The sequence below is a fragment of the Heptranchias perlo genome, chromosome 29, assembly GCF_035084215.1.
Source record: "Heptranchias perlo isolate sHepPer1 chromosome 29, sHepPer1.hap1, whole genome shotgun sequence".
NCBI classification, from domain to species: domain Eukaryota; kingdom Metazoa; phylum Chordata; class Chondrichthyes; order Hexanchiformes; family Hexanchidae; genus Heptranchias; species Heptranchias perlo.
Window position 1 is genome coordinate 13,802,913 of NC_090353.1, and position 576,716 is coordinate 14,379,628.

General features: G+C 44.3%; 1 protein-coding gene across 1 annotated transcript; it reads right to left on the reverse strand.

Moving 5' to 3' along the window:
• Window positions 1–57,579: 57,579 nt before the first annotated feature.
• Window positions 57,580–461,558, reverse strand: LOC137299736 (semaphorin-6B-like). The gene is made up of 18 exons (XM_067968676.1): window positions 461,091–461,558; window positions 371,213–371,302; window positions 282,507–282,641; window positions 272,872–272,989; window positions 245,414–245,474; window positions 202,230–202,292; window positions 189,763–189,864; window positions 147,855–147,945; window positions 145,620–145,739; window positions 142,742–142,830; window positions 140,063–140,280; window positions 110,737–110,868; window positions 92,763–92,912; window positions 83,061–83,240; window positions 77,642–77,782; window positions 70,500–70,577; window positions 65,946–66,004; window positions 57,580–58,972 (listed from the first exon to the last, which is right to left on the reverse strand). Exons 3-18 carry the CDS (start codon window positions 282,604–282,606, stop codon window positions 57,960–57,962), a joined length of 2,715 nt encoding a protein of 904 aa, XP_067824777.1. The 5' UTR covers window positions 282,607–282,641; window positions 371,213–371,302; window positions 461,091–461,558; the 3' UTR covers window positions 57,580–57,959.
• Window positions 461,559–576,716: the final 115,158 nt, after the last annotated feature.

Below are 576,716 nucleotides of genomic sequence, written 5' to 3' on the forward strand. Positions count from 1 at the left end.
GCATCCGAGGGTCTTAAAAAAGTGGCTACAGAGATAGTGGATGCATTGGTTGTAATCTTCCAAAATTCACTAGATTCTGGAAAGGTCACAGCAGATTGGAAAACCGCAAATATAACGCCCCTATTCAAGAAAGGAGGGAGACAGAAAGCAGGTAACTATAGGCCAATTAGCCTAACATTAGTTATTGGGAAAATGTTAGAATCGATTATTAAAGAAGTAGTAGCAGGACATTTAGAGACTGAAAATAAAATCAAGGAGAGTCAACATGGTTTTATGAAAGGGAAATCGTATCTGACAAATTTATTAGAGTTCTTTGAGGAAGTAACGAGCAGGGTGGATAAAGGGGAACCGGTAGATGTGGTATATTTGGATTTCCAAAAGGTGCCACATAAAAGGTTACTGCACAAGGTAAGAACTCATGGTGTTGGGGGTAATATATTAGCATGGATAGAGGATTGGCTAACTAACAGAGAATAGTGAGTCAGGATAAAGGGGTCATTTTCAGGGTGGCAATCTGTAACTAATGGGGTGCTGCAGGGATCAGTGCTAGGGCCTCAACTATTTACAATCTATATCAATGATTTGGATGAAGGAAGCAAGTGTAATGTGGCCAAATTTGCTGAAGATACAAAGATAGATAGAAAAGTAAATTGTGAGGAGGACACAAAGGGTTCGATTTTCCCAGGAAAATGCGGGTGCGTTGGGGGCAGGGGAGGGCTCTGAAAATCGTGGAAATCCCGTTCGGGTTCGGAGCCCGGCTCCAACCCGCCGACTTCCAAGTTCTCCACGAAGCACTTGTGTGTGCGTGGGTGTCCCAATCAGACTGGCTGCTGGGCGGGAAACCCGGAGAGCATGTTAATCATCAACAATCACCATGCGATCGCATCGGAAACGGTAAGTTTTGTTTATTTGGGTTTGCCATGCGCACCTTCACCCCTCCGCTGCCAACGCGCCACCATTTCAAAATTGAGCGCAGTGTCTGAAAGTGGGCAAAAATTTGGCAGATGGAGTATAATGTGGGAAAATGTGAAGTCACCCACTTTGGTAGGAAGAATAAAAAAGCAAAATATTATATAAATGGAGAAAGACTACAGAATGCTGCGGTACAGAGGGATTTGGGTGTCCTTGTACATGAAACACAAAAAGTTAGCATACAGGTGCAGCACCTAATTGGGAAGTCAAATGGAACATTGGCCTTTATTTCAAGGGGGATGGAGTATAAAAGCAGGGAAATTTTGCTACAACTGTACAGGGTGCTGGTGAGACCACACTTAGAGTACTGTGTAGAGTTTTGATCCCCTTATTTAAGGAAGGATTTATTTGCGGTTCAGAGAAGCTTCACTAGGTTGATTCCGGGTATGGAAGGGTTTTCTTATGAGGAAAGATTGAGCAGGTTGGGCCTATACTCACTGGAGTTTAGAAGAATGAGAGGAGATCTTATTGAAACATATGAGATTCTGAGGGGGCTTGACAGGGTAAATGCTGAGAGGATGTTTCCCCTCATGGGGGAATCTAGAACCAGGGGACATAGTCTCAGAATAAGGGGTTGCCCATTTAAGATGGAAATGAGGAGAAATTTCTTCTTTCAGAGGGTTGTGAACCTTTGGAATTCTTTGCCTCAAAGAGTGGTGGAGGCTGAGTCATTGAATATATTCAAGGCTGAGTTAGACAAATTTTTGATCAGCAAGGGAGTCAAAGGATATGGGGAACAGGCGGGAAAGTGGAGTTGAGGCCAGAATCAGATCAGCCATGATCTCATTGAATGGCGGAGCAGGCTCGAAGGGCCAAATGGCCTACTCCTGCTCCCATCTCTTATGTTCTTATGCTGGGACGTGGATGTCAGTTAAGGATAGGATCGGGTTAGTCTATGTTGACCCCCCATCTCCATGATCAAATAACCTGCTCAAACTCACTGTCTAGTCTCACACAGGGCTGCTTGACTGAAGTATGGGTGGTGGTGGGGGGGGTGGGGTGGGGAGTGGGGTCTTCCGGCACCACCCACTCCAGCAAGAGTCAATGCCTTTCGGTGAGGAAAGGGGAGAAAACTGGGGTCATAGGATAAATTGCTGTTTAGAATCATAGAATAGAATCATAGAACAGCATAGAAGGAGGCTATTTGGCCCGTCGAGCCCATGCTGACTCTCTGCAAGAGCAATCCAGCTAGTCCCACGCCCCCGTTCTTTCCCCATAGCCCTGCAAATTTTTTCTCTTCAAATACTTATCCAATTCCCTCTTGAAAGCCACGACTGAATCTGCCTCCACCACTCCCTCGGGCAGTGCATTCCAGATCACAACCACTCGCTGCATAAAAAAGTTTTTCCTCATGTCGCCTTTGGTTCTTTTGCCAATCACCTTAAATCTGTGTCCTCTGGTTCTCCATCCTTCTGTCAATGGGTACAGTTTCTCTCTATCTACTCTGTCCAGACCCCTCATGATTTTGAACACCTCTATCAAATCTCCTCAAAGGAGAATCTGCTCTAAGGAGAACAACCCCAGCTTCTCCAGTCTATCCACGTAACTGAAGTCCTTCATCCCTGGAACCATTCTAGTAAATCTTTTCTGCAACCTGTTTCCTGCCCCAAGTAATAAAGACAGTGCCTCCTTTAAAATGTACAGCGGGATATATTTCTAAATGGCAAAGCTCAGGTACGAACCTTACCGCATTTGTGGACTATTTTCAGACTGTTTAAAACGTATCCCAATGCTCCCTTCATTGGACTATGATACATAAAGCAGATTAATAGCTGGCTGCAATATACCTGCCTATATTTTAGTTGTATTCAGGTTTTCACAGGCCTCATTGTGTTTTTTTTAAATTTGTTCTCCAGATGTGGGTGACATGAGAAAGGTCACACAGTGCCCATCTGCGGCTGCTCTGAGAAGGAGGTCGTGGTCCTTCTATAGCAATTGGATTTCTAAATGAATTGCCTGCTCGGCCATTCCAGAGGGCATTAAATGTCAACAACAAAGTGTGAGAATGGAGTCACATGAAGGCCAGACTGGGTAGGGTGGCAGGTTCCCCTCCCTGAAAGGACAGTAGTGAAGTAGTTGGGTTTTTAACGACGTGGTCATTTTTTTTTAACTGGTGCCATCCGAAAAATTACCAGATTTATTGAATTCAGTTTCATAACTTATCATGGTGTGATCACGACTTTTAGCAGCAAGTTAGTACCATAACAGGGAGTTCTCCTGGTGTCTTGGCCAAGATTCCTCCTTCAACCAACACTACCCAAAAAATCTCAGGCTATTAAATCATTAATTTGCTGTTTTTAAGGCTGCATTAATTGATTGCCATCTTTACCTACATAACAATAGTAACTGTGCTTCAAAAGTAAAGACTTGATTGTAAAGCACTTTGGGACGTCCTGAGGATTTGATAAGCTGCGATATAAATTCTTTCCATCTTCTTCCTTATTTTTGCATCCTTGGTGTGTCATGAGCTATGGTTAACCCTCCACAGAGGGTCTTCAATAATAAAATATATATTAAAATCTTTCTGTAGATTATTTTCATGTTGGTGATTCCCAAGCCTGTCCACTGTATTGCTGACAGAGAATAAACTCCCTGTAACAGAGAGTCTGATGGAGAGAGGCTAATTTGAAACACGTATTTGCATATTTTAATATACCCAGTTTCGTAGCTGACTTAGCATTCCAATGGCTGTAATTGTTGCTGCTGCATTGAGCAGTATTTTATGACCACAAAATAGGCAGTTTGCAGGAACTTCACGTAAACGTTTGGTGGCAATTTTCAGCTCAGTTGCCCATACATAACCCCCTGTTATCTCACTGTAAAGCCTAATTGCAGCTTCCGCGGACTGAGCTGCTAATATGTCAGGCCATGTGATTTTGTTTTTTGAAAGGAGGCCTTTGACCTATCGCACTGTTTTTCCTCTCGCGCATCTGAACCATAATTTCAGAAGGAAATGCACAGGGGACCCTTGACAAATCAAAACTGCCTCTTTTCCAAACAGCTCCCATTTGCAACATTCCATTATTCTGCATCTGTTACTGATTGTGTGTCTATATATATATATATATATATATATATTTAAAAGACGAGCACACTCGAAATATAACTTTCCCATTTGCACGGAAATAATCAAAATATAGATTTTCTAAAGAAAAACATTTATTTTTAAATCTCTTTTGTAATTATACATACGAATCTCCGTGGCGCTGTAATAAGTCTTCATGATGTATTCATCTGTGTGTCTTCCGGTTTAAAAAATGGCAGACACCCTAATAACTGGAATAACTCATTGGGTCCTGACTTTCTTTAAACAAACCTAACATTCTACTAACAACCCCAACTCTCCACCAGTGACCTCAACCCCTCCCCCCACCAGTGGTCGCTATCCCTCCCCCCCACCAGTGACCCCAACTCTCCACCAGTGACCTCAACCCCTCCCCCCACCAGTGATCACAATCCCTCCCCCTACCAGTGACCCCAACTCTCCACCAGTGACCCCAACTCTCCACCAGTGACCTCAACCCCTCCCCCCACCAGTGACCCCAACTCTCCACCAGTGATCTCAACCCCTCCCCCCGTGACCTCAACCCCTCCCCCATCAGTGACCCCCAACTCTCCACCAGTGACCTCAACCCCACACCCCCACCAGTGACCCCAACTCTACACCAGTGACCTCAACCCCACACCCCCACCAGTGACCCCAACTCTTCACCAGTGACCTCAACCCCACACCCTCACCAGTGACCCCAACTCTTCACCAGTGACCCCAATTCTCCACCAGTGACCCCTCCTCCCTCCAGTGACCTCAACCCTCCCCCACCAGTAATCCCAACTCTCCACTAGTGACCCTCAGTTTTTCACCAGTGACTCTAACTCTCTAACAGAGACCCCTACTCTCTAACAATGATGCACAACTCTTTACCAGCAAACCAAACCCCCTACCAGTGACCCTAACTTTCCATCAATGACTCTAATTCTTCACCAGAGAGTGCAGCCTGGCTTTCCACCAGTGAGCCAAAATTCATTCTGTGGGTTGATCAAAAGCATTTTGATCATTGATCATATTTCTCTTTTTTTCCCTCCCTCCATTTTTCTCCGCTCCTGAAGTTGCTGATTTGTGCTGGGGAACAGTTCCACAGATACTGCCCCATTCCCCCACCCTCAAGAATGTTGCCCAAGTGGCCATTATTTCTGTGTTACTCCAGGCTATTCAACAATGTGGGGCATCATAGCGGAGCCTGATTTTGTTCTCACTCAAAGGCCAAGCACACACATTGTAAACGATCCCTCCTCACCCTTCTCGACCTGTCTGCAGCCTTTGGCATGGTTGACCACACCATCCTCCTCCAATGCCTCTTCTCCGTTGTCCAGCTGGGTGGGACTGCCCTCACCTGGTTCCATTCCTATCTATCCAGTCGTAGCCAGAGAATCACTTGCAATGACTTCTCTTCCCGCTCCCGTACCGTTAGCTCTGGAGTCCCCCAAGGGTCTATCCTTGGCCCCCTCCTAGTTCTCATCTACATGATGTCCCTCGGTGACATCATCCGAAAGCACAACCTCAGGTTGCACGTGTACGCTGACAACATCCAGCTCTACCTCACTATCACCTATCTCGACTCCTCCACTGTCTCTGATTTGTCACGCTGCTTGTCCGACATTGACGATTGGATGAGCAAAAATTTCGTCCAACTAAATACTGGGAAGACTGAAGCCATTGTTTCCAGTCCCCGCTGCAAATTCCATTCCCTAGTCACCGACTCCATCCCTCTCCCTGGCCACTGTCTGAGGCTGAATCAGACTGTTTGCAAGCTTGGTGTCCTATTTGATCCTGAGGTGAGCTTCTGACCACATATCCGCTCCATCATCAAGACCGCCTACTTCCAACTCCGTAACATCGCCAGTCTCCGCCCCTGCCTCAGCTCATCTGCTGCTGAAACCCTCATCCATGCCTTTGTTACTTCTAGACTCGACTATTCCAATGCTCTCCTGGCTGGCCCCCCATCTTCCACCCTCCATAAAATTTGAGCTTATCCAAAACTCTGCTGCCCGTATCCTAACTCGCACCATGTCCCGTTCACCTGTGCTCGCTGACCTACATTGGCTCCCAGTCAGGCCACACCTCGATTTTAAATTTCTCATTCTTGTTTTCAAATCCCTCCATGGCCTCGCCCCCTCCCAATCTCTGTAACCTCCTCCAGTCCTACAATCCTCTGAGATATCTCTGCGCTCCTCCAATTCTGGCCTTTTGCGCTTTCCTTATTTTAATTGCTCCACCGTTGGTGGCTGTGCCTTCAGCTGCCTAGGCCCTAAACTCTGGAAATCCCTCCCTAAACCTCCCTGGCTCTCTACCCCTCTCTCCTCCTTTAAGATGCTCTTTAAAACCTACCTCTGACCAAGCTTTTGGTCACCTGATCTAATATTTCCTTAAGTGGCTCGGTGTCAAATTTTATTTGGTAACGCTCCTGTGAAGCGCCTTGGGATGTTAAACTACATTAAAGGTGCTATATAAATGCAAGTTGTTGTTGTCTAGCAGGGGTCACTGGACACTGATCAGGAGTGGGGAGTAAATTAATATGCCCCTACAATGTGCCATAATGTGCCCTGTGTGGCACTGAGTGTTCAATCATTCTGAGGTGTGGCAGCACTAACACATAGGGCTCGATTTTTGCACCTGTGATCGGGTGCGTTCGTGGCGGGGGGGGGCTGCGAAAATCAGGGATTCCCGGGGCGGGTCAGGAGCCCGGCTCCAACCCGCCCCATTTCCGGGTTCCCCACAGACGCGCTCACATGCGTGCGCAGCTCCCGCATGTGGGACTCCCGCCGGCAATTAAAGCCAGCGGGGTGCCACTTAAAGTACTTAAACAGGTACTTCAGGTTGTTTACAGACCTGATTGACCTGATATCTTAGGAGGGCTGAGATTTTGAAATTAACTGAGACTGTTTCCTGTACAGGGGGAAACACTCCCAGTTCAAATGGACGTGCTGCAGCCATCAGCCTGTGGCAGCTGCAAAGGTCCATTTGACAGGTGGATGGGGGGAGACCCTCACTCATTGCAGGAGGCCACTCTGTCACTTTAGACAAAGTTTGGCCTCCACCACCCTCCTCCTAACAATAAAATTCACCAACTTGCACACTTACCCCGGTGTCCAGACACATGTACCTACCTTGCGGACCCCCTCAAATGTACATCTTCTGGATGGGGGCCGCTGTAGCTGCAGTCATGACCTCCTCGGAGGCCGAACAGCATCACCAGCCTCGCCGGCCATGCTGTCCACCTCTGACACATGGAGCTCCACAACACAGTGCTGTGACACATCCACCTGCACCGCAGGAGGGAGGGCAACCGCAGAGAGAGATGTGTCGCAGAGGGCACTACCCTCACCACAGGGTCCACAGACTGAGGCTCAGCTTCCTGGACCTCTCTGAGCAGCAGTGCACATGGAGGCTCAGAGTCACTCGACATGTAGTCGTGGACATCTGCAGCCTCCTTCATGCCGAGCTGCTCCCGGCTGGCCCGAGCACCATCTTCTTACCTGACGCTGTCAAAGTCACCACTGCCCTCAACAACTTCTGCTCTGCATCCTTCCAGGGTGCCACCGGGGACAAACCAGACAAGATTCGCAAAGACATGGCAGTAGTGGTGCCAATATAATATGTAATGTGAGTTGATCAGAGATTAAATATAGGTAAAAACCATGACAAACCCTCAAACACCCTTGTGCATCCCCTTCATGCTCACGACACGTTTGCCTTACGCTTCCTACTGCACATATATGATGCATGCCCTGTGGCTGCCTCACAGGTAGTGGCAGGTTGAGTGAGGCTGACCGTGAAAGAGATGCATGAGAGGGTGCGTATGAGATAGAGCCATGAGATTGTATGAGGATTGGGTTGAGTGGTAGTGGAGGGATGAGTACTGGCAAGGTGAGTAAGTGCAGGTAAGATGAGGATGAGCTTGAGTGGGTGTGAGGAGTGATGTGACAGAGTAGTGTTGGCAGTGCAGAAGGAGATGTGGGGTGGAGGCAGTGATGTGGCAGACTGAGTGTAGGGGAATGAGTAAGTGTACTCACTTTGGCTGACCTACTGAGGTCATTGCAGCGCCTCCTGCACTGTATGCAGGTGGGCGATATGTTGGTGGTGCTGGTGACCTCCTCTGCTACCTCGAGCCAGGCCTTCTTGGTGGCAGAGGCAGGCCGCTTCCTCCCGCCTGCCGGGGGGAAGATCTCTGTCCTCCCCCTCCTCCTCACCCCATCCAATAAGAGCTGGAGTGAGGCATCATTAAACCTGGGAGCAGCCTTCCCCCTGGGCTGCTCCATGCTGTAAATTTGCCTATTTTCTGCAGCATCAGTCAGTGGAGGACTGCCCCTTTAAATAGGGCTCCTCTAGCTGACAGCCTATGCTGCGCATGCGCAGCCCGCCCGCCGCGCAGCTTACCAGCGGGAAACCCGGAAGCACAGGTAAGTGGCTCCAATCAAGCTGCAATCGCGTGCGGAGCACCCCGATTTCACTAGGCGCGTTACCCACGCGCCCAGTTGACCCCCCCGCTCTGCTAATATCGAGCCCATAATATCAACTGTCCATCTTCTTCCCACAGCTTTTGAAAGTAATAAACAGAAGCTGATTCCAAGCAAGTTTTTTCAATCTCACAAATTTGCTTTCAGAAAATAGAACGCTTAACAATTTATTATTTTGGAATAAATTTCTAGCTAAATAAATAGCAGAGGATTTTTTGAGCTGTGTAAAAAAAATTGAATTCCCACAAAAATCACCCTCATAATACAATGCGTGGATTTAAATTTCATGGAGCACAGGCTTTGATCTTTGATCCTGCAGAGGCACAGCAGGGATGAGGGGTGTCTTGGTTCTGTGCGGGCAACATGTGAGGATCTGGATCCAGTGGGCTACGAGGTGGTCTCAATCCTGTGTGGACATAGCACAGTGGTCCTGATTTTCTGAGGAACACAGGGTGGTGGTCTCAATTCTGTGGATGCACAATTTGGATGGTCTAGATCCTATGGGGGCACACTGGGGGTCTGAATCCCAAGAGGCAGTGTTCAGAGATTGGGTCTGGTTTCCTGTGGGGTCACAGTGTGGGTTGTCTGGATTCTATGAGGGCACAGTTTGGGTGGTAATGTATTTGGGATACAATGTGGGTGGTAATTTATTTGGAGCACAGTGTGGGTGGTGATTTATTTGGGCACAGTGTGGGTGGTGATTTATTTGGGGCACAGTGTGGGTAATCTGGTTCCTGTTAGGGGTGCAGTGTAGGGTCTGTATCCCAAAGTTAATAATTTATGTGAGCTGAAAGAACTTCATTATGTTCCCGTTACCTCTGGCCTCACTGGCAAGATTCATTCCCATTGCGATTCATCAATGATTAGATGCTCTTTAATTTTTCATAACACATCATCAGCAGATATTCCCTCAGATGCAGTTGAGGCGATAATGATAAAGCATTCTACTAGCTGAAAATCACTAACATTATTGATGTAATGATGCATGAAGTTAAAACAGAATTCTGGACAACTCCACACAAATGGATCACTGATAAAAGTACAGAATTCCAGAAATATCAAATCACCCTCCATTCACACCCATCCCATGGAATTCTCATGCAATAAGAATAATCCTTTTGCAAGCATAAAATATTTCCAATTTTCTCTCTCTCTTTAATGGCCAAACATTTTGTCGAGATAATTTATTAGGAGATCTCCTGTGGTGTTGCTCATGGACAGTCTGACATCTGGAGCACAGGTGTGATTTTTGGCTGCTGAGCTGGATCTGTGCCGAACCTGGCTTGTTTCTTAAAGGCCACTGCTGATGTACTTCCTGTGGGGAAGTGTTCTAAATAGGCTAATCCCACTAATTGTTGCTGCTTGTTAATTCATGTAGATGTTTGGCTCCACATGAGAAAAACCCAGCATGAAGTGGCTGGCTTCCTTCCTGTTCTTTGAAGATCGTTTTTGCACCTGTATCAAAGTGCGACATCTGGGGCTCGATTTTCACACCCGTGATTGGGTGCGTTCGTGGCGGGGGGGGCTGCGAAAATTGGGGATTCCCGGGGCGGGTCGGGAGCTCGGCTCCAACCCGTCCTATTTCCGGGTTCCCCACTGACGCGCTCACATGCACGCGCAGCCCCCGCATGTGGGACTCCCATCGGCAATTAAAGCCGGCGGCGTTCCACTTAAAGTACTTGAACAGGTACTTCAGGTTGTGTACTGACCTGATTGACCTGATATTTTCGCAGGGATGGGATTTTGCAACTGACTGAGACTGTTTCCCGTACTGGGGGAAACACTCCCAGTTCAAATGGACGTGTTGCAGCCACCAGCCTGTGGCAGCTGCAAAGGTCCATTTGACAGGTTATGGGTGGGGGGTGGGGGGAGACCCTCACTCATTGCAGGAGGCCACTCTGTCACTTTGGACAAAGTTTGGCCTCCACCACCCTCCTCCTAACAACAAAAGTCACCAACTTGCACACTTACCCCGGTGTCCAGACACATGTACCTACCTTGCAGACCCCCTCAGATGTACATCTTCCGGATGGGGGCCGCCGTAGCTGCAGTCATGACCTCCTCGGAGGGCGAACAGCATCACCAGCCTCACCAGCCTCGCCATCCACGCCGTCCACCTCTGACACGTGGAGCTCCACAACACAGTGCTGTGACACATCCACCTGCACAGCAGGAGGGAGGGCAACCGCAGAGAGAGATGCGTCACAGAGGGCACTACCCTTGCAATAGGGTCCACAGACCGAGGCTCAGCTTCCTGGACCTCTCTGAGGAGCAGTGCACACGGAGGCTCAGAGTCACTCGACATGTAGTCGTGGACATCTGCAGCCTCCTTCATGCCGAGCTGCTCCTGGCTGGCCCGAGCACCATCTTCTTACCTGACGCTGTCAAAGTCACCACTGCCCTCAACAACTTCTCCTCCGCATCCTTCCAGGGTGCCACCGGGGACATCGCCGACGTCTCTCAGTCGTCTGCACAAAAGAGCCCTGCAAATACACCTACACCCACTCTGCAGTGACACAATGGGTGGCATCAGTTGTGGGTCTTCATTGTGATCCTCAGGAAAGGGCATTATTGCACAAACCAGACACGATTCGCAAAGACATGGCAGTAGTGGTGCCAATATAATATGTAATGTGAGTTGATCAGAAATTAAATATAAGTAAAAACCATGACAAACCCTCAAACACCCTTGTGCATCCCCTTCATGCTCACGACACGTTTGCCTTACGCTTCCTACTGCACATACATGATGCATGCCATGTGGCTGCAGCACAGGTAGTGGCAGGTTGAGTGAGGCTGACCGTGAAAGAGATGCACGAGAGGGTGAGTATGAGATAGAGCCATGAGATTGTATGAGGATTGGGTTGAGTGGTAGTGGCGGGATGAGTACTGGCGAGGTGAGTAAGTGCAGGTAAGATGAGGATGAGCTTTGAGTGGGTGTGAGGAGTGATGTGACAGAGTAGTGTTGGCAGTGCAGAAGGAGATGTGGGGTGGGGGCGGTGATGTGGCAGATGGAGTGTAGGGGAATGAGTAAGTGTACTCACTTTGGCTGACCTACTGAGGTCATTGAAGCGCCTCCTGCACTGTATGCAGGTGGGCGATATGTTGGTGGTGCAGGTGACCTCCTCTGCCACCTCGAGCCAGGCCTTCTTGGTGGCAGAGGCAGGCCGCTTCCTCCCGCCTGCTGGGGGGGAAGATCTCTGTCCTCCCCCTCCAATAAGAGCTGGAGTGAGGCATCATTAAACCTGGGAGCAGCCTTGCCCCTGGGCTGCTCCATGCTGTAATTTTTCCTATTTCTTGTAGCAGGTAAGTGGATCCAATTAGCCTGTGATTGCGTTCGGGGCAGACTGATTTCACCAGGCGCATTACCCACGCGCCCAATCGACCCCCCACCATGGTAATATCGGGCCCCTGGAGTGTGATAGCTGAATATGACAAATGTGACATCAGTGGCGGGGGGGGGCAATTTTAACCTAACTTGCTTGGCAGAATACCCACAGGATCGGTTGGAATGCTGGTTTTACTTCAGTGGAAAGTAAAATCAGTCCGGGTGTAAAACCAGCATTGCGCCCGATCCCATCAGTTTCCTGGCAGCCAGGTTAGGTTAAAATTGCCCCCCCCATTTCTACACACACACACACTCATGGATTGCTTAATGTGCAGAACACGGAAAGTCAAGGCAAAATGAATTTCCTTTAGAATGCAGAGGTTTTGAACTAAAGCACAGAAATACCTTCTTCTGTGGCACATATAGGCTAGAGTGGGCCCTGGAGGGGGCTTTGGTGAAAAAATGAAAAGGGGCCTAACATAGAAGGAAGGGGCCTGGAAAAGTTTCAAGATGAATAATAATTATTATTAACACTGGCTTTTTATCTTCATGGGTTGTATCGCAATTCCATTATTATTGTATCATGTGACTACCAGGACAGTAGAAGGCAAACTAAATGGGCCTTGGTCTTTTTTCATCTAGCAATTCCTATGGAGTCTGGGGGGCCACATATAAAATTTAAATCCCTGTTCTCATTAATTTGCAGATATCTCAAGTTGCTGATACTAATCTGGTGTTCTCATTTAGGATTTAGGCACCAATCATAGAATCATACAGCACAGAAAGAGGTCATTCAGCCCTGCAATGTTTTCCCTTCATACCTAGAGATCCAATTCACTTTTGAAAGTTACTATTGAATCTGCTTCTACCACCCTTTCAGGCAGTGCATTTCTCCCTTGGCTTTTTTGCCAATTATTTTAAATCTGTGTCCTTCAGTTACTGACCCTCCTCCCTATCTACTCTATCAAAACCCCTCATAATTTTGAAATGAAGCAGCAACACTAAGAACAGTCCTTTGTAAACCTCCAGGTCCACGGAATTGAAACAGGACAAACCAGCAAGTAAGAAATATAATGGGTGAAAAGGACCAAGTTGTCTGAGCATTGAGGACCAGATTGCCAGGGCTCAGGGGCCCATATGATCGCAGGTTGGACACTGCCCTGGGGTATTAAGCACTGTGGTGTAATTGGATCTTCATTCTGGGTGTAGTTGGCGCCAGCTTCTGGATCATCTGAGACAAAGTCCATTTACAGGAATTGCTGTGGAACCAGAGAGGAACAGCTCTACAAAGTTCCTGAAATTGTAGCGCTCATTCATGGACTCTGCTTCCCCCTAGTTAACTCCCAAAGGAAGGTTCTGCATAAATATAATCAAGGTCAATAGTTCACTGATAACGAGTTAAATAGACTCTGAGATTAGTTAGAAAATGGATCGCTCCCCGCTTTCATTTAAGTACCAAGGTACGCAGAGTACAGCGGGTGCCGATTGTGTTCTTTAACCCCTTTATCTGCGGCTGTCATCAAACCTGCTGCTCCATGAACCTTTCTGACCTCCTTTCATGGGCTGTAGGATGCTAGCGGAGCTGCGATTGAATGCTGTTCCCTCCCCCTTTCCTTACTCTTCAGCAAAGCCAGTGCTACTGTTAGGAAGCAGCGTTATCCCAGCTTTCATACAGCGAGTGAAGGGGCCCCCCTTAAAATAGGAGCATTATTTTCCCGTCCGTGTGGGGAAGTGCCTGCCCCCCTTCGTATTAGCCTGCGGCGGAATGATTGAAAGCAGGAGCTTACTGCATGTGGAATCACAGGTTCAGACCCACTGCATGGTGCGATGTGCTGCAGCATTCCTGAGCGAAAGCCTCTTAGCAAGACACTGGCTGCGATCGTGGCCCTTGATAAAAAGTTAGTGGCTTTTCGTGAAAGGTGCATCTGCTGAAATGAAGAAAAACTTTCTGCAGTCAGCAGAAACATTTCATAACCTAGCCTGCCAGCCTCTTTGTTGTTGTTAACAGCACCACAATTCATTGAGAACGGAGAATCGAAACTTTATTAACTAGCACTGGGTAATTGATGATTCTGCCAATAGTGGATTGAGAAATGCTAATAAGATTTATTTATGCTAATAAAGTACCTCGGCAAATAGGTGTTTGAAAACTGCTTTTAGATTGCGTGAGACCTGCTAATGAGTCCTAGTTCACAGATGATTACGTGAGAACCATAGGTTCCCCATAATGTTAAGGTTAATCAATGTGTAACCCTATTAGTTTCCATGGCCTGAATTTACTAACTGACCTGACTGATAGATACAAACATTACCAACACTAATAGTGGAACTCTGGTTCATATTTTGCTCTACTATTGAAAAAAAACACAGGTGGGCATAAAAGTGGTTTCAAGACTAAAAAAGTGTTTGTTTATTTGTACTGCTGCGCTCGTCTTAAGTTCAAATCTTTGTTGAGGCCAATTGATTACAATTCATGCAGAATTATACGGAGAGGGAGGATATAAACAAAAAGGGAGTCCCGAATTCAAGCTCGGGGCTGCTGCTAGTCAACTGAAAGATTTGGAAGTAACGGTGCAGCTCTGAGTGAAGGGATAGTATGAGGGAGTTTTCAGCCCTCCTGCATGGGTGCAGAGGCCATTCATCACTACCTCCTACTGCAACATGAGACGGTGGCCTGGGAGTGCAGAGAGTGCAGGAGGCAATTGACTTACAGAGCAAACTATCCCACCATGCAGATGTACAGCAACAAAGTTAGCTACCTAGGCAAGATGGAGGAGCAGCCCAAGATGAGGATCAGGCTTAGCAAGGTGGCTGTGATGAACCAGTGCCACTGCGACCTGCAGGGAGAGTTGACCATCTGCACAGCACCATCAGTGGTGGCGGTTTGCCGATATTATCGTAATATCGGTTCGGGCTTTGTGCCGACTTCGTCCGATGGGCATGGTGATGGCACCGCCCACTGCCTGCCAGATTTATGCACCCCCAATGGGTTCGTATGACATTCCCTGTTTTAACAGGCATTAACCTGTTTATTTAAAATGACATCATCTCCGCTAAAATAACAAAAAAGGAATGTCACACAATTGTGTTCACCTGTTAGTATTGCCAGTGTCATTTCTTGGCTGTAAACTCTTATTGGGGGCTGATTTCATTGCTTCCAAAATGGAAAGTATTTGGTTAACATAGAGATTAAAAAAGATCGCCACAAAAAATCTCAACTTAGTCGAATTATTGAAACATTTTTACCTCTCACTTGAACAAACTAAGCTCATTTGCTATCAGCTGGTCAAACAACATTGTATGCACAAAGGTCCAAGTCCTTTTGACTATCATTGAATATATGTTCAGGTTCGTCAGTCCCTCTCTGACCTTAACTGTTGCTCCTTCAATGAATGGATCCATTAAGAAGCCACTTATTAAAGGAAGAAAAACTCAGTTCCTAAAAATTGACCTGATTATTAACCTGAGAAAGATGCCTTGCTCCGCAGCTTATTGGTTGCTGTGTAGCCTGTCTACCAGAGGACGTTTTAATCTTCATTTTGCATTGACCACAGTTGTACTGGTTGGGTTTTGGTCCATGGAAATTGGACGACAGACTAATTGTAAGAGATTAGTGACTCTGCGGTGTCTTTATGTAAATTTAAAGCTCATTGTAACTGTCAAAATAAAGTGGAGACTATTCATATCGGAACAATGAAGACAGGGTAGGACAGATATTCTTTGTGTGTTTTTTGTACGTAATCTTGCATTGTAATTCTCTGTGTACAGATGTGCTGCCTGTGGTTGTCCGCTGGGTGCTGGGTGCAGGCAAGGTTCCTCACCACTGGTAGATCAACATTTCCCAAAGGGAGATAGCAGCTGTAATTACAAACTATCCAGTACTGGCAATCCCAGCAGGAAGTAGGGGCATAGATTGTCTGATGGGTGCTAGTTTAATAACGTGATAAAAATGACACTGATTGGAAAATCCTGGCTATGAAATCTGATAAAAGGTGCAACATCATTCTGAGATGAGTAACATTCGTGGATCCTCCTGTAATGACAGCACAGATAACACATAGTACATGTGATCTCCTGGACTGGTTTCAATTGCCTGAAGGGGTCGGAGAGGAATTCAAGAGTATTTTTTCCCTTATTGGCCTTGGGTTTTTCTCTTTTTTTCCCCCTCTCCCAGGAGTTTACATGGCTGTGTTGGGAGGAGGTGGTAGGAAGCATCTAGTCACGATGCTCCAGACCCCAAGTAGGCCAGGAAGCTCCTGGAGCTGGCTTGCGAATTCAAACAAGTCAAACCAGAACCCATCCTCTGAGTGGTCTTACTGTGTAATGAATGACAGCACAGGCCATGTTTTACTTCAATGACCCTAAGGCTGGCCCTCTAGGCAACTGTCTTCAGATTCTGCTTTCACTGAAGCTTAGAGTCACCCAGCACTAAAGCATGCTCAAATTGGTTCATGCTCAAGTGTCCAGGCTAAGAGGCTGCTGATAGTTGCTTAGAAAAAAAAGAGACCAAATTTTTAACCTCTGTCATGCATAAGTCATGATCTACACTGGGTGCATCAAATTGAAACACTTTCATTCCTCGGGACTAACATCTCTCATCTTGATAAGCAGAAAAATCCCCTGGCCCCGCAACAAGGAAGTGCCTTGAAATAAGTTGATATCTTTCATAAATTTAATTTCCCAAGCCAACCTGAAGAATATAAATTGATGGACGTTTGCAGCCTCATCCCTGTACTGAATCTCTTTAAAGCATACTTCAGTTTATGATGAGATTCTCAATCTTCCCCTTGAGTTTAAAATTAATGAAAGCAATATTCAACATCCCAAATGCAGTCATTCATAGTGGGCACTTTATTGCTGATTTGAATAGGTTTAAGAGGAAAGGCAAATTCTACTTAATCCCAATTTTTTCTCTTCCTCTCCTGAAGACACGAAACCCAATTTTAACCCAGAGCAGGAATGGAGGTGAGGCGAGCACCAAACTACCCCACCCTAACCTTGGCATTGTGAGGCCCAGGCGATTTTAACTCCCCAGCATCATCTGCATGCCCTCGGTCAGCTGTCCACCCGAAACAGGCAGAAAGTGACAACTGGCCTACTGGAATGTCTAGTGGCAAAAGGACTCTGGCCAGGACTGAAGGAACAGTCACCGGCACTCGGTTAAGTCGCGGGGAGAGGGTTTCGAGAGGGTGTCACGTTCAGGAAGGAGGGAAGCCTCTTTGTGTGGCCCCACACAAAAAACGTATCTGTTTGAGCCTCTTCTGCCCCAAGATCCTCTTCCCACCCCCTTCACCTGGCGGGATATCAACAACAGCTTCCCAGGTAAGTCTCCTGGACGATTCTAACTGCCCGCCTATCTCGTTTCTGCTGGGCAGGTAGGGCTACAATCTTTTCTATTGACATTTCTGGGTTCTATAGACACGTACAGCCCTCTGTGACTCACCCAAGTGGCTATTATTCATGTATCAGTTTGATGAGTAGCAGCTTGGCTCAGTTCATTGTATACTCACATCTGAGTTAGAAGGCTGTGGGCTCACAGCCCACTCCAGGCCTTGAGGATGTGATTAAGGCTGTTAATCAACGCAGTGCTAAGGAAGTGCAGCATTGTCAGAGGTGCTGTCTTTTGAAAGAGACTTTAGATCAAGGCCATATCCGCCTGTAAAAGATTTCATAGCATTAAGAGTAGGGAGTCCTCTTGCTGTCCTGGCCAGCATTCCTCCCTTAATCAACTCCACCAAAAGCACATTAACTGGTCATTCATTTATTTACAGTTTGTAAGAGCTTATTGTACCCAAATTGCCTCCCCCATTTATCTGCATAGCAGCAGTGACTGTGCTTCAAAATTAATCCTTTGGTAGTAAAGTGCTTTGGGACATCCTGAGGACATAAGGTGCTTTATAAGTTCGTTCTCTATTCAACCATGGATAATGTCGGGAGAAACCACAGGTTGGCTGGTGTGGGAAATGCACGCTGGTGTAGTAGAAGGCACTCTTCTGGGTTGGGCCTGAGGCACATTGTTGGAACAGAGTAGAGAGAGCATTACTCTGCACCTAACCAGGATCTACCTGACCTGGGAGTGCTTCCTGTTGACAGTGTTCCATTCCTTATTGAGCACTCTCGGCAACTATATCTTATAAAGTAAATCTGTTGCAGAATTAATGGGGGTAATTTTGATTTTGGGAGATTGTATAACATGGGCAATATTGGATCAGCCACCCATTATAGATCTCTCCTGATTTTAATTTCCAATGGAATTGAAAATTGGGAAAGATGTATAACGGGTGGTTGATCTGAAATCGCCCGTTTACCTATTGCCCAATGTCAAAATTACCCCCAATATGTCTAATTCTAATATGATTCTCTTTTCTTCCAACATTCATACACACACACTTAGCAGCAGGGGCTGCTGGATAGGGGTCAGGAGTGGAAACTCTTGGCTGATCTTCCCCTCCTCAGCCCAGGAGTGTTAAGAGCCATTATAGCATCCCAACAGTTACCTTTCACAGAGATCAGCTAACTTGATGCAAACCAAGGGTCGAAACTGGGAGATTTTGGTCGGTGTGACCAAATGCTACATTGGGCTTGACATCACCTAACTGACCCATCAGGGGAGTGCTAAAAGCTGATTCTTTTGGAAATTCCTTTTTCATGATGTAAATTGTGATTAGACATAGTCCTTCTGCAACAGATTTACTGTATAGGGTATAGTTTCTCAAAGCTGTGCTCATTAGTTAAGGGGTGGGTAATGGAATGCTATCAACATGAAGCTCTTCCAAGTAAGGTATAACTTGGTTAGAGGCAAAGTCAAGCTCCCTCTACTCTGCCCCAGGAGAAACTTCTTTACCCAGAGAGTGGCTAGAATGTGGAACTTGCTACCACATTCAGCAGTTGAAGTGAATAGCATAGACACATTTAAGAGGAAGCTAGGGAGAAAGGAATGGAAAGTTATGCTGATCTGGTTAGATAAAGTAGGGTGGGAAGGAGGCTCATGTGAAGTGTTAATATTGGCATGGACCAGTTGGGCCGAATGGCCCGTTTCTGTGCTGTAGACTCTGTAATTCTAGATTTTACTGAAAAAACAATGGTGTCTGAACGACACACGCCGTTATTAATGCACAAATTGGCCAACAACTTATGGTGAGGACGAGATGTCATGTGAATTGCAAATCGCCAAAAGTTGCTGGCCGATTTGTGCTGCTCTGCCGTTAGCTTCAGGAAAATGGCATCTCGCACTTATCCTCCACATGAGTTTCATGAAACTGCTGCATTTGTACATTAATTGCCCATTAAACTTGCCACAGAAAGTTATGTCTAGTAATTATCAGCGTAAGTGATAATTGTTAATGATTGCCAATCAACCTCTCTTGCCCAGAAAGTAAACAAATTGTGGAGATTCATTCCTTCAGGTTGTGAATTATTTTAGATTTTAAAAATGTCAATTTTTTTTCTTACTTTTCCTTTCTGCCTCTTTATTCTCTCTCTTAATCCAATCTTTCTTTCCCTCTCTTTATTTCTCTTTCTCTACCTGATTTGACATTGAATTCACCCACTCTAATTCACCCTCCTTCTCAGTCCTTCTGCTGTTTAGTTCTCAATCCTTTAATTGGTTAAGGAGATGCATTGTTTGACCCGTTATTCACCAAGTTCCCAGATGCCCTGCTGAGCCAATATCAGCTCAAAACTTCCAGCAACTTCGTGGGCAAAAAATGTTAAAATGTAAACCTGCAATTGCAATTCTAACTAACGTCAGAAGCCGTTAAATGCTCTGCTACAGCAAAATCTGGGCCAATGCATTTCAGGCGCAACCTCAGAGCAGCACCATCTACTGCAGCAGAGTGCAGTTCCCAAACCAGCTATCCCGTGGCCTCTCTGAGTGAGCTTGCCAATTGGTGCCAAATTAGGGTCAGTTTTGGTGTGGTTGGCCCTTGCCAGGTAGGAGCTGGTTAGAGGCTGCCCAAACTCATTTCACAAATGCCTCCTAGGACCCATCCAAATTCAAACCCAATCCCCGGCAGTGCATGACCAGCATCTAACCCACTGCAATGCCAGCTCCCTGTTTCATTGTAAAGCAACACACACAGTCTGCCTTGTAAATTTTTTATGACTTTTGTTTATTGAAAGAATTTTTTTTGAATCCGGCATAATTTTCTTGTGTTTATTTTGTGGTAACAAGGAAGCAATTTAAGATTTTATTTCATTATTATTCATGCACGAGAGCCTCCAGAATGATTCAAACATTTTTATTGTCATCAAATTCAATATACAGCTCCCAGTTGAGTGACTGTTGTATGAATAATTTTATAATAAGTTACATTTTTGATTCTTGCAAAATTTAACATTCAAAAGGCCAAACTTTAAGCCTAAATGGAATCACATTCCAATCACATTTTTCTACCTTCAAATGTCATTAAAATATAACAGTAGACAGTGAAAGATTTCTATCATTGGCTGGTGAATCGGTAACAAGGGGACATAGACTCAGGACGGTCACTGGAAGAATGCAGGGGGAAGTTAGAAGAAATGTTTTCGCACAAGGTTATTAGAACATGGGATGCTTTACCACACATGACCATCGAGGCAGAGACAGTAACATAATTTAAGATGGAATTGGATAAGTATTTGAAAAGGAAGCATATGGGGAAAGGGCTAGCATCGGCACAGGCACAACGGGCTGAATGGCCCCTTCTGTGCCTTAATTTCTTTGATTTTAGGTTCTGAAACATTAAAATTCCTAATGTGACTTCCAACTTCCCTTAATCCCTGCACTCGATTATTTCAAATATAAATGCTGGGTCTTCCTCTCGGGGTTTCTCCCTATCGGCCGCCGTAACTCAGCGGAAGCCCCGGAGAGGTCAAATCTTGTCCAATTACACTCCTATGAAGTGCCTTGGGATGTTTTACTACGTTAAAGGAGTTATGTAAACGCAAGTTGTTGTTGTTGAGAGACGCATAAATGAGATTTCCGCCAATCTTCCGCCAAAGTTACGCCAGCCTATTGGAGAACCTCCCAGAGGAAATTCATGGTGAAAAGAATCTAAGCGTGGAAATTTTAGTTCACGATGTGCCCATACGAGGTTTCCTATTTCTGCTGTTTTAATGGAGGTGTTAAACCTTAAATATTCATACAACACTGTTGGCAATCACTTCTAACCTGTGGCGTTTATCCAATTATTTTTGGTAAGGTAGCTCAAAAAACTTCTTGTGCAATAAGTGACCATCTCTCATTTCAGGCCTCCAGCCTCTATCCCTCCACCACCACCTTTCTCGTCCCCTCACCATGATAGAACTGAGCCTAATGGAGCAGGAAGATCCCACGTTCAATTCCCAGTCTGCGCTGAGTTAGCTGATTTCATCATGGGTAGCAGTAGACATGGCACTATTGGCCTCAGCAGCTTTTGAGTTGAGCTGGGGAAAGTCAGTCCCGGCTCCTGGTCCTAACCACTGTGTAGATACCCTTGCTCTAAAGTGAAGGCGACATGATTGGGCTTGGCTGTGCTGTCGTCCATAATAATCTGCTCACACTCGCTGTTTAGTTTCACAGATGAAGAATGGGGGTAGATATTTCCCCAGTGCTGACTTCGGGGGACCACTTTGAGGGCTGGGTCTCATTAGCGTTCAGTCAGCGTTCTGTGGACAGAAAACAAATGCCCCAGGGCAGCCAACCGGCTCCAGGCCAATGCAATACCGGGCAGCCGGGCTTGTCTCTGGGCTGGAAGTCTGTAGTTCCATTGGGCGGAGGGGGGGCTTCTGACCTCAGGAGTAGAGGACCCGGAGTGGCAGTGATCAAGGCTGGTTTTCTGGGGACTGGAGGAGCACTCCTAGTCCTGCCGGAGGACTCAAACAAAATACAGTAAAACCTACCTGTTGTCTCGTCATCAGTTGAACCACCAGCTGTTAGCAGGTGGAAGGTCTTAGGACGCAGATTTACATATTAAAAGAGTCTAGCGCCTGGCTCCGGCTGGCATTCCAGCCTCCCAACGGTAGGCCCGGAGGAAGATTGCTGCAGCCATGAGATGGCAGGAATGGGGCGGTAAGTCATTCCCTGCCATTTTCAGGGTGCTATTGCTATGTTTCCGCCAGGTGGGTGGCCTCAAAATCTCCCCCATGGTCTCTTGGGTGAGGTGCCAGATGGCGGCCAGAACTGCATCCTAGTGAGACAGTGCATCTGGGACAGGAAGGGCTAAAATTGGAAGCATTGTTGTAAGATTAGAATTACCTGGGGCTAACTAGCAGAAATAACAAACAACCTATAATTCCTTCAAATTAGAACATGGACTAGAAAGAACTTGTATTTATACAGCACCAAATTATGCTTCACAGTTTCAGTCCCTCACGATTAAACATTGCTTCCCTTGTGTCAGAATAGTATAACTCTGAGGGCAATCTAAAATCCCATATTTTCCTGTGTAGTACATAGACACCTCCAATTTCTCCTTATAATCGAGCACTAACGATCACAATGAGAACTAACTTGTCAGCCTTGGCTCAGTGGTAGTATTCTCACTACTGAGTCAGAATTTGTGGTTCAAGGCTCATTTCAGGACTTGGATAGGTAATCCAGGCTGACACTTCAATGCATTGTTGGAGATGCTGCCTTTTGGATGATAAACCAAGGCCCTGTCTGCATGTTCAGGTGGACATAAAAAATCCCATGGCACTATTTCGATGAAGAGGAGGGAAGTTCTTCCCGGTGTTCTGGCCAATATTTATCCCTCAACCAACATATTATCCGGTCATTATTACAATGCTGTTTGTGGGATCTTGCTGTGCACAAATTAGCTGCTGCATTTCCTACATTACAAGAGTGACTAGAGAAAGGAAAGCACTTCATTGCCTGTAAAGTACTTTGGGATGTCGTGAAAGGTATTACATAAATGCAAGTCTTTCTAAGGAATTATAATTTCTGAGGAAAGGTTAAGGAAATGGGGCTTGTTTTCTTTGGAGAGGAGGAGCCTTTGAGATGACCTCATTGAAGGTTCATTAAAGATCACAAAAAGGATTGACGAAGCTGATCCAGGTCAAATTGTTCACTGTGGTGAAGGGATCAAATATCAGGGGACAAATTCGTAAGTTAGGAGCATGAAGGGAAGTCAGAGAGAACCTTTCACTCGAAGGGTAATGGAGCTGCAGAATAATTAATTGGACCGTATAAATGGATTTCAGAGATACTTTTCTGCAGAAAAAAGGGATAGAGGGATATGGTGAGCAGGTAGATAGTTGGAGGTGATAGTTGGAGGCTTGTTGGGAGAATGGTCTTTTCTCATTCTTAAAGTTATTATATTCTAATGTGACCTGATGCAGTGTAATGGGTCAGTGATAGTACAATTGAGCAGAGAAGAATATAACATTTAGAAAAGGCACTTCAGAGGCTATAAGCTGCTAGTCCTGAAATGACCCTGTAGCTATGTATTTGGTATTGCTAGTTAAAGCCTGCTAGCTGCAATATGCGCAAAAGTATTTAAAACATAGCCATTGCTGTTCTCAAATGACGCATTTAAGTGGAAGCTAGATAAGTACATGAGGGAGAAAGGAATAGAAGGATATGTTTAGGACAGGGTTAGATGAAATAGGGTGGGAGGAGACTGATGTGGAGCATAAACACCGGCATAGACCTGTTGGGCTGAATGGCCTGTTTCTGTGCCATAAATTCTATGTATTAAGTGACTGGCTGAAAGAGGTTGATAATCCTCAAGCTGTGAGGTACATCATTTAAATGTGTTGTGGTATTAATGTTCCTCAGAATAACTAAGGCACAACTAATAAAATTTGGAGCATTATGAAAGTATCATTAGATGTTCCGGGGAGAGTCGTGTGACAGACGGTAAGATGCAGACTAACCCCTGCAGCCCACTGTATTAGATTTTGCTGGTACTGACAGGGCTGGATAAACAGATGGTGGCGAATAACAGAAAATTTCACAGGCGCGGTGTCAGCTAGCACATTTTTTGCAGATGTTACTGTTTAATATGTGTTGACACATTCCCTCTTAATGGATTCCTCATGTTGCTATTGGTTTTTCTAACCTGCCAGGACTCATTAAAGCAATGACTGTAATCAAATTTTAGTCAATTAAACATGAGATATTCTTCGGGTGCCAACGGAGGGCTCCTTGGCAATCATTCAAATGGGAACTTGGAAAACCTGGACTTGAAGGAATAAGACTCAAGACCCCCAGTTTAAATTGAATATCTTAAAACATAAAAGGTTTTGTTTAACAACAACAACCTGCATTTATATAGCGCCTTTAACATAGTAAAAAGTCCCAAGACGCTTCACAGGAGCGTAATCAGATAAAAATTTGCCCTTTTCTGAGCACCCAGCGGAGAGCTGCAGTTGAAGGTTGGGGAGTAGGGGTGGTCTTCTCGCTCCATCGCAGCCTCATGCTCTCTAGGCACGTGGGCCCTACTGGGAGCACAGGATTATGGAATTTGCCCTACGTCAAATCGTTCCGCAGACTTGTTTTTTTTAATCCACTCTTACATAGCTTCACTTCAAGGTGATTCATTGTGAGGCGTTTTGGAAAAATGTGATGAGCTGCTGTATAAATACAAGTCTTTCTTTCTTCCCTCTTTACTTCCCTGCCCGTCCTCTCCTTCCTTCCTTTCCTGCTGTCCTCTGAAGGCGTGGACTCTCACTGGGCTACAGCCCTGTGGACACTGGCAATATGCCACGCAAGTTGCCATTTTACATGCATGAGCCTAGATAATGAGTGTTGGCAGGCTATTCAACCATGGGGACATCACAGCCAAGCCCAATGCTGTCCTCACTTGAAATGTACACAGCTAGGCAGATCAGGGTGATGTCAGGAAGCCCTTCTTCACAAAAGGGTAGTGGCAATCTGGAACTCTCCCCCCAAAAGCAGTTGAGGCTAGGTCAATTGAAAATTTCAAAACTGCGATTGATAGATTTTTATTAGTAAGGTTTATGGAATCAAGCCAGGTAAACGGATTTAAGATTCAGATTAGCTACGATCTAATTGAATGGCGGTACACGCTCGAGGGGCTGAACGACCTACTCCTGTTTCTATGTTCCACAGGATGCACTGCAGCAACTCGCCAAGGCTTCTTCGACAGCACCTCCCAAACCCGCGACCTCTACCACCTAGAAGGACAAGGGCAGCAGGCGCATGGGAACAACACCACCTGCACGTTCCCCTCCAAGTCACACACCATCCCGACTTGGAAATATATCGCCGTTCCTTCATCGTCGCTGGGTCAAAATCCTGGAACTCCCTTCCTAACAGCACTGTGGGAGAACCGTCACCACACGGACTGCAGCGGTTCAAGAAGGCGGCTCACCACCACCTTCTCAAGGGCAATTAGGGATGGGCAATAAATGCCGGCCTCGCCAGCGACGCCACATCCCATGAATGAATAAAAAAAAATGTACTTTCAACAGGGTAATGATCAGGAAGGGGAACCCTTGCTGATTTTGTGCCCCACTGGGGCAATTGGTAGTATCCCTACTGCTACCCCAGCTGAGATGAATAAAGCAAGGACCAGAGACCAAACTCGAACTATGCTGGGTTTGTATGGCTCACTGCTACACTAGGCGATATATTTACTGGCTGGGCCATGTGAGGTGCTCATTGTCCTCCTGTTAAGTGTATAACTGAATGTTGATCATTTTCTATTATCCATGCCATGGGAGAAGTATTTTGAATGTAAAATACCCTCCTGAGCCGTGTTGGAGTTTGGGATTGGCATACGCGATTGATTCCTGCTCCAACAATGACAAGCACTTGGGAACGGATGCATGGCAGCTGTCAGTGGAAGGGCTCTTTTCTGATCAACAATTCTCCTCCCTTGTTGCACCTGTGCTCCAAATACACCAACCGATTTGTACTTCCGTTTACATAAATCGTGGAAAGTCAAAATTACCGCCCCACCCCATACCTCCCAGCCCCGGTGTATTTGATCTCCAGAAGGCTACCAACCAGTGATTTAAAAAATAATACACTTTCTTCAATAATCCCTTGGTTTGCAGGTATTGCCTAGAAATTTCTCCCGCATTAAAATTTATCAGCGTGGATGCATGCCTTTGCCTGTGGGGTTCAATTTCCTCTGGTAGTGTCCTTTTAACTCATTGATATAAAGTTGGTATTTTAACACAGTTGTCAACCCACTTAAACAGATTGGTGACTGTGTTTAAAAAGCAAACAAAGGAATTTTTTGTGAATGTTATAAACAAGGTACTACCAAAGGAAATTAAAACCTCATGGTGGGATATCAACCCATATACGGGGGTTGTATTTTACTGTGAGAGCAGTTGTTCCTCCTGTTATTGTCTTTAAGATGAATAGATGTAAACATGCCGTAATAAAAAATTGGATTTGGAAAGCACAGCCTTGTTCTGTTTACAATAGTAAGACAGTTTAAAAGTAGCTTCGAGTGTGACATTTACACTGGCAGGACTTGAATATATACAGGTGAGCAATTAACAGATTAGCATTTGCAGTAATGGGAACTGGAACTATGGATGCAGCAGACAACATTTGAAAAACAGAGCAGACCTCCCTGTAAATCAGTGGAAGAAATTTCAACTTTCAAATAAACAAAATGATTGTGCTTGGCTGGAGGAGAGCATAGCTCCTACACAGAATAAAAATCATACAGCACCTTCATGCCATTTACCCTGTTCAACACCAGAATGTTGATGTTTCAATAATTAAACCTACACAGAAATATTAGTCTTTATGTTAGCTGGCTAGCTATCATGTGTATTGGGTGAAAGATGGAATCCGAATGAGAAAAGGCACATTTTCAAATGCTGCATGTTAAGTATTTTCTCTGCTGAAGTAAAAGTGTAAGGAATCTTACAACACCAGGTTATAGTCCAACTGTTTTATTTGAAAATCACAAGCTTTCGGAGGCTTTCTCCTTCGTCAGGTGAGCGAGTGTCACTCGCTCACCTGATGAAGGAGAAAGCCTCCGAAAGCTTGTGATTTTCAAATAAAACAGTTGGACTATAACCTGGTGTTGTAAGATTCCTTACATTTGTCAACCCCAGTCCATCACTGGCATCTCCAGAAGTAAAAGTGCACAGACATTGGCTGCCCGTCAGCAGCTCACCCAAGTACCCATTCTTCATGAATGAGTCAAGACAGTGAGTGCTGTGCAGGCTATTTGATATGGGGGAGGTGTAAGGGCCATCACAGCTCTACATTATAACAGTGAATACACTTCAAAAGTACTTTATTGGTTGTAACCCGCTTTGGGACGTCCTGGGGTTGCGAAAGATGCTATATAAATACAAGTCTTTGTTTTCAATCTTTTTGTTGCCCAATGTCCACACATGTGCATGTTCCAGCAGGGGGTGCTGGATAGTGATCAGGGGCCCGTTTTTACCAGGGGTGCGGGTTCCCGGCGGATGGGCAAGCGCGCCCGGGGAAATTAGTGGGTTTCCTGCCGATCGTAGTGACGATCCGGATTCTTTCCCCTCAGTCTGGTTCAGTAATAACTGAAGTCGAATACATTTTAAAGTTCAACACATCTTTAATAGCAGGGTTCTTAGTCTGCAGCATTGATTTGGACTCCTGATAGAGTCCCTCTATGCTGGCAGAGCAAGAACAAAAACATACAGAAATCCACACGTTTTTATACAATCAATAGTGGTTGGAACATACTTAACGAGGGTCAACACCAATCATAAGCCGGGCACAGGTTGCCATGCGAGGTTACATTATTTCCAGCCAATCATAAATCGTCCATGTGCTGATCATGCTGCTGTTAGACATCAAAGGGGATACTTCCTCACCTTCCAACTTGGAATGTTCTTCCCTGTTCCTTCTGTTCCTTATCTCCCAACCTGGAATGTCTTTCAACTTTGGCTAAGCTCGTTACCTATATTGATCTGCCATAAACATGGAGACATTCAGACCAGTCCTTGAATCACATCAAAGACTCGACATTGATAAGACCATGCAACCCTGCTGACGACGCAAACATATGGCCCAGCAGGAGGGCCAGGCCACCTGTACCAATCTCAGTTACTAACTAATTAACCCTTTCTAACCATTTTGCATTCTGCTTCTTTGCCACGTAGACATTTTAATATTTTACCGAAAACTGACCACGTAGGGATTCTCAGTAGCAGGCAACCCACTAATTGGATTCACTTACCTGCTCCTCTGGGTTCCCCGCTGCTGATCTGCGCGTCGGGCGGGCTGCGCATGCGCAGTAAGATCTGTCAGCTGGAGGCGCTCTATTTAAAGGGGCAGTCCTCCACTGACAGATACTGCAACCAATAGCAAAGATGACTGCATGGAGCAGCCCAGGGGGAAGGCTGCTCCCAGTTTAATGATGCCTCACCCCAGGTATCAATACATGGGGTGAGGAGGAGGGGGAGGACAGAGATCTTCCACCCGGCGGGCGGGAGGAAGCGGCCCGCCTCCGCCACCAGGAAGGCCTGGCTCGAGGTGGCAGAGGGGGTCACCTGCGACACCAACATATCGCCCACCTGCACACAGTGCAGGAGGCGGTCCAATGACCTCAGTAGGTCAGCCAAAGTGAGCACACGTAGTCTTTCCCCTACACTCCATCTGCCACATCACTGCCCCCACCCCACATCTCCTTCGGCACAGCCAACACTACTCTGTCACATCACCCCTTATAACCACTCAAACCCCATCCTCATCTTACCTGCACCTACTCACCTCGCCAGTACTCACCCCGCCACTACCACGCAACCCAATCCTCATACAATCTCATGGCTCTATCTCATGCTCACCCTCTCGTGCATCTCTCTCACGGCCAGCCTCACTCAACCTGCCACCACCTGTGCTGCAGCCACAGGGCATGCATCACATATGTGCAGTCGGCAGCGTAAGGCAAACGTGTCGTGAGCATGAAGGGGATGCACAAGGGTGTTTGAGGGTTTGTCATGGTTCTTACTTATATTGAATTTCAGAACAACTCACATCACACATTATATTGGCACCACTACTGCCATGTCTTCGCCAATCCTGTCCGGTTTGTGCAATTATGCCCGCTCCTGGGTATCACTATGAGGACCCACCACTGATGCCACCCATTGTGTCACTGCAGAGTGGGTGTAGGTGTATTTGCAGGGCTCTTCTGTGCAGACGACTGAGAGACATCGGCGATGTCCCCGGTTGCACCCTGGAAGGCTGTGGAGGAGAAGTTCGGGAGGGCAGTGGTGACTTTGACAGCGACAGGTTGGAAGATGGTGCACGGGCCAGCCAGGAGCAGTTCGGCATGAAAGAGGCTGCAGATGTCCACGGCTACATGTCAAGCGACTCTGAGCCTCCGTGTGCACTGCTGCTCAGAGAGATCCAGGAGGCTGAGCCTCGGTCTGTGGACCCTGTGACGAGGGTAGTGCCCTCTGCGACGCATCTCTCTCTGCGGTTGCCCTCCCTCCTGTTGTACAGGTGGATGTGTCACAGCACTCTGTTGTGGAGCTCCAGGTGTCAGAGGTGGACGGCTTGGATGGCGAGGCTGGTGAGGCTGGTGATGCTGTTCGCCCTCCGAGGAGATCATAACTGCAGCTACGGCGGCCCCCATCCGCAAGATGTACATCTGAGGGGGTCCGCAAGGTAGGTACATGTCTCCGGACCCCGGGGTAAGTGTGCAGGTTGGTGACTTTGACCGTCAGGAGGAGGGTGGTGGAGGCCAAACTTTGTCCCAAGTGACAGAGTGGCCTCCTGCAATGGGTGAGGGTCTCCACCCCCCCCACCTGTCAAATGGACCTTTGCAGCTGCCACAGGCTGACAGCTGCAACACGTCCCTTCAGTCTGGGAGTGTTTCCCCCAGTGTGGGAAACAGTCCCATGTTGATCCAAAATCACACACAGTCCCTTAATCAGGTCAGTCAATGAAATGAAATAGCTAAGTAAATACTCTCAAGTGGCATCCCGCTGGCTTTAATTGCCTGCGGGATTCCCACCAGCGGGGGCTGCGAGCGCACGCCGGCGCGTCAGCGGGGAACCCGGAAGTGGGCGGGATCGAGGCGGGATCCGGTCGGGATCCTGGATTTCGCAATTCGAGGCCCCCCCCGCCGAGAACGCACCCAATAGCGGGTGCTAAAATCGGGCCCCAGGAGTAGGAACCTCAGCTGATTTCCCCTTCCCTTACACCCCAATTGTTACCTGGCTGAAATGAACTCACTCAGCACAGGTCGAAGTTTGAAATTGGAACCTTGTGGTCTCTAAGATTGTGTACCATGCCATACAGTGCATCTACTCACTGAGCTATCAAGGAAGCCATGACCTATGTCAGCTTGGTTAGTTGGTAACACTTTTGCCTCTGAGTCAGTACTGAGGGAATGCTGCATTTTTGCAGGTGCTGTCCTTCAGAAGAAACACTAAAATGAGGCCTTACCTGCCTGTTCCACTGGGTTAGATGGATGTTAATGATCCCGTGGCACTGTTTGAAGTAGAGCAGAAATTCTCCCAGAGTCTTATCCAAAAACAGTTAACTGGTTATTTATCCAATTGTTCTTTGTGGGACTCTCCTGTGTTCAAGTTGCTTGCAATGTTTGTCCACAGAACGGTGGCAGTACCACCGTGCTAAATGGGATAGATTCAGAACAGATCCAGCAGCTCAAAACTGGGCATCCATGAGGCGCTGTGGGCCATCAGCAGCAGCAGATTTGTATTCCAGCACAATCTGTAACCTCATGGCCCGGCATATTCCTCACTCTATCATTACCAACAAGCCAGGAGATCAACCCTGGTTCAATGAGGAGTGTAGAAGAGCATGCCAAGAGCAGCACCAGGCGTACCTAAAAATGAAGTGCCAACCTGGTGAAGCTACAACTCAGGACTACATGCATGCTAAACAGCGGAAGCAACATGCTATAGACAGAGCTAAGCGATTCCACAACCAACGGATCAGATCAAAGCTCTGAAGTCCTGCCACATCCAGTCGTGAATGGTGGTGGACAATTAAACAACTAACGGGAGGAGGAGGCTCTGCAAACATCCCCATCCTCAATGATGGCGGAGTCCAGCACGTGAGTGCAAAAGACAAGGCTGAAGCGTTTGCAACCATCTTCAGCCAGAAGTGCCGAGTGGATGATCCATCTCGGCCTCCTCCCGATATCCCCACCATCACAGAAGCCAGTCTTCAGCCAATTCGATTCACTCCACGTGATATCAAGAAATGGCTGAGTGCACTGGATACAGCAAAGGCTATGGGCCCTGACAACATCCCAGCTGTAGTGCTGAAGACTTGTGCTCCAGAACTAGCTGCGCCTCTAGCCAAGCTGTTCCAGTACAGCTACAACACTGGCATCTACCCGACAATGTGGAAAATTGCCCAGGTATGTCCTGTCCACAAAAAGCAGGACAAATCCAATCCGGTCAATTACCGCCCCATCAGTCTACTCTCAATCATCAGCAAAGTGATAGAAGGTGTCGTCGACAGTGCTCTCAAGCGGCACTTACTCACCAATAACCTGCTCACCGATGCTCAGTTTGGGTTCCGCCAGGACCACTCGGCTCCAGACCTCATTACAGCCTTGGTCCAAACATGGACAAAAGAGCTGAATTCCAGAGGTGAGGTGAGTCAAGGCAGCATTTGACCGAGTGTGGCACCAAGGAGCCCTAGTAAAATTGAAGTCAATGGGAATCAGGGGGAAAACTCTCCAGTGGCTGGAGTCATACCTAGTGCAAAGGAAGATGATAGTGGTTGTTGGAGGCCAATCATCTCAGCCCCAGGACATTGCTGCAGGAGTTCCTCAAGGCAGTGTCCTAGGCCCAACCATCTTCAGCTGCTTCATCAATGACCTTCCCTCCATCATAAGGTCAGAAATGGGGATGTTCGCTGATGATTGCACAGTGTTCAGTTCCATTCACAACCCCTCAAATAATGAAGCAGTCCGAGCCCGCATGCAGCAAGACCTGGACAACATCCAGGCTTGGGCTCATAAGTGGCAAGTAACATTCGCGCCAGACAAGTGCCAGGCAATGACCATCTCCAACAAGAGAGAGTCTAAGCACCTCCCCTTGACATTCAACGGCATTACCATCGCCGAATCCCCCACCATCAACATCCTGGGGGTCACCATTGACCAGAAACATAACTGGACCAGCCATATAAATACTGTGGCTACAAGAGCAGGTCAGAGGCTGGGTATTCTGCGGCGAGTGACTCACCTCCTGACTCCCCAAAGCCTTTCCACCATCTGCAAGGCACAAGTCAGAAGTGTGATGGAATACTCTCCACTTGCTTGGATGAGTGCAGCTCCAACAACACTCAAGAAGCTCGACACCATCCAAGATAAAGCAGCCCGCTTGATTGGCACCCCATCCACCACCCTTAACATTCACTCCCTTCACCACCGGTGCACTGTGGCTGCAGTGTGTACCATCCACAGGATGCATTGCAGCAACTCGCCAAGGCTTCTTCGACAGCACCTCCCAAACCCGCGACCTCTACCACCTAGAAGGACAAGAGCAGCAGGCACATGGGAACACCACCTGCACGTTCCCCTCCAAGTCACACACCATCCCGAATTGGAAATATATCGCCGTTCCTTCATCGTCGCTGGGTCAAAATCCTGGAACTCCCTTCCTAACAGCACTGTGGGAGAACCGTCACCACACGGACTGCAGCGGTTCAAGAAGGCGGCTCACCACCACCTTCTCAAGGGCAATTAGGGATGGGCAATAAATGCTGGCCTCGCCAGCGACGCCCACATCCCATGAACGAATTTTAAAAAAATCAGGCGCTTCACTTTAAATTCATTCATTGTATTTGAAGTGCTTTGGAACATTTCTGAGAGACAATGATAAAGTTTCTTTTCTTTCCTTTCTTTCTTTGAGAGCATGGACTTTCTCAGCTCTGTAAGTAACCTATTGAAGATGATTGAAAATGATGCTCCAAACCACTAATGTCCTCTCCCTCTCATCTTTCCCTTTATTGAAATACTTTCTCCCAGCTCAGAGTTCTCCCTAAGGCCCACCTGAGATAGTATAGTGACACGTGCTTTCAATATTTCTTATCAATCCAATTATCAGTTCCCATCCCTGGCATCATCTAGATGAACCTATGCTGTACTCTCTCTATGGCTTTAATGTCCTTTCTATAGTGGGGCACCCAAAATTGCACACTGTACTCTAACTGTGGCAAAACCAATGTTTTGTACAAATTTATACTTACTTTATTCTCATACTCTATGCTCCTATTTATAAAACCCAAAATGCTGTTGGCCTTTTTCATGGCTTTATCTATCTAGCTTTCAGGGAATTATGTAATTGAACTCCAAGGTCTTTCTGTTCTTCCATCTTTCCATTGAGTGTAAACTCCTGTTCTTTATTTTTCCTTCCAAAATGTATGAACTCACGTTCATCCACATTAAAATGGATCTGCCTTCTATCTACTCAATTTATGTCTGTTTATGTCTTCCTGAAGTCTTTTACTATCCTCCTTACTGTTTACCACACACCCTACTTTTTGGGGTAGAAATTAGTCTGAGGCCGTCTTCAAGCCCAGACACGACGCTGTGGAGGCAATGAACCTGAATAAAGAGGCCTGAGGATCGATAGAGGACCTCGGGCCTGATCTGAACAATTGGGGTGAGCTGCATCCAGAGGCAGCTCACCTGATGAGGAAAAACAATTTTGGACCGCCTACTTCATCGGCAATGGCCCTCAGGTAAGTCTAGGGTGGGGGTTTGGAGCGGGCTACTGGGATGGGAGCGATTGCAATGCCTGTGGAGATGGGGGAACACTCCTGCTCCTCCTGGCTCCATGGAAAGGGATTTTCGGCATCCTATTTGACCCTGAGATGAACTTCCAACCCCATATCCTCTCCATCACCAACACCGCCTACTTCCACCTCTGCAATATCACCCGTCTCCGCCCCTGCCTCAGCCCATCTGCTGACACCCTCATCCATGTCTTTGCTACATCCAGACTCGACTCTTCCATGGCTTCTCACTTTCCACTCTCCATAAACTTGAGCTCATTCAAAACTCTGCTGCCCTTATCCTAACTCGTACCAAGTCCTGTTCACCCATCACCCCTGTGCTCGCTGACCTACATTGGCTCACGGTTTGGCAACGCCTCGATTTTAAAATTCTTGTCCTTGAGTTCAAATCCCTCCATGGTCTCGCCCCTTCATACCTCTGTCGCCTCCTTCGACCTTACAACCCTCCGAGATCTCTGCCCTACTCCAATTCTAGCCTCTTGCACATCCCCGATTTCCATTGCTCTACCATTGGCATCCGTGCCTTCAGCTCTGAAATTCCCTTTTCTAAACCTCTCCGCCTCTCTAACTCTCTCTCCTTCTTTAAGTCACTCCTTAAAACCTACCTCTTTGACCAAGCTTTTGGTGACCTGTCCTAATATCTCTTTATGTGGCTCGATGTCAAATTTTGTCTGATTATGCTCCTGTGAAGCGCCTTGGGATGTTTTATTACATTAAATGGAAGTTGTTGTTGTTGTTTTTATTGTTGATGCTTTTGCACAATGGAGTAGTTTATGATGCGCAGCAACTGTTGTTATGTAGACAAATGTGGCCACCATTCTGCGCCCTCAACATCCCGCAAACAGTTATGAGATGACTACTCAGTAGCATCTTACTTCACTGTCACTCTCTGTAATGCTCACGGGGGCCCACGGAGCAGAGTGGCTCCCCTGAAAGGGTGTGGGATTCTTCAGGATTCTCATGGAATCGATAACACAGTGCTATGGAACCTTTCACACTGGCTTTCTCCCGATTTCCCATATAGCCAGTCCGCCCCTGTTTGGGCCTGCACCTGTAGTTGCTCAAGTGGTGAGCTCATGATTTCAGTAGGTCAGTGGAGTAAGTCAGTTCCCGAAAGAATGAAAGAATTAGCATTTCTATTTTCACTTTCACTTCCTCAGGATGTCCCAAAGTGCTTCACAACAGTTGAATTATTATTGAAATGTGGACAAGCAAGGCCCTTACTCAATCATAAGTTGTATGTGTATATTCAGGGTTAAAGCTTTACGGAAGGAGAGTCTAGCAGTTTGGTTCTAGTGCTCTTTATGGTGTAAAATGTAGTCCTAAGACTGAGGATTACAATACTTTTGTTAAGCAATCTAGTTTTAAGTTAAAATAGGTTGTCGTTTAGCCCTACATTGCATTCGCAAATGCAGCTATAATTGCTGAGGTGAACAAATTCTGCACCTACTGTGCAGTGGCATTAGCAACACCATCTGTTTATTGAGGCCTGAAGGATGTGGCTATTAAATTGGCTTTATTCATCTGTTTTGGTTGGGAAGGTGAGGTGATCTAAGCAGTCAACGTCTCTTCATTCAGCACTCATGTCATTCTGTGATCCGATAACAGCAGACGTGCTCATAGTTGACAGATGAAATGCACTTTGTTCTTGCTGACTGATGTTCGTAACACCTCTGTCAACTGATAAAAATTAGCTTCATCTCTGCCTCTCTCTCCTCCTTTAAGATGCTTGTGAAAACCTACCTCTTTGGCCAAGTCACCTCTCCTAATATTTCCTTATGTGGCTCGGTGTTAAATTTTGTTTGATAACGCTCCTGTGAAGCTCCTTTCGATGTTTTACCATGTTAACGGCACTGTAAATACAAGTTGTTGTTAGTTGGGACTGGGAAATTTGGGAGATGGCATACACAGACTTCAGGTTACAGTTTCCCAGTCAAACACCCTTTATATAAAACAGCGTATTCTCTGACTCACCATGAGCAATGCCAATAGAGGTCTGCTAGTGTGTATATGTGTATGTATATATATAGTTGTCTACTCTGAACTTTTTCCTCCTTCAAGAGAGGAGCAAATTACAAATGCATGTTGTTAGTGTTGACTGGATGATCAGAAGTTTCTCAGGTTCGTTGGTGTGTCTTCTAGCACCTGATAAGCCCGATGCAGGATCTGCAAGTCTTCCTGAACTAGTCACAGTGTAGGATAGTCAAGCTGGAGCCAGTTGGCTGCTGCAGTGACTCCTTCTGATTGTAGCTTTCTCAACTCGCACAAGCGTTTGTTTTGAAAGGAATAGACACGGCACGAGGATAGCATAAGAACATAAGAAATAGGAGCAGGGGTAGGCCAATCGGCCCTTCGAGCCTGCTCCGCCATTTAATAAGATCATGGCTGATCTGATCCAAACTCAAATCTAAATTCATGTCCAATTTCCTGCCCGCTCCCCGTAACCCCTAATTCCCTTTACTTCTAGGAAACTGTCTATTTCTGTTTTAAATTTATTCAATGATGTAGCTTCCACAGCTTCCTGGGGTAGCAAATTCCACAGACCTACCACCCTCTGAGTGAAAAAGTTTCCCCTCATCTCAGTTTTGAAGGAGCAGCCCCTTATTCTAAGATTATGCCCCCTAGTTCTAGTTTCACCCATCCTTGGGATCATCCTCACAGCATCCACCCGATCAAGCCCCTTCACAATCTTATATGTTTCAATAAGATCGCCTCTCATTCTTCTGAACTCCAATGAGTAGAGTCCCAATCTACTCAACCTCTCCTCATATGTCCGCCCCCTCATCCCCGGGATTAACCGAGTGAACCTTCTTTGTACTGCCTCGAGAACAAGTATGTCTTTTCAAGCATGCCGTTGCTCTGTTAACCATTGCCTAATGATTCAAAGTCGGATGTGCTGGCTCTTGAAATGACTCCTGTATTATTGATCTTGTCCTGCTATTTGATGCATAGTCCTGATTGCAGGTGATGCATGTGGAATTTATCGTGTTCCTTCATGTGATGCCTATACAGAGAGTGAAGCACGAGCTCATGTCACTGCACTCTCCAGCTGACAACCAGTATTTATTTATTTCCAATTTTCTCTCCTCTCAGCAACAACTTAGATTTCTATAACATTTATTATGTACAAACAGAAGTCTCAGAGTTGTCACTGAGTTGGCAGGGGCAACAAAGGAGGTCAGGAGAGGGCAAAAGCATGGTCAAAATAGAGGGTCTTAAGGGGGTTTTAGAAGGTAGGGAGGGAAGTCGCAAGGCAGAAATATTGAGGGATGAGGTTCCAGAGGTGGAGGAAGGTGGCTGAAGGAGTGGCTACGGATGGTGGAGCGCAGGGAGCAGGGAGCAGGGAGCGAAACGTAGGCTGGTATTGGAGGAGCACAAGGTGCACTCAGGGATATGTGGCTGGAGGAGATCACAGAAGCAAAGAGGCACTTACCTGCAGTTTCGGGCCTCCTCGCCTCCTTTCACATGGCGTGAAGGAGAAGGGCTGGGAATCCCGGCACCCCCCCCCCGGGTTAAATACGAAAAATCTGTCAAGATGGAGGCCTGCAGCCTCCTTGAAAGCTGTTACTTATCTGAGAGCAGGTTGGTCGCCCGCCCCTCGTCCTGCCTCCGTGAAAACCGTAAGTGGGCAGGTTGGGGGCGGGTTTTACATTTAAAACATTTTTGCTGCGCCCCCTCCCCCAACCCACCCATTTTTCCCATTTAAAATCATGTCCAATGAGTTAGACCACAGTCCCTTCACCTCGTGGGAGCGGAGTAAGATATCAATTGTGTATGTTCTGTACATTGGCCTCTGGAGTTGTTTTCAAAGAAATCGCTTTTACATCAAAGGGGTTAAAGATTAAAACATAAGAATCTTACAATTAACAGTTGTTCTGTCACAGGTATGTGGTCAGGTGCATCGAACTCCACAAGCAGGTGGCTTACCTGTATGGAAGAGACTGCGTCATTTCAAGAGTTAGCCAGAAGTAGCTGAGAGAACAATAGATCATAATCTAGGCTGACATTTCAACACTGTACTGAGGGGGTGCTGCTTTGTCGGAGGTGCCATCTTTTGGACGAGGTGCTAAAGCAAGGCCTGCTCATTTAGGTATAATAGATCTCATGGCACTATTTGAAGAGTAACAGGCAGTACTCCCGGTATCCTGGTAAAACTTTCTCGACTATCAGCACCAAATAAAGGTTAACTGGTCATTCATTTGCTGTTTTTGCCACCTTGCTGTGCTCAAATTGGCTGCTGTGTTTGCTTACAAAACAGCAGCAACTGCACTTCAAAAGAATAATCCCTCCTAAGTAATCGTCCCAATTTTAATTATTATAAATTACTAGTTGTGCTGTATAGAACTTGTACGTATCATTGCTTCAGTAAATCATCTAATTGTGAATAAATTTCATCTGTAATTTTAGCCTGTACCAAGTTTGATATTTTCCATCTTTTAGAATTTAGAATTACATCATTTACCATGCCCTATTTTGTCCGACATGCTCTTCCTTCCCCCTGCATCTTAACTGTCTTCACCTCTAACTTACTTTTCCCCAGAAACACAAAACTGTGGAGTTTCTTTCCTCCCTCAATCGTTCTTTCCTCCTACAACCTACAGGCTTTTAAGATCCAAGGTTGGCATTACTTCTTGATTAACCTTGTCTTCTCTCCTATTTTCAGTCATGCTGGTGTCTTGCACAATTGGCCTTGACCTTTCACTGAGAATTCTCCATAAAAATAACATCAGTGAAACACTGCCAGCTGCACCGAGCATGGTCCAAAAAGAGGCTGGCAGAATCAGAATGGTTCTCCTGTAGAAAGGTAGATTGGAAGGGAACCTGATCCAGCTCTTTAAAATGTTGACAGGTAGAGGAAAGGTGAAGTTTACCAAGCTATTTAAGTTGAACTGTTATTGCACATTGGATGATGCAAACATCAAGCAAGAGGTATTAGAATGAATTTATTTTCCCACGGTAGATACATAATAGATTCCCCCAGATAAAATCATGCCCATTGTCTCAATGTCACAGCTCGTAAAATATTGGGTTGGGGTGTGGGAAGGGGGGAGAGCCATATAGAAAATACAAATTAAGATTTAAAAAGAAATTCAACCAATAAAATCAAAATGAATACAGAAAACAAAGATACAAAGTAAATAAAAACATAATCTGTAAAACTGGAAATATCTTCTTGGAAGGCAATGGAAATGTCACACAGCTGTTCTATTGGATGGCATCGTTCAATCCTCAATGTAGTTTTTAGTGGAGTACTCGGCAGTATTCACATCTGCCATTTTGATACTACTAAAGCTTCGCCATTTTATACTGTATCTGAGTTACAGAACTGTATTCAATGAATCGTGGCCATCTCCAAGTCAAGTAACTCATACTCACCCAAATCAAAAGAGCTTGTGATTCTCTCCATCCCATTCTCTCCCCTGGAATGGTTTATACTGGAATATGGATCCATACTGGTAGCTTTCCACTAACTTGCTGAGGTGGCCAATCTTCATGTGTGCACCTATACTGTGTTAGCAGGGCTGATTCTATTATCATCTGGAGTCCATGCACTTACATTTTCCAGCAGGAGTTCATTCCACTCCAGAGACCTTGGGGTCGATTTTCGGATGTCCGAGTGCATGCGTTCATGACGGGGGGACTCCTAAAATTGGGGATTCCCGGGGCGGGTCCGGACCCCGGCTCCAACCCGCCCGCTTCCGGGTTCCCCAATGACACGCTTAGATGCGCGCGCAGCCCCCGCATGCGGGACTCCCGCAGGCAATTAAAGCCAGTGGGATCCCACTGAAATCAATTAATTGGATACTTCAGGTCATTAGGAGACCTGGTTTGGAGGACATTTTAGGAGGGGTGGGATTTTCAGGTCAACCGAGCGTGTTTCCCGTACTGGGGGAAACACTCCCAGTTGATTTGGACGTGGTGCAGCCACCAGCCTGTGGCAGCTGCAAAGGTCCATTTGACAGGTGTGGGGTGGGGGTGGGGGGGGGGAGACCCTCACTCATTACAGGAGGCCACTCTGTCACTTTGGACAAAGTTTGGCCTCCACCACCCTCCTCCTAACACAAAAAATCACAAACTTGCAACCTCAACCCCGGTGTGCAGACACATTTACCTACCTTGCAGACCCCCTTAAATGTACATCTTCTGGATGGGGGCCGCCGTAGCTGCAGTCATGACCTCCTCGGAGGGCGAACAGCATCACCAGCCTCGCCATCCACGCCGTCCACCTCTGACACATGGAGCTCCAGAACACAGTGCTGTGACACATCCACCTGCACAGCAGGAGGGAGGGCAACTGCAGAGAGAGATGCATCGCAGAAGGCACGACCCTCGCCACAGGGTCTACAGACCGAGGCTCAGCTTCCTGGACCTCTCTGAGCAGCAGTGCACACGGAGGCTCAGAGTCACTTGACATGTAGTCGTGGACATCTGCAGCCTCCTTGATGCCGAGCTGCTCCCGGCTGGCCCGAGCACCATCTTCTTACCTTTTGCTGTCAAAGTCACCACTGCCCTCAACAACTTCTCCTCCACATCCTTCCAGGGTGCCACCGGGGACATTGCCGACGTCTCTCAGTCGTCTGCACAAAAGAGCCCTGCAAATACACATACAACCCACTCTGCAGTGACACAATGGGCTCGATTTTACCGTCGGGTTTCGTGTGGGTTTCCAGCGGGGGGGCCCCGAAAATCCCGATATCCAGTCACATGACCGGATCGCGCCACGATCCCGCCCACTTCCGGGTTTCCCGATGACGTGCGGGGGTGCGTGCGTGGCCCCCACTGGTGGGAATCCCGCAGGCAATTAAAGCCAGCGGGATGCCACTTGAGGTTATTTATTTCGCTTGTTCAGGTCATTAACTGACCTGATTAAGGGACTGTGTGTGATTTTGGGGAAACACGGGACTGTTTCACACACTGGGGGAAACAGTCCTAGTTGAACTGGACGTGTTGCAGCCGTCAGCCTGTGGCAGCTGCAAAGGTCCATTTGACAGGTGGGGGGGCGGGGGGAGACCCTCACCCATTGCAGGAGGCCGCTCTGTCACTTGGGACAAAGTGTGGCCTCCACCACCCCACTCCGGACGGTCAAAGTCACCAACCTGCACACTCACCCCGGGGTCCGGAGACATGTGCCTACCTTGCGGACCCCCTCAGATGTACATATTGCGGATGGGGGCCGCCTCGGAGGGCGAACAGCATCACCAGCCTCGCCATCCACGCTGTCCACCTCTGACACGTGGAGCTCCACAACACAGTGCTGTGACACATCCACCTGTACAGCAGGAGGGAGGGCTACCGCAGAGAGATTCGCGTCGCAGAGGGCACTACCCTCGCCACAGGGTCCACAGACCGAGGCGCAGCTCCCCGGACCTCTCCGAGCAGCAGTGCACACGGAGGCGCAGATTCACTCGACATTTTGTCGTGGAGATCTGCAGACTCTTTCATGCCGAGCTGCTCCTGGCTGGCCCCAGCACCATCTGCTTACCTGTCGCTGCCAAAGTCACCACTGCCCTCCACAACTTCTCCTCCGCATCCTTCCAGGGTGCAGCCGGCTACACCGCCGATGTCTCTCAGTCGTCTGCGTGGAAGAGCCCTGCAAATACACCTGCACCTACTCTGCAGTAACACAATGGGTGGCATCAGTGGTGGGTCCTCATAGTGATACCCAGGAGCAGGCATTATTGGACACAACAGACAGGATTCGCGGAGACATGGCAGTGGTGGTGCCAATATAATGTGTGATGTTTGTTGCACTGAAATTCAATATAGGTAACACCCATGGCAAACCCTCAGACACCCTTGTGCATCCCCTTCATGCTCACGACACGTTTGCTGTACGCTGCCTACTGCACATATGCGATGCATGCCCTGTGGCTGCAGCACAGGTGGTGGCAGGTTGAGTGAGGCTGGCCGTGAGGGAGATGCACGAGAGGGTGAGTATGGGATAGAGCCATGAGATTGTATGAGGATTGGGTTGGTTGTTAGTGGCGGGGTGAGTACTGGCGAGGTGAGTAGGTGCAGGTAAGATGAAGATGGGGTTTGAGTGGGTATGAGGGGTGATGTGACAGAGTGGTGTTGGCGGTGCCGAAGGAGATGTGGGGTGGGGGACGTGTTGTGGCAGACGGAGTGTAGGGGAAAGACTACGTGTTCTCACTGTGGCTGACCTACTGCGGTCATTGAAGCGCCTCCTGCACTGTATGCGGGTGGGCGATATGTTGGTGGTGCAGGTGACCCCCCTGCCACCTCGAGCCAGGCCTTCTTGGTGGCAGAGGCAGGCCGCTTCCTCCCGCCTGCCGGGTGGAAGATCTCTGTCCTCCCCCTCCTCCTCACCCCATCTGATGATACCTGGGGTGAGGCATCATTAAACTGGGAGCAGCCTTCCCCCTGGGCTGCTCCATGCTGTAATTTGTTCCATTGGTTGCAGCAACTGTCAGTGGAGGACTGCCCCTTTAACTAGAGAGCCTCCAGCTGACAGATCGTACTGCGCATGCGCAGCCCGCCCGACGCACAGACCAGCAGCGCGGACCCCGGAGGAGCAGGTAAGTGATTCCAATTAGTGGGTTGCCTGCTACGATCGCGCGGGCAACCCACTAATTTCACCGGGCGCGGAGGCCACGCACCCGAAACCCAACCCGCCGGAAACCCGCAGGCCTGCTAAAATCAGGCCCAATGGGTGGCATCACGTGTGGGTCTTCATGGTGATCCTCAGGAAAGGGCATTATTGCAAAAACCAGACAAGATTTGCAAAGATGTGGCAGTAGTGGTGATACACATTTTTATGTTTTTTTTGCAAAACAAACAAAAGTAAATCAAAAACATGACATTTTGTCTTACACCCTTGGGCATCCCCTTTCTGCTCACAAAACCTTCGCCTTACGTTTACGGGAACCCCTACATGGTGCTACCCCTGTGGCTTCAGCAGAGGTAGTGGCAGGTTGCTCTTGTCCATGCCTTGACCGATGAGATGCTTTGCGCGGACGCCCTCTGGGTTTGGGTGCCCGTGAGGACCCCTCCAAAGACTGCTCCACCTGCACCTGTGCAGGGGCAGACTCAAGCACCTGGAGAGGAGGCAGCATTGTGGGTGTTGGTTGAGTGGGGGGCAACGGGTGAGACGTGGAAGCGCTTTGAGTGGCGTCCCCACTTCCATGTCCCCTTTCGTCATCATCCCTCTCCTGGGCCTTCTGGCATCTCTTCTCCTAGCAAGGCAAAACACAGAGAGGCGTGATTGAGTGATGGTTTCATAGTGACCCGCTGCATGCATTGGTGTGGGTGGGGGTGACCGTGAGGGAGATGCATGGGAGGGTGCGTGTGAGACATAGCCATGAGATTGTATGAGGATTGGGTTGCGTGGTAGTGTTCGAATTGGAACTTGGGCAGTGAGTAAGTGCAAGCAAGGTGAGGATGATGGTTGAGTGGATGTGAGGAGTGATGCGAGAGAGTTGTGGTGGCAGTGCAGAAGGACTTGTGTGGTGGTGGAGGTGATGTGGAAGATGGAGTGTGGGAGAATGCGTAAGTATACTCATTTTGGCTGACCTGGTTAGGTCATCAAAGCGCTTCCTGCACTGGACCCAGGTTCGGGAGATGTTACTGCTGCTGGTGACCTCCTCTGCCACCTCGAGCCAGACCTTCTTGGTGGCAGAGGCAGGCCACTTCCTCCCGTCCGCTGGGAAAAACGTTTCCCTCCTCCTCCTGACCCCATCGAGTAGCACCTGGAGTGAGGAGTCTGAGAACCTTGGGGCAGCCTTGCCTCTGGGCTGCTCCATGCTGCCAGTTTGGTTGTTTGCTGCAGGAGGAGCATTGGAGGACTGTCCCTTTAAATAGGGCTCCTCCTGCTGACAGTCTGCGATGCAGGTGCGCAGTGCGCCCGCTGCTCAGGTCTGGAACGGGAAACCCGGAAGCACGCGTAAGTGCCTTCAATTAGGCTGCGATCGCGTGCGGAGCACCCCGATTTCCCTGGGCGTGTTACCCACGTGCCCAGTCAACCTCCCACTGCCAACCTGCTTCCCTCCTAATAGCGGGCCCTAGAGCACAAAATCTAGGCTGACACTCCAGTCCAGTGCAGTACTGAGGGAATGTTGAAGGTACTGTCTTTCGGATGAGGCATTAAATCGAGGCCCCGTCAGCTCTCTCAGGCGGACATAAAAGATCCCATGACACTATTTCAAAGAAGAGCAGAATCATTCCCAGTATGATTGGATATTCAGCAATGGTGTAAAATCATTGGTTTAAATGAACAACAACAACGACGACCTGCATTTATATAGTGCCTCTAACGTAGTAAAACGTCCCAAGGCGCTTCATTGGAGCGTTATCAAACAAAACTCACGTCAAAACATGTGAACAAAACAGTTTTACTGCACAAATTTGACAGCTTTCCAAATCATTGCAAAAGTTACCTCATGTATTGAGGTGGACATGTCGGGCTGTACAATGCCACTGTAATCACCGTGAGTTGCCTGGAATCATCTGAGGTGCTGCTGTCACTTTAAGAGCCAGAGGTAGAACAGTTGGTGTGACAGATGCTGAGTCCAAATGTTGCACATCAGCTATAATCTTCCTGCTCAGCCAAAACTTCCGTATGCACTTGTTCTCAAATGAAGCAAGGAAATAATTAATTGGCTTTCTCCGAATCACTCCTCTCAGCCTTGTCTGATTGCTCATATCTTGTTAAGCATCCTCAGCAATGGTTCCAAGCATCTCAATGATGTGAAAAATGATAAGAAAACAGAATTGAATGCTTGTATATGGCTAATTAAGTGAATTCTGGATTACATCCATTGAATAAAAGGACCAATAAATTGAACTTTTACTATTTCAAGAAAGATTCACCCTTTAGTAATACAGATAATTAGCATTTTTAGTATAAGTGTGTTAATCCATTGTGGAGATTTTTTTTTTGACCAACTTTCTCCCTTCCCCTGAATGCAATGACTCTGTGCTGGATTACAGTTCAATGGGCAACCGTTGCCCTCTGGTACCGCTGCGTTTAGGTCAATGTGGAAAGTACAATGTGTCAGCAGTCAGTTCTATATTTTTGATTCAGCTTTGAGTCAGAAGGTTGTGGCTTCAAACCCCATCCAGAATTTCAGTAAGTAATCGTGAAAAACGTACAACAACCTGACAGCAGTAAAGCAATCTGAGAACTCAAGCCATGATGCCACCCTCTGCCTTTCTCCTAGCCCCATGCTTGAGTTTTTAACCTGGCACAAGTTGGCACCCCCTAATTGTGCCTGCTGGACCACCACAAAGAGCTGTACCTTTAAGTTCAGAATCTTCATATGTTCCACAAAACTAGCAGACCAAGGACGTTGTACAGCGGAATACTTCATTTAATATTTAAAAGTGCCAAGGTGTAAATCAGAAATGTGTACAATAGCTGTTCAAAGCTGATGTCGTTCCCGTGACAGTGATACTCAAGTACACATGCTCCCTAAACACAATGATACCACAGCGAGGTAAATGAGAGATAGTCCAGGAAAAATTAGCTCAGTATGCAATAATATATTTTGTAAAAATATGCTTCTGTAACACAAAACTGAGTTGAAGAAAGATAAACTAGTAGCACATCGGGAGGTCACTTGGGAGTACTGATGTACAGGAAGTCATTTTTTTCAGACACAGACTTTAAAGAAAGAAATCGAATATTTCTCTTTGAACCAGGCCCCTCTCGGGTAACATTTCCAAATTAATATTCTCAATTTTTCATTTTTTCTTTTTCCATCTCATCCTCCTCTAAACAATGTAATTGTCTGTTTGGAAACACTTATTTTTGGTGAGGTCAAAAGATTTCACCGAAATTCACCCTGGATTCAAAATTATGAAAAGTTAGGAGGCAGAGGCTGTAACATCATTTGAAAGGGAATTGGATAAGTAATTAAAAAGGAAAGATTTGGGGAAAGGGCAAGAAATGGGATTAGAGTAGATAGTTCCTGTTGGAAGAGCTACAGGAACGATGGGCCGAACAGCCTCCTTCTGTGCAGTAATTTCTATGATTATATTTATGAATAGAATGATAAAGGTATGTACTACAAATAAGAATATGTTTAGAATATCGAGGGACAGGAAAAGATAAAAATCAACAAACCTGTTCGTTTTTGATTGATCACAACCTCACCTACTCATCATTTTTCACAATCCTTTCACTCCTCAAAAATACATGTAATTGTGTCTTGAACCCGTCTATACAGTCCACTTTCATAGTATTCCCAGATAATTTATTCTACAGCTCAATAACCCTTTGTGTGAAAATGTTATGCCTCACTTCCTACTTATTCCTCATTTTCAAATTTTTCACTTGGGGCTCTCGGTAATTAAACCTTTCACCAGATTGAACAATTTGTCTGAATTATATGTTGCCTGAATTTAGTGGAATAAGATGCTGAATAACGAGTGGGATTATAGGGATAATGTTGTACAATCAGTGGGATTACAGGGATAATATACTGTACACTCTGAAATTACAGTGATATTTTGCTGTATAGTCAGTGGGATTACAGGGATAAAATGCTGCACAGTCAGTAAGATTACAGTGGTATTGTGCTGTATAGTCAGTGGGATTATAGGGACAAAGTGCTGTATAATCCTGGGATTACAGTGATAATGTGCTGTATAATCATTGGGATTACAGTAATAATGCATTGTACAATAAATGAGATTACAGGGAGAATGTGCTGTACAATCAATGAGATTACAGTGATAATGTGCTGTATAATCAGTGAGATTACAGTGATAATGTGCTGTATAATCAATGAGATTACAGTGATAATGTGCTGTATAATCAGTGAGATTACAGTGATAAAGTGCTGTATAATCAATGAGATTACAGTGATAATGTGCTGTATAATCAGTGAGATTACAGTGATAATGTGCTGTATAATCAATGAGATTACAGTGATAATGTGCTGTATAATCAATGAGATTACAGAGATAAAGTGCTGTATAATCAATGGGATTAATGTGATAATATGCTGTATAATCATTGGGATTAAAGTGATAAAGTGCTGTATAATCAATGAGATAACAGTGATAATATGTTGTATAATCATTGGGATTATAATGATAATGTGTTGTATAATCAATGGGATTAAAGTGATGAAGTGCTGTATAATAAATCGGATTTCAGTGATAATGTGCTGTATAATAAGCAGGATTACAGGGATAAAGCACTGTAAAATCAATGGGATTAGAGTGATAATGTGCTATATAGTCAATGGGATTATAGGGATAAAGTGCTGTAAAATCAGTGAGATTACAGGGATAAAATGCTTTATATTCAATGGTATTACAATCAAAATATGCTGTATAGTCAATGGAATTACCATGATAATTTGCTGTATAATCAATGATATTACAGTGATAATGTGCTGTACAATCAATGAGATTATAGTAATAATGTATTGTACAATCAATGGGATTACAGTGATAATGTGCTGTATAATCAATGGGATTACAGTGATAAAATGCTGTATAATCAATGGGATTACAGTGATAATGTGCTGTATAATCAATGGGATTACAGTGATAAAATGCTGTATAATCAATGGGATTACAGTGATAAAATGCTGTATAATCAATGGGATTACAGTGATAAAATGCTGTATAATCAATGGGATTACAGTGATAATGTGCTGTATAATCAATGGGATTACAGTGATAATGTGCTGTATAATCAATGGGATTACAGTGATAAAATGCTGTATAATCAGTGGGATTACAGTGATAATGTGCTGTATAATCAATGGGATTACAGTGATAATGTGCTGTATAATCAATGGGATTACAGTGATAATGTGCTGTATAATCAATGGGATTACAGTGATAATGTGCTGTATAATCAATGGGATTACAGTGATAATGTGCTGTATAATCAATGGGATTACAGTGATAATGTGCTGTATAATCAATGGGATTACAGTGATAAAATGCTGTATAATCAGTGGGATTAAAGTGAAAATGTATTGTATAATCAGTGGGATTACAGTGATAAAATGCTGTATAATCAGTGGGATTACAGTGATAATGTATTGTATAACCAGTGGGATTAAAGTGATAATATATTGTATAATCAATGAGATTACAGTGATAATGTATTGTATAATTAGTGGGATTAAAGTGATAATGTATTGTATAATCAGTGGGATTACAGTAAGTGATTATGCTGAAGTGTGACATTTGAAAAATAAGAGCTAAAGTATAACAGAAAGTAAGTGAGATGCTTGCAGGAAGTCCACACTATATGTAAAACGTTGACAGATACATTGATTGATCTCCTGTGGCATTACACAGTCGAGACCAATTGTAGTCTTCAGATTCACTTAGAGGTTGGGTGGTATTTGGACAAAGGCACTCGGACGTAATCCAGTACCCATTTTAAAGTCATACGCCTGTCACTATTTTTATGCAACATTTTGAATTTATATTATTATTTATAGTCAAATAGTAAAATTTATGGGAACTGGGAAGCAGCGAAGTAGAAATAGTTGAAGTGTAGGAATTTCTGTTCAGTGCAGGTTGAGGAGCTGGGAGATGCAAAATGCAGGTGCTACAGCACCGCCACTGGTGGGAGGGTGTAATCACAGTGTTACAAGTTTTTTATAATGGAAAGATAACACAGGTGTGTGTTGACATAGATATTTAAATATACGATAGATATATTAGTTAATATATACTATATATAAATATCTCAAAAATGGATGGGGGGAATCTAATCTGGGGATTCGGATCTGTAAAATATCTTAATTCCTTACCCATCAATTATTCTCTCATTTTATTTTAACTTCAACGAACTGAAAACAAATCCTTGGCCCCCATGAATGTTAATCTGACCGTAGACCACAGAGGCTCAAAGTTTCAGAATCAAGGTAGACGCAGAGCACCTTATTTCCAGTATTTTATTAAAAAATTTATAGTTCTGTGAACTGTATATTTAGCTGCCAGAAAGTGCCTTATGTCCCGTTCTTTTGTGCCTGGCAGCTGACTGCAAGGAAGTAATCCAGCTGGATGAAGAATGGGGATATAAAATACAGTCTAAATCTATAAAGGTAAAGCTAAAAAACAATATATATATAATTAGCAGATATATGGCATTGCTCACAAGAGAGTCAGGGTTGAGCTAAAACATGGCATCTGAACTATAGTGACTAAAGTTTGATAGGAAGTGTGACACTTATTGAAAGTATGTACTTTTATAGATTCAAATTAATATTAGTTGATCTCCCATGTGTTGCACACGGTAAGTTCAAGAATATAGATACTCCCGAAACAGCCTCTGATGCTTTTGTGTTGCTCTTTCTCTAAGACTCTCCTCTTCTGCTCCGACTCTCTTTTCCTCCTCCCTGCTTCTTCTCTCTCCTTAACTCTTCTTTTTGCTTCTCTTTCTGTCCACATCAATCCCTCTGTCCCGCACTCCTTGTACTTACCTTCAGGCCGCTGACGATGAGGCAAGTGGCCAGATATGCGTTCTGTTTAACAGCGCGAGCTGCCTCTGGAGGCACGACAGGCGATTCCAGCTCACCCATAAAATGTTAATGAGGCCCGAGGCCCAATTTTGGGCTCACTTCAGGCCTCTCGATTGGGGTGCACGCTGCACGAAGCAGCTCCAAACCTGGGCCTGAATGAATTTCTACGCCACAGAATCACAGCTCCGGGCAAAAATATCAAGTCCAAGCCGAGGCTGTAAAAACTTTAATGAATGCATTAAATGACACAAAAGACAATTCAATGAATAAATTTAATCATACTATTGTGAAATAAGTAATGTTTTTTGAATTATTAATTCTGGATAATTTGGATATTTGAAATTTCAGTTACTGAGAAAAAAATGTGAGTTGAATTTTTTTTTTCAGGCAGCATTTTGACCGATTTGTGGGAACCCAGAGGTCAGATTGTGGAATCTCGGGATAATATAAAATAGCAGTTTTTGTCTGTCACATGGTGTCAAAGCTCTAATGTTGAAAAGTCATATCACAGTGCCACATAGTAATAAGCACTGCAGGTACTTATAATGAATTTTCAATGAAATGTGCGCCCACATACCAAATTTAAAATATGATAAATATCATTTTTTAATATATATTAAGTGTTTGGGGGGAGTTTTTTCAAATCTAATCTCTTTAAGCTGTACAATGAGTTATCCACACACAGCACTTGCAGGTCTGGTATGGCCCAGTTAGAGGCAGAGTAAAATTCCCTGAGATGCAGAGTAAAAGTTCCTCTACTTTGCCCCAACACTGTGCCTCAGTGGGACATTTGTCTACTTCCCACAACACCCATCTGAGATTACCAATTTAGGGCTCGTTTTATGCTCCATGATTAATACAAACTTGATTCCGATTACCAAAATGCATTTCGTATAGTAGCAAAACAGCCAGTAGACAGAGGAGACTTTAATCCCATCGGTGCGGGAAGGATTTGAATCCATGTCAGAGAAGTGAAAAGCCAGTGTCTAACCCACTGCACCGCTCAATCTCCCTTTGCTGTGCTTTTGGACATAACATCAGTCTGGACAATACTGTCCTGCACCTAAGATATCACATATCCATTGCTACTCATTACTGAGTCTTCTGGATCTGTGACCCAACAGGCCAGTGGTCTTCTTATCATAGAATCATATAATAATAGAATGATACATCACAGAAGGAGGCCATTTGGCCCCTCGTGTCTGGGCCGGCTCTTTGAAAGAGCTATCCTATTAGTCCCACTCCCCAGAATGGATAAGGGAGCAAACATCCAATATATATTCTATATACCTTATACGTATTATACAAAATAACAGACTGTCAGGGGATAAACCACAAACTTTTTAAGGGGTCAAGTGTTGGTCTTCGCTTATACAAGACCCAAAACAAACTGGGAATAGCATAGATACCTGTAATAAAGCCCAGAGCACCATACAGGGCAGCACTCAATTAATGTTGTAACACTACTCTGTTACCCCACATGCTTTTACTATCTTGTAACATCAGAATGGCACACAAAATAAATGAAAGTTACAACATCTGATTTTTTTTATTATTATGTAGGACCTTTATAAGCATTTTAAATTCACATTTCAGAAAGAGAACACAATATTTAGAAAAAGCCAGTGCATATCTGTTTCAGACTTCAAAAGAGACTGGGACAGCTTTTTACAAATAAATGGGAAACAACACATTGGTGGGTTTTTGCACATTACATTAATTTGGAGATGAGTCACAGCCTAGTACCGAGAATCCTAAACCGCAGAGATGGATAGACAAATCTCCGTGCATGCAAGATCTATGTGCAGAGTTTATAAAAGGACAATTGGACACTTCTAGTGTATGTCCCGTTTGTTAAATACATTTGTGCTGCCATTTTCCCCCAATATTCTAACTACCTGCCTTGTTAAAATTAATTAAACTAGAATAAAACACATTTAAAAAAACCATGAGAGCTGTGCATTCCATTCTCGAAAGTATGACTAAGAAACATCTAGCACCATTGCAGTGGAGAATGTCAGTTACTGTGAGTGTTAGCTACCAATTTGCTGGCTTTAATTAGGGATTCACCTGATCTAATTGCCCACGGCAGTGAGAATTCCTGCTCATGACTTTGATCAATCCAGTAAGGTTGATTGTTCATAGATTATTCTGTCAGTATGCGGTGATGATAATGGGAAGTGTAACTCCGCTGTATTTAGCTGACTCAAACAGTTAGATACTTTTCCATTGATGGTCTGCGATGCCCATTCCAGTATTAAATACATCAGCCCTTTCAGCGCTGAAGAGTTTTCTAAAGAATGGCTGCAGTTTCCATCAAGTACATTCAACAAAAACTGCAACTTGGAACTGGGAAGAAATTCAACCCACAGCTGTCCATTTCACGCCTGAAAAACAGGTGGCCAGGAGTTGATAATTGGGAGATGCCTCAGTTGCCCCATTAACGCCCAAGTCCCACCCGATGCCATATTCAGGGGCCATTTTGGGCACAAGTTGAATTTCTCTTTCATTTTTGTTCACCAGTTTATCTCCTCTCCTCTCTTCAAGACACTGAATCATGCTGCGGGTTGGTTCCACAGGCACTGACAGCCCTTTGGAGTCAGCCATCGGTTATATGTGAGCCTATATATTGAGTGTCGTCAGGCTGCTCCACCATGTAGGGCATTGGAGCTGCGCTCAATCCTACTCTCCACACCTGCACATTTTCCAGCAGGTTCACTGGACAGTGATCAGAGAACAGGAACTATGGATGATCTTTTTTCTTCACCCTGACTTGGGGGCATTGAGACCAACTGTAGCCTCCCAACTGCTGCCCTGGCCAAGATCTGCTAACTCTGCAGAGCTATAGGGTTATACAGTCAGACTCAGATCTGTGTGATTCAGTCCCACATACAATGGTGCATTTACCCACTACAAGATCAGGAGGGAAGAATATTTCTTAATTGACAATATTCTCGGATTTCACTGATTGTAACCTTTTTGTTTATCCTTTTTAAAGAAGGACCAAAACCGTAGTCTTTAAAGGGCTAAAATCCAGGCAAACAAACTCTGTCTTTACCTGTAAATGAATCTGATTTGTTTTCATTCCGATGATCAAATGAAAGCTTCAATATTCAATATCCTATTTTTTTCAGAATCTTGAGTGATTTGGAAGAAATTACATTTTTAAAATTTATTTTTTTTGGTGAATTTTACGCTCACGAGGTGAGGGATGTTTAGTGCTGGGGTATAGTACACTTTCCTATCTTCAGGTATCAGCTTCAAGCACTTCCCGGTCAGGTATAGTAAAGCCAGAAGCCAAGTAAGCTCCCAACAATGTGCCTTAGTTTCAACCTCAGAAGTTGCAACCACTGCTGCACCAGTGTGACATTTTCCATTTCTTGCACCCACCACCCTGTGACCTCTCCTAGTGAGACAGAATCATAGAAATGGCAGCACAGGAGGCCATTCAGTCCATTGTGCCTATGCCAGTCTTCGCTTCGCAATGGAGGTATCTATTCCAATCCCTTTTCCCTGCTCTTTCTCCACACCCTTTAATATTTTTCTTCTTCAACTGTTTGTCTAATTCCCTCTTAAATGTTGTGATCGATTTGGCTTCAGTAGCCACTTATAATGTGCTCCCTATTATTAGATTGCCAATTAGGAGGTAGTTTTGTGTTGTGGGTACGTGCCAACTAGAAACTGAATTGCAACTGTCGAAATTCATTTTACGTAGGAGCCTTACAGTTAACAGAGAAGACATTTTCATTAGGCTGTGCTTTCCATGCTCTGGCCTGCAGTACATTTTCCCCAGATGCACTGAGATATGTGTTTTCCAAGTCAGTACAGTTTTGGTCAGCAACAGAAAATATGAACATCAAATTTTCCAAATAATATGTATTAATGATGCTATCAGTGACTCGCATGCAAGGGTTCTAATTCCTAAACTAAATGTATCCACATTTATAAATATAGATTAGATTTTGTTTTTCAGTTGGTATACTGCACACAATGTAACCCTTTTATAGTTCTTGTGCATGATGACAAGATGTGAGAATATCAGTAGATTCAGACTACAAAGGAACTCCAGATGCTTTTTCTCATAAAGGAGTTTCATTATGACAGAGTTTTACTGCATAAGCAAAAAACGAATTATATTGTGTTGTTCCAGTCCCTTTATAAAAAGAGGAAACACACTGACACACAAACGCACTCACACAAACGCGCACACACAGAGCTTCCCATTAGAACTGGGAGGTTTTTTTCCTTCAAAGATCTCAACACCATCCATCTTCCTCCAGTTGGAATATTCTGAGCTGAGGGCATTTCTAAAACCACCATGATTACCACTCCATGATCAGCAGCAAAGAGGGGCACTTCAAAAGAAGCAGGCTTAACAGGGTCCTTTCCATTTTTCTTCCCCAAATTGCAATGCCTTGCTTCTGAGTGGCACTCCACTCCATCTAGTGACACTCCCTCAACAAGAAGCAAACAAGTGACAGGCTGCCCTGGGACTCACACCTGTGACCTATGGCTAGAAATCAAGTGCTACACTACTAAAGTCCCCCTAACCCCTCAATATTCTTTTTTTTTTTGGGGGGGGAGGTGTGGTTATTATTTGTCTTGTTCGCCCACAAAATGTCCTAATAATGGGCTATCCTTACAAGCTAGCAGCATTTCCCATCTTTTGAAAACCAAACTAGTTACCAATTTGGCGCCCTCAGATTTGCTGGTAAAGTTCATCGCTTATTCCAATGCATTGGAGCATTGAGCATCGGACTGGTTTCTCTTTCAACAGTTCTGATGTACAGCCTAAGCAGACCGACCGACGGGAAAAGTGTACAGTAGGTCTAATACGGTCTGTAACAGTTATGATGTGCATCCAATTCGTGCCCAAGAAAACGGATTTGGCAGCCTTAAGGCAAATTGTATTTATTCTCCTTTGCATCATCATGCACTAACAATTATAATTAAGCAAATAGGTTGAAGTAGGCTATGATAAATGACAGAACTGAACTCCCAGGTGTTTAATTAGGACCATCATGAATCTGTCACAGAATGTTAATCTTTGTCAAGTGCGATGGAGGTAAACGATGCACTATTTACAAGAGAAAGGCTGGCCCCTAAAGTCTTGCATCCAGACTTAGAGTCTAAGCCCAGCTCAGAAGCAGCGCCCAATGTGCCCCACTTGGCAGGTTTGGTCAGGTTGTTCAGTTTGGCTTGGGCATGTGTACATTCCATGCCCAAAGCTAAGCCCATGTCAAAAGATTTTTGCACAGACCCACACACGACATGCACAGCATCATGCAATGCAAGGAATGAGCAAGCTGGCTAGGAAGCAACACACAAATTTTGTATGATTGTTAATGATCAATTGCATATGGGACCAGGCCTGGCTAGGGTTTAATCATCTTGAGTAGGCCCATCAAGATTCAAAATTAATTTCTTTCTGGGAACTCATCAGCAAATTAAATTTGACCTAAAAATAAGTTACAAATAGAACTGTCACTATTTTAATTTATTTAAGTTACAGTGTGATGGAGAATTTATTTATGTTGCTGTAAAGTAATTTCAAATGGTTTAAAAAATTATTAATCAATATGGTCGCAGCTAGTTTTAATTCCCAAGCCCATCCATTGTTATGTAGATCCAAAATTAGGCTTCAGGACAAGTTTTAAACTGAGTATATAAGGCAGAAACACTGAGTCTGATGCAGACTTTTGCCACCAGTGCAGGAAACTATGTTGACTAAAATGGATGCGAAATAAATAAGTATTGAGCAGGAAGAATGACATATCCTTCATAGAACAGCCTGCCGGCAATATATATATATAAGTTACCATTCTGATGATGGTACGTTACTGCTTCTCATTCATTAGTGAAGATTTTACCCATGTTCTAAATCAGCACCACTAATGTAATGCCCGTTTGTCCTAAGGTCATTGGGTTGAAACACATTATAAATTGGGCGCTTATTATTCAGCCATCTTGTGGGTATAATTGTTCTAGTTTCCCTGTAGAAAATTACCACATGGGGAGCTGCAGAAATAACATTGGCCTTAGAATAAATAGCCTGAAAGCCCTGAAGACAGCAAGGCAGTGTTGTCACTGGAGGTACTGATATCAATGCGCTAGAGGAAAAATTGTACTTTAGCTAATACACTTTAATATTGTGCCAATACACTTATTGTGTGATATTGTTAATTCATCAGCTTAAATTGCTCCTGTCACTGCCTCTGCCAGTGACCGACCTGCAACCACCTGGGTTTCACCCTAGTGTTGTACAGCTCAAAATGCTCTCTTCAGACACAACCCAAGTGCAAAAGGACAAAATCTTAATTATATGGCTGGGTTTTTCACAGTTCGAGTAGGCGTAGTATGAATATTTCATGTGCCCATCATTATCCTTTGCTGAATTTCAAGTGACAACACTGAGTGAGAAATTGATTGTAAATGTCCTTCTGTTGCCTCAGTGCTCTAGAATTCCTAGATACTCCCTACCTAACGCAATAGTTTATGTGCAGTCCATAAATACATGAATACTGAGAAAGTCTTTCACAGTCGTTGCAAAATTCAACCATTACACCATCATCAAAATTATCAGTGCTTCTAAAATTGTACTTTTTTATCTAAAATTTTATAAAATGATATTTTCTCCATGAAAAGTTTGTGCTTGCAATCTTCTACAGTAATTATAACATGACTCTTACTGCTGCCTTCCAGGAGCCCCTGGTAATTAGATTCTGATGGTTATTGGATGGAATTGCAATGTAAAGATTGCAAAGGTTTCTATTCCCATATTGACCCTTGAATGGTTAACATGACACTTTCCCTTTAAATTATTTTTAAAATTGTGGTCAAACCTGTGTCAAATTAATTTTAAAAAAAACTAACAAGCAAAGCTACCAGTTTCTGTGTTTCCTTTGATTTTAAGAGGCTGTAGTCACACAGCACATCAAACATTAATCTTCTGAACTTGAGCAAAATGGCCTCCCATCAAATTTAGGTCAAATTTGGACAGCTCGGTTCCTTCCTCTCTCCGCTTGTTCAATGGCATTGAGTAAAACCCAGATAAATACAAAGTATTCCTGATACATCATTGAAAAGGATTTTGTTTGACCCTGGAAGTAGGAAATGTCCATTTGAGTGGACTGGCTAAGTTCGGACACGCTTAAAGAGGAAGGAAAGATTGTCCAAAATACTTCCCCGTTTATTCAAAAAAGACATAATTATAAAAACAGGGCTTGATTTATTTCTTTTAAATATTGGCTCTTTGTCTGCAAGCCACTCCAGGGTGCACAAAGCACCTTCTAGTCAGTAACATCAGCACATCAACAAATGGTCAAGGAAACTGGTTGGGCCCGTTTCCGTGTCGTAATTTCTATGTAATTCAATATGGTAGATCTCCGCTCAGCTAAAAAATTTAAGGTCAGCTTTATAATTTTGCACTTTTTGGTTAGATGACAAACAAAAATTACTTTCCTTAGAGTTTCTGTCTGTGTTAAAACATCAGTCGGATTTGTGATTTTTCCCTTTGTTAGTGGAACTACGCTCAGACTGATACATGAAATAAGAAGCCCATTTGACATGATAATGGAATTGTCATCAAGGTCGCGGTACAATAAATGATATTACTGGCACTTTTTATAATCTGCTTAGGTTTTTGTTTAATATTAATGTTCAGTAACTCTCAGGCTCAATACCTTTGATACTTTAATGGATATGGGTTATTTTCATTAGGCTACAGTAGGCAAGGAAATGTAATTTAGATTTGTGTGTTCTGTAAGATGATAAGTATTGTCCAAAATGGATTAGCATTGTGGATATGGTGTAATAGCATTTAATCAGTTATGTGATAGGACAAGAGCATGCCTAATACTCATTCTGATAACTCATTTGATAAAGACTTCAAGAACCAGGGTTTGATTCTTAACCTGTGGTGAGGTAACTGCCTCAATTGAGGAGCCAGTAGAGAGCATTACAATTAGCTTCAGTGACCCAGGTCAAGGGAGGAGAACAATCAGCATCGGTTCCAGCTTCTGCTCACCGATCGGTGACTGTTGCTAGGAAGCGTATGCTTCTGGAATTCTGGTTGAGAAGAAAACTGGGGTCACCTGTGGTGCCTCCCTGCTCTTCAATGGTCAAACAGCCTGCATTCATTGACCAACACAGGAGGACCACTGGCACCTTTGAAACTAAACAGTTTCACTGTCTTCAGCAGAAGAGGAGAGAAAAAAGGAGACAATTGGAGAAGGAAAAAAGGCTATTATGTAGGGGGAAATCTCAAGTAGATGTGAACCTGCCCAGTCTACCCAAGAAGGACCTGCTTCCTACTAAAAGATCCTATCGCCAATCAGAGAAAGTAGGTGGATTGTTCATCTATCCATCCTATTTATTGGTGGTGAGGAGCTATCAAGATGGGAGGGGCAAATTAAGAGGCAATATGAAAAAGTTACCCTATTGTACCCCTTGGGAACAGTGTACACTTGAAAGAATACTTTGTCATAAATCTGATCTGCATAAATCTGAAATTAAGCCCACTGTAGCTTGTCCAAACAATAGATCATGCTGAATTCATTTCAGCAATGATATACGATAACAGTAAATTAACTTTATAAACTCATATTACGGAGTCTAATGATTTTCTGAAGTGCAGTCAGTATCTTGTGCAGTTGGATTTTGTTTTATTGGATTATCAGTAATAAAAATCTCTCTGTGAAAAATTGTAAGAAAAATTGATAATTAAAATTCCCAGACAATCTTTCTCTTCGTTACCATGGCTCCTGAAAAGTTAGCAGTAAAGAGAAATCCAGTAAGATTCCTCAGTAATTTTCTTCCCTACACTATTCCATCCTTCTGAAGCTCATGTATTTTTTTGCAAAGGAAATATATCCTTTAATTTTGAGGACAGGCCTTTGTTATCTAAGGAGTGCTGTTGTCTCAATGCAGAGTTTTCCTCCAGTATTTAACTTTCGTTTTTCAATATTTGTCCCACGTTTTCACAAAGAGTAATTGAAGAGATAGGAAAGCACAATGTGTTTCATTTTGCTGAAGGTGTCCTTTCAACTCCTGACTTTTTTGGTGGTTTGAAGCCTGCGAGGTCAGGTTGCCCGGCGACAGATTGGACCGGTTGATGGAGATGTACATGGTGTACAGGCACTGGGTCCTTTCTCTGCAGAACTGTAGAACTTTCCCCTCTGTTAAAAGTCTGATTCCTCACATGTTGTGAGGGTATGGATGCGTTTGCCTTCTCGTAATTCCACTGTGTGGAACAAGTTGGGTCATCCCCTACATAGTCTTGTGGCATTATGGGTGTTGATGCACCCCTTCTTCTTTTGGGGCTGTTATGAGGAGATACTGAATATTCCACAAAAGCATGGCTACCTCCATTGCCACCCAAGGATGACCTATAGTGAGGACCTGGGTTCTCAAGCTGTTCTCTCATACTGTGTGAAAGATAATGGTTGTCCATGACGTCTTTACTGTCACTCATCAGCTCCTGATCCCGCTGAAAGGAATGGCGGGAAGTTGGAATGACCCGCACATTGCCAAGGTGATGGGACATTGCTTGATGCGTGGAGTCAACAAGGATCATTGGTGATCCTGCACATGGTTGATCTCTTATACTTGCATTTATCAGGTTCTGCTCCCACTCACAGCTTCTGATGCCCGCACTGCGTTTCTGTTGCAATGGTGTCTGTTCCGGTGTTGGCAAAACAGTCGAGTCAAGATGATGCTGGCTGGTTTTGATCAAACTCTTCGACCAACCGTTCTGCATCAGAGGAGCAAGCAGGGTTTCTGGCTGTCCCCTGGACCGGTGCTCTACCATGCCACCCAGTTTGGTTACGCTGACCACAGACTCGCTGTGAGAAAGGATGGTTTCCTTGTCTTTTCTCCTTGCTGTATCTTTTTTGTCCCTATGGCCAATGAACCAACAGACGCTGAATCCGGAGATAACTGCTCCTATCACAAATGCAGCGATGGCTGATATCACGAGGAGGTTGACAGAAACCAGACCATTAGGCTCCTCAACAAAACTTTCATGTATCAGGCCTATATTGGGAACAAGGATATACAAATTGATAAGCAGTAAACGTTACGTTTATTGACCTATGAAGAAGTTGGACAACATTAACCATAACATATTTTTGTCCTTCCCTTATATTACATTCTCTAGTTTTCTACTCCATCTCTTAGTGACAGTGCAAAATGCACCACAGATTTAATTTGCACATTTTTGTTATGCTTTATCCACATCATGCTCACAAGGAACCTCAACTCCACTCTCACAAGTGCACTGTATTACTATGTTTCCATTTCAATCTTCTGCTCTAGCTGTACATACACCATCAGAAATGTTTGCCCTCCTCATTACTCTTTTGAGATTGTCACACCATCTCTTGCCCCAACTCATTCTTCTCCAGGACCTCAAAACTACAGAACTTCTCACCTCCCTCAGACTCCCCTTCCTCCTATAATCTGTAGGTTTTTAATAATCAAGCTTGATGACTCTGAACTCTTGGAAGAGTTTATTTATGGGCACACTTGAGAAATTTGCCATTCCAAAAACAATCTTTTAACCTGAAATTTTGCTGGGTTCTTGTGGGGCCGAAATTCTGCTCCTGGTGTATCGGCTGCACCAACACGTTTTGCTCAGTCCATGTCGCACCGCCTAAGCTCAGAGGTGACTTTGCTGGGTTTTCAGCTTGTCCGCTCATTTAAATGAAGCTGGTGCACTCCCACCGTGATTTGGGAGCAGAGAGGCCGGGGTTTCTGGGGCAGGAGCAGAAATGTGCTGGTGCAGCTTCTTAAAGTGTCAACTGCACTTTCTTATTGGTAGCAAAGTTTGAAATTAGGCATTTGATGCTGTGCTTTGTGCTGAGTTGAGGCAGAGGACTGCTGATGTCCAGGGACCGGCCTATGCTAGGCAAAGTGTTTGGAATGGTGGGGGGCGCAGTAAAAAGAAACAATATCCAATGCAAAGAAACCAGAAACAGGAAAAATAAATGAGGTCCAATCTCAACAAAGTTCACCTGGGACAGTTTTAGAACTACTTTCAGCGGGAGTTTGCTTTTCTCTAACCTTTTGGGGAGTACAACATTGGCCTGGGGTCAAGGGTGCAACTAGTTGGAACGATGGGGTAGCGAGGACATGCCTCAAATGAATGCTGCAATGAGGTTTGCACCATGAAGCAGTGGAAGCCTCCTGTGCCCACCAGTAAACCCAAGGCAAATGCTAATCAGGCACACTGGGGTAGATCTTGATGTTGCAATAGTGTAAAACGGGTGATAGTGAGTCGGCAGCCCGTTTTGTATCTCTTCCGATTTTTATTTCTGTTACACTATCGCATAAAGTCAAGATCTACCCCACTGACTCTAATCCTGTTTTTTTGCTCCCTCTCCACCTAGTGAGCACCATTGGGAGCAGAATTTCAGTCCCTATGATTCTATGTCCTGAGCCTAAAGTTGTGGTTGTACAGCAATGCTGACCTGGTAGTGTTTTTCTTACTGCAGTCACCGCAAAGCAACATTTCTAAACTTCTCAAGTGGGCTAATGGACTACTGTAGTTTCCTGCGGAATTTTAAAACCTTTCTTTTTTGGCTAAATTTCTCTCTGGAGGTGCTGGGATACCACAACCATCTGCGGTCCTCAAGTACTTCGATAGCAGCCGTTCCTCACGTGTGAGTCTAGACAGTGAGTATCCGCAGAGGACATCACAGTCAAACATGATCCTGGCCTCAGCCAATGTCCACGCCCGTGCACTTTCCAGCAGGGGTGACTGGCCAGTGATCAGGAATGAGCACTCTAGTTGATGGTTCTCCTCCCTGGCCCAGAAGTGCTGAGGCCATTTGTAGTAGATCAGTTGATGCCAGGCTGATATAAGCTGACTGATACAGACTGAGGATTAAACCTGGGACCATCTGGCTTTACTGCCTAGTATGAGAGGTGCCTTTAGCCATTACACCACAATCCATCAGGGAGTTCTTGAATTTTATTTTTAATCTTCTTTATGTTGGCAGGGAGATCATGGGACAGATTTCCCAGACTTGAGAGCTACATGAAGTTGGCACTATACCTCGGGTCTGTCAGGCCCTGTATCGTTGTCTGAAACTAGCATCAGCAGGGGTTGAATCAGGTACGTTCACATCATGACCCCCGTTAATCTCCCATGGTAACTAACCATGGGAAAGACCAAATCTGACAGCACACACCGAGACCACAATAGAAGACTGGTATCTGTATTAAACAATACAGTGATATCTGACAAGAAGTATAGTGAGCGATGCCTGGATGTGCTCTCGTGTTGGCTGATAATGCTTTCCATGGACTCAGTACTAAAGAGCGCAGACTCATTAAGTGTGGGCACCCAGATGAAAACATTCCAAGATGAGGAATTGCTGGCGCAGCAAGTAGTGCTGAAGCAGTTGGACCTGATCAGTGAGCTGAGGGAGCGGATTCAAGTTCTGTGCAACTGCAACTGCTTGTACTGGCATTGAACCATTTTCCCCATCTACTTTGATGATGTTTATGACAATGATGCAGATTCTACAAGAGTACATTACATGTTTAGTGCTTTGAGGGATTGTGTCTCGCCCATGATGTATGCAAGACACTTGGAATCCACCCAAGTGTTGCTGGAGTGCTTTGATAAAGAAATCATGGATGTACTAAATGAGCACCTTTTGGATAAGCTATGTAAGGAGATCGAGAAGGATCTAAGACTATCTGTGCACACACATTTAAAATCAGATGATCAAAATCCATTCAGAGTTGGCATCAAAGACTTGACACATTTCTTCTCTATCAAACCAATCCGTTTCTTTAACCGATTCATTGACATCAAAGCATATGTAACTCACTATCTGGACAAGACTTTCTATAACCTGACAACAGTGGCTATTCATGACTGGGCCACCTATAGTGAAATAAGAAATCTAGCAACCCAGTGGTACAGTCTCTCTTGGATGAGCACTTGAAGTGGTGTAACCTACAGGGCTACAGACCAAGTGCTGGAAAGTGGGATTAAGCTGGATAGCTCTTTTTTTGGCTGGCACGGACACGATGGGCCAAATGGCCTCCTTCTGTTCCGTAACTTTCTATGATTCTACGAATACTCTACAAGTTACACTTGCCGTTTTCTTAAGGTCCATCGCTTCCCTTTTGAATTCTTCTAAAGAAAGCTATCTGTAACCCTATATTACATAAAATTAATTAATGTTCTGTTGCATGTTTCTGTGAGATGAACATTATTTATCAGGTTACTTGCATTAAACTTCTTTGGCCCTTCTGTGAATCAGGCAAGAAAATAGATTTGTTTTTGAAATTTCTAGAGCTATATTGATTTGACTTTTTAAGCTAACAACTGTCTAAGCCTAACTTTCATCAACAGAAGTTTAATTAGCTCTTTTCCCCTGAGTATGGTTCATTTCTTTTAATCACTGGATCAAAAGTAGCAGGTACATGAATTATTGAGCAGAGGGACCAGTTTATTTCCCTTTCAATCTTCTCCACTCCTCTCTTGAATGTGCTGACTCATTCTGGGGTAGGAACATAGGAACAGGAGTAGGTCATTCAGCCCTTCGAGCCTGTTCCGCCATTCAATTATATCATGGCTGATCTGTATCTTAACTCCATCTACCGGCCTTGGTTCCGTAACCCTTAATACCCTTACCTAACAAAAAACGATCATTCTCAGTTTTGAAATTTTCAATTGACCCTAGGCAACTATTGCGTCCCTACTACTGCTCGGGCTGAGATAGGTTAGCTCAGCACAGGTCGAACCTGAGGTCTTCATGCACTGCATGGTTCAGTTCAGGTACGACAAGGCCCATAAGCTCCTTTGATCCAACCTATGCAGATCCCTCCCCCCGCACCCACACCCCCAACCTCTCCTCCACAGGTTCCCAGCTCTTTAAAGGCCCTTGTCTGGAGAAATGGACCGATCGGTGGATTTTTAACCAATGAGTGAGCAGCCTTTAACAGTTCGCCAAGCTTGGGAATTTTAAAGAGATAAAACTTCCAAGGGGGCAAAAGGAGGAAGGTGAGAGAGGAAAGGAGGGGAGAAAGAAAGGGGAGAGAATGAGAGGACGAAAGTGGGGAAGAAGATGAGCAGGAAAGGAGGGGCGACGATAAGGAAAGAATTAGGGAGGGGATGAGGAAGCAAAGGAGGGGGAATGAAGTGGTGTGCATGGGGTCTGTTTTTTGGGGTCTTGCTCTTTGGGGTTCTTGTTTTATGTGTGTGTGGGCGTTACTTTTTTGTAGATGATGGTCTCACTTCTTTTGGTATAGGGCCTCATTTTTTGTTTATGGGGGTCTCATTTTTTTGTGCGCATGGGGTTCTCACTTTTGGGGGCCCTAATTTTTTTGTGTGATTGTGTGGGACCTCATTTTTGGCAGTCTCACTTTTTGTCTGCATGTGGGTCTTTTTGTGTGTCTGGAGGTCTCGTTGTTTTGTGTACAGAAGTGTACAGGTCTCGGGTCTACCTTAGATACTGTCTCGGTTATAGCAGAGCAGGTTACCCCCGTATGTGTCCTGAGTGTTTGGCGTTTAGGACTGTGCCTGTACTGCCCAATATCTAACTATATGATAACGTAACCCAGAAGCTCCTTGTGATATGAACTGGCTATCATTGGGTCGAATTTCCACAAGGGATCCCCACGCCCCCAATGTAACTTTGCGGAAAATCGGCAGAAACCCCGGAGAGACAGTGTAAACGGCAGGTTAATACTGTTTGTTCAGGGTTTCTGTCAAAATTACAATGGGAGATCGGAGAAACACATAGTGAGAAAAGGCTCGATATGAATTATTAAGCTGCTTTATTTCATAGACAGTAAGTAAATGTACTGAGTAACAGGCAAAGCAAATTCCACTTGATTCACTCAACCTTACTTCTCAAAAAAATGGGCCAAAATAATAGTCCTCGTACCCTGTCCCTTCGGTGAGCAGACTTACTTGTTTTTGGCATTACCTTTCTTTCTGGGCTACTTCTGGGGTTGCCAACCCCAGGAATTAAAGATTAATCACAAGCAACCCAGGAGAAAAATTATAGGAGCATTAAAAAAATATTGGAGATGAAGAAAAAAGGCTGTTTCACAAACAGTCAAGATTAATCCAATTGGATAACAAAGAGTCTGTTCCCTTTCCCATTGGCTGTGGAAAGGCAATGAGCCTGGAGGATGGACCAATGGTGGGAGAGTGGGGGTGGGACGGTTCGAGGCCGGAGGTCATGTGGTGAAACCTCCAGGAATACCTCCAACCAGAGATGGCAACCCTAACTACTTCTGACTGCAAAACTGACCTCCTGCATTTTAGCTTCCAGCTCCTGGTCTTCAGACCTACAACTCACAACCTCTTGTTTAAAACTTGACTGCCCTATGTCCCTTTGTCCATTTCTCTCCATGTTCTCAGCCAGGGGGAGGGACGATCAACAAGACCAGCTGTTCCTCCACCCCCCCCCCCCACACTTAGGGTGTGGGTTTAAAGAAATCATCTCACACTAATTTCAAAATGAATGGGGGCTATGCTGACTATTGGGCTTGGGATGAGATAATTGATTCCTATATCATCAATTTGAAATACATTGTGAGGTGTAGCTTTCCACATACTGATTCATCTGGTTTTAATACACATCTTCAATGCCTGTAGCCTGTGTTTTTCTTAAAAAATCTGTGCGAATTCACTTTGTTTTAAAACACAACACTTGAACGTAACTCAATCCCAAAATCCTTTCCATGAAAAAGATCAAAAATCCTGAAATGGGACTAAAAGTACAGTTTTTTGTACACAGGGGGTCGCAATTTTTCTGCGTCTCACATGTTGTGCATCTGGGGAGGTCTCACTTTTTTGGGGTTTCTCACATTTCTTTGGATGTCGATCCTATTTATTTTGTGTGTATGGAGCTGGGGGGCTTGCATTACCGTGTAATCATATGCAGCTTACTCACTGGTTTTGACATGTGTCTCCATCAATTCGAGAGGGGAAATTATTTTTTTTTAAAAAGCTATTTAAATGAATTGAAAGCAAGGATCAAAACCAAGTCAGAATATTTAACACCGGCAAATGTATAGGATCATAAACAGTGTACAACAAAACTCAATTATTTTTAGTTATTATTTAAGATATTACTATTATATATATATGAAACTTCTAAATTAATTGCTTTCTGAATTGTACAGTGTATAAATCCATAAAAATACATAAATATTCATTAAAATTCTCCTTACACTTACTCCCCTGGGTTGGCACAAGTTTGTACTACACAGATTGGTCATGTCTCACTTATGTTGAATGAAGGTGTTTCATTTTAGTTTGTAAAGAAATTAGTCTGCTTCCATGGAAACAGTCAATTCCAATTATCAGAAAATCTGTTTTCCTCAACATTGGGTTCACTTATCAGGAATTCATGACAAAAAATTATGTTTTCTACTGTGTGTTTTCTTTAGTGAAATGTAAGCTTGTCCAAAGTATTAAATGATTTTTGGAGGTGAATTTTGTACTTGTCAAAATGAAGAATGTCACAGCTGGGAAATGGAACACTTTCCAATATCGGATTCCCAGGCCTTGAAATTCAGAGCGTCCATCCTGCCAACGCAAGTGCAGCAGAGTAAAACCCCCACCTACCCTAGCCCCAGGCCAGAGACCCAGAGAAACTCCTAGGGACGAGACCATTTGCATGGCTGTGGCAAGTGCATTCGTCTTTAAGGGCGCATCAGTGGCGTCGCCCTGAACATCCAGTGGAAGATCAGAGTGGCGCTAGGCCGCATGCATTTTCCATGCGGCCTTGGTTGGGGTGAGGGAATCCTAGCTGACATTCCCCCTCCCTAACATAGGGCACTTGGACCAATTTTAGCAGGGCTTATGGTGCCCCACTTGATATCAGCTAACTCAGCACAGACTGAGAGTTTGCACCTAGGTGTTTATGATCTATACGGCTCATCACCACATTGACCAGTTCATTGCTCCACTGAGTCATCAGGGGTAATGAGATTATTTTTAAAGATGCACCAACGTCCAGCGCAAACTTACCTTCACAGTCACCCAGGTGTGTTGTATTTCCGTGCTCGACATCTTGTTCAAATGGAATACTGTAGGGACAACAAAGAAGAACATTTGACAGTTTATACACCATAATCTGTGTAGCAATAATCCACAGCCTCCTCTTTTGTCATTCTTAACATTGATTCCAACTGAGGTGTAAGACATAAAGGGAAACAATATGAAAGATTGAAATAATCTGCTACTATCCAGATTATAGTAAATTAAAAAATAAATCTTCCTCTGCTCCCTCCTGAATTTAACTCATGCTGGATACAGTTCCCTGAACATCTTCTGGTGCCTCATCATTCTTCAAGTATGAGCCCAGGCAGTGAGTGATTGACAGGTTTGGCAATTGTGGTGGATCCACCATAGCCAGCCTGATCCTGTCTTGATCCTTTGTCATTGTCAATGTTAAGGCTGAAACATGAAGAATGTCCATTTGAGTGAGGTACTTGGAGGAAAGGAGATGAAAAGGGAAGAAAATGGGAAAAGGAAAGCCTCTCTTCAAATAAAGACATTAACCCCGATTATAATGGCGAGTCAGGGAAGGAGCAGGGGGGACTTGTAGCAGCCGGGAAACATGGAAATTTGGGATAGGCAGAGGTTAATGGCAGGACCTCATTTGAATTTTTTTTCTCTGTTTCCCGGTCGGCAGCTGGTCAGATTGGGAGACTGGCTGTCGCGGGGTGGGGGGAAGAGATCGCAGAGGGGAGGGAGATCAGGGTGCATCGGATTGCGGGGGGCGGGGGGGGGGGAAGGCCATTCGCTGGGGGAGTGGGGGTGGTCGGCTGTGGGTTGGCCTGCAGATCACGGGAAGGGAAGCAGGTTAGCTTGGAGTGCTGGGGAGAAGCACTCTTGCTCCTCCCGGCTCACAAGCAGTGCTATAAAAAGCACTTACCTGCTGGATCCGGTCGTTCTCACTTCCCTTCCGCTGCCAGATTTCCCAAGCCCTGGGAAGCCTGGCCCTCAGCGTTAAATCTAAATGTCTGCTAAAATCTGAGACATGCAGCCTCATTAACATATTTAAATTACCGACCCGCCCCCTCAAGGGGAGGCTACTTGGCCGCCCCCCAACCCGTCCCGGTTAAACCGGAAGAAGGCGCGTCACGACGGGTTTTGGTCGAGTTTCCCATTTTAAAGTATTTACCCCACCCTCCCTCCCTCCGCCTATCCTGGGGGTGGTTAAAATTCCACCCATCTACCCTGTAATCCCAATGTGGGATATTAACCTACAAGTGCTTAATGCCTCAGTTTTAAATTCCTGCCTTTGCTATTTTGGCGGAGTCAATAACCTACTTATTTTAAATAGCGTGTGTTAAATTAGTGGAGAGATGGTTTTCACACGGACATGTTAAGCATTCGTGCACCAGTATCCCACTGCTTTGTGAATTTCGCTCCGTGTTCATGAGTGAAGCTATTCCTGCAACATTCATGAAATACAAGAAGACATTAATAAACTTACAGAATGGGCCTGTAATTGGCAAATTAATTTCAATATAGATAAGTGTGGGGTGTTGCATTTTGGTAGGAAAAACAAGGAGGCCACATACTGCTTGGATAATAAGAGTCTAAATGGGATAGAGTAACAAAGGGATCTAGAGGTACAGATATACAAATCACTAAAAGTAACGACACAGGTTAATAAGGCCATAATAAAAGCAAACCAAGCTCTGGGGTTCATTACTAGAGGGACAGAATTGAAAAGCAAAGAAGTTATGATAAACTTGTATCGAACCTTGATTAGACCACACTTGGAGTACTGTGCACAATTCTGATCTCCGTATTATAAAAAGGATATAGAGGCATTGGAGTAGGTGCAAAAAAGATTTACAAGGATGATACCAGAACTGAGAGGATATACTTTTCAGGAAAAGTTGAAGAGGCTGAGGCTCTTTTCTCTAGAAAGAGAAGGCCGAGGGGAGAACTAATAGAGGTCTTTAAGATTATGAAAGTGTTTGATAGGGTAGACGCAGAGAAAATGTTTCCATGTGTGGGGGGAGTCCAAAACTAGAAGTCATAAATATTAGATAGTCACTAATAAATCCAACAGGGAAATCAGGAGAAACGTCTTTACCCAAAGAGTGGTTAGAATGAGGAAAGCTCAACGACAAGGAGTAGTTGAGGCAAATAGCATAGATGCATTTAAGGGGAAGCCAGATAAGTACATGAGGGACAAAAGAATAGAAGGGTAAACTGATAGAGGTAGATGAAGAGGGGTGGTAGGAGGCTCATGTGGAGCATAAATGCTGACATAGGCTAGTTGCGCCAAATGGCTTGTTTTTAGATAACTTCAGGCAGGAAGTAAGTAAAACGTGATGTCAGTAAGAGTAAGATTCCCAGTGGGAAATCTTTAGGTGAGTTTCAGCCCATTAACGTCAGGCTAGAGTTGATCACCAGCCAGTTTGCGCTCTGTGCCCACGGGGCTCAAGACTCCCGGGTGACAATTACATAGTCATTTTGTGAAATTTGGGAGTGAGTCGGTTATAAACGCATTTATTTTTTGAGAAATGTTAAGGTTAAACAGAACTGTCCTTTAATACTGACTCAAGCGTTTAAATCTTTCTTTTGGGAAATTGGATGAATTCTTGTTTTCAGCTCAGTCAGTTTCCATCTGTGTGCTCTCCTCACAGTTGAGGACATTATTTACATTATTTACAAACTCTGTGCTCTTAGAACATAAGAACATAAAAAATAGGAGCAGGAATAGGCCATACAGCCCCTCAAGCCTGCTCCGCCATTCAATAAGATCATGGCTGATCTTTGGCCTCAGTTCCGCTTTCCTGCCCAATCCCCATATCCATTGATTCCCTTAGAGTCCAAAAATCTATCCATCTCAACCTTGAATATACTCAATGACTCAGCATCCACAGCCCTCTGGGGTAGAGAATTCCAAAGATTCACAAGCCACTGAGTGAAGAAATTCCTCCTCATCTCAGTCTTAAATGGCCGACCCCTTATCCTGCGACTATGCCTCCTAGTTCTAGACTCACCAGCCAGGGGAAACAACTTCTCAGCCTCTACCCTGTCAAGCCCCCTCAAAATCTTATGTGTTTCAATGAGATCACCTCTCATTCTTCTAAACTCCAGACAGGATAGGCCTATTCTACTCAATCTCTCCTCATAGGACAAGCCTCTCAACCCAGGAATCAATCTAGTGAAGCTCTTGAAAGATAATGCCACTGGTGAGAAGCAAGTTTTCAGGTGCAAAACAGCAGCTCTAGTCAGTAGCAAATTTAAATGTTTAGAATTTAAATGGAGGTGGGGATAAGAACATAAGAAATAGGAGCAGGAGTAGGCCGTACGGCCCCTCGAGCCTGCTCTGCCATTCAATAAGATTGTGGTTGATCTTCTACCTCAACTCCATTTTCCCACCCAATCCCCATATCCCTTGATTCCCCTAGAGTCCAAAAATCTATCAATCTCAGTCTTGAATATACTCAACGACTCAACATCCACAGCCCTCTGGGGTAGAGAATTCTAAAAATTCACAACCCTCTGAGTGAAGAAATTCCTCCTCATCTCAGTCCTAAATGTTTGACCCCTTATTCCGAGACTATGTCCCCTAGTTCTAGACTCTCCAGCCAGGGGAAACACCCTCTCAGCATCTACTCTGTTAAGTCCTCTCAGAATCTGATATGTTTCAATGAGATCACTTCTCATTCTTCTAATTTCCAGAGTGTATAGGCCCATTCTACTCAATCTTTCCTCATAGGACAAACCTCTCATCCCAGAAATCAATCTAGTGAACCTTTGTTGCACTGCCTCTAAGCCAAGTATATAATTCCTTAGATAAGGAGACCAAAACTGTACACAGTACTCCAGGTGTGGTCTCACCAAAACCCTATACAATTGCAGCAAGACTTCCTTACTCTTGTACACCAACCACCTTGCAATAAAGGCCAACATACCATTTGCCTTCCTAATTGCTTGCTGTGCCTGCATGTTAACTTTCTGTGTTTCGTGTACAGGGTCACCCAAATCCCTCTGAACTCCAACATATAATAATTTCTCACCATTTAAAAGATATTCTGTTTTCCTATTTTTCCCACCAAAGTGAATAACCTCACAGTTGCCCACATTATATGGGGTGAATGAGGAGGGATTGTGGCTTGAGGTCTAATGTTTGCTTGCTGATTAAAAATTAATTGCAAACTTTCGTAACTTTAATCAGTAACCACATCATAAAGCAAGTGGAAAAATAATGGCCTTCCATTTCGAAAATCAGACTTTTGATATCCTGTTTTTATTTTAGAAGCTTCCAAATACACTACTCAAAAGACCCGATTTTCTGGTCCAGAATTGGGTAGGGTGGTAACCCTATGTAAAACAAAGAGTTAGATAGTCCGTGGATGTGCTGTGCATTCTTGCAGGTTTTTAAGTATTTTGTCTCCAGCAGCATCACAAAGTACAATACCTCGCGGAGCAAAGTGATTGGAAAATAATATTTTAAGACGCCTGGTCGATTAATTCGGGATGTACATTTTTCAATGGTGAGCCCCTCCCATTTTGTAATAGAGCTTAGGTTAGGTCACTTGATTCTACCTGGTTCCAGGTTCCAGATATGCACATGTTCCATCTCCAACCCAGCCACAGTACGGGTCACGAGTGCCAATGCAGCTCCTTTAGAAACAACGTTTGAAAAATTCATTAATTCTAATGTTAGACAAAGTTACAAAAAAAAAACAATACAAGTTGTCAAAGATTGTTTTCTCAAATTTTCTCTCCTCCTCCTCTCTTGAAGGTGTTGACTTTTGCTGGGGTATGGTTCCACAGACACTTCACTCTAGTGGTAATTCTTTATCTGTAAGCCTTAGCAGTAAGTGTTGGCAAGCTATTTGACTGTAGGGAGGCTTTGCAGCTGAAGCTAATCCAGTTCTCACCAGGCATCCAAACATGAATTTCCAGCAAGAGGTCCTGGACAATGGTCAGATGTGGAAAGACTGGCTGATTTTTCCCCTCTAGCCCGGGGATGCCGAGGCCAATTGTAATGTGGAGTTTGAGATAAGTTAACTCGGCACAGACCAGGGATCGAACCTGGGACCTTAATGACTGATATGATTCAGCTCCATACGGAACAGTACACAGCCACCAGGGAACTAGGGCATAGTGGATATGTGAAGCATACTCCCAGGAAAAGCAATTGAGATGGAGTTAATTAACTCCTTCATAAGCAGTTGAATAATGGTTTGGGGGTGGAACTGGTGGGTTTATCACAGCTATAGACTGAGATGATCAAATACTCCTGGGATACAATGGTTCCGCTCCTTCTGGGGCTTGTGGGTATGTTGTCTGGAGCACAGCAGGCTTAGATTGGATAGTGGAGATGTGAGGATGGTGGCATATTCTGTAATTTGCTTTAGAGATCAGGAAGTATTCATACAGAACTGTCTCTCAGGAGCTGAAACGGGTAGGGTGGAGTCTGGGGGTGGGGGGAGTAAGCCTATGACAGGGTAAATTGTACTTGATTTGTGGAAGGAGATGAAATGGGTAGGGTGGAAACCATGATAGGGTTGGACTGTGGAACACAATTAAATGGGTGGGGTAGAGTCAAGATAGGGTAGATTGTACATGACTGTAGAAGGAGAGGGTGGGGTGGAGTCTATGAGAGTGAAGGGTTACGGGCTGTGGAAGCAATGGGTTCGATGGGCCAGTTAACTGTTTCTTGTTCTGTGCTTTTTTTTGTTCTCTCTTATGCCAATGTTTATATATTCCACCCAGGTTCCTAGACACATATATATTGATCTACTCATTCCTTTGAATCAATCTTTACCGTCAGTTCTGAAAATTATAGTTCCACTCCTGTCTCCACACTATGCTCTTCTGGCTGAGACAATGGGGAGCAGGCATATTTTACCTTTGGTTCATTAAGTGATTGAGGAGAAGTGTTAGGCCTTAAGAACATTCCTGACTAACTCACTCACTGCTTCGCCAGCCTCTCACATTGGTTGGTGCTGTAAAATAGTGTGCAGCTCCTCAAGATGGCTGTGCACGCTGAGCCGATATAAAGCTGACGGCTCCAGTCCAACAATTCAAGGCTGAAGATTCAGTAATGTTTCCTGATGCTATTACTGGTTTATGATCCAGCTGATAGGATGAGTACCATCTTGTGCCAACATAACAGGTTTCCCAGGCAACCAATTTAGTGACGTGTCTCATAGGACTCATCCTTAAGTGTGGATTCCATCATCAGGATTCCGTTCTGATACTGGAGAGGAGTGTAGTAAAAGACTTGCCTTTCTCAACCTTAGGACTTCCCAAAATGCTTCCAGCCAATGAAGTACTTTCAAAGTTTAGTCACTGTTGCAATGTAGGGAGTCGTGGCAGCCAATTTGCGCACAGCAAAGTCCCACAAACAGCAATGTGGTAATGACCAGATAATCTGTTTTAGTGATGTTGGTTGAGGGATAAATATTGGCCAGGACACCAGGGAGAACTCCCCTGCTCTTCTTCAAAATAGTGCCATGGGACTCCCTCAGTACTGTACTCAAGTGTCAGCCTAGATTTTATGCTCAAGTCTCTGGAGTGGGACTTGAACCCACAAAATTCTGACTCAGAGGCGAGAGTGCTACCACTGAACCAAGGCTCACAGTAAGCACGTTGGTATTTAATTATTAAGCTTCTTCCCCCTTTAACCTGCCACAACTTTCTCCCATCCTCTCCTGAAGGCACCAGCTCTTGCTGGGCTATGGTTCCACAGGTGCTTGCAGTCCTCTTGGCACCTCACTCAAATGGCCACTCTTCATGTGGGAGCTCGCCAGTGGACTTTGGCAGTCTCTTTAACTGTGAGGGCATTACAGTCAAGCTCAGTCCTTACCCAATGTGCACATTTTTTTCAGCAGGAGACACTGGATCGTGATCAGTAATCGGAACCCTGGCTCATTTAACCTCCTCCTTAACCCAGGGATATTAATGCCAATTATAACCACCCCCCTCCCCGCTCGTGCTGTAACCTAACAGAGATCAGTTGCTTTTTTCTTTAATTTTTAAAACATGGCCTCATATTTTTCTCCTCATGAAGAAATGCTAACTGGCTTGGCCTGGCCTATCTGGCCTACTGGAAGCTGTCCGAAGTCTGTCAGGGTTTATTTTTCAGATGACCTATAACCACAGCGCTGTCAGAATATGATTCAGATTCTGATCTTGGAGGTGAAAGGGCTACACTAGTAGGTAGTTCTAATGCTTGGAATCTCCAACTCTTTCACAATCTGGACGAGTTGTGAGCACATTATTTCACATTGAATCAAATTTAATTGCTATGCTCCTAATTCCTTTAGAACTTACCATTATTTCAGCGTCTGTTAAAGCTTCTATTTTTCACATTTTAATTAAATGCTTATCAGATCTCTCATGACTTTTTATTCAAAGCTAACATTTCCTTTCAGTCGACAGCAGTGCAAAGTCATTTTTCTTTCCGAGTGCTCTCCAAAATCTCCTCCAGATTCAGCTCTGATGTCCTACAGCCAATTTTGCCTTCCCGTTTTCTTGCCCCCTAGTCTGAGTTTCGCATCATTGTGCAGCGTCAGAAAGGCAGTAAAAAATGTGTCAAGCTTCAATCGGCAGAGTTGCGAAACAGCGAATTCTAATATGGACCTGCTGTTCAGTACTGCGGTTTTCTCTGCGGTTTACAGTGAATGGTGTGCTGGCGTCTATTGACATATAGGGCCCGATATTACCAGGGCGGCGGGTTCGCGGCGGGGGGACGATTGGGCGCGTGGGTAATGCGCCCAGTGAAATCAGTCTGCCCCGAACGCAATCGCAGTCTGATTGGATGCACTTACCTCTTGTTCCGGGTTCCCCGCTGCTGAGCTGCGCAGCAGGCGGACTGCGCATGCGCAGTAAGGTCTGTCAGCTGAAGGAGCTCTATTTAAAGGGACAGTCCTCCACTGACTGATGCTGCAAGAAATAGGAAAAATTACAGCATGGAGCAGCCCAGGGGGAAGGCTGCTCCCAGGTTTAATGATGCCTCACTCCAGCTCGTACTGGATGGGGTGAGGAGGAGGGGGAAGGACAGAGATCTTCCCCTCGGCGGGCGGGAGGAAGCGGCCTGCCTCTGCCACCAAGAAGGCCTGGCTCGAGGTGGCAGAGGAGGTCACCTGCACCACCAACATATCGTGCACTTGCATACAGTGCAGGAGGCGCTGCAATGACCTCAGTAGGTCAGCCAAAGTGAGTACACTTACTCATTCCCCTCCCCTCCGTCTGCCACATCACCGCCCCCACCCCACATCTCCTTCTGCACTGCCAACACTACTCTGTCACATCACCCCTCACACCCACTCAAACCTCATCCTCATCTTACCTGCACTTACTCACCTCGCCAGTACTCATCCCGTCACTACCACTCAACCCAATCCTCATACAATCTCATGGCTCTATCTCATACTCACCCTCTCGTGCATCTCTTTCACGGCCAGCCTAACTCAACCTGCCACTACCTGTGCTGCATCCACAGGGCATGCATCACATATGTGCAGTAGACAGCGTAAGGCAAACATGTCGTGAGCATGAAGGGGATGCACAAGGGTGTTTGTGGGTTTGTCATGGTTTTTACTTATATTTAATTTCTGACCAACTCACATTACATATTATATTGTCACCACTACTGCCATGTCTTTGCGAATCTTGTCTGGTTTGTGCAATAATGCCCTTTCCTGAGGATCACTATGAGGACCCACAACTGATGCCACCCATTGTGTCACTGCAGAGTGGGTGTAGGTGTATTTGCAGGGCTCTTTTGTGCAGACAACTGAGAGATCTCGACCATGTCCCCGGTGGCACCCTGGAAGGATGCGGAGCAGAAGTTGTTGAGGGCAGTGGTGACTTTGACAGCGACAGTTAAGAAGATGGTGCTCGGGCCAGCCTGGAGCAGCTCGGCATGAAGGAGGCTGCAGATGTCCACGACTACATGTCGAGTGACTCTGAGCCTCCATGTGCACTGCTGCTCAGAGAGGTCCAGGAAGCTGAGCCTCGGTCTGTGGACCCTGTGGCGAGGGTAGTGCCCTCTGCGACGCATGTCTCTCTGCGGTTGCCCTCCCTCCTGCGGTGCAGGTGGATGTGTCACAACACTGTGTTGTGGAGCTCCACGTGCCAGAGGTGGACGGCGTGGATGGCGAGGCTGGTGAGGCTGGTGATGCTGTTCGTCCTCCGAGGAGGTCATGACTGCAGCTACAGCGGCCCCCATCCGGAAGATGTACATCTGAGGGGGTCCACACCGGGACACCGGGGTAAGTTTGCAAGTTGGTGAATTTTATTGTTAGGAGGAGGGTGGTGGAGGTCAAACTTTGTCCAAAGTGACAGAGTGGCCTCCTGCAATGAGTGAGGGTCTCCCCCCCACACCTGTCAAATGGACCTTTGCAGCTGGCACAGGCTGATGGCTGCAACACGTCCATTTGAACTGGGAGTGTTTCCTCCAGTACGGGAAACAGTCCCAGTTATATGTAAAATCCCAACCCTCCTAAAATATCTCCTTAATCAGGTCTGTAAACGACCTGAAATACCAAAATAAATAGCTTAAATGTCACCCCGCCAGCTTTAATTGCCGGCGGGAGTCCCACATGTGGGGGCTGCGCGCGCACGTCAGCGCGTCTGTGGGAAACCCGGAAGTGGGCGGGCCGGAGCCGGGCTCCCGACCCGCCCCGGGAATCCCCGATTTTCGGAGCCCCCCCTCCAGGAATGCACCCGATCGCGGGTGCTAAAATACAGCCCATAGTCCGGATTAGTGCTAGATTGCTCTGTGAAAGTTTGTCAGATTAATATTTTTTAACGGCCTTGCAAATTACAACAGTTCATTCAAAAATGCCAGATTCTGAAGAGGCGACTTCGCATTCTAGTCTCATAAGCGTGAATGAGCATTACCTTCGCACGCATAGAATTCATCCTGAAATGGATGCATGTGCCCACAGATCTTAGTTGGCCTTGCTAGTAAGTTTAGGCAATGCTTCAAGCTCCATTGGTTTTATGGTTGCTAAAAGTAAGCCCAATTTGAAAGAACCGGCCTCAAAACCCTTTAATTACTGAGCTATAAGATTTCCAACTTTCTTTCTTGTTCCCCTTTTCTTTCTGCTCTTCTAAAGGCACTGACATTTGCTGAGGATTTGGCTCCTTCCAGTCTGTTGCCCACTTGCCCATCTTCACCTGTGAGCCGAGACAGTGAGCAATTAGCAGCTATCTGACTGAGGGGGCAAATCACAATTCAGCCTGATCCTGTCTTCACCCAGGATCTATGCATGTGAATCTTTCCAAAAAGGTATCTGTCAGGAGCAGGAACCCTGAGGGACTTTTCCTCTCCATATCTCAGGCACTTTGAGGTTAATTGGAATGCCTCAACTGCCGCCTCAGCCGAGATCAGTTTTTTTTTGTTTAATATTAAAAATTTACCTGATGTTTTTCTCCTAATTAATAAAGACTAAATTTAGACCACTGTCTGTCCTACTGGAAGCTGAGTCTGTCAAGATTGAGTTCACTGGCGATCCTGAGCCAACTCAGCACAGACTAGGAATCCAGACTGCATATCCATTCTGGGCAGTGCATTTACCAAGTGAGCCAATGAAGCATACTATTGCCTTTATTCCCTCCAGACTGAACATTCTCTCCCTTGTCCAGGTCCTGGAACGCCTTTTGTGGAAATCACGAGTGTGAACAAAAGAACTCCCTCCCCCCTCCATGGTACAGTGTATTGATGCTGCAATACCATCATTTCAGCCTCAATAACATTCTCTTCAGGACCTGCCCTGGTGGCTTAGTAAGTGCATCCGCTGTCCAGTGAGGCATTTGGATCAAGTACAATTCCCAGTCTGTGTTTAGTTAGCGGAGCTCAGGTGAGAAAAAGCAGTTGAGGTGCTACAGTTGGCCTCAGTGTGCCCAGGCTAGAGACAGGGGAAAAATGTCCAGGGACCTGACTTGCGACTGCTATTCAGTGACTCCTGTTGGGAAGTGTGTATGAGTTTGTGTGTGGATGTTTGACGAGGACAGGATCAGGCTTCGAGTGATGCCTTCCACTGTCAAATAGCCAACTGAAATTCACTGTCAAAGCTCACGCAGAATAGCTGCTTGAGAGAAGAATCTGGATCTCAGCAGTGCTTGTTGAAACAGAAAAATCATGCATTTATATAGGGCCTTATCACACTATCAGGATGCCCCAAAACACTACGATCAATTAATTACTTTTTTTTTGAAGTGCAGTCACTGTTGTTATGTAGGAAAACACAGCAGCCAATTGCTCACAGCATTGTACCACAAACAGAAAATGAGATGAATGAACAAATATTTGTTTTTGGCAGTGTTGGTTGCGAGGAGTGTTGGCTAGGTTAATAGTTGGGTGGAACTCTTTACCCTTCTTCAAATAGCACCATGAGATCTTTTGTATTCACCTGAGCAGGTAGATGGGCCCACGGTTTAACGTCTCATCTAGAAAGATGGCACCACCAACAATGAAGCACTCTCTCAGTACTGCACTGGAGTGTTGGCCTAGGTTTTATGCTCAAGTCTTCAATGGGACTTGAACCCACAACCTTCTGACTCAGAGGTAAGAATGCTAAGCAAAGATTAGCCCGTGCAGGACAGGAAGGGAGAAAATGAAAGCAGAACTGGGGCAATAAACCGGTACATTTAAAAAGTCGTCTGAAATTATTATTCCAGTGTTTGAAAAGTTTCAATCCTTTCACAGAATGATGGGTTGGACTCACTTCATGCAGGCAGCATGCTGCTGACAATGGGCAAACACCACGCGAACGACACAAGAGGAAAATGCGACCAACAGCGTTCCACTGATCTTATCAAGCTCCATTCCCACAATCCTCCGATGCTCCCGTCCTTCCCGGTCACACCTGGAATGAAGAGTAGGTTATCTGTTAACCTAAGTGATTATGAAGCAGCATTTTGCTACGGCATGAAGAAAAAGAGCATTTATAGAACACCGTATCACATTTCTCAGGACATCTCAAAGTGGGTCACATACAATGGATTACTTTTGCAGTACAATCACTGTTGCTATGCAGAAGAAGGTGGCAGCTGTTCTGCACACAGCAAGGTCCCAAAAAAGCAATTGGATGAATGAGTAATTGATATGTTTTTGGTTAATAATAATTACAGTAAATAATCTATCAATAGTTATTAATATGGCATAGTAATTATTTAATATGTCTTGCCCTCCCCCCAGTTTGCTCCCCCGCTTGAAAATATGCTGACTCTTGTGGGGTACCGCTTTAAAAGTGAGTCCAACAGTATTGCATTAATGACATGAGACTGCAGTTTAATCTGCATATTGACTACCTTCTGAAACAAACTGCCCTTAATTTCCTTGTTTAGACCTTTATTTCAAAGCTTGTTCCACATCCAGTTCGAAGAAGACTAATTTGTATTCAGTCAATTCCTATCAACCATTTTAAATACCAGTACTATTGGCCCCTTCTAATCCTCCGTGCTCTCAGAAGAAAGACCTAAAATCTTTCTATCCATCTCCACAGTTCTTGGAAGGGAGCCCAGATATTTTAGTTGCTCTTTTTTGCACTTGTTCTAGATCATCCATATTCTTCTTAAGAAGAGTCCAAAACTAGACACAATGGGCATTAAATTGGGTCGTGTGGCGCTCGCTGTTTTGGCGCAACAAGGCCTCTCCAACATCCAAGATGGCGTCTTGGCTGGGCACACACGTTTCCAGCGTGACGTGCGCCAGACGCCATCTTGGTATAGGAGTTAGAGCATGCGCAAATACCGAACGCCGGAAGCGTGTAAAGTAAGGAGAGAATGGATACAATCAATCAGTGTGCAATGCTGATTTAAAGTGACAGACACCATTTTGGGACTTAACGCTCAACTCAACGCACAATCTTAACCTCAACCATCTGAACGTGTCTTAGGGTGCCTGGAGGTATTTAAGCGCTATTTAAAGGGACCATGCAGGATTTACAGGTTAGTGGCTGGATTATTGCTTCTGGCTGCCGAGACATTTGTTTTTGGAAGTCTCCTACACTTGAATACTAGGACGAGGGGGCATAGCCTAACATTTAGAGCCAGGACGTGCAGGAGTGACATTGGGAAATGCTTCTACACGCAAAGGGTGGGAGAGGTTTGAAACGCTCTTCTGCAAACGGCAGTTGATGCTAGCTCAATTGTGAATTTTAAATCTGAGATTGATAGATTTTTGTTAACCAAAGATATTAAGGGATATGGGGCTAAGGCGGGTATATGGAGTTAGGTCACAGGTGCACCATGATCTCAGTGAACGGTGGAACAGGCTCGAGGGACTAAATGCCACTGCTACTTGCTGCCTCCTGATATGCGCCACCTTCTCCTGCAAGAAAGTGGGACATATTCTGGGTGATGTACCTGTCATGGTTGAATAGCTGCCAGTGTTTGTGGCCTGTGAGTTGTGGGTGGGCGGCTTGCAACAGTGGTAATGTGTAAGGGTGAGAGGAAGCATCTGATTGGAAGAGTTGAGTGCTGATGGAAAGAGTTTATTGGTATGTGGGTGATGGGGGTGTAGTACGTGGAGCAGTTGGTAGGAGACGCCACTTGACAGTTGACCTCACTCACCTTGACCACTCATGTCAAAGCATTGAACTTCTTCCTGCACTGCATCCATGTTCATGATGCTGTGTGCCTGGCATTGAGTCCGTCCCCCGCTGCCTCCCACTGCCTTTTGGGTATATGTCTGGAGGGCCTCTTACCTCCCCCCCCGCGGATATAGGATGTCCCTCCTTCCGTCCACCTCTTGCACCAAGGCCTCTAGTGCATTAGCAGAGAACCTTGGTGCACACACTCTCGCAGGCCTGGTACAAACTCAGATCGGCAGATTGGTGGATGTGGGACTTAGTAGTGCGCAACCTTTATTCAATGTTTTAACATAGCTCATCAGTTTGTAAACATAGGGATGGGAGCTGCATCTGTGTTTTGCATCTGCGATGTCAGATCTCCATTCAGACTCCGTGCAGACAGCAGACGGTTATTTTCAGCAAATAACAGGTACCAGCTACCTTTAAGAGATTTATAAGAGTCAGCCTGCCTTTAAGAGATTGGGGCTCCCCCGCTGGTGGGAAGTGCAATTTGCAGTGAAACCTCGTGTCAATCCTGCTTGAAGGTAAGTCCTCAGGCCTGATGAAAGTCTCGTCCTGCCTGCGCAGGGGCCATTGGGCGCGGGTAATAGCAGGTGGCGTTACCCCCGCCCGATAATAGGCCCTATCCAATTTTTTCCCCTAATATCCTATGTGTGGTCTAAGTGCATCAGAAAGCTAATATTTCCGTGTTTGATTTCTTAAATTATCTTGGTATAATTTCAAAACTCTCATTCACCTCTTTAAATTGCTGTTTAATGGTACTAGTTTTTTTTTCTTCCAATTTTCTCTCCTCTTCTAAAGGTGCTGGGGTGAAATTAGACATGGGTAGAGGTGCAAACAGGCAGTAAGGTCTTGGTGGCCTGTTAAACACCCCACCTCTTTGAGTTCAATAGAACTGAGTAACAGGTGTGTTGTATAACGGTCGGCAAATGCGATTCCGTTTGTTTTGCGTCTCTGCCCATGTCCAATTTCACCCCTGCTTACTCTTGTTTGGTTATGGTTCTTGAATGTTGCAAGCCCTTTAGTACTTTGCCTAAATACCGTATCACATTTCTCAGGACATCTCAAAGTGGGTCAAACACAATAAATTACTCTTGAAGTACAGTGACTGTTGCTATGCAAAAGAAGGTGGCAGCTGTTCTGTACACAGCAAGGTCCCAAAAAAGCAACTGGATGAATGAGCAATTGATATATCTTTGGTTATGTCGGTTAATAATAATTATAGTAAATAATCTGTCAATAGTTATTAATATGACTTAGTGATTAGTTAACACTTCTTGCCCTCCCCCCAATTTGCACCCCCTCCTGCGAGTCTAGACATTGAATGCTGGCTGGATATTTGACTGGAAAGATCACTGTTGAACCCAAACCCATTCTACTCAAAACTTGCCTGTTGGGGTCAAGGGAGCCATCAGAAGCGGGAGCCTTTTCCTGTCCCTTGTCCAGGCATACTGAGATCAGTTGTAGCCTTAGTACCACCCTGCCTGAGATCAGCGAACTCAACACAGAACAGGGATTGGAATGGGCACCTTCCTGGATTGTATGGCTCATTATCACACTGGGAGGTGTGATACTCATTCAGCCATTGAGAGAGGAGCCTAAGGCAGTTTCCCTGAGCTTCCAAATCCTCATCTTTTGTAACTTCATGCAGTGCATTAAACTTCACTTAATCTTTCCAGAGCCTTCTGCATGCTAATTGCCACATAATTTTGTATCATCGGCAAATTTAGCTGTCCTATTAATAAATTCCCTTCAACCAGATCATTCATGAAGATTAGTTAGGATTAGGATTGTTCCCAGAGGCATTCTGCCACTCAGCTCTTTCCAACCAGAAAATGGCAAGTCCAATCCTTTCAGTTCCACCTTGTAACCACTTTTCTATTCAATTTCCTATTTCACTCTTAGTTTTACATGCCTTTAGCTTACCGGCAACACCGCTGTGGGCTCTAATATTTTCTGGGAGTCGAAATAAACAAAGTTCTTGATTTCCCATTACCATGCTGCTTCAATACATTCTTTGATAAAGTGAAGAAAAGATTTGCAGTTGTGGTTTCTGAGAAACCTAGGAGAAGGGCCCAGGTCCATAGTGCAGGACAACAAGATTGAAAAGAGTAAGAGAGGAGACAAGATAATTCAAGAACCGAGGTTAGATGATATGCCTGTAGATTGTAGGAAGAAAGGAAGTACTGAGGAAGGTAAGAAGTGGCACAGCTTTGAGATCTTGGGAAGGAACGAGTTGGAGTTGGAGAATGTGCAATGAATTTGGTATCGATGCAGTGAAGATGCAGAGAGGAGAAATACCGTGCAGGATGGTGTGTTTTGTACTAGAGAGGAAACTTCACAACAGCAATGACTACAATAGTATTGATGAAAACATATATATATATAGACATATATAGATATTTACAATCTATGTTAATGACTTAAATGAAGGGACCGAGTGTAATGTATCTGATGATACAAAGCTAGGTGGGAAAGTAAGCTGTGAGGAGGACACAAAGAGTCTGCAAAGAGATATAGACAGGTTAAGTGAGTGGGCAAGAAGGTGGCAGATGTAGTACAATGTGGGGAAATGTGAGGTTATTCACTTTGATAGGAAGAATAGAAAAACAGAATATTTTTTAAATGATGAGAAACTATTAAACATTGGTGTTCAGAGAGATTTGGGTGTCCTCGTACAAGAAACACAAAAAGTTAGCATGCAGGTACAGCAAGCAATTAGGAAGGCAAATGGCATGTTGGCCTTTATTGCAAGGGGGTTGGAGTACAAGAGTAAGGAAGTCTTACTACAATTGTACAGGTCTTTGGTGAGACCTCACCTGGAGTACTGTGTACAGTTTTGGTCTCCTTATCTTAGGAAGGATATACTTGCCTTAGAGGTGGTGCAACGGAGGTTCACTAGATTGATTCCTGGGATGAGCAGGTTGTCTTAAGAGGAGAGATTGAATACAATGGGCCTAACCTTTCTGAAGTTTAGAAGAAGGAGAGGTGATCTCATTGAAACATAAAAGATTCTGAGGGGGCTTAATAGGGTAAATGCTGAGAGGCTGTTTCCCCTGGCTGGAGAATCTAGAACTAGGGGGCATAGTCTCGGGATAAGGGGTTGGCCTTTTAAGACTGAGATGAGGAGAAATTTCTTCACTCAGAGGGTTGTGAATCTTTGGAATTCTCTACCCTAGAGGGCTGTGGATGCTGAGTCGTGGAGTATGTTCAAGGCAGAGATAGATAGATTTTTGGACTCCAGGGGAATCAAGGGATATGGGGATCATGGATTTGAGGTCGAAGATCAGCCATGATCTTGTCGAATGGTGGAGCAGGCTCGAGGGGCTGTACGGCCTACTCCTGCTACTATATCTTATGTTCTTATGTAGAGAGAGAGAGAGCAGAAAGGCTGTGTTGGAGAGACAAAGATTAAAGGTTTGAGTGCTGTCTGAACCCCGTGAATTGGGTTACGTGTCTCTTCTTCCCTCTCTGAAATTTACTCCTCTCTTTGTAATTAATGACTGATTCAGGCTTCCTGTGTATAGGAAAATAATAAAGTAATACTTACTTCTCTGGGCTGTAGGCATCAAAATGTTCCAGAAATAGGCTCCGATTGACAAAGTTTGTACTTGTAGTTGGTCTAATGAGGAACTTGAGAATAATCCCAGTTTCAGAACCTAGGAACACTACTGTGTAATTCTTAAAGGGGCCAGCCTCTGTATCCACCACGATCTTGTTCAGACGATCCCTAGGTATTAAAGCAAGACATTAGTTACATTACAGAAGAGACAAAAACTAAGAAGTTTCCGGGAATTGATTGAGTTCTTTGATGAAGTAATGGAAAGGGTTAATGAGGGTAGTGCGGTTGATGTGGTGTATATGGACTTTCAAAAGGCATTTGATAGAGTACCACATAATAGACTTGAGAGCAAAATTAAAGCCCAAGGGATTAAAGGGACAGTGGCAGCGTGGATACAAAATTGGCAAAGGGATAGAAAGTAGAGAGTAGTGGTGAATGGTTGTTTTTCAAACTCGAAGGAAGTGTACAGTGGTGTTCCCCAGGGGTCAGTATTAGGACTATTGCTCTTTTTGGTATGTATTAATTACCTGGACTTGGGTATAGAGGGTATAATTTCAAAGTTTGCAGATGACACAAAACTTGGAAATGTAGTGAACAATGTGGAGGACAGTAACAGCCTTCAGGAGGTCATAGACAGACTGGTGAAATGAGCAGGCACATGGCAGATGAAATTTAACGCAGAGAAGTGTGAAGTGATTCATTTTGGTAAGAAGAATGAAGCGAGGCGACATAAACTAAATTGTACTTTTGTAAAGGGAGTGCAGGAACAGAGAGACCTGGGGTAGGTACACAAAACTTTGAAGGTGGCAGACAAGTTGAGAAGTCTGTTAAAAAAAAGCAGATGGGATCCTGGGCTTTATTAATAGACGCATGGAGTACAAAAGCAAGGAAGTTATGCTAAACCTTTATAAAACACTGGTTAGGTCTCAGCTGGAGTATAGTGTCCAATTCTGAGCACCACACTTTAGGAAGGATGTCAAGGCCTTAGAGAGGGTGCAGATGAGGTTTACTAGAATGGTACCAGGGATGAGGGACTTCAGTTACGTGGATAGACTGGAGAAGCTGGGGTTGTTCTCCTTAGAGTAGCGAAAGTTAAGAGGATATTTGATAGAGGTGTTTAAAATCATGATTGGTTTTGATAGAGTAAATGAGGAGAAACTGTTTCCAGTGGCAAGAGGGTCAGTAACCAGAGGACACAGATTTAAGGTGATCGGCAAAAGAGCCAGAGGCGACATTAGGAACCGCTTTTTATGCAGCGAGTTGTAATGATCTGGAATGTACTGTCTGAAAGGGTGATGGAAATACTTGAAGGGAAAAAAATATAGGGTTATGGGAAAAGTACAGGGGAATGGGACTAATTGGATAGCTCTTTCTACGAGCCAACACAGGCACAATGGGCCTAATGGCCTCCACCTGTGCTGTACCATACTTTGATACCATCATTATCCCTGTAATCCCATTGAAAGTACAACACATTACCACTGTAATCTCACTGATTAAACAGCACATTATCACTGTAATCCCACTGACTATACAGCAAACCAGCACTGTAATTTCAGAGTGTACAGTACATTATCCATGTAATCCCACTGATTGTACAACATTATCCCTATAATCCCACTCGTTATTCAGCATCTTATTCCACTAAATTCAGGCAACATATAATTCAGACAAATTGTTCAATCTGGTGAAAGGTTTAATTACCGAGAGCCCCAAGTGAAAAATTTGAAAATGAGGAATAAGTAGGAAGTGAGGCATAACATTTTCACACAAAGGGTTATGGAGCTGTAGAATAAATTATCCGGGAATACTATGAAAGTGGACTGTATAGACGGGTTCAAGACACAATTACATGTATTTTTGAGGAGTGAAAGGATTGTGGGAAATGATGAGTAGGTGGGGTTGTAATCAATCAAAAACAAACAGGTTTGTTGATTTTTATCTTTTCCTGTCCCTCGATATTCTAAACATATTCTTATTTGTAGTACATACCTTTATCATTCTATTCATAAATATAATCATAGAAATTACTGCACAGAAGGAGGCTGTTCGGCCCATCATTCCTGTAGCTCTTCCAACAGGAACTATCTACTCTAATCCCATTTCTTGCCCTTTCCCCAAATCTTTCCTTTTCAATTACTTATCCAATTTTCTTTCAAATGATGTTACAGCCTCTGCCTCAATAGCCACTTGCGGTAAAGCATTCTATGTTCTAACAACCCTCTGTATGAAAATATTTCTTCTAATTTCCCCTTTTTTCATGCAGTGATAATCCTGAGTCTATACCAAATTATGACTGATTTCTCAATCGGTGGAGACATTTCACATGGGGGTTCATTGTAATCAAATCAAGAAGTGGTGATCAGGTGATGCCAAGCTTAGATATTTAAAGCCTGCAGATTGTAGGTGAAAGGGAGTTATGTAGTCCTGAAGTTCTGGGAAAAATGGGTTGGAATAGGAGACAGTGGAATGAATCTTGATTTTAATACAACGAGGATTCAGGAAGAATGTATAGGATGGTGTATTTAGAGTTTCAGAGAACAAGAGATATCGCAAGAGAAATTTTTTGCTTCCTAGTTTGCCAGAGCATTTATGTGCCTGAAACTCCCGGTCTGAAAAGTTGCAACAAATCTGAAGATGGGATAATGTGGCTTGATGGTTTAGTAACATAATTATTCATGGATGTGAGGTTTTGAAGCATGACATAAGTATGGATTTTTTAAATAAAATGAAACAAAGTAAATGGTTTATGATTTTTCATGAACTGCAATCCAAAGGAAAGGTAAGTGTTAGATATTTCTGCATTTAATCCAAGTACTGGCATTTTTGCTTGAAGGTGCTGATCACCTGGATGGACACTAGGGGTCAGTGTTACAATCTTGTGATAGCTTCCACAAATATAAATCAGCCCAAAAACCAAAGGACTTTTATTATTCTGTGAAATCTTCCTCTGATTTCCTGAATACTGCACCTTTCAAAATCAGATGACGTAGAAGTTTGGAACTCTCTTCCGCAAACGGCAATTGATACTAGCTCAATTGCTAAATTTAAATCTGAGATAGATAGCTTTTTGGCAACCAAAGGTATTAAGGGATATGGGCCAAAGGCAGGTATATGGAGTTAGATCACAGATCAGCCATGATCTTATCAAATGGTGGAGCAGGCATGAGGGGCTGAACGGCCTACTCCTGTTCCTATGTTCCTATGTTCCTATGTCCTGTGACGATATGCTCACCTGCCACGTCATATTATGGGCCCGTTTACAGTAGACAATTCACAGATACCGCAGTGGAATGATGTCCTGCGCAGACTATCGAGTCAGGTCTTTCTTAATGATGGATAGTATCAAATAATTATTTCACATCGGTAATTCTTTGTGGGCTGCCCATATTGTGCTGTGTGGCCCCTCTCGCCCACACCCTGCAAACCCAGAGCGTGGCACCGAACAACACAGACTTCCATGTATATGATACCTTTACCATAAAAAACATCCCAATGTGCTTCACAGATAGACATGTCGAAGATGGAAGATGAAGAGATTAGAAGGTGTGACCTAAATTTTGGTCAAGGAGCTGGCTTTTGAGGAGGTTTAGAATGTGGGGGGAGTGAGAGAGAGATGGTGAAATGAAGGATTTTAGGGAAAGAGTTCCAGAAAGTAGGACCCAGGTGGCTGAAGGCTCTGCCGCCAATAGTGGATAAATGGAGGAGAGGATGTGCAGAGGGAAGGAGTGGATATGGGTGATGCTGTGGTGAAAATAAGTGGCCTTTGTGATGGGGGGATAAGGGGTCTGAAGCTCAGATCAGGGTTGAACAGAGTGCTGAGATTGAAAACAATCTCGTTCCGCCTGAGAGGGTGCCTAGGGAAAGGGATGGAATGAGTGGTGGCTTTGGTATTCCAAAGAGTTGAGCTGGAGAAGTTAAGACTCATCTAACTCTGGATGTCAGATAAGCAGAATTACAGCAGAGAGGGGTGAGAGATGTGGTCAAGAGGTAGAACTGGATGTCATTGGTGCTTACGTGGAAGTTGGCCCGATGTCTGCAGATGATGTTGCCAAGTGGCAGTATGTAGATAAGGAGGAGGAGGGGGCCAAGGTTGGATCCTTGGGGTAGTCCAGAGGTCATATTTCAGGTGTAGGAAGAGAAATCATTGTTGGAAGTGCTTTGGCTGTATTTAGATAAATAGGAGCAGAACTATGCAAAAGGCAGTCCCACGGAGCTGGACAATGGAGGAGGATGGAGTGGTTGACCCTGCTACAGGGGCGTCAAGGAGGATAAGGAAAGATAAAACACAATGGTCAGAGTCACCGATGGGTGTTGTTCATGACTCTGGTTAAGACAATTTTGGTGCTATAAGGATAGAAGCTAGACTGGAGTGATTCAAACAGGGAGTTAAGGAAGAGATGGGTGTGGAGTTGGGAGGTATGATGTCTACCTTAGAGAGGAGAAGGGAGTTGGAATGGGTGGTAATTGACAAGGGTAGAAGTATCATGGCAGTTTTCAAGAGATGCACAGTGCTTGAGAAGAAATACATTTGGCCCAACCAGTCCATGTTGGCATTTATCCTCCACATGACCACAAGAGAGAACCACTTGGGGACCAAGAGGGGGAGATAGGTGGTCAAGAGTTGACCAGGAATGGGGTCAAGGGAGCAGGAGGTGGGTCTCATAGATGAGATAAGCTTGGAGGGGCGAGATAAGAGAGAAGCTTCAAAGGATGGTGGTTCAGGGCTAGAGTGGGTAGGAGACTAAAGAAGGGAACTCAGGCATCAAGGCAAGAGGAGAACAAGAAAAGTCAGCTGCACAGATAGTTTTGATTTTGGTGATGAAGAAATTCTTGAGCTCCTTTCAATTGGTGTTTGAGGTGAAGGTGGAAGGGCTGGAGAAGACGGGTATAAGGAGGTGATTGGTTATGGGATAAAGGAGCCTAAGTTATACCTGACCTCCAGGGTGATCCTGGAACATTGGGCGGTTTTGATTGAGGAGAGCGAAGCACGATAGTGCTTGATGGAGCCTAGTGCCCCAATCCCAAGGCTGATGTTGTCGTGTTTTGGTATGTAGTGAAGAAATACAATTTGTAGTGAAATTAGTTTGAGTACTCTTAACTCAATTCCTTGTGAGCACAAATAATTCACTACAGATTAGCACTAAATTAGCAAAGTCACTCAGAGAAGCCGTTATGAATGGCTGGTCTAGGAGTAGAGCAGAACTGTCCAAATGTTTTGCCTTCTTGGGCAACTTAGATGTATACCATGGGCACTTGGTGACAGAGTCCATCCTTTACAATTCTTCAGTGATATGACTGGGTTGCTAGTTCTCTACAAGATCATGACCAAAGCAGCCCAACGAGACTTGCTAGCACTGAAGCCAGGCCTCCGTGGTCACACCTAATACAACTTTAGCGTCTGGAATCACAAGGCAGCCATTTTGGAATCAGACATTTCTAACAAGGAGTGCAAAATCCAGCTGATTCAACAGTTCCATTGTTTTCCTTTTTATTTGCACTCATTGTCACGGTACAGTACAGAAACCTACGGGCGAGCTGCCTCCTACCACTTGACGGTCAGCATGTTGATACACCAACCAATAGTCGAACATGGAAAGATAAGCTGGGAGTGGAAGTTCTCAAGAAAACTAGACCCTACTTAGCACCGTCAGCAATAACTGTGTTGTACAATGCCTGTATCAGTTTTTTTTTGTTAATTCTCAAGATGTGGTAAGGCCAGCATTTATTGCCCATCCTTTGTTACTCTGTATAACTCAGTAGCTTGCTCAGCCACTTCAGAGGGCAGTTAAGAGTCAACCACATTAATGTGGGACTGGCATCACATGAAGGCCAGATGGGTAAGGATGGCACGTTTCCTTCTCTAAAGGACATTAGTGAACCAGTTGGGTTTTCACTATTGCTGATACCAGCTCTTTATTTCCAGATTTAAACTGGATTCAAACTGCCATGGTTGGATTTGAACTCGCATCCTCGGGATTACTAGTCCAGTAACATAACCATTACACTACTGTTCCTGTGTATATTCAACTCATTGGTAGAATATTGTGGGCCTATTAGGCAGGTTGCAGAAAGAAATATGCCTCTTCTTCCTGGATTCAGTATAGTTTAACGCCACTAATGCTGCAGTTAAATTAGAGCTTTGTGACTGGAATCTGGCTGACTCTGGTGGCAGCCTTGTAACACAAGTGAGATGGTGCCAGAGCCTCCAATGACCTGGAGAGCCACCTCTCCAGGTCTGTACCCTGTCCTGCTGCGAGCAAACATAAACAACTGCCATTTTTCAGGCTGCGGTCGGATTGGCCTCAGCCCATCCATAAAGGCATTCTTAGCCTGTCCAGTAACTTGGAGTCATGACTGTAACTTAGAAACAGTTGTGCGTGTGTTCTGTTATTTCCCTGTTACCACCTCAATGTTTACAGGGCAGATCATGGAGCACCAGCACATTAAGGGACTGCTTCAATAGAAAGGTTTCTGCAACATAATCGTGGCATAAGACAAATAGACTGGATGAGGAGGCTTACCAGGCCACAGTCCCTACAGTATTACAAAGACGTGGCTGTATAATCAATTCTCTATAGTGCAATAACAGTTACTAGCACTCAAGCTACATTTTCAAGTTTATACAAGGAGCACAAGGGCTGCATCTCAATGTTCTCCATCAATCCAAAACATCCGTATGAAATACTAGCAGCAAAGCTTAATGCATCGCTTCTCCTGCCTGTTAAACTATCCCCAGACAGCGCCGTTTCCTCAAACTCAAATGTGGAAGTTTAAACACGGAGCATCACTTGCTGAACCAGGTCTGCTGGAGCATGTACTCATCCATAGGAACACTTATTGCTTTGGGATGCAAACACAATTCCCACTGGGCGTTGTGTGGTCTCAGCAATCACTGGGGTCAATTTAGTGAGATGTCTGCCTTTGCTACAGTTGCCTTTTACCGAACCTGGTTATTATGCTATCTAACGTGCTCAAATGAATGGGGATATGGGGTACATTCTGCACCACCACGGTGAGAGTGACTTCAGGCAGAAGTATTGGGGTGCAACTGAAGTTCAACTTTCATTGACGTCAATGGTAAGAAAATATGGCTGGCTGTGTAACGTACAGCCAATGCACTCCCCCACCCCCCACATTTTGCGCCCCTGCCGAAGAACTTTACCCCACATTCTCTTTTTAAGGCACTTTTGCATTGTCTACGTGGGTCTCAGGAGAGTGACCCTTAATGGAGACCAGCATCCTCTGTGTGACATTCTTCCCTGCTTATTTAACCTGGTGCTGTCGCTCTCATCAATCCCAGCTGGAAGCTGGAGACCCCTGGGGAGCAGCTTTGATTCCCAATGCAAAAGAAAAGGGAAGAATTCCAACCACACAGTTTTGCATTTCAGCGAAAATCCAGCATCAGCGCACAAGCCCCGTTAAAATGTGGGACTTAGCTGCTGTCGGGTGTCCAGAGACCCCCCCGCTCTATGTCACAGAGTGCTGTGGAAATACTATCAATCTGCAGTCTAATGTAAATGCCCCTTTAGATCCTGTCGTCTCTTCAAACCCAGGTGTTGATGCCAAACCTTTGGAAATTCAAATACTGCTGCTGACGCTTATAATTTTTGTTTATGTTTGGCACTTTTTTAGGGTGCAATTATACCAGAGCAACCAATGTGAGACGGGTCTCTGCCGGCTAAGATGCACAGTCACCAACTTATTTTTTATATTAGGAGAGCAAGGATGGGAGCAGCTGCTGTGTATTAACATTAAAAAGATTCCATTTTTAAAAATTCGTTCATGGGATGTGGGCGTCGCTGGCAAGACCGGCATTTATTGCCCATCCCTAATTGCCCTTGAGAAGGTGGTGGTGAGCCGCCTTCTTGAACCGCTGCAGTCCGTGTGGTGATGGTTCTCCCACAGTGCTGTTAGGAAGGGAGTTCCAGGATTTTGACCAGTGACGATGAAGGAACGGCGATATATTTCCAAGTCTGGATGGTGTGTGACTTGGAGGGGAATGTGCAGGTGGTGTTGTTCCCATGTGCCTGCTGCTCTTGTCCTTCTAGGTGGTAGAGGTCGCGGGTTTGGGAGGTGCTATCGAAGAAGCCTTGGCGAGTTGCTGCAATGCATCCTGTAGATGGTACACACTGCAGCCACTGTGCACCGGTGGTGAAGGGAGTGAATGTTTAGGGTGGTGAATGGAGTGCCAATGGGCTGCTTTGTCCTGGATGGTGTCGAGCTTCTTGAGTGTTGTTGGAGCTGCACTCATCCAAGCAAGTGGAGAGTATTCCATCACACTCCTGACCTGTGCCTTGTAGATGGTGGAAAGGCTTTGGGGAGTCAGGAGGTGAGTCACTCACCGCAGAATACCCAGCCTCTGACCTGCTCTTGTAGCCACAGTATTTATATGGCTGGTCCAGTTAAGTTTCTGGTCAATGGTGACCCCCAGGATGTTGATGGTGGGGGATTCGGCGATGGTAATGCCGTTGAATGTCAAGGGGAGGTGGTTAGACTCTCTCTTGTTGGAGATGGTCATTGCCTGGCACTTATCTGACGCGAATGTTACTTGCCACTTATGAGCCCAAGCCTGGATGTTGTCCAGGTCTTGCTGCATGCGGGCTCGGACTGAAGTTTTGAAACTTGCCAGGATTACCTAGACATGTTTAAGACACAGCTTCACACCAGACTGGAGTTGTACTACAGCTGGCGTAAATATGAAGCAGTGTGAGGTGGCTTATCATAGTAGGTACAGCTCAGGAGGAGGTCATTCAGCCCATCCTGCTTATGCCGGCTTTTTGAAAGAGCTATCCAATTAGCCTCATTCCCCTGATCTTTCCCCGTAGCCCTGTAAATTTTTTCTCTTCAAGTATTTATCTAATTCACTTTTGAAAGTTACTATTGAATCTGCTTCCACCACCCTTTCAGGCAGTGCATTCCAAATCATTACAACTCGCTGCGTATAAAATGGTTCCTCATGTCGCATCTGGCTCTTTTGCTGATCACCTTAAATCTGTGTCCTCTGGTTACCTGACCCTTGTCACTGGAAATAGTTTCTCCTTATTTACTCTATCAAAACCGTTCATGATTTTGAACACCTCTATCAAATCTCCCCTTAACCTTCTCTGTTCCAAGGAGAACATCCCCAACTTCTGCAGTCTTTCCACATAACTGAAGTCCCTCGTCCCTGGTACCATTTTAGTAAATCTCTTTTGCACCCTCTCTGAGGCCTTGACATCCTTCCTAAAGTGTGGTGCCCAGAATTGAACACAATATTCCAGCTGAGGCCTAACCAGTGTTTTATAAAGGTTTAGCATAACTTCCTTGCTTTTGTACTCTATGGCTCTATTAATAAAGCCCAGGATCCCATATTCTTTTTTAACAGCCATCTCAATTTGGCCTGCCACCTTCAAAGATTTGTGTATGTGCCTCCCTCCAGGTCTCTTTCTTCCTGCACCACTTTAAAATTGTACCATTTAGTTCATATTACCACTGCCATTACCATAGGACAAGTCAAAAATTGCACAGGGGCGGAATAGGGACGGGGCCGGGAGCAGGATCATAGCCTGGATTCTAATACTTTTCTTGCTGGTGATTAAAATTGATTGAAAATCTCAATATCTGATTACTAGTGACTCCACATCAGAAGACACAGAAATTGGGCTCCCCTTTTAAAATACTTTTGCTGCCTGTGTCTTTGAATTTCACCTGATGGTTGTCTTTATAATCCATGGCCTGTGGCTCAGCGAGGGAACTGTATCGTCCATCAGTGGATGAGTCTTTACGAAGTTCAACATCTCATCTGGAAACCCATTGGAGGAGTTGTACTTTGTTCCTGGTCCTGCACAGCAGCCAGGTCTGTGGGTGAGAAACAATAATTTATGTAAAACATGTGACATTCAATGGGCAGTGCATATTGAAGCACTGATGTTCTTGACATTGTAGGTAAATTCAGTCCATTTAAGGTTTTTCTTTTGGCCCACTTGCACGGTGTGTTGCCATCAGTCAGAGAAATGACATTTAACCCTTCCCAAGCCCCAGTTCAGTTTTACTCATCTGGGCGATCTCTTGTAACAGGGGCCACTGATGAACTTGATGGTGAAAAATGCATCACACAGGCAGATATGTCACTTTTCATGACAACGACTGCACAGGCCCAACCATCTAGAAAATTCTTGCAGCTCCACCTCTGTTGCCATCATTGGAACGCCGGACGTCTGGGATAAACAGTACTCCGAAGATGCAAATCATGGGAAGTAGATTGGATGACATATTTCCCTGATTTGCGTCTACTGCCTGCATGTGGAACATAGGAACAGGGGTAGGCCATTCAGCCCCTCGAGCCTGTTCCGCCATTCAATGTGATCAGAGCTGACCTGTATCCTAACTCCATCCACCCACCTTCTCTCCATAATCCCTTAATACCCTTGGCTAGCAAATATCTATCGATTTCAGCTTTAAAATTATTAATTGAGCTAGCTTCTACTGCTTTTTGTGGGAGAGAGTTCCACACTTCTATCACCCTTTGCGTGAAGAAGTGATCTGAGTACAATAACCCCTAAGTCTCTTTGACCCTTCACTGTTCCGAGCTTCTCATTATTTAAAAAATACTCAAATCTATCCTTTTTAGGTCCAAAATGGATGACCTCACACTTGCCTGTGTTGAAATCCATCTGCCACAGTTTTGCCCACTCACTTAATCTATCAATGTCTCTTTGTAATTTAATGCTCCCGTCTACACTATTTACTGTGCCACCAATCTTTGTGTCATCGGCAAACTTGGATATATGGCTCTCTATAGTGTTATCTAAGTCATTAACAAATATAGTGAATGGTTGTGGCCCTACCAAAAATCTTTGTGGGACACCTCTAGTCACTTCCTTCCAATTCGAGTACATATACATTGGACTCAATTTTAAAAGTGAAAAACGGGTGGGTTGGGGGTGGGGGAGGCATTGAAAATTGCCACCATTTCAGACCTGCCCCCAACCCGCCTCCAAACCGCCCATTTCCAGTTTTGACCAGGACAGGAAAAGGGGCGGGTGACCAACCCGCTCCCAGGGGGCGGGTCAGGCCTTAAAACCTTTCAAGGAGGCTTCGGGCCTCCATTTTTCAGGACTTCCCAATTTCAACCCCGGGGGGGCCAGGATTCCTGGTCCTTCTGTTTTACGCCTCGTGAAAGGAGGCAAGAAGGCCCGAGACTCTTTTTGAGCCTTCTTTCTCGGGAGGTAGGTTCCTAGAAAGGCACAGCTTGTGGGCTCAGAGGAGCAGGACTGCTTCCCCCAGGCCCAACAAGCCAACCTGCACCGACCCCCCCAACGATCGCAGACACCTGATCCCGATCCTCCCCCCCACTACGATCCTCCGACCCCCAATCCTCCCACACAACAATCGTGGACCCCCGCGATGACCCCCCGATCCCGACACTCACTGTGACTGACCCCCAATCCCTCCGTCCATGACTCACGACCCCCGTGCCAACCTATGCCCACACATGCCAATCTATACCTGCCCATGCCCCCTGTGTCCGTCCCCCCATCCATACAAACAAAGACTTACCTGAAGACATCCTCTCCCTGGCTGGTCTCCCGTCCGACTGAGACCAGCCTGTCAATCAGGCCGGTCAGTCAGACAGAAAACCGACAAAAAAAATAGAAGACATCCTTACGTCAAAATCATAACGACGTCCGTGAAACCCGTGCTAATGGGCTTCCCATCCTCAATTTGACCCCTCTGCCCCCTTCCCAAATCAATTTTAAAACTGACCCCTTTATCCCTACTCTCTGTCTTCCTTCGCCTGACCAGGTCAATAATTTGCCTTCAATTCCATGAGCTTTGATTTTAGCTAACAGTCTCTTATGTGGAACCTTATCAAATGCCTTCTGAAAGTCCATATAGGTTTGGTGAGTGGATGGGGCGGAGGGGGGGTGGGGGCGATTGTTCAGCAAGGCAGGGACATGGTGGAGAACATCTCCAAGCAATTCTCAGCCCTCATCTGCCTCAGATCCATCGGAAAACCGGCAGGGGGTGGGTGGGAAATCCCGGCCTGGGAATCTAAAGCGCAAAAATATTCCATTCCCTAGCTCAAATTTAAAAAAATAAATAAATGTCACTCTCTGCCAAATGTTCTAATATTTTAATTGGCAGAACTAATTTCCTCCAATTTATTTCACCTTGTTGTCGTGCCAACCTTGCTTTTTGCCATCTGCCAGCAGAATCCAAACAAGAAAAGACAATTCCTCACAATTGTACCGTGGTATTTTTACCCATAATGCTCTTACCCCATTGAGTAGATATTGGCAGTGATGTACAGAAAGGTCAATCTCCACCTCTATTAAGGGAAATGAAGCATCACATTCCCTTTGATTGTCTGTTCTTTCAGGTACCACGCTCTCTGCCTTCTGGAACTCTCTCCCCAAAATCACTTTACCTCACCATCAACATCTCTTTTTTCAAAAGCTTGCCACAAACTCTTGGACCTTGCCTTTAGCCTCCTCCACTAGGCATTCTAGCTGACGCATGAGCATGATTTTAGCCTGGAAACGGGAAGGGGGCGGTGGGGGTGGAATTCCTGACGGGAAACCTAGAAGTGCGGGTTTCCCGGATGTCCTTACGATTTTGATGCAGTCGGACAGGAGAAGAGGAAGGAAGAGGACGTGATCGCTTAAGTGCTAGATGGGGGGGAGGGGTTGGGGTCGCCAGGGGGAGGGGGTCAGGGTCACCGGGGGGGGTCAGTTATGGGGTCGGGGAGTTAGTCACCGGGAAGGGGGGGGGTCAGTTATGGGGGTGGGGGAGTTAGTCACCGGGAGGCGGGGGAGGGGGGGTCAGTCATCGGGGGAGGGGGTCAGTCATCGGGGACACTTACCTGCAGTTTCGGGCCTTCTCACCTCCTCTCATGAAGGAGAAGGCCCGGGAATCCCAGCTCCCAGGGGCTAAAATCAAAACAGCTTTGAAAATGGAAGCCCACAGCCACTTTGAAAGCTTTTAATGCCCGACCCGCCTCCTAAGAACAGGTTGGTGTCCCCCCTGTGAAAACCGGAAATGGGCAGGTTGGAGGCGGGTTTTAGATTTTTGCAATTGTTACTGCCCCTCTCGCCCCCAACACACCTGTTTTTCCAGGCTAAAATCATGTCTTACTAATTAATAGGTTCGAGAATCTAGTGTCAGCACATTGACAGTTTATTAAGAAAAATAAGATATATCTTATATTTATACAGCAATCGTAGGAAGCGTGCAAGTTATAGGAACAGGCGTAGGCCATTCAGCCCCTTGAGTCTGTTCCGCCATTCAGTGAGATCGTGGTTGATCTGCATCCGAACCCAAATTCCCACGCAACCACATTAACTTACATCAGTCAGTCTGCTGGATAGAACCCTCAACGCCTTAAGCTTGATTTTTAGTGTCTTTAATCCCAACTGTCCCCTTTCACCAAGATACTCTCATTCTTATACCCTGTAGGGATCCCTCCATGTCACCTGACTCTTCTTTGTCTCCTGGCCTGCTGGATTATGATGGGAAGCTAACAAAGGAACCTTTCTAACTGGTGATTTTCAAGGACACATTCCTTGGTGTCTAGCAGCATTCAGTTGCTTTCCTTCAGTAATTTTCTCCTTAGCCCTAAACTAACTTGTCCACTGTTAATTATGTTATTTCTTATAGTTTCACAATCATAGCGATAAACATCCCACATTATAATTTAATCTGTTACTCACTCTTGCTGAAGCTCATATCATAGTTAATGACAGACAAAGCCCTGTTCTTCTTCCCTTATCTCATTCTGTTCCATCCAGCTAGCTGTAAGGAATGCCTTATCAGTGTTGCCTTGGGAACCTGTCTGCAGTGAAGGCCTGTCTCTGTTTCTAATTTACAAGCTCCACTTTCCCATAATACATGTTATATCAACCATTTTATGTCATTGTATGTTAGCCATTTTATGTTAATATCCTTGAAACCCACAATCCATCTATTTCTTCAACAGCTGGCATAATTTCAAAGTTTGCAGATGATACGAAACTCGGAAATGTAATAAACAATGAGGAGGATATTTACAGACTTCAGGAGGACGTAGACAGACTGGTGAAATAGACAGACACATGGCAGATGAAATTTAACGCAAAGAAGTGTGAAGTGATGCATTTTGATCGGAAGAATGAGGAGAGGCAATATAAGAACATAAGAAATTGGAGCAGGGGTAGGCCGTACAGCCCCTCAAGCATGCTCCGTCATTCAATAAGATCATGGCTGATCTTCTACCTCAACTCCACTTTCTCGCCCTATCCCCATATCCCTTGATTCCTTTAGTGTCCAAAAATCTGTCGATCTCAGTCTGGAATATACTCAACTACTATCTATTCAAGACAGAGCATCCACAGCCCTCTGGGGTAGAGAATTCCAAATATTCACAACCCTCTGAGTGAAGAAATATCTCGGATCTAAATGGCCGACCTCTTATCTTGAGACAATCACCCTTAGTTTTTTTTTATTCGTTCATGGGATGTGGGCGTTGCTGGCGAGGCCAGCATTTATTGCCCATCCCTAATTGCCCTTGAGAAGGTGGTGGTGAGACGCCTTCTTGAACCACTGCAATCCGTGTGGTGAAGGTTCTCCCACAGTGCTGTTAGGTAGGGAGTTCCAGGATTTTGACCCAGCGATGATGAAGGAATGGTGATATAATTCCAAGTCGGGATGGTGTGTGACTTGGAGGGGAACTTGCAGGTGGTGTTGTTCCCATGTGTCTGCTGCCCTTGTCCTTCTAGGGGTAGAGGTCGTGGGTTTGGGAGGTGCAGTCGAAGAAGCCTTGGCGAGTTGCTGCAGTGCATCCTGTAGATGGTATATACTGCAGCCACGGTGCGCCATTGGTGAAGGGAGTGAACGTTTAGGGTCGTGGATGGGTGCCAATCAAGCAGGCTACTTTGTCCTGGATGCCGTCGAGCTTCTTGAGTGTTGCTGGAGCTGCAATCATCCAGGCAAGTGGAGAGTCTCCAGCCAGGGGAAACAGCCTCTCAGCATCTACCCTGTCAAGCCGTCTAAGAGTGTTACCTCTCAATCTTCTAAACTCCAGAGAGTATAGGCTCACTCTACTCAATCTCTCCTTTTAGGTCAACCATCTCATCCCAGGAATCAATCTAGTGAATCTTTGTTGCATCCCCTTTAAGGCAAGTATATCCATCCTTAAGTAAGGAGACCAAACCTGTACAAAGTACTCCAGGTGAGGTCTCACCAGAGCCCTATATAATTGCAACAAGATGTCTTTGGTCTTAAACTCCAACCCCCTTGCAATAAAGGCAAACATACTATTAGCTTTCCTAATTGCATGCTGTACCTGCATGTTAACTTTCTGTGATTCGTGTACAAGGACACCTAAATTCCTCTGATTACCAACATTTCTTAGTCTCCCACCTTTTAAAAAATATTCTGCTTTTCTATTCTTCCTACCAAAGTGGGTAATTTCACATTTCTCCACATAATACCCTATCTGCTACCTTCTCGTCCACTCACTTAACCTGTCTATGCCTTTGCAGCCTCTTTGCGTCCTCCTCACAGCTTACTTTCCTACTTAGCTTTGTATCGTCAGCAAACTTAGATACAGTACACTCGGTCTCCTCATCTGAGTCATTGATATATATTGTAAACAGTTGAGGCCCAAGCACTGATCCTTGCAGCACCCCACGAGTTATAACCTGCCAAACTGAAAATGACCCGTTTATTCCTACTCTCTGTTTTCTGTCCGTTAACCAATCCTCAATCCATGCTAATATATTAACCCCAATCCCACGAACCCTAATCTTGTGTAACCACCTCTTGGGTGGCACCTTATTGAATGCCTTATGAAAATCCAACTATACTACATCCATTGGTTCCCCCTTATCTACCCTGCTAGTTACACCCTCAAAAAACTCTAATAGATTTGTCAAACATGATTTCCCTTGCATAAAACCATGTTGACTCTGCCTAATCATATTTGATTTTCTAAGTGCCCTGTCACTATGTCCTTAATAATAGATTCTAGCATTTTCCCTACTACTGATGTCAGGCCAACTGGCCTATAGTTCCCTGTTTTCTGTCTCTCTCCTTTCTTGAATAGCGGGGTTACATTTGCTACCTTCCAATCCACAGGAACCATTCTAGAATCTAGAAAATTTTGGAAGATTAAAACTAATGCATCCACTATATCCGCAGCGACCTCTTTTAAAACCCTAGGCCATCATGTCCAGGGGATTTGTCAACTTTAAAGCAAGCTGTGAGGAGGACGCAAAGAGGCTGCAAAGGGGTATAGACAGGTTAATTTCTCCAGTACTTTTTCTTTACTAATCTTAATTACTTTAAGTTCCTTGCTCTCATTAGATGCTTGGTTCCCCACTATTTCTGGTATATGTTTTGTGTCTTCTACTGTGATAAACTAAATAGTACAATTTTAAAGGGGGTGCAGGAACAGATAGACCTGGGGGTGTATGTACACAAATCTTTGAAGGTGGCAAGACAATTTGAGAAGACTGTTAAAAAAGCATATGGGATCCTTGGCAAGGACGTTATGCTAAATCTTTATAAAACAATGGTTAGGCCTCAGCTGGAATATTGTGTTTAATTCTGGGCACTGCACTTTAGGAAGGATGTCAAGGCCTTAGAGGGGGTGCAGAAGAGATTTACTAGAATGGTACCAGGGATGAGGGACTTCAGTTATGTGGAGAGATTGGAGAATCTGGGATTGTTCTTCTTAAAGCAAAGAAGGTTAAGGGGAGATTTGATAGAGGTGTTCAAAATCATGAACAGTTTTGATAAAGTAAATAAGGAGAAACTGTTTCCAGTAGCAGAAGGGTCGGTAACCAGAGGAAACAGATTTAAGATGATTGGCAAAAGAACCAGAGACGACATGAGGACATTTTTTTTTTACACAGTGAGTTGTTGTCTTGAATGTACTGCCTGAAAGGATGGTGGACGCAGATTCAATAGTAACTTTCAAAAGGGAATTGGATAAATACTTGAAGGGAAAAAAATTACAGGGGAGTGGGACTAATTGGATAGCTCTTTCAAAGAGTTAGCACAGGCCTCCTCCTGCGTTGTATCATTTCATGATTCCATGATTCAATGAAACTCTTGGACCATGCCTTTGGCTTCCTCCACAAGGTTTTTGCCTCTCATAGGGGATTTTTGAAGTCAAGTGGATAGGATTAGATTTGTTGGGCATGATTTTAACCCCGAGCCGGGAAGGGGATGGGAGGGTCAAATTGCAGACGGGAAACCCGGAAGTACAGGTTTCCCGGATGTCCTTACGATTTTGACATAAGGACGCCTTTTTTTTTTGTTGGTTTGCTGTCTGACTGACCGGCCTGATTGACAGGTTGGTCTCAGTCAGATGGGAGACCAGCCAGGGAGAGGACGTGTTCACGTAAGTCTTGTTTGTATGGATGACAGGGGGCGCATGGGGGGCACGGGTGGCATGGGGGGATATGGGTGGGCACAGGGGGCATGGGCAGGCACGGAGCACAGGTTGGCACTGGGGCATAGGTTGGCATAGGTTGGCACAGGGGTCGGCACAGGGGTCACAGGGGAGTCAGTCATGGGGGGAGGGATCGGGGGTCAGTCATTGGGTGGGGGGGGGTGTTGGGATTGGGGGTCATCGCAGGGGTCCGCGATCGTTGGGGGGGATTGGGGATCGGGGTCGGGGGTCTGCAATCAGGGTTGGGGATCCGTGATCGGGGTCGAGGGTCCGCGATCTTTTGGGGGGTCGCTGCAGGTAGGCTTGTTGGGCCTGGGGGAAGCACTTCTGTTCCTCCGGGCCCACAAGCTGTGCCAGAAAGGCACCTTCCTGTTAGTCTCGGGCCTTCTCGCCTCCTTTCACAAAGTGACAAAGCGTAGGCCCGGGAATCCCGGCCCTCCATAGGAAAATAGAGGCCCAAAGCCTCCTTGAAAGGTTTTAAGGCCCGACCCGCCTCCCCAGAGCGTGTTGGTCGCCCGCCCCTCAGCCCGCCCTGGTGAAAACCGGAAATGGGTTGGTTGGAGGCAGGTCTGAAATGGTTGCAATTTTGAATGCTCCCCCGCCCCCAACCCACCCCTTTTTCACTTTTAAAATCGTGCCCGTTAAGTGAGCAATCGCAGATCAGTGAGGTGGCTGTGATGTTAGATCTCGAGGAGGTGGGGCTGGAAACCAGTATAACTAGGGACAGGATTGTGAAAATATGGTGACTGGTGCAAAGGGAAACCAAGGTAATGGGGATATTGGACGAATTGAGGTTAGGGAAAAAAAAACAAGCTGGTAAGAAATCTTGCAAAGACGCCCATGAGAACCCAGTAATGATTGGGTTCCAGGGACTGTCCAATACTGCAGAAGGTAACAAGATCCTGGAAGAAAAGGCAGGAAGGATACCAGAAGGATCAGCCTGGAGAATAACGCAGTCTGTATGTCATATAGAGAGACTGTGGTTGTAGGGAATTCTTCACTCAGCAAAATAGATAGCCACATGTGCCAGAAGGACTAAGCCCACTGGATGGTGACCTTTCCACCTGGAGCTACAACAGTACACATGAAGGAAAGGTTACTGAAGGGGACAGGACTGTGGTGGAAGTCCATAATTAGGAAGAAATAGTATTGGGGCTTTAAAAGGCACATATATGAAGATTAATTCAAAACTCAAAGATAAGGAATGCCAAATAGTGCTCTCTGGTATACTTCCAGTATTTGGAAAAGGAGTGTTCAGTAATAAAATTAAATATGTAAATATATGGCTGGCAACCTGGTGTCGAAACAGCAATGCTACCTTTATAAATAATTGGGAACTTTACCAGAACAAAAGGGACTGGTAGAGGAGAGATGGGCTGCACTGTAATCAAATAGGAACAAAGAGACTCAAGAGTAACATTGAGGCAGCAATTGAAAATCATTTAAACTAGATGGAGAGGAGTTAACCGGATTCCAGATTGAATGAACTGTAGGGTAGAAGGCAGTCAAAAGGTGGGCATGGACACAGTAACCCTGAGAGACGTACATGTACAGGAGCCCAGCAAAAAATAGACACTGGGAGTCATGAAAGAAGGAAGGGCTACATTACAATACTTATACATGAATGCTAGAAGCATTAGGAATGAGATTACAGAACTGGAAGCAGTTGTGGCAGTAGGAAACTACAAAATGGTGGGACTATCAGAGGCATGCCTAAACCCAGAGAAAGGAAATTAATTTAACATTCAGGGATATAGAGTGTTCAGAAAGGACAGAAAAGGTCCTGTCATCAGAAAATGCGCTGAAGCCGTATAGGTGAGCGATAACTAGGAGGTAAATAAAGTTGATCCAGTGGGAGGGATAAGCCACAGATAGGGCTACTCTGGTTGGACATCTCTAATGTGAATAAATCCAAGCTAACACTAATGTAAGAAGAAGGACAGTTTGCTAAATGAAGATATAGGAATGGTGTGAGAAAACAGAAAAGTTATTTTAATGGGAGACTTCAATCAACCCAATATAAATTGGGAAAACCCAAGTGGTTTAGAGTTAGAATTGGTAAGTGTAATGCCGACTGCTTCATGACTCAAGGCATAAGGGAAGCCATGAGAGGCAGTGCTCAACTTGATCTGATATGCATAAAAGACCCAGATAACGCACAAGAAATGGAAGACAGTACACCCCTGCGGGGGTGGGGGAAGGTGACCACAGAATGATCAAGTTTAACATTATCTGGGACCCATTTATACCGAAGACTCAGAAGCCAGGTTTCTAACTTTAAAAGGGCTAAATTCAAAGAGATGAGGGAAGAATTGAGACATATGGATTGGAGGAGGATGTCTGTCAACATTTCAGTAGAAGGTCAATGGAACACCTTTAAAAGAATAATGCTGGACATGCAGGTATCTACATACCTTAAGATCAGCAAGCATGGAATGAACAAACGTGACCATAAATAGATTAACAAACAAATTAAAAGTGAAATAGAGAGAAAAAATGACGTCTACAATTCCTGCAGGGAAAAAGAAAAAGTGGCTCCCTGAGATGAATGTCGGATTACACAGAAACAAGTTAAAAGTTAACGTGATCAGAAGGGCTAACGGAGAACTAGAAAAAAGCATTGCTGCAGAGGCAAACTGTAGCAGTAAAAAAAATGCTTTCAGTATTACATTAGTAAGAGGGTTGTCATATTCGAGGTGAGAACATTAAAAGATGCAAATGTGCTTGATATTGATGATGAGCACAAGATTGTAAATATTCTGAATGATTACTTCTTCAAAGTATTCACAAGGGAAGATATGCCCTCCAAAAATAGAGTACTGATGCATAATTCAAGACTTCGATATAAATTAGATAGGAGTCCTAGACAACCTGAAAGGGTTTAAAACAAATAAATCCCATGGGTTAGATGATATTTATCACACAGTGTTGAGAGAGACTAACAAGTAGATTTGTGAGGTACTGACAATCATTATGAGGACATCAGGGGACACTAGGGAAGTTTGGAAACAGGCTAACATGGTATCCATATTCAAAAAAGTGACAAAAGAGACACAGGCAACTAGAGACCCATTAGTCCTACATCAATTCCATATAAAATAATGGAATTGATCAGGATTAAACTTGAGGATCATCTGTATAGCAACCTAGTAAACAGCAGCCAACACAGCTTTAGATGGAGAAGTTCCTGCTTGACCAACCTCCTTGATTTTTTTTGAGGAAGTGACAACCCAAATGGACTGCGGTAAATGCTACAACATTGTGAACTCAGACTTCCAAAAGCTATTTGAAAAAGTTCCACATGAAAGATTACCAATTGAGGTCAGAGCTGTTGGGATTCAGGGAAAAATTAAACTTGGGTGTGGATAAGGAACTGGCTGAAGAGTAGAAAACAACAGGTATTGATTAGAGGGGTAATGTCAGGTTGGGGGAAAGTACTGAGTTGGGTGACCCAGTGCTCAGTGTGGGGACCACTGCCGTTTCTAATTTACATCCACGTCTTGGGGCTCGATATTAGCAGGGCGGCGGGTTCTGAGCAGGGGGTCGACTGGGCGCGTGGGTAACTCGCCCGGTGATATCAGTGTGCTCCGCATGGAATCGCAGGCTAATTAGAGCTACTTACCTGTGCTTCCGGGTTTCCCGCTGGTAAACTGCACAGTGGGCGGACTGCGCATGCGCAGCAAGGTCTGTCAGCTGGAGGAGCCCTATTTAAAGGGGCAGTCCTCCACTGACTGATGCTGCAGAAAATAGGAAAAATTACAGCATGGAGCAGCCCAGGTTTAATGAAGCCTCACTCCAGGTATTATTGGATGGGGTGTAGAGGAGGGGAAGGACAGAGATCTTCCCCCCGGCGGGCGGGAGGAAGCGGCCTGCCTCTGCCACCAAGAAGGCCTGGCTCGAGGTGGCAGAGGAGGTCACCAGCACCACCAACATATCGCGCACCTGCACACAGTGCAGGAGGCGCTTCAATCACCTAAGTAAGTCAGCCGAAGTGAGTACACTTACTCATTCCCCTCCCCTCCGTCTGCCACATCACTGCCCCCACCCCACATCTCCTTCTGCACTGCCATCACTCCTCACACCCACTCAAAGCTCATCCTCATCTTACCTGCACTTACTCACCTCGCCAGTACTCATCCCACCACTACCACTCAACCCAATCCTCATACAATCTCATGGCTCTATCTCATACTCACCCTCTCATGCATCTCTTTCACGATCAGCCTCACTCAACCTGCCACTACCTGTGCTGCATCCACAGGGCATGCATCACATATGTGCAGTAGGAAGCGTAAGGTAAACGTGTCGTGAGCATGAAGGGGATGCACAAGGGTGTTTGAGGGTTTGTCATGGTTTTTAACCTATATTTAATTTCTGATCAACTCACATTACATATTATATTGGCACCACTACTGCCACGTCTTTGCGAATCTTGTCTGGTTTGTGCAATAATGCCCTTTCCTGAGGATCACTATGAAGACCCACAACTGATGCTACCCATTGTGTCACTGCAGAGTGGGTGTAGGTGTATTTGCAGGGCTCTTTTGTGCAGGCGACTGAGAGATGTCGGCTATGTCCCCGGTGGCACCCTGGAAGGATGCGGAGGAGAAGTTGTTGAGGGTAGCGGTGACTTTGACAGCGACAGGTAAGAAGATGGTGCTTGGGCCAGCCGGGAGCAGCTCGGCATGAAGGAGGCTGCAGATGTCCACGACTACATGTCAAGTGACTCTGAGCCTCCGTGTGCACTGCTGCTCAGAGAGGTCCAGGAAGCTGAGCCTCGGTCTGTAGACCCTGTGGTGAGGGTAGTGCCCTCTGCGACACATCTCTCTCTGCGGTTGCCCTCCCTCCTGCTGTACAGGTGGATGTGTCACAGCACTGTGTTTTGGAGCTCCACGTGTCAGAGGTGGACGGCGTGGCTGGCGAGGCTGGTGATGCTGTTCGTCCTCCGAGGAGGTCATGACTGCAGCTATGGCGGCCCCCATCCGGAAGATGTACATTTGAGGGGGTCCACAAGGTAGGTACATGTGTCTGGACACCGGGGTAAGTGTGCAAGTTGGTGAATTTTATTGTTAGGAGGAGGGTGGTGGAGGCCAAACTTTGTCCAAAGTGACAGAATGGCCTCCTGCAATGAGTGAGGGTCTCCCCCCATCCACCTGTCAAATGGACCTTTGCAGCTGCCACAGGCTGATGGCTGCAACACGTCCATTTGAACTGGGAGTGTTTCCCCCAGCACGGGAAACAGTCTCAGTTAATTTCAAAATCCCAGCCCTCCTAAAATATCAGGTCAATCAGGTCTGTAAATGACCTGAAGTACCTGTTTAAGTACTTTAAGTGGCACCCCGCTGGCTTTAATTGCTGGTGGGAGTCCCACATGCGGGGGCTGAGCGCGCATGTCAGCGCGTCACTGGGGAACCCGGAAGTGGGCGGGTTGGAGCCGGGCTCCGGACCCACCCCGGGAATCCCAGATTTTCGCAGCCCCCCCCCGCCACGAACGCACCCGCGCCCTTGGATTCTGAAACTCAATGTAAATTGGGAAATTTGCAAATGATACCAAACTATGAGGGGCAGTGGAAACAAAGGAGACAGCCCAGAAACAACAGAATGAATTCAATAGAATATGTGAGTGGGCCAAACAATGGCAGATGAAATTTAATGCAGACAAGTGTAAAGTACTACACATGGGAAGGAAAACTGGGCAACATGCATATTTCATGAATGGTGTTGAAATAGCTAAGGATGAAGATGAAAGAGACCTTAGAGTCTTAGTGGAGTCAACACTCAACATGTCCAACCAATGCACAGCAGCAATTAATAAAACCAATAGAATGTTGAACTGCAGAGCCAAAACAGTAGGATACAAATAAGAAATATTTGTGATCAGACTGTATTGTGCTCTGGTCAAACCACATCTTGAGTACTCGTCACCGAAATGCAAGAGAGGCATTTAGGCACTGGAGTCAATGCAGAGAAGAGCTACAAGGTTGATCTCTAGTCTTAGAGATCTGAGTTATGAGGAACAACTGGAGATACTTGGGCTCTTCAGCCTGGAAAGAAGGAATCTGAAAGGCAATCTTATAGAGGCATAGATCATAGTAAAGGGAATGAAAAAGGTGAGTCCAGAATATTAATTTAAAATAAATTACAAGAAGGCAAGCGGACACAGGTTCAAATTAGTAAAAGGCAACTTTAACATTGATATTAGGAGGTTTTTCTTCATGCAGAGAGTCATCAACACTTTGAAAGGACTTCTGAGCAGAGTGGTAGAGGCGAAAATCCTGGAATCATATAATAAACAATTAGATATATTGGGTGGGGATATAGGGTTGTTTTGGATGGATGTGTTAAGATAGGCCAAATGGCCTTCCTCATCCATAAGTATTTTGTCATCTTAAGATCTCTTTATCCTGCTTGTGTCCCAAGTTTGCCATCTTGTTACGTACTCTGAGACATTTTATTTTACATGGGGAATGCCACAGAAGTATAAGTTATTATGTTTTGCGTGTTTCAACTCTTCCAGTGCCACGAAGTTCACTCATCCAGATGTTGTCAGGAACCAGGCATCACCAATGAGTACATTTGTCAGCACAGCTTTCTGCTTGGATGCATAAAATGTAGTCACGGTTGACCTGGATCACCATCAATGTCAGTCTTTTAAGTCCAGGCTTCAACTGGCTGAAAAGGCTATGGGCCCTGACAATATCCCAGCTGTAGTGCTGAAGACTTGTGCTCCAGAACTAGCTGCGCCTCTAGCCAAGCTGTTCCAGTACAGCTACAACACTGGCATCCACCCGACAATGTGGAAAATTGCCCAGGTATGTCCTGTCCACAAAAAGCAGGACAAATCCAATCCGGCCAATTACCGCCCCATCAGTCTACTCTCAATCATCAGCAAATTGATGGAAGGTGTCGTCGACAGTGCTATCAAGCGGCACTTACTCACCAATAACCTGCTCACCGATGCTCAGTTTGGGTTCCGCCAGGACCACTCGGCTCCAGACCTCATTACAGCCTTGGTCCAAACATGGACAAAAGAGCTGAATTCCAGAGGTGAGGTGAGAGTGACTGCCCTTGACATCAAGGCAGCATTTGACCGAGTGTGGCACCAAGGAGCCCGAGTAAAATTGAAGTCAATGGGAATCAGGGGGAAAACTCTCCAGTGGCTGGAGTCATACCTAGCACAAAGGAAGATGGTAGTGGTTGTTGAAGGCCAATCATCTCAGCCCCAGGGCATTGCTGCAGGAGTTCCTCAGGGCAGTGTCCTAGGCCCAACCATCTTCAGCTGCTTCATCAATGACCTTCCCTCCATCATAAGGTCAGAAATGGGGATGTTCGCTGATGACTGCACAGTGTTCAGTTCCATTCGCAACCCCTCAGATAATGAAGCAGTCCGAGCCTGCATGCAGCAAGACCTGGACAACATCCAGGCTTGGGCTGATAAGTGGCAAGTAACATTCGCGCCAGATAAGTGCCAGGCAATGACCATCTCCAACAAGAGAGAGTCTAACCACCTCCCCATGACATTCAACGGCATTACCATCGCCGAATCCCCCACCATCAACATCCTGGGGGTAACAATTGACCAGAAACTTAACTGGACCAGCCATATAAATACTGTGGCTACAAGAGCAGGTCAGAGGCTGGGTATTCTGTGGCGAGTGACTCACCTCCTGACTCCCCAAAGCCTTTCCACCATCTACAAGGCACAAGTCAGGAGTGTGATGGAATACTCTCCACTTGCCTGGATGAGTGCAGCTCCAACAACACTCAAGAAGCTCGACACCATCCAAGATAAAGCAGCCCGCTTGATTGGCACCCCATCCACCACCCTAAACATTCACTCCCTTCACCACCGGCGCACTGTGGCTGCAGTGTGCACCATCCACAGGATGCACTGCAGCAACTCGCCAAGGCTTCTTCGACAGCACCTCCCAAACCCGTGACCTCTACCACCTAGAAGGACAAGGGCAGCAGGCGCATGGGAACAACACCACCTATACGTTCCCCTCCAAGTCACACACCATCCCGACTTGGAAATATATCGCCATTCCTTCATTGTCGCTGGGTCAAAATCCTGGAACTCCCTTCCTAACAGCACTGTGGGAGAACCGTCACCACACGGACTGCAGCGGTTCAAGAAGGTGGCTCACCACCACCTTCTCGAGGGCAATTAGGGATGGGTACATCCCATGAACGAATAAAAAAAAACTGGTCTCTAGAACAAAGCCAATAAGACTCCACTTGACCCCGCCCTTGTGAAAGCCAAATTATTAAAATTCTAATTTCTGGGTATGTTTGGTACAACACCACAGCATGGTATCAAATCCATGGAGTCTCTGTTAGAATCACTCCATTGATGTTATTACTTCTGTCAAGCACAGTGCTTCCTTCTCTTTATATATAAGATAACAATCCTTATGATGTCTACACTGTGCAAGAGGTGTTAAAGAAAACATTTGCATTTATACAATGCCTTATCTCTTCATTTTGTGGGCAAATGTGATATCCATTTTGCACACAGCAAAATCCCATAAATGACAATGAGATGAATGACCAATGAATCTGTTTTTTGGTGGTGTTTATTGAGGGAAGAATGTGAGCCAGGACACAGGGAGAACCTCATGCTTTTCTTCAAATTGTGTCAAGGAATCTTTAACGTGCACCTGATTGGACCTCAGTTTAATGTAATTCGACAGATGAAAGCTCCAACAATGCAGCACTCCCTCAGTACTGCACTGAAGTGTCAGCATAGATTATGTCCTCAAGTCCTGGAGTGGGCTTAAATTCACAACCTTCTGACTTTAGAGGTTAACAGACAGAAAACAGAGAGTAGGAATAAACGGGTCTTTTTCAGGTTAGCAGACTGTGACTAGTGGAGTACCGCAGGGATCGGTGCTTGGGCCCCAGCTATTCACAATCTATATCAATGATTTGGATGAGGGGACCAATTGTAATATTTCAAAGTTTGCTAATGACACAAAACTAGGTGGGAATGTGAGTTGTGAGGAGGATGCAGAGAGGCTTCAAGGGGATATAGACAGGCTAAGTGAGTGGGCAAGAACATGGCAGATGGAATATAATGTGAAAAAATGTGAAGCTATCCACTTTGGTAGGAAAAACAGAAATGCAGAGTATTTTTTAAATGGTGAGAGATTGGGAAATGTTGATGTTCACAGGGACCTGGGTGTCCCTGTACATGAGTCACTGAAAGCTGGAAAGGCAAATAGTATGTTGGCCTTTATTACAAGAGGATTTGAGTACAGTAGTAAAGATGTCTTACTGCAATTATATAGGGTCTTGGTGAGACTGCACCTGGAGTGTTGTGTACAATTTTGGTCTCCTTACCTAAGAAAGGATATACTTGCCATAGAGGGAGGGCAACGAAGGTTTATCAGGCTGATTCCTGGGATGGCGGGATTGTCGTATGAGGAGAGATTGAGTAGACCAGGCCTGTATTCTCTAGAGTTTCGAAGAATAAGAGGTGATCTCATTGAAACATATAAAATTCTTACAGGGTTCGACAGGGTAGATGCAGGGAGGATGTTTCCCCTGGCGGGGGAGTCCAGAACTAGGGGTCATAGCCTCAGAATAAAGGGTAGGCCATATAGGACTGAGATGAGGAGAAATTTCTTCACCCAGAGGGTGGTGAATCTTTGGAATTCTATACCCCAGAGGGCTGTGGAGGCTCAGTCATTGAGTACATTCAAAACAGAGATCAATAGATTTCTGGATATTAAAGGCATCATGGGATATGGGGATAGTGCAGGAAAATGGCTTTGAGGTAGAAGATCAGCCATGATCTTGTTGAATGGCAGAGCAGGCTCGAGAGGCAGGATGGCCTACTCCTGCTCCTATTTCTTATGTTTTTATGTTCTAGGGAACATTTGTGAAATAAAATGATGTTGCCTCAATAGTGGGGATGGGCCCACAGCACAAAACTGCCCCTAATTCAGGTTTAAGTTATTACTCTGACTCAGAGAAGCTACTAGATGGTGTGAAGTATGAAAATGCTACATTGGTGCAGTAGGCGGTCCTCTCTGAGGTTCATGCAGAGTCACATTGTTGGGGCAGAATAGAGGAAGCTTTAATCTAGTTGTGCTGAATCTGACTTTTGAGAGCTCAATGCTGACAGTGTCCAAAATAGAGGTGTTCCATTCGCAGCACTAGAACCTCTCACCTTGAGACAGACCCAGGGGATTTCATTTTGTATTGGGGTTGTGTGTTCTTGGTTTTGAAGGGTTCTCTTACCTTGGCTTTGGAACCAATTCCTCAGGAACCGGTGTCCATATAGACTCTGGGGATTTCTGCTCCTTGAAACGTCCGTCAAAAATGCTGGAAATCTGCTCCATGTCGAAGGCACAGATGGCAGATCCAGGAATGCTGCAACAAACAGAAAAAGAAAATGCGGAGTCAGTATTCTTATTTAAAACCTCTGACGATCATGTGCTCATCGAGGCTGAATCAGGAGAAATTCTCCAAAAAAATCTGGTCCCATTCTTGGTTGGTTGACTAAAATTGCTCCCTAGCAATGATCCCTTATCCTTTGTGAGTACAAAATTCAACTAATGAACTTTAAAAAAAATCCTCACAAAAGTTAGGGGAACTTGGATAAACACGAGGGAGAAAGGAATAGAAGGTTATGCTGATAGGGTTAGATGAAAAGGGGTGGGAGGAGGCTCGTGTGGTGCATAAACACTGACATGGACCAGTTGGGCCGAAAGGCTTATTTCTGCACTGTTCATTCTATGCAATTCTGTATAAGTGAGACCCTATTTAAAAGACTGAAAAACAACTTATTTGCTTTGGTATATTTATATTGTTCCCCTACATTCAACTGAACTGCTTCCTGATGATGTCAAAAGTTGAAAGTTTGACGATCATCTGACATTTTTTATTGAACTGAATCCATTATCTAGCAGCACAGTTCATTTGACACCTGGGGGAGTGATGTAATTTGAAGTTTATATTGAAGGATTCAAACTTCTGAATATTAGGATCTATCGAGGGACTCATTGGGGGTGGGGGGAGGAACATTCAAAAGCACTTGTGCGGCTTGGATATTAAATATTTAATTCAGATCAAATCCAAATTAAGCCTCATTATGTAAACAGTGCTGTTGGGAACAGGACACGTATGGTGTTATATTGAGAGGAGCCCGATTTATGAAGGTGGGAAACCCTTGGCATATCAGCAAAGCAACCTGTATATCCCTAGTGCAGTTACTACAAAATCGAAGCCTGGGCTATGGATTCAAGCCAACAGCACACCAGGATAGCTCTGCCAGAATTGCAATCACTTGGCATTCAACAGCCATCAAGAGAGGAATCTTTATCTCATTCCCTTGGGCTGGCTGTAAAAACTTATGAGAAATAAGATGCTTTTATTTGGCTTTGTTTATAGAACTGCAAATGCTGTGTCTGTACCAGTTTCCCCATTAAATGAAAAATGAAGTAAAACTTCTGCTAGCCTGCTGTGGGTCACCATATGCTATAAGGGTGAGCCACTCCCCTCCATAAGTCCAGGTTGTTTATGGTAGAAGAACAGATGCATTGGGTTCATTATCATGTTATTGTACTTGTCTGCCTGTCTTTCCTTCCTCCCTTTGTCACAAGTTCACCATCATGGATTAAACTGTTACTCAGCATGTTTAAACCAATAAACAATGCAAATTAGCTGAGTTTAAGTCCCAGGAGTTCATGCTAAAGTTGTACATTACTTTGATCAACCGTGTCTCAAATCTTAAGCATTCTATGATTCTATATGGGACTAACTGGATTGCTCTTACAAGGAGCTGGCACGGGCTCGATGGGCCAAATGGTCTCCTGTGCTGTAAACATTCTATGATTCTATATTGGCATCGAGGAGCACCTACTCACACATAACCTCCTCACTGATGCTCAGTTCTGATTCTACCAGAATCACTTGGCTCCAGACCTCATCACAGTCTTGATCCAGACATGGATGCAAGATCTGAATGCCAGAGGAGAGATGAGAGTTCGTGATATCAAGGCAGCATTTCACTGATTATAGCACCAAGGATCCCTAAGATGACTGAGGTTAATGGGAGTCAACAGATAAACCCTCCAATGGCAGGAATTAGACCCGACACAGGAAGGGGGTCCTGGTGATAGGAGGCCAATTATTGCAGCCTCAGGACATCAACTCAGGAAGTTTAATTTGTTCTCAAATATAGGCGATGCTGGCAAGGTCACATTTATTGCCTATCCTAAGCTGCCCTGACATTGTTGTTTTAAACAAAGTGGCCAGTTCAGAGGGAATGAAGAGTCAACGATGCGTGGGACTGGAGTCACTTGTAGGGTGGCAGGTTCTCACTCCTGAAGGACATTAGTGAACTAGTTAGGTTTTAGCAATAATCCAGCAGTTTGTCCTTGTTTTCTGGTGCCCACCCACAAATTGTCTGCTTTATTGAATTCAAGTTCAGAACTTGCCGTAGTGGGATTTGAACTCTACCTCTGGGTTGCTCACCATAGAAACAGGAGTAGGCCATTCAGCCCCCCGAGCCTGTTCTGCCATTTAATTAGATCATGGCTGATCTGTAATTTGACTCTATTTACCAACCATTGATCCATATCCCTTATATAGAATTACATAGAATGTACAGCACAGACCTATCGGCCCAACTGGTCCATTCCTGTGGTTATGCTCCACACGAGTCTTCTCCTACCCCTCTTAATAACCTTACCTAATAAACATTTGTCGATCTCAGTCATGAAAATTTCAATTGATCCAGCATCCACAGTCTTAACACACAACCATAACCACTACATTACCATTCCTTAGGGCAGCATCTCAGGCTGAATCATCTTCAGCTGATTTATGCATGAACTTACCTCTATCATAAGCTTTGGTGTGGGGATATTTGCTAATGATTCTACAGTGTTTAATTCCATTCACAACTTCTCCAATAATGAAGCAGCCTATGCTAGGCAATAGTAGGATCAGGACAACATTCAAGCTTGGGCAGACAAGTAACATGGAGCATTCGTGCCACGTAAGTGCCAGGCAATGACCATCTCCAACAGGAAAAAGCCCAACCACCTCCCCTAACTTTCAAAGACACCACCATCACTGAGTCCCCCACCATGAATACCTTGGGGTCACCAGTGACCAGAAGCTTAACTGGACCAGCCATATCAACATGGTAACTACAAGAGCAGGACAGAATCTGGGCACTTTGCAACAAATGGCTCATCTCCTGATCTCACAAAGCCTCTCCGCCGCTTAAAAGGCACAAGTCAGCAGTGGGTTTGAATACTCACTATGGATGGCTGCAGCCTTAACAACACTCAAGAAGCTTGACATCACCCAGAACAGAGCTTGATCTGCACCCCTGCCACTGGACTCAATCTCCACCCCTTCGTCAATGGTGCACTGTGGCTGCAGTATGTAATATTTCTAGGATGCACTGCAGCAACTTAACAAATTTACTTCGACAGCAACTACCAGCACTGCGATATCTACTGCCAAGAAGGGCAAGAGCAGCAATATCATGGGAACACTGTCACCTCCTTGGTTCTCCTCCAAGTCACACATCATTCTGGTTTGGACAAATATTGCCATTTCTTCATCATCACTGGGTCAAAATCCTGAAATTCCCCACATCACCACAAGGGACTGAAGTGGTTCAAGAAGATGACTCACCACCACTTTCTCAGGTCAACTAGGCAATAAATGTGACCTCACCAGCACCATCCACAAGGTCATGAGAACAAAAAAGAGAGTCTGGCAGCTATAACTGGGCCCCAGAGGTGGTACAGAGGAGAGCAATGAGGCAGATTGCTAGTCTTAGAGGGATGAGTTATGAGCAAAGACTTGATAAGATGTGGCTCTTCAGTCATGAAAAACCACACATCAGAGAGGACCTTACTGAACGATATAAAATACTTGATAGGATAAAGAAATAAATTAGGAACAATATGTTCAGATATATGCCAGGGCCACAGGATAAGAGGGAACAAGTTCAAGGTTGTGAAGGGCAGACTTAGGACAGATGACAAGAAGCATTTATTTACGCAGCAGGGAAGGTTGAAGCCAGGACATTGGACTCATTAAAGAAACAATTAGATGGTGTAATGAGAAGTTGGTGGGGTTGGTATTCTGGAAGGATTCGATCAAATGGGCTGAAGAGTCTTCTTCATCAGAACCATTCTTGTGACCTTGTGAACGTTCCATGTGATACAATAGCAAAGGCCAAAAGTGACCAGCTGTGATACTAGAGCCACACAGTATTTGTTAAGCTCACTCCTGTGAAAATTTAGTCTTAAAAACTACTCAAATTGCACTATACTATACAGTATGTGTGTATGCACACATGCACATACATTAGATATATTCCTGTTAATTTGAAGTCATGCTTGGCTTGAAAAAAAGAATTATCGAGTGGTACAAATTAAGTAATTTTAATATTAATGGGATTTTTTTTGCACTACTTCAATTTGAATTCACAGATTATTTGATTAAGTAACTTTGAATGAAAAGGAGTACACCGTATACATAAAAAGGTTTTGAGATGTGTCTGTCACAATTCAGACATCACACTTTGTCACATATGTAAATTCCTGTGTCATATTTAAAAAAAGAAAACAAGAAACAAGCCAGTCATTTCCACTAGTATCAGAGAAACACCTACAGCAAAAGAAAATATCCTCTAATTGACCTCAAGGTGCACCTATTCCCAGCAATAAGACCTTGCAAACTCAAAAGGGATGGGTCAGGTTACACATAGATCCTCTTTAGCAACAGAATGATATATGGTGTGTTAAATGGTATAATGCTCTTGTTCTTATATCATCTGACCTACCATGAGCAATACCATAGATTATTTGCTAGTATAATGTGACATTTTTATAATGCAGTTATATCAGTCACAATGCTGGCATCCTGGGCACAGGAAACTGCAGGAAACAAAAGAAATAATGTACCCTCATGGTAAATAATATATCCTCATATACCCCCACAGAACAAAGAGTCAGTTATCAGATGATTGCATTTGCGAGCAAAATACAGCTTAATTGTGCAGAATTCTAATTACAAATTGACGGGCTCTTTGGGTAAATACACTGTACAGAGCCAAACACACTTGGAAGTTCCCAGATTCAACCCTTAAACTGTAATGAAGTAGCCCCATGGTCTGTGAGGGGAAAAGGCAGCACGGTTCACACTCCGAAATACTATCCAGTGATCCCTGTTGGAAGTAGGGTTACTGACCCTCCAGGATTGTCCTGGAGTCTCCAGGAATTAAAGATTAATCTCCTGGATACTGCTGTGAGCAACCTGGGAGAAAAATCATAGGGGCATTAAACGAGATGTGTGCATTTTACATTTTCTTCTAACACTTTCATTTATTAATTATAAAAATATTGGAGATGGGGAAAAATGGCTGTTTGACTGGCGGTGGGAGGGGGGATGTCATGCAACGAAAACTCCAGGAATATGTCCAGAGTTGGTGACCTTAGTTGGAAGGTGTCAGTGTGCAGACCTCACCACGCTTAGTTGTGATGCCAGGCAGCCACTCAATGCCTTGGCTCACAAATGAACAATAGATTCTTGGGCACGATATTGGTGGGCAGTCAGCCCTTGTGGAATTGAATCCCAGCTACAACTGGCACCTTCAGGGGGGGAAACAGGGGGGCGAAAAAATTACAAAGTAAGTCCTGAGAATTGTAAATTCACTTTCCTTTTGATGCTTTGTGACCGTCTCACTAAACAATAACAACTATTTTCCCTGCTTCCTAGAAGTTAAAAAGTTTGGCTGTGAGACATACCAGACTTTGCATTTTTAAAATTATTTTAATGACTTTGTCTCTGCCCTAATCATAATTTAGTGTAGCAGAAAATAGTCGTTACAGCCGAATGCTCATTATTCCTGGATGATTCTTTGTAGCCTGGTTGAAAAATGTAGGAGACAAGGTATAAAAAGAATTGCCTTGACAGTTAAGGGCATGCAGAGACTTCAATGAAACTCGGTGTCAAGGCTGATTAATTCCCCCGTTGGTACACATCTTTCCTGTATTGAAATCTGTTTCCCACTGTTGCACTAATTGAAATCCGTTAATTCTAATGACTTTGTCTCTCTCCACACCTTGCTGCCAATAAAGCAAGTTTGACAGGTATATGTACTTGAACATATTACTATTGTAATACAGAAAGATCAATTGAAACTTCCATTACCTTGTTCAACAGCTAATAAGGTAGGAATACTGGGAGCTGCATTTGAAATGCTGTCATTGTGTTGGTCGTGAGGTGTGGTGCAGGTTGTAAAACAACTTTAATTGACTATCATGTGAATGCACTCTTAAGATAAGATGCCGTTCCTGTCATTCAGACCTAGAACTATTTTGACCTGTTTGCCTTGTTTTATATATTGGATAAAAAATGCACTGGATGAATACATTAAAAGAAATCTTACCACTCTAATTTTCTCCTCTCTTTAAGGTGCCGACCCATATTGGGTTTCAGGTCCGAGGACATCACTTGCCCTCCATTCTTCATGCAAGAGGGTTCCAGCTTCATTCCCCAGCCTGTGCTCAATTAGCTTATTGGTAGTAGCGCTACTAAAATTGGCCACTGGCTGTGAATAACCTGCTGATACCCACTATCGAAATTTGCAGGAGGTCCCATAGCACTACACATCCAATGAATTACTGTAGTAATCACTATTGTTATATAGACAGAAGCGGAAGCCGATTTGTGCCCAGAAAGTTCCCACAAACAGCAACTAGCTGGTTGAAGGAGAAGTGTACGTCAGGTCACTGGGAGAATTCCCTGCTCCTCCTCAAATTGTCCTATGAGATCTTTCATGCCCACCCGTAACATCTCATCCAAAAGACAGCACCTCCAACAATGCAGCACTACCTCAGTATGCACCAGAGAATCAACTTAGGTTAAGAGCTCACGTCCTGGACTGGGGCTCAATGACATAACCTCTTACTCACAGACAAGGGTATTACCGATTGAAAGCTGACTAGGCTCCCACGTGAACAAAGACCACTATGTGAGATAACAGAAGGCTGCTGGTCTCTGTGGGATGTGCGCTGGCAGGAGCCAAAGGAGGGGAGACAATTTGAAAAGAAAACCTCAGATGGGAGTAAACAAAAGTAAAAGAGGGCTAATTCTGTATATTTAATTACATAATAAATTAATTTAATGGCACTTTGATACAAGCCTGCATGAGAATTTTGAGGGAGAATTTTCCCAGAAGATCTAATGATGCACAATCTCACTGGTAGTTATAATCCATCAATATACAGCCCTGGTAGCATAGCGTATTAATGGATACTGCAGCAACTTGATTCAACTGTTAGGGCAGCAGGTTAGACACCTATCAATAGATCCCATTAGTACTGCCCAATATCATATTAAAATGTGACTAACATGTTTGATTCATTAAAATACATATGAGCAAGGAGAATACAGCACTTTTCACTAGTCAATTAGTTATGCATCATGCCAGTGTTGGAACACAATTAAAGAGCTTTACCTTTTGTGTGCTTTAATTACGTAATATGAAACTGCATCATTTATAGCACTTTCTGAATGCCTCTGAGCAGCCAATAAATCATAATGGATGAAAATAAAAGGCACAAGTACTAAACTGGTTTGACTCCTGGGATGCATCAACCAATACTTTACTTCTGAAGGTAAGTTTTATGAATTCATGCTTCCAGTTTGGAGTTTTGTCTGCCAAGAGCACACATCATGAATCTGGGCTTGGACGTCACTCAGTCCATCTTCTCAAGCATGGCCTCCTTGTGCTTATCTAGCTTCCCTTTAAATGCATCTATGCTATTTGCCTCAACTACTCCATGTGGTAGCATGTTCCACATTCTTACCGCTCTTTGGGTAAAGAAGTTTCTCCTGAATTCCCTATTGTTGAGTCATGTAGACCAGAAAGGGCCCCAATTCGACCCCCGATCTGTGCTGAGGTAGCTGACCTCAACCAGGGCACTGGTACGGGTGGTACAAGTGGCCTCAAAATCCCTATGTTAGGGAAAGGAAAATTGTCCAGAGTTCTTGCTCCTGGTGACCATGCAGCAACCCCTGCTGGAAATGCATGTATTTGGGTATCAGGTGAGGACAGGATCATGCTTGAATGTGATGCTCCCCAGGGTCAAAAAGCCTCTGGGACTAACAGTCAAGGCTCACACATGAATAATGGTCACTTGAGTAAGTACCACAGAGGAGCCAGTGCCCATAGAAACATATCCCAGCAAGGAGGCCATGCTTGAAAAGATGGACTGAGTGACGTCCAAACCCAGATTCATGATGTGTGCTCTTGACAGACAAAACTCCATACGTATATTCAATTGACCACCTAATGGTGGAAGAGAAGTGGAGGATGAAATATGTTGACAAATCTATGAAATGAGTAAAAAGCATTGAATAATAATCATGGGAGATTTCAACTACCCCCAAATAAAGTGGCAAGAAGAGGTAGGGAAAGGGGAAAAGGGAATGGAGTTTTTAAAATGTGTACAGGAATCCTTTCTTACCCAATATATGAGAAGCCCAACAAGAGAGGAATCACTGCTGGATCTAATAATGGGAAATGAACCACGGCAGATAAGAGGTGTAAGCGTAGGGGAACATCTAGGCAATAGCGATCACAACATCATAAAGTTTAAAATAATGATTGAGAAAGACATAAGTAAGACATAGACCAAAGTAATAGATTGGAAAAAAGCTGATTTTGAAGGGATGAGAATGGAACTAGGGAAGCTAACTGGAAAAATTTTTGACAGACAAAGAGATAGAACAGCAGTTAGAAATATTTAAAACGGTGATCAGTAGAGTTCAGGAGAAATATATTTCTCTAAAAAGCAAGAACAAACCAGCCAATAATGAAACACCATGGATGAATAAAGAGATGAGTAAAATTGAAACTAAAGCAAAAGGCATACTCTAAGTACATAGACAATAATGGAAAGGATGACAAAAGGGAATACGAAGAGGTTACGAAAGAAGTAAAAAAAAACAATTAGGAAAGCAAAAAGAAACTAACTAAATTTTCAAAGAATATAAAAAGAAACAGTAAAGTATTTTACAGACACAAAAATAACAAAAGAAAATTCAGAATAGGGATGTGGCTACTATGGGATGCACAAGATAAACTCACAGGTAATGACAATGAAATGGCAGAAATATTGAATAGTTACTTTGCCTCAGTATTTACCAGGGAGACTAACAAGGTGAGCAGGACATTAGAAGAGATTAAAAAGACACAAAAACATTTAAGATAGAAAGGGGGGAGATAATTGATAAACTAATTAAACTTAGAAAGGATAAAACCCCAGGTCCGAATGGATTGCATCTGTGAATATTAAAAGAAGTTAGGGAGGAGATAGCAGAGGCACGATTAAATATATATAAAAATTCATTAGAAATGAGAATAGTGCCAGAGGACTGGCGGACATCTAATGTTATTCCTATATTTAAAAAGGGAGATAGAACCAGTCCAGGGAACTATAGACCAATTAGTTTAATGTCGTTGGTAAGAAAGATAATGGAATCTTTACTTAAAGATGTAATAGAAAAACACCTAGAGAATGAGAATATAATAAAGAATAGTCAGCACGGATTTCAGAAGGGAAAGTCATGCTTGATCAACCTTATTGGATTCTTTGAAGAAGTAACAGAAAGAGTAGACAAGGGTACATGTAATATATTTGAATTTTCAAAAGGCCTTCGATAAAGTATCGCATTGTAGACTCATGACTAAGGCCAGAGCATGTGGAGTCAGGGGACCCGCAGCAGAATGGATAGCGAGTTGGCTGCAAAATAGAAAACGGAGAGTAGAGGTTAAGGGTACCTACTCAGGCTGGCAAAAGATGGGAAGTGGTATTTCACAGGGATTGGTGCTGGAACCACTGTTGTTCACAATTTACATGAATGATTTGGATTTGGAAGTACCATTTCAAAATTTGCGGGTGACATCAAGTTGGGGGCTGTAGTTAAAAGGAAGAATGCATCAAAATGCAAGAGGGCATTAATAAACTTGCAGAATGGGCGTGTAATTGACAAATGAGTTTCAACATAAATAAATATGAGGTGGTGCATTTTGGTAGGAAGAATAAGGAGGCCACATACTACATGGATAATAACAGTCTGAATGGGATAGAAGAGCAAAAGGATCTAGGGGTACAGATACACAAATCACTAAAATTAGCGACATAGGTTAATAAGGCCATTAAAAAAGACAAATCAAACACTGGGGTGCATTACTAGAGGGATAGAATTGAAAAGCAGAGAAGTTATGTTAAACTTGTATAGAATTTTGGTTAGATCACACTTGAAGTACTGTCCACAGTTCTGGTTTCCATATTATTGAAAGGATATAGATGCATTGGAGAGGGTGCAAATAAGATTCACAAGGATGATACCAGAACTGAGAGAATATTCTTATCAGGAAAGGCTGAACAGGCTGGGGCTCTTCTCTCTAGAAAAGAGAAGGCTGAGGGGTGACCTAATAGAGGTCTTTAAGATAATGAAAGGGTTTGATAGGGTAGACATAGAGAAAATGTTTTCACTTGTGGGGGGTCCAAAACTAGAGGTCATAAATATAAAATAGTCACTAATAAATCCAATAAGGAATTCAGGAGAAACTTCTTTACCCAAAAAGTGGTAAGAACGTGGAATGCTCTACCACAAAGAGTAGTTGGGGCAAGTAGCATAGATGCATTTAAGGGGAAGCTAGATAAGCACATGAGGGAGAAAGGAATAGAAGGGTATGCTGATGGGGTTAGATGAAGTAGGGTGGGAGGAGACTCGTGTGGAGCATAAACGCCTGCCTGGACCAGTTGGGCCAAATGGTCTGCTTCTGTGCTGTGGACTCGAATGTAACTATTCACTGAATAAACTCGCTGAACCTGTGGGAGATCTTAAAATCAGCATACCAATACATAATGCCATGTTATAAATCAAATTTTGTGCCTGGGCATTGAGGGAAGGTGGCCAACTCCATGTATAGACTGGGACAATCAAATACTCCATGGATCACAATGAGGGGAGAAGCTTGGAAAGGGAGGAAGGGACACTCAATCTGCTCCACTCTCAAGTACCTTCTAATGGCTGGTTACAAAGTAACCTTGGTAATGGTGTATAGCTTCGGAATTGTATGTGCCATAGAAAGGAAAGGATTTGCATTTATATAGCGCTTTTCATGACCTCAGAATGGCCCCAAGTGCTTCACAGCCAATTATGTACTTTTGAAGCGCAGTCACAATTGTAATCTAGGGAAACGCGACAGCCAATTTGCGCTCAGGAAGGTCCCACAAACAACAATGAGATAAATGATACAGAATATACAGGAGATCCAAGAAAGACAACTGCGTTGGTTTGGGCCATGTTTCAAGAATGGAAAAAGCTAGAAAACCTTTTGTGGCCCTGTGTACAGAAGTACGTGGAACAAGCAGCCCAGGGAGACCAAGGAAGTGCTGGATAGGCGATGTCAAGAGTGACTTGTCACAGAAAGGGATACAGATGATTGAGGTGGCCAGGATGGTTCAGAACTGACAACAATGGAGTGAATTCATTCGGCCCCATCATTGCTGCTGAGCTGACGGACGGGAAGTTAGTATTAATATTAGCATTAGGGATCAAGAAATACTAATCTAGAACTTTCCTCATGTGCAGGATTGAGATCCACAGTGCTGGGCGCCACCCAGGCTGAAAAGATGAGATAACTTAGGAAATAATGGTTTGGTGACTCCGAGCTTGGATTTTAAAACTTGTAGGTTTTAGGGGGAAATAAAAGAAATGAAGGTAATCCTAATAGATGCAAGAATTTAAATGATTAATTTAAAATTACTTTCAACAGCTAAAGCTGTGATGAAGAGACAGAAATGCCAAAAGCCATTATTCTCACGGCTCCTCGTGATCTCCTCTCTAAACTCATTTGCTGTGCATATTTTGGGAGGTCAGGATATGATTGACACAGAACAGACTTTAAAGCCCTATTTCCAGCAAGCAGTGCGGTGTCTGCAGATTAATGTATTCAGGGACAGACTGCCATTATTTATCCAGCGCAGCAATTGCTAAGGAGAGAGGAAACTCAATTCATATTACCTGCTGACACACTGGCCTTGTTATATCATCTTTAGCTCGATTACCTCATCAACATGCATACAATGCCTAAAATCCATTGTAAATTCAATGGAAATATTTTGAAAGCACCCAGTGAAATAATTCTATGGTTCCCTCTTAGTCTCAGGTTTTAGAATACAGGCTTCCTGAATTTCTAAGCAATTTCTACCTTTAACCTTACTTTAATTTAAAGCTGTAATTCTCTTTAAAAAAAAACAAAGGTTATGCTTCAAACATCAAAACTGAAGAATATTTGTGCCATGAAAGCAACCTGTAGGAACTATTGAATAACATCCGTTATTTAAGGATGATAAATAGGGTTGTTGAAGGTCTTACAACAGGACATTTCAATGGGAATCAGGACTGCTGATGGCTTTGCAGCCCGCCATGGCAATTATGTACATGTGATGTATATGCTACTTATGGCCTAGTAACCTGCCACAACGAGGTAGATGTGTGAGTGCAACTATCTGATGTCAAGCAACATTTTTGCAACATTAGAAGTCATGGAGTATGGAAAGACTGGGTCAAATCAACTCTTTGCCAGGAGATAGAATGGATGAAATGTCAAAGCAAATGCGCTTGGGTGGTATCAGTCCCTATCTCTTAGTAGATCTGAGGGTGCGAAGTGTCTCTGTAATCTCATACCAATGGGTTCAGCCGCCCTCCGTATGTCACCTGAGTGGCTGCTCTTCATACGTGAACAGTAATGTATTTGTCTGTGGAATGTATTGAACATGAGTTTGACCCTGTCATCACCCAGCATCTACTGAAGCACACTTTCTAGCTGGAATCAATGGACAGTGATTAAGCGCAGGACACCAGACCGATTGTTCTTTTCCCGGCCAGGGACACTGAGACTTATTATCGCGCCATCCCCAACTAAATTTAACAACAACACCTTGCATTTATATAGCGCCTTTGACGTAGGAAACCGTCCCAAGGTGCTCCACAGGAACATAATAAGAGAAAAACTGACATCAAGCCAAAGAAGGAGATGTTAGGAGGGGTGTATAAAAGCTTGGTCAAAGAGGTAGGTATTAAGGACAGTCTTAAAGGAGGAGATTCAGTACAGATTGGGGATCAAATCAGGAATCTTCCTCACCTTTCTGGCTCAGTACCACACCAGGCAGATCATTTACTCCCTGAAACACTCGGGCAACTGCACCAATAATTTTAATCGGTAAGGCCATGAGTTTTCACATGACACCATTTCACTTTGCACAATGTGCATAATGACCCAACTCCCACTGCCATGTACAAGGACAGCTGGCATTTGACAGATGTGGGGGTGGGGTGGGGGGGGCATTGTCAGAGTGAAACTGTTGTTTCAGGATTAACACATTAGCCACTCAGTTACTTTCTCAGGGCCGCTGTGACAAAATAGATTTTTGAATGTGTTGAATTTTTTTAACTAGTATTCTTGTAATACTGGAATAAGCATGTACGGGGTTAACTTTCCAGGTTACACCCAGTATTGTTTTTAACAGAAAGTCATCAGCTTGAACTAGTTGGTTCACTAGATTTTTCATAAGATGTAATTTCTTTCTGAGCTCTACAATAGTGGTTTGAAGTATTAGTTAATGATCTGGAGGGGCATTATTTACAATCCAAAGTATCTCACAGTATTGTGATACCTAGCTGCTAAGATGTTGTTTTATTCAGGAAGCCTCCTAGAGGGCCCCATGTCACACGTAAAGGGATAGACTATCAACCTGGAGGAGACTTTGCTTGACAGCTGTTTCTGAGACCAATAGGAAAAGGAGCAGGCCCTCGATTGACTGGAACCCTCCGTGATTGATAGTTTGATACGCAGAGACTTAGGGCTCAATTTTCCCGGGAAATTGCGGGTGCATTGGGGGTGGGGTATGAAAATCGCAGAAATCCTGTTGGGATTCGGAAGCCGGCTCCAGCCCTCCGACTTCCGAGTTTTCCAAGGACGCAACTGTGTGCGCGCGGGCGACCCAAAACCGGGAGTCCTGCCGGCAATTAAAGCCGACGGATAACAGTTAAACAGCCAAATGTACCTCATTAAGGTACTTAAGGCACTTTACTTGTGACAGATTACGTGATTATAATGATTTTTAACTTACCTAGGCGGCTTGCCCACCGCTTCTGATTCATGCCTGCTCCGATGTCCGATGTCTCCTCCTCCAATGTCCCCCACTTCACCCCCCTGATGTCCCCCCGATGTCTCCCTCTGCACCCCCCCGATGTCCCCCTCTTCACCCCTCTGATGTCCTCCCAATGTCCCCCTCTTCACTCCCGATCTTCCCCTCATCACCCCCGATCTTCTGTTCCAGTGCCAGATGACGTCTCGCTCTCTCTCTTTCTCACCCCTCCCACCTCGTGTTGCAGCTCCTGGCAGCAGCCAGCCTGTCAATCAGGCTAGCTGCCGGGTTTAAACCCGGAGAGCATGTTAATCATCAGCAATCACCGTGCGATCGCGTCGGAAACGGTAAGTTTTGTTTATGCGGGTTTGCCACGTGCACCTTCACCCCTCCGCTGCCAACCCACCACCATTTCAAAATAGAGCCCCTTATCTTCCAACTTATAATATACAGTTCTCAGTGAGAGAGAGGAAACAGACAGTCAAATGTGAGGGCAGATCGCACTCAGCAGTGGGCAAGGCTTTCTGGTTTTGAAGTTCAGTGCCAGCCGGATAACCAAAGTCTGGCTAGTTTGAGGTTATGGGTAGTAAATGTAAGGTTAGAGACTATGGTGACGATTTTGGTATCTGGTGTAGATCGGGTGGGCAGTGGGTGGGGCGTCCTCCTGCCTCGCCCACCTGATAACGTCGGCGGAAGGTAGATCCATTTTCACGGTCGGGCCACATTATAATAGAATTGGTGAGCTGCCCGCACTGACAGGTGGCTTCACTGCGTAGCTGAATCGGAAATTTCTCATTGAAGGGTGGGATAACGAAAGGCAATTTGGGGGGGGGGGGTGTGTGTGGCACAGAGGATCTGGCAGTGGGCAGGACGATATTTCTGGGGTCAGGAAGATTATTCATGCTCCTCCTGGCCCCACAAAAATCTTGTAAAAAGCTTCTTGTTAACATTCTTGGGGCAGCCTGCATCCCTTTACGGACCACTGGTTTGGATATTCTCTGCCCAGTGGAAGACCAGAATTGCATCAGGGTTGTAAACACATCTTAACACTCTGATTTAAATGTATTAATGAGGTTCCTGCCTGTTCTGGGTAGGAGTCCGCTCCAGAATCGCATTGGGTGGGTCACAGCTGGCAAGTGAGTGGTAGTTTTCTTTCTTACCTTTTCGAGTTGCTACCACCCCATTCGTGCTGAAAAGTGGGAACGGTAGTGAGATGAAAATTGCTGCCTATATTCAGAAAGTGAGTTGTGTCTTTGTCGTTTAACAAATAAGAGTGTAGGAAAAATAAATCTCACTATGTGAAACTGTAAACTGTTTATTCATCTATCTCATGCATATAAAACCATTTTTTGTATCAAAGCCTCATTTGATCAGAGTGTTTATCCAGTTTGCTGTCTGTAAAGAGAATTCACACGGTGGCATACGAGACATTAGGGTTAGGGTTTGGGTTAGGGTTAGGTTAGGTTAGGAGACATTACAGTAGCCGGTGTACAGACTAATGGGCTCACTGTTAAGATTCCTGAGTCTTGCGACTGTTGTTCTAGACATTGGGAAGAACAGGGTGCACTCCACATCTTAGGGGATGCAAGGTCCACTTATGGAGGTGACTTGTGTTAGTGAACCTGAGAACATACCTAGCATAAAACCCCAAAAACTGTGACAGTCCTTTTATATTAAATTGTTGACTTCAGCTGCACCACTATAAGGTAAATAAGAACCACCTTAAAGAACGCTGCCTGCACCTTCAGAGGCAGCAGCAAAGCAGGCCGCAGGCATAAGTAATTCACGCCAGCCCACTTTTTGAACTGGATGCGGACAGGCAGGCAGGCAGGGTAGGCACTCAGTCCTCCTCCAGCCATCCCTGAAAGTTCACAGCCAGACTGAGAAATGCAGCCAATAACCGAAGAGCGATTTAATCAATCCATGTTGACAGGACTGTTACAATACTGAATAACTGCTGCATATTTTGGAAAGGAATGGTCGAGAGTTAAACTCAGAACTGCAAGTCGTAGAGTGTTAAAAATAACGTGGATCAATGGCAGATTTAGATGTCAAGGACTGTGTTGACATGCATACCTTTTTCTAATATTACTGTACAAACTGCATAACTGAGATCTTCTTTCTTCCAGCCAGCCAGAGTCTTATAAATATTTTGAGTGTGCATGCTCAGTGATGTGCACATTGGGATCATTACCACAGCTGGGAGGATTACAGCATATGTTGGCACTGCACAGTTTCAGGGTTAAGGAGCTCAGGGTAAGTTTTAGTGCACAGCCTGCTTCTAACAACTGTAAATGAAAGAAAAAAGACTCAAATTTACATATTAACATTCATATCTATCAGAAGCACCTCAGTGCATTTCATTGCTTTTTGTGCTGTTATATGGACAAACCCGGCATCCACTTTGCATAAAGCAAGATCTCCCAACAAGCAAATCAGGTGGATTATTCTGTTTTCTGGGGTTATTAGTTGTGGGAGGAATGTTGGAAAGAACTGCCTGCTCTTCTTGATTTAGGACAGGAGAATTATTTTTTTTTACACAGAGGGTTGTGATGCTGTGGAATGCGTTACCAGAGTTAATGACTGAAGCAGAGAACATGTGAACTTTTAAGAATCAGTTAGATAGGTGTTTGTAGGAAAGATATATGGGGATATGGGAACAGAGCAGGGACATGGGATCAGGACTACTGTTTGTGCGGAGGATAAACTGGTTGGGCTGAATGGTCTATTTCCATGTTGTAATTTCTATGTAATTCTTCATCCTTTCTTCACCTCTCCAACTCTCTCTTCTTCTTGAAGATCCGACTTAAAACCCATCTTTTTGACCAACTTTTTGGCCACCTCTGGTAATATCTTCTTCTTTGGTTTGGTGTCCGTTTTTTTTTATTACGCCTCTGTAAAACCCCTTGGTACATTTTTCTGTGTTCAAAGTGCTATATAAATGAAAATTGTTGTTGTAAGACCACAGGATCTTTTAACATTTACCTGAAAAGGCAGATGGAGGCCTCAATTCAAAAATGGTACCTCTGACAGTACAGCAGCGCACTGGAGTGATCAAACTCCCAAAACCCAAGCTTTATTGATCACAATGGTCAATGCAGCTTGGGTCACACGTTGACACCAGCAGAACCTGAGGTCCCAGAGTTATCCATCATTTGACTATGCCCACCAGCACTGGGCGGAGTTTACTTAATTCAGACATGGGCCACATGGAATGAATCAGGGAAGGTGGAGCATTTTACCTCGGGAAGAAGATATTAAAAAAATGGCTTCCTTTCCCAGCTACAACTGCATCTTGTGCATGGACAGGGGTGAAACAGAAGACTTATGTGTCCACTCTGCTGAAGATTGCACATGGGGGGGAATATGGTCCGTATTTCACGATGGAAGCCATCGCAGCTGATTCTGATATCAGAAGGACAATTCTCCCCAGGAGGTAACTGTGAAGATTAGGAACCAGAAGACTGACCAATTTTCCAAACCCCTGCCCAAACATTTTGAGGCCATTTGTAGCACCTCCCACCCCAAACTGCCCCAACTGAACTTTGCTAACATCAATGAAGAGATGACAAGTCAAGTCACTTGACCCAACTATCGAAGTGTTTATTGACCATTATGCAAATACTTTCATTTTCCCTGTTTATTGCAGAGAGGTTTTCCACAGCCATGGAACAGCAGAAAAACTATAATCCACATTACTGTTAAACCATGATTTGGGATTTTGCTTCTCACTGCCACACCTTTGCCAATGGTCCGTTGAGGGCAGCAAGTGAACAATCACATAGCTGGGCAGGCTGAGGCAGTCAGCCCATTAGGGCTTGCTTCCGCCATCCTTCCAGGCCTCCAGCTCACCCAGCCTGTACGGGCCAGCATATACATTACTGTTGGGGACACGGCTGTCTGCTGAGGCACCAGCAAAATCCCCTTTTTAGGTGGGACGCTCAATGCCTCTAGAGGCAGCAGCAGCAGCACCTCAATTACTTTACAACGTTGCCGCTTCAAGCATCAGACAGATTATTATTAGGATGTGTGAATTCAGCAGAATTACTTTAATATCCAAAAATAACAGTATGACAAGAAATGTCACCAAATGATTAATACTTCACCAACAAAAACATTTCAACTGCATGTAATAGTCAACTGAATAAATAGCTAAATGTTAATTAAAACAAAAAATGATTGTTGGAAAAATAAGTAAATGTCTGTATAAATATGAGAACATAGGGGGGCCGATTTTCGGATGGCCAAGCGGGTGTGTTGGGGGCTCCTAAAATGGCGGAACCCCGGAGCGGGTGTTCGGAGCCCGGCTCCAACCCGCTCACTTCCGGGTTCCCCAATGACGCGTTCGGGTGCACGCGCAGCTCCCGTGTGCGGGACTCCCACCGGCAATTAAAGCCGGCAGGATGTTAATTTACATACTTATATAGCTATTTGAGGTACTTGACAGACCTCATTGACAGGAGATTTTGGCAGGGGTGCAATTTTGAAGGATCCTCAGTGTGTTTCCCTTTACAAGGCTTCACACATGTCCTCCAAACTGTCGTCCAGCAGAGTGGTAAGAGTGATGTGGGCCTGGCCCAGGAGAGGGATGATGGCGAAAGGGGACGTGGAAGTGGGGACGCCACTCATAGCGCTACCACGTCTCACCCATTGCCCCCCTCTCAACCAATGCCCTCTCCAGGTCGTCGAATCTGCCCCTGCACAGGTGCAGGTGGAGCAGTCTTTGGAGGGGCCCTCCAAAGACTGCTCCACCTGTGCTGTGGGAAACACTCCCTGTTGGAGCAGACGTGTTTCAGTCAGCAGCCAGTGGGAGATGCAAAGGATTTTTTGACAGTTGGGGGGAATACCTCATTTATTGCAGCAGGGCACTCTGTCACTTCAGACAAAGTTTTGGCTGCAACACCTTTGTCTTTCCACTCAAAATTATTACTTTATACCCTAATTTCTGCTGTGCAAACACATTTACCTACTTTGCGGACCCCCTCAAACTCACACCGTCAGGATGGGGGGGTGGGCGGCGCCATGGCCGCATTCATCACTTCATCCGAGGACGAGCAACATCACCAGACTTGCCAGGCACGCCGTCCACCTCCACCACGTGGAGCTCCACAACACAGTGCTGCGCCACAGGCACCTGCACAAAATAGTCGTGCAACTACACATACACCCGCTGTAGGGTGACCCAATGGGTGGCATCAAGTATGGGTGGTCATGGTGAACCTCATGAAAAGGACTTATTACACAAGCCAGTCAAGAATGGCCAAGACGTGCTAGTAGTGGTGACAATATAATATTTAATGTGAGTTGAACCAAAATCAAATATAAATAAAAAACATGACAAAGCGTCAAACACCCTTGTGCATCCCCTTTGTGCTCACAAAACCTTTGCCTTACACTTCCGACTACTCCTACGTGGTGCTTCCCCTGTGGCTGCAGCAGAGGGGAAGCACCACGTAGGAGTTGCTCTTGTTCATGCCCTGACCAATTAGATGCTTTGGGCCGATGCCCTCTGGGTTTCGGTGCCCATGAGGGCCCCTCCAAAGACCGCTCCACCTGCACCTGTGCAGGGACAGACTCGACGACCTGGAGAGGGCATTGGTTGAGAGGGGGGCAACGGGTGAGACGTGGGAGCGCTTTGAGTGGCGTTCCCACTTCCACGTCCCCTTTCGCCATCATCCCTCTCCTGGGCCAGGCCCACATCACTCTTACCACTCTGCTGGACGACAGTTTGGAGGACATGTGTGAAGCCTTGTAAAGCCTGTACTAGTACATCTGCCTGCCTGTTTAAGGTGGCAGAAAGTTGCTCACCCTGAGTCCGAAGGGCCGTTGTCAGGGCCTCAATGGACTCATTGTTGAGCCATGCTGGAAGCTCGATGGAGGCGAGCCTTCCCTCCATCGCAGACGTTCTCGCACTTACCCGCGACACTATCTCAGAGATGCCCTTCACGTCCCTGTGATAGTATCTCGGAGATCCCCTCCTCTACCTGTGCCACCATTCCACTCATGCAGGAGTTGGACTCCTCCATCCTCTGCGCGATTGTGGAGAGTGCGCGTGGCACTTGTTCCAGCACCTCGCAAATATGCTGCTGCCCCTCAATCATTCTCCTTTTAAAGGATGGCCCCCAGGTTCAGCATCTGTGTCCAGCTGATCAGAGCCTGGAGAAGAATGCTCCAACCGAGGTGGACTCTCCACAGCTGCCCCTGCCACCAGTGTCTGCTCGTGCTCACGTGTGTGCGGTGACTCACCACGTGCAACCCCAACTAACTGAGGATGGGAACCCACCGAGGTGTGTGTATCTGTGCTGGTGGATGGCTCGCTCACATGTGACGGTGCCCCGAAAGGCGGGCAGGTCCTCTGAGGAATCGCCCTCTGCTGTCACAGTGGTCGCTGAAGGCCTGTAAGAGAACAGAAGGCAATATTAAGCATGATGACAGATGTTGAGGTGCTGAAGATGGCAAGGCATGTTAACATCATTTGCTATTGTGAATGCTGAATGTTAAAGTTCTGTCACCAGTCGTTTGTCGGGTGGCAGTCTCGGCATCCCCGACGGGCAGGCACTCGAGGGTGCGGCTCAATTCAACAGTTTCCTGCACCGCGTCTGTGAGGATGACCAGATGTTGCAGCTCCCCTCCGGTCTTCGCCCTCTCCCGTGCATTCTGGGCTCTCTTCTCCTATAAGGGGAGAAAGTAGAGAGGCATGAGTGAGGGATGGTGACGTGGCCAACTGCTGGTTTGGGTGAGGCTGACCATGAAAGAGATGCATCAGAGGGTGAGTATGAGTCAGAGCCATGACATTGTATGAGGATTGGGTTGAGTGGTCGTGGTGGGATGAGTACTGGGGAGGTGAGTAAGTGCAGGTAAGATGAGGTTTGAGTGGGTGTGAGGAGTGATATGCTAGAGTAGTGTTGGCAGTGCAGAAGGTGTTGTGGGGTGGGGGCGGTGATGTGGAAGACGGAGTGTAGGAGAATGAGTAAGTGTACTCACTTTGGCTGACTTAGTTAGGTCACTGAAGCGCTTCCTGCACTGCATCCAGGTGCGGGAGACGTTGCTGCTGCTGCTGGTGACCTCCTCTGCCACCTCGAGCCAGGCCTTCTTGGTGGCAGAGGCAGGCCACTTCCTCCCGTCCGCCGGGTAGAAGATCTCCCTCCTCCTCCTCACCCCATCCAGTAACTCCTGGAGTGAGGCATCAGTAAACCTGGGGGCAGCCTTTCCGCTGGGCTGCTCCATGGTCCTGTGTCATTGTTTGCTGCAGGATCAGTCATTGGAGGAGTGCCCCTTTAAATAGGGCTCCTCCAGCTGACAGCCTGTGACGCGGGTGCGCAGTCCGCCCGCTGCGCAGGTTTCCGATGGGTAACCCGGAAACCACGTTAAGTGGCTTCAATTTACCCGCGATCACGTGGGGAACCGACGGATTTCACTGGGCGGGTTACCCATGCGCCCAGTCGCCCCCCCCCGCTGCCAACCCATCTCCCTGGTAATAGTGGGGCCAGGATATTTATTCACCTGTTTAGAAACCATTCAATGTATGGGTTCTGAAGCCACCTTTTCCTGTAGTAGAGTTTAAATAAGTGGAAATGGATTTTGTTTAGTTAGTTTGTACCCATGTCTAGCCATTACCTTGTTCTAATTTTTTTTTGCAATGTTCCCAAACTGTGTACGTTGTTATGGTTACGGTCGTGGAGATTTTTTAAAAAGAAAATACTGATTTTAGGTCCCAGATTTGATTCGCAGTATGTGTCGATTCGGCTGATCTTAGCCAAGATAACAGAAGGGACACTACCATTGGCTCAGGGCCCCTGGGTTAGGGCAGAGAAAAGACAGCTGGGATTCCTGCAGCTAATCAATATCCAGTGAACCTTTCTGGAAAATGCATGTGTGTAGATGTCAGGTTATCAGGCGAGGCTGTTTTGGCCCTAATGGTCAAATAGTCTTTCGACACTCACTATCAAGGCTAACACATGAAGACATCAAAGGGTGGCTAACTCCCATTGGGTTGTACCCCAGCATGAGTTAGCACCTTCACTAAAGGAGAGGAGAAAATTAAGGGAAATTTAACAGAGGCCTATTATTTTCCCCACGGATGCTGAGAGAACTCTGCCTCATAAAGCATTCCTTGATTTTCTCTCATTAGATAGCAAGTGAATTAAGGGAACAGTGCTGGATCGCAGGCCTGGCACTAGCCCAAAGCTGGATGGGCTGTGACAGGAGGCTCAGAGACACATGGAGTAGCAATTCTGCCATGGATCAAAGGTGAAGCGAAGGAAAATTGCAAGTGGTCCATTAGCCTTATTCTCAGTACAGGTGCCTTATGGAGTGGGACCTCACAGTAACTAATTTTTTTAAAATCAATACTTGGCACAGTGTTGTGAAAGGGTACAAAGTACTTGTGAAATATTTTAACAATTTTTCTTTTTTTGTCTTCTGCAGGCTTTACCTATCAGGATGAGTCATGGCATATGTATATTTATACTATGCACACACAGTGTATATATAAATCATATGAAATTTGGATGCATTCAAGAGAGGTCAGTAGATAGTTGTAGACAGTTTGGTAACAGAAGATATGCTGGGAATTACATAAATTTTCTGTAGGCAGGGGGAAATTCGGTCAAGCAAATTGTTTATGGGGTGGGGTGCATTGTTTATGGGGAGGGGTGCATTGTTTATGGGGTATGAGCAGTGGACTTGTGCCATTTGGAAGGGTACATAGGTCCTTTAAGCCCAACAGTCCATCCTTTTTTTATTGATCTCAATCCCACCTATCTACATTCCTACCATAACCTTTAATCCCTTCGTTCTCTAGAACCGCACCTAAGGATCTCAAAAGTTGCATGTTTCAAAGCTGTGTGTTCCCATGATTTTGTTAGTAAGTCATTCATAGCAAAACAGGAATTCTAATCTCATCTTTTTTTGTTGAGAAGAATTTAATTCCCCCTTCTGTACAGATTTATACTGTTCGCTTCAGTAACCTTGCCTGGTAACTTATTCCAAATCTCTCTTGTCCTTTGGAAGTAAAAAGTTCCACCTGATTTCCCTTCTTACTCCCAACCTCCTAATATTTTATTTATGCCCTGATATTTGAATCATGAACAATTTGCTGGATCAACTTTGCCAAATGTCTCTATAATCATGAAAGCTTGTTTCACAGATCACCCAGTATGCATGCCCTCATGGGTTTGTATAAGATCTGCTCCATGTAACAGGCTGGAAATCAATACTGCTCTTTATTAATGAAATGCTACCTTATTCCGACTTAAGACATTTTATTGCAAACCAAATTCATTTTTATACTCTACATGGTCAAATTCCCTGAAGGTCATCACTCATCGAGCATGCACTGGCTATAGAATTGCCACAGTTAGTCAAGAAATATTATAAGAAACCATGATTGTCTTTCTTCTAATTTTCGCCTGCGTCTCGAGAAGGCGCTGACTCTTGATGTGGTTTCTTTCTACAGGCAACTGCCACCCTCCAGTATCTTGCCCCTAAGGCCATTCTTCATGTTTCAGCCTAGAGATTATGGAGGGCATCACAGCCTAGGTTGATGCTGTTCTCACCTGCTGTTTGCATACACACACTTTCCTCATTGAATAGCAGAAAGTAGAAACTCTGGCTGATTTTTCTCTCCTCAGGCCATAGCAGTGAAGCCAACTATAGTGCCCTAAATTAAGTGCTGGCTGAGATCAGGTAACTAACCAACAAACCAGGATTGAACCTTCAACCTTTTAGTCTCTATGGCTTAATACTACACCAAGCAGTGCCTTTAATCACTACGCCATTGGGGGAGCTAGCCCCATAATGCATTTAATGAGCCATTTGCAGTTTAAGGCAAGGATATACTACCAACAGGATCAACCAGGTGGCTGAATCAACTGGCACAAAATGCAACCTTGGAGGGTTACCCAGGGAACTGAATGATCCAACACATTGCCATGCCTAGAGTTTGGAGAGAAAGGGGGGTGGGAGAGGAGAAAGGAACAGAAAAGAGGTATCACTCTGTAATTTATTATTCTCTGCAAAGTCTTTGCTGTTAGCATGCTTTCCTAGGATCCGTCAGCTCCCATTAAAATGGATGGAGTCCCTCTGGGACACAGGCAGCTTATTCCAGTCAGTGATGTTACCAGAATGGGTTTGGAAGGAAGTGGACTCAAAATGCCAGGGCTCCATTGGAGAAGGAATTTGTCTTTCTTCTTAAAATATGTCAAGCAATATTTTTATAATATTTTTTAGATAGAGATTGGAGGAGCATTTTCAACTAAAAGTACTCCCTTTAGATTTCCTTCCACTTGAGAGTATATAGTCAGATCATGTTAATTAAAACTGAATACTATTACAAGTGAAGATTGTTGAGCCTTATTAAAACACAACATTAATTGCTTCCAACAAATGCAGTATCGTGAACAATTTTCATGAAGGATATAATTTGCCCCTTTGGACTATTTTTCTATAAGTACCAAATTAAGTCTCTGCTGGACAATTGACAAATTGTTGCTAGCAAGTGTGAACTTTAAATAAAACATAATTTTCCACTCATAAATGTAAAAGTACTAATAGTTCCCAGGTTATAGAAACATAACAATATAGTCCCAATAGGGTAAATAATATGAGATCACGACATAGTAAAGTGTCTGATTTGAATGAGTATAGTTGTGCAGCACCATCAAAGGATTTACTTGGATTTTAAATTCTGAGGCAGGGTCAGCATCATTTTTTAATTGAGAAACTTCAGCAAAGGCTTGAGGTCCATTGATAGGACACCACCAGGGTTGAAAAGAGTAAGAGAGAAGACAAATCAAGAAATAGTGCTTAGGTGACGCTGACCTTGGGTTTTGAGAGGAAGGGAAGAGTGAGGGGAGTAAAGCAATCCACAGATTTGAGGTGCTGAGAAAGAATGAGTTGAGTCGGAAACGGTGTGATAAGTCTTGATTTCAATACAGTGAGGCTGCAGGGAGGATGTAAAAGATTCTCTGGCATTTTTTTCGAAGAAGCGTAGGGATTTCTCCCAGTGTCCTGGACAACATTCATCTCTCACTCAACACCATTAAATGGTCATTTATCTCACTGCTATTTGTGGGATCTTTCTGTGCACTGCTGCATGTGCCTACAAAATAACAGTGACTACATGTCAAAACAACTCATTGGCTTTGAAGCACATTATGATGATCTGAGGACATGAAAGGTGCTGTCTAAGTGTAAGGCTTCCGTTCTTTAAGAGGAGCAAGAGAGGAAAGTTCAGAGGAACTGTGACAATAGCAATATTAACAAAATAGTGGTGGAAAAGGGGCTATATTTTCCTCATTTTTGAATAGAGGTTAATAGTAAAATAAATATTATGTGCATTTATATAGTGCCTTTCATGTCAAAATGTCAAAGCACTTCACACAATCAAATACAGCACCATCCCACAAATAACAATGAGATGAATGATCAGTCAATATGTTTTGGTGGTGTTGAGGAGAGATGTTGGCCTCAGGATGACAAGAGAGCTCTCTGTTCTTCTGCAAATAGTGCCATGGCAGCTTTGGCCTGCACCTAACATGCAGACGGAACCTCGGTTTAGCAATGTATCCATAGGATGGTACCTTCAACAATGCAGCACTCCCTCAGTACTGCACCTGAGTTTCAGAAAAGGTTTGGCCTGTGGCTCAAACCTGCTGACTCAAGAGGTGGGAGAGCTACCAACTAAGTGAAGTTGACACACAAAATCATGGGCAATTCTGGTGCTAGTTTTTGCAGGATTTAATGGTTGCCAATCAAAATGGCAGCCGAAAGCACTTTTAATAAAGAGGGAGGTGTGAAGGAACTTCTGCATGGAGTATATTACAAGTGGCTATTGAAGCCAATTCAATCACAAAGAGCCATAATTTGCCGTGGCAGGGCATCTAACAGCGCCTGCCGTTAGTTAAACTCGCCCTTGCCCGTTTAGGCTTTACAATTTTTTGTGTGGTAAGTTGCTACAAGTGCGAACTGATAATGTCGCAGTGAGAGAAACCGGGCATCTTGGACCTGAGTGAACAGGGCAAGCAACTGTGTATCTCCTTGAACAATCAGATTGAAGGATTGTGAAAATAACAGCACAAGGAGTGAGAAGGAAGTGTAAATTAGAACGGGTGAATTCAATGTCAAATCAGGTACAGAAAGAGAAAGAAAGAGAGGGAACTAAAAATTGGATTAAAAGAGAGAGAAAAAATTGACAGAAAGGAAAAGTAAAAGCAAAATTTTAAAATTAAAAATCTGACATTTTTAAAATCTCCACACTTGTAATTGTTAATTTTTAGTGCCAGAGAGGTCGATTGGCAGAAATAAACACTTATCACGTCGTTGAAAGGGTACTTACACTTGAAATGACAAGACTTAACTTTCTGTGGCGAGTTTAGTTCGTATCTACTGAGCAAATACAGCAACTTCATGCCGTTCAATGCATTTCGTTGGAGAGGCAGGCAGCACGATGCCGTTTTCGCAAAGCTAACAGCGGAGCAGTGCATCCTGGACAGCAACCATTGGATTTCCCCTTGCCTGAAGTTGCTGCAGCATTTGCGCATAAATAATGGCGTGCGCCATTAGCCTCTCCATTATTTTGACAGCAAGTTCTGGCCCTTTATCTAAGAGGGGGGGCAGATAAACAATGGAAGAATATTTTGAAAGTATGGGAAAGAGCAGGAAAATGGAGCTAGAGTAGATAGTTCTGAAGTGAAGCTAGCAGTGACACAAGTGCAGTGGACTGAAATGGCCTCTTTCTGTGCTTACATTTCTACGATTCTATGAACGGTCCTTTCACACATCTCAGCAGCTAACAAGACATTAACAGAACAAATATCCTCCATTCGGCTAATGTTGGTTCTGAGTATGAGTCCACCCTCAAGCAATTCTGCACAAGTTTTTTATGACTGGCCTTTAACCAGCTCTTAACAATTTTTTTTTTGTTGCTAACTTCTGTTGACACATTTCAGAATAGGAGCAAGACTCTGTGTATGGGGACAAACAGGAGAAAATCATTATTGCTTTCTACCAGTCTTTCCTCCATATTTGTTCACATTCTTTCGAACACAAAAAGGAAAATATAACTAAAAAAGGTTGTGACAGAGAAAGAGCTTGGAGGCAGGAGATGAGAAGAATCTATCAAACATCACGTTTTCTGGCATCCTGTCTCAACGTTAAAACATTAAAAAGCTCTGAGTTTCCACATTATGTGCTTTGACAGAAAACTGGATTACATAAAGCTGTTTGCAAAATCAAAGATTAGTGACCCTGCATTCATTGGTGGTTAAAACATGCTATTTATTCCCATTTTAAAATACATTTTCAAAATGGGCTGCTACAGAAATAAAGACTTGTTTGGACATATTAATGACTGGGGGACAATGTGCAGACCACAGTAATCATTTTACAGTCATTATTTCTCTGATTCAGCACATTGAGTTTTGATTGTGGAGCATATTCATTGTTGACATTCATTGATTTGACCCAGAGACATTATAATTTTGCAGGAGCTCATTTTGAAAATTGGTTTGATTATAGGAATGAGCATCAGATTTTAAACAGGCAGCTTAATTGGAGTCACTGGACTTTTTCAGACTTAGTAGCCAACACAGCACAGAATCAAAAAAACAATGTACAATGTGACGCCACAACCATCATGGTGAGTTTAGCTAATAGACTTATGTTCGACAAGGTGCTATCACTTGCTATACCCACTAGACGATGCTGTGCTTTGCTGTGTTGTTTTCTGCTTCTTTTTGTTAAAAGCGATGGGGAGGACTGGGTTGCAGCGAGTTAAACACAAGTCTTTCACCTCTGGGTTCCGGGTTCAAATCCAGCCCAGACGGTCTGCTATTTATGCAAAACGAGTTTGAAGTCTCAATCCAGTTCTTGGTGGGTAGGGACCTTGAGAACAAAGCTGCTTCTCATTTGTCAATCTCAGTCAGGAAAGCCATAGAATGGCTGGTGTAGGAGATGTCACATTGTTGGGGATGAGTCATATGTTAGAGTTGAGAGATTTTACTCTGTAACTAACCTTGCTATACCTGACCTGACCTGAGAGTGCTTGCTACTGACGATTTTAACCCCCACCTGTCCGGCAGAAACCAGTTAAAATTGGCCGGGTGACTTACTCGCTGACGTCCCGTGCCGATCTCGCTGTCTTCTATTTTAACCTGATCTTTTGAGCAGGTGGCAAGGATATCCGCCTGAAATCGACGGAGTCCTTCTTTAAATATACAGATAGGGGTCTGATGATGTCATCGGGCCCTCACTGCAATTTTAACTACGGCCTGAGTGAGGAAGTCGTTGTGGTTTTCCCGCCCCGGCGAAGACAGCGGGAAAAGGATCCGGGGCTAGAAGAGGTCAAAACAGAATGCTATTGTGGGCTCCATAAGAAAAGTTTAGGCCACCCCTGCCCGGGGTTCCCCTCCTTTCCTCCCGCTAGACCCTCCCGAAGCCCCCTCCCCGTGACTTACCTTGCTGCCGGAGGCCGTTTCTTTGGTGCCGGCCAGAATTCCATTCCCGCCCACTGGCCAGCTGCTGCTTCCCGCCTGTTTTGGGCGGGTAGCTGACTCACGGCATGCAGACGAGGCCTAGAAATTAAAATGGGCCAGGCCTGATGCTGCCGAGGTCAGAGGGGTTTGGTGCTCACATCACAGACCCCCACCCCAACCCCACCACTCGTCCAATTCCTGCCCCCGGTTAAAATTGGTGCCTGAGTGTCTAAAATGGAACGTGTTTCTTTTACAAGAATTAACATCCCTCATTTCTGTAAGCATAAAATTCACCAAAACACACATTATCCACTAAGTATATTCTGAATATTGAGATATTTTCCGATATCAAACTAGGTTAGAAATAAATGTTTCAAAATATATATCAATATTTAAATCAGCATTTTTATGACATACCTGTCTACATTTTCGTTGATCTTTACCTGACAAACTTCTCACCATATAACTCAATCCATTTTCAGTCTAGAAACACGTCTATTTGCCATTTACACTATTTGCTTCAGTGGTCTTCCCTGGTAACTTGTTCTACAAATCTATTACATTTCTGTCCTCCCTTCTTATTCCTAACTTTCTAATTTTTAACAGGCGTCCCCTGGTATTCGATCCCTATACGCTACAGTGAACAATTTGTCTGGATCAGTTGTGTCAGTTTCCTTCATAATCTTGTAAAAGTCAATTAGATCACTTCAAAGTCTCTTGTTCAAAGAAAACAAGCTCAACTTCTTTAACCTTTCCTCTTCACTGAAATTCCTTAGACCCACAGTCATATTGCTTGTTCTTGTTTGTACCCTTTCAAGGGCAGTAATCTCTTTCCAAAATGAGAACTGCGCACAGAACGTGCATTTCATTATTGAAAAATGTATTTACCTATTGGAGGGGGTGGAGAATATGGCAAGCACAATAGTGTGCCCATTAATCCGAATGATGTCTGTAACTGCCTGAAGGACATTGAAGTAGAAGTGAGAGTCTCCTGGCACCGAGCAGTTCAAGCGTGCTTTCAAGAAGGATGTCCACTGCTTCTCTAGAACCCGCTGGGAACCACCCATGTCATTCTTACAGACGCGAGCAACTCTGGAGAGAACGACCTATAAGTGAGAAAGAGAAACATTGGTGGAATTTTACATCTGTTAGGTGCCCTTGAGGTTTTTACTTTACAATTTTCTCCCTTCCTCTCCTGAAGGCACCTATTCACATTGGGATACAGTCCCACAGGCATTGGCAGTCCCAAGCTACTTCGTCAAAGTGGCAATTCTTCAGGTGAGCCTAAATGGTGAACATCGATGACTAGTCAATCATAGAGGGTATCACAGGCAATCCTGATCTTGTCTTCACACTCCAGGTGGGAACAATGAATTGTAATCAGGTGCAGGAAGCTGATTTTCAACCTTTCCTCCCCCCCAGCCCAGAGACACGAAGGCCAACTGTAGCATCCTACTGCCATTCCAGCTGAGAGCAGCTCATTCAGTGTGGAGTGGGATCTACCTTGGCAACCTTTCTTGTCTGGGTGGATCAGTTCCTACACTGCGTGCTGCATTTACCATCTATGAAGCCCTGTTATGTCACTTTGTAAAGATTATCTTGAAAGCAAAGTTTATTAAACTGAAGTCTGGGAGAGATGGTCCATTCACTCACCCAACGCAAGCAGTGGTCAGTCCCCTCCTAATTTGCCAAAATTCATGCCACCAACACAGAGCAATGCAACTAATACTTACATAATATTTACATGTAAAGCATATGATATGCCATAAGACCACATTTAAAAGAAACATTTTCACCAAAGCATAAGTCAAGTAGAATTGAACCTTACTTAGCAGTTGTGTTGATTAAGATCAGAATTGGGCTCTAGTGACAACCAGCAAAAGCAATTGAGGTTGCGACAATTGATTTATTTAAACAACATCAGGTCGAATATGTGGTTGGGACTGAGACTGGGAACTATAGGGATGGATATAGGCTGAAATGATCAAATACTCCATGGGACATGATGGCTCCTTCACTACTGGTGGAGAGGAGATATTGTCTGTGGAGAAAAACAAGCCATGGATGAATAGTGGAGGCCATAGTGTAAACTGTACATGGACTGTGGAAGAGGATTAAATGGTTGGAGTAGGGCCAATGATAGGGTAGATTGTAGATGCTTTGTGGAAGGAGTGGGCTTGATGGGCCGAATGGCCTCTTCTCATTTCATGCCTTATGTTAATATATTAACATGACAGTAAGTGTATGCAATTAGGTTATCAAATTGAAGAATTTGATTCCTTGCAGGGGTATGGTTCCACAGGCGTTGGTTACTCCCTGGTAACTTGCCCATGTGACCATTCTTTGCGCATCAGTCCGGACACCAAGATTAGGCTATTCAACATGGTGAGCATCACAGTTGAGCCTAACCTTGTCCTCACTGAATGTCTAATATATGCATTTCCAGGAGGAGTTGTTGGATAGTGACCAGGAGCAGGAACATCTGGACGATATTCCCTCCCAAACCCAAGGTCACAGAACCAGTTGTGGTGCTCTCCTTACAGTAATCTTAGCTTCGATCACCTAACTCAGCACAGACTGCAGAATTGAATAGGAGCCCTGTCTCTGCTCAGCTACTCACTAGCTAACCAGCTCGTCATCGAGGAAGCTGTATTTCTTAATTGATCATTCAGTTAAACAGTTGGAACCTGAAATCCAGAAGTATGAACAAATGTTTTAGCTGCCACTGTCAGCTTACAAGATGCCTTCTGTCCTTTTTCAACATGTTAAGTCACATATGTCTCCGCCATGGTGTATTGGGCTGCAGGTGCATGCTCCTCAGAACCATAAGTCATGGATTTATCCATTCCTGTTCCCAACTCCTGTTTCTGAGCACAGCCAAATTAAATGGGGGAGTCACTGAGCAGAGAGGATGATGTGGAAAGTGAAATGGTAGATTCACACATGCAACTGTGATTGTGAGTCTGAATGATGTAAATACAAAATAGTCAAACTTCATTCGAGGCTAGAGATTCATGGAATTTTTCTCCTCACGGATCGGTTGGTGTTTGCATCATTGCAAGATGAAATCTTGGTGATAAATCAATGAAATGGAGTTGGATGATTCGAAATTTTAGTTCGAAATCAGAAGAGGGCTCTAAGGATACAATTAGATAATAATGGAGCACGGAGTCATGTTATTCAGGACGTGGCAATATTATCTGGAGGAAGTTCACAGTTTTGGCTTCTTGGACGTATTACCGGTGTTTAATCACTTCCCTTTAGAAACTCAAATAATTTAGGAGATCCTGACAATGTAGACTGTACGTGATTCACTGGAGGAAACACACCTGACAGCTGAAGTGGCCTTTTGTCATTCCATATTTTCTGGTGCAACTCACTCCACATTGGGCTGCGCTCGAAGGTAGGCAAAGGAAGGAGAGTCTCAAAAGGGCAGAGATTATCATTTAATTTCCAAAATTGAGGAGCGACGAAGCACTGTTGCCAGTTTTTTTTTTAACATACACTTTTACAACAGTCACTTGGCAAACTACTCTGCAGTCACACCTACCCAGAATTCCCAGTTACCTTTTCCAGGTAGTTAAATTCCATAGCGATTTCTCGGAAAAAGAAGAAAACATGCCGACCATATTCTACAGCGTGGATAAAGTACGGTTCTGAAAGAAAATCAGATAGACCTTAGCCGAGCTTCCTACCTTATCACCTACATTAAGTACGACATTGTACTAATCACTTATTAACCCATTACAGAAAAAAATTCTGTAATTATAAGTTGGTTTAACACCTTTCAACGTAATGAATATTTTATTGCAATTGTATTGACTCAGTTTCCATTATAATCCACTTTAATCATCACAAATTGCACAAACATAATTAGGTGCAGTGAAGAGAAGCTACACTGATATAATAGTTTGCATTAATTATTATGATACTGCACTGTTGATATCTTTTTTAATATGTGTGCGATTATTTAAGGGCAGGTATAGATGTTGAAAAATGAAGCCAAAGTTCAGCTAATAGAGAAGAATGGTTTCAAAGAAAAATATTATGATCTTGATGAAATTGCCTTGGAAATCATTAACAGGTCAAAAGGTATTAAATTTACTATCCAGTCACATTTATTCAGAAAAGCTGCACATTTCAAAAGGAGGAATTGGTACAAATCTGTGCACATGACTACAGCAGTGAATAAAAGCACTGTAGAACATTATAATCCTATAATTTGAGAAAGACAGGGCTGCTCTGTACAATGGTTCACCAGTACAAATGAACATTTTTTTTATGTGAGAGCCTGGACAATAGTGTCAGCAGGCTATTCAACTGTAGTGGACATCACAACTGAGGCCAAACCTGTCTGCTCATGATGTACGTATACACACACACACACACACACACACACACAAACACTTTCCGGTACGGGGCTACTGGATGCGATCAGGTGTGGGAACCTCAGATGAGCTTTCCCTTCCCCAGTCCAGGCTTGCTGAGCCCAGCTGTAACACCTAATTTAGTGTAGACGAGGGATCAAACCTACAGCCTTCCTGGTCTGTACGGCTCAGTATTGCATGGTATCTACTGAGTCACTGGAGTGGCTGACTAAGATTAACCCAGTACTGCTTTAAATATAGTAAATATGGCAAAACATTAGGGTGATGAGAGATGTCATAAATATTTATAATATGGGAACTTATAATAATCCAATATACTACAGAAAAGTAAGTTTTTACTGCAGGACCTATGCACAGTTATAGCCATCCTTTTGGTCAAATACCATTATGAGTGATAATACCCCATCAACAATGTATTTAATGTTCCCTATGGCATGGATAAAATAATCAACTCCATTGATCTCTTCAGCTCCTCTCAGCAATTTTTTATTCAGTTTTATGACTCCATCAATTCATCCTGTCAATTTCTCTTAATTTTTTTTTGACAGCCTCCCTTAAACCGTCCAGGACTGTACCTGTGAACTTTCATTAGCTCCGTGAATCTCATTCCCCTTTAATTCAGGAGATTTCAGGTTTAAATATCCAGTAGCACATGTTATGTACAGATTGACAGATACCTGGGAATGATTACAAGGCAGGGATATAATTGAAAGGTTCAGAACATGTCATAAATATTTCAGTACATTATTATGTCTGAAATCTGGGCTCCAATTACAGCCTTGAAGGCATTGGCTCAGGTTGAGGCTTAGTTCTATGGGAACAAGCAGCCCTCTGTTATATCATCTTAATTGCCATTTTTTAAGTGTGATCCTAGACAGTGAGAGCTAGATTTTCCTCCGGAGACGGTTCACAACCAGAGGTGGGTCCCAGCATGACTTCCACCCACTGGCCCAAGCCCGCCAAGGACCCCGACACACTTTACTGGTTGGGCTCAATAGCAATGCAGGGCAGGCTCCTGGCAGACTCTCTGCCATACAGAAGAAGCCCACCACTGCCAGCCAGGGAAATGTGATGGTGGTTACCCACTACAACCAAGAAAGAGAGTAACCGCCATTAAAGGGAGCATAAGGCCGCTGAAGATTTTCACTGAAACTTAATTTAAGGCCTTGAATTGAGCCCAAGCTTACATGGAATGAGGGACTGTGGAAAGGAGAGGTGACCACTACTAGGCCCTCTCCATCCACAATGGCCTTGAGTGAGCTTTCCTTTGCTGTCTCAGGATGTACCACCACCCCTCTCCGGCTGGTAGCTGGGATTAATTTTAGTTAGGTGGGAAGAAAGGAAATCAGTCAATTTAGTAGCCTCTCCTGCCCCTGCCAACATTTAAATTTGACAGGGCGGTCAAGGGGCATGCAGCCAAGTTCTCTCCTAGGGAGAGGGAAAGGAAGAAAATTTCCTGTGGTACTCTGAAGGGCAGGGATCTGGAGGTAGGCCTCTGTGCCTCCATTTCCTTTCTTTTTCTATTGCTATACTGCCCAATCCAGGCCTGTGTCGGCAGGCTATACCACTGTGACAGGCACCACAGCTAAGCAGAATCCTGTGCTAAAACGTAGTCCAAGCATACACACTGGATTTTTCCCACTCGCAATCCAAGAACACAAGACCAATAGTAGCAACCCCACCACCACCCTGCCTGAGATCAGCACAGACATACCGTCCTGGTCCATATACATTTATCAAAGTATTTCTCAACTGAACCATTGGGGGAAATTCCTAGTTTGTAAAATAAATACTGGGAACTATTAAAAACTGAATTAAATTTTAGTAGTTTTGTTGGTCAAATGATGCATTTGAACTTCATTGCTGAGGTTTATGAGTTCCAGGAGAACTTCCTGTATTGAATTACTGCCTGCCTTGCATTATTATATTCTGTTTTAATTTTATGAATATCTACTTTTTGTTGGATGTTGGTTGTAAAAGCCTACAATAAATCCAAGAGTTGCAATGTTACTTTACATATCCTCTCTGCTAAGTACTCTTGTGGGTGGGTGACATACCTTTGAACCATTTGGAGTCATGTTTGACCGTTCGGAGAGTTGGACTGTCACCCAGGCTCCGATAGATGACAGCGTCAATCGCTAAGAAATCAGTGACCGTCCCGGTAAAAAGCTTATTATCTACAGTGTGAGAAAAGCAAGAACGTTTTAGTTTTCGACCAAAAAGCATGTTCTACACTGAATAAGAAAGGAGAACATTCAATAATCAATATGCCTGGATAAAAGTGCTCCCCCTCACCAGGCTAAATGGCGGTCATTTTTAATTTTGCTGCATGGGCTTTAACCTGGAGGAGCGGATTGTCTGCCTGTTGTGGATCTCACCCGATTTCCACCCCATTGACCGTTGTTCCTAACATCCTAATTTCCCTTGGTGTTTCAACCCTTTGTCACTGTGAACAATTTACCTGGATCAATGCTGTCAGTTCCCTTCATAATCTTAAAAATATCATTCAGAGTACTCCGACTTTCTAACCTTTCCTGATAACTTAGATTCCGGATACTCAATATCATCTTTGTCCTTCCTAAAAGGGAGGAAGAAAGAGAGAGGGGCAAAGATCAAAGCTACATCTCACGAATTTGCTTTGCCACCTCCAGACTCGACTATTCTAATGATCTTCTGGCTGGCTTCCCATCCTCCACCTTCCATAAACTTCAGCTCATCCAAAACTCTTTTGCCCATATCGTATCCCACTCACCTATCACTCACCTATCACCGCTGTCCTCTTAAGTTTTCCAATTTAAAATTCTCATCCTCATATTGAAATCCCTTCATGGCCTCACCCCTTCCTAACTCTGTAACTTCCTCCAGCCCTGCAACAGCTCTCAAACTCACTGTTGTCTGACTTTGGCCTCGTGTCTCTCCCATAAGCCGCCATTGGTGTCTGTGTCTTCAGCTGCCTAGGCCTCATTCCCTAAAATTCTCTCCCTAAACCCTTTTGTCTTTACATCTCCCTCACCTCCTTTAAGATCTTCCTTAAAACTCACCACTTTGATCAAGCATTTGGTCACCCCTTCTAAAATCTCCTTCTTTGGCTCGGTGTCCATTTATTTCTGATTATGCCTCTCTGAAGCACTTTGGGATATTTTTCTACATCAAGACCGGTTCACCCATCACTCACCCCTGTGTTCACTGACCTACATTGGCTCTCTGTCCACCAATGCCTCAAATTTAAAATTCTCATCCTTATGTTCAAAGCTCCATGGCCTTGCCCCTCCCTATCTTTGTAACCTCCTCCAGCCCTACAACCATCCGAGAACTCTATGTTCTTCCAACTCTGGCCTCTTAAGCATCCCCCACTTCCTTCGTCCCACCATTGGCGGCCGTGCCTTCAGCCATCTAGGCTCTAAGCTCTAGAATTCCTTCCTCAAATCTTTTTGCCTCTCTCTCCTCCTTCAATGCTCTGCTTAAAACCTACCTTTTTGACCAAGTGTTAGGTCACCTGTCCTAATGTCTCCTTCTCTGACTCGGTGTCAATTTTTGTCTGATTACACTCCTGTGAAGCGTCTTGGGACATTTTACTAAGGCAAAGGTGCTATGTGACTGCAAGTTGGTGTTGTGGTAAATTGGTTCATTCTTTCTTTAATTGAGACTACACACGTCTATGACTATGACGTGTCAAAGTTCATCGATGTTCCCTGTACCATCGCACTGTCAATATCTCTTCAAAAGGTTCTTCCCCCTTTCTCTCTGTCTTAGTGCAGTGACAGCCATCTTCTGTACCGCTCTAAAGTGACATTCTTGTAATTCAATAAGTTTGATTCAATAAGTTTCAGGACAATAAGTTTGATTGCACTGTCTGTTACCATTGTTGTATCTGCTCTGTCCTCACTTGATGTCCACACATGCATACTTTCCATCATGGGTCACTGAACAGCAACCAGGAGTGCGGACCTTGGCTGGCTTTTGCCCTTCCCTGGGTTCTGAGACCAAGTGTAGCGTAATGCCGTCCCGGATGATGATCAGCAAAAACTGCGGATCAAACCTGGGATCTTTCTAGTCTCTTTGCTCACTACCACACATGGCAGTGCATTTTCCATTGAGGCATTTGAAGGAGCTGATGGTAAGTTTTTAAACAGTCAAAAAAAGACAAAGTGAAATGTAAACACACCTTCATATTCAATGTAATCTAGCCCAATTATAGAGTTTTATTAAATGTAGTGCATTGTGGTTGGTTAACAAATTGATTTTACATAATTGCGATTTTAGCTAGTAGATGTTAAGGTTTAGGGACTTACCAGCAAAGAGTGCAACGTTGGCTTGTTTAGGATCATAGGGGCACCTTGCCATACCACTGATACTATCTCCGAGAGACTCAAGGGTATCCATCTGAAATAAATAAGGACTATCAGCTTGTAAGCGAATGAGAAATGGAACACATTAGTGCTCGGCAAACTGGTCAGAGTTGAGTGCCATGACCATATTTCATTTGAAATAGAAAAGAAAGTCAATTACACTGAGACTTTCTTATAATCAACTCATACTCCCTTTATATGGCACTCATGCAACAAAGAAATCAATTCTAAGGTGGAAAATAAACCGCCATAAATAAGCTACTGACCACTGCTGCATTCTTAACAGATGTAGTTTTGCAACTGAAGGTTGATTGTAGATGTGAGGACAATAATGTCCTTCCACCATCTCACTACAGTTTGAAACTTAATCTTAGTCTATAATATATTTATTGTATAGACTTATATTGTTTTAGTAAAGTCTTTTAGTTCAGTTCAGTATTGCATTGGTTATATTAGTAAATATCTATGTGTACATGTTAAAAGTCTTGAGTATAGCGTGCACTTCCTTTCTGTACGTCACACTTACTTCCTGTCACACTTTTCCCATCACACCCTGTTGATAACGTCCTAAATGTTATGAAAGAGTGGATTCACCGATTCACTGTGAGCAATGCAATGGGAGATCTGCTAGTCTGCTAGTCATATAGTATGACTAGGAACTCTTATTTGTTGGTAGATTGGCTTGTGGAGAAAGATTGTGTTGGGACTTTGTTCTTTTACAAAAACACAAATCGTCTCCCTTCCTCTCCTGAAAGTGCTGACCATTGCTGTGATACAGTTCCATGAATTCCAACCATCCTCCAGTGCCTCACCCAAGTTGTTATTCTTTGTGGTTGGGCATATACAGAAGCAATGTGTGTTGGCTTCCCCAAAGATCAGAAGACAATAGATGTCACCCACGCATGCCTTGCGGGCTCCTACTGTAAACACATTAAATTACCTGAGTAGAAGGGGATTCCACTATGAATGTTTAAAATGTTTGTGACCAGCAATAATTAATTCTCCATGTCAATGCCAAATTTTTGTGGAGTTGTTACAACACCTTTATCATGAAGCAGTCCAGCCTCCAAGCTCTATTCAAGTGTTGGGATAACTTCTGGAAGATAAGACATACTTCTTGTTTCCATGGCTCATGACACCACATTGAGGTCCTACCTCATCATCTGAGCATTGCAACAATGAGGCATGTTCACAATTAGAATGGTCATTGAGAGGACTAATGAGGTTCCGAAAAGAAGATATCACTGCCTCGATGAAAGGTCATGGACTCAAACTCCACTCCAGAGACTTGAGTACATAATCTAGGCTGACACTTCAGTGTACTACTGAGAGAGTGCTGCTCTGTTGGAGGTGGATCTTTTGAACCAGATGTTAAACTGGGGCCCCATCTGCTTTCTCAGGTGGAGGTAAAAGATCTCATGGTAATATCTGAAGTAGAGAAGGGGAGTTATCCTGTTGTTTTGGCCAACATTTATCCTTCAACCAACACAACTAAAACAGACTCATTTATCTCATTGCAGTTTGTAGGACCTTACTGTGTGTAAATTGGCTGCTACATTTCCTTATGTTATAAGTGATTACACTTCAAAAGTACTTAATTGGCTATGAACCACTTTGGGATGTCCTGAGGTCATGAAAGGTGCTATATAAATGCAAAATCTTTCTCTCTTTTATCTCAAGAAACTGCAATGCACTGCGCCATGGATTACTGGTGCTTGGATCTGCATCTACAAAGTGGGCTCCTGATTTCAATCGTTCCATTGTGGGCAGTGGTCAGGTGGAGAGCAGGCACTTCCCCACAGGAAGAGAGAAAAAAAAACACAGGTCAATTATTTCTATTTCAATAGGGCCCATTCACTTTTCTATGGAAGCTGCGATAATAATGCCCCACGGCATTCCCTTTCTGCCTTTTGATGGTGAGCTATAAAACGAGAGGAGACAGCATGGTATCCCAGGCCTGTCAATGTCCGGCAAGTCTTGAGTGGAATCTCAGAGGCACATGGAAAAGTGGGTCTTCTAAAAGCCAAACTTGAAGGGGATCCGCAGTACCTCTAACACAGAGGAACTAGAAAACACAACCATTTGTGGTGTTCACTCAATAGACTATTGTAATTGGAGATTTTACTTTAAATTTGGTCCAAAAATGCAATTTTATCCTTCAAAGGGTTTTTAAAATAGATGCTAGCTACATGAATACCAATAATAGTCTGTATAAATTAAACGTATTCCAGGCACATTATTACTATAATAGGTTGTCAGAATTCAGGAAACACTGAGCACAGATTACAAACCAGAAAGAGTCTAGTTCCTTTGATATCCTCACACTTTCGACTATCAAAATAGAACAGAGGCCTCTTATACCTGTTGACTTCATAGAGAGATTAAAATTGGGTATAGCAAAGAATTAGAGCAATTTTTGAAATTCCTATCAGGAAGGCCTGCTAGTTGTTACAGCTGTATTCTTACTGACCTGTGTGGAAATTGAATTGGCTTTTCAACAACAAAATTCTTTTTTCCCTTAAATGTGAGGCCCATTATGTATTTAAGAAACAATGTACATTCCACAGACGCCTAGGATTATATTTAACCACAACTCCTACATCTCTCAGCGAAATTTCAGCAGTTAGAAGGACCAAGTCACTAACTCCAGTAAGAAAGCTGTACATTGGTGTCGCCTGCCTACTTGAGCACAAAATCTAAACTAATACTCCAGTGCAGGACTGAGGGAGTGCTGCACTGTCGGATGTGCCATCTTTCGGATGAGATGTGAAACCGAGCCTCCATCTGCCCTCTCAGGTAGATGTAAAAAGATTCCATGGCACTATTTCGAAGAAGAACAGGGGAGTTCTCCCCAGTGTCCTGGTCAATATTTATCTCTCAATCACATTGCTAAAAAAGCAGATTATCCTGTCATTATCTCATTGTTGTTTGTGGGACCTTGATGTGTGCAAATTGGCTGCTGAGTTTCCTGCATTAGAACAGTGACTACATTTCAAAAGTACTTCATTGGCTATAAAGCGCTTTGGGACGTCGGTCGTGAAAGGAGTTATATAAATACAAGTTCTTTCTTTCTCTACTCCGCTTCTGTAAGAGCATCTGGCCTTCTTCAGTCACAGTAATTCAGCAATGTAGGTTGGCAGTGACATTCAACATTGCTGCAGGTTAAACATTTACCCACCACTACCAACCCCAGGGCAAAAATCAGCCATTCCACCTTCTTGGACTTCAGGCGTTTTGGGGCCTTAGTGCTGGACACCACCATGATTGAACAGAGTAGATGAGAAGACGAGATGAACCATTCAGAGGGAAAAAAACTTCTTGATCCTGAACAAGTACAACGGCATTAAGACCAGTGGACTGGATAAGCCTAAACAGTGGGGTATTGACTTACCTCAGTGGTGAATACAGTGTTCAATCAGTTCAATTTTCTTCAGTGCACCGTCATTATATATTCATGGAAGACTTCTGACACTATTAGCGCCCTCTATAGGCAGTCTGGGGAAAGTGAATCCAGTACTGCTGCACCGGCTGAAAGAGCTCAGACAGCTATTTTGGCTGTAACAGCGTAGCTCACTGTAGCTCAGTGTAGCTGGTGCTTCTCCAGGACATCAAGCCCAGAAATTTAAACTCTTCAGCTGAGGTGATACTGTCTGTAACCCAGTAAAGGACAACCCATATTTTTGGCTTCAAGGGAAGGAGGCCCATGAAGGACATGATTCAGACTTGTGGAAGAAGGTGGCCTAGGCAGTGAGTGCTACCTCTAGTAACTTTCGCATGGCTAGTCAGTGCTGGAGAAAGTTTACGGACCGCTCCAAGACAACCAAGTTAACAGGGAGGCAGTCATATCTTGTAACTATGCACTGTAATAAGTACGTTTCCTAGTCGCAGCCACCTTGCCCTCGCTGCATTGAACACCATCTGCAACTTATCACTGATGTACAGGAGGTAGCACAATACCCTCCACACCCCCTTCCTTCTGTAAGTCTTCCTTTATTCACAGTTGAAAGTGTAGGGAAGCAGTGGAAGACTCACATGATAAGTATTTCATTCCCAGCACCTGTTCTCACCCCATTAAGCAATGCCTTCTAAAATCTGGCTGCATTTCATATAATGACACACAGAGTGCCTTCAATCTCTCTACCTCTGTTTTATTGTGGAAATGGCCACCATCAAAGACTAAGAAGTAACATCTCAACCCCCTAGGGCTCCTGCTGCAAATCATTAGCCAGTCACCTCAGAATGTCCTGTCACTATAGGATAAGTATTAGGCTAGGACTGAAAGGGCACACAGAGTAAGCACCAAGGGGAGGCACAGTGGTCTTAAACAGTAAGAAGGTTGTCCAATTAAGTGTCAGTGAGATGTCTTGGCCACTGATGGGATTTGTGTGGAATGATATGGGGCAAAGTGGGGGAGAACGGCTGTGTGAAGGCATAGCAGAATAAGCTGTGGAGGAGAACGACAAGTCAGCAAGTGTCTGAGTTGAGTTTGTTGCCAAAGGTGGACTGTGATGGCAGAACTCATTTGACCATTGCCTCGGATCTTAGTCAGCTGAAGGTCTCCCTTATGGACCGTGCCCACAGCTGTTTGGCAGCTGGCACAACCCAGTTACTGCCTTGTGAGGGAGGTTTAGCTTTCTGTAGCATTACCAAGGGATCATGGTGAAGTAGCCTCTCCTAGATCTCCATACAGAGATGTGAGTATTAGCGCGATAGGGTTTGGAGGAAAATCAGGCCAGAGTGTCAGGGTATTTAACCTTGTGGACATCACATCTAAGCTCAATCCTGTGCTGACTTAAGGATAGACGTTCCACTGGGTTTTTTCAATCTCCTGCTGTAACTTCAGCGGAAGATCAACGGAAACCCTGGAGAAATGGCAGACATAGCCCTTTACACCATTTCTCTGGGGTTTCTGCCGATGTCCTACCGAAGTTACAGTGGGAGATCGGGAGAACCCCGGAGAAATTCTGCCCCTTCGTGTTACCAGAATGGATCCACAGTTAAGGAGGGTGAAGCCTTTCTGATCTTTTCTGTCTTTAGCTCAAGGTCACTGAAGCCAATTAAAGTGGCTTAACTTCTACCTTGACTCTAATGCGTTGTTGTGTCAGTGCCGTGTTCCTTAGTTGCCCCGTTCTGTGTTGTCCGTTTGCTGTATTTTATCAGTGTATTTTGTTTATCTTGTGATACCTCCCTAGATAAATATTCTGTTGCAATTCACTAAACTCACAGATGGGCGAGGTCACGGAGGGCAGTCAGTGGCTGCGGAACCAGAGCCCAGCAAGAGGAGGGGAGAAAGGCAAAGAAAAATTGTGCATATACATTTTTGGGTTTCGTGTATATTTCTTTGCTGCGTTAGTAGTGCATCGTTGTGTTGACTGTGTGCAAATGTATTGGTATATAATACTGATTGTGTACACTGTAGTGATGTTGATAGAATACGATTCTATTGAGCTTTCACTATATATATTGTTTAGTTGAAAGGTATGCATTTGCCTTGCTTTTTTTTTGCCAAGTTCTTTACACGGCAAAGAAAAGATTAATTTTTGTCTATCTCCAAAAAAACGTTTGCCTGTCAAGATTAAGAATATAATAATATAATAAAAGTGAAATGAAATGAAAGGCAGGCATGAATAGCTGGCTTCCATGATTTCCTTTGTTAATAGACTGTCATCATATTTAATATGCTACTGAAATTCTTCAGGGATAAAGATATGAAAAATATACAGTACATTCTATTTCAAACAAAATATTATTTTAAAAAATGATTTCTTTTCAGTGACTGGCATTAACTTTTTCCAGGCTGACTCATTTCACAGTACCTCACACTAGTGGGAATGAACTAGCCTTTGGGCTTGTGGGCGATGCTTCATAGTTACTCTTCAAATAGCCCACAGTTTGTTATTTGTCCACTAAAAGCATTGCAGATTTGAGTTGATTATAAGGTGTTTTTTTTTACAATAGGGCAGATACGGGCCCCGAATTTCCATGGGGCCAGAGGCACACGCCTGATGTCAATCAGCTGGGAGACTGCTAAGCCTTAGAGAAATTGGATGGGATCCAGATGCACTGGGTCCCAGCTCAGGCTCCGAGTTTCCAACGGGGCCTGGTTGGGACAAAACCTCCGATTGTCCTTAACAAGGCCCGTGATGTTAGAGGGAGCAGGATCGGGGGAGAGAATTCTCACGTCTCAGCCTTTTTATCTCTAATGCTCAGTGACCCGGAAGCCTGAATGAACCCAGAGTCCAGGTCCTTTGAGCAGCTGAAGTGCCGGCACAAGTATTCTTTTTGGATGATGCGGCAACTGAGAAAAAATTCTTGCTGACCGCTGGCTTAGATACATGCTCTTTCTCTTCCCTAGTGGCCTGCGAATGCCACGTTCTTCCCCTTCTCTCCCATGATGCGTTTATAGTGGTATCGCCAGCATGTAAACGAGGTGATCTTCTACGACCCTGGATACTCTGGCAGGGTCAGGATTGAGGGTCGCTAGAACCCATTCTGCCGCGCTCCCTCCAGCAGAATGGGAACGAGGATTTTCAGACCCATGGGGCTCAATTTTAAAAGCAAAGTCCGGTGCTTTAGGGACGGTGGGGGGGGGGGGGGGGCAAAGAAAATCTGAGTAATCTGGAGCGAGCAGGATTCCCGGCTCCAACCCGCTGAAGAACGCTTACGACCCAGAGTCATCTGGGTGCGCGCACCATTCCCGAACCCGGAAGTCCTGCCGGCAATTAAAGCCGGCGGGACGATATTTAAACAAGCAAATATACCTCATTGAGGTACTTAAGGTACTTATTGGCCACTTACAAAGTTTTTGAACTTAACTGGGTGGCTTTCCCACGGCTTCCGATTCACGCCTGGTGAACCCCAGGCGAGAAGGGCCAAACCAGTGAAAATAAACTAAATAAATTAAATAAAATTACATTTCCCATTGTAAAAAAATAAACATACCTTACAAACGATGTCACCTGCACCCCCCTGCTCCGATGACCGATGTCTCTCCCCCCACTTCTGATGTCCGATGTCCCTCCACCTCCCCCCGTGTCCGATGTCCATCCCGCACTCAGATGTCTCTCCCCTCCCCCGATGTCTCTCCTCCCCCCCCCGATGTCTGATGTCCCTCCCCCACTCCGATGTCTCTCCCACCCCCCGATGTACGATGTCTCCCCCCCCCACCCCTCCGATCTTTGTCTCCCCCTCACCACCTCGGATGTGCAGCTCCTGTCAGCAGCCAGCCTGTCAATCAGGCGGGTTGCCAGGCGTGAAACCCAGTAAAGGCTTTAATTGGTCTCATTAGGGTTGCGATCGCATCGCAACCTGCCCACTCCTCTTCTTGGTTCGGTACCCGCAAATCGCCCCCCCCGCCACCGCTGCCATCCTGCCACCCTTTTAAAATTGAGCCCATGTTGTCTGTTCTGTCTATACTATGTGTGTGTATCTATTGAACTTTGCATGCTTGTCACTCCTAAGCTCCCAATACACTATCCTACATGCTCTTTCTCTTCCCTGCATCCTCACTGATGAAATCAAGACTCATTGCACTGTCTCCTACTCAAACTCATTCATTCCCAGGATTTCAACACTAAAGAACTCCTTACCTCCCTTGTTCTTTCCTTCTTCCTATAATTTTCTGGGCTTTTAAAATCCCAAGCTTGGCATCACTTAACCAGTATTTCTTGATTTATCTCATCTTCTCTCCTATTCTTTTCTGCAATGCGGGACTTGGCCCTTCAGCTAGGATTCAAAATAATTTGAAAACTTGGCTACCGAAGAAAATACCATGACTGGCTCTTCAAATAAAAATATTCTGAAAGTAATTTTATTTTCATTAATTTTGAATGGACTTGGTGTTGAGTGAGACTTTGTAGTCAGAGTAACATGAAGCTGATGCTTGAAAGATATTTCAGTAATGGCGGCACCCAAGTGCTTACAAAGCCAGACAACTTTTGGAGCCACCTTTAGAATTCAAAACTAAAGTTCAGTTTAAGTTCTTTTCATTCCCTTTTCACTAAAAAAGGAATTAAAATATACCTAGAAATTAATGGAATGCTTTACCGTACAATCACTTGAACAGAATTCAGTGACTGAGCGGAATCTCCTCTAAAGGAAATGACAGACAAATATTTGGCACTGAATTTACAGATCTTCATGAAAAAGGCAAGGTGCTTGAAAGTTCATCATTTCACCATTGTCTATCTGCGTTTCTCCTTATCCTAGATGTCTCAATGATTTAATTGGATGATGTTGACTTTTGCACATTATCTTCAAATAGTGTGAGAGAGATTAAGAGGTCTGGGGGAAGGCCCGAGTGCGTGACACTACTGGGTTGGTGGTATCGGAGACATTTGAGTGAAACTGCAGAATGCAGGAGGAGTACGCAGGCTGTGTAGCAGTATTATGACTCATATTTCAAGTGGGTACGCCATACCTCTGAGCAGCCAACTGCCTAACTGGTCTTCACCTTGGAGTAAGTGGGGAACACATGGCTCCTTCATAGAATCATAGAAAGGTCACAGCACGGAAGGAGGCCATTCGGCCCATCAAGTCAATACGATATAGGCGTTGTGGGCATGCCCTCAAACCCGTAAATTCACAAGCATAATTAGTTGGCAGCAGTTGCAGATCATTTGGACATTCATTGAGTGGTGTTCTCTTCTGCTGATGAACCCTTTGGGATGTTGCACAAGTGTCTGAACGGCCAATGGTGCCCTGCACCCTGTGAATGCCACATCTTACATAAAACCCTGTCAGCCTCTCCTGCTGCTGTGTTCTGCTTTTAAGTTTAATATATTCATCAGTAAGCTGAAACAGGCCATTTATGAGCTTCAGTGAACTTCAAACTGATTGATCGTCACCAAGCCATTGATTGTAAAGATCCTGCAGCAAAATGGGTTGAGTGATATTTTACTTCGACTGCATTTAGCTTTGCAGTGCTGATGTTGGTCCTTGGCTGCGGGTCTAGTTCCAGGAGATTCCCCATTTCACTTATGGCTTCCTTGGTGAGTCATAGCTTCCTCGGTGAAGTTAAACTTACTCTGTCGCCAGTGCTGTCTGAGGTAGCTTCTAGATCTTGGTAGTCCTCTTCCTTTGGCTCTGGATTCCTATAGCCCCATGGCTCTTCTCTTTCTCCATAGGAACATAGGAATATAGGAACAGGAATAGGCCATTCAGCCTCTCGAGCCTGTTCTGCCTTTCAATTAGATCATGGCTGATCTGTATCTTAACTCCATCTACCCGCCTTGGTTCCGTAACCCTTAATACCCTTGCCTAACAAAAATCTATCAATCTTAGGTTTGAAATTTTCAACTGACCTCGTCCCAACTGCTTTTTCGGGGAGAGAGTTCCAGATTTCCACTACCCTTTGTGTGAAGAAGGGCTTCCTGACATCACCCTTGAACGGCCTAGCTCTAATTTTAAGGTTTTGCCCTCTTGTTCTGGACTCCTCCACCAGAGGAAATAGTCTCTCTCTATCTACCCGATCAAATCCTTTAATTATCTTAATCACCTCAATATGCCTAGCAAAGTTAGTCTCGCTGCTGTATCCTTGATGTTATGTGGACTGAAACAGTTGAATTGCTCTTGAAAATTTTATTCTGTTCCATGCTGCATCTCTACCGTAATGTTACCCTTACAGTTGGTGACGTGACACATTGTGGACTGGAAGGCAAGAATGCGCAAGTATGCACTTTTGCCTTTAATTGGCCCTTAACAAGCCCTTAACAAGCTAAATAAATGTTATTGCTCAGTATATATGTTGCCATGTGTTAAACTGGCTTGGTCCAGTAGGAATTTTGGGAGCTAGGGCAAAGATGTACTAATGCTTTGTTAATGCTAACACACCAATGACCCTGTGGGACACTAGCATACGAATGCTTAACACACTCGACTGAATTTCCTCTCTCCACTATTTTACTGCAATTGTTAGCCCATTTATTTTAAATGGGTTAAAGTAGCCGAGAGAAGAATTTCAGTCAAACACATTAAGCGTCTGTATGTCAGTATCCCTTGGTGTGATTTCAGGGCTCACATTATTAAACATTAACGCCTTTTAGTGTGTGCCAGATTTAATGCACTGGGTATTCGTACTCCCATAGAGTTAAAAAGGAAGTGAAACGGAGAAAATTGAACCTGATGGAGCGTGATCTCTTGAAGTCAAAGTTTCCATAAAATGTATGTGGATAAAACCACTGAGGACTTTAAAAAGAACCGTATTTGGTGCATGTAAGGATACCTGACAAAACTGTAGTAATGGTGATTGATAGCAGTGCAGTCATCTCCGTAAGCTCTGATAAAGGCTAGAAAAAAAACAATCTCCAGAGTTAGAGCTACAGTCTGTTAAATGTGTACTTAAAATAAGTACTTCTGGAACATTAGAGCTGGTGGGTAAAGCTCGGCTAAATGAAGGTCAGTTCTTCCACTTGGAATAGCTAACAGTGAAAGGATGATGGACCTGCATTGCATGGACGAAACTATCTGGAAAAGATTCAGTTATATCCCTGTTATACTGCACACTTAACATTTGCAGCAGCAATGCCAAGTGTGAGGTAATGCTGCCAAGTTGTGAGAAACCAGCTTGGTATCACTAGTGCTGAACATCTGTGGTTGGTGTGAAGAAAACTTATTAAACTTTAACCATAAGTATCCAGGCAACTTGTCACACTGCTTTTAAATTTCTAATTCAACCAGTTAGCTGGTCGCAGCCGGGTGGTGATAGGGATGCTAAATTTACTTCAGCATCCCTGGGTTAGGGAGGAAAAAATTGGTCAGAGTTCCCATTCCCGATTGCAACTCATTGAACCTTGCAACAAGTGCATGCCTGTGGCGATCAGGTGAAGACAGGATCCGGCTTGGTTGTGATGCCCACCATGACCAAAATAGCCGACTAATACTGTCAAGGCTTGCGCATGAACTTGGAGGGTGACCAGTGCCTGTGGAACTGTACCCTGGCAAGGAGTCAAGGAGAGAGGAGGAGATGGGAGAAAATTGGGGAGAAATAAAATGGGCTGCCTCAAAAACTAGAGGGGATGATCATACTTTGTTAGTAATCTTATGTTGTGATAGTCAGACAAGACTCTTTATTTGACAGAGGGATCCCCTTCTATATTTGATTATATTCCTCAAGTGAACCAATCTGGCCCAAACCTAAACAGCTCTTTGTTCTCTATATTGCCCTACTGCCATATCTGAAAGGATGTTTAACATCTCTCTTGCACTCCTGGACAAGAAAAAAACTTGTTGTTGGATAGCTGATCCTTCTCTCCCCTCTAGCCTCCAACCTCTTTCTTTCCTTTCCAATCTCTATATCGATATGACATGGCCATTACTGCTTTAAACATTCTTCTGTTGTTCCTCATAAGCTTCAAGTACACTGTCCAACGCTATGTTGCTCGTCCTTATATCTCCCTTTGGTGAAATCAAGACTGTTTCAGCACCTCAAAACTGTGGAATGCCTTATGTACCTCAGTCTTTCCTTTCTCCTACATATTACAGGCTTTCAAACCTCAGGCAGGGCATCACCTAATGTCTATTTCTTGATTTATCTTGTCTTTAAGTCCTTATTGGCCTTTATTTCTAGGGGGATGGAGTATAAAAGCAGGGAAGTCATGCTACAACTGTACAGGGTGCTGGTGAGATCACACCTGGAGTACTGCGTACAGTTCTGGTGCCCTTGCATTGGAGGCAGTTCAGAGAAGGTTCACTAGGTTGATTCCGGGTATGGAAGGGTTGTCTTATGAGGAAAGATTGAACAGGTTGGGTCTATACTCATTGGCGTTTAGAAGAATGAGAGGAGATCTTATTGAAACATACAAGATTCTGAGGGGACTCTGTAGGGTAGATGCTGAGAGGATGTTACCCCTCATGGAGGAATCTGAAACTAGGGGACATAGTCTCAGAATAAGGGGTCGCCCGTTTAAGATAGAAATGAGGAGGAATTTCTTCTCCCAGAGGGTCATGAATCTTTGGAATTCTTTACCCCAAAAAGCTGTGGAGGCTGAGTCATTGAATACATTCAAGGCTGAGTTAGACAAATTTTTGATCAGCAAGGGAGTCAAAGGATATGGGGAAAGGGTGGGAAAGTGGAGTTGAGGTAAAAATCAGATCAGCCATGATCTCATTAAATGGCGGAGCAGGCTCGAGGGGCCGAATAGCCTACTCCTGCTCCTATCTCTTATGGTTTTCTCAGCCTTGGTGGTGTCCTGCTGTATGGGTCATGGCCCTCCACTTCGGGTTTCCAAAAAAAAAATCCTTATTCCTTACAGCCCCACTAGAGACATGGGTCAACTATTTCAAGATATGTATGAAGCTGAAATCCCATTCCTGTCCCATCAATGTACACTGTCAGCAGGGTGCATCTTACTCAATGCATCCAACGCATGTCATAATGTCACTGGCCATTTGGTGAAAAATGCAATGTGATCAATTAGATTTCTTAATAATACGACTCAGGTTGTGAGCAAACTAATGAAATTCATCCATTTTCCTCAAATAGCACTGAGCTTTCCTTTGAAACCAATGATTTGATGGCAGATTGGGGACAAGAACAGGGATGTGTTGTATTTCATGACAAGAAGAATTTGTTCCTACAAATCACAATTACTTTTAAATGAGTTGCAGATAGAAAAATGGATACCTGGCTATGATTACAAGGCTGTAATCTAATCAAGGGGTTCAGATGTAGTAATAAATCAGGAGATCAAAGCTCAATTGGTTTACAATAGTTTTCTCAATTTCACAGCAAACACAATGGGCTCAATTTAAAAGGGCGGCAGATGGCAGCGAGGGAGGGTGATTTGCGGGCATCAAACCCGGAAGGGAAGTAGGCGGGTTGCAATCTCAACCCTAATAAGGCCAATTAAAGCCTCTTCCGGGTTTCACGCCCGGCAGCCAGCACAATTGACAGGCTGGCTGTTGACAGGAACTGCACATCTGAGGGGGTTGGGGAGAAAGAGAGAGACCTCATCGGACGTTGCGAGAGTTGGGGTGGAGGGAAGACAAAGATCGGGGGGGGGCGGTGGGGGGAGAGGACATCGGACATCGGAAGGGTGGAGGTGTGCAGAAGACATTGGACATCGGTGGCGGGGGGCAGGGGGGGGGGGGGTGTGTGCAGAAGACATCGGACATCGGTGGCGGGGGGGTGCGGTGTGCAGAAGACATCGGACATCGGTGGCGGGGGGCGGGGGGTGTGTGCAGAAGACATCGGACATCAGTGGGGGTGGGAAGACATTGGACATCGGAGCGGGGGTGCAGGTGACATCGTTTGTAAGTTATGTTTATTTATTTTTTTAAATAGGAAATATAATTTAATTTAATTTATTTAGTTTAATTTTCATTGATCCCACCGAAACCAGGCGTGAATTGGAAGCCATGGAAAAGCCGCCCAGTTAAGATCAAAATCTTTTAAACTATTCAAATGCCAAAATTAAACTACCTTAAGTACCCCTGTGAAGTACATTTGCTTGTTTAAATATCGTCACGCCGGCTTTAATTGCCGGCGGGACTTCCGGGTTCGGGAACGGAGCGCGCAACCAGATGACTCTGGGTCGTGCGCGTTCTTCAGCGGGTTGGAGCCGGGAATCCTGCCTGCTCCGGATTTCTCCGATTTTCTTTGCCCCGCCCCCAAAGCACCCGGACTTTCATTTTAAAATTGAGCCCAATATCACTCCCTGGTATCTGCAATTATTTATAATGCATATCGTTTCAATTTTATGTGGGGATACATTTTAGTTTTTTAAAATCAGGTTTTGAGCAGCCAGAGGCCGTCAGTGCAGGCAGGAGCAGTTGGTGCAGCCCATGCCCATGAGATATGATGCAGATCACAGTATCGGTTACCGATTGCAAAATCATTACTGTGTACTTTTTTCCCTTGCTTTCCCTCCATCCAAATTTCTCTCCTCCTCTGGTGCCTCACTTACGTATGGCTATTTGGGTGCTACAGTTGGCCGTAGTGCCCCCAAGATTAAGGGGGTGAGAAAACAGTCAGGCTTCCCCACTCCTGATCACTAGTGATCCGGTGGCACCTGCTGGAAACAGCAATTGTATGGACAGGGTTGGCCTCCATGGTAAATTGGCCGCCAACACTCACATGTGAAAGAAAAAAGAACTTGTGTCTATATAGTGCCTTTCACGACCTCGGGACGTCCCAAAGTGCTTTACAGCCATTGCGGCACTTTAAAAAAAAATGTAATCACTGTTATAATGTAGGAAACGCGGCAGCCAATTTGCGCACAGCAAGGTCCCACAAATAGCAAGGAGATAATGACCAGATCCTTCAGTACTACACTGGAGTGAAAACCTGCATTTTGTGCTTTAGTCTCTGAAGTGGGACTTAAACCCTCAGCCTTCTAACTCAGAGGTGAGAGTGCTACCACTGAGCCACAGCTGGAATGGCTACTTGAGAATGGCCAGTATCCATGGAAATGTCTCCGGCAAGAGTCATGAGAAGAGGGAGAAAATGGGTAAAAACTGGAAAACAAATCAGTTGCCGATTCTTGTTCACCCAGGTGTAATACCTTCCTTTCCCTAATAATAAGTAGTTCACGCCCCTAATTACTGTAATAGCTTATTTTGCTCTGTCTGACTCCTCTTCCCCACCCTGATCACCACCACCAAACTCTCCATGGTGTGTGGTCTCCCCCACCTAAAACTGGCTAATGATGTAAAAATGTCAAAAGCATTGCGGACTTTCAACTTTTACAGCAGTGTAAGTTGCTAGGTGTCAGCCGTAGCACAGTGGTAGCACACTTACCCCTGAATCACCAAGGTTGTGGGTTCAAGTCTCACCATCAGAAACTTAAGCAGCTAGACTGATACTTCAGTACAGTGCAGTACTGAGGGAGTGCTGTCGTTCAGAGGAGATGTTAAACTGAGGCCTTGTCTACCCACTCAGGTAACACAATTTGAATGATCTCCCTGGTGTCCTGGCCAATATCCAACATCACTAGAACTCACTGTTGGTTGTGGGACTTTGCTAGTTTCAAATTGGCTGCTGTATTTCCTACATTATAACAGTGACTATGCTTCATTGGTTGTAAAGTGCTTTGTGACATCCTGAGGTTATGAAAGGTGTTATATAAATCCTTTGTCGGGGCGCTGTTGGTTTCTGGGGTTAGAAAGAGTTCAGAATTCGATGGATTAGATTTTAAAAAGCATAGGCAAAAGAGAATAGAAAAGAAAGAATGTGAGGGAAAAGGGAAAATGACAAGCACAAATAAAGTATTCACATTTTTTTTCTTTAGTGGGTATTAGTGTTTATATTAGTGGTTAATATTATAATAATAAAATTAGTTCCGACATTTGTGTAGCTTTAATATTGCAATTATCAGAGTCATTGCGCTGAACCTTAAGAGTTAATTCCTTTATTGAAGGGATACACCATCCACTAAACTGTTGTACAGGACAATTTACCAGGTTATAAATAGAGTAAAGGACACTGCCACGATCAGTTATGAGTACAGTAATATATCAACAATTGCATCTGCACTTTCCAGCAGGGGTCACTAGAAAGTGATCAAGAACAAGAACCCTGATCGATTTTCCTTACCTTAGCCCAGGGATGATTAGGCCAAGAATAGTGTGCCTGGTCCTCCCCCAGCTGAGATTAGCTAACTCAGCACAGACGAGGGATTGAACCTGGGACCGTCCTGGTCAGTATGGCTCAGTTCTACACCAGGTGGTGCACCCAACAACTGAGTCAACAGAGAGAGACAGCCAAAACACACATATTTTGAAATATGCAGTGGCATATAAGAAATGATTGAAACATAAAAATGCATATTAGTTGTGAAAGTGTTGAAACACGATGACATAAATGAATTGATGCCTCCACTGAAATAATGGAGAGAGGAAATTTAGACCAAAATGTCAAGTGTTTCTACCTATTATCCTGCAGCATAATGTCATGGTCATTGTGTTTTTGAGGTTAATGAGTTCCTGCTGGCGGTTTCCCTTTAATCCTTGCTGTCCCCGGTACTGAGGTCACTGTCAGCTACCAATACTGTAATCTGACCTTGATGAATTGCTTGACTCAGATAACAGGTTGAGGTCAGCCTCCTGGTAACATCTTTCACAGATTCAACTGGATAGGATCTAATCTATGGGCTATATTTTATACCATGACTATATCTTTCCTTTTCTATGTTTTGCCCTCATTTTTTTCCCCCTTCTTCTCCTGAAGGCAGTGACTCTTGCTGGGATACATTTCCATGGGTTTGGGCTGTCCACTGGTACTTCACCAAGTAGCTGCATGCCAGAGTGGACAGTAAGTAGATGGGCGTCCCACCCGATCCCGTGGATTCCCACCGGCTAGTTAGGTTAAAATTACCCCCTATGCATCACCAACAACAACCTGCATTTATATAGCGCCTTTAATGTAGTAAAACATCCCAAAGCGCTCCACAGGAGCGTTAGCAAACAAAATCTGACACCGAGCCACATACGGAAATATTGGGACAGGGGACCAAAAGCTAGGTGAAAGAGATAGGTTTTAAGGAGCGTTTTAAAGGAGGAGAGAGGGGGGTAGAGGCGGGGAGGTTTAGGGCGGGAATTCCAGAGCTTCGGGCCTAGGCGGTTGAAAGCATGGCCGTCAATGGTGGAGCGATGAAAAAGGGGGATGCGCAAGAGGCCAGAATTGGAGGAGCGCAGAGATCTCCAGCATGAGGAGCATCACAGCCGAACCCAATCGTGTACTCGCCTGGTGTCCACACATGCGCGTTGTCTATGGGTTATCCAAGTTACAGCACTGCACCAACACAATATACTTGTTCAGGAGTTTGAGGTTAGAGGGGCTGCCTGCTCTAGACAGCACAGAGTTAGCAGCAGTGCAACCTTCTCTTCTTTCTGTTGATTAAGATTCATTTGTTTATCATTCCATATGTCTGAGTTTGTACCACACTTACCAGCAGGGGACACTGCATAGCCATCAGCAGCAGATAACATGGCTGATTTTTTCCTACAACAGGGGCACTGTGGCCAATTATAGAATCCGATCTGTTGTCCTGGTTGAGAGCAGCTAACTCAGAACAAACTGGGAACTGAACCTAGGTTTTGTTGTCCGGATGACTTGATATCACACCCACAAGTTGTATGTATCCACTAATCCATCGGTGAAGCTCTGTCACACTTATCCTGGTCTTGTACCCCAGGGTAAATCTTAAAATGGTTGCTTTGATCTTAAAACATTTGCCGCAAAATGCTACTTTCTGAAAAAAAAAATTCTGACTTGTTTGAAATAACCCTGGTATAAGCAAAATACAGCTGCAGACACACAAAAATCTTCAATAGGGAGCTCAGTTTAAATACATCAATAATAATTGTTCCTCGTTCCCACACACTGGGAGTTCTGGAATAAACATATGATATAAGGGGGTCTGGAATGTTGTTTAATACGGTGTCCTGAAAACAATTCTATTTTTGAAGAACTTGCAAATCAGGAAGTAGTGCATCAGCAGCAATGAGAGATTAATAAAATGCAAATGTCTGCTCACTTTTCGTATAAAATGAAGAAGTAGCTGATCCCAATGCCTCATTTGGTAAATGCACCACCAAGTGTTCTACTGAGATGTCAAGAACCAGAAGGATCCAGATTCAATCCCTGGTCTGTGCTGAGCCAGCTGATCTCAGCTCAGCCAGAGTAGCATAGGGGCACTACTGTTGGCCTCAGTACCCTTTGGCTGGAGAGGGGAAAACCAACCACAGTTCCCATCTTAATGACTATCCAGTAACTACTAGACGTTTGTGCGTGGACATCAGGTGAAAACAGGATGGACTTGGCTACGATGCCCACTACAGTTGCATAGTTTGCCAACAGTGATTGGGCTTACAGACAAAGAATGGCTGCTTGGTGCAGGTAATTGTAGATTAAAGGCAAATCGTGTTTAACTAACCTGATAGAGTTTTTTTGATGAGGTAACAGAGAGGGTAGATGAGGGCAATTGATGTGTTGGACATGGACTTTCAAAAGGCGTTTGATGAAGTTCCGCATGGTAGACTTATCATCAAGATTGCGGCCCATGGAATAAAGGGGCAGGAGCAACATGGATACAGAATTGGCTAGTTGACAGGAAACAGTGTAGTGACCGGTTGTTTTTCAGACTGGAGGGAAGTGTACAATGGTGATTCCCAGGGGTCGGTGCTGGGACCACTGCTTTTCTTGATCTGTGTTGATGACTTGAACTTGGGTGTACAGGGCACAATTTCATAATTTGCAGATGACACAAAACTTGGAAGGGTAGTAAACGGTGAGGAGGATAGTGATAGACTTCAAGAAGATATAGACAGGCCGGTGGAATGGGCAGACACATGGCAGATGAAATTTAACGCAGAAAAATGCGAAGTAATACATTTCGGTAGGAAGAACAAGGAGAGGCAATATAAACTAGAGATCACAAAGCTAAAAGGGGTACAGGAACAGAGAGACCTGGGGGTATATGTGCACAAACCGTTGAAGGTGGCAGGGCAGGTTGAGAAAGCAGTTAAAAAAGCAAATAGGATCTAGGGCTTTATAAATAGATGGTAGCCATGATGTGGAGATGCCGGTGATGGACTGGGGTTGACAATTGTAAACAATTTTACAACACCAAGTTATTGTCCAACGATTTTATTTGAAATTTACAAGCTTTCGGAGGCTTCCTCCTTTCTCAGGTAAATGTCAGGAACTCCTCGAAGCCTACGCATTTATAAATCACAGAACAATACATGGTGATTACAGAAAGTCTTTGCAACAGCGAACAAAAGCTATCTGTTTTTAATATAACGGGTCATTTGCTGGCTTTCTCTGCCTTCCGGATGTTTCTGCCTCTCTCTCTCTCTGTTTTTTTTTTCCTGTTTGTTTTTTTTTTGTTCAATGTATATTCGGGGGCTCTGTAGGTAACACCTCTCTGTCTGAACACGGTGATTGCCTTGGCAACGGGCAGTTGCAAAGACTTTCTGTAATCACCATGTATTGTTCTGTGATTTATAAATGCGTAGGCTTCGAGGAGTTCCTGACATTTACCTGAGGAAGGAGGAAGCCTCCGAAAGCTTGTAAATTTCAAATAAAATCGTTGGACTATAACTTGGTGTTGTAAAATTGTTTACAATTTATAAATAGAGGCATAGAGTACAAAAGTATGGAAGTCATGATGAACCTTATAAAACACTGGTTCGGCCACAACTGGAGTATTGTGTCCAGTTCTGGGCACCTCACTTTAGGAAAGATGTGAAGGCCTTAGAGAGGGTGCAGAAGAGATTTACTAGAATGATTCCAGGGATGAGGGACTTCAGTTACGTGGATAGACTGGAGAAGCTGGGGTTGTTCTCCTTGGAACAGAGATGGTTGCGAGGAGATTTGATAGAGGTGTTCAAAATCATGAAGGGTCTAGACAGAGTAGATAGAGAGAAACTGTTCCCATTGGTGGGAGGGTCAAGAACCAGAGGACATAGATTTAAGGTGATTGGCAAAAGAACCAAAGGTAACACGAAGAAAAACTTGTTTACACAGCGAGTGGTTAGGATCTGGAATGCACTGCCTGAGGGGGTGGTGGAGGCAGATTCAATCATGGCCTTCAAAAGGGAACTGGATAAGTATTTGAAAGGAAACAAATTGCAGGGCTACGTGGATAGGGCAGGGGAGTGGGACCAGCTGGATTGCTCTTGCATAGAGCCAACGCGGACTCGATGGGCCAAATGGCCTCCTTCTGCACTGTAACCTTTCTATGATTCTAACCCTACATCCTGAGATAGCACATTCAGGAGAGGAAATGAAAAATAATTGAGAGGGGAGGGGGAGTCAAGACAGCACGGCTACCTTCTACTTGCCACATCTGTGCTATTGATAAACGTAGCGGAAATATTTCCTTCAAATGAACCCTTGATTATACCCAAATTCTCTGATTGAACAAGGTTCTGTCAGCTATCAAGCATTTATCACAATACAATGCTATTTCGCATCTGGAAATACAATGTATTATTAGTGAGTACTGACACTGTGATTAATGAAGCATATTATCATTCTTGTAAATTTCATTAATGGAGAACATGTTTGTGGGTTATAAGGTGCACAAGAAATTGTAGTCCCTGGATCCTAGCTATAAGTACCTGCAGTAATTTGTTCCTGTGCGCTGGATGATAATGACTGTAAATTAAATTCCAGTACAGTCGATTACTTAACTGTTCTATCGCAATTACCTCTCTTCAAAATCAATAGCTTTTAAAATGTAAATAAAAGAGCTTCCGGACGGCTCTGCTGGGTAAAGCCCTGCCTGGTGTGGCATTGAGTAATCAAGAGCAGGAAGGTCCCAGATTCGATGTGATGTGTCAGCAGATCTCAGCAATAATGGCAGCCTTTGCGCCCCTGGGCTAGAGAGAGGAGAACATCAGAGAGGAGTCCAACTCCTGATGGTTACCTGTAACCTCTACTGGAAAGTGTGCAAGTGTAGATGTTAGGTGAGGTCTAGGCTCAGCCTGCCAACACTCAATGCCAAGGATCACCGATTGATAATGGTTACTTGGGTGCTGAGCACTCATAGAGTCATAGAGTCATAGAGTCATACAGCACGGATAGAGGCCCTTCGGCCCATCGTGTCCGCGCCGGCCATCAGCCCTGTCTACTCTAATCCCATATTCCAGCATTTGGTCCGTAGCCTTGTATGCTATGGCTTTTCAAGTGCTCATCCAAATGCTTCTTGAATGTTGTGAGGGTTCCTGCCTCCACAACCCTTTCAGGCAGTGAGTTCCAGACTCCAACCACCCTCTGGGTGAAAAAGTTCTTTCTCAAATCCCCTCTAAACCTCCCGCCTTTTACCTTGAATCTATGTCCCCTTGTTATAGAACCCTCAACGAAGGGAAAAAGCTCCTTAGTATCCATCCTATCTGTGCCCCTCATAATTTTGTACACCTCAATCATGTCCCCCCTCAGCCTCCTCTGCTCCAAGGAAAACAAACCCAATCTTCCCAGTCTCTCTTCATAGCTGAAGCGCTCCAGCCCTGGTAACATCCTGGTGAATCTCCTCTGCACCCTCTCCAAAGCGATCACATCCTTCCTGTAGTGTGGCGACCAGAACTGCACACAGTACTCCAGCTGTGGCCTAACCAGTGTTTTATACAGCTCCATCATAACCTCCTTGCTCTTATATTCTATGCCTCGGCTAATAAAGGCAAGTATCCCATATGCCTTCTTTACCACCTTATCTACCTGTTCCGCCGCCTTCAGGGATCTGTGAACTTGCACACCAAGATCCCTCTGACCCTCTGTCTTGCCTAGGGTCCTCCCATTCATTGTGTATTCCCTTGCCTTGTTAGTCCCTCCAAAGTGCATCACCTCGCACTTTTCCAGGTTAAATTCCATTTGCCACTGTTCCGCCCATCTGACCAACCCATCTATATCGTCCTGCAGACTGAGGCTATCCTCCTCACTATTTACCACCCTACCAATCTTTGTATCATCAGCGAACTTACTGATCATACCTTTTACATTCATATCCAAGTCATTAATGTAGACCACAAACAGCAAGGGACCCAGCACCGATCCCTGTGGTACCCCACTGGCCACAGGCTTCCAGTCACAAAAACAACCTTCGACCATCACCCTCTGCCTTCTGCCACTAAGCCAGTTTTGTATCCAAAGTGCCAAGGCACCCTGGATTCCATGGGCTCGTACCTTCTTGACCAGTCTCCTGTGGGGGACTTTATCGAAGGCCTTACTGAAATCCATGTATACCACATCCACTGCGTTACCCTCATCCACACGCCTAGTCACCCCCTCAAAAAATTCAATCAAATTAGTCAGACATGATCTTCCCTTGACAAAGCCATGTTGACTATCCCTGATTAATCCTTGCTTCTCCAAGTGGAGACTAATTTTGTCCTTCAGAATTTTTTCCAATAATTTTCCTACCACTGATGTTAGGCTCACTGGCCTGTAGTTCCCCGGTTTTTCCCTACTTAGCAAGGGGTTAATGTCTGCAAGGAAGAGAAAATGGACAGCTCAAAATTGCTGGTAATGTGGCTCTAAATTAGCAATCTCACTCAGAGAAGTAGAAATCTGTTACACTAGTGTAATAGGGAGTGATCTTCTGAGGTTGAGTCTGAGGCACATTGTTGGGGCAAAAGAAAGGGAGCTTTACTTTGCATTTAACTATGCCTGATCTGGATGTTGATACTGGGCTCCGAAACCAGAAAGAGTTACATTCCCCTCGCACTGACATCCCTCACCTTGATGAGTATAAAGTAAACAAAAAACCACGGAAAATGCACAGCAAATCGGTCAGCAACTGAAAGACGGGAGAAAGAGAAAGACGGGTTCATTTATCGGTAATTCAACCCAAAACGTTAGTCCGTCTTTCCCTTTCAGATGCTGACTGACCTGCTGGGCATTTCCAACACTTTCTGTTTTTGTTTGAGATTTTCAACATTCACAGTGCTGCCTTTTATCTCCAGCAGTTTTGCAGCACCTCATTAATTGTTCTTTTATGAAACTGGGGGATGTCAGCAGTCACTGCTACTCTCACTGCCCTGCACTGCAGCTCTCTGGATAACATTCACTGTAACAGTCAAGGAAAGCAATAGGGTTTCTCCATGAACACTGACACTAATTATAAAAAGGTTTAAGATTAAGATTCCATGCAATGTGAGAATGCTGCGAATTAGGAAATGCCGGCACAGCTCTGTATGTTTGTGAAACTCTGTTACTGCTTTCACTTTCTTTTATTCACACCAAAATTGAGTTATGAATAATCATTCCCAGCCCTGCTCCCTCTTTGCTAAAGAACAACCATCAATGGTGATTCCAAAATCGGATAGAGAAAGCACTACCCTTTAACAGTGTAGTAAAAGTCTCAGTGATCTGTGCTGATCTTAGCCAGGATAGTGGGAAGGGTATTAAAAATGACTTTGAGCTAGGGAGGAGAAGAATCAGCCCGAATCCCACTCCTCATCACTATCCAGTAACCCCCACTGGAATGTGCATGGTGTCGATGTTGGATGAGGATAAGATCAGGCTCAGCTGTGATGCTCATTTCATGGCTTCACACATAAAAGAATGGTCACATGGCGGTGGTACTGAAGGATGGCTGGTACTTGTGGGACTGCACACAAACATGAGGAAGTACCTTCAAGTGAGGAAGACTAAAGGTAGAAAACTGGAGGGAGAAAACTAGAACTAGCCTTTTCTTATGAAAGTGTGAGAAGAAAGAATTTATACAGTGCCTTTCACATCCTCAGAATGTTGCAAAGTGCAAAATTACTCTTGAAGTGTTGTCTCTGTTGTAATGTAGGCAAACGCAGCAGCCAATTTGCACAGAGCAAGTTCCACAAACAACAATTTGATAAATTACAGTTAATCTGTTTTAGAATTGCTGGTTGAGGGATAAATGTTGGTCAGGACATTCTCTAAATAGTGCCATGGTATCTACTACGTCCACCTGAATGGGACCTCAGCTTAACATCTCATTCGAAAGACAGCACCTCCAACAATGCAGCACTTCCTCAGTACTGTACTGAAGTGTCAGCCTAGATTATGTATTCAAGTTCCCGGTGTACCACAAGAGGAAGCTAGCACCAATGACTAATACTCTACATAATGGGCATAATCATGACCCCGAGCCAGGAAGTGGGGCGGGGGTCAAATTGCGGACGGAAAATCCGGAAGTATGGTTTCCCGGACGTCCTTACGATTTTGACCTAAGGACGTCTTTCATTTTTTTTTTGTCGGTTTGCCGTCCGACTGACCGGCCTGATTGACAGTCGGTCAGGAGAGCAGCCAGGGAGAGGACGTGTTCAGTAAGTCTTAGTTTGTATGGATGGGAGGGAGGCATGGAAGGGCATGGGTGGGCACAGGGGGCGTGGGTGGGCATAAGTTGGCACGGGGGTCGCAGTCATGGGGGGAGGGATTGGGGTTGTTGATATCGGGGGTCCTCGCGGGGGTCCGCGATCATTGGGTGGGGGGGATCGGAGTCGGGGGTCCGCGATTGTTTGGGGGGCTGGAGGTTCGGGGATCCGCAATCGTTGGGGGAGTCGCCACAGGTAGGCTTGTTGGGACTGGGGGAAGCACTCCTGTTCGTCTGGGCCCACAAGCTGTGCCAGAAAGGCACCTATCTGTTAGTCTCGGGCCTTCTTGTCTCCTTTCATGAGGTGTAAAAGAGAACGCCCAGGAAACCCGGCCCCCTGGGGTTGAAATTGGAAACTGTGGGAAAATGGAGGCCCAAAGCCACCTTGAAAGGTTTTAAGGCTCGACCCGCCTTCTGGTCGCCCGCCCTTCGTCCCACCCCGGTGAAAAACGGAAAGGGGTGGGTTGGGGGCGGGTCTGAAATGATTGCAATTTTGAATGCCCCCCGCCCCCAACCCACCCCTTTTTCACTGTTAAAATCATGCCCAATATTCTATAGTAACAGCCTCCAAACCAACGTTCTGTAGATCTGTCGATTTGAAAGTTGCCATTGATATTTGGCATGTGGTGGATTAAGTGAAGCAGATACAAATTAAATCTTGATGATAACTGCAAAATTACACTTATTTCTGAAAAGGAAACGACACTTCAGAGTGTGTAATCTGGCGTGGGAAACATCATGTTCTATAGCTGCACTTTTTTCAAAAGCTGCATTTTTAAACATAATTTAACAGGAAGGAGTGAATAATGAGGTAAGTGTTCGCTATGAGTTTTAATTTTGGAGAAAGTAAGCAATGATGCTGAGCGTTGAAATTGTTTTGTTTCAAAAACATAGAAGAAAAATAGCCATGTTTTGAATATTAGATTGTGATCCTTTTTGAACATCAATGAACACTGGTTCTCCTTAAATTAGCTAAGGCAAGCAGGATATTTATCTAAAGTACTGGATGGGATTGTAGAATATTCTATTGCTGGAGACAGATGGCTAGTCGGAGCTGACTTTCTGCAATTTTGCTATATTTGAAGTGAATAATCCCACTTACATCCATTACAAAGAACGAAAGACTTGCATTTATATAGTGCTTTTCACGACCTCAGGATTTTCCAAAGCGCTTTATAGCCAATTAAGTACTTTTTGAAGTGTAGTCACGGTTGTAATGTTGGAAATGCGGCAGCCAATTTGCACACAGCAAGGTCCAACGAACAACAATGTGATAATGACCAGATAATCTGTTTTAGTGATGTTGGTTGAGGGATAAATGTTGGCCAGGACACTGGGGGTAACTCCCCTGCTCTTCTTCGAAATACTGCCATGAGATCTTTTACGTCCACTTGAGAGGGCAGACAGCGCCTCGGTTTAACGTCTCATCCGAAAGACGGCACCTCCGACAATACAGCCCTCCCTCAGTACTGCACTGGAGCGTCAACCTGGATTTTGTGCTCAAGTCTCTGGAGTGGGACTCGAACCCTTAACCTTCTGACTCAAGAGGGTCGTTCCATTCAGGAATCAACTCAGCAAACAACAACAATGACAACAACAACAACTTGCATTTATATAGCAACTTTAACATAGTAAAACGTCCCAAGGCGCTTCATCAGACAAAATTTGAAAGTGAACCACATAAGGAGATATTAGGACAGGTGACCAAAAGCTTGGTCAAAGAGGTAGGTTTTAAGGAGCGTCTTAAAGGAGGAGAGAGAGGCAGAAAGGCAGAGAGGTTGAGGGAGGGAATTAGGGCCTAGGCAGCTGAAGGCATGGCTGCCAATGGTGAAGCGACGGAAATCGGGGATGCACAAATGGTCAGAATTTGGAGGAGTGCAGGGTTCTTGTTAGGTTGTAGGATTGGAGGAGGTTACAGAGATCGGGAGGGGTGACATTTAAAATGATGAAAATACACCAACTCACCACTCGAGAATCTTAAAGTGCAACTCAGCTTCATCTACACCAAGAGCCAGCAAAGTTAATGAAGCACTCCTGATCTTTGCTCCTTATTACAAGCAAGGATCACTTGCTGATATCAAAAGCATTTTGAATTCAAAGGGAGCTATCCTGTGTAGAAAGATACAATTCCTTGTTTCCTTTACAATTTTCTCTGCTCCTCTCTTAACAGTGCCGGAGTACAGTTCCACATCAGCTGCCTTCCGGTACTTCATGCAAGTGGCTATTGTTATAGTGTGAGTGTAGAGTATGAGTGTCTGCAGGTTATTGGACCATGCGAAGCCTCAATGAAGAGCTCCATCCTGTAATCACTCAATGCTTCTCAGAGCAGGGATGACTGGATAATGATCAGAAACAGGTATATTGATTACTTTCCCCCCCTCCTTAATGCAGGGGTGTTAAACCCCCTGGTCTTTATGTTTCTGTACCAGGCTAAGTGGTGCAAACAGCCAACGGGACATTATGTGAGAAGATAGGTAATAACTCTTGGTAAAAAGGTAGACGCAAAATCTTAGTCCAAGGCCCAAATTATAAATCCCTTCAATCACATTTTTGCTTTGATTGAGGTAGATTATTATTTTCGACTACACCTACCCAATATGACATAGTCCCGAGAAAATCGACCCTTAATGAATCTTGGTGAAGCAAAACACAGTAACTGAAGGGAAACTGTTCAACATAAATCAAGACATAACAAAATAAACACTTTAAGGAATGAGAACTCACCCATAGAAAGTAAACCTCAAAGGTTAGATAAATTGATTCTGAAGCATAGGCCACTGGCTTGCTCACACAAACCACAATTCGCAATGATGAATGCTGCTGTTTAGAATCATAGAACTTTACTGTACAGAAATAGGCTATTCAGCCCATCAAATCTGCACAGGTGTTTTTCTCCCCATGAACTATCAATTCTAAAGCTACTTTCCTGCTCCCTCTCCATTCCTCTTTTTCAGGCAACTACTGAATTCTTTTTTAAAAGAATTTATGGACTCTGCTTCAACAACAGAAGTGTTGTAAATGGTAGAGGGAGAGGAGCTGTTTAGCACAAATAAATGGAATAACCTTGAGGGCAAAGAGACAGAAAAAGGAAAATAACTGGACATATATGGTACAATAAGGATGTAATTTCTGCGCTTAAACCACAATCTGTCAACTTAATTGAGTCATTGGATAATTTAAAGACACCTGAAAAAATGCCTAACGGCAGTTAGCAAGTATTTAGTTCCACTGTTAACTTTCGCACACAATAAATGGTGTATGAAAGTGTGAATACAAGGTTGTAATATAACTCAGGGTTTTGGGTGGAGGCAAGAGTGTAGTTTGACTGGTCATAGGACAATAATATATGGGACTATAATATAATATATAGAACTATAATGTAACTCAGGAGCTCCTGGTAGCCCCCCCATCCCCCACCACTCCTTCACTTCAATGTCCCTCAGTGAAATTCCTGCTTTATATGTATCTCAGGCTCTATCTACAGCCCATCAAGTATTGTGGAGAACAACAGAGAGAGATGTTGGGATTGCAGTCCATGTTCAATAGTATCACTGAATTCCTTGATGAGAGGGGGAAAAATTAGCAAAGGAGTCAGCTCCTGATTGTGATTCAGTAACTCCTGCTAGAAAGTTCATAGATGAGGATAAAATTGAGCTTGGCCGTGGTTGAACAGCAGGCCAACGCTCACTATCTAAGATCACACATGAAGAATGCCCATTTGGGCAAGGTACAGGAGGAATGCAGATGCCCGTGGAGGTGTATGCTAGGAAGAGTCCGCACTTTCCAGAAAGAAGGGGAGAACATAAAAAAAAACCTTACCATTTGAATGAACATACCTGAAGAGCGAGGTAACTTCAAGAAAATTTCCAACAAACACCTCCCTTTCTAAATCATCCTAACAAAGTCTTCTTCTTAGGAGAACTCATGTCTCCTGTGCTTACTGCCACTTCTAATTCATATGAAGTAAACCTAAAGTCTTTTAGCCTGTTCACCGCACACCCTGATTGTAATGTAATATTAATTTCCTGAAGTTTCAAGGATCTATTACATTTTTCCATTAAAAAAAACACGAATGCACCTGTATGAGTTTTCCCACTTTGTTTTCTGAACTGTAGCTTTTAATTCCAAAATGATGTTAAGTGACAGCCTAGGGGATAAATGGTTTCATATCATACTGCATTCCTCAGATTTCAAAGGAGGAATTAAAGCCTCCAACCCTAGCACTAATCACGTTACTTTCCCCAAAAGACATCTTTTACAGCAGATGAAATTATATTGTCAGATTGATCCTTTTTAAAGGAAATGTAATTACTTAAAAGGGAAAAAAAAAGTCTGGTGGGATTGGGGAGTTGGGTGGGAGGTTAGTAATTCTATACAAAGTAGTATTTCTGTACATGCACAGTACAACCCTATACGTCACATCTCTCGCACTGGAACAGGCATCATGTCAAGACTATCAACTTGAGTTACTGGATAATTAAAAGACAATGAGTGAAGTTTCAGACATTTTAAGAATATAGCAGTGGGACTGGTTGGTGTTACCATGCTGATCTTTCACCTCATTCAGTGAAGATACATTGGCAGGAATATGCAATGATTTATTTATCATTATGCACTTTTGTCAATAGTACGGTTTTTGAATTCAGCCTCGATTGATGGTTTGAACTATGAAATAAGCTTCACTTTTGCCATCCCTCAATTATGTTACATTTTATAGTTACATTTTCAGACACCATTCACTGTGTGAGAGCTAAGTGTGCAGATAGATATTTACTAACTGCTGTTAGACACTTCTTCAGGCATCTTGCAATTATCCAGTGACTCTAATTTAGACCTGCTGCCTGTTCTGGCACCAGAACCACACAGAACTGAAGGACTATTTGGAATTTTCAGAACATCTGAGATTTGGATTCTCCACTTGGATTTGGTTCTCCTCCCTACACAACACAATCCTGTAGGACTCTCAGAATTTGCTATTGTCAGAGAACATACAGTGACAATCACGGACTTGTACACAACCTGAGCTTTAATTTAAAACAAATAAAACAATCCAGTCTATGGATGTGTAGTGCAAATGGATATAAACTGGATTAGTCGACCTCATGATAGTAGAACTCTGTGGTCTAATTGAATATGATTTATTTTGGAATGAACTATGCAAGGGGTATGTTGGGTATCAGCTGGAAGGACAGAAAGGCTGACGTGAAGTATTTAGGAGGGGCAGCCCGTGTGCACTAACAGTGCATGTTATAATGAGATTTTCTTTTTGAAGCACCTGGGCAAATAGTGCAGGACACCGTCAAAGTTGAAAAGAGTGGGAGAGAGGATGAGTAGTAGTTTGACGACATCAAGCTTGGACTTCATAAGCCCGTAAATTGTAGACTGTGTCGGGCAGGGATGTACGCTGTTTAGCTGTAAATCAATACCCTCTGAAGGAAGATAAAATGGCAAAAGGCCACATTGAAGGCCAAATCTGAGGTGGTCAGACTGTACGGGAAAACCTGGATGGAAGAATGACAATGGGGAGACAGCTATAGGAGGTGGCAGGGGGGAAATCATGATGGCAAGGTCTTGTGACATTTATCCTTTGATTATGATGACTGACTAGTTTATTTTCTATCTCCTCCATTTTCAATGCACAGCCAGTAACTACCAACACTCATCCTTACACCAGCCCCTTCCCATTTTCACGCAACACTGAATGATAGACAAGGCCTTTTGTGTTTTCTGAAAGTCTAAAGGAAATGTAATCCTTAGGCCCCCAGCACCAGCTACCTGATTAGGTAAACACTTGTCACATACCCAGTATAAACACAATTGACAAATCCTATCCTAATCAGCCGTTCTTCGGAAACCTAGGATTGGGAACAAGGGTCTCTTTATTCTCGTGTTTTTTTTCTTTAGAAATGTAAACCTAGTTCAAAAGAGAAGGAAGAAATCCTACATTTCTAACCAGTTGCGTTTATAAAATTTTAACCCCCGGGATTCTTCACACTACAGAGTTTGTTTGAGTTATGGTCAATTAAGTAAATTAAAGTAACAGAATCCCTTTCTGTAGGTCTATAGAAACTGCACTTAATCATTGCCACAACTTGTGTGACATTTTTCTTGCTGACCTCAGTCCTTATACACACACAATCCGCAAAACATTTTACGCCAATTCGCCAAAATAGAAAACTAACATTAACACTCATTCGGACAGGGATGTACGCTGTTTAGCTGTAAATCAATACCCTCAGAAGGAAGATAAAATGGCAAAAGACCACATTGAAGGCCAAACCTCTCGATGTTATATTGTAACCAAACAGATCTGATCATGATATAAACTATTGGAATGAAGCTATGAACATTTTCAGACTATATCAGTGGAGTTGAGTGAATCTAGCATGCTAACCTTTCATCTTATTCAATGGAATACATTGTAATCATATTGGAAGTAATATTTATGCAATGATTTATTTATTATTATGCACTTTGGTCAATCACTTTTGTCAGCCCAGATCGATAGCTTAAACCATGATATAAACAGAAAAGACACTGATTTGCATCTTTAGGACGTATGACAATCTGAACAGGTGACGTACTGGATGCCTCTGGAACTAGGGAGATACCTGGGCCCACTTCCTAAAAATTTACTCATGCAAAGATGCCCATCAATGCCTCAATGCCCCTTTTAAAAAAGATGCCAACTAGTGAAGCCAGAGTGGTCATCATTATCGTAGCTTGTCACTCCAAAAGGGCCGGCAGAATCTAATGCTGGCATTTATCTCAATAGTTTTTCGGGAGTACAGGATGTTGACAGGTGGGACTGCAACAGGCAGTGTTCAAGTGTCTGACTAATCTCTCCATGTTCACATCTGGGGTTGTTTCTCAGCTTTCCCTTGGTCATATTGCCAGCAGTCTTTGCCACTCCAGCTCTTGGATATATCAGTGTTTTCGTGCGAGGTCAGTGCCTGGAAGTTGTTGTTCTGAAGGAACCAGGTTCTCCAAGATCATTAGCAATTCCTGCCATTTTGTAACTCTGTAGCCTTCTACAATTTTGGGGTAAGGCAGTTTCAGAAGCAAAGCTCTTTCTGGACTTCAGCCTTTTGGGTGGTGGAATGTGCTCTTGCAGTGGGTTTATAGTTTATATTCTGGGATCATACACCTGTTTTTGTCTCTCCTTTTTTACTGATGGCATCCAGCCTCATTGACGGTGGTAGAATCCCCTCCAAGCAGTATAGTGATAGTGTGGGACTCAAAGTCCCTGTGATGACCCCACAGGATTGATTGAAATCAGTGTCAATTTTGTGTTCGTGGCTTGCGCATGATCATACTGGGGCACCGTACTCTGCAACTGAGTAATACAGGGTGAGACTGGTTGCTCGGATTGTTGAGAGGTCAGCTCCCCATTTTGTGTTGGCCAATTTCTGGAGATTACTTTCTTTTTCAGCTTCTTGATGTGCTCTTTGAATGTCAGCGGTCGGTCTAATGTGAGTCCAAGGTACACCAGATACTCATAGTGCTCAAGGATTGTACCATTCCGAGTTCTCTGGAGTTTTTGTTGGGCCTGATGGTGTTTCAGGTGGAAGGTGCATACTTGTGTCTTGCAAGGGTCGGTATTGAGGGACCACGTGCCTCAATATTGATTCTCCAAGTATACTCAGGGAGTTAGTTAGGATACGCTGAACGATCTCAAATCTTTCCAATCGGTGGCGATGCAGAGATCGTCGGCACAGATGAAACTGTGCACATTAGGGAATTCTGGTTGGTCATTTGCGTAGACATTAAACAGCAGGGGTGCCAGCACTGAGCCTTGGGACAATCCATTACACTGAGTATGCCAGTGACATTACTGACCATCCATCTTGACAAAGAAATGTCAATTCTGGAGCAGAAAGGAGATGACATGGACAGTCTTGCAATTTCTCAAAATTCTTGCAGCCAACAAATCAACAAAGGCAGATGCGTTCACGTCGTGACCCATTGTAAGTAACCAGGGGAGAGGCCAAATCCTACAACACACCGAGACTGCAATAGATGGTGAAAGAAAAGCATCCCAACCAAAAATGCCGATTTGCTCCAGCAATTTATGCCACTCCCTACACACACCTGACGCATACGCAACACACCTGACCAACACACTTTTTTAATTCATTGGATGTGGGCCTTGACGATAAGGCCAGCATTTATTGCCATCCCTAATTGCCCTTGAGAAGGTGGTGGTGAGTCGCCTTCTTGAACCGTTGTAGTCCGTGTGGTAGCAGGATTGTACAACTGGGTGGCTTGCTATGCCATTTCAGAAGGCAATTAAGAATCAAACACATTGCTGTGGTCTGGAGTCACATATAGGCCAGACCAGGTAAGGACAGCAGGTTTCTTTCCCTAAAGGACATTAGTGAACCAAATGGGTTTTTATGACAATCTGGTATTTTCATGGTAATGATACTAGCTTTTTATTCCAGATTTCATTTAATTAACTGAATTTAAATTCCCCAGCTACCGTGGCGGAATTTGAACTCATGTCTCTGGATTACTAGACCAGTAACACAACCACAATGCTACCGTACCCATACACTCGTGTAAGATGTGAATGAATGAAGTACCAGATATTTACTTACACTTAATATACACTGACTGAATCTGCTGCGTATGCTTCTTTTTGTCCAATTTTTTCCCTCCCCTTTTCTCTCCTCCTCTCCTGAAGGTGCTAACTCTTGCTGAGGTACAGTTCAGCAGGGTATTGGTAGCCCTCTGGTACCACAGCCAAGCTGCGGGTCGAGTGTGAGCATTACAGCCAAATCCGACCCAATTCTGACCCAACGACCACTTGTGCACACTTTCCAGCAGGGGTCATTGGATAGCAATCAGGAGGACGCATCCAGACTGATTTTCCTCTCCCTAATCCACGGATGCTCAGGTCAATCATAGGGCATGATTTTGACCCCGAGCCGGGAAGGGGGCAGGGGTGTCAAATTGCAGATGGGTAACCTGGAAGTACAGATTTCCCGGACGTCCTTACGATTTTGACATCTTTTTTTTTCATCAGTTCGCCATCCGACTGACCGGCCTGATTGACAGGCTGGTCTCAGTCGGACGGGAGACTTGCCAGGGAGAGGACGTGTTCAGGGAAATCTTCAGGTAAGTCTTTGTTTGTATGGATGATGGGGGGGCATGGGGGCATGGTTAGGCATAGGTTGGCACATGGGCACGGGGCATAGGTTGGCACAGGGGTCACCAGTCATGGGGGAGGGATCGGGAGTCAGTCACGGGGGGGGGTTGTTGGGATTGGGGGTCAACGATCGTTGGGGGATTGAGGTCGGGGGTCCACGATCGTTGGGGTGGGTAATAGGGGGTCAGGGGGTCTGCGATCCTTGGGGGAGGGGGGGGCAGAGATCGGGGGTGTGGGTCCGTGATCGTTGAGGGGGGGAAGTGTCGCTGTATGTAGGCTTGTTGGGCCTGGGGGAAGCACTCCTGCTCCTCCGAGCCCACAAGCTGTGCCAAAAAGGCACAGATCTGTTAGTCTCAGATCTTCTCGCCTTCTTTCACGAGGCGTGAAAGAGAAGGCCCAGGAATCCCGTTCCCCCGGGGTTGAAATCGGAAACTGTGGGAAAATGGAGGCCCGACGCCTCCTTATAAAGCTTTAAGGCCTGACCCGCCACCTGGGAGCGGGTTGGTCGCCCGCCCCGGTGAAAACTGGAAATGGGCGGGTTGGAGGCAGTTGAAATGGTTGCAATTTTGAATGCCCCACCACCCCGTCCCCAACCCACCCATTTTTCACTTTTAAAATCATGGCAATAGTGACCCTATTGTTGTCCCGGCCATGTCAGTACACAAGAGGGATTGAACCTGATATCTGCTCGGTGGATTGTACCTATCACGGGCACTTAAACTGTTTTTGTGCATTTTTCCCCCAGTTTTGTTCTCCCTGTGATAATTAAGAGGAAAAAAATAGATTTTAATCATATTGGAAATAACATTCACCCAACAAGTGGACAATAGGTTTATCAGAATATTTGTTACAATTGGCCGGGTCTTGCTTCCATCATTACTTATAGAATCATAGAATCATAGAAGTTACAACATGGAAACAGGCCCTTCGGCCCAACATGTCCATGTCGCCCAGTTTATACCACTAAGCTAGTCCCAATTGCCTGCACTTGGCCCATATTCCTCTATACCCATCTTACCCATGTAACTGTCCAAATGCTTTTTAAAAGACAAAATTGTACCCGCCTCTACTACTGCCTCTGGCAGCTCGTTCCAGACACTCACCACCCTTTGAGTGAAAAAATTGCCCCTCTGGACCCTTTTGTATCTCTCCCCTCTCACCTTAAATCTATGCCCCCTCGTTATAGACTCCCCTACCTTTGGGAAAAGATTTTGACTATCTACCTTATCTATGCCCCTTATTATTTTATAGACTTCTATAAGATCACCCCTAAACCTCCTACTCTCCAGGGAAAAAAGTCCCAGTCTATCTAACCTCTCCCTATAAGTCAAACCATCAAGTCCCGGTAGCATCCTAGTAAATCTTTTCTGCACTCTTTCTAGTTTAATAATATCCTTTCTATAATAGGGTGACCAGAACTGTACACAGTATTCCAAGTGTGGCCTTACTAATGTCTTGTACAACTTCAACAAGACATCCCAACTCCTGTATTCAATGTTCTGACCAATGACACCAAGCATGCTGAATGCCTTCTTCACCACCCTATCCACCTGTGACTCCACTTTCAAGGAGCTATGAACCTGTACTCCTAGATCTCTTTGTTCTATAACTCTCCCCAACGCCCTACCATTAACGGAGTAGGTCCTGGCCCGATTCGATCTACCAAAATGCATCACCTCACATTTATCTAAATTAAACTCCATCTGCCATTCATCGGCCCACTGGCCCAATTTATCAAGATCCCGTTGCAATCCTAGATAACCTTCTTCACTGTCCACAATGCCACCAATCTTGGTGTCATCTGCAAACTTACTAACCATGCCTCCTAAATTCTCATCCAAATCATTAATATAAATAACAAATAACAGCGGACCCAGCACCGATCCCTGAGGCACACCGCTGGTCACAGGCCTCCAGTTTGAAAAACAACCCTCTACAACCACCCTCTGTCTTCCGAGTGCACCGTCCGCTCCGAGCCCTCCACAATACGCAGGTCCAGCCCCGAGTTAAAATCGACCCCATTGTGTCTATTTAGGAGCCCAATATTCAGCCTCTTTTTTTTCTCAAGTAAATGCTTTGAACAGCTCAACCAACCAGCATGCTGAAATTAGTGTACGCCAGTAACATGGACTCAACAACGCCAGAGAATATCAAATGTCAATGTGAAGAATTCTCCTCCTTACTCCACAACTGGGAAAACAACAAACCATCCAAACCCAAAGACTCCAAAAAAGAATTTAGTGGACAATAAAAGGTTATGATATGTCGTAACACATCTAGGACTAATTGGACAGCCATCTACTGCCAATTTCAGACAGCTGTAGGGAACAGTCAGATACGATCTTGGCAGCAAGGACAGCTCCAAGTGCAGGCCACACATGGTAAACAGAGCACTCTTCTGGAGTTAAAGAAGTGGATATATCAAAAAAATTGGTGTGCATTCAAGATTGTGAAGGGAATTGACATGGCTCATCTTGACATACTGGTGTAATTTAGCAATTTGGCACTCCTGGCACAAAGCTTCATGTGATGGGGGCATCTATCAGGAATTTGGATGTTAGCCTGATCAATCCATGGCTTGTACGTTTGGCCATCTATATAATTAGGTGGGAAACTGTGCAAGCTACGAATCGGGCGAGTTGACCTCTGTGGCTGAATGTCCATGTTGGGAGTCTAAATCGTAAAATGAACCCAATGTTCACTACGGCAAAGGGATCAAATACTAGGGGAACTATAGTTAAAAATTAGGAGTAAGAAAGGAAGGAAAGTCAGGCAGAACTTTTTACCCAAAGGATAATAAGCTTGTGGAATAAGAAATTGGGAGGTCAATGAAGTGCATGGTATAAATGGAGGGAACTTGATGTGTTTCCAGAGAGTGAGGAAAGGATTGGGCTCGGCTGTGATAACTTCCAAAGTTGGATATCATAAGAACATAGGAACATAGGAACAGGAGTAGGCCATTCAGCCCCTCGTGCCTGCTCCGCCATTTGATAAGATCATGGCTGATCTGTGACCTAGCTCCATATACCTGCCTTTGGCCCATATCCCTTAATACCTTTGGTTGCCAAAATGCTATCTATCTCACATTTAAATTTAGCAATTGAGCTAGTATCAATTGCCGTTTGCGGAAGAGAGTTCCAAACTTCTACCACCCTTTGTGTGTAGAAATGTTTTCTAATCTCACTCCTGAAAGGTCTGGCTCTAATTTTTAGACTGTGCCCCCTAGTCCTGGAATATCCTGCTGACCTTGACTGTATAGGATAACACATGAAGATTGGCCACTTGAGTGAGGTAACAGAGGGATGGCGGTGCCCAAGGAATTATACCCAGCATAAGTTGATACCTTCAGAAGATGAGGGTGAAAATGGGATAACAAATAAGGAGATACGAGGGAGGATTTTATGAGTCCGTGTTACCACTGGCCTATACATCAGAAATTAAGGAGCACGTGACCCATGATTTTCTGACCATAATCGTAAAATCAGTACGTGCCCAAATTTCTGCTATACATATCAGCAGGGAAAGTTTCCTGCTGGCAAGGCCGACTCATAAAATTACCCCACACATCTCCCTAAATTCCTTTACACTTTAAGAATAATTCCGTTAACAATTATTCTGGGATCTTTTTAGCTTGCTGTAGGGTACATTGGGACTTGTAAGGGATGGGAGATTTTGAAGAAATTATCTGCATATGCAGAATTAAGGAGCAATCAGAATTCGATCCCAGAGTCTCAAGTCTCATAGGAATGTAAACAACTACCTGACTGTCGCTGAAGGCACGCAAATGTACAATAACAAAGTCAAGTCTTCGTGAAATTTGAACTAAAGAAAATCGTGTCACAGGCCCCTATGATTTCCAAAACCGCGCCACCAAGGTGGTGCTGAAATAAATTGACGTGTTGCACAGCTTATAGATTTCTTCCTAACACAAAGAAAAAGAATGTGTTGCAAAGGTTACAGGGACAGATCGATTCCGTTCCTGTCCTATGAAAAGGTCTGTTCATCACAAAGTACAAATGTCAGAAACATTCATTTAAGAGGAATACAGAATTAAAATGAGAGGAAATGGGACCCACTTTAGACGTTGAATCAAGTGTGGAAAAGATAAAACCTTGGGAAAAAATAAAATTCCACTCAACAGTAAATGTTTTGATAATCAAATCATTCAATTTTTTTTGCATGTTGAAATATCATGGTGAGGAATGGAGATGTACATTAAGCAGATCCTGGAATTTTTAAAATTTTTTTTTTATTCGTTCACGGGATGTGGGCGTCGCTGGCAAGGCCGGCATTTATTGCCCATCCCTAATTGCCCTTGAGAAGGTGGTGGTGAGCCGCCTTCTTGAACCGCTGCAGTCCGTGTGGTGACGGTTCTTCCATAGTGCTGTTAGGAAGGGAGTTCCAGGATTTTGACCCAGCGACAATGAAGGAACGGCGATATATTTCCAAGTCGGGATGGTGTGTGACTTGGAGGGGAACGTGCAGGTGGTGTTGTTCCCATGCGCCTGCTGCCCTTGTCCTTCTAGGTGGTAGAGGTCGCGGGTTTGGGAGGTGCTGTCGAAGAAGCCTTGGCGAGTTGCTGCAGTGCATCCTGTGGATGGTGCACACTGCAGCCACAGTGCGCCGGTGGTGAAGGGAGTGAATGTTTAGGGTGGTGGATGGGGTGCCAATCAAGCGGGCTGCTTTATCTTGGATGGTGTCGAGCTTCTTGAGTGTTGTTGGAGCTGCACTCATCCAGGCAAGTGGAGAGTATTCCATCACACTCCTGACTTGTGCCTTGTAGATGGTGGAAAGACTTTGGGGAGTCAGGAGGTGAGTCACTCGCCGCAGAATACCCAGCCTCTGACCTGCTCTCGTAGCCACAGTATTTATATGGCTGGTCCAGTTAAGTTTCTGGTCAATTGTTACCCCCAGGATGTTGATGGTGGGGGATTCGGCGATGGTAATGCCGTTGAATGTCAAGGGGAGGTGGTTAGACTCTCTCTTGTTGGAGATGGTCATTGCCTGGCACTTATCTGGCGCGAATGTTACTTGCCACTTATCAGCCCAAGCCTGGATGTTGTCCAGGTCTTGCTGCATGCGGGCTCGGACTGCTTCATTATCTGAGGGGTTGCGAATGGAACTGAACACTGTGCAGTCATCAGCGAACATCCCCATTTCTGACCTTATGATGGAGGGAAGGTCATTGATGAAGCAGCTGAAGATGGTTGTGCCTAGGACACTGCCCTGAGGAACTCCTGCAGCAATGCCCTGGGGCTGAGATGCTTGGCCTCCAACAACCACTACCATCTTCCTTTGTGCTAGGTATGACTCCAGCCACTGGAGAGTTTTCCCCCTGATTCCCATTGACTTCAATTTTACTAGGGCTCCTTGGTGCCACACTCGGTCAAATGCTGCCTTGATGTCAAGGGCAGTCACTCTCACCTCACCTCTGGAATTCAGCTCTTTTGTCCATGTTTGGACCAAGGCTGTAATGAGGTCTAGAGCCGAGTGGTCCTGGCGGAACCCAAACTGAGCATCGGTGAGCAGGTTATTGGTGAGTAAGTGCCGCTTGATAGCACTGTCGACAACACCTTCCATCACTTTGCTGATGATTGAGAGTAGACTGATGGGGCGGTAATTGGCCGGATTGGATTTGTCCTGCTTTTTGTGGACAGGACATACCTGGGCAATTTTCCACATTGTCGGGTGGATGCCAGTGTTGTAGCTGTACTGGAATAGCTTGGCTAGAGGCGCAGCTAGTTCTGGAGCACAAGTCTTCAGCACTACAGCTGGGATGTTGTCGGGGCCCATAGCCTTTGCTGTATCCAGTGCACTCAGCCGTTTCTTGATATCACGTGGAGTGAATCGAATTGGCCGAAGACTGGCTTCCGTGATGGTGGGGATATCGGGAGGAGGCTGAGATGGATTATCCACTCGGCACTTCTGGCTGAAGATGGTTGCAAACGCTTCAGCCTTGTCTTTTGCACTCACGTGCTGGACTCCGCCATCATTGAGAATGGGGATGTGTGCAGAGCCTCCTCCTCCCGTTAGTTGTTTAATTGTCCACCACCATTCACGACTGGATGTGGCAGGACTGCAGAGCTTTGATCTGATCCGTTGGTTGTGGAATCGCTTAGCTCTGTCTCTAGCATGTTGCTTCCGCTGTTTAGCATGCATGTAGTCCTGAGTTGTAGCTTCACCAGGTTGGCACCTCATTTTTAGGTACGCCTGGTGCTGCTCCTGGCATGCTCTTCTACACTCCTCATTGAACCAGGGTTGATCCCCTGGCTTGTTGGTAATGGTAGAGTGAGGAATATGCCGGGCCATGAGGTTACAGATTGTGCTGGAATACAATTCTGCTGCTGCTGATGGCCCACAGCGCCTCATAGATGCCCAGTTTTGAGCTGCTGGATCTGTTCTGAATCTATCCCATTTAGCACGGTGGTAGTGCCACACAACACGTTGGATGGTGTCCTCAGTGCGAAGACGGGATTTCATCTTCACGAGGACTGTGCGGTGGTCACTCCTACCAATACTGTCATGGACAGATGCATTTGCGACAGGTAGATTGGTGAGGACGAGGTCAAGTAAGTTTTTCCCTCGTGTTGGTTCGCTCACCACCTGCCGCAGGCCCAGTCTAGCAGCTGTGTCCTTCAGGACTCGGCCAGCTCGGTCAGTAGTGGTGCTACCGAGCCACTCTTGGTGATGGACATTGAAGTCCCCCACCCAGAGTACATTTTGTGCCCTTGCTACCCTCAGTGCTTCCTCCAAGTGGTGTTCAACATGGAGGAGGACTGATTCATCAGCTGAGGGAGGACGGTAGGTGGTAATCAGCAGGAGGTTTCCTTGCCCATGTTTGACCTGATGCCATGAGATTTCATGGGGTCCAGAGTCAATGTTGAGGACTCCCAGGGCCACTCCCTCCAGACTGTATATCACTGTACCGCCACCTCTGGTGGGTCTGTCCTGCCGGTGGGACAGGACATACCCAGGGATGGTGATGGAAGAGTCTGGGATGTTGGCTGAAAGGTATGATTCTGTGAGTATGGCTATGTCAGGCTGTTGCTTGACTAGTCTGTGGGACAGCTCTCCCAATTTTGGCACAAGTCCCCAGATGTTGGTAAGGAGGACCTTGCAGGGTCGACTGGGCTTGGTGTTTTGCCGTTGTCGTGTCCGGTGCCAAGTGGTCCGATGCCAGGTGGTCCGTCCGGTTTTATTCTTATTGTGACTTTTTGTAGCGAGATTTTACAACTGAGTGGCTTGCTAGGCCATTTCAGAGGGCAATTAAGAATCAACCACATTGCTGTGGGTCTGGAGTCACATATTGGCCAGACCGGGTAAGGGCGGCAGGCTTCCTTCCCTAAAGGACATTAGTGAACCAGATGGGTTTTTACGACAATCCGGTCGTTTCATGGCCATCATTACTGATACTAGTATTTTAATTCCAGATTTTTAAAATTTTAATTAATTGAATTTAATTAATTAATTGAATTTAAATTCGCCAGCTGCCGTGGCAGGATTTGAACTCATGACTCTGGATTTTAGTCCAGACCTCTGGATTACTAGCCCAGTAACATAACCACTATGCTACCGTACCCGAATTTAATGTCCCCACAAATTGTGACCAGTTTGATCGCTGTATTTAAGATCTCGACTGTCAAAAATCCAGCTCACACAGAGGCTGGTTCAGTACATGCAGCATAATCAGGAATTCTATCAGTTCTACAGTTTTAAAGGGACTCTTTCTAATTGCCGTGCATTTCTTTTTGCTGAAAAGCACGAAAACCAGAGAAAACAGCATTTAATTAGAGCCGGGTCAACATCGCAAAGCTTGGTAGATTGAGAATCGAGGTTACAGGTAGCTGGTGCAGGAAATGGAAAAATATGATACTGTTGGATGTAAGGATGCTCTTTTGAGGTTGGGGCTGAGACACCTTATTGATCAGTGTGGTAGTGTTCAAAATCATGAGAGAGTTTGAGAGGGTAAATAGTGAAAGATTATTTTCACTGGTCAGTGAATTAGTAACAAGTTTTGCCAAGTGATTCACACTCCGCGAATAAAGGTTCGAGACCCAGGAGTCAGATCAACTTACCCGTAGGAGACCCATCAGGGGCTAGGAGCATCACCAATCCAGGCAGTTCCTAACACTGAGTTCACCTGATGTGGAGATGCCGGTGATGGACTGGGGTGGACAAATGTAAGGAATCTTACAACACCAGGTTATAGTCCAACAGTTTTATTTGAAAATCACAAGCTTTCGGAGTTTACCTCCTTCGAAGTTTACCTCACCTGACGAAGGAGGTAAACTCCGAAAGCTTGTGATTTTCAAATAAAACTGTTGGACTATAACCTGGTGTTGTAAGATTCCTTACTGAGTTCACCTAACAGAGGGTTTCATTACATATTTATACCTTTCTTGAAACACACCTATTTACACTGTTTCTATGTCTACAACTCTCACTCATACTGACTCAGCAGATGTCATGTGGCTAGGTTAGGCACAAAACTGTGTGGACCAGGGACCCCAATTCTTATCTATACCAGTCCTCAAGGCTGCTAAATCCTACATTCCTTACCTTGTTACTGGACTCATCTCTCTGGAGGTAGTACAGGCACGATGAGCCAAATGGCCTCCTTCTGCGCTGAAATTTCTATGATACTTTTGAGTCTAGAAATGCATCTAGAGATAAAACATTACAACAGGATTCTCTCCGGCCCCCCTCCCCCTCGCTAATTTACCAAACTATTACAAGTCCTACAGAGCTTCCAATTTTTCAATAGGCTGCCAGGACCGATATCCCTTAGTTGACAACTCTGACTCATTGGGTTGTTGGAGCCTTGTGTTGTGCAGGCTGTAAAGGAGACCAATACTAATCAGGTTTGCAAGCACATACAGGAATACTACAGGAGGCAGCAGTTACTCACTGTGTAATTTGCACACACTGGATTGTAGGCATTGGTCCCACATATGAAAAGCGTGCTGCTATTCCTCTTCAGAAGTACTTTGATAAAGTTCCGACATTCTGCCTGAAAATAGAAAAAAGGACAAATTATAACTCTATCTGAACAGTCCGCTCTCCTCATAATTTTGATTGTTTTTTTAAGACATAGCTTCTCCCTACTTTTCATTAATTAAAAAAAAAATTAACCCTCTAGGCTGCCAATAGCTTCGGGGAAACCCCTGTCTGTCTCTGTTCTGTTTGCTTCGAGCTTGGGCTCTGAGGCACTGAGACAAACACTAATATTACAGCAACACATCTACTTAAACATCAGGACTGCTCCAATTTGGAGGCGGCAGCACGTCTAGAAGAGAGGATTCTCATCGGCTGAAAAAAAATGTTCTTCCAATCAACTGAAAGCCTGCGCTTGGAATGTTGATTATCATGGATGCGACCTGGCCAGTTTCTGATTTTATTTTATGCATCAACACCTTGAGTAGCTCTGTAGTATATAGAAGATATCAATACAACAACAACTTCTTGCATTTACATAGTGCCTTTAACATCCCAAGGCATTTCACAGGAGCGCAATCATACAAAAAAAATGACACCAAGCCAAAGGAGACAGTAGGACAGGTGACCAAAGCTTGGTCAAAGAGGTAGGTTTAGAGGAGCGTCTTAAAAGAGGAGAGAGAGGTGGAGAGGCTCAGATATAACACTGGTATACAGAGATAAATGAGCGACAATGAATCGGCTGTCTGTTTTACAGCTCCCCCAATTTTTATTTCCATTGAAGTCAATACAAATAAAATGGGGAGAGATGTAAAACAGGCTGCCGATTCACTATTGCTCCATTAACACTATCGCACAAAGTCAAAATGACTCCCCCATTCAGCCTAGATTATGTGCACTTCTGGAAATAGGATTTAAACCCACAACCTTCTGATTCTGGGGTTGAAAATGCTACCAACTGAGTCCAAAAGACACTTATTACATTGTCATTTATTGTAAACAGGTAAATGACCATTAACATAGTGATGGATGGAATTTCATATAAATGCGTTAAGTATTCACATGTCCCTACCCTACGATATAACTTCAAGGCCTTGTGTATCTGTCATTGAAATACGCATGGAGGCTAGTATTGAAGCAAGCTCACAATAAAAAACAAGGGAAGAAATGGATTCTGAGTTCTAGACAGTAGCGATTACTCCACCCATCACCATGAAACAAGAATCAATACAAAAGGAGATTCATTCAAATTGGAAGAGATATTTGAGTGTTACTGTAAATTCAAAAGCTGTTCTGGTACAAGATGTCTTAGCTGTTTGTCTTTGAGACACACAACAATATGAAAAAAAAGTTGGTGATTGTGCCTCTCATAGTCAAGATTTAGTTGAAATTTGATGGATGGACAAGACACAAGGAGAGGGAGTAGAGAGAAAAAAAAGAAAGAAACAAAGAACTTGCTTCTACATAGTGTCTTGTCACATCTTTCAAGATGTTCCAAAGAGCTTCACATCAAATGAATTGGTTTGAAATGCAATCACTCTTATAGAGGCAAACACAACAATTATTTTGCACACAGCCAAGTCCTACAAACAGCAATGAGCTGCGTGACCAGTTAATCTATTTTTGCTGAGGGAAGAATATTGGCCACAAAACCAGGAGAACTCCCTGCTCTTCTTCAAATAGTGCCATGTGATCTTTAATGTCCAACTGAACCATTGGAACAAACAGATTTGCAGTCAAACGAGGCCGCGACACCCACATCCCATGAACGAATAAAAAAAAAACTAGATACCAATCAGGACAGTGAATCCTGGCTGATATTTCCTCTCCTGAACCGAGAAATGCTAAAGCAAATCATAGCACCTAACTGCTGGAAAATATATGAATGCGGATGTCGGGTGAGAGCAGGATGAGACTCGCCTGTGACACCCTCTTTAGTCAAATACTCCACCACATTCACTGTCTAGGCTTTCAGATGAAGAATTGTCACTTGGGTGAGGTTCTGGAGGACTGCAGGTGACTCGAAAACTGTACTCCAGTGCCTTACAACGATGGGGAGAAAATTATTTTAAAAAGCTAAGTGAATGATCTGGTACTTGCTAGATCATTCTGTTTTATGAGAGGCTGGGATGTAGCCCACCCCAGTCAGTTATTCTTGCCTCAGAAGAGCTTTCATTGAACTGCTCTGCTACAATCAGCAGTCTCAAAGCCTAACGTTTTGTAAGCTTGTACAGAAATGAAAGCCTCTATATCGGCTCAGAAATACTGTTTCATCATTTCAGATGTAACAAATACATTAATTATCAGCTGTTATATTTCAATTACATTTTCCATTTATTTTTCATAGCCGTCTTCCCAAAAGTCTATGGGGGAACGCCCTCCATATTTTGCATAACAAAGCCACCAGTTTCAAGCAAATAAACTACAGACAAAAGGGAGGAAAGATACCTTATAGAACATTTAATCTGGGTAGAAATACAGCACAGAGATGTACAGGGTTACATGGAAGCCCTAAAGGTCTCTGGATTTCTCAGTGCTATCTATAATTCAAGAGTTCTAAAAGTCTTTTATAGCTTTCAGGATTTTTATATCTTATCATGGCATCACTTCGAGAGACGATTTCTGGTAAATTTCTAATGCTGAATGTTATCTCTCATTTATGTTTCACTCAGGAATTTTGGGTGTAACACAGTGGAGAGCAATGTGGTTAGCAACAGTGATTGTTTTTGTTTTTATTATGTAATTATAGGCCCAAACGATGGACCCACGTACTATGGTGAACTACAGTGAAAGGGATGAAGAAAGGTAAAAATTATGAGCTTGAATTAGGAGATCAACAAAGCAATAAAACAGGTCCACACAGCATGGTTAAAAACAAACAGAAATCATTGTGTAATGGCAATTCAACCTTTAAGAATTTCCAGAAACTCCTCTTTATATTCTGCTAGCTTGCATCCTTCCAATCTGCTAATTATACAATGCTTCAATCTAGTCTGGGGTAGTACAGCAGTCAAATGTATAAACAAGAGTGTCGTACAACCATTCTCAGCAAGTCCTCATATGATTACCTTCTGTTACAAATGATTATTATGTGATAAGGATGATTCCAATATTTAGGGCTCTAAGTTATGAGCAGGCACTTGTAAGGCTCATTCACTGAGGAACAAAAGATTGAGCAGAGACACAATACAAGTCTTTAAAATGCTGAAAGACAAAGATGATGTAGATAAAAGCAAAAGCAAAATACTGCGGATGCTGGAAACCTGAAATAAAAACAGAAAATGCTGGAAACACTCCGGAGGTCAGGCAGCATCTGTTTTTCTCTCTCTGCAGATGCTGCCTGACCAGCTGAGTGTTTCCAGCAGTTTCTGTAGATGTAAGCAGACCATTTGCCTTTAAACAATGAACCCAGAGCTAGATGTCACAGGTTTAAGCAAACTTCAGTGATACGGGGTGGAGGGGGGGGGGGGGGGGGAAATTGGATATGGCCTATTATTGGGTGCGGGTAGCACAATCCGCTATTACCCCGCGTCTGATAGTCCCCGTGCAGGCAGGATGAGACTTTTGTGAGGCCTGAGGATTTACCTTCAAGCAGCGTTCCGAATCAGCGTTGACACGAGGATTCAATGTAATTTGCACTTTCCACCAGCAGGGGAAGCTCTAATCTCTAAAGGCAGGCTGTCTCTTAAAAATCTCTTAAAGGTAGCTGGTACCTGTTACTTGCTGAAAATAACAGTCTGCTATCTGCATGGAGTCTGAATGGAGATCAGACATCGCACATGCAAAACACAGATGCAGCTCCCATCCCTATGTTTACAAAGTGATGAGCTATGTTAAAACATTGAATAAAGGTTGCGCACTACTAAATCGCACATCCCCCAATCTACATGCCAGGCCTCACCAATCTGCCGATCTGAGTTTGTACCAAGCCTGCGAGAGTGCGTGCACCAAGGTTCTCTGCTGATGCAATAGAGGCCTTGGTACAAGAGGTGGACGGAAGGAGGGACATCCTATATCTGTTGTGGGGGGGGGGCAAGAGACTCTCCAGACATATACCCAAAAGGCTGTGGGAGGCAACGGGGGAATGAAGTCAATGCCAGGCACACAGCATCATGAACATGGATGCAGTGCAAGAAGTTCAATGCTTTGACATGAGTGGTCAAGGTGAGTGAGGTCAATGGTCAAGTGCGTCTCATACCAACTACACCACTAGCCACATCCACTGCTCCACACACTACACCCCCCATCACCCACATACCAACAAACTCTTTCAATCAGTACTCAACTCTTCCGATCAGATGCTTCCTCTCACCCTTACACATTACCACTGTTGCAAGCCACCCACTCACAACTCACAGGCCACACAAACTGGCAGCTATTCAACCATGACAGGCACATCACCCAGACACACGTCCCGCTTTCTTGCAGGAGAAGGTGGCACATATCAGGAGGCAGCAAGTGGCAGTGACATTTAGCCCCTCGAGCCTGTTCCGCCATTCAATGAGATCATGGCTGAGCTGTGACCTAACTCCATATACCCGCCTTAGCCCCATATCCCTTAATACCCTTGGTTCACAGAAATCTATCAATCTTAGATTTAGAATTCACAATTGAGCTAGCATCAACTACTGTTTGCAGAAGAGCGTTCCAAACTTCTCCCAACCTTTGCGTGTAGAAACATTTCCTAACTTTACTCCTGCACGTCCTGACTCTAAATGTTAGGCTATGTCCCCGCCTCCTAGTATTAAAGTATAGGAGACCTCCAAAAACAGTTACAAATGTCTTGGCAGCCAGAAACAATAATCCAGCCACTAACCTGTAAATCCTGCATGGTCCCTTTAAACAGCACTGGTGGGATCTTCCAGGCACTCTAAGACATGTTCAGATGGTCGGGGTTAAGACTGTGCATTGAGTTGAGTGTTAGACACCATTTTGGGACTTATCACTTTAAATCAGCGTTGCAGACTGATTGTATCCATTTTCTCCTTACTTTACATGCTTCCGGCGTTTGGTATTTGCGCATGCGCTAACTCCAATACCAAGATGGCGCCCAGTGCATGTCACGCTGGAAACGTGCGTGCGCAGCCAAGACGCCATCTTGGATGTTGGAGAGGCCATGTAACGCCAAAACAATGGGCGCTACACGGCCCAACTTAGTGCCCTAGGTTTTAGAAAAAGTTTCTCCCCACAGAGTATAGATGTGGAACAGGTTTATCAAAAGCACTGATGTTGTCGATTAACTCCTGCAAAACTGAGTTGTATACATATATAGTTGGAAAGTGTAATAGGGATAAATACAGATGGAGATGACCATATACTCCATGGGAACTGATGAAGTCCTGTGCTGCTGGGGTTGTGGTGGGAGGGGGTGCTTTGAGTGCGGATGGTCTTTATGTCTGTGGAGGACAGCTGGCCAAGTCTGAATACTGCAAATATAGAAATGGCTGAATATTGTCAAATTTTGCTTGGGTTAATTTGGGGGCGATCAGGCAGTATCTATACAGATCTTTCCCAGAGATTAAATGTTTAGATAGAATCCATGATTATCTTGATTGAACATGGTCTGTGGAAGAAGCACAGTGGCCTGTCCTCAATCCATGATTTTTTTATATATGTTGTTATGTTGAAAATGTCCTTCAGGATGCTGTTTATTCAGTGTGTCAGCTAGGCTCATTTGGTAGCATTCATGCCTCTGGCTAAAAGTCTGTGGATCCCAGCTCCCTCTAGGCCTTGAGTTCACAAAGCTAGGCTGAGACTCCAATGTTGTATGGGGACCGAGCTAGATTGTGAGAGGTGCTGTCCTTTACATGTGACATCTGCTTATTCCTATGGTCATTCTAGGTGGATGACAAAGATCTATATGCTAGGAGAGCAGGGAGTCTGTCATGGTCAATATTTCTTCCTCTTATCATCACAAAACAGATTAATTGGTTATTCATTCCATTGCTGCTTGTGGGACATTGCTGGTGAAAACTGATTGCTTTGTTTGACTACATAACAATTAATTATGTAAAACCTCATCAAGACATTTCAATGTGAAATGTGCTATATAAATACAAGTATTATTATGGTTCATTGTTTACTGGACTGTTAAAGCTCAGGATTATAGAGTTTACTCCAGAGGAATAGTGAGTAAAGTACCCAGTATGGCACTGAGCCATCTAAAACCAAACACCCAAGGCTCAATCCCTTTAGCTGATCTCAGCTGGAGCAGCAGTTGGAGCCCTGGAATTGGCTTCAGTCTCTCTGGGCTAGGATGAGAAAAAAAAAACAGCCAAGCTTCCAGTTCCTGATTCTTATCCAATGACCTTGCTGGAAGAGTGGATATTGGATAAGAAAAGGCACAGCTGTGACGCCATCATGGTCAAATAGCCTGCCGACACTCATTGTTAAGGCTCTCACCTGGAGAATGGTCAGTTGGGCGCCGTAGTTACGAATGGACATACTTGTTTTTAAAATAGCACTCACAAAGAAATTTGAAACAGAACATCTTGTTTTCCTGGCAGTATTTCTAACTGTGGAAAATGTTTTACTTGAAATCTTTAAAGTAATTTCCTGAAGAGGTAGTCCATCTACAGTCTGTGCAACTGAGCCTGTGATCCATTCTCAATGGATCACAGGCTCAGTTGCCAAGCGTTGTGCAGGCTCATCACGCTCTGCACAATTAATTGCATGCTGAAAATCTACTCACTCATTTGTTGAGAACAGACACAAACTCAATTTTAAGCAGCATTACAGCCGTTTTATTTTCCCTAAATAAAAACACATCCATAGGTGATTTCTAGTTCTGTTACACTCCATTTCCTGTCATGACTATTAGAACTGAATTTCACCCTCCTCTGCCAGAGTACCTGAAGAGAAGAGACCACATAAAGGGGACTGAACAGCCCTGAAGATCGGAGGTTTGATATTTTGTTTGTCCTTGGACTGCTGTGGAAGGCAGGGAAATCGGAGGGGCTCCCAGGGACCGTCTCCTCACTGTAATTTTCATGCAGCCAGCCAGGCTGTAAAGCGTGGCTAGCAGTCTTGACTGCTGGGGGAGGTGGGAGGGGGGGGGAAGGAAAATCTAGGTCAGGGCAGGTTTGCGATGGTAGGCCTCCTTGCCCGATTTGCCTTAATTTTCATCTGATTTCAGGTGGCATAGTGAGGAATTGTGAGCCCCTGCTATCACACATATGGACATAAATTTCAGGAGCACAAAAAAAAGCACGAGACCCAATAAATTAAACCGTTTTGACTAATCTTAACCTCACTCATTCACCACCACCCTCAATCTCTTCTCATTCCAGAAACTGATCTAATTGTCTTTAGGACCTGCTCATACCGTTTGATTCAATGGCTTTCCCTGACAATGTGTCCTACCAGTCTGTTACTCCTTAGGTGAAGTTCCACCTCACTTCCCTTTTTACTCTTAACTTCCTAATGGCACCTTAGAATCATAGAATGATACAGTACAGGAGGAGGCCATTCGACCCGTCGTGCCTATGCCAGCTCTTTGAAAGAGTTATCCAATTAGTCCCACTCACCTGTTCTTTCCCCATAGCCCTGCCAATTTTTTCCCTTTAAGTATGTATCCAATTTCCTTTTGAAAGTTACTATTGAATCTGCTTCCATCACCCTTTCAGGCAGTGCATTCCAGATCATAGCCACTTGCTGCGTAAAAAAAATTCTCTTCCTCTCCCCTCTGGTTCTTTTGTCAATTACCTTAAATCTGTGTCCTCTGGTTTCCGACCCTCCTGCCAGTGGAAACAGTTTCTCTCTATTTAGTCTATCAAAACCCCTCATATTTTTGAACACCTCTATTAAATCTCCCCTTAACCTTCTCTGCTCTAAGGAGAACAATCCCAGCTTCTCCAGTCTCTCCACATAACTGAAGTCCCTCGTCCCTGGTACCAATCTAGTAAATCTCCTCTGCACCCTGTCCGAGACCTTGATATCCTTCCAAAAGTGTGGTTCCCGGAATTGGGCACAATACTCCAGATGAGGCCTAACCAATGGTTTATAAAGGTTTAGCATAACTTCCTTGATTTTGTACTCTATGCCTCTATTTATAAATGTAAGGAATCTTACAACACCAGGTTATAGTCCAACAGTTTTATTTGAAAATCACAAGCTTTCGGAGGCTTTCTCCTTCGTCAGGTGAGTGTGGGATTCCTTGAAAGTTACCGCATATAAAGTCAGAGAACAATGCCTGGTGATTACAGATAATCTTTCCAACTGCCTGTTATCAAGGCAATCAAAGGAGTTGAATAGTGTTCAGACAGAGAGACATTAGATACAGGACTACTGAATATACAAATGGCCAGAACCAAAGACAGAGAGAGAAAGAGAGAGAGAAACATCCGAAAGGAAGAGAAAGAGAGAGAATGACCAGTTGTATTAAAAACAGATAATTTTTTTTCCGCTGGTGGGGTTACGTGTAGTGTGACATGAACCCAAGATTCCGGTTGAGGCCGTCCTCATGGGTGCGGAACTTGGCTATCAATTTCTGCTCGACGACTTTGCGTTGTTGTGTGTCTCGAAGGCCGCCTTGGAGAATGCTTACCCGAAGATCGGTGGCTGAATGTCCTTGACTGCTGAAGTGTTCCCCGACTGGGAGGGAACCCTCCTGCCTGGTGATTGTTGCGCGGTGCCCTGGAGCATGGTAAATTGGCGAGACCATGCAGACACTGCGACAACGGATGAATGGACACCGCGCAACAATCACCAGGCAGGAGGGTTCCCTCCCAGTCGGGGAACACTTCAGCAGTCAAGGACATTCAGCCACCGATCTTCAGGTAAGCATTCTCCAAGGCGGCCTTTGAGACACACGACAACGCAAAATCGTCGAGCAGAAATTGATAGCCAAGTTCCGCACCCATGAGGACGGCCTCAACCGGAATCTTGGGTTCATGTCACACTACACGTAACCCCACCAGCGGAAAAAAAAGTTAGCAGTTTTTAATACAACTGGTCATTCTCTCTCTTTCTTTTCTTTTTGGATGTTTCTCTCTCTCTCTCTCTGTCTTTGGTTCTGGCTGTTTGTATATTCAGTAGTCTTGTATCTAATGTCTCTCTGTCTGAACACTATTCAATTCCTTTGATTGCCTTGATAACGGGCAGTTAGAAAGATTATCTGTAATCACCAGGCATTGTTCTCTGACTTTATATGCGGTAACTTTCAAGGAATCCCACACTCACCTGACGAAGGAGAAAGCCTCCGAAAGCTTGTGATTTTCAAATAAAACTGTTGGACTATAACCTGGTGTTGTAAGATTCCTTACATTTGTCCACACCAGTCCATCACCGGCATCTCCACATCATGGCTTCTATTTATAAAGCCAAGGATCCCATATGCCATTTTAACAGCCATATCATCTTGATGATGATGGAAAAGCTTTTGGAAAATAGAAATCCACAAGAAAACTCAGCCCTGATAGTTTCTGTCTTAAACTGTATCTGCCCAATGATAGACCATATCCAGCTGGACAGATGATAGCTCACTATCTGGAACTCTGCCTTGTGTGTAGAAGTCCAAATGCAGAGTTTAATTACTATTGGAAATCTGTGACTTATCTGTTACTCAAGCAAATCTCTTATCTTTCTGTGCTCCCAGCTACTGTCAGTGTCAAAGTCACAAAATATCAATACTTATTATAGTTACCCCCAGCTGAACCCCACTATTGTGCCACACAATACTAATTTCCCCAATTTTTTCTCTTCCCCTCAAGGACTCATGTTGGGTACAATTCTACAGGCACCAATTACCCTCAGGACCACTCTTAGTGTGTCTGTGTAGACAATCCACTTTAGTGTAGGGACAGCACAGCTAAGCCTAATGCTGTGATTACCTAACATCCACATAATTGAATTTTTCAGCAAGGGTCATTAGATGGCACAGACAGATAGTCCTAGATTGGGAGAATTCAAGTGGGAGAATTAGACAACCCCAATCATGATTATCTCCACTGCTACTATGTGATGTTAAATCACAATATGGCATATACAGGAGATTGGAATTAACTTCTGCATCTTTCCACTGAATTTATACTCCCATTCCTTATTTATCCTCTCAAATTGCATCACCTCACCCTATCAGTTAAAACTTGATCTTGTATCCTGATCAGGAGTATGAGATGTGGCATTGACAACACAGGAAGCTCCTGCAAGGAGATGTTAATGCCTTTTAGTTTACGAGAGAGGTACGAATAATCTCCCCAGATCTTGGGCTGACTTGTGGTTTATACAAGACTGCTTTGCCACCGTCCCTTTTTTAACGGGCTATCTATTTTTAAATGAATATAAACCAGAGAGCAAAAGTTCATTTTTCATCCTTGTGAGCTGGTTTCTGTGTGATTTCGGGGCCATGTGATACCTTGTATATATTCAGCTGTATTTGGTGCCCACCGTAACCCTTTGCAGCTTCAGACACAAACATGTGAGCATTTCAATCCTAAAGTTATCTTCATTAAATTACAAACACGCTAAACTTTTCTTTGAGGTTTGCAACACATTTTGGAGGGGGATAAACATTGGGATTTGAAATTAACATCGTTAACATCTTCTGGTCCTGATGAAGAGTCATTAGACCTGAAACATTTACCCAACCTTCCTCTCTCCATAGAGGCTGCCTCACCTGCTGAGTGTTACCAGCATTTTCTATTTTTATTTCAGATTTCGGTATTTTGCTTTTTGGGATTTTTTATGATTGTCAGTAAGACTGGCCATTTCCATTGCAGAACTTCCTGCTTATCCAGTTTTGGAGTCAGTAGAGGTGGGAGCTCTAATAGAGAGTTAAGAGCTGTTGTACATGTAATAATCTGACCCAGGTCAGCATCCCATTGGTATCATGATGTGGAGATGCCGGTGATGGACTGGGGTTGACAACTGTAAACAATTTTACAACACCAAGTTATAGTCCAACAATTTTATTTGAAATTCACAAGCTTTCGGAGGCTTCCTCCTTCCTCAGGTGAATGTGGAAATGAAATCCTCGAACCCTTCGCATTTATAAATCACAGAACAATACCTGGTGATTACAGATAGTCTTTCCAACTGCCCGTTGCCAAGGCAATCACAGTGTGCAGACAGAGAGGTGTTACCTACAAGGCCACCGAATATACAAACAACCAAAAAAAAACAGAGAGAGAGAGGCAGAAACATAGAAACATCCGGAAGGAAGAGAAAGACAGCAAATGACCCGTTATATTAAAAACAGATAACATTTGTTCGCTGGTGGGGTTACATGTAGCGTGACATGAACCCAAGATCCCGGTTGTTCGCAGCAAATTACCCAGCTTTCAGGAGAACAGCGTCCACGACACCACACAACCCTGCCACGGTAACCTCTGCAAGACATGCCAGATCATCGACACAGATACCACCATCACACGAGCAGGACCCCACCCACCATGTGCATGGTTCATACTCCTGTGACTCGGCCAACGTTGTCTACCTCATACGTTGCAAGAAAGGATGCCCCAGAGCATGGTACATTGGCGAGACCATGCAGACGCAGCGACAACGGATGAACGGACACTGCGCAACAATCGCCTGACAGGAGGGTTCCCTCCCAGTCGGGGAACACTTCAGCAGTCAAGGACATTCAGCCACCGACCTTCGGGTAAGCGTACTCCAAGGCGGCCTTCGAGACACACGACAACGCAAAATCGTCGAGCAGAAATTGATAGACAAGTTCCGCACCCATGAGGACGGCCTCAACCGGGATCTTGGGTTCATGTCACACTACACGTAACCCCACCAGCGAACAAATGTTATCTGTTTTTAATATAACGGGTCATTTGCTGTCTTTCTCTTCCTTCCGGATGTTTCTATGTTTCTGCCTCTCTCTCTCTGTTTTTTTTTTGGTTGTTTGTATATTCAGTGGCCTTGTAGGTAACACCTCTCTGTCTGCACACTGTGATTGCCTTGGCAACGGGCAGTTGGAAAGACTATCTGTAATCACCAGGTATTGTTCTGTGATTTATAAATGCGAAGGGTTCGAGGATTTCATTTCCACATTCACCTGAGGAAGGAGGAAGCCTCCAAAAGCTTGTGAATTTCAAATAAAATTGTTGGACTATAACTTGGTGTTGTAAAATTGTTTACCATTGGTATCAGACATAGGTTTATACTTTATTTGAACTGAGCACTTTGTGTGGGTACAGAAAGCAACAAATTGATGTGCAAGCTCACTCTATAGCTGCTACCCAGTGTGAGGTTATTTGGACATGGAAGTCTGTGTAATAGAATTAGAAGATTGAATTTCCCTGAATTTTGAGATGCCTCTGTTTTGATCAGTGAACTAGAAATAATTAATTGCAAAACCAATTACACGGACAGCTAATAAATCATGTTTGACAATATAATTCAGAGATAATAAAAATGGAAGATACTGTCCCTCAGGCACAGAGTGACACAATTGCTGAACTTAGAATAATATCAATTTGTTTTCACACGTACCTCGTTTTTGCCTTTCATTCTGCAGATATCAATGTCATGTTGATTTGATCGCCACGTCAGTTTCTGTGGAAAAAGAAAGCAATAGGTTAAAAAACAGATAAAATGCAAAAGGGTTTCTTGAAATGGGTAAAAAAAGATTGGTCACTTTTGCTCTTCTTTGCTGTAAAGAGATGAATTTTCCACAATGTGTACTGGCAAACTCAAGTACAAAGATACCAAGTTGAAATATAGGTTACATAGATCTCAAGGGAAAAATGTAGGGCATACTGGAAAATGTAAGTTATCAAGGTTTTGTTGAACCTATATGGATTTCATATCTTAAAGTATTTTGTGAAGCCCGCAGAACCTTCCCTTTCTCAAGAGAGTTGGATAGACAAGCTGGATAAACGAGATGGGTAGATGGGGTGGCTACATGAATTGGACAACTTGAGTTGGGTAGATAGATTGAGCAGTTGGGTTGGGCAGATGGCTTGTATTGAGTTGGAGCAGTATGTGAATCTTCTATGGAACAAACAGACTTGATACGACAAATGGCTTATTTTTGTTTAATATGCTTTTTTTGTGAATTGTTGTGCTCAGGTAATAGATATTAGTGCTGGGGAAGGGAAAACTTCTGCTGTCAGAACCAAGTTCTCCCGGGTCAAGTACAGCAAGAGTAGCAAAGCTCTCCGAAAATTTACTTCTTCCTCTGCACTTGACGATGTCTCAAGAACAGTGGGCAACCAACGAGAGTGACCCATCAAACTACATCATTAATAAGAGCCGTGCATGAAATAATTTATTTATGTATTTGATTTATTTTATCTTCTTTTAGTTAATATTTTGTGCTCAACAGACTGAGGGATGTCAGTCCCTGAGGATCAGAATATTTTTCTACTCTTGGGAATCCAGTATCAGAATCAAGTGTTCCTAGTCAGGCACAAACTACTCTATCAGAGATTGTAAACAATGCATTTAATTCCCTAGAGGAAAGGTTCTGCAAACTTTTTCCATTACCCTCAGAGGTAAGTAAAGCCAATCTGCAGAGTAACCTTACAGCCTACATTGTACTTCACAAACCAGTAAGCTATTTATCATGGCATTTCCATGGTCTCACCAGGGTGGGAAACCTTACATTCCACATGACATTTAATATCATTACTCATCCCCATATACCTCAATCCCATTTCTAATCAAATATTCATCAACTCTTTTTCAAAAGGTGTTAACTGACACAGCATTAGCCTTTTACTGGCGGACGAGTTAACTCATGAGCTTACTTACAGGATTAGATGAAAAAGATTTACGTCGAGTGCATTTTATTGGGAACAACCTGGTTATTAATGCCATAATTTCAGTTATTGGGCTAGAAATTCGGCGGCCTATTGTCCGTTGTTTCGGTGCTGCGCGGTCTCCCGTAGTGTCAACAAGGCATCTTGGCTGCGCAAGCACGTTTCCAGCGTGACGTGCACTGGACACCATCTTGGTATAGATATTAGCGCATGCGCAAATACCAAACACCGGAAGCAGGAGAAAATGGATACAATCAGTGTGCAACGCTGATTTAAAGTGACAGACACCATCTTGGAACTTAATGCTCAACTCAACGCACAGTTGACCACGGCCATCTGGACATGTCTTAGAGTGCCTGGAGGACCCCCACCAGCGCTATTTAAAGGGACCATGCAGGATTTACAGGTTAGTTGCTGGATTATTGTTTCTGGCTGCCGATACATTTGTACCTGTATTTGCAGGTCTCCTATACCTGAATACTAGGACACGGGGACATGGCCTAACGTTTAGAGCCAGGATGTGCAGGAGTGAAGTTAGGAAACGCTGCGACACGCAAAGTGTGGTAGAAGTTTGGAACGCTCTTCTGCAATCGGCAGCTAATGCTAGCTCAATTGTGAATTCTAAATCTAAGATTGATAGATTTTTGTGAACCAAGGGTATTAAGGGATTATGGGGCTAAGGCTGGTATATGGAGTTAGGTCACAGGTCCACAATGATCTCGTTGAATGGCGGAGCAGGCTCGAGGTGCTAAATGCCACTGCCACTTGATGCCTCCTGTTATGTGTGTCTGGTTGATGTGCCTGTCATGGTTGAATAGCTGCCAGTTTGTGTGGTCTGTGAGTTGTGGGTGGGCGGCTTGCAACAGTGGTAATTGTGTAGGGGTTAGAGGAAGCATCTGATTGGAAGAGTTGAGGAGTTGGGTACTGGTGGAAAGTGTTTGTTGGTGTGTGGGTGACGGGGGCAGAGCAGTGGATATGGCTAGTGGTGCAGTTGGTCGGAGACGCCACTTGACAGTTGACCTCACTAACCTTGACCACTCGTGTCAAAGCATTGAACTTCTTCTTGTACTGCACCCAAGTTCGTGGTGCTGTGCACCTGGCATTGACTTTGTCCCCGCCGCCTCCCATTGCCTTTTGGGTATATGTCTGGAGGGCCTCTTGCCCCCCCCTCCCCCGCCTGCGGATATAGGATGTCCCTCCTTCTGTCCACCTCTTGCACCAAGATCTCCAGTACATCAGTAGAGAACCTCGGTGCACGTACTCTTGCAGGCCTGGTAACAAACTCAGATCGGCAGATTGGTGAGGTCTGGCATGCAGATTGGAGGATGTGGGATTTAGTAGTGTGCAACCTTTATTCAATATTTTAACGTAGCTCATCAGTTTGTAAACATAGGGATGGGAGCTGCATCTGTGTTTTACGTGTGCGATGTCAGATCTCCATTCAAACTCCATGCAGACAGCAGACTGTTGTTTTCAGCAAATAAAAGGTACCGGCTACCTTTAAGAGATTTGAAGAGACAGCTTTCAGAGATTGGGGCTCCCCCTGTTGGTGGAAAGTGAAAATTGCATTGAATCCTCACGTCAATGCTGATTTCACAGGCCTGACGAAAGTCTCTTCCGGCTTTTGCAGAACGCACTGGGCGTGGGTTAATAGCGGATCACGCTATCCGCACCCGGTTTTTGGGGTTATCCAATTTAACCCCCCTTATGTGGCTTGTCTCCGAGTAGAATAGGAGACCAGTGCTGTTCCAAACTGTAATTGAGTCACATATTGATGCGCAATTCTTTCTCCAGGTGTCACAAAGATTTGGCCATTAATAGAGCACAGAATAAAATTGAAACCGATCAACCAAAAATGTCATTTAATAATCCAGGAAACATTCCGTTCCAATCTGAGCTCAAGGTGGCATTGGGTGAAGGAGGAATTCTTAAACATAGGGAAAGCAGAGGTCAAGTGATGGGCACTGGTAAAACACCATCTTTTCTCCACTCTTTCTGCTAATTCTCTACTCTCTGTTGAGGATGACTTCTTGATGGTGTATACAGCAATAGCCTAGGTGCTAGTCACACTCCTGAGTCTCATCCAAGTGGCCATTCTTCATGTATAAAGCTAGACAGTGTTAACAGGCCATTTGAAAACAGAAGGCTTCACAGCCAAGCTCAATCCGGTCTTCACCCAACATGGACACAAAAACACACACATTCCAGAGGAGGTCACTGGACACCAATCAGGAGTGGGATCTCCAAATATTTCTCTCCATAGGACAGGAATACTGAAGCCAATAGAGTCTCCCAGATTTAGTATCAAGCTCTCCAATGTCAAGAACGATGACAACAATTTGCATTTATATAGCGCCTTTAACACAGTAAAATGTCCCAAGGTGCTTCACAGGAGCAATGTCAAACAAAATTTGACACCGAGCCACATAAGGAGATATTAGCACAGGTGACCAAAAGCTTGGACAAAGAGGTAGGTTTTAAGGAGCGTCTTAAAGAAGGAGCAAGGTAGAGAGGCGGAGATGTTTAGGGAGGGAATTCCAGTGCTTAGGGCCTAGGCAGCTGAAGGCATGGCTGTCAATGGTGGAGCGATGAAAATCGGGGATACACAAGAGACCAGAATTGGAGGAGCGCAGAGATCTCGGGGGGGTCGTAGGGCTGGAGGAGGTTACAGAGATGAGGATTTGAAAACAATGATGAGAGTTTTAAAATCGAGGCTTTACCAATGTAGGTCAGCGAGCATCGGGGTAATGGTTGATCAGGACTTGGTGCAAATTAGGATACGGGCAGCAGAGTTTTGGACAAGCTCAAGTTTTCAGAACAGCATTGCTTTAGTGAACCTTGAGGTGAGGGATGTTTGCAGGGTGAATGGAACATTCTCCATTTTGGGTACAGCATGTTTAGATGCAGAGTGAAACTCCCTCTGCTTCATCCCATGTGGGAGATCCCAGTCTCCCTCCCACCCACCTCAGGATCATGATCTCTCGAGTGAATGAACTGTACCAATAGTTCTCAGTACTTTTCTTGCTTTCTTTCAGAATCCATAGCGGGAATAAAAATCCTCTTTTAGATTATCTGTAAATCCCATAGTCAATGGGACTGTGAAGAGAGATAGAAAAACTGAAAAAGGAAGAGAGAGAAAAAGAGCAGAGGGAAACAAGCACAGGACAGAATTAATGGCATTTGGCCATCCCATGTGGTGGATGCAACCTGCTGCTTTTAACCATGTTTATATTTTTGGTGTGAGTTAACGATTCAGTATACGGGTTGTAAATCAGACACAGAATTTTGCCAATGTTGTCAGCTGTGGTACAAAGTGACATTCTACTTAAGCACAGTATGCACACCCAAATATTGAATATGTTGCCACAGTCTGGGGCTTACAGTCAATGCTGAATAATGCAGTTACATTTGTTTGAGCAATTACTATTGACTCATTACAGTAACGCCAATGCTCCATCAATTAAGAGGACGGGTCATTACAGGACTGAATACTTGTTAATAGACTTGTTTCTATCTAACATAGTGTTATGGATCGATGGCCAGATATGCATTATGAAACTGTGCGTGGTTCCCATTTAGCCAATAAAGAACCACGTATGGCACCCCAATGGCTTAGTTGGTAAATGCATTGACCATAAAGTCCCAAGTTCCAGTCTTTTCTGACTTTGTTGATCTCAGTTGGGATAGCGGGAGAGAGGTCTACAATTGGCCTGAGCTGGGGAGGGGGAAAACTAGCCAGAGGTCCTGCACTTGTTCCTATCCAGTGACCCCTACTGGAAAGTGCCCATGTGTGGATTGTGGGTGAGGAAGGATTGGGTTGAACCCTCTGTAGTTGGATACCTGCTAACTATGTAGGCTCATACGTGGGATACTGAAGAGTGGCTGGCACCTGTGGATCTATACCCCATGCACAACTTTGGGAGAGGAGGGAAGAAAATTGAAGAAGGAGAAAAAAAACAGGATAACCTCCCACATCTTATTAATTTGACCATGAACATCTTATTTTCTGCATTAAATATATCTAGCATTGCAACATAGTAAACAGACCACACAAAGGAACAGGTGACACTTTATAATTACAAGTACTGGATATACCACAGTTGAGATGATATATGAGAGGTTTATTGTGTTGCATAGTTTGACATCAGAATGTGCAAAATAAACATTTTTTGTTTCCCCAGGTTATCCATCAGGATTTGATATGCAAAATATGTTGTAAAGTATTTCACAGAATTTTGCAATCGTCATCAATTTTTGTAAAATACAAAGGGACTCTGCGGGACACAGATCCAAAGACTTTTCAGGTTATATTTGAGTTATCCATTTGAAATATTCTCTTCCACTGGCCCCCAAGTGTAGCAACTTGCCAGATAAATGAAAAAAACTTGAGAGTGCTGGAAATCTAAATTCAAAACAGAAAATGCAAAGCAGGTCAGTGGGATCTGAAAGAGAAAAGAGAGGTTAACATTTCAGATGGGACTCTGTTTCAGAACTGGTGCTGATGTAGAGTCATATCTGTTCTGATCAAGGGTCCCATCCAAAACATTAATCTGATTTTTTCCCCCAGACGTTGGCTGACATGGTGTGCATTTCTGGTATTTTCTGTTTTTATTACCGTAATAGGCCATTTTATATTATACAGCATGTCTCAATGTGAAGCAGCTTTTTCTATGCTTTGATGCACACAGCACAGTGAGACTTGGGTGTGAAGATCAAGTTCTGGTGAAGGCTGTGAGACCACTTTGGGAATGCAGTCTCATAGAGCTTCAGCTTCACACAGTTTAAAAATGAAGCTTAATGTTAGCAGAGAACTATCTATCTTCTCTTCCCTAACAGTAATAATTCCACCACCATTTGGATACCTCTGATTTGTTTGACCTGAGTGCACCAAATAGCCAGCAGCGTAACTTTTACTTATAGCTAAAAAAGAGCAGACAAAGTTGTGCTGTTGCCCTTTTATCTTCAGTTACTGTCTCTATAAATCTATACAGCATTACAGTTGACAGAATATTGGCTTTCTTTAGTGAACAATACATTCTTTAGGCCTGCTTTACATCATTAAAGGGTGTGCTACAAATAGATTTACTTTCCAGCTTTTCAAATACTGTAAAATTGTCCTCCCGCCCCCAAAGACAGGCAGTGCTGGTAATAGAGGTCAATCTTAGTCTCTAATTGAAGATTCCTTTACAAATCCATCACAGTCTGGAATAAGTTGCTGGTGGCATTTTACTCTCCTGAGTCAAACACTAAAAGGTTTGTTATCTTGTTGACAGAAGCCTACGATAGCCCCGAACTTCAGAATGGCGCTCTCTGTTGCACCGGTGTCAATGTTCCCACTTCCCACACCAGCCAGCCTGTGACCTCTCTCAGTGAGATTGCCAATTTAATGCTGTAGGACCATAGTCACTAGGGACTGCATAGCATTAACACAGAATGTGCAGCACAGAAACAGGCCATTCCCAACAGGTCTATGCCAGCGTTTCTGCTCCATACCAGCCTCTTCCCACACCTCGTCATCTAAGCCTATCAGCAGATCCTTCTGTTCTTTCTCCCTCATGTGTTTATTGAGCTTCCCCTTAAATGCATCTATGCTATTCACCTCAACTATTCCTTGTGGTAGCAAGTTCCACATTCTTACCACTCTCTGGGTAAAGAAGTTTCTCCTGAATTCCCTATTGGATTTATTAGTAGCTATTTCACATTTATCGCCCTTAGTTTTGGTCTCCCCCACATGTGGAAATAGCTCCTCTACATCTACCCTAGTAAACACTTTCATAATCTTAAAGACCTCTATCAGGTCATCCCCCCAGCCTTCTCTTTTCCAGAGAAAAGAGCCCTGGCCTGTTTAATCTTACCTGATTTGTATAACCTATTGATTTGAGACACTCCAGTCTCAATTTCCATAGGACCCTTATGGCCAGCAGACTTTCATCCCATAAATCTGGTTTTGAAGCCATGTTCCAGAGGTTAAAAGCCAGTGTCTAACCTACTGCGTTGGTGGTAATTCTCTTCCTGTGGGGAGCATTAAAACCCTGGGTGCAGGCCTGGTGGAGAATATCACTATGCAGAAAATCGTAGGTGTATCCTGCCTCTTCCCCCTCAGTAAATTCTACTGAGATCGCAATCGCCTTAAAAAGTTCACAAAGTAAATGATTTCCAGCCTGTGTGTGCCGATTTTGGAGAATTCCAGCTCAATGTTTCCTGAGGTGAAAATAAGGCTTACCACTTTCCAGTGGGCATGGAGCCAAAGCATAAAGCTGTCCCAAATTTGGAACTAAATTGTCAATCTCATTCAGAGAAGCCACAGGGTGGCTGATGTAGGAAATGGGAACATATTAAACTGTTGGGGAAGAGTAGAGGGAACTTTACTCTGCATCTAACTATGCTTTAGCTGATATAGGAGCGCTTGATGCTGACACTGGGTGCCTGAAATGAAAAGTGTGCTGTTCCCCTGCATTAACATCCCTTATCTCATTTAGCACAAAATTCACAAAAATAATTATTAAGAATGAATTTTTCTAAGCACGGAATTTGCAAGGTGTATGAGACCAATGATTGGCTCTGTTACGGCTACAAATTCAAAATTAAACATTCATAGCAAAATGAGATTTCCAGAAATGCTTCGTTGATCAAATAACATCCATGGCCCTTCTAAAGGTTACTAAAAATCCATTAGTTGCTGGGTGAGTTTTGCCATTGCTCTATTACTTAAAGACACACAATAGGCTGAGTCATATTTAAATATGAATGAGACTGACCAACCTTGTAAAGTATAAAATATGTCAAAAATATTAACAGCATTTTTTTCTATAGAAACTGTTAAATATTGAAAAAATAGTTTAAAAGTATATTACCCAATATGTAGTACATTCGAAGCTGCACATTATCCAGTGTGTGACACATTCCAGCCTGTGCGTTACCATGTATATAGCACACTCCAGACTGTCACTATTGTGTTTGTACATATTCCAGCCTGTGCACTATCCTGTGTGTAACACAGTCCAGACTCTGTTATCCTGTGTGTAACACAGTCCAGACTGTGTTATCCTGTGCGTTACACAGTCTAGGCGTTGTTAACCTGTGTGTAAGATACTCCAGACCATTTCTTAGCCTGTCAATAACAGACCCCAAACTGCATCATTGTGTGTAACACGCAGCTTATGTCCTATCCTGTCTAAACATTCCAACTGTGCTTTATGCCATTTGAAATAACACTGCATCTAATAACAAGTGAGCACTTAGGGGAGAAATTGGTACACATTGTGCCCATTTTTTGGGCCTAAAGCAGGCACCAAACCTACCAATTTCAGACTGATATGTTCCGCGTTCGATTCACCCATAAAGTGCACTGAACAAAAATTGGATCGGGCGGTATTTAGGCACCCCGAGGGCTCGTCTGAAACAGGTGATAAAACACCAGTTTTAGGACCCCAATCTGAAATTGGTAAAAAAACTAGGCGGAGCTTGCTCTGCACAGGCTCAGGCTCGTTTTTCCGGCCTAACCTTAAAGGGACCACTAGAAGCCGCCAAAGTCAAGGTAAGTAAACTTTTTTTCACTTTCCTTATCGTGGAGCCAGGAGGAGCAGAATTTCTTCACCTGGCTCCACTACAATACTGCGGGCCGCTGCCACCCAGAACTTGGACCTCCCTCTCACTCGCCACCCCCACAACCTACCTGAGGGCCGCTGCTGGCGTCAGAGACGGCCAGATTTGCGCTGGGCCCAAGCTATATCGGGACTCCTGATTGATGCCCGCAGCTCACCTATTTCACAGTAATGAAGCCCGAGGAAAAATTTGGGCAATCCTCATACCGATCTCTTCGGGTCCAGAAGAGAAAACAGCAAATCGAGTTTTGCTGCTCGATTTGCACTCGTAGTCGGGCGCAAACCAATCTCTTCCCCTCAGTGTCCATAAAACCTTCCTCACAGTACTGAAACCTTGAGTTTGGTCACTCTACAAAAACTATGCTGTCACTGATATTTTGCTTCTTTCATCTGAAGGACAAAATTAGGAAGTTTCGAGTACGATGGTCAGTCAGGTGGAACTTTCTCATCCAAAGGGGAATTGGCTTGTGTAGCACAGCGGAACGTTTGTGGGACAGTATAAGTAGATTCAACAATTAGATGTATTTCTGGAGTGAGAAGGGAATGAAGGGTATGAAGGAATTTTGAGGCCTGTAATCTATCAAAAAAGGACAGCTTTGTTGAGCTTAATGACTTTTTTCTATTCCTAAAAATTGTTACGTTCTAAGGTTACAAGAAAGTGCGGCAAACAGTTGAGAGGAAAAAGCTAAAGAAGCCCATGTCACAGCAGTTGTTTACATTGAGAAACTTAGGTGAAGGGCCAAGGCCCATAATGAAGGACAATGCCAAGATAGAAAGGAGTAGGAGCAATGACAAGATAAATCAGGAGATAGTGGTTGATGACACCATGCTTGGGTTTCAGTAGAGTAGGAGACTGTGCAATGAGTCTTGATTTCAACATGGTGAAGATGCATCAAATGAATATTGGAAAACCATTGAGAAGATTCAGCTAAGATTCAACTAAGATACCAATATACTCAGGAGTGTACAGGATTGAAAAGACAATCAGGCTAATTCTAAGGACTGTACCCAACGTATTATGCCACTATCACCGTGCAAACTGGAGATAGACCTCAAAGAATATGGATATGTAAAATGAGTGTCTAAAATATGTGTTAGGAGATAATTTTTTTTGGTTCTCAATTTTGAAGGTTAGCTTTCTGTGGCTGCTGTAGAAATTTTGTCTCCTGCATACGGTGAGCTGGCAGAACATTGGGGTCCATTGTAATGGCAAGTCAGAGTTAAAGCCCCCGAGTCCCAACCAGTTCCTATCCTGTAACAGGTTGTCTGAAGGCAGGGGGAGACTGGGAAAAACCCCTGCCCCCATCACCAAGGGCAGGGAAAGTGCAAACATTCTGTGATTTCTGGTAACTGGTTGGCACCGATAAAGAGCAGGGAGCTTCTGACATGGCCATGATCGCACATGTGGGTAAGTGGGCAATTATTCTCCCCCTAATTTTCTGCTCTCCTCTTGTAATGGCGATGATTGTTACAGAGATACAGTTCCACAGGCACTAGTAGCTCTCCAATACCTTACCCAAATGACCATGCTTAGACAGTGAGTATTGGCAGGCTACTTGACCTTAGAGATCATAAATTGACAATCCTAATCTTGACCTTAACATACATTCACATGTGTGCACTTTCCAGTAGGAATCACGAGGCAGTGATCAGGAGTGGGAAACCTAGCTGATTTTTCACCTTTCTAACCCAAGGGAGCTGAAGACAATTGCAACCCCCCATCAGCTCCCTCAGCTGAGATCAGTGAAAGAAAGAACTTGCATTGATATAGCGTCTTTCATGACCTCCGGATATCCCAAAGTGCTTTACAGCCAATTAAGTACTTTTGAAGTGTAGTTACTGTTGTAATGTAGGAAATGCGACAGCCAATTTGCACACAGCAAGAACCCACAAACAGCAATCAGATAATGACTAGATAATCTTTTCTTTAAGTGATGTTGGTTGAGACATAAATATTGGCCAGGACACCAGGAGAAATCCCCTGCTCTTTTTCAAATAGTACGATGGGATCTTTTACGTCCACCTGATAGGGTTTAACTTCTCATCCGAAAGACGGTACCTCCGACAGTGCAGCACTCCCTCAGCACTGCACTGGAGTGTCAGCCTGGATTATGTACTCAAGAATGGAACTTGAACCCTCCGACTTGGAGGCGTGAGTGCTACTACTGAGCCAAGACTGACATAGACTTAACTGAGCACAGACCCCAGAATAAACCTGGGAACTTCCTATTCTGTATGGTTCAATGTCACATCAGGGCAGAATATTTATCCATTGAACCATCAGAGAGCTGAAGTAGAGAATATTTAAAACAGGTGTAGAACAAATATAAAACAACCAAGAAATTTACAGCTTTTGAGTGTACTCGAAGAAAAATGAATGGTGGAAATGTTGAAATTTAAAAATTTCAGTGGATAATTTAGGAGATTGTTCTTGCAGATTCTATGATAGAACTACTTTTGAGTTTAAATGAATTTCAGCCCTCACGTGAAGGTGTTTAACACTGCCTCAGCACGGAGCTTTGACAATACTACTTTAGAATTGGAACTATTAAAAAAAAATGAATGTCACAAGCTTATTAATTTTAAAAAATAATAAAAGGAAATGCCCAGCAAGAGTTAGTACCTTCCGTAGAAGAGGGGAGAACAGGTAAGTTGATTGGGGGGATTTAAATAAATTAACATCATTTAACTAAAATCATCTTCGCGAAACGCGGAAGAGGCTTTGATTGGCCTCATCAGGGTTGCGATCGCAACCCGCCTACTTCCCTTCCAGGTTTGGCGCCCGCGAATCACCCTCCCCTCGCTCTTCTTGCTGGCATATTAAAATTGTGCCCTTTGTGTCCTCCTCACTGCTTACTTTCTCACCTAGCTTTGTATCATCAGTAAACTTGGATACACTACACTCAGTCCCTTCATCTAAGCCATTAATATAGATTGTAAATAGCTGAGGCCCAAGCACTGATCCTTGCGGCACCCCACTAGCTACAGCCTGCCAACCTGAAAATGACCCGTTTGTTCCTACTCTCTGTTTTCTGTCCGTTATCCAATCCTCTATCCATGCTGATATATTACCCCCAATCCCATGAGCCCTTATCTTGTGTGACAACTTTTTGTGTGGTACCTTATCAAACGCCTTTTGAAAATCCAAATATACTACATCCACTGGTTCCCCTTTATCTATCCTGCTAGTTACAACCTCAAAAAACTCTAATAGATTTGTCAAACACGATTTCCCTTTTATAAAACCATGTTGACTCTGCCTAATCATATGATTTTCTAAGTGCCCTGTTACCACTTCCTTAATAATGAATAGATTAGATTATTTGTCTTATTTGGTTTTACATGAGCCATTAGAAAATCATGACACTTTCCCCCCAATAAATTAGTCAGGACAAATGAAACACTTCATGTGGCATACCTTAGCGGGCATTACTAAAAGGATGATTAATAAAAAAAATACTATAGGCAAATGAAAATGTTAAGTCATGAACTTTGCCATTATGCTACTAGATACTTCATTACATTATAATTACACTTGAGTGCTTTGTATAGTACCCAATTAAATTGGCGCTAATATTTCACCTTAGCCTTTTTTCCTGATTGACAGGCTGGCTGCCGACAGGAGCTGCACGTCCGAGGGTGGGGGAAAGAGGGAGAGAGAGAGAGAGAGCGAGCGAGAGAGAGAGAGAGAGAGAATCCCCATCTGCAGTTAGGATAGAAATGGGGGGGAGAAACAAAGATTAGAATGGAAACATCGGACATCGGGATCAGAGGGCAGACATCGGAATCAGAGGGCAGACATCGGAATCAGAGGGCAGACATCGGACATCGGGATCAGAGGGCAGACATCGGACATCGGGATCAGAGGGCAGACATCGGATATCGGGATCAGAGGGCAGACATCGGAATCAGAGGGCAGACATCGGACATCGGGATCAGAAGGCAGACATCGGATATCGGGATCAGAGGGCAGACATTGGATATCGGGATCAGAGGGCAGACATTGGAATCAGAGGGCAGACATCGGAATCAGAGGGCAGACATCGGACATTGGGATCAGAGGGCAGACATCGGACATCGGAATGAGAGGGCGGACATCGGGATCAGAGGGCAGACATCGGGATCAGAGGGCAGACATCGGACATTGGGATCAGAGGGCAAACATCGGACATCGGGATCAGAGGGCAGACATCGGACATCGGGATCAGAGGGCAGACATCGGACATCGGGATCAGAGGGCAGACATTGGAATCACAGGACAGACATTGGAATCAGAGGGCAGACATCGGATATCGGGATCAGAGGGCAGACATCAGACATCGGGATCAGAGGGCAGACATCGGATATCGGGATCAGAAGGCAGACATCGGATATCGGGATCAGAGGGCAGACATCGGATATCGGGATCAGAGGGCAGACATCGGAATCAGAGGGCAGACATCGGACATCGGGATCAGAAGGCAGACATCGGATATCGGGATCAGAAGGCAGACATCGGATATCGGGATCAGAAGGCAGACATTGGATATCGGGATCAGAGGGCAGACATTGGAATCAGAGGGCAGACATCGGAATCAGAGGGCAGACATCGGACATTGGGATCAGAGGGCAAACATCGGACATCGGAATGAGAGGGCAGACATCGGATATCGGGATCAGAGGGCAAACATTGGAATCAGAGGGCAGACAGCGGTCATCGGGATCAGAGGGCAGACATCAGACATCGGGATCAGAGGGCAGACATCAGACATCGGAATCAGAAGGCAGACATCGGATATCGGGATCAGAGGGCAAACATTGGAATCAGAGGGCAGACAGCGGTCATCGGGATCAGAGGGCAGACATCAGACATCGGGATCAGAGGGCAGACATCAGACATCGGGATCAGAAGGCAGACATCGGATATCGGGATCAGAAGGCAGACATCGGATATCGGGATCAGAAGGCAGACATCGGATATCGGGATCAGAGGGCAGACATCGGATATCGGGATCAGAGGGCAGACATCGGAATCAGAGGGCAGACATCGGACATCGGGATCAGAGGGCAGACATCGGACATTGGGATCAGAAGGCAGACATCGGATATCGGGATCAGAAGGCAGACATCGGATATCGGGATCAGAGGGCAGACATCAGACATCGGGATCAGAAGGCAGACATCGGATATCGGGATCAGAAGGCAGACATCGGATATCGGGATCAGAGGGCAGACATTGGATATCGGGATCAGAGGGCAGACATTGGAATCAGAGGGCAGACATCGGAATCAGAGGGCAGACATCGGACATCGGGATCAGAGGGCAGACATCGGACATCGGAATGAGAGGGCGGACATCGGAATCATAGGGCAGACATCGGACATCGGGATCAGAGGGCAGACATCGGGATCAGAGGGCAGACATCGGACATTGGGATCAGAGGGCAGACATCGGGATCAGAGGGCAGACATCGGACATTGGGATCAGAGGGCAGACATCGGGATCAGAGGGCGGACATCGGACATCGGGATCAGAGTGGGGGGGGGTGGGGTCCAGGCAACATTGTTTTTTAAGGTATGTTTATTTAATTGGTTTGCAATGGGAAATGTAATTTTAGTTTATTTTTCACTGATCCAGTCCTTCCCGTCTGGTTTCACCGGGTGTGAATCGGAAGCCATGGGAAAGCCGCCCAGGTAATGTTAAAATCTTTTTAACTTTTCAATACACAAAAAATAAACTCAATGAGGTGCATTTGCTCCTTTAATTATCAGCCCGCCAGATTTAAGTGGGGGCGGGACTTACTGGGGATTGCTGTAAGCACGTACACAGATTTGCCTGAGTCTTATTCCAAAATGTGTGGATTCCAGCCGGGATGTCTGTCCGCTCCAAAAAACAGTGAATCTGATTGCCCCCCGCCTCCAACCCACCCGGTTTTCCCTTTTAACATTGTGCCCAAAGAGTCTGCAAAGGGATATAGACAGGTTAAGTGAGTGGCCAAGAAGGTGGCAGATGGAGTATAATGTGGGGAAATGTGAGGTAATTCGCTTTGGTAGGAAGAATAGTAAAACAAAATATTTTTAAATGGTGAGAAACTATTAAATGTTGGTGTCCAGAAAGACTTGGGTGTCGTTGTACACGAAACACAGAAAGTTAACATGCAGGTACAGCAAGCAATTAGGAAGGCAAATGGCATGTTGGCCTTTATTGCAAGGGGGTTGGAGTACAAGAGTAAGGAAGTCTTCGTACAATTGTACAGGGCTTTGGTGAGACCATACCTGGAGTACTGTGTACAGTTTTGGTCCCCTTACCTAAGGAAAAATATATTTGACTTAGAGGCAAGGAAACAAAGGTTCACTAGATTGATTCCTGGGATGAGAGGGTTGTCCTCTGAAGAGAGATTGTGTAAAACGGGCCTATGTTCTGTGGAGTTTCGAAGGATGAGAGGTGCTTGACAGGGTAGATGACGAGAGGCTGTTTCCCTGGCTGGAGAGTCTAGAACTAGGGGGCATAGTCTCGGGATAAGGGGTCGGCCATTTAGAACTGAGATGAGGAAGAATTTCTTCACTCAGAGGGTGATGAATCTTAGGAATTCTCTACCCCAGAGGGCTGTGGATGCTCAGTCGTTGAGTATATTCAAGGCTTAAATCGATAGATTTTTGGACTCTAAGGGAATCAAGGGATATGAGGATCAGTCGGGAAAGTGGAGTTGAGGTTGAAGATGATCTTATTGAATGGTGGAGCAGGCTCAAGTGGCCATCTGGCCTACTCCTGCTCCTACTTCTTATGTTCTTATGTAATCTATACAAATAGGACATCTGAGCCCTCTGTAAATTGGAATACATCCACGGTTTTGAGTGATAAACAGCCTGAACTCTGTACCTCCAAACTAGCCCAAATCTACCTCAGCCCTATTCCTGAGCTAAGTCTAACTGAGGAATGAGTGAATTGAATGGCTGTTGCAGATTCTGTTCCTGTATCCTCCACAGCCACTCCACTATGTATTGCTGCAAACCTCTCTCCAGCTATGCTCGCATTAATTCACTATCTCTCCCCTACTGCCTTATGTATTGTCCCAAGCCCCTCCACATTCATTCCCCTTTTCCACCTCAGCTACTCACCATGTATTTTGCTCACCCACTCCCCCAACCACTTTCGAATGTATCCCCCAACCACTCCGCCATGTATTCCCCTCACCCACTCCCACACCCTCTTTCCCTTATATTCTCATCACCCGCTCCCACATGTATCCCCCACCCATTCCCCCATGAATTCCCCTCACCCACTCCCCCATTCTCTTCCTCACGTATTCCCTTCACCCACTCCCCCATGTATCCCCCCACCCACTCCCTCCCCACTTTTTCCCACCACCCACTCTCCCACATATCCCCCCCATCCACTCCCCCCATATATCCTCTCCCCCACATATCCCCCCATCCACTCCCACACATATCCCCCAATCACTCCCCTATGTAACCCACCACCCACTTCCCCATGTATCCCCCCGCCCACTCCCCATGCATCCCCCAAACCACTCCCTCAACCACTCCACCATGTATCCCCCCAACCACGCCCCCATGTATCCTAATGTAAAAATGGGAAACCTGACCCCAACCCGCCCACTTCCGGTTTTAACAGAGGCTGGTTGATTTCAGCCTTGAATGTACTCAATGACTGAGCATCCACAGCCCTCTGGGGTAGAGAACTCCAAAGATTCATTACCCTCTGAGTGAAGAAATTCTTCCTCATCTCAGTTCTAAATAGTCAACCCCCTATCCTGTGACTATGACCCCTAATTCTAGACTCTGCAGCCAGAGGAAACAGCCTCTCATCATCTACCCTGTCAAGCACCTCTCATCCTTCAAAACTCCAGAGAATATAGGCCCATTTTACACAATCTCTCTTCATAGGACGACCTGCTCATCCCAGGAATCAATTTAGGCGACTAACCTGGGTCCCTCATTTAATTATTTTAATGAGGCTGTTTGCCTAAGATTTTATCTGTGTTTCGGGTTAAAAGTCTGCGGGCCGGATTTCCCAGGCCTCGGGAAACCCGGCAGCTGTACGGAGGTGAGGATGGCTGGTTCCAACAGGTAGGTGCCTTTCCAGCACTGCTCATGGGCCAAGAGGAGCAGGAGTGCTACCCCGGCCCCCCAAGCAAGCCTGCTTCCCTCTCTGCAATTGGACCCCTGCGATTAGCCGATCTCTCCCTCCCGTGATCAGCTGACCCGCATCCCCACAGCGAATTCTTCGACCCACGATCTCTCCGACCCCCTGCGTGCCCGACCCACAATCTCTCCAGGCCCCTCCACGATGTCCCACCCACCATCTCTCCCACCCTCCCTCCTCTCCGATCCCCGGCTGCGGCCTGACGCTGCAGGCCTTCCCGCCCGACAGCCAGCCAGCCTCTCAATCTGGTTGGCTGCGACCTGGAAACGGATTCAAAAAATGTTAATCTTCTGGGTTTCCCGGCCACTAAACCTCCACCCCCCACCTCCCTGTAAATATCGGGGCCAATATGTCAGCCAATTGAAAGCCCACGGTGTAAAGATTGACATGGAATGTGACGATGTCAAACTTTGATCTGCAAAAACACATCCTCCATGGAAGGGGTGCTCCCCAATAGTTGGTCATGTCCACTACCCAGTGTGGATCTGAGTCATATAGACCAGGAAGGGCCCAAGTTCAATTTCCAGTCTGAAATAGGAAGGTGAAAGATCAGCCATATTTCTGGAGCATTTCATACCTCACACGATTTTACTCATTCGATGAAGTCAATGGTGTGTAAAATCAGGCGGGGTGCAAAACGGGCGGCCAACCCGAACCCGCCCATTTCCACCCCCCACCCCGGACAGGGTGAGGTTACAATTAGCCCCAAAATGTCCAGAACTGTTTAACCTTTATTTTTAATCTTTTGAGCTGGAACAGTCAGCACTCTGTTAAGATCGATACTTCCTAGAGGAGCAGAGTTCAGTTTCCCTCGTGTGCCGGCATTGTAACTCGGGTCGGCCAGACCCGTGTCACTCGCAGCAGGTACCGGCCTCCAGCCTGTCGTATAACAACACTGTCAAAGTCTCTGGAAAAGAGTTACTGTGAGTTTAACTAAGGGATTAATTTTTCTTGACTTACAGCTCTAGCAAGATGGTCATTGCCTGGCACTTGTCAGGTGCGAACATTACTTGCCACTTATCAGCCCAAGCCTGGATGTTGTCCAGGTCTTGCTGCATGCGGGCTCGGACTGCTTCATTATCTGAGGGGTTGCGAATGGAACTGAACACTGTGCAATCATCAGCGAACATCCCCATTTCTGACTTTATGATGGAGGGAAAGTCATTGATGAAGCAGCTGAAGATGGTTGGGCCTAGGACACTGCCCTGAGGAACTCCTGCAGCAATGTCCTGAGGCTGAGATGATTGGCCTCCAACAACCACTATCATCTTCCTTTGTGCTAGCATTGAGTTAATGCTAAATGTTAAAACCCAAGTTAATATCGCCGTTATATTTGCATAATGTTAAAAATGCATAATTCACCAGAGCAGTAAGTCAAGAACTTTTCAGAAAATGCATTTAACATGCACAATCTGTGCAGTTCTTTTTTATTCTCCAGACTGAAATACGGAAAGATGGTGCTGGCAAATGGAATATTTTCTATTTTACTTTCGGTAACAATATCAATCGTCATCTTCCAGGGCTTATACACTTGCAGGCAAGGTAGGTTAGAGTTCAAAAGAATGGCAATTTAAGTGCCCACAGCAACAGTCTCTTTCCTTCCTAATTTTCTCCCTGCTCCCTGAAGGTGCTGACTGTTGCTGGGGGTATGGATCCTTGGGCACCAGCTGCCTTCAGGTATCTCACATAAGTATCCATATTTCATGTGTGAGTTTAATTGTGAGGGTATCACGGCCAGTATTAATCCTTTCTTCATTCAATGGGGTCTATTTTCTGACCTGTGCTTTTCCCATACAATTTTTTTTTTATTCGTTCATGGGATGTGGGCGTCGCTGGCGAGGCCGGCATTTCTTGCTCATCCCTAATTGCCCTTGAGAAGGTGGTGGTGAGCCGCCTTCTTGAACCGCTGCAGTCCGTGTGGTGAAGGTTCTCCCACAGTGCTGTTAGGAAGGGGGTTCCAGGATTTTGACCCAGCGACGATGAAGGAACGGCGATATATTTCCAAGTCGGGATGGTGTGTGACTTGGAGGGGAACGTGCAGGTGGTGTTGTTCCCATGTGCCTACTTGTCCTTTTAAGCGGTAGGGGTTGTGGGTTTGGAAGGTGCTGTCGAAGAAGCCTTGGCGAGTTGCTGCAGTGCATCCTGTAGATGGTACACACTGCAGCCACAGTGCGCCGGTGGTGAAGGGAGTGAATGTTTAGGGTGGTGGATGGGATGCCAATCAAGCGGGCTGCTTTGTCCTGGATGGTGTCGAGCTTCTTGAGTGTTGTTGGAGCTGCACTCATCCAGGCAAGTGGAGAGTATTCCATCACACTCCTGACTTGTGCCTTGTAGATGGTGGAAAGGCTTTGGGGAGTGAGGAGGTGAGTCACTCGCCACAGAATACCCAGCCTCTGACCTGCTCTTGTAGCCACAGTATTTATGTGGCTGGTCCAGTTAAGTTTCTGGTCAATGGTGATCCCCAGGATGTTGATTGTGGGGGATTTGGCGATAGTAATGCCATTGAATGTCAAGGGGAGTTGGTTAGACTCTCTCTTGTTGGAGATGGTCATTGCCTGGCACTTGTCTGGCGCGAATGTTACTTGCAGTCGTACACACTCTTACTAATTCCCTCCAAGCAATTTTTTTAACTCGTTTATAATATACCTGAAAAATATACACCAACTCTCACACATATGCATGCTTTTAGTACAGGTTCACTGGGTAGCGATCAGTAGTGGGAACACTGGTGTATTTTTTATTTCCTAATTTGGAGGCACTGGAGTTAATTACAGTGCCCCTACCATACCTGTGCATGGGGAGAAGAGAGTAAAAGATTAAAAAATTGGCAGGAAATTCTCATTTACAGCAATTAATTAAGTGCAGTATGCTGAAAATGAGCTTTTCACTTAATCTGTCACATGCTTGTTAAACTGTCTATGATTTGTAACCAGACACATCTCATTGACCTTTATGTCATGTGCTGACATAGGCATCATGGGGGGGGGGGAGGAAATCACAACAGCAATAGTGGCCATTTTGATTGTGGTTTCCATGACTACAAAAGCGAAATGACTAATTCATGACCGACTGCAATGATGCGGCATTACACCACTGACCAACAATTACTAATTGTAAACAATTTTACAACACCAAGTTATAGTCCAGCAATTTTATTTTAAATTCACAAGCTTTCGGAGATTTTCTCCTTCCTCAGGCAAATGTTTCAAGAGCTCCTTGAAGCCTACGCATTTATACATATAGAACAATACATGGTGTTTACAGACTGCCCCTGCAACTGCCCGTTGCCAAGGCAATCACCGTGTTCAGACAGAGAGGTGTCACCTGCAGAACCCCCGAATACACATTCAACAAAAAAAAACAAACAGGGAAAAAAATAGAGAAAAAAAACAGAGAGAGGCAGAAACATCCGGAAGGCAGAGAGAGCCAGCAAATGACCCATTATATTAAAAACAGATAACATTTGTTCGCTGGTGGGGTAACGTGTAGCGTGACATGAACCCAAGATCCCGGTTGAGGCCGTCCTCATGGGTGCGGAACTTGGCTATCAATTTCTGCTCGACGATTTTGCGTTGTCGTGTGTCTCGAAGGCCGCCTTGGAGTACGCTTACCCGAAGGTCGGTGGATGAATGTCCATGACTGCTGAAGTGTTCCCCGACTGGGAGGGAACCCTCCTGTTTGGCGATTGTTGCGCGGTGTCCGTTCATCCGTTGTCGCAGCGTCTGCATGGTCTCGCCAATGTACCATGCTCTGGGGCATCCTTTCCTGCAACGTATGAGGTAGACAACGTTGGCCGAGTCACAGGAGTATGAACCATGCACCTGGTGGGTGGTGTCCTCTCGTGTGATGGTGGTATCTGTGTCGATGATCTGGCATGTCTTGCAGAGGTTACCGTGGCAGGGTTGTGTGGCGTCGTGGACGCTGTTCTCTTGAAAGCTAGGTAGTTTGCTGCGAACGATGGTCTGTTTGAGGTTGGGTGGCTGTTTAAAGGCGAGTAGTGGAGGTGTGGGGATGGCCATAGCGAGGTGTTTGTCCTCATTGATGACATGTTGAAGGCTGCGGAGAACATGGCGTAGTTTCTCCGCTCCGGGGAAGTACTGGACGACAAAGGGTACTCTGTTGGTTGCGTCCCGTGTTAGTCTCCTGAGGAGGTCTATGCAATTTTTTGCTGTGGCCCGTCGGAACTGTCGATCGATGAGTCGAGCGTCATATCCCGTTCTTACTAGGGCGTCTTTCAGCGTCTGTAGGTGTCCATCGCGTTCCTCCTCGTCTGAGCAGACCCTGTGTATTCGCAGGGCCTGTCCATAGGGGATGGCCTCTTTGACGTGGTTAGGGTGGAAGCTGGAAAAGTGGAGCATCGTGAGGTTGTCCGTGGGCTTGCGGTAGAGTGAGGTGCTGAGGTGCCCGTCTTTGATGGAGATTCGTGTGTCCAAGAAAGAAACTGATTCTGAGGAGTAGTCCATGGTGAGCTTGATGGTGGGATGGAACTTGTTGATGTTATCGTGTAGTCTCTTTAGTGATTCCTTGCCGTGGGTCCATAGAAAGAAAATGTCGTCGATGTATCTGGTGTATAGTGTTGGTTGGAGGTCTTGTGCAGTGAAGAAGTCCTGCTCGAACTTGTGCATGAAAATGTTGGCGTATTGGGGTGCGAATTTGGTCCCCATGGCTGTTCCGTGTGTTTGGGTAAAGAACTGGTTATCGAAGGTGAAGACATTGTGATCCAGGATGAAGCGGATGAGTTGTAGGATGGCTTCCGGAGATTGGCTGTTGTTGGTGTTGAGTATTGATGCTGTCGCAGCGATGCCGTCATCGTGGGGGATACTGGTGTATAGTGCCGAGACGTCCATCGTGGTGAGAAGTGTTCCTGGTTCAACTGGTCCGTGGGTACTGAGTTTTTGTAGGAAGTCTGTAGTGTCACGACAGAAGCTGGGGGTTCCCTGTACGATGGGTTTCAGGATGCCCTCGATGTATCCAGAGAGGTTCTCACACAGGGTTCCGTTGCCTGATACGATGGGACGTCCGGGTGTGTTGGCTTTGTGTATCTTTGGGAGGCAGTAGAAGTCTCCCACGCGGGGATTACGTGGGATGAGAATGCGTAGGATGCTTTGAAGGTCTGGATCGAAGGTCTTGATCAGTTTGTTGAGCTGGTGGGTGTGTTCTTTGGTCGGATCTGCGGGTAACCGTCTGTAGTGTTCCTGGTTGTCCAGTTGTCGGTATGCTTCTTTGCAATAGTCTGTTCTGTTCTGTATGACTATGGCTCCTCCTTTGTCCGCTGGTTTGATGACGATGTTGCGGTTGGTCTTGAGAGCGTTGATGGCGTTGCGTTGTGCTCGGGTGACATTCTGGACTGTCTTCTGAGTGCGGCTGATGAATCTGGCATTGACGCATTTCCTGACAGCTTGAGCATACATGTCCAGCTGAGGGCAGCGACCCTCCGGAGGAGTCCAGTTTGACTCTTTCCTCTTCGGTTGCTGTACCGCGGATCCCTCTGTCTGCTGTTCCGGATCGTCGATTGTCTCATTGGGTTCGCTGCTGAAATCTTGGGGTTTGTGGTAGAATTCCCGGAGCCTCATTCTCCTGATGAATTCCTCTGTGTCCGCCGCGAGACTAGTGGGGTCCATTTTGGTAGTGGGGCAGAAATTGAGCCCTCGGCTGAGAACTTCGATTTCGTCTGGTTGAAGGGTGTGGTCGGATAAATTGACAATAGACTTCCCTGTGGTTGCAACCGTGGTACCAGGGGAAGCTTGGTCGTTGCTGGTGGTGATGCCGAGTTTCTCAAGCTTCCTGCTCTTGGTTTTCATGTAGGCAGCGTAGTTCCGTTGCCTCGTCTGTTTGGCGGTATAACGTAGCTGGTCTGCTGTGTCCTGAGTACAGGTTGAGAGTATGGACTCTATCTTGGTTTCGAGGTTGTGGCGTCTGCTGTAGAGTTGGTGTATGAGATGGTTGCGGAGTGTGCGAGAGGTACGGCGGCAGAGTCTCTCAGCGTAATCCGAGTTGTATGTGGACTTGAGTGGGTTCGTGATCTGGAGTCCTTTCGGGATCTTGTCTGCTTTCTTGCAGCTCTGTAAAAACTTGATGTCTGTGTCTAAATGCGCGATCTTCTTGGATATCCTTTCCACTGTGAGCCGGCAGTTTGTGGTGTCGATGGTAGTCATGATGTGGAGATGCCGGTGATGGACTGGGGTTGACAATTGTAAACAATTTCTATATGTATAAATGTTCTATATGTATAAATGCGTAGGCTTCAAGGAGCTCTTGAAACATTTGCCTGAGGAAGGAGAAAATCTCCGAAAGCTTGTGAATTTAAAATAAAATTGCTGGACTATAACTTGGTGTTGTAAAATTGTTTACAATTGTCAACCCCAGTCCATCACCGGCATCTCCACATCATGACTACCATCGACACCACAAACTGCCGGCTCACAGTGGAAAGGATATCCAAGAAGATCGCGCATTTAGACACAGACATCAAGTTTTTACAGAGCTGCAAGAAAGCAGACAAGATCCCGAAAGGACTCCAGATCACGAACCCACTCAAGTCCACATACAACTCGGATTACGCTGAGAGACTCTGCCGCCGTACCTCTCGCACACTCCGCAACCATCTCATACACCAATTCTACAGCAGACGCCACAACCTCGAAACCAAGATAGAGTCCATACTCTCAACCTGTACTCAGGACACAGCAGACCAGCTACGTTATACCACCAAACAGACGAGGCAACGGAACTACGCTGCCTACATGAAAACCAAGAGCAGGAAGCTTGAGAAACTCGGCATCACCACCAGCAACGACCAAGCTTCCCCTGGTACCACGGTTGCAACCACAGGGAAGTCTATTGTCAATTTATCCGACCACACCCTTCAACCAGATGAAATCGAAGTTCTCAGCCGAGGGCTCAATTTCTGCCCCACTACCAAAATGGACCCCACTAGTCTCGCGGCGGACACAGAGGAATTCATCAGGAGAATGAGGCTCCGGGAATTCTACCACAAACCCCAAGATTTCAGCAGCGAACCCAATGAGACAATCGACGATCCGGAACAGCAGACAGAGGGATCCGCGGTACAGCAACTGAAGAGGAAAGAGTCAAACTGGACTCCTCCGGAGGGTCGCTGCCCTCAGCTGGACATGTATGCTCAAGCTGTCAGGAAATGCGTCAATGCCAGATTCATCAGCCGCACTCAGAAGACAGTCCAGAATGTCACCCGAGCACAACGCAACGCCATCAACGCTCTCAAGACCAACCGCAACATCGTCATCAAACCAGCGGACAAAGGAGGAGCCATAGTCATACAGAACAGAACAGACTATTGCAAAGAAGCATACCGACAACTGGACAACCAGGAACACTACAGACGGTTACCCGCAGATCCGACCAAAGAACACACCCACCAGCTCAACAAACTGATCAAGACCTTCGATCCAGACCTTCAAAGCATCCTACGCATTCTCATCCCACGTAATCCCCGCGTGGGAGACTTCTACTGCCTCCCAAAGATACACAAAGCCAACACACCCGGACGTCCCATCGTATCAGGCAACGGAACCCTGTGTGAGAACCTCTCTGGATACATCGAGGGCATCCTGAAACCCATCGTACAGGGAACCCCCAGCTTCTGTCGTGACACTACAGACTTCCTACAAAAACTCAGTACCCACGGACCAGTTGAACCAGGAACACTTCTCACCACGATGGACGTCTCGGCACTATACACCAGTATCCCCCACGATGACGGCATCGCTGCGACAGCATCAATACTCAACACCAACAACAGCCAATCTCCGGAAGCCATCCTACAACTCATCCGCTTCATCCTGGATCACAATGTCTTCACCTTCGATAACCAGTTCTTTACCCAAACACACGGAACAGCCATGGGGACCAAATTCGCACCCCAATACGCCAACATTTTCATGCACAAGTTCGAGCAGGACTTCTTCACTGCACAAGACCTCCAACCAACACTATACACCAGATACATCGACGACATTTTCTTTCTATGGACCCACGGCAAGGAATCACTAAAGAGACTACACGATAACATCAACAAGTTCCATCCCACCATCAAGCTCACCATGGACTACTCCTCAGAATCAGTTTCTTTCTTGGACACACGAATCTCCATCAAAGACGGGCACCTCAGCACCTCACTCTACCGCAAGCCCACGGACAACCTCACGATGCTCCACTTTTCCAGCTTCCACCCTAACCACGTCAAAGAGGCCATCCCCTATGGACAGGCCCTGCGAATACACAGGGTCTGCTCAGACGAGGAGGAACGCGATGGACACCTACAGACGCTGAAAGACGCCCTAGTAAGAACGGGATATGACGCTCGACTCATCGATCGACAGTTCCGACGGGCCACAGCAAAAAATCGCATAGACCTCCTCAGGAGACTAACACAGGACGCAACCAACAGAGTACCCTTTGTCGTCCAGTACTTCCCCGGAGCGGAGAAACTACGCCATGTTCTCCGCAGCCTTCAACATGTCATCAATGAGGACAAACACCTCGCTATGGCCATCCCCACACCTCCACTACTCGCCTTTAAACAGCCACCCAACCTCAAACAGACCATCGTTCGCAGCAAACTACCTAGCTTTCAAGAGAACAGCGTCCACGACGCCACACAACCCTGCCACGGTAACCTCTGCAAGACATGCCAGATCATCGACACAGATACCACCATCACACGAGAGGACACCACCCACCAGGTGCATGGTTCATACTCCTGTGACTCGGCCAACGTTGTCTACCTCATACGTTGCAGGAAAGGATGCCCCAGAGCATGGTACATTGGCGAGACCATGCAGACGCTGCGACAACGGATGAACGGACACCGCGCAACAATCGCCAAACAGGAGGGTTCCCTCCCAGTCGGGGAACACTTCAGCAGTCATGGACATTCATCCACCGACCTTCGGGTAAGCGTACTCCAAGGCGGCCTTCGAGACACACGACAACGCAAAATCGTCGAGCAGAAATTGATAGCCAAGTTCCGCACCCATGAGGACGGCCTCAACCGGGATCTTGGGTTCATGTCACGCTACACGTTACCCCACCAGCGAACAAATGTTATCTGTTTTTAATATAATGGGTCATTTGCTGGCTCTCTCTGCCTTCCGGATGTTTCTGCCTCTCTCTGTTTTTTTTCTCTATTTTTTTCCCTGTTTGTTTTTTTTTGTTGAATGTGTATTCGGGGGTTCTGCAGGTGACACCTCTCTGTCTGAACACGGTGATTGCCTTGGCAACGGGCAGTTGCAGGGGCAGTCTGTAAACACCATGTATTGTTCTATATGTATAAATGCGTAGGCTTCAAGGAGCTCTTGAAACATTTGCCTGAGGAAGGAGAAAATCTCCGAAAGCTTGTGAATTTAAAATAAAATTGCTGGACTATAACTTGGTGTTGTAAAATTGTTTACAATTGTCAACCCCAGTCCATCACCGGCATCTCCACATCACAACAATTACTAGGTGGCCATTTTAGGTTTGTGTGGGATATGCAAATTAACGGAGCTGCAATTGGACATAACCCTCCCCAAATGGTGAGTCGATTCTTGATGTGCCTTTTTTTAAATTAAAAAATTTAGGACTTGTAGCTTTGAATAGAAATATTTAAATGTGCAGGATTCTCCAGAATCCCTGAAAATTCCATGTTTGTGATCTTTATTGCCTCTGGTATGCTATTATAGTACTACTTGGCATGCTGGGCACTACCATTGAATCAAATGCCTATCACACCCGCTGAAAACAAACTATTGCCACAACTGGTCCCATTCACCCACAGCTTGTTAGGACGGCAGAGGATCGAGCGTACCACATTTCTCGATTTATTGCTATTCTAAACAATATAAAAAGGAAATCACTTTCCACTGTAAAATGAAAGAGTACAAACCGTACAGTCAACAGAAAGGAATGGAAAAAAAACCTCGAGCTTTCAGGGCCATTCCTGTAAAATGAATAATTGCTGTATTTAAAATAAATATATCCAAAGCCTGTCTGAAATAACATCAGAATGAATTAAACATTCGAAAACAGGGTAGTATTTGAGAGATGGTAAAATTGTCAAATTAGCTTCAATTAATGTCACATTTGGAGACATTTACTGCTGTGAGTTTTCATTCTCTACAAAGTGTATTGAAGTTGTCTGAACTCCCTTGTTATCCACACTGGGTGTCACAAAGGAAAAGGCTTGATCCCTCTCACATATCCACTTTTAAATAAACGGAAAGAGACTGTCAATTGGTGAATGCACTGGTCTGTATGGAACTAAGCTATACAGACAAGGAGGGCCCCAGGTTCAATCTCTGGGCTGTGCTGAGTTTGCTGATTCCTGCTGTCTAGCAGTTGAAGTGCTACAATTGTATTCAGTGTCACTGGGTTAGGGACGTGAAAAAAACAGTGAGGGTTCCCAAACCTGACTGTCATTCAGCGAATCCTGCTGGAAAGTGGTTCTGTGGCAACATCGAGGGCCCTCTGAAGTGGCAGAACAAACCACTCAGTTGTTATCAAACCATTACAAAATCACCACCTTCTCAGGGGAGCTAGGGATGGGCAATAAATGCCGGCCTTGCCAGGGACACCCACATCCCGAGAATGAATTACAAAAAAAAGGTAGGATCAGTTTCAGCTGTGATGACATTCAGTGATCGATTTTCCTGAACTTTGCCTTTGGGGAATGCCTATTCACTAGGTGCAAACGTCAGGAAAAGGGGGGTGTTGAGACCCATGACACTTGTTGTCTACCTCCTTTACATTGCTCCGGGATTTCCTGAGCTTTCCCTTGGGGTGAAGCAGAGTCTGATCCTGCAACAGGTGCAGGCCTAACAATGTCATGTAAATGAGGTAAGAGGGGCATTCCCGGAACCTCATGCCTGTACTCTCCTCTTGTCCACTCGGTGCCCCTTTGGGTCTGATCCCTTCAGATTGAGGTTGGCGGGGGGGATCTGAGAGGGCTTAGCAGAAAGACAAAAAGTAGGTGGGAACAATTTTTTTCAGGTCAACGTTCTCTAACACCAGCCAGAAGCCCCCGAGGCCAGTGGTGATACCTACTCCTGCAGGCCTTTTAGGCCTGTAGATGAGCTCTGGTTTCAGCCCCGATTTCTGGCACCCGGCAATGCCGGAGGGTGGGTACGAGCCAGGTGTGCAACCAGGCCGTGTTAATGGCTTGGCCCAGCAAATTCAGGCACATCTGCACGTGTCCAGTGTCCGGGCAGAGGGAGGCCAGGAAAATTGGCCCCTCACTCTCTAGTCTGCATGAAGGATGGCCAATTGGATGAGGTAGCAGCGCCTGGCAAGTACCTATGGATCCGTACCCTGGCAAGAGTCAGAAGTGCTTTCAGGAAAGGAGGGGAGTAAATTGGAGTGAGGAGCAGAACCCCTGTTTCATAAAAGCATTGGCTGCTCATTCTGCAAGAACTCACAGCCTGTCCATTGTTCTGTCACTGGCCTCATTTATACAGAAATATGTAGTTGGCCAAGTTATTGATTAGATTTTGTACGTGGGTTTTTATTTTCAGTTTTCTCCCCATCTCTCCTGGAAATGCTGACTCTTGCAGGAGCACAGCACTGACTACCCTCCAATACTTCGGCAAAGCAGTCACGTGTGAGCTGAGATAGTGAGTGCTAACAGGCTATTCGACTGTGGCTATTCACAGTGGGCACTTGGTTTGAAAAATACTTCTCTCTCCCTAGTGGTTCTGTAGGTAAGTGCGCTGCCTGGTGTGGAACTGAGGCACACAGCCTGAGAAAGTCTCAGGTTCAATCCGCAGATTAAGGCGGAGAAAAATCAGCCAGGGTTCTCATTCCTGATCGCTCGCCATGACTCCCACAGAAAACTGTGCGTGTATAATATACATATATACACACACCAAGTGAGGGTAGGATAGGGTGAGTTGTGACCCCAAGTAGCCAACTAACAAGGCTGACACATGAAGGATGGCCAGGTGGGCGAGGTAGGGGAGGGTGGTTAGAAGCTCATAGCATCATATCCGGTATCAGTGACATCTTCAAAAGGTGAGGTGGTGGGGGGGAACTGGATAGAATGGGAAAGGAAAAAGTACATTCTGATCCCAGCTGCTGCATGCAAGAGAAAGTGCATTCAGTGCAAGAAGTGTTTTCATCTCCCTGTGATATCCACTCCAACCATAAGTTTTCTTTTATTAAGTGCCACATCAAATGAAAAATGCTATTTAACTTGTTTATTTTAAGGCTGTGTCAATTCCCCATTAAAGGCAGGTATATTTAATATTAGACATAAATCACTGACATGTAATCTATTATATTAAACGATAACTGTTTGACTAATGTAATTGAGTCAAAAACAGTTCATTATCCACATTAAATAATTTCCTATTTATCGACAGAGAAAATCCCACATAATTATATAGTGTAGCTCTGCTATCAAGAGACCATTCGGTCTACAGGCTGTCAATTTCCCCCACCGCAATTTCTCCTTTCTCACCTCCTTTTTGAAATTGGGCTGTGTAGCACCTGTTTTTCAGGCACTACTTGGCCTCCTAAGTCCCCAAAATGGCAGGCAGGAGGTGCGCGCGCACTTCCGACAGGAAGAATGCCATCCGCCATATTGGGTAAGAACAAACAACAGGCAAAGGGCCCAACGCCTGCTTGAAGTTCCTGCTGCAAGATTGCTTTGCCTTGAGGCAGCCGGTGCCATCTTAGGGAAACCAACCATACAGAACGCCTGCAACAAAAAACGTCACGTACTCACCTCTAAATATGGAGCCGGGGAGGAGCAGGAGCGCCTTCATTGAACCACCTTCCCAATAGCCGCCACTCCCAGCCTCCGCCCCCGACCTCCAGACTCCCCAGCCTCAACACCCGATCTCCCTCCATCCCAGCCCCGTGATCCCCAACCCCTAGACTCCCCGATTACCCCGAGATCCCTGACCCAGGCCCCGATTACGTGGGCCGTTACCAGCAGGCGCTACCCGCCCTGGGCACCGATCACTCCCCTCCGTACTTGAGATCCCCCCCCCCACCACGAGGCCCGCGATTCCCCTGAGAACCACAACCCTGCCTCTCCACCCTCCTCATCCAGGCTATCACATACCTGCAAATGAAGTCCAAGACCCAATGTCCAGCGCTCCTCAGACCTCACCATTCGTGCACAGGTTAAGTATTCAAAAATGGCCGCCCTCCAAGTGGGTCATTCTTCATATGTGACTCTAAGCCATGGTACTGGCAGGCCATTCGACCATGGGTGGAATCTGATCCAGTTCTCATCTGATGAACGTACACTTTCCTTGGGTGGGGGTGGGGGAGGGGGAGGGGGAGGGGGGTGGTTAGCAGATGGTGATCAGGAGCTGATTTATTTTCTCTCCGCTCCCTATCCCAGGGATGCTGAGACCCATTTTACTGCCCTCAGCGCTTCCCTGGCTCAGAGCAGCCAGCTTAGCGCAGGCCAGGCACGAAAGCTGAGACCTTCTTGGTCTGTCCAATCTGATGGGTTCACTAACTGAGCCAATGGGAAAGCCCCATCCATAAACCTGAAGCTGTTTGAAAATCATGCTGTAATTTTTAATACACAAAGCAGTACTTGCAGAATGCTTAATAAAAGCTGTCATTACAGTGTCAAATTATTAAACCCTACAACACACTCTGTTCAAAGCATACTTTGTCTAGAAATTGAGGGATAGATTTAAATTGATTCAATGATTGAAAAATCCATTTCAACTTCCTCAAATAATTTTTTTTTCAAAGGAAAGTGTTGAGGTGACAATATTTGAGAGCTGTAAAGAGTTCTGCTTTAATTGGCAGCCCAGTGAGACTATGATAGTACAATAATAGCATGGTAAAATTGAGCTGTGAAATAGGAATCCACGAAAACGATTTCGTTTTAGTCAGGATAGAGTATTGGCTTTTTGAGAGACTACAATTAAAAGCTCTGACATTTAACGAGCTTCATTCGTAATTTGTTTTGGGTTTTTTTTTAGTCACCTCTCCTTTCTGTTTTGTGAAATCAGCTGTCTTTTGGGTCATTAAAATGAGAAGTGTCAAATTGGCAAAGAGTGTGGCAAGTGCTCTGGAACATGCTGCGTCTATCATCCTCGGCTGGGATTGTACTGTGTGGGAGTTGTTTAGGCCTCTCAATGGTATTTTAAAATAAGCTGCTCCCCCGCAGCAATTTTTCCCTACCTCCATTGCAGTTTTGCTATTTTATCCTCCTCTGTCACTATTCTGCTTTACAGAGCCCAGTTATTTGGAATTCCCCCACGGCCACGTTTCTGTACCGTCAGAAATTTTGCTTTTACTGCCCTGCAGTTATTCCCCCACACACCTGCTGCCACGCCCATGCGCATTAGGTAGGTGTGAGCCTCGACGGTGAGTCTCTGTAAACTATTCTACCATGGGGAGAGGGTAGCATTGTAACCCATTCCAATCCTGTCCTCATTTGCTAACCACATGCCTGCATTTCCAGCAGGGGGCCTCTGGAGACCAATCAGGGGTGTGAACTCTGCCTGTTTTTTCCCCTGCCTAATCCAGCACAGACTAGGGATCAAATCTGGGACTTTCCTGGTCTCTTGTGGCCTCGATTTTAACCCCTGTTGCCCAGCGAGAATGGTGCGTGGGAGGGGTTAAAATCAGGCTGAATCGACTTACCAGCAGTGCTCTCCCCCCACCCCCGACCCAGGCCCAGCAAGAGGACCTTGGACCTCCACAGGCCCGGCCTGCCCCAGATCGCGGTGGAACAACCCCCACCGATGTCCAATCGCCTCCAGACCCTTCCTCCCACTGACTGCCGGGGGCCATTCCCATGGGTCCCTGGCTGCGGCCTCCTGCTGCTGAATTCCCACTCCCGCTCGCTGGCCGTGTAGTGGACTTGGCCAGGTTCCGTCGGACTCCGTGAGCATTTATTTAAATGAGGCCCTGCCGTTAAGATCGGCCGGGCCTCCACGTCCCCAGACTCTCCGGGTGCTTGGGGCTCGTGCGCACTTTTCCCGCCCAGTTTTAAAATCAGGGCCTATGACTCAATTACTCATTGGATAAAATTGACGAGCTATTGGGGATCCCAATATTTTTTCTACTTCCGCTCTGAGATCAGCCAGCAGCAGGGATTAAACGTCGTCTGTATGCTTCAGTAGCACATTGGCAGTGCCTTGGCCAGCTGAGCTAGCTTATGTGCTTTATTCAACTGATCTGTTAATGCAGCATTTAGTGGAGTGGGGAGAAATTAAGTAGACAGAAATAAAAAAGCAGCAGCAGGAAACTGCTTTAAGCAACAACTGTGGGACTAATGAGAGAAAACTGGTTATGAATTTAATTAGCATCTAATGAAATCTTTAACTAACCAAGGTCAACTTTTCTTCGTGGTGTTTCATGAATTTCTGGTTCATCTGATATCGAAAGGGACCAACTAGGCTCCCTGAGGAACAGTGGGTAAATGCTCCATTTGGGGCGATAATGAGCCTCGCAGTCTCGAGTTTTTGTCTTGAAAGGTTATGTCACCCTTAAAAAAGATGCAAGGAATAAACTGCACGACATAGTGGGTGCATGCGCCACCAGGTGTGATACTGAGCTCTAGCGACCAGGAAAGTCTGAGTTAGTTCATTTCAGCTGAGGTGGTAATCAGTGAATGGGGTGTGGACATAGGAGTGGGACACAGCTGCGAGATTCTACAGGAAATGCAGAAAGCAACAGAAGGAGACGATCTGTTGTTAATTCCACGATTCAGCGCTCTCCAGTCTTTCTCCACTCAGTATTCTATGGTATGTAGAATTACATAGAATTTTCAGCACAGAAACAGGCCATTCAGCCCAACTGGTCTATGCTGGTTTGTGTGCTCCAAATGAGCCTCTTTCAACCCTACGTCATCTAACCCTATCAGCATATCTTTCTATTCCTTTCTCCCTCATGTACTTATCTGGCTTCCCCTGTACACTGATGGATTTCTCTTTTTAGCAATATTGCCACATGATGTGCCAAAAGCAAAACTCTCACACATTGGGCACGATTTTAACAGTGAAAAACAGGTGGTTTGGGGCGGGGCAGAGGGGCATTCAAAATTGCAACCATTTCAGACCCGCCGCCAACCCGTCCATTTCCGGTTTTCACCAGGGTGTGACGAGGGGACCAACCTGCTCCCAGGTTTTAAGGCCCGACCCACCTCCTTTCAAGGAAACTTTAGGCCTCCATTTTCCCCACAGTTTCCGATTTCAACCCCGGGGGGCCTGGATTCCTGGGCCTTCTCTTTCATGTATTGTGAAAGGAGGCGAGAAGGCCCAAGATTAAGAGGTAGGTGCCTTTCTGGCACAGCTTGTGGGCCCAGAGGAGTAGGAGTGCTTCCTCCAGGCCCAACAAGCCTACCTGCAGCAACACCCCAATGATCGCGGACCACCCCCATTCATCCCCGATCGCGGACCCCCGACCCTGATCGCTGATCGCAGACCCCGACCCCGATCCCCCCAAACGAACACGGACCCCCGCAATGACCCCCAATCCCGACACCCACCCCGTGATTGACCCCCGATCCCTCCTCCCTGATTGACGACTCCGTGCCAACCTATGCCCTGTGCCAACCTATGCCCCGTGCCCACCCATGCCTCCCCATCCATACAAATAAAGACTTACCTGAACACGTCCTCTCCCTGGCTGCTCTTCCATCCAACTGAGGCCAGCCTGTCAATCAGGCCAGTCAGTCGGATGGCAAACAGACGAAAAAAAATAAAAGACATTCTTATGTCAAAATCGTAAGGACGTCGGGTTTTCTGTCCGCAATTTGACCCCCCCACCCTCTTCCTGGTTCGGGGTCAGAATCATGCCCATTGTGTTAGTCCGGACAAACTGAAAAAAGACATATGTTAACGTGTACAGCTCTCGCAAATGTGAGCATTCCAGTCTGTTTGAATAAACTGCATCTGCTGTAACTGGAGCGTTCTGTACTGATTTTAACCTGCTCTCATATTCAGCTCTCCTGGGGGCTTGGTGGGTAAATCTACCACAAGGTATGGTACTAAACCATACATACTAGAAATTCCTTGGTTTGATTTCCAGTGTGCTGAATTAGCTCATTTCAACCAGGTGGAAGTTGGGATGCGAGAACTAGCGTCAGTTCCCTGGATTTGGATGAGGAAACATCACCCAAGATTCCCACTCTTAATTGCTACCCTGTCGCCATTCCTGAATAGTGCCCATTTGGGATAGAGGGTAAAGACCCTCCCCCCATGGCAAAATAACCTGCAGGCAAAGAGTTCTGCCTCCCCCCCTCTCCCCCTATGGCTCAACATATCAGTGAGTAGCTGAGCTACAGAGACCAGGAGATCCCCAGTCTCGCGTGGAGCATAAACACCAGCACAGGCCAGCTGGCCCGAATGGCCTGTTTCTATGTTGTAAATTCTATGTAATCTTTGGTCTGTGCTGAGTTAACTAATCTCAGCCAGGAAAGCACGAGGAGTGTTGCAACTGGCCTTGGTGCCCCACGATAAGGTGGGGAAAATTATCCAGGACTTCCGCTTCAATCAGTATGCCCTGCACGTGTGTAGTTGACCTGTGTGGACTATATGGACCTTGGCTCTGTTGCTCTGGAGCCAGATAGCCTGAGACACTAACTGTTGAAGCTCACGCGTCAAGAATGGCCCTACTGGAGAGTGACTGATGTCCATGATGTAAATATTCCGCTTCTGGACTCCCAGCGCAGACAAGAACACATATCGTGAAATTGTGCGAGCCCACACGCAATTTCCTGCCCATTCACTTTAATGAGCGGGATAGCGTACTGAGTGTACACACTCTTGTGATATGCTGGGAGTGCCGATGTGGGATTTTTACCCTACAGTAGCTCAGCAAGGTGTCAATGCCCTTCAACGGGAAGAGAGAGGATAAAATTGATGAGACAAAGTAAATAGCCTGTCACCTTCTTTTTCTAGGCTTACTCAAGTAGAATGGCCGGTTGAGCAAAATACCAAAGAGCTACTTGCATGTGGGGCCCGACCCCAGCAGCAGTCAAGAAAGACGGGTAGCGAATTGAAAGAAATATATTTGCGTTATCATGTTCTTGATATTTATTTTTGAAAGTAGTGGCTTTTAATCTGAACAATGCTGAAGACTGTAGGCGCAGTTTCTTCATAAAAGTTATTAATTTTCCTCTGGGTTTGACACCACTGTCAGTTTACATTATGTGGGACGGCTCGTTCACTGTAATACACTGAGGCATTTCAGATGAATATCGTGAATCCAATATGATTCAGTGTTAGGTAGCCTGATCTTAGCAATAAGACAGACCAATAGTTGCCCTACTTGTTATTCTGAGTCAGGATGCAGCAATTAAAACAAGGCCCCAGATGTAGCTATATGCATATTAAAATACCACCAACATAGTTTTACACATTATTACATCTTTTCTGAGTGATGGAAATATTGAATTATTTTAATGAATTGTGTGCCCTTCAAATGACATTTATTAGGGGACCAATAGGTATAGTGGGCCAGAACACTGCCCTTTCATCTTTGGGCTAGAATTCAGACTAGATTAGCAGGATGGAAGCCTCCTCCCTCAAAACCTGCTGTTATATTGTACTGGTGCCGTGCTAGTGCCACCAACTCCAAATGCATTGGTCTTGTGCAGCTGGCAACTTCAACTAAACTTGCTAGATCCGCTATGGGTGGCAATCAGGAAGACCCACTGACCTGAGTGAGCCTGATCTGTTTTACTCTGGTGTTGCTGCTGGCTGCATGAGGCCAACGTGTTGGTAGCAGCAGCACCTACACCTCATCCACTAATGCAATATAAAGGTGGCTTATGATGACTGCAAAGATCCTGCACGAGTTGGGCTTTCTAACCTAGCTCCTACTTGGTGGGGGGCCCAAAGTACAGAACTGGCCACCATTCAGCCCACCCTGGCACTGAGAATTTGAAATTCCTCTGACGTGCTATTTTAGTGCACTGGTTGATTTATTTGCATCACGTTCTCGTCTGCACTGTTTCATCAAGTTATTTAAAATAAGGTAGTGCATTGAAGAATTTTAACTCACAGAACGTACAAGTGTGGAGAATAGAAACATTCACATTGTTGCAGTAGGGCTGGGTTTTCCCTTCTGAGGTTTGAGTTGGGCTGTATGTTAGACAGAGCGGAAGAGACTTAGTTCTGTATCCAGTTCATGTTATATTTGACCTGGAAGTACTCGATGCTGACCTACGTGGAAACACGCTCCAATCCTAGTGCTAAAACATTTATTTTAATGAGGAGAAAAATGGACCAAAAAGATAGATCGTATGTATCTGAACTACAGCAATCCCTAAAATTCATACCAGATAACTCATTCTACTGCTCTCTTTTTCCACGTATGAATTCTGTCTGATGCCATTTTGTTAATGGTTCCTTTTGTGTCATGCACTTTTGTCTGCCATGGTTCCATTTACAATGTTAGTGAATACACTTCAGAATTCATGTTAATGTGAGTACCCGCTTCTATGACAGTGGAGTTGCCAGCAACGATGCTGGGCAATGTTGTCACTGACAGGCTGTTGCTGTGGTAAGTCTCATTGAAATAAAGCAGTTGCTATGGGAAGTCTTACTGGTATGAAGCTTATCTCTGCATCCGCACATTTTTTTCAAGAATAACAGGTTTTATTCAGTGCTGAACTCAGGCAGCCCATTATAATTAAAGACGTTTTTATTTTGCCTCTGTAGGCTGGCAACTAGACTTTTCCCCACAATTCCATAGTTGCTATGTTACAATGGCTTAGTGACATCACCCAGTGGTTTATACCATTTATCTTCAATTTTCTATCTTTAAATCCTAACAAAATCTCATTTTCCAAAGCCTAAAATCACAGCGAGTGCACTCAATATCTCCCTGTGAAATACATTTTTGATTTCCATTTAGCAAGCTGTAATTCAGTTGCAGCAACATACTGCATTCTTTCATGAAAATTAAAATTTATTTCAAATGCAGGTATTGAGCATCCACAATTTATATTCTGTGAAGTCCACCATGGGGTGCAATAGATTCATCTTGACAATAACGTTTTTACACTTTGTCGTGCAAACTCTAACAAATTCCCAGCTGATGTAGACCAGCCGCCATTCCAGGATAGCAACAGAATAGGGATCAGAGGGTTAACATTGCACAAGCGGTCGCCACTTTTCAGACTTTGCATCTCCAAACCTCAAAGGAGTACTGTGTGAACTTGGAAAAATCAATTTAGCAGTAATCCATCCCTGGTGCCCCTTCATGTCGCTCCCACATAAAACTAATCCCATGGTAATTTGTTTTTGTTTTTACAGTTGATTTGAACCTGGTGTGAAATAAGTTATCTTGACAACTTTCGTATTTTTTTTAGAGCTGCTGCTTCTGAAGTTAGAGTTCCAAGAGATTTCAAGTGAATTGGTGAAGAAGTATTACACTATTAAAACAGAACTTTTATAAAAATGTCTTCTGAAAATTTCAAGGATGGTTCTTTTATCCTTTCTTATTTACTTTCCTTCTTTTATTTTCAGTTTTTCCCCTCCTATAGCTCAGGTCAGTTCAGTTAATTTCTACAGCATCTTTCTTGCACAGGTGATTTTGCTCTCACTTCTAACCTACAACCTCTCTTATCTCTGTTTTGTTGATACTATGGTAGTTGCTCTGCATTTTCCTCTCTAGTTATTCCTAAGTTCCAAATACATTGACCTACACATTTGCCTTCTCCCTGCATCTTCACTGTGCTGAAATTAAGACTCATTGAGTAGTCAGTCTCCTACTCTTTTTTTCCCCAGAAGACTTTAAAACTGTAGAACTTATCTCCATCAATCTCCCTTCCTCTTACAATCCACAGGCTTTTAAAATTTAAGCTTGATGTCACATAACCACTACTTTCTGATATATATCACCCTCTCTCCTACTCTTTTTAACTGTGGTGGTGTCTTACATTGTCGGGCTGAGCCCTACATCTAGCCATCCCAATATATAAAAGGAGGCTACTTCAAATGGTAGTTCATTGACTTCTCCAGAACCAATCCTAATTATGCTGCATAATCAATTGGCTCTAATGGGGTGATACAGCCAATGTTCTTTTCATTTTCTTCACCACTGGTTGGCACTGCACCAACCAAGTGTTGGTAAAACTCATTAATGGGAGCTAGCCGACTTAAGTGAAAGACAGCCACTGTGACCTCTGCATTGTGATATGAGTGCCTTTACTGCTACTCCATATGGCTGCTCCTTCAATCCTTCTCAATCAAATTGTGGTAAGTTTCTTGGATGGCAGTCATTGAGTATTTAGACAAAATCTATCAGATGACATTACTCTGACAATTAGTAAAAGCCTCTCTTTGTGTTTGTGACGTCCATAATCCCATATAGCTGTGCAAAAAGAACACACACAACAAAAACAAAGGGAGTTTTCTAGTAAGAATTCTTGCTGCATCATTGACGGATGAGATTGGGAAACAGAACAGTCAGCGTTGCCTTGAAACAGCACAGTGCATCCAGAGCAGGATTTGGAAGTACGAACTAAGGGAGTTTGGTCACATAACAATGACAGATTTAGATAGAATATCAAAGGCAGTCTTTTGTGTGCAAGTGGTGGCGGTAGGGGAGGAGGGGCACTGTTCAGAATAGAGAGAAGCCTTGGAAGTCCTAGATGTATTGAGTCCAGGAATATATGCTCCATGAGGAGTGAGGGTTATTTGAAAGGCAATAGACTAATAGAGATGTGAAGATGAATGAATATTCTGGTGTTTGGTTTATAACCTTTCAGCATCAGTAAGCATTTATACAGATATTGTCTTTTGCCGATTTAAGGGACATGGTCCACGACAGGTTATATTTTACAGAGAATGTGAAAAGACTGGTCCTGCTGTGATGAATTGCCTTTTCTAGTTCCATGCTTTCTCATGTTATATTGAGTAGGCGTGAATGAAGAAGGCAGCTGCACCTAACCTAAAAGTGGTCAAGACACACTGTGGTCCACAAGGGGTGGTGTTCTCAAACCATAACACATCAGAGAAAATATACCCATCTGGAGATAGTTTTTTTTCTTGAGAGCAAACATATTGCAAAGAAGATGATATTGTCAGAGATTACCTAAAACTGGTACCAAGTTTGTTGGTCCAGCCCCTTTTAGTCCATTTAATTTTCAGTCCCAATAATACAACTATAATCAACCTGTGGTTCAGACTTCAAACAGCCTGACAATGGTGAAAAGGCATTAATAACAAAACAAGCAAAGAGTGTTATAAAAGGGAAGATTTGAAACGGTCTTGAATTAGCTGATTTAATGGAATACTACACCTACAAGTCTCTATTAAGCCTATTGTTCCCAAATCTGGCATAGCTCTTCTTACAGCTTTTTTGCACTCTTAGACAGGATATAAGAAAAAAGCTTTCTTGGTATAGGCACTGCTTGTTTAACCTCCAACTGCTTTCTCTCTCTCTCTCTGTTGCAACCTTTCTTGTCCTTCATTTTATCCATACTATAGTGATCACTGTTCCTCTGAATTGCCCCCACTCGTTCTTTCTAAGCTCCCACTATACTATTCTCTGCTCTGCATTCTCACAGTGCTGAAATCCAGACTCATCACATCATCTCCTTTAATTCTTCTTTCCCAGGGCCTCAAAACTGTGGAAGTCTTTCCTTCCTTTTATAATCCACAGGCTTTAATGATGCAAGCTTGGGTTTAAAACTTATCTTCTATTCTGTTCTTTGAATTCAAAAGGCTGGGCCCAGTTGAAATGGACCCTAAATGCTGAAAAATGTCTGGTACTTTGATGCAAACAAGACTGGTATTTGTGTCCATCCATTGCTATAATACATTGGTGGAATAATTAATAGAACTATAGAAGTTTACAGCACAGAAGGAGGCTATTCATCTCACTGTGTCCATGCTGGCTCTTTGCTACAGCTACACGTTCAGTCAGAAGCACTATAAAAATTTTACCTCACAAGTGTAGCCTATTTACTATTGTAAGCAATGGACATCAAACTATACAAAAGTCAAAGGTCACAATGTCCATTTCACAAGCTCTATGGGGCTATGTTCTGGCCACAGTTAGAGGTGCAGCTGACAGAGATATGTTGCCTGTGAAAAATTGATGCACTGAAACAATTTTTGTCCTTCCGATGTGTACTCCATGCTGAGGGTGTGAGAAGTAAAAATATAAAGCAAATCAGGGAGCTGCCAAGCCCAGCAGAGATATTCCATTTACTCAGTAAGAGCCAGATTGGAAGAACACGCAACTCTTCAAAGCTAACTCCCTAGGGTTTCATTCATTTACAATACTACTTCTTCAAAATTTTGTTACTTCGATAGCTGATGCCAGCGGATCAGGATGTGTTTAATGGAGATGTTTTTTCAGTACCAAGAATTGATTCTGACTTTATTTAAATCAGTACTGATGGGCTTTCCTTAACGAGGACAGTATGCAAATCACACAATCTGATTTTCACCAGAGTGTGCCAATTATAATTTCAATTGAATTTGGAATGAGTTTATTGACTCAATGTTCATTTGTGATAAATTATTAACAGGATGACTCAGGTGACATCATGAATTGTCTACTGTGATACCGAGCTACATAAACTAAGAAGGTCCCAGGTTTGATTCCTGTTCTGTGCAGAATTGGTTGATCTTAGGGGAGCAGTGTAGAGGCTACAATTCGTTCTGAGAGTCCTGCAGGGAAAGGAGAGGCTGGATCCAATCGGGCAGTTCCCTGAACAGACAGCCGACACCATTTGGCAAAACATCTTGTCGCCAGAACTGACCAACAGGCACCAGGATGTTGCCTGGATGGTGGTGAGAAGAGTCCTCCCAATGCGTTCCTTCCAACACGCACGGAATCTCAGCGCCACCGCGAGCTGCCCTCGAGGCTGCAGCGGGGACGAGACCGTCGTCCATCTCCTGATGGACTGCCCCTTTGCGCAGAAGGTGTGGAGAGAGATGCGTCGGTATCTGTCCCAGTTCATCCCCAACAATTCGGTAACACAGGACGCTGTGCTCTATGGGCTGTTCCTGGGACACCCACCGAGACAGATATCAACTGCTGCTGGAAGACCATCAACTCAGTGAAGGAGGCCCTTTGGTCTGCCCGAAACCTGTTGGTCTTCCAGCTGAAGGAGCTGTCCATGACCGAGTGTTGCCGACTGGCACACTCCAAGGTCCAGGAGTACGTGCACTCAAGCGAGGTGCGACTACGCAAAGGCTCTAAGGGAAAAGGCCAGGAGCATAGCTCCAAGAGCATGTGCAGGAAAAAGTTCAATGATTTAAAAAGAGTTGTCAAGGTGAGCGAGTTCAGGTTTTAAGTGGCATATCGCACCTACTGCACCACTAGCCTCATCCACTGCTCAATTCACTACACCCCCATCACCCACCTACCAACAATCTCTTCCAGTCAGTATTCAACTGTTCAAATCATAGGCTTTATCTCATCCCCACATACCTAGCACTGTTGCACACCCACAACTCACAGTTCACATACACTGGTAGCTATTCAACCATGATAGCCACATAGACCAAACATCTTGCAGGACACTCACTAATACACTTCCCTCTTTCTTGCAGGAGAAGGTGGCGCATAACAGGAGGCAGCAAGTGGCAGTGGCTCCATGGAACACAAACCTACTGTCCTCTCTCAGGTGACAGCATTCCCGCTACCACCCCTGCCACTCCGCCAGTGCCCTCGCTGTTGCCTGTCAGCCAGCCAGAGTCCCTGTAGAGTATTGAAACTTTATCCAAGTATAGAAAACCTCCAAAAACACGAGGCAGCCAGAAGAAGTAACCCAGCACTTAACCTGTAACTCCTGCATGATCCCTTTAAATACCGCTGGTGGGGGATCTTTCTTGCCCTTGAAATCATGTTCAGCTGTGCAAGGTTAAGACATTGGTTGGATGGAGAGTAGAGTTCCAAAATAGCAGCGGTCCCTTTATATCAACGTTGCACACTGATTCGCGTCATAATCTCCCTACTCTGCCGCTCCCTACTCAGGCGTTATGTGTGCGCGCACAAACCCCTTTACCAAGATGGCGTCTCCGCACTTCCCGTCGGAAGTGTGCGCACGCATCTCGGACCCCATTTTGGAGGCTTAGCTTTTATGTAGCGCCTAAAAAACGGGTGCTAAACGGCCCAATTTCACCCCCATAGAGTACAAAAGGAGAAAGTTATGCTAAACCCTTATAAATCAATAGTTAGGCCTCAGATGGAGCATTGTGTCCAATTCTGGGCATCACATTATAGGAATGACGTGAAAGCCTTGGAGAGGGCACAGAGCAGATTTACTAGGGAATTCAGCTATGTGGTGAGACTAGGGAAGCAGAGGTTGTTCTCTTTAGAGCAAAGAAGGTTATGGAAAGATTTAATAGAGATGTTCAAAATTCTGAAGTGTTTTGATAAAGTAGATAGAGAGAAATTGTTTCCAGTGGTAGGAGGGCTGATAACTAGAGGACACAGATTTAAGATAATTGACAAAAGAACCAAGGGGGAGATAAGGAGAATTTCTTTTAGGCAGCGAGTTGTTATGATCTGGAATGCATTCCCTGAAAGTGTGGTGGAAGTAGATTCAATAGTAACTTTCAAAAGATAATAGAAAATATACTTGGAAAGGAAAAATTTGCAGGGCTATGGGGAAAGAGCAGGGAGTGTGACGAATTGGATAGCTCTTTCAAAGAGCCAGCATTGGCACGATGGGCCGAATGGCCTCCTTTTGTGCTATAAGATTCTGTGACGATCTGATTCTATGAAGTATTGTCATTTGGGCAAGATACTGGGCTATGGGACCATACACCAGCCTAAGTTAGTACCTAATGAGAACAATGAGGAAAAATTGTTTATCCCTCTAAAATCACATCATTTGTTGGCTAATCATGGAAGAACATAGTCATCGAAGGTTTGTGGCCTTGATATTCTCATCAGAGTCCTTGGTGGCAAGGGATGAAAACTACAGAAAACGGAGATGTGTGGAAATAGAAATCGTTGAAACAATTCTATCGGTAATCTAATAGCACTAACAAAGAAAAGGGATAGTTTTAATTCATGCCACAATAAACATTTCAACACTTAGCTAATGACCATAAAAGATGGTGGTATGAAGAAAAGAACCATTCCTTCAGATTATCATCATACTATTACTCCATATCCACAAAAGATTTTGTGCTTTTGGGGGCTTATATTGGACCCAGCATCACAGAGCTCAATTTATGTTGATTCTGTACCTACCTTATTATAAAGCATCTCGTCTGCAGCTGGTGCATCTAAATCCACACTGTATAGGTGATCCCTGTGAATGAAACAAGAGCCTCATTAACTTGTGGAGGAACTAATACAATATTTACATCTGATTACTAACACTGCATTAGAGAGACTTTGAAAGCATTCTAATATGCAGCACTCAATACCACTAAAGTGATGGTTAACATTCATTTGATGGCTAACATTTCCTTCAGTATCATTATTGCTGTATAGCAGTTGATGGGTTTTTGGTCAAGGGGTAGCTTGAGATGATGCAAATTGTCCTTTACCCCTCCCCCTTCATGTTTTCTCTGCTCCTCTCTTGAAGGTGCTGATTCTTGCTGCTCGCTTAAGTGGTCATTGTTCAAGTGTGATTTTGGACAGTGAGTGTAGTGGGGTATTTGAATAAAGAGGCATCATACGACAGCCTCAGCTTGTCCTCACACAATATTCAGCCACATACATTTTCCAGAAAAATAATTGGAGGACAATCAGAAGCAGGAACCCAGATTGATCTTGAAGCTCCCTGATCCATGGGCAGTGAAGCTAATCGTAACTCCCCGACTGCTGCCCAGTTGAAGTCAGCTAACTCAGCACAGGCTAGGGATTGGAATGGGTACTTGCCTGGTTTGAAAGACTCAGTATCACACTGGATAAAGGATCTACTCACTGAGCCACTGGGAGAGACTGCATTTTTTGGAGATTTTTTTAAATCATAAAAATTTGATGTGAAATTCATGTTTCTAATAGTACAAAAACATTGCTATTCCAAAGGTTGAGGACATCATTGGATCTAATTAGTGTGATTCCAGCTCTGAGCATTCATTTTGAACTACTATTTTAATTTTGGATTGCGTGGTGGATTAGACATCGGCCTGATGTAAGGGTCCTATATTAAATGAGCTTGAGCAGTATCAATCCAGTTCCTAGTGGACATGGGCTCACAACACAAATAAGCACCAAGTCCCCTTATAATACCCTGTCCAACTCTCGGGTATAGCACAGTTAGATGCACAGTAAAGCTCCCTCTGCAGTGTCACATCAAAAACTCCCTGGTCAGGTATATCATAATTAGATGCCTTGGAAAGTTCCTGCTATTCTGTCTCAACAATGTATCTCAGCTCCAACCTCAGGAGAGCACCCGCTCTGTATATGTGACATTTTCCCTTTTCTACACCAGCCATCCTCTGGCTGTTTGAGTGAGATTGCCCTTTGGTGTTGAATTGGTGCTGTTTATACTGTAAACCCATGCACACTAGGAACTGGATAGACACTGCCCAATGCCAGTATCCTCCAACTGCGCTTGTTCGGAGGGGTTCTTTCAACATTGCGTCGAGATTTTCAGGTGTAGCAGGAACAAAGTCATACTTCTGCTCTTTTAATTGCGTTTTAAAATATGTATTCTCATTGGGACCTGCTCAGTATTATCTGTATCTTTGAATGTGTTTTGATGGCAAAGTATATCATATTAAAAATGGAAAAGTTACCCCAATTGCAGATTCTTAAAAGTGCTGTGCCTGATGTGCTTGAATGATGGTTTAATGAGTTAAAACGTTACATTTTAGGGCTCAAAGAAGAAATATACTGGTGTGGGTTCAACACTTCCACTGGATTATGTCAATTTATGCCCATTTTGAGTTTGGGTGTATTCTAATAAGATTGGGAAGATACTTTGGCGTTTTTCGACATCGGCACAACTTCGGTCACAACTTCCGGGGTTGTGTTCACGGAGGAAACTCCAGGCCTTAGTTCAAAATGGAGTTACCTGAATCCTCAGAGCTGGAATGATACTAATCAAACCCAACAATGGAATTACATTTTGCTGCTGTTCTGAGAAACAGCAACCTCAGGCAAGTCGCCTCCAGATCCCGCCAATCCACTGGGCCCAGCATCTGGGACCCACTGATCTGTAGGATGGCTGGTCTAATTGCAGCCATTAAATCCTGAAAGCCCTGACAGATAGCAGCCTGAATCCCAGCCCCAAGAGTCTGAAGGCCAGTGCACAAGGGCGCCGTCTAATCTCTACTGCCACCAGAGCTGCAGTCTGTGCTTCAGTGGAGAAAAAGGCACTGACTGGTCCCTGACCACTTCTTAAGTGGGTGGTTGTTGCAGATTCCAAGAAGCTGACAAACACTCCATTGATGCCTGCAATAACAAAAAAAGCTTTCCTGTTGTCGCTGCAACTGAAGGTGGTAGGCTCTAGAGTCACACCAGTCGCTTGTCATTCTTGCAGATGGACCTCAGATGCTGTGCATAGTTGTGATATTCCTTGAACATCCTCCTTTTCAGGTGAGTATCCATGAGTTTTGGTTCCCACAACTCTAAAGCCATCTGCAGCCATCCCCTCGGCCTCCGCTGTGAAGTTGGCACATCCTCGTTCACTCCCCTTCCTCTGTGCAGGGTGCATAAGGAAGCAAAAGGAGAGTGGCTGGTGTGTTACCTTGTCTACCCTCATCAGGTCATTGAGTTTCTTGTGGTGCTGGCCTGCAATCTTGGGGATGAGAGTTGGCATTTAGTGCCAGTGCCACTTCCCTCCACATGGCACGAGACAGCATTTTTGAGGCTTCCTCCCACGGAGACCCACCAATCTCTCTCTCTCTCTCCTTTGCTAAATCTCCATGGGGAGCAATTGGAAGTTGACTTCATTGAAAATGTGCTTTCTTATTTTGTTCTTCTTTGCAATGCCCAGGTCCCTACTTCAGCTGTCTCTGCCAGATCTTCCAGCTGAAGATGTTCTTGAAAAACGGCACAAAATCACACATGAGCCATCCAGTTCAGCTACCTGACAGTCTACTCAGTGAGCCAAGCACTTTCCTACTTAACTGCTGCAATCTTCAGCCTAACGTGCCTTTTGAAAGTCTGCACCCTAATTTCCAAGCACCCTCACATTTGCGCTGGAGAACTGCCAATGGATATTTAAATGAGTTGACCGAACACATTTTGGCAGATTCAGCTGTGTCGAGCATCAGTAAGTGCAACTCCAGACTCTGGCACAAATCCAGCACAACTTGCCGTGTGGAATTCTCATCCCCTATACATGTTAACTGATCAAGTTACCTTTGGCCTAGTTTTAAATTCAAAGCCTGCCAAAAATCATTCTACATCTTTCAATTAATTCAACGCAAAGTGTGTCCCAGAAATAATTTTCAGTGGTCATATAACTGACATATAAAGTGGTAAGTTAATGTCAGCCTTGGCTCAGTTCGCAGCACTCTCACCTCGGAGACAGAAATTTGTGGGTTCAAGCCCTATTCCAAGACTTGAGCACCTAATCCAGACTGACACTTCAATACAGTACTGAGGGATTACTACACTGTCAGAGATGCTGTCATTTGGATAAGTCGTTAAACCAAAGTGGACGTAAAAGATCCCATGGCACTGTGAAAAGAAGAGCAGGGGAATTCTCCCAGTATCCTGGCCAACATTTATCCCTCAACTAATTCCACCAAAAACAGATAAGCTGGCCATTCATCTAATTGCTGTTTGTGGGATCTTGCTGTGTACAAGTTGGCTGCCGCCTTTGCCGACAAAACAACTTAACTGTAAAGTGCTTTGGAACATCCTAAGGATGCAAAAGGCACAATATAAATGCAAGTTCTTTTTTTAATCTGGTCTGTTTCTTGGAAGATCTCATTATTGAAGAAATATTTTCCTCAGCCACCTCCTATCTATACTGGAATGTCTGCTTGTACTGTTCTGCACATTGCATTGTATACTTCCCCTAATCTGTTGTCAGAACAACTCACCACCCACAGATTAACCCTTGCTGTAGATGCTCACTCATGCTGAGGTATGTTTTACAAGCACTGGGCACCCTCCAGTACCAACCCAAGTTGCTGATGTTGATGTGTGGGTCTAGACAGTGTGTGTCTGCATGGCGCATCATAGTCAAACCCAATCTTGACGCTCACTTGATCAACTATCCCTGCTAACACTACAGTTAAGATCACAGACCAGGGATTGAACCTGTGATCTTCCTGGATGGCCACTTCCTACATCGGATAATGTATTTATCAACTGACTTATCAGTGCTGCTCCAGGCAGAACAATACTTCAAATGTCTTCAAGCTCCTGAGGACTAGGCACTGTGATGTCAGTCTGGGATATGTGACTTCACTTTGATTCGGGTATGACTAATAACCTCTTGTGTTTCAGCCAAAGAAAGTACAAAGACTTTTAATATGAAACTAGAGACTTTGTGGCCTGCCTTAGGATGGAATGGGTTAGATTCTTACTGAGTTCACATCGACTGCTCACCATTAAAAAGAGACCTTCCTTGTCTATTGTGTTGGCAGGACTGCGCCCGAGCCCCTGCTGGAGTTAATGATTTAGGGCTTTCGCTATGAACTTTCTGCCTGATTGCACAAGTGGAATAATGTCACCCTGAAAGCGCTATTGTATAATTTTCTACATGTGGTTGCATCAAAAGGAAAGTGTAAATTGACTTGCAGATTTGCGGCCGATCACTATCTCATGGCCAGCAATGGAACATTTTCTTCAGAAAGTCAAAAGTTATAATGTGACCTTTAGTTCAATTCATACAAAGTCTCAGCAAAAAACCATTTGAAGCTTGCAAGCATATAAATAAATAGAGTTGAGTATTTACTTCTAGTTTAAGAGAGGAACAGTGGGTGACAAAACAAGTATTTGTCAGACAGGAGATAAATGTGTCCCATTTAACAAGTATGCTGTTTTATTGAATGGTTGTTGAAAAGCAAACAGAACTGCTCTGACATGCTAAGCCTTACTTCGGCACACTTTGCAATGCTTTGGTACTATTGCGGCACTTTACAGATGCTGATTCATACCCGGGTTGCCAACTGTCCAGTTTTGGATCCCACGGTCCAGGTATTTGAGTAAAATTTACAGAAGTTTTTAAATGTAAACTGGACACCATATTATCATTTGGAGGAATCAGTCTGAAAATTTCAGAATGAGTAGAGGGATAAAGATTTCCTGATTTTATCAGCAATCGTAATGAGGTGAGATGGGGGAAACAGGAGATGCGGAAAGGAGGCAACGTACTTCCTCAGAAGAAGGGAGCATGAATCCTGAGAGAGAGTCAACCTTGGCAGCCTCAGGATTGCCAGACACCTATAGGCCTGGCAGCAGGATGTCTTTTTTATCATTCGTTCATGGGATGTGGGTGTCGCTGGCAAGGCCAGCATTTATTGCCCATCCCTAATTGCCCTTGAGAAGGTGGTGGTGAGCCACCTTCTTGAACCGCTGCAGTCCATGAGGTTAAGGTTCTCCCACAGTGCTGTTAGGTAGGGAGTTCCAGGATTTTGACCCAGCGACGATGAAGGAACGCAATATATTTCTAAGTTGGGATGGTGTGTGACTTGGAGGGTATTGTGCAGATGGTGTTGTTCCCATGTGCCTGCTACCCTTGTCCATCTAGGTGGTAGAGGTCGCGGGTTTGGGAGGTGCTGTTGAAGAAGCCTTTGCGAGTTGCTGCAGTGCATCCTGTGGATGGTGCACACTGCAGCCATGGTGCGCCGGTGGTGAAGGGAGTGAATGTTTAGGGTGGTGGATGGGTTGACACCTGGGTGGTGTCGAGTTTATTGAATGTTGTTGGAGCTGCACTCATCCAGGCAAGTGGAGAGTATTCCATCACGTTCCTGACTTGTGCCTTGTCGATGGTGGAAAGGCTTTGGGGAGTCAGGAGGTGAGTCACTCGCCGCAGAATACCCAGCCTCTGACCTGCTCTCGTAGCCACAGTATTTATATGGCTGGTCCAGTTAGGTTTCTGGTCAATGGTGACCCCCAGGATGTTGATGGTGGGGGATTTGGCGATGGTAATGCCGTTGAATGTCAAGGGGAGGTGGTTAGACTCTTTCTTGTTGGAGATGGTCATTGCCTGGTACTTGTCCGGCGCGAATGTTACTTGCCACTTATCAGCCCAAGCCTGGATGTTGTCCAGGTCTTGCTGCATGCGGGCACGGACTGCTTCATTATCTGAGTGATTGCGAATGGAACTGAACACTGTGCAATCATCAGTGAACGTCTGTCTGCTCTTGTCAGTGAATTGGATCCACTGGGAAACATATGGTTACAAACTTACTAACTTTTTGTTTATTTGTTCATGGGATGTGGGCATCGCTGGTGGGGGCCAGCATTTATTGCCCATCCCTAATTGCCCTTGAGAAGGTGGTGGTGAGCCGCCTTCTTGAACCGCTGCAGTCCGTGTGGTGAAGGTTCTCCCACAGTGCTGTTAGGAAGGGAGTTCCAGGATTTTGACCCAGCGACAATGAAGGAACGGCGATATATTTCCAAGTCGGGATGGTGTGTGACTTGGAGGGGAACGTGCAGGTGGTGTTGTTCCCATATACCTGCTGCTCTTGTCCTTCTAGGTGGTAGAGGTCGCGGGTTTGGGAGGTGCTGTCGAAGAAGCCTTGGCGAGTTGCTGCAGTGCATCCTGTGGATGGTGCACACTGCAGCCACTGTGCGCCGGTGGTGAAGGGAGTGAATGTTTAGGGTGGTGGATGGGGTGCCAATCAAGCGGGCTGCTTTGTCCTGGATGGTGTCAAGCTTCTTGAGTGTTGTTAGAGCTGCACTCATCCAAGCAAGTGGAGAGTATTCCATCACACTTCTGACTTGTGCCTTGTAGATGGTGGAAAGGCTTTGGGGAGTGAGGAGGTGAGTCACTTGCCGCAGAATACCCAGCCTCTGACCTGCTCTTGTAGCCACAGTATTTATATGGCTGGTCCAGTTAAGTTTCTGGTCAATGGACCCCCAGGATGTTGATGGTGGGGGATTCGGCGATGGTAATGCCGTTGAATGTCAAGGGGAGGTGGTTAGACTCTTTCTTGTTGGAGATAGTCATTGCCTGGCACTTGTCTGGCACGAATGTTACTTGCCACTTATGAGCCCAAGCCTGGATCTTGTCCAGGTCTTGCTGCACGTGGGCTCGGACTGCTTCATTATTTGAGGGGTTGCGAATGGAACTGAACACTGTGCAATCATCAGCGAACATCATCATTTCTGACCTTATGATGGAGGGAAGGTCGTTGATGAAGCAGCTGAGGATGGTTGGGCCTAGGACACTGCCCTGAGGAACTTCTGCAGCAATGCCCTGGGGCTGAGATGATTGGCCTCCAACAACCACTACCATCTTCCTTTGTGCTGGGTATGACTCCAGCCACTGGAGAGTTTTCCCCCTGATTCCCATTGACTTCAATTTTACTAGGGCTCCTTGGTGCCACACTCGGTCAAATGCTGCTTTGATGTCAAGGGAAGTCACTCTCACCTCACCTCTGGAATTCAGCTCTTTTGTCCATGTTTGGACCAAGGCTGCAATGAGGTCTGGAGCCGAGTGGGTCCTGGCGGTACCCAAACTGACCAGCGGTGAGCAGGTTATTGGTGAGTAAGTGCCGCTTGATAGCACTGTCGACGACATCTTCCATCACTTTGCTGATGATTGAGAGTAGACTGATGGGGCGGTAATTGGCCGGATTGGATTTGTCCTGCTTTTTGTGGACAGGACATACCTGGGCAATTTTCCACATTGTCGGGTAGATGCCAGTGTTGTAGCTGTACTGGAACAGTTTGGCTAGAGGCGCAGCTAGTTCTGGAGCACAAGTCTTCAGCACTACAGCCGGGATGTTGTCAGGGCCCATGGCCTTTGCTGTATCCAGTGCACTCAGCCGTTTCTTGATATCACGTGGAGTGAATCGAATTGGCTGAAGACTGGCTTCTGTGATAGTGGGGATAACGGGAGGAGGCCAAGATGGATCATCCACTTGGCACTTCTGGCTGAAGATGGTTGCAAATGCTTCAACCTTGTCTTTTGCACTCACGTGCTGGACTCCGCCATCATTGAGGATGGGGATGTTTGCAGAGCCTCCTCCTCCCATTAGTTGTTTAATTGTCCACCGCCATTCACGACTGGATGTGGCAGGACTGCAGAGCTTTGATCTGATCCGTTGGTTGTGGAATCGCTTAGCTCTGTCTATAGCATGTTGCTTCCGCTGTTTAGCATGCATGTAGTCCTGAGTTGTAGCTTCACCAGGTTGGCACCTCATTTTTAGGTACGCCTGAATTTGTTCCCCACTTTGGGTGGGCTGCTCAGCACCAACGAAATACATTCCCCTCATACACTGGCATTTCTTAACAGGCATGGAAAATAGTCGTGAGATAAGGTGAAAGACAAAGATGAAAATTATACAGCAGATTCAGACAAGAAAAAGGAAACAGTACAGAAAACGGGAAAAACAAAGAGTTAAATTTAAAAATAACAACCCCAAGACCCCATGGGGCCATTTACACCAGTGATGCAACCTGGAGGCAGCACTTTCCTGACGATCCTCTCCAGCACAGACCCTAATGCAAATCATGGGGTCGGCTCATTTCAATTTCTTTTAGTCTTGGCTGAGTAAAACTCCTGCGTAAAATGGGAGTACTGTGCTGGGAGGAATGGAAATTGCAGGTGTAGCTTTTAAGAAGCCTAGAATAGCTGAAGATTGCAGTAGCAGGTTGGCAGAGCAGCAGATAAGTAGTGGACACTTTGTCAGACTGTGGTAATTGTCAGGTATGTGTAGTTGATGGCTCATGTGAGATTTTGTGGCACTTTTAAACCATGTCTTCAAGTTGAGTCACCCAAGGAGTCCGGCCGTAGAAGAAAGCAGTGAAATTTTAGTAAGTGAGATCTTCAGACACTCTGGGTGCCTATGGGAGGAAATTTCAGAATGTATCTTGTATGCCATGTGGAGGGAGATGGCACTGATACTGAGTGACAACTCGCTCACCCCCAGAACTGCAGACCAATACTGGAGAAAGTTCAGAGCAGGCAAGATAACGCACTGGCCACTGTCCCTTTTCTTCCTGGATACTAACACACTGTACACTCTCCAAAATTACTATCTACACAAGTCACCCTTCACACTGCATTGTGGTTAAGGGGCTCACTAACTCTAGATCTGATAACATACATGTCACCAACTCTCCTAACAACAAGTACTCACATGCAACACCCTTTCCTCTGCTGATCTGTCAAGGTAACAAAAGTGCCCCTTTAAGGCCTCCATAGTTCTACCTATTACTCTGGTAGAAGCATGGGTTTCGCTGTAATGCTCTTCAGCTAATGTTCTTACAACCCTTAGAGGGTTCATTATCCAGGGCATCAACGGGTACACCTTGTCATTTGGTCACTTGACTATCCTCTTTGAAGAGTGCAGGGAGGGCAGAATTCCTGAGGGTGAAGACTGCACGGAAGTCTAGCATTGACGTGGAGGATTCACTGTATATGCTCACACAATCTGGACGTTTAGTGAGTGGTACACCTCTCTATTAAGGAAGTTGAGGCCAACCTCCCTTTCCTCTCCAAAGCCCTTGAATGTGTTGCCGCCAAATCTGTGCCCATCTTTCCCGCAACTCGAAGTTTGAATCAGGTTTCCATCCATACACCAGCACTGAAATAGTCTTAATCGAAGTCACAAATGACATCCTCTGTCACTGTGAGCGGGGCAGAAATATTCTGGTAGTCTCACTGGCCACCAGGCTGCCAAAGGCAATTCCAAATCTATCCAGGTGCAAGGCAAAATTAAAAAATACTTTAAAATCTCTTCAGTCCCTCCAGCTCTTGAAAGTTCCTTCAGACGGCAGGCTTCAAAGTAAAGCACTTCCATCAGTCTCAGCTGATACTGGCAACAGGTAGGCCTCATCCCAACTTACCTCTGGTGCATTGTGAGCATGACTTCTGGGGTTTCAGTGCACCATGCCCTCATTTACATATATTTAAAGTAGCTGCTTGCAGAGTCGGTGAGCAGATGGTGGGAAGGCCCCAGGTCCATTCAGAAATGACGTTGCTGCCATTACGGGGTGGAAACCGGCCGGAAACGGGTCACGCCCTAGAAATGACAAGTGAAATCGTCGATTCACTTAAATAGTGCCCCAGCAACGCCATGAGAAATGGGTATTTTCGGGGCCAGTGTTTCTAGAAAGAAACTCAATTCAAATAAAATTGGAAAAATACCCAACAGAATGGAAGATTACATGGACAAAGAGAAGATGAAAGAAAATTAAGCAGAAGGCGAAGGCACAAAGTAAGGTGGAGTAAAAAGAGCTACTGGAAGCTCAGGTTGGGAAAGGGAATGGTCGGCAGTCCAGCGAGACATTGCATGACACGGCCTTCCATAATGTCTCACAGAGACCTGGTGAATGGTATGGAGAGGATCCTTTAACAACACTTCATCCATTTTAAGGAATGAACATAGAGAGCCAGAATGCAGTTTCATTTTCAGTAAACTGAGCCCTCCCAACCCTACTGCTACAAATGGACCACAAATAGTTTGAATTAGGAGGGCACCCAGATCCGAATCCTGCATTCCTGACTGGAGCCTGGCTTCGATCAATTGCTGACACACAAATAATTCTTAAGTACTTGGGCAATATATGAACAATAATTACTACGCTGAATAAAAATTCTATTACGAAGGTAAAATGCCTCAAGTTAATGAAGCATTTTTATGGATTATTTTGGAAATGCAATATGACCTTTATTCCCAGTCTGATTAGGCCCATACGTTCCTACTTAGTTTAAGTATTGATTTCAATTCAGTTATTTAAAAGACCCAAGAATAGCAATGCTGTAACTTTTTATATCAATTAAGTTATCCAGCATTACTTAGGCTGTAGTTAACAACAACAACTAGCATTTATATGCACAAAAACGCCTCAAGGCAATTCACAGAAACATAATCAGAAAAAAAACGGAATGCCAAGCCAAAGAAGGAGATAGTTGGAGGGGTGATCAAAAGCTTGGTCAACGACGAGGGTTTTAAGGGGGGGGGGGTCTTAAAGAATGAGAAGGGTGTGGAGAGGCACAGCGGTTTAGGGAGGGAATTCCAGAGATGGGGCCTAGACAGCTGAAGGCACGGATACCAAAAGTGGGGCAAGGGGGAAAGCACACAAGGCCAGAAACGAAAAAATGGAGAGCTTGGAGGGGCAGGACGGGGGTGGAGGGGAGGTTGTAGGGCTGAAGAAGGTTACAGAGATATGACGAAAGGTACCTGCTGAGAGCAATGATCAGCTGGCAGACCTGAGATATACTGTTTCTCTGCATTGCTTTCTAGTTGGGGAAATAGCACCTCTGATCATGCAAGCAAGGTACATGTGGACCACTGCTCCTCAGTGTACAAATACAGGTTACATTTTAATGCTAATGAGGAATCGATGAGACAGTAAGTTCTCTTCTAACAATAAAAAGGTTAAAAATGAGCAAGCCCGGCTTTCTAGCTCGGGGACCACTCGTCATTCACTAAAACGACCCCTAATTTGCACTAACTCTTTAAATTTCACTTCACCCCGGTTTGTAGTTCTACTGTATTAAGTGCAGAGCTGAAATGGTCTGAGACTGCCTTCACTAGAGTTGTCTCACACTGCTGCCTAAATTAGAAAGCGTGTTACTTCGATAACTTTACACCCAGTTATGCTGCACATTTTTCATCGAGGCGAAGCTGAAATCTCTCCACACTGACACAAAATGTGCAGCATAACTGGTCTAGTACTTTGTTTCTCTCTATCCATAATGCTTACGTGTGCTGATTTCCATATGCAGCCAATTGAGAAACAAAGGAACAGCTTTGTGCTGTGGAGTTAATTTAATGTCCATTCTGAAATGAACTGAGACAAGAGTGTTTGAAATTTTTCATCCCCCTTTCGAGTTCCAGTTCTCCTCTCCTAAATACGCTGAGTTGAATTCCGTATGTAATGTCTTCCCTCCCCTCCCTTGCATAAAGCCATTTCTTTTCCAGCAACTTAGATAACGTGGCCCACATTTCCCACCTATCTCCCGCTGATTTTTCACCTGATCTTGGATGAGCAGGGTGGGTGGAAAATTGTTTGGGGGGACATGTTGCATGGCGTCTCCATCTCCTGCTGTGTCCGTCCCAATTCCCACTCCCTGGGCCCAGAGTTGTTCAGTATGTTCGACCGACAGGCGTATTCAAACGGGGAAATATGTTCTCCAGTGCACTGCCCTCTATTTGTGTCATTAAACGTTGGGCACACGAGGCATCTGTTAGGCCCAGGTATCCGGTGTTCTAAAATTGGCAGAGGGAACCCACGAATCGTTTACTGACAGGCCCTTTGCAAATACTCACAGGGCGTTGCCTTGCACAGGTTGAAGATGGAACTTAAAGAAGAATTATTTTAACGGTGCAGGCAGCACAGAGGCTGCTTGCATCCGCACACTGAGGCAAGCATTCGAAGCACTGTCACAGCAAAGCTTCACTGCCCGTCTGCCGCTAAATGTAATGAACCCGAGGCTGGAAAGTCCCCCGGGGTCAGGGGCGTATTTCTGTGGAAGTCCCTCCCCACCTTGAGATGCACCTCAATCAAAGGAGGGCGAAGCTTCTGCCCTGAGAGTTTGTTGAACTGTGGCAGCATCACAGCAAGTCCAATCCAGACCTCGCCTGATATCCCCACACGAACTACTTCCCAGCATGGTCCACTGGATTGTATTCATGCCCAGGGGCCTTCACCGATCTTTTACCCCTCCCTAGCCCTGTGGTTTTGAGCTGAATTGTAGCATCCCTACCACTGACCACACTCTGTTGGCTGTAAGGGTCCTATGTATTTGTTAAAATTGATTCTTGGGATGTGGGCATCGCTGGCAAGGCCAGGATTTGTTGCTCATCCCTGAGAAGGTGGTGGTGAGCCGTCTTCTTGAACTGTCCGTGTGGTGAAGTTACTCCCACAGTGCAGTTAGGTAGGGAGTTCTAGGATTTTGACCCAGCGACAATGAAGGAATGGCAATATATTTCCAAGTCAGGATGATGTGTGACTTGGAGGGGAACTTGGAGGTGATGGTGTTCCCGTGCACCTACTAGGTCCTTCTAGGTGATGGAGATTGTGGGTTTGAGAGGTTTTGCCAAAGAAGCCTTGCTGAGTTGCTGCAGTGCATCCTGCACACAGTACACATGTGATCACAGTAGTGGTGGAGGTGGATATTTAAGCTAGATGCATGTCACAAAAAAAAATGAATTTCAGGGGAAATGTAAAGTGTTGCACTAGTACAGGGTGGGGCACACTCCTGAGATATGGGGCTGAGGCACATTGTTGGGCCTGCATAGAAGGAGCTTTATTCAGCAACTAACCTGACATGGCCGTGCTTGATGCAGATACAAAGTGCTGGTAAATAGGAAGGTGTTACATTCCCGGCACTAACATCCCTCTATTTGACGAGAACAAAATTCAGTGGAAAAAAATATAAAAATCAGGAACTGAAATCATCCCTGATCTATGGTTGTGCTACTAAGGCAAGAGGACAGAGGGTAAAAGCACAGTGTTGCACTTAAAATCACAGTGGAACAATGTGGAGGCAACAAACAACTTAAAATGGAGACAATGTCGAGATGGAACTTGTTATCAGGGATTTGAAAACATTTGCCGCAGAAAATGAGGGTAAAAGGGCTTTTAAAAATTTTTCTGAACCTGTGTTTTGGTTGCTGGAATGAGACAGAGTTATTGAGACAGCTCTGAAAATGTCACATCCTGAACCAAAATGAACAGGATACCCGAGTTTGTTATTATTAGGAAGGCAAACATCTCAAACGTGACCTCCACTCTCAGCTAAAGAAATAACAGTTAATCTTTGTGTTGAATTGTTTCTCTATTATTCATTAGTGTCAGCTTGGTGGGCTCAGTGGTAGCACCTTTGTTTTTGAGTCAGAAGGTCATGGGTTCAAGCCCCACTCCAGAGACTTGAGCACATAATCTAGGCTGACACTTTAGTGCAGTACTGAGGCATCGTCTTTCAGATGAGACATTAAACCAAGGCCCTGTCTACCCTCTCAGGTGAAGCAGGGGAGCAGTCCTGGTGTCCTGGCCAACGTTTATCCCTCAACCAACATCACTAAAGTAGATTATTTGCTCATTTATTTCATTGCTGTTTGTGGAACCTTGCTGCGCACAAATTGACTGCTATGTTTGCCTACATTATAGCAGTGACTACACTATAAAAGTAATTAATTCGGCTGTGAAGCACTTTGGAACCCCTGAGGTCATGGAAGATGCACTCTTGCCTCTGAGTCAGAAACTTGTGAGTTCAAGACCCACTCCAGAGACTTGACCATAAAATCTAAGCTGACGCTCCAGTGCAGTATTGAGGGAGTGCAGCACTGTCGGAGGTGCCATCTTTCAGATGTGACATTACACCGAGGCACTGTTTGACCTCTCAGGTAGACGTAAAAGATCCCAAAAGACTTGCATTTATGTAGCACCTTTCACGATCTCTGGGTATCCCAAAGCACTTTACAGACAATTAAATACTTTTGAAGTCACTGTTGTAATGTAGGAAACGCGGCAGCCAATTTGCACACAGCAAGGTCCCACAAAGAGCAATGTGATAATGACTGGGTAATCTGTTTTACTGATGTTGGTTCATGATAAATGTTGGCTAGGACACTGGGAGAACTCCCTTGCTCTTCTTCGAATAGTGCCATGGGTTCTTTAATGCCCACCTGAGCAGGTAGCCAGTACCTCAGGTTAATGTCTTAACTGCACCTCCGATTGGTACTGCACTGAAATGTCAGCTTAGATTACATTCTCAAATCCTGCAGTGGGGCTTGAAGCCACAAACTTCGGACACTGAGACAAACGTGCTACCACTGAGCCACACTGACACTATATGATGAAGACAGGATCAGTTTTGGCTGTCATGCCCCATATTGTCTAACTACCTTGCTGGCACTAACTATATAGACACACACATGCAGAATTGTCACCTGGGACCCTTGCAACTGTACCACAGTGACATTAGGTGAGGACAGGAGAAAATTGGGGGGATTAAAAGATAGAAATGTTTTCTCCCTGTTTCTAGAACCCTCCCCCGTTGCCTCATTCACTCAAAAACAGGAGAGATGTGGCCCCCACAGGCCCCTGTCAATGCAGCTTTGTAACTAGTCACATTGTGGAGTGGGCATTGCTCTTCTGAAATTGGAGCTGTGTCACATTGTGGGACAGAGGGCAGGGAACTTTGCTCTGGATTTGACCATACCACCTGAATCCTAACACTAGGTGCCCGAACTATTCCACACTAACATCCCGCATCTTCACAGAATTCACTACAAAACGGGAGAACAGCCTGGGGTCACTTTTCCCCCTGTTCATACTCTATTTGGAGAATGCCTACTGCAACTGCCTCTGCAGTGGCACATTCTGTGATAAGGAATTAGACTCAACAACAATTTAAATGGAAATCAAAGCAGCAAAGACATCTGTGGCAGAGAACTTTGGCATAGAAGCTTCCTAAACCATGACTTTATGCTATATTTTTTCAGGTGGCCTTTACACATTTTGCTGTATCCTGTGCTCATTATATTGGAGCAGTTGGCAATCTCATTTTATCCTTCATAAGACCTATTTTTTATTCATGCACATATTTAATCATTTTATTCCTGCATTTGATTATTTCACATTTAATTAACTGTCCCATACCTGTTTGATCATTCTATATTTAATCATTCTTATTTATGCGCATGTTTAATGACATTCATCTGACTGCAAACACATTTAAATACATTTGGTCAACTAAAATATTGCATAGGTTTATGACTCACTGAATATTCAACCAGTAATCAAACATAAGGGAAATTGATTTGCACTCAAATAATTTTTACTGTTGCTGAGTCTGTGCCTCACAAATCCAACCAGCAGCTACCACCGACTAATTTTCTTTGATCACTGCACCTTCAGTCTTTCATCTACGGAGATTCTAGGCTTCACTATCTTTCATCTCAATTAGAATCCCCACGTCATTTGTCAAAGCTCCCCTCATAAAACGTGGTTTCCTCTTTTGTGTCCAACAAACAATTCACTGTGAAGGGCAAATTTAGTGAGGTTGTGCTCCAGCAGTGGAGCCTTGCCAGACTGGAGCGGGGCTAGAGTGATATAGCCATATCTCTGATTCCCACACCTGTCTAGGAGGACTCTGTTCCTGGTTGCAACCTTGTTGAATTTTCCCTTAAGGCTCAAGTTCACCCAAGTCTGGAATATGACTCCAATATCTGAGGAGGCTCTTCTAGAACTTCTCTCATACTTTTGGACAGGAAGAAAAGCAAGAAAAGGCTCATCTTCTGATAAGTGATCTCTCTTTCCCCTCTACTGTCCAACCGTTCTCTCCCTTCCCTTGTAAGCTGGTCGACAATGATATGGTCATTGCTTCTTGTTCGTCCACATATTAATGAGTAAATTAAATGAATTCAAAGCTGCTTACTGCCCATATTTCACACGTGCAATAACTGATTTGTAGCACAGAATGAGAGGTGAGCAATGCCAATTATTTAGCTCCTGTTTGCTACTTTAAATCTATGGTTTTGTTGGATTTCTAAAAGTTGGACATGCAAGCAAGGCATTCACTTTCCAACGATGGCTCTGATGGAATTATAAGTGGCAGAAAAACACAGCTGTGACCAGTCTGAGCAGTTAAAGTCTTCCGGTTGCCTCCTCTAACCCTGGTATTGGGTTGTATGCCAGTTTTGATGGTATACCATACCTCCAGGGTTGGGAAAAGTCCTGGGATCAGAACAAAAGTTAAAGAAATAAAACTGTACATGCACATGGCATTGAACATACAGATTGCATGTGTGTGGGCATGTACAATGACTTTTAAAAATTTCATACCAGTAAACGTAAACAAAACCCCCTCACTACCAGCATGAAAGCAAAGGTGGGTGGGGTAGTGTGATGGTTTCGGTCACTCAGGCTAGTAGTAGCTGTTCTTTGCATTGTCTTTTGCTTTTTTTGGATAATCTGCTCTGCATTATAATGGGCCTGGTTTTAAATGTGGGCAAAGTCTTGCATATTTGCTCACCTGGGTCCCAAGATTGTGGGTCAAAGCCCCACGAGGCTGAAATTTCAGTGCAGTACTGAGGGGAGCTGAAATTCCAAACGTCCCACTCCGCTGGTGGAAGATTAGTGAAGTGTAACTCTCGGCAGCCCATGGAGGAAGACGTCAATCCTATCTCAGATGGGAAGAGGTCATCAGTGGGCAGCCCACACCCTTAAGGATGCTTCGGACAGGACCCCTGTTCCGCAGGGAGGAAAGTTGGAATGGTACCACACTGGTCTGGGATCAATTACCTTATTGTTGGCAAGTGTTAGGGTCTTTTCAAGGTCCTTAACGGAACTCACAACAGCTCAGATGGCCAGGGCATAAAATGGGTGGAATTCCAGGAACTAACCCAGATATACCCACACCCACTCCCCACCCCCAACGGAATGTTTTGCTCAGCTTATACGGGGCAGAATCCTGGAAGAACCGAATCCCGCCCATCTTGGCCGTCAATGCGCCAGCTCGTCGCCCTCTCAGCCCCCAGAATTTGGGGTCAGGGAGCCCAGCATCATTGGACTTGTCATCCTTTGGATGAGGTGTTAAATTGAGGATCTTTCTGCTGCTCCGGTGGATCCCACGGCACTATTTAAAAAAGAGCAGGCAGTTCTCCTGGTGTCCTGGCCAGCTCGTCTTCCTCAACCTACACCACCAAAAAATACAGACTGACTGGTCACTCATCTCATTGCTGTTTGTGGGATGCTGCTGGTGTAGAATAGCAGCCATGTTTCCCCACGTAACAACGTCACAGCAGTGGTTATGGCAACTGGAGGTTGTTAGTTCACAATCCCACCAAAGCACATTGTAAAATGAAATTCAATAAATTTGGCAATATCAGAAAAATTGACCACGAAAGCTGATCAATTGCTGTAAAAACTCATCTGGTTCCATAATGCCATCCCTACCCAATCTGGCCTGCACATGACTCTAGTTCACACTGCAGGGTTGACTCGTAATGCCCTCTGAAGTGGCCTAGCAAACCATTCGGGTGTACATACAATTATTACTTGGGCAACTAGGGGTGGGCATTAATTGTGGCCTTGCCCATGTTGTCCACATCCTGAGAACAAATAAATAAAAGCCACTGAACTTCTGAGTAATATATTTTGAAATTCATGGAAATACTTTGATGTGAGAAGGCACTATATAAATGCTAGTATTATTTATTTATTGTCTATTAAGGTGCTCTTGAAAGCAGCTCCGAGTTGTAAATGGAGAATTAAATATTTGTTCTGTGCATGCTAAGAAACAGGTATCCTGTTAAATTGGCATTCTAAAGAAATACCATTTCAGTTGCTAATCGATTGTACCATTAATTGAAACTGACTGCGTGTTCTCTGACTATTATGAGAAAAAACATGCTGAAGTTTTCATATTGTGTACACGGACTGCAGCAACTCTCCAAAGGAGAGTTTCAGTTTCAGTCCCCGGGCCTTGTAATTCAATCCTTCAGCTTCCACTAAACTTTTTCTCTTTCCTCTGCTGAGAACTGACATTCACCTGGAAAGTGATGTTCCTTCGTTGATTTAAGAACTGTCCGACCAACTTTCGGACGAATACAGGTAACGTCAGACCTGCTTTTTACCCTGTTTTCTCCACTTCCCCTTCTAATATGAAGCTACGGCCTCATGCTGGGGTATGTTTCCGTAGGTACTTGCAAGTCCGCTGATATCTCAGCCAAATGGCCATTCTTCATATGTGGCTGTCAGCAGGCTAATGGACTGTGGGACACCACACCTAAGCCTGATCCTGTGCACTTTCTTCCAAATGGGTTCACAGGATAGCGATCAGGAGCAGGAAGCTTGGTTGATATCCCCCCACCCCCACATTATTCCAGGGCTGAGGCCAATCGTAGCAAATTTATTGTCACTGCAGTTGAGGTCTGCTACCTCAGTACAAGTGTGGGTGGGGGGGGGGGGGGTGAAATCTGGTAGCTCAGGAGAAGAGGAAAGGAAACTGGTAAAAAAAACACATATAAAGTTGGAGGAACTCGCCAAGGCTTCTTCAACAGCACCTCCCAAACCCACACCTCCTGACTCCCCAAAGCCTTTCCGCCATCTACAAGGCACAAGTCAGGAGTGTGATGGAATACTCCTCTCTTGCCTGGATGAGTGCAGCTCCAACAAGAAGTTCGACACCATCCAGGTCAAAGCAGCTCACTTGATTGGCACCCCATCCACCACCCTAAACATTCACTCCCTTCACCACCGGCGCACTGTGGCTGCAGTGTGTACCATCCACAGGATGCACTGCAGCAACTCGCCAAGGCTTCTTTGACAGCACCTCCCAAACCCGCGACCTCTACCACCTAGAAGGACAAGGGCAGCAGGCACATGGGAACAACACCACCTGCACGTTCCCCTCCAAGTCACACACCATCCCGACTTGGAAATATATCGCCGTTCCTTCATCGTCGCTGGGTCAAAATCCTGGAACTCCCTTCCTAACAGCACTGTGGTAGAACCTTCACCACACGGACTGCAGCGGTTCAAGAAGGCGGCTCACCACCACCTTCTCAAGGGCAATTAGGGATGGGCAATAAATGTTGGCCTCGCCAGTGACGCCCACATCCCATGAACAAATAATAAAAAAAGAAATACTTTTAGAACAGAAAAATAAATAAAGCTTGACAGGCTCAAAAATATAAAGCTATTTCATTACAGTAGCCATGGGGGTAGAGCTGGAGTTGTTGGCTGAGGGGAGATTCATAAAGATGCAAAAATGATTTGAAACCATCGCTACCTCCATGGCAACTCTGCAGCCCCTGGGGAAAGAAATAAGCGAGCTGGTCGTGAAAGAAAGCAAAAAACAATGACTTCCCTTTTCATCAAGGTTTCCTTGGGATTTGTTTGGAGACATTGGACACAATTTTAATATGCCGCCAGGAAGAGAGTCCGGGGGGGGGGGGGGGGGTGATTTGCGGGCACCAAACCCAGAAGGGAAGTAGGCGAGGTTGCAACGAGGCCAATTAAAGCCTCTTCTGGATTTCGTGCCCAGCAGCCAGCCTGATTAATAGGCCTGCTGCTGACAGGAACTGCACAACCGAGGCGGGGAGAAAGAAAGAGAGAGAGAGACACCTCATCGGCCATTGGGAGAGAGATTGTAGGTGGGGGGGTGGGGAGACGTCGGACAACGGAGGGGAGGAGACATCGGATATCGGGGGGGCGGGGGTACAGATGCCATCGGACATTAAAGGGGGGGGGTGGTGCAGGTGGCATCGGACATCGGAAGGGGGGGTGCATGTGACATCGGACATCGGGGGGGTGCAGGTGACTTCTAACATCGGAGGTGGGGTGCAGGTGACGTCTAACGTCGAAAGGGGGGGTGCAGGTGACATCTAACATCGGTGGAGGGTGCAGGTGACATCTAACATCGGAGGGGGGGTGCAGGTGACATCGAACATTGGAGGGGGGGTGCAGGTGACATCTAACATCGGAGGTGGGGAGCAGGTGACATCGAACATTGGAGGGGGGGTGCAGGTGACATCGAACATTGGAGGGGGGGTGCAGGTGACATCTAACATCGAAAGGGGGGGGTGCAGGTGACATCGAACATTGGAGGTGGGGAGCAGGTGACATCTAACATCGGAGGGGGGGTGCAGGTGACATCTAACATTGGAGGGGGGTGCAGGTGACATCTAACATCGGAGGGGGGGTGCAGGTCACATCGAACATTGGAGGGGGGGTGCAGGTGACATCGAACATTGGAGGGGGGGGTGCAGGTGACATCGAACATCGGTGGAGGGTGCAGGTGACATCTAACATCGGGGGGGGGTGCAGGTGACATCGAACATTGGAGGGGGGGTGCAGGTGACATCGAACATTGGAGGGGGGGTGCAGGTGACATCGAACATCGGAGGGGGGGTGCAGGTGACATCGAACATTGGAGGGGGGGTGCAGGTGACATCTAACATTGGAGGGGGGGTGCAGGTGACATCGAACATCGGAGGGGGGGGTGCAGGTGACATCTAACATCGGAGGGGGGTGCAGGTGACATCGAACATTGGAGGGGGGGGTGCAGGTGACATCTAACATCGGAGGGGGGTGCAGGTGACATCGAACATTGGAGGTGGGGAGCAGGTGACATCTAACATCGGAGGGGGGGTGCAGGTGACATCTAACATTGGAGGGGGGTGCAGGTGACATCTAACATCGGAGGGGGGGTGCAGGTCACATTGAACATTGGAGGGGGGGTGCAGGTCACATCGAACATTGGAGGGGGGGGTGCAGGTGACATCGAACATCGGTGGAGGGTGCAGGTGACATCTAACATCGGAGGGGGGGTGCAGGTGACATCGAACATTGGAGGGGGGGTGCAGGTGACATCGAACATTGGAGGGGGGGTGCAGGTGACATCGAACATCGGAGGGGGGGTGCAGGTGACATCGAACATTGGAGGGGGGGTGCAGGTGACATCTAACATTGGAGGGGGGGTGCAGGTGACATCGAACATCGGAGGGGGGGTGCAGGTGACATCGAACATTGGAGGGGGGGTGCAGGTGACATCTAACATTGGAGGGGGGGTGCAGGTGACATCTAACATTGGAGGGGGGGTGCAGGTGACATCGAACATCGGAGGGGGGGGTGCAGGTGACATCTAACATCGGAGGGGGGGGTGCAGGTGACATCTAACATCGGAGGGGGGTGCAGGTGACATCGAACATTGGAGGGGGGGGTGCAGGTGACATCGAACATCGGAGGGGGGTGCAGGTGACATCTAACATCGGAGGGGGGTGCAGGTGACATCGAACATTGGAGGGGGGGGTGCAGGTGACATCTAACATCGGAGGGGGGTGCAGGTGACATCTAACATCGGAGGGGGGTGCAGGTGACATCGAACATTGGAGGGGGGGTGCAGGTGACATCTAACATTGGAGGGGGGTGCAGGTGACATCTAACATTGGAGGGGGGGGGTGCAGGTGACATCTAACATTGGAGGGGGGGATGCAGGTGACATCTAACATTGGAGGGGGGTGCAGGTGACATCTAACATCGGAGGGGGGTGCAGGTGACATCGAACATCGGAGGGGGGGGGTGCAGGTGACATCTAACATCGGAGGGGGGGGTGCAGGCGACATCTAACATCGGAGGGGGGGGTGCAGGTGACATCTAACATCGGAGGGGGGGGTGCAGGTGACATCGAACATCGGAGGAGGGGTGCAGGTGACATCGAACATTGGAAGGGGGGTGCAGGTGACATCGAACATCGGAAGGGGGGTGCAGGTGACATCGAACATCGGAGGGGGGGTGCAGGTGACATCGAACATCGGAGGGGGGGTTGCAGGTGACATCGAACATCGGAAGGGGGGTGCAGGTGACATCGAACATCGGAGGGGGGGTTGCAGGTGACATCGAACATCGGAGGGGGGGTTGCAGGTGACATCGAACATTGGAAGGGGGGTGCAGGTGACATCTAACATTGGAGGGGGGGGGGTGCAGATGACATCTAACATCGGAAGGGGGGTGCAGATGACATCGTTTGTAAGATATGTTTATTTTTTTTTACAATGGGAGAAGTAATTTTATTCAATAGATTTAGTTTATTTTTCACTGATCTGGCCCTTCCCATCTGGTTCACCAGGCGTGAATCGGAAGCCGTGGGAAAGCCGCCCAGGTAAGGTTAAAATCTTTTTAACTACCCGCTACACAAAAAATAAACTACCTTAAGTCCCTCACATTTGCTGCTTTAAATTTCGTCCCGCCAGCTTTAATTGCCGACGGGACTTGTGGGTTTGGGAATGGCCTGCGCACCCAGATGATTCTGGGTCGTGTGCGTTCTTCAGCGGGTTGGAGTCGGGATTCCTGCCCGCTCCAAAAAAAATCACGATTTTCTTTGCCCCCCTCCCCCCTCGCCACCAATGCACTCGGGCTTTCATTTTAAAATTGAGCCCATGATTGATTGCCAGCAGGCAAGAGCCATTGATTATTTGTGAGGCTTTTGTTCAAGTAGATTTAACTTTTTTTATGTCACTTGTATTTCATACACCTCTGTCAAGGCTTTCTTACAAATAAAATACTGTTTCTTGGTGATCTGTTGGCAGAGGTCGAGGACGAGACTGTAAAATCAGTCATTTGTGTCAAATCATTCATGTAATGCTTTAATAAACCTTGTACAGAGCAAGATTTTAGGTTCAGCAAAAGAAGGAAAAGGGAAAAAGTGGAAATAAATAGGAACTTAAAGGGGAAGGAAATTCTAGTAGAGCCATTTTTTGTTCAAAGTACTTCACCATTTTGTTGAAAATTATTGGCTCACTGTAAATTTTCTTATCATTACGGAGACTCCTAAGTACTCACCAATAACCTGCACACTGATGCCCAGTTTGGGTTCCGCCAGGACCACTCTGCTCCAGACCTCATTATAGCCTTGGTCCAAATGTGGACAAAAGAGCTGAATTCCAGAGGTGAGGTGAGAGTGACTTCCCTTGACATCAAGGCAGCATTTGACCGAGTGTGACACCAAGGAGCCCTAGTAAAATTGAAGTCAATGGGAATCAGGGGGAAAACTCTCCAGTGGCTGGAGTCATACCTAGCACAAAGGAAGATGGTAGTGGTTGTTGGAGGCCAATCATCTCAGCCCCAGGGCATCGCTGCAGGAGTTCCTCAGGGCAGTGTCCTAGGCCCAACCATCTTCAGCTGCTTCATCAACGACCTTCCCTTCATCATAAGGTCAGAAGTGGGGATGTTCGCTGATGATTGCACAGTGTTCAGTTCCATTCACAACCCCTCAGATAATGAAGAAGTCCGTGCCCGCATACAGGCTTGGGCTGGTAAGTGGCAAGTAACATTTGTGCCAGACAAGTGCCAGGCAATGACGACCTCCCCATGACATTCAACGGCATTACCATCGCCAAATCCCCCACCATCAACATCCTGGGGGTCACCATCGACCAGAAATTTAACTGGACCAGCCACATAAATACTGTGGCTACAAGAACAGGTCAGAGATTGAATATTCTGCAGCGAGTGACTCACCTCTTGACTCTCTAAAGTCTTTCCGCCATCTACAAGGCACAAGTCAGGTGTGTGATGGAATACTCTCCTCTTGCCTGGATAAATGCAGCTCCAACATGCTCAAGAAGCTCAACACCATCCAAGACAAAGCAGCCTGATTGATTGGCACCCCATCCACCACCTTAAACATCTACTCCCTCCACCACCGGCGCACCGTGGCTGCACTTAGAAGGACAAGGGCAGCAGGCCGATGGGAACACCACCACCTGCACGTTCCCCTCCAAGTCACACACCTTCCTGATTTGGAAATATATCGCCATTCCTTCATCGTCGCTGGGTCAAAATCTCGGAACTCCCTTCCTAACAGCACAATGGGAGAACCTTCACCACAAGGACTGCAGCGGTTCAAAAATGCGGCTCACCACCACCTTCTCAAGGGCAATTAGGGATGCTGGCCTTGCCAACGGCGCCCACATCCCATGAATGAATTAAAAAAAGACTCCCAAGTAGGGACTCCCCTACTGATAGCCTGCTACACTGATATCAAGTAGAGGGACCGTCCATTACAAACAGTGGGGTGGGGGAGGGGGGATGGGGACGAGTTCAATCTGACCAGAAAGCCACTCGGGAGCAGACTTACAGGTTGTGAAATTTATATTCCCAGCCTTTGGCATGATTTCCTAGGATTGGATGGCTCTGGAGAAGCTGGTTTGAATTTGTGACTCCCATTGTTTACATGGGGATGCTCCTCATTACTGATGTCACTGGAATGACTAACTCAGAGAAGGACAGTACTTGAAGGTCTCCATGTCGGTAATAAAACTGACATAACATTCAAGATATTTAGGGTGAGACTACTATTTTCTTCTATAGATGTCACAGATACTGGTGCCGTGGTCTCCATATCACTGAGATGGGCCTAATCATTCTCTGGCCACTATCACAGGCTGAACCAGACTGTTCGTAACCTCGGGGTCCTATTTGACACTGGCCTGAGCTTCTGACCCCATATTCTCTTCATCATAAAGACCGCCTACTTCTACCTCTATAACATCAGTCGTCTCCGCCTCTGCCTCAACGTATCTGTTGCTGAAACCCTCATTCTTGCTTTTGTTATCTCCAGACTCGACCATTCCATGCTCTCCTGGTCAGCCTCCCATCTTCCACCCTCCATAAACTTGAGCTCATCCAAAACTCTGCTGCCCGTATCCTAACTCGCATTGAGTCCCGTTCACCCATCACGTCTGTGCTCGCTGACTTATATTGGTTCCCGGTCCACCAACGCCTCTATTTTAAAAGTCTCATCTTTGTGTTCAAATCCCTCCATGGCCTCACCCCTCCCTATCTCTGTAACCTCCTCCAGTCCTACAAAACCTCCAAGAACTCTACATTCCTCCAACTCTGGCCTCTTGTGCATTCCCCACTTCCTGCACCCCACCATTGGCGGCTGTGCCTTCAGCTGTCTTGGCCCTAAGTTCTGGAATTCCCTCCTTAAACTTCTCCGCCTCTCCACCTCTTTCTCCTCCTTTAAGACGCTCCTTAAAACCTACCTCTAGCCAAGCTTTTAGTTCCCCGTCCTAATATCTCCTTCTTTGGCTCGATGTCAATTTTTGTCTGATTACACTCCTGTGAAGCGCCTTGGGATGTTTTCCTATGTTAAAGGCACTATATAAATGCAAGTTGTTGTAGAATTTTATCCTTTTATTGATGTTGTAAAACGTTTGTTCAGTCGTAGATTTTTTTTTTAAGTACCACTTAATTGATTACAGAATAGTGCATTGATGTAACAGACTCCCAGATGAACTGTTTCTAAAAGGAGTTAGACAAATATGTGAGCCAACAGCGAGGCACCTAGATCCAATATGGATATGGTACCCAAGTGTTTTGCTTAGGTACATAGAACTTCCTTCAGGAGATGAAATGGGTGGCTGCAGTCCATGTACATGGGTTGTGGAAGGAGTAGGTTTGATGGATCACATGGTCTTTTCACGTTCCATGCTTTCTATGATCTTGCTTTTATTTTGGGCACCAGGATTTTGTGTATGGGCATTGTGGGGAATGTGGAAAAAGAGGCAACAGTATGAGTAAGTTTATCTCATGTAATCTTTTAACTCAATACATTTGAGACCATGAAGAACCACTATTAGAATTGAGATTGCTAACAACTTGATATAACAACCTTACTGCAGCAGTGTGATATTTCCATTTCCCAAACAAGCCCTTCTGTCACCTGTCGCAGTGATAGTGCCAATCTTGTGATTTGTGCAGTTTTCTGCTGTGGACTTAGGCCAACTAAGAAACTGCCCCAAACAGGCATCACATAGCACCCTTACAGCATGAAGAGTGTTGTCTATATTATGTCTGCTGAATCTTAACCTCATTGACACTGGCTCTGCCCAGATGAGGAAGAATGACATAAGACATGAAAAGGAGTCCGTCACTGTTCTACTGTCCAAGGAACAGCGTCAGATTGTGGGTGGGAGGAATGTGTATAGCTGTGGTCTGGTCATCTCGTCCCTATCCAAAATGCCAGTCCTGGTGAGTTAGCTGGAGTCAATTCCCCCTGAAGTTTATAATTGAAGAAAGTTTATAAGGATTCCCCCAGTGGTTGAGTGAGTTCATCCAGTGAGCAGCTCAGTCATACAGACCAAGAAGATCTCAGGTTCAACCTTGGGTTTGTGCTGATTGAGCTGATCTCAGCCAGGTCAGTGGTTTGGGCACTAAAATCAAGCTCAGTGCACTGAGCTAAGGTGAGGAAAATCAACCAGGGTTTATGATCACTATCTAGTGACCCCCTCCTGAAAGATCATGCATGTGGATGTTGGATGAGGAGAGGATTGGGTTCCCCTGAAGTCAAATACTGTGTTGACACTCAGTGGTCATGGCTCGCATGCGAATACTGGATACCAGAGAGCGATGGGCCTGTCTGAGTGATATTGCCAAACTTGTACTGTGAGCACTTTTCCCACCCGGAAACTGCTACGTTCAGAAGGGAAGGGAAAACAATTGGCAAAAAGAATTGGTGAGAAAAAGCTGAAGAATCTACTTTCTTTCCCTTAATTTTCTCTCCTGTTCTCCTGAAGGCAATCATTCGTGCTGGGATATGATGCCACAGACATGAGCAAGCTTCTGTACCCCATTCAGGTGACGACGCTTCATGTGTGAGACTAAACAGTGGGGGTCATCAGGTAATTCAATGTGGAGGGAATCACAGCAGGCCAACTCTGTCCTCAATCAATGCGTGCGCATACGCATACACACACACACACACGCACACACACACACTGGTGATTAGGGGCAGTAATTGTGGCTGATTTTTCTTGTCTCCAGCAGTATTCTGGCTGAGATCAGCACAGACTGGGCAATCGAAACTTGGACCTTCCTGATCTACATGGTTGTGTACTATACCAGATAATGCATTTACTCACTGAACCATTGAGTAAGCTGATAAACAATAAACTTTTAATCAGGAGAATCACTACCAATGCTAATTGAAGCCAAAGCTCCTTGAAACTTATATGCATTGCATTAACATTTCAATAGAGAGATTGCAGAACATTACAGTCTCATTAAAAAAAGAAACTGAGAATTATTAAAAAGAATAGCTTAACTGATAACTATTATAATAACATTTAGGATCACAGTCAAGTCTTCAGTGCAATTACCTGCCACCTATGAAGAGGGTTCTGTTCACTTTCAGTATCCGTTGAACGTCCAGCCTCTCTGCGGGACCAAGGTTTGCTCCTGGGCCGGTTCCTATGAAGACTACACTCTGCTTCATATCTGTGGAGAAAAAAGAGGCTTCTGAATAGGATTTATTGATTCTAATTTTCCATTTTGCTCCCCTTCTGACTCATGATGGAGCAAGATTTCATGTCTGGCAGCCAACCTCCAGTATATTGCCCAATTCACCATTCTTCTTGCGTAAGCCGAGACAATGAATGCTGACAGGCTTTTTGACCATGAGTGGCATCACAGCTGAGCTCAATCGTGCCTTCGCCTGACAGCCACTTTCCAGCAGGGGTCACTGGACAGTGATAAGGAGCTCAGTGGCACTGAGGCCTCCTTGGCCGAGATCAGCTCACTTAGCACAGACCAGAACTGAACAGAGACTTCCTGGTCTATTTGGCTCAATATACCTACGCACTGTCATGGTGGGAGCTGGACAAATAAAACCCTGATGTGGAAAACAGAAACGTCAGACGAGAGCAGTAGAAAGCGCTCTTTTAGTGCCATGGAACTTTTTCAGGTTTAGACTGGATGGAGCATCTAACTTGTACTTTACTTGGCCTGGGATAGTGGGATAGTGTTGAGGGAGCTCTACTCTGCATCTAACCCATACGATATATGCCCTGGGCATGCTTGGTGGGACAGTGTAGAGGGAGTTTTACAATGTATATGGTAGCATAGTGGTTACGTTACTGGACTAGTAATCCAGAGACCTGGACTAATATTCTAGAGTCATGAGTTTAAATCCTGCCACGGCAGCTAGGGAATTTAAATTCAATTAATTAAATTGGGAACTTGTTCCTCTGGAATAAAAAAAAACTAGTATCAGTAATGGTGGCCATGAAACTACTGGATTGTTGTAAAAACCCATCTGGTTCGCTAACGCCCTTTAGGGAAGGAAACCTGCCATCCTTACCCGGTCTAGCCTACATATGACTCCAGACCCACAGCAATGTGGTTGGTTCTCTGAAATGGCCTAGCAAGCCACTCAAGTTGTTCAAGGCGGCGGCTCACCACCACCTTCTCAAGGACAATAAATGCTGGCCCTGCATGAACAAATTAAAAAAAAATGTATCCTGGGAGTGCTTGGTCAGACAATGTAGAGAGCGCTTTACTCTAGCCCTGAAAGTTTGTGGGCCATGATCCTGGAATCATGCTCACCACTGACTTGGCTGGAGGATGTGGAGTCACTGTGAGGTTACCTCATTTAAATACAGGTGGTGGGCATCCATGACATTATGAATGGCTGCCCCAGGATGCCATAAAATGAGGCTGGGAGGGATTGGTGGCGGGGGGCCTCATGAAACAGACACAATTGCGGCCAGCAGCAGCCTTTGTAAGAGGACTGAATTAAACAAAGCAACATCTCAAATCTTGAATCTGCAGGGTTCCAGGTCATCATCACAGCTTCGGTCCCCAAGGTGGGCCCCACAACTCCAATTGAAGAGTCTTGTACCTCTTCCTATGGACTCATTGTTCTCTGAAGATGCTCCGACCTTTTGAGAGGATGAGGTTGTGGGGGCTCCCAGCATAAGGAGGCCTCATCCCTTCCACATCACTGACGTAAGGAGTGGGTAGAGGCTCTGCGTCTTACAAAGCTGCCTCAAGAACTCCCAGTGCAGGCTGGGCTCCTGGCCAATTTATTGGCTCTTCTACTGCAGTCCCACCAGTTTTGCAGCAGAAGTTCACAAGTAGGGCCGAGGATTTTTGCCACTGTGACATACCTGACCTGGGAATGCCTGATGGATCAGTGCAGTAGAAGCCCTGTTCTGTACTTAACCCATTCCATACCTGACCTGGGAGTGCTTAATGGGATAGTGTGGGAGGAGCTTTACTCTGTATTTAACCCTGACCTTGGAGTGCTTAATGGAGAAGAGAAAAGGGAACTTTATTCTGCATCTAACACATGCTGTTCCTGACTTGGGAATGTCTGATGGGACAGTGTAGTGGGAGCTTTACTGTTCATCTAACCTGTGATGTACCTGACCTGCGAATGTCTGAAGATGACACTGCCCAACTAAAATACTGTTATTCATTCAATAGCAGTAACATGCCTCAACTTAGTAAGTACAAAATTCACTGAAACCAGATGTTCAAGTTACCAGGCAACCCAGACTCAAACATTATGATTGCTGTTTGGGATACAGAGTTGTGTCAACTAGGGCTCAGGATGGCCTGGCCCTATGAGAATCGACAGATCAAATATAGATGAGAGGCTTGCTGTTTAATAAAGAGTAGCATAAAATATAACCACAAAGACATACGTTTTATTTTTAAACTTGCTTGTACAATGATTCTACATTTCAAGCTCCAACTTGCTGCTGAATTAATAGAGCCTACTAATGATCACAGTCAGCCTGGTAAAGAAAAAGATATTAAAACACAATATAACAATAAAAAAGGACTCAGCAATAAGCCTTCAATTATAATTATAAGCAATTAAACACGTTACATTTATTCCAGTTCATTTCCAACCTAACTTATAAGGGACAGACTTTTTTTGTCTGTCTCCCAGCCTCTTCTGAAGGTGCTGACTCATGCTGGAGTACAGCTACATGGACACCCAATGATCTCTGGGGCATGATTTTGACCCCGAGCCGGGAAGTGGGGGGGGGGGGGGGGGTCAAATTGCGGACGGGAAACCCGGAAGTACGGTTTCCCGGACGTCCTTACGATTTTGACGTAAGGATGTCTTTTATTTTTTTTTTGTCCGTTTACCATCCGACTGACCGGCCTGATTGACAGGCTGGTCTCAGTCGGACGGGAGAGCAGCCAGGAAGAGAACATGTTCAGGTAAGTCTTAAATAGTATGGGTGGGGGGTGGCATGGCGGGGGGGGCACAGGTGAGCACGGGGCGCTGATGGCCATGGGGCACCGATGGGGGGCCACTGGTGGGCATGGAGGGGGTCAGTCACCGGGTTGGGGGGCTGTTGGGATTGGGAGTCATCGCAGGGTCCGTGATCGTTGGGGGGGGGGTCGGGGGTCATCGCAGGGTCCGTGATCTTTGGGGGGGGGGTCGGGGGTCATTGTGGGGGTCCGCGATCGTTGGAGGGTCGCTGCAGGTAGGCTTGTTGGGCCTGGGGGAAGCACTCCTGCTCCTCCGGGCCCACAAGCTGTGCCAGAAAGGCACTTACCTGCAGTTTTGGGCCTTCTCGCCTCCATTCACATGGCGTGAAGGAGTAGGCCCGGGAATCCTGGCCTACAGGAGTTGAAATTACAAATTCTGCAAAAATGGAGGCCCGCAGCCTTCTTGATAGGTTTTAGTCACCAACCTGCCTACTGGGAAGAGGTTGGTTGTCCGTCCCTCGTGGGCGGGTTGGAGGCGGGTCTCAAATGGTTGCAATTTTGAATGTCCCCCTGCCCCCAACCCACCCGTTTTTCAATGTTAAAATCATCCCCCTGATCTCAGTTACTCTCAACCAAAGTGGTGGTTGGTGCTCTGTGATTGGCCTCAGTGCCAAAGGGGGTAGGTAGGATAAACATTAACTGGGGCTTCTGCTCCTGATCACTGTCCAGTGACTTGAAAAGCGCACATCTGTGCATGTGTGGGGATAACTCTGTTCACACATGAAGAGTGGTAACTTGGGTGAGGTGCCAGAATGCGCAGCATCATACCTTAAAACTGGACTCAGGCAAGAGTCAGCTTAGAGGGAGCTTTACTGCGCATCTAACCCATGATGTACCTGACCTGGGAATGTTTGAAGAAGAGTAAAGAAAATTGGTAAATAAACTGGGGTTATGTTTTGACAGTTTAGTGGGGGTCCTTTTATTAAACTATTTGAAAGAACTAAAAAGAGCTATTTTAGGATCACAAGGGCTTTCCTAGAAAGAATAATACACACCAATATATGAATAAAACATAGCGCCACATATGGCCCTTTCAAGGTTGAACTGTAGAACAAATTTGGATCTCATACTGGTCTGAAAATGGGTGCTGCTCGCCGTACAATGGGGAGAGCGGACTGCTTTGGTAGCACTTGTCTTTAGGTCAGTTGTATCAGAAGCGGAAAGCAGGAACTGGAATGCAAATCAAACTGGATGCGTGGGTTACAGATAGGATTACGCTGGTTTATCAAAGGGTCAGAGTTAATGACCACTGGTCATAGGGTTAATTACAGTATTCTGGGGGGGTGATATGTTAATCTCCATTGACGGGGTAAGGTAATTAGGTTGTAAGTCAGTGAGTGAAACTAGAATTGGAAAATATTACCATGCGTTGGGGACCAGGTGAAATGTTGTAACCTTGATAATAAATGAGGCACATATGGTAAAAATGAATAGGAAACAGCCTTCTTTTTAACTGCTATTATTAAGCTAATCAGTGGTAATCCTAAAACAATGACTTTTTCACCATTCTTGCAGTTATGACACAATCTTTGTTGTGCATTACCCATTGTAGGGCTCTCAGTTATAACATCCTCTCAGTGTTAAATCTCACCATCATTTAAGGCTGTATGCTATGGGGGGGTGGGGGGGGCATCAAATCCGAGCCTGACCCTGTTCTCATCTAACATAACGGTGCAGTCTTCCCAACAGGGGTCACTGAACAGTGATCAGCAGCATAATCAACAAAACCCATTATACTGTTGTCAGTCATAACATTCCATTATCCCACCCTCATTTTAGGCTCCCCTTACAACACTGTGTGGGAAGATTTCCTCTGTGCAGTAATGAAATCATAAACCTGTTTACAAAGAATGGGTTTACAATTTTTATATACATGGTGCACGCAGAAACTCTTCCCCCATTTCTGCCAGTTCCTTAACCCCTCTTCCCAACATTGTTAGACTGTCAGTTTTAACATCTTTTGTATGAATATAAGGATCTGAGAATTTTTAAGATCAGAAAAAGGCCAACAAAAATTACTCTTTTTTTTAAGATCAACCCCATCGACCCACTTTCTCACCATATCCCTCAAACCCCCATCTCTCTTAAATCCACTTACACCATCCACTTTAATGGCCTTCCCTGGTTAACATAATCCAGAAATGTATTCCCTTTGGGTGAAAGAGTAGCACTTGACTTCCCTTCTTACTGCTAACTTCCTAATTTTTAACTTGTGCCCTTTGGTATTTGAACCCTTTAATACAATGGACAATTTGGCCAGATCAACTTTGTAAATTCCCTTCATAATCTTCAAAACTGCTAGGTCAGATGCTGCCATCACTTTTGACCGAGATGGGGAGACCTTCAATGGCTAAGGAGTTAAAGACACCGATTGTACTGATACTTTTAGACCAATAAAGCCCCAGGTACTACTTCTGGTCTGTGCTGACTTACCTGCTCAGTCGGTGATACTACAATTAGCCTCAGTGTAGGAACAGGAGTAGGGCATTCAGCCCCTTGAGCCTGTTCCGCCTTGGATGCGATGCACCATTGCTGAATACGCTGCCTAGGCTCACAAATGAAGAATGTCCATTTGGTACTGAAAAGCAGCTATTGCTGCAGAACCAGAACCCAGTATGAACCAGGACATTCATGGGGGGAATGTTGAAGGGAAAAAGAAATTCTAGTCAACAAACTTATTTCGATCTGCATCTTAACTCCATCTACCCGCCTTGGTTCCTTTACTCTTAATGCCCTTGCCTAGCAAAAAGCTATCGCTCTCAGTTTTGAAATTTTCAATTGACCCCCAGCCTCAACAGCCTTTTAGGGGAGAGTTTTTCAGATTTCTATTTACCTTTGTGTGAAGGGAGGAGAAAGTCAGCCAGAGTTCATGCAGGAAGACATGGATGTCAGGTAAGGACAGGATTAGGTTTGGATGTGATGCACCGTTGCTGAATATGCTGCCTAGGCTCACACATGAAGAATGTCCATTTGGTACCGAAAAGCAGCTATTGCTGCAGAACCAGAACTCAGTATGAACCAGGACATTCATGGGGGGAAGCAAGAACAATGAAGGGAAAAAGAAATTCTAGTCAACAAACTTATTGAAACCAAATGAATTGATTCACGCCTTCATATTAATTGCCTCAGACTGGGCAGCTTTGCATTAAGGGAAGGGTTGTTACATCAACACTACCCACAGTCTCTCCAGAGTCTGCTCATTAAAATTGCACATCTGTTCACCATGCTAATATAATGCATTGCTGCCATACACCCAGTTCAATGATGGCGGCTTAAAAAATACTACCCGAAATCAGAATCGGACTCAGCTTCACAACAGCCCCATTCTACTGCTATAACAAAAATGTTTACACAACCCAAATATACACACGCACAGACAGCCACCGAAAAGGTCGTTAAAAGGTTTAATTTCACCCTTGTGTGTTTTATTGGGTGAATTCACAAGGTCACTGACTGGCAATGCTGCTCCGAATGATTTCCTTCAAAAAAATCAACAATCCCAAAGTGTTATTAGGAATTATATATGAGTTCACATTCCAATTGGGCCATACAGCACTCAATTACAACAACAGAACTGGCTGATGAGGGTCATTTATATTCATTGCAACGCAGTCAAACTTTACTCGTGTTAAACAGAATTGGAAGGGCTCTTGTGCATGAAATATCATCCTGATTCGCTGCCAAAGGTGTCACATAGCACAATGGGGCAATTTCCTGAAAATATATTTAAACTGCCGGTGTTGTCCGCAGTAATTAATAAGAAAACATCTGTGCAGTCATACCATTGTTTGACTTGCTCGATTTGAGGACACAGATGGTACCTTTTGTCTAAGCGCAGTGGATGAAATTGAGTATTTTTTCTCTCACCATCTGGGTGGGGTACAAGGGTAAATTCACCGATCCTATATTTCCAGCAGGAAGGGAGTATGGGCCAGAGAATCAGCACTACAGTGTTGTAGCCCTATCTCCGACCTGCATTCCTGGAAGCACAGGGTTGGTGAATCTCCCCTGTAATTACACGGGCATCAACTGCCCTCTTATCTGTGCTCAACTGGGTGTGTTTTATATGAGTGTAAAAAAAAATATCTGTCCATCACCGCTGAGCCTGATCCTGCCCTCATCTAGTACGCTTGCCAGCAGCAATCACTGCATAGCAAACAGCAGTGGGAACTCTGGCTGATTTTTTTTCGCTTTAGTTAACTCAGAAGCACTTTGGTGAGATCAACTAATTTGATACAGGCCATGGATCAAACCTGACACCAGGCAGGGCATTCACCAACTGAGCCACTAGAGGTGCCAATTGTACCACAGGAAAAATCTCAAAGATCTTCTCTAGGGTTGGACATAAAGTATATTATTTTATCATCTCACAGCTCCCTTCAATGGCTCAGAGGGTAAATGCAATGCTTAATGTGCTGTTGATCCATACAGGCCTGGAAAGCTCCAGGTCAGTACTTAGTTAGCTAATCTCAGGCAGGAGTCTTAATAATTGGCCTCAGTGGTCCTGAGCTATGGAAGAGTAAAATAAGCAGGGGTTCATATTCCTGATTACTATCCAATGCTGCTTGTGGATGTCTGGCAAGGCCAGTATTGGGCCCACTGTAATTGGATATCCTGTTAACACTGTTTAGCCTCAGAGATGAAATAGAATTGGGATTTGGTTCTCCAGCAGTAGCTGCTGTTTGGTACCAAATGGACATTCTTCATGTGTGAGCCTAGGCAGAAGTATCAACAACAGTGAGTGGCTGCAGTGCAACGGGCACTATACTTCAACCCAGGTCAGCCCTTCCGGGAGAGCTGAGGACAAAACAGGGACCAAAAATGATGAATGAGAGTGAGCACGTTATTATCACCGTGTCCCAGTGATATTCATTAACCAGTGCTTCTGAGGGGCTTGTGGCAGTACATCCACAGATTTTCTCCCCTGCCTTTCAGAGAAGCACTTAGCACCACTTGGCTTGACCACACAACTGAGATGAGAAACTTGCTGTGTGTGAAATGTACTAAATCCTATATCGTGACAGTCCATGGCACAACATATTGGTGCACTGACATTTCTTGCCACCTGTGTTGTCACTAAGATTTCACCACACCGTAATGATGGCTGTGCAAAATTTTCATACTGTGTTGACATGAACTGTGAAAAACACTGATCAGTACAATTACAGATTTTGTCTTTCCAACTGAGGTTATGTCTGGAAAGAGCATTTTGAGGTATATAAGTACTAATGGTTAGTGGTATGTCTGTACCTCTGGTGGTAATAGTAGGAGCAATTTCTGGGGATGAATTAAGTGCATCGTACAACAAATGTAACACACAATATTAAACTGTATTGGTCAAGTACAATTCTTTCTATAATGTCCTCATACCAATACTAAAAAGCCCAGTCCCAACACAGACCACCATGTAGTTTATCTTTTAAGAACATTTTCGATGTTCATCTCTTTGTAATCATATTCCCTTCCCAACAGCAGTTCCGTCACAGGTCAGCAGAGGACAAGAAGGCCAAGGGAAACCACATTGCCTATTGTGGACTTCAAAATGGTTCCCACCCTTTAAGTCAACCCATAACTCAGTGTGTATTTAAATAATTCCTGTAATATTTCTACCATGTCCATTTGCCACCATTTATACCATTCTTGCTGATGTCTGTAATGCATTCCCATTAGTTGACATGAATTTCATCAAACAATCTTCTACGCCTCTTAATTTAACAATGATATATTGCCCAAACTTTACAATAAAAACAAAGCTTCACTTCACTGTGGAATGCCACTCCCTGGAGGTCAGGACTTGTTGCTGTTGAGTGAGCACCTTCCCACAATACCTAGTGCAAATACAATTTTCATGAATGAATGAATGAGAAGCTCTGTCAGCAATGAAAAGGTTTCAAGGTATGAATTCAAGGGGTCATTCTTCTGCAGCCATGGCAGGGTGGTCCTTTCCAGGACACTGAAGGGCCATTTGGAGATAAGGTCATGCACTCTCCCTAGCCCCTCCATAAAATCCTTAAGGATTAAACCTAGACCCAACCCTGTTAAACTAAGACAGATGAAAGGAAGGTGTGGCTGTCAGCCTCTTCTCCAATGAATGATTAATTATTCTTCTCAAGAACCATTTGTGGAGTGGCAGATTTTTTCTATTTGGGATGGTGAGGCATTTTATCTCTGTGTTTAGATATTTAGTTGTAGAGGGTGTTGGTACATTCATATTTCAAGTTATATTTAAATGTTGCACAGCACTTCTTAGCCCATGAGATAATATTTACAAAATAGCTATTTTGATCCTCTTTCCAATTTTCCCCTTCTCCTCCTATGGAAAATGTAGCTACAATTGGGGGGAGGGGAAAAAAAAATCAGGCAGGGTTTCTGCTTATTGCTATCCAGTGACTCCTTATGCAAAGTATGTGTAGACGTTGGATGAGAACAGGATCAGGCTTGGTTTTGATGCCTACCATAATAGAACAGCCTGCGACATCCTTTGTCTAGGATCATACATGCAGAATGGTCACTAGGCAACCAGCACCTTTAGAACTATGCCTCAGCATGAGTCAGCATCTTCAGTAGGAGAGAAGAAAATGACAGAATGCACCCCCTCCCCCCGAAAAAACACACTGATTATCTCCGAGGAGAGTCAATGCTGGCTTGACCTTGACCAAATGAGTCCTAGCCTCTTGCGAATTTACTCTTCTTTCAAACTATACATTTGCTCCCAAATACTTACAGTCCGCAGACGCGGTGCTGAGGGGCCCACTATCATCTGGGAAAGCGGCTTTGGCCAGTCCAGACAGCACCGAGAGGAACAGGAAGGTCAACGACTTCATGGTGAGAGAGGAAATATGGCCTTCTTCAGAGGTGTCTGGAGGCAAGGACACAATAACACAGCGGTTAGCACAAGCACTCTGCGTTAATGTAAAGTTAGTGAACCTAGTGATTTCCTGGAGAAGTTTTGTTTAATAAAAAGGCTGTGTTTGGTACAGACCCCTCCAGCAAAGTAAGCTTTCAGTGAGAAAATAAGTCTTGATGTCACACAGGATGCAGAGGGAATTGCACTCCAGGAGCCAGCTTTGATTGTAGCTTCAGAAGGAATGGAAGATTTCTGATATATAAAATAATGAATGGCTCCCTTTGTAACACAGAGACTGCATTAAACAACAAAACTACGCTCACACAAAGTTTGGCGGGTAAGAGCAATGCTCAGTGTGGTACTGAGCCACGCAGTACAGGTTCAATTCTTGGTCTGCGTTGAGTTAGCTGATTTCAGCTGGGGCAGCAGTTTCAGTGCGACAATTGACCCTAGTGCCTCTGGGTTAGTGAGGGGGAGAAAAAAAATCAGCCAGGGTTCCTGTTCCTGATGACTACCCCGTGACCCCAGCTGGAAAATGTGCCTCTGTAGACACTGGTTGAGGATAGGATCAGGCTTCGCCCTGTGATAACATCCCACAGTCAAATTGCCAGCTGACTGTCATGTGAAGAATGACTACCTGGAAGAGGTACCTGAAAGTGCTCAGTACCTGTGGAACCCTACCCTACCCTAGTAAGAGTCAATGCCTTCAGGGCAGGAGAGCAGAAAATTGGGGGAAAAACAGTCAGCAGGAACCCCTAAACTGAGTTGAATCAGATAATTAATATTTTCCAACACACTCGCTGAAATACATGAGAGATCTTGAAAGTTCTCAAAAACAGGAAACCTAACCATTTGCTGAGGTGAAAGTTCAGTTCATCTTTATACTTAAATAAAATTGCAGGAAAAAAATACACAAAAAAGCCCCACAATGAACTTTCTTCATATACCCCTTTGCCATTTGGATAGTATTTAAAATTGCTTTGGTGTATCAAGTTGGTGCACCTGTTAGAATAATCTCAGGCTCCCTAGGCTGCAGTTTATTAGAAAAGGGAAAGGAAAACCTGCACAGACTCGTTCAATCTGCTGAATAAATAAAAACGTGATTATTTACCTCTCTGGTCCTCTAAATCACTGGGAGAAAATCAGGCTCTATTTCAATTTCTCCAACTCTCACAATGGCTGGTGTTACAAAGCATGTGGTATAATTCAGGTGTGAAGCCACCCAAGTTGAATTTAGTTAGCCGATCTCTTCATACACACACAAACTAAGCTCTCTTTTCCTTGGCCAGAGAATGATGCAGAGCTGACACTATAACTTTAATTTGCCATCCCCATGTTACTATAAGCAACTACCAGCCTCTGGTAGTATAACAATATCCCTAGTGATTATTCCTGTTTAAATCTGAAGTGATTAATTTGATTATTTTTGCTAACTGCTATGTTTATAAATATTCTGCACAGTGCAGAATACAAGAACAATGGGCTAAATTTACCAGCACTGTCAGCTGACCCTTACAATCAGTATATAGACACTGATTTGACATCAAAAATAAAGTCAAGACGCAATTTGTATTGAAATGCCATAACATGCTTATTATTGACCACTAAAGGAATTCGTGATTAAGGACTTCTCCAGGCTTTAAGGCCTGCTTGAATTAAGCCGTTTCATTCCCTCTGTGTTGTACAGAACAATGCATTAATTTATCACTTGGTCACCAATGTACCTTGAGCACATTTCCACTTTCCTGTCTTGAGACCAGCTTGGTGCTAAAACCTGTTACTGCCAAAATCATTACTTTTTTCCCGTTCTATTTGTGGGTTCCAGGTTGCTGCTGTCAAGTTGTTGCTGAAAGGGAGGTGGAAGCAGATTCAATAGCAACTTTCAAAAGAATTTTCCTCTACTTAAAAAGGAAAAATTTGCAGGGGAATGGGAGTAATTGGTAATAGCTCTTTCAGAGAGCCAGCACAGGCAAGATGGGCTGAATGGCCTTCTTCTGTGCTGTATGATTCTATAAGTACAGCATGGGCTAGACATGACTCTGCCACGATCGAAGAAAATTTCCTCTCTTTGTTTGTGTTTAAGATTTTACTACAAATTGAAAATACAGAGAAACTTTCTCCCAATGTGATGTAAACCCAACCGCAGACGATCGTCCCCATCTCCAGCAGTGCTACATTTTCCTTTCGTCACACCAGCCATTCTTATGGGATGGGGAGGGTTTTGCGTGAGAGACTGCCAATTAGTGTTACTTTATGGGTGCCTTTGCTCTGTGGAGCTGCACCTGTCGGGAACCAAAAACTCGAATTCATGTGGGATCTGTACAGACACGAGAAAAAGAAGCTTTCAACCCATCAGTGGATTCAAACCCAGGCCCCACAAGTGAAAGAATTGTAGCGTCCCAGTCCCCCTGAGATACGATTCTCATTTCAACAAGTGAGGGCAACTGAATAATTCATGAGCCGCATAATCAGTCTCATGAGTGGAGATAAACGTGGCCCCTGGTGTCTCAGTTGGTAAAAGCACCACTCTGGTATTTTGCTGAGTCATACAAACTAGAAAGGACTCAGTTCTGTTCCAGTTCTGGGCTGAATTAGCTCGTCTCAGCTAGGCAGTGGTGGTAGCATTACAATTGGTCCCAGGACCAAGAAGGGGAGAAAAAAAATCAGCCAAGATTCCTGCCCCTGATCACTAGTCAGTCACCCCTGTTGGAAAATTGCACTTGTGTGGACAGTATCGGGGTTTGCCGTGACGCATCTTATAGTCGAATAGCCTGTTCACACTCACAGCATAGGATAGAGTGAAGGATTCCTGCCATGTAAGGAAGTGCACCACAATACGAATTAATGCTTCAGGGAAAGAAGGGGAGGCACTGAGTGTGTTTTTCCCGGTTTTAAGAAAATTTGTTTCCGGAGGTTTATCTGTGCGAGACATTGAACCGCACAAACTGTGGAAATGATAAGGCAATCTGTGCAGCCGCCAGCCCCCACAGGGCTATAAGCTGGCTGCATAATTACCTGAAGTGTGTGGATTTCTGCCTTTCATTTGGCGCGTGCTTTACTGTACGCATGATAGGCAGGGTGTCAGGGGCTAATCCTCAAGCAATAGCATCAGGTTCTTACTGAATGTTTGGATAATGCTATACCTCGTTGGCCTTCATCGTGCGGACGTATTTTTAAAATCTATCTCCAACAGCAGCTTGATACCGATTCTGAGCTGCTGGCGAGCTCAGGTTATTATTCCTCATTGTTCACCTTTTGTCCCTGCAATTTTCTCGCCTCTGCTCCTGAGGGAAGTTGCTTATGCTTGGTATGGTTCCATGGGCGCTGGCAGCCCTTCGGTACCTTGCCTTCATCACCATGCGTGATCCAGGGTCAAATTCCTACAACTCTCTACCTAACAGCACTGTGGGAGAACCTTCACCACACGGAATGCAACGGTTCAAGAAGGCGGCTCACCACCACCTTCTCAAGGGCAACTAGGGGAGGGCAATAAATGCCGGCCTTGCCAGTGACGCCCATGTCCTCAGAATGATTTTTTTTTTAAAAGACAGTGAGGTTGGCTGGCTATTTGACCATAGGGGACATCACAGTCTGATCCTGTCCTCACCAGACATCCAGACACATGCACTTTCCAGCGTGGGCCACTGAATCGCGATCAGAAGCAGGAAAATGACAGATTTTTTTCTCCTCCCTACCTCAAGGTGACTGTGACCAGTTGTAGCACCTCCACTCAGCAAAGTCCAGGGGCCAAACTCGGGACTTTCCTGCACGATGTCGCTCTGTACCTCACTGAGCAGTACACACAGCAACTGAGCTATCAGGAGGCTCTCTGTGTGCATTTTATTTAAATTTCAGTGGAAGCAGATGGCTGATTAACCACCTACACAAAAAATAGAAAAGATTATTTTATCTGGCAAAGACAATACCGCCCTCTGAAAAGTCACAGAACCCCCCCCCCCCACATGACTCAGTTGTAAAATGCACTGCCATTTGTGCAGATGATCCAGTCAGACAAAGTATGTCCCCACATTGGGTTACCAGTCTGTGCTGAGTTAGTTGATCTGAGTTTGGGGGCCTGCCAATGGCTCCAGTGCCCACAGGCTAAGGAGGTGGTGGGGGGAGGAGGAAAAGCAGTCCAAACATAGCGGGGGTGATTTTCATTGTCAACCTACATGAGCTGGGCACTGGGCTGAGTGATCAGGATGCCCGCCTGATGTCACCAGCGACAGGCCCGATCCATTTTGATGGTTAGGCCTTATTTGCATGGAAGTCGTGAATTGATTCATCGTTGGTGATGCTGATCATTGAGGAGGAGGAAGGGCGGAAAATCCGGCGGTCTTAATCTCCAGAGGACCTTTAAAGGAGAGGGCCAGGCTGATAGGGGAGTGGAGATTAGGCAGATGTCAGGAGTAATCATGCTCACCCTGGCCTCCAAAAATCCTCCGCAAACCTGCATTTTGGCCTTTTCCGAGCGGCCCCTAACAATCCCTTTAAGGGACGCTGCTTTGACCACTTTACTTCTCCGTGTCAGTGGGCAGGGCTTATGCAGCGTAGACACTGTAAGCTTCCAGGTGAAAATTGCATCAGAGTCCTATGTACGTCATAGGACCCCTATTTGCATATAGTTACGAGCCTCCCACCTGTTTCTGTCAGGAGCCACAGTGCCTATCTCACGAGCTGTAACAAAATTGCAGCCAGTGCGAAGGCGGTGGTAGTTGCGATCTTGGTCTCGCTGACACCCCATTCCTGTCACAAAACGGGTCGGAAGGCAGACCGAGCCCCACTGATTCTGACTGCTATCTCGTGACCTCTGCTGGAAAGAGTGCATGAATGGAAGGCAGGGTCGACTCTGACTGTGTTGCCCCAAGCTGTCGAATCGCCTACCAACACTCACAGTACATGATGAATGGCCACTTGGGTGAGGGTCAGAAGGGCAGCCAGCCACCGCTCATTATATTCCAGCAAAGGTCAACCCCTTCAGGAGAGTAGAGAGGAAAACTAAAAAACAATCAAATCGTAAAAGCAGAAAACTCAGAATTCCTGTGAGAATTTGAGTTCCTCAGGACAAACACAATATCCCTGCTGTGCTCGATGAGGGGGATTAGGCAACTGTTGAAAAGAAACCTGTATTTCTGAAACAAACTCTAGGATTTGCTCTCTATAGAAGATGAGGAGAATTGCCTTAGGGAGGGCTTCAATCCCGATTAATTAGAGCATCCTGCAATCCTCGGTTCATGTAGTGTCAAGTGGCCACAGTGCCCTAGCCTAATGGGGGAGAAACCGGCCTGGGTTGCTGCTCCTGGACTGTACCCAATAACCCCTGCTGTGATGTCCCCAATCAAACAGTCAGCTGACGCTCACCGTCTAGGCTTTGGCAAGTTACCAGAGGGTGGCCGGCATTCGTGAAACTGTATCCCAGCACGGGTCCGTGCCTTCAGGAGAGCAGGGGAGAAAACTCGACAGGAATAACATAGGGGGGAAAAGAATGGATGCTGGATCACTCATAACTTACATTCTAATCTAAAGTCATCTTTGTAAAAAAAAGCACAGTATAATTAATTCACTGATTCCCTCAGCTCCTCTTTTCTTGAAAGGTTTATTAATATTCAATAACCACTGAGATGTTTCCAAGCAAGGAACTAACAACATGTTTTTCGGTGCTGATATTTTTGCACCCAATCTTCCCCCAGGATAGATAGCTTTCTGCACTCACAGGAAGAAATGAGACATCAAAGGCATCTCTATGCAGGATAAGCCTTTCTTGTTATTTCTTCATCTACTGTTTCCTTTTGTTTCCATCTGCCTCCTCTTCTTCCTTGAAGCTGCTGACTCAATGATGCCATGCTCAACCACATGACCATTCTTCAATGATAGTGAGTGTCAGCAGGGGAGGGTGGAAAGGGGAAGGGGGCAACGGGGCATTTCTGTCTTCACCCAATGCCCACAAAGGTGCATTCCAGCAAGAGCAGGAACCTTGGCTGAAATATCACCTCTCTAACTCATGTCGCTGCACATCTACTGCCACCCACCTGAGACCAGTTAACTCAGTACAGAAGAAGGGTCAGACCGCCACTGTTTCTATGCCTAGCTCCTTTTTTTAAAACTCTCAGTCCTAGAACAGACGTACACACTCAACACTTTGACAGGTAGAAACTTCAGCTTTGCTGCACAGGGCATTTTCAGCTTCTTACACGATGAAACGGAAACAGACACTAATATTACAGTAACAAAGCTGCTCAAATGTCAGCACAAGACTTATCACTGTAATAGTAACCCTTAGCACACAATTAATGAGTTTACTTGGCCAGTGTGCTCTTCTTCTGGGGGCTGTTAGGAGATTATATATCCATTGACAGCCCGTTCCTGTCATATGTGGAAAATGGGGTCAATTTTGGCCACGTTTATACACACGGCACTGCAAACTTTGAGTTCTGTCATTTCAACGGTTTTTGGAGACTGATTCTAATTTAATCAAATGACAACTTTGTTCAAAGTTTCTTCCAACTCCAAAGAAAGAAAGAACTTGGATTCTTTTAACACCGTAACACAGCTCTGAGGACATCCTAAAGCACTTCACATCTAATGAATCCCTTATTGACGTGCAGTCACCATTGGTATGTGGATAACGCAGCAGCCATTTTGAATGAAGGTCCCACAAAGAGCAAATGAGATAAATAACCAATTAATCTTTCTTTTTTGGTGGTATGCCTGAGGAAGGAATGTTGGCCAGGACACCAAGAAAACGTCATGCTCTGTTTTCAAAAGAGCCATGGTACCTTTTATATCTACCGAACCATCGGAACAGGCATACTGGCCTCGGTTTGATCAGGACAGCGCCTCTGACAATGCAGCACTCACTGCCTAGATTATGTGCTCGAAACTTGGAGTGGGGCTTGAACCTACGACCCGCTGACTCAGAAATGAAAGTGCTACCATATGAGCCGCAAAACGATTGCTAAATGCAAGAAGGCAAAGAAAAAAGTAAAAGCTTTCAAGCTTGGAAAAATAGAAAATAAATAGTATAGAGAAATAGAGTAAAACTGAAAATAATCAGTATATGTTAAGAGAGACAGGAAACTGGAAGGCAAGAAGATAAGGGAAAATTGGAAACAAAAAGTAGAAAGAAATCACTCCGCAACATACAAAGATTCACAAAGGAGAATTTCAGTTTTTTGACCCATTAATAATAAATTTAAGAATAAAGCAGATTGTTGCTGCATTTTGGATTCATAAAAAAATACATAGCAAAAAAACACATTTTAAAAAGCTTTGTTAGAAAAAACAAAACCAGAGAAGCACACAACTTCTAAGCAAAAGCTCAGCTGGACCTGCTACTGGAAGGGATCCTTGTGTAATGTTCTGGACTGTATAGACTGAGTTGGATGGTATTTGGTATAAGACCAGGTATCTGGTCTTTAGGCATGTTCAAGGGGTCTGGGAAAACCGTGCTCGCACGCAGAGCTCTGACCTCTGTGTCCCGCTTTCCCCCGTTCACTGGCACCTGGAAACCTGCAATTCCCATCGGACAAACACCTAGCTCTGTGTTTTTACATTTAAGTGGGGCCATAGTAGTAGCTGGGGAGACCCATGAGATTGTGGAGCACTGATGTTGCTGGGTCTCCAGAGTTTCCCTGCTGATGGCACTACTGTGTATCGAGCAGTGACTTGGATAACGTAGGAGCATCTTTTGGTTGCAGGTGGTCTAATAGGTAAACATCACTCGGAGTGCAATTAGTCAAAGCCACATGACACCACCCACTGAGCATGGCCTAGACCGAAACGCAAACAAATCAACATTAAAAAAAAACTTTTCTCCATTATCAACAAAACTGCAGGCACTAACCTTGTCACATTCAGCAACACAAGCAGGGAACAGAGGTACTCCTGAAGGACTCATAGTGTCCCAGTGGTAAGGAGAACTGCCTATACCAATCCTTCCCTGTCATTAATATATGTAGTGCATCGCAAGCAGGGTTTTAGGTTTGCTCAGTGTACTAGGTGGCATGCCATGATGAATAAAATATAACTTAAAAAAAATACAGCCCTGTGTAGTGTGACCAGGGGAGGGGTGTTCCTCACCGTCTTCGTCAATGCAGCTGTCATCTTATACAACTCCATTCAAAAGCGAGTTTAGTTTGGAGGGGGAAAAACAATATCATTTTGTAACGTGTAATTTCGCAATATCGTTAACCCTTTTCACAGGGCCACTCGACTTAAAATAGCCTTGCCACCCTCCCTGTCTGAAATGGTCTCATCCAAAGTTAAGACAACTTGTTTAATTCAATATTTTAAGTTGAATTGAAACACGAGCCGAAGCTCATAGCTCGCCAAGTCTGTGACATGAATTATGCTCCTTAAGTTTTAACCCAGAGCAATCTGGGTATGTCAGTTTGCTCAATTCATTAAAGAAGATACAACACCACAATTACACAGGAGTCGTATTGTGCTGCTGTTAATAATTTATGATGGTGTGTCAGAATACAGCATAAAATTTGCATAATTAGAAATTACTGGAGGTTGGCTCTACGAGGCTACACTGAGACCCAAAACCAGGTCACGCAATCTTAGTTTTTATACCTTAGTCATTAGCGGCACAGGAATTAAAACATTTTGGCAATTGCTTATTTAATAAATGGAGAAAACAACTGAACCCTTAATAATAAATTAATGAATGGAGCTCTATTTGACTTGACATTTTCATCTTCCTGTCTGGTTTGGTAACTCCTTTGTTTCCTTCTTAACACAAAAGAATGAATTGGATTAAAAGGATTGCTGATTGCAAGCAGACTCCCATGTTTCTCCCTGCCTGCAGCGTAAAGGTGGGACGCTCACCTGTGCTGCAGCCTGGTTGCCTGTCTCGCCCCACTGTAAACATGTGGACAAAACACCTGCGGCATATCTGTCAGCTGGAACGGGTGTTTGAAGCTGGATGGCGCCCGAAATGTCTAGGCCCTCATCATCTGACTCCTCCCTCCCAAAGCCGATTCCCAACTATTGCCTGCACCCTGAACAGGATGTCACCAACTGCCCGCCATCATCCCATATGCCAATGAATACCCAAGCCCCTTGTGCAGTTACTGACGAATAACCTGCTGACACTCACTGCCAAAGACCACAGGTGAAGGATGGCAACTTGAGTGAGGTGCAAGCGTTTTACTGAATGACAATTTGATAGAGAATATAAATGAGTGGGAGCCTATTACTGGGTGCTAACTCGTTGGAAGGGATTCTTATGAAGTTTTAAACCACACAAGCTTTATTCAAAGCAATAAATAAATACATCATGAAATGAGACGACATTAAAGCCTGTAACACAAGTGTTATTTTACATAAAGTAAATTTCTCAGCATTTGCAGTTTTAACCCAATGCCTTGCAGTCTTGTGACTGCTGCTTTAGCCGTCTGAGACCATCAGAACATTAGAGTGATCTTTGTACATGTGATGTGACAGAGTGGAGAATGGCGATAAAAGGACTCGTTAATAGGATTATGTGACAAGAGGGAATTTACTGGGAAATAATACAGTTCTTTCTGCGTGTGAGTTAAGTATAATTAATGAGAAAATAGAAGGTGCTGGTAGAATGTTACAAGGCTGTAGCACAGTTGAAGGATTCAGATTACATGACAGAATGCAAAATCAAAGAGCCAGCTATTTAGCATGATCGTCTAAATTTCTGGGTTTTGGAGGGGGGGGGAGAGAGAACCTCGAACGGCCCAGAGTTTTCTTTATCTGGGCCCTGGTCCGGCTCCTCATAGCTCCACAAAAATAAGAATAAAAAATTCCGTGGGCCGTTTTCTGAGCAACTTGTAGCGGCCCCTTTAAGACCACTAGTTAGGCCGCTCATCGCCTGGTACAAATAGGGCGGATACGGGGAACGCTGTGCTTATTTGTACCTTAAAATTGCAATGGGGTCCTACAGACGGTGTAGGACTCTGATTTGCATATGTAGGCAGCTATATGCCTGTTTCAGGCTACTCGCCCATTTACAATCGTTGCATCAGGCGGGCCCTGATCGCCCCCAAGGTGCTTCCTCCACACCCCAATTTTCACCTGCCGAGTGCCCGTTTTACTGGCGAGAAACGAGCAGCCGGCAGTTGAACATGGCCCCCTCTTTCTCCATTGGTTGGCATTATTATAGTGTCCGTCAGTCAGTTTATACCATGCATCGTGATACATTCACAAACAACTTCTCACTGAACACAATGGCTGGAACTTGGAAACTGGTCAGTGAGCCTCTATATTCATGTATTCCATCTCTTACATACAGGCTGATGGACCATGACTTGATTTCCAGGCTGCTTATTAATCGGAACAACATTAATTAGAAAATCAAAATTAAAACTTCCCAGTAATTTATTATTATTTTTTAATTAAGCAGGTTCACTCTTAATGTAATGCAATCAAGGGAATGACACCATAATTATTATACGATACACACAGTGCAGCACTGATAAGCTCCTGCATATGCAAAGGAGATAAGAGAGTTTGGAGAGAACGAGAACTGGATGTTCCACGATGGAATCACACATATTTGACCACAGAGGACTTATAACCAGGTCTTATAGCCACAGAATCAGAGTAAAATTTCAACTTCCGTTTCTTTTTGATGTTATCCTTATCGCCGATGTCAAATGGGGTTAGCTGTTATTGCAGGTGGGTTCTGTGCATCGGATCAGTGCGTGCCCAGAAGGAACAAAAGGACTATATTTAGCAGGACATGGAAGAACAGGACTTGGGAAAAGCTGGCAAACCCACGGAGGTCTGGCTTGTTGAAAAGAACATGAGGCAGAAATCTGTCTTGGCCAGTGCTGCTAAATGAGCGATCTTGTATCAGCCGCCCATTATAGGCCCCACCCGATATTCGGTCTGTTGCAGTCAATGGGACTGAATGTCAGGTGGGGCGCATAACGGGCGGGTGATTCGACACTGCCCGTCATGTGTCTCCGCCCAAGACAAACTTTAATCCCAATATTTTCAAAGCAAGAACCTGCAAAACAAAAGAAATCTTCAACAACAATTGTATAGGGCCTTGGTGAGACCGCACCTGGAGTATTGAGTACAATTTTGGGATCCTTACCTAAGAAAGGATATACTTGCCATAGAGGGAGTGCAACAAAGGTTCACCAGATTGATTCCTGGGATGGCGGGATTGTCATACGAGGAGAGATTGAGTAGACTAGGCCTGTATTCTCTAGAGTTTAGAAGATGATCTCATTGATACATACAAAATTCTTACAGGGCTCGACAGGGTAGCTGCAAGGAGGATGTTTCCCCTGGCTGGGGAATCTAGAACCAGGGGTCACAGTCTCAGAATAAGGGGTAGGCCATTTAGGACAGAGATGAGGAGAAATTTCTTCACTCAGCGGGTGGTGAATCTTTGGAATTCTCTACCCCAGAGGGCTGTGGAGGCTCAGTCATTGAGTACATTCAAAACAGAGATTGATAGATTTCTAAATATTAAAGGCATCAAGGGATATGGGGATAGTGCAGGAAAATGGTGTTGAGGTAGAAGATCAGCCATGATCTTCTTGAATGGTGGAGCAGACTCAAGGGGCCAGATGGCCTACTCCTGCTCCTATTTCTTATGTTCTTATGTAAAACAACTGGAGTAGGAATTAAAAAATACAAATAGGATATAAAGACAAAGTGCAAAAATGAAATGAAAAGAGAGGTTTCAGGTTCCACATTCAATCTCTAGCCTGGGCTACGGTGGCAGGTCTCTGTGCTACAACTCCGGGCTAAAGAGGGTAACATTGGTCATGGTTTCCACTCCTGATTGCTATCCAGTGACCCCTGTTACAAAATACATATATGTAGATATCACGGTGTCGAATTTCTGTAAGGGTTCTTCCCATCTCCCACCTTAACTTCAGCAGGAGATTGGTGGAAACCTCGGAGAAACGGTGTAAACAGCCGGGGTTTTCAGCTGTATTGTTGAAGTTAGGGCAAGAGATCAGGAGAATCCCCAAGGAAATTCTCGCCCTAGATGAGCACGGCTGCCTCCCCAGTCACTGTTTAGGCTCAGGTGAAAAGTGGGTGCTTGAGCACGTACCAGAAAGCTGCTGCTGTCTGTGGGCACTTGCATGAAGTACCAATGACCCACAAATTAACACGAGTGAAATGAATTTGAGCAGTCTCCTAATCTGGTGCTAACTGGTAATCTCACTAAAACATACCACAGGCTGGCTGGTGTGGGAAATGGAAGAATGTCACCATGGTATATCAGGGATAGTCTCTCTTCTGAGGTTCAGCTGAACCACATTGTTGGGGCTAAGTGAGAGAGAATGCTTTACTCTGCATATAACTGTTATACCTGACCTGAGAGTAAAATGTAAAATTAACAGTGATTTAAAATTGCTGGCTATTACATTAAAAGGATAATTTTCCAACGTAATCCTTCTGGTGGGGAGCCTTGCCAGACAAGAGCTCTTATCGGAAATTCTGGCGTGTGCTGCTCATGACTTTCGAACCATTTCAATTAATGTCTGGAAAATCACGCTCGTGCCCAAATTTTCGATATGCGCTGTTGATAAGGTTCTCTGTCTGGAGCACAATGTCAGAAAATGACCCCTTAAAGCTGAAGATGCAACTGTAATTTACTGGTGATCTTATAATCTGTTCACTGGGATTGTAGAACAGGACGGAGAGGAGATTTGTGGGGGGGGGGGTGCAGGTGGCGTGATGTGGGGGTCCTGGTTGTAGACAACGAGCTTTATATTAAAGACAGAGGATTCAGCTCTAACCTGTTTCATTCAGGAAATGAGTTGTGGTGAGTCTCAAAGTCAGTAAGATTGCCTACAGAGGATGTTGAATTGTCTCCGACCCTTCTCTCCCCACGGACAGGCCTGCTTTACTCCACTTAAAGGCACATCTGGACTCGGTCAGAAACTAAACTGTGCTGATTACCAATTGAACACTCCCTGCAATCGACCTGCCCTATTCAATTTAAAATTAAATGATTTAACAGCAAATTGCTTCTATATGTGGCACATTTCATCAATTAATAGGAGTAAAGTTCCAGATACGAGTCTTTCAGTATGACAGCAAGATTGTTTCTTTCCCCCCAAGAGCTGACTCTATCTCGTGCTGGATTTTTTTAAAAACAGTGCTGAAATGGGCAGCCTAAGTCCAGTGGCAATGCTATAACATAAATGAGGTGCCACTGGTATATCTGGCAGCAAAGAATGGTTTCTCCCAGAGCTGCTGATGGCAAGCTGCTATCAATAGTCAATATAAATGGCCAACGACAACAACACAGGATATTGTGTGCTTCCACCTCATTCTGATCTGATCTGTCATAGAGGACAGAAATGTGTTTTGTTTTTTGCACAGCAGTATGGTCCTTCCCTTGACATCAGGGGAAGATCTGTGACCAGAATCATGACTGGAAAGTAATAGTTCGTACATGATCTTGTGTGTGTGCAGCTTCAGTGTTACTGCCCTGAAATCTGCCCTGCAACTTAAACAGACAATCTGCAGTGAAAGCAGTTTGACAACATACTCAAGACCTTAGTGAACAGCACTATGTGTTGAACTTGAGACACAGTTCACTGTCTCTAGGACCTTGAAACTATGGAACTCCTTACCTCCCTCAGTCTTCCTTTCCTCCCACAATCTATTAGCTTTTAAAATCCAAGATTGAGATTGTTGGATCACTCCTTCCTGATGAGACGTTAAACTGAGGCCCCACGTGCCCTCTCAGATGGATGGAAATGATCCCATGCTACTAGTCAAAGAAGAGCAGGGGAGTTCTCCCCAGTGTCCTGGCCAATATTTATCCCTCAACCAATATCAATAGAAAAAAGATTATCTGGTCATCGTCGCATTGCTGTTTGTGGGACCTTGCTCTGCGCAAATTGGCTGCTGCATTTCCAACTTTACAACAGTGACTACACTTCAAGAGTACTTCATTGGCAGTAAAGCGCTTTAGGATACCCTGAGGTCATGAAAGGCGCTATATAAATGTAGTCTTTCTTTCTTTCTCCTAGGCTTTCCAGGTACATCACCACACCATCACTGGCCGTCTCAATCTACGCACGATGCAGATCTATTCTAAAGTGGGCAATAGTGAATTGCCTGCTGAGAGTAGAGCACTTCTGAATGGTTGATCGTGCGGGGCCAGGTCAGGACAACTGAAGAGATAACACGAGGAAGCCTAGCATGTCACTGACGGGAGTTTTACAGGCTGCTCTTTCCTGGGTATCAAAGACTCATGACTTATGAGTCTCACATTGAGTTATGAAGGTCCTTGCACAGACAAATGGTGAAAGAATGGTGTTAATACACAGTAATTGTGGTGATATCCTATTTATTATGTGTGAATGAACTTTCAGGTTAGGATTAAAAACATTTCAGAAATGAGCATCGTGCAGAAGAGCATTAAGTGATAATTCACTCAAGTAGATTACTATTTCTGACTCCAGGGATTTATAACCTGTCTGTGTCATGAACATAATAAATCTCAGTCAGACACAGGACTCTGGGACAAATGAATCTTCTAGATTTCTATATCTTCCAGTAGGTGCAGCTCAGAATTGATCATCGAGGTCAATAGTGGTGACAAACAGTGTCATCCTCTTCCCAAAGCAGCTGATGTGCTCAGGCACAATGACATTACAGCGCACATATTATCTACAAAATCAATTTCTAAACCCTTTGGTCCAGAAGATCCAATTGTTTGCAGTTTATGTGGGCTAGGCTGCAGAATCAATGACTGAGGAAGGCTTTTCACTGAAGCCCAGAGTTGAGAATGGCTGTATCTTTGTAGGCCTCAGTAAACGTGTCTTCTGGTAAAATGTGATTCCCTTCTCTATGTCCCTCCAATTATCTCCCCTTCTCTCTTAAATGCGTTGACTCCTTGCTGAGGTACAGTTCCACAGGTGCCAGCTGCCCACTGCTACCTCATTCAGGGGGCCATTTTAAATTTGTGAGCCTTGATAGTGAGTGTCAGCAAGCTATTCAGCTATGGGAGGACTGGACATCACAGCTGAGCCTTATCCTGTCCTCAAGCCACATCTACATGCGCATACGTGCCAGCAGTAGTCAGCCCCTTCAGCAGGGAATAAAAAGAGAAAATAGAAGGCACAACTTTTTCCTTGTTTTAGAAGAAATTTCACAGAACTTTCCCTCATAACATTAAGTGGTCGGGTACAGTTCATGATGGGATAGATTGCTCATGGGCTGTGGAAAGAGATTAATGGGTGGGTATAGTCCATGATAGGGTAGATTATAAATGGGCTGTGGAAAGAGATTAAATTGAAAGGGTAGAGTCCATGATAGGATAGATTGTACATGGGCTGTGGAAGGAGATTAATTGGTGGGTACAGTCCATGACAGAATAGATTGTTCATGGGCTGTGGTAAGAGATTAATGGGTGGGTATAGTCCATGATAGGATAGATTGTACATGGGCTGTGGAAGGAGATTAATTGGTGGGTTACAGCCCACAATAGCGTAGGTTGTACAAGGGCTATGGAAGGAGTGGACTTAATGAATTTATGGTCTTTCCTTGTTCCATGTTTTCTTATTTAAGTTTATACCAGATGTGCCAGTCATCTTCCCTGCCCTAAACCATCTGAACAAACTTTAGTCAGTGGTTACTTTGGAATTCTGAAGGAGATAGAACTGTCGCCAATATTTAGAGACCCCTCCCTTATTCACTACAACAAACAAATGTGTGCCACAGCACATATGTTTTTATTTGTTTTAAATTACTCTATAATCACTTCATTTTTGTCAAGATTAAGTTACTTTTTCATCATTTTTCATCTGTTGCTTTTTGGTTGCACAACCTCATATTTAGATAACATTAAGCTTGCCAAATAAATATTCCTGAGGATAAAGTTTTATAAGTTGTTTTATAACTTAGATATTTTCTTTAAAGCATGAAAATGAGAAATTAAATCTCTGAGGAAAGGTTATGTGCAATAATTTGGGATCAGAAAGTGAATCCCAGAGTGTGTTATTACTTCCTTCAACCTCAATTCCTGCCTTTTTTCTTCCGACTCCATTCCATTGAATTCTCCAAATCATTTAATCTTCTCCTCACTTATTATTCTACTCAATACTGAGCTCCTTCATCATTTCCTCTTGTTTTTTCAGTGTTGTTCCTATTCTTCCCTCCTCTCCTTAAGGCACTGAGTCTTGCTGGGGAATGGTTCCACAGGGGCTAGCTGGCCTTCGGTATCCTGTCCACATGGGTAATCTTCAAGCGTGAGCCTCTACAGTGAGTACTGGCAGGGTATTCAACGTTAAATGAGCAACCGCAACTTGTCCTCGCCCAACATCCACATTTAGGCACTTTCCAGCAGGAATTATTGGACGGCAATCAGGAGCAGGAATCTTGTCCGATTTTTCTCCTCCCTAGTCCAGGGGCACTTAAACAAATGACTGTGACCCGACTGCTGCACCTGCTGAGATCAACTAACTCAGCACAGACAGGATTAAACCAGGCACCCTCCTGGTCGGTATGGCTCGGTACTGCACTTGGTGGCCCATGTACACATTGAGCCATCAGGGCCACAGTCCCTGCATTTCTTATGTTCCCTCAAACAATCTGCCTTCCTATTCATTGATTTTAAATATAACATAACTTGCCTTACAGAATGTCTTCCCATCTTCAATTCCGCCATAGCACAGCTAGTCCCCAGCAATTCCTGGTGCTTTTATTCCAAGGGATGATTGAAACCCCTCCTCGTGCATTGACTTTCCTATTGGTGGCAAACAGACTACGTATACACCAGACGCAGGTCGTCAGGATCCCTGATATTTAGGGCAAGTGATGTGACGAGATGTAACTTTTTGTGATAAATATTGCAAATTCCTACAGTTAAGGTGAGTAATGTGGTTTCCTGCCCAAGTACTGTGATTTTGCACAAAAGGTGTTGGAGGCAGTGAAAATACTGGTTAGTGAGCAGGTTGGATTAACAACAAATCACTTGCCCCATTATTATATCTTGCCTCATATTCCCCGTTTGCCCCGCAATCACTATAACAGAGTAGATTATACAAGCTATACATGCTCACTGCACTAATAGTAAAATAACATTCTTAAGTTTCACAATCTATCTGGTGACTGCTATGCTCGCTTGCTGAGGGGACTTGGGAGTACATTTCTAAAAATATCTGAACAGACTGGAGGAGGTAGTATGGTGGCCTGTGTGTTTTACTTTAATTGCATCTGGCTTCAGTTCCACAGATAGCCAAGATCCCAGCATGACGGCCATCCATCAAGAAACACCTTGAATCCATTAATATTGCACCTGCTTACATCAACCAGAGTTCCCCAGGAGGTTTGTGCATTCAAATTTAATTCCACAAGAGTAACAAATCACATGCTAATGTATTCAGTTCTTGATTTGCTGAGCGTCAGAACTTAGGAACCACCTCCGTAGTCATTTCCAAAGGAGAGCTCAACTAAAATTGACCCAAATTAGATAGTTCTGTAGTTGTCTACTTTAGATTTAGTTGGATTGGGATGATATCAATAACTCTTTGGGGGGTGGCATGGTTTCAGTTTTTTTACTCATCTGTGCAGGAGAAGGGCAGGGCTTTCAGGATAGGAGGGGAGCAAAGTGAAGGGGGAAAATGCTTCCAATGAAGTAACAGTAATAATGCAACATAAGAATCTAGTGCTATTGGCTTTTGCCTTGCTAATGGTTGATTGAAATTGTTGAATTTTGTCCAGCAGTTAACATCCTTATGTAGACTATCAGAGGAATTACATCCTGTTCATTTGAGAGACAAGCTGGTGCAGTACCCATCAATAACCACTAGATGTCTTTACCACACCGAGAATTTCAACAATGCACCATCTAGTGGCGAAAAATTGACAGTGCACCAATTGGAACAAACACTTCGGGTGTTGTTTAAATACTGTTTGAGATTAACTTTTATTTAACAAGGATTGATCTTAAAAGGCTCCACTAGATTTGCATAATGTGCCACCATCTGGGAAATCCTAGATGCAGGAATGGGCCATGGTTACTGAATTTTTCTAGTCCTGGTCCTAACAGGCAAAGGTTTATGATCTCTGTTCTCTAGTTTGCTACTTCCCAGCATCTCCCACCAGAGTCATGAAGTTTGAGGATGTCAACATCAAATAAGGGATCAAACACTATATCCATTTCAGCTGACACTGGGTGCTTGAAATGGGAACAGTTCCACTCTCCAGCACTAACATCAATCACTTTGAAGAACACAAAAAAACATTAGCCTCCTTAAGAATATAAGAGAACTAGGAGCAGGAGTAGGCCAGACATTCCCTCGAGCCTGCTCCACCATTCAATAAAATCATGGCTGATCTTCGACCCCGATTCCACTTTCCCGTCCGATCCCCATATCCCTTGATTCCCCTAGAGTGTGAAACTCTATCTCAGTCTTGAATGTACTCAACGACTCAGCATCCACAGCAGAGAATTCTAAAGATTCACAACCCTCTGAATGAAGAAATTCCTCCTCATCTCAGTCTTAAATGGCTGCCCCCTTATCCTGAGACTATGCCCCATTGTTCTAGACTCTCCAGCCAGAGGAAACCACCTCTCAGCATCTGCGCTGTCGAGCCCCCTCAGAATCTTATACGTTTCAGTGAGATCACCTCTCATTCTTCTAAATTCCAGAGAGTAAAGGCCCATTCTACTCAATCTCTAATTATAGGACAACCCCCTCATCCCAGGAGATCCCTTTAAACAAGGCACTTAAGTATCAAAAATATTGGACCAGTGAATAATGGAGGGCGATTTTATGCATTTACATTTATTATTTCACTTTTAGGATTGCATTCAAATCCCACCCAGACAGACATCAAACCTTCCATTTTGGATTTTCTTTTTTTGTGATGACGCTCTTAAAATGTGACATAACTGACATGGAGCAAAGTGTGGAAAGATGTTCCATTGCCCAAACAATCCATCCCTTCACTGAGAACAAAACCACAAGTGACCTGGCCGTATAACTCATGAGCAACAAGCTGCCCGTGGCTTTCAATGGTTGGATTACAAATTGAATTACTTTGTATTCATCACCCATATATTTTCTCAGAATATATCCCACAGAACATTCTTCTGATCGACTGTAAATAAAGGGCATCACAAAGAGATCGAAACCTTTTACTGTGACCACAGATCTGAGATAATGCAGACAGCAGGAAAAATGGAACATGGAATTTAATTTTTTTTTAAACTTTATTTTCTGGCGAGGGGTGTTGACGCTATAAGTTTCAAGCAGTCCCTGGTCAGGTATAGCACACAATGGGTGCAGAAGAAGGACCCTCTCTGCTCTGCTTAGGGTTGCCAACCTTCCAGGGTTGTCCTGTAGTCTCCAGGAATTAATGATTAATCCCGTGGACATTGCAGTGAGCGACCCAGGAGAAAAATCACAGGGATTTTAAAAAATTGTCTTTTTTTTGGAACATTTTTGTTTGTTAGTTTATAAAAATTTTGGAGATTGGAAAAAAGGCTGTTTGACTGGGTAGGTGCTAGAAGGTGGGAGGTCATGTGATGAACCTCCAGGAACACCAGCGTTGGCAACCTTCTGCTCCAAGCTCAGAAAAGCACTTGCTATTGTAGCAGCGTAACATTGTTTTGTTTCCCTCACCAGTCATCCCGTAGTCTCTGAGTTCTGGGGATCAGGCAATGTTTATGCAGAACTTTGCCCCAGGAAATTAAACAGAGTAGATTATTTATGGTCTGTGGAAGGAGTGCTCCTACCCGTAGACCATGTATAATCTACCCAGGTTCGATCTCTGACTGTACTGAGTTAGCTGATCACAGCTGGGGTGGCCCTACTATTGGTACCCTCAAGCTAGAAAGGGGAAAAGTCAGCTGGGGTTCCTGCCCCTCATTGTTTTTCAGTGACCCCTGCTGAAGAGTGTGTCCCTGTTTTCCATTGGTGGCAAAGGCTACACCCACCTTGTAACTCCCTCCCTAAACCTCCTGGCCTCAATACCTGTCTTGCTGCCTTTAAAAAAGCATGTCTCAAAACTCATCTCTTCAATCAAACTTTCAGTCAGTTCTCCCACCTCTCCCAGAAAAGCTTTGGTATAGGGAGGAAGTTTCAAGGTGGCTGTAGCCTTTGCCACCAATGGTGAAGAGGAGGACAAAGAGTGCACATGAGGCTGGAGGTAAAGGACCAGTGGGCATAAGGTTGGAGGAGAGTTTAGTGACAGGGTGGGGTGAAGTGGTGAAGGAATTTGAAGATGAGGATGAGGATTTTAATATTGGGCCGGAAATTGCGCTGAGTAGCGAACGGACATCGCCCGCTGCTCGTAAGTAACTAACTCACCCACAAACGCGGGCTTCTGGGCGCCAACTTGCTTTAGCTGAGAGCTGCGAGAAATGCAGCAATCGTTCCTGGGCTTCTCCGAGCTGGGAGAGCGGGGAAAAGATCGCTCTGTGCCCTCCACCAACTAGCTTGAAGCAAGCTGAGGTCAAAGATCAGCCGTGATCTGATTGAATGGCGGAGCAGGCTCGAGGGGCCGCATGGCCCACTCCTGCTCCTATTTCTTATGTTCTTCAGCCACGCTGTGAGAACCAGGAAGAAAAGCTCATTCACAAACCGCACAGACTAAGAGCCAGGAATTGTCAGATAAGATTAGTAAATGTACTATAAAATCAGATAAAGCAAAATAAAGAGAGGGTAAGATTAAAAGACTGAGATAAAAGAGACAGAAAGAAAAAATAAAAAAAATAAAATTTTAAACTTTTTAATGTCCAAAAACTATTAAAATCAGGACTAATGAGACTCCACATTTTTCAAACTTAATTTTCAGTGCTAGAGAGGTGGTTTGGCAGTTATTAATACTTACTATGCCGTTAAAAGTTAGTTTAGTCCTAATATTTCTCAGTGTACCTTTTTTCTGGCGAGATTAACTTAGTTAGTTTCCAGCTGGGCAGGAGAGCAAGTCCATTGATTCCAATGGGCTAGATCTCTTTAACACAAAGCTGTCGGATCAGTGGGGAATCAGGAAGAGCAAGTTCCGGATTTCTGCGTTTGACTGCGCATGTGCGCTCTCCGAAACTCGCCCTTCCATTTGCCCTGAAATAACGGTGAGCTCTGTTAGCCTCGTCATTATTTCATTAGCAATTCTGGGCCATAGTTGCATTGGGGGACAGGCCTTTGGGATTTTTCTGTACTAAAAAAGTTATGTAACATGCAAGTTACTGTGGCCTGGACATTGGGTGAAGACAACAACAACTTGCAATTAAAAAGTATCGTTAATGGAGAAAATGTCCCAAGGTGTTGCACAGAGGCATAATCACAAAAACAGATGCCAAGCCAAAGAAGGAGATATTAGGCGGGGTGACCAAAAGCATTCACTGTCTGGGCTCATACTTGAAGAATGACCAATTGGGCAAGTGACCACAGAGCTGTCAGCACCAATGTGGGCCTGCATTTACCAGAAGTCAGGAGCAGGAACTCTGATTTCACCCTTTATTTGTCCGGAGACACTGAGGCTAATTGAAGGGCCAGAACCACCATCCTAACAGAGATCAGATAACCCAATTGATGAGCTGATGGTCGATTGATCCTTGCAGAGCAAGTGCACATTATTAGTTTCGGTGACGTAACCACATGCGCGATATCAATCATGTAATCAGACGGAGTGTATTACAAAGTAATTATTCACTTACCTTGTATCTATCAATAAAAAAAAGCATAGTTTATCCTGACTGAATGCCTGTATCAGCCAGCAGTGCATTTTCTCTCTCTCGCTTATCACTGAGAGGTGAATCACAAGCATCATTCTAGAAGTTTCCTTGCACTGCTGACAGATCTGCCTGCAGATAAGCTTTTTATTCCACGAGCTACCTCATCATCTTATTTTTTTTTGGGGGGGGGGGGGGAACTGAAGAAATTCTGTGGCTGTCACCAGTGGTGAGGGTGTCTGCTAAGTTTCACATTATTTGTTAATGCCAATGTCAAGTTCAGACACTTGATATTGAAATCCTTGTGAAACTTTAAACATGTAACAAAAAAAAATCCTTCAGGGGCTCAGAAAGTAATTGCGCACAAAATGAAAAAAAGTTTGTTTCTCAGAAATTAATAATAAAGAAATACTTCAGTGCTTTAATCTTTTCTGCTAAAACAAAACACTTGATAATAGACTGAAGGGGTGTATTACTCCTTAGAGAAGGGAGTGGGGTGGGGGGAGTGGTTGCTTGGCATACAATAAGAACAGTCTAAGTAAACACACTGCCTGGTGTGAAGTTGAACCAGACAGATTAGAGCGGACCCAGGTTTGATCTGTGATAGGCGCTCGGTTAGCTATTCCCAGACAGGGCGGCAGTAAGGACGCTGCAATTGGGCTTTTGTGCTCCTTGGGCTGGCGGCAGCATGGAGCATCAGCTGGGGTTTCCGCACTGACCGCTATCCAGTGACTCCTGTTGGACAGTAGGTCTCTGTGTGGAGTTTGGGTCAGGGCCAGATTGGCGGGTAGGGTGTTGGCTGTCCGTCACCCAGTCAAACTGCCTGCTGTCACTCACATGAAGAATGGGCACTTGGGGAAGGCTGGCCAATGCTCATGAAGCTGGACCTCAGCCCGAGCCTTTAAGGTAGGGGGGGTGGGGGGGAGGAATTTGGAAGAACAAAGAGTTTAGTGAGGATTCCCCCAAAAAATATTCCCCCCCTAAATATTTAGACAACCTGAAGCAAAGCAAGACATAACACGGCCTATTTTATAAATACGCACTCCTTGTGCAGAACCTCACCACTTGGGAGGGTATACCAGCAAATGGTGGGTGTGCACTTCACGATTTTCCATTGAGACATTTTTATGGTGGCATTTAACTCCCTTTTTGTTGATATAAAGTCCCTGGGACCCGTTTTCCAAATGTGCGCTCTGGCTCACCTCTCTCTCCCCCTCCCCCCATACCAAGAAATCGCAGCCTTACTCCCCTCCCATAACAGGAAATCGCAGCCTTACTCCCCCCCCAATACCAGGAAATCGCAGCCTTACTCCCCCCATACCAAAAAATCGCAGCCTTATTCCCCCATACCAAAAAATCACAGCCTTACTCCCCGCATACCAGGAAATCGCAGCCTTACTCCCCCCATACCAAAAAATCGCAGCCTTACTCCCCCCATACCAAAAAATCACAGCCTTGCTCCCCCCATACCAAGAAATCGCAGCCTTACTCCCCTCCCATAACAGGAAATCGCAGCCTTACTCCCCCCCCAATACCAGGAAATCGCAGCCTTGCTCCCCCCATACCAAGAAATCACAGCCTTACTCTCCCCCCACCATACCAAGAAATCGCAGCCTTACTCCCCCCATACCAAGAAATCACAGCCTTGCTCCCCCCATACCAAGAAATCACAGCCTTACTCCCCCCATACCAAGAAATCACAGCCTTACTCCCCCCATACCAAAAAATCACAGCCTTGCTCCCCCCATACCAAGAAATCGCAGCCTTACTCCCCCCATACCAAGAAATCGCAGCCTTACTCCCCCCATACCAAGAAATCGCAGCCTTACTCTCCCCCCATACCAAGAAATCGCAGCCTTACTCCCCCCCCATACCAAGAAATCGCAGCCTTGCTCCCCCCATACCAAGAAATCGCAGCCTTACTCCCCCCCCATACCAAGAAATCACAGCCTTACTCTCCCCCCACCATACCAAGAAATCACAGCCTTACTCCCCCCATACCAAGAAATCACAGCCTTACTCCCCCCATACCAAGAAATCACAGCCTTGCTCCCCCCATACCAAGAAATCGCAGCCTTACTCCCCCCATACCAAGAAATTGCAGCCTTACTCCCCCCCCATACCAAGAAATCGCAGCCTTACTCCCCCCATACCAAGAAATCACAGCCTTACTCTCCCCCCACCATACCAAGAAATCGCAGCCTTACTCCCCCCATACCAAGAAATTGCAGCCTTACTCCCCCCCCATACCAAGAAATCGCAGCCTTGCTCCCCCCATACCAAGAAATCGCAGCCTTACTCCCCCCCCATACCAAGAAATCGCAGCCTTACTCCCCCCATACCAAGAAATTGCAGCCTTACTCCCCCCCCATACCAAGAAATCGCAGCCTTGCTCCCCCCATACCAAGAAATCGCAGCCTTACTCCCCCCCCATACCAAGAAATCGCAGCCTTACTCCCCCCATACCAAGAAATCGCAGCCTTACTCCCCCCCCATACCAAGAAATCACAGCCTTACTCCCCCCATACCAAGAAATCACAGCCTTACTCCCCCCATACCAAGAAATCGCAGCCTTACTCTCCCCCCATACCAAGAAATCGCAGCCTTACTCTCCCCCCACCATACCAAGAAATCACAGCCTTACTCTCCCCATACCAAGAAATCACAGCCTTACTCCCCCCCCATACCAAGAAATCACAGCCTTACTCCCCCCATACCAAGAAATCACAGCCTTACTCCCCCCATACCAAGAAATCACAGCCTTACTCCCCCCCCATACCAAGAAATCGCAGCCTTACTCCCCCCATACCAAGAAATCACAGCCTTACTCCCCCCATACCAAGAAATCGCAGCCTTACTCTCCCCCCCCATACCAAGAAATCGCAGCCTTACTCTCCCCCCCCCCCCCCCACACCAAGAAATCGCAGCCTTACTCTCCCCATACCAAGAAATCACAGCCTTACTCCCCCCACACCAAGAAATCACAGTCTTACTCTCCCCCCCCCCCCCACACCAAGAAATCGCAGCCTTACTCTCCCCCCCCCACACCAAGAAATCGCAGCCTTACTCTCCCCCTCCATACCAAGAAATCACAGCCTTACTCCCCCCATACCAAGAAATCACAGCCTTACTCCCCCCATACCAAGAAATCACAGCCTTACTCTCCCCCCACCATACCAAGAAATCGCAGCCTTACTCTCCCCCCCCATACCAAGAAATCACAGCCTTACTCCCCCCATACCAAGAAATCGCAGCCTTACTCTCCCCCCCCCCCCCCACACCAAGAAATCGCAGCCTTACTCCCCCCATACCAAGAAATCACAGCCTTACTCCCCCCATACCAAGAAATCACAGCCTTACTCCCCCCATACCAAGAAATCGCAGCCTTACTCCCCCCATACTAGGAAACTGCAACCTTACTCCCCAATACCAGAAAATCGCAGGTGTGCTTCTCACCCATATCAGCAAACTGCAGCCTCACTCCCCCCCCCTCACAGCCATTCTTCCCACCCATACCACAAAATTGCAGGTACCCTCCCCATTATTTACTGTAAAGCTTTGTATCAACAGCAAAACAGTCAATTGCAAGCACAAATTTTGTCATCCCATAAAAGAATGGAAATAGATTGCGATTAATAATTATTAAATATTTAAATTTATATACTTGCTTTGCCCCAAATTTGCTAATACAAGCGACTATTTAACAAAGTATGACTACAAACGGCATTCCCATGCTGTTGGCAATGTACTAGTCTGGGAATGCAGCAGGAGGCACCAGTAAATTGTGTTGCTATGGACTCTCTGAGTCTATGGCAAACCTGATCCCTTGACATCACTGTCATGACAATGTCATGAGGAGGCGGGGGAGGGGATTTACATCGCAACCACAAGTGCTCGGTAACATATTTTACACAGAATTCATAGCAGATTATAGAAAAACAGTACTGTTAGCCTAGATATTCTAAATAAGCGATCACAGAGTGCTCTGTCTCAGGCAATCAGAAATAGCCAAAAGGTACCCCCAGCCCACACTGCTAAAGTTGCTGACTTATGCTGGTAATGGTTTCACAGGTGCTGGTTGCCGTGCGGTACCTCACTCAAATGATCTTTCTTCAAATGTGAGGTGAGAAAGGAGTGCTGACAGGCTATTCAACACTGGGGAACATCACGTCCAACCTTGACCCTGATGTCCACACAAGTGTGTACTTTCCACTGATTAGGAGCAGGAATCCTGATTTCTTCCCCTCCCTCCGCCAGGAGCATTATGTCCAATGCTGCATCCTCTACTGCCGACCTAGTTGAGATCAACTAACTCAGTCAAGACATCCTGGTCTATGGCTCAGTGCCACACTAAGAAATGGATTTTCCCACTGAGCCATGGGGATCAGTTAAGGCATAAAGACTAAAAATCAATGTTGGAGATTGTTACAAATTTCATGTCTGCACTAGATATTATCTTGGGCTCAGTGGCATCTGTCATTCCTGTAAGTGGGCCTTGTGTCCTCAATGAACTGAAATGTACCTTTATTAGGAAAAGGAGTATCCATTCAGCCTCTCAAGCCTGTGCCACCATTCAATTAGGTCATGGCTGATCTGTAGCTCAACACCATTTACTCGGCTTTGCTCCATATCCCTCGATACCCTCACCTTATTGTCCAATATCTAATTGAACGACAGCGTGACCCAGAGTCCGTAACAGTAAGAACCCCCATTGTGTGTACTGGATACTGTAATCTTTCAGGTGCCATCACATGTGTTTCACATATCTTTCAGAAATTGGTCATATAAACACGCTAGCAAGATGAAGCCAATTGTGAACAATAAACTGGTTTATTTTACATTAGAGTGTTTGAATGAACAGAATACAGGTTTCAATGAGATTCAATCAATTCCCTACTTGCTCCTTATACCATAAAACATAGCAAAATATGCAACACTACCTCTGCTAATAGGCGTAATTCACTTTATGAGTCAGCAATCCTTGACCTGACTGGCACTAATCTCACTCCTAAGGCCACATGTATTCATGCTTTGGCCTAGAGCTTCAAAACCTTTCTCACTAACTGGAGAGAAAGCGAGACCTCTCTGCCTCTCTCAGGTTCAAGTTCTGACTTCCTTTTTCCAGAGAAAGCAAGGCAAAAGTTGACCTCTGCTCTCCGTGTTAAGGGCTGGCTCATTGAACTGTCAATCAAATCTGTCACCTTGAATGAGAAACTTCCTCCCCCCTTGGTGTGGGAGCCATGTCAACTATATTGCCTATTAAGCTAGGCCCCCTGCTGATGCTCCTGAATGATAAAGTTGTGAATATCCCCAGGATGTATTGGATGACCTCCATTGTCTCAAATTAATCTGATACGTGCGAATACACAATTCTGAAGCGGTTGGTATTCCAACTAATTTCTCCTAAACGACATGCCAGATAGCTTGTGGCACTCTAGGAGTTAACCCTTTATGAACTGAATCTAACTTCATAGCAACATCATAATATAAATTAAACCAAAATCCCTTCTGGGTCAAATAGGTAAAAATCTTGAAATGTTACAGCGATAAAAGCAGATAAATGTTGCCTGCAATTTTCTGATGTGTGCTGGTGGCGGGTGAGGTACCCCTCTGCCAGTGCGTACTCTGAAAATTACCCCCAACGGGTTCATGTAATATTCTACAATTCTTATTTTAATGGGGTGTTAAATTTAAATATATGCCTTACCACCACCATAAATAAGCTTAAATATATGGCTTAATGTTGTTGTATATAAACTTAATATATGCTTAAAACTGCTGTACATACATTTAAATATATGGTTCAATACTGCAGTATATAAATTTAAACATATGGCTTAATACTGTATATATATATTTAAATAAATGGCTTAATACTGCAGTATATACATTTAAATATATAGCTTAATACTGTATATATATTTAAATAAATGGCTTAATACTGCAGTATATGAATTTAAATATATGGTTTAATACTGCAGTATATGAATTTAAATATATGGTTTAATACTGCAGTATGTAAATTTAAATATATGGTTTAATACTGCAATATGTAAATTTAAATATATGCTTTAATACTGCTGTACATAAATTGAAATTTATGGCTTAATACTGCTGTATGTACATTTAAATATATGGTTTAATACTGCAGTATGTAAATTTAAATATATGGTTTAATACTGCAGTATATAAATTTAAATATATAGTTTAATACTGTATATAAATTTAAATATATGGGGTAACATCCCTGTTAAAACAGTGAGCTGAGCAATGTCATCATTTAAATTTACATACTGCAGTATTAAACCATATATTTAAATTCATATACTGCAGTATTAAGCATTCATCCTTTATTACTGCCACAAATAATTTCTAGATGACATTCTAATCCTCATTTTCAGGCTGAAATCATAATCAGCTTAACGTAGGAAGGTGCAAACTGATTTTCCTTTTGTAGTGTTTACAGATAATGTTCCACGCTAAATTCAGTTATTGGTATAATGCAAGCATTTAGATTAGTGAAAAAAAATGCCAGAAGAGTCAGGTTATTATTGGGTACTAAGGTCAGATGCCCCACCCAATGTTTTGTATAATTTCCATTCTCTATTCTCCATCTGCTTGGTTTGATGCCTGGAGATATGAAAGTGAGTGCACAGCCTGCTCCCAGCTAATGCCAATGTTCCCGTAACAGTCTGGCAGGGACTGCCCAGGCATGAGTGCCCCTCTGACTTTCTCTCCACCCAGACGGAGATGCCACAATCTTCATTCAATGCCTCCCAGCTCATCTTAGCATGGAGTGGGAATTGAAAAAGATACTTATTTTCCATTTCCTGCATCAGCCAGCCTGGAGCCTTACTAACTGAGATTGCCCAATTTAGGGGCAGTTTGTTTTGTGGGCTTATGCCAACCAGGAACTGGAATGACACGGCCCAATACTGACCAGTTTCGAATCCATTAAATCCACAATAGCTGGCTGCCTGTTGGATGATGAATCCAGCACGAGGTGGACAGTGTGAATTTTTAATTATGATGTGGAGATGCCGGTGATGGACTGGGGTTGACAATTGTAAACAATTTTACAACACCAAGTTATAGTCCAGCAATTTTATTTTAAATTCACAAGCTTTCGGAGATTTTCTCCTTCCTCAGGTAAATGTTTCAAGATCTCCTTGAAGCCTACGCATTTATACATATTGAATAATACATGGTGTTTACAGACTGCCCCTGCAACTGCCCGTTGCCAAGGCAATCACCGTGTTCAGACAGAGAGGTGTCATCTGCAGAACCCCCGAATACACATTCAACAAAAAAACAAACAGGGAAAAAAAACAGAGAAAAAAAAAACACAGAGAGAGGCAGAAACATCCGGAAGGCAGAGAGAGCCAGCAAATGACCCATTATATTAAAAACAGATAACATTTGTTCGCTGGTGGGGTAACGTGTAGCGTGACATGAACCCAAGATCCCGGTTGAGGCCGTCCTCATGGGTGCGGAACTTGGCTATCAATTTCTGCTCGACGATTTTGCGTTGTCGTGTGTCTCGAAGGCCGCCTTGGAGTACGCTTACCCGAAGGTCGGTGGATGAATGTCCATGACTGCTGAAGTGTTCCCCGACTGGGAGGGAACCCTCCTGTTTGGCGATTGTTGCGCGGTGTCCGTTCATCCGTTGTCGCAGCGTCTGCATGGTCTCGCCAATGTACCATGCTCTGGGGCATCCTTTCCTGCAACGTATGAGGTAGACAACGTTGGCCGAGTCACAGGAGTATGAACCATGCACCTGGTGGGTGGTGTCATCTCGTGTGATGGTGGTATCTGTGTCGATGATCTGGCATGTCTTGCAGAGGTTACCGTGGCAGGGTTGTGTGGCGTCGTGGACGCTGTTCTCTTGAAAGCTGGGATGTTTCTGCCTCTCTCTGTGTTTTTTTTTCTCTGTTTTTTTTCCCTGTTTGTTTTTTTGTTGAATGTGTATTCGGGGGTTCTGCAGATGACACCTCTCTGTCTGAACACGGTGATTGCCTTGGCAACGGGCAGTTGCAGGGGCAGTCTGTAAACACCATGTATTATTCAATATGTATAAATGCGTAGGCTTCAAGGAGATCTTGAAACATTTACCTGAGGAAGGAGAAAATCTCCGAAAGCTTGTGAATTTAAAATAAAATTGCTGGACTATAACTTGGTGTTGTAAAATTGTTTACAATTTTTAATTAAATTAAGTCTTAAATAATTGATCATATTGGCTTATCACATTTATCGAACGTCGATGTTTGATCTCTTCATTCTTTACATGCAGCTCTGTTTATGTCCTCTGAATGAAATGAGCTCTTTTTCCCCTCTTACATTCTCTGTCGCATTGAAAGTGGCCTGGAGAAAACTCTAACCTTACATGGGCACCTCTGCAGTGTCTCTACCGGGGTGGGCTGCCTGCCCCGACTAATTAAATGAGCCCGTCCCTTCGATTTGGGACAGGGTCCAAGTTCTGCAAGTTGGCGGGCCAGGTGATCCACTCTGCAGCACCTCTGGCGCTGGGGGAGGAACGCTGAATATTGGGGCCCTTGTCCTTGTCGGTGATTTTCATCTCCGACATAATTCAGGTGGGTGATGGGGGTGGAGGTGGGGCACGCGTTGCTCTCGTCTGAAGGAGTCGGCGTGAGGCCAGTGCCATTTTCGTGGTCGGGCCTCATTTAAATGAATTCAGCGAGCTGCCAGCGCTAACCACACTCTCTATAGGCAGCTCAATTCTGATGGGTCTATAGCAGCACCTTAAAAGGGGAGGCGGAGGAGCATTGGGAGTGAAAGGAAGCACCAGTCTGGAGGAGGATACAACATTTTTGGCAGCACCGACAGCAGCGAGGACATTAATTATGGAAGTCTTTACGCCTCAAAACTCACAAGCGACTGCAAAGAGTTAAACCTGAATCTAACTAGTTTGACTGGGAAAGGTTTGGGTTTCTTACAAACTGCAGAAATCCGTTTGCCCTATCAGTGGTTCAGCTGATAAAGGTAGTGAGAAGCCGACACACACCAGGAAAATCCCAGGTTGGATCCTCAGTCCTGTTGAAAGCGTTTGTGTGAGGATATTGGATGAGAAAAGGATCAGGCTCGCCAGTGATGACTTCCATGGTTGAATAACATGCCACCCCGCAGCATGTTGACTCCATGTGAGGAATGGCCATTTGGGCGAGGTAACTTTGGTCAACCTGCACCTGTGGAACTCTGCTCCAACAAGGAGCCAGCGCCTTCAGGACAGAAAAGGAGCAAGTTGTTGGGAAAGAAAAAGCAAAAAAAAAATTTGTTTAAGAAGGAATCCAAACTCAAAATTGAGTAAACATTCGGAACTGAACCAAAATTTTAGCTGAACCATTGACGACACAAATTAGCAGCCAGAACAAAGTTTGATGAGCTGGGGTTAGCTTGGGATAAACTGGTCTTAAATTCGAAGACAGGGCTGATTCACTCAATCCTAATTGCTGACATTGAACATTTCTTTTCTTTGGACTAGTTTTCTTCCTTTTTCTTCTCTCTTCTGCTGAAGGGGCTGACTTATTATAAGGTACATTCCCACACTCATCAGCCACCTTTGTCCAAATGGCCATTCTTCATGTGAGAGTCCAGACAGCAGTACTGTGATCAGGATGGCTCTTTGAGAATAATTATTAATATTTTTAATGGATGATCTCTAGTCTGTGCTGAGTTAGCTGATCTCAACTGGTGTTGTGCTGTAGTGTTAAAATTGGCAGCAACACCCGAACTAGAGATCAGCCAATGTTCCAAATCACTGTCCAGTTTGCTGGCGTAGCAACACTCACTGCACTTCAAATATTATTCTGTGAAAAGCATTGAGACATGTTGACATGATCAATGGCTATATAAATTATTACCCAATGCCCCTGCTTCTGGAACGTGCACATACATTGATGTCAAGTGAGGACAAGATTGTTCCCAACAGTGATTCCCGCCTCTCCTAGGCACTGATGGGGTGAAATTGGACATGGGTGGGGACACAAAACAGTCTAAAGGTGCTTTCATGGCAATCTTTGGCCGCCAACTCCTGCACCTTGCGTAGGGTTGCCAACCCTCCAGGATTGCCCTGGTGTTCTCCAGGAATGAAAGATTAATCTCCTGGATCTTGCTGCGAGAAGCCCGGGAGAGAAAGCATAAGGCCATTTCGTTTATTTTAATTTTTTTGAGCACTTTCTTTAATTATTGATAAAAATATTGGAGATGGGGAAAAAAGGCTGTTTGACTGACAGTCAACGATCATCCAGCGGGGTAATGAAGAGTCTGTTCGCTTTCCAATGGGTGTGGGAAAGGGGGCGGTGTGAGAATGGATCTGTCGGGTGAAGCAATGGCCGGAGTGTGGGAGTAGGGCAGTTATAGGAGGGAAGTCATTCCATGAAATCTCCAGGGACACATCCAACCAGAGTTGGCAACCCAAACACTATGTTTCCCGTAGTGGAGGCAGCTGGAATTTGCTGGGCCGGTGGCCAGGGACGCCCATTCTCACATGAGTCTTAGGAACTCCAGGCAGTGTAACTGTGGCCAGTAAACGCCTGCAAGTATGATCTCTGTGGATTTTAATCATGCCTTTTAATCATGCATCCCCATTATGTAGCATGTACACATCCAACATGCAAACACATTGTGACGTAGTAGTGGCATCAAAAAGGTTTTTTTCTCAAGGCCCAGCCTGTAGTATAAAAGGCTCCAATACCCACATTGTCTCACTCTTCTCCCATCTACAGGAGTAAGCACACTCCTCAGATGGGGAATATAAGAGGGCTTGCGAAAAGGAAATAAAATAAATATTTTTTTAAAAATTGACTGAAAAAAGAAAAAAGATTTTCTGTGTATTTGACAAACGATGTGAAAATGTGCACAAATCCACCTCAACCGGCTTGATTTTTGTTGTGACAGATTTATCGGAGTAAAAGCCTGGGGAAATGCTACTCTACCCCATGCCTCATATGTATTACAGTGACTTGTTAATAGTTCTATTATTCACCACTGACTAGCTACAGCAAACAGATACTCTCAAAATGTTCACTTCAAACATATTTCAACAATAGCTCAGTGACATAATGACATCGACTGAATACAAACGTACTATTTTCTAATGAATTCAAGATGCAACCTCCTATTTTGTTGCTTGTGTGAATTGTGTGCTCGAGGTGAAGGATGTTAGTATTGAGGTGCTGAATGCCTTCCAATTCAGGCACCCAGTGTCAGCATCAAACACTCTCTGGTCAGGTGAAGCACAATTAGGTGTAAAATAAAGCTCCTTCTGTGTCTCAACAATATAGCTCAGCTCTAAACTCAGAACACCCCCGACTACACCAATGTAACATTTTTCTATTTCCCACACCAGTTATCATGCGTCCCCTCTGAGTGAGGTTCTCAACTGCATGCCATTTAAGTTCCAAGTTAGGGGCAGTTTAATGCTGTGGGCCCAAACCTACTAGCAACTAGGGTTGAGACTGCCTGAACATATAGTCGCAAACAGAAGAGACATTCAACCCATCAGTCTGGGCTGGATTTAAACCAAAATGAGAGAGATATAAATCCATCATCTAACCACTGCAGTACTCAGTCCTCTAACTTGGGCTGTATTCAATGGATTACAAAATCAAATGTTTGCGATCTTCACTTAGAAAAAGTTTTGATGTGGAGATGCCAAAAGTTTGGAAGGAATGATTTAAAATATTTTGCTAAGCATGGTCTCCTGGTGTCTCAATGGGTAAATGCATACCTAGTGTGATACTGAGTCACAAGGACCAGGTTAATCCAAGGTTTGATCCGTGGTCTGAGGTGGGTTAACTGATTTTAATCACGGCAGCAGTTGAGATGCTACAAGAGGCCTTAGCGCTGCTGGCCTAGGTAGGAGAAGAATCAGTCTTTCAGATGAGATGTTAAACAGAGGCCCTCTCAGGTGGACGTAAAAGATCCCATGGCACTATTTCGATGAAGAGCAAGAGATTTCTTCCTGGTGCATTGGCCAATATTTAACCCTCAACCAACACCTAAAAACAGATTATCTGGTCATTATCACATTGCTGTTTGTGGGACCTTGCACAAATTGGCTGCCACGTTTCCCACATTACAACAGTGACTATGATTTTTAAAAAAGTACTTAATTGGCTGTAAAGCGCTTTGTGCTGAGGTTGTGAAAGGCTCTATATAAATGTAAGTCTTTTTTTCCAGCAGAGATCCTGCTCCTGATCACCATCCAGTGACCCCTGCTGGAAAATGTGTGGGTGTGCACGATGGGTGAGGACAGGATTGAGTGGGGCTGAGATGCTTTTTCCCCCTCCCTTTGATAAAATAGACAGCTGACATGTATAAATTTACATTTAAAAACTGGCCACATGGATGAGATTACGGGGTAAACCCAGCACCCGTAGAATTGGAGCTCCACACCTTCAGGAGAGAAATGGAAAAACAAAAAAAAACACATTCAACCTGCTGAAAGACTTCCACTCAATTCCAAGAGAATGACATTTGAATTGATTCAAAGACATGTTTTATGAGTTGTTTTACAATAACAGCACACAGACTTTGCAATATTAACATCAGAATCACTGATTAGATTGCTGAGAAAACAATGGCTCGAGAATGTGCTAAGGACGTGTACTTGTAAACTTATTAAAGCCATATTCTATTCCCTGTCATGGAAAATGAAGACAGGAAATATTTTAATCAAAGATTTACCATACATCACACACACTTGAAATTGAAGCGTACATCCACTTTAAACAGCTACAACAGCAAGGAGCTTGCTGAAAGCAAATCAGAGTTATTTTCATAATTGTCTAATCAAACAAAAAGGGAACAGTGGGTAGTACAGTAAGTTACACACTGATCTTTTACCTTTGGGGCAGGGGTTCCAATTCAGCCCAGACTGATGGGATGAAAGTTTCCTCCATCCGCTTATACTGGGAGCTAAGTTCGTGACATTGACCTCCGAGAGGTCATGTTCCTTTGCTTTGGTTCTAAATTAGCCACAGGATGGCTGGGGTGGCAAACTGTCACACTGGTGCAATAGGGATGCTCTTTTGGGGTTGTGCAGAGTAAATGAAGCTTTACTCTACATCCATCTGTGCTGTTCCTGACCTGAGGGTTCTTGATGCTGACACTAGGGGGCATGAAATGAAAACTGTCCCATTCCCATTCATCCCTTACCTTACTAAGCACAAAATATGGGCGAAGAAAATGTTCAACTGTGCTGTAGATGGGTGAGCAAAGAGTAGTCTTCCTCGTCCACATTTATCTTATGAAATCTGACCGCATTCTGCCTCGCCTGCTCAGGAGCGAATCGACATTAGGATGGGAGTTTTCCCACCAAACTCACAGTCTGAATCGCTCCATTTGCACAATTTTCACTCTGCGTTTTATGCTGCAAATTAAACTACTTGCAATCCACAGCTGTAGCGTAACTGAGGCTCTTGATGGTACCAGTGAGTTTTGAGTCCACAGTGAAATATAAAGAATGACAGTGAAAGGTCTGACTCAACAGAGGAAGCCATCTACTGCAGCTATTTCCCAGTGCAGACTGTAGTTTGTTCACCAGCATTACTTTATTTGTTAAGCACAGGCCACTGTATAATGCCACCCCCATCTTGTACTGTACAGAATGTAGTAGAAAATATGTAGTGTTTTTAAAATGGTAACAATGAGATCATAGTGTATACGATCTGTACTGTATTGTTTTGAACTGCTCTGCTGCATTTCGTGCCCTATATTTGGATCTGTGTGTAAACCATGCGTATCTTTAAATTTTATGAAATAAAGTATATTTTGAAATAAAAAAAAACTTTACTTGTTTAGCACTGTGAAGCAATGCCAGCTGGAATTCCAAGCCCTGAGGCGAGTTCAGGCTCATTTTACCGATTATTGAGAAACACGCCATTTCTCAAGCAACGCTTCCAGGTGCAACTGAAATGGGACTTGGAGAGGGAATGACGTGATTGAGAGAACATCTTAGTCAGAAGTACCCAGATTTTTACAGTCAGCGGGAATTTCAGCATGGTTTCAGCTTCGTATTGATGCAAAATCTGCAGTGAAATCCACCCCCTCCCCAAGAATTGGCATCATGGCACTTTGGTTTCACATTGGTTGCAGCATGACTGCAATCAGTGTGAAGCAAAGCTTCAAGCATTTTCAGATAGTCCAGCTGACTTTTTAAGCACCATGTCTAGTCTTTTAACATTATCTTCCTGTTAATTTTAAAACTTGACCACCTACACAGCACCAATTTTAATTTTAAAACTTGACCACCTACACTTGACCACCTACACCGCCAAACAGACGAGGCAACGGAACTACGCTGCCTACATGAAAACCAAGAGCAGGAAGCTTGAGAAACTCGGCATCACCACCAGCAACGACCAAGCTTCCCCTGGTACCACGGTTGCAACCACAGGGAAGTCTATTGTCAATTTATCCGACCACACCCTTCAACCAGACGAAATCGAAGTTCTCAGCCGAGGGCTCAATTTCTGCCCCACTACCAAAATGGACCCCACTAGTCTCGCGGCGGACACAGAGGAATTCATCAGGAGAATGAGGCTCCGGGAATTCTACCACAAACCCCAAGATTTCAGCAGCGAACCCAATGAGACAATCGACGATCCGGAACAGCAGACAGAGGGATCCGCGGTACAGCAACCGAAGAGGAAAGAGTCAAACTGGACTCCTCCGGAGGGTCGCTGCCCTCAGCTGGACATGTATGCTCAAGCTGTCAGGAAATGCGTCAATGCCAGATTCATCAGCCGCACTCAGAAGACAGTCCAGAATGTCACCCGAGCACAACGCAACGCCATCAACGCTCTCAAGACCAACCGCAACATCGTCATCAAACCAGCGGACAAAGGAGGAGCCATAGTCATACAGAACAGAACAGACTATTGCAAAGAAGCATACCGACAACTGGACAACCAGGAACACTACAGACGGTTACCCGCAGATCCGACCAAAGAACACACCCACCAGCTCAACAAACTGATCAAGACCTTCGATCCAGACCTTCAAAGCATCCTACGTGCTCTCATCCCACGTAATCCCCGCGTGGGAGACTTCTACTGCCTCCCAAAGATACACAAAGCCAACACACCCGGACGTCCCATCGTATCAGGCAACGGAACCCTGTGTGAGAACCTCTCTGGATACATCGAGGGCATCCTGAAACCCATCGTACAGGGAACCCCCAGCTTCTGTCGTGACACTACAGACTTCCTACAAAAACTCAGTACCCACGGACCAGTTGAACCAGGAACACTTCTCACCACGATGGACGTCTCGGCACTATACACCAGTATCCCCCACGATGACGGCATCGCTGCGACAGCATCAATACTCAACACCAACAACAGCCAATCTCCGGAAGCCATCCTACAACTCATCCGCTTCATCCTGGATCACAATGTCTTCACCTTCGATAACCAGTTCTTTACCCAAACACACGGAACAGCCATGGGGACCAAATTCGCACCCCAATACGCCAACATTTTCATGCACAAGTTCGAGCAGGACTTCTTCACTGCACAAGACCTCCAACCAACACTATACACCAGATACATCGACGACATTTTCTTTCTATGGACCCACGGCAAGGAATCACTAAAGAGACTACACGATAACATCAACAAGTTCCATCCCACCATCAAGCTCACCATGGACTACTCCTCAGAATCAGTTTCTTTCTTGGACACACGAATCTCCATCAAAGACGGGCACCTCAGCACCTCACTCTACCGCAAGCCCACGGACAACCTCACGATGCTCCACTTTTCCAGCTTCCACCCTAACCACGTCAAAGAGGCCATCCCCTATGGACAGGCCCTGCGAATACACAGGGTCTGCTCAGACGAGGAGGAACGCGATGGACACCTACAGACGCTGAAAGACGCCCTAGTAAGAACGGGAAATGACGCTCGACTCATCGATCGACAGTTCCGACGGGCCACAGCAAAAAATCGCATAGACCTCCTCAGGAGACTAACACGGGACGCAACCAACAGAGTACCCTTTGTCGTCCAGTACTTCCCCGGAGCGGAGAAACTACGCCATGTTCTCCGCAGCCTTCAACATGTCATCAATGAGGACAAACACCTCGCTATGGCCATCCCCACACCTCCACTACTCGCCTTTAAACAGCCACCCAACCTCAAACAGACCATCGTTCGCAGCAAACTACCTAGCTTTCAAGAGAACAGCGTCCACGACGCCACACAACCCTGCCACGGTAACCTCTGCAAGACATGCCAGATCATCGACACAGATACCACCATCACACGAGATGACACCACCCACCAGGTGCATGGTTCATACTCCTGTGACTCAGCCAACGTTGTCTACCTCATACGTTGCAGGAAAGGATGCCCCAGAGCATGGTACATTGGCGAGACCATGCAGACGCTGCGACAACGGATGAACGGACACCGCGCAACAATCGCCAAACAGGAGGGTTCCCTCCCAGTCGGGGAACACTTCAGCAGTCATGGACATTCATCCACCGACCTTCGGGTAAGCGTACTCCAAGGCGGCCTTCGAGACACACGACAACGCAAAATCGTCGAGCAGAAATTGATAGCCAAGTTCCGCACCCATGAGGACGGCCTCAACCGGGATCTTGGGTTCATGTCACGCTACACGTTACCCCACCAGCGAACAAATGTTATCTGTTTTTAATATAATGGGTCATTTGCTTGCTCTCACTGCCTTCCGGATGTTTCTGCCTCTCTCTGTGTTTTTTTTTTCTCTGTTTTTTTTCCCTGTTTGTTTTTTTGTTGAATGTGTATTCGGAGGTTCTGCAGGTAACACCTCTCTGTCTGAACACGGTGATTGCCTTGGCAACGGGCAGTTGCAGGGGCAGTCTGTAAACACCATGTATTATTGTTCAATATGTATAAATGCGTAGGCTTCAAGGAGATCTTGAAACATTTGCCTGAGGAAGGAGAAAATCTCCGAAAGCTTGTGAATTTAAAATAAAATTGCTGGACTATAACTTGGTGTTGTAAAATTGTTTACAACCTACACAGCAGGTTAAGATGCTGGTGAGTGGAGCTCTGGAATCACATATACACAGAGTTCCCTTTTCCCTCAAGTCTGCCAACTCCAAAGGGTCATCCAGCATGGAGACAGCATCTTCAGGAGCAGAAATCGAAAAAAAAAGCTTCTTTTGTCACACTTAGATTATTTAAGAAGGAAATATCCTTCTTAAATAATCTTTGCGAATAGGCTGAGCGTTAGAGTTTTTGTGAAGATGCGTTTAATGACATGAAGGAGTTTCTGTGCAAACGGAAAATCAAGGTGGAGATAAGTAGAAATGTAAGTGTTTTGTGTAGTCAACAACACTGTACAGATGTGAAAATTGGACCTTGAATTCCAAAGTAAAAAGGGTACTGGAGGAATTTAAGTTGTGGTGCGACAGGCATCTGTTGAAAGGAAGGTCCTTGAATCGGCTCGAGAAAAAAGAGTAACAGTGAGCTGATGATAATGAGAAAAAAAGGCACATTAATTAGGAGTTAAATGGAAAATTGTTCAGGGTGTCACGGTCTGGAAAGGCTGCTGGTAATAGATCAAGAGGAAGTCAAAGAACATGGCTGAATGATGTGATGGAATATGCAGGTGGAACATCAGGGGCTGGTACAATGCACATCTACAGATACTAGAAACTATGGGGCGTGCCAGTCACCAGCTTCTAGAAATAAGAAGGCATATATACAGCTAGAAAAATGTAATCATGTGATCTGTGTCATTGCTGCATTGAAGATATTGATTCAGTAGCTGCCAGTAGGTTTAGTGCTGGTGGGGCAGGTAGATCTTTTGAATTCATTCTCGGATGTGGGCATTGCTGGCAAAGCCGACATTTATTGCCCATCTATGGTTGTCCAATGTTTTGTACAACTGAGTGGTTTGTTAAGTCACTTCAGAGGGCAGTTAAGAGTCAACCACGTTGGTGTAGGTCTGGAGTCCCATATAACCCAGATCGAGTAAGGATTGCAAGTTTTCTTCCATAAAGGACATTAGCGAACCAGCTGGGTTTCTGCGACAGTCTGACAGCTTTATCGTCACTTTTAATGATACCAGCATTTTATTTCCAGATTTTTTTTAAAAACTGAATTTAAATTCTCAATCTGCCATGGTGAAATTTGAACTCACGTACTCTGGATTATTAATCCAGGCCACTGAATTACTAGTCCAGTAATATGACTGAGGTGAGGTACTAATATCCATGGGGTGGGTTAGACCTACCCAGAGGTGGACTTATGCCCTCTTAGGATATCTTGAGGATAAATAGGAGCTAGTACTGTTCACTATAAGAACAAAAATTACAAATGGGTTCTGTTCTAAGCTGCCTTTAGCTACCCATTAGAGTACAACTTAAAGGAGGCTGTATTATTGCTGTGTCATGCATTGGTCACACCCCATCTAAGAACTGTGGAGAGTTCTGGCCAACCAAGCCTGGGAAGGATATTATTCCTATTGAGGGGGTACAAAGAGGAGAAACTGAGATGATCCTAGATATCAGGAATCTAGCATTAGAAATTCCTGCTATATCAGGAAATTTGGGTTTGTTCTCCTCGAAAATAAGAGAGTTTAAAATGATCTAGTTGAAGTTTTTTCTTAAAAAAAGATAATGAACAGCAAGGGGAAGTTAATCTGGGCAAATCACTAGCTGTGGTGTAGGATTCAAATGCACGGGGATGAGTTAATAATTGCAAATAAGAAGGAAGATCAGGCAAAATCTTTGTCTACAAAGAGTAATAGGTTTATAGAACAAATTACCAGGGAAAGACATTGAAGTAAATAGTATAAATGGGCTCAAGAGACAGTTAGATGTGTTTCTGAAGAGAAAAGGGATTGAGGGATACAGTGACCGCGTAGATAGACGGGGTTGAGGTAAACAAAAGAGAAATGGGCTTGTTACACCTAAGGGCCTTTTCCGAAAAACTCTTATGCTTTTGCCACTAGCAGTGGTGTTCCTGAAGAGAGACTGTGAGCTCCTGGCTTCGTTAGTCTGAATGAATGAACCAAGAATACTGTAACAATATATGTAACTTTACAGCCTAATCTTTGGTAATATGAACATTAAATGAATACCATCTGTTACATTACATTTCATACATTTTAATGTCAACACACTTGTGAAATGACATGCCTTTTTTTAGTGGAAGCTTTTCCATGATGGGCTTTACACGCTACAGCAGATCCTATTTCCTTTTGCAAACACTCTTGGCTAGAGGCCACTGAGGATGCTTGGAAGCAGGAAACCTGTTCCTAAAGTTTATCCATTGGGAGTTTTGACTCCAAGCTGGTGATCAATTAATGGAGAGAAAGGCCAGGCTTCAAATGCAACCAGTGACACTCTGTGGGAGGTTGAGTTTAATGAATAAGTTTTTTTTTATTAAATGAAGCTTTGAACAGTACATTTCTGTCCTTCTGCAAACATCTTGTGATAATGAGGTATTCAAATGCTCTCTTTAGAACAAACCTTTGTGGGCTGCAGGAATTTGTTGAGTATTGAGATTTTACGTGGAGATATTTAACTTTCATTGATATTCTTCTGAAAGGTTGGGCAGATATGAATATTGCATCTCCTTTTGGTTTTTAATTATTTGGTTAGTGATTATGTGGTTGAGAAAGGTTCGTCAAGGATGGTCTGCCCTTGTGTTTGCCCCATTGCCTGTTGGGGCGAAGGAGGAATTTCAGAGTTTTTGGGGGAATTTTCCACCTCCCTCAAGAGATTAAATAAATTGGGGTGAATCTGTGGCCCACTGGGCTGAATGGTTTTTTCTTGTTCCAAACATTTTTTTTTTGAGTGGGAAAAGTTCACTTAGACACTTATTAACACAGCACTAGTATTCTCTTTATTAAAACAATGGAAGCACACAACACAACTCATACCTTCAACTGCACCAGTGTGAGTTTCCCATAGAGAGTGAAGCTCCAACTGTCAGAGTACAAACTATATTGAAAATAGATTCATCTAAAAGACTAAAGACCTGTCTGGAATTCAAATAGTTATCAGGTTTGGCCGAATTTACACGCAGATCTGATATCTGTCTGACTGATCTCAAAACTAACCCTTTCAAACCATAGGCTGTTTTCATGGCACATAGCAGGGTCGGTGGGGGGGGGGGGTGGTGGGGAGGGCAATGGCTGCTGCTCTCTTGATTGCTCCTGCTGTCTCATGGCAGGTCTTTAACCCTGCATAACCCTGTTCTCTAATCTTCCTCTCCACTCCTTAAGGTACTGACTCTTGTTGAGGTTTGTTTCCATACGCACTAGTGGCCCTCTAGTACCTCTCCCAAGTGGCCATTTTTTATGCGTGAGCCTAGGCAGTAAATGCCCGCAGCCTATTTGACTATGAAGAACATCACAGCCTAGCTTGACCCTTCCTTATATGACCTTCACTCAATGGGTCATTTCCAGCAGAAGTCACTGGACATCAAATCAGGAACAGGGCCCTTAGCTGAATTTTTTACTCTTTAGCTAGGAGCATAGGTAATAATCATAGTCATGGCATCCAACTGTTGTATCACCTAAGATCAGCTAACTTAGCACAAACTGGGAATTGAACCAGGGACCTTCCTGCTCTGTATCGCTCAGTACCACACCATGTGGGGCATTTACCCAGTGTGTCCTCGGGGATGCTGTGCAGATTTAAAAAAAAGCTTCTGCGCTTTTGCAAGCACTGTGCGTGTTCGAAGGGAAAATGCCACCGCCACTTGCTGCCTCCTGATATGTGCCAGCTTCTCCTGCAAGAAAGCGGGACGTGTGTCTGGGTGATGTGCCTGTCATGGTTGAATAGCTGCCAGTGTGTGTGGCCTGTGAGTTGTGGGTGTGCGGCTTGCAACGGTGGTAATGTGTAAGGGTGAGAGGGTTGAGTGCCGATGGAAAAAGTTTGTTGGTATGCGGGTGATGGGGGGGTGTAGTGTGTGGAGCAGTGGATGCGGCTAGTGGTGTAGTTGGTAGGAGATGCCACTTGACAGTTGACCTCACTCACCTTGACCACTCATGTCAAAGCATTGAACTTCTTCCTGTATTGCATCCATGATCATGATGCTGTGCGCCTGGCATTGACTTCATCCCCTACTACCTCCCACTACCTTTTGGATGTATGTCTGGAGGGCCTCTTGTTCCACCCCCACCACTGCGGATATAGGATGTCCCTCCTTCTGTCCACCTCTTGCACCAAGGCATCTGGTGCATCAGCAGAGAATCTTGGAGCACGGACTCTCAGATCGGCAGATTGGTGAGGTCTGGCATGCGGATTGGAGAATGTGGGGTTTAGTGGTGCGCAACCTTTATTCAATGTTTTAACATAACTCATCAGTATGTAAAAATAGGGATGGGACCTGCATCTGTGCTTTATGTGTGTGATGTCTGACCTCCGTTCAGACTCTGTGCAGACAGGAGGCCGTTATATTCAGCGAATAACAGGTACTAGCTACCTTTAAGAGATTTCTAACAGACAGCCTGCCTTTAAGAGATTGGAGCTTCCCCCTGCTGGTGGTAAGTGCAAATTGCATGGAATCCTTGTTCAACGCTGATTTCCAACGCAGATTGCAGGTAAGTCCTGAGGCCTGACAAAAATCTCGTCCTGCCTGCGCAGGGACCATTGGGCGCGGGGTAATAGCGGATCGTGCTACCCCCGCCCAAAAACAGGCCCTATCCAATTTCTCCCCCACAGTATTTCTCTTTTCTTTCAGGAAAATCAACCTGTTGGTTCTTTTTAAACTGTTTCCGGCTACATTTCTGACATTTGGGGCCCGATTTTACCAGGGGTGCGGGTTCCCGGCGGGTAGGCCTGCGGGCACGTACCAAACGCGCCCGGTGAAATCAGTGGGTTGCCCGCGCGATCGCAGCAGGCAATCCACTAATTGGATCCACTTACCTGCTCCTCCGGGTTCCGCGCTGCTGATCTGCGTGTTGGGCGGGCTGCACATGGCCTATGGCCTGCTCAATTGTAGACCTGGTAGCAATGTGGCTGTCATTATATCGACGATGCGGCTCGTTAATGGGGTTCCTCAGAGGTGTCATAAGCCACGTGTGCAGGGGATATCCCTTGTCGCCGAGGAGCCAGCCGTTGCCGGTGTTGGGTGCGTGGAAGAGGGGCGGGACGGTGTACTCCGAGGACGAAGGCAGCGTGGCAGCTGCCAGGGTATCTGGCGCACATGTGTAGGAATCTCTGGCGGTGGTCACAAATGCGCTGGGCGTTCATGGAGTGATACCCTTTCCTGTTGATTAACAGCCCTGGCTCATGTGGAGGTGCCCGTATTGCTATGTGGGTGCAATCGATTACACCCTGCACCCGTGGGAAGCCAGCCACATCATGGAATCCCACCGCCCTCTCCATCTGGCTGCGCTCATCCATGGCGAAGTTGATGTAGTGCGAGGCCCTGCGGAACAGCCCATCGGTGACCTGCCTTATGCACTTGTGTGCAGACGACTGAGAGACCCCGGTGATGTCCCCCGTGGCACCCTGGAAGGATCCGGAGGCGAAGAAGTTGAGGGCAGTGGTGACTTTGACGGCAACGCGTAAGAAGATGCTGCTTGGTCCATCTGGGAGCAGCTCGTCGTTAAGGAGGCTGCAGATGTCGGCGACTACCTGGCGAGTGACTCTGAGCCTCCGTATGCACTGCTGCTCAGAGAGGTCCATGAAGCTGAGCCTCGGTCTGTAGACCCTGTGCGGAGGGTAGTGCCTCCTGCGACGCATCTCTCTCTGCGGTTGCCCTCCCTCCTGCTGTGCAGGTGGGTGTGCCGCAGCACCATGTTGGGGGGCTCCACGTCGATGAGGCGGACGGCGTGGACTGCGAGGCTGCTGGGGCTGGTGATGCTGTTCGTCCTCCGAGGATGTCGCAGTGGCCCCCATCTGGCAGGTGTTGGTCTGAGGGGTTGTGCACGGGAGGTAGGTGTTTCCTCGCACTGGGGCTGCGGTTCCACGTCGGGGTCTCCTCTGGCTTGGAGGGGGGTGGTGGAGGGCAGGCGTTGCCCTATGTGACGGAGTGGCCTCCTGTGTGGGTGAGGGGTCTCCCCCCCCCCTCTGTGGAGTGCACCTTGGCAGCTTCCGCAGGCTGCTGGCTGCAACACGTCCGGTTGGAGTGAGACTGGTTCCCCCAGTGTGTGAAACAGTCTCGGTTGAAGGTAAAATCCCACACTTCCTAATAAGACAGCTGAATCAGGTCATTTAATGACCTCAACAAGCAAAGTAAATACACTCAAGTGGCCTCCCGCTGGCTTTAATTGCCTGTGGGATTCCCACCTGCGTGGCCTGCGAACGCAGCCCCGCACGTCAGCGTGGAACCCGGAAGTGGGCGGGATCGAGGCGCGATCCGGTGACGCACCTGGATATCGCGATTTTCGACGCCCCCCCCCCCCCCGCCGAGAATGCACCCGGAACCCGCTGGTAAAATCGAGCCCTTGTAATCTGCATCCCTCAAGAGATTTTCCAACTGCCTCTACTCGTGACATTTTCCAACTGCCCACCACTCTCTCAAACCAAACAGCTTCTTTTTATATTCTAAAAAAAAATTATCTGGATTTTGGGTTTGAGCCCTCTCAAAAACAAACTGAACCAATCACAAAGTCTGTAATATTTGAAAACTACATGTTATAACAGCCTTGTGAGAGTGTGTAAGGAGACTGTAAAAATAAACTTCACAATATTGCATCAGGATAATCCAGATACAAGAGGCAATTTAGCTCCATAATGACTGAGTTTTAAAGACACAGCCACTAAGTCAAAACTTGGACAAAAATACCTAATTTTGTCACATACACTTTTTTGCAACAGTGAATTTATAAATTTCTGATGGGTGATGTAAGCACTGAAGGTGCAAGATTTATTCCCCAGAGAGGACTGTGGGTATCTCCAAGGACATTTTAATTAATGACATATTTTTGGTGCACTCTTTGACATGTTGGAGGCAACTGTAATTCTTCCATTGAAGCCAAAAATAATTTTTCCTTGAAAAATCAAATATTAAAATAAAATTAATATATGTTCCAATTGACACTTGATTTTTATACCATCAGAAGGCATAGTGGTTGGAATGGATGAGGGACATCTGATAAGGAAAGGGTTAGGCTTGGTTGTGATGTGATGCATACTCGATGGTCAAATAGGCTGTTGATGTTCATTATCAAGCTTTACACAAGAACAGTAGGTACTCGGACCAGGTACCTCATGGTTAACAGTGCCTGCAGAGCTGTATTCCAGCAATGAGACAACTAGTGCCTGAGGAACTGTATCCCAGCAGGGAACCAATGCCTTCAGGCGGAGAAGAGAAAAACTGTCGAGAGAAAATAACAAATCTATATACAGTTAAAAGATATAAACAAATTCAAAACAGATGAATAGTTTTTAGGATATGTCTGCGACTGTATCGACCAAACAAAACTTCTCGCATGGTGGTAACAATATGTATTTAATTCCAGCAAAGTTAACTAAACAGTACTTAATTGTATGACTTTCATAAGGGAAATTTTGTGTTGAGCAGTGATACCAGATAACACCCCTTTCATTCCTGTGTCTGGGTCATGCTGTTGATTAACTAGGCTGTTTGTGGAGATCAGTGGTGAGATTGTGGTACAGTAGGCTGATTGGTTAAAGATTTTTAAGATCTAAGCATAATTTCATTGAGTGGGTATATTTCTTGAAAGAGAGCTTTTGAGAACTCATTAAGCAGCAAAGGGGGCTAAATGCATCATCCATTTTTATCCAGAGAATGATGGAATTGATAGTTTGGTTAATTCTGCAGTAAACCTACTGAATTGTTTAAGTGGTTTTAGCTCTGTTGTCTAGTTTGCAGTATATTTGTAAACTAAAGGCTACCAGGATAAATGCTATATCCAGGATATTTCAGGTTTGAGGTGTTAACTTACCTACAGCTCCCAGATGCCTTGATCAAAAGCAGGTGCAGGAGTCACTTGGTCACATGGCTGTAAATGCGCAGAAGGAATTTGCAGAGGTTTCTGGGGCAACCTCGCAGGCAGAGCCCAGCAAACGCTGACTGTCAGCATGAGACACTGACGGTTGGCGTGGATGATTACATTCCCCTTGATCTTTTATATAAAAAAAAAATTCAAAACAACTTCAAATCTTTTAAACCAACTTTTAATTAACACTGAAAATTATGGGACCAATTTTTCTGGCTCCCCTGAAGTGCAATGATCCTGTCCAAACTGGTCTGCATTGAATTTGGTGGCCTGGGCCATTGTCACAACACGGTTGACATGCCTTCATTGCAGCAAGGCCATAAGCCAGAAAAAGTGGGTGGAAAGAGTGGTGCAGCTGCAGGCCTGAGGTGCCTGTCGTTGTGCTCCTGGCCGCAGGTCCTTCTAGTTGCTGTCGGAGAGTTCTGGAGTTCACCGTGTGGGAAACTGAGGGTGCAGCCCATCATTTCATGGTGTAATATGTAGGAACGTGAGCTCGTGACAAAATGTTAGCAAGTGAACAAAATGATTCTCGTCAAGGCCCTGATAAATTACAGTGCTCAGAAACACTGGCTGAGCTTTTAAAAAACACATCTCTTCCACCTTCAGGACAACACATTGGTACCACTTATCCCTATAACGTTTGCTTCAATACAATCAATAACTGACTACCCAAGTTGGTTGGTTAACACCTGACATTGCAAGAAAACAATTGGTCAGGTGGTAACTTTCCATTGATAAATTTAAAATCTATATAAATAAAAGATTAAAATTCAACCATTTCTAAAAATATCACTAGGACAGTATCAAGGACGCAATCTAATTCAGGTCAGATTCCAAATCACACTGCGGTGATTCCCATCTATTTGATTAATTATATTCAGGAAAATGTGTGTTTCAGTAGTTTTTCTGTAGAGGTGCTCTCTATACTGAGGTTCAGAGCCAATCAGGCTTCCTTCATGTCACGTTGGCTCATGACCATTTCATTCGCCTGCTCAGCCGAAGCTGATTCACTTCTTTCACCTCTACATATGTTTCTCTCGTTCCGAAAAACACTGCTTTGATAGAAATTGCACTTCAGAAACAGCCAGGATATCAGGCCTCACGCTCTCGGGGTTTAGAAGGAGAGTCTTCTGCTTGCTATCAAGTAATGCTGAACGACTTACAGGCTTTAATTAAGCAGCAGAATTTTTCAAAAACAACACGTTTTTAATTTATCAGCATGGCCAATGTGTCTCCAGGTTGGGATTATGCATAAAATGTTGGGGATTTAGTGAATGGATTCACAAGCATGCTAGCATTAAAAGGACTGGCTGGTTCTTTCCTGAAGAAGCCACTGGAGGAATCCAGGCTCGCCCTCCAGTGAATTGGGTGCAAGCCATTACCTCAGCTACAGGTCTCAAATCTGATTTAAAAGGCGGGTGCTGAAAGAAAATATCTCTCACACATTTTACCTTGCTTATAAATAGACGGGTATGCAATAATATGATTGGTGATAATGTGCAGTCACTGACCCTAACCCTAACCCACTGGCTATGCTGCTACTAAAAACTATTTCATATTTACCCCCCCAACTTTCTAAAAGGTGCTGACTGAATTGGGTACAGTTCTACACTACCATCCGTAATCTATCTTTCCTAAGTGGCTGTTTGTCATGTGATCTTAGACAAAGACCATCAACTCGGTGAAAGACGCCCTTTGGTCTGCCCAAAACTTGCTGGTCTTCCATTGCAAGGAACTGTCCTCGACCGAGTGTTGCAGGTTGGCACATTCCAAGGTCCAGGACTACGTGCTCAGGGGCGCACTGAGGCTGGGTGCAGCCGCCGCAAAGGCTCTGTGGGGAAAGGCAACTGTTTAGAGCCTTCCCGCCAATGTATACCGAGGGGATGCAATCAGGGAAAAACCCCCTCGGGCAGAATGTAAAATTCAAATTGATGTAATGTAATGATTGAATCTGTAATGTACCTGTAATGAATCTGTAATCAATAATCTGTATTGATTGTAATGCAATGAGGCACCCTAGAGTGTCATGAACTGTAATTATGTACAATGTGTTCATTGAACTGTATCAGATGTAACCTGCAAATTGTATAATCTGTATTGTGTACATTTGGAATGTGATATGACAACCGTATTGTATGTATTGCTGCAAATTTTATGAATAAAGTATATTTTTTGAAAAAAAATCAGTGGGCTATTCAGCAATGGTACTAGACTACCAACACAGGGGTGATGAGGTCAAATCTCACTATGGAAAATTGAGTTCAATAAATCTTGTATTTTGTGGGCTAGCAGAAAGAAAATGACTGTGAAAAATTGCCGAAATATTGTAAAAACCCAATGGTTCACTAGACCCTTCAGTGACGAGAACCTACCACCCCTACCCGTTCTGGTCTAGACACTATGTGGTCTCAATGCCCTCACGCCAACTGTGTGTGGGCAATAAATATGGTCTTGCCAGTGTCGCCCACATCCTGGGAACAAATAGCCCAGGCCTAAGGCCAATTGCACTGCTCATAGAGCTGCCTATCTTAGATCAGCTAACTAATCACAGACTGGGGACTAAACCTGGGGCCTGCATGACCCAGGGCCACACAGAGGGTGCATTTAACCACTGAGCCATTGGAGCAGGCCTTTTAAAATCTAGATTTAGTGCAACACTTAAATAAAAAAATTCTAAATTTGTTGAAAAAATGTGTACAGCCGATTTGGTCGTAGGACTCAGCCTGCTTGGAAAGTCTCCATCGAACCAATAAAATTCAGCTTAAAATCTATAAACATGCAAACATTTCATTAGGAGAATTAATAATGTTTTGCTTCAAACCCATGGATAACGATAGAATTACAAAGCCGCTAATGCTTAATTACACTCTCAGTCATCAAACTGCATGAGTAACAAAGATCTTGTTCCAATTGCAGTGTAATCAATATATTATTAAGTTATCAGAAACACAGCATGGTAAACACCATAGTAAAGCATTTTGTTTTCTTGTAAACCTGCTCATGTGAACAGCATTGTGGCTCTTGAGTGAATGAACCCCAGCGAGATACTGTCTTGTACAGGTCAGGAAGGACTCGAGTTTAAAACCTGTTCCGTGCCGTATTACTCAACCTCAAACAGCTAATTAGAAGTATTCGCCCACAAAAATCAGGAACATTTGTTCCTGCAGGTACCACCTCAAACCTGTTTCATGCTCCAATGAGGCTTTACAATGATGATGCTTGAGCACATAATCTAGGCATACAGTCTAGTGCAGTACAATGAAATGCTGCATTGTTGGAGGTGTGGTCTTTTGCATGAAACATTAAACGAAGCTTAGTCTGCCTGCTTGGGTGGCCATAAAAGATCCATGGCACTTTATTTGAAGATCATCAGGAGGTTCCACCAGTGTCCTGGCCAACATTCCTCCCTCTACCAACACAAAAAACAGATTAACTGGTCATTCATCTGACTAACGGGACAGAATGGGACTAACTGGATTGTTCTTACAAAGAGCCAGCATAGTTTTGATGGGCCAAATGACCGCTTTCTGTGCTGTAATGATTATATGATTCTATCATCTCATCTGCTATGCGTGAGCAAATTGGCTGCCACATTTTCCTATATAACAGTGGCTACCATTGAAAAAGTAATTTGTTGCATTTGAAACACAGATATCCTGAGGATGTGATAAGGTGCTATAGAAATGCAAGTTTTTTTCTTTTTGCTAATGCGGCCCTCAATTTCGGTAGCTGTGTTGTTTACAGTGAATGAAGCCATTCTGCTGCTTTCAAGGAGCCAAAAACCGGCTTAAAGATGAGCATGCCACCACTTTTATGGGTGCCAGATGCCTCAGTAGCTCTACCCCAACAGCACTATGGTTTTCCAATTACCGCTGTGTGGATCTGCTCCAACTGTTGGGGAAAGTCTGGCAAGCAGGAAACTAAAATCATGAATCGCAATTTTCAAATTCCTGCCCGTAGGTAAGCTTGCATATGCGTAGTTTTTTGTTGTTGTTGCTGTGGATTTTGCACTGCAATGTAAATGGGCTGGATTCCATATCACTGGCAGCCATGATATATACTATTGATTCCATGATAGTGTGCTCCCAACAGGGAGCGCCTCTCAGGAAATGGTAGGCGTGCAGCCCATCATTTCCCCCAGATGCGCCCAGAACACTGATTTCCTCTGGGAGCTCCAGATTGCAAAATCACCCGTAATGTTTATTGTTTATGGTTCAATCAAGGAAAGAGTCCTCACTCCAACACATTACTTAATGTGGAGGCACCTGCTGCTGCAGAGAGACCAAGGGGGTAATTTTAACCCCCAAGAACAGTTGGGTTGAGGGCAGGTGAGCAGTAAAAAGAGTTTGTTTTTGGAGTGGGATCGCATCCTGGCTCCAAAGGGCCCACTTCCGGGTTTAACCCAGGCACGTTAGGATGCGCGCACAGAACAGAAACCCAGAAGTCCCATCTCCACTTAAAGCCGGCGGATATTTAAAGGGTCAATTCAAGTAATTGAAACACCTTAGGTAATTATCTTTTTGTGGATTCTGCAACAGAAACGGATTTAACTACTCCTGAATGTGTCTCCCATTGCTTCTGAAACGCGTCATTGAAAAAGAGGCAAGCTGCAGCCGAAGCTGATTTGGCCCTTCAAACTAGTGATTGACACATCTCAATAATAGGTGAGGTATTGCTGTTGGACACTCAGTTCTCTCAACCATTTGGCTGGGAGTTCTTTGTGTTTAGACTGAGATTTCTTTGTTGAGACTGAGAATTCTTGTGTTCAGACAAATTTACCTACATTTTGGAGCCCCTCAAACTGACAAGATCAGGACGGGGGTGGGAGGGGTGCAATGGATGTATTCAACAGTACATCTGAGGAGGAGGCACATCACCATTCACGGCAGGCATGTCGTGCAGTTCTGGGATCTGCAGTTGCACAAGACAGAGATGCACAATAAGGACCTGGAGAAGAGCAGAGAGGGGACCAACAGAGGGGCCGAGGTTGCAGGAAGCAGTACCCACGTGAGAGGGTCTACAGGCAGAGACTGAGCTTCCTAAATCTCTCTGAGGAGCAGTGCCTACGCAGGCTGAGATTGAATCGGCAGGTGGTCGCAGACATCTGCAGGCTCCTTCATGAAGAGCTGTTCCTGGCTGGACCACACATTGCCCATCGCACTCAAAGTCACCACAGCCCTCAATTTCTTTGCCTGCGGATCCATCTAGGGCGCCAACGTTGACACCCCCAGTGTGTCTCAGTCATCTATACGATAGGTTTGTTTGCTAGGGCATCCCACTACGTTAATGTCCCCCGGGACGACATCCGCCAGACTGAGAGGGCAGTGGGTTTCAATTCTCTGGCTGGCTTCCCACAGGTACAGTGCACAATTGATTGCAAACATGTAGCAATCTGAGGACCTCCACATGAACCAGGACTGTTCATAAGAAAGGTATATCACTCCATCAATGCATAGCTGGTGTGCGACCACCAGGAGAGATTGCTGCAGGTGTGTGCCAGATTCTCTGGCAGCTGCCATGATTCACTCGTTTTGCATGAGTCCAACATCCCGTCCCTCTTCCACACAGAAGACAGACTTCAGGGCTGGCTCCTCGGATGTGGCTCATGGCACCTGTGAGAAACCCCACCAACGAGGCAGAGCAACAGTACAGCCAGTCACATCACCACCAGATCTGTCACTGAGCAAGCCCTGGGAGTGTTGAAGATCCACTTCAGGTGCCTGGATAGATCTGGGGGAGCCCTTCAGTACTAGCCAGCGAGCGTCTCCAGAATAATCATCGTGTGCTGCGTTCGGCACAACATAGCGCAGCAGAGGGGGTTACAGGTGGAGGAGGACGAATGCGCTCATGAATCATCCTCATCTGGCGGCAACATTGAAGAGGAGGAGGAGGTGGAGAGGGAGAAAAATGAAGATGGGGAACACATCGCCAAAGCAGCGGTGCACATTGCTGCCCACGATACCAGGGATTCCCTCATCTCTAACAGGTTCTCATAGTGAGATGTGCAAATTGAAGACTTTGAAATACTCAGGCCGCCTGGAACAACTCCCCACCCCCCCACCCAGTTTGCACAAAACAGTCCTTCAACCATGCATAAGCCCATTGCACGCACGCCCAATGGATGACATAACATCTTGGCATTCATAAAGCAGCACAAGGGCAAATTCACAAAAGGAGCTCAATAATAACCAAGACATGGCAGATGTGGTGATAATTATTCAATTTAATGTGCCATAACAAAAAACATATATAAATTAACAACATTACAGCTCAAACACCCTTGTGCATACCCGTGATGAATTACAATTGCTTAGCCTTTCTCTTTCTACTGCTTCTACGTGGTGCATTCCCCGTGGTTTCAGCAGAGATATTGGCAGGTTGCTCAGATCTCTGCCCTGACTGCTCAGATGCTCTCGGCCTACGACCTCTGGGTTGTGGAGCCCGTGAGGGGCCTTGACAAAGTCTGCTCCACCTGCACCTGTGCAGGGATAGACCTCGGCCATTGGGAGAGGAGGCAGCAGTGCGGGTACTGGTTAAGGAGGGGGCAATGGTTGAGACATGGGAGCGCTTTGAGTAGAGTTCCCACCTCCATGTCCCTTTTGCCATCATCCCACTCTGGGGCCAGCGCAACATCACTCCCACCACTCTGTTGGCCAGCGGGCTGGTGAGCAGATGAGCTGCGTTCTAAGGCCACGGCTGAAGTATGTGTCTGCTTTTTTAAGGCGGCAGACATGCTGACATCCAGAGTTCGCATGGTCATTGTCATGGCCTCATTTGTGAGCTGTGCTTGAAGCTCAATGGAGGCTGCCATTCTCCCAATCGCAGAAATTCCCACACTTACCTGCGCCAGCGATGGAGTTGGACTCCTCCATCCTCTCCGCTATTGTGGGGAGTGTGCGTGGCATGTTATCCGTTATCTCGCAAAGGCGCAGCTGCACCTCAATCATACACAACGATGGCCCCCGGGGTTCAGCATCTGTGTCCAGCTGAGCAGAGCTTGGAGAGGAGTGCGCCCCCCGACACGGACTCCCCACAGCCGCCCGTCACCGGTGTCTGCTCGTGCACACTTGAGAGTGGTGAATCACTAGGTGAAAACCTAACTAACTTTCTAACATGACCCACCCAAGTGCCAGTATCTGTGCTGGTAAATGGCTGGATGTCATATGTCGGTGAGCCCTCAGAAGGAATGAGATCCTCTGAGGAGTCGCTTTCTTCTATCTCGGCTCTTTCCTCGTGAAGGCCCTGGAAGACAACAGAAGCCAATATTATTTATTTATTGGAAAATTGACAATCTTTCCAATGACCATACTGAGGTCTGGAACAGTTCAATCATTGATAAAATCAATTCATCGTGTGTGAAAAATGTTAAAGTTCTGTCACCAGCCATCAGCGGGTTGCCAGTCTCTCCATCTCTGACAGATAGGCATGCAACAGCGCAACTTATCTCTATGGCCTCCTCCTCTACATCTGTCAGCTGGACTATTTGTGATGGTCCAGCCCCAGTCCTCCTCCTCGCCCTTGCATTTTGTGCTCTCTTCTCCGACAAGGGGAGAAAGAACAGACCTGTGATTGACTGAAGGTGACGTATTCACCCGATGGATGCATTGCTTTGGATGAGGCTGACAATGAAACAGATCAGAGGGTGACTATCAGACAGATACATCACATGTCATCAGGATTGGGGTGAGTTGCAGTGGTGGATGCATAAATGGGAGGTTAGGAAGAGGATAGAAAATGAAGGATAGTTGCTGGTGACACATAAGTGATTTGAGGAGTGATGTGATGGCGTAGGCTTGCCAACACAGAGTGAGGGGGGGATGTTGCATTTCACAGAATGTGGGTGAATCAGCAAATGTACTCGCTTTTCCTGACCTGGACAGGTCATTAAACTGCTTTTTGCACTGCAGCCAAGACCTGGGCACGGTGCTCCTGCTGCTCACCTTTCCTGCCACCTCCAGCCATACCTTCTTGGTGGCAGAACCAGGTTTCTTCCTCCAATCGCTTGGGTAAATTACCTGTCTCCTGTTTCTCACTGCACCCAGCAGTACATCCAGTGAAGCATCAGTAAACCTGGGTCCAGCCTTTGTTTTCCTGGACTCCATTTCTCCGTTCTCCTTCAAAATCCATTCTTGGACTGGCCCTTTAAATAGTGGGCTTTAAATCGAGTCATTTGGTTGTGGAGTACGTCCGTTGCGCAGCTTGGAGACGTGAAACCCGGAACAAAGGTAATTGACTGCAATCGAGATACGATCGCAGATTTAAACGCGCTCACTTTGCTTCCGGGTTCCCCATGCGCAAATCCACCCACCCACCGCCTTCCCACCGCCATGCTAAAATCATGGCCCAAATAAATGAGAACCTTCTTTACTACTGTCCAAAGGTCGTTTATAGCACAGAGAGCACAAGGGCCGAGCTGGCCTGGATCCTGACCAAATATTCAGCCGCAGCTGTTAACATTGCAATAAGAACTTGCACCCACATAAGCCCGAGCAAGAAAGTTAGTGCTACAGTACATCTGAGAAGATCACAGTCACATGCTTCGAATAAAGTAAGGCCAGGTTCTACTCTGTTGCCTTTATAGGTAACTACGTTGCCTGGTGCGGTATAAGTTAGATAGACCAGCAGCTCCCAAGCTTGTTCTGTGCTGAGTTAGGTGATCTCCACTGAGGCAGCAGGTGGGGTGCTGTTCAGACTCAGCATCCCTGGGCTAGGAAGTGAAAAATCAACCAGGGGTTCCTGCTGCTGACTTCTATCCAGTGACCCTTGCTAAAAATTTGCATGTGCAGACATCGGGCGAGACCAGGATCAGGCTTGGTTGCGGTGGCCTCTATGGTAAATAGCCTGCAGACACTAAACTCACTGGGGGGAAGCTTCCCTCTCGCCACCATTTGTTTGTGACATCGCAAACACAGCAGGAAAAACTCTTACATTTGTTATTCCGAGCCTAATTGCAAAAGCAATGCGAAAGAGTGCATTTACCAAAGCACTGGAGACAGTGACTGCAGGGGGTCTTCCTGTTTTATTTATGATGTGGAGATGCCGGTGATGGACTGGGGTTGACAATTGTAAACAATTTTACAACACCAAGTTATAGTCCAGCAATTTTATTTTAAATTCACAAGCTTTCGGAGGCTACCTCCTTCACATTTTCACATTGTTCACCTGACGAAGGAGGTAGCCTCCGAAAGCTTGTGAATTTAAAATAAAATTGCTGGACTATAACTTGGTGTTGTAAAATTGTTTACAATTGTTTTATTTATGATGTTGCTAACACTTAGTGACCAGGGGAACACTTCCCCCACTGAACAGGCTCACACGTGGAAGAATGGGATGAGGTATTGGATAGCTGCAGCTGCCCATGGAACGGTTCCCACCGGGGGAGCAGGGGAAAAAAAACTGGGAGAAAGGAGCTCACAGGCCACTTCTCAAAAGTTTGATTTTTTTTTTGTGTCTCTGCAAAATCTTCTTTTGTTGGAGTGTTCCAATTCCCCCCTTCCTGACCCATTGCGTTCAAATAATGCAGCTGCTGACTGGCAATTTTTCAGTAGTCAAAGTAACAATTCCAAGAAAAACTGCGAATTGTGGAAATCTCAAATAATAACAAAAAATGTTGGAGACGTGCAATAAATCAGTACTCACCCATGCAGAAAAAAATGCAGGTTAACATTTTAGGGCTAACCTTTCATCTTCTGATACACCAATTAAAAATAAATTGTGCAGCAATTATCACTGTACCCCCTTCTGTGTTGTAAAATTATATGATATTAATTTACACCAAATCTAACACTATAATCAACACAGTTAAAACCAGTCACTGATCCTTTGAGCTAAACTTACCTATGTAATCTTTGGGAGAAAACTTGCAGTCATATTGTGCCTTTGACATCCTCAGAATTCCGCAACGCACTTCACAGCCAACAAATTACTTTTGAAGTGTAGTGACTGTTGCTATGTAGGCAAACACGGCAGCCAATTTGCGCACAGCAATGTCCCACAAACAGCAAAGAGGTTAATGACCAGTTAATCTGTTTTGTTGCTGTTGGTTGAGGGATGAATGTCGGCCAGGACGCTGAGAGAACTCACTGCTCTTCTTCAAAGAGCTGCCATGTAGTATTTCATGGCCACCTGAACAGACAGACAAAGCTTCAGTTTAAGGTCTCATTTGAAAGATGGTACCTCTGATAATGCAACACTCCCTCAATACTGCACTGAATTATCAGCCTAGATTATGTCTGTAGTGGAGCTTATACTCATAACCATCCAACTCAAGAGGTAACTACTAAGACAAACTGACACTACAAGAAAAGCAGCAACAGTTTGGGATCAATTGATCAGCAGTGTCTCCCTATCTTTTAAAACAAAAAGATTATACTAAGAGTTACCCAATTTAATAAAGAGAATTGAAACATTTGAATATTTGCTTCAACACAATGAGATCGCAACACAAATTACAACAAAATGAACAATATACCCACTATCCCAAACCATTCCACACCAAGAATAGAATTGCTGTACCTGAATGTGATTTGGGCTACAGGCAGTTCATTATCAGGGACAGTATCTGCCAGCTCATTCCTAGCGTTTCTTTCTATCGCACTTGGAACTGCTTTCAAACTTTGCAGCCATCCTGAGGAAATGAGTCTGTCTGCCTTTTGTAGGCGTACAGAAAGAACCTATTAAAGGGGTATCACCTTCCTGGAGAAATGGTTTGCAAAGTTTTTATTGTTTGTTTAAAAAATCACAATGTAATGAGATAAATCACAGTGCAATGCTTCATTTATATATGAGACTTTTTTTGATGAAAATGAAAAAACAAAAAGTTTATCAATCCTGTTTTGCTTTAAACCCATGTCCCTTTATACAACAAACCCATTCGAGGAGTGAAAGACTCTTTTAGAATAATCTTCCCTTCTCTTTCAAGCATCTACAGAAAAGGTACTCAGGACAGTGACTATAACAATCAGTTAAATGTGAGAAATGCATCTTAGTTTATAACGTACTACAACCTAACTATTGACCCAAATGCAGTTAATTTCTGAGCCTGTCCACAGAAGAACTACTCTACTGCTGTCCTCAAAATACTTTCCTCCCCTTCTTACTCAAAGGTACTGACTCTTGTTGAGAGGCATCAACACTCCCTGGCAACTTGCCTGTGTAGACATTGTGTGTGTGAGCCAAGACAGTGAGTGCCAACAGGCTTTTCAGCCATGGATGGCATCACAGCCACCAACTTTCCAGTTGGGGTCAAAGGACAGCAATCATAAGCAGCAACCGTGGCTGATTTTCTCCCGCCCGACCCTGAACCCCACCCTCTAGGCCAGGGACATTGAGGCCAAATGTAGCACCCTTACCTCGAGCAATCTCTTACTGTGATCAGTTAACTCACCACCAACCAAGGCTTGATCCTGGAAGCTCTCATGAATGTAGGGCTTAATTTCACACTAAACAAAGACAACAAGCTGTGAGGGCATCTCTCCCCTCAAAAACGTGACGGAAACTTTTACCCATATCAGACTTACTTGGGCAGACGTGTGTCCACTGACGCAGTGGTACCCCGTAACTCCGATGCAGAAGATTACTGAATGGAACTGAACAGTGGCGTGGAGGTTGACATTAGCACTGCCTGATTCGAAAGAAGATTTGGAAAATGCTAACCCGGGGTCGGCCCAGATTGCCATGACTGGTGTGCACGCATCATATGGTCCAACAGCTGCGCTCAAAGAAAGGATTGGCTATAAATTTCCAATAAACACATCAAACTCTTATTAATCTCCCGACTGTATCAACATTTCCTTCTTATTAATCTCCTGACTGTATCAGCTGTCTCTCTTTAATAAGGCAAGCCTGATATTCCCACACAGTCTCCCTTTGTTTTTATCAACAGTCCGAGCTCTACTCTCCATGGAGGCGACTGTGGGTGACTCTTCAATTGCGAGTGTCTAATCTCCTCCTCTCATCAGCTGTTTCCAAAGGAACACTTGGTGTTTTGAAAGGACAATTTCACTTTTGTTGCTGTAGATGTCCTCGGGCAACGCAAACTTTGCAGCAACTTCAGACAGTTGTCTTGCCCCGAACAACTGAAACGAGAAAACTGTTTACACCAGAGCAAGCCCCTAACAGCTGAAAACAGCTGTAGGACTTCAACAGAACAACAGAGTTTGAGCAGGGATGAACCAGCACATAAGCATATTGCTCTGAGAACCTTTTACACTTTGCACCTTTTCCAGATGGCGGAAGCCCCTTTTGTGAAAAATGTAGAGGGAAAGTGTAGCAAAGTGGAAAGTTAAATTAAAATGAGACTCAGTTTCCCCCTGTGGGTAAATGTACTGTCTGGTGTGGTCATGAGCTATATAGACCAGGGAGGTGCCAGGTTCGGCAGTGGGAAAGTGTTGCCTGTATCCTATTCTGCACCAAATCTGGGAGCTGAATATCCAAGCGTATTCGATATTTAGGAAGGGCAGGTAAAAAGGAAAAGGAGGTGGGGTGGAGTTGTTAGTAAAGGATGAAATCAGAGCAATAGCGAGAAAGGATATTGGCTCAGAAAATCAAGATGTAGAATCAGTCTGGGTGGAGTTAAGAAGCTACAAGGGGCAGAAAACACTGGTGGGAGTTGTCTATAGGCCTTCAAACAGTAGTGGTAATGAAGGGGATGGCATCAAACAGGAAATTAGCGATGCATGTAACAAGGTTATTACAGTAATCATGGGTGACTTTAATCTATATATAAACTGGGCAAACCAAATTGGCAATAATCCTGTGGAGGATGAATTCCTGGAGTGTGTACGAGATGGTTTTTTAGACCAGTACGTTGAGAAGCCAACTTGGGAACAATATTCCTAGATTGGGTATTGTGCAATGAGAAGGGATTAATTAATAATCTTGTTGTGCGGGGTCCTTTAGAGAACAGTGACCATAACATGATAGAATTCTTCATTAAGGTGGAAAGTGAAGTAGTCCAATCCGAAACTAGGGTCCTAAATCTAAACAAAGGTAACTACGAAGGTATGAGGAGTGAGTTGGCTATGATAGATTGGGAAGCTTCATTAAAAGGCATGACTGTGGATAGGCAATGGCCAACATTTAAGGAACGAATGCATGAATTGCAACGGTTATACATTCCTTTCTGGTGCAAAAACACAAAAGGAAAAGCAGCCCAACCATGGTTAACAAAAGAAATTAAGGATAGTATTAGATCCAAAGAGGAGTCATATAAAGTTGCCAGAAAAAGTAGCAAGCCTGAGGATTGGGAGCAGTTTAGAATTCAGCAAAAAAGGACCAAGAGATTGATTAAGTCAGGAAAGAGAGAGTATGAGAGTAAACTTGCAAGTAACATAAAAGTGGACTGTAAAAGCTTCTACAAGTATGTAAAAAGAAAAAGATTAGTGAAGACAAATGTAGGTTCCTTACAGTCAGAAACGGGAGAATTTATAAAGGTGAACAGGGAAATGGCAGAGCAATTAAACAAATACTTTGGTTCTGTCTTCACGGAAGAGGACACAAATAACTTCCCAGAAATGCTAGGGAACCAAGGGTCTAGTGAGAAGGAGGAATTAAAGGAAATTAGCATTAGTAAAAAAAGTGCTGGAGAAATTAATGGGACTGATGGCTGATAAATCCCCAGAGCCTGATAATCTGCATCCCAGAGTACTAAAAGAGGTAGCCATGGAAATAGTGGATGCATTAGTTGTCATCTTCCAAAACTCAATAGATTATGCAACAGTTCCTGCAGATTGGAGGGTGGCAAATGTAACCCCACTATTTAAAAAAGGAGGGAGAGAGAAAACAGGGAACTACAGACCAGTTAGCCTAACATCAGTAGTAGAGAAAATGCTAGAGTCTATTATAAAGGATGTGATAACAGGGCACTTAGAAAATATCAACGGTTAGACAAAGTCAACATGGATTTATGAAAGGGAAATAGTGTTTGACAAACCTACTGGAGTTTTTTGAGAATGTAACTGGTAGAATAGATAAGGGAGAACCAGTGGATGTGATGTGTTTGGATTTTCAGAAGGCCTTTGATAAAGTCCCACTGAAGAGGTTAGTGTGCAAAATTAAAGCACATGGGATTGGTGGTAATATACTGGCATGGATTGAAGTTGGTTAACAGACAGGAAACAGAGAGTAGGAATAAATGGGTCTTTTTCGGGGTGGCAGGCAGTGACTAGCGCGGTACCGCGGGGATCGGTGCTTGGGCCCCAGCTATTCACAATATATATCAATGATTTGGATGAGGGAACCAAATGTAATAATTCCAAGTTTGCTGACGACACAAAACTAGGTGGGATCATGAGTTGTGAGAAGGATGCAAAGGGGCTTCAAGGTGATTTAGACAAGTTGAGTGAGTGGGTAGTGAGTGGCAGATGCTGTATAATGTGGATAAATGTGAAGTTATCCACTTTGGAAGGAAAAACAGAAAGGCAGAGTATTATTTAAATGGTGATAGATTGGGAAATGTTGATGTACAAAGGGACCTGGGTGTCCTTGTACACCAGTCACTGAAAGCAAACATGCAGGTGCAGCAAGCAGTTAGGAAGGCAAATGGTATGTTGGCCTTCATTGCAAGAGGATTTGAGTACAGGAGCAAGGATGTCTTACTGCAGTTGTACAGGGCCTTGGTGAGACCACACCTGGAGTATTGTGTGCAGTTTTGGTCTCCTTACCTAAGAAAGGATATACTTGCCATAGAGGGAGTGCAGCGAAGGTTCACCAGACTGATTCCTGGGATGGCAAGACTGTCGTATGAGGAGAGATTGGGTTGACTCGGCCTGTATTCACTCGAGTTTAGAAGAATGAGAGGGGATCTCATTGAAACATATAAAATTCTGACAGGGCTAGACAGACTGGATGCAGGGAGCATGTTTCCCCTGGCTTGGGGTGGGGGTGGGGGGTCACAGTCTCAGGATACAGGGTAGGACATTTAGGACTGAGGAGAAATTACTTCACTCAGAGGGTGGTGAACCTGTGGAATTCTCTACCACAGAAGGCTGTGGAGGCCAAGTCACTGAATATATTTAAGAAGGAGATAGATAGGTTTCTAGACACAGAAGGCATCAAGGGGTATGGGGAGAGAGCGGCAACATGGTATTGAGATAGAGGATCAGCCATGATCATAATGAATGGCGGAGCAGGCTCGAAGGGCCGAATGGCCTACTTCTGCTCCTATTTTCTATGTTTCTAAGTCCTGCTCACCCATTAGCCCTGTCATTGTCTGCCAGTCCCCCAACGCCTGAAATTTAAAATTCTCATCCTCATGTGTAAATCATTCTGTGACCTTGCCCCTCCCTATTTTAGGAACCACCTGCAGCTCTATAAACACCCCCCAAACTCTCTGTCCCCTCTCCCTTAGCCCTACCGTTGGTGGCTGTGCCTTCAGCTGTTTAGGCCCCACACTCTGGAATTCCCTCCTTAAACCTATCTTCGTCTCCACCTCCCTCTCCTCATTTAAGACCCTCCTTAAAACCTACCTCTTTGACCAAGTTTTTAGTCACCCCTACTAATTTCTCCTTCTTTGTCTCGGTGTCCATTTTTGTCTGATTTTGCCTTTGGATGTTTTTCTACGTTAAGGCGCTACATAAATTCAAGTTGTTGTTTTGCGAGATATCAGAGACTGCTGGCACCCATGAATCCAGTCCCCAGTATAAGTCAGCACTTTCAGGAAAGGAGGGGAGAAAATGAGGAGGACAAGAAAAAAAATTCACTATTAGGCATGTACTGTATTTACCTCCTCTATATTGCCCCCACCTCTCTCCTTGCCTTTTTGCGTTAGAAAGAAAAATGCTAGCTACCCCAGGTTCCATGTCTGTTCCGCACTGTGGCTTAGCTGATAGCAGGGCCATTCTACACCAAGCAAGACGGAGCATGTGTTTTTCTAAAGTCTAATTTACACTCCAGCTGTACAATTCTGATTTGTTAAGAGAGTGTGAATTGATAGGAGAAACATTCTTTAGGGTAAATGGTGCCAAGTGATACAGTCTTTGCTGCAACAAAAAAATCTGTAATGAGATGGACACTGGGGATCTTGATACAACAGTGGCACTTGGTATAAAACAGTATGCAAGGCAGGTAAATGAGCTGCTCGATGGGAAGGGGCCGAGTGTACAGTGTGGGGGTGTGTTTGAGACTTGCTTCACTTAGTTCCCAATCTGAACTTTTCTGAGCAGAAGCTTCGGGGTCTCCCAGCAGGGAAAGGGAAAAATCAGATCAGAGAGCGGTGCCTTCTGCCGGCTGGCTACAGAAGATATTGGCACCCTGTCCTCTCAACTCCAGATGGCAAAGAATAGGGGATGAAATTCAAATATATAGAGGAAATTTTGCTTAAAAATAAAGTGAATAAAAGCTGGCAGGCAGGTAATGAGTATGAGCCCACAAATCGCAAGGGCACAGTGAGCAGCAATAAGTAGAGATTCATGCCCTGAGGTGCAATAATGGTGCCAGGCAGGTATTACATAGGACCAGATGCGTTCACAGGTAATGGCGTTAGATACAGACTAAGACTGAGTGAATTTTGCATTGGGGTACAATAAAAAGGGATTACCAAGACATCTGTGTAACTCAAGTACTCAGGGCATTAGAATAAGGTATTTATGGAACCAAGCCAATTTGAGGTCAAGGTAAAAATTAAAATAAAAATAGGTTGCAGTACATTTGCACATCCCAGTATGTGTGGCTGTATCTTTTTCAGCAACAAGCTCAAGTCGTTCCCGTAACTGGACCCTGAAATGTTGGGCTTGTCTCTCTTGCTTTCAGTAGCAAAACAAGAGACGTTTTAAGTGCAGCTGTTATCATTTTTTCCAGTGGCCAAAGTTGCAGAACTGCTGGAGCAGATTGTTCTAAGACTCCTCAAGATAGTTACAGCTGCCCTTTTAAATCAAGACACTGCCGAAACAGTGAGCAAGAATCTCGTCTGACTTCTGAAAACTCTGTGGACTTGTTGGACCAGTGATTAATGATCATTCCAGGGCATGGTCTATATCAGGATAGAAGGAAGTGATCATTTGGATCCAAGTTCAGTGCTGTCTCTTAGTTCAAATGCATGACTGGCTGGCGCATTTCATGGCTTAACTAAGAAGTCCTTAAAACCTTTTCTGTATTGGTTGATAGTTTTAGATGGCAACCTGTTTTGCATTGCTGACTCAGAGGGTCAAAATTGGATAGTTACAGGCCAATGAGAGTTGAGAGGATATTTTTAAATGTTCCATAGGCTTTCTCCTGATGGCTCAGTGGGTAAAGGCACCACATGGCATGGTACTGAGCTACAGAGACAAAGAGGGTGTCAAGTTTGATCCTCAGTCTGAGTTGAGTCCCAAGTGAGGCAGCAGTTAGAATAATGTAAATTTTTGGTGCATCAAGAGACCATTTTCCCAAAACCTTTTATTATTTTTCTTCATGTGTTTAGCTATTCCTCTCTTACATCGACTCAGCATCAATGGCCACTTGTGATAAAGAATTCCATAAACTAATAACCCTTTGTGTGAGAAACAAATACTTTCTCCCCTTACTGCTTGTACTTCTAGTTCCGATCCTGAGTTTACGTTGAGGCTCTACACAATTGGTCTCGGTGCTTTGGGATGAGGAGGGAAATCAGCTGGGATTCCCACTCTTAAATCACTATCTAGTAGCTCTTGCTGGTAAATGTACTTGTGAGGCAATCAAGTGACGGCAGGAACAGGCACACCTGCGATTCTGTCAAGAGTTGGCCTCACTCACTGTCTAGACTCACGCCTGAAGAACAGCCACTTGCTTGGAATATTGGAGAGCAGCCAGCACTCATGGACCCGGGCCCCAGCAAAAGCCAGTGCCTTTAAGAGATGGGGAGAAAATCAGGGGTGGGGAATTTTATTGGTTAATAAATGTTAGACAAGACCACCTGCATAGATTTCTTGGTGATCCTGCTGAAACTAATGTTAACGATAATTCCTTTTTTTTCCCTTAATTTATATTCTGTTCCTTCACCCCATAAAACAAATTCTGAATCAATCACACATTGAGTGCCAACCCATTTATTTTTATCCCTTCACATTCTGTTCCTCATAAACTAAGTAACTCGAAAAAAATGTACGTGCGGGCCTTTCTTTCAATTAGTGAAAACAAATCACTCTATCATCTCCCAAAGTAGATACTGTACCACTTTTGCTAGTATTCGTGTATTCTCTCTCGATGTCTATCCGGCCTAGCCAAACCTAACACTAAGTTTTACCAAAGCTGAACTATGGAGAGCTTGTGTAGCCTTCCAAGCAGGAAAAGAGTACAAACTTTTCTCACCAGTAATGCAAGGTTAACCAATCATTTCTCTCCACAGTAGCATACTCCAGGTGAGCCTCACAGTTTGGATGGAAAATAGTTGTTAAAAGAGATTTATCATCGCACTGGACAATTTGAGGATATGACAATTTGCCATCACTGAAATTGATTGGACTCCACAGTTCAAGCCAAGCCAAAGCTGCCTTTTTAAAATAGTCACAATTGTATCAACATCAAGAATATACCCTTCCCAAGATGTGTTATGCTAATAAGTATTAGCAAATGGATAACCCAATTTACTGGGCCATAACAAGAGAGGCTACAGATTCGAGCAGTTATTTGGGTGCTAAATTCCTGGCCTGAGACAGGAGCAGAAAAGAAAAGAGCAAGAGAAGAAGATGACAGGATGAACAAGAGGAGGGTGAAGAAGTAGGGAACGAAGTGGAAGAGCAGGAGGAGGGAGGAGGAAGACAATCAGATCGAAGAGGAGAAAAAGGGCCAAGAAGAAAAGGACTAATTGGAGGAGGAAGGAGAGGGTGAAGAGGAAGATGGGGAAGTCACCAGGCCATTACATGAGGTAATGATACATCATTGTGGGAAAAGAAATGTAATTATTGTGAGCAAGAGCATAACTGTGCTCACAATGATATACAAATGTTAAGTTTCATAGTTAAAGCCTATAAAAGCATCAGTTGATTAAGCTACCCAACCGCCTCACCAGCAATCATTGGCCCTGAACTGAATTAAAATGCATCAGTGACACCGTGTACATCTCAATGGGGCCAACGTTACAGTGAACTAATAGCGCTGCTGCAAGGATGTGCCGAGATTAATCTGGGAAAGGGCAGTTTGAGATAATCAAAGGCCTCATCATATTGGCTCCTGTTGTAATCAACTCTTTGCCTTCTTGTCTAACTGTACTTTCATAAATCGTGGCTGTTATAGAAATTAAATTCAGCATAGCTGGCAAAAGGCCACCGGCAATCATTTTGGCAAATGTTTTTCGGGGTGGGGGGGTGCTTTCCGCAAGAGGACCCCAACTTTCTACTGAAATGAATGGGAGTCTTGCTTGTTGTGCACTACTGTAAAGATAATGACATCAAAAGATAATGATCATCCAAATGCCAGACAGGAACTGGGCAATTACAGCTTGTAATAGATGAGATATGCATGCTTCTCAAATCTAGTGATTGCAGAAATCAGGAGCTGCTGTTCACTGTTCAGTATTTTCACTGCAGAACATTAAGGCAAAGCCTGGTAGATCTTTCCAATATAATGCCTTTCCAATAAAATGTCTTTCAATATAATGTCTTTCAAACTGCATCTCTGTTCTGTGATTGATTGAAAAATGGAGGAACCAACATCACCAAGCTGATAGTGTTGTGACTGACATCGCTGTGATTGACAGCTCCAGCGTTCTGTCTACAAACAGCTCTACAATACTGATCTCCTGTTGCAAAACTAAGATGCACTGGTGAAAATTAAACATGTCAGAGATGTGATCTTTATAAATAGTTTGTTCTTCCCCTCCGATATTCTCTGCTCTTCTGAAGATATTCGAGTATAGCTTTACGAGTTCTCACAGCCTTCAAGTATCTTGCCCGATTGGCCATTCTTCATGTGTGAGCCAGGACAGTGAGTGTTGGCAGGTTATTTAACTTTGGAGGACATCACAGCCCAGCTTAATCCTGTTCATGTGCACTATCCAACAAGGGTCACTAGACAACAGGAACCCTTGTTGATCCCTTCCTCCCTAGCCTGGGGCACTGAGGCCAATTGCATCACCTCTACTGCAGGAGAGATTAGCTGGTTCACTATTAACAGGGAAAACAATCCTGGGATTGTCTGTATGGCTCTGGGGAAATTGGGTGGTGCATTTATCGATTAGCCATTGGGAATGATCATGCCACGATTATTTTTGATGCCAATAGACCAAGCAAATTGTTGATCCCCTTCCATCTTCCTCCCACTTTCCATCTGCAGCCTAGCACACATTCTGTAAGATAGTGACAGATAGAAGAGAGCTGACCTGAAGGGGGGCAATACCTGCTGGGTTGCGAACTACAAATGAATAATAAACTATACATTTAGTATAGCTATCAATCTATATATTAGTAACTTAATTTGTAGGGTTAGCCATTAATTTGACAGGTCTGCAAGCTGTCCAGTTGTGCAATGTAAAGTAGCTCTGTTCAAAGTGAGCAACATATGAAATGCAAATTTCACACTAATCCAGCCGTCACTTTACTCCCCTACCTGCAGAGAGGAAGCCAAGGCTACAAACATGCAAACATCAAGTAAATTATGCAAAGAATACTTTTAACTCTTTAAACACTGAAATGTTCTCAGTAAATTTCTGCTTTGTCCTCTCATTTTCTTCCCTCCTCTCTTGAAGGAACTAACAATGGACATATATGTGGCAGCTTGACCTAGACAGTGAGTGTCAACAAACTATTCCAACACAGGGAGCATTACACTTAACCCTGATCTTGTCCTCATCTGATGTCCACATACTTTCTAGCAGGGGGGTCACTGAATGGCAAATCATTGTCCTTTCCCTAACCTAGGGAAATTGAAGCCAATCGCAGCGCCCTGACTGGTAGCCCAACTGAGTTCAACTAACTCTATACAGATCAGGGATTGAACTTGGGATTTTCTTGGTCTTCATGGCTTAATATCATATTGGGCATTACTTTCACCAACTGAGCCCTCTGATGAGCTACAAGGTCTATTTTCACGAATTGCATTGCCAGTTCAGAAAATTGTTTCATTTCCAATACTCCCTGCAATTTCTGTTCCAGTGTTGGGGCATTTAGTGTATTGGTACATATGAATCTCGGAATTCATCACCTCAAATTGCTCCCACCACTGTCAGTGACTGACAGACCTGTAACCACCAGTATTTTACCCTAATCTTATACAGCTCAAAACACTCTTGCCAAACACAATACAAGTTTGGAAAAACGTATCTATAATTGAACTGAAAAAAAACTAGCAGTACAAGTAAACACATTACAAAAATTTCACACACCCAACAATATGTTTGGCTGAAATTGTCCGAATCTTTATGCTCACAATGCCATTTCAAGGTGTTGGAAATTGGATCTGTGTTCTATACGGCTGAGTGGAAATAAAGCAATGGCTTTCAACTTGTTGACAGTGCAGGTTTTATTGACAATGAGCATTTCAATAAAACCTTGGCACATACATTTGATTGGATTTGATTCAAACACAATCAGATGTCAGCCTGGCAAAGTTGGGGATCTATTTTTATGTATTTGAGCTGTTCAACCATTCATTCCAGGAGTGACTTTTTTTTTGAATATTCAAACAGTAATCAAATCTGACAATCATGGGATTGAACTCACCTTCAGATGAACCCAAACACAATGAGACACCAAAATTGGTCAAATCGGATTAGTTTCCAATGCAGACAATCTAAATAAAAAAGCTCTCCAAAAACATAACCCTGTTCATATTGATAATCTTAATTCCATTTAATCCTAAATTTAATTTAACTGTGTTTAGTAATAAATGTATTTTTTTTATCAAAGCTGTCAAAATCAAATCCTAGATTTAAGATTTTCAATCGTAAGTTGTATATAGTGAACATTTGGAGACAGTTTTCGAGTGGACTGTAAAATGTTTTATTCCCTCTTTCTTATCCTCTTTTCCCTATCTTGCTCTTTTTGTCTTTCTATTTTGTACCCCTCTTCACATCTTGCCTGATTTGTGAGCACTTTCTCTTGCTGGAGAGTGAAAGAAAGCAGGCAGCAGGGCCAGCCTACGATTCCTTTCTACCACAATTTTCTCCCCTTTTTTCTTCCCTTCCTCTCATCTGAAAGAATTGGTTCCTGCTGCTGGTCACTTTCTGTTACCTCGCTCAAGTAGTCATTCCTCGTTTGAGAGCCAAGAAAGTGAGTGTTGGCAAGTTATTCTTCCTGGGGGCATCAGAGCTGAGCCTCTTACTATATTCACCTGATATCTACACAGAAGCATTTTTCAGTAGGGGGTCACTGAATGTAAGTCAGGTGTGCCTCTTTTCTGCATTATATTCCTATGGCTTGAATGATTCCCTTACATTTTGGTGATCAAAAGTGAACACAGTAGTCAGTGGTTTGACCAGAACATAGTGTAGTTTTACTACGCATTTTCCAACTTATACCCGACTGACCTAGCAATATAATTAATTCAGCATTCTATTTGCTTTGATTTTCAATACTTCACTCTGATTTGACGTTAAGTCTAAATCTATTACCAACCCTAGATCCCTTTCTGCTAATTTCCAACATTTAGCTATTTCTACACCAACCATAGTATTCTCATGACATCCCATTTTCCTTCCAATGTGCAGTACCTTATACTTACTTATCTGTATTGAATTTCCTTCCACTGATTTGACCAATTGCAAATTTTATCGAACTGGCCTTGTAGGCCCCTGGCTGCTTCATCTGCCTTGACAGCTCCACTCCCTCCCCAGCTTAGTGTCATCTTCAAACTTGATTGGGTTTCTGAGTCCAAATTATTAATGCAGATTAGGAACAGTAGGTGCCTCAGTATATCCTGCACCCTGACACCACTGTGCTAACAAGTATCTGTTGCTTTTTTCCCTTCAACCAATTCCTTATCCAGGCCCAGATGTTGCCTTGAACTCCCACTGCTTTCAGTAGGCATTTTATTGAAGACTTTTGAGGAAAAGTAGATAGAATTTGCATTCTATTTCACATTCTCAGGATGTCCCAAAGCACTGCCCAGCTAATGAATTACTTTTGGACTTTACTCTTTATTGTAATGTAGGCAAACGTGGCAGCAAATTTGCACACAGCAAGATTCCACAAACAGCAATGTGATAATTAGCCAGTTAATCTGTTTCGGTGTTGTTGGCTGAGTGATAAATATTGGCCAGGACAACTCCCCTACTCTTCAAATAGCTGAAATTAGATTTTTTACGTCCATCTAAGAAGGCAAACTGGGCCTTGGTTAGTATCTCATCTGAAACAGGACATCTCCGACCATTAAATACTCTCTCATTACAGCACTGAAGTGTCAGTTCAGATTATGTGCCAGTCCTGTTGTGGGGCTGGAACCCACAGCCATCTGATTCAGAGGCAAGAGTGCTACCAACTGAGCCAGTCTGACACTGCGTCATATATTTTCCACTGTTCACTTTGGATGCCACTTCCTCAAAGCCAGGAAGGTTCATTCATGTTATTACATATAATATCTTTGTGGAACCAAGTAGTTGCACCCCCTTGCAAATGTCCAACCTTCCATGGCCAGAACTCAGAAGTATAGCAGTTTATATATACACACACACTCGTTTTAAAAAAAAAAGTCCTCTCCATATCTTCTCTCTACCTTTTCTCAAAACATGCTATGGTTCTGCAGGCATCAGCCACTCTCCAGCATCTTGCCAAGGTAGCCATTCTTTGCCTACAAGCTTAGGCAGTGTATTGCCAGGCTATTTAATCATAGGGCGCTTCAAAGACGAGCCCAATCCAACTCATCCACATCGGCACATTTTCAAACAGGGACCACTGGATAGCGATCCATAATGGGAACCCTGCTACTTTGCCCTTTCGTGGCCAGAAATTCTGAAGCCAAATGTAGCATCCCTACGATCACCCCGCTGAGATCAGTTAACTCAGCGTACACCAAGGATGGAACCTGGGACCGTATACTTTCAAACACAGTCTCCTTCATACTTTTATGTGTGTGAGCTGCAAAATACTCTTGACAGTTTTAATTTCATTCAGACTTGCAAAACATGGAAAGTTACATGTTTATTTTTGTTGACCATCAAGATATTGTAGAGGAGATTCTGCAAAACACTAACGCTGGGAAATTCCTCATTAGCCGCTGTATCTTCGACAGAAGATCAGTGGACACCCCAAGTACACTACGGAAATGAGATTTCCGCTGATCTTTCACCTAAGTTATGGCGGCCAATCGGGACAACTCCTCCGAGGAAATCTCCGGTGTATGCTTTAGAACATGTCACACTTGGTCTGAATTTAACACTGAAATGTTCAGGTTTCTTTTTGACAGACCTAGATAAAGGCGAAGATTGATATTACAGAGGCCAAGGTTGAAAAGAGTAAGACAAGGTTAATCAAGGAGTAGGTTAGGCAATCCTAAGCTTGGGTTTTAAACATCTGTAGAGTGAAGGAAGAAGAGCAGATTGATGGAGAGGAGTTCCACAATGTTGAGGCCCTGGGAAAAACGGAGTTAGAATAGGAGATGGCGTGATGGGTCTCAATTTCATCATTGTGAAGATGCTGGGAGGTGGAACAGATTTCTACTTGAGGACGAAGATGAGGAGAAAGTTTGGAAGTGTAATAAACACACAGATATCAATAAAAGAGAGAACAAGTTCAGCCAATTTCCCAATCCCAGTCACTGCCATCACCTATACATTATTAAAGTTGGTACGTCCTGCTACATTCCATTGAAGAGACCTGTGTGATATCTTTAGGTAACACTGTTATGTGATAGTCTGTGATGCTGTCTCACTGCTGTAGTTCCACAATCTGGCCACTGGATGCCACGACGGAGGAAATTTTACTTTCAACCCTCACTTTCTCTGCCATTTTTTCTACTCTTCCAGGTTTGTATTTTAGATGCGCTGCTGTGTTTATTTCTTTTAGTAAGTACTTTGATAATAAATATATAGATGGATTTTCATTTAAATTTTGTAGCCCATCACCACAGCTGCTCATCACAGCCCACTCACCTCTGCCATCTGGCCGCAGAAAACCCGGCCACATCCAGCAGTACATCAGTTAAAAAAGAAACTTGCCGTTCGTCCCTGGCACTCCTGTGTCTGGTTTCTTCCTGGTACCCATTGGCCCAACTCCCCACTCTATTGCTGGAATATGGGATTAGAGTAGACAGGGCTTGATGGCCGGCGCGGACACGATGGGCCGAAAGGCCTCTATCCGTGCTGTATAACTCTATGACTCTATGACTCTACATTCTCCATGGCTGACGTGTCTCTGCTAGTTCAGGGCCCTGCCCGAATATTTCAGCTCCCCACCTGTCTCCAGATTTCAGTACCACTGCACTTGCTGCTGGTTTGGGGCCCATGGCTCTGTACTGCTAGTGCCTGGTCATCATTGGTTCATTAAGTCAGTAGCTTCTCTATTACAGTTCTGTGCAAACAAAGATGCCACATCTTCCATATTATTGAGCTTCCTGTAAATAATCTGGAAATCAGTTCCCTTATATCCTGGCCAGTCAGAGCTTTCCCTAAGGCCTCATTTATTAGGTGGTCAAAGACTCCCTATTCCCTACGGACTAAACTTCGATCTTCTTTCAGAATACTGTTAAAAGCACCAAAGGAAAAAAATGCAGTTATTAAAACCTTTTTATATTAGAACAGGTTAATCATGATTAAATAATTCTATAACAATCCAAAAGTGAACAAGTTACTTTAATACATGTGCCCTTGAAGTTTAACACTGGTCCCAGAGACCAATTTTGTAGTTTAGATGGCCTGCTAAATTTATTTGTCTATGTAAGTATATTTTAATAATAAATTTATGGATTTTTCATTTACATTTCGGTAGCCTGTCACAGGAGCAATTCATCAGAGCCAATTTCTGTTTCCTGCATCGCCGACCTCTGCCATTGTGGTAATATTTTATTAACTTGCCATTCATACTTGATGCTCCACTGTCCCGTTTCTCCTTGCTACCTCTAGTCTGACTCTCGCCTGCCCTATTCCTCCTCACGATCTCTCTCTAATGTTCAGCCATCACTTTACCCCTCATTACCTCTCCTTCACCTCCCCCCTCTAAATTTTATTTAAGAAAAGGTCGCTCACACCCACCCTGGAGTGGACCCAGACTTATTTTATAGAATCATAGAATGGTTACAGCACAGAAGGAAGCCATTCGACCCATCGAGTCCGTGCCAGCTCTCTGCAAGAGTAATCCAGCTAGTCCCACTCCCCCGCCCTATCCCCGTAGCGTTGCAAATTTTTTCCCTTCAAGCACTTATCCAATTCCCTTTTGAAAGCCACGATTGAATCTGCCTCCACTACCCCCTCAGGCAGTGCATTCCAGATCACAATCACTCGCTGTGTAAAAAAGTTTTTTCTCATGTCGCCTTTGGTTCTTTTGCCAATCACCTTAAATCTATGACTCCTCCGCCAATGGGAACAGTTTCTCTCTATCTACTCTGTCCAGGCCCTTCATGATTTTGAACATCTCTATCAAATCTCCTCTCAACCTTCTCTGCTCTAAGGAGAACAACCCCAGCTTCTATAGTCTATGCACATAACTGAAGTCCCTCATCCCTGGAATCATTCTAGTAAATCTTTTCTGCACCCTCTCTAAGGCCTTCACATCCTTCCTAAAGTGCGGTGCCCAGAACTGGGCACAATACTCCACTTGTGGCCGAACTAGTGTTTTATAAAGGTTCATCATAACCTCCTTGTTTTTGTATTCTATGCTTCTATTTATAAAGCCCAGGATCCTGTATGCTTTCTCAACCTGCCCTGCCACCTTCAACGATTATACCGGAGCTTCCACATACTGTCACCTCCCTAATTCAAGCGCTCACAGCAATCTGATATATTCACACGAGTGCAGACTTCAGGAACCAACAGCCACTTTTCATTTCAGTAAGAAACAACCATAAATCCCATCACAGATGTTGACTTGAGAACCTGCAACTACACTTCAACAGGTAACAATTAACATGTAAACACATTACTTAAAAGTAACTGCCAATGCTGCCTCAAACGGTTAAAGAAAATAATAGTCCTTGTGTAATTCCACAGGAGACCAACTAGTATTTTATTAAAATCCCTGGAGAAAGTGAGCCAGCACTTTGATCTTTCACCTCTGGAAAACGGATTTTAATTTAGCCCAGCCTGTTGGCTAAAATGGCGCTAGTTAGGTCAGTCTCAACCCAGTTCTTGGTGGGCATTGCCGTAGAGCATTAAATTGCAATTTTACTCAGAGCGGCTAGGTGTGCAGTAGGGATGAGGGGTGGTATGGAGTTGTTCTTGTTGGGTCAGTGTTGTGGCACAGTGTTAGAGCTGAGTAGAGTCTTATTCTATCTAACCATGCTATACTTGACCTGGGAGTGCTTCATGCTGTCACTGGATGTCTGAATGAGAAAGTCTCCAATTGCCCAGTCCCCATGAAGAGGTAAGCCTCCAATTCCTCACACCTCATTATCTATCTATCCAAGGATGTCTTTGTGTTCACCTTGGCGCACACAAAAGTTCAAAATAAAATCCCATACGTTAATACATTTTCAAATTTTAATTAAATATTAATACAGAAAGACTTGAAAATCAATTAGAAAAAAAAATGCAATTTCCCAAATCTACCTGTAGTCCAGTAGCTGCATGCCTCAGAAATCAAGTTGTTAATCAGCATTGGGATTTGTCCAGCACTGGGTGCAATGTGAAAGGATATCAAGTCTTAATATGACCATGACTGTAAACACACAAACAGATCAGGGAACCTGATCAAGCTTGAGAAGTCTCACTGAAACATGATCAATATCTGTATTCACTCAACCCGTCTGTAATCCTGACCAATACAATCAGTAAACTAGCTACAATGCATCAGTCAAAGAGCTGCCAATCCCACAGTTCTAACGATCCTAGATTTAGCTGGGATCATCCTGGCTTTTAGTGTTATCTCACATTGTCTTAAATATTTCTGTGCTTTGGTCATTCTTAAAATTCTAAAAGAATAATCTATTGGGCGCATGTTAGTCTTAAGGCTTTGAGTGAATTGAATAAACCATGGGGGTTGAGCCATTACTACATGGAGCTAAAGTCCTGAATTTCTTTTAACTCCACTAACATTGGCATATCAAATTTCCTGAATATGATCTGTCAATGTTTATGCTCAGCTTTGCCCGCTCTTCCCCTAAGCCTCTTCATGCACCGGTTGCTAATTGAGTTTCCAGATGGACATTAGTTTTTATCCTCAGGACAAAACGTAACCATGGATCTGAGCCAGGCTGTTTATCAAACACTTTAGTCCCAGTTACACTACAAATGCTGGTTAAAATAAACTGGTGAAATACAAGATAAGAGTACAGTCACATATTTTGACTATAGCTCAAAAGAGCAACTCCAAACTCTGGAGATTAGAGCTGATCTGTCCTGTGAAGCTGAAGAAATTAAAGATGGTTTACGGCTGGCTCAAAGTGAATTTCCTGCCAGTATGTGTTTGGGTTGGAGAACTCAATGTAACATGCTGGACCACCAATGCATGACCAGAACCGAGAAGCCTGCTTCACTGATGAATATATTGGCTTGTATAGTACTGAGCCATAGATCCCTAGTCTGCACTGAATTAGCAACAGGTGTACTGCAATTTATTTCAGCCATGGAACAGAAAAAAGCAGCTGGATTTCTTGCTCCTGATTGCTAATGAGTCGGCCTGATAGAAAGTGCACATCTGTGGATGTTGAGAACAGGATTGGACTCACTGCTAAGCCTTCACAGTCAAACTGCCTGCTGATACTGTGTAAGCTTACATGTTATGAATAGTCACTTGAATGAGTGCGGAAGAGCTATTGGTGCCCATGAAATGGTACCCTGGACCAAGAGGCAGTTAACAGCAGGAGAAGGAGAAAATTGACAATTTTTTAAACAATATAGATCTGAATCTGGGATAACCACAATGGATTACCAGGTGAGATGGAGCAGGAATTCAATCCGAATTTTCAAAAAGCTGGGCTGTAGTATATGGTTACTGATTCACAACTAACTTCTCTGTCTTTTCTTACATGGTCTGTTGAAGGCACTGACTCATACTGGGGTACAGTTCTACTGGTACCAGCACTCCAGTGCCTCAAGAGACAATTAATATGAGAGCATTGTAAGGCTATTCCAGAATAAAGGGCATCACAATTGAGCCTATCCTTGTCCTCAATTGGCATCCACATACCTGTAATTTCTATTAGAGGCAATCACTGGTTAGTGATGAGGAGAGTCTGATTTTATCCCCCCCTCACTAGCCCTGGGGCACTAGGCCAATTTTAGAGCCCTTAACAATAACATAGCTGAGATCAGCTAACTTACTGGGACTTTCAATATCATAGTGGATGGTGCATTTATCTGTTGAGCCATTGAAGGCAGCTGATTGCAATGAATTTTAATTGGCAACAGGTGATGATTTTTTTCCTCTAATTTCTAAAGCAGGATTAGAATAACTAACTGCGAAAACTTAGTGGAAATAAGACCAAAGTTGCCAAACATCAGTGGAAAAATTGGACATCCAGCATTTCCATACAGCGAAAAATATTATTACAAAGTGGATTGCTACACTGAAACTGCTAACAGCTAGCTTAAAAATAAATTCCCAGCACAGCACCATCTGGTTTAGAGGCTGAGCAGTTCTTGTACCTCTATATGTAGATAGCACTAGTCAGCGTGAAAACTGGTGCAGTGCCTGAGCCAGAAAGGCTTTGTAAATAAAAGTTCTTGTTTGGGAATATAGCCTCTGACTTCCGCATAATGAAGTAGAGAAACAAAAATTGCATTTATCTAGCACCTTATCACATTGCTCAGAAACGTCTCAAAGTACTTGACAATGAATTACTTTAAAGTGCAGTTACTGTTGTTTTGCAGGCAAGTGTGGCAACCTTCTTGTGCACAGCAAGATCCCAGAAACAGCAATGACGCACTCTCTCAGTGCTGTACTGGAATGTCGGCATAGACTCTGTGCTAATGTCCTAGAGTGGGACATGAATCCACAATTGAAAGGCAAGAGTGCTACCAACGGAGCCAAAGTGAAATAAAAATATTAATGAACTCTTCTTTATATTTTTGGTCTTCCCTTCCTCCTAAAATTTACAGGCTTTTAAAGCATAAAATAGAAATAGCTGGAAATAAACAGCATCTGAAAGAGAACGATAGGTTAAGGTTAATGTTTTGTGTGGACACTCTTCATCAAAACTGTCGTTTCTCTTTTCAGATGCTGATGGAACTGTGTATTTCCAGAATTTTCTGCTTTTATCTCAATTTTCCAGCATTCTGTTTATCTTATCTTTAGTATCCAAACTTGGGATCACCTGATCATCATTCCTGAATTACCCTCATTCCCCCTTTTATTCCTGTACAATGGGCCTTGTCACTTCACATAGACTTCTCAAAAAAAAACTCTGTACAGTGCTGTTAATGAAAAAAAAAAGCTAACTGTAAGTAGATTTTCACACATTATGGTTGCTGTGGTTTCTAAAAGCTTCGACTTCCTCAGCGTTAACCTTAATAAAAACCTGCCCGAAGAAAAAATGTAATTTTCAGATCTTGCCTGATAATAGTTGACATAAATCGGCTAGAAAAAATATTTCTGCTAAAGTGACTCTGTATTGAAGTTTATTGACAGAGGGGCTCTATCTAGAATGGAGTAGCTGATTTATGCTTGAACCAGACAGAACCATCTTCTGACTCATAAGATGCAAACCAAATTTGATCAGCTATGCACAAGGACCTCATAAGGATTCTAGGGGCAAAAATCAAGAGTTGCTGATAAGCCAGAAACCTTGTCGAGATGAGTATTTATCCAATACTGAATAGATCAAATAAAAAGATAATAAAGAATTATATTGTCTCTTCTCAGGGCCCCTCCCAAAGCTCAGTGGGCATTTGCATTGTCTATTGGAACTAAACCAGACAGACCAGGAAGGCTCCAAGTTTGATCCTTGCCTGTCCTGAGCTTGCTGATCTCAGCTGGGGCAATGGGAGGAGGTGGGGGTGACTGCTATGGTTGGCCTTAGCCAGGACTTTCCTTGCCTAGATCAGCTGAGGTTCCCTCTCATCATCATACAGTGTCTCCTGCTGGAAAGTATGCGTGTGGGCGCAAAATAAGGCAGCTTGGCTGCGATTCCCCTCATGCGATCAACATGCATACTGTCCAGGAGAACAGCATGGTGGCGCTCATCATTTGGGCTCACAACTGAGCAATGATCAGTTATTCTGTTTTGAAATTGAGGAAGAAATGTTGGCTAGGGCACCAGGAATTAGGGGAGGGACAGCAGGGCTGCCAGCCCTTACGGAATTGCACCGAGCACGAGTACGGAGGAAAGAAAAACTGGGAGAAAGAAAAGTGTGACACAAATTAATCTGAAATTATACAATATATATTTTAACATTTGCCTCAGGCATCAACTGTCTATCTACTAGACATAAGCATGGTCTACAATCTGAATTTAAAAGAACAAATAGGCTCTTCAGAATTTGTTTCTTGATTACAGTTTTGGTCTCCATACTTAAGAAAAGACATACTTGCTCTCGAGGCAGTACAAAGAAGGTTCACTCGGTTAATCCCGGGGATGAGGGGGCGGACATATGAGGAGAGGTTGAGTAGATTGGGACTCTACTCTTTGGAGTTCAGAAGAATGAGAGGCGATCTTATTGAAACATATAAGATTGTGAAGGGTCTTGATCGGGTGGATGCAGTAAGGATGTTCCCAAAGATGGGTGAAACTAGAACTAGGGGGCATAATCTTAGAATAAGGGGCTGCTCTTTCAAAACTGAGATGAGGAGAAACTTCTTCACTCAGAGGGTGGTCGGTCTGTGGAATTTGCTGCCCCAGGAAGCTGTGGAAGCTACATCATTAGATAAATTTAAAACAGAAATAGACAGTTTCCTAGAAGTAAAGGGAATTAGGGGTTATGGGGAGCGGGCAGGAAATTGGACATGAAGCTGAGTTCGGATCGGTCAATGCCCTGTGGGTGGCGGAGAGGGCCCAGGGGCTATGTGGCCGGGTCCTGCTCCGACTTCTTGTGTTCTTTAGATTTGTGGTTGGGATCAGATCAGCCATGATCTTATTGAATGGCGGAGCAGGCTCGAGGGGCCGATTGGCCTACTCCTGCTCCAATTTCTTATGTTCTTATGTTCTTATTATAAAAAGTGATATTGTCCTGTTAATTGCTCTTAGCATCGAATTGGATCGTCAAACTGATGATTTTACACCTGATAAAATATTTATTTAGTTTTGGGACGGTGGGAACTTACAGCCATAAGAGCTTCAGTAAAATGCCTTCAAAGCAGGTTGTCCCAGTTAACCAGTTCAGAGGCCACTCATGATGGGGAAAAAATCCTCAGGAGTCACTTTAGTTGAAAGTTCCCATCTCCCCAAAACTAAATAAATATTTTATCAGGTGTAAAATTCAATAGTGCTCACCGCATCTAGAAATAAAAGCAAAGGGAAAGTTTATTCTATTTCAATGAGGAGATGGGAGCAGAAAGTTTAGAACCAAATGCTTTGAACAGAAGCTTCTTGATGATCATGAAAATAGTGGCAAATAAGCAGAGTCTACATTTTTGTATTTCATTGAAATCAAGTAAAGATCGGAGGCAGTTCATTGAAGAGCCATGAGACTGATCCCTAGTGTAAGAGGACGGAGTTATGTGGAAAGCCTCAAGAAATGGGCTCTTCAGCTTTGAGGGGAGATTTCATAGAGGTATATGCTATTTAATGGTAGTGAGAAGGCAAATCTGGGGCACTACTTTAATTGTGACAGTAGGACAGCTGAAAGGCAAATTTAGGACTGATGTCAGGGAGTTCCTCTTCATACACAAAGACCCTGAAATTCCACAGTGGCTTTATTGGTCTCCCACTGTAACTTCGCCATGTGACTGTGGAACACGGTTGCCAACTCTGGTTGGATGTATTCCTGGAGGTTTCATTACATGATCTCCTGCCTCCAACCACCACCACCCCCCCCCCTACCCTGGTCTCCCGCTATTGGTCACCCAACACATCCATCCTCACAGTGCACCATCTTCCCACACGAATTGGAAAGTGAAAAAAGACTCTTCATTACCCAATTGGATGATTCTTGACTGTCAGTCAAACAGCCTTATTTTCCCACCTCCAATATTTTTATAACTAATGTACAGAAGTGTTCAAAGAGAATGAAAAAAAACAATTTATTTTAATGCTTCCGTGTTCCTTCTCCTGGGTTGCTCACAGCACTGTCTTGGAGATTAACTTTCAATTACTGGAGACACCAGGCCACTCCTGGAGGGTTGGCAACCAAACTGTGGAGCTCTGAGAATTGGCATAAACAGCCATTTCCAGCTATTTTCCTGGGGCGTTTTGCCGGAGTTTCGGTAGAATCCACATTTTAAAGCCAGGGAGTCCAACACTTGAAATTAGCTCAAACTTGGAATCGTTCAAGAGACTGTTGAATACTGTGATGGGGGAGGGGCTGTAGGTTTTTCTAAATCGATTGAATGGATTTTCTCATCTAGTTCTCTCTAATGATCTTGAATTTTTGGTTGAACATAAACATAGCAAGCCTGCTGGTGGCTGACTATGGAGCTTTGCATGGCCAGTAATGTTTTTCTACAGCTGAATGGTCCAAAGTGCTAGATCCAATTGCATTGAATGGAGTCACACTACAACACAAGTCACCGGTCCCTTAACCATGTCATACAGCAGTTGAATAGTAAAGATACAAAATGGTGACTGTTTGTGAGGCTGCGACATGGGTAATAGATACTGACAGGTAGCAAATATTTGCAAAGTCACACCATATTTTTTTCAGATAGAAACTGGAGATTACTTTGAACAGAAAGTTTGCCCCCTACACTTTCCTTCCCCTTTAAAAACACGAGTAGAAACGAGTGAATCCTCACAGAGTCAAGTGGGAGTGTTTCAAATGGAAAGCAAAAAGCAGCATTACCTGCTGTCTCACATTTATGCCATTATATTACAGAACGGAGCAAAGTACTGGGGTTTCATGCGGTGCGGAATTTTCTCCATTTATACTGCATTCTGGATTGCACAGCACTGGTGCCAATTACGTAAGCTGTGTACATGCAGGATTGCTTGAAAGTTACAAATTACATATATGTGCAATTTGTTTCATGTCCCCACAGCCTTGGATGTGGAATACCACATAGGTGGTCTGCTCAGATGGGTGAAGTCAGCTCGTACAGGCCAGCACATGGCACAGGCTATCTTGCCCTCGTAGTTGGAGCTAATAGTTGAGAAAACCTGAAAAGGGGAGGCTGAAGTGAGAAGACGACGATTAAAGATTTTGGGAGTGCTGGTAGTGCCACATTTGGAGATAGCTTCCCACTCTTGATTGCTATTCAGTGGCCCCTGCTGCAGAACAAGTGTGTTTGGATGTCACCCACGATCGATTGTCCTCCCAATTCTCACTCTCCAAGCTCATGCACATTCTTTTTGGACAAAGTAAATCAGCTTGGCTCAGTTGGTAGCAGTCTTAACTCGGAGTCAGAAAGGTGTAGGTTGTAGGTCCAAGGCCCTCTCCAGGATTTAGGCACGTCATTTAGGCTAATAATTCAGTGTCGAATGTAAATCAAGGGCCTGGATGGTGGGTCTGGTGAACATTGAAGATCCCATGACACTATGTGAAGATGAGCAGGGAGTTATCCAACAAACATTTCTCCCTCAACCAACTACGCATCTGACTGCTGTTTGCGGGACCCTTGCTGTGTGCAAACTGCATGCTGCGTTTATCCGAAGAAGAATAGTAACTGCACAGTGTAACTTGACTGTGTCTACAGTGCTGAGACTGCAAAATCTTTCTCTTTTAACAGAGGGCAGCTGGTGCTCCTGAAACTGTGTCTCAGCATCAGTCAGCGCCTTCAGGAGGAGGGGAGAAAATTTGAAGAATAAAGCTAGAAATACTCTTGTAAAGAAAGCCGAACAACTTAATTCTGAACGTGTCTTTGCGTATAATGATTAAGGCTTCCTCTGCATATTGTATCAATGTAAATGAGGGGAGTTCATGTTGAAAACTCTACAGATTCCACCAGGAAGATAATTGTTTGCCAGATAAAGAAGCTCAACCTTTCAGTAGCAGCAGCCCGGCAGGTAAGTTGCTCTCCTACTTATTCTTTTTAGTGGCTTTGGTTATGTTTAATAGTATTTTCTTTCTGATTGGCAGGCATTCCCAGTAACCAAATCCTTCCATTCAACTGTGTGTTGTTAGAAAAGCCCAAAGAAGTGTATAATAGGTTGATTCATGGTATTGGACCCCGGGCTTTTGTACGCTTTAAAAACACAGCAACAAAAAAACCAACTCGTTAAGAGTTGCAATGAGATCTGTTGACGATTTAGGTTATTAGACGATCGATTTAAATAAGTGCAAATTGGTGGAAGGATTAAAGAGAGGAGAGTTAAACAAAGTTTTAAGAGTCTTTAAAGAGCTGCTGTCACCATCTGCTCGCCTCTTTACAAATCAAATGGGTTGCTGGCCCAATGGCTCAATTGGTAAATGTACATTTCAGTGTTTTATTGAGCAACACAGACCAGGAAGGTCACATGTTCAGTTCCTGATTTGTACTGAGTCAGCCAGGATAGCAATTGGGGCGGTCCTTGAATTACGGAAGGGAAACACAGGCAAGGTTGGTTCTCCCAACCACAATCCAGTGACCCATGATGGAAAAGCCATGTTTGTTCATGTCGGGTGAAAATATTCAGTTCAGCTGTGATACCTTGCACAGCCAAGTAGCCTCAAACTGGACTTGCACCTGGTAAATGGCCAATTGAGTGAGATTACAGGAAGACTGATGATGCCTGTGGAACTGTATCTCAGCAAGATTCAGTGGCTTCAAGAGGGGAGAGAATCAAATTGGATGGAAAAAGTTCTGAACTTCCTTATGATGATCAATGCGAATGAAATCACTCGCAAAAACATGCAGGACAAAACAAAGGATTTCACCGCTAGCTGCTCTAATCTATAAAAATGAATGCTACAATTTCAACATAAATCTACATAATTGCAACATATTCCTTGCAATATGGACAAAAATTGTGGCAATTAAGAATCTTTTGAGGTATCTGTCATCATGGCATGAATCCTTTGGATTTGAAAATGATTTATTCTCTTGTCTTCATGCAAAAACAACAGGACATATTCCTGTAATTTTTTAATGCTGTTCTTTGTACATATTTAAGTGGGTCTCTATATATTTGGTGCCATTCCTCAGACAAATACATAATTTTGAGTGCAAGGAAGCTAAATAAAAATCCAGTTTCTTGCACTGCCTGTGTAAAAAATGAATTTAATGCATTGTATGTGGGGCACTTTGCAGCGTGTCTGGGAGATGTGATAAGGTGCTATATAAATGCTGGTTCGTTCTTTAATTCCAACTCTTCAGGGATATGGCCTGAGTTTTCCCTCCCAAATTTACCCTCTGCACTCAGGTTTGACCCTGGGATTTTCCTGGCTGCTACGCCTCATACCATACCACACCTTGACAAAGTACACTTATTTTAGCAAGCTGATAACACCTGGGAACAAATGGGTTAATGCCTCTGGTAAAATATAACAAGAGTAATATTGTGCACTGTATAAATTCCAGGCTTGAAAGTTCCTATTATGTGTGTGTGGCATACTTAAACCTTCATGGTTAATATTTCAGTTGTCAGTGTTACTTTTCATATCTTTCACTTTCCGCTTTTCTTCCCACCTCTCCTGAAACCAATGGCTTACGCTGGGCAATGGCTCCATAGGCACTGGCCGCCCCCTGGTGCCTTGCCCAATTGACCATTCTTCATATATGAGCCAAGCAGGGTGTTCTACTGTTTGGCATCTGTTCTGATGCACCTGAATGGAGCTCCTCCAAATTAGCTGAAATCAGTTGAACTAACAGGAATGGTGGCTTTGCACAAAGCACTCTGGTGAAGTGATTGAGAAATAATTAGAGTTTTGCATCAGCAGAAACACTGTAATGGGCCAATTATCTGAATGATAATTACCAATGTCACAGATGAGTGAGAACTACATTTAAATGAACCAAGTCATGATTTTCTGGCCTAAACTAAACTAAAAATCAGCCCCATGTTCAGACACCGTCCCAGAGAAATCCACCCTCAAGAGTACAAGCTCTAGACATTAACCCTTAGCTTGCCAAATAATAATTTACTTGTCCAGATACGTTTCTCGAGGGGAGAATTACTGAGAAGCTTCTACACTGGTTGGCAGTCCCTTCCTGTTTGGCTACAGTAAAATATGTCAAACAATCTCAAATTCACTGCCATCAAAACTGCTGAAAAATCAGATTTTGGGGAGTTTTTTTTAGCCAATCAAATGGCACTTTTGTTTCAAATTTGCATTCACCGCCAAAATGGACAGTGGAATCATGGATCTTGGATCTTGAAGATAGAGGCAAACAAAAGATTTTGGATTAACGCCATTGTTTTCCTAGCAGCACTGCATGAGCTGAAAGCAAACAAAACTGATTGTCTAGGGAGGCTGGGGTTTCCCTGAACCTGTCAGTAATCTAGAATTAAGGGCACACGCCCTTGTTCATGCTCCCCAAAAGAACATGATGGAGAGGGCAGCTTTCAGTTCAGGAACTACAAGCACAATCCCGTGTCCTACCATTCTGTGCCACAGCATAAAGCTGAGAGACATTGCCACTTTGTTTTGTTGTAGAATTCTCATTCAAAGGAGGTCTGTATGGTGCAGTGGGTGGACACCAGCTTTTCATCTCTGAGACACAGGTTCAAATCAAAGCAAGACTCCTGTTTCTGTCAGTTAGCTCCAAGGGTCCAATGTGAAATGAGTTTGGATAATCTTTATGGAGAACTGGCGGATGGCATAAAAAAGCAGAGCGATAACAAAGATGCTACAAGGACCCACTGAAGATTCACGAAGCGATGCAATATGGTCATTGACTCTTGGGAAACCTTGGCCACTGATGGACGGAAATGGTGTTCTGAAGTGAATGAAGGGCTTTAAGCTACAACGCTGTGAGAGAGTGGAGGCAAGACGCAAGAGATAGAAGGATCGGCAACAACAGAGGGATCAACAGGAGAACATGTTTATGAGAGGCGTGTGGTAGACAATGTCTGTCATGTATCAGCCTACGTCGGCATCAACGCACCCACTTGCCATGAATTTATTCTTACGTTGTTGTTGGCACGGTCGTCCTCGAGTATGATGGATACACTGCGACTAGTCTCGATTCAGTTCCTAATGGGTATGCACCCACAGGACAAAACTGGCAAAATTGGCAATCTCACTCAGAGGTCACAGAATGGCTGATGTAGGAAATGGAAAAATGCTATACTGGTGCAGTAGGTAGTGCTCTTCTAAGGTTTAAGCTGAAGCACATTGTTGGGGCAGAGTAGATGGAGCTTCACGCTGCGTCTAACTGTGCTATAAGTCACTTGGGAGTGCTTGATACTGATACTAAATGACTTCAATGGAAAGTATTCTATTCCATTAACATCTCTCACCGCAAAAAGCACAAAATTCACACAAAGAAAAGTATTTTATAAAAGGTAAGTTGTGCCCACTGACTCAATGGGCATGATTTTGACCCCGAGCTGGGAAGGGAGCGGGGGGGGTCAAATTGCGGATGGGAAACCCAGGATTACGTGTTTCCCAGACGTCCTTATAATTTTGAGGTAAGGACGTCTTTTTTTTTGTCGGTTTGCCGTCTGACTGACAGGTTGGTCTGAGTCAGATGGGAGAGCAGCCAGGGAGACGACGTGTTCTGGTAAGTCTTCAGGTAAGCCTTTGTTTGTATGGATTGGGGGGGCATGGGTAGGCACACGGGGCAAAGGTGGGCACAGGGGGAGTCAGTCATGGGGGAGGGATCAGGGGTCAGTCACGGGGTGGGGGTTGTCGGGGCGGGGGTCATTGTGGGGGTCCGCAATCGTGGGGGTCTGCAATCGTTGGGGGAGGGGGCAGGGGCGGTCGCTGCAGGTACGTTTGTTGAGCCTGGGGGAAGCACTCCTGCTCCTCCGGGCCCACAACCTGTGCCAGATACCTGTTAGTTTCAGGCCTTCTTTCACGTGGCATAAAAGAGAAGGCACGGGCATCCTGGTCCCCAGGAGTTGAAATCGGAAACTCTGGAAAAATGAAGGCCCACAGCCTTCTTGAAAGGTTTTAATCACTGACCCGCCTCCTGGGGGGCGGGTTGGTCGCTTGCCCCTTGTCTTGCCCCAGTGAAAACCGAAAGTGGGCAGGTTGGAGACGGGTCTGAAATGGTCACAATTTTGAATGCCCCCCGGCCCCAACCCACCTGTTTTTCGCTTTTAAAATCGTGTCCATTGTGTGCTTTCCACCGTTTCCAATTGAACTGTCTGAGAAATACTCCGACTCAGGGCCTACAGTTCTAAAAGATCACATTCATTTCTATACATGGAACGATCTAGGCAACAGAGATCTGAAGGAGTCACTCTCCAAGGATTAGTACTTTACAGACAGAGATTACTGAAGTTTCATTAAATTAACAATTAAAAATTCAAGATATATTATAAATTGAAGTTTTCAAGATATGAAGTGAATTGACAATATTGATCCAGGTAAATTGTTTACTACAGTGAAGGGTTCAAATCACAGGAGACTCAAGTGACAAATTTGGAAGTTAAGAGCAGCAAGGGAAGTGAGGACCAACCTTTTTTTTACACAAAGGGTAATAGAAGCGTGGTATGACGGGTAGCCCATTTAAGTAGGCAATGTCAATGTGTTCACAAGACTGTTAGATGAGTTTCTGAAGAGAAGAGATTGAGGGATACAAAGAGAAGGTGGGTTGATAGGGTTCACGGGCATGATTTTAAATGGGAAAAAAAGGGTTGTTGGGGGCGGGGAGGCCAGTAAAAATTTTTAAAATCTAAAACCCGCCCACATCCGGTTTTCAAAGAGGTGGGACGAGGGGCAGACGGCCAACCCGCTCTCAGAAGGCGGATCGGTCATTAAAAGTTTTCAAGGAGGCTACTGGCTTCCATTTTGATAGATTCTTTTGTCTTTAACCTCTGGGGGCCGGGATTCCCGGGCCTTCTGATTGACACCACTTGAGAGGAGGCAGAAGGCCCGAAACTGCAGGTAAGTGCCTTTATAGCACAGCTTGTGGGTCAGGAGGAGCAGGACCCACCGGTGACTAACCCCCCCCACCGGTGACTGACACCCTCCCCCCCCGCCCCCCCCAAATCCAGCACTTACCTGTTGATGTCCTCTTCCTTCTTCTCCCGTCCGACTGAGACCAGCCTGTCAATCAGGCCGGCCCGTCGGACGGGAAACTGTCAAAATCGCAAGGGCGTCTGGGAAACCCGTATTACGGGTTTTCCGACAGGAACCCCCCGCCCCGGCCGCCGCACCCCTGATAAAATCATGCCCCATGTGTCAAAAAGGGACAGGCTTGTCGAGCTTAATAGTATTTCCTGTTTCGACAATTCTTTTGTGTTAATGTTACATTCAAAAAATTCTATTTTTAAATTCTACTTTCTTTCCATTGTGGTTCTCATTATTCCTCCAAAACGGAGTAATATTCCTGATTTAACCATTAGATTGCAGACAGGTCAAAAGAAATGTCACCTTTTCTGATCTGCCTGGTTTTTGAAAAATAATTTCTGCTGACGTACTTTGATGTTGAAGCAGTAACAAAAGAACTACTAACATTTTTCACATTGATGAGTATGAAAAAGACTCATTATCGCTCTTTTCATGGGTTTTAAAGGTGCCCTGTCTTCACGAAAAAACATTTGACCGTTTGAGGAGGCAGATGAGTTGCACATCACTTATGTCACAATGACATTGTGCTCAACTGACACAAGGATACCTTTTGATACGATCTCCATCACCGGCGTCAATCTCCAAATGGAAAAAGAATCACCAACGCCTTTTTTAATGATGACAACAAAACCAATTTTTTGGATGTGTACTTCTGGCAGGAAGCACATATCAGGAAACCAGGGGCAGGCGTCTCACCAGGAACACGCATTCATAAAATTAGCCCTAAATATTTCAACATTTTGTGCTGCTCTCTCCCCTATTATGTCAGTTCTAATGGAACAGAGTCGGCATCTGCATGGATCAGAGGTACGTAAAATTTAGCTCGGTTAAACCTAGAATATTACTTCAAAGTAGAGCAGGCTAGTGGGAGAGAGGAAATAAATTATTATAAAGTAAACTTAAAATAGATATTGGGAAGAAATTCTTCATGTAAAAGGTGATAAATGTTTGAAATAATCTGCCAGGCAGTGTAGTAAGAGGCAAAAACATTAGGGACATTCAAATGCTGGGATGTTGGTCGCTAGGCAAGGAGAGCTTTAGTGAGGTGAATGATCTCTTGTTCTCAGCTTTTCTTCCGTTCTTACAGTGCACAGTGTATAAAACGTACCAGAAGAATTATTCATGGGGATTTCAATTTTATTGATCTTTCTTTAACCCAAAAATTCAGTGAAAATAAAATAAAAAGACGAAGTGCTCCACAGGATTTTAATGAAGTGATTTACAGGAGAGTTAAAGGTGGTAATATCTGGAATTTTAAAACTCGGGTTTGCTGGCACTTAACCACTACTTGGTGAACTAGTTTCTTTTCTCTTTTCATTGCTGGTGGTATATGGCACTATAGACCTCGGCCCTTCATTTAGGTTTCTCAGACAAAAGTAATCCTAGTTTCAAATATTGAATTCTTGCGCCTGGATGGGAATTACATATAAATTTATTTTTAAGCTTAAAAACTAGCGATACAAAATCACTAGCACACTATTAGCACCCAAAATTTGTCTGAAATTCCTGACTGATATTGCAGTGCAGGTGGTAACCCATTTACTTTATGCACATGAGTTAACTAGGTTGTATGTTAATACTGTAAAGAGCAAGTTCATCCCATTTGAAGCTTGGCTTGGTTGACAAGGTCTGTCCAGTATGGACTGAGCCATACAAGACAGGGCCGGAGGAAGTGCTGTAATGTGATTCACTAGACAGCAATGATGATGCTTACCGCGAGGAAAGTACGGGAAGTTAGTTATCTCCATAGATAAAATGCTGAAGATATCCTACCTAGTCCCAAGAAATTAGAAGAAGGCTGATGAAGCTCATTACACTGGAGTAACCTGAAGAGCGGAGGGTCAGGCAGAGCTGGACTTCAACCTGCAACAAACAAAGGTGTGATGTGAATATCTTAATCACTATGCCATTCAAACCACCATACTGCCACCATGTTTATGAAGAGCTGCAAAGGATAAAAGTGTAGGAATCAGTCTGTAGGGTACAAGGTACCAGCAGTCAACTCCAAATAAAACAATGCCCTCGTTCTCCAGATGTCTTAGTGGATAAACTAGATGTCTTAGCTTGTAGATTTCAAATAAAAATTGTTGGACTATAACTTGGTGTTGTAAAATTGTTTACAATTAGTGGATAAATGCACTGTATGGTGTACAGGGTTGCCAATTCTGGTTGAATGTATTCCTGGAGGTTTCATCACATGACCTTCTGACTCCATCTGCCCCACCCTCACGCTCCCGCCATTGGTCGCCCAACACATCCAACCTCAAGGCGCACTCCTTTCCCACGCCAATTGGAAAGTGATAAAACTCATTACACAATTGGATGATTTTTGACTGTTAGTCAAACAGCCTTTTTTCCATCTCCAATATTTTTATAACAAATAAACAGAAATGTTTGAAGAAAATGAAAAAAAATGTTTTTAATGCCCCAGTGATTTTCTCCAGGATTGCTCGCAGTGGTATCCTGGAGATGAATCATCAATCCCTGGAGACTCCAGGCCATTCCTGAGCGGTTGAAAAACCCTAATGGTTTGGTACAGAACGTATAGACCAAGAAGGTCCCAGGTTTGATCCCCAATGTAGGCTGAGTTTGCTGATCTGAGTTGTGGCAACAATTGGGGAGGTGAGACAATCATCCTCAGTGGTCCTGGTCTACCTTATGGGAAATATCAGCCAGAGTTCCCATTCCTGATCACTGTCCAGTGTCCCATGTTGGAAAGTGTCTAGAGTTGGGTTTTTTTTTGGTCTGTTTTTCAGTTATCAAAATAACCAGTAGACCAGCCTAAACTCTGACTCTTAGCTTCAAACTTGGACTGGTGGGCACCCTCTCTCAATTTTAGGAGAAAGGAATGATTGAGCATGGTAAGCATTTCCATATTTTGACATCCTGAGAAAGAATTATTTATAGTAGCAGATGGTGTGATATGTCTTGATTTCAACAGACTGAGATTGCAAGGAGTAAGAACATGTAAGACAACAAAAGGGAGGTTCAAGGCAGCAATAACCAATGTAGTGTTGACAAAACAAAAAGAATTTACCTACTGAGCCATCGGAGCTTGTCAGTGGCCCTTTTATACTGAAATTGTGCAGTGGTAATAGTGTAAGTTCAGTTAAAATATAGATAACTTGTGAAACTGTACCTCAGCATGAAGCTGGTCCTTTAGGAGAGACGGGGAGAAAACTGAAGAGGGAAAAAATACATTTTAATCTAAGACAAAGGCAGAGAAGTGACAGAGTTCTACAAAATCTACAGGGAGCCTGGTAGTCAGCACTCGTTTTGTCTGATGTTTTCACTGCTGGTAGGAGCTCCTTCACTGACTGAGAATTGGAGTTGTTGAACTGGCACCAGCTGACAAGAGTGAACTGATGAGACTGCTCCTTGGGAATCACAGCTACAGTTTAGTCATCATTCTTGTTGCACAGGCAGATTGCATTGTTGTGTGATGTGATGGAGAGGACATTTGCCTACCTTTGAATTCTTAAAGTGCAATGACCTCACAACTTTCCTTTATTTCGATTTGAAGTATTTTCCCAGAATACAGCATGTATTTGTCTTTGGATCTGTCAATCAACCGTGCCTGGGTATGACAAGGGCCAGTTTGGCAACAGCTTGTGGTTCTAGCCACACCCACAAGGTTGACCAGCAGCTCTAAGGATAAACTCATAGAGAGGTACTTAATAGTGTTTAGTTGCTCTAACAGTGTCAGACGTGGCTCAGTGGGTAGCACTCTCGCCTCAGAGTCAGAAGACTGCAGGCTCAAGTCCCACTCCAGAGACTTGAGCACAAAATCCAGGCTAACACTTCAGCACAATGCTGAGGGAGTACTGCACCTTCAGATGAGATATTAAACTGATGTCCCAAATCAGGTTGACGTATAAGATCCCATGACACTATTTCGAAGAAGAGCAGCAGTTTTCTGCCCGTTGTCTTGGTCAATACTTATCCCTCAACCAACATCACTAAAATAGATTATCTGGTCATTATTACATTGCTGTTTGTGGGACCTTGCTGCGTGCATATAGGCCGCTGCGTTTCCTAGATTATAACAACGACTACACTTTAAAAGTACTTCATTGGCTGTTAAAGTGCTTTGGGACATCCTGAGGTCATGAAAGATGATGTATAAATGCAAGTTCTTTCTTTCTGATTGAAGGGATTACACAGTAGATAAATGTTTTTCCCAGTTGGTACTGAACCATATAGACCAGGTAGCTTCCAGGTTCGAACCCAACTAAGACAGCTGCTGTGCCTAGAAATTGGATTGTGCGGCACCCGTTTTACAGGCATAGGAGAGGCACCTAGGGTCCAACATGGTGGGCAACGTGCGAGTGCTCATTTCACGCAGGAAATGCGCCGTCTGCCATATTGGTAAAGGTTCCTCCATAGGCGTCTGGGGCGCATGCCTGAAACAGGCGTTAGGCCCTTTGCATCTGTAAATAGGGGTTTCATGCCTGTCTGAGGCCCCCTTTGCAAAATTGGATTGTGCTTGATGCTCAATTTCTACAGGCACTTGGTAGCAAAAGCAAGGACCTGCCACTGGAAAGCTGGGTTTTAATTTTTTTTATTTACCTTATTGTGGAACCTGGAATCCTCTTCCCAGCTCCACATTAAATTCCTGGGCCTCTGCCGGCCACTGCTTGCCCCCTCTCAATTTCCTTCTCCCTCCACCCCGCCAACTCCCGGGCTCTCTCAGCAACCACGGTTGGTGTCTGAGCCAGCTGATCTTGGTGTCTCCTGGTGAGAGCTGCCTCTGGGGCTGCGATTGACACCAGCAGCTCACCGGTAATAAACAAATGAGGTCGCCGGTCCAATTTGGCGTGGTACTGCCTCCGGCCACATTAGGCGCATGCAAAGTGTGCTCCACCAGATAACGCCCCAATTCAGGAGTGATCAAAGTTCTTGGCCCTGAACTCAACTAGGTAAAACAGGAGGCACTACAATTGTTCTCAGTGCTGTGGATTAGGGAAGGTAGATATTGGGCAGGATTCCTATCCAGTGTCCTCTGCTGGTGTGAGTGCCAGCAAACTGTTCAGGCATGGAGAGTAAGGCAGCTGAGCTCAATCTTCCAACATACACACACGCAAACATCAACAGCAGGTAGTGATTGACAGGAAGGACCCTGGCTGGTTCTTCCTCACTCCCAGCCCAGGAACACTGAGGTCAAACAACACTTCTATCTCCGCCCTCGCTGAGATCAGCTAACTCAGCACAGACTGGCGATCGAACCTGGGACCGTCCTGATTTGTATGGCTTATTTCTCCACTAAGCAGTGCACTTACCAACTAAGAAGCTCACAATGTCATTTGTGAATAGCCTTAAAGGGACCGGAGGCAATAAATAATTAATTCAAGTTTTGCTTGACTTCTGATGGACCGGAATGTAATTATGTTCTGAATATGCTGGAATATGCACTGATGACAGTAGCTAACAAGACAACAACCTTTTTGTAACGCATCACTAAACATGACAAGGATCAGAATTTACAGATTAATGCAGTATGGATGCTTTTTATTCTCAAATAAAGGATGGGCAGTCGCTGTATCAGTCAAAGACATGCATAAAGGTGGTGTCCATTAAAAACTGATTCCTTACATTGAACTGGGGCACACTGCACAATCCTAGCGTCCATTAGGTTCAGCCTGCATTAGGTGGCTCATAGGTTATCCTTTGAAGGAAGTGTACCAGCCGATTTTTTTCGGTCGGGCAACTTTGAATCAGCTCCAAGCTGGCACAAAATCAAGGCTCCTGGTGATTGAAATGGAATTGTTTGGAGTTGAACAGGGCTGGTCCTTGCCAGAACGATCTAGCAGGGAGGGAGAGCTGATCTGGCAGATTATTAAACAGCTCAGAAAAATCGATATTTTCAAAATCAAATCAAATGTAAATTTATATCTTCCACTATAACATTTTTTTGTACTATGTACAAAGAGCAGTCCCTAAAAAATGTTCTTTCCCCTTTAATCATTGCAACCAATATATTTTTCCCTCCAATTTTCACGCCACTTCTCTTAAAAGTGCTGACCCCGCTGGGGTATGGTTCATGGACAACGGTTGTCCTGTGCCCAGCTGGCCATTCTTCCTTTGTCACTCGAGACAGTGAGTGTCAACTCTCTATTCACTGGGGCGAGCATCATGGCCGTGGTTAATTCTGTCCTCTGCCAACATATACAGGCCTGTAATTTCCAGCAGGAGTCAGTGGATAGCGATCAACTCTGGTTGGTTTTTCCATCTCCCTAGCCCAGGAGCACGGAGCCCAATTGTAGCATTGTTGTTGCTGCCCTCGCTGCATAGGTAACTTGGCATAGATTAGGGACTTAAACTGGGATCATCTTGGTCTGCAAGGGCTCAGTTCCACAACAGGCTATTTACCCACACTTTCAATGTATTCATCCCTTTCAAATGTGTTTTTGTCTCTCTCTTTGCTTTGTTTTAACACAGTTCTGTTGTTACTTTGATCGTCTAAAAACATAAAATTACTCTGGCTCCCTGTGGAGTGCTCCCTTTCTTGCTGCGACACATTATTAACAAACAGTAAAGCACTCCAGTTGTTCTATGAGTTTTTTATCCACTGTTCTGTTCTTCAGCTGAAGACAGTTTGATGTCTTCTTTTAAAAAACCTTATCCTTTTGTGAATTCTGTGCTCATCAAATTGAGAGATGTTAGTGCTGGGGGAATGAAACAATTCCATTTCAGGCAACCAGTATCAGCATAAAGCACTCCCAGGTCAGGTACAGCACAGGTTATAAAGCTCCCTCTGCATTACTCCAACAACATATTTCAGCACCAACCTCGGAACAGCAGCCTCTACCGCACCATTGCGACATTTTCTCACATATTGTGGCCTCTCTGAGTGAGATTGCTGATTTAGTGCTAAATTAGGGACAATTTTGTGCTTTAGCTCCATAGTCACCAGGTAGTGTGTTGATATCTTTGACAGTGAAACTTCAACATCATTTTGGTGATGGGACTATGCGTCGGTTTCTTGAAGTAAATCTAGGCTCCAGTATTCTACTTTCATTCATACATTCATGTGCTGCATGAGCATATTGGCCATTTTCTCCTTGTAATTCTTGAATAATTTAGTTCTTATTCAGGAAACCCATGGCCTCAGCAAATGTGTTGAGCACCAGGAAATTCCATGGGGCCTCACCCGTTCCGTCACCACAATTTTGGTGGGAGCCCCGTTTAAGCGTCTAATGGTGATTTCTGCTGAACTTCCACTAAAGTTGTGACGGAGCAGGGGAAGCCCTCAGGAAATTCCCGGTGCAGGTTTCTGCACAGGATACATAGGTGGTAGGCTATTAGATTCTTACAAGGAGTAGAGAATCATGGCTAACTTGGTACACACACTGACCAGTGTAAAACATTTACCTGACGAAGGAGGAAGCCTCCGAAAGCTTGTGAATTTAAAATAAAATTGCTGGACTATAACTTGGTGTTGTAAAATTGTTTACAAGTGTAAAACAGAACCATATAGAGTAACTAAATCAGCAGACAGGGAGTTAAATACCTCAACTGTGCTGAAGCTGAGGGCTTCTCGGCCCCATGCTACATAATGAGAATTGATGCCAGTTTTAATGCCCTCAATATCGCCCTGAATGAGTTCAACTAATTTAGCACAACACAGATCAAAACTGTGACCTTCCTGGTCAGTGTGGTTCAGTGCCACGCTGATCAGTGCATCTAGGCAATCATGTCCTCCTAAGTTTAAATCTTGAGATTTGTGAGTCGCTGAAAAAGAAAGCAACTAAAAGGAAAAAGTGAATTGTAACAGAGCAGCAGATGTTTTCTGAGCAGGGTCCTTAAAGAGAAAGCGAGAATTCCAATTAACAGTGGAACCTTGACAATCTGACATAATGGAGGGCTGCGTCCTCCCCCAGTGGATAATGGAAATTCGAGGACAATCAAGATCTCCCCTACACATAGTCTGGCATATTAGTTTCTGGTTGCTCTATTCAGATTAAGTTCCCAGTGAGTGCAGAGAAAACCCATGCTCTTGCATTTTAAAAATGAGGTATTCTCGAAAGAATTGCTATCAGCCCAACTCCTCCTGGACTCCGACCCAGAACCAAAGCCCCCACCTCCTGCTGGACCCTGACCCAAAGCCCCCACCTCCTGCTGGACCCTGACCCAAAGCCCCCACTCCTGCTGGACCCTGACCCAAAGCCCCCACTCCTGCTGGACCCTGACCCAAAGCCCCCACTCCTGCTGGACCCTGACCCAAAGCCCCCACTCCTGCTGGACCCTGACCCAAAGCCCCCACTCCTGCTGGACCCTGACCCAAAGCCCCCACTCCTGCTGGACCCTGACCCAAAGCTCCCACTCCTACTGGACCCTGACCCAAAGCCCCCACTCCTGCTGGACCCTAACCCAAAGCCCCCACTCCTGCTGGATCCTGACCCAAAGCCCCCACTCCTGCTGGATCCTGACCCAAAGCCCCCACTCCTGCTGGATCCTGACCCAAAGCCCCCACTCCTGCTGGATCCTGACCCAAAGCCCCTACTCCTATTGGACCCTGACCCAAAGCCCCAACTCCTGCTGGACCCTGACCCAAAGCCTCCACTTCTGCTGGTCTCTGTGCCTGAAGCTAAATATCAGAACTGCATAGATCATAAAATCGACAAAGCACTGGTGACAGCTCCTTCTGCTGGACCATGGACCCAGAGCCTGTGAAAACTTAATTTAAAATCATCAATTGCATTTAAGCTGGTTTATGCAAAACTAAATTGTGATTCCTACAAAATTCCTTGCAGCTAATCAAAGCTTTTTTCTACAATAATCCACAGCATGTGCACTTCATTAAATGAGAAACGCAATGCCCCATAATGGAGTTCAGCGGCTAAAAGGCTGCTTGTACTCAGGGTACACGCTGTACAAAGAGGGCTGAATGACTTTTATATCTGATGCAGACTATCTATTTCTCCCAAGTGCACCGTGAATGCGGCCAAATTCAGACTGACTACAGAATACGTCTGCTCAGGCCGCAGATAACTTGATACCAGTCTGCTGAGGAGGAGAGTACGTTTTTCCTCCAGGGACCTCTCACTCCCAACAAAAAAAAAGGAATCTCAAACAAAAGTGTTGCAAGATAGATACAGCTTTCTGTATTGTGGAACATGACCTCAGGCTCAGGCCTGCAATCTACAGGCTTTTGTAACCCAATCCTGGCATCATTGAATGATTACTTCAGGGTTTGCCTCATCTTCTCTCCTACTTATTTTCACCCAGGGTGGTGTCCCATATTGTGAGCCTCGGTCTTCAGCGAGGCTTCTGAATTAAGGAAAAGCTAAAAGCAGCCACAATTTTATCCACTAAAGAGCTGTGCACTTTACAGATTTTAAAATGAATATGAAAAAAAAATCAAAGTTATTGCTTCATAAGGGTGGGGGGGGGGGGAAATCCCTGTGTAGCTTTTAAAATGTTGTTTTGAATTTTTTTAAAAAAAACAGCAAGCTTGCTTCACTGAGTACAAGTAATGATGATTCTAGGGTATGTCTGCCGCTCATTATTCTGTTGGGAGGATCATCATTCCCTCCCGTCCACGGACAAATTTCCTGATAAGGCTTCTTCTAATTCCCAGAATATACAGTGAGGTCAGTGCTTTGTATCTCCACCAGTATCATGTTAAGGAACCTTCTCACATTCCAGCCATTAACAGGATATCTGCTTTCCTTCTTTATTAAGGGCACAAAGCCGAAGGTCCCCTGATGTGGTTAAAGACATCGCCCGATACGTGACTAACCCATAGAGACCAGCAAGCCCCAGTTTCAATCCCTTGTCTGCAAGGTAAACCTGTACAGTTCTATGAGTTAGCTAATCTGAGCCAGGATAGCGAATGGAGCTCTAGTTGGTTTCAGCACCTCTGCACTTGGTGGGGGGAGGGAGGGGAGGAAATCAGCCAGGGCTCCTGCTCCTAAATGCTGTCCAGTGAGTCCTGCTGGATAGGTGTGACTATTAGGTGAGAACAGGATCAGGTTTTGCTCTGATGCACCTCCCACAGTGGAATAACCTGCCAACAGTCACTGACCAGACATATGAAAAGCTGCCATTTGGGAGTAAGATTTGATGTGCCTTTATAGATGTATTTATGATTACACTATATCTAGCACACACAGCAATTCTTTCCCCGCCAAGGGATTGAAGGTTGCCAGAGCCTGCAGAGCTGCACCCCAGCTTGAGACAGCAATTAAATAGAAACGGCAAATTCAAAATAAAATGACAAACTTACAAACCAATGTGTGGTGGAGATGGAGTTTGTAGGGAACAATAGAAATGAAAGATGAAACTCCTGGGACTGAAGAAAGGGAGGCAGGGATTCACGCATTGCTTGATTTCCGAGGGAAATTCCTGCCTGAAAATTAAATCCACTGCGTTCCATTATTTCCATTGTAAGGCTTTCTGATATTCCATTAATAGATGAAGTTGCACTAACAACTGGATCTATTAGGGTAGATTTTCCTCCTTCTTACACTTGGACAATGCTTAGTTCCCAGGTGCTGCACAAAGGAAATGGAAATGGTGGCCAAAGTACCAGGTCTCCACCCTTACTATGCTTCCTCAAGATTTCTGGGGCTTCCCCAAATCAGCATTATTGGGCCTATACATGCCGTTGGCACAGGCCCAGCATAAGCAAGCACATCAGGTGGGAAGGGGCACCTCAGCTTCCCGCTTTACTTTTTTCTTTGTCTATCTGTTGGGTGTCCAAGTGGAGGGGCGCCTGAAGAAAACTGGTGGTGGGGCTTGTGCAGGGACCTTCCGTCAACCAGACAAACTATGGAGGTGCCGGGGGCAGCCTGAAGATAAATAAAAAAAACGGTATTTGAAGTGTTTATAGTACTTTCCCACAGAGGACAATCTTCAGTAGCCAGAAGACCTCTCGGACTGCAGCTTTGCTCCTGTTTCCACCCGCTGATCCCAGTGCAAGGCCCTGCGCCAGAAACATTGTGGCCACCCCTTCCCTAATAGATGCAAGGCACCTCCAGCATGTTGCACCTCTCTGATTTCCAACAGAGTCTCAGAGGAAAATTGGTCCTCTAATGGCTTAAAACAGCAGTGCAATCTCAATGTACAAACTCCAACTTGCAGACTGACCTCATAAAATCATACAGCACAGGAGGCGGCCATTTGGCCCATCATGCCTGCACCAGCTCTTTGAAAGAGTCCCATTCCTCATAGCCCTGTAATTTTCTCCCCTTCAAGTATTTATCCAATCCCCTTTGAAAGTTACTACTGAATCTGCTTCCATCACCCTTTCAGGCAGTGCATTCCAGATCATAATGATTGCTTGACTATTCTTTCTAACCATTTGCTTAATTGAATCATTGAAGGAACATCTAAAAACTCTGATTCTCATAACACTTACTGATGTGAGGCCAACATCTAAAAAGTCTCATATTCAGACTCATGCATCATTCCACTCTGGATCTCAATGGTATAGGGCAAGTTTGCAAGGTTGATTGAGAAAGCTCTTAAGTCAGGGAAAGTCCCCAGATACCAGCTCCTATCTACATCTCAGATCATGGTGGGATTTTCTGCATATTTCAATCATTATGAAGTACAGCAAATTTACCCAGATATGCTAGCCTTGGGGAACTAGGTTTAGATTGTCATCCTTATTCATCCATCTTAATATTTTGAATGCATCAACGGTTTTTGGTGATGTGAAATTCTACTCAATTTTTTTCTCAATTCCTCTGATGACTCAGTTGTAGTTGCATGGCTTGCAGTTGAACTGAGCCACACGGGAAGTGAAGGTCTCAGGTTTGATTCCCTAGTCTGTGTTAAGTTAGCTCATCTCAGCTTGGATGCCACAATTAGCCTCAGTGCCGTGTGCTAGGGAGGAGAAAAATCAGGGTTCATCCTCCTGCTCGAAAGTGCACAGGTGTGGATGTTCGGTGAGGACAGGATTGGGCACAACTGTGGTAAAATAATCTGCTCCCACACATGAGGAATGAAAGTTTAGTTCAAAAACCAGAGAGTTGAAAGCACCCATGGTTCCATTCATAGCATGTCAGCACCTGCAGCTGGGACACAGTGCCAGGAAAAAAAAGAGTTAATTTACCAAACTAATTCAAAGTCCATTACTTAGCATTGTGAGATTAAAGCACTTGCTGTTTAATGATGATGTAGGTTTATGATATGGCTTAAAAAACTTTATGATTTTGTTGGCTAATTTAACAAAAGGCATTTGAAAAATGGTACGTGACTACATTTTATTATGTGAATAATTAAAGGTCTCAATTGGATAAGAATATAAATAATTTTAGCCCAGTGCACTTTTCCAATTAAGCAACATTCCTAATTAAATAACACAAGCAAGCACATGGACATTTAAATATTTCATGATCAGAATATTAATAATATACGGGAATAACAGGTTATAAAACTAGCACGAAGCTAAAATACGGATTTTAAGAATTAATGTAAAACTTCTCTTCTGATGGCTGTCAGAGAATGAAATGTTCTTCCTTTCATTTGGATTTACTGCTGTGCAATTTGACTCCGCTGCTCTGAACCTCTGTGCCGTCTTCCAGTCACATGATCTCTAGGAGGGATGACCTTTGCCTCCCTCCCCCCAGGCAGACAAAAACAGCTGCCCAATATAGGTATTACAAAAGGAAAAAGGCAACCAATAGAGTTAGGCTTAGGCTAAGCCAGAGTGACAGGATAATGAATGCTCAGCTTCATGGGAAGCCAAGGAGCCCAAACCATTGCCTTTCCTTCAGCTATTTAGTCTTCTTTCTAATCGTAAGCTATGTCACAAAGAATTTGGTTCTCTTTGCGGGAAAAATTCACACAATATCCCATCAAGTAGGGAAAGCATTAATAGATGTAGAGTAAAGCTCCCTCTACTCTACACCAACAATGTGCCACAGCCCCCAACCTCAGGAGAGCACCCTCCACAGCACAGACTGTCCCTCAGACTGGCCTCTCTGAGATTTTCAGATTACGGCCAAACTAGGGGAAGTTTTATGCTATTAGCCCAATGGAATAAAAAGGCAAAATTCAACTCACATAGATAGAATCATTCATCCAATCATTCTGAACAGCGCTTGAACCCAGGTCCCAGAACTAATAGACCACTGTTTAAACCAGTCTCCCAAGAATGTGTTTTGAAACATTCTGACTCACATTCCTCTTTTATCCACTTCTGCTGTCTCCAAAAAAAACTCAAATAAAATCCTAAAGGAATTCCAACATCCCTATTTTTGATTTCACCCCCAAAAATCTTACAAACAAAAATCCACCTATCAAAAATCCCGCAGTTCAAGCTTTAAAAACAAACTTCCTCAAAGCCCAGAATGTGCCTTCCCTTTCTCGCACATTTCATATGGGTGAGCTAAGCATGCAGTGCAATCACATGCAGCCTTGTTTAAATGTAATTTCCATATATTATAATATTAAGATGAAGCCCTCACAGAGAATGTGCAGCCTGGAAGGTTGGCTGGAAGATAAAGTGATGGACAATTCATCTAGGGATCCGACCATATGGATCTCCAACTAATTTCCTGGGCCATGCTTGCTGGTCCTGGACCAGCACAAATGATCCCATGGGCCAGGAAATCCAGCACTAGATATCCAGCAGGAATTTTGGTAGAAGTGCCCATTTCTGTGGTTATATAAGGTGCAAAATTTCTGTTCTTGAGACGCCACAGTTTATATTTAGAACAACGATGGCTGGAAAATAAATTAATTTCTTGCATAATTAATTTAGAAGGCAATTTCTTGCCTCTTTCTGGAGTTGCAGAGTAGTTGGTACCTCATGTCAACAGTTCCGGCAATGGAATCTCTTATTAGAACACACAAAATTATGATGCTAAGGAAATTAAATGTGTTTTGACATCTCAAATGAAACCTAAAATATCCCAATTATAACTGCAGTTTACACAGTTTCATCATGGCTCATGTTGCTTGTACTGAAGAGTTTCAACTTTATAAAGGCTCGGCTAGAGAGTCTACAAAACCACAAGCTCATTTTGGGCTAGCACTGCTCTTGTGTCTCCCTGTTAATAATAAAGTTGCAGTTTGAAGCTGAAAGTATTAAGGTGGATGAATAAGTCACCTGTCACACTTAGTTGGTAAGTACACTGGTATGTTATTGAGCCATACAGACCTGGAAGCCCCTAAGTTTGATCACTGATCTGTGCTGAGTTAGCTGATCTCAGCCAGGGTGTTATTTGGGAAAATACAATTGGCCTCAATATCCCTGGGGTAGAGAGAGAAAACAAAATCAGCCAGGGTTCCCACTCCTGATGACCATCTGGTAAGCCCTGCTGGAAAGTGTATGGATGTTGGATGATCACAGAATCAGACTCCAGCTGACACTCGCACCGGGGAACTTCCTTGGAGTTTCTCCCGATCGGCCACCGTAGTGTCGGCAGAAGGTAGGAACTTAGTTTCTGCCGATCTTCTGCCGAAGTTAAGCCGGCTGATTGGGGGTAACCCTAAGGAAATTCTTGGCATTGCCGTCTAGGCTTATGTATGAAGAATGGCTGCTTGTTAAGGAACACTGCCTGTAGGAGGGGAGAAATTGAAGCAGGAAAAAGAACAGCCTCACTATACTTTAAGTAAAAGAAATGGCAGCAACATAAGAACTAATGCAATATTAACAGTATGCAGTAGTAACAATCAATGTAACACTCAGACATAATATCTCACATTGTTTTTTGCATTTCCCAATTTTTTTCCCCTTCTTCCTCTCCTGAAAGAGTCGACTCCGTGGTGCAATACAATCCACATGCACCCGGTGCCCTCTGTCCAAGTGGTCATTCTTCAGGTGTGAGCTTTGACAGCAAATGTTGGCAGACTATGCAAACGAGGAGGGCATTACAACCGAGCCTGATCCTGTCCTCGCTCGACATCGGCATGTGTGTTTTCCAGCAAGGGTCACTGGACAACGATCCGGAGCAGGGGCCTCTTCCGCCTCACTGGCGGAGACCAATTCGCTCAGCACATGGCACAGAGATCAAGCTGCAGATCATCCTGGTTTGTACGCTCAACTACTTGGAGTAATATGCAGATGACACATTGATGACTTTGTGTCTAACACAGACTTCATACCTTCACTGACATATTTATTAACATACCATCTTTTCAAAATGATGTGCACGGTATTTATGGGGTGATTCCGCAGGACGCCTCTGGCGTGCAATGGCACTCAGAGGGAGTGCCTGCATGCCTGCAGTTCCTGATTTTCTATCCATTGATTTAAACGCATGGAAAATCAGGCACTGCTTGCCCACGATTTCCAGGCCGGCACTCCCTACGACACTGTTCTTCACCAGGATCGCTCGACTGTGGGATCATCTCTTTCACACAGAAACCATATAAAAATTTGATGGTGATACAGTGGGATAGCACACTGGCCTATTAGCTCTGGGAGCCTGTTGAGTCCAGCCCAGACTGATGCTATGAAAGTCTTCCCAGCTGGTAGTTGGAAGGATCCGGTGTAAAATGAGCTTGAATAATCAGATGAGTTCCTACTAAGCATGATCCAAGCTCAAAACTATGCCTAGTTTGGCAATCTCACTCAAGAGAGGCTACAGGATGGCTGATGTGGGAAATGGAAAAATGCCACACTGATACAGTATGGAACACTCTGAGATAGAGGCAGGGTAGAGGGAGCTTTACTCTCACGGTAAATTCTCCTAGTGCACACTTGTGTCTCAGAGCCTCGCCCAGCAGGAGTGCGTATCGAGAAACTGCACAAATGACCTCCCCACCCAGTGATTTTCTATCCGCTAAAATGAATGAACGGAAAATCACGTGCGAGCCCGAATTCCCGATATGTGTTGGTGCTGCCACCGGAAGCATTCAATCTGAAAATTTATCCCTACATCTAACCCTGTAAGTATAGCTGCTGTGGGAGTATTTGGTGGTGCGCTGGGTTCCTGGAGTGGAATTGCTCCACTCCCCCAGCACTAACCTGACTTACAACAACAAGCGCAATAAGGTCACATTTAAAGACCGCCCAAACTAATGTACAAAGCAAAAGGAGACTTTCTTCCCATAAATCTGGGTTATATTTGAATCCAGCTCCTAGTATTTAAACGCCAGCGACTAACGCACAGCATCAGCCATTCTCCCCATAATGCTAATTTCATGGCTGTAGAACTTGTTTTGGGTAATATTTATGGAAGTGTTTGAAGGTTACTGTATATACACTGTGTAACCAAAACTGATCACTTATCGCCACTGGGTCAACATAACATATGTTTCCTTTTTAACACATTTCTATGAAACACGAGAACCTGGGAACTGAGAAACTATCTGATGCTCAAACCCTCTGATACAAAAGCACAGATGTGTAACCAATCTGCTAGTAAATCAATATGGATTCATATGACAGTACATCAGTTATCAAATATCAGCTGCCATCTTTACGTCAAACCTTCCACTAATGGCTGGCTTTTGTAGTTTCCAATTTGTTTGCACAGTTGACCACAAGAACCATCTCCAAATATCATTCTGTAAAGATGAATACAGCCCACTCTACCCAAGTGTTAATTCGTCTGAACGTAACTTTCTTTTGTGGAGAGCTGGAAGAGCCACGTGCGTCACTGTAGGGGGGCTCGCTGACCAAAGGCTAAACCAGTTGTGGCAAAGTTGAGCGATAATTAAGCTCCATTCCAGAGCCAGGTAATTCAGCAGGTTTTTAGATGCCAAAGATTTGGCATAAATGGAGAAGCGTACCAAGCTGCAAAATGGCAACTTATCTGTTCTCTCTACAGATGCTGCCGAACCTGCTAAGTGTTTCTAGCATCCCTGTTTTTGTTTCAGATTAATTTGTTCTATTAATATTGCAGTGCTGGCTCCACCAAAAGAATGGCATCAGCTCTGTAATAGAAAGAAAGCTGCCACAGGTCCCTCCAGTGGCATGGAGACCCACCTTAAGAAATCATTCCTCCATGGAATGCAATAGGTACTGTGTCACCACAGGGAACATTAACTGCAACTCTGGCAGTCCTGGACGCTGCCTGCTCTGGCAGTCCTGGACGCTGCCTGCTCTGGCAGTCCTGGACGCTGCCTGCTCTGGCAGTCCTGGACGCTGCCTGCTCTGGCAGTCCTGGACGCTGCCTGCTCTGGCAGTCCTGGATGCTGCCTGCTGCCATTTCTTTCTCAGGCTGGGCCTGTCTGTACAGACTAGTGATGCAGTTTTCACATTGAGTGTAGCCTTTAAAGACCCTGTCGAAAATATCCACTGACCCAAGAACAAATGTATTTATAATGCTGCTGTAATACAGAACTGATCAGGAATGCAACTTAAAGCTGTATTTACTTCTCAAAGAAACGGAGCACTTTAACAACGCACACCTTCCCCAACAGTTGAAAAGGTTCACAATCAGAAACTTAAACATCATCAGTGCAAGATTGTATTGGCACAGTTGCCTTAAAATCCCAATCACAATGTTGGGTCATGACTTAAGAATCAGCTTGGCTCAGTTGATAGTATTCTTGCTTCTGAGTCCAAAAGTTGTGGGTTTGAGCCCCACTCCAGTAGTACAGCATGTGATCTACACTAATGTTTCAATGCAGAATTGAGGGAGTGCTGAATTGTTAGGGGTGTTCGCAGATGAAACGTTAAACTGAGGCCCTTAAAAGATCCCATGACCCTATTCGAAAAGCAGGGAGTTCTCTCAGTGTCCTGGCCAACACTCCTCCATCACCACCATAACAAAAAGATTAACTGTTCATTCATTTCATTTCCCGATCGTGGGACCTTGCTGTGCACAAATTAGCTGCTGCGCTTTGCACCTGGAGTATTGTGTCCCATTCTGAACACAGAGACAATGCAGACATTCAAACGGGGAGTCAGTGTAGAGGAGGCATGAGACTCATCACTGGTATCAAAGCTCTCAATAATGAGTGAAGATTGGAGATGTATGGTCTTTTCAGCCTTCAAAGAAAGTGTCTGATAACTGATCTTAACGAGGTATATAACATAATCAAGGGAATAAAAAAGGTAAATCCAGAATAGGAAATGGGGATACGGGTTCAAACCAGTAAAAGGCAAATTTAACACTGATATCAGGAAGTTCTTCGCACAGAAAGTGATCAACATATGGAATGGACTCCCAAATAAAGCAGTGGAGGTGAAAATCCTGGAATCATTTATACAATTAGATGCTGTAATAGGAGGAATGTAGGGTCTTTCTGGACGGGTGAATGAATATGGGCCCAATGGTCTTTCTTGTCTGCAATTTTCTTGTGGTCGTGCGGTCGCCCACTAAAAGTCATTTTTTTTGTTATGAAGTACTTTCAGGCGTACTGAGGATGTGTTAAAATGCTAAATAAATGCATGTTCTTCCTTTCTAAGACTTCCAGTGGAAGCAATTGTACAACATAAGCACGTTAGTTAAATGGACTTGAACTTTGTTCATGATAAATATGTGAGTTCAGACAAATTCAATGTATATTTTGTATAGTAAACCTGGTAATATAAATCCAGCTTTATGTTGCATTCCTGCTCAGTCCTATTATGGAAATCCACTGCATTATAAATACATTTGTTCTCTGATTAGTGGATATTTTCTACAGGGTTTTTAAAGGTCTACACTCCAGGCTCAATTTTAAAATTAAATTGCGGGTGCGTTGGGACTGCGAAAATTGCAGAAATGCAGAGCGGGTTCTGAAGCCAGCTCCAACCCGTCAACTTCCGAGTTTCCCACAGACGCACCTGTGTGTCCGCGGACACCCCGAATCCGGAAGTCCCGCCAGCAATTAAAGCCAGCGGCATGATAAAGAACCAAATATACCTCATTGAGGTAATTAAGGCACTTTACCTGTGACATATTAGGTAGTTAGAACGATTTTTTAAACTTACCTGGGTGGCTTTCCCACGGCTTCTGACTCATGCCTGGTCAATCAGGGCCGGATCAGGCAAAAAGAAACACAATAAAAAACCACTGCACAAAGTTGAAACACAAAATCAACATACCTTTCCACCCTGCTCCGTGTTCGATGTCTCCCTCTCCGATCTCCCCCTCTGCCCCCCTCATGTCCCCCGATCTTCCCCTCCCCATGTCCCTCCCCTATCTTAACCCCCAGTCTCCCCGATCTTACCCCCCCAGCCCCCCGATCTTACCCTCTTCCTGCCCCCACCCCGATCTTCCATTCCAGCGCCAAATGATGTCTTGCTCTCTCTCTTTCTCTCCCTCCTCCCCCCCCCTCGGCATTGCAGCTCCTGTCGGCAGCCAGCCTGTCAGTCAGGCTGGCTGCCGGGCACGAAACCCGGAAAGAACTTTAATCACCATCTGTTACATTGCAATCGTGTCGGAAACGGTGAGTTTTTAAAATTCGGGTTTGCCACGTGCATCTTCACGACCCCCCCTGCCAACCCGCCACCATTTCAAAATTGAGCCCTCTGTGTTGCACATGACCACAGAAAGGGTGTGAATCTGCTGTATCCTTTCAACAAAGGTCAGAACAATGTACTCTTGCTGGAGCCACCGCTACCTCTCTCCTCTCTCAAGAGGGAAATGAAATCTTAATTTTAGCAATTATCACAAATGCGGCACAAACACTTCTCAAAAGAACAGAGGAGCTCTTTAATAATGCACAGCGATCAAATTTAATTTGTGACCCTTTTCTGTTTGACCCGAGGCATGCAAATGGGGCAATGGCTTTTTAACCATATGTCGAAAACTTGACATATAGGAATGAGTCACAGAGAGGGTAATAGATGGCTAGCTGTAAATTACAAGACTGTAATTTGATCAGGCAGGTTGAAAGACATCATAGTCCACGGGAGTGAAGCTTGAGCAGTTTAAGAACCTCAGTAGTGGCTGAGATCCATTTGTCGCCTTTGCTCTCACTGCTTGCTGTTTGTTAATCATTTTACTTTATTGTGTATGGTTATTTCCCCCCCGCTCCAATTTTCTCCCGTTCTCTTCTGAAGGTGCTAACTCTTGCTGGGATACAATTCTACATGTGATGACAACCTCACCCAAATGGCTATCCTTGATGTGCAAACCTTGACAGTAAGTGATCACAAGCTGTTCTGTCCTAGGAGGCATTTTATACAATGCAGATCCTGTTTTCGCCTGACTTCCACATACAAGCATTTTCCAGCAGGACTCACTGAATAATAAACAGGAGTGAGCTCCGTCATGTTGTCTGAATCGCCCGCCACATGCAGGCCCTGAAATTATACCATTGGATGCTAACCTACGAATCCTCAACGCGCCTCTCTGCCATTTTAGAGGAGCCGTTAACCCAAACAGTAAAGTAGGAGCGTGCAGATGAACGCATCAAGTTATGCCAGGATCCCACAGTTGTAATTTCAGGGTCTCACTGAGTAGGATCACACATGAAGGATGGCCATCAGTGGAACCGCAGCCCAGCAAGAGCAAGTTCAGGAGAAAGAAGGCTGGAAATGGGGGACAAAAATAAGTTGGAGTGGAACTTAGAGGGTTACACGAACAAGGTCAAAGAGAACAGAAGCTTTAGGGCCAATTGATATGTGAGCTTGAAATGACTTCACCTTTGCAGCAGACCATTTGTAAATCTTTGTAAAGCTTCCACCTCTCACACACAATGAAAGATTTCAATTAGTGCCTGGGAGAAATATTTCATTTTCTATCTAGAAAGTGTCAACTATTCCATCCTAAAAGGTAATAGAAGGAAGAGAAAAAAAAATGAAAAAACGACTCTGAGGTAATCACTGAAAATAATCAACAAATTGTAACCGGGTAATTGCTTCCATTTGTGAACAGTTTGCACCTTGTACAGTGGGAAATACAAAGTAATTGTGAAGGCTGGTGTATAGAATTAAACACAAAGGTTTTGTAAAATTATGAAGAACAAAAACGAACTAATGGAAAATCACATTATATTGTCAAAGCGCGTGTAAAGACTATTAAGGTAGCCAAGCTCGCTCAAAGTGATTTTCTTTTTGATTCGATGATTACAACAGAATATGTTAAAGTCTACGGGGAACATTGGTGCAGATCGTGGGAGGACAAAAGCAGCATTATAACCAGGAAGTCTCTGCCTTCAGAGGATCACTGCCCTTGAAAGATTAAGCAACCTCTGCAGATTGCAAGCTCAGCATTCCATGAAAACATTTAAGAAGCATGTTCTGTTAAAAAAAAAAGGCAAATGATTGTTTCGCAGCATATTTGTCCAATACACTTGGCACCTTATGAGCTCTGGGCCATTTGGGGTTAAATAAAAAAAATGGTTCATCATCTAATTCTAGCATTCATACCATCAGCATGATCATCTCTTTGAATTAACACACAATAAATCAAGCTCTACAGTTTGTTGGTGTAATAATTACCACAATGCCTCTTGCCTCACCTCTCCTCCCCCACTAAGCTGTCCATTTGCTTCCATGCTATCTTCTTGTTAACAGGGCAAGTGGATAACTGCAGTGCCCTGTTCTTATTCCTGTTTTGGGCTAAGTTAGCTGAACTCAGCCAAGGCAATATTGGATATCAGTACTGCTGGGCTAGGAAGGACAAACAAAAGCACATCCACTCCTGATCACTATCCAGTGACCACTGGTGGATAGTCAGCATGTGTGGATGCCGGGAGTGGGCAGGACTGGGCTTGATGGTGATGCCCCCCCCATGGAAATACAACCTGCTGAAACTTGCTGCCTAGGTTCACGTTTCAAGAATGGACATTTGGGCAACATACCAGCAGGGAAGGCCCTGCACCCCTGGAATGGTACGCTAGGAAGAGTTAGCCTCTCTGCTCCTGCATGCTTCCCTCACCCTCTCTTCTCATGGCGAAGGTGTGAGTGAACCCAAAACTTCCCATTTTGCAGTGCAGCAGTGTCCTGATCCACCTGCTCACCAACATCATTCCTTAACAGAATCTTTAGAATAAATTCTGACATTTTTACCCAGTTATATTGCTCATAACAACTTCTAAATATTAATGCAGTGCTCAAAGGTTAATGTTTCAATTTGTGAGAGCACTTTTCTACACAGACTAAACTGTCTTTTTCATTAAGAATCAATTTCAGCTTAGGTTACAAATTTGCAGCACACATTGTCAGTCATGTAATATTCTCCAGGATATCACTCGTCAGCGTGTTATTTAATTTTTTTTCCCATTATAGCCCTCTTCTCCAACAATGACCAACTGCCTTCTAATACCTCAACCAAGCGGCTATCCTTAATGTGAGCCCAGTGAACATTGTCAAGCTATTTAACTATAGAGGACATCACAGGCACACCAGCCATCCACATGTATGCATTGGACAGTGATCAGGAGCAGGAAATCTGACTCCACTCCCCAGGGTCTCTGAGCAATTGAAGCATCTCAGCTGCTGCCATGACAGAGGATCAGCCAACTCAGCACAACTGGAGATTAACCTGGGACTTTTGTTGTCTGTATGGCTCAGTTCCATTAGTACATATACTAAGTTTACTTTTTGAACACTGGCTACATGACACCTGATGGATTTAACAGGCAGATGGTCGTATATAATTAATAAAGATAACTCGCACAGACTGGTAATCAAACTTGGCACCTTCTGATCTGTAGGCACAGAGTGGTGTATTCATACCAATTTTAGTCTAATAGGCCATGAAATTCCACCTTTTACCTGCGGATTCCATTGGTCTCCCACTGGAGTTATGGCAGGAGACTCGTGGAAACCTGTAGAATGTCATGGCCATGAACTTTACCCTTCATTCCACAGAAAATTGCAAGTATTTTTTCCACAGACTGAGTGTGGTATAGTTGAAAGATCAAATTCATATTAATTCATTACGGTCTCATTTAGCTCTACTTCAAGGATTTTTAGAGGAAGTAAAAAAAAATGATGCGCTCTATTCAATGGTAGAGAAGAGTCAGGCTTCAAAAGGTTTGAGACAATGTCAATTGACTCAGTTGGTAAATCCACCACCTGCCGCAATAGAGACATTAGGAAGCTCCCTGGTCTGTGTTGCGTTAGCTGATCTCAGTTCAGGTGGCAGTCAGAGCACAACATTGGCCTTGGTGTCCCATTCCTGATGGAAAGTGGGAGAGAGAGAGAGAGAGAGACAGACAGACAGACAGAGAGTAGAATTGAGCTTGGCTTTGATGACCTCCTCATGGTAAAATAGCATGCTGACATTCACTATCTAGTCTCTTTGGGGTGAAGGACAACCACTTAGGGAAGCAAGAGAGCAGCCAGTGTCTGTTAAACATTACGCTAACATCATCATCAGAAGACAGAAAACTGGCAGGAAGAGGGAAAAAGTAGCTAGGGGATGAAAAAAAAGGATGAACAGGAACAACTACAGCAAGACTTTTATTGGGCAGTTGCAATTATAGAAAAAGGAAACAAATTCAAAACACACAAGAGATGCTGAGTTTACTCCAGTTCTGCGGTGAATTGAGGCACAAATACAGCGGCATTTTTGGGTTGCATTTTGGGGCAGGACCCATTTCTATGCTGTTTCTGTAATGGCTGCACTGGCATTTCAGTTTGAGCCTGGGCCATTCCATATGTACTGACACTGCTGGGACGGTCATTTTAAGATATATAAATGAGCATGATCGGTGTAGCAATTGCCAAAACCCGTGGCTCATGCTCCAATACACCAAAGGTAACCTAGAATGAAAAAAGGGGCATGCGTACCTGTTGCTAGTATCAGGTGATAGTGAGGAGCTCTGTGTGAGAAGAATGTGCTTCATCAATATGGCTATAGGAGAGTTGTGCCAGCTTCAGCTAGTTGCCAAATACGCGGACGGCTGTGTCCTGGATGGTGTCGAGCAACTTGATTATTGTTGCAGCTGCAAGGGTCATCTGAAATCAACTTATCCATGCAGTGTTCTGATCTGTTTAATAGTTTCCCTTTGTTGCTATGCCATTACTCCAATTGCCCTGCTTTTGAGAAATGCTAATTCCTCCAATGCCATACACATTCTAGAACCTCATAGCACCTCTTCTTCTCTGCCTCCTTCCACTGCTCTGTTCCCCCTTTTTGCCTCTGCCAGGTCCTCCTTTAAAAGTGCCACAAAATCTCACATGAGATAATACAGCTACCTTACAATCAACAGAGTCTTGCAAAAGGTTCACTACTTATCTCCTCTTCCCTGCCTGCTGGCTATCTAAAGGCTGCACCTGAAATTTCCGACAACGATCCCCAGTGTTACTCCCGTGTTACACAGGAGTTGTGCCCAGTCAATGCCAGTGGTTATGCAATTGAGCTGATGGGGTCAGTGCTGGAGTCGATAGGCAGGCGGAAGTCCCATACTTTCAAAGCATCATCAGAGCATTTGCCCATGGAATTTTGGGGACATTGTTACCAGCCCTCAAAGGGAGCCCCAAAGCAGTGTCCAAACAGGATTCTTGAGGTATTGCTGAAGTAGAGCTAAATGAGACCGTAATGATTTATTTGGCTCCACTTGGGCACTCCTTTGACCCGTCCGCTTGAATGTTGAATCAGGACTTCCTTTGAGAACAGCAGGTGTTGGCAATGCTGAAAACAATAAAGAAGAAATGACTGCTGCTCTCCATTTGCCAGCCCAAAGAGTGACAGGAAACATGAAGTAATGATGACAGGGTTGAATCCAATGTGTTGTTTTCCCTCCGAGAAACATTTGGAGGTGAAGCACTTTGCAAGAAAATCACTGTAAAAGGATTCAGCCTCCTTTTCAATGCAGTGACTGCTGCTGCAGTTTAATGGAGATTTTGATTACATGCCTTATTTACAAGGGGCTGCAAACACTTATATCTGGTGGGAGAGACAAGAAAATGATGAAGTATGTATGGGAGTGGACGTTTTGTGTAAAGCAAGAAAAGACATTAATAAAAAAGGGGGCATGATTCGGGGTCCTATAATGATTTGATTGGTAAATGCGGTGCCCGCTGTGGGCTTCAGTTGTACAGACTAGGATGCTCCAAAGTTTGATCCCTGCTCTGAGTTAGTTTATTTTATCTGTGGTAGCAGTAAGCATGCTACAATTGGCTTCAGTAGTCCCAGGCTAAAGGGGAGATAAAATTGGGCAGAATTCCTGGTAAACGATCACTATCCAATGACTTGGATTGGAAAGTGTGTGTATGTATGTCCAAAACTAGACGCCATAAATATAAGACAGTCACTAATAAATCCAATAAAGAATTCAGGGGGAACTTCTTTACCCAGAGAGTTGTTAGAATGTAGAACATTGATGCCTTTAAGGGGAATCTGCATAAGTACACAAGGGAGAAATGAATAGAAGGATATGCAGATAGGGTTAGATGAAGTAGGGTGGGAGGCTCATGTGGAGCATAAACACTGGCACAGACCAGTTGGGCCGAATGGCCAGTTTCTGTGCTGTAAATTCTATGTAATTCTATATAAATATGGGCTAATTTTGGTGAGTCAGTGCTGCTGGCAGGAGCCTCACCTACTGGTCATGCATGTTGGAAAATGATTTTCCATCCAAATGGGCGGAAAACTGTGGGCAGTGTGCCTGCAATTTCCTCGTCCGTGCTGTTGGTGGGCAAGGTTCCTCACTACCAGTGTGAAGTCAGGCTCAGATCTTACAGGCTAGAAATTAGCAAAGGTGCTGACCCATTTATTTTAAATAGGCTAAAGACACCTTTAAAATACTGAATGTCATAAGAGCACACCAACAGTCATTTCTGGGCTGGGAGGGCAGGTGCGAGCTGAACTGCCATGGTCCTCACTCATAGCCTTGTTACACCAATAAAGAACGGCCGATTGGGTGAGGTATTGGAGGGTCATATCTCAGTATGTCAGGGCCTTCAAGGGAGAAGGAAAGAAACTGGAAGAAAAAGGGGGCATAATTATGTTAACAACAATTCAGCAGCAATTTACGGTATCTGACCGAGTTTCTGTACAAAAATTACTTCTAATTAGCATAGTTATTAAATATATTCTAAGACTATAGAGTTTCCGTTACAGCAAAAATGTGTTAATATTTTGTGATATGAATATACCTACACAACATAAATTTTCTTTACTCTGCCCCATCAGTCTACTGTGGGGCACATTGTCTTTGGAAGGTTGTGAAGGGGAGGGTGGATTGAGTCTGGCTGAACCGAGTAGATCACACAGTGCATCTTGAGCCCAGCAATTTCAAATATAACATTTATCATGTACCCTCTAAGCTTTGAATTCACAAACCAAAAATATCTTTGAGATATGCTATTAAGTTTATCAAAAGCAAATGAAGGTCATTACCAAACAGAATCTGTAACCTCACAGACCGGCACATCCCTCGCCCCCTTGATCACAATCAAACCAGAAGAGCAGCCCTGGTTCATTGCGGAGTGTAGAAGGGCATGCCAGGAGCCGCACCAGGCTCGAGGTACAAACTTACTGAAGCTACTAAACAAAGCTACCTGCATGCTAAGCATCAAAAGCAACAGGCTATAGACAGAGCTAAGTGGTCTCACAACCAACAGATCAGAGGAAAGCACTTTATTTAACGTACGCAGACTCAATATTTAATTCCAGACATCTTACAGCATTGTCATCACCAACATGCAAAGCGTGTAGACCACCAGATAATTTGGTTGGTGGGTATGATTCAATGATGTAGGTTGTATTTGTCTGCAGGAACTTTTGTCGTCGTCATAATTTGTCAGCCCTGTAGGAAAGCACTGTAGTCCTACCATATCCAGTCGAAAATGGCAGAGGACAATCAAGTACCTAACAAGAGGGAGAGGCTCCATGAATATCTCCATGTTCAGCCACGGTGGAGCTCAGCACGAGTGCAAGTAACGAGGCTGAAGCGTTTGCAAGTATCTCTAACCAAAAGTGCCGAGTGCATGATCCTACTCGCCCTCCTCCCAAGACCCTCACCATCACAGAGACCAGTGTCCCACCAATGCAATTCACTCTACATGACATTAAGAAGCAGCTGACTGCACCAGGTACAGCAAAGGCTGTGGACCCTGACAACATGTCAGCTGTGCACCAGAGTTGGCTGCTTCCGGAGCCAAGCAGTACAGTACAGCTATGACATTGATATCCACCTGGAATTGTGGAGGTTTGACCAGGTATGGCCTGTCCACAAGAGACAGGATAATTGTAACCCGGCCAATTACTGCCCTTTCAGCCTCTAGCTAAACATCAGAAAGTGATGGGAGGAGTCATCAGTAGTGTCATCAAGTGACACCTACCCACCAAAAATCTGGTCACAGACACAGTTCGGATTCCAGCAGAACCATTTGGCTCCAGACCTCATCACAGCTTTGATCCAGACATGGAGGCACAGAGCTGAATGCCAGAGGAGAGTTGACATTAGCTGCCCTCGACATCAAGGCAGCATTCAACAGAGTGTGGCACAAAGGAGCTCAAGCAAAACTGAAGCCAAAGGGGTTCAAAGTGGCTGGAGTCATACCTAATACAAAGGAAAATGGCTGTGGTTACTGAAGGCCAGTCATCACAGCCCCAGGGCATCACTGCAGGAGTTTATCAGGGAAGAGTCCTCAGCCCAGCCATCTTCAGCTGGTACATCAACGACCTTCCCTTCATCATAAGGTCAGCAATGGGACTGCTTTCTGATGATTCCAAACATTCAACTCCATTCATGATTCCTCCAATAATGAAGCAGCCAATGCCAGTCTACAGCAGGATCTGGATAACATCCAGTCTGCGCTGATGAGTGGTTAACTCCTGACCCGTTAAGGCCTAGCCAACATCTGCACGGTTCAAGTCAGGGGTACGATGGAATATTCACCACTAACCTGGATGATGCACTCAGGAAGCTTAACACCATCCAAAACAGAGTAATTCACTTGACTGGTGGCTCTGCCACTGGACTCAATATCCACCCCCCTCGATGTGCAATCTACAGAATGAACTGCAGCAACTCATCAAGCTTATCTTGACAGCACCTCCCACCCCTGTGACCTCTACCAACAAGAAAGTCAAGAGAGCAATGTTATTAGAATACTATCACCTCCAAGTTCCCCTCCAAGTCACACATCATTCTGACTTGACCATATTGCTGGGTCAACATCCTGGAATTCCCTGCCTAACACCATTGTGGGAGCACCATCAGCACATTGACAGAATTACCTTTACTTGAAGTGGTCTGTAATATGCTGTCTTCCCTGTCCCCGGGATATACCCCACTTACTCAGCTATGCCCACAATGGAGCAACAATTTTGCTTAAGCATGCTCGGTTGTTTAAAAATCACAATGGCTGGTTTCATTCTCTGCCTGTTGACTGTCTCCACAGGCCTTCGATTGGAAAACAGCCAGAAAAAAAATGGTATTCAGTATTGTTGGTGGTAGGTGTTTTTTCACTCGCTGCCAGGGAGTGGCACTGCGGCCTCTATTGGAACTTTTGAAGAATAGTTCTTGAGAAGGTACTCTGTGCACCAGAGGCACTAGTGCCACTACTTATACTATGGCACTGCTAAGTTGGGACTGCAATGATATAGCTGGAATATATTTAGAAGGGGCGTAAACACCATTTTACATGTCATGTTGTTCAATAGGTAGAATTCCATCAGATTCCTGTTACACAAATCTCTGGTATCACTGGTGTTTAAATCTTGTAAATTAAATACTTAACTACAATACTTTCTGATCCAATGCACACATATGCATATTCTATTATATATAAAATTTAGGTCACCTCTAAGGTTACAAATACTATGAAGCATTCTCATGGTAACAGCAGTGATCTCTCATAAAAAAAATTCTGCTGAAAACATTTCTTGTAACATAATTCACAGTGCAACCAAGAGTCTTTTGTATTGCTCCAAAGAGAATACTTTTAGTCTTGTTTTTCAGGATTCCAGTGTTTCACCTAAATCGAAAATCTGTGTTATTTTGAACTGAACCCCAATCTGTGCTAGAGTAAAGAGAAGCCATTTGCAACATAGGTCTCTGTAGGTGTCTCTCTGGTGCCAATCCCGAACGCATCCATTTCACATCAAACACTTCATTCCCCCTCAAATTATGTGCCTCCAGAGGCACTAGCACCACAAATATGACAACTTCATTCAATCCAACGTTCAGAATGCTGAGTCCAGTTTACCATAGCAGCACCCAGCATTTATGCAGTAGGGTAGCACCTTTTGTCAAGAGTCTACTTGCTGGAATGCTTCAACGTGCTGCTCCATTGAATGGTAAAGTAAGTGTCTGAGCCCATAGTTCCTCATGCAGGAGAAAGGATTGCTTTAGTCTCTATGTGTAGTGAAATTGTAAACATTTTCTTTTTGATTGCACTTATGATGTTGCTACACATAAATGACAAGAGCAGTTCTTCCCCCCCACCACGGTGAGTTCTTGATTTCAGACGGTTGCCAAATGTAGGCCAGGTAATGCCCACAGGAATGGGTTTTAATAACATCCTTTCTGTTGTGATTGCCCGGCCTGCTTTCGTTTTGCCGCCATGCAGCTCAACAGAAGGAGAGGGAATATACTGAACCTAAGCTCTGATAAAGCATCTCAGCTCACCCCGAAGGCTAGCAATCCACACGCATCTTCCCCCGACATCAGGGAAGGTCTGTGGTCAGAATGGCAAAAGGTTGCTTTCGAGCAATAGTACATGCTCAAATCTTGCACCTGTGCAGTCATTCAGACATGCACTGAATCTACCCGCAGCATGACTGGGGTACAAGAGGCATAGCGATATAAATTGGGCAGATTCCACAGCACTGGGAGCTCTAGCATATGGCAGCACTGCTTCTTCCTGGAGTGATTGTATGGTACAATTAATTTTTAAAAAACATTTTAAATTAATAATGCTTGTTCAATTTATGGTTAGAAAACAAATTTATAAAAGAGATGAGTCAACCATGAACTATTTTCCAAACTACTCTCAACAGATCTTATTTGTACGATGATTGTTCGCTTTTTTTTCAGCATGGTAGAGTTCCTGCATACTAAGATCACATTGGAACACCGTTCTTCTTTTTGCATTCAGTGACACCATCAAGCTCTCCCTGGTCACTTACAACATTGGTTAGATAGAGTTTAGATAGAGTTCAGAGCTCCTTCCAGAGTGTTTCAACAATGTCTCAACCCAAATCTCAAAATAACAACCAGTTCTACACTACTCTGACATTTCCGTGTCTCACATCACCCTCCTTGTGCCCTCTCGGAGTGAGGTTGTCCAATTAGTGGTGAATTGTGAGCTGTTTTCTGCGGAGGGCTCTGGTCCATTGAGAATTGGGTTCAGACTATCCAAGCTTAGGATCCTTAACAGCCATCACAGAGACAAGACTTTCATTTCAAACTTCAAAGCAAAGTCCCAGTGGAAAAAAGGCCAATATATCACCATAATGCACCACAAAGCCCCATCTCTAGTCTCTAATTATTTTTCTGACTAGTGGTGAGATTTCAGTCTTAATTAATGTTGCACATGGCAAGTTGGATGGTGTGATGTTTTCTAACAACTAGAGTATGATACCTTGTAATACACAATGTATTATTCTGCTGTTAAAGTGTAGCTGCTTTTAACCTGGACTATCCCTTCAATACCACAAAGTCTAATTACTGCAAATAGGAAATTTATTACCATTGGAGGGGAAAGTTTGCAGATTGGCAGGTGCTTGTAAATATCTGGTTCCAGGTCGGAAGAAGCCAGCATGAAATGATTGCCTGTTTCTTTTTTAAATATACTTTTGACACTTTGAAGTGCGACAACTGATGTATGGCAGACTCAAAAATTTTACATATAGACTAGTCAATCTCCAATGGCATCACACATAGTAAGTCAGATATGATCACTCACTGGTGCCTTTGTGTTGCTGATTCTGTCTGTCTCTTTTGCTTCTCTCTGTTTTTCCCTAACAGGTGGGAGGTGATATGGCTTGATGTGGTGAGGAAAGAAACTACCAATGGCGGCAGGCTGTATTTGGGATTGGGTTTGCATGAAAAATGTGGCTTTCAATCCCTCCCATCGCATCCCCTACCTCTTCAACTTCCCACCACTGATTGTCCTGCCTACCACCCCCCTAACGCCCATTACTACCCTTGTATTCTCCCCTCTACCCACTATATCCCACTCGCCTCCCCTCAAGGTTGGGTGCCGAGAGGTCAGAAACCATCCTCACCCTCAACCAGCTTCCCTCCCGTCACAATATCTCCTATTTTCCCTTCCTATCTGTTTCCCTCAGAGGCTTTGTTTGCTTTCAAAATTCAACTTGTTTTAAAAAGAAATTAAATTAAAACGAGGGGAAAACCTGCCTGTTTGCCTTTCTCCCGATCTGTGCCTTTTCTCTTTGTCTCACAGGTGTACACGATTAGCACAAACCTTTTCTGTCAGGTGGAGATAACGAGTTGGCTTCACAATTCAACTAGGGTGTTATTTGAAAATTGAAGTAACATTAAATGAAGAAAACACACATTTCTTTCTCTCCCCCTTAGTTTAATACACTGGTTAAAGTTCCTAGCACACAAAACAAAAGTTACAACAGATGTGTAATCATATCACTTCCATTTGTTTCTTTCAGACACCCACACAGCATCTCTCTTTAAAAAAGTGCTCAATATGAATTGTACCTCTGAAAAGCTTTCAAAATTTGTCCTTGTTTTTCAAAATTATTTGAAAAAAAGCTACTGGGCAGAAACAGCTCTGAGATAAAGAAACATATTTCAGCTGTATAGCTGACTGAATAGTACTGATGCAACCTGGGAAGTTAGGTACTTTGCACAATCCAAATCCAGCTCAGCGAGTCACTGCTCTGGTCAAAATGTCTCTTCCCTTTACAACCTGCAGACTTTTAAAACATAACTTTGGGTCCCTTACCACTATTTCTTGGCTTATTTCATCTTTGCTCCTAATCTTTTCAATTTTATAGTGTCCCACATTTTTAACCTTGGTCCTTCACCAAGGCTTCTCAATTTAACAAAGACATGAATGGGAATCAAGTGCTTCAGTACGCATGAATGAAGGTCGAACGGGCCACAAACAAGACTTGGGGATGGTGACTGGTATCAGATTGAATTTAATGTCCTGACTAATGTTGAATGGGTGACAACCAGAACTAGAACAGGCAGCAAATTAAAGCCGAAACAGAGCAAGACTGGCTGCGGGCATGAGGCAATGACCGAGCTTATAGGAGAGTGGAATACTGGAAAAAAAGACATCTTATAGATGGTGGATACTACATAAAAACTCAGCTGTGATTCCAAACACTCACTGCCTAGACTCAATGTCATAAAAGATGGTCACCTGGAGGAGATACAACAGGCTACCAGGCAAGTGTGGAACTGTACACCAGTATGAGAAAAAGGAAAAATACATGAGTTTCTCATCCGAGAGTTGACACTTTACAATTGAGCAGATAATCATGTGTTAGTAATTGACCATGACATTAAATAACACATCTTAATTGAAACTTGACTAAGAAACTACCTGTTTTTCCCTTCTAACTGTAATTCAGTGAATTTTAATTTAATAGTACCACTTAAAAAACAGGTCTCAAGAGTACTTGATTAATGTAGACTTAACTGGTAAAGGAGAATAAGATTCTTTAGAAAATAAGTAAACGCCAACTGAATTAAGATGTCAATCTTAATGTGTTTCGTTAAGAGAAGCATGCTATAATTCTGAAGCAAGTTGCTGTTTTCCAAATTTGTAATTACCTATTTGGAGCATATAATTGTACATATTTAATCCACCGCTCCTACTCCCTAAACTGCCTAATACATGTTGACTAAAATGGGTGTGGAATTTTCTGTTAAGCACCTTTTACCCTCCACAAGTCCTAATTCTTTATAAACCCAGTTTTGTCCAAGCCTTGAATACTGCTCCCATATCTGGGGAGGCTCTTCCATCATCTACCTATGCAGGGAAGAGAAAAGCTAATCATCTGATGGGTGATTCTTCTCTCCCCTCCAGCCTCCAACCACTCTATCTCTTGCTCTGATGTAAACTTTCCTGTTTCTATTCTTTCAATTCTCTATGAGCATTCCTTCTCAAAAGCTCCCGGTCTGTTTCCTCCTATGGTCCAATTATGTTGGCCTCCAGTCTTTACAAACTGGTTAATCCAAAGCTCAGAGGCTCGAGTTCTCTCCCCCCTGCACCCTCAGAACCACCATCCCATCTTTGCCGAACTCACTTGGTCCCTGTGCCTCAGCAAAACGGTTTCAAGATCCTCCTCCTCATTTTCAAATCCCTCCATGGCTTCACTCCACCATATCTGAGCAACTTTCTCCAGTTAGCCATCCCCACCTGCACTCTCTACTCTTCTGCCTCTGGATTCCTGCTTGCTCCCCACTCTCTTTGCTCTATCAGAGGCCAATGCTTAAGCCATTTACCCTCTGGAATTCTCTTCCAAAACCACTTTGCCCTAGCTACTTCCCTCCCAGCATTCAAAAAATATCCAAAAAAAAAGTTTTGATTGTACATTTAGTTCCCCTCCTGTTAAGTCATCGATGCTAATTATCAACTTTTTTTTAAGATGCCAGTCAGTGTTTCATAAGAAAAAAAAACAACCTTTTTTTGACTGGGATTGCAGATTATCGATATGAACCACTCAAATCAGTTGGAGCACAGGACTGAAAGCCATTAGGACCAGACATTACTGTCTCCAATTGTTGGCTATACGCAAATTAGAGGCAGAACAGTCGTTAGATCTGTTAATGGTTTATTTAACATTTGTCCCCAAAGAGTTTGTATAAAATAAGCTGCTAGATTGCAACTTTTAAAAACTTTTTTCCTTTTCCACAAAGGAATTTTCTGGGGCATGCTCGGCTTATGCGAAGATTTGTTTTCTTCAAAACTAGTTGCCACCGCTTTCTAGAAGTAACGAGGTTGTTCCCTGGTGTGAATGAATGAACTGGTTTTACTTGAGCATTCCTGTCAATGCACTTGTGGAATTACCATGATTTGGAAATAAAATAGTTTAGTGAGAGTGGCTTCAGTGCTGTATGATGCAGACTTCTGGCCTGTTTGTGTGCGAGTTGCAGTGCCTGATTATCTTTGAAAGTTGTAACGTTTGAAAGTTGCTTTCAATTTGTTTACGCATACATGTTGGAGGTCCCTTTACTACTGGGAGAGAGTCCACGCCATTCATATTAGAGCACAGGGAAATCTGAGGCGTTAATATTCATTAATAGGAATGGAGTCAGGTCAATCTGGGAGCAGATTTAGCTGCCTGAGTTTGTTCACGCAGACTGCGCGTCTGTGCACTTCAGTCTTTCGGAACAAGAAAATGAATCTTTTTGATGGTTAAAAAGAGCAACAAAGACTTAATGCTCATCATTTCATTTGATATTTCTCCATCCACTATTTCAGTGGAGAATGTTAACCCATTGTAACTATAAAGTTGTACTGAAGTCCATTCATCTAGAACCCTTTTAGGAAAAAAAAATACTTTTGGCTTGAGAAACAGAATTACAAAATACCAGAAAATGCACCAAATAAACTGTCATAAATTAAAGCATTCTGGGGGAGGAAACATGCCCCTCTATCCCTATAGAAAATAAAATTCCTGCCTTCAACACTCACATTCCCCTTTAGTAATTTCTAAATTCACCACTGCCGCAAACTGTGCTTTTGTGTGCTGTAGGTTTATTCCTTATGTAAAAATGATTGTTTGGTGGACCTGCAGCTTAAGTAATGATAAGCCTGCGACTACTGCACTCCCAGTCTAATTTCTTGTCTTCATGTGTCATGAGGACTACATTCTGGGTTGTTTTTGAGTTATCAGCTTTTGGCGGGGGTGCGGGGGGGTATTAGCTTTTTTGAACCTGTTGTTCAGTTTTCACCAGTTTTCTTGGATTGAATGCCCAGTTTCCACCTCATCATCTTGAGTGCTATTAGACATTCTTTTATATGAAGTGATATAAATGTAGGTTAATCTGTTTAAATTAAGATTTAACACATTGTCTCCTCTTAAATATTTATTTCACAAGAACTCAAAACAGTGGAACTCCTTACTTCCCAAAGTCTTTCCGTCCTCCAACAATCAAACAGGCTCTTAGCCCCCAAGTCAGACCATTACTTCCTGATTTACTTGCGTCCATTCTCTTTAACATTGGAGGCTCTTCACCTAGGTTTCTCATGAAAGAAAGCTCAAATTGAATCGCAAAGTTCAAATCTGCCACAAAATGAGTTTGTCAAACTGTTTGAAATGGGTTTTCAGTTTAAACATTTGTAATAAAAACAGATGTGCAATTTGGATGAACATTGCCATTCTAATTCACCATACTATTAGAACAGTAACACTTCTGTTACATTAGAATTCTGAAGGAGACAGCAAGATGCCAAACAATGTCAAATCCAATCTGGAATCAAAACTGCAAATGCTGGAAACACACAGCAGGTGAGTCAGATCTTATACAGAACAGGCAGGTTACCTTTTTGGGTGGGACCCAGCATGATCAGGTTGGAGAAGCCCCTTTACAGAACAAAGAGGGGAAAACAACAGGTAGGAGTCAAGGGTTAATTAGCATATCTGTATTCTTGACTTCTATTTGTTGTTCTCCACATTTTGTTCTGGTTCGTCCTATGAAAAGCTTCTTCAGTCTGACCACGCCAGTTCTGAAGATGGTTTCCGCCAAAGCATTAACCTGCCCTTTAGGTCTTTTATATTGGCCTTCTTTTATGGAGAAATTTGAGAGCCAGATGCCCACGAATTGGCTCCCGGGGTTTATGTTGTTTAATGTGTTTGATGTAAACCGGCAAAGATTTTTAGACCCTGTATTTAACAGTTTAACTCAGAGCCGGTTGACAGACACCAGATTCCGATAATCTGAATTATAGGAAGAACGGATTAAAAGTGGCCTTTTTCCTTTAGCTGTCGACTGACCTGTTCCACCTTGCTCCCTACATCACCACATACCTCCAGAAGCTCCAATGGCAGCCATTTTGATCTGGTTGCAGGTGGGCAGTACAGCATTCCATTTTGTGGGAGGAGGAGGTGGTAAAAAATTACCAAGAAGTCCCTATCCTGTATTACAAAGCTGATATAAAACTTGGAAGGGGATTCCATAAAAGACTCTGTAGTTGAAAACAGGAGACAGAGAAATTGAATATAAAAAGGAAAAGAAAAACAATTTAAAAATAAAGTAATTTAAAAAATCTGTACGCCAAACAGGTATACAATTATCTAGGCTATACCAGGGAAGACTTGTGCACCGCAGAACTACAATAAGCTCAGTTCCAATCATCACAAATCAAATCAGCACGTATAGATCATTGTGTTTGCTTTGAGGAAAAAAATGATTTTTTTTTTAACAAAACGATTGGCCTTGTCATTGAAATACGATAACTGGAATTTCCATTATTTTTGAAAAGCCGCTGTCACCAACTGAGTTTAACATGTTAAGGAAAAAAACCCCAAATCTGACAGCTTTGCAATAATATGAGCCATGGAAAAAGGGATACAACAGCCAGTTTGGCAGAAAGGAACTCAGTAAATGACTAATGCCCCAGTTACCTTGAGCGCTGCAACCAGCAACAACCCTGACTTCAGTGGTAATGCTGCAAATCAGGTGCTGCTGCCTGAAAAGGTGGTTTTTGCCAGTGCTTCCATAGAAAGTGCCACCCGCTGCGGTGCTTTAAACGCTGCTGCCAGGCCCAGAAGCCATGTTTATTGTAGTCAGCGGCGGGCTCCGCATGCCCATACAAGCCAGCGTCATGGTCTTTCCTTTATTGGCCTGTGCTCAGAACCCCAACAATTGGGGAAGGCATGTGATCAGAAAATAAAGTTGCATCGAGACTTAAAAGGGACAAGGGGACATGCAGAATTAAAGCACTCCCATTGTCTTAAAGTTGTGTTTCAGGGGTTTCTTTCAGTAGTCTAAGGTCAATTTTCCTGTTGCTGATGGGGACATTATTACTGTAATATTAATTGTGGTTTAAGGTCACAGTATGCGGCCTGAGAAATTACACAGGCCCAGAGAGAAGGCAATCTAAGAGTTAAACTGAAAAGTAGCAGAATGTAAGAGTTTTGGGCCTGTGTCAAAATCCCAAGTAAATTGTGGCAGTGGTGTCACTGGGGAGCACGTTACTAATGGAACTTGCTAGGCAGCTGTTAGGTATCTTTCCTATGGGGCACCATTACAAGGTCCACTGTATACTAGAAAACAACAATAACAACTTGCATTTATATAGCTCCTTTAACGTGGTAAAACGTCCCAAAGCGCTTCACAGAAGCGTTATCAAACAAAATTTGATACCGAGCCACGGAAGGAGATATCAGGACAGCTTGTTCAAGGAGGTAGGTTTTAAGGAGCGTTAAAAGGGGGAAATAAAAGTGATGGGCAAAGCACAGAATAACTGGAGGAGCTCATACCTTCTATACTGCTCCGTCATGGATTGAAAGGCCATAGGTCACTAGCATGGGAGTGGATGGCTTGCAATCAGAAGGTCAGAGTTCAAGTCTCGACACTTGAACCTACTTACCGTCCGATTTTTATTTCCCAGTTTTCACTCCTTCCCTCCTAAAGGTGCTGACACACCCTGGGCAGGGTGCTATGGCCACAACCATATGGCTACTCTTTACCCGTGAGCCTATACAATGAGCGCTGGCTGGTTTTCAACTGTGAAAGGCGCTAAAGCCAAGTCTGGGTCTATCCTCGTCCAACAGCCGCACACGTACACTATCCAAGAGGGATCACTGGACAGAAATTGGGAGGAGAAATCCTGGCAGATTTTCTTTCTCCTTCGGTGCCCAAGGGGTCATTGAACCACAATGTAGCTCTCTGGTTGCTACCCCAGCTGATCTAAGCTAATTCAGCACAGGTCAGCGATCGAACATGGAACTCTCCTGGTCTATGTGGCTCAGTTCCACACTGGGCGGTGCCATTCACTGAGACTGCCCATGTGACCTTCCGACCAATTTAGCGGACAGGTGGTAATAATGAATTTTAAAATGCTCACTTTGGCATAGAAAGCATCAATTTTCAAGTGTGTTATGGAACCCAGTCAGCAGTTCAGACAGACTATTAAGTGAGAATTCACTGTTGTCTTTAATCATTTATAATTTGACTGCACACAGGGACATTGCAATGGTCGCCATGAATAATTGGCTTTATTTTATGTGTGCGCGCAATTCATGAGCACCACAGGTGTGAATGATTGAGTTCTTTCCTCTCCATAAAATAAATCCAGTTATGCATCACCAACAATATAATTCCCTTCACCAAACTTGCTTCCCTTCTCTCCTAAAGACGTTGGCTCATTCTGACGCACGGTTCCATCCCTGCTGGCAGACCTCCAGTACCTCGGCCAAATGCCTATTCTTCACCACTAAGCCCTAGACAGTAAGTGTCTAATTAACCGTGGAGGGTGTCACAGCTGAACCGGTTTCTGCCCTCTCAAATTCCACACACGCTCGCTTTCCAGCGGGCACCACTGGATAGTGTTCAGGAGCAGAAGCCCTGGTTGAATGTTTCTCCTCCTTATCTCGGAGCACTGAGGCCAAATGCATCATCCCACTACTGACATGGCTGAGATCAGTTAACTGGTGCACAGGTTGAGAAGGTGGATTAGTACCTCTGGTTTATAATGATTTAGTGCTACATCCAGAGCTGTTTTACCCACTGAGCCATCAGGAGATTCCCATTACCAAAGTACGTCCCTAATCCCATTACCAGGAAATGACCATCTCCATCAAGAGAGTCTAACCACCTCCCTTTGATATTCAACGGCATTACCATCGCCGAATCCCCCACCATCAACATCCTAGGGGTCATCATTGACCAGAAATTTAACTGGACCAGCCAATAAATACTGTGGCTACAAGAGCAGAGGCTGGGTATTCTGCGGTGAGTGACTCACCTCCTGACTCCCCAAAGCCTTTCCACCATCTACAATGCACAAGTCAGGAGTGTGATGGAATACTCTCCACTTGCCTGGATGAGTGGAGCTCCAACAACACTCGAGAAGCTCGACACCATCCAGGACAAAGCAGCCCGCTTGATTGGCACCACATCCACCACCCTAAACATTCACTCCCTTCACCACCAGCGCACCGTAGCTACAGTGTGTACCATCCACAGGATGCACTGCAGCTACCCCCCAAGGCTTCTTCGACAGCACCTCCCAAACCCGCGACCTCTACCACCTGGAAGGACAAGGGCAGCAGGCACATGGGAACAACACCACCTGCACGTTCCCCTCCAAGTCACACACCATCTCGACTTGGAAATATATCGCCGTTCCTTCATCGTCGCTGGGTCAAAATCCTGGAACTCCCTTCCTAACAGCACTGTGGGAGAACCTTCACCACACGGACTGCAGCGGTTCAAAAGGCGGCTCACCACCACCTTCTCAAGGGCAATTAGGGATGGGCAATAAATGCTGGGCTTGCCAGCGACGCCCACGTCCCAAGAACAAATAAAAAAATATATATTTATGTTAAATAAATTGGAAATTTTTATAAATCTTTTAACTGTAACAGCTTGCCAAGTGCCTCAGTGGATAAATGCACTGCCCTGTACAGTAGTGAGTCAGGCAGACTAGATGGATCCCAGGTTTAATCTTATTTGGATTGGCCTCAGTGCCCATGCCCTAGGAAAGAGGAAAATCCCAAAGTGCAAAAAATTGTAAACTCATGTTTAACTAAAAATAAGAATTTAATTCTGCTTAACCTTTCATCATTATTTTTATCTGCTCTCTTTTCGATCTCAATCCTATTCTTTTAATTTAATTTTTTTTCTATCCAACCTAACCTAATCTTTTCTGAGTCATTTTCTCACCGTCCATTTTGGAATTGGGAGCACATATATAAAAAAAAAGTCATTGTAAATAGCTCCAAAAATGTGTTCCTTTTAGCCAATTGATAACCAGAAGAGTGGTGATTGACATGGTAGCATGATGAATCCAACCAGGCTTATACATCAAGGGTTACCAATGAACGAGTGAAGGGCTATTGATTCACAGAAGAAGAGCTCACCTATGGCATGCTAGCATTTCAAACCTGAGACGCCGACTCAAGTCCATTGAGAACTGGATTGAAATTTGTACCAACTCATTATATTGAAGACATTTAGCAGCTATAGTTAAGACCTGCATCCCATCTGGTAATGTGGGATTTAGATCTAGATCCTAAAGGTAAAAGTATAACGATCACACAGACATGCCTACTGCCTTACATTCAACTTTCCTTATATAAGAGCACTTTAACTTTATCAAGGCCGCTGATTGCCTCCAATTGCTCTCTGATTATTAGATATTTCAAACTATTGTCCTTTTCTTTCCCCACCATAGACCAGGCTGTATTGATTTAATGCCAGTGTGTGCTATTGTTGGAATTTCTCTTGTCTTTATCATGCATTACACAGATGCTAATGCAATAAACTCTTTGTGGTTGCCAACTCATGTGCACCATAATTTAATAAAGACCAGCAAGAAGTCACGCACTGTAATTTTTAGTACTAGCACTTGTACTGGGCAAGAAGAGATTTCTGCTAAAAAAAAAATAAACACCTTGTAAATATATATTTGTAAACAATACTGCAATCTTTGTATAACAAAGGTCGTCATAAGGTCCGCTGCGGCCCAGCTCGCCTTTTAACTTTAAAATGGGTGATTAGATTCGCTGCCCTTTATACGTTGCTCTCTATTTTTCTTTCCATTCCCTTTTCCTGTCAATGATGGTGTATAACGGCCGGTGAACGTGACATTATCCATTTTACACTATTACCAAAAATTAAAATTACCCCTGTGGTGTTCTTCGAACTTGCTGCTCCCTTAGCCTCCAGGCTTCCATTCATGGTCTGCCTGGCTGTGGGATGTTCACCAGCCCGTGCTTCAGTGTTGTTCTCTCTCCTTGTCTTACTTTCCGGCAAAGGAATGTTGGGATGACTCTGCCTCCTAACATCATCCATTCAGCAAGTTCACTGGCCTGATTAAATTGTAAAGTTTTAATAGTATTGTGCTATTAGAATTTTACTATTTCTTTTTCTTCCCGTGGCAACTGCCTGGCCTCCACATGGTAACGACTGATTGAAATTAAGTGTGGGATCGTAGGCAGAGAAAGGTCCCATCATTCCTTGATACAGGAAGATACAGCATTGCTGAGAGTGGCTCGAGAGCAAGACATCAACTGGGGTTGCTAGCCCTCGACAATAAGTTGGTGAGCAACACTGCAACATAATATGATGGTACCAGTCCCATATTTCAGTGCAGAGATTCCTTAATATTTACTTGGAGGGATGATGCATTTAAGGGGAAGCTAGATAAGCACATGAAGGAGAAAAGAATGGAAGGGTATGCTGATAGGAGTAGATAAAGTAGGGAGGGGCATAAACGCCAGCATAGACCAGTTGGGTCAAATGGCCTGTTTCTGTGCAGTAGACTCGATGTAACTCAATGTTAATCTACGATTACATAAAGTGCACTGCAGTAAAAAAAAGGCAAATAAGGTACTGGGTTTCATTATAAAAGGACAAAATACAAACCAAAACAGATTGTACTGTTGCTGCATGGGTCAGATTCCAAATGGAGTTCTGTGGGCAGTTATGGACACCTAATCATAGGAAAAATATTTTTGCCCCAAGAGGACACAAAGACAAGCAACCAAGTGATTCCAGGAATCAGGAATTTAAGCTATGAGGAAAGATTAGAGAAGTTGGACTTGTTTTCTTTGGATAAATGGCAGAATGAAAGACTTTCAGTTATACAGCAGCTTATCAACTTTCTCAGAAATATCTCAAAGCACTTCACATAAATGGAGTGGAATGCCTGTTGTTACGTAGGCAAATGCAGCAGCCAATATGGGCACAGCAAGAGACCACAAACATCAATGAGAGATACACTAGTTCAGGCAGAGGCATCTTTGGGAAAAATGGATAAATATTTGAAGCAGAGGGAGATGCAAGTTATGACAAAATGTACTTTTGCCGTGTTGAATATTCTTATAATGCTAGAATCAGAATGTAAAGGATTAACACCAAAGGCTACATACAGGATTATTTTTTTAATAGAAAACCATCAATTTGAACTAGTGTGTTTTCTACTAGATTTTCCTCAAGATGCAACTTTGTTTTGGCCCACCAATAGTGGTTTGTTGTGCTAATTAGTTAATCATCATTTACAATTCCAAAAATCTCATGGTACTGTGGATAGCTCCATTGTCCCACAGGATAACACATACAGGCTTGAGCTGACACCTCAATTGTCCTTGACGCAGACTCCTGGAAGCCACATGGTCACACATTGGTGGACAGGCCCTCTATCTTAGGCTAGCACCTTTGATTGACAGCTATTTGAAGAGGGTAGGTCCGTGATTGGCTGGAGCTCATCTCGCAGACTTACGATGGGAGTTCTGAGAGAGAGAAAAAGAGGCAATCTGAGTGGTTTAAAATTTAGTGTCAGTGTGACAAGCAAAATCAGGCTAGTATGAGGTTATAATAAGTAGACATATGGTTGGAGATTATAATTAGAGAGAAAGTGAATTGGGTCTTTGTTGTTTTACATATTGAGGAGTGTAGGGAAAAAAAATGTGTAAAACTGTGTACTGTTCATTCATGCATCTTATGTAAATGAAACCACTTATTGGTTCAAGCCTGTCTCTAGATTTGAGAAGAGTATTTATCTAGTCTGCCATCTGTAGAGAAAGGAGAATTCACATGATGCTTTCCGGTAGCCAGTTGCCTGTGAGAATCCATGGTTCATGCTGTCATTTATCTAGATATTGGGAAAAAAAAAAGTGCATCCTGAATTGTAGAGAATCTGAGGTCTGCATACGGGAGGGGCCAGTGATGCTGAAACCCAAATAATATCCAGTGTAAAAACCCAAGGGCTACTGCGAGAAAGTGGGGCAGTGGGATTAATTTTCAATTGTTCCAGCAAAGAACTGGCACAGACACAATTCTGTCCTGTACACATCTGTGGCTCTATTGTTTTTGGTTGAGAAAAGAAACTTGCCCACAACACCAGGAGAATAATGCCATGGGATCTCTAGCTTCTACTTGATCCATTCAAAGGATGGCACTACTGACAATGGAGCACTCTCTCAGGACTGCACTGAAGTGCCAGCCAAATTTATGTGCTCATGTCCTACGGTGAGCCTTGAACCCACAGCCTTCTGATTTAGAGGTAAGGGTCCTACCTACTGAGCCAAACTGGCACTTAACAGAGGTGAAGAAATTTAAATTTTCGAGGCAAGTGGTTCACTGTGGGAAAGTGTTCAAACACAAGTTTTAAAAATCCAGGAAGTTAAGAGTAAGAAGGAAAGTCAGGGGAGCCTTTTCACCAAAGGGTCATAGAGTTTTGGATATTAAGGGAAGCTATTGAGATGAACAGCATTCCTAGAAGCAATTAGATTAATTTTGAGAGAGAAAAGTAATGGAAGAATATGGGAAACAGGCAATCGTAGGGGATTAAGATTGAGCCAAAATGGAAAGGCTTGTTGGTTTGAAATAGTGTTGTCCAATAGAAATTGCTGACTAGCCATAGATGTGGCTACAGCAACACTGTTTTAACCACATGCACTAATTTTAACCATAAATACATCCCGCACAACAACGGTAAATGTATTTCACATGTGTGTACAGTATTCACTTAAACATCTCAGTAACCAAGGAAGTAAATCACTCAATGATCAAAAAACACTCACACACTCTGCTTTTCCCCTTACCATTTACCAACAAATGCACAAAAAGGTTAAAGTACATGAGTATTGAGATCACATTCCCAACGACAGTGTTTATTACTCATTTTTTATTCACTGTTCAGAAATGCAATTAGCCACAATTTGATTCCCAATTAGCCACATGTGGCCAGTGGCTAATATATTGAACAACACTGGTTTAAAAGTTCTTACATTATGCAGCTGTAATATAGTGCGATATGTGGTCAAGCACCCAGTGTTTTTTTGTTTTATATTTCTTATAAATAAAAAGATTTATCCTTTGCTTCCAATGCCTGCAAAGATTTCTTTGTTTAAAACACTGATCATTACGCAACAATTTCACTAGATTTCAACTGCTGTCATAAATTTTTGAGGTATATTCAGGATTTTTTAATTTAGTCGCTGGGTATCAATCAACAGCAGAGATATGGAAAAGATGATAACTTGGTAATGTCAGGGGTGAGGGAATGAATAGTTCTTGAATTCCTTGGCCAACAAATCCAAAGCTGTTATTGCTGATTGATTAATCTTAACCAGCATTTGCACAGAAGCAGGAGAAACATGGTAGAAGATAAAAGGGAGAGTGGGGATTTCTGCAAACCACCAGCGTTATCACTACAATACCATTAACACACGAAATGCACTTAGCTTATTCAGCCGGGGAGTGATGTTGTCACAACCAGTTAGTTGTCAAGATAAATTATCCTGAAAGATCAGTGGGTAAATGCACTGTCTGGTGCATGACTGAGCCATACAGATCAAGATAGTTCAGGTTTAATCTGTGCTGGTCTCAGTTGAGATGGCAGTTATGAGTTTAAAAATGGCCTCTGCGCCGCTGGCTAGTTGATCAGGAATTCATTTTACCAAGAATATGAAAGAAATCAAGAATGATTAGAGTCCAGTTAGCCCATCAAAGCCAATCCCTTTAGTACCCGAACTCATTATAATGTCCATCTGCATTTTGAATGTTTTTAATGCTTTTGCCTCTGTTACTCTGCCAGCCAATTGGAGGCGATTCTGTAATCTGCCCTGATTGGGGAATGACGCTGGCAGGGAGCGTATCTCGGAGCATCATGGGCGCACAACAAGATGTAGTGCATGTGACCGCCACTCCCGACTGGGAGCACTAGATCACAAAACCACCTTCTTTATTCTAAATGCTTGTCATCTTTTAAGTAAAGATGTTCTACACTAATATTACAGCCTCGCTTCCAATAGCAGTGTTACATTATAAACAAGATGGCACTCGTGCTCTGGCAGTTGCATTTAAGGGGAAGCTAGACAAGTACATGAGGGATAAAGGAATAGAAGGATATGTTGAGAGTGTGAGATTAACTAAGGTGGGAGGAGGCTCATGTGGAGCATAAACGTTGGGCCGAATGGCCTGTTTCTGTCATGTAAAATTCTATGTAGATCCTCCTCATTGCATAGTCAGAGGCAAAGCACCTGTGACATCAATCATATTGGGCTGGTGGCAGTATTTTGTTCTGGCAGGTCAGCAGTGCAATTTTAACACTACTGGACTGTGTGGGCCATCACCTGAGATTACGGATAGTCCCCTGGCAGAAATGTAACACATAAAGTTGCAACCATGACTTTGTGAACAACTACGTGTTTGCGATCCCGTGCCTTCAGGGTTGTTTCAATATTGTTGCCGGTATCCTGAATTCCGCTCCTGAGGGGAAACAGGACATATTCAGGCTAACGACAGGCTTAACACTTCAGGATCTCCTTCAGGTAGAATTCAGTGGAAGCGCAATGCAAACATGCCATTAAAAGTCAGTCAGTTATTATTTTTTTGTGCACACAATTTAATAGATGACAGTTTGGCACCTCATTAGGAATCTCCAAGGTCTGCACTATTGAAGAAACATGTCATCTTATTCTCACTTTTTCAGAATTATAGTGGAAACCTTGAGTATTCACCATAATGAATGGACTCCCTGGACTGATGCTTATTCAAGAGATACTTAATCTGGCACAGTGTGGTATTCCCTTCTGATTGGTCTATTTACATTATTTAATCACATTCCCAGCATCCGCAGATATGACCCAAGATTTTCCATAATTAAAAGCAAAATACTGCGAATGTTGGAAATCTGAAATAAAATCAGAAAACGCTGGAAATACTCTGCAAGTCAGGCAGCATCTGTGGGGAAAGAAACAGAGCGAACGTTTCAGGTCGATGACCCTTATAATATGAAATAAATGCTGACAGCCCAACTCTTGCTGGTTTCCTGGGCCTGAGGCCTTGACCCCTGCTAGTGTCCCAGCCTGAAGCTAATTTCGGGGCTGTATGGCTCGTAAAATTTATCAGACTTCCTAATAAGAACTCTCCTGCTGGAGCAGGGTCTGTGAAAAATAAATTCAAAATACTGGATTTATGCAAGACTAAGATTCAACTTCCACAAAAACTCTTAAGTTAAACAAGAGTGCAGATAATGTGAATGAAAATAATCCAGGTTTCAGCGTAGGAACATTTTTGTGTGTGATTATAACTCATTAGTGAGTGGCAAAGGTGCTGACTACTTGGTAAAGTGAGATGAGGTCAAAATAGACCAGAATAGGGCCTGAAGCCAAAGAGGAAACAAGACTAATTTTCCTACTTGCTTTTAACAGGAATTTAGTACTGTGATTTGGAAAAACATTTCAGATGGATCTAAACAGCCCTCAACCTTTCAACTGAGATTGTGCCCAGGGAAATCACAAGCTCCCACACCTCAGGCTGTCTATAATTGTAAGTTTTCAGCTCATGCATTGTGACCTGAAACAAACAGTAATATTACAGTTATAACATTTCTGCAAGTAGATTTATTACTGGAACTACATCTATAATTAAAACTTAAACACTTTAAAGGCTTTAGTTCTCCTTGCACCGACTTCCCTTTCCCCTCCATTCCTTCATTATCGAGTGAGCAGGCTTGAAAGTGAGCAGGTGTGGATAGCCTACAAACACTCACTGTCTGGCTTTATACATGAAGAATGACTGCTTGGGTGAAGTACTAAAGGACTGACTACCTATGCCTGTGGAAACCTACCCCAGCAAGAGTCAGCACCTTCAGGAGAGGTGGGGAGAACTTTGAAGAAAAAGATTCAAATGATGATGGAGTTTTCAAAAATTATCAATTTACATGTAAATTGAGCACATTTACTGCACTGTCTTTGAGATATTTAAATATTTTTGCAGTTCATCCCCCTCCTCATCCAGCAGATAGTTTTCTGTATGCGTTGTTCATGTGCTCGGTTTTATGGCACATAGAGGACAAATTCTTTAATGGATCTTTGTGCCAAATCGCACTTTGTAACATATTCGTGCAATTAAAATTTTCGTTACCGATTAATCAGGAGAGATGAACTGATTGAAGGAGAATTCGGCTGGAGTTAGTTTTGTTTGCCCACACTGCCATTGAGTTTGATGCCCACAACATTTAGCCTCTGAATTTGCCAGTATACATCTCTAAGTCTGCACAGCAACAAGGAGTGTTAAAGAGGAATTACCTCTTCTACACGCCCAAATTTCTACCCCGTTGAGTCTTGATTTTAACACAAACAGAATGCCGATTGGAAGATGAACATGTAGGATTCAATTGCTGGAACTTAGAAGTACCAAGAGAGGAACATTCTGAGAATCAATTCCCTCTCTAGTATTAGAGAGACAAGGTTAGGTCAGAGAGAAAGGTTGGAGGACAGAAGTGATAGAAGGGGGGCCTATTACACGCCAAGCTTTATCTTTTATCCTGTCCAAGAATGCAAGAGTTGATCAAAGAGGGACCCCAGCTATGAAGGAGTATCCAAGCCTTGGCCACACACATACACAAACTGTTTTGCTGTTGTTTACTGCAGTTTTAATTACATGGAAAACTGACAATTCATTCCTTTTACTAACAGTTAATAAAATCAGAGAAAAAGTGGCATGCTTTAATTAAAAATTGAATAAAACCACCATTACACCATGACTACAGTGGCGAGGTTTTCTAATTTGCAAAATCTTAATTCAATCTGTGAAACACAAACTATCCTAGAGCTGAACCAAAAGAAAGGCACCACTTTTCACTCAACAAAAGCCTCTCCGCTTCAGTGTCACATCCTTCGTATTAGATGTGTTTTTCAGCAGCTAAGCTGACATTCCCATGGTGTTTCTGACTTTTTCTAGTCCTTTTAGTGAACTGGCCTGGTTGTGTCACTATGCCTCTGCATAGTCTTTCCTCAATCCCCTGATGCCACAACACAAATTTTATTGTGTTTCCCCATAGGAGAGAAAGGCACTTTGCAAAACAGGCAATTCAATACCCAGCTATGTCATTTTCTCATATAGTGCAGTCTCTCATAAGTGATTTGAGTTTTAGCTTACTTGTCTAACAGCTGAACACATTCAGTGGCACAGACAATTTAAGACAAAGCACCAGCAAATCGTGGGTGAAAATGAAGTTCAAACATTGAATACCATTTGCAGCTTGCAGTTCAACAATGCTTTCTGCCACTTTCAACTCTCCAACTAAGAAAATTGTTTGTCCATTTCCAAACAATTTTCTGCCTCACCCCCACCACAAGCCTGAAGGCACTGACTCTTACTGGGATATGTTTCTGTGGTTGCCGATCCCCTTCCAATCCTTCGTACAAGTAGCCATATTTCATGTGTGCATCCAGGCAGGCAGGCTGCTCCAGAGTTGGGGGTAGGGGATAACCTAATCCTGGCCTCATCTGCACGTTTCCATAGAAATCACTAGATAGCAATCAGGAGCGAAAACTCGGTCTGAATTTTTTTCTCTCCCTAGCTCAGAGACATTACAATCAACTGTAGCGTCTCCACTGCTATCCTGGCTGACATCGGCTAACTCAGTACAGACTGAGAATGGAACCTAGGACATTTCCAATCTGTATCACCCAGTTCCATAATGGACAGTCCCTTTGCCTAGTGAGCCAGCAGGAAGCCAGTGTATGGATTTTCTTTTAAATGGATTAACATTTGTATAATCATTGTAGTTATACAGAGGTTCAGCTAAATTAATTTTAAAATTAATTATGGCATTCAGTTGTATCTACAAACCCAAAACGTATAATTAAAAACATGGCCTCAACATTAAACAAAGAGTTTACATTTCTTTAAGAAATAGTTTCCAATATTTTAGGCCACAGTTGAAGTATTGTGTGCAGCCTTGGGCACCCTAATACAGGAAGGATATGAAAACAGCAGAGATTCACTAGGACGGTGAAAAGGTGCAGCGTCGATTCACTAGGCTGGTCAAAAAGTGCAATGTCGATTCACTGATCTGGTGAGAAGGTGCAGTGTAGAGTAACTAGGATAGTGAAAAGATGCAGCATAGATTCACTAGGGTGGGAGAGTACAATTAAAAAGAGAAACTTAAGAATTTAGGATTCTTTCACTGGAGCTGAGAAGGTTGAAAAGAGTGACTGCTGGAGGCCTCCAAGATATGTTAGACGGTAAGAAGAGGACACCAATTTGATATAATCATAAAGAGAATTAAACGGGAGATTCAAAAAAATGTCTTTAGACAGAGGTGGGTTAAAATGTAGAATTTTTTTGCAATAAACCATAGTTGAAGCAGAATCCATAAATTCTTTAGAAGGGGATTAGATAGTTGCTTGAAAAAAAGGAATATTAATGGATATGGGGAGTAAGCAGCAGAGTGAGATTAGATGAGGTGGTTCATGTGGAGAAAAACATTGGCACAGACTTGATGGGCCAAATGGCCTGTTTCTATTTGTAATATTCCATGATTCTATGATTTTCTAAAGGTGGTCCAAGGTTTTATCCCTAGTCTACGCTGGACCTATTGATCTCATCCAGAGAAGCAGTAGGAGCATTACAAATGGTCTCAGTGCACCTGAGATAGGAAGGGGAAAAATAGCAAGGGTTCTTATTCCTGATCACCATCCAGTGACTCCTGCTGGAAAAACTGACTTTTGAAGATTGGATGATGACAGGATTGAGTTTAGCTCTGATGCCCTCCATAGTCAAATTGCCTGCCAACACTCACTGATGAATGAAAAATGGTCCCTTGAATGAAGCACTAGAAGGAACGTGGCCCCTGAAGAACTGTACCTGGCAAGAATAAAGAGAAGAATCAACAACTTCAGGAAAGAAAATTGGGTGGGGGCAATTTAAAAAATAATTCAAGTAAAGGATGAAATTATAAAATAATAAACAATAAAACACTGAGGAAATCCAAAACAGGACGTGAATAAAATTCAGAACCAGAATCACAAAAACAAAGCAGGTAAAATCAATAATCACCCAAGGGCATCAGCTCCGGAGGAAAAGGCAGCATCTTACCCGATAAGGCCAGGAGGATTCTTGAACACTCTCAGATACAAGAATGGGGGAAAAAGCTGCCATGGAAAATAAAGAGAGAATAATCCACACACCTACCTGAAAAAAACACAAGTATAAACAGCTTCTGAAAGAAGATGGGAGGATAGCATTTCCAGGATGAAAGAAAGAAAGGGAAAAGGGAGCAAAAGGTTGAACGAACCACTGGAGTCCGTGTGAAAGAACACAAGTAGCCCAGTACAGATTTATACAAAGAAAAGTACAATTGATGGTTCCAGTAATCTGGATGTTGTATTTTCAAAGAGCACAATCCATTTCTCACAAAGTTTTACTCACTCATTAGGAACATTTATTGGCAGAGTTATCATGTTGGGGAATTTTCCAGTCATGCTCCATTCTTGGAACAATCAGTGACACCCTGAGCCATAAAACCACTCTTGATCAGCCCTGGGGAACAATGTGCACTGTCATCTCTTCCAAAGTTGGTCTTGCCAGAACATCTTTGATATAAAATTAAACCAAAATGAATCCCAGTGATAATATGTTGAACTAACAACTAACATCAAAAGCCTGGCTCTGCCCTGGCAGGGAAGCCCTGGATATCCCAGGGCAATGTTGAAAAATTGTAAACAATTTTATTGAAAAAGGGTGAGAATTCAGCATTACATATCTCTGTCCCTTTTTTTTTCCTGGCCTTTGTCCCATTCCCCGGGGCAAAGGTCAGAAAATTGCTTCCACCAGCGTCTCAAGAGATGGCAGCTGCCCTAATAAAAAAAGACTTGCAATTATATAGCGCCTTTCATGACCTTGGGATGTCCCAAAGCGCTTTACAACCAATGAAGTACTTTTAAAATGTAGTCACTGTTGTAATATAGGAAACGCGGCAGCCAATTTGCACACAGCAAGGACCCACAAACACCAATGAGATAATGGGCCCGATTTTAGCACCCGCTACTGGGTGCGTTCTTGGCGGGGGGGCCCCGAAAATCCCAAAATCCAGGTGCGGGACCGGATCGCGCCTCGATCCCGCCCACTTCCGGGTTCCCCGATGACGCGCCGGCGTGCGCGCGCAGCCCCCGCTGGTGGGAATCCCGCAGGCAATTAAAGCCAGCGGGATGCCACTTGAGAGTATTCACTTTGCTTGTTCAGGTCATTAACTGACCTGATTAAGGGACTGTGTGTGATTTTGGATAAACATGGGACTGTTTCACACACTGGGGGAAACACTCCCAGTAGAAATGGACGTGTTGCAGCTGTCAGCCTGTGGCAGCTGCAAAGGTCCATTTGACAGGTTGAGGAGGGGGGGGGGGGGGGGGGGGAGACCCTCACCCATTGCAGGAGGCCGATTTGTCACTTGGGAAAAGTTTGGCCTCCACCACCCCCCCCCTCCTGATGGTCGAAGTCACCAACCTGCACACTTACCCCGGGGTCCGGAGACATGTACCTACCTTGCGGACCCCCTCAGATGTACATCATGCAGATGGGGGCCGCCGTAGCTGCAGTCATGGCCTCCTCGGAGGGCGAGCAGCATCACCAGCCTCACCAGCCTCGCTATCCTCGCCGTCCACCTCTGACACGTGGAACTCCACAACAGAGTGCTGTGACACATCCACCTGTACAGCAGGAGGGAGGGCTACCGCAGAGAGAGATGCGTCGCAGAGGGCACTACCCTCGCCACACGTTCCACAGACCGAGGCTCAGCCTCCTGGATCTCTCTGAGCAGCAGTGCACACGGAGGCTCAGAGTCACTCGACATGTAGCCGTGGACATCTGCAGCCTCTTTCATGCCGAGTTGCTCCTGGCTGGCCCGTGCACCATCTTCCTACCTGTCGCTGTCAAAGTCACCACTGCCCTCCCGAACTTCTGCTCCACAGCCTTCCAGGCTGCAACCGGGGACATCCCCGATGTCTCTCAGTCGTCTGCGCAGATGAGCCCTGCAAATACACCTACACCCACTCTGCAGTGACACACTGGGTGGCATCAGTGGTGGGTCCTCATAGGGATACCCAGGAGCGGGCATTATTGCACAAACCGGACAGGATTCGCGAAGACATGGCAGTAGTGGTGCCAATATAATGTGTGATGTGAGTTGTTCTTTAATTCAATAGAAGTAAGAACCATGACAAACCCTCAAACACCCTTGTGCATCCCCTTCATGCTCACGACACGTTTGCCTTACGCTGCCTACTGCACATATGTGATGCATGCCCTGTGGCTGCAGCACAGACGGTGGCAGGTTGAGTGAGGCTGGCCGTGAGAGAGATACACGAGAGGGTGAGTATGGGATAGAGCCATGACATTGTATGAGGATTGGGTTGCGTGGTAGTGGCAGGGTGAGTACTCATGAGGTGAGTAGGTGCAGGTAAGATGAGGATGAGGTTTGAGTGGGTATGAGGGGTGATGTGACAGAGTAGTGTTGGCAGTGCCGAAGGAGATGTGGGGTGGGGGCAGTGTTGTGGCAGACGGAGTGTAGGGGAAAGACTACGTGTTCTCACTTTGGCTGACCACCTGAGGTCATTGGAGCGCCTCCTGCACTGTATGCAGGTGGGCGATATGTTGGTGGCACTGGTGACCTCCTCTGCCACCTCGAGCCAGGCCTTCTTGGTGGCAGAGGCAGGCCGCTTCCTCCCGCCCGCCGGGGGGAAGATCTCTGTCCTCCCCCTCGTCCTCACCCCATCTAATGACAGCATGGAGCAGCCTTCCCCCTGGGCTGCTCCATGCTGTCATTTTTGCTGTTTGTTGCAGCATCTGTCAGTGGAGGACTGCCCCTTTAAATAGAGCGCCTCCAGCTGACAGATCTTACTGCGCATGCGCAGCCCGCCCGACGCGCAGATCAGCAGCGAGGATCCCGGAGGAGCAGGTAAGTGAATCCAATTAGTGTGTTGCCTGCTACGATCGCACAGGCAACCCACTAATTTCACCGGGCGCGCTGGCCCACCCGCCGAGAACCCGCACCCCTGGTAAAATCAGTTTTATGATATAGGTTGAGGAATAAATGTTAACCAGGAACACAGGGGATAATTCCCCTGCTCTTCTTCATAATAATGCCATGGGATCCACCTGAGAGGACAGACAGTGCCTCAGTTTAACATCTCATTTGAAAGACAGAACCTCCAACAGTGCAGCACTCCCTTAGTACTGCACTAAAGTGTCAGCCTGGATTATGTGCTCAAGTCTCTGGAATGGGACTTGAACCCATGACCTTCTGATTCAGAGGCAAGAATGCTACCAACTGAGCCACTGACTAATGGTAAATATAAGCCTCCCTGAAGACAGAATCGATCATTTTTTCACACTACTGGCAGGCTGAACACAAGGATAGAGACATTCGAACAGCTAGCTCATTTGGAGGTATCTGTCTGTTGCTCCAATGATATGGAGTCCACCCACAGTATAAAGGGGGCAGATTCTGTAGTCCCAAGAGTTGCGAGTATCACAGGAATGCTTCTTGAAGTTTTCAATAAGACAGTATAGATGTGACTCGTATCCTTGGATGGCCACATTTGGAGTACCGTGTCCAATTGTGGTCACCACAAGAAAAAGTGCAAGCATTGGGGACATTGCATAGAAGAGTAACAAGACTGATCCCAATTGTAAAGGGGATGCCAATGAGGAAACAGCAGAGAAACTCAAACTTTTCATATTAAATATTAGAAAGAAAGTAAATGCAAAACATTCCTTCAGATTATGCCAGGAAAATAAAATCAAAACATATAAATTTCATGTGGTGAAAAGTAAATTTAAAACAGATGTTGAGAAGAACTTCTTTACACAAAAAGTGATAAATAATCTGCCCAGCGCGAATAATATCAAGGGCACTCAAAGTGCAGCTGGATGGTATAGTGGGAGAATTCTAGTGCCAGAGCGATGGGCTTCATGGAGCTCAATGACTTTTCCTTATCCTTGATTTATCTTATGATGATGTTGTTAGTTCAACATATTATCACTGGGATTCATTTTGGTTTAAATTTTATATCTAAGATGTTCTGGCAAGACCAACTTTGGAAGAGATGACAGTGCACACTGTTCCCCAGGGCTGATCAAGAGTGGTTTTATGGCTCAGGGTGTCACTGAATGTTCCAAGAATGGAGCATGACTGGAAAATTCCCCAACATGATAACTCTGCCAATAAATGTTCCTAATGAGTGAGTAAAACTTTGTGAGAAATGGATTGTACACTTCGAAAATACAACATCCAGATTACTGGAACCATCAATTGTACTTTTCTTTGTATAAATCTGTACTGGGCTATTTGTGTTCTTTGACACGGACTCCAGTGGTTTGTTCAACCTTTTGCTCCCTTTTCCCTTCCTTTCTTTTTCATCCTGGAAATGCTATCCTCCCAGCTTCTTTCAGAAGCTGTTTATACTTGTGTTTTTTTCAGGTAGGTGTGTGGATTATTCTCTCTTTATTTTCCATGGCAGCTTTTTCCCCCATTCTTGTATCTGAGAGTGTTCGAGAATCCTCCTGGCCTTATCGGGTAAGATGCTGCCTTTTCCTCCGGAGCTGATGCCCTTGGGTGATTATTGATTTTACCTGCTTTGTTTTTGTGATTCTGGTTCTGAATTTTATTCACGTCCTGTTTTGGATTTCCTCAGTGTTTTATTGTTTATTATTTTATAATTTCATCCTTTACTTGAATTATTTTTTAAATTGCCCCCACCCAATTTTCTTTCCTGAAGTTGTTGATTCTCCTCTTTATTCTTGCCAGGTACAGTTCTTCAGGGGCCACGTTCCTTCTAGTGCTTCATTCAAGGGACCATTTTTCATTCATCAGTGAGTGTTGGCAGGCAATTTGACGATGGAGGGCATCAGAGCTAAGCTCAATCCTGTCATCATCCAATCTTCAAAAGTCAGTTTTTCCAGCAGGAGTCACTGGATGGTGATCAGGAATAAGAACCCTTGCTATTTTTCCCCTTCCTATCTCAGGTGCACTGAGACCATTTGTAATGCTCCTACTGCTTCTCTGGATGAGATCAATAGGTCCAGCTAGGGATAAAACCTGGGACCACCTTTAGGAAATCATAGAATCATGGAATATTACAAATAGAAACAGGCCATTTGGCCCATCAAGTCTGTGCCAATGTTTTTCTCCACATGAACCACCTCATCTAATCTCACTCTGCTGCTTACTCCCCATATCCATTAATATTCCTTTTTTTCAAGCAACTATCTAATCCCCTTCTAAAGAATTTATGGATTCTGCTTCAACTATGGTTTATTGCAAAAAAATTCTACATTTTAACCCACCTCTGTATAAAGACATTTTTTTGAATCTCCCATTTAATTCCTTTTATGATTGTATCAAATTGGTGTCCTCTTCTTACCGTCTATTCAGACCGAGTTTTCGCTCCTGATTGCTATCTAGTGATTTCTATGGAAACGTGCATATGAGGCCAGGATTAGGTTATCCCCTGCCCCCAACTCTGGAGCAGCCTGCCTGCCTGGATGCACACATGAAAATGGCTACTTGTACGAAGGATTGGAAGGGGATCGGCAACCACAGAAACATATCCCAGTAAGAGTCAGTGCCTTCAGGCTTGTGGTGGGGGTGGAGGGTGAGGCAGAAAATTGTTTGGAAATGGACAAACAATTTTCTTAGTTGGAAAGTTGAAAGCGGCAGAAAGCATTGTTGAACTGCAAGCTGCAAATGGTATTCAATTTTTGAACTTCATTTTCAGGCCCAGCAATGACATGCACATAAGATGGGAGGGAATGTTCTTGGATTCCTTCCTCTTTTTCCTGAATTTGCAGCCACCGGGGCAGATGAACAGATGCCCCAAATTCTAGCATTGGGCTTGTGCCGGGAACGCAGCAGCAACCCAAAGAGGAGCCCCAAGGTAAGTTTAGCAACCTCTCATTACTGAATAGCAGATCTTTTTGCTGGGGGACAAGCAAGGCTTTCCAGCAACAGACAGAAGGGCTCGAGAACAATTTCCACTGTTGGGATGCCATTAATGAAGGTGAGGTATGGGGATTCTCAATAAAGAGCAATAACAATATTTGCTCTGGGGCAGAGTTTCTGGGATCCTTTCAAAAGCATTCTTATATCCATAATTCTTTTATCTTGCTTTCAATTTACATAATTTGTGTTCAAGAGACTTCCTGGAGTAGACGTATTGGATGTGATGCGGATGGACACAACACATTTGCATGATATTCTTTTGCTATTTTAGCAGAGGCATTAACAAATATAAAATAAACAATTTGACATCTGTGTTAAAATAGCTGTCAAAGGAATGTCATACGAACGTGTTAAGCATTTGCCTGCTAATATCACCGACATCATTTCTAGACTTATATCTTGAATACATTAGAGGATAGCAGATTTTTAGGAGCATGTTACAAAGATGTAGCATATTAAGGCACAGATGATATCATAAACCATATATAGTTGGAGAGGTTTATGACCATCACAGGTAATCTTAAAACACACAAATGGAGAACCTTGCCAAGAAGGTGACAGATGGCCATTGTTAATTTCTTTTTGCTTTTTAAAAAATGTGAACTTGTCAAGGTGAGGGATGTTAATGCTAGGGAATAGAACGCTTCCCATTTCAGAAACCCAGAATTAGCATCCAGTTCAGTAACAGCACCGCCTGCTTCACAGTAAAGCTCACTCCACTGTGTCCCAACAACATAACTAAGCCGCAACCTCAGAAATGTACTCCTGATTGTACCAGTGACATTTTTTCCATTTCCCACATCAGCCATCCTCTGGCCCCTCTGATTAAGATTGACAATTAGTGTAAATTAGGGACAGTTTTGTAGTGTAGGCCCATGCCCATTACGAACTGAATTGAGGCAACCCATACTCATTTGGTATGTGACGCGTTCAGGCAGAAAAGACTTTCAACCTACCAATATGGGCTGCATTCAAACCCAGGTATCGGAAGTGAAAGGCAGTGCCTAACCCACTGAATCAACCAGTTCCCTGAACAGATGTCCTTTCTAAGTTTTATAACAAAATTTGTGGAGGTAATAGCGGCAGGGGTTCTAGCATTGGAGGTCGATAATGAGTGGGAGAAGTCTGAAGGGAAGGAGAGCCCGCAGAAGGGAATGTTCACGGACTGGGAGTGGATTGGTTGTCACTGTATAATGACATTCCCAGCTGAAGAGTTAGGAAAACACATGACTCATACTAGGTTGTTACAGTCTTACTGTTTGACACTGAAGTACACAGCATTGTCTACATATTTTAATTGCTTCTACTCATTAAACACAGATTTGCACCTAAATTAATTCAGTCACAAGGAATTGTGAAATGATAATGCCAAGTATTGCATCCCTTGAGCTTCAAAGGTTAAAGGGTGATCTAATCGAGACGTTTAAAGTGATAAAGGGATTTGATAGGGTAGATATAGAGAAACTATTTCCTCTGATGGAGGAGTCCATAACAAGGGGGCATAATCTTAAAATTAGAGCTCGGTCATTTAGGAGATAAATCAGGGAGCACTTTTTCACACAAAGGGTAGTGGAAATCTAGAAAACTCTCCCCCAAAAGGCTGTGGATACAATTGAAATTTTCAAGGTTGAGATTGATAGTTTTTTGTTATGTAAGGTAAGACTATTAAGGAATATGGAGCAAAGACAGGTAAATGGAGTTGAAGCACAGATTGATCAAGATTTAATTGAATTGCAGAACAGACTGGAGGGGCAGAATGGCCTATTCAGGTTCCTATGTTTTCCATTTAAACTCTAGTCAAGAAGTTACTTCTGTCCCCAACCACCCTCCCCCCGCCCCCCCACCTCCTCTGCCCTGAAGGCACTGACTCATGCTAAATTGTGGTTCCACAAGAGTCAGACTTGTTCTGGCAGCTTTCACAAATGGCCAATCTTCATACATGACCTTGGCTGGTTGTTTGAGGGTGGAGGACACCACGGACAAACCTCCTGTCTTCGGCTAATGTTCACACAAGTACACTTGCCAGCAAAGAATCACTAGATAATGATCAATAGAAGGAACCTTGCCTTCTTTTTCCCTTCCTTGGCATAAGAGTCTTGAAGTCAATTGTAGCAGCCCTGCAGCTGTCTTGGTTCCGATCAGCAAACTCAGCACAGATCAAAAAATCGGAATCTAGTTCCAGACCAGGCAGTGCACATAACAATTGAGCCATTGAAGGCGCTCCTTACATTATTTTGGACCATTTTTCAAGAATGGTGGATAACTCCTACTTGTAAGTAAATTCCAAAGCAATGATCCTATTGCGGGGTTCAGATGACACGCTAACCCATGAGGCCTAGTTGCTTTAGGTCTATGCTCATTGTATAAACCCTCAGAATAGTCTATCATCTTTCTCCAGGTTGGGGTGGAAGGGATAGAGTGAGTAGAAGCTAAGCTTACTCATCTATAAAGAAGTATAGAAACTGAATTCTCACATAATCCTAAGTGTCCTAAAGTGTAATTGTCTCTCACTTGCCCCTTGTGTCAGTGATTTATGTTTTATAACAGGTAGCTAGAGGAAAACTGGTAATTAGGGTTAATTCATAATTTGGTGATACAGATCAGGAAGGTTAAAATTTCAATCCCCAGTGGTCTGAGCTTACTGATCTCAGGGGGAAAAAAAATCAGCCAGGATTTTCCCCTTCTGACTGCTGGAAAGTGCATGTGTGAGAATGTTAAACAAGTACTGGATTGTGCAAAGCTGTCATGTCCCCCACAGCTGAATATTCTGCCGATGCTTATTGTCTTCACTCTAACATAAAGAATGACTTGTTTACCAAGAAGGTTCTCCATTAAATAGGGGTTATTTTAAATAACTTCATAAATCATGATTGAACCCTCCCCCAACCAGATGTGGGCTATTCATGTGCCAAAATAAAGTTTTCCCCACAGAATATCATGCAATTTGTACTGAGCCCACAGCAGCAAAATATATTTTAGGCCACTAATTTTCACAAGGATAGCAAAATATTTTTACGATCAATTAAAAGAAAGGAACAACCAGCACAACTGTTAACGTTTTTACAAATCATGCAGACAACCTTACTGATCCTATAGTCTTATGTATTATGCGCATTTTCATCATAAATTATTGGTGTACATGATGCGGACTGGGGCTGTTTGCTGCCTGCCTCCCCTTCACCTGTGGCCTTTGGCAGAGCTTCTGGCCTTGCAGTCACAACCTGCCCAGCTATAGGATGTTTACTAAGCTGGGATTCAGTGCTGTTCTCTTACGTTGCTTGTTCGCCAGCTAAAGACGACAACAGTATGCTGCTAGGAGGCAAGGTTAGCCCAACTTCCATTTAACAAGTAAAAAAGCCTCATTAACATAGGACTATACAACAGAAATATTGCCCCCATTCATTTTTTTGACTCTTCCTGTGAGGCAGAGCCTGGCCATCACTTGGCAATTATCCGTGGTGGGAGGATTGAAATCGGGAGCTCACTGTAGAGAATCGCAGGCACAGACCCACATTACACCTTTTCTATGGTGCAGGATGTTACTGCACTTCTGAGAGTGCCTTCAAGCTAGACTTTGGCTGGGATTGTTACCCCTAACAAAAATTTAGTAACACTGTCATGAGCATTGTACAATTATCACACACCAAGCCTACAAAAGGAACTACACAGGGTGGGTGGAAAGAGTGGCTTTCTTGGATCTGCCCGAATGTGGATATTACCAGGCAGGCACTCACACATCAATAGATCTGTACCACCAAGCAAGAAGTATAAAATCATACCATTTACAATACATTGATAGGAATGATTGATGCATTTCCCATCTTGTAATTACTATAGTCTTTCAAGGAACACAATGGAGCAAATCCACTTAGTGAGTATCTTGTATATAATTAAACAGGAGCAATCTTCAAGTCAACGCAGTGGACTTTCTAGGAACAATCGCCAACACATCGATATCTTTTTCAAAGTCTAACTGAAACCATCTAGTAGTTCATACTGTGCCAAATATAGCAACCAGCAGGACAAATACTGCAGCAAGATTTCAGATCAAGCTTTCTATTAAAAACTCCCCAAGATGGTGACAATGATCATTTAAGATGCGATGGTTTTGTAGTAATGGATGATGCATGCAATATTTTTCCACATCTCATTGAAACATATAAGATTCTGAGAGGGCTTGACAGGGTAGGTGCTGAGAAGCTGTTTCCCTTGACTGGAGAGTCTCGAACTAGGGAGTATAGTCTCAGGATAAGGGGTCGGACATTTAGGACTGAGATGAGGACAAATTTCTTCAGTCAGAGAGTTGTGAATCTTTGGAATTCTCTACCCCAGTGGGCTGTGGATGCTCAGTCGTTGGGTATATTCAAGACTAAGTTTGATAGATTTTTGGACTCTAAGGGAATCAAGGGATATGGGGATCGGGCGGGAAAGTGGAGTTGAGGTCGTAGATCAGCCATGATCTTATTGAATGGCGGAGAAGGCTCAAGGGGCCATATGGCCTACTCCTGCTCCTATTTCTTATGTTCTTCCATGATGCCCCTTTATATTGCACAGCTGTTCCTGGTAGGCATGGTAGCCTTGTGGTTATGATACTCACTACTAATTAGAGATCAAGGGTGCAAATTCCAGCAGGGCAAATGTGAAATTGAACTTAATAAATCTCATAACTTGTGAGCTGGTACCATTGGATTGTTGTAAACAATCAACTGGTTCACTGATCTTCTTCAGGGAAGGGACCTGCCTAGCCTACATCAGACACTGTCTGGCTGATTCTTAATACCCTGAGGGCAACTAGGGATGGGCAATAAGTACTGCTTTGTCAATGTTGCTCCCATCACAAGAACAAATTAAATTTTAAAATGTGCTGGTCTCCCAATGCTGTGGAATCCAACCCATTTATGCTGCAGGGTGAATTCCATATAGTGTTGGTGCCAATGGACAAATAACTGCATGTACACAGTTCCTCGACAGTCGCAGTTCACAACCTTATTTCTGGCTGCCAGACTTTTCCTGATGGCCAGGGAAGTTTTTTTTACTGGCTAGTGATTGGAAAACTGCACAACTCACTTGTGGACAGAAAAATGGTGCCAGGAGATATTGATTGCAGCAGTGATGTATGCTGCTTCTGGACCAGCCAGGCAAAACTACCTCTTTAATGAGCTCGCAGTGCCTGCACGGCATCTCCTTGAACTCACAGCCAAGACTGGGGCTATCATTGGTGGCAGCACTGTAAAGTACATACTGACCGTGAGACCCACCCTTTAGATGTAGGCAAGGGTACTGAGGGCTATGGAACCAAGGCGGGTAAATGGAATTAAGATTCACATCGGCCATGATCTAACTGAATGACGAAACATGCTCGAGGGGCTGAATGGCCTACTTTTGTTCTTATGTGTTTCTTAATCATTCAAGATAACCTCAATTTGGCCAGTCTCTAGGAATGTGTATCCATCATTTCTTACTTAGAGATTGAAGCGCATTGACTGTATATTCGGTGCCTTCAGCTGCGTTCAAATAGAAATTCAGCCACTTTCATGCAGCTTGAAGTGATTAGGGAATCGGCGTTTCTCATCTACTCAATTTGCCCATTATCAGGGCAGTTGCTTTGATAACACATCAGCAAGTTGAGTTGGTATGTATGCTGGTGTGGTCCTGAGTGCCTTAGATGGCATTTTCTCTTACGCAGCTTCATTTGTTGTTTTTGCACCTTCATTGCTAAAGCTATCTATTCTCATTGGAAATTTTATTCAGTCATTAATATTAATACGGCAGTTTAGTGGATAAAGGCACTCCTAACAATGCACCGGGCCACATAGAGCATGAAGGTTGTAGGTTTAATCTTTGGTCTCTATTGAGTCAGTAAATTTCAGCCAGTGGATTTGAATTATGAAGGGGACGGGATTGATGAATGAATAATCTTTTCTCAATGGCAGTAGTGGCACTACATTTGGTCTTAGTACTCCTGGTCCACGCTGGGGAAAAATCAGCCGGGGTTCCTGCTCCTGATTGCTATCCAGTGACTGCTGTTGGAAAGTGTCTGGACTTTAAGGGAGAACAGAATCGTGCTTGACTGCAATGCCCCCCATGGTTATACAGCCTGCTGATGCTCACAATCTAGGATCACACATGAAGAGTGGCCGCTTGTGCACGGTAACAGAGGGAGGCCAGCACTTGTGAAAACATACCACACAATGAGCCAGTGCCATCAAAAGAGAGGGGAAAGAAAACTGGACAGTACAGGAAGGGCAATAAAATAAAGCACAGTAAAAATGTCAATGATGATGAAAACTAACGACAGTGAGTTCTATCTTTAGATGTTTGGAGGACCTTTATTGTTTTCTGACTATATATAGAAGCTTACATTATACAACATGATATAATACAGTGAAATTGTCCCATATGTAGTAGGTTTGGATCGTTTTTCACCTGAGGGATATGGATTTCAATCCAGCCCAGACTGTTAAGATGAAAGTCTCCTCTCCTCTTCGGCACTAAATTGGTACTCTGTGTCAGAGGGTCACAAGGATGGCGGGTAAAGTGAATGGAAAATCTCACACTTGTGCAGTAGGAGGGCTTGTCTGAGGTTGCAGCTGAGGTACATTGTGGGGATAGAGCAAGGGAAGATTTACTCTGCATCTTACCGTTCTGCCCCTGACCTTGACGTGTTTGATGCGCTGGCTGCTAAGAAAGTAGAAAAATGTCCCATTCGCCATCACTGATCAGATGATAAATTCTATCAAACATTGTTCAGCTGGTGACAAGTTAGAGGAGAACTTCCACCAATCATCAACCAAATCGCTCACACAGTATTAACTTATTATAAGAAAAAATAACAGTCTATGAAGTCCTTAAAACAATTTTGATCGGTGCTTCATTATCATATATTCAATATTAAATACAAAAATTTCACTTAAGGCATGAATGTCTAGCCCGCATCCTTCTGCTGTGGCCTATGAGATCCACTCTAACTTGGGGCGTTTTTGTAAAGGATTGCTACTTTCTCATGTTTAAATAATTTTATTGAACATGCAGTTCCCTTGTTTAACCTTTTATGTTTTATATTGTTTTCCAACGTTCTCTTCTTTCCTGAAGGTCCTGATTCATGCTGGGAACTGTGAAATGGTACTGCAAAAATCCACGGAACTGTACCCTAGTGCGATCAGCATGTTCAGGAGAAGGGGAGAGGGAGGGGGAAACAAGACAACTAAACAACAGTGATTTTTTTTCCACAACAAACTTCACTATAATTATGAAATCATCGGAACACCTAGAGCGCACTAATGGTAACTAACTTGTCACTAGTGTTAGCTTTCTGTTATCCGGCATGTAGCTAATCTCATAAGACAACTAACGACCTTGACATATAAGTTAAGTGTAAAACCTTTTTTTCTGGATGAGGAGTTCTAGGTCCAATATTTATACCCCATCTATTTAATCCTGCATGTTCAAGCAGAATTGAAGTGTAAAAATTATTTTTGATGAAATAATAGTTTTATTTTACACTTTTTCCATTTTAACAATTGAGCCCATCACAGCCAGAGGAGCAATAGAGAAACTATAATTGGCCGTAGCACTCTTGGGTGACTTCAGTATTATCCAATGTGTGCATGAGGATGTTGGTTGAGGACAGGAATGGGCTCAGGTGCGATGCCCTCTATGGTGAAATATGCTGCCCACAATTACTGTCTAGTCATGTAATGCACAAAATAATCCATAAATGTGTTCTGCAGTATTTAGACAGTACTTATAAGATCAACAGACATAACTGAGAATGCACTAGCTGGTCAAAAATTAAACAGAGGCCATTGCTGTATAATTGACGCACCTATAATGGGGGCAGCAGGTCATGAGTTGAATGGAGTCTTAACAATAGCAGGAATGTGGATGAGGTCAGGACTCATTTCCCCAGGCACCAAACCATCATCAACCAGTTCGTGCCATCACCACATATCATATGGCCAGACATTCGATAGAAACAAAATTCTATAATCAGCAAAGGAGGGTAGAAAAAGCCTTGAAGATTGTTTTTCTATTATAAACCATTACACCTCATTGCCAAGCAACCAGGAATGGTGTGGTGTGATATGAGAAGATGTTAGAAAACTGCTGACATACTTAGCTGTAGCTTACGGACTCAAATACCCTAAAACTCAACGTTGCCCCGATCCCTCAGTATTTATCTGACAGCATTAAAAACCACTTCACACTGCCTGATGAAATATATTTTTTAGCCTCGCAGCAAACAAAAATCCCATCATCTACGGCAGCCTCAAATGATGAAAATTAATTCTCTCTCCTGAAAAGTTCAAAGTCTTTCATTTAGGTGTTGGGGGAGGGGGCGTTTACTGTGAACGAGGAATGTTCTGGTCTCCCACACGTTTTCCAGGTTCCTCAGCTTGAGATGGAGTGCGACAAAATGCACAGCAAATCCCTCTTACAGATAGGTGGATGGCAGAAAACCTGGCTGGTTCAAAATCTACAGAGAGACACGCATTACTGGAGCAACTGTCCCAATCTATTGATAGTGGATTAGACACCCCAGTATCGTGTGTAACACGCAACGGCAGTGTTAAATACAACACCACAACCAATTAGGAAATGATGTGGAGATGCCGGTGATGGACTGGGGTAGACAAATATAAGGAATCTTACAACACCAGGTTATAGTCCAACAGTTTTATTTGAAAATCACAAGCTTTCGGAGATTATCTCCTTCGTCAGGTGAGTGAGTGGGATTCCTTGAATTATTTTGCCATTAATTCCCCCCACACCTCCTGACGGTGTTCCGACACCCTGGGGTGTAGTTCTATGGGAGATGACGACCACTTCACTCAAGTAGTCATTCTTATGCATGAGCCTAGATGGTAAGTGTCAGCAGGCCATTAGATCGATCCTGTCCTCATCCTGCACTCTCTGGCAGGGATCATCGGACAGTGTTCAGGAGCACCAGGGTTTTTCTCCTCCATGACCAAAGGGTGCTGAGGTCAATTGTTGACCCCAATTCCCACCATGGGATCCGACTGCAGCTGACTGAGCATGGACCAAAGGTTGGACCCAAGGTCTTCCTGGACTGTAAAGTTCAGTACCATATAGACTGGTGTAGTTACCTATTAAGCTATCATGTATTGAATGAACATTAAGCTCATGGAAACTAGACCCCATTATACTCTGTGTTTGAGACCAATACCATTTTCTTAAATCTGCTGTTGGACACAGGGTACTAAATTGGGCTGTGTAGCACCCATTGTTTCAGCGTTACGCAGCCTCTCGAGGTGCCAAGATGGCGTCTTGGCTGCGCACGCATATTTCCAGCATGACTTGTGCCGTACGCCATCTTGGTATAGGAGTTAACGCATGCGCAAATACCAAACACCAGCTGCATGTAAAGGAGAAAATGGATACAATCAGTGTATAATACTGATTTGAAGTGATAGACACCATTTTGGCACTTAACGCTCAACTCAACGCACAGTCTTAACCCCAACCATCAGAATGTGGCTTAGAATGTCTGGAGGATCCCCACCAGTGCTATTTAAAGGGACCATGCAGGATTTACAGGATAGTGGCTGGATTATTGCTTCTGGCTGCTGAGACATTTGTAACTGTTTTTGGAGGTCTCCTATACTTGAATACTTAGGACTAGGGGATATAGCCTAACATTTAGAGCCAGGACATGCAGGAGTGAATTTGGGAAATGCTTCTACACACAAAGGGTGGGAGAAGTTTGGAACGCTCTTCTTCAAATGGCAATTGATGCTCGCTCAATTGTGAATTCTAAATCTGAGATTGATCGATTTCTGTGAACCAAGGGTATTAAAGGATATGGGGCTAAGGCTGGTATATAGAGTTAGGTCACAGGTCTGCCATAATCTCATTGAATGGCGGAACAGGCTCAAGGGGCTAAATGCCACTGCCACTTGCTGCCTCCTATTAACCGCCACCTTTTCCTGCAAGCAAGCAGGACGTGCGTCTGAGTGATGTGCCTGTCATGGTTGAAGAGCTACCAGTGTGTGTGGCCTGTGAGTTGTGGGTGGGCGGCTTGCAACAGTGGTAATGTGTAAGGGTGAGAGGAAGCATCTGATTGGAAGAGTTGAGTACTGATGGAAAGAGTTTATTGGTATGTGGGTGATGGTGGGTGTAGTGCATGGAGCAGTGGATGCGGCTAGTGGTGTAACAGTCATTGTGACTGTGTGCCTGGCATTGACTTTATCCCCCGCTGCCTTTTGGGTATATGTCTGGAGGGCCTCTTGCACCGCAAACCCACCCCGCGAATATAGGGTGTACCTCTTGCTGTCCACCTCTTGCACCAAGACTCTGTTTCCTGGGATGGCAGGACTGACGTATGAGGAGAGATTGGGTCGACTAGACCTATATTCACTAGAGTTTAGAAGAATGAGAGGTGATCTCATCGAAACATATAAAATTCTAACAGGACTAGACAGACTAGATGCAGGGAGGATGTTCCCGATGGCTGGGGAGACCAGAACCAGGGGTCACAGTCTCAGGATACCGGGTATGCCAATTAGAACCAAGATGAGGAGAAATTTCTTCACTGAGAGGGTGCTGAACCTGTGGAATTCTCGACCACAGAAGGCAGTGGAGCCAAGTCATTAGATGTATTCAAGAAGGAGGTAGATATATTTCTTAATGCTAAAGGGATCAAGGACTATGGGGAAAAAGCAGGAACAGGGTACTGAGTTAGACGATCAGCCATGATCATTTTGAATGGTGGAGCAGGCCCGAAGGGCCGAATGGCCTACTCTTGCTCCTACATTAGCAGAGAACCTTGGTGCACACACTCTCGCAGGCCTGGTACAAACTCAGATCGGCAGATTGGTGAGGTCTGGCATGCAGATTGGAGGATGTGGGATTTAGTAGTGCGCAACCTTTATTCGATGTTTTAACGTAACTCATCAGTGTGTAAACATAGGGACAGGCGATGTCTGATCTCCGTTCAGACTCTGTGCAGACAGCAAACTGTTATTTTCAGCAAATAACAGATACCAGCTACCTTTGAGAGATTTTTAAGAGACAGCCTGCCTTTAAGAGATTGGGGCTCCCCCTGCTGGTGGAAAGTGCAAATTGCATTGAATCCTCGTTCAACGCTGATTCGGAACGCTGCTTAAAGGTAAGTCCTCAAGCCTGACGAAAGTCTCGTCCTGCCTGCGCAGGGGCCATTGGGCGTGGGGGTAATAGCGGATCGTGCTACCCCCGCCCAATAATAGGTCCTATCCATTTTTCCCCCCCCACAGTATACCATTCATCATGTCATCCTAAACTTGTGAGAATTCCTTAGTTGTTTTACAACCCTATTTGTTTAAATGTTTGAGAAGTGCGAAGCTTTATTTGAAACTATCTGGCTTTATTTACAATATGAACATTATTGACTCACTGACCACTCCCCAGCCCCCACAGTGGATGGTGCTGTATATACACAAAATGTACATGGAATTGCGCAAACTGTGCTCCAGATGTCTTTGTACTTAGAATCAATCTAAGCTGGCTGCTTCGACCGAATGATTTACCTGGCTATATTGGTGGCAAGGTAACTGCAAACGGACAAACAAGTTTGGGAGACTAGAATTGGCAGTGTACACACTTTGAGCTGAAAAGGGCTTGTATCTCTCTACTGACTAGGTAGGTCCCAGGTACAATCACTGGTCTGGACTGAATGAATTGATATCAGCCAGGGCAATAGTTGGGCAGGTTAGCGAGAGGAATATCAGCCATTGTTCCTGCTCCTTATCACTGTCTGATTATATCTGCTGGAAGTATGAATGTCTGTACAGGATCGGGTTCAGTTGTGTCGACCTCTGATGTCGAATGGTCTGCTGATGCTCCCTGTCTAGGGTCACGCATGAATAATGGCTACCTGGGTGGAAAAAGTGGAGGGTGCTGAGCACTCGCAGAACTGTACCCCAGTAGTAGGATGGTCGGTCACCAGAGAACACAGATTTAAGATAAATGGCAAAAGAACCAGGGGTGGGATAAGGAGAAATTTTTTTTTAAACACAGGGAGTTGTTATGATCTGGAATGCACTGCCTGAAAGGGTGGTGGAAGCAGATTCAATAATAACTTTCAAAAGGGAATTGGGTAAATACTTGAAAAGTAAACATTTTCATGGCTATGGGGAAATGTATCCCAGGCTACTGTGTGAGGCAAAGGAGGAGATTGCGGGGGCTCTGACACATATATTCAGAACCTCTCTGGCCACAGGGGATGTGCCAGAGGACTGGAGAACCGCTAATGTAATACCATTATTCAAGAAGGGGAGTAGGGAAAAACCGGGGAACTACAGGCCAGTGAGCCTAACATCAGTGGTAGGAAAATTATTGGAAAAAATTCTGAAGGACAAAATTAGTCTCCACTTGGAGAAGCAAGGATTAATCAGGGATAGTCAACATGGCTTTGTCAAGGGAAGATCATGTCTGACTAATTTGATTGAATTTTTTGAGGGGGTGACTAGGCGTGTGGATGAGGGTAACGCAGTGGATGTGGTATACATGGATTTCAGTAAGGCCTTCGATAAAGTCCCCCACAGGAGACTGGTCAAGAAGGTACGAGCCCATGGAATCCAGGGTGCCTTGGCACTTTGGATACAAAACTGGCTTAGTGGCAGAAGGCAGAGGGTGATGGTCGAAGGTTGTTTTTGTGACTGGAAGCCTGTGGCCAGTGGGGTACCACAGGGATCGGTGCTGGGTCCCTTGCTGTTTGTGGTCTACATTAATGACTTGGATATGAATGTAAAAGGTATGATCAGTAAGTTCGCTGATGATACAAAAATTGGTAGGGTGGTAAATAGCGAGGAGGATAGCCTCAGTCTGCAGGACGATATAGATGGGTTGGTCAGATGGGCGGAACAGTGGCAAATGGAATTTAACCCGGAAAAGTGCAAGGTGATGCACTTTGGAGGGACTAACAAGGCAAGGGAATACACAATGAATGGGAGGACCCTAGGCAAGACAGAGGGTCAGAGGGATCTTGGTGTGCAAGTTCACAGATCCCTGAAGGCGGCGGAACAGGTAGATAAGGTGGTAAAGAAGGCATATGGGATACTTGCCTTTATTAGCCGAGGCATAGAATATAAGAGCAAGGAGGTTATGATGGAGCTGTATAAAACACTGGTTAGGCCACAGCTGGAGTACTGTGTGCAGTTCTGGTCGCCACACTACAGGAAGGATGTGATCGCTTTGGAGAGGGTGCAGAGGAGATTCACCAGGATGTTACCAGGGCTGGAGTGCTTCAGCTATGAAGAGAGACTGGGAAGATTGGGTTTGTTTTCCTTGGAGCAGAGGAGGCTGAGGGGGGACATGATTGAGGTGTACAAAATTATGAGGGGCACAGATAGGATGGATACTAAGGAGCTTTTTCCCTTCGTTGAGGGTTCTATAACAAGGGGACATAGATTCAAGGTAAAAGGCGGGAGGTTTAGAGGGGATTTGAGAAAGAACTTTTTCACCCAGAGGGTGGTTGGAGTCTGGAACTCACTGCCTGAAAGGGTTGTGGAGGCAGGAACCCTCACAACATTCAAGAAGCATTTGGATGAGCACTTGAAATGCCATAGCATACAAGGCTACGGACCAAATGCTGGAATATGGGATTAGAGTAGACAGGGCTGATGGCCGGCGCGGACACGATGGGCCGAAGGGCCTCTATCCGTGCTGTATAACTCTATGACTCTATGAGTGGGACTAATTGGATAGCTCTTTCAAAGAGCCAGCACAGGCACACTCCTTCTGAGCGTTATGATTCTACGATTCAGTAAGGAATCAATGCCTTCTCCCGAGGAATGTAGAGGAGAAAGTTTGGCACTCTCAGATGACTTTTACTCAATTTGGAAATGAGGAAGCATTTCAGACAGGAATACCAGAGGGACATTGTATTTAGGTGATGCCACAGGGCAATGCTTGATGCTGCATGATGGCTACTGATAACCAGACCAGTCCACACTGGCCAAAGCATTAGATGTGAGATTGGATGTAAGGTGGCAAGCTAAGTTTGGTCACATGATCCCCAGTGATTAAAAAGTAATGCTGGGATTGACTAGCAGTGTATGCTCGTGGCAGATAATGAGCATGAAGATCGCAGTCTCACCTATGAGTCTCCTGCTGAATGTAGGAGAATTGGTCGGGCTGGGAAATAATACTGAGCTTAGTTATTTCCTGATAATCTGAATCTTGTATTCAGGCATTGTGTAGGTGTGATATTACTTCTATCGGATCGAAGAATAAAATAGGTGCGAGTTCTCTTCTAGATATGCTGATAGAGCATAATTCAGTGAAAGGAGGGGGTGTTGCAACTGTATCTCATGCTTGTACTGGTTATTGTTAGTGACAATGAAGGTCTTTATGTTACTCCACACACTTTTAATGATGTTCTAGCAAAATGTTAAGCTTAAAGCCACTTAAATCAATGCCTTTCCATTCAGTGAGTTCCAAGCACTGATTTTAGGCACAAAACACTTTTTGTCTTGCACTTTGTATTGTAAGCCTTTCTTGCTGTCCTACACAGCCAAAATGATGGATAGCTGCGAGCGATTATTACCCTGAAATCATTCCTGGGTATCTTCTATATTCTTACTAGGTGTCAGCTGTGGCTCAGTGGTAGCACTCGCACCTCTGAATCAGAAGGTTGTTGGTTCAAAACCCACTCCAGAGAGCACATAATCTAGGCTCAGACTTCATTGCAGTACAGAGAGAGGACTATTTCAAAGAGGAGCAGGGGAGTTCTCCCTGGTCAATATTTATCCCTCAGCAACAGCACTAAAACAGATTGTCTGGTAATTATCACATTGCTGTTTCTGGAACCATGTTGTGTGCAAATTGGCTGCCACGATTCACTTCAAAAGCACTTAATTGGCTGTAAAGTGCTTTGGGATGTCCTGAGGTCGTGAAAGGTGCTATATTTCTTGTAGTCTTTCTTTCTCGCTAGGGTTCCAATGAACTATTTTTCCTATTCCCCCCCCCCACCCCATCTTCTGAAGCTGTTGGCATGAGCATTGGCTGATCTCTGTAACCTGGCCCAGACATCACAACCAAGCCCAATAGTGTCTGAGCCCAATCTCCAAACGTGAACTTTTCACTAGGGCCACTGGTCAATAATCAAGAGCAGGAATCCTGGTTGATTTTTTTTCCTCCTTGGCCCATGGAGGCTGAAAGCATTTGTAGCAATCCTAACACTTTTGTGGTTGAGATAAGCTAACTCACCAAAGACTGGAGTTTAAACGTGGGCCTTTCCCTAGCCGGTATGGTCCAGTACCCCAACAGCAAGAGTTTTACCAACTGAGCTTGTCCGGCCCAGAGTTGGGAAATATTTGCAGGCTAAAGTAGGACCCTTTTTAGATAACTGGCCATACAATTGGCTGTAAAATCTTATTGTTTTTTTTCAATTTTATTGGCAGCTAAACTATGACAAACAGAAAGCCTTTTGCACTGACATGTCTTTTTCCTCAGAAAATCGTTCAGTATGAACTATGGTACAAATCAAATTCATACAACTACGAATTTCTGCAGTAGCTGGGGATTTGGTGGCAGTGCTCCACTGAGAGGGGGAAAGAAACAGCTGCAATTAGCTGGACTGATGTGCAAATTACAAAGGTGGGGAGTTGGGGGTCAGAGCACATATGTGCCAAGCCGTGTTAAAAATAGTGATTCTAGGCTCTCCCAATGGCTCAGTATCATGCCATGTAGAAATGAACTATATAGACCTGGAAAGTTCCAGGTTCAATCCCTGAAATTAACTGATCTCAGCTGAGATGCCTGGTGTGGTGTTATAATGATTCACAGGGCCCCTGGTCAGGGCAAAAAACAAATCAACTAGCACTTCTGGTCCTGATTGCCATCAAGGTGACCTCTGTTGGAAAATTCCCAAAAATAAAACAGTACAAATGTCCAGCATCAACCACCCGCTGGTGCAGTGGGTAGAAGCAGTCAATAGTGGCAAAGTGGCTGACAAAACCCTCAAAGTTGTTTTTTACGTGGCATCATGAAATTTAGAGTGTTGTTAGGGCATTGAATGCTTTACTACAGGGAGTAGTTGAGGCAGAAGCTATTGCATCTTTAGTGGCAAAAATAGATAAACATTTGAAATGGGAAGGTACAGGGCAGAAAGAAATGTAATGGATTAGTTTCTCTGCCCCAGCCTCAGCTCATCTGCTGCTGAAACCCTCATCCATGCCTTTGTTACCTCTAGACTCGACTATTCCAATGCTCTCCTGGCTGGCCTCCCATTTGCCACCCTCCATAAACTTGAGGTCCTCCTAAACTCTGCTGCCTGTATCCTAACTCGCACCAAGTCCCGTTCATCCATCACTCCTGTGCTCGCTGACCTACATTGGCTCCTGGTCCGGGAATGCCTCGATTTTAAAATTCTCATCCTTGTTTTCAAATCCCTACATGGCCTCGCCCCTCCCTATCTCTGTAACCTCCTCCGGCCCTACAACCCTCCTAGATCTCTGCACTCCTCCAATTCTTGCCTCTTGCGCATCCCTGATTTTAATCGCTCCACCATTGGCGGCCATGCCTTCAGCTGCCTAGGCCCTAAGCTCCAGAATTCCCTCCCTAAACCTCTCAGTCTCTCTACCTCTCTCTCCTCCTTTAAGGCACTCCTTAAAACCTCTCTCTCTGACCAAGCTTTTGGTCACCTGTCCCAATATCTCCTCAAGTGGCTCAGTGTCAAATTTTGTTTGATAACGCGCCTGTGAAGCGCCTTGGGATGTTTCACCACGTTAAAGGCGCTATATAAATGTTTGTTGTTGTTGTTGTTGTGGTCGTCGTCCTTCTTGTTGTTGTAGTAGTATTGCTCTAGCAAACAGTCAGCACAGATACAATGGGCTGACTGGCCTCCCTCTGTGCTGTGAAATACTATGGTTCTACTGCTAGATTGTATTAAAATTATCACAATTTTCTATACTTCACAGTCTCGCTGAGAGACCAGCACAACTGCCTTTAATGGCGCACATTAAGATTAAGTTTTATAAATGTCTTTTAGGTCTTCCCCACCCACTCCAACAGCAAAAAGGGTAACTTGTAGAAAGAAGAAGATACAGAATGGAATAGACTTTCTCTGGGAGTAATGCATGTGTGAAAGAGACTTGCAGCAAAGGCAATTGAGGCTGTACCAATTAATGCTTCAAAACGGAGCCGAATAAATATCTGGGTGGGAATGAGATTGGTGGCTATAGAGATAGGGATAGATGGGGCATCATGGTTTCTGTGCTGTTGGGGGAGGGTAGTTGGCTGCATAGGGCAGCAGGCCTGAATGGCAGAGGCTATATGAATATCCTGAAGTTTTGACTGATTACCTTTGGAGACCAGGGAGTATTTATACCCCTCATGGGTGGGCTATTGACCACAATGTGGCAGATTGTACTTTCCAGAATGGGCTTGATGGGCAAAACAGCTTTTTTCTCCCATCATTATCTTCTCAAAAGTCAATCTTTTTAGTAGTAGCAATCATCTGTGAATGTGGAAGAGGCATAAAAGGGTAGATTCAACATGCAGGGAATGCAAGTCGGGGAATCAGGGTTAAAGTGTTGCAGCACTATTTCCAGGCGGTGCTCCCTTTAAGAACAGCTATCTGTTTCACGTCTGGGGGCACTAAATGTACCTCGTAGTCTACTGTCTGAATGACTACTATTTGTTTGATGTGCTCACTCATCACCAATGGTCACAATTACCACTTCAGAAGAGCGAATGGTTTTTACTATTGCTGTTAAGTAATCTATGATTCTAATGTAATTTTCTTTTGAATATTCAAGCAGGCTATTCTCAGCTGCAGCTTTTCCAATGAAGGACTTCAACTTCCAGGCAATAGACTAGAAAAGGAACAATGCTAGAAATATACAACAGATATTTGAGCATTTAAAAGAGATAGAAGAAATAATTTGTATTTATATAGCACTTTTCACATCCTCTGGCTATCCCAAAGTGTTTCATAGCCAATGAATTGCAGTCACAGTACTTTTGTAGGCAAACATGGCAGCCAATTTGTGCACAGCAAGGTCCCACAGACAGCAATGAGATAAATGACCAGATAATCTATCTTTTGGAGATGTTGATGTCAATGTTTCATGCCATGGTAAGGATGGAGAATCCCTTTTACAAGGCTCACCAAAATAAAGAGATGGTCTCTTCTTCTCCATTCCCCTCTATGCTTTGTTTGGTCTAAGAGACTTGTCCTGCCTGACCATGCCAGTTCTGATGAAAGATCCCATCTGAAATGTCAACCTGCCACTTGTCTTATAGTTGCTGACTGGCTTGGTGTGTATTTACAACATTGTCTGCTTTTTTATTTTATAGATTGGGGAAAACTTTCCTGGAACATTACGGTGGACCCTGGAGGGCGATAACCTAGGGAAGTTTCAGATATGCCCACTGGTGCAAAAAAGCTGATACCCGAGAGAAGAATAAGCTGTGTTGGTGATGGAGAAGTCTTCATTTGTCTAGCACCTCAGTGTATAAATAGCTTGTGTCACAGAGAAATGGCTCCTGACCAAATTGTGCACTTGCTAAACTCAGCTTATTCTGGTGAAGGCAATATGGGCTTAACATCTGCTTTAAATTAACATAGAGGAGTCTAGTACAAGCATGTTAAATGTTTGTATAGGAACATATACCCCTCTGTTCCTTTCCATAATACTTTTCCTGTTATTTTCTCCACTCCGTTACATACCCTGTGGCATCCGGTTTCCGAGTATGTCTACGCTGCTCTGTACCAGCCACCAGTAGGTATGCAAGAATGACTTGAGGTGATGCACATACTTAAGAATATAAGAACATGAGAAATAGGAGCAGGAGTAGGCCACACAGCCCCTTCAGCCTGCTCCGCCATTCAATCAGGTCATGGCTGATCTTCGACCTCAACTCCACTTTCCCGCCCGATCCCCCTTTCCTTTGATTCCCTTAGAGTCCAAAAATCTATCTCAGCCTTGAATATACTCAATGACTCAGCATCCACAGCCCTCCAGGGTAGAGAATGCCAAAGATTCACAACCCTCTGCGTGAAGTAATTCCTCCTCATCTCAGTCTTGAATGGCCGACCCCTTATCCTGCGACTATGCCCCCTAGTTCTAGACTCACAAGCCGGGGGAAACAACCTCTCAGCATCTACCCTGTCAAGCCCCCTCAGAATCTTATATGTTTCAATCAGATCACCTCTCGTTCTTCTAAACTCCAGAGAGTATAGGCCCATTCTACTCAACCTCTCCTCATTGGACAACCCTCTCATCCCAGGAATTAATCTAGTGAACCTTCACTGTACCGCCTCAAGGCAAGTATATCCTTCCTTAGATAAGGAGACCAAAATTGTACACAGTACTTCAGGTGAGGTCTCGCTAAAGCCCTGTACAACTGTAATAAGACTTCCTTACTCTTGTACTCCAGCCCCCTTGCAATAAAGGCCAACATGCCATTTGCTTTCCTTATTGCCTGCTGTACCTGCATACTAACTTTTTGTGTTTCCTGTACGAAGACACCCAGTCTCTCTGAGCACCAACATTTGTTGCTAGTTTACTTTCATATTCTATTTTCTCCCTTTTCAATCAGCTTTTTGGTCGTCCTTTGTTGGTTTCTAAAACTCTCCCAATCCCCAGGCTTATTACTCTTCTTGGCAACATTATAGGCCTCTTCTTTCAATCTGATACTCTCCTTAACTTCTTTAGTTAGCCACGGGTGGATCACTTTTCCCGTGGAGTTTTTATTTCTCAATAGAATGCATACTTGTTGAGAATATTGAAATATTTCTTTAAATGTTTGTCATTGCTTTTCAACTGTCAAATCTTTGTTCCCTAAACCCCTGTAGGGAAGCAGCTGGTCTCCACTCAGCACCTTCCTGTTCAAGATCAGCTCAGCAGCAGTGAAGCTGGGTAGTGTGGAATTTAACTCTACAGACCAAGGAGGTCCTAGGCTTGATCCCAGCAAGTGCTCAGATAGCTCATTGCAGCCAAAGTAGTAGTGGAGGTCCCAAAATTAGCTTTGGCACCCCTAGGCTACAGAGTTTCCAGTCCTGATTGTTATCTAGTGATTCATACTGAAAAGTATGGGTGTGTGGACACTGGATCAGATGTCACTGTGATGTCCTCCATGTTAAAATAGCCAGTTAACATTCACTGTATTGACTTATACATAAAAAATGGTCATTTGGACAAGGTACTGAAAGGTGGCCAGTTCCCATGGGACCAAACCCAGCACCAGTCAGTGTCTTTAACTGTTTGTTAAACAAACACGGCTCTTACATTTTATTCTTTCCAAGTTCAAAGTTCCACACAAAACAAGAAGCTTCAAAGTGAAGATGTTTCAAAAGATAGAAGCCATTGGATGAATGCACAGATCAGTAGCAGTCTGCTGTCTCCAGGTTTCTAGAGAAACTCCGGGCAGCCCATAATGTCTGAGCAAATATTTGGTCAAAAACCAACTGGGTGGCAACCCTAAAGGAGGGGGATTGGGAAAGGAAATATCTTCTAATTTCATGGATATAACTTCAAAGGAAGACTTCCTTGTCTGTGCATAAACCTCAAAAATTAAAAAAAAGGGACAAATTATATCAAAACCACTTGGAATTGGTTTGAAGCTTTGGAATTCTCCAGTCTGTTTAGGTTAAAACATGATAATATGAGCATTTCTCTCCATTTCCAGTTTTTAAACTGTAGTGATTGAATTTTTTTTAATTGCTTTCATGTGAAAAAGAGTCTTTTCTCTTTTCTTAAGATAACGAGCTTCAGTCAACCACAGATAAAGCATGTGAACACAGTCTACTCCTAGGGCTCAATTTTGAAACGGTGGCGGCGGGTTGGCAGCTGTGGCCAGGGGGGGGGGGTGGTGGAAGAAAGAGAGAGAGAGAGAGAGAGAGACGTCATCCGGCACTGGAACAGAGAGTGGAGGGTGCTGAAGACGGAGGGGAAAGAGAGGGGAGGCATCGGGGGCTGAGGGGGAGACATCGGACATCGTAGCAGAGTGGAAAGGTAAGTTTATTTTGTTTTTTTTAATTTTGTGCAGTCCTTTTTTATTTAATTTATTTCGTTTATTTTTGCCTGGCGTGAATCCGAAGCTGTGGGAAAGCCGCCCAGGTAAGTTTAAAATCATTTTAACTATCTATGTCAGAAATAAAATACCTCAAGTACCTCAATGGGGTACATTTGGTTCTTTAACTATCATCCCGCCAGCATTAGTTGCCGGTGGGACTTCCGCATTCGTGAGGCGCATGCACACACAGACGCGTCTGTGGGGAACCCGGAGGTTGGCGGGTTGGAGCTGGCTTCCTCACCATCTCGGAATTTCCCCGATTTTTGGACAGGTGTCAAACATGCCTGCCTTCTTCCTCACCGTAATCTCTCCAGAAGCACATTCGATTGCCTCATGAATCCCTTTATACTGTCTACATCATAGGCGTCCTGGTAATCTGCCACAAATCTGTTGCTATTTCCTTTGAAAATTGAGGTCCAAGTCCTAGAAATTACAGCAACGGGACCTGGGTTTGTTCTTGGCAAAAATAATGACGGGATGCAAACAAACAGACTTAGTAGCAGAATGAGGGTTCGCTTATATAAAGAAAGAATTTACATTTAGATAGCACCTTATCACTTCCTCAGGACATCACAAAAGTGCTTTATAGCTAATGGATTACTTTTGAAGTGTAGTCACTATGTTATGTGAGTAAATGCACCAGCCAGTTGGTGCATAGTAAGGTCCCACAAACAGGAAATGATCTGTTTTCAGTGGTCGTGGCTGAGGGAGGAACGTTGACCCCAAAAGAGGGAGAACTTCCTGCTCCCTTTCAAATAACGCCTTGGGATCTTTTACATCCACCCAAACAGGTAAGTTGCGCCTCAGTTTAATGTCACATCCAAAAGACGATTCCTCCGTACTGCCTTGAAGTGTCAGCCCACTTGATGCATTTTTAGGGCCAGGAAAAGGCCATTTTGCTCAACTAGGCAATCCTTTTTTGGACAGGTGTCAAACATACCTGCCTGCTTCCTCACCGTAATCTCTCCAGAAGCACATCCGATTGCCTCTTGAAACCCTTTATACTGTCTACATCATAGGCTTCCTGGTAATATGCCATAAATCTGTTGCTATTTCTATTTGACATCAAGCACCATTGTACCTCACAGCATTTACACCTCATGTTAGGTAAGTAATTAACCCTTAGACTTCCAGCAGGTCCAGAAAAACTCCTGTCTCCAAGGGCCAACCAGTTTTGTTTGCTTTTAGCATTTGCACTGTGAAGTTGAAACAAACACTAACATTACAGAAATAAATTTACTCAAACATCAGGCATAGGTTTATTATTGTAATAGTAACACCAAACCAACACCAAAATGAAAATCAGTAATGCAATTTTAAATAGATAACAATTTACATACCTTACCTGTCCTTGCCCAGTCATCCTTTTTTTCCTCCTATTTTCTCTTCTTTCCTATTCTCCTTTTACATTTTTATTTTAACTTTACTATTTTGCTAAGAAATATATGATCTTGTATACATTTTATGGTGTTCTTCTATTCAAGTTCAATATCTTCATTTACCATCTTTGTTTTGCCTCCCTGCTCCCACTATCCATTTCAGAAGAGGGAGCAACTTTGAAAAAATTAACAGTATAAGAAAAGTGAAGAATGGGAAAAAGTTATTTGGTCCATCAAAGCTCATCCTTCCAGTATCCCATCTCTCCTATCTTAGCCGCAGTCTCAGTGTCTCCAATATTTTGTCTCCACTGCACAGCCTGGCAGATTATTCCGAACATTAGCTAAATTGGCAGTGAAGGCTGTTTTTTGCCAACCAGTCAAAAGACAAAGATCCCAAGATTGGCCTGGTCATTTTTTGGCACATTTTTCCATGTCCAAGCAATGACAGTGCATGTGCCCCCAGCTGAAGAGATTATCAGGACACTGGTTGCAAGATAAAGGTTAAAACTTAAGAAATAAAGGTTAGATGTAAATCAAGAATTATTGATTAGGCAATGGCAAGTTTCAGTTTTGAAAGCCTACAGATAGTAAGAGGAAGGAAAGACTCCGTGAGGTTAGGAGCTCCACATTTTTGATGTCCTGGGCATAGAATTAGGAGATGGTGTGATAAGGCTTGACTTCAACAAACTGCGGATGCTGAGAGGAGGAAGAGTATGTAAGATGGTGTTTGGAAGAACAAAAGCATTAAGAGGATCACAGGTCTTTTGGTAATACAAAGAACAAGGAAGAGTGATGGAGAGAGGTTGTTGGCTAGAGAACTAATTGATGTATAGATTGTGAACTTGTTCCACTGATCAACAGTGAACATTTTTCAAATTACAGTCTGTTCTGAATTATGGCCTCATCGCTATGAAATAAAAAAAACCTGGTATAAATTTATTTTCCAACATCTAAGTAATGCTTTGAAGATTTTTTTTTTAAAAGAAAAGAGTTTGTGGTCTAAATTTTTCAGAATCTAAGATACATAGAGGTTACAATACAATTTACAGCATTCCATTTGCCAAGGAATCCATCTTAGCAGTCATCCTTTTATAAGGAGACAGAAGAGTACCGGGGGAGAAAGAGGGGGTTTGAAGGCTGGTTCGACTTCCACATTCACTGGTACAATTAAAATACCTGCTAACCAAAATGACACACCCTTAGTGGTAGCATCGTTCTGTTTTGCACAGGTCACGGCATGCCAATCTTCACAATTCTGTGCCCTGTCTGTGGTCCAAGTGGATATTAATAATCCCATGGCATTATTCAAAGTGGAGCAGGGAGTTCTCCCAATGTATTGGTTGTGACAATTTCCTACATATTAACAGTCACTGTATTTCTGAAATGAATTCACTATGTGAAGCGCTTTGAGCTGTTCTGACCTGATAAGGCGTGATTAGTATTACTATTAATAAATATATTTAATATTATATATATTGTTCCAGAAATGCCTATGTTCGTAGCTCAAAATCTTACAATTTTTTTTAAACTGCTGTTTTTTGCAGGGCTGGAAGGGCATGAGCAAACTGTCTGAACAAACACTTAGGTGCAGATAAACTGCTGTTACAATTAGTCGCAGAGACTCTTAAGCAATCAGGGAGCTACGATGGCAGTGCTTTGAATTCCTGGCCATGAGGTCAAAGCTTGAATCTCAGTCTTTTTTTTCCTCCAATTCATTCTCCCTTCTTTCCCTCAGATCAGAAAAGTCTCCGGTTTGATCGCTGGTCTCTGCTGAGTTAATTGATCTCAGCCATGCTGGCAGTAAGGACATCGCAATTAGCCTCAGCATTCCTGCGCTAGTGAAATCAGCCAAGGTGACATAGCAACATCTGGCCATCAAGCCCACTCCAACTAAACAACAGTGCAACCTCATACACCAACAGACCCACCCTGTAACAAACAACCTCATAAGGCGAAACAAAACACCAAAAGGAAAATATGCGTATTGGGGTGGGGTGGGGTGGGAAAAGGAGAGATTGTGTCAGGCTTGTCTGTGATGCTCCACACAGTCGAACAGCTTACTGATGTTCACTGTCTTGTGAAGAATGACCACTTGAGGGAGGTATTGGAGGCAATACCAGTTAAGTCTTACCCCAAAAATGAGCCAGCAGCTTCAGGAGAGCAGAGGATAAATTATACACCACAGCCACGTATTCTTCAACTTACTGGAAATGGGAGCCCAATTACCTTGAGATACAATTGAGAATTTGTAACTTGCTGAATTGCTAATTTTGCAGGAGCGAAAGGTTCACGTCTTACGTTACAGAAATGCCTCTGCGGACTTTAAAGCAGTCATTGAACAACAGATACAAAAATAAAGAAGCTATTTCCTTCACACTTGTCTCACCAAAGTGGGATTTGTTTTGCTTCCCACTGAAAGACGATAGCAGCTCAGACCGAAACATGGTCTTAGGCTGTTGAAGAGGCATTTTGTTTGAATCTAAATATAGGTTTTGTCAGTAAAAGGACGATAATTTTTATCTCTGAAAGGTTGCATAGCATGTCCCGCTTCTCGTCAATTAACTCTTAATGGCCTGAAGGCTTTTGGCACCTTTTCCCCTTTTCCATGGCAGTGGGTCCCCCACAGTGCAGGGATAAACCGAACTTCTTGTTTCCTTTCCAGTTTTCTTCCCACCTTTCCTGAACGGGCTGACCCATGAAGGTTAAAGTTCCACAGGCGGAGGATGCCCGCTGGCACCTAGGGTTGCCAACTCTGGTTGGATGTAATCCAGGAGGTTTCATCACATGACCTCCAACTGCCCCGCCCCAAACATTCTGCCATTGGTCACCCAACATGTCCATCCTTGGGGTGCATCACCATCATAAACCAACTGTAAAGTAAACAGACTCTTCATTACCCGATTAGATAATTCTTGACCCTCCCCCCACCTCCATCTCTTATAACTAATAATATGAAAGCGTTCAAAGGAAATGAGAAGGAAAAATTCTAACACCCCTATAATTTTTCTCTTGGGTTGCTCCTAGCAGTGTCCTGGAGACTAATTTTTAATTCCTGGACAACCCTGGAAAGTTGATGACCCTACTGGCACCTCACCAAAGTGGCCATTCTTCATGTATGAATCTCATCAGTGAGAAGGTCTTAGACAGTGGAGCGAATCAGAGGCCATCCTGATTCAGTCCACACTGAATAGCCACACCCCTGCACTTTCCAGCAAGAGTCACTAGACACTGGCTGATTTCCACCCCGCTAGCCCAGGGGTGCGGAGGCTAACTGCAGCACCCTAACTACACCACAGCTGAAAATGGGTAACACAACAGACTAAGGAAGGGCACATTGGGTGGTGTATTTTTCAACCAAGCCGTTGGAGTGGGGGTCTGGCTCTGGTTAAAGATTTGTTAGGATTTTATAAATTAGATATTTTGCCCTATTATTAAAAATGTACTTTTTCTCCTATGTTTTGAAAGAGAGGCGATGCCTTCTTCTAAGACTGTGTCTGTACTGCTCTTTATAGCTGTTGGCAGGAGGTCCTGTGCAGGATAGGCCTGGGGGTGAATCACACCGCATTTACCTTATAATAGTGCCCTATTAGCGGCCCCGGCTTCAGTGATAGTGCTGTAAGATAAATGACTGCCTCTGGAGCAGCAGAGAGAATCACCTTATGAGCACGTTTCCCACACACCATTAGAATCAGAGTTATAATGCAAATAGCTGCCACTGGTAGCACCTGCCACCATTTTATTTTGGCCCTCAGTGCATGTGCACAGGCCGACGATGTAGTTTCCTGCTTGCTGGCTTGTGGGATCTTCTCCACCTATTAGGTAAACCCCAGTTGCAAGATACAAAAATCACAATTGCGATTTCCAAAGCAACTCAGGCTTCACTCACTTGTTTCTTGTGTTGCTAGCAATGCTGTGAAACTGCCCTCCAGTGTAAACGAGTGGATTCCACATCACCGGGATCACCAACATATTACAGAGCTGTTTCAAGTAGAAACAATTCCATAACATAAACTCGACATCACTGACTGCCGATTCCCCCCCTCCCTTGAAGGGAACGAGATGGTCACTATCTGCTACCCTCCCACTGTCAATGCAACTACAAATCCATAGTTATACAAGTGGAATTGCGACCTAACTAAACAAGAGGCAAATCAGACCTGAGCAAACAAAGGTATAGATCTACATCTAACTTTTGAAATATCAGTGCCAGATTTCAATTTAAACATAGATTGATTTAAAAATTCCGTATTTTTGAATTATCCATCTCCCTTTCCTGCCATGTCAGTGTTTTCCTGATTCATTATTTTCCAACACCGGGAGGAGAAGGACGGTTTTCTCTGTCTGTAGATTTACTTCTTATTTGAATAAAACTCTCAGTGCCCCCTTCAGGATACTTCACAGTCAGCATGTAAACCCAACTAAATCTCCTTTCAACTAAAGTCTACACTGCAGTATTCTTGGAGAACATTGTTTTAATGAATTCCCCACCCTGTCCACAAAGATATCTCTTCCACAAATATTGATAATTGTTCCATCTGCGTTGACAGAGGAAATTATCATCAGAGAATGATGCCATTCAAACCGCTGACATTTCAGTGATATTTGCTTAAATGCCAAAATTGATTTAATAGAGCGAGAATTTTGAGAGGAAGCACCCGACTCCCACCGAGACTGATCGGTAAGCTAATAGAGGAGGGCAACATTGTGCAAAGAAGCTACTAAACTGCCAGGGAAAATGGATATTCCCCACTACATCTCAACAGAAAATGGATGCTCCTCATTTGATCGCAATGTAAAATGGGCATTTTGCTCCAAATTTCGAGGGAAAGAGACAGTACGCCATTAGTCTTTATGAAAAATGAACACTGCTGCATTAGATCTCCATGGGAAAGGAATGTCCTGTAATCCCCTCCCCCTACACACAAGTATTTGCTTCAAAAAAAAATCTCAATGGGCATGCTAGGCCATAATTGAAATCTGGAATTCTCTCCCCCAAAAGGCTGTGGATGTTGGGATAATAGAGCTTTCAAGACTGAGATCAATAGGTTTTTGTTAGATAAGAGTATCAAGGGCTATGGAGCTATGGCAGGTAAATGGAGTTAAGGTACAGATCAGCCATGATCTAATTGAATGGCGGAGCAGGCACGAGGGGCTGAATGGCCTACTCCTGTTCTTACGACCCTATGAAAAGGGTCCTTAGTTTTTGTCTCATCTGAGCTTGATGCTCGCAGACTCATCCAAAATGATCGGATTGGGTTCACTGTCGTGCCGCACTGGAGCGAGTGCGCAGTCTCTGCCAGATAAACATCTGGCTGGGATCAGACAGCAGTGTTTTTTTTAATTGTTGTCAGATCCATCTGTTGTCTCTTTGTGGAAGAAAATAAAGAAATGTTTGTGCTCACATGCACCTCGTCTCACTTCTGCCAAAGCCACTCAGAAGCTGGTGTGGCAGCTCCCATTAAATTGGCAAAGTAAGGGAAAACGATGACTAAAATCTGCCCAAAATGACCCGACAAAGAGATAGCTTGATTTTAGGACAACAGCCAACTTTTTCAATCCACTTCAGCAGAGTGCTATCCATCAAGTCGATAACACCAGTTTCTTTGTCAATTATAATGGAACAAATCATTAAATTCACTTGATTCAGTTTGTAAGTGCACTATCATTGTAAAGCTGGCCCATACTGACCAGAAAGGTCCCCAGTACACTCCCTGCTTTATGCTGAATTCGCTGATCTCACCCAGGGTAGCAACTGGAGCATTACAATTGGCCTCAGTGCCTGTGCATTAGGGAATGGGAAAGCAGCCAGGGTCCTTCTCCTGATCACTGTCCAGGAACTCCTGCTGGGAAGTTCACATCTGTGGGAACTGGGTGAGGCTCGGCTGAGATGCCCCCATGGAGTAATGACCTGCCAATAGTCACCGTCTAGGCTCATATACGGAGAATGGAGATTGGATGAGGTAACAGAGGACTGTAGGTGCCATGGAACCATGGCTCAGGCAGAATAGGCAACTTCAAACAAGGAAGGAAATAAAGGGGAGAGAATTTTTTTTGAATGGGATGGGTTTATTGGGTCAAATGGCATTTCCTTGTTCCTAAATTGCCTTGTTCCTAAATAAAGTACTCTCTCTGTGTATTTTTAATTTACTAAACTAAAAATTCAGTGGAATTAATACATTTTTAAAATACGATTGCTCAAATTTATTGGTGCAAAATTGCTTTGTTTGCAACAGCTTTATGTTTATAGTCATATTAGGGAGTCTCTCTCTTCTGGGCCCTTCTTTGGTTCGCAAAAGAGAGATCAATAAACCTAACTGCGTTGATGAAAGTTTTCAGAACACCTGCAAAACAGTTTTTCAGAGAAATTCTAAACCTTAAGGGGACAGCATAGCAGTAAAATGATCCCTACACATTGTGACATATTTACAAATGTAGCAGGTCCATGTCAACATGGTTAGCAATGACAACATCATTCCACTCCATGCCGATCACTGCAAACTAATGTTATTTTTACAGGAGCTGAGAATTTCTGAAAACTCTGTACAGTGGCTGTAATGACCTTTAACCCGCCCAGCGTCCACATCAGGTACACCCGCCAGCAGAGCCTCTTCCAGGTTTTTACAGGTAAAAGTGCGGTCAAAGATTAACCTCCAATGGCACAGTCAAGATTGGAAGCTAAGCATGTAGGGAGTCATGAAGATGAATCCATGCTTTACTGCTGTTTGTTGCAGTCAGACAATTTGCTGGGCTAGGGTTTTTGTTCTCATGAACAGAGATAGTTCAGACTAGTTTGGATCAGTGTTGCAGAGGTCAGCTCATACTTTAAAAACCTAAACAAAAATGTTTCTGGTTGAGCGCCGTGAAGAAGTGGACTGTTCTTAATGTGTGGGATGCCTAGCAAACCTGGCGATGCAGAACAATCAATTGAATGCACTCACTCCCACATGCTGAGAACAGGCCTCGTCTTTCCTGTACACACTTGGAGCTATATATTTAACAAGTTACAAAGCAACCCAAAACAAATGGCTAACAACAACTTGAAGCTACGCCCACAGACTGGTCCACCAAACTAGTAAAAGCATTATGAGAATATCCACTCCATCATAGGATCCAGTGTCAAATGCATAATTCACACTCACCAATGTCTTGCAGCAGGGGCATTCTGTACAAGTTCTAGGATGAAATTTGTTACACAATGGGATGGAAGAAGTTTGTTCCAAACATTTAGCTGCATTCAATTAACCCCTTTTACCCTTGAGAATTTCAGGAAATCCAATTATTTTCCAATGGGAATTGGATGGTCAGTTTTGGCCGGATACGTGGGAAAGAAATCAAATCCCTTGTATTGATGTCACACTGGTGATGTTTGCAAAATGAAACTCCCATCTCCAGATGCTGGTTTAAAATAAGATCTGAAAGAAATGGATTTGATTCAGGATGAGTCTGAGCAGTCAGTGCTCCACTGAGTTCTATACAGCACAGAGCACAAGCTAACCTGATACCAAGCAAAGCTGCACTGGGACAAAGGCCTTAGGAAATGCTGGAGGGGTGGAATCCAGCAAGGCTGTCATTGTAAATGCATCAGCAAACCTACACTACCAAACACAGCCAAAACACAAAATTAAATCTACATTACCAAACCCAGTTGAAACACACCAGCAAACCTACAATGCCAAAACCAGTCAAAATACAGCATCTACATACATTTTAAAGGGCCCTCATGGAAACACACCATCCCATCCCTTTCACGTGACATCATTCTGACAATAACTTGCATTTAGATAGCACCTTTAACATAGAAAAACACCCCAAGGTGCTTCACGGAGGTGTAATAAAAGAAATGTACGCAAGCCAAAGACGGAGATATTAAAAGGGGTGACCAAAGCTTGGTCAAAGAGATTGGTTTTAAAGAGGGTCTTAAAAGGAGGAGCGAGAGATGGAGAGGTTTAGGTTGCAAATTCCAGAGTGTGGGGCCCCAGTTGGCTACCAACAATGGTAGGGCAAAGGGAGTCAGGGGTGCACAAGTGGTCAGAGTAGGAGGGGCGCAGAGTTCTCAGAGGGTATTAGGGCTGGAGGAGGTTCCAGACATAGTGAGGGGCAAGGCCATGAAGAGATATGAACCCTAGGATGAGAATTTTCAATATGAGGCATTGGGGGATTTGGATCCAATGTAGATCAGCGAGGCCAGGGATGATGGGCATGCAGAACTTGGTGCAGTATAGAACATGTATGAGCTGAAGTTTATGGAGGACCCTTTCAAGGCCTCCCCCCTCCCCATCTCTGCAACCTCCTCCAGCATTACAACAGCTCTCCCAATACACTCCGTTCCTCTTACTCTGGCCTCTTGTGCAGCCCCCTCCCCCTCATTGCTCCACAGACAATGCCTTCAGCCTTCACTAAAGCCCTCCATCTCTCCACCTCACTCTCCTTAAAACCCATCTTTGGCCACACGTTTGGTCACCCCTCCTAATCTCTCCCTCTGGCTCAGTATTCGTGTTCCTGTTGCCGTGGGAATGTTTTGTTACTTTAAAAAGGTGCTATATAAATGCAAATTGTTCTTTGTTGTGCCGAATGAGCTGATTTCGACTGGACCGACAGTTAGTACACTACAATTAGCCTCAGCACCCTCGAGCCAGCAAGGAGAAAATGTCTACTTTGACTATCTCAGTAGAAATGTTTTGTCCCATTGCGAAGATGCTACGGTAGATTTTAACTTGCATCCCGGACGAAAACAGGTTTTGCTGGTCGACTGCCCCTTACTGAAACCTAATATCTCCTTCAATGGGAATGAAAATTGGGCAGTTTCCATAATAGCTGGCCAATCTGCCCGGCCAGCAAGTTGAAAATCTGCCCTGCTGACTCATGTTAGGGTTTGGAGGTAATGGTTATAGGAGAGTCCAGTTTGTAATTGATGTCATCCAGTCATCATGTATCAGCTGATCGCACTCTTCCCTCTATGTCAGAAGGTCGTAGGTTCAAGCCCCACTCCAGGATTTGAGCTGATACTACATTGCAGTATTGAGGGAGTGCTGCATTGTCAGAGGCGCCATCCTTTAGATGAAATGTTAAATAGAGGCTTCATTTGCTGGTTTACGTGGATGTTAAAAGATTTTTCAAAGAAGAATATTTAATTCTTCATATTTAAGCCGTTAGGGTCAGTGGACTATTTAACTGCGGAGGGCATCACAGCGAGCATGACCCTAATTGCCATACATTCACTTTCTAGATGGAGTCACTAGATAGCAATCGAGAGCAGGAAGCCTGGCTGTGTTTTTTGTCGTTCAAGTACAATTGAGGCCAATTGTAGCTTACTAACGGTTGACCCAAATGAGATCAGGTAATGTAGCACAACAACAGTAACAATAACGAGGTAACAGAGAGCAGCCTGTGACCATCTTCATGAGGGGGAGACAAATGCTTTGTCGAGGTACTGAAAGGGTTAACCAGAGCAGACTGTCTGAAAAAAAGTGTAAAAATCTGAATCTTATATTTAATCGAATGCAATTAGAGGTCTGTGTGGAGCACAGTATGTTTTCTTCATGTGCAGAATTTACTTCAATAAAATAGAAATGCAAATTTAATACATTTTTTATTAATAGGTGCTTTATTAAAGTTACACAATCTGATTGGCTGATGAACAGGCTCCAATTCCCTTGTTGGATTTCTGCATTCTGAGAACTTCATTTAAATTTCAAAAGTGGCTTTGCTCATGTTCTTAAAGGGATCAACTGCCAATCTTCCTCCTAATGGTTATAGGAGAGTCTAGTTTGTAATTGATGTCATCCAGTATCAGTTGACGCACTCTTCCCTCCATGTCAGAAGGTCGTAGGTTCAAGCCCCACTCCAGGATTTGAGCTGATACTACACTGCAGTATTGAGGGAGTGCTGCATTGTCAGAGGCGCCATCCTTTAGATGAGATGTTAAATAGAGGCTTCATTTGCTGGTTTAGGTGGATGTTAAAAGATTTTTCAAAGAAGAATAGCACGGTATCCTGGCTAACAATCCTTCCTTGTCCAATAACGTTCTGTTTGCGAGAGCTTTGTACGCAGAATGAGGGTGATTTTTATCTGCATAACAACAGTCACAGCACTTCAAAGCAATCCATCATACGTAAAGCGCTTTGAGACACTTTTACGAGAGAGGGTAAGTTGTTATAAAAATGCAAGCCTTTCTTCCTTGTTGCTTCTTCATTTGCCTCTGTCTTCACAACCTTGGTGGTATCCTGCACGAAGAGCCCTGGCCTTTCATTTCATAACAACATAAAGAAATAGGAGCAGGAGTAGGCCAATCGGCCCTTCGAGCCTGCTCCGCCATTTAATAAGATCATGGCTGATCTGATCCTAACCTCAAATCTAAATTCATGTCCAATTTCCTGCCCGCTCCCCGTAACCTCTAATTCCCTTTCGGCCTCTCAACAAAAACAGTAACTAAGCGGACAAGTTTAACCGAACCCGCTCGGAGGGAAGCTCATGGGATCGGATCGGCCGCCTGCTTTCCACCCCCCACCCCCCGATTTTGCTTTCCACTGACCCCCCCCCCCCCCACCTCTACCCCTCCAAGTTCAGTTAGGGTTGTCACTTTTTGCCAAGACCAAAACTAGCCAGTGGTTGAGAGAAATGTTGCAGAGCTGGGGCTAGGATCATGGCTCGAGTTCTGACGTTTGCTTTGCTGATGAAAATTCATTGAAGCCCTTAATAACTATGTCTCCACATCGAGAGACACAGAAATCAAAAAGAAAATAACAATCTTACATTTATAAAAAAAAAATCAGACTTTGTGGCCCCGATATTTACGGGTTGGCGGGGAGGTGTAGCGGCCTGGAAACCCAGAAGTACGGGTTTCCTCGAGGTGCTGCCAAATTTAACAGCAGGACTTGATTTAAATTTTTTGGTTCCGTTTCCCGGCCGCAGCCAACCAGATTGAGAGGCTGGCCGGCTGTCGGGTGGGAAGGCCGGTGGCCAGAGGTCGCAGCCAGGGAGTGGAGAGGAGAGGAGAGGAGGGATGGGGAGCAGGAGAGATCGGTTGGGGGCTGGAGAGATCACAGGCCAGAGAGACTGGAGTGGAGGGGGGAGGGGCTGGATAGGTCATGGCGGTCCGATTGCGGGGGGGGGGGGGGGGGGGGGCAAATGCGGGAAGGAAGGCAGGTTAGCTCGGGGGGGCCGGGGTGCGGCACTCCTGCTTCTACTGGCTCACAAGCAGTGCTGGAAAGGCACTTATCTGTTGGATCCGGCAGTTCTCATCTCCCTTCAACTGCCGGGTTTCCGGACCTCAGGGAAACCTGGCCCGCGGCCATTAAATTAAAAAGCTAAAATTTGAGGCATGCAGCCTCATTAAAATATTTAAATTAGTGACCGCCTCTCCAGAGCTGGCTAGTCGCCTGTCCCCCAACCCACCTCCGTTAAAACTAGAAGTGGGTGCGTTGAAGGCAGGTTGGGATTTGGTTTCCCCGTTTTTAATTTTTAACCCCCTGCCCCTCTCCTGCCCATCCTGGGGGGTTAAAACTCCCCCCTTCACGTCTGCTTTTCATTTTAGAAATTTCTGGACGCTGCACTCAAAAAATGGACTCTGCGTTCCTAAACTTGACCATTCGTAGCTGGGAAAGCTGGAATCAATTAAGCCACTTGGCTATCACCTCGTGTACTAATCTGCCTGCTCTCTATCTCAGATCCTGGTACTGAATATATTGATTCATTGGAGTCACAGGAGAACTTAAAGCAGATCAGTCATTTCAGTGTTTCACTTTTCAATTCATGGAGAATGAGAACTCCGCTTAACTCCATCTAAAACCAGGGAAGTATTCACAGTCAAAGCAGACAGTATCTTCTAAATGGGTCTTTACAGTTTTGCCTAATTTCTGCTGATGCAATAGAACTGAAGACACAAATCCAAGGTGAACAAGGTACTGGTTTCCTACGAACATCGCAACAAAACACATTTAAAAACAAAGCAGCAGAGCCCCAGCACCCAAATGGGGATTAACACTTAAAGCAACGCAAAAGACTTAGGAAAATCTCCATTAAGGTATGATGACTGCAAAAGCTAGATAGCTCTAGCTGGCAGAATAGAACATATCAGGAAATGTGTAACATGCCAGCAATAAAACCTAAACAGAGATACGTAAATGAGAAAGACGTCCTTGCAATCTTTAATAGACACATTAACACAGTAAGATGACAAAGGATAGTTACAATGAAAGAAATGTCTCTATGGGTGTGCTTAGAAGACAGAAAACACTCAAAGGATTGCCTGCAGTAGTTGCCTAGATTTGGGAAGAAGCTGCACACCATTGGAAAATCAGTCTTCCTAAATGGTGCCACTTTTCCTCTGTCTCTATATCTAATCATTTTCAGGTCCAGTCCATTGAAGGAAACACAGATGAAATCTACTCGAAATTGCCCAAGGGGCTCCCTTGCTTTCTCTGTGGGTACATGCCCCACCTGATGTAGTAGCCACCCGAACGTACCTGGAAGGTCCCAGGTTCTGTCCCTGGTCTGTGCTGAATTAGCCAATATCATTCAATTGGGCCGCTACAATTGTCCCACGTACTTCTGGGCTACAGAGGGTGAAAATCCTCCAGTCTTCCCATTCCTGATGCTATCTAGGGACCGCTGCTGGGAAGTGTGTGTGTGTGTGCGTGTGTATATTCCGGGTGAGGACAGGATTGAGCTCCATTGTTACGACCCCCACCCCCCATGATTATATAGGTTGCCGTTCCTCACAGTCTAAGCTCTAGGTATTTGCAGATCACTCAATAACAGGCTAACCCTGATCCGAAAACAAGGCTAAAACAGAGCAAGAAGTGAACGTTCTCTTCACCCTCCCCCATTAAAAGAGGAGTAACGAGTGCAGCAGAGATAGAGGGCTCACAAAGGAACCAAATAGGCTACCAGCTGAAGCAGCTAATGAAGGATGAACGTAATGCACTATTGGTAGAAGAGGGTGGTTTACTATTCATAAACCGAACCCTGCTTCAGTGCACCTGCATATAACGACATCTCGCATCCTCAACCAGTAAAGAGAGGCACTTCCACAACCATCCCTCTCCTTTTTAAAGTGAGCTGATTATTTCAGTGTTTAATAGACAGCAATCACAACACACTTATCCAATGATTGAAAGCATTTTTCATTTTTCAATAGATTATCCATTAGCTGCTGCCAATGATTAGTTCAAAGAAACAATTTAAATAACATAAGTAAAACATTGCTACTGTACTGGTCAAAGAGACAAGAGGTAGTCGATTGAAAAAGCATTTTCAAAACCAAATATTTTCAAGTTCCTCTAATCCTTACTGAATTGCTTTGGGGAATTTAATATATATTTATACTTTAAATCCCAGATTTTTGCTAAGTCACAGATGCCTATACAAGAATCTACCTTTTAAAAGGCATCTTTCAGGATCCTTTAAGAGAAACAGAATCCAGCAGAATTTTTGTAAAGGCACATTAGATTCTGGATTGGTCATAAGACAATTACATTGAGATCAATGCTTTTCTAGTACAGTAGCAATTTGCTAATAAATTGATGATTATTAACATGGCAAAAAAAAACATATCAAATAATTATTAAGTCACAGTCAAAAAGAAATCTGAACAGGCTTTTGTTACCTTGCTTTCAGTGTCAAACGGCTTCTGCATGCACCCGGGGTGAGCACTCGCCTGAATTACCTTGTTAGCTGGGTTTTTAACACTCTGAAGGATTCGGCAAGCAAACAAGCAATGCATGGAGGGCTTCACTGATCACCCATCTGTGGGCTCTTCTCAGCTCATGTTCTTAACTAGTTGTCTCCACACCTGTCCTGGCCCTGTACTTGAGTCCAAATGCTACTCCTTGGCAGAACTAGCCAGGAAAAGGGTAGGGGGAAACAGTCCTGGAAAGTCTGCTTGCAGTCACAGCAGCTGTATACAGTTGAAAGCCACCTGGTTCTGTTGTGCCTTCTGCAGTGTGTAGATCCAAGGGGGGTGGGGGAGAGAACAACAGCCGTGAAAGTGATTTGTCCCTGTGTTGTGTGTGGATATGCAGTCTCTCTCTCTCTCTCTCTCCCTTCAGTGTCTGTGAAACACTCTGCACGGCTGAGCTCCCACCTCATACCTCTGTGCGATACCAGGAGCGCACACAGTGCCCTCATCTCACAGCTACTCCAAGCACCAGCCTCCAGCATGTAGCAAAACCCGAACTGGAGTTTGCACAGAAACTGGACTGGCTTCTGTCTTTTTTTTCCCCCACACAGCTGTTTTATTTATCCATTATTTTCTTTTCTTCTTGTACATAAGAGATTTACAAAACCAAAGCTTTTACTAACATAATCCTACATAAACTGAGACGCTTCTTCACTCTTAACAAAAATCTAGGACTTAAAGTACGTATTTTACAGATTTCCCTAACATCTGTAAATATTTGTTTTTGAGAGATTTTTTCAGTAGAATATCTTGATTCTTAATGACCTGCACAGTGGCATGGTTTTGGTTACATAATTTTTTGAACTAATAATTAGCAACAGCTAATAGACTTTGGAGAGTTCTACAAAACAAGTCTCAAATTGAGAAATGATCCAGAGGTCTCTTTGTCCGTTCCACTCCCCACCTCTCCTGAAGGTGCTGATTCTTTCTGGGGTAAAGCCCATGTCCACTGGCATCATTTGGTATCTCACCCAATCGGCTGCTTTTCATAAGTGAGTCTGGACAGTTATCACAGCTTAGCCCAATCCCCTTCTCATCCAACACAAACACTTGTGCATTTTCATATTTGAATAGTGAGAGGTTATGTCATTCAGGAAAAATTGAACAGGCTGGGGCTCTTTTCTCTGGAAAAGAGAAGGCTGAGGCGTGACCCAATAATGGTCTTTAAGATTATGAAGGGGTTTGATAGGGTAGACATAGAGAAGATGTTTCTACTTGTGGGGGAGACCAAAAGTATAAGATAGTCACTAATAAATCCAATAGGGAATTCAGAAGAAAATTCTTTATCCAGAGAGCAGTTAGAATGTGGAACTCGCTACCATAAGGAGTAGTTGAGGCGAATAGCATAGATGCATTTAAGGGGCAGCTAGATAAACACACGAGGGAGAAAGGAATAGAAAGATATGCTGATAGGGTTGGATGAAGAGGAGTGGGTGGAGGCTCGTGTGGAGCATAAACACTGGAATGGACCATTTGGGCCGAATGGCCTGTTCCTGTGCTGTACATTCTATGTAATTCTCTGTCTATGTAGTGACCAGAAGTGGGATCCCAGTTTATTTTTTCCCTCCAAAGTGCAGGGGCACTTTGAGGCCAATTATAGCACTCCTATAACCACTCGGGCTCAGCTCAGCCAACTCAACAGAGACCACGGATCAATCCCATGACCTACAAAGTTTTATTTGTCACAAACTTATTTCTTTATTGATGTTAACTTCCGGGTAGGCGGTTGGGGGAGGGTCTTATGCCTTGGAACAGGAATCATGATTGATTTCTTCCCTTGCTTACCGAGGAACACTGAGGTCACATGCAATGCCCTAACTGATGTCTGTGCTCAGATCAACTAACTTGAGGGCAGAACAAGGATTGGACCTGGAACTTTCCTGACCTGTACTATACTGGGCATCACATTTACTAACTGACCAATTAGGGGACCTGAGAAAGAATGTTCTGTATGGTTTCTTTATTCTAAACCATGCCCCTGGCAGTGATGGACTCTGAGGTGATAATGGTTGCTGGGGTGCCATTTTTCTGGCCACAGGTGGGCTGAGTTGTCAGTTTTCAAATTGCTGGTCTGTACGAGCTGAGAACCAGAACCTGAAGTCACAAATGGAACTTTCGAACACCAGAGCCTGCATAAGTCTTGCACACATACCATTCTGCTGTTGCCACCAGTGTTATGAAAGCACTGAGCAGTATAAATGAGGCAAATTTGGACCAACAACTGATCTATCTGTGGCAGAAGTCCCACATCATAAATAGCTTATCAGAGATGGAGCCACAGGCAACATGTATTAGACAAGAGATATTGGCGTCACAGTGAGGAACACTGTATTGAATTGAACTAAGTCCCTGGGGGGCATCATTAATGTGCTCCATCAGACTGTCCCAATTTCAGCAGCTGCATTTATTTTCCCTGTTAATAATGTCAATATTTTGTATGATTAAATCAGAGTAAGATCTTAACTTATTTTGTTGTAAATCTTGGGTACTTTAAAACTCAATATTATCATTTTTATAACTTCTTTTCCCTCCATTAGTTTTTTTTTTGAAACAGCAGATTAGTAACAAAGGAATTAACAAATGAGTTCAGTTAACTACTCACATGGGTGAAGCCAGAGACAAGGAGGGGCACCAGCTCACTGTGGGAGTTTATGTCTGTGATTTGGGGTCGGCCTCCCCAGGGCCTACTCTTCCTCAGCTCAAAATTCCAATGGACCAAATCACATCCTATCCTCTCCCACCTTCCTGACCTAGCCACAGTACTCGAGTGTGGTATTCGTGACATCAAACGTAAAACATCCCCCCGTTATCCTAATTCCCTGCCGAACAATAAATTGTTGACCCGGTGAGTCTGCCACTTACCCCTAACTCACCAACAGATCCAGAGTACAGCGGGTGCGACACACTGCGGCTCAGTGACATAAACCCCTACTTACTTCGCTGAACCTCAATGTGCCCTGGCTGCTGGCGGTCTGAAATCCCCCGTTTACATTGAAGGGTGAATTCTGAACATTGGTCGCGGCTGCCCTAAAATAAATGCACAAACGCAAGATTGCTCACACACAAGAGTTACATTTGAATCTTTATACTTCGGGGTCCCCGGAGTCAGAGGAGAGTTGCATGGGGCCAACAATGTGGAAACAGCAAGCTCTGTGCACCTGCAAAATAGCATCCACCCGCATCCAGCACCACCAGCAGTGGCTGCCATTGCGTTTGCTGCTAGCGGCACTTTGACACAGAGGAAGCAGAAGAAGCAGCCACTCCCCCAGCGTTAATTTTGCTTCTGCAATGCTCTTCCAATCTTGAAAGATTTCCCTTTGCCTCATTCAGGGACAAAGCGGACATGTTGCTGGAACTTGCAGCTAGCACTTTGCTATTGCAATTAAATCAATGAAATCAAACTCCCAACACTGCAAGGAGCCACCCCAGTGGTCACCATGGTGTAAGAATATTGGGAACAGGGACAAACTGACATCTTTTTCTTAACGCTTTTAACCATCATGCTCTGCAGGTTGTGCTGTTTATTTTGCTGAATTGTAAAATGTTAACTGTTGACTAATGACTGAACTTTGTCACCCTCATTGTGAGACAAGACAGCTATGAAAGAGGAATAATGACCCAAAAAATCAGAAAAATAATCCAAAGATAGTGGTAAGAACGGACAAAGGCAAGACAGCTAGATGAATAAAGTCAAACGAGCTGACCACCTGGAGTTCTGTGAAAAACAATCTAGTAAAGGTTCCTGTGACTAGATAAGTACGGTTAACACAAGCTGGCCATCTTGAATTCCTTGAAATTCCTTGTAAATCTATAACAGACTTGTGACTAACGATTCTGTATATGGTATAAGGGTCCGGCCAGAGGGCTTTAAAAACCCAATGTTATTTGAGCTCAGTGCAGAGGATCCAGAGAAGTAGACCTAGCTGTCAGAAAAACACCTAGCTGTCAGAAAAACACCTAGCTGTCAGAAGACTATCCAACTGTCAGAAAGCTCGAAACGACCTCGCCACCAACATAATTATGAATTCTGCCCAGAGATCAAACGAGGTGATATTGTTTTATTCGCTGCATAATATTGTTTTAATCTCTGTATTATTACTGTCTTCTAATATTAGGTACTTTTACATGTTTGATTTGACTATTAATAAATGAGACATTGATTACCATTTGACGTCATGTCCGAATCTGTTAAATTGGCTCCCCAGTAAATTTGAACAATGCTGGCAATTCCCTTGCCATGCATTCATACAGCACACCTCTGCTTTGCTCCTCCAGTGCTCATGCACGTTGATGCCTGTGCAGTGTAACCTCATTTCCATTACGCTACCTCCGAAGGCATGGCTACAGATTGTAAACAGGGCATTAAATTCAGTCAGATCATGCATGAGGAAATAGGCGGAGAACAAACACTGCACACAGAAATTCTAATCCAAGAACATAATGTCTTGCACTTGCATATTTGTCAGAATTCAGTTGTACTTAATAGACTCATGAGATTTGCAGTAAGCAGGACAACAGAGAGCTGGCACTAGTTACAAGATAGTAATTTAATCAAGCTCTGATGGCATCAGAAATTGCAAGATAAATTTACTTTGGTTCAAAAAAAACATTTATTTTTCCCCCCTACAGTCCTCTTCCCTATTTCTGATAGTGCTGACTGTTGCTGGAATATGTTTCCATGGATACGGGCAGCCCTCCACCCAAGTGCCCATTCTTCAAGTGTGAGTCTAGACAATGAGTGTCAGCTATTCGACCCCTGGACATCACACTGAGCATGATCCTGTCCTTCCCTAACTTCCACACGTGTCTTTCAGCAGAAGCTATTTGGATAGTGTTTGGGAGTGGGAACCCTGGACAATTCATATTCTTCATAGCCCAGGGGCCACTGGATTGTTTTCTTAGTCAGTTAAATGCAGAATAATTAAGATTGACACGGTAGCTTCGTAATTGTAGCCAGGTCAATTGCTGACCCATTTTTCACATCTAAAAACAGGAAGGAGCTGTCACTGTGCAAGTGTACGTGTCAGCAACTCCCAGAGGAAGAACGTGATCACACTAGAAAACTCAACTGCCACAGGACTAACATGCTGTGCACCATTCTTGCGTTCGGTTGCTGTTGTCTATCTCCTCAGAAAAAACTATTTTTCACTACATAACTTTGTGTTCTCTACAAACTTAGGTATGTGGGGAAGTTCTTCTCACTCCTCGACACGGTACAAGAAGAAGCTTGTTGCCTGATAGGCAATCTTTCCCTTATCTCCAACCTCTTTCTCTCCCTTTTTCCATTTTATTGATATACCACAGTCTTTGCTCCTCTGAACTGTCCTCTTTTGTTCCTCCAGGGATGTCCTCCAAACTCGTCCTCCTCACCGCATGCTCACTGTATTGAAATTAAATCTCATCACATTGTCTAGTAAATCTCATCATTCTATGTCTGTTACTCTGACTCATTCTTTCCCCGGATCTTAAAACTGCAACCCCTTACCTCCCTTAGTCTTCCCTTTTTGCTACAAATTACAGGCTTTTAAAGCTCAAGCTTAGCATCCCTGAATCACTGATTTACTTTGTCTTCCCCCTTACTCTTTACAATCTTGTTGATGTCCTGCACTATCGGCCTTAGTCCTTCATTCAGAATTCTCATGAGAAAAATAATGCATTCCATTGGCAAATTGGCCAATTGGACTGATGTTTCAGACAGTCAGTCTACCCACATTCCCCCCCCCCCACCCCATACATAGACATTGGATTTTCCTTGAACACTTCACCCATGTTTCTCAATATCAAATAGAAGGGTTTTATGTAAAGTGCCTTTGTTAAGATTATTATTAAATAGGATCAATCCCTGGAAGATTTCTTCCCTTCACAGTTCCCCGATTAGTTACTATTGATAACCATGTTGCCTTTTCTATTTTCCAACCAATTAATAATCCAATTTACAACTTCATCTTGGATCTCATAAGCTTTCACTGCAGATATGCATGAACCTCATTAAACACCACACTAGAGCCTACTCTCACCTTCCATTGAGCACAAAGATGAGGCAGCCCTAGGACCAACAGTCTAGTTGGCTGAGGAGAAAGCTCTTCTGGAATTGGTGGTGGTGAGCATGAGGAAGGAAGTGCATGTGGCTAGCCCTTGTTCTAGGCTTCAGATTCCATATTAATATGTGGTATAAATGTATCAACTGTCACAGGTTCAATCCCCTGTTTGTGCTGATCGCAGGACATTAGGGTTGTCACAATTTGCCTCAGCTTCCCTAAGCTAGTGAAGCGAAACATCAGCTGCAGTTCCAAACCCGATTGCTGTCCAGTGATCCCTACTGGAAAGTGCACATGGGATAGTGAGTGAAGGAAGCATTGGGCTGGGCTGGGCTTGGATGCGGTGCCCTCTATGTTCAAATAGTCTGTGACTGCAGTCACAACTGTGGCTGCAGTGTGTACCATCCATAGGATGCACTGCAGCAACTCGCCATGGCTTCTTCGACAGCACCTCCCAAACCCATGACCTTTACCACCTAGAAGGACAAGGGCAGCAGACACATGGGAACAACACCACCTGCACGTTCCCCTCCAAGTCACACACCATCCCGACTTGGAAATATATCATCGTTCCTTCATCGTCGCTGGGTCAAAATCCTGGAACTCCCTACCTAACAGCACTGTGGGAGAACCTTCACCACACGGACTGCAGTGGTTCAAGAAGGCGGCTCATCACCACCTTCTCAAGGGCAATTAGGGATGGGCAATAAATGCTGGCCTCGCTAGCAACGCCCACATCCCATGAACGAATAAAGAAAATAGTCTACTGACACTCACTGGCCAGGTTCGTGCATGCTGAATGGCCAGTTGAGGCACTCGAAAGCTGTCAGGCTTGTGAAACACTGCTCCAGCATGAGTCAGCACCTTCAGGAGAGGAGGACAGAAAGTTGGAGGGAAAATCATACTTAGAGAACTGACTGAAATAGAGTTCTGTTAATGGGAGATGAGAAATGAGTAATCATTTATATTTGCAATCAACACCTCCTGACTCCCCAAAGCCTTTCCACCATCTACAAGGCACAAGTCAGGAATGTGATGGAATACTCTCCACTTGCCTGGATGAGTGCAGCTCCAACAACACTCAAGAAGCTCGACACCATCCAGGACAAAGCAGCCTGCTTGATTGGCACCCATCCACCACCCTAAACATTCACTCCCTTCACCACTGGCGCACTGTGGCTGCAGTGTGTACCATCCACAGGATGCACTGCAGCAACTCGCCAAGGCTTCTTCGACAGCACCTCCCAAACCCGCAACCTCTACCACCTAGAAGGACAAGGGCAGCAGGCACATGGGAACAACACCACCTGCACGTTCCCCTCCAAGTCACATATTATCCCAACTTGGAAATATATCGCCGTCCTTCATCGTCGCTGGGTCAAAATCCTGGAACTCCCTACCCAACAACACTGTGGGAGAACCTTCACCACACGGACTGCAGCGGTTCAAGAAGGCGGCTCACCACCACCTTCTCAAGGGCAATTAGGGATGGGCAATAAATGCTGGCCTTGCCAGCAACGCCCACATCCCATGAACGAATAAAAAACCCCATAAAAACCTCTTGAATGAATCATGTCAGAATTTATAAAGATTCCTGATTTCTTCCGTATTCTCTGATAGATATTCTATTTTGCATTATAAATACAGCCACTTTTCAAACAACGAAAAAAATTTACATTGATTTTTTTTCCCGTACAGAATTAATTTTACCTTTAAACAAAAAGTCGAAATAGATATCAATTTTATCTGAAACTTGTTAATGGGTTTTACTGGCTGTTACAATTTATTCCATGGGGCAAGTGGTAATTTTTCTGCTCAGAATCGATATTTTATACATGCTAAAATGAGAAGCGGCAATTCACATGTGTGAAATCGTATATAATAGTCAGCAGAAGGCTTGGCCAATGACCTGTGGGTAAATGGCCTGCCCTTTCCCCCTACCCCCCCAATGCGATACTGAGTCATACGGACCACGAAGGTCCCAAGTTTGATTTGTGGTCTGCTGTGAGCTGGGTTGGGGGTAAACGCTATACCTGGTCTCGGGGACTCTGGGTTAAGGAGGGGAAAACATCAGCCCTAGTTCCTGCTCCTGATTGCTACTCAGTGACCCCTAGTGGAAAGTCTATGTGCGTGAATGGCGGGTGAGGACCGATTAATTGGTCATTTCACCTTATTGTTGTCTGTGGGATCTTAACGTGCACAAAATGGCTGCTAGGTTTGTCTACACAGCGCCAGTCATTGCACTTCAAGAAGCGTTTCAGAGAGATATAAAAAGACGCTATATAAATATAAATCTTTGTAGCTTTAGGATACATTTAAGAGCAGGATCCTCGTTGATTTTATCCTCTCTAACCCAAGGAATGCTGAGGATATTTGTCTTGCCTTACTGCTGTCCACTGCTCTGGCTGAGATCAGCTAATTTAGCAGAGGTCATGGATGAAACCTGGGATCTTTCTGTTCAGTATAGCTCGGTCCACTAAGTGCAGTGCAGTTACCCAACTAAGACATCTAAGGATCAACGCTGCTGAATTATGTAAGAGATCTGTTTTCAGAGTGTTGGAGCAATGTCTGTGGGCCAATAGATGTTTCATTTAATCTGAGGCCCAAATAATTCACTTCCTAATTTGTACTTGCTGTTTTAGTAGCCTAAGCGCTGGTAATACTAATGCAGCAGACAGCGGATCCAGTACGGAGCTTGTCTGTTTGTAATTTGTGCTGTTAATACGAGAATGTGTAACATGAAGAAAACAAACCTCCTTTAACAAGATTTCACAGCTGAAAGCAATCAGTTTACAGCAAGGAACACGAGAGATACGTATTATATCACTTTGGCTGCTTATTTTGGTTTTAATCAAGAGTTATTGGCAAATGTCCCTCATGAGGGATATAAAAGCTTGGACCAACAAAAAATAAATTTTAAGGGCTGCTGCCAAGGGACTGGTGGTACGTTAGGTTCCTACACTGATGTTTCACCTCTGGGCCTGTGCCTGAATCCAACCCAAACTGATGTGATGATCATTTCTGTACGAGTCCCATGTGAAATTATTTGTCGGTAGCCTCAATCCAGTTCCTTGTGGTTGTGGACCGACAGCACAAATCTGCTGCTAGTTGGCACTAAATTGGCAACTCACTTGGAGAGATCACAGGCTGGGTGGTGTGAGAAATGGTAAAATGTCATATTAGTGCAGTGGTGTGAGGGAAGGAATGTTAGAGCTGAGGCACATTGTTGAGGAAGAATAGATGAAGCTTTACTCTGCATCTACCCACCTGACCTGTCAATACTTGATATTGACACTAGTTACTTGACATCACTTACCTTGACGAGCACAAAGAGCAGGTGGCAGCCTTATTCTGTGTCACCATGTTTGTAGCTATGGCAAGATTCTACATCAGGTGCTGTGGATGGTTCTTCAATGTTTTTCATTTTAATTTTATTACCAATGAGCTAAGTATAGAGAAAGGGTATCAATAGACAAGCTTTACTGTTTTGTTACTTTATCACGCAGTCTTCTCTTTACATACGACACTCAGCCCAATTTCTTCCACCAAGATTTTCCCCTCTTCTCTTGAAGGCTTTGGCTTGTGGTAGGGCATGGTTACATGGGCACGAGCCCCTCTCCGATACTTCACCCAAGGAGCCACTCTTCACATGAGTCTAGACAGTCACCATTGCCAGGCTATTCAACTGAAGAGATCATCACAGCCGAACTTGTTCCCAACATCCACGGACATGCACTTTCCAGTGGAAGCCATGGGATGGCGATCAAGAGCAGGAACAGTGACATTTTTCCCCCCTCCATAGTCCAAAAGCACTGAGGCCAGTTGTAGCACTTCTCCTCCCACCCGAGCTGAGACTGAACCTGCAACCTTTCTAATATGAAGAGCTCACTTCTACACTGGGCAAGGGGAGCTCAGCATATATTATTTAACACTCCTGAAATGGAAGGCCAAAGACTCTGCACCCAAAACACAAACCTATCTTTTCTCTTTACAGGCACTTACAGCATTTTTTGATTTTACTTTACAATATTATTTATCAATTTATATTTGTCTTACAGTTAAAAATGTTAGATCTTAATATGGTGCTGAATTAATTAAATCTTGGCAGTCGTCCCAATTATTGCTTAACATAAATAAATAAATGAATTAATCTGACTTCATTTGCACAGTTAGGGTCAGGGCAAGATCATGCTATAACTATTAAATCCTGACCATATTATTTTGAGATCTTTTTGATTTTCTGTTGGGCTCCAGGAGAATCTTTGTTCCCACATTTGATACATAAAAACACGTCAGAATTGACGATGCCAACTTTCAATGCCTCTAAGGGAATCAAAGAATATGGGGATCGGGTGGGAAAGTGGAGTTGAGGTCGAAGATCAGCCATGATCTTATTGAATGGTGGAGGAGGCTCGAGGGGCCGTGTGGCCTACTCCTGCTCCTGTTTCTTGTATATAAAAGATTTTGAAATGTCATTTTTGGAATAACAACAACGTACATTTTTATAAGGCCTTTAACGTAGAAAGATGTCCCAATGCACTTCACAGAATAGTCCGAAAAAAACCCAGCTAAATTAAAGTTTAAAAAAGGAAATAGGACCAGGTGGGTGGAGCGAAATGATGGGTGAGAAGAATCTTTAGATTTTATCATGTTAATTAAAATTGTGTTGGTTACGGCTTGATTTTGGGCATACGACGGCATGCAGAGAGCGTGCACCCCAACTGGCAAGCTCAAGGCCGGCCTAAAATTGGGCCTTGGGTCTCATTTATATTATTTGGGCAAGCTGCCGGCACCTGTCGCGCACCCACAGTCACCCACCCATTTTACAAAGGTGGATGTCGAGCCGCTTGACTTACTGGCTCCACAGCTGCGACTTTTGAAATTGTATTAAAAAAAAATGACCTTTTTGTTGACGACCAATGTTTAGGCCGTAGTGGCTGCTGTAGAATCCTGAGCAGAGTAGGCCTGGCACCTGCTTAGCTCATCCCAAAACCAATTGCTGCTAGGGGGCCTAATATGGAGCCCTTCATTTACATATACAAGGAGCCTAACATCTGTTCTAGGTCACCTTTATCAATAGGGCGGCCCATAATGTTGTCTCAAATCGTAATGTTGCACCCCAAAACTGGTCCTGTTCCACCTGGAAAACAGTTTCATTAATGTCCAATTTCTACCTCATTATTCTATTAAGATATTCATGATTTGTGTAACTTTATTGTTATATTAGTGTTTGTTTCAGCATTACAATAGTTGAATTGAAAGCAAACAAATCCAGTTAACTATGGGAGACAGGAGTTTCCCCAGTTAGACCAGCAATCTAAGATTTAATTCAAGAAAAGGTACATTCTTTAATTAAAAATGTTCAGACACAATTTTGGATATTGGAAAAAACTGCTGCAGATGTGAACCCTGGTCAGTAGTCTTCGAATCTGGGACTGTGAGATTAAATCTGAGTGATTGGAAAGTTTGCTAGTTCTGTCGGCGGAGGAATTGTCAGCTAGTTTAATCTACCATGGTAGTGAGTGATTGCACTATCCAGGGTGTCTCTTTCCACTGACGCAATGATGGAGTCCCTTTACAATTAGAAGACTTCTTATAAAAGACAAAAAGAAAAGGAAAAAGGAACCATACATTTCTTAGGCATTGCATGCGGTAGACTAAAATGGCTGCCTTGGAATGTCACATCCTGTGGGAGGTGGGGTGGAGGATATGATGGGCCTCGGTGTCCCTGGACTACGATAATCAGCCAGGGCTCCTACTTCTATGATCACTATCCAGTGACTCCTGCTGGAAAGTGTACGTAGGTTGACACCGGGCGAGATAAGGATCAGGCTGAGCTCTGATGACCCCCCCCCCGCCTCCCACAGCTGAATAGCTTGCTGAACTTTACTGTCTAGTGTCACAATTGGCCATTTGGGTGAAGTACCAAAGTGTAGCCAATGCTTGTGGAACTATACTTCAGCATGAGTCAGTGCATTCAGAAGAGTATAATTATACTAATTATTCTCACTTGAGTTCAAATGGGTACAGCATCTATTAGATTATTTACATAGCCAGTGTAGACTGGCTCCTCATTCAGATTTGCTCTGTACTAAAATATTAAAATAGGAGATTAGAAATTACTATTGCCAAAGTTGGTGGATGAACACTGAATAAAGGGATGTTCGACCTTTTAGAGCTAGGGGCCGGATACTCGTGGCCAAACCAATGAGTGGCTTGCATGATTAGGCAAAAATATGAGCCCCAATGCACTGAAGATTTAAACAGCCCCATACACAAAAATTGCAAGATCCCCTAGACAAAAAAGAGAGACTACATCAAAAAGTGGCTCCATGCACACACAAAGCTCAAGACCTCCCCATACTGAAAAAAGCTAGATCACTTCAATATGAATAAGTGAGATACCTCCAACCTTTACTCCCATCCTTCTCCCCCAGCTCCTCCTCCTCCTCCTCTTCTTCTTCTTCTTCTTCTTCTTCTCCATCCATCCATCCATCCAACCCTAACCCTAACCCTAACCCTAACCCTAACCCTAACCCTTCTCACTCCCATCCTTCCCCTCCTCAAAGCTTGAACACTGGAAAGCTTCAGCCTCACCACTTCAAACATTTTGGACTGGAGGATTGATTGGTGGAAAAGAATTGCTCTCTGATTGGACTAAATCCACCAATCAAGGAGCTGTCTCCAGGCAGGCCGTTTAGCGGGCTGCAGCTGAGCCAATCATCTGGCCTCCACTTCTCATTTTAATCAAGAGCATTTAGTGAGTTAATGCTCTGGCTACAATAGAGGCTAGAAGAATGTCATTCGAGAGCATTAATCATTTGTCCGCCAGTATCACCAACAATAATTCCTAGGCTATGGCATGTAGGAAAGAACCTAGCAAAGTCTTCTTGAATTCACTAATGATTTTAGTCCCTGAAACAAGAGAGGACAAATTTGCAGCAAGGGAGGGGGAAATGAACCATATGAAAACACTTTGCCCGTGGTGGCTCATTTCAAGTTCCCTGAATATTAGCTTTTTTTTTTGTTTATCCCTTTGTGGCCTTTAGTGATGCTGATGTCGTAATGCCCTCAGCATGCTATTTAATAAATCGTAATCTTCCTTCCTTTCTTCAGCAAGGCCAGCGAATATATTCCCAGCGTGGTTCTGGCAAAATCAAATTGTGATGCTTTCAACATGTATTTCTTGAAAGAAGAATTTGTTCCGCCTTATGAATCTGCTGTGCTAGAAATTATTACATAGTGCACACCAAGTAAAAGCTGACAATTCACTGACATCTGACATGTATGTCTCAACAACAACTTGCACTTATACAGCACCGTTAACGTAGTAAAACATCCCAAGGCACTTCACAGAATCGTAATCAGGCAAAAATTGACATCGAGCCAAAGGACAGGTGACCAAAAGCTTAGTCAAAGAGGTGGGATTTAAGGAGTGTCTTAAAGGAGGAGAGAGCAGTGGAGAGGTTTAGGGAGGGAATTCCAGAGCTTAGCGTCTAGACAACTGAAGGTGCGGCCCTCAATGGAGGGGCGAAGGAAGTCGGGGATGGACAAGAGGCCAGAGTTGGAGGAACACAGAGTTCTTGGAGGGTTGTAAGGCTGGAGAAGGTCCCAGCGATTGGGAGAGGTGAGACCATGGAGGGATTTGAACACCAGGATGAGAATTTTAAAATGGAGGCGTTGGAGGACCGAGTAGGGATGCACAGTGTGATGGGTGAATGGGACTTGGTGCAAACTCCCGATATGTTTGTGCTGTAAACTGAGTAATGTTTATGCCCTTCACAGTAGTGTTGCAGCAGATAAACTGTGTAAACACAACTGTATAGAACTCCTTTTATATAGCAGAACCACTTAAAGCAGCAGAGGTTAATGGGTTCTGCACTGGTGTTCCTGATGCTCTGGAATCTGCAGAGTTTAAACTGTGGGGTGCATATCAGTACACCTGTGTGGTAACGTAGTTAACAACTGTATAATGCAAGACTGCATATGCACAGTTATTAAAAGTCACGATTACAGCATTTGTTTTCTAGGCAATGTCAGGGAAGGTCCATATAAGTGAGCTGAGCATGCAGGTTGCATGGATCAGAAAAATGCCAGCCAGCTTTGCTAACAGCAACACACCTACCTCTGGGGGAATCCTGGCACAACATTTGGGAGGTGCTGTTTCTGCTTCTCCGCTGTACTGAAGCTGGGCCTATGTTTAGTAGCGCAAGGTATAAATGACACGTATTTCCCACACAATGGAGTCACTATTGCTTGTAGGCCAACATCTAAGCACAGCAAGGTCCCACAAACTATCATAAGGCAAATGACCAGTTAATTGGCAGTGGTTGTTGAGAGAGGAATGTTGGCCAGGACTCCGCCCTGCTCTCAGTTTAATACTGTGAAGATCGGTACCCTTGGAAGGTTTCAGAATGAGTACTTGCTGGGAAAAGACCGGTGAAAGCCAAAGCTGAGATGATAGGCGTCTAGAGGAGCAATGAATACAAGAAAGTCAGAGCTACAGGTACAGGATTTTCTCCCCGAGTGGTGCTCGGGCAGCTAGCTGGCGGGCCGTGCCAGCTGGCCACCTGGTAGTGCTGATGGGATGCCTGTTCATTTTGAGGACGGGACCTCATTAACATATGATGGGCAGAAAATGGGTGCTCTGAGACAGCCCGCTGGAAATATTGGGTGACTGGGCCGGTCTCTGGGCCCGTGTAAGGTAGATCTATCGGGAAGGCACCGGAGGGGGGGGGGAACTCAGTATGTTTATGTGCAGCTGGAAGAGCACTCCTGCTCCTCCTGGCCCCAGATTGGCTGAACACTCAGGTGAAACTGAGCCTGCCCAGCCCAGGCTCCAGTTGAGACCAAAAGTGGCAATCGGGGTCCTATGTATGCTAGAGATTGCCGAGCGGCAGAGAATATCGTGTCACCAACACCCTTGGTGGGTACGGGGCGGTACGTCACAGCCCACCATTTTTGGGGCACTAGTGCTCTGTTTCCGCCAGGAGCGGGGCCTCAAAATCTCTCCCATATTATCTGAACAGACAGGTTTAGTGTTGAAATAGGGGTCGGTGAGGCAATTAGAACAAGAAGATTTAGCTGAGTGTTTTAATCAGATACTAGCCTCTTATCCCAGAGACTCTTTGCTTAAGTACTTGGGCCATAAGTAGATAATTGTATTCAGATGCACACGTTAGGGATGGAAATTCAAAATAGATTCCTAAACATGAGTCTCTACTAGAATTTAGAGGGTTCTGAAACACAATCAGATTCAAATAAAAAGGATTCCAATGAAGAATCATTAACTGATTACTTTCATGATCTCTGATAATAATCCTTTTAATAATTAAAAAATAAGTATGGAAACATTGTCCACTGAGGAAGCAAACTTAAAAAGTCAAATGAAAGTTGCTTCTCTGACAGTTCATTTGATAAAGCCAGTGAGTAACTGAGCCATACTGACCTGGAAGGTCCCAGGATCAGTCTCTGGTCTGTGTTAAGTTAGCTGATCGCAGTCAAGAAAGTGGTTGGGGTGAGACAATTGGCCTGTGAGCCCCTTGAGTAGGGAAGGGAAAATGAGCCAGGGTTCCAACTCCTGATTATTATCCAGAGACTCTTACTGGAAAGTGCGTATGTGAGGCTATCAGGTGAGGAGGGATACTGGTTTGGCTGTGAATCATCCATTGCCCAGTAGCTTGCCGGTACTCACTGTCTAGACTAAGGTATGATGTGGAGATGCCGGTGATGGACTGGGGTGGACAAATGTAAGGAATCTTACAACACCAGGTTATAGTCCAACAGTTTTATTTGAAAATCACAAGCTTTCGGAGATTATCTCCTTCATCGGGTGAGTGAGTGAAAGGTTCTCAAATCGCATGCGATTTGAGAACCTTTCACTCACTCACCCGACGAAGGAGATAATCTCCGAAAGCTTGTGATTTTCAAATAAAACTGTTGGACTATAACCTGGTGTTGTAAGATTCCTTATTAGACTAAGGTATTATTGGGTGCCTGCTGCCCATGTACCTGCATCTTAGCATAAACAGTGTCTTCAGGAGAAGAGGCTAGAAGAACATAATGGATTAAATGGAGACTATTTGACTATAAATAATGAGTTAGAACACGTGTCTTTTAAAGGGCTGATAATTCCTGAAAACTGCAGAAGGGAAAGAATTGCAATGGTTCCTTCACATGACTAGCTAGAAGATCCTGGAAATGGCAGTCATTTCCTCAAAATCACTTAATTAATTCATTGCTGAGCTCTAACCAACGCTATTCATTCCATCCTGAGACAAAAGGTGAATTCAAAAAAAGGGTCGCGAGTTTCATTGGGATGTGATCCTGGTGGTTATTCCATGGTTGCACCTACAACGCTGAGCCTACCAATGTTTGCAGGGTTAGTCGAAGGGCAGCTAACGTACTTGGGCAGCAAGGTACAAGCACCACTGTGGGTGCATCTACAGCACCTGCATGCCCACACGGCTAGAAAATCCGTGCCTGCATGCCACGTGGGGGAGGGGGAGTTGCCTAGGGTCCTCCCCAATCCCCCTTCACCCCCTGTGTAATGGGGCTGTTCTGGAAATGTTTTTAAAAAGTGTCTCTTTACTTCAGGGGTCCAGGTTTCTTCTCTGGTCTAGACCCCACCGTTGGGGCTCTACATTCACCCACCTTGAAGCTGGTAGGCCTCAGCTCTCTTGGCGTACCGGCCACCACATATACACCGGGTCCTGACTGAGATAGGCTAGCAGGAACTCCCAGTGTAGGGAGTCCCACCTGAGAGTCTACTGAGAACATGCACAATCTACCCTGTCATGGACTCTACTCTGCCCATTTAATCCCTTTTTACAGTCCATGTGCACTCTCCCTTATCATTCTATCTCACCATTAATGCTGTTGAGGAAAATTCTGTCTAAATACTCCTGAACTCCAAAATGTATTAATTAAAACTCCCAAATCTTTATCCACCCTCATATCTCCACTATTCAGCCCGGACCTGCTGTTTTCCACAGGCAGCAAGCATTCCTTTTCTCCCCTCCACCTCCAGCAATGCAGGGGCCATTGTGTCTTGTAGAACCTTTGATTATCTCAATTTGTGTGTCCAGTTATATATATTCAACATGAATTATGTGAGATTACTGTGGGACTTTATACATGAAACTGTTAAATTTGTTGACTATGGAGGCCTGGTTGCCCACCGTGTAATTTGTACTTGTCCGCCTCGTTTACAGGTATTGACTAGTTTATTGACAGTGTTTAGCTCCCAGTTCCTGAGCAGGAGAGAGGATGGAGTTCAATTACATTCCTGTGCGTGCTACACCAATTGGATTGTTTTTACTAGTTTATTTAGTTCCAAGCTCAGATAGAAAAAAAAATTAGCCTGAATTATTTATCTGAGTTTAGCTAATGCCTCATTATAGTAAAACTTTGAGGAAACATTTAATATATTGCTAGAAGGCCATATTATAACCCGTAGTCTTTGTGAATGGATGCAGAGTTGTGCATTAGAAGATGATCATTTTGGAGATAATCATTTGCTTTCATTTGTATTCTGGGAGGAATAACCATGGTTGCAGCTCTTTACACATTTAAAATAAAAACATAAGATAACATTTAAGTTCAGTGAAAATCAGAGACATCATTGAAAAGAAGGGAGGTCGATGATAGTTAAAAGATGCAGAGAACGGTTCTAGTTACAGAAACTCATAAGTTGGTTATACTGGCAAGCAGATGTGGTGGACAAATTCTTTATCTGTTGTGTTAATGAACCACAGGGACCAGGAAGGACACAAATTTGATTCCAGATGTAAAGTGAATTAGGTAAACTGAAGTGGGGTGATGGTGGGGGTATACAATTCGCTTCAGCATCCCTGGGCTGAATAGGGAAAAATCAGCCAGGGTTCCTGCCCCTGATTGTTATCTGGCGAGCTCTGCTTCTCCAGTGTTGTTGGATGAGGGCAGCATCATATTCGGCAGTACTGACCCCCAAACAGTTGAATAGCCAACTGGTGTCCCGTGTCTGGACTCACACATGGAGAATGGCATCTTTGACAAGATTCCAGAGAGCTGGCAGTATTCGTGGAATTTTCAGAGTGGCACAATCCTAAACCTGCTTTCACACCTGCTTATCATTTGCAAGTTTAATCAGGGCTTTTGACTCTTGCCAATATGAGCGATTTCCTTGGACTGGCTGCTGATTACACATATAACCTGGGCTCAAATCCAGACCTGACCAATGGAAAGAAAATTTCCTTTCTCTGCCAGATGTCAGGATTCTGTGCGAAATTAGACTAAAATATGTAAGAACATAAGAAAATATGGAATGCGAAAAAGCCATTCAGTCCATACCTTCCAAATGCCATGTAGTCTAAAATATTTTGGATTCAAAACTCTCCCTCCCCCTCCAATACTCACTGATACTCAAAGGTAACCAAGTAAAACGTTGGGCACTTTGAACTCAGTTCTTCATAGGCATGGGTTCAACAGCATTAAACTGCTCATAATTCGGTGCAAATTGGCTCTAAAGTAGGCCTTAGCGTTCAGACAACCCATAAGATGGATGGTGTGGGAAAACAGAAAAAAAGACACTAGTGAGACATGCATTTATGAGGCTGGGGTTAAGGAACATTGTTGGAACAGAATGGTGCAAGGTCTGCTCTGCAACTAACCCATCCTACATTTGACTGGGGATGCTTGAAGTGTACCATTCTCCATCACGGACCTGCCTCACTTTGAAAAGCACAAAACATCCCTAAATGTTAAAGCACACCAGACAACATTTGTGTGTGAAGAAAAGAAGATGCAAATTTCTTTCATTTTTTTTCCCTCCAAAAAACTGGAGGAACTTTTTGATGAAGCCAGTGCCCATTTAGAATAAACAAGAATCTTGATGAATTTGCAATGACCGTCCCTTTAAAGAAATCTCAACCAAGGGAAGGTTTTAATCAGCCAACCTGTCTAAAATTACATAATTCTTTTCCCAGGAGACTAAGACTTCATTCAGTTTGGAAAGTCTAACATTAACATTGAGTTTATGCTTATTTTTATAAGATGCATGTTAACGATTATATATTGAATAGAAAGAAAAAATGATATGGTATGGACAAGATATAAATCATGAGCGATGACAGCTCATGGTTGGTTGCCAACAGTAATGCTAAGAAAACACTTCTTGCTCCCCTCTCCTTGTAGAGAGCTCAATTGGATTAAATTAACACTTTTATTCCTTAACCCTTCCTCTGCTGAATCGACTATCATTTCATACAGATGCCATACCCAGTGTTATCCAAGACTGAGCTGATGGCCACCTATTCAGCTCCAGCTTGTTTGCAATCACTGTATGAACCTTTTGAACAACTGACTTCATCTAAAATCCACAGCAATAAAGTCTCCCCGGGGTGATTACAAATACAAACGAGAAAAAATTATTTTTCTTTTATTATTAGTTGGTCGAGCTACCCCCGATCAAATTTGCGCAGATTAACTAAAGGCTGCAAAGCTGAGGCTGCAACAAGCTTCCAAATATTAGTTCCTAACCAACAGGGCAGCCAATTTATTTTTAATTGAAAAAGCAAGGCGCCAAGGTCCATCGAGCAGGACACCACCAAGGTTGAAAAGAGTAGCAAAGAGTGAGGTAAATCAAGATGTAATGATTACATGATGCTAAACTTGGGTTTTAAAGGTCTGTGTATTGTTATTCACATCGTTCACCTGACGAAGGAGGAAGCCTCCGAAAGCTTGTGAATTTAAAATAAAATTGCTGGACTATAACTTGGTGTTCTAAAATTGTTTACAATTGTTGGAAAAGGGAAGACCAAGGAAAATGAGGAGTGCCACAGTTTTGAGGCCTTCAGTAGGAGACAGTGTAAGAAGCCTCAATTTCAACTAGATTATTTCTGGAGAAAGAGGAAATAAATGGACAAGAAGGTGAGGTTGAGGTAAATCGAAAAGGGATGGACATTGTTGGAGAGGATTGGCCGTTACCTGCTCCTAACATTTCCTGTGTTCCCTGTCTTAATGGTTGAAATGAAGCCACCCGGCACATATTTTGGTGCACTGAGGCAACCAGGCAGCTGTGAATTTTAGATCCAGTGCAAAAGCACATCCAACAGGAAGGAAAACTTTTCCTTGTAGTCTTGTATTAATATTATTTCTGAAGGGGTGATGCTGTGTTAGTCTGATCCTTTGAGAGCTCATTAAATCACCACATTGTTTTTGCTTTGCTCACCTCAATGAACTTGACTCTGTGCATTCTTATGTGAATAAAGTGGTGGCACTGTTTAATGGTATCATATGGTACAATATGTTTAAGTTGCTTTATTTGGGTTTTCTTAAGCTCCCTGATGGTTTGGTGGGTACTGAACCACAGAGCTCAGGACGATCATAGGTTTGATCCCCAGTCAGTGCTGCAGTGACTAATCTCAGCTGGGTAGAAGTTAGGAATATTACAAATGGCCTTTGCACTCTTGGGCTAGGGAGGGTTCCTGTACTTGTCAGGTAGCCAGTGACTGTGCCCTCCCCACACCTCCAGGTGGGAAATGAATGTGCATGGACACTGATCTCAGGCAGGACCATGCTCAGCTGTGATGTTATTCCAAAGTTAAATAGCCTATTGCTACTCACTGTCTGACCTCTTGTGTGAAAAAGGGCCAACTGAATGAGGTACCAGAGGGAAATAAAGGAATCGATTCCCCTATACCCAATAACTAGAAAATTTACATTTTGGCAATTTTTTTGTCCTGGGAAATGCCTCAGTTATGGTACATAACTACAACTCTAAAACTATTGGGACTTGGCCAAAAGGAGTCCAATATTTCCATCCGGCAACAGTGGGAAATAATGTAAAATTAAACATTTTTGCACGCTAAATCCATCATGTTATGTCCATCTGCACTGCTTGTCACATCTAACAATGTTCATGCCTCACTAAAGCGTGGGAACAGTCTGCTGCATTATGACTGTCCTATGGTAAATTTAATAGTCAATTAGTAAGGAACAGAAATTATTCCCTACTCTTAAATCTGGAATGTGTGCTATTTTTCACTTATAAAAATGAAATATAGTAAATATTTGATACCAGTTACAAAGTCTGCATTCCTAGTTCCCCTTTCCCTCATTATGACACACTATATTAAAGGTGAATCACATTGCAGATCTTTTTACTCATAATTATAGTTAATAACTGGTCTGCCTACGGTTATTTATTAATAGCATGAATGATTTTGGTTCTCAGCTAAAATGCCAGGCCTCTAAAGGCCTAATTTTCCAATTGTTCATGTCTCTGACAGGGTATTTAATACCAGTCTGTGCACCAGAACGATCCTGTGGATGCCCAGTGTGTGAAGGCACTGACTCACTGCTGAAGAATGATGGCATTCCACAGGCAATGGCTGACCTCTGCTACATCACCATATATGTGAGCCTAGACTATTCAGTCATGAGGTGCATTGCAATCATGTGTTCACCCAACACTCAGATGCCTGCACTTTCCAGCAGGAGCTGGTAGATGGCAATCAGGAGGAGGAGTCATGGCTGTTTCCCCCCCCCCACGCCTGGGGCAACTAGGCCAACTGTAGCTCCTTTCCATTACCCAAGCTGAGTTCAGCTAACTGAGACCATAATTGAAGCTGGGACCTTCCTAGTCTGTATTGCTCAATACCACGCTACACAATGCATTACAACAGATATGTCAGTAAAGCCCTGAAGCTAGTATTTCATGGGAAAGTTTTGAAAGGACGTAGCACAGAAAGAATTTGAAAATACCAAGGATTGGCTTCCCCCAGTGGCTTAATGGGTAAATGCACTGCCTACTGTGCTACAGAGTCATACAGACCAAATTTGGTATCAGGATTTATACTTGGTCTATCCTGAGTTAGCTGATCTCAGCCAAGGCAGCAATAGATGAGATGAACTTGGTCGTAGCACCCCTGGGATAGGGAGCGGAAAGGTCAGCAAGCAGTGCTGATTCTGATTGCTCCAATGTGAATGCTGCTGCTAAGTATATATGTGTGGATGTCAGGATAGGGCAGAGGTGAAATAACCTACCGTCTTTCACTTGCTGGGCTTCCACATGAATAGTGGCCATTTGGACGAGGTATTGGAGGACTCCCTCGGAAACATATCCCGGGAGAAGTTAGCATCTTCAGGAGAGGAGAGCATTTCTTTAAACGAGCAGATATCCCATGGCAAGGCTCATAGTAAGTAAAAGGGTACAATATGTTATAAGGGCAAGAGATTAATGCACAATAAATTGTTCCGATGCTGAGGGTGCAGCTGTGCGTAACTGGTTCTAACTGCTAGAAACAGGTGCATTTTGAGGTCATTGTTATTAGACACATCATAAGGCCAATTAGAGGGTGACTGTTTTTCGGTAGTTTGGCAACAGCAGGACATGACAAACTAATTTTTTTTTTAGACTTTTCTTACATCTGTAAAACACTTTGGGATATGCTGAGGTCATGAAAGGTGCAATGTAAATGCAAGTCTTTCTTTCTTGCTTGCCTTTTCTTTTCATTTCCTTTCTTATGGATAGATAAGAGCTAGATCGATAAGAGAGAGATAAACAGATAGAAAGATAGATAGACAGCCACCAGACAGACAGAGAGATAGATATGGGCTGATGGCTAGCTAAGTAGATAGATTATCAGCAGTGCAGAAATCTATAGCTCTACAATTGTAAGAATGGAAATAAAAGAGACAGAGAAGTGCAAGATTTGTAGAAAGTGGGTCTTGTGGTTTATAGCGCTTGATTCCATCTGACAGCTTCTGTTACTTTTCAGCTGCTTTAAGATGGATTATAATACAAAAAAAAAACAAGAAGCAGGGTATGAATTATTACTTTACTGCTTTATGATCAAGCACTTGTGTAGTTAATGAACTCGTTTATGTTTCGCAGTAAACAATGTTGCACACATTAATTCAGAGCTGAATGTGCCAGAAAAAATATCTCCCCAGAGGCTGAAATAACCTGAGTTGTGTCCTCAGAATGCTTGAAAGCTAGAGAGAGATTTTAAAACTTGGAAGAAAGAGAGCAGAGATGTTAAAGACTGGTCTGTTACAGTTCCTCATGTTTGTCCCTGTACATCATAGAAACCTTTGTGAAATGAAACACTATGGATTTTAGATTTTCTCTAGTTTAAGCTTTGGGAAGAGTTCTAATTTTGTTTAAGGAAGATTAAAAATTAGGATTCAGAAATCCTACTAGCTCAGATGATAAATGCACTATCCAGATGAGAATGAGTCATATAGAACAGGAAGATCCCAACAAGATCACAGTTCATTGCTGAGTTAGTTAATCACAGCCAGAACAGGTGTAGGGTTCTGCAGTTGGCTGTCGTGTATCTGGGTTAGGCAGGGATATAATCAGCCAGGGTTACTGTTCCTGCTCCTGATCCCTATCCAGGGAAACCTGCTGGAGATCAGTTGAAGACTGGATTGAGCTCAAGTGCGCTGATCCTTCTGGGGAGTAGTTCCCCTACACTTGCTGTCCGGACTCAGATGTGAATGTGAGCAAAGCAGTAGTGCTGTGGAAGTGTACCTCAGTACGAATCATCAATTTCAGGAAAGTAGGGGGGAAAATTGGGAAAAGGAGGAAGTAAAAAAAAAAGTGAATATTTTCTGAATCTGAATTTGGAATTGGAAAACAGAATGTTGTATGTAAGAGTGTCTTCCAAGACACATGCCACCATTAGACTGCTGGGAAATAGAGTTACACCCCTGACTACAGTGCCTGTGACTGAGAGAGACACTAAACACCAAACCACAGGAAAAATTACTCATATTCTCACTGTAACACCAGGAATTCCCTCATTTCTAAATAATCAGAATTGAATACATATGCAACATTGGACCATTTTATACATATCACTCTTCCAATCAGCCATGAAGAACTCGAACCAATATCCACCAGTGGAGTAAACTAGAACAGGGACTTAAATGCATGCCCATCACTGGACCACCAGAGATTTGCCCACATACCCATAAGTAAGACCACCAAGGACTCCTTTATAAACCCACCATAAGATGTGCCAGGAACTTAATGAAATACCCACCATTAGACCACGAGGTTCTTTCTTACCCACATACAAACTAAATCATCAAAGCAAAGTGGCTACCGAACAACTAAACCAGTCAAAAATAAATGACACTTTTGAGCAAAATTAAAGTGCATCCAGTTTTATGAGTACTGCCAGCACCACCCAACATTTTAAAGTCAAGGATGAGAAAAAGTTACTCAATCCATTGAAGCCCAACCTTCTAATACATTAATTTTCCCATCATGGCATCTAATTGTATTTTGGATAACCCCAAAGATTTTGCTTCTATTAGCTTGTGTCACGTTTCTGGATCCTTTGACCGTTTTTCCACAGAAAGGTTTTGGAAAAGAGTTACTTTTAATGCTGGGGTTTTTAAATAGAATGTGTACTCTTTAAAAAAAAAAGTGGAGGCATGTAGATGAAAGATGGTTAATATGCTAATTGGAGGTTGCTTTACCAAAGAGACCAATCAATGAGCGATGTGTTAGCTTGTCTGGCTTTTAGAAAGACATCTTTCATCATCGTGTTTTAAAACTCTTTGATCAGGACATTGCTGAACAGGTGCAGAACATTTTGCAGGGGTTAGGGGAAAAGCTAGAAGTCGTAGTCCATGTTGGAACCAATGACATTGGTAGGAAAAGGGTTGAGGTCCTACAGAGAGAGTTCTGGGAGCTGGGGAGGAAGTTAAAAAGCAGGACCTCAAAGGTAGTAATCTCTGGATTACTCCCAGTGCCACGTGCTAGTGAAAGTAGGAGTTGTAAGATCAAATGGATTAGCGCATAGCTGAAGCAATAGTGCAGGAGGGAGGGCTTCAGATTCCTGGGGCATTGGGACCAGTTTTGGGGTGGGAGGGACCTGTACAAGATGGACGGGTTGCACCTTAACAGGGCTGGGACCAATGTCCTCGAAGGGAGGTTAACTAGTGCTGCGGGGGAGGGTTTAAACTAATTTGGCAGGAGGCGGGGCACCAGGATGAAGCATTAGAGAGGAGGTACAAGGTGCACAGAGGACTGGGAGAGACAAACTGTATTAGAATAAAGAGTAGTTCAGAAATAGAAGGGATTAGACAGGCGGGAAATGTGAGGCAGACTAAGATGGATTTGGAGTGCATGTGTGTAAATGCACTGAGCGTGGTAAATAAGCTGCAGGTACAAGTAGCCACATGGGATTATGATATAATGGCAATAATGGAGACCTGGGTCAAACAAGGGGAGGAATGGGCACTTAATATTCCTGGCTACAATGTATTCAGGAAAGCTAAGGAAAGAAAAAATGGAGGTGGGGGGGGGGTGGCAGTATTGATTAAAGACACTGGGCCCGATTTTAGCAGGGGTGCGGGTTCTCGGCGGGTGGGCAAGCGGGCGCGTGGGTAACGCGCCCAGTGAAATTAGTGGGTTTCCCGCGCGATCGTAGCAGGCAACCCACTAATTGGAGCCACTTACCTGCTCCTCCGGGTTCCCCGCTGCTGGTCTGCGCGTCGGGCGGGCTGCGCATGCGCAGTAAGATCTGTCAGCTGGAGGCTCTCTATTTAAAGGGGCAGTCCTCCACTGACAGATGCTGCAACAAATAGCAAAAATGACAGCATGGAGCAGCCCAGGGGGAAGGTTGCTCCCAGTTTAATGATGCCTCACCCCAGGTATCAATACATGGGGTGAGGAGGAGGGGGAGGACAGAGATCTTCCACCAGGCGGACGGGAGGAAGCGGCCTGCCTCTGCCACCAGGAAGGCCTGGCTCGAGGTGGCAGAGGAGGTCACCCGCGCCACCAACATATCGCCCACCTGCACACAGTGCAAGAGGCGGTCCAATGACCTCAGTAGGTCAGCCACAGTGAGTACACGTAGTCTTTTCCCTACACTCCATCTGCCACATCACTGCCCCCAACCCACATCTCCTTCAGCACTGCCAACACTACTCTGTCACATCACCCCTCATACCCACTCAAACCCCATCCTCATCTTACCTGCACTTACTCACCTCGCCAGTACTCATCCCGCCACTAACACGAAACCCAATCCTCATACAATCTCATGGCTCTATCCCATACTCACCCTCTCGTGCATCTCTCTCACGGCCAGCCTCACTCAACCTGCCACCACCTGTGCTGCAGCCACAGGGCATGCATCACATATGTTCAGTCGGCAGCGTAAGGCAAACGTGTTGTGAGCATGAAGGGGATGCACAAGGGTGTTTGAGGGTTTGTCATGGTTGTTACTTCTATTGAATTTCAGAACAACTCACATCACACATCATATTGGCACCACTACTGCCATGTCTTCGCGAATCCTGTCCGGTTTGTGCAATAATGCCCGCTCCTGGGTATCACTATGAGGACCCACCACTGATGCCACCCATTGTGAGACTGCAGATTGGGTGTAGGTGTATTTGCAGGGCTCTTCTGCGCAGACGACTGAGAGACATCGGCGATGTCCCCGGTTGCACCCTGGAAGGCTGTGGAGGAGAAGTTCGGGAGGGCAGTGGTGACTTTGACAGCGACAGGTAGGAAGATGGTGCACGGGCCAGCCAGGAGCAGCTCGGCATGAAAGAGGCTGCAGATGTCCACGGCTACATGTCGAGTGACTCTGAGCCTCCGTGTGCACTGCTGCTCAGAGAGGTCCAGGAGGCTGAGCCTCGGTCTGTGGAACCTGTGGCGAGGGTAGTGCCCTCTGCGACGCATCTCTCTCTGCGGTAGCCCTCCCTCCTGCTGTACAGGTGGATGTGTCACAGCACTCTGTTGTGGAGCTCCACGTGTCAGAGGTGGACGGCGTGGATGGCGAGGCTGGTGATGCTGTTCGCCCGCCGAGGAGGTCATGACTGCAGCTAAGGCGGCCCCCATCCGCAAGATGTACATCTGAGGGGGTCCGCAAGGTAGGTACATGTCTCCGGACCCCGGGGTAAGTGTGCAGGTTGGTGACTTTGACCGTCAGGAGGAGGGTGGTGGAGGCCAAACTTTGTCCCAAGTGACAGAGTGGCCTCCTGCAATGGGTGAGGGTCTCCCCCACCTGTCAAATGGACCTTTGCAGCTTCCACAGGCTGACAGCTGCAACACGTCCATTCGATCTGGGAGTGTTTCCCCCAGTGTGGGAAACAGTCCCATGTTGATCCAAAATCACACACAGTCCCTTAATCAGGTCAGTTAATGACCTGAAATAGCTACATAAATACTCTCAAGTGGCATCCCGCTGGCTTTAATTGCCTGCGGGATTCCCACCAGCGGGGGCTGCGCGCACACGCCGGCGCGTCAGCGGGGAACCCGGAAGTGGGCGGGATCGAGGCGGGATCCGGTCGGGATCCTGGATTTTACGATTTTCGAGGCCCCCCCGCCAAGAACGCACCTGATAGCGGGTGCTAAAATCGGGCCCCCTGTTACAGCACTAGAAAGGGATGATGTGCTTGAGGGTTCAAAGACAGAATCTAATTGGTTAGAATTAAGGAACAATAGAGGAGCTATTATGTGGGTGTATACTATAGGCCACCAAATAGGGGGAAGGAATTAAAGGAATAAATTTGCAGGCAAATTGCAGAAAGGTGCAAGAACTGTAGAGTAGTGATAATGGGGGACTTCAATATCCTAATATAGACTGGGAAAATAAGAGTGTAAAGGGCAAAGAGGGCTAAGAATTCCTGAAATGCGTACAAGAGAACTTTCTTGATCAGTATGTTTCCAGCCCATCTTTCAAAGAGCCAGCACAGGCACGACGGGCCAAATGACCTCCTTCTATGCTGTAAGTGGAGCATGTCGTAGTGGGGGAGCATTTGGGAAACAGTGATCACAAAATCATTAGGTTTAGAGTAGTTATGGAAAAGGACAAAGAAAAATCAAATGTGAAACTACTCAAATGGAGGAGGGCTAATTTCAGTGAGTTGAAAAGGGATCTGGCCCAGGAAGATTGGAATCAAAGAACTAGGGAACAGACTATTTTAGATCTAGTATTATGTAATTAGACAGGGTTAATTAGCCATCTTATAGTTAAGGATCCTCTGGGGCAGACTTATTATAATATGATATAATTTCATATTGAGTTTGAGAATGATGTAGTTAAGTCCGAAACTAGGGTCTTAAATTTAAACAAAGCCAATTACGTAGGTATGAGGAGCGAGTTGGCTAAGGTAGATTGAGAAATTAGATTAAAGGATATGACAGTAGATAAGCAATGGCGAACATTTAAAGAAATAATTCATAATTCTCAATGAATATACAATCCCTTGAGAAATAAAAACTCCACGGGAAATGTGATCCAACTGTGGCTAACTAGAGAAGTAAAGGATAGCATGAAATTAAAAGAAGAGGCTTACAATGTTGCCAATAAAAGGGATCTGTCCCAGGTAGATGTAAGCCTGAGGATTGGGAGGGTTTTAGAAATCAGCAAAGAATGACCAAGGAATTGATAAAGAGGAAGAAAATTAAAAATGAGAGTAAACTAGCAAGAAATATAAAAACAGATTGGAAGAGCTTCTACAAGTACGTAAAAAGAAATAGATTAGTGAAAATAATCGTTGGTCCCTTAAAGGCAGAGACAGGAGAAATTATAATGGGGAATAAGGAAATGGCAGAAACGGTATACAAATGTTTTGTACCTGTCTTCACAGTAGGAGACACAAAAAACTTACAGGGAACTTATAGGGAACTAAGGGTCTAATGAGAGTGAGGAACTTAAAGTAATTAAGATTAGTAAAGAAAAAGTACTGGAGAAATTGATGGGATTAAAAGCAGACAAATACCCTGGACATTATGGACTACATCCTAGGGTTTTAAACGAGGTGGCTGCAGAGATACTGGATGCATTGGTTTTGATTTTCCAGAATTCCCTAGATTCTAGAACGGTTCCCGCAAATGTAACCCTGCTATTCAAGGAGGGAGGGAGAGAGAAAACAGAGAACTATAGGCCAGCTAACCTGACACCAGTTGTCGGAAAAATGCTAGAAGCTATTATTAAGGACGTAGTAACAGGGCACTTAGAAAATCATAATATGATTAGGCAGAGTCAACACAGTATTATGAAAGGAAAATCATGTTTGACTAATCTATTAGAGTTTTTTGAGGGTCTAACTAGCAGAGTAGGTAAGGGGGAACCAATGGATATAGTATATTTGGATTTTGGAAAGGCATTCAATAAGGTGCCACACAAGGAGTTCTTACGCAGGATTAGAGCTCATGGGATTGGGGGTAATATATTAGCATGGATTGAGGATTGGTTAACGGACAGAAAACAGAGAGTAGGAATAAACGGGTCATTTTCAGGTTGGCAGGTTGTAAATAGTGGAGTGCGGCAAAGATCAGTGCTTGGGCCTCAGCTGTTTACAATATGTATCAATGACTTAGATGAAGGGACCAAGTGTAATGTATCCAAGTTTGCTGACAATACAAAGCTAGGAGGAGCTGTGAGGAGGACGCAAAGAGGCTGCAAAGGGATATAGACAAGTTAAGTGAGTGGGCGAGAAGGTGGCAGATGGAGTATAAAGTGGGGAAATGTGAAATTATCCACTTTGGTAGGAAGAATAGAAAAGCAGAATATTTTTTTAAAAGGTGAGAGACTAAGAAATGTTGGTAGTCAGAGGGATTTGAGTGTCCCTGCACATGAATCACAGAAAATTAACATACAGGTACAGCAAGCAATTAGGAAGGCAAATGGTATGTTAGCCTTTATTGCAAGGGAGTTGGAGTATAAGAGTAAGGAGGTCTTGCTGCAATTATGTAGGGTTCTGGTGAGACCACACCTGGAGTATTATGTGCAGTTTTGGTTTCCTTACCTAAGGAAGGATATACTTGCCTTGGAGTGGGTACATCGAGGGTTCACTAGATTGAGTGCTGTGATGAGAGGGTTGTCCTATGAGGAGAGATTGAGTAGAATGGGCCTACATTCTATGATTCTATATTCTCGAGTTTAGAAGAATGAGAGGTGATCTCATTGAAACGTATAAAATTCTTAAAGGGCTTCACAGGGTAGATGCTGAGAGGCTGTTTCTCCTGGTTGGAGACTCTAGAACTAGGGATCATAGACTCAAGAAAAGGGGTCAGCCATTTAGGACCAAGGTGAGGAAAAATGTCTTCACTCAGAGGATTGCGAATCTTTGGAATTCTCTACCCTAGAGGGCTGTGGATGTTCGGTCGCTGAGTATATTCAAGACTGAGATTGATAGATTTTTGGAAACTAAGGGAATCAAGCGATATGGGGACAGGGCGGGAAAGTGGAGTTGAGGTTGAAGATCAGCCATGATCTTACTGAATGTCGTAGCAGGCTCGAGGGGTCGTATAGCCTACTCCTGCTCCTATTTCTTGTATGCTTATGTTCTTATTGGCAGGTAAACCAGTAAATGAGCAATGGGAGGCCTTCAAAGAGGAGATAGCTCAGGCACAGACTGGACACATTTCCATGAGGGAGAAAGGAAAGGCATCCAAAGCTAGAGCTCCCTGGGTGACTAAAGATATGGAAATTAAAATTAAACAGAAAAAGAAGGCTTATGATAAATGTCAGGTTCATAATTCAGTAGAGAACCAAGCTGAATACAGAAATAAAAGGGGAGAACTGAAAAAGGAAATAAGAATGGCAAAGAGAGTGTATGAGAATAGATTAGTGGGTAACACAAAAGGGAACACAAAACTTTTTAAAAAACATATAAATAGTAAAAGGGTAGTCAAAGGAAGGGTGGGGCGATTAGCGACCAAAAAGGAGATCTTCTTGTGGAGGCAGAGAGCATGGCTGAGGTACTAAATGAGTACTTTGCATCCGTCTTCACCAAAGAAGAGGATGGTGCCAATGTCACAGTAAAGGAGGAGGTAGTAGAGAAATTGGATCGGATAAAAATAGATAAAGAGGAGGTACTTAAAAGGTTGTCAGTGCTCGAAGTAGAAAAGTCACCCGGTCCGGATGGGATGCATCCTGGGTTGCTGAGGGAAGTAAGGGTGGAGATTGCGGAGGCTCTGGCCACAATCTTCCAATCCTCCTTAGATATGGGAGTGATGCCAGACTGGAGGATTGCAAATGTTACATCACTGTTCAATAAAGGGGTGAGGGATAAACACGGCAACTACAGGCCAGTCAGTGGTTGGGAAACATTTAGAGACATTAATCCGGGACAAAATTAATTGGCACTTGGAAAAATATGGGTTAATAAATGAAAGCTAGCATGGACTTGTTAAAGGCAAATCATGTTTGACTAACTTGATTGAGTTCTTTGATGAAGTAATGAGACGGGTTGATGAGGGTAATGCAGTTGATGTTGTGTATATGGACTTTCAAAAGGCATTTGATAAAGTACTACATAATAGACTTGTTAGCAAAAATGAAGCCCATGGGATTAAAGGGGTAGTGGCTGCATGGATACAAAATTGGCTAAGGGACATAAAGCAGAAAGTAGTGGTGAACGGTTGTTTTTCAGACAGGAGGGAAGTATGCAGTGGTGTTCCCCTGGGGTCGATATTGGAACCACTGCTTCTTTTTGATATATATTGATGACCTGGACTTAGGAATAGAGGGTATAATTTCAAAGTTTACAGATGGTACGAAACTCGGAAATGTAGTAAACAGGGAGGAGGTTAGGAACAGACTTCAGGAGGATATAGGCAGACTGTTGAAATGGGCAGACACATGGCAGATGAAATTTAACACAGAGAAGTGTGAAGTGATACATTTTGATAGGAAGAATGAGGAGAGGCAATATAAACTAAATGGTACAATTTTAAAAGGGGGTGCAGGAACAGAGACACCTGGGGGTGTATGCACACACATCTCTGAAAGTGGCAGGACAAGTTAAGAAGGCTGTTAAAAAGACTTATGGTATCCTTTCCTTTATAAATAGAGGCATAGAGTACAAAAGCAAGGAAGTTAAGCTAAACCTTTATAAAACACTGGTTAGGTCCCAGCTGGAGTATTGTGGCCAGCACTTTAGGAACAATGTCAAGGCCTTAGAGAGGGTATAGGGGAGATTTACTAGAATGGTACCAGAGATGAAAGACTTCAGTAACATAGAGAGACTAGAGAAACTGGGGTTGTTCTCCTTACAGCAGAGAAGGTTAAGGGGAGATTTGATAGAGGTGTTCAAAATCATGATGGGTTTTAATAGAGTAAATAAGGAGAAACTGCTTCCAATGGCAGAAGGGTCAGTAACCAGAGGACACAGATTTATGGTAATTGGCAAAAGAACCAGAGGTGACATGAGGAAAAAAAATTACGCAGCGAGTTGTTATGATCTGGAATCCACTACCTGAAAGGGTGATGGAAGCAGATTCAATAATACCTTTCAAAAGGGAATTGGATAAATACTTGAAGGGGAAAAATTTGCAGGGCTATGCGGAAAGATCAGGGAGTGGGACTAATTGGATAGTTCGTTGAAAGAGCCAGCACAGTCACGACAGGCTTAATAGCCTCCTTGTGCACTGTATCATTCTATGATTCTGTAATCTCTGTTGGTCTGTGAGAGGGATAGGCTTTTTAACACAGTGGGAGAGGTTTTAAAAATCAGAGCACGGACAGCAAAAGAGGCAGCTTGTTTTTTTTAAAAGAGGATTCTGTACAGGCAGCAAAAGGTTGCAACCCTGGGCTGCAGGTTAGAATGTAAAGGGGTTTTTCTCTTTAAGTTTAGTAAGATGACCCACTGAAGTGGGATAACATCACATGTTCTTTACTTTGTATCAACACACAAATATAAGTTGTATTAATTGAACTAAGTGACTCTTATAATCCCCATCGCTCTGTATGTTTCACCGAACTGCTATAATTTGAACCCATCTTCACCTCATCTAGTATGAGTTCAATCTGCCTTTGAAGTGATTGAAGAAACACTTGCAAAAAACACAAGTATCCAGTCCTGATTTCAAGGGGATGCTGTTGTTACACCCACAGGTTCTGCTATCAAGCAAGTAGAATTAGGGCCATGTAAGCCCACTCCCATTAAAGTAAGGTATTCAAACTGCTTAAGAGAGCAACTGATGCCGCTGAACCCTCAAAGGTACCTACGACAGACCCAAGTTCATAACACCTTGCTTGGTCATACTTTTTCAATTTCTAAGGACCTTAAAACTATGAAACGTCTCAGTTCATTCAGTCTGTTTTCATTCTTACAATCTACAGCCGTTTAACACCCAAACTTGGTGCCACCTGATCACTACTTTCTGAATTATCTCACCTTCTCTCCTACTCCTTTTAAACTCAGTGATGTTCGGCATCACAGGCCTTGGCCCTTCACCAAGGATTCTCAATAAAAACTTATACTAAGAGCCACTACTGTGACCTGGGGGGGTGATTTTAAACCCCAAGAACAGGTGGGTTGAGGGCGGATGGGAGTTGAAGACAGTTGTTTTTTTGGATCGCAACTGTAAAATTTTCAGACTTTGCATTCCCAGTTTACATGCTGACGTTAAACCCGGGTTGCAGTCGGGACCCAAAACCCAGCTATTTTCAACTCTCACCCATCCCCAACCCACCCGTTCTTGGGGTTTAAAAGCATCTCCCTGGACTCAATTTTAAATTTCTCTTGCAGGCTATTTCCAATTTTATTTTGTGGATTTGCTTTGGTTTGAAGGTTCTCAACATTTGCAGTGTTGTTACCAGGTTAATGTCATGTATTGGTATCAATGCACTAATAAGAAATCACACTTCAGTCAATACACTTTAATATTGTGCGATACACTTGGTGTGATGGTCTTAATACATCACCTCAAATTGTTCCCAACATTACCAACACAGGTGACTGATCTATTAACAATAGCTAACATTTATATAGTCCTCCTCACTTCATCTGTATGGAAAAGGAGACTACCTGGGAATTCTGGATTAGCAGAAGTTTGTAAATGGTAGAAACAGGGAGGCCAGTGAGGAGAGCAATGGAGAAATCAATCCTTGATGAGATGACTTAAGGTTTCAACAGGGGTGGGGAAGAAGAGAATGCCTGTGAAATGATGTTCTAGAGGTGAAAGAATGCAGTCTTGGTAACAAACTGGACATGGTGTAAAAAACTCAATTTTGCATACCAAATGATCTAGCCCTTGAATGCAGCCATGGGCGTTGATGTAATCAGGGTTAGAAGCATGTAGATGTTGGCAGGAGCCAGAAAGGATTTTTGCCAACAATAAGCCAAAGGAAATTTTCACTCATGCCGGATTTGATATGTACAGACATTTGGAAAGTACACAAATAACCTTGGAATCAATGATGGCGATGGAGAAGTAGAGTTGGGTATTATTGGTGTGCCTGTGGAAATTTACCTCTCACTTGTAGATGATGTTGCTGATAGATACCATGTAAATGGATAACAAGAGGGGACCAAGGATGGAGACTTGGGCACTCTAAAGGTGACTGTACAGGCATGGCGAAGAAACCATTTGATAAGATGTTGTGGTTGCACTGGAGCAGGTAAGGATGGAACCACAAGAGAACAGTGTCTTAAGGATCACAATGGAGGAGTGGAAGTGGAGGAGGATGGAGTGGTCAACAGTATTGAAGACAGAAGAGAGATTCAGAACTACAGAAAGGGACAGTATTTTATTCTAAAGCTCAAAATACCCTCTCTAGATGTAACATCAGCTTGGAAGGACAAAATCTATATACGACACCACTCAGTGTTTTTCAGGTGAACATAGTGTGAAAATTTCACATACCCACCATTACACTTAACTGGAATTCCAGAGGCAACACTGTCATGCATTTTTTTGGGGGAGGGAGATTAGAATGGATTAACATCAAAGTAACTGATATGGTAGCCTAAAATTTCCTGATCAGATTACTTTAACACTGGTGCTAACCCGTTTAAAATGAATGTTGCTTCTATTAATGGCTTGGCTACAAATAATAATGTTTTGCCATTTAAAGGCAACAAATAAATATGGTGTAATGACGAATAAGTTTAAAAAAGCTGGAACTTACCAAAAAACAATAAATACATTAAAAAAGTCATCAAAGCTGTTACCTGGGGTGGCGGGGGTGGGATTTCCAGTTCCAGTTGGTGTTCTCAGAACTTCTGAGCCTAAAGGAAAAATAATTTTTGTTACGATGTATGAAATCACCAAGATCTAACATGGAACAGGGTGGGAAAAGCCAATGAGGATAATTTTGACTTTGTGCAATAGTGTAAAACAGTTGATAGCAAGTCGGCAGCCTGTTCTACATCTCTCCCGAATTTTATTTCCATTGAAGTTAATAGAAATAATAATTCGGGTGAGATGTAAATACCAATTTGCTTTCACCCATTTAACACTATCACACAAAACCAATATTACCCCCTATGTTTGATATCGGGGAGGAAGAGCTGGAATAATAAAGCTGTTGGAATAGAGCAGAAGACTGACCAGGAAAAAGTTAAGTGAGCCTGCTAATAGGGGTAATGTAGTGAGTTTTATTGTTTTTCTTGTTCTCAGGGAGGGTCCTGTAGTCAGTTGAATCATGGTGAGATTTGAATACACTTATTACTCTGTACATTCATTTACTGTCGATAAAATAAAGCAGTTTAATTATTAATATAGATAAGTGTGTGTTGGTGCATTTTGTTAAGAAGAGTAAGGAGGCCACATACTCCTTGGAAAAAAGAGTATAAATGGGGTAGAGGAACAAAGGAATCTAGAGGTACAGGTACACAAATCACTAAAAGTAGCGACGCAGGTTAATAAGGCAAACAAAGCACTGGGGTTCATTTCTAGAGGGATAAAATTGAAAAGCAGAGAACTTATATTGAACTTATATAGAACCATGGTTAGACCACACTTAAGAATACTGTGCACAGTTCTGGTCTCCATATTATAAAAAGGATATAGAAGCACTGGAGAAAGTGCAAAAAAGATTTACAAGGATGATACCAGAACTGAGAGGTTATACATATCAGGAAAGACTGAACAGGCTGGGGCTCTTTTCTCTAGAAAAGAGAAGGCTGAGGGGTGACCTGATAGAGATCTTTAAAATTATGAAAGGGTTTGATAGGTTAGACGTAGACAAAATATTTCCACTTGTGGGGGAGTCCAAAACTAGGGGCCATAAATATAAGATAGTCACTAATAAATCCAATAGGGCATTCAGGAGGAACTTCTTTACCCAGAGAGTGGTTAGAATGTGGAACTCACTACCACAAGGAGTGGTTGAGGTGAATAGCATAGATGCATTTAAGGGAAAGCTAGATAAACACATGAGGGAGAAAGGAATAGAAGGTTATGCTGATAGAGTTAAATGAAGAGGGTTGGGAGGAGGCTCATGTAGAGCATAAACACGCCATGGACCTGTTGGGCCGAATGGCCTGTTTTTGTGCTGTAAATTCTATGTAACTCTATGTAAGTATCTGGATCAACTTACTAAGTGTTTCAGTCTACCTTCGGAAAGATTGGAGAACTGTACTAGGGCACGTGTGAAAGGTACAATATCCAGTTCAGATCACAAGGAATCCCACTGTTATAACCCTGGGTTATGCTACTGTATATTTGGATAATTGGCAGTAAGGGCACACTCCTAAACGTAAGATGCTCGGACTGCTTACAGGAATAACTAGTACAGTCGTGCCCAAGAGAATGTCTCAGACATTTGGCCCATCGTGTCTGTGCCAGCTGTGAACCTATTCTCAGTACCTACTCCCACTCAGAACCAGCGTGCGACTACTCCAATTCAAAATTAACAGCAAAGGGGTCTTTTAGCAACAGACCACAAAGTCTACGTAATTTGTAATATGCCATTTGAGTTATCACTGAACGTTAAGTATTATATCAATGGAACCTTTCTATGGATTGCCACAGTGGGTTACCACATTGACTTTTCAGATCTAAGCCTGGGGTTTGGGATGAAGCCTCCCCTTTTTTGCTGCCAAGGGTGCGAACTCAAATTAGTTTGAACAGTCTTAACTCAGCTCTAGGAGCGTGGTCCCGCAGCACAGAAGCATCTTAATTTACCGCTAATTGACTCAGAATGAGGAATCTCACTTAGAGTAACGACAACAATGGTTTGTGTGGAAAACAAAAATCTCAGCAGAGAGCGTTCTTCTGAGGTCGCAATTAAGGCACATTGTGGGGGTGCAGCAAAAGAAACTTAACTTTGAATTTGGCTGTCCTATACCTGAACTGGGTGTGCTTGATACTGCATTCCTCAGCTTTTATATCCCACACCTTGACAAGCAAAACCCCCCCCCCCCATAAAAAGAAACCCCTGGAGTCTTGTCCCGCTAAGAATACAACTTCAAACATGTCCAATAGGATTGGCCCTTTTAAAAAACAAAAGAATTGCGCTCTCCCAATGGCTCTGTTAATAAATGCTCTACCCGAGGAGTCAGCCATGGCACAGCATCCGCACTCTTGCCTCTATGTCAGAAAGTCATGGGTTCAAGCCCAGCTTGAGAGGCTTGGAGCAAATTATTTAGACTGGCACTTCAGTCCTGAGGTACAATGAGATAGTTCTGCCCTGTCGGAGGTGCAGTCTTTCAGACAAAGCATTAAACCTCTCAGTTGGATGTAAAAGATCCCATAGCACTAATCGAAGAAGAGCTGGGGAGTTCTGCTGGTGTTATGGCCAATATTTATCCCTCAACCAACACCGCTAAAATCAGATTATCTGCCATTTATTTAATTACTGTTTGTGGGACCTTGCTGTGCACAAATTGGCTGCTGCATTTGCTGACATTAAAACAGTGTCTACATTTCAAAAGTACTAAATTGGCTGTGAAGCACGTTGGAATGTTCTGAGGAGGTGAAAGATGCTATATAAATGCAAGTTCTTTCTTTACTCAGTCATACAGACCAAAAAGGTTTGCTTCTCGAGCTCTGTCGATCTCAGTTGGCAATTGTAAACAATTTTACAACACCAAGTTATAGTCCAGCAATTTTATTTTAAATTCACAAGCTTTCAGAGGCTACCTCCTTCGTCAGGTGAACGATCGTTCACCTGACGAAGGAGGTAGCCTCTGAAAGCTTGTGAATTTAAAATAAAATTGCTGGACTATAACTTGGTGTTGTAAAATTGTTTACAATTGTCAACCCCAGTCCATCACCGGCATCTCCACATCACGATCTCAGTTGGGGAAGTGTTCAGGTAACAATGGGTTTCAGCATTCCCTGTGCTTGGCAGGGGGGGAAGAAATTCAGCCAGCAGTCCCACTCCTAATGGCTATCGATGATGCCTGGGCGTCGGGTGAGGACATGATTGTGCTGGTCTGTCATGCACTCCATGCTTTACAAACTTGCCACTCGTAGGCTCGCACATAAAAAATGGCCACTTGGGTGGAATGTAGCTGGTGACTATGGAACCAGAATCCATAAACTAGGAAGAGCTGAAGCCTTCAGGACAGAAGGGCTGAAAATTGGGAGGAGGGGAAGGAAATAGGAAGAAGATAAAGCTCACGTGATACAAATATTTTCTAGATGTGCCCAGAAAACAATGATCTGGAGTGTGGAGGGAAACTGATTTCTTCTGTCATCATTAATTGATAGAGTGGCCAGTGGGCAGAAGTAGCTAGCATTTATAGAACATTGAGCAATCGATTGATTGGACCTGCTGTCAGAGGTGAACTGTTTTGGAATATACACAAAAACATGGCAAATGGATATATGTCACTTCTATTCCAACACTGAGACTGGCCAAAGGCTTCACTGCAAAGTGCAGTCAAGGGTGAGAGCCTAATAAAACAGTCTTGGAAATAATGTTTAATGTTTTTTATAGTTATTTTAGAATTGGTTTTGAAGATTCTGGGGTAGAAATTCATCTTGGGCTTTAGCGTAAAACGGGTAGCAAAACATCCGTTATTCCCCTGCCGATATTCAATTCGATTGGCTGCAATGGAATCGAATATCGGGCGGGCGTGTAATGGGCGGCCGATGCGAACCCGCCCATTTTGCGCTACCGCTCAAGACGAATTTTACCCCTCTGTGTATTTCACTTACAGCAGACATGGGAGGGTAGATTTACATGGGAGGGCAGATGTATCAATCAATTATGCCTAGAAAATGGGTGCAAAGTTTGATGTAACCAAATCTAAAAAATGGGGGCAGATCTGCTACGCCAGATTTCTGCCTGTTCAGCATGCCATCCAATTTTGCGAGTGGGTTTTGTAAATGCATTGCCTACTGTGACACTGAACCACACAATCAGGAAGATCTCAGATTCTATCCCTGGTCTGGGCCGAGTTAGGCTATCACAGCCAGCATGGCAATAGGAGTTCCACAACGCCCCCGGGCTAGAAAGGGGAAAAAAAATCAGCCGCGGTTCTTTCTCATGATCACTGCCCAGTGACAGCTGTTGGAAAAGAGACAAAAGGACAAGTTCAATGAGGCTGTGCTCCTAGAGAGGAGCCTCACTAGACTGGAGCATGGGATGGAAAATCGGGATTGTAGTGTAATAGCCCGATCTCCAACTCGCACTCCCATCCATTGAGGCTGTGCTCTGAGACTGTAGCCCTAATATATGATACGGTTTCATATTTTCTCTGAGAATCTTGGATTTTTTGCGGTTTCACAGGCACATGACCGTGGATCCTTGTGTATACAGGATAGCTGAAGAGAGGTAGGGATTGAGATTGTGATAGAGTAATAAAGAAAGCTGCAAAGAGAAAGGAAGGAAAGAAACAAGGAACAATAGAGACAAGAAAAAGAACAAACTTCCATTTATATAGCATGTTATCATGTCTCTTAGAAACATCACAAAACACTTTTACACACAATTGACTGAGGTGTAGTCACTATTGTTATATAGGCTTATGAAGCAGCCATATTGCACATAGGGAAGTCCCACAAACAACAATGAAATGAATAACCAGTTAAACAATTTTTGGTGGTATTAGCCAGGGACTTGGAAAAATTTCTGTTCTTTCACAAATGATGCCATAGGATCTTTAACATTCATTTTAACCTCAGAAAATGCAGCAATTCCTCAATGCTGCTTTCAAGTGGCAGGGTAGATTCATGTGCTTAACTTCTGGAGTGGGGCTTTAACCTACAAATATCTGACTCGGAGGCGTGAATGCTAACAGCTGAGCCAAGCGAGAAGTATTAAGGAACAGAGGACCAGCATAGAGAGAAGTGAGGCAAAGAAGAATAGAGGAGCAAGGAACCATATTGAAAGAAGACTGGCAAAAAATGAAGAGAGAAACAAGGAGAAATGTAGAGAAGAGAAGCAGCTATAGAGTAACAAAAAGAGAAGCAGCAGGTTAGAAATATTTTATCAAATATTAGATCGAAATGTTCCTGTAAACATGTAAGTGAGAAATAGTCAAGAGAAAAATGCTAAAAAGTTATTTAAAGAAACAACAGCAATTGAGGCTCAGAGGATTAAGTCCTTCAACAACATACTAGATAAATATTTGGTTGGGAATGAGATTGGTGGTTTTTGGAGTAAGTATAGCTTGAGAAGAACAAATACTTCAGACATAATGATACGTGTGCTCCTGCACTGGGGGCATTGTCCTAAGGGTGAATAGTGGAGATTGATGACGAAGCAATATTCCAGAGTTTGTGTGATCACCTTTGGGATCAAGTATCATGGAATATTTATGTAGAATTTTTCCTCAGGCGATTCTTTCCAAGTACATCAAAAGTGTGGAACTCTTTACCAGCCTCAGTATTCCCTGGAGGTTTGGTTACATGGGGTCTTACATCATTCTGTTTTTGTTCAGTTTGGTAATGCAAAACCCCATGTGGCCAAGAAAATTCTGGCATTTGGGAATAAACTTTGCAGCAAGACAGACCTACCTGCCATGAGCAAGCTGCTGCCTTACTTACAAAATGATTGTCAAGGGAGAGAAATAACTGCAATGCCAATGGGGGAGGGAGAAAGTTGTAGGGCGCAGTTTGTGTCTACACAATGATGTCTCTTTTCAGCTGTGCCATTGGGGGAAGCACTAAGGAGAAACAGAGTGAAGGCATGGACCATCTGCACAAGAAGTGAAGGAAAATTGGAGACTGTCATTCTGATCTGCTCTAGGTCAACATTTGATCGATTAACTGTATAGAAACATTCAAAAACGAAGGAGCAAGTATATAAAAGAAAAAATTGTGTTCCCCAATGCCCATTGCATAAGTGCACCATGTTTTGTGGAACTGAAACATACAGACCAGAAAAATCCCAGGTCCAAGCTTAACACAGCTGGACACAGAGTACAGCTCCTTCTAAATTAATGAACAATGCGCCTTATTCTCCAACTTCAGTGCAGCTTCCTCTGTTGCAGCAGAACGAATGTTTCAATTTCCTAAACTAACTGGGCCTGAGATTCCTTGGAGCTATTTAGACTGTAGGAATGTTGGAGGGTTGGGACTTCTGCCTGCCCGGTAACATGGGCAACTGACCCTATCGAAATTCACAAGGTCAGCTCATTTACACATTGAACAGCATGGGACTGGCACAACTCCCATGTAAAACGGGAGTAAAGTGCTGGTAGGAGGTAGGAAACTCGTCGCTGCAGGATTTAAAAGCGGCTGCAGCTTCCTCGAGTTGAAGCAGGGAAGTGGAGATTTTTCCTCCAGCTATCGTCAAAATGAACAGTGGATTGTTCTGCTTTTTCAAGACTAGAAGGACTGCATCAACTTCTAATGCTGGAAGAGGAGCCCAAAGCTGGCCTCAGGTCAAGGCCTCCCTGTACATGGACGACGTCTTTTGCTCGGATCAGCTCAGATTGATGAGCATCTGCGACCAGTTCGAACTGGCCTCGGGGGCCAGAGTAAATCATACCAAGAGCGAGGCCATGTTCTTTGGGAACTGGACCGACCGATCCTTTGTCCCCTTCACCGTCAGGTCGGATTACCTGAAGGTGCTGGGGATCTGGTTCGGGGGGGGGCGGGGCGTGCACCAAGAACTGGGAGGAGCGTACTTCTAAGGTGAAGCAGAAACTGAGACTGTGGGATCGACGATCCCTCTCGATCGTGGGCAAGAACCTGGTCATCAGGTGCGAGGTGCTCTCGGTGTTGCTGTACGTGGCGCAGGTCTGGCCCATACCTCGCTCGTGCGCCGCGACAGTCACCCGAGCCATCTTCCACTTTATCTGGAGATCAAAAATGGACCGTGTCCACAGGGACACGATGTACAAATCTTCGGAGAAAGGGGTGGGGGGAAGACGTGCCCAACGTGGCCCTCATCCTGACGGCCACCTTTGTGTGCGGCTGCATCAAGCTGTGCGTAGACCCTCGGTACGCAAACACAAAGGTTTTACCTGTCCCCGGTGTTGAGAAGGATGGGCCTGGCCACTCTGTCATGGAACTCTCCATCCAGTTGGACCGTTCCGCCCCACCTGTCCTTCGTGGAAAAGTTTGTGCAGAAAAACACCTTTGACCACAAGGCGATCAGCAAGTGGTCCGCATGTAATGTCCTCGAGACCGTGCGGGAAAAGGAGATGGTGGATCCCGTTGGTTGGTTCCCCGAGCAGACCGTCAATGTCATTTGGCAGAATGCCTCATCGCCAGAGCTTTCAAACAAGCACCAAGACCTAGCTTGGCTGGTGGTGAGAAGGGCCCTTCCCGTCAGATCCTTCATGCACTCCCGGAGTCTCAGGGCCACCGTGAGCTGTCCCCGAGGAGGCTGCGGTGGAGACGAGACCGTCACCCATCTCCTTCTGAAATGTGCCTTTGCAAAGAAGGTCTGGAGAGAGATGTAGTGGTAGCTGTCCAGGTTCATCCCGAGCAGTTCCGTAACACAGGACACTGTGCTCTACGGGCTATTTCCGGGGACGCACACCGAGACAGACATCAACTGCTGCTGGAGGACCATCAACTCGGTGAAAGACGTCCTTTGGTCTGCCCGAAACTTGCTGGTCTTCCAGTGCAAGGAGCTGTCCTCGACTGAGTGTTGCAGACTGGCACATTCCAAGGTCCAGGACTCCGTGCTCAGGGACGCACTGAGGCTGGGTGCCGCCGCCGCAAAGGCTCTGTGGGGAAAGGCAACTGTTTAGAACCTTCCCGCCATTGTATACCGAAGGGCTGCAATTAGGGAAAAAGCTCCTCGGGCAGAATGTAAAATTCAAATTGATGTAATGTACCTGTAATGAATCTGGAACGTACCTGTAATCAATAATCTGTATTGAGTGTAATGCAATGAGGCACCCTAGAGTGTCATGAACTATAATTATGTACAATGTGTAACTGTATTGTTGGAATCATTTGAACTGTACTTGATGTAACCTGCAAATTGTATAATCTGTATTGAATATGTTTGGAATGTGATATGACAACTGTATTGTATGTATGGCTGCAAATTTTATGAATAAAGTATATTTTTTGAAAAAAAAGCTGGTGTTCCCATGGTGTCAGCCTTGGCTCACTGGTAACCCACTTGCTTCTGAGTTAGAAGGTTGTGGGTTTAAGTCCCACTCCAGAGACTTGAGCATATAATCTAAGCTGCCACTTCAGTGCAGTACTGAGGGAGCGCTGCACTGTTGAAGATGCTGTATTTTGAATGAGATGTTAAACCGAGGCCCCATCTGCCCTCTTAGGTGGACGTAAAAGATCCCATGGCACTATTGGAAGAAGAGTATGGGTGTTTTCTCTGGTGTCCTGGCCTATATTTATCCCTCAGCCAACATCACTAAAACAGATTATCTGGTCATTATCCGATTGCTGTGTGCAAATTGGCTGCTGTGTTTCCTACATTACAATAGTGGCTACACTTCAAAAAGTACGTAATTGGCAGTAAAGTGCTTTGGGACGACCTGAGGTCGTGAAAATCACTATATAAATGCAAATCTTTCTTTATTATATCTCTGGAATTCTCTATTCAGTTCCCTTCAGCTTGCTACCTCCCTCCTTGATTTCAAAAACCTCCTCATTTGAGCTTCCTCTTTGACCGTGCCTTTGGTTTCCCCACACTAGCCTCACCATTCCCCTTCCTTTTCCCCATGCTCGATGTCCAATGGATCCCTTTCCTCCTTATTGTAAAATGCTCTGAGACATCTTTCTACACAAGAGGAACACCAGTAAATGCAATTTATTGTTGCTGTCCCATCCTGCTGCTTTACAGTAACACTCAGGCCTTACATTTGTGTTCATCTTTAAATGATGTAACATTTTTCTTACTTTCCACCAGGGGTCCCTAGTCGCTGATACAGTATTTGCCGTCTCTGTGATGTACTTCCATGTTTGTCTTCCCCTTTGCATATTCAGGAGCCACCTTCCCCAAATAAGAACAACCTTGTGACCTTCCCTAACAGAGTTCATGAGGATTCGAAGTGGCGTCATGATTGATTGTTAGTTTTTCAATGCCACTAACAAAATCGCATTCTGCCCAAAATGGGCAGCAAGTCAGTGGAGCGATTGCTTCACATGCCGGCCTGAGCCATGAGTCATGAGCCAAATTAGGCATCAGGCCTCATTTGAATTGAAGTGACGACTGCAGGCGCCAAATGGACGCCCCGATACAGCTTGCCGATCAGAGCCTGACAAATTCCGGCCGGCAGGTAGGTTCTTGGGGGTGGAGGAGGCAAAGCTGAGGAGGGCGAGCCCAAGCCAGCAATGGCCCACGGTATTTTTGTGGAGCCAGGATCCTGCCCCTTCTGGCTCTACAAAAATATAACTTTGAAAAAGTTTTGTGGCTGCTTTTTCGGTGGCCTCCAGGGGTCCCTATAAGAACTACTGGTTAGACTGCTCAAGACCTGGTACAACTAGGCGGAGCTTACATGGCCCAAGCTCCACCCATTTGTGCCTGAATTTTGCATTGGGGACCTACAACTGTTAAAGGACCCCAATTTGCATAGTAAAATGATTGTATGCCTATTTCAGGCGGGCGGGCTGCTCCTGAATTGACAGGCCCGTCTGAATATAGCATCAGGCAGATCTTGGATGACAATGGGCTGACCAAGTTGCCCCCCCTCCCCCCTGATTGTCAACTACTGGTCATCCATTGTTCAGGTGCTAATTGGATGAATTTCCCATCCCAAGTGATTCAAGTAATCTTGACAAATTGCACATCTTTTGGGAAAAAAAAATGAAATTCAGTCCCTTAATGCCATGTGGGCTCATGCCTATTAGTAACTGAATTAAGGCTATCAAAACTCCGAGGACCATTGCACCCAGCAGACTGGGGTTTTCATCCTTTCAGTCCTGGGTGGCATCAAACCCAGGTCCCAGAGGTGTAAAGCCAGTGTCTAATCTATTGCCGCTCTCAATCTCTTGACCTGCTGGTCTGTATCCTACATGTCTGCCCACATTTGTCTTGGTGGTTTACTTTACTACAGTTTATACTTTCACAAAGGAATGCATTTTCATTCTGAGTCTGTGAGACACTGAAGCTGGAGGAGGTGGAGCCTGTGCTGAAGGCCCAGGGTTCAATATTATAAAGAATGGCAATATTTAGACCTTGTTGTAATGGTTCTAAATTAACGGTTACAATGTTGGTTTTGAAAGGATGTCTATTTGGGACAATTTAATCTGCCCTGCCCTTGCCAACAGAAATAGAATTAAAAATTACACTTCGGTTCAATTTCTGGTTGTCTGTAAATTAAGTGGGAAAACAGCACAGGATTGCATAAATCCTCCATCAGGGAGCAGAACCAGTTTTCTACTTTAGCACATCTGTTCACTAGAAACTAGATAAATTTCTCTGTAGACCTTTTGTAATGTATTACCACGTTTTAATTAATCAACAGCATATTTTTACAATCATCTCCAGGCTAAAACCACTTTGCTCCTTTAAAGAATACCAGACTTTTCCTAACATTCCTGCTGCAATCCCCCAAATAGAGCAGTGATAACATGATTACTTTATCACTGACCAGCACCTTATCTATATCCTGGGCACTCTGTAGCTCTCTGGCTTTAATATTGACTTTAATAACTTCAGCTTTTAACTGTACCTTCGATTTTCTTTACAGTAGGGGATGCTGCTGATGTGGGATAGACCTGTTCGAATCTGGGGGAGGGCATATGGGTTGAAGCTTGGGGTGGAGATCATTTGTCAGAAGACAGCGCTGGTGGGGGAGAAGGAGGGGCCACACCCTTGTTGTTGGCCTGCTTTTCTTCACTTTTCAGGGCCTCCGCCTCTGCCTTCCTTTTGTAGCCATGGAGTTGATATGACTCCCAGTTAAGCTTCTGCTCAGTGATGACCCCCAGGATGTTGATGATGGGAGAACACAGCGATGGTGATACCACTGAAAGTCAAGGGGAAGACGTTGGATCTTTTCTTGCTGGAGATGGTCATTATGTCACACTTATGTGGTGTGAATGATACCTGCCATTTGTCTGCCGAATCCTGAATGTCGTCCAGGTACTGCTGCAGGCTGGCATGGGCTGCTTCATTATTGGAGGAGTTGTGAACGGCGCTGAACGATGTAGAATTGTTTGAAAACAACCCCACTCCTGAACTTATGATAGCGGGAAGGTCATTGATGTACCAACTGAAGATAGTTGAGCTGAGGACATTTCCCTGCGGAGCTCCTGCAATGATGTCCTTTGGCTTCAATGATTGGCCTCCAACAACTGTGACTATTTTCCTTTGTGTCAGGTATGACTGCAACCGCTGGAAGGTTTTCCATTTGACCCAGATTGATCTCAGTTTTGCTAGGGCTCCTTAGTGCCATATTGATGATATCAAGGGGTTCTACTCTCACCTTTCCTTTGGCATTCATCTGTTGCATCCATGTCTGGATCAAGGTTGTGGTGAGATCTGGAGCCGAGTCTTGGCAGAACACAGACTGTGCATCAGTGAGCAGGCTATTGGTGACTTGGTATTGCTTGAGGGCATTGTTGATGTCTCCTTCCTTCACGTTGTTGATAATTGGGAGGAGGCTGAATTGGTGGTAAATGGCTGAGTTTGAAATGTCCTACTTTTTGTGGACAGGACATACCTGGGCAATTTTCCACATTGTTGCGTAGATGCCAGTGTCATAGCTGCAATGGAAAAATTTGGCTAGTTCTGGTACGCAGGTCTTCAATGGTCATGGATTTTCAGGTTTTTTGCCTTTAGTTTGTTCAGAGAATGGGAAAAATGATTTTAAGTGATTTGTTCTAATTCTCTATCATATGAATTAATCACTTAACTTAAAATTTATGTTGGAAAATATACTTAATTTTGAAAACCAAATGAGAGATGTTGCACCCAGAGGATTGATAAAGGGACCGGAACTTTTGTTTAACTTTCAATTTGGTCTTCGAATAGCACTGAAAGACGGAAATACAGAAAAATTGGATTGTAACAGTTGAGATTGTTACTTTTGATTGGCTGCTTCTTGTTTCTATGGTGAAAAGACATCACACACCAAATGTTCTATCACTACACTAAATTATAATTTTTAATGTTCAAAACAGAGAAAATATTCCAATTAAAAAAAAAATCATACCTTGTCCTACTAGGAAAATTAAGCTGTTTAGAGAATAAAGCATACTTCTCTAGAAAAAAAATGGATTTAACAACCAAAAAGTGATCCTTGATCAAAATCGTTCTGATGAGGATATTTGTTTAGAAACTCGGGTGAAGGCCAGAGCTCAGTCCTCTAAGGTTGAAGATTTTACTGTTGCTATTTTTTTCCTGAATTGATGCATTAAGTTTCATTTCAAGACTGTGCCTCCAAAAGGGTACAGAAGTGTAGTGGTTATGTTAGTGGACTAATCTAGAGGCCTGGATTAATAATCCAGTAGAACGTTAGTTCAAATCCCACCATGGCAGTTTGAGAATTTGAATTCAGTTTAAAAAATCTGGAATTAAAAAGCTGGTATTAGTAAAATGTGACCATGAAGCTGTTGGATTGTTGTAAAAACTCCAACTGGTTCACTAATGTCCTTTAGGGAAGGAAACCTGCTGTCCTTACCTGGTCTGGCCTTTGTGTGACCTCCAGTCCCACACCGATGTGGTTGATTCTTATCTGCTTTCTGAAGTGGGTATAGGGATGGACAATAAATGCTGGCCTTGTCAGGGACGCCCATATTCCAAGAATGAATTTTTAAAAATGCAATTGTTTTCCTCCATTACCTTCTAGGAGAAATCTTTTGATTCCTTCACCACAGCCTCAAGATGGCTCAACAGTCAAGTCAACTGGGAAAAACTTAACCATCAACTGCTGAGTGGCTAAGTAGAGACAATGGCGGTAATATATGTAGAAATCTAAATGAAGGGCATGGCCTATAGTCCAGATCACCCCTTACTGTTGTTGAAAGGAGCAGAGTGCTGACAAGATAAATCAAGGAGTAGAGTTTATTTGAAACCGAGCTTAAGTTTTGAACCAGTAGATTGCAGGAGGAAGAGAAATAAAGAACTTGCATTTATATGGTTCCTTTCATGTATTCAGAATATCCAAAAGTACTTTAAAGCCAATTAATTACTTTTGAAGTGTAATCACTGAAGTGCGGCAGCCAATTTGCACATAGCAAGGTCCCACACACAGTGATGAGATAAGTGACTGTTTTGGTAGTGCTGGTTGAGGGATAAAAGTTGGGCAGGGCAGAGAAAACTCCCCTGCTCTTCTTCAAATAGTGCCATAGGATTGTTTACATCCACCTAAGTAGGCAGACAGGGCCTTGGTTTAATGTCTCAACTGAAAGTCAATGTAGTTCTGCACTGAAGTGTCAGCCCAGATTAGGTGTTTAAGTTCTGGAGTGGGGCTTGAACCCATGATCTTCTGAATTGGGTGTCAGTGCTACCACTAACCCAATGAGAGAGTTAAACAGCTCCACTCTTCTGAGGTCCTGGAAAAAGATGAATTAGTGTAGAAGTCAGTGAGGCTTGATTTCAACACTACGAGATTGCAGGAAGGAGGAAGGGTGGTGTATTTGCAATTTAGGAGAAAAAAGCAAGGAAAGTTGAAAAGGATAATAACCATTGAAGTATCAATAAAATTAAAATAAGAAAGGTTAATATCCTTTTTAGTCATGAATGTTGACTTGAAAATCAGTCTTCGTATTTCAAAGTTATTTCTAAACTTGTTTGTTGCCTCATTATCTTTCTTACATCCAATCTTTCTCTAGTCTTCTCCTTAAGCACTAACTCATGCTGCAATATGGTTTCACGGCCATTTGTAGCTTGCTTGTATATCACCCAAGCGACCATTCTTTATGTATGAGTCTGGGCAGTAAGTGTTGGCAGACCATTCAATCGTAGGGGCAACATTACCAACCTTGATCCTGTACTCACCCAACATCCTTGTATCTTCAAGCTGGAGTGACTGGAAAGTAATCACAGACAGCAATCCTGGTTGCTTTTTTTTCCTCCCTAGCACAGGGTGTTAGGCTGATTTTAATACTTCAACAGCTATCCTCATTGAAAGCAGCTAATTTAGCACAGACCAGGGATTGAACCTTGGGCTTTGAGGGATCTGTTCTACACCAGCCAGCTCACTTTCCTTTAGCTTATAGTTATCATCTACTTCTAATTTTGCATCCACATCCACTTTATTGATTCACTTCGTTATTTTAAGAACTCATATCATGTTCCTCCACCTAATCTTTTTTTCCAATGAGAATATATTTAGCTTTCTTCACCTCCTCATGCTGAGTGATTTAAAACCTAAAATCATCTCTGTTGCCCTTGTCCAAATCCATTCTAACGCATCTATCTTTTTCAAGCAGGATGAGCAGTGCTGGACACAGTTTCCCATATGTGGTCTCACTCTTGTATTATAGAACACAAGATGAAGAGGAAAAGTCTGTGAAGCCCATGAGCCCATCTCTCTGTGATATTGATTGATTGCCAGATATTTGTACTGAATTAATTTTTAAAACTTAACAACTTTACAATCTAAAAATAAAGGCAGATCTCCTGCTGCACTTTCCGTGGCAGTAATTCCTGCTAAGCAACTATAATGATCTGTTTCTTTTTCCAAGTTTCCGCTCAGACTTGCCAATGTTTGCTTGTTTTGTTTGTACACCCTAGATTTTTATGCAAATATCAGTTTCACACCAACAAAACTGTCAAACAGGAACAGAACTAAGCAATCCTGGAAACGAGGTGCGAAACTCATCATTAATTCCTTGGCTGTACCTAGAACGAGGTCTGAATCTCTGCTGGGGATCAGCGATTGGTATCTCGTCAAATTCAAGACTAATCTGAATCTTTGAAACTGCTGGCCATTTGCAGGCTGGGTTTGGATCCCACTTCTGACACGGTGCATTGTTTTATGGACCTCAGATGCTTTGACAACGTGCAGCGAACGCATGGCTTTCCCAACAGTGGCTGGACTTTTAAATACAAACAATTCGACCTGCAGAGAACGGATGGCATATTCATAGAGCCAAGGATTTTAGCACCTCCCGCTGCAGCAAGCTAAATATGCCAAGCCAGTCCCATATGCTTGCACTCCTCTAACAACTAGCACTACATATTTCACGTTGGTGCCCAGCAGGCCTACGGAGACTGGCACCCAAAGAGAAATGTTAATGGGCATTCTTGTGAGATCAGAGAAAAATAAAATGATATAGTAAAAGTGCCAGTATAATTGAGTATCGATCTGCCTGTTTTTCTAACAGGAACTGGCTATAGACAGGGGATTGAACCTGGATCTATCCTACATTTTTAGATCACTGTTTTGTCCTTTTGAATTCTAGCAAGAACCATAATTATTATTATAATATCCTGGGTCTAGGCAGTGCATAGGGATGGAGGCTGACCTTTCCCTCCTGAAACCTGGGTTCAAATACATCCCAGACAGCGGGGATGTGACTTTTCTCTGTCTGCTGAATGTAAAAGTTTGATGTGTAATGAGTTTGGGCAATGCCAATTCAGTTTCTAGTGGGTGTCAAATAGAAATGTTCCATTCCCAAGCACTTACATCCCATTATCATGATGAGCCAAAAATTCAACTGAAAATGGCCCCCAAAAATCCTGAATGCAATTGTGCTAACAACAACACCCCTGAGATAAATATTGTCTCCAGTCAGTTAGTTCTTTTTGCGGCATTGGTCAGGTTTCTCATATTCAAAAAACAAGATGTAAGGTCACAAATTAAGTTTTATGAACAACAAAGGCCATTAAACCAGATAGATCCCAGCCACACCTACCCACCTTCTCGCTGCACCAACACATCTAATTGCCCCTTGCCCCAATTATACTGGCTGCTTCAACATCCTTCTCTGGTAACTTATTCCACAATTTTGGATGAAAATGTTCTGCCACAGTTCCCTTCTTTCTTCTAACTTCCTAATTTTAACTTGTGTCCTCTTGTGTTTGATACTAAATAACAAACTGGTGTACAAACTGGAAATGTTTGATGTTCCAAGATGTTGGAGACACTGTGGGTAAAACCTAACGGGTGTGAAATTTGACTTTGGCAATAGTGCAAAACGGGCGATAGTGAAACGGCAGCCCATCTTACACGTGGCCCAATTTCCTTTTCCATTGACTTCATGGCCCCATCTGCCCTCTTAGGTGGACATCAAAAAAGATCTCATGGCACAATTTCGAAGAAGAGTGGGGGAGTTCTCCCTATTGGCCAGTATTTATCCCTCAACCAACATCTAAAAACAGATTATCTGGTCATTTATCTCATTGCTGTTTGCGGGACCTTGCTGTGCGCAATTTGGCTGCCGCGTTTCCTACATTACAACAGTGACTACCCTTCAAAAAAGTACTTAATTGGCTTTAAAGCGCTTTGGGATGTCCTGAGGTCATGAAAGCAGCTAATTAAATGCAAGTCTTTCAAGTCTTTTCTCAATGGGTGTGAAACGGGCTGCTGATTTGCTATCCACAATGTCCATTATAGCCGAAGTTGATTATGAAAAAGACCTGCATTTATATAGCATCTTATCACATCTCAGAAATATCATTCAGATTATTCCTAGTTTATATTATGTATTCAAGTCTGGTGTGAGGTTTGAACCTAGAACTTTCTGACTCAGAGACAAGAGCATCACCTACTGAACCAAACTGATATTTTATGCTTTTTTAAAGTCATACACAAGCAACAACTGCATACTGATATAAATTAAAAACTCACAAAAAACTAGGTTCCACTTGATGAGTATTCAACAGTTAAAAGGAAACTAGAATGTTACTCTTATTTATATAGGTGCAGTTATTGTACATTTTGCTTCTGCAGCATTTAGATGAGCACAGACTGAAACAATGGCCTCGATATTAACCCACCATGATGGGCGGGAGTGGGTCAGATGGGGGTTAAAAATTACAAATCGGGGAACACATCCCCAACCCGCTCGATGGCAGCCGGATTCCTGGCATGCGTGTATCCCGTCTCGGAGAGTCAGGACCCTTCATTACAATATTTAAATCAGGCTCGCACAGTGCAGTTGGGAGCCTGATTGAAATTTAACAGCTGCTAGCCGGGTTTCCTAGGGCTCGGGAAATGGAGGTGAGAGATGCCGGCTCCAGCAGGTTAGTGCTTTTTATAGCACTCCTTATGGGCCAAGAGGAGCAGGAGCGCTCCCCACAGCCCCTCAAGGAAGCCTTCAGCTTTCCTCCTGCCGACCGCGGCCTCTCCTCACTGCCAGGCTCTGACCGCCCCCCTCCACACCCCCCCACTAAGCCTCGATTCCAAGCCCCGATCTCTCCCGATTGCCAGGGGCCGTCCCCAACGCTCCCCGGCTGCGGCCTCCTGCCTCTGATTTTCCCACCCAGCAGCTGGCCAGTCTGTCAATCCGGCCGGCTGACAGGCAGGAAACGGAAGAAGAAAATGCTGATGAGATCCTGCCATTAATATCGGTAGGGCCTCTGTGTCCCCGGGCTTTCCAGTTTTTAGACCCGCTACTGCGCTCCCCCGCACCCTCCTCGCTTCCCCGTAAATATCGGGGCCCATGAGTCTTTAGAAACATAGAAAATAGGAGCAGGAGTAAGCCATTCGGCCCTTCGAGCCTGCTCCGCCATTCAATAAGATCATGGTTGATCCTCTATCTCAATACCATATTCCCGCTCTCTCCCCATACCCCTTGATGTCTTTTGGTATAGCTGCAGTGCTGTATGCTCCAGAAACAGATGTTTTGTTGGTGATAGCAATGGGGAAGGGGTGCAGAGAGACCAAATGAGCTTTATGGGTACCAGTGGTTGGATCACTTTTCTTATGGTGCTGGCAGTGGTCGGTGGTCTGGTCCCATCTTCCCTTTTGTATCAGCAAGTTACTTCTTTTGAGGGATGTGCGACAGAATTAGTGGGGGAGGGTCTTGTTCAATAGTATTGAAGTTCAGTGGTTGCTAGGTTATGGACATATGTCGAAATTTTGTTGGGCCTAAGGTCAAAGATCATAAGGACAGGAAAAGGCACAGGAATATATCCAAGTTCATCTATGAGGAGAGAATACTTCCTGCACTATGCAGACAAATGCCAGCAAACAGATCCATTTATCAGAGAATTACCAACTAAAATCAGAAAAGAGCTGGCATCTTTCAAAAAGTTGACCATAGTCTCTCCAAATTAGATAATCATTACCCCAGAAATACAACTAAGCAACAGCTGTGCTGTCTCCACACACCTGTTCGAACTGTATAGCTACAATATTATTGGTAAATAGCTGTAGTTATCTCATATTGAGTGTGTCAGGAACATTCTGAAAATAAACTGTTAACAAAGCATCACCAGTAAAAAAGATCAAGACAACTCTATAACAGCCTACTAGTAATAGAAATCGCAAGAGGAAAAGTTAATATGGTATGGAACTGCCAATTCAATGAAACCACTCTAGGTTATCATCTCAGGGAATGAGTTATAAACTGCACACAAAGAAGGCCAAAGGTAGTCTGGTGGAAGATCTCGCAGTGAAATCTATGATGAGAAATCACCTGGGAATAATATTAGCACTTATGTAGAGGATAAGGAAGAGGCAACCACAATCTGTGATTAAAACAACTTGCACTTATATAGCACCTTTACATAGAAAAACATCTCAAGGCATTTCACTGGGACATAAAGAAAACAGACACTGAGCCAAAGAAGGAGAGATTACCAGGGATGACCAAAAGATTGGCCAGAGGAGGGTTTTAAGGAGGCTCTTAAACGAGGAAAGGGAGATGGAGATGTGGAGGGGTTTAGTGACCAGCCTATATGTCCTGAGATTTATGAGGATCTAAGTCAAGTGAGATTGGTGGTATTTTGTGCAGTACTGTTGATCCCATAGAAAGGAGGAGAAAATCAAGGATTCTAAGAGGTGGTTAGCAATTATTTTACAATTGTAGCAATTGTTTTATCGAATCAAACCAATTGAATGTGTGCAAAGCTCTTGCTCTTAGAACCTGTCTTCATCTCTTCCTCTACTCATTTTTTAAAAAATCGAGTAGCCTGGGAAAGGACCAAAGCCCATACTGCAGATCGTCATCAATATTGAAAGGAGTAGGAGAGAAGATGGGATAAATGAAGAAGTAGTGGTTAGGTGATGCCAAGTTTGGGTTTCAAAAGCCTGCAGATTGTAGGAGGAAAGGAATACAGAGGTGACATGTTCCACAGTTTTGAGGTCCTAGGGAAATATGAGGTGGAGTCTTAATTTCAAAACAGTGAGAATGCATGGGGGAGTAAAAGTGTATTGGAGAGTAAATTTGGAAGAAAGTTCAGAGCAGTAATAGAAGTATCAGTAAAACAGAGGCAAGAAAAGTTGTGACAGAGAGAGGGGTTGGAGATTAGAGGTGAAAAAAGGATCATTTATCAGACGGCAAGCCTTTCTTGCATCTTTGCAAGGAATGGAGAAAGATATGGAAGTATTATCAAAGTCTTAGTGGCAGTTGGGCTTTATAGAAAGTCAAAAGTTATTGTCGGGAAAAGAGGAAGTCCAGCTCTTTGAAGGCAGATTTAGCAATGGAGTTGATGAGGGAGTTCCATTTAGGACCAGAGGAATCTAATCATATGATTGCTCAGTGAGAGAGGTTTTCACGTTGACCTACAAAGCACAATTTGCAGCCTTAAAATGTTGCTGCTAGAGTCAGGAGTCCCTATCTCCACGTGGCAATGCAACTGCTGGCAAAGTATTATTGGTGCCAGAAGGCTGTAGCCTCTCAAATCTGTTAGTAAAACTCATTAACAAGAATGTATATAGTTATCAGCTTTGTGATCAACATTGCTGTGCCACATAAATTGAGCACATTGGTTGAAGATTTTATAATTAATTGCTAGGAGACATAATTGATGATGAGTTTCATCATATGAAAGATTCAACAAAGCAAACAAAGAATTTATCAGCTTCAGAGATTATTAATTTGAAACATTTTTAATCAATTTCTAATGAGATAATTGCTATTTCCTACTTTCATCTAAGTACTTAAAAGAAGAAAATGGAGCAGAGGTATTTTCTCAGACACACTGAGACGTAAAGGTCTTCTGGTCCTTAAAGGGAGGAATTATAAACTGTACAAATGTAATTGTATTAAAAACAAAATCCCATCAACTGCTGTCTTACATGGGAAGGATTTTCTCACATTTCTCTCCAGGACAGCATGCTCTACAAGGAAAACCTCATTGCCCGATAGCTGATATGATTCCCTGTCCATTATTTATTTGCTTTAAGGGACTGTCTCTTGGTGGGATTTGGTTCCACAGGTACCTGCTGCTCTCTCGCACTTTACTTCAGTGACCATTCTTCATGTGCGCCTAGGCGGTGACTATCAGAAAGCTATGCAACCATGGGGAGCATTACAGATCAGCCTAATCTTGCCCTCGTTCAACATTCACATTCACACTCTGCAACAGCAATCGCTGGTTAGCAGTCACAAGCTGGAACCCTGACTGATTTTCTCTTTCCTTCACTGAGCCCAATTGCCATTTCCATCCCAGCTGAAATCAGCCAGCTCAGCACAGAGTGGGGATCAAAGCCAGGACCTCCCTGCTCTGGAAGGCTCAGTTTTACACTGAGAAGCATATTTACCAACTGAGCCTTTGGAGGAGTAACCAATAAGTGTCTTAAAATCCTAGGATTGTCGTAGTTCTACCCAATCATAGAGCCAGAAACTGGGGTTAGATAATTCAACATCAGCATACTTTGTAAGTACTGCTTATGTGAGGCCGTGATCATTTTACGGGATTTACAGGAAAATTGAAATTCTCTTAAAATAATCACATCAGAAATGCAATATTTGAGTAAGGAAAGTACTGTGTTTGAACTCATAACATTAAAAGAGAAATGGATGGGGCAGTGCAGCTTTCAACTTCAATGTGGAATAGAACGAATTTAAGCACAGATCCACACTTTTAAACAAAAACTCGTTCACCTAGTTACAGAGGCTAACAGCGCTCACTGTTATTCATGTGCAAATTGGACAGTAACTTCCAGCGACCGCACATGCGCAGTTAAACACGGAAATCCGAAAGTTGCTGGACAAGATGCTATGCTCTTGCAAAAGCTGCACGGAAATGGCATCTCGCTTTTTGGCACCCCCACCCCCCCCCACCCCGTGAAGTTCCTGTATTTACCTGATAGATACCTGATAGTGTATAAAATTATGAGGGGCCTCGAGAGAGTGGATAGGAAGGACCTATTTCCATTAGCAGAGCGGTGAATAACCAGGGGGTATAGATTTAAAGTGATTGGTAGAAGGATTAGAGGGGAGCTGAGGAAAAATGTTTTCACCCAGAGGGTGGTGGGGGTCTGGAACTCACTGTCTGAAAGGGTGGTAGAGACAGAAACCCTCATCATGTTTAAAAAGTACTTGGATATGCACTTGAAGTGCCGTAACCTACAAGGCTACGGATCAAGTGCTGGATTAGGCTGGGTGGCTCATTTTCGGCTGGCACGGACACGATGGGCCAAATGGCCTCCTTCTGTGCCGTAAATTTTCTACGATTCTATGATAAGAACTAAACTCGCCAAAAAAAATTAAGTCAAGTCGTTTCAAGTCTAAGTACCATTTTAACGATGTGGTAAGTCTTAATTACTGACAAACAACTTCGCTGGCACTGAAAATTAACTTTTAGGAATTTTTTAAAAAGTTAATACTTTTTTAAAAACTTTTTCTTTCTGTCTTCTATCTCTGTCACTCAATTCAATCTTTCTTACCCTCTCTTTATTTCGCTTTCTGTACGTGATTCGACTATTCTAACTTACACTTCCTGGTTCTGACTGCGCTGTGATTAATGATGCTTCAATCTGATTGGTTAAGGAGATACACAGCAGCTTGCCCTGTTCACACAGGTCCCAGATGCCCTGTAGAGGACACCGTGCTTTTTGGTTCTCTAATTTTCAGGAACTTGCCTTGCAAAAGCTCGTAGAAAGTCCATGGGCAAATGCAATTCTAATGAACAGCTGGCGCTGTTTGTTCGCTGCTCAGAGCAAAATCTGGCCAAGTGTAATGTGAAGTTTAATATTTAATATTTCAATCTCTATTAAAACTTTTTTTTTTGAGTGAAATCGCATGACAAGGTTAATCCGTTGAATGCTGGGTATCCTTAACTATTCCTAAAATATAAAGGTTTTCTGTCGTATAACTGCAGAAATTATTTTTTTTGTGCCATTACATTAGAGTCCAAACAGAATTTGAATTATTATTATTCTCTTTAATACTCTTCCCCTCTCTTCTGAAGGCGTTTACTCATGTTTGGGCTCCAGCATACTCCGGTACCCCACCCAAGTGTCCACCCTTCATATGTGAACCTAGACAGGAGTGATCTCACCTACCGTATATATCCACACACACCCCTTCCAGCACAGATCACAAGATTGCAATCAGAAGCACAAACCATGGCTAATATTCCCTTGCCCTAGCCAAGGACACGGAGGCCAATTGTTAAGACCCAGTTGCTGATCCAGCTGTGATTATCTGACTCAGCATGGACCAGGGATTCAATCAGAAAACTACCTGGATGTGTGGAGCCACATCAGTCAGTGCACTCACGCAACAAAGCACCAGGGGAATTCCATTTTTAAATCATTAATAATTTAAAAAAGTTCACTTCCTTTCTCAGAGGTCAGACTCTAAAGTTTACCTTTAATTTTTTTCTTGTTCTTTTCAATATCCATACTAATTGACCAAAATCAGATTTTCTTTAATCTTGTGAGCAGAAGGTCTATGTTGTTCATGTAATTCCTGGCACTAATTAGGGAACTGCTTAATCAGAAATCCAATTACATGTTCTGATGAGAATTACTCAGGTGTATTTTAATTGTTTCAATTTTTTTTTGTGCATAATCTGAAAATGTTTTTGTGAATTTTGTACTGACTTTGTTGAGGGATGCCAGCATTGGGGAATGGATCACTTTCCATTTCACGTACCAAGGTGGTCATTTTCAACTTGACCGCCTGGGATCACACACCCTGTTGTAGAACCCGCTCGAGTTTCAACCCACTGATTTCAATGGAACCAAAATCGGGCGGGTTCTACAATGGGCAAATGCCTCACCAAGTTAGTGCCCAGATGGCAAACTTGAAAACTATCCCCCTATTGCCAGCACCAAGCATTCCCAGGTCAAACACGGCACAGTTAATTGTAGAGTGACAAAAACAAGGCAATTTGTCTAAGATACATCATGGTAGTGGCTTTTTACTTGTAACTGTACATAAGGACAGATGCTGCGTATAAAAGGTGTTGGGTAATGTAACTCATGGTCATTGTTACCTCCTGGAACTTATTTTTGATTGCCACTGAGGATTGGAGAGGAATTTACCACTATTCTTTTTTTTCCCTGAATTGGCTTAGGGTTTTTTTAAAATCAGTTTTTTTGCCTCTCTCAAGAAATGACATGGCTACTGGGTGGGGTCATTAGGGGTCGTGTTGCCTAATTGCAATATGGTTGAATGGGACTTTTTCAGTCTGTCTTTTTTGTATGTTCAAATGTTAAAAAAGCAAAAGTTAGGGATTTACAACATAAAAGTAGGGGGCTTGACAAATAGCTAGGAGGATTTTAGAAGACTTCAGACAGGTTAGTGAAATAGGCGGACAGGTGACAGATGCAATTTAAAGTGGATAAAAGTGTGACGTAATACATAGGAAGTGAAGTTCGTCTATGGAAACAGCCTATGGCTGAACGCCAAAGAAATCTAGAGTAAAAAAGTCATAATGCAGGGTACAGCTCCTCCTCCTCTGCCCAGACAATGTGACTCAGCCCAAACTCAGAAAAGAAACCCCACTGCACCACTCTGATATTTTTCCATTTCTCACATTAGCCATCTTGTGGCCTCTCTGAGTGAAACTGACAAGTTGGTGATTTGGACGCAGTTCAGTGCAGTGAGCTGTAGGATAGCTGTGTCCTAAAAGGAATTAGTTTATTCCCTTAAATGATTTTTAGTATTCAAACAAAATGGCAGATATTCAGACAAAATGTCATTCACTATATCTTCTGTTATTTAGAAAAATGGTGGCTCATTGCAGATGGAAGCAGGTGATAAGAATACAAAGGAGAGTTCATCTTTGGGGTCAAGCAGACTTGGGCCTTGGGTCAGATCTCTTAACCAGATAGTCCTGTGACTGGACACATTGTTCAAAAATTCTACAAGGAGTCCAATGTGACTCTTATTAGAATAACAAGATAGCTGGCTAATTCCCATGGATAAGCAATTACAACTTCAGAAGACACATCAAAGCACTTAAGTGATACTTTTGGGAAGGGTTTTATGCTTTTTAAAAAGTTGTTTTCAAGGTGTGGGCAACACTGCATTTATTGCTCATCCCTAGTTGCACTGACAAGGTGATGTTGGGTCTCCTTGAACCACTGTACTCCTTGTAATGATGGCACTCCCACACTAAAATTACCTTTGATTAGTTAAGTCATCCTAAGTGGGATTCCCCTAATGTAAAGCTTAACATACATAAGTTTCTATTTGGGTCAGTTCAGTTTCGCTCTGTCAACATTTTTTCCTTTCTAAGTTCTGGCCTGATAGTTTTGTTAATGTTCAATAGTTCAGTAATGTAATCAATGTAATGCTAAGGTGGTGACAAAAAACACCTGCTTTAAGGCTAAGTGTGGTCCATTCTGCTGGTTCTGACCAGTCCTGCCAAGTCTGTTCTGTCCTTTTTAACCATCCGACTGAACGCAAAAAAAGTTTAAACCGCAGTGTTAATAGCATAAGACTAAAGCACTAAGAGAAGTACCGTATAATAGCCAATAGAAAAACTACAGTATGTGTAAGTTTAGCTAAATTATGAAGAAAGAAGACTAAAGAAGACAGTGATGACTCACTAGGATTTATTTTAAAATCACAAGCTTTCGGAGATTATCCCCTTCGTCAGGTGATTCACCTGACGAAGGGGATAATCTCCGAAAGCTTGTGATTTTAAAATAAAATTGTTGGACTATAACCTGGTGTTGTAAGATTCCTTACATTTGTCCACCCCAGTCCATCACCGGCATCTCCACATCATATCTGTAGCAAAGCAGCAACAGCTCTCTGCATAAAGAAGTTTCTCCTAACCTCTTTCCTCACTCTCTTAGTGACAATTTTAAACTCATCATTATTTCCCTCTAAAACCTCTTTTAAATTTCCTCTTGGCCTTCTCTGCTGCAGTGAAAATCATCCCCAGAGCACTGTGAAAGAGAACAGTGCTGTCTGATGCGACAACCAGCCTGCTATTCAAGGGGAGGTTGTACGCTTTTAGACTGATGTCAGCAAGAGACAGCTTTGATACTGATACTCTACCAGTGATACACTAAATATAGACTTTGAATCTAAGCTCACTAAAAGCGTATGGAATCTTGGACATTAAATTAAAGTCTGTTATTCTGTTATTAAGGGAAGCCCAGCTCCCAATATTGAAGTGTTTTCATAGCTTACAGTAAAGCTATTGTTACATTTATGATCTATGTTCTGTTGGCGGTTAAGATCACTAATATTTAACCTTTAGGTGATACTGACAGTATCTATGCAACTTTAGTTAATTAAATTAATGGTAGAAACACGTCTCTGGGTCTATTTTAGTCTTTGATGTTTCAGGCAAGTAAGAGTTACATTGCACTTCACTCAGCATTAGACTGTATTCCTGCTGTTGACTGATTTAGTTTGGTCATTAACTGATATCTTCGAGTTAGGTTATGTAGCAGTCTGAAGTGAGCCAGTTTAGGTATTTTATAAGACCCTAGATATAAGACAGGAAATCCCAAACCAATCCTTGGATGTGCAGTATCGGGAAGGAAAAGAGGCTTCCAATACTGTTCCCCTAATATAAGCTACCTACTGAGATTTGTCAATGCAATATTTTTTATATGTTGTGTTATTATGTGGGATCCACTCTACAGCTATTCTACAAACCTATGTCCACTTGTAACTACCAGTACTCAATTCACGTCAGACCTTAATAGACAGCAGACAGAGGAAACCTTCCTCTCATTAGTCTGGGTTGGATTCTAACCAATTTTTTTCATAACTCACATTTTTGAATGGTGTTGAAACAAACAATGAGGCCAATTTTAACTCAGCCTGCCCTGCGGGAACAAAGCGAGGGGCCTTTACAATGCAGTCTTCTACCATGCCACCCTGTTCCTGCTGGCCACCATTTTAATTGCTCACTGCAGTTAGGTGGCTGAGACGCCCGGCTGGAAGCAAGCAGGAGCGTCATGAATTAATGCAAATGTAGGTCATATTATATCAATGGGACCCCATTTGCATTTCAACCTATGCCTGAGTGGGGAAGCTGCCGTGGTTTTTCCATCAGGTGAAGTCAGCTGTTGGGAAGGACGAAGGATGAAGAGGCCCTCCAAGGTAAATTAAAAACTTACTTCTGTGAGGCCAAGAGGAACAGGAGTACTCCTCCAGGCCCCACAAAGAAAGTTGGGACTTCCCCTCCCTCGGTCTCCCCCTCTTCCATCCCACAAGACCCTCCCAATATCCTTTCCCCACAACTTACCTGTTTGCTGGTGAACCTTCCTTTGGTTCCGGCTAGTGTCTTCTGGCTGTAAGAACTTCCACTCCTGTCCGGGGCCGCTTTCTCCCCGTTTTGGGCAGGCAACTGACATGCAGATGAGGCCCAGGAGTTAAAATACCGTGGGCCTCAAACTTATGCCTGCGACTTTATTTTGCACTCACCCTGCCCACCTGAAACCCACTGGGGGTTAAAATTCTGATGTCTACCTGCTAGTTCAGATAGGCCATCAATTGCGAGGTAGGGGTGGCAGAGTTACAGCAGTTCTTCGGAGCATCAGGGTTCTCAACTCTAAATTAACTATGGAACTTTCAGCTAAAGTTGTATAGAACATTTACATTCATTTCACGCTGTGGTCACAAGAGCAATTCTCAAAGCATTTGAAGTTGCCATAGTTACCTGATTGGCCCATGTGCCATGCAGGGTCAATGAATGGTTTAACCAATGGAATAGTTTTCCTGCCACTTGTAAATGTCAACTGGGAAGTTCCAGTTCTAAATAATGTTGTTTGAAGTGAAGGAGCAGTAACACAGGACAAGTTCTACAAGGTACAAAGACGTGTGGGACCTGGATAGGTTCCTTTTTCTCCTTGTAAAAGAAATAAACAATTTTTGCTTTCTCAAAGGAAGTAGAAAGAAGCAGCAATATCAATCAATGAGCTTTTCTTTTGGGGGTGGGGCATAGTTAAGGTCAGGGGGTGTTACTCAGGATGCCAAAAACAAAACAAAAAACAATATGTATAACAGACCATCACACAGTGAATGGAGTTACAGTACATCAGGGGGATGGGCCAATGTATATAAGGGAAAGTTTAATCGGAAGGCAGATGTGAAAGGCATCCAGAGTATTGAGTACTGTGGTGAGAGATGAGACCCCTCTCCCATTACTCCAAGTCCAGCTGAAAAGAAGAAAATAACTTGCATTTATATTGCACTTTCATGACCTCAGGATGCCCCAAACCGCTTTATAGCCAATGAATTACTTTTCGAAGTATAGTCACTGTTGTTATGTAGGAAACACAGAAGCTAATTAGGGCACAGCAAGGTCTCACAAACAGCAATGAGATAAATGAACAGATAATCTGTTTTAGTGATGTTAGAAAGAAGGTTTGTGCTTTGATTGAGGAGAGTGGTATCATGGGTAAGAAAGTGCTATCATGGGAGTTCTCTCTCTGATGGGGACATATCGGAATGAAAGGCTTTCAGCAGAAGGATGAGTGATTTTTTTTCATGGCTTGTTTTATTATAATCTTTTTGACTTTGTCCAAGGTTCAGCTTCTACTCCAAATGTTTTGTTTGGTCTTCATCTCATTACTGTTGGGTGTGGAATTCAGCTAGGTCCTTGCTGGCTGGGGGATAGTATGTCACATGCTTTATTCTGTGTCTCATTCACATCTTCAAACTTAGTGTCCATGCCTGCTGAAAGGAGAGACTTGAAAAGGAGAATCTTTGGATTCTGAGATAGAAAATCCATGTTAGTATCAAGGAGGAACCCCCTGCTGCTTCTATTCCTAAGCTTCTGTACTTGACTTGGAGGTTTCCAAGGAAATAAGCTTTCACATTCTGATGAAAGGAGGTTGTTAAAGATACCCAATTATCATTAGAATGGCTGTACACTAGGCACATGTCATTCCCCAGAGTTGTTAGATCCTGTGGGATGTTGCAGAGCCCCTGTGAAGAAAGCTTTAGTTAGTCTGAGAAAACCAGAATGAAAATCTGTCTTGATAAAAGTAATATTAGATTTTAGATTTCTCACATGGCTGTTGGCAACACCAGGATAGAGGGAAAGAGGGAGAGGAGGCTGATGAGAGTGAGAGGTAGCTAGGGCAGAGGGACACCTCTGCTTCAGAATAATTTCCTTATGTTCTGATCCTAAAGCGTCGTTACCAATGGAAGTTTCAGACAGGTATTTTCCCAGTCTTCCTACATGTGATCCCAGTGCACAAGAATCTCAGTACAAGAGTAATATTATGTGAGGACACAACCAAGTATGATTATCTATTCCCAGGTGGACTGTACCTTATCATTAGACTGAAACATGCACTAGAAATGAAAACAACATGTATCATTTCAGAATAATAACTGAGTGCTCTTAAATTTGACAAGCCAGAATGAGAATGGATGAATATATGGAATAGAGTAAATGACTGATACAACTAAGTTATAGATATCTTATAGCCTATTTTATAACAATATGTTGTGCCTGAAAGCTAGCAGCTGCAGGTTGATATACACGGGGTCGTTAATATTCATTTTTTCTTATGATGAAAGCGGACTTGTAGATATTCACTATGGATGTAACAGAAAGCCAGCTTTGTGAGGAGATTTAATAGTGCGGTGGATTAAATGCTTGTTTCTCATCTGTAGGATCTGGCTTCACGTTCAGACCAAGAATGATGGGATAAAAGTCTCCAATTGCTGTAAAGACAAAATCAATTTTGGCATTCCTTATGGGTGTGGACAACACTTATAATTCTCACAGTCTGGATACTCTTTTTTTTAATTCCACACAATTCACATGAAAAATTAAAAATGTAACGATTTGCAAGATTCCTATATTTTTTAACTTCCCGTGTATGAATTGCAAGCATAAAAAAGGCCTCCTTAAATTGTGGAACTTGCAGTCAGAAGTGTTGGCATTGCAGCATCGGCATTATTTGTTATGAATTGTCATTAAATTGGTAATCTTATTTAAAAAACCCACAGGATGGTAGGCACTGAAATGGAAAGATGTCATGGTGGTGCAGTATGGGGTACTCTACTGAAGTTACAACTGAGGGAAATTGTTGGACAGAGTGGAAGGAGCTTTACTCTGCATCCAACGGCTATATTTGACCTGGGAGTTCTGGCAGCTGACACAAGGGGCAGGATTTTGACTGCCAAATCCGGGTGGGTTCGGGGGGGGGGGGGGGGGGGGCAAAAAAAACAGTATTTTTATGGAGCGGGAGGGAATCCTGTCTCCAACCTGCCAAAAAACGCGTACGACCCAGACGCATCTGGGTGCACAGATCAGGAAGCCAGAAGTTCCACCGGCAATTAAAGCCACCGGGCCAATATTTAAACAATGAGTTAAAGTACTTTAACTAGTTTATGTTTTGTGTGTTGAGGCAGGGACATGATTTTAACCCTGCCTCAACGTGTTTCCCATGGTGTCTGAAAGACGCCATGGAAACGAAGGCGGATTGCAGCCAGTAGCCATTTGGCCATTTAAATCACCGTTTGACAGATAGGGATAAAAGGTGAGTTTTTGCAGCAGGGCAATCAGTTCTCTCAGACACAAAGAACTGATAGCCCTGCAGTTGGTGGCAGAGGCAGGGCGCTCCCACCTGTCCTCCAGGTAGAATATTTCCCTCCTCCTCCTCACCCTAGCCAACAGCACCTCAAGAGAGGAGCCACTAAATATGGGGGCAGGCTTGCTCCTACAATGCTCCATTATTTTCAAATCCTCCTTTCTCCAACAAAAGCCATTGCATCAATGGCCCTTTAAATACTCCAGCTGACAGCAGGTCATATGGGTGCGCAGTCCGCCCGCTGTGCAGCTTTCAGACAGCAACCCTGGAAGCCACGTTTAGGGCCATCAATTAGGTTGTGATCGCGTGGGGAAAGGTAGGGATTTTTTTGGGGTTTCCCACGCATCCATTGACCCACCCCCCCACTGCTGACATAGCCTAGAAGTGCATAATGCCTGAAATGGAGAATGTTCCAATCCTTGCACCAAAATCTTTCTGTTTGATGAGTACAAAATTTGCAGTGTTGTTGATTGAAATCAGAACGAAACTTGGACAACAAAATTATTGGAGGAGCGACATGTGCTTGTTAGATTCCCCAATGGTTTGCTTAGTGCATGCATCATGCGGTATGATATTAAGTTTTATAGATCATCAGGAAAGCCTCAGAATCACTTCTTGATCTGTGCCGAGTTAGCTGTTGGCAGCAGTTGGGTCAGTTCAATTGGCCTCAGCTCCCTTGGACTAGGGAGTGGAAAAATCAGCAGCTTTGGATTGCTACTAGTGACTTCTTCTGAGAAGTACAAGCATGTGGATATCGGGTGATGACAGATCTGGTTATTCTACAGTGAAATGGCCTGCCAACAGTCATTGTCTAGGCTGACACATGAAGAATAGGACTAGCCACTTGGATAAGGTCTGGCGGGCAGATCGTGTTTTTGGGAACAGATTCCAGCAAGAGGCAGAAAAGGGGAAAGGCAAAGAAAATTGGAAAATAAAATGAAGAACTAGCAATGGCATTCATGCCCTACGCTTAACAAAAACAGAGAGCTAGAGGCCCAGAAATATGAGCGTGCCCACTTTCATGGCTTGTTTTATTGAGCAATCCCTGCGCCTGAGTTGTGAGGCCCGAGGGGCACCTGATATTGGGCCTCGGGCCTCATTGCCACGGAGCCGGCGAACTGCGGACAGTATCAGGCAGCTCGTCGGTGCAGTGGGATTGAAGATCGGGCTGCTGCAATGCCAGTACCTCCCAAACCCGCAACCTTTACCACCGAGAAGGACAAGGGCAGCAGGCACATGGGAACATCGCCACCTGCACGTTCCCCTCCAATTCACACACCATCCCGACTTGGAAATATATCGCCGTTCCTTCATCGTCGCTGGGTCAAAATCCTGGAACTCCCTACCTAACAGCACTGTGGGAGAACCTTCACCACACGGACTGCAGCGGTTCAAGAAGGCGGCTCACCACCACCTGCTCAAGGGCAATTAGGGATGGGTAATAAATGCCGGCCTTGCCAACATCACCCAGATCCCATGAACAAATTTTTAAAAAGCAGCGGCCCTCAGGTAAGTAATGAGTGTGTGCCTCCTGCCCATCGTATTTGAGGCCGCTTGGCACCTGAAAAACGGGCACAGCATGGCCAAATTTCTAGGCCAGAGAGAGGGAAAAAAAGAATAAGAGATGCAACAAGAAAAATTGATAAGAAAGACGAGAAAATACTGGGGAAAATGATGAGGAAAGCAAAGAAAAGAAATGTGGAGCTGCAAGAAAAGTTTGATACTTATTGTAATGATGATGTTGATTTATGAATTGAGGAAAATTCTGATATGATTTAAAATGTAAATGAAATTTACATTAAATTAATATAATGAGCATTCCATCCAAGTGTAATACCTAATTGGTATTTAACAGATATGCTTTAATAAACTATTATTTTCCAGCATGTGGGCCTTGGTTTGTTTTAGTTACTGGAAGATACCTTACATTTAATTGAAGTAGTGGTGGGTGGTGAGTTAAATTGAATTCAAGCTGTAATCGTAATTAAAGCTAGTCAGTGGTAAAGTAAGCATTACACTTTTTTATGACTTTCTATTGAAAATAAGATTTGCAATGAAGGTATTAAGATTCAGATTATTTGTAACTGCAACAGTCAATCATTAAATCAGTATATAGTTTCATTGTGGGTTTAATCCTGCATAGGAAGTGCTTTTCTTTAGTAGAAAACCCCAGACGAAAGGACAAGGCACATGGTGCAGGAGACCACCATGCAAGACAAGAGTGGAAGATATATTTTGTTTTTGCTGTGTGCTGCGTAGTTTAAATTAATTTTAAAATATCACCCTCAAAATGTAAGTTAGTATTCATTTAAATATCGGCTCAAGAGCCTAGTTTTGCTGATTGGTGTTATTTTAGCACCAGCATTAACTCGTTTATTTTTAATGGGTTAATATTGGCGTTAAAATAACGATAATTGGAAAACTGACTAAGGCATCAACAGTGAAACTTTGTTTTAGCTCTTTGTACATCCCCCTTCCCTTTGCCGTGCCTTTGTTGTCTAGGCCCCACATTCTGGAATTCCCTCTCTAAACCACCCTCTTCTCCTTTAAAGCCCTTCTTAAAACCCACCTCTTTGCCCAAGCCGCTTCTAATATCTCCTTCTTTGTCTCGCCATCCATTTTTGTTTGAATACACCTCTGTGAAGCACCTTGGGGTGTTTTTCTACATTAAAGGCACTATATAAATGCAAGTTGTTGTTGTTAATATGCAAATATTTTGATTGTAGAATTATTAAGAGTGAACGTACAACCAGAGATAATTACTTAATCTAATCAGGAAGGTCACTGCTTTGAACCAGATGTCATCAGAATGTACCAACATCCAAAACATAGCCAATACATATTTACAGTTCTCATCAAATGCCACATATTACCATCTTTCTGACTTTGTTTACAAGTTGCAAATATAATGGGTGTAATACAAGCTTTGTCTCACAGGCTGACTATCAAATGCAAAGACTGCTTTTCAAAGGGCTTTTTGAGTGAAAAAAGTCCAACAAATTTCACTTGGTTTTGGGAGCATGTGCCGACATGACCCCTGCCATGACTGCATTCTGTGCTTGCTGAGGAACAAGATGGTAATTCCTCCCTGTAAAAAGTGCCTTTTATTCTAGTTCTGTTGAAGCATTCAAAGGAGCTCATGTGACTGTTTTTTCCATTTTGCGAGCTAGCTCCAGACTGTTGTATTTTGTGCTAATTTAAATACACTGCGAACTTCTGTAAATAATTCTGTTCATGAATAAACCTCGTTACAAAAAGTGGCTGGTGCGGCTGTTATTATCTGATGGGAGATTTAGTGAAATTCCTACATGCTATCCGGTAGCAATAAAAGGGTTCAGTGTTCGACCTAGGCAAGTCACACACTTGATATTTTGAGTGTAAGGTCAATTTTCTGAAGATGAAAAGCAGTTCCAGATGTAAATCAACATGAAAGCAGCAGTGTAACATAGGAGTGAGGTCATTGATCTGACTTCCCGCTCAGAGATATGGGACTACCTCCAGGAGATAGTATCAGTGCCTGGGCTGAGTGCCACACAACTTCAGCCTGGCGGGAAGCCATGTTTAAGAAGTTCCCAAGCAATCCATTGGGAGCCTGGGAACTTTTGAAACTCAGGGATTGAATTTCCATGGAGGTGCTCTGTTTCTTCGGGGTGTCTGTGGATTTTCCTCCGCAGTTATGGCAGTCAATGGGGAGAACCCTCTTCATTTGTTAAAGGAAAATCGTGTTTGACCAACTTGATTGAGTTCTTTGATGAAGTTACGGAGAGGGTTGATGAGGGTAGTGCAGTTGATGTTGTGTATATGGATTTTCAAAAGGCATTTGACAAAGTACCACATAATAGACTTGTTAGCAAAATTAAATCCCATGGGATTAAATGGACAGTGGCAGCGTGGATACAAAATTGGCTAAGGGACTGCATTAGGGTTAGGCAGAGAGTAGTGGTGAATGGTTGTTTTTCAGACTGGAGGGACATATACAGAGGAGGGAAGTATACAGTGGTGTTCCCCAGGGATCAGTATTGGGACCATTGCTCTTTTTGATATATATTAATGACAATGTGGACGATAGTAACAGACTTCAGGAGGACAAAGACAGACTGGTGAAATGGGCAGACACATGGCAGATGAAATTTAATGCAGAGAAGTGTGAAGTGATACATTTTGGTAGGAAGAATGAGGATGGGCAATATAAACTAAATGGTACAATTTAAAGGTGGTACAGGAACAGAGAGACCTGGGGGTGCATGTAAACAAATCTTTAAAGTTGGCAGGACAAGTTGAGAAGGCTGTTAAAAATGCATAAGGGATCCTGGGCGTTATTAATAGAGGCAAAAGAGTAAATTTTAACAGTGAGCCGGGAAGGGAGTGAGTGGGGGAGATTTCCAGGTACGAAACCTGGAGGGTAAGTGGGCGGGATCGTGACCTTAATGAGGCCAATCAATTGTACTTCCAGGTTTTGCGCCCGGCAGCCAGCCTGATTGACAGGCTGGTTGGCAGGAAGGCCTGCTGGAGCAGACCGCAGCCGAGGATCGGAGGGAGGGAGAGAGGGATCATGGGCCGGGGAGAAGATTGGTAGAGGGTCCAAGGAACAGATTGGGGGCGTTAAGGAACAGATCGGGGGGGCAGAGGAACAGATCGGAGGTTGCTGGAGGTCGGCTGAAGAGTCAGAGGTAGGTGGGGGTTCACCATCGGTGTTGGGGGGGGGAGTCCAGCATTGTGGGGGGGTCGGCCGATCACTGGGTCTGATCACGCAAGGTGAGTTTGTTGGGCCTGGATGAAGCACTCCTGCTCCTCCAGGCCCACAATGCAATAAAGGCACTCACCTCATGGATCCGGCCCTTCCCGCTGGCTTTCAACTGACATGAATGGGAAGCGATGGGAAACCCGAACAGGTAATGTTAAATTTGTTTTATTATTCCAATACACAAAATATTAAGTACCTCAAGTATTTCAGTGAGGTACATTGTCCTTTTAAGTATCTGCCTGCCGGCTTTACGTGGGGGCGGGACTTCCTGGTGTCTGCTCCCTACAGGCTCACAGACCTGCCTGCGTTAAACCCAGAAGTGGGCAAGTTGGAGCCAGGATGCGGTCCCGCCCTGAAAGCGGAGTATTTTTTACTTCCCCCCCACCCCCAAACCACCTATTCTTGGGGGTTAAAATGTCCCCCATAAGAATACAAAAGCAAGGAAGTTAAAACACTGATTAGGCCTCTGCTGGAGTATTGTGTCCAATTCTGGGCACCACACTCTAGGAAGGATGTCAAGGCCTTAGAGAGGGTACAAAGGAGATTTATTAGAATGGTGCCAGAAATGAGGGACAGTTACATGGAGAGACTGGAGAAGCTGGGGTTGTTCTCCTTAGAGAAGAGAAGGTTAAGAAGAGATTTGATAGAGGTGTTCAAAATCATGAAGGGTTTTGATAGAGCAAATAAGGAGAAACTGTTTCCAGTGGCAGAAGGGCCGGTAACCAGAGGACACAGATTTAAGGTGATCGGCAAAAGAACCAGAGGCGACTTGAGGAAACATTTTTTTACGCAGTGAGTTGTTGTGATCTGGAATGCACTGCCTGAAAGGGTGGTGGAAGCAGATTCAATAATAACTTTAAAAGGGAACTGGATAATACTTGAAGGGAAAAAATTTACAGGGTTATGGGGAAAGAGCAGGGGAATGGGACTAATTAGATAACTCTTTCAAAGAGCCGGTGCAGGCACAATGGGCCGAATGGCCTCCTTCTGTGCTGTAACATACTATGATACTATTTCTAATGCTTCCGATTTTAAAGGTCGTACTGGTTTGCTCCTAAAGTTAAATGTAACTGACAGATGATCGGAGCTCTGTGAATGCTCGCCTGCATGCATGCATCGCGTTCCTTTGTCAATGAGCAGATTGTGACATGCAATTGACAAAGTAACTTGTGTCTGCTGACTGCATATTGCATTCTACAGGTACCTGTCTCAGACTACCACTATCAGGTGGCCTACAAAGGGGTGGTATCACTGCTTTACAGTAGTTGGCTACTATAATATCTTGTTAAATTGAGGATCGACTGGGAATAGTGAGTTTAATTTATCATTCGTTTGGACCATTCTCCATCTGGCCAGACAGTGCTCATGCTGTCCATGTTGGTCACATCTTAAATATTTTTCAGAAGTAATTCTTTCAAAATACATTTTAAATGCCTTGTGGTTAAATCCACTATGACAGAATAAAATCATTGGGGTCAATTTTAACCCCCAAGAACAGGTGGATTTGGGGCGGCCGGGAAGTAAAAATCCTCCATTTTCAGAGCATCCTGGCTCCAACTCGCCCACTTCTGGGTTTAACCCAGGCAGGTCTATGTGCGTGTGGGGAGCAGACACCAGGAAGTCCCGCCCCCACTTAAAGTCGGCGAGCCGATACTTAAAAGGGCAATGTATCTCATTGAGATACTTGAGGTACTAAATATTTTGTGTATGGGAATAATAAAACAAATTTAACCCTACCTGTTTTGGTTTCCCGTCGCTTCTCATCACGTCAGGTGAAAGTAGGCAGGAAGGGCCAGATCCATGAAGTGAGTGCCTTTATTGCATTGTGGGCCCGGAGGAGCAGGAATGCTTCATTCAGGCCCAACAAGCTCACCTGGCCGACAGGACCTCCGCGTTCGGCCGACCTTGCCCCACCCCCCATAGTGGACCCCCCCACCTACCTCCGACTCTTCACCCGACCTCCAGCGACCTCCGATCTTCTTCCTGGCCCCCCAATCTCTTCCTTGGACCCCTGATCTCTTCCTCAGCCCCCCAATCTTCTTCCCAGCCCCCTGATCTGTTCCTCGGCCCCCCGATCTTCTTCCCGCCCCCCCATATTGGTATTGACAAATTCTATTTTTTAAACAGAAGTAATATTGTTATTAAGGTTTCAATTAATTCTCATCAGCAGCAAAATAAACATCAGAACTTAAGACATGATTCCACCTCTATCCTGTTCCATTTTGTTTTAGACTTGGTGAAAGTGGTCAAGGACAGTCGGCATGGATTTGTTAAGGGAAGGTCGTGTCTGACTAACTTGATTGAATTTTTTGAGCAGGTAACAAGAGGGGGTCAATGAGGGTAACGCATTTGATGTAGTGTACGTGGATTTTAGCAAGGCTTTTGACAAGTCTCACATGGCAGACTGGTCAAAGAAGTAAAAGCCCATGGGATCCAAGGGAAAGTGGCTAGTTGGACCCAGTGGAGTCCCGCAAGGCTCAGTACTAGGTTCCTTGCTTTTTGTGGTATATATTAATGATTTGGACTTGAATATGGGGGGCTTGATCAAGAAGTTTGCTGTTGATATAAAAATTGGCCATGTGGTTGATAGAATCATAGAATCATAGAAAGGTTACAGTGCAGAAGGAGGCCATTCAGCCCATCAAGTCCGCGTCGGCTCTATGCAAGAGCAATCCAGCTAGTCCCACTCCACCGCCCTATCCCCGTAACCCTACAATTTTTTTACTTTCAAGTACTTATCCAGTTCCCGTTCGAAGGCCATGATTGAATCTGTCTCCACCACCCCCTCAGGCAGTGCATTCTAGATCCTAACCACTCCCTGTGTAAAAAAGTTTTTCCTCATGTCACCTTTGGTTCTTTTGCCAATCATCTTAAATCTATGCCCTCTGGTTCTTGACCCTTCCGACAATGGGAACAGTTTCTCTCTATCTCTCTGTCTAGACTCTTCATGATTTTGAATACCTCTATTAAAACTTCTCGCAACCTTCTCTGTTCCAAGGAGAACAACCCCAGCTTCTCCAGTCTATCCACGTAACTAAAGTCTCTCATCCCAGGAATCATTCTAGTAAATCTCTTCTGCACCCTCTCTACAGCCTTCACATCTTTCCTAAAGTGTGGTGCCCAGAACTGGACACAATACTCCAGTTGTGGCCGAACCAGTGTTTTATAAAGGTTCATCATGACTTCCTTACTTTTGTACTCTATGCCTCTATTTATAAAGCCTCAGATCCCATATGCTTTTTTAACCGCGTTCTCAACCTGCCCTGCCACCTTCAACGATTTGTGCACATATACCCCCAGATCTCTCTGTTCCTGTACCCCTTTTAGAATTGTGCCCTCTAGTTTATATTGCCTCTCCTCATTCTTCCTACCGAATTGTATCACTTCACATTTTTCTGCGTTAAATTTCATCTGCCACGTGTCCGCCCAGGCCACCAGCCAGTCTTTATCCTCTTGGAAGTCTATCACTATTCTCCTCACTGTTCACTAGCCTTCCAAGTTTCATGTCATCTGCAAATTTTGAAATTGTGCCCTGTACATCCAAGTTCAAGTCATTAATGTATATCAAGAAAGGCAGTGGTCCGAGTACCGACCCCTAGGGAATACCATTGCACACCTCCCTCCAGTCCGAAAAACAACCGTTCACCACTACTCCCTGCTTCCTGTCCCTTCGCCAATTCTATATCCATGTTGCTACTGCCTCCTTTATTCCATGGGCCGCAATCTTGATGACAAGCCTACCGTGCGGTACTTTAACAAACACCTTTTGGAAGTCCATTTACACCACATCAAATGCATTGCCCTCATCTACCCTCTCTGTTATCTCATCAAAAATCTCTTTCAGGTTAGTCAAACGCAATTTGCCTTTAACAAATCCGTGCTGGCTTTCCCTAATCAATCCACACTCCTCCAGGAGACAATTAATTCTGTCCCGGATTATCGTTTCTAAAAGTTTTCCCACCACTGAGATTAAACTGACTGGCCTATAGTTGCTGGGTTTATCCTTACACCCTTTTTTGAACAAGGGTGTAATATTAGCAATTCTTCAGTCTTCTGGCGCCACCCCCATATCTAAGGATGTTTGGAAGATTATGGTCAGTAGCTCCGCAATTTCTAGCCTTACTTCCCTCAGCAACCTAGGATGCATCCCATCCAGACCTACTATATCTTCTTTAAGTACAGCTAGCCTTTCTAGTACCTCTTCTTTATCAATTTTTAGCCCATCCAGTATCTCAACTATATTGTCCTTTACTGAGACTTTGGCAGTATCTTCTTCCTTGGTAAAGACAGATACAAAGTACTCATTTAGTACCTCGGCATGCCCTCTGCCTCCATGAGTAGATCTGCTTTATGGTCCCTAATCGGCCCCACCCCTCCTCTTACTACCTGTTTACTATTTATATGCCTGTGGAGGAAACTGAGGAGGAAAGCTGTAGACTGCAGGAAGATATCAATGGACTGGTCAGGTGGGCAGAAAAGTGGCAAATGGAATTCAATCCAGAGAAGTGTGAGGTAATGCATATGGGGAGGGCAAACAAGGCAAGGGAGTACACTATAAATGGGAAGATACTGAGAGGTGTAGAGGAACAAAGGTTCCTTGGAGTGCATGTCCACAGATCCCTGAAGGTAGCAGGACAGGTAGATAAAGTGGTTAAAAAGGCATATGGGACACTTTCCTTTATTAGCCGAGGCATAGAATATAAGAGCAGGGAGGTTATGCTAGAACTGTATGAAACATTGGTTAGGCCACAGCTTGAGTACTGCGTGTGGTTCTGGTCACCTCATTACAGGGAAGATGTGATTGCACTAGAGAGGGTACAGAGGAGATTTACGAGGATGTTGCCAGGGCTGGAGAATTTTAACTATGAGGAAAGATTGGATAGGCTGGGGTTGTATTCTTTGGAACAAAGGAGGCTGAGGGGAGATTTAATTGAGGGATATAAAATTATGACGGGACTAGATAGAGTGGATAGGGAGGACCTATTTCCCTTAGCAGAGGGGTCAGTGATGAAGGGGCATAGATTTAAAGTAATTGGTAGAAAGATTAGATGGGAGCTGAGGAGAATCTTTTTCACCCACACGGTGGTGGGGGTCTGGAACTCATGCCTGAACGGGTGGTAGAGACAGAAACTCTCAACTCATTTAAAAAGTACTTGGATGTGCACTTGAAGTGCAGTAACCTACAGGGCTACGGACCAAAGTTGGATTAAGCTGGATAGCTCTTTTTCAGCCGGCACGGACACGATGGGCCGAATGGCCTCCTTCTGTGCTGTAACTTTCTATGATTCTAACCCTAGTAATTGAATGCAAATCCCTACATGTAACTATACATACTTAGTGATTATGAGAGAGTCCCTACATGTGACTATATATACTTAGTGAACGGGAGAACATGCCTATATATGATTATATTCATTTAATGGTTGAGAGAGAGAGAGAGAGAGAGAGAGAGTCATTACATGTAACTATATCCACTTAGTAATAATTCTTATCTCTCATTTCTTTTTAAAAAAATCTTGTAGCACTCTCTGTACAGGCAAAAAAGATCCCAGGTTTTATTCCCAGTCCGAGCTGAGCTAACTGATCTCAGCTTGGGCCTCAGCTGTGCTGCAACTGGCTTCAGTATCCTGACCTGGAGAAAATGAGCTAAGCTTCCAGCTCCTGATCACTATCCAGTAACCCCTGCTGGAAAGTGCACATGTGGCGACATCAGGTGAGAAGAAAATTGGGCTTGTCTGTGATCCCCATCGTTGAATAGCCAAGTGTATGCCAGATACCTCATGGTTGAATAGCCAGCTGAAACTCACTGTCTAGGCCAGCAGGTGAAGAATGGCTACTTGGTCAGGTACCTGAGGGCGACCGTTGCCCATTGCACTGCAGTCGGCATGAGCCAGTGCTTTTAGGAAAGGAGGGGAGAAAGCTGAATGGGGAAATAAAAAATTTTTTTAGCAAAAGCTTCTGCCTATTACATCGATATTGTATCCACAGGGATTGAAACAAAAATGTCAGGCATTTCACCCACAGGAACAACGTTAATGATTCCCATCTTTCTTCGTAAGATTGATGATAATTTTATATCTTGTGTATAAAAAGTAGTGGCTAAACCATAATCCTAAGGATTGATAAATTATTGTTCCAATGAGCTTTTATTAATTTCCTACATACTAGTAATGAAATTCTGACCAAGCAAAGAATTTTAAAACATTTTAAGCAAAGCATTTGAAATGAGATCAGGGACAGCTGAAGAACAAACATCTACCAGTACGTGCATGTAGTACAAACCAAATATGGCTACTCCAAAAGGATCTGTCTTTTTGTTTTTTAATTTATTTATGTGGGTTTTTTGTAGCATCTTGCTCGTTGCAAATTGCTTTTGTGCAATCGGCACTAAAACTAGGTGTTTGGCATGGGGGAAGGGGAGGGTCTGCATTGGAACATAATGTACACACACTCGTTGTAGAAACAGGGAAACAACCCTTCAAAAATTACCAGGGCTGCCTCGTGGTGGCACTGAGTCTGACTGCAGACTGCGTCTCCGACCCGTTCCACCCTGTGTTTTGCGCAGTTGATGTAAATAGGGATGTTAGCACTGGGACATAGAGCACTTTCCGATATTAGAAACCCGGGGGTAAATTTTAACCTCACGAGCAGGTGGATTGGGGGCAGGTGGGAAGGTAAAAATTGTAAAAAAGTAAAACCCGACCCCAACCCGCCCACTTCTGGTTTTAACGGAAGCAGGTCGAGGGTTGGATAACCAATCCGCTCTCAGCAGGTGGGTCGGTCAGTAAAATCTTTTAAGGAGGTTGCTGGCCTCCATTTTAATAGGTTTTTCATTTTAACTCCTGGGGGCTGGGATTCAACAGGTAAGTGCCTTTATTGCACTGTTTGTGGGCCAGGAGGAGCAGGAATGTTTCCTCCAAGCCCAGCAAGCCTACCTGCTGCGATCTCACACACACGGTCCGCCAACCTTCTCCCCATGTCCCACCCACACCCGCCCATGATCTTCGATCCTCCCCCCAAGACCTCCGACCTCCTCCACGACCTCCGACCCTCCCCACAATCTCCGATCCCCCCAATGTCCGACCCCCTCATGACTGAAACCCTGATGACCGACCCCCCGATGACCCCCCCAATGACCCCCCCATGACCAACCCCCCCCCCCGCCATCGAAGACTCCCCCGATCAATGACCCCCTCCCCCCCCACCGATCCTAGACTTACCTGCTGGCATCTGCTCCCTGGCTGCTCTCCCGTCTGACTGACATCCAGGTTGTCAATCTGGCTGGCTGTCGGGCGGGAAGCCTACAGAAAAAAATTGAAAGACGTCCTTATATCAAAATCGTAAGGATGTCCGGGATACCCGTGCTTCCGGGTTTCCCGTCTGGAAATCCCCCCCTCCCCCCCACCAATCCCGCTCTCTTCCTGGCTCCCCGTTAAAATTTACCCCTCCAGTGAATGTATCAAGAATTCCCGGGTCGAATACAGCACAGATCAGATGCAGAGTAAAGCTTCCTGTACCCTGCCCCAACAATTTTCCTCAGTGCCAAGAGAATGCATCCCCTACTGTAACCGTGTGGTGTTTCCCACTAAAGTCATTTTGTGTCCCGACTGACTGAGATTGTCAATTAGTTCTCAATTTGTGCTGTAGGCCCCTGCTTACCAGGAATTCGTTTTTGCATTTCCCAATCTCATTTCCCTGCCCACAGACAGAAAACATTTTCTTCCCATCAGTTGGTGCTGGATTTGAAAGGCCAACATCCAACCAACATTCAATTTCCCCCATATGTTACATTTTTATTTATTACTTTTAAATTGTAATCTATAAAGTTCTTGAAAAATGTGTCCTAGCGCCGGAAAATGCCATGAGTTGGCAGTCCACCAATTCATTTAGTTAAAAAGGCCTCAGGCTGCATTTATGGCATAGAGCAGCAACTTGAACCAAGCGATACACATTCTAAAATAGAATAAAATAGATTTTTGTGGTATGGTTGAGTCTGGGAAGAGCTGCAAGGGGATTAAATCCAGCAAGAAAGCTAAGAAATCATAAATAATGAAAAATTGAAGATGAAGCAAAACACACTGACACTTCTTGCATTCTGGTAAGATCCTTTGCTTATCACTTTGTAAAGAAGGAAAGGATATTGCCTCAGGCCCATTTGTAAGTATAGTTTTCAAGCTTTGTTGTAATTACAAGCCCTGTAAAGCTGCAAGAAGGAAAAAGATGTTTAATTTAACATAGAGGCTTTAAAAAGGGAAGGAAATAACCTTAATAGGGTTAAATCAGTCTTAATGAAAGAGAAAATTCATGGGAAAAAATGACTAATAGCATATCTGTAATCTCCTTCCATCCCAAGTGGGATTGTTAGCTTTTGCCAAGACCAAAACCATTCAGTAGGCAGGAGAAGGACAACACAGTGGAGTGGGATTGTAGCTTGAGATTCAGTCTTTGTATCACATTATTGACAACTTGTGCCTCTACATCATAAAACACAGAGGATATTGGAAAAAAGCAGCTCTGAGTCAGAAGGTGAGGTCCCAGCCCCATTTCACAGCTCCGTGAGTGGAGACTAGTATATGGGGCATCCATGTTGATGGGAGGAGAGCTGGGGGTGGGGGTGTGGGGGGATTTACTGGTACGAAACCCGGAAGTGAAGTAGGCGGGTCGCGTTAATGAGGCCAATCAATGCCTTTTCCGGGTTTCGCACCTGGCATCCAGCCTGGTTGACAGGCTGGGAAGAGAAGGAGAGACCTCATCGGCCATTGGGAGAGAGATCGGGGTGAGGGGGGGGAGTCATCGGAGATCGGAGCAGGGAGACATCGGAGATCGGAGGGGTGGGTGGGGGGTTCCAGGCAGCATCGGAGATCGGAGTGGGGGGGAGACATCAGAGATCGGATGTGGGGGAGACATCAGAGATTGGGGGAGGGGGGTCCAGGCAGCATCGGAGGTCAGATGTAGGGGAGACATTGGTGATTGTAGGTTGGGTGCGGGGGGGTTCAGGCAGCATTGGAGATCGGAGTGGGGGGAGACATCGGAGATCGGGGTGGGGTTCAGGCAACATCGGAGATTGGAGGTAGGGGGGTGGGGTCCAGGCAGCATTGGTTTAATGGTATATTTGTTACATTTTTTTTACAATTGAAAATGTCATTTTATTTAATTTGTTTGGTGTACTTTTCATTGATTCGGCCCTTCCCACCTGCTTTCACCAGGCGTGAATCGGAAGCGATGGGAAAGCCCAGGTAAGGTTAAAATAATTTTAACTGTCCAACACACAAAATATGTAGGGGAAAAGAAATTGGATAAGGCCTATTATTGCGCGTGGGTAGCTAACCCCACGCCCGATGGCCCCTGCGCAAACAGAATGAAAACTTCGTCCAGCCTGTGGACTTCCCTTCAAGCAGTGTTGAAAAGTAGGCCTTACATGACTATTGAAGTAAATGTGCACTTTCCACCAGCAGGGGGAGCCCCAATCTCTTAAAGGGAGGATGTCTCTTAAAATCTCTTAAAGGTAGCTGGTACCTGTTATTTGCTAAAAATAACAGTCTGCTGTCTGCACAGAGTCTGAACAGAGATCAAACATCGCGCACATAAAACACAGATGTAGGTCCCGTCCTTATGTTTACAAACTGATGAGTTATGTTAAAACATTGAATAAAGGTTGCGCACTACTAAATTCCACACCCGCCAATCTGCATGCCAGACCTCACCAATCTGCCGATCTGAGTTTGCACCAGGCCTGCAAGAGTGAGTGCACCAAGTTTCTCTGCTGATGCATTAGAGACCTTGGTGCAAGGGGTGGACAGAAGGAGGGACATCCTATATCCACAGGGTGGGGGGCCGTGGGAGGGCAAGAGGCATTACCACTGTTGCAAGCTGCCCACCCACAACTCACAGGCCACACACACTGGCAGCTATTCAACCATGACAGGCACATCATCCAGACACACGTCCCACTTTCTTGCAGGAGAAGGTGGCGCATAACAGGAGGCAGCAAGTGGCAGCGGCATTTAGCCCCTCGAGCCTGTTCCGCCATTCAGTGAGATCATGGTTGATCTGTGACCTAACTCCATATACCCGCCTTAACCCCATATCCCTTAATATCCTTGGACATCTATCAATCTCAGATTTAGAATTCACAATTGAGCTAGCATCAACTGCCGTTTGCAGAAGAGTGTTCCAAACTTCTTCCACCCTTTGCATGTAGAAGCGTTTTCTAACTTCACTCCTGCACGTCCTGGCTCTAAATGTTTGGCTATGTCCCCGCGTCCTAGTATTCAAGTATAGGAGACCTCCAAAAACAGTTACAAATGTATCAGCAGCCAGAAGCAATAATCCAGCAACTACCCTGTAAATCCTGCATGGTCCTTTTAAGTAGCACTGGTGGGGGTGGGGTCCTCCAGGCACTCTAAGACATGTTCGTGGTTAAGACCATGCGTTGAGTTGAGCGTTAAGTCCCAAAATGGTGTCTATCAGCATTGCATGCTGATTGTATCCATTTCTCCTGACTTTACATGCTGCTGGCATTCGGTATTTGCGTATGCGCTAATACCTATACCAAGATGGCATCCGGCGCATGTCACACTGGAAACATGCGTGCGCAGCCAAGACACCATCTTGGGACTTCGGAAGGCAGCGTAGCGCCGAAACAACGGGTGCTACACGATCCAATTTCTAGCCCAAAGTAACTAAATTACCTCAATGAGATACATTGCCTGCTTAATATCGGCCTGCCGGATTTACATGGGGGCGGGACTTCCTGATGACAGCTGTATGCACACATACAGATTTACCTGAATCGAATGCAAAAATGGGCGGGTTCTAGCCAGGATGTCTGCCCGCTCCCAAAAACATTGATTTTGTCTGCCCCCCCGCACCCAATCCACCTGATCTTGGGGGCTAAAATTGAGCCATGTGTCTAAAAACTGGGATGACATCTAGCGGTGTACTCCTGTCTGGACGGGGTGACCACGGGCTCAGTGGTTGTATTCCTGCCGCTAAGTCATAAGAGTTGGGTTTGGGGCCTTCACTCCAAACAGCCCTGGCGAGCTGAGACCAGGAAGCCAACTCAGAATACTGTGTTGATGTACATTGGGAATATTTGCGTCTGATAGGTGAGGGTGGCCTTTCCCATTGTAAAGGGTAAGTGGGGCTCTTTACCTTGGTTGCAGCCCACCTAGGAGAAGGCTCTCTGAAGATAAAAACTGTGAGGAAGGTAATGGGAAGCCCCCTCAGCTACTCTTCCCTAGTAAGTGGCTCAAGAATCTCATGTATGAGACTTATTAGAACCTGCCCTAGGGACAAAATGGGATAAAGTGATTTTTACATGAAAAATCAGATTTTTGAAGCCTGGCTTGCAGTTTAATCAAAATCAGGACTATGTAGTCCAAAACTAGACTGGTGGTAATCCTAATCCCAATGGTCAAATAAAAGTCCATCAATATTTCCTTTTCAAGTTTCCTCCCTTCCACTCCTGAAGACGTCTACTCATTGTGCGGTAAAGCTCCATGCATGTCAGCAGTCTTCTGGCATTCAACTGGCCAATTTTCATGTGTTGTGCGATTAGTCATGGTATCACAGAAAATCCTCTTCTCACCCAACCTCCATACACGCGGCACTTTCCAGGCACTGGATAGTAATCAGGGGTAGGAACCTGGCTGAGTTTTCCCCTCTCTACCAATTGTATGCCCCAACTGCCATCTGGTCTGTGATCACTTAACTCAACACATAACAGGAATTGAACTCCATCAATGTTTTAAGTCCAAATTCCATGCTGAAAGTGGCCATTTGGCAAGGAATTTAGCAATTGGTTTCCTTTGCATTGATATATTACTGAAATCTCCTTTCTCCACACACTATAGAAATAGCAGGCCAGCTGTTTGATATCACGGCGCTGTCAATCCTGTTTGGCAAAGTTTAGCCCTTAGAGCTTACCATTTTTTCATTTTCACTTGAAGACGAACAAAAAAATGGTGTGCTATTGATTTATTATTTGTAATCCAATAAAAAAAGTTTGCAAAAATAATGGGAGTTTCCATTTAATTCTATATAATTGTCCAATCCAGCACTATTAAAGATTGGGTAATGAATTGAGTGAGACATTGGTGAGACTTGGGACGAAACCTAGCCCAGTGTTGGGATGAAAGACCTCTGTCTACCTGCTTTAAGTGCGCTGTGTGAAGTGCAGTTAAGTAGTCGCAATCCACGCCTAAATGGCAATTGTCTCACAGCACAAATTGGTAATCTCATTGAAAGGGGCCACAGGATGACTAATGAGGGAAATGTAAAATGTCACCGTTCTGCAGTAGGCTGTGACTGATGCATATACAGTAGAATTGAGGGACCTTTATTCCAGATATAAGCATGTTATAACCTGACCTGAGAATGCTTGAACTGGGTGCCTTATATATAACGCTCCCCAATGTCAACATCTCTAAACATGATCAGCATAAAATTCACAAGAAAAAAAATCTGCAGCGATCAAACATGAGACCTCATGGTCTATATGGCTGGCTCAGTTTTACACTAGGTAGGGTACAGAGCAACTGAGCTATTGGGAGAATTTCAAGCTGCAGACCTTATCATCTTTGATCTCTAAGTACAAATGATATACACAGGGGATAAGTTAAAGTTGAATGACCACTCCACACACACTATAATTATTTTTTTTTGTTCAAATTAATAATACTTACCAAAATAAGCAGCTTGTGAAAAATTACAATTTAAATCCATTTGGGATTTGATATATTAAAATGGAGTATTTGCAGTATTTCATTTAAAGTAATCACTTTTATTTATGTTTCACTGACTATACAGTGCATCAGTAATGACATCATTAGATTGCTCAAAGGATCAGAGATAATTATTCCCCCGCTCCAAATATCCCATCCTACACACTCTTCCTCTTCCTTGCATCGTCTCCATGTTGAAATGAAGACTTGTCACACTGACTCCATCACCAAGACCGCCTACTTCCACCTCCGTAACATCACCTGTCTCTGTCCCTGCCTCAGCTCATCTGCTTCTGAAACCCTCACCCATGCCTTTGTTACCTCGAGACTCGACTATTCCGATGCTCTCCTGGCCGGCCTCCCATCTTCCACCCTCCATAAACTTGAGCTCATCCAAAACTCTGCTGCCTGTGTCCTAACTCGCATCAAGTCCCGTTCATCCATCACTCCTGTGCTCGCTGACCTACATTGGCTCCAGGTCCGGGAAAGCCTCGATTTTAAAATTGTCATCCTTGTTTTCAAATCCCTCCACCCCTCACTATCTCTGTAACCTCCTCCAGCCCTATAACCCTCTGAGATCTCTGCGCTCCTCCAATTCTTGCCTCTTGTGCATCTCCGATTTTAATCGCTCCACCATTGATGGCCGTGCCTTCAGCTGCCTAGACCCTAAGCTCTGGAATTCCCTCCCTAAACTTCTCCACCTCTCTACCTCTCTCTCTTCCTTTAAGATGCTCCTTAAAAACTACCTCTTTGACCAAGCTTTTGGTCTCCAGTCCTAATATCTTCTTATGTAGCTCCATGTCAAATGCTCCTGTGAAGCGTTTGGGACGTTTTACTACGTTAATAACGTTATATAAATGCAAGTTGTTATTGTTGTCTCCTACTTGAACTCATTCTTTCTCAGGACCTCCAAACTATGGACCTCCTTACTTCGCTCAGTTTTGCCTTCCTCCGAACATCTACTGATTTTTAAAACCCAAGCTTGGCATCACTTCCTACCATTACATCTTGATTTACATCACGTTCTTTTCTACTCTTCTCAACTTTAGTGGTGTCTTACACTTGATCCTTGGCCTTTCACCAAAACAAAGATTTGAAATATTGATGAAGGCTCCAGGGAATTCTCAGTTTGAATTGACAATTACTGATATCCCTGGGGTGATTACAAGACAGTTACTTCATTAAAGATTGTAAACCTAAGAATAAGCGCTGAGTGTCATTTGAACCTGAAGACGATGGACCCAAATTTCCTTGGGGCCTGGGGGAACACTCCTGGCAGTAAATGTCCACGAGTGGAGGGAATGAAGAATCAGACGGGAGCTAGAAACACACCGTTTCCACCCAGAAAAGCAGCCGAGCCATTTTCTGCTGGGGTCTTGGGTGGGTGGAAATTCTTTCTACCCCATAAAAGACCATGATGCGGTCACATGGCTTCTCTCACCATAATTCCCTCAGCTTCTGCCTCCATTGGGCCCAAAGATGTGGATGCTAGGATACAGAATAGCAAGAACTGTAGCTGAATCTTTCTTCCTGAACCCAGTGGACTCAGAATAGCAGACTGGAACCTTAACCAAGTGACCAGAGTTTGAATCCATGGGGCTAATTTTCATCTTCACCGCCTGGGTGGTAATCTGGCAGGATGCATCGCCCACCCATTGAGGAATCCACCTGATTTTCATCCCGGTGACATCAATCCATTCTACCAGATTACTGCCCAGGTGGTGAAGGTGAGTATCATCCTCCAATAACTGTCACATATTTGCTAATCTCTGTGGAGCCATCACAGAAGCCAGTCTTCAGCCAATTCGATTCACTCCACGTGATATCAAGAAATGGCTGAGCGCACTGGATACAGCAAAGGCTATGGGCCCCGACAACATCCCGGCTGTAGTGCTGAAGACTTGTGCTCCAGAACGAGCTGCGCCTCTAGCCAAACTGTTCCAGTACAGCTACAACACTGGCATCTACCCGACAATGTGGAAAACTGCCCAGGTATGTCCTGTCCACAAAATGCAGGACAAATCCAATCCGGCCAATTACCGCCCTATCAGTCTACTCTCAATCATCAGCAAAGTGAGGGAAGGTGTCGTCGACAGTGCTATCAAACTCACCAATAACCTGCTCACCGATGCTCAGTTTGGGTACCGCCAGGACCACATGGCTCCAGACCTCATTATAGCCTTGGTCCAAACATGGACAAAATAGCTGAATTCCAGAGGTGAGGTGAGAGTGACTGCCCTTGACATCAAGGCAGCATTTGACCGAGTGTGGCACCAAGGAGCCCGAGTAAAATTGAAGTCAATGGGAATCAGGGGGCAAACTCTTCAGTGGCTGGAGTCATACCTAGCACAAAGGAAGATGGTAGTGGTTGTTGGAGGCCAATCATCTCAGCCCCAGGACATGCTGCAGGAGTCCCTCAGGGCAGTGTCCTAGGCCCAACCATCTTCAGCTGCTTCATCAATGACCTTCCCTCCATCATAAGGTCAGAAATGGGGATGTTCGCTGATGAATTCACATTGTTCAGTTCCATTCGCAACCCCTCAGATAATGAAGCAGTCCGAGCCCGCATGCAGCAAGACCTGGACAACATCCAGGCTTGGGCTCATAAGTGGCAAGTAACATTCGCGCCAGACAAGTGCCAGGCAATGACCATCTCCAACAAGAGAGAGTCTAACCACCTCCCCTTGACATTCAACGGCATTACCATTGCCGAATCCCCCACCATCAACATCCTGGGGGTCACATTGACCAGAAACTTAACTGGACCAGCCACATAAATACTGTGGCTACAAGAGCAGGTCAGAGGCTGGGTATTCTGCAGCGAGTGACTCACCTCCTGACTCCCCAGAGCTTTTCCACCATCTACAAGGCACAAGTCAGGAGTGTGATGGAATACTCTCCACTTGCCTGGATGAGTGCAGCTCCAACAACACTCAAGAAGCTCGACACCATCCAGGACAAAGCAGCCCACTTGATTGGCACCTCATCCACCACTCTAAACATTCACTCCCTTCACCACCGGCGCACAGTGGCTGCAATGTGTACCATCCACAGGATGCACTGCAGCAACTCGCCAAGTCTCCTTTGACAGCCCCTCCCAAACCTGCGACCTCTACCACCTAGAAGGACAAGAGCAGCAGGCACATGGGAACAACACCACCTGCACGTTCCCCTCCAAGTCACACACCGTCCCGACTTGGAAATAACTCGGCGTTCCTTCATCGTTGATGGGTCAAAATCCTGGAACTCTCTTCCTAACAGCACTGTGGGAGAAACTTCACCTCATGGACTGCAGCGGTTCAAGAAGGCGGCTCACCACCACCTTCTCAAGGGCAATTAGGGATGGGCAATAAATGCCGGCCTCACCAGCGACACCCACATCCCATGAACAAATTTTTAAAAAGCTACAATGCCGCAAGATCATCGAGCTCCCACTGAGGGAATAGGGAGGGAAGTCCCTTTCCACATTCTCAAATAAATCTTTTAACTGAGAGATATTTCATTTTTTAGCCATGTATCATGGAGTGAATTAAGGTGACTTGGCTCCCTTCTGATCTAGACTCTACCCCATTCACATGCCATTAATGACCCACAATCACACACATTGGGGGTAATTTTAACCCCCAAGAATGGGTAGGTTGGGGGCAGGTGGGAGGTGAAAATAATAACTTTTTGGAGCGGGACCGCCTCCCAGCTCCAACGCGCCCACTTCTGGGTTTAACCCAGGCAGCTTTGTATGTGTGTGCACAACAAACATCAGGAAGTCCTGTCCTCACTTAAAGCCAATGATCGGATATGTAAAGGGGCAATGTACCTCATTGAAATACTTGAGGTACTTAATATTTTGTGTATTGGAAAATTTAAGTGAATTTAACCTTACCTGTTCGGGTTTCCCATCTCTTCCGATTCACGTCAGGTGAAAGCTGGTGGGAAGGGCAGGATCCATGAGGTGAGTGCCTTTATTGCATTGTGGGCCCGGAGGAGCAGGAGTGCTTCATCCAGGCCCAACAAACTTACCTGGCCGACAGGACCTTTGTGATCATCCGACCCCATCCCTCAATGGTGGACCCCCCTCGATGGTGGCCTCCCCTCCGATGCTGGAACCCCCCCCCCATTCTCCAATGCTGGCTGACCCCCCCCCCCGATGTCGCCCATGTCCGCCCACCTCCTCACCACCCCCTCCGGTTTTTTCCAAGGCCGATGATCTCTCTCGCTCTCCCGCCCCCCCTCTCTGATCTGCAACTCCTTTCACTGCCGACAAGCAGCCAGCCTGTCAATGTGGCTGCCTGGCCTGTGGAAAACCTGGAAGCACAAATACTTACCTTCAATTGAGTTGCAATCGTAGATTGCGATGCACTCAATTCGCTTCCGGGTTCCCCATGCAAATATCTAAAGACAAGTGTGAACGGAGAGTTTGGTACGTGTGGGAGTTCGGTGAAGTGGGGGAAGGAGGTGCTGCTTTGCCTTGCTTTTCCTAACTTTTTCCCCAGAGCGGCAGTGGACCTGAGAGTAGAAGACTGAGATTGGGGAATAAAAGCAGTAGCAGACCTGCAACAAGAGACAACTACTGTGCGACGTCACAGGTGAGGCAGGAGAGTCCGAGAGGTGAGCACAGTATAAAAAGAGAGACCTAGAGCGGGAGGAGAATCTGAGAGTCTAAGGCAAGTCATGGCAGCACAGCTCGCACCCGTGATATGCTCCTCCTGCACTATGTGGGAAGTCATGGACACTACCAGTGTCCCTGGCGACCATGTGAGACTATCGTGGATAGCACGTTCAGTGAGGTGGTCACACTGCAGGTAAAGGTTACGCAGGCAGAAAGGAAATGGGTGACCGCCAGGCAGAGTAAAAGGACTAAACAGGTAGAGCAGGAGTCCCCTGGGGCCATTTCCCTCTCAAACAGATATTCTGCTTTAGATACTGTTGGGGGAGATGGCTTATCAGGGGAATGCAGCAAGAGCCAGTTTCGGGGCACCACGAGTGGCTCTGCTGCACAGGAGGGGAGGAAGAAGAGTGGCAGGGCTATAGTGATAGGGGATTTAATTGTAAGGGGAACAGATAGGCGTTTCTGCGGCCGTAAACGTGACTCCAGGATGGTATGTTGCCTCCCTGGTGCTAGGGTCAAGGATGTCATGGAGCGGCTGCAGGGCATTCTGGAGGGGGAGGGTGAACAGCCAGTAGTCGTGGTCCATATTGGTACCAACGACATAGGTAAAAAAAGGGATGAGGTCCTGCAAGGTGAATTTAAGGAGTTAGGAGATAAATTAAAAAGCAGGACTTCAAAGGTAGTGATCTCAGGATTACTACCGGTGCCACGTGCTAGTGAATATAGGAACAGGAGAATAGACAGGATGAATGCGTGGCTGCAGGGATGGTGTAGGAGGGAGGGATTTAGATTCTTGGGACATTGGGACCGGTTCTGGGGAAGGTGGGACCTGTACAAGCGTGATGGGTTACACCCGAGCAGGACCGGGACCAATGTCCTCGCGGGGGTGTTTGCTAGTGCTGTTGGGGAAGGTTTAAACTAGAGTGGCAGGGGGATGGGAACCTGAGCGGGGTGTCAGAAGGGAATAAATTTGAGAGCAGCAAGAGAGGGCAAGACCCAGGGGAAATCTACAATACAAATAGTTCAAACAGTTGTTCAAGAACAAGTGAGAGGGAAAAGCTTAGAGAAGCGGAAAGAAAGTCTACTTTAGGCACGACAGATAAAATAAAAACTAGAAGGCGTAAGGCGATTAACCCAGCATCAAAGCTGTGGCAGGGGGTTGGGAACCTAAGCAGGGAGACTGAGGAAAGCGTGTCAGGAAGGGACAGAAGGTATGGAGTTAAAGGTAAAGTGTTAAAAAAGGAAAAAGCAGAAACTAAGTGCCACAAAACATATTTGAAAGTTCTTTATCTGAATGCACGTAGCATTCGTAACAAAATGGACGAGTTAACGGCACAAATAACTACGTATGGGTATGATCTTGTGGCCATTACAGAAACATGGCTGCAGAGTGACAACGACTGGGAATTAAATATGCCAGGGTATTTAACAATCAGGAATGACAGGCAGGAAGGAAGGGGAGGTGGGGTGGCTATGTTGATAAAGGAAGGAATCACTGCAATACAGAGAAATGATATTGGGACAAAGGATCTGGATAATGAAACAGTTTGGGTAGAGATAAGGAATAATAAGGGGAAAAAAACACGAGTGGGCATAGTATATAGGCCTCCTAATAGTTGCAACTCTGCTGGAAGAAGTATTAATCAGGAAATAGTCCGGGCATGTAATAAGGGAACAGCTATAATTATGGGGGATTTTAACTATCATATTAACTGGACAAATCAAATAGGGCAGGGCAGCCTTGAGGAAGAGTTTATTGAGTGTATTAGGGATGGATTTCTCAAGCAGTATGTAACTGATCCTACAAGGGGGCAAGCAACCTTGGACCTGGTCCTGTGTAATGAGCCAGGATTAATTAAGAATGTCCTAGTTAAGGATCCCCTTGGAATGAGTGACCATAACATGGTTACATTCCATATCCAATTAGAGGGTGAGAAGGTTGGTTCTCAAACAAGCGTACTGAGCTTGAATAAAGGAGACTATGATGGTATGAGAGCGGAATTGATAAAAGTGGACTGGGAAAATAGATTAAAGGGTAAGACGGTACATGAGCAGGCTGGGTGAGTGGGCGGAGATTTGGCAGATGCAATACAATATTGGAAAACGTGAGGTTATGCACTTTGGCAGGAAAAATCAGAGAGCATTATCTTAATGGCGAGAAACTGGAATGTACTGCAGTACAAAGGGATCTGGGGGTCCTAGTGCAAGAAAATCAAAAAGTTAGTATGCAGGTGCAGTAGGTGATCAAGAAGGCCAACGGAATGTTGGCTTTTATTGCTAGAGGGATAGAATATAAAAACAGGGAGGTATTGCTGCAGTTATATAAGGTATTGGTGAGACCGCACCTGGAATACCGCATACAGTTTTGGTGTCCATACTTAAGAAAAGACATACTTGCTCTCGAGGCAGTACAAAGAAGGTTCACTCGGTTAATCTCGGGGATGGACATATGAGGAGAGGTTGAGTAGATTGGGACTCTACTCATTGGAGTTCAGAAGAATGAGAGGCGATCTTATTGAAACATATAAGATTGTGAAGGGGCTTGATCGGGTGGATGCGGTAAGGATGTTCCCAAGGATGGGTGAAACTAGAACTAGGGGGCATAATCTTAGAAAAGGGGCTGCGCTTTCAAAACTGAGATGAGGAGAAACTTCTTCACTCAGAGGGTAGTAGGTCTGTGGAATTTGCTGCCCCAGGAAGCTGTGGAAGCTACATCATTAAATAAATTTAAAACAGAAATCGACAGTTTCCTCGAAGTAAAGGGAATTAGGGGTTACGGGGAGCGGGCAGGAAATTGGACATGAATTTAGATTTGAGGTTAGGATCAGATCAGCCATGATCTTATTGAATGGCGGAGCAGGCTCGAGGGGCCGATTGGCCTACTCCTGCTCCTATTTCTTATGTTCTTACGTTCTTATGACAAGCTGGGTTCTGGCTCCGAGTGAAAATCATGCCCATTGTGTTAATAGTCTATTTATAATAAAAACTGTGACAGACTTGTTACCTTGCTTCAATAGAACATAGAGCTTTCCTCATTTGTTCAACGTCTTTGTTCTGTTAATGTTTGCCTGCTTGAAATGGGACCCTGCTCCCCCAGTGCTCAGTGTGTGAATGTATTGCCCAGTGTGATATTGAGCTAGCCAGACCAGGAAGGCCTCAGGTTCTGTCACTGGTTTGTGCTGATTTAGCTAATCTCAGCAGCCTGAAACTGTGAGGGAGCTGAATTATTATAAACAAATGAAATAAGATCACTGATCCCTGGGTTAATGACTATCATGCTTGGTAATTTTTTCCAAATCAGCTATTCCACTTACGAGCACTCAATATTCAAATACATAATTACACCATTTTAAAATCAATATATACAGCAGAAAAGGATATTAAAATTGATCATAATTCTTTGCAAATATTCTTTAAAGGGTAGCCCATAGTGCCCTGGAAGAGTTTAAAAGAGACAACAAAAACAGACTTGCCAGGCAAGTTCAACATAACTGATCTGTTAAATGCTGAGGTTGGATTTCAGGAGGTGGGGGCGAGGGCTGTGTGTTCACTGTTTATAAGGTGAAGGTTCTTTTTTTTTATTCGTTCATGGGATGTGGGCGTCGCTGGCGAGGCCAGCATTTATTGCCCATCCCTAATTGCCCTCGAGAAGGTGGTGGTGAGCCGCCTTCTTGAACCGCTGCAGTCTGTGTGGTGACGGTTCTCCCACAGTGCTGTTAGGAAGGGAGTTCCAGGATTTTGACCCAGCGACAATGAAGGAACGGCGATATATTTCCAAGTCAGGATGGTGTGTGACTTGGAGGGGAACGTGCAGGTGGTGTTGTTCCCATGTGCCTGCTGCTCTTGTCCTTCTAGGTGGTAGAGGTCGCGGGTTTGGGAGGTGCTGTCGAAGAAGCCTTGGCGAGTTGCTGCAGTGCATCCTGTGGATGGTACACACTGCAGCCACAGTGCGCCGGTGGTGAAGGGAGTGAATGTTTAGGGTGGTGGATGGGGTGCCAATCAAGCGGGCTGCTTTATCTTGGATGGTGTCGAGCTTCTTGAGTGTTGTTGGAGCTGCACTCATCCAGGCAAGTGGAGAGTATTCCATCACACTCCTGACTTGTGCCTTGTAGATGGTGGAAAGGCTTTGGGGAGTCAGGAGGTGAGTCACTCGCTGCAGAATACCCAGCCTCTGACCTGCTTTTCTAGCCACAGTATTTATATGGCTGGTCCAGTTCAGTTTCTGGTCAATGGTGACCCCCAGGATGTTGATGGTGGGGGAATTCGGTGATGGTAATGCCGTTGAATGTCAGGGGGAGGTGGTTAGATTCTCTCTTGTTGGAGATGGTCATTGCCTGGCACTTATCTGGCGCGAATGTTACTTGCCACTTATGACCCCAAGCCTGGATGTTGTCCAGGTCTTGCTGCATGCGGGCTCGGACTGCTTCATTATTTGAGGGGTTGCGAATGGAACTGAACACTGTGCAGTCATCAGCGAACATCCCCATTTCTGACCTTATGATGGAGGGAAGGTCATTGATGAAGCAGCTGAAGGTGGTTGGGCCTAGGACACTGCTCTGAGGAACTCCTGCAGCAATGTCCTGGGGCTGAGATGATTGGCCTCCAACAACCACTACCATCAACTCTTGGGCATCCTTCCCACACTCCAATCATGATTCATTCTCAATGGTTGTTTGTCTATTGGTGGAATTGTGACAGATGGGTGATTTTGCCTTGCTTTGCTCTCTACAGTTGTGTGAATCCTGCCTGCTTTTTGGATCTGATGGTTTGTGCGTTGGAAGTTATCTCAGTTCATTTGCCTTTGGCTTCTTAAAAGTTTTCTTTTGTAAATGTTATGCTCGGGTTTAGGGATGTTAGCGCTGGGTGATAGAACATTTCATATTTTAAGCACCCAGTGTCAGCATCTAGCACTCCCAGGTCAGTCATTGTACAGATAGATGCAGAGTGCCCCACAATGTATGTCAGGAGAGGACCAGGATGATCATGTTCCAAATCCCACACCCAGCCATCCTATAGTCTCACTGAGTGAGATTACCAAATTAGTGCCCATCAGTGGCTTTGTTCTGTAAACACATGCCCACTAGGAACTGGGCTGAGCTGCCCAAACATTTCACATAGAACCCTTATAGCTAATAGTTAGAGGAGACTGCTATAGCATCAATCTGGGCTGGATTTGAGCCCAGGCCCCAGAAGTGAAAGGCCATGTGCCACATACTTTGAAGGCACAGTGTGCTGGAACAAATGTGTGTATGATTTGAGGTATTAGCTATGGCTCAGTAGTAGCACTCTTGTCACTGACTTAGAAAGTCATGGGTTCACATCCCATTCCAGACTTGAGCACACAATCTAGGTTGACACTTCAATGCAGTAGTGAAGGAGTGCTGCACAGTCAGAGGTGCCATCTTTCAGATGAAACGTTAAACCAAGGCCTTGTCTGCCCTCTCAGGTGGACATAAAAGATCCCATTACACTTTTCGAAGAAGAGCAGGGGAGTTCTCCTGGTGTCCTGACCAACATTTATCCCTCAACCAACAAAAGACAGGTTACCTGGTCATTTTCTCATTGCTGTTTGTGGGATCTTGCTGTGTGCAAATTGGCTGCCACGTTTCCTACATTACAACAGTGATTACACTTCAAAAAGTACTTCATTGGTTGTAAAGCACTTTGGGACGGCCTGATGTCATGAAAAGCACTATATAAATGCAAGTATATCTTTCTTCTCTAAAAATACAGTATAATACAGTCTGATAGTCTCTAAACTGTAGGCTTTACAGACCAGGCCGCAGTATGAACAAACTCAGCAACACTGGATACAAAGAATAGTCTGTTATCCCATTCCTAGCTATTTCAATAATGCTTGCAATTTCACACATGGTAATTGTTTATTAGTAAAAAAGCTGCAGAATGTCTTATCACATCCTAACATATTCTACAATACCTCAGATTTCCTTTGTTACATTTAAGGCTGATACATGAACATTTTCTCTCCTCATTGTAATGAACAAAAGGATCACATTTTACATTTTAGAAGCAGCCTTTTTCCTATTAGGTAGGGATACTTGGTCAGTTGAATGCTGACACGAGCATGCTCGATACTGAGAAAATTAATGATAATAATACACCTAAAATGCGAGCTAAATGAAAATGAATGCCTCCACCTCATTATCTTCCAAAGAGGCAATTACATAGTAAAAGTTTAAAAGATTCTTTTTAAAGTCACAAGAAGATTTTGGAATGCGCCAGAACACTAAAGAGACCTTAAAGTCCCACTTCTTGATTTATTACCCATCCATAGCTAATGGGCAGAAAGTCTGATGCTATCAGTAATTTCCAGGTTTCCGGGGTAGATTCCATGAGTTAGAGCTCCTGTCACATAGCTTTAAGCGAAGCAATGGAGGCATATGTTGGGAATTTGGGTGAGGGAGTCAGCTTGCTCGATTTGCTGCCCTCGTTTTCCATCCATTTAGCAACCTGTTCTAGGCTAGACTGGAACCCAGGTCCCAGAGGTGAAAAGGCTGTGTCTAAGCCCTCCCGATTCCCCTCAAATCTCAGCCATCTTTGTGTGGTGCAAGAAGTGGAAATGAACTTCTGGTGCCAAAAACAAAGGGCAAAAATGGAGAAATCAATAAATGTTTAGGCCAAAGAAAGCACAAAGGCTTTTATGCTAAGTACATAGTAGACTTAATGGAGTCTGTTGCTTTTTACTGTATGTACATTGCATATAAAATGTTTACATTCCCTGGTGCGGAATGTGAAAGAATTGTGAACATTTTATTTCCTAACGCCACGAGCAATTTTTAAGACTAAAGCCTCACAACTTTTTTTCTTTTTGGTGTTAATACTTACTGTTTGTGCTGTGCCTGAGACCCCCAGGAGGTGCTGGGTAGAACAAACTCCTAACCAGAGCAGTTGAAGCTGAGTTGCTTCATTCCTTCGGAAAGGAGCTGGATAAATATTTGGCAGGGAATGGGATTGGAGGTTACAAGCGCAGGTACAGGCTGAAATCATCAAGTAGTCTACAGTCAATGCTAATTCCTGTGTTGCTGGGCCTACGAAGGGCCAAGATGGAATGTCACAGGCTCCTTCCACTGACCACATACAATGTACACTATCATGGACTCTAACCTACCTATTTAATTTCCTGAGGGAAAGCCATCTTGATAGCCTGAACACAATTATGCAAGATTTCAAAATATTCATCCATTATTACATCTCCACTATTCAACCCTGATCAGCTGCACTCCATAGATACCATTCAACCTACTCTAACTAGCACAGAAACCATTGTGTCCTGGGCTAATTAGTAGGGCACTATTTAATCATCTTGGTCTGTACCTACCTCTGTAACCTCCAATCCCAATCCCAAATATTTATTGTTTTAAAGGAGCTAATTGTCTAAGATATCAGGGTATTAGGAATTGAATGCATGAGGAAAGGTAAAGGAACTTGGATTTGCTTTCTTTGTAAAAAAAGAGACTTGGTGATAATCTAATTGAAGGTTTTGAAATCATGCTATACAAATACAAGGCTTTCGTTATACATTGTAAAACAACTGTATTCAGGCCAAGGGCACATCACAAACGAGTCCTTCAATAAAAGTTTTATAAAGTTTTAAGCATGGGCTTAGTCATTTAATTGGGAACAATTATTTTGGTTTCCATCTTAAATCTTTAATGTGGTAATTGCTCTTTAGATCAATGCTTGAAGCTCAAACAGAAAGTACACAATGGTTATACATGCCAACTCTATCCAATGCATTGTTAATTAGAGAACTAATAATCACTTTTTCAGCTAAGTGATTCTCAAGTGAAAATAAATAATTATTCCAAATTGGAAATAGGATGAAATTAATTATTTTATTGCCTTGGGATAACAGCACATGGTTGTACGCTGTTCACTATTAATAGTATTTTTTGAGTTTAAAAATGTGGATTTAAATTCTTTGAACTCCACTTAATAAGAATAATCTGTCTCAGCCATAAACCCTGCTTTTATCTTGGGATGACAGTTGTGCGGGTGGGGCAGGTGGCAAACTGCCCTGTGCTCGGCAGCGTGAAGCCTGGGAGATTTTAATTCCTGGGCCTCACCTGCATACTCCCGGCCTGTTTCATGCCCAAAATGGGCAGGAAGCCGCAGTTGGCCAGCGGGTGGGAGGCAATGTCGGGTGGCAGGGGTCATCCTCGGGGACCGAAGGAACGATCCTTGGCACTAAGGTATGTCAATCGGGGGAGTTGGGAGGGGGAGCTTAGGACAGGGGAGGGCTAAATTGTGGGGCCTGGAGCAGAGCCCAATTTGCATATTTAAAGAAGGACGCCACCGGTCTTCAATGAATGTCCCTCTCACCTGCTCAGAAGAGCAGGTTAAAATTGGAGCCTGTGTGATCGGTGTGGGCCGTCAGTGGGTGAGACCCGCAGGTGATTTTAACTGCCTGCCGGTCCAGGTTTTGCCAAGTGGGCAGAGTGAAAATAACCCATTTTATTTTGTGCATGTCATGCTCCTCCTTGATGAGGTGATACTTCATGCTGAGGTACCATTCCACGGGCATGGCAGATCTCCTGTGATACACTACTTATATCTGTATGATGATGAAAGGACATTGTACTATCATAATTACTTATTTCTAATAACACCCTCAAAAAATATCTAGTTTTTGCCCCTCTTTCCCAGAAGACGCTGATTTTCACTGGGTACAGTTCCACCAGTACCAATGTCCATCTTCTCACCAAAATGGCCATTCTGGATGTGCGTGTCTGGTCAGTGAGTGTTGGCAGGCATGGGGGGCTAAGTCTGCATCCAGCATCCACACATACACAACAAAAACTGGGTAGAGATCAGGGGCAGAAACGCTAGTGGAATTTTTCCCCCTACCTAGCCCAGCAAAATGATGCCAATGGTAGCAGCTCCACTGAGGGAATCAAGCCTGGGACTGTCTGGCCTGTTTAGTACCATCCTGGGTGGTGCCTTTACCCACTGCAACATGGTGATTTGTCAGGGCGGGGGGAGTAATAAAAAAGAACAGTCCTATCAAAGTTTGTGATCTAAAACAACGTGACCTATTAACTTACAAGTGTGTTTGCCTGTTGGATAATTATGAGTTTTTCAAAGATATTCATAAATCATTTGAGGCTCTTCCCTCTTGAACAATTTAATCTCATGGAACAACATCATGTTAGAAACAGCATCAATTTCTTATACCAAAAAAAAAGTTATTAAGAAAATGGTTTCCAAAAAATTGACCATGCCAAGTAATTCAAAGTAGAATTTTTTTCTGAAAAGCAATCCTATTTTATATTAAATATGTATATTTCATTTCTTTTCAAACTCCTTATGATAGCCCGAAAGGTCAATCATTAAAAAAGGCAATTTTCACAAGCCGATGTTCTTTTAACCTATAAAAGTCTCCATACGTTTGTCATCCTTCCTTTCAAAGGGACTTGTTAATTTTCATACAGACGCTGGCCTGTTCTTGCAGAGGATTTTATCTACAAAAATATAATTATTCTCCAAAGACTCAGATTCTGCAGTTAAATGTAAATCACATTTTTGATTCTCCCTATTCAGCAGAGATTACTGCAGAGAACTGTCTTAAAGAAGGAATAGTTGGAACTGAGTACAGCAACCAAGAAGGTCTCAGGTTTGAGACCTGGCCCTGGAGCTAGTTAATTTTCAGCTGGGGGAACATTTGGACATTAGGGGCTAGATTTACTATCAAAACAGCAATAGAACTGTACTTTTGTTTGTCAGTGTAACTCCACTCAGAACCAGCCCAATTTTCTTCAGTGCAATTTAATTAAATATTCATGGTGGACTCCTGGCACTATCAGCACCCTCTATATGCAGTCTGCCTCTGTCAGGGGGAACTTCTCCAGTGCTGTTGCAGCAGCTGAAAAGGCCAAGGCCACCATTTTGTTTCTGTAACAATATGGCTCACCGCAGTGTCTGAGGCTAATGCTTCTTCAGAGCAACAAGGCCCACAAATTTAAAGACTCTTCAGTTGAGGTTTCACCGTATGTAACGCAGCAAAGCAGCTCACATCTTTTTGACCATTAGGGTAGGTGGCCCACATAGGGCATGATCCAAGCCCATGGAAGGAGGTGATCTTGGCAGTGAATGCCACCTCCAGCAAAGCCCACAAAGTTGCTCAATGCCAGAAGAAGTTAACTGACCTCTCCAGGATAGTCAAGCTAATTGGAGGCAGTCATACCTTGTAACTATGCACTGCAACAAGTATGTTTCCCAATTGCAGCCACCTTATCCTGACTGCACTGAGCACCATCCACAACTTGCCACTATGTACCACAATACCATTCACACCCCTTCCTTCTCTTGCAAGTATTTATTCACAGTTGAACATGCAGGGAAGCAATGGAAGACTCATATGATAAGTATTTCATTGCACCTGTTCTCACCCCATTAAGGGATGAAAGTGATCAGGGGTGGGGGGGTTCCCGATTGATAATAAATTGAACACATCATAACAATGCTCGGTGACAGTGTGTAAAGCAAATCAGATGTTGGGATGTATTAAAAGGTCAATATTGAGCCAAAATAATGAGGTAATCCTGCCACTTTATTGGTGTGACCGCACTTAGAATACTGTGTACAGTTCTGGTCGCCACAGTATAAAAAGGATAATGCAGCTATTAAAAGGATACAGAAGAGAGCAAGCAGAATGATTGAGGGGATGAAGGGATTAGATTAATAGGACCGATTACGTTCTTATTGGAAAAGAGAAGGTTGAGAGATGATATAATTGCTATTTTTAGGACTCTAAAGGGACTAGATAATGCAGACCATGACAAGCTATTTCACCTTGTCCATAACAGTAGAACCAGAGGACACGGCCTGCGCATGAAGGGGGTAAATTCGAAACTAATCTTTGGAACAGACTCTCTCGGAAGATGATGGAAGCAGATAATATTGTTTCATTCAAATGCAAATTAGATAGATTTCTTTCAGAATATAATATCATAGGATACAGTATATGAGTAATTTGAGACATGACAGATGGTAAGTGTAACATGCTTGGGAGGAACAGGTGACTTTGGACCTATGGTTGCCAAAGCTTCCCAACACAGGGGAAATCTCATCTCATATCTGGATCTGTTGTAGACTAATTGATCGAGATTGATTGCCATGATTAGTCAACAACTCCATTATCATTGCATCATGTGATTATCAGGATGGTAGAAGGCGAACGAGATGGATCTTGGCCTTTTATTTTGTCTAGCTATTCCTATGTTCACACTGGAACCCATGGTTTCTCTCAGCTTGTACTGGGTCTATCAAAGGTCGTGTTGGCTGGAATTCCCAGGATAGCAGACACTCCCCCAAAGCTGGCTGTAGATGTAAGGTCGGGGGAGCAGGTGTGGAAAACCCACCACCCGATCGGACTTTCAGATGCAATGTAAATAAGGCGGAAACCAAACAGATCCAGGTTCCTCCCCAAATTCTGCCCCCATAGCGGGAGCTCCACCCTCCCCTCTCCCAGGAATTTCAGCCCATGTAGGTTTTTTGAGTCAGGTCCTTTAAGAAAGGGTGCTGTTCCATAGAATCCAGTCCGGATTTTGTCCCCAGCAAATGACCCATTCATTCAACATCACAGCTAGAGTTTCTTTCACATGAGACAAAGCAGCCACAAGAGCGCTTGTGGAGCAGAACAGCGGATCACACTGCTGCTCGCTTTGTACCGAGTGATTGATACCCACTCTGTAAAGACATGCTCCCCCTCATTAGTGATAATTGGCCTTTGGAGTGGTGGTCTGTTGGAATCTCTCTCTCCCTCTCTCGCTGCTCTTTTGTTGCTCATTTGCATAAAAAAGACACGGAAACTCATTGAATCCTTTGCGGAATCATTAGCCAAAAACAAACTGAGATTTTTTTTTAAAAGAAGAAATCAGATAATTGCCTACTTATTCTGATTTCCTGAATTTACTCTGCTCGGTCCTTGCTTTTAATCATCAGTACCAGCTCGATGCAGAAGAAAAAGATGAACCTGTTCTGCCAGGCAACTACAGCTACAGGATGACTTATGATAGCTCCAGTATGTTATTGAAAGCCCGCTGTTGACTACAAAGGCATACATTTGAAGTGTGGATCAGTGTGAAATGATAGACTCTCACTGCAGTTTAACGTTCCAAACAAAGGCTTCTAGAAATTAATTTTGACCGATTATTGGCCAGGAATCTTAAGTGAGTGCCAAGAACTGAAAAGCAGCACTTGCCAACTCAAGTGCGATTGGTTTCATTTTTAGTAGTTAGGCAGCCCCTCCAATGGTTCAGTGGGTAACTGTGTTACATAGCGTGAAACTGATACAATTCCAAACAGACCGGGACAGTTCCATGTTCAATTCCTGCTCTGAGCCGAGTTAGCTGATCTCAGCCAGAGCAGCAGTAGGGGGGTTGCTACAGTTGGCTTCAGTGTCTCTGGGCTATGAAGTGACCACTGGAAACTGTGTGTGTGTGAAGACATTGGGTGAAAACATAATTGAGCTCAGCTGTGATACAGCTCACAGTCCAACGGCTTGCCAACTGTCTAGTCTCATGTGTGAGGAATGGCCACTTATTTAAGGTGCCAGAGGGTAGCTAATGGCTTTTAGACCACATCCCAGCAACCTAGGGAGATGAGGAAGAAAATGAAGGGAATATTTTTCAAAAAAAATCCCTTTTTTGTTTTAAAAAAGGAGGGATACAGCGTGTGACAGTCCATTGGAAAAGTATGAAAGTCATCCCTTCATGTGATTTTAGCTATGAGGAAAGATTGGATAGGCTGGGGTTGTTTTCTTTGGAACAAAGGAGGCTGAGGGGAGATTTACATGCAAACATACAAATTAAAAGCAGGAGTAGGCCATTCGGCCCCTCGAGCCTGCTCTGCCATTCGATAAGATCATGGCTGATCTGATTGCGACCTCAACCCTACTCTCCCGTCTACCTACTATAACCTTTGACTCCCTTGTTAATCAGGAATCTATCTAACTCAGCCTTAAAAATATTCAATGACCCTACCTCCGCTGCTCTCTGGGGATGGGAATTCCACAGACTCATGACCCTCTGAGAGAAAACATTTCTCCTTCTCTCCGTCTTAAATGGGAGACCCCTTATTTTTAAACTGTAGCCCCTAGTTCTAGTCTCTCCACAAGGGGAAACAACCTCTCAGCATCTACTCCTTCTAGTCCTCTCAGGATCTTATATGTTTCAATAAGATCACCTCTCATTCTTCTAAACTCCAGTGTATACAGGTCCAACTTGTCCAACCTTTCCTCATAAGATAACCCCCTCATCCCAGGAATCAGTCGAGTGAACCTTCTCTGAACTGCCTCCAAAGCAACCGCTACCTTAATTGAGGTGTATAAAGTAATGAGGGGCCTAGATGGAGTGGATAGGAAGGACCTTAGCAGAGAGGTCAATAACCAGGGGGCATAGATTTAAAGTAATTGGTAAAAGGATTAAAGGGGAGTTGAGGAGAAATCACTGCAATTTGTGACACGCAATTTGGGGCAAGAAAAATAAGGCCATAGTATGGAGGTTCCTATAGAGCTTGCATGACTTGGATGAGGAAGATGAGTTCATGAAGGGACAATGATTTCCAGGTGTAATAGTACCTGAGGCATTTTGACCGCATCATCACTATCTCAGGACCTATGTTTATAGACTCCTCCGTATGTACTGGGACACGTTAAGCATGGCCTAATTTCATTGCTTTTCCTTCACAAGACAGTTGTAGCATCTTCTGCCCAATGATCTTCAGACAACAACTGGTTCTTCCTCATATCAACCTCAGGGACTACATGAACAGCAGAGAACACAGGAATTCCCAACCTAGGCTTGTGCCATGTTTGATGGGCCCCACAATAAATGTCTGAAAAAGTGAGGAGCATACTTACCTTTGCCTTCCTCCTGATGCCACCAAAATTGCAGCCAGGTATGAGGGACCTGGGTGACTGCAATGGCTTAGTTGGTGACTTCCCACCATGCAGTTTGCACCTGTGCTTATACAGGAGGGAGGCCTTCAGTCCCATACAGGGCCACCCTCCTTCTGCACATTCCTGCAGCAGGACCAGAAATGGGCTCTCCAACTCATCACCAACAAAGGAAGTATTGTACCATTGTGATTTCAAGCACTCCAACCAGTGTGCCACAGCCTAAGCTCTCTGGGCAAGATTTTCACATGCCACTATTCAAATTAGGGGAAGGGATTCCCATCACAAAATTCAGCCTGGCCTGCCCTTGAGTCACCGGTGCAAATGAGCCTGTGGTGTGGATCAGTTTAAATCCATTTTTGCCAATCTTGCAAAATCAGGGCTTTATTCTCTATTCTCATCTTTATCCTCATGATTTCTAACTTTAAAATCTGTCATCCACCTTTTCTCTTCTCCCTCACTGCTGTCATCATCCACTTTGGACATGGCATCAAAAGAGATTTGATTTGCGGAAATTAACATCAAATAACATTACTCGTGGCAGCCTAGGCAGTGGGTGTCAGCAGGCTATTCGATTGAGGGGTGAATCACATCTGAGTCCAAACCCTTTCTCGTCCAATGTCCACATATGCACTTCTCAGTAGAGATCACTGGATAGCAATGAAGAGGTTGGCTGATTTCCCCCCCCTCACTTACATCTCAAAACACCAGAGCAGCATGAGTAAAGTGACTGAGGAAGGCTTTTCCATCCTGAGATATAAAGTGCAACAAGTGTCAGCTGCTGTGGCAAGTTGTAGCAGCCTCATTGAATGAGACCCTGTTCTCATGTGAACACTCACATTGCAACTATGGGAGCTTTGGATGACAATATTTAGGACATTGAAATGACCATCTTTGATTCAATAGGAGCAATACTGCAGGCTGGCCTGCAGGAGAGATTTCAAGAGTTCAGACAGGCTCATTGTTCTGTGTTCAACAAGAACACAGCAGCGTAGGTAGAGCAGTAAATTCATCACCATTCAATTGGTGGTATCCATTTCCATTACATTACGAAAAAACCTTTGCACATAAATACTCCTTTTCACACATCACAGTTCTGCATGCATGTTCCATTAAAGTCAGAGAGACACTTAGGACACGCACAGGAACTACACAGCAATGTGCATTAGAATTAAATGAATGTTGCCACTAATTAAAACATAATGCTGCTTATGTCTGTCTGCAAAACAGCAAGGAATATCAACACATACTCATGTTGATGAGGTACTGGAAGATGCAGGGCAACAGTAGGCAAGTAGATATATCATTGCAACCAACATAAAACAAATGTCCCCATGCAGCAGCTCAGGGGAAGAAGGTATCAATCAATTGCAGCCACTGTTGTCCTTAAGCCAGTAGTTCCTTATCAGGAGACAAATGCTCCTCCTTATCATGTTCTTGCACTGGTGCTTGCTGATCATCGGTAACTGCTATGCTGATGTCCTTTTCAATGGTAACGTTGTTCAGCATGTAGTGCACTGTCAATACTTGGGCCATCTTTTCAGGGGCATATGTGACGCAGTCCCCTGAATGGACCAAGCACCTGAAGTACTGTTTGAGAATGGCCAGATCAGGCCCCTGGTCTTGCCATGGCTCCATTGTACCACACCTCAGCTTGATGTGTTGATTGCACTTCATTGTCTGTAAAGTGCTTTGGGGTGTCCTGAGGTCGTGAAAGACGCTATATGAATGTAAGTCTTTCTTTAAAAAAGTCATGAAATGTGGTTATAATGCAGAACCAATATGTTGCAGCAGCCAGACATCAAGCCTTCTCATCTCAGAAAATCTGAGTAACATTAGATTGACTCATGATTTATGAGTCATGGGTACTCCTATGGAAATTGCCATTACATATGTGGTCATAAAGTGGAGGTCCATCTGTACATTAAGGGAGTGAAAGCCCTTTCTAATTGATGTATGCCATGGCTTTGCTTGATGATGTCTGAAAAACAATATTGGTTCAGTTGGTTGTCCCCTGAATCCTAGGGAACTATGTGAGTTAGTATCATCATAGTAGGTACAGCACAGGAGGAAGCCATTGGCCCATTATGCCTGTGCCAGCTCTTTGAAAGAGCTATCCAAATTAGTCCCATTCCCCTGCTCCTTCTCCATAGCCCTGTAAATTGTGTCCCTTTAAGTATTTATCCAATTTTCTTTTGAAAGTTACTACTGAATCTGCTTCCACCACCCTTTCAGGCAGTGTATTCCAGATCACCACAATTTGCTGCATAAAAAAATGTTTCCTCATGTCACCTCTGGCTCTTTTGCCGATCTCCTTAAATCTGTGTCCTCTGGTTACCGACCCTTCTGCCAGTAGAAACGGTTTCTCCTTACTTACACTATCAAAACCGTTTATGATTTTGAACACCTCTATCAAATCTCCCCTTAACCTTCTCTGTTCTATGGAGGACAACCCCAGCTTCTCCAATCTCTCTTTTGAGAGGTCCCCTTTTGAGATTGCAGGTGCTGCTTCATGCTGAAGTCGATGTACTTTTGAACATGGCCAAACAATGCCTCAGCCACCTGTTTGATAGCTTAGTGGGGCGAATTGCACCTCATCTTGTGATGTTCCTTGTTGGGGCCTGAAAGCTACCAGTATCATGAGACCTGCTGCTAACTTTGGCAGTGCTGACTGAAGAATCTCTCTACTGTTTATCATCCAGGAGGTGGCAGAGGGAGGTAATCAGCTCCCTGCACAGCCTCAGAATGGGACCTAACCCTGCTCTCAGCAACCACTGGTCCTATTAGGGTTGATCTGGATGGAATTCCTGGGAACACCCCTCCAGACACGCCCACAAGGCTCGGTGGCAGCGGTGGGTAACAAGGGTGGGCCTAAGAAGCACCTGACCTCCCTCCCCCCAGCACAATTTCTTAAAGATGCGAAGTTCGGAAACCTGGTGGATCTGGGTTTTACGCCAAATTGTGCCCAGCCCCCGCCACCCCCAACAGGATCGCACTGCAATCCCACTCACCCACCCTCCCTCCTGCAGGCTGGAATTTTTAATCTATTGATTCTAACTTTGTTCAGGAGCAATGGGCACCAGTAGGAGGTATATTGCTCTTCATGCGAAACAGCACCAATCACCATTAGGAGCCATTAACAAGTTCTTAACTGACATTAGTAAGCTCGGGCATTAAGATAATGTCAGAACCTTCGTGCTAATAAATTAATTTTCACAGGGAATAGTGCTGAAACTGTTGGCCAATGCTGCTCGAGCTTTTACCACAGTTTTATGCCCCTTTTAATGCTAATTTCTATGCATGTCAGAAGAGGAAGACAGACCTGACGGACTGCATGGAGCTGCCAAACCTTTTTATAATGTAAAATGGAATTAGAAAATAAAAACATTGACAACAGTCACACTGTTACAGAATTTAGTCCAACCAGACACTGTTAATTCTAAATGATATCTCAGTAAACGGCACAAATAGGTTTTGATTTCAACTTCATCAAATAACAATGCAAAATATGCCCTTGATATAATCTCATCATTAGATTTTGCAGCATTTCACTTATCAATCCCAAAACACAAAAGCCATTATGAAGCTACAAGAATTAAACACACATACAGCAATAGATAGAGATATCAGCTCCTTGATGCAGTAGATGGTGTGCTACTGAGTAACACACACCAGGAGGGTGAGAGGTTCAATCTCCAGCCTGTGCTGAATTAACTAATTTTAGCGGGGGTAGCGGTTGGGATGTTTCAATTAGCGTCAGCGCCCCGGAGGAAAGGAGGGGTAAAACCAGCCAGGGTTCCCGCTCCTAATCACTTCCTAGTGACTCCTGCTGGAAAGTGCGCATCTGGTGAGAACATGATCAGGTTAGGCCGCAATGACCTTCATGACTGAACAGCCTGCAGATACATACTTTTTAGGCTCATTCAAATTTTTAAAACATGGCCACTTGGGGTTGGTGCCTGAATGCTGCCACTCCAACAAAAGTCTGCAGCTTTAGAACAGTAAAGGAGAGTTTTGATTAAAAAAAAGACACAGAGGCATAGGACATACCCAGTCTGTGTGACTCTGGATGTGTTGTATCAGAGCCTGTAAATCCAATATCTTCCTCGGAGTCAGGTCTTGATGAGTCACTGCTGTTGAGCACTCCAGTAAACCTCAGCCAGACTGAGATAGATGCAACGCCTTCAAGAATAGCAACAGTGAAAAATGTCATGAACCATCCAACTCAAACAGAGGGGACCTAGGGATGGTTGTAGGCGTCCTATATGAACTAAGTTTGGGAAGCCTCAACTTAACTCCTTCCGGGTGTTAGTCCATAATATAAAACTGAAATTTATTCACCACTAATCTCTTACTCAGAGAGGTCACAAGATGATTGGAGTGGAAAATAGAAATCTCATATTGGTGCAGCAGGGGATGTTTTTCTGACTATGTCACTGTTAATCATTTCCACTCCCAGATATAATCATTCCCCTCAGCCAGACCACCACTTCCTGCCCTTCCTTAAGTCCTCCACTAATCCCATTTATAAACTTGATCCTCTACAGAAGCTGCATAGAACCACTTTCCACAATCGATATAGACTCGATAGTCCCAATTTTATGGTTCCAGCAAAATCCATGCTGAGAATTTCTATCTGCCAGAGCAAAGCTAGCCAAAAGTACACTGAGGTGACCGCATGCAAAGCTGCAATCTTGAATAATTAGCGTGAGATCTCAACGTAACTGAACGAATGGTGGATGCAGAATGTCTGGGTGAAACTAGAACTAGGGGGCATAATCTTAGAATAAGGGGCTGCTCTTTCAAAACTGAGATGAGGAGAAACTTCTTCACTCAGAGGGTAGTAGGTCTGTGGAATTTGCCCCAGGAAGCTGTGGAAGCTACATCATTAAATAAATTAAAAACAAAAATAGACAGTTTCCTCGAAGTAAAGGGAATTAGGGGTTACGGGGAGCGGGCAGGAAATTGGACATGAATTTAGATTTGAGGTTAGGATCAGATCAGCCATGATCTTATTGAATGGCGGAGCAGGCTCGAGGGGCTGATTGGCCTACTCCTGCTCCTATTTCTTATGTTCTTATGTCTGTCCGGCAGCTTAAATGTAAAGATTTACGGTCACTTACGGGTGAGTGGCTGCATATGGGAGAAAATATTGTTTCAGCCTTTATAAAGGTTCAAAATGGATTTTAAATACCAAAGGAAGAAGTGCCGGACAAAAATAAAATAAAAGGAAACCCAATTTGGAGGTACCCACTGGAGTCTGTGGGCAGTGCAGCATTCGACTCCCTGTTTGATGGCTGGCAAAGTGATGGGTGCATGAGGTGAGTGTGAGGAGGGCTGCCATATTTGGCATCTTTCCCAGTGGACAGCTGTCAGGAAGTGGCAGTCAGGCTGTGGACTGCGTGGGTGCCATCTACAACCCACTGCACTCATGGTAAAAGTTCTGTGCCCTGTCAGGCTGATGCCTCCTTTCCACATGTGTTGCATCGGTACAATATAGATCAAATATTTCTTCTTTTCCATCAATGCACAGGGTACCAAGAAACAAACTAGAATCATTGATTAAAATAGAAAATCATGACATAGCAGCAGGAGGTGAAACATGGCTGGGTCAGGATTGGCAATTATTGCTGAATATATAACTTTCAAGAGAGGTGAGGAAGCAATAAAAGGAGCATGGATAGCAGTATTAATTAGAAACTATACTGTAGCATCAGAACATAAGGATTTAAATAGAGAAGTGGTCCAAACAGAATTCTTACGGATTGAATCTATAATATAGAATGAAATTACAAAGCATTTGGAGAAACATGAATTAATCTGGGCCAGTCAGTACAGATTTCTAAAAGGCAGTCTGTGCTTGACCAACCTTATAGAATTCTTTGAAAAATGACAGAGAGGATAAAGGAAATGTAATTCTTGTAGTTCATACCCATTTGCAAAAAGTGTTTGATGAGGTACCACACAAGAGGCTTATGGCAAAGATAATGGCCAATTGAATTAAAGATCATGGGGTCGATTTCCGGATGGCCGAGTGGGTGCGTTCGTGGCGGGGGGTGCTCCGAAAATTGGGGATTCCTGGGGCAGGTCCGGAGCCCGGCTCCAACCCGCCTACTTCCGAGTTCCCCAGTGACATGCTTAGATGCGCGCACAGCCCCTGCATGCGAGACTCCCGTCGGCAATTAAAGCCGGTGGGATCACACTTAAATCAATTAATTTGATAGTTCAGGTCGTTTGCAGACCTGATTTGGAGGATATTTTAGGAGGGGTGGGATTTTCATCCAAACTGAGCGTGTTTCCCGTACTGGGGGAAACACTCCTAGTTGAAATGGACGTGTTGCGGCCACCAGCCTGTGGCAGCTGCAAAGCTCCATTTGACAGGTGGCGGGGGGAGACCCTCACTCATTGCAGGAGGCCACTCTGTCACTTTGGACAAAGTTTGGCCTCCACCACCCTCCTCGTAACACTAAAAAATCACCAACTTGCAACCTCAACCCCGGTGTGCAGACACATTTACCTACCTTGCAGACCCCCTCAAACGTACATCTTGCGGATGGGGGCCGCCATAGCTGCAGTTATGACCTCCTCGGAGGACGAACAGCATCACCAGCCTCGCCGGCCACACCGTCAACCTCTGACACGTGGAGCTCCACAACACTCTGCTGTGACACATCCACCTGCAGAGCAGGAGGGAGGGCAACCGCAGAGAGAGATGCGTCGCAGAAGGCACTACCCTCGCCACAGGGTCTACAGACCGAGGCTCAGCTTCCTGGACCTCTCTGAGGAGCAGTGCACACAGAGGCTCAGAGTCACTCGACATGTAGTCGTGGACATGGCAGCCTCCTTGATGCCAAACTGCTCCAGGCTGGCCCGAGCACCATCTTCTTACCTGTCACCACTGCCCTCAACAACTTCTCCTCTGCATCCATCCAGGGTGACACCGGAGACATTGCCAGCATCTCTCAGTTGTCTGCACAAAAGAACCCTGCAAATACACCTACACTCATTCTGCAGTGATACAATGGGTGGCATCAGGTGTGGGTCTTCATGGTGATCCTCCGGAAAGGGAATTATTGCACGAGCCAGACAAGATTTGCAAAGACGTGGCAGTGGTGATAACAAATTTTTATGTTTTTTTGCAAAACAAACGAAAGTAAATCAAAAACATGACATTCTGTCATACACCCTTGTGCACCCCCTTTGTGCTCACAAAACCTTAACCTTACATTTACGGGAACCCCTACGTGGTGCTACCCCTGTGGCTTCAGCAGAGGTAGTGGCAGGTTGCTCTTGTCCATGCCCTGACCGATGAGATGCTTTGTGCGGACGCCCTCTGAGTTTCGGTGCCCGTGAGGGCCCCTCCAAAGACTGCTCCACCTGCACCTGTGCAGGGGCAGACTCGGCCACCTGGAGAGAGGGCAGCATTGCGGGTACTGGTTGAGAGGGGGGCAAAGGGTGAGACGTGGGAGCGCTTTGAATGGCGTCCCCGCTTCCATGTCCCCTTTCGCCATCATCCCTCTCCTGGGCCAGGCCCACATCACTCCTTCCACCCTGCTGGACCACAGTTTGGAGGAATTGTGTGAAGCCTTGGTAGGCCAGTTGTAAGGTATCTGTCAGCCTGTTTAAGGCGGCAGAATGTTGCTCACCTTGAATCCGAACGGGCGTTGTCAGGGCCTGAATGGACTCATTGTTGAGCCGTGCTTGAAGCTCGATGGAGGCTAGCCTTTCCTCCGTCGCAGACATTCCCACACCTATCCGCGACACTATCTCAGAGGTGCCTTCACGTCTCTGTGACAGTATTCCACTCATGCAGGAGTTGGACTCCTCCATCCTCTGCGCGATTGTGGAGAGTGCGCGTGGCAACTGTTCCAGTACCTCAGCAATGTGCTGCTGCCCCTCGATGATTCTCCTTTTCATGGCTGGCTCCCAGGGTTGAGCATCTGGATCCAGCTGAGCAGAGCCTGGAGAAGAGTGCTCCCACCGACGTGGACTCTCCACGGCTGCCCCTGCCACCAGGGTCTGCTCGTGCTCACATGTGTGTGGTGACTCACCATGTGCAGCCCCAACTAAGTGAGGACGGGGACCCACCAAGGTGTGTGTATTTGCACTGGTGGATGGCTGGCTCAGATGTGACGATGCACCCTCGCAGGCCGGCAGGTCTTCTGAGGAATCGCCCTCCGCAGTCACGGCGCTCGCAGATGGCCCTGCAAGAGAACAGAAAGCAATATTAAGCATGTGTTCAGATGTTGAGGTGCTGCAGATGCCAAGTGATGCTAAGATCATTCGCTATCATGAGTGCTGAGTGTTAGATTTCTGTCACCAGCAGCTTGTGCACTCCCAGTCTCGGTGTCTGCCATGGACAGGCACTCCAGCATCTGGCTTACTTCCAATGCCTGCTGCTCCGCGTCTGTTAAGACCACCTGGTGTGGCAGGTCCCCTCCGGTCCTTGCCCTCTCCCGGGCATTCTAGCATCTCTTCTCCTATCAAAGCAAAACACAGAGATGTGTGATTGAGTGATGGTTGCATAGTGACCCACTGCATGCATTGGTGTGGGTGGGGGTGACCGTGAGGGAGATGCATGGGAGGGTGCGTGTGAGACATAGCCATGAGATTGTATGAGGATTGGGTTGTGTGGTAGTGTTCGAATGGGAACTGGGGTGGTGAGTAAGTGCAGGCAAGGTGAGGATGATGGTTGAGTGGATGTGAGGAGTGATGCAAGAGCGTTGTGGTGGCAGTGCAGAAGGAGTTGTGTGGTGGTGGAGATGATGTGGAAGATGGAGTGTGGGAGAATGTGTAAGTATACTCACTTTGGCTGACTTGGTTAGGTCATTAAAGCACTTCCTGCACTGGACCCAGGTTCGGCACACATTGCCGCTGCTGCTGACCTCCTCGGCCACCTCCAGCCAGGCCTTCTTGGTGGCAGAGGGAGGCCACCTCCTCCCATCAGATGGAAACAGAATTTCCCTCCTCCTCCTCACCCCATCGAGCAGCACCCGGAGTGAGGAGTCAGAGAACCTTGGAGCAGCCTTGCCTCTGGCCTGCTCCATGCTCCAAAATTGGTTCTTTGCTGCAGGAGGAGCATTGGAGCCCCTTTAAATAGGGCTCCTCCTGCTGACAGCCTGTAATGCAGGTGCGCAGTGTGCCCGCTGCGCAGGTTTGGAATGGGAAACCCGGAAGCGCACCTAAGTACCTTCAATTAGGCTGTGATCGTGTGCGGAGCACCCCGAATTCACTGGGCGCGTTACCAACGCGCCCAGTCGGCCCCCCGCTGCCAACCCGCCTCCCTCCTAATATCGAGCCCCATTGGTCAGATAGCGAGATGGTTGAAGGGCAGAAGCAAAGGGTAGGGGTTATCGGAAGCTTCTCAGAATGGAATGATGTGTTGAATGGTGTTCCACAGGGGTTTGTGTTGGGGCCACTCTTATTTACTAAACATATAAATTATCTGGATTTGGGAATTGAGCGAACAATATTGAAAAATGCTGCTTACACTAAATTGGAGGGTGGGAGTATGACAAATTGTGATAAGGATTGTGAAAGAATGCTGGAGGACGTAGATGGGCTAGCAGGATGGGCCGACGGGTGGCATCTGCAATTCAATAGGACCAGATAAGGTAAGACGTTAAGTGGAGTAGAGATGCAGGGCAACCTTAGTGTATAGAAACACAGGCCATTAAAAGTGACAGTGCAAATAGATAAGGCCATAAAAAGAGTTTTGTACCTAGAGGCACAAAAATACAAAAGTAAGGAGGTAATGTTGAACTTGTACAATCTATGGTTATATTGTGTGTGGCTTTAGGGACCTCATTATAGGAAGATATAAAAGCAATGGAAAAGGTACAACATAGATTCATAAGGAGGATACCGGGGTTGACGGATTACAGTCATGACACAGATCTTCATCTGGTACCGAACTTCAAGGTTATATAGAATTATGATAAGGTGATTTTTAAATACTTATTCTCGGGATGTGGGCGTCAATGGCAAGGCTGACATTTATTGTCCATCCCTCGTTGTCCTGAGAAGGTGATGGGCTTTCTTCTTGAACCGTTGCAGTCCATGTGGCTTGTAGCGGTTTGATACAACTTGCTAAGCCACTTAAGAGTGTGGGTCTGGAGTCACATATACTGATACCAATTGTTCATTTCCAGATTTTTAAAAACTGAATTCAAATTTTCAAACTGCCATGGTGGGATTTGAGCTTATGTTCTCTGGATTATTAATGTGGGCCTAGCTAAATTATAGTCTGGTAACATAACCATTACACTACCGTGCCCCTCATTAGGATAGATTGTTTCTACTGGTTGGTGAGGAGGTACAAATTTAAGATAATCGGGAAATTCCATGTCCCCCTGTGGTTTTCCATCCATTCATTTTAATGGAGTCAACTTCAGAAAATCTATAATTGGCTAGTGATTGGGTAGATACTGGGCCAATTATATGAAATTGCATACTGACGGGAATCCTTGCCCACCAGGATTTTATATATTGGGAAATCATGGGCGCATCTCCCCATAATTTTCCATCCACGATTTTCACACACCTGCGATTTCCCAATCTGTGATACTGGTGCCCGAGCCTCCCTGCTGGTAGCGTGCATTTGTAAAACTGACCCTAGTATTACAATTGGTCAGTAATCGTGACTACTGTCATCAACCCTAGCCTTGAATTACAATTAGTCACCATACTCAATAAAAACAGTGGTTATCACCGCTATCCAGTCATAATACTACAGAGATATTCCAAACTCATCTCAGCTAGAGAAACAGTTGAGTGCCATAACTGGCCTCGGTGCTCCTGGATTAGTCAAAGAAAAATCTGCCAGAGCTTGTGCTCCTCATCACTATCCACTCGCACTTGCTGGAAAATGCATAAAACGAAGACATGCTAGGTTGTGATGCTCTCTGTGGTTGAATAGCTGGCCATTACTCAGTATTTGCGCTCATAAATAAAGAATGGTAAAGAAAGGCAGATAATACTAAAATAATATTTGATTGTTATAGCAAGACTTCAACCATTCTCACACCTGGTTCTACTGCGGAATCCATGAGAATGGTACAGGCCTATGGATCACTTTAGATTTTTCTTCAATTCAAACCTTCAGGCAGGATTGGAGGAGCATGGGTTTGGAGTGATTTTTATTTCAAATATATTTTTGTATCTCGCAGAATCACAAAAAAGATTCAGATGTAGAAAGTCCTTTCGCCCATTTAGCCTCATTCTTCCAGAATATTAAACTTACTGTCTGTCCATTAAAGCATCTAGCTGTATCTCAAACAAGACCTCAAAGTACTCTGTGTTTCTCTTCCGTTTTTCAATTCAAATCTTATTTCAATAAAATTAAATTTAGGAGTTACTCCAGTGGCTCATGATAGATGCACTATCCAGTGGGGAACAAAACCACACAGGAATATCCCAGCTTCGTGCTGAGATAGTTGATCACAGCCTAAGTGGCAACTGGGTTGCTGCAATTGGCCACCTATGAGGCTAGGGATGGGGGAAAGAAATCAGCTCGTCTTCCTGCTCCTCATTACTATCCAGTGATCTCCTACTGGAAAAGAGCTTGTGTGTGTGTGTGTGTGTGTGTGTGTGTGTGTACATTGGGTAAGCACAGTATTGGGGTCAGCCATGATGGCCTCAGTGATTGAATACCCTCCAGACACTATGGGCATGATTTTAGCACCCGCTATCGGGTGCGTTCCTGGCCGGGGGGGGGGCTCCGAAAATCGGAGAATCCCGGCGCGGTACCGGAGCCCGCCCCGAACCCGCGCACTTCCGGGTTCCCCGCTGACGCGCTGGCGTGCGCGCGCAGCCCCCGCTGGTGGGAATCGCGCAGGCAATTAAAGCCAGCGGGGTTCCACTTGAAAGTATTTATTTAGGTATTTCAGGTCATTAACTGACCTGATTAAGGGATTATGTCAGGAGGGGTGGGATTTTAGAGCAAACTGGGACTGTTTCCCACACTGGGGGAAACACTCCCAGGTCAAATGGACGTGTTGCAGCTGTCAGCCTGTGGCAGCTGCAAAGGTCCATTTGACAGGTGGGGGTGGGGGGAGACCCTCACCCATTGCAGGAGGCCAATCTGTCACTTGGAACAAAGTTTGGCCTCCACCACCCTCCTTCTGACAGTCAAAGTCACCAACCTGCACACTTACCCCGGGGTCCGGAGACATGTACCTACCTTGCGGACCCCCTCAGATGTACATCTTGCGGATGGGGGCCGCCGTAGCTGCAGTCATGACCTCCTCGGAGGGCGAACAGCATCACCAGCCTCACCAGCCTCGCCATCCACGCCGTCCACCTCTGACACCTGGAGCTCCACAACACAGTGCTGTGACACATCCACCTGTACAGCAGGAGGGAGGGCTACCGCAGAGAGAGATGCGTCGCAGAGGGCACTACCCTCGCCACAGGGTCCACAGACCGAGGCTCAGCTTCCTAGACCTCTCTGAGCAGCTGTGCACACGGAGGCTCAGAGTCACTTGACATGTAGTCGTGGACATCTGCAGCCTCTTTCATGCCGAGCTGCTCCCGGTTGGCCCGAGCACCATCTTCTTACCTGTCGCTGTCAAAGTCACCACTGCCCTCAACAACTTCTCCTCCGCATCCTTCCAGGGTGCCACTGGGGACATCACCGATGTCTCTCAGTCGTCTGCGCAAAAGAGCCCTGCAAATACACCTACACCCACTCTGCAGTGACACAATGGGTGGCATCAGTTGTGGGTCCTCATAGTGATCCTCAGGAGAGGGCATTATTGCACAAACCAGACAGGATTCACGAAGACATGGCAGTAGTGGTGCCAATATAATATGTAATGTGAGTTGGTCAGAAATTCAATATAAGTAACACCCATGACAAACCCTCAAACACCCTTGTGCATCCCCTTCATGCTCACGACACGTTTGCCTTACGCTGCCTACTGCACATATGTGATGCATGCCCTGTGGCTGCAGCACAGGTAGTGGCAGGTTGAGTGAGGCTGGCCGTGAAAGAGATGCACGAGAGGGTGAGTATGAGAGAGAGCCATAAGCTTGTAGGAGGATTGGATTGAGTGGTAGTGGCGGGATGAGTACTGGCGAGGTGAGTAGGTGCAGGTAAGCAGTGAGGATGGGGTTTGAGTGGGTATGAGGGGTGATGTGACAGAGTTGTGTTGGCAGTGCTGAAGGAGATGTGGGGTGGGGGCAGTGTTGTGGCAGACGGAGTGTAGGGGAAAGACTACGTGTACTCACTTTGGCTGACCTACTGAGGTCATTGGAGCGCCTCCTGCACTGTATGCAGGTGGGCGATATGTTGGTTGCGCTGGTGACCTCCTCTGCCACCTCGAGCCAGGCCTTCCTGGTGGCAGAGGCAGGCCGCTTCCTCCTGCATGCCGGGAAGAAGATCTCTGTCCTCCCCCTCCTCCTTACCCCATGTATTGATACCTGGAGTGAGGCATCATTAAACTGGGAGCAGCCTTCCTCCTGGGCTGCTCCATGCTGTAATTTTTGCTATTTGTTGCAGCATCTGTCAGTGGAGGACTGCCCCTTTAAATAGAGCGCCTCCAGCTGACAGATCCTACTGCGCATGCGCAGCCCGCCCGACACGCAGATCAGCAGTGGGGAACCCGGAAGACCAGGTAAGTGGATCCAATTAGTGGAATGGATCCGACAATCGCGCGGGAAACTGACTAATTTCACCGGGCGCGTTACCCACGCGCCTGATAGACCCCCCGCCGAGAACCCGCAGCCCTGCTAACATCGGGCGCTATGACTGAGCTTGCACCTGAAGCTAGCCTGTGCGGTACTGGAGAGTAGCCAGTGCCCATGGAACCCAGCGCGAATCAGTACCTTCAAGAAACAAAGTGAGAAAATTGGAGTTTTTAAATTATTTTTAGCCATTTATAAGGAAATAATAAATTCAACCAACAACCCACGATCTTTAAAATGCATTGTTTTTTCATTGTGCTGACATTTGGAACCCTTGCAATTTTTTTCCATTTTATCTATAAGTAGCATTTATACACTGTAATAATATATTATTATATAAAATAACAGATGCTGTGCAAGCTATTAAAAGCTGTAGGTCAAACTCTCACAGCTTATGATGAAATCAGAGCCACTTAATCGAACCACTTAATTGAACATCACCTTGCCTATTATTTCCACTATTCTATACACTGTGTAGCACTCGGCCGCTCTACCATTACTTTTCATAGTGGAGAGGGTAAAAACTCTTGATTGAGACCAGGGTAACTGTACTATCAGACCTTACAGGGAAGAAGATTGTGAATTCATATGCCTGTCATATGAAGGGAGCTGTTGAACTCTCCCATTCAGCATCACATATTACCTTCTTGTGAAATTTATACACTGTTTTTCACACAATTTTGTTCATCTATCAGGAGGATTTATTCAGAATTCAGAGTGAAATATTATACTGTTTTGTTGTAAGGTTACCTGTATACTTGTAAATGGAATTGACTTATTAAATGTAAATAGCTTCACACTTTTATTTCTCTGTCATTTGGTAGATGGTTAAACTAACAGAAATCACATTAAGCTTACAAGGAAGGCACATAACTCAATTTAGCTGTAAATATGGTAACATGAACAATCAGGGTAATATTATTCACTTAGCCTCCCTTGAAGGCTCCGTGGGTAAA

Coding starts and splice junctions, on each gene's coding strand:
- LOC137299736 (XM_067968676.1), bottom strand. CDS start 282,606: ATGAAGTCGTTGACCTTCCTGTTCCTCTCGGTGCTGTCTGGACTGGCC. Junction 245,475..272,871: donor ACCCTCTTCATAGGTGGCAG/GTAATTGCACTG, acceptor TTTCATTCACAG/GGATCACCTATACAGTGTGG. Junction 58,973..65,945: donor ACACCTGGGTGACTGTGAAG/GTAAGTTTGCGC, acceptor TTCCCAATATAG/GCCTGATACATGAAAGTTTT.